The sequence below is a fragment of the Stigmatopora nigra genome, unplaced genomic scaffold, assembly GCF_051989575.1.
Source record: "Stigmatopora nigra isolate UIUO_SnigA unplaced genomic scaffold, RoL_Snig_1.1 HiC_scaffold_25, whole genome shotgun sequence".
Classification (NCBI taxonomy): Eukaryota; Metazoa; Chordata; class Actinopteri; order Syngnathiformes; family Syngnathidae; genus Stigmatopora; species Stigmatopora nigra.
The window spans coordinates 3,135,981-3,693,740 of NW_027551604.1; the positions used below are offsets into that span (position 1 = coordinate 3,135,981).

Below are 557,760 nucleotides of genomic sequence, written 5' to 3' on the forward strand. Positions count from 1 at the left end.
TACACTTAAATGTGGAAAAACACTATTTTCTCGCATATTAGCCGACTCCACGTATAAAAATTTTCTAAAATCATTGAATTTTACAATTTCTCACGTATAAGCCCCCCTCTGATTCACAAATTTTCAACTCCATATTTGTAGTTTTAATAGGGAGTGCAAATGTGTTACTTTGAAGGGAAAATCTGAAGAAAATTTACCTAAAATCATTGAATTTTACAATTTCTCGCATATAAGCCTCCCCCCTGATTCAAAATTTTCACCTCCATATTTGTAGTTTTAATAGGGAGTACAAATGTGTTATTTTGAAGGGAAAATCTGAAGAAAAATCGCTTCAAAATCGTTGAATTTTTACAATTTCTCGCATATAAGCCTCCCCCTAATTCAGAATTTTCACCTCCATATTTGTAGTTTTAATAGGGAGTACAAATGTATTACTTTGAAGGGAAAAATCTTAAGAAAAATAATCACATGTGGTATTTCTGAGACTTTTTAGGGACAAATAGGGTCTTTATGTGAGAAAATATTGTATTTTAAAACAAACAAACAATGACAGTACAGTAAATATATCTGCATTTTAATACAGACAAGATTACAAACAGTTCAATGTATGCCAAACATCAAAGTCCACCACTTAGCAGTATAAAGCCTTCTAAGTAATATTTAAGATAGTAAAAAGCACTATATCATCAGCATAGTATACTAATCTGAAGAAAAAAACGCTTCTGAATCCCCATAGCTTGTATTTCTTTAATTTCTTCCCCCTAGTCTTTGTATAGTAGAAATTTTTAATATGTTTTTTATCGGGCCTCCAACAAGGTTACAAAATCAACCTTACAAAATCCTCCTCCAAACCTCCAAAACAATGTTACAAAAGGTAAAATATTCTCGACCGAAGATATTGCAATACCGCAATGAGTACCTACCTACTTTATTTCTTGTGGTTTTTCCACTGTTTTCCAGCGTCTTCCCCAAAAAAATGTGCTTGCACAAATAAAAGCCCCCACCACCTCTGTAGTTAAATCCAGAAATGCACCCTGGCACTCTTTGCGGAAATACCGTATTTGCATTTAATTCGCAGTTGACTTGGCTCATTTTAGATAAATCCGCAACCTTTTACGAGCATTTTTTTTTTATTAAGAATCGTGCCACGTTTAAAGATATATTCCCTTTTTTTATTGGGAATATATATCCTTCTCGTAAAGACTGCTGACGCAGACCATCGACGTGGATGCTGAGTATGTTGTTCATATTTCATATCCTGTCTGAGTATTTTTAGCTGTATTCCTGGATCGGGTGCTGTTAAATTGTCTTCCTCCCCACCGTCGTTTACTGAATCTAGGATTGCTCTTCCTGCCATGGACCAAAAAAAAGTCCGTTTGGTGAACAGGAGTGCCCCCTTGTGGGGAAATTTAGACTTTCTCATCCTGGTTGCATACAATTTAGACAGTTTTCCCGTATTTTAGATATTTTTTGATCATTTTAAATGGTGTACGACATATAACAACTTTTGTGCAGGATTTTTTAAAGTGTTTTTTGTAAAACTGATCTCGTTTTTTGTAAAACCAAGCTTGTGTTTTTGTAAAAAACTGATGTAGTTTTTTGTAAAAAAAAAAAACTGATATTTTTTTTGTAAAGCCGATCTCGTATTTTTTTTGTAAAACAGATCTCGTTTTTTTTTGTAAAACTGATCTCGTTTTTTTTTTTTTAAACCGATCTATTTTTACCCTTTTTGGCTCTAATTTGGATCTTTTCGGTCACTGAAAGCAGACCAAAACATCATAATCGACTGCTAATGTTGTAATGCTTTAAAAATGCACTTTCACCTTTTACCTATCCGCCTTTTTACTATATAAATATAGCGTGTCAGCAAGCAATGTACCCAGACAGTCAAGATGTCAGCGTCAAACAGCGACATCTACAGAATCCTGAATATAGTGCATACAAATGGTTGAATGGGGACCTCATCTACTTTGAGGAAAAATGTTGACTTTTAAGTGTGCCCTATGTAAGTAAATATGTTTTTTAATCACTTAATAAGGGGAATTGCAATCATTAATAAGGGGATCAATTGGCCCAGATTGACAAGTATGTGATTGGCACTTCAAGTAATGATGGAAAAGTATTTTTATCCTTTTGAAAATGTGATCGAAAAGGAATCCGGTCTTGTTTTGTTGTTAATTTGGAATGAAACTGTGTTACAGAGTGCACGGGATCCTTCAGGGGCCTCCATCGCCTTGTACACTGCCAAACTTCATCACCCAAACAAGACGGGCAACCACGTCGTCCTACAAGCACTCTTTTACCTTCTGGACCGTGCCGTGGAGAGGTAAAAGCGGTATCGTAACCGCCATATTCGAGGGATTACTGCAATATCTTAAACTTATATGATATTTTAATGTATTGGATGTCTAATATTTTCAGTGGCGGGCAATGAAATTTAAAAAAAAAAAACATTGAACATGTTATGGAGTGCATAATTCTAGGATTTGGTCAATTGCTCATTGAATGTTTTTTTTTTTATTGTCGTCCACAGCTTTGAGACTCAAAGGAACGGTTTGGTGTTCATTTACGACATGGCCGGTTCCACCTACACCAACTTTGAGCTGGACTTGAGCAAGAAGATTCTCAATTTACTCAAGGTTTGTTTTTGTCCTGATCACAGGAAAGTGGATTACAAAGTATCTAATAATCTACTTTACCATATTTAAATGTATTTTTGTATTTTTTTTGTCTACCAGGGGGCGTTCCCTGCCAGGTTGAAGAAAGTGTTGATTGTTGGGGCTCCGGTGTGGTTTCGGGTTCCCTACAACCTGCTCAGTCTTCTGTTGAAGGAGAAACTTCGAGAGCGGGTAAGCCACCACAAAATGTTTTTTTTTTTATCGCGAATTATGATTTAAAAAAGACACTGGCATATTAAAACTATTGGTGGGATTAGTTTTAACAAAGCACAATGTAGGTATGTCAACCTGGTGCAACTAATTTAATTGTATTGAATGCTTTTATTGTCGGTGCACAAATAACAACAACAAACAATAGGACAAATAAATAATCAAAAACTGAATACATATATATGTACATGTAGGTAGTCAACAACATATACATAGTAGGGAAGTGCACAAAAAATAACATTAAATAATACCTTTTTAAAAGTAATTAATAATAATACCCATTCAAAAGTAAACAATAATAATACCCATTCAAAAATAATTAATAATAATACCTATTAAAAGTGAACCTTTTCATAATAATACCTTTTCAAAATGAATTCATAATTATACCTTTATCAAAATGAATTCACAATAATTTCACCTTTATCAAAATGAATTCACAATAATTATACCTTTTTCAAAATGAATTCACAATAATTATACCTTTATCAAAATGAATTCACAATAATTATACCTTTATCAAAATGAATTCACAATAATTATACCTTTATCAAAATGAATTCATAATAATTATACCTTTATCAAAATGAATTCACAATAATTATACCTTTTTCAAAATGAATTCACAATAATTATACCTTTTTCAAAATGAATTCACAATAATTATACCTTTTTCAAAATGAATTCACAATAATTATACCTTTTTCAAAATGAATTCACAATAATTATACCTTTTTCAAAATGAATTCACAATAATTATACCTTTTTCAAAATGAATTCACAATAATTATACCTTTTTCAAAATGAATTCACAATAATTATACCTTTTTCAAAATGAATTTACAATAATTATACCTTTTTCAAACTGAATTTACAATAATTATACCTTTTTCAAACTGAATTTACAATAATTATACCTTTTTCAAACTGAATTCACAATAATTATACCTTTTTCAAAATGAATTCACAATAATTATACCTTTTTCAAAATGAATTCACAATAATTATACCTTTTTCAAAATGAATTCACAATAATTATACCTTTTTCAAAATGAATTTACAATAATTATACCTTTTTCAAACTGAATTCACAATAATTATACCTTTTTCAAAATGAATTCACAATAATTATACCTTTTTCAAAATGAATTCACAATAATTATACCTTTTTCAAAATGAATTCACAATAATTATACCTTTTTCAAACTGAATTCACAATAATTATACCTTTTTCAAAATGAATTCACAATAATTATACCTTTTTCAAAATGAATTCACAATAATTATACCTTTTTCAAAATGAATTCACAATAATTATACCTTTTTCAAACTGAATTTACAATAATTATACCTTTTTCAAACTGAATTCACAATAATTATACCTTTTTCAAAATGAATTCACAATAATTATACCTTTTTCAAAATGAATTCACAATAATTATACCTTTTTCAAAATGAATTCACAATAATTATACCTTTTTCAAAATGAATTCACAATAATTATACCTTTTTCAAAATGAATTCACAATAATTATACCTTTTTCAAAATGAATTCACAATAATTATACCTTTTTCAAAATGAATTCACAATAATTATACCTTTTTCAAAATGAATTTACAATAATTATACCTTTTTCAAACTGAATTTACAATAATTATACCTTTTTCAAACTGAATTTACAATAATTATACCTTTTTCAAACTGAATTCACAATAATTATACCTTTTTCAAAATGAATTCACAATAATTATACCTTTTTCAAAATGAATTCACAATAATTCTACCTTTTTCAAAATGAATTCACAATAATTATACCTTTTTCAAAATGAATTTACAATAATTATACCTTTTTCAAACTGAATTCACAATAATTATACCTTTTTCAAAATGAATTCACAATAATTATACCTTTTTCAAAATGAATTCACAATAATTATACCTTTTTCAAAATGAATTCACAATAATTATACCTTTTTCAAACTGAATTCACAATAATTATACCTTTTTCAAAATGAATTCACAATAATTATACCTTTTTCAAAATGAATTCACAATAATTATACCTTTTTCAAAATGAATTCACAATAATTATACCTTTTTCAAACTGAATTTACAATAATTATACCTTTTTCAAACTGAATTCACAATAATTATACCTTTTTCAAAATGAATTCACAATAATTATACCTTTTTCAAAATGAATTCACAATAATTATACCTTTTTCAAAATGAATTCACAATAATTATACCTTTTTCAAAATGAATTCACAATAATTATACCTTTTTCAAAATGAATTCACAATAATTATACCTTTTTCAAAATGAATTCACAATAATTATACCTTTTTCAAAATGAATTCACAATAATTATACCTTTTTCAAAATGAATTCACAATAATTATACCTTTTTCAAAATGAATTCACAATAATTATACCTTTTTCAAAATGAATTCACAATAATTATACCTTTTTCAAAATGAATTCACAATAATTATACCTTTTTCAAAATGAATTCACAATACTAATAATACCCTTTCAAAATTCCTTGATAACTGGGAGGGGCTTGCAATGATGATCGATTGACGCTCTAGCGCCACCAATGGCAGCCAAGCAAGTTAAACAAGTCCTGTAGAAATGACTATTTATCCTCCCTCTGCACGACCCCAAAGGTTCAAATGGTGAAGATGGCCGAACTGCGCCAACACCTCCCCAGGGACTGCCTACCCCAGCACTTGGGTGGCCTTCTCCCCTTAGACGCCTTCAGCTGGAACCAGCAACTTCTAGCGGGGCAAAACGGCCACGCTGACCCCGTGGACGAGCTGGTGGCAATCCCCCTGGAGGACTCTTCCGTTCACGTCCCGGGATCCGAATCCATGCGTCCTCAGGAGTTGCTGACTCACCTAGGTAGGCTTCAGCGCTCCGGGATCCATCAGGAGTACGAGGAGCTCCGCAAAGAAGCTCCGCCTGGGACATTTCATTGTGCACAGTGAGCGTTTTTTATTAATATTCATCGTCCAATCGAACTATATATTTAAAAATATTGTCTTTTTGTTAACAGAGCCGTTTATAATCTGGAGAGGAATCGATATGGAGATGTTCTGTGCCTTGATCAAACTAGAGTCCATCTGAAAACAAGAAGGAACGAGGTCTGTAACGTTCGGGTTCAAGCTTTTTAGTAGCATTCCGGGGGTGCTCATTACCTAGATCGCCAACAAACTATAGTGTTACCTCGAGATATGAGCTTAATGCGTTCCGGGATGAGCTCGTTTGTCGATTTTCTCGTAACTCAGACGAACGTTTCCCATAGAAATGAACTACAAACACATTAATTTGTTCCAATCCACTGAAAAAACATCAAAAATGGGATATTGGACTGGAAAAACATTTTTTATTTGTTGTAATTTGCCATTAATTAACAAAGTAACAAATAACTAGTGGTTTAATAGTACTAAAATGTGTTTTAAAAGTACTAAAATGTGTTTAATTGTACTAGAATGTGTTTAATAGTACTAAAATGTGTTGATTAGTACTAAAATGTGTTTAATAGTACTACAATGTGTTTGATAGTACTAAAATGTGTTTAATAGTACTACAATGCGTTTAATAGTACACAATGCGTTTAATAGTACTACAATGCGTTTAATAGTACTACAATGCGTTTAATAGTACTACAATGTGTTTAATAGTACTACAATGTGTTTAATAGTACTAAAATATCTTTAATAGTACCAACATATGTTTAATAGTACTAAAATGTGTTTAATAGTTCTAAAATTAGACGGATTTCACTTTTTCACGGCAATGCGCTCGTGATATAACATAAACAAATTTAAATAAACTTTTACGATGCAGACACACTCAAATATAAAGTTTATCTAACCTTACACTAAACTTAATTCTAATTTTGTTTAACAAAAATTTACATTTGCTCCGACTAACAGAGAAAAAAAACACTGAAAAAATGCAATGCTCCGCCCAGTGCTCTTATATCAAAATTTGTCTTGTATCTCAAGATAAACATTTGCCCCAAATTTTATTCATATGTCAAATTGCTGGGCATGTCGGGGCACTCGTATGTTGAGGTACTGCTGTAGATCGTGAGAGGTTGGCTTAGTGAAAAAAAAGATTTTAGATTAAGAAAGTGGGCGTGGCCTTGGTTTAATTTCTCAAATATTCCAACAGAAATCTGACTACATCAACGCCAGCTTCATGGATGGCTATAAACAGAAGAACGCATATATCGGTACTCAAGGTAAGATGGCGAGAAGATCAATATTGACTCCATTTTTATGCTCCATTGCCAATATTTTGTTTGCTTTTCAAATAGAAAATTCCCGCATATCCATTTTCAGATTGGGCAAACATGATTCATGATAAAAATACGTTCATGTTTGTATAGAATTACTAATACTGCGGTTAAAATAAATATTTGATCAAAACTATTCTGTACTGCAATGTGTGCTCGAAAAAAAACTTTAAAAAAAAAAAAAACAATGTGCCTTGGGTTGACCTCTGGGGTACTCCAGTTTTAATTTTGTACTCAAATATGAATTTTTATGAATTTAATGGAAGGAATATTATAGTAGCCAAGAATAGCAGTTTTACTAGTTTTGGGAGAATGTGTAGCATTAATTATTTTATTCTTTTTGGACATTATTTAATGCAAAATGGCTTTTTTTCCGAACTATTTAGGTCCATTAGAAAAGACATACGGGGACTTCTGGAGAATGGTTTGGGAACAGAATGTGCTTGTTGTTGTCATGACAACCAGGTATTTCATTTTTTTTAAATGTAGTTTTTTAACCATATGGTTTTGAACAAAGTATTCAAAGTTTTTTTCCTCATATTTGCAGGACCGAAGAGGGTAGTCGAAGGAAATGTGGACAGTACTGGCCGCTAGACGAAGGCGGTCAGGAGGTTTACGGCCACATGGCGGTGGTCAATCAACGAGTGGACCATCATACGCACTTCAACCATACCAGCCTGGAATTGCACAATACCGAGGTCAGCACAAAAAACTTTTTTTTCACATGTTGGGTCACAAAAGTAGCATAAATGTCTTTTATTTTGGTACGTTTCAGACGTGCGAACAGAGGCAAGTGAGTCACTTCCAGTACCTGAGCTGGCCCGATTACGGCGTGCCCACTTCTGCCATGACGCTCATCGACTTTCTGGCGGTGGTGAAGAGGCAGCAGTTGAATATGATCAAGTCTATGGGATCCCGGTGGGCGGGGCACCCACAAGGACCGCCCATTGTTGTCCATTGTAGTGCCGGGATTGGGAGGACAGGTGAGGTGGTCGCTAAACGGGTATTTTTAGTCATTTGAACATCAATGGCGGCCAATAAGATAATTGTTACACCATCAAATATTGGGCTGTGTGTTGTACTACTATTAGTCTTTAAATATCTATTGTTGTGTGGAGTTTGCATGTTATGCCTGGGCTTGAGTGGGTTTTCTCTGGGTACTACGGTTCCTCCCACATTCCATAAACGAGCATGGTAATCTGATTGGACACTCTAAATCGGTCCTAGCTATGATGGGTTGCCCTTTGTCTCCTTGTGCCCTGTGATTGGCTGCCCACCAATTCAATGTGTATCCCAAAAACATGCTAGGCTAGCTTTATGAACACTCTAAATTGTCCCTAGCTACAAGTAATTGGTTGTTTATCTCCTTGTGCTCTGTGATTGGCTGTCCACCAATTCAAGGTGTACCCCAAAAACATGCTAAGCTAGCTGGTTGAACCCTGTAAATCGCCCCTAGCTACGATTGGTTTCCCTTTGTCTACTTGTGCCCCATGATTGGCTGCTCACCAATTCAGGGTGTATCCCAAAAACATGCTAAGCTAGCTGGTTCAACCCTCTAAATCTGCTCTAGCTATGATTGGTTTCTTTTTGTCTCATTGTGCCCTGTGATTGGCTGCCCACCAATTCAAGGTGTATCCCAAAATCATGCTAAGCTAACTGTGTGAACACTCTAAATTGGATTGGATTTGATAACTTTATTTTAAATTGCCCCTAGCTACAATTGGTTGTTTGTCTCCTTGTGCTCTGTGATTGGCTGCCCACCAATTCAGGGTGTCCCCCCGCCCGGCGCTCGTAATTTGCTGGGATAGGCTCCAGTGCCCTTTTGAGGATAAGCATTTCAGAAAATGAATGGTGTAATATCTGTTTTCAAGTTATTAAAGGGATTTTGTGTGTGTGCCGGGGTGCCGTTTCAGGGACTTTTTGCGCCCTGGACATCAGTCTGTCGCAACTCCAAGACGTGGGCTCGCTCAACGTATGCCAGACGGTGCGACGCATGAGAACACAGCGGGCCTTCAGTATCCAAACCCCAGACCAGTACTACTTCTGCTACAACGCCATTTTGGAGCACGCCCAACGGCACGGCCTGCTCCCGGCCAATCAGTGAGAGCCTCTGCCGTCGCTACCGCCATTCCCCTTCCTACAAATTCTGCTGTTCTTCTGAGTGGCGTCTCGGAAATCGCCGTCCATTTCTTTTTTGGGACCATTCGTCAGCATGTGTGTCAGAAGTCCAGAAAACAGGTGTGTGGACGTCTAACTGTTGTTTTTATGGTCTTATTGGATGGTAGGAAAATGTTGAATGGGGGAAAAATAATAAAAAATAAATATGTTAGCTATTTTGGCTAATACCCGTCTGTACCACATCCGTATAATGAGAGTGATTGACATTCCTGCTCCACAAAAAGTTTGAAAATCTTCTAAAATAGCGCAAACACAGCAAGGAATAACAACTGTAATAATTACTACTTTCCCACTAAGCTTTGGCAACGTCTTGTAGTAACACAGCGCGTTAAGAGCACAAAAAACAACAAAAAACAACATAGTTGAATTTGTGAATGGTGACCAACGATTGGTTGAGAGTTATTTTTGTGGCAATTGTTTTTTTTTCATGCGGAAGTCAACAATTTTACATAATTTTCCTCAGATGGGAAATATGGTGGCCAAGTTGCTCTTTACATTATTATTGGATCTTTTTTAATTTTATTTAGCGCAAGTTAGATGTCATAATAGCTGCTGCGGCCGGGCTAGATGTGAAAGACCACGTGTGCTATTTTTCCGTCTGTCGCACAATAAGACGCACGACCAATCCGCTCACATATAATCATGTCGCATTACACTCTTTTCATCTGTTAAACTTTGAGGGCATTTTTGTAACTCACTGCTTGGTTTTGATTGCGTGGCCTTTCGTTTGGTCGCCGGTCTTTTGGTTGCTGGTCAAATGGTGACAGAGAGTTTACTGTTGAAACCAGCTCTCAAAATTATATTCATGAGAGAGAGTTTAATATCTAAGAGAGAAAGTTTAATATCTAAGTACTGTTTAATATCTAAGTACTGTTTAATATGTAAGTACTGTTTGATATCTAAGTACTGTTTAATATGCATACTATCTAACTACTGTTGAAACCAGATTATATTCATGAGAGAGTTTAATTTCTAAATATCTACTTTTTTCAACAGTACTTAGATATTAAACAGTACTTAGATGTTATACAGTACTTAGCTATTAAACAGTACTTAGCTATTAAACAGTACTTAGATATTAAATAGTACTTAGATTTTAAACTCTCTCGTATGAATCAACAGTAGATATTTAGATATTAAACTCTCATGAATATAATTTGGAGAGCTGGTTTCAACAGTACTTCGATATTAAACAGTACTTAAATATTAAACTCTCTCTCTCTCTCTTAGATATTAAACTCTCTCATTAATATAATTTTGGCAGCTGGTTTGAACAGTAAATTCTCTGTCACCATCTGGCCGGCGACTAAAAGACCGGTGACCAAAAGACTGGCGACCAAAAGTCCAAGCACCCTTTCATTGGCCCAAAATGTCCAATCTTGAGTTGAAAAACGTAATGAGTTACAGGAGGGCCCTGTCAATGGTTAGAAAAAAACGTCGGTAGTGACCCTTACATGTCATGGAAATCCCTCTTAAGCACGGGAGAACATGCCTGGAATCGAACCCACACCCCCATTACTGTGAAGCATATGTGCTCACCACTCTACACATTACCTCCAACAAAACAAAGCAGTGTAAACCACTGTTGATTCATTAAATGAGACTTCATAAGTGGTGCAATATTTTCCCTTTTATTACAAACTCATACAAAAGCGGACTATTAGGGCCACACTGAAAAGGGTTTTGAAATTAAAAGCATGATTAAAAAAACATTTTATCTTAATACGAAAAAAAGTCAAACATTGTTTTAGTTCTATAAAAAAAACTGACTTTGAGGCTTTTGGTCCAGTTCTTTTAATCAGATTTTTTTTTTTAATCTAAAATTTAGATCTAAAATGGACCACATGAAATGGAGTTAATTTTTATACCAAAATCTATTTAAAAAAATAATATTAATGAAAATATTTGCATATAGTGAGATTTCGTTTTTCACATCATTTAAACCGAATCCAACAAAATTCTATTTACAAAAACTATAACAAAAAAAATCCTTAAAAAATCTATATTTTAATTTTTTTGCCTTTTCAGTGTGGCTTTATTATTATTTTTTCAATCTCATACACACACACATATACACAAACACACTCACACACACACTGCCTTAGCACTTTTCACTGAGAGCCCCAATATTTTGGAAATGTCTGCAGTGATCTATTAAGAGTTAATATAAATATGAACCATTTATTGACCTCAAGAGTCTCCAGAATGCACACGTGTGCCTACCTTACGTCCCATTGTGATGTGTGAGACCCATTTTTAATCTGTGTGACTGTATCTTTTATTCTTTTATGTTTCCGACTGTGGTTCTTAATGTGTGCTTTCATCTGGCCGCATTGTTATAAAGTATATAATTAATGTATGTACAATATCAGAGTATACTGTGTGTGTGTGTGTGTCATAAACCATGTGGTTGCCAGGTCGAATAAATGTATTTTTTTTTTTTTTTACTACAGAATTCATATTGAATTTACTTGTAGTGAAACATTTCCGTCAGTTGTCGATTTTTATTCCTTGCTTTCGAAACCGAAATGTGGCTTATTTTTATTTTTTCTATGCTATTCTACAGCTGTTTTCATACATGATATACAGTTATCTACATTAATTTTATATTTGTTCTGTTATAACCTTATTATTGTACTTTATCGTTTTTGTGAATACTGAATCAAGCTATACTGTAATAAAAATCTGTCAATGTGTTTTGGTTGTGTTATTATTAAAATAAGACATGGTTATTATTTTGTTTTATTGTTTACCCTGAAGCTAATATAATAATACTCATAAAATTCCATCTTTTATTTTTTTTTTACAAATTCCTAATACTCCCCATCATAGTTTAAATATGCAGAAATTATACACATGTATGTGCCAGAAAGACTTCAAGATATCACAAAAAGCTCTTACAAATTTACATTAAAATAATCACATGATTTAAAGTTATTTATAGAAAGTTTGCTAAAATATTGCAAAGTACAAATACTTTTTTATCTACTTTTATTTTCGCGGGTGCTCTTCAAACCAAGTGACGCGCAAAAGCACGTCCACCAATAAGACGCAGGTGGGAGGGGTTAGTAAAGCCGAAGGGGGCGTGCCTCAAGTATTTTGTTCCAAACACGAATAACGTCAGGAGTACGGCGTTTGTTCTTCTTAATACCTGCTAGGTATGTAACTCTAATGTTCATTATTTCAAAACATATCCGTGTACTTTAAATAGCTCGTTATGAACAATTCTCGAACGTTGTTTAAAGCGTTTGTGTTGACCATGTTGAGCATGTTTTTATTTTTTTTCTGTGTGCTCGTGAACGTAACGTATCATGTACTACTACGCTGTACTGGAATGTCGTGTTGTTACGAATGTAAAAACCTAGAATGTGAAGCGATATGCTATGTTTTGTTGGTCAATGGGGCATGTTTCCAAATGGAAGGAGGGGACGTGTGTGAAAAGGGGAGGGGGTGTTGTTGTATTGTGGGGAGGCAGGTTGAACAGTTTTTTTTGGACGGAATTGAATGGGAGTATAACGAGAAAGAGCGGATTGTTATTGAACGCACCGCCGACGTCGTGTGAATGCTGTTTGACTGGCATTGTTCCGTAAGGGAGACCCTTTTGTTCGGTGCTTCGGCTGACCTGCGTTTACCAACAAAAGAAAGCATATAACACAAGCGAAATGACGAGTTTATGTCCATTGGCTAAGAATAATGTGTGATTTTTGGTGTCGACTGGATATTCGTCGCGTTTTGTCGCCGTTCTTGGTTTAAGGGGGGTCAACGGGAGAGGAGAGGAGCTCAGGAACTAGGAGGAATCCCGGGCTGGTGTTTGAAGCTCCGCCTATCGTGGGCGATGCTTTCACCGGGAGCCAGCGATGTGATTGGATGACGCTTTTCCCCAAAGGGGGCGCGGTATAACCCGGAAAAGCTCCGGGAGAAAGAGACTCGAAGTGCCCGAGAGATTGTTTAGTAAAGGGCACTTTTCAAATGAGATTTTCTTTTTATGTTCGCGAATATGTTATGGAAGGTTTGTGTTACTTGTTACATTTACAGTGTTTAATTTTAAAATCAGATGTTTCACCCAAGCATTACGAGTTTGATTCGTACGTATAATGACAAAATCCCCGTCAAAATGATAAGTCATTAATATTAACATATTTTTGAAAATATTATGTTTCCGTGTAATGTGATTTCATGAATGCAAAAGCTCAACATTTCTATTTAATGTCAAACAGTTGAAAGCATACGATTTGTTTTGAATCTCGTCAACTCAACGGTTGTCGCGCTCCACTCAAAATGGGAGCGCTCTCTCAACTCAAGCCTCATCACTAATTGACAGCTCCGAACAGCCAATCGGGAGGCACCTGTCCGCCCCTACGCGTCAACCTCTCTTCGAATCTTCTAATAGAAACCTTCCAGGTGGGCGTGGCTACACCAGCCTTCATGTCCCCGCCCACAAGCTAACCTAACGGAGATTGTTTTCCTCTCTCGGGGGCGATTTTTTCCTTACTTTGCAGCTCTACGTCTCTTATTTTTCTTAATTTTTGTTTGCAATACACCACCAAATAAGTCGCGTTCGAAACAACTATTGCTTTGGCGTGTATCCTGGCTGGAGGCATCGTGGTGAAAAGCCCGCCGAACGGATTACCGTAGAACAGTCGGCGAACTTAAAGGAGAGGGGTGAGTTCAGGTTGAAAATTCATTCAGCGAGCTAAAGTGGCTAGCCACGAAGCTATCCACAACGATACGTCCCGTTAAAAAATATATAATTTGACGTCCATTATGCGCTAAACTGGGAATAATCACGCAAATGAACCGCGGGTGGATGTTTTCGCGACGCTCCCCGTCAACCACATGTGCTTCCCTGTTAGTCCGCTGGACGTCCCCGGAGTCGGGGTTCCTCATGTTGTTTACATTAGCTAGCAGCTAACACCGCGAAACACTGCCCACCCTCCTCGCGACAAAGCAAGTTAAAAAGCGAACTAAACCCTAATAAAGAACCCCAATATTTACGCACCGGAGATTTAGTTTGCGTTTTTGTGTCGTGTTTACTCCCATCTACGTGGAGTACGTCGTTGACGTCTCTCCTTCCCCGACATGAGTTACCAAATGGCGGCCACGTCTGGAACTCGAGCTCGGTGCTTAATGTTTTAGGCCTCGCGGATATATGGGGGGCGGAGGTTACCGCGAGTGGCTGACGGCTTCTATAAACTTTACGAATAATCCTTTCGTCATTAATGACTTATTTTAAAATGACTTTATCAACATTTTGTCCACTATTCCTCCCCGTAGCGACGTTTTTAGTCGACGCGACAATGTGGAGTTAAGCTAGGCTAGTAAAGCTAGCTCGTGCGCTCCAAGTTGGTATTGAACGTGCGGGTATTTGTGTACATTTTTTAATTAAATGGCACGTTTAAGACTTCGGATAGACTTTCACGGAAAGTCGTTGTATGGGGAAGTTTTAAATGACAGAGCGACTCCCCCCACACGTTTGTTGCTTCGGTGACGTCGAGAGATGGTAGACGTGATTGGTCACACTTGTTGAGGTTTTCCTTAAGACTTGCCCAACTCGTTGGTTGCGATTGACCGCCGTAGACGTTCAATGTATATCGTCCAATCCAATGAACTAATTTAAATTCACAGCTGGAAGATGAAAGCAGCAATATGATTGGTCGGCCATTATTATCATTGGCACTTGAAGTTAAAATGAGTGACACAAAAGTTTAAAACCTTGTTAAATGATCAATGAAAGTTAGTAAAATTCGATTTTCATTGACTTTTTTGGTCCTGTTCAACATAAATCATGTTTCTGGAACATTCCCCAAATATGCAATAGAAAATAATACACCTAGTGTTGTCACATGATTCATAATAGCCAATCATGTAAGTTCAAGATTTTTTTTCTTAAAAGTGCAATTCCAGGTATGTTAAGGTGCCTCTCTAAGTGAAGGGGTTTTAAAAGGAATGTCTTAAAAAAACGTAGTGATCAAGTCTTATCAAGTTTGTAACTGTAAAAAAAAATTCCCCTCTTCAACTTTCAGGTCTCTCAGCTCCATCGAGTATGAGTTCATGATGAAGCGGCGACTGGAGGATCAGGAAACGGTTTTTGCGTCCCAGCAGCGGCGCCTCCCCGGCAACGCCGAGAGCTTCCAGCACCGCGTCCTGGCCCCGGCGCCGCCGGTTGTGTACGAGGCGGCGCTCGACAACATGCAGCCCACTGCAGGTGTCCAATACCCGGTCCCACAGGGATACCAGGTACACATAAAAAGTTTAATATTTCTTAATACATTCCTTTTGACTTGACTTTGTACTTTATACTTTTTACTTTAATGATAAGTGAGGAATTTGTTGATACTTTAGTCCTTTTTTTCTGTTTATGTTTCATATGTACCGTTAACGGATGCACTTTTCTATATGTATCGTATCTTGTGCTGACCCGGCCCATCTGTCAAATTTTTAAAGACAATGTGGCCCTCGGGCCCAAAAGTTTGCCCACTCCTGAACTATGTCATGTTTTTTTAACATTGTAATACATCCTCTTTGTTGAGGAACAATGCAAAAATAATCTGCGATTTTCTTATTTGGTAGGTTCCCACTGTGTCCCAGAACAGCGGTGGCCACGGGCACGCGCCGAGCCCAGCCGTCCACGGGGGGTCGCACCACCACAGCCCAGCCGCCGTCCAATCCCACGGTCCCCCGGTGATGCCGACGCACGGCCACGCCACGGCTTCTCAGGCCTCGACGCAAGGGCAGCAGTTCCAGCGGCTTAAGGTGAGATTGTGTTTCGTTCTTACTGAAGAGCAAAATATAATTACGATAATCCCTCGATTATTGCGTCTTCACTTATCACAAATTCACTACTTTGCGATTTTTTTCTGCTATTAAATATTTTTAATAATTTTTTAAAGTTCATTAAAATTTGAAAATCCATGCTGAAACTCGTCGGCACAAACCACTTCTGCTACTTTTTGCGATTTTTCAATTATCGTTGCTTGGTCTACATTAACCGCAATATTTGAGGGATTACTGTACTCTAGTAAATTCTACACAAACAAGGATTGCGTTCACATGCTCACCCGAAGCTTATCAAATTAAATATTTTATTTTGGTTTTCCATATTAACAGAGAGACACATCCTTGTTAATTTGCATCCAAGCTGAAAGAATCTTGTTAAATAATGTGTAAAGATTCTAAATTTGATTTTTTCCCCCCCAAACTGTGATAATTAGCCTTGGGTTTCCTGGAATTATGTGAAATATTCGTTGGCAGACATTTTAAAATGCCAGTACTAGTTTAGCCACACAACTTTAAGCGTTTAATTGAAACCCTAAACCTCAGCAGACTTTAATAAAATAAAAACTATTTAGACAGGCTGACACTAATAAAGTTATTCAACATTTTATCAACATCTTTATTTTTATTTTATAAATACTGCAATGTTTTTGCTCCTCCCCTGGCGTCCTCATTCACTCTATTTTCGTCTCCTAAAAGGTGGAGGACGCGTTGTCCTACTTGGACCAAGTCAAGTTGCAGTTTGGCAACCAGCCTCAGGTTTACAACGACTTCCTAGACATCATGAAAGAGTTCAAGTCCCAGAGGTTAGCACACTCCAATCATTTCCCACTTTTTAGTGACAACAGGCTCCCGGCTAACCCCTCTTGCCTTTCCACCACCAGCATCGACACCCCCGGGGTCATCAGCAGAGTGTCGCAGCTCTTTAAAGGCCACCCCGATCTCATCATGGGCTTCAACACCTTCCTACCACCCGGTTACAAGATCGAGGTTCAAACCAACGACCTGGTGAACGTGACCACGCCCGGGCAAATCCACCACATCACCCCGCACGGCATTTCGGTCCAGAACATCCCCATTACGGGAGCGCCCGGACCCCAGCACCCCGCCCAGGCGCCCCCCGTCGCTACCACCAGTGCGCCGACCCTCCTCACGCAAGCTGTCCCTGCCAAAGTGAACAAAGTGAGTTTTTTATTTCATTAACGAATAAATAGATGTACTTTTCTTAACTGAGATGTTCACTGGTTGCGTCCTATAAGTGAAAATACTGTATATGTTTGTCTCATGTCATTTTCTGAACTGTTTTATCCTCACTAGGGTGGCTTTGGGGGTGCTGGATCGTATCCCAGCTGACTTTGGGCCAAAATTGATGGACAGACAATCACAGGGCACAAGGACACAAACAACCATTCAATCTAGAGCACATGTGTCAAAGTGGCGGCCCGGGGGCCAAATTTGGACCGTCACATCATTTTGTGTGGCCCGAGAAAGTTACTGATGAGTGCCGACTTTCTGTTTTGAGATCAAATTAAAATGAAGAGTGTAGATGTATATTAAATTTTCTGATTTTCCCCCTTTTAAATCAAAAATTGTCATTTTTTAATCATTTTTTTCAGTTTTTAGTTCAAAAATCATTTTGTAAAATATAAAAAGATTTAAAAAAAGCTAAAATAAACATTGTTTTAGATCTATATAAAAAACTGAATAATCAGGGCTCTGAGTGTCAAGAAACAGTTATGACATGACGAGAAAATTAGCAAAAATGCACCAAAACACTAGTTTTGAAATGAATTAAGCTCCTTTACTCACTTAAATGTATAGTTTTTTGCATAATGTCTAAAAAGCAAAGCCAACTTTCATAACGTGTCACAAACATGCAAAGCTAAGCTGGATAAAAGCCACAAGTGTACATTTTTTCTTGCTTTGTTTTCCATAATTTGGCCATTTACTGTCTGGTGTGGCTGTATCCACCAAAGTACGCATTTTCTGGGTACATTTTAACCCGCAGCGTCTCGAGATCTTTGTAATTGACCGGCATACTTTGTCCCCCCCTGACAGCCCCAGATGCCGACGCCAGGCAGCCAGAGCAACCCGTCCATCCCGGCGTACTCCGCGCCGCACTCCCCGCCCGTCCCGCTCCACCCGCCTCTGGCCGGGATGCCCACCGCAGGCCTACCGGCGCAAAATAACCAACCGGTGGAGTTCAACCACGCCATCAACTACGTCAATAAGATCAAGAACCGCTTCCAGGGGCAGCCCAACATTTATAAAGCTTTCCTGGAGATTCTGCACACGTACCAGGTCAGTGACCAACTTGAAAGTGGAAAAGTTTTTTTTTTTTTTTTTTACCATTATTTGATGATTTTTTTTTTTTAAACAATTTGCTTTTTCTTGCACAGAAGGAACAACGGAATGCAAAGGAAGCCGGCGGGAACTACACCCCGGCTCTGACTGAGCAAGAGGTTTACGCACAGGTCGCCCGGCTCTTTAAGAACCAAGAAGACCTGCTGTCTGAGTTTGGACAGTTTCTTCCAGACGCCAACAGTTCAGTGGTGAGCAGAACGACTATTTTTTTGTTTTTTGGGACAACTTATTGCTTCCTTGATTGGATTGGATAACTTTATTTATCCTGTATTCGGGAAATTTCATTATGACAATAGCAGAGTAGAACCCCTCGACTCCGTTTCCGGCCTGGTAAGCGCCGACAGCTCTTCCATCTTATCCCATGATGGAATGGTTGATCAGAAGCGGTGCTTCTTTTGTCCACCTCCAAATTACCAGTGGAATTGAGGTGTTACTCCTTTTGCTGTGTATTGTAAAAGCTAATCCAATGTTTGTGACAGCGTGGGCATGACTGAATGGTTCCAAAAAAGTAGCAGAAAGAAGCTAGGCAAACAGAACAAGGACAGTTGTAAAAACATTACAGTAAAAAGTATTAAGTACAAAGTAAAGTCAGAAGGAATGTATTAGGAAATGTTGAAATGTCATTTAAAAAAGATAGAAGGACTGTAAAACACGAAAAACAAATAAGTGGCTCCCACGTGAATGACGCCATCTTGGCAATGACATATTTTCTTGATTCCATTCAGCTCTTAAGCAAGACAACGGCCGAAAAAGCCGAGTCGGTACGGAACGATCACGGCGGAACCACCAAGAAAATGCAACTCAACAACAAGCAGAGGCCCAATCAGAACGGCTTACAAATTCGACGCCATCCAACTCCCGGGGCCACGCCCCCTATTAAGGTATTACAAATTTTATGGTCATATGTCCCATCCACTTTTGAAACCTGTTCATCCTTCAAGTACCTTTTTTTTCTCTATGTTAATGAAACAGAAGAAACCCAAGTTGCTGAATTTAAAAGATTCGTCCTTGGCCGAAAGCAGCAAGCATGGAGTTGGGACTGAGTCGCTATTTTTTGAGAAGGTACAACTTTATTTCTTTATTTATTTGATTTTTTATTTATAAATGGATTAAAATAATTGGATTAAAAGCCTTGAATATTCAGTTTTTTATCGATCTAAAACAATGTTTATTTTAGCTTTTTTTAAATATATTTTTAGATTTCACAAAATGATTTTTGAACTAAAAACACAGAAAAAATGGATTAAAAAATGACAATTATTGATTTAAAAGGGAAAATCAGGACATTTAATATACATCTATACTCTTCATTTTAATTTCATCCTAAAACAGAAAGTCGGTACTCATCATTTACTTTCCCGGGCCACACAAAATGATTTGGCGGGCCAGATTTGGCCCCCGAACCGCCACTTTGACACCTGTGCTCTAGTGTGTAACAATTAAGTAATATAATTGTAAAGTTTTTTGTTCAATTGTCTCAATGGTTTCACCAAGAAAATAGTAAAAAAAGAAAAAAATAAGGGATGAAAGATAACAACTGCATTTTTTCTGACAATCTCTTTCCCATGGAAGGTGCGAAAAGCCTTGCGAAGTACGGAGGCCTACGACAACTTCCTACGTTGTCTGGTCATCTTCAACCAGGAGGTGATCTCCCGGGCCGAGCTGGTGCAGCTAGTCGTCCCCTTCTTGGGGTGAGTGTTCGCCATTTTAATTTTTATACTTGACTGTGCCAATTTCACTCAAATGTCCCATCGTTTGCCCTTCCAGGAAATTCCCCGAGTTATTTACTTGGTTCAAAAACTTTTTGGGGTACCGAGAAATGTCGCATATGGAGGCGTATCCCAAGGAGAGGGCCACGGAGGGCATCGCCATGGAGATCGACTATGCCTCCTGCAAGAGACTTGGGTCCAGTTACAGGGCACTGCCCAAAAGCTACCAGCAGCCAAAATGCACTGGGAGGACGCCACTTTGTAAAGAGGTGAGAGAGAGCAGTATATTCTGGGCAGTGATGTGGTAACAGTTACGATAATAGTGAGTTAGTAGTAGTTTTGCTATCTATACATGGTGTGTTTGTCCGTCAATATCTGACAAATTGGAGATAACACTGTAAATCAGATTTGAATGCGATTTTGAACAAAAAGAAATTAAATTTACGGCTCTGGGGTGTTCCTGCGCTCGATTTTTGAAAATTTGGGTCCCAGGTTTTTCAGGTGAAAAAGTGCACTTTTGGGTTCAATTTTTAAGGCCAAAAAGTGCACTTTTGTGCTGATTTTTTAGGTGAAAAGGTGCACTTTTGGGCTGATTTTTCAGGTCAAAAAGTGCACTTTTGGGCTCATTTTTAGGTCAAAAAGTACACTTTTGGCTCATTTGTATGGTCAAAAGGTGCACTTTTGGGTTCATGTTCAGGTCAAAAAGTGCACATTTGGGCTCATTTTTTCAATACATGCGACACTTTCAGACAAAAAAATATATTTTTAAATAATTGAAATAAAAAACATTCATTTTTTTATATCAAAATATATAGCCAAGCCATTCTCAGTGCAAAAGTAGACGTGTATTGCCGCCAATAGCAGCCACTGGGTTTCTTTATTAATGTAGGAAAGTTGTTCTGAATATGTCTAACAACAGTTCATTTTAAAAGTAGCTATGGTTCATTTCTCACCGTCAAGGAGTGCATCATTTCTTACATTTACATCATGATAGACTTTATGAGTAAAGCATAAGTATTTATAAGATAAATAATAACATGGACACTTTTTGGGGGGCATGGCTTTAGGTGCTTAACGACACCTGGGTGTCCCTGCCGTCCTGGTCCGAAGACTCCACTTTTGTCAGCTCCAAAAAGACCCAGTACGAGGAGCACATTTACAGGTGTGAAGACGAGCGCTTCGAGGTAAGTTTTTATTTTAAAGTTGGATCCAAACTAGGCCCCGACTTTCTGGCATAATGGTTAATTTTGGACAGCTGGACGTGGTGCTGGAAACCAACCTGGCAACCATTCGAGTCCTGGAGGCCGTACAGCGGAAAATATCGCGGATGTCGGCGGAGGAGCAAGCCAAATTTCGCTTGGACAACACACTGGGCGGCTCCTCCGAGGTGGTACACCGAAAAGCCATTCAGAGGATATACGGAGACAAAGCTGCCGATATCGTGGACGGCTTGAAGAAGAATCCAGCTGTTTCTGTCCCTATCGTGTTGAAGAGGTACCTGTCGTAGTAACAACCTGTCTTTATTTTTTTTTTTATAATAGAAACAGAATTTTTCATCCAGTATGTCGTCTATCTACCTTCAGGCTAAAAACCAAGGACGAGGAATGGCGGGAAGCCCAGCGAGGTTTTAACAAAATCTGGCGAGAGCAAAACGAGAAGTATTACCTCAAGTCCCTGGACCATCAGGGTATTAACTTTAAGCAAAATGACACCAAAGTGCTACGTTCCAAGTCCCTTCTCAACGAAATTGAAAGCATTTACGATGAAGTAAGCGGATCAAAACATTTTCCTTCTCAATTCTTCAACAAAAACATAGATTTTTTTAATGTTTCTTTCCCCAAAAGCGTCAAGAACAAGCATCCGAGGAGAACACCTGTCCACCGGCTGGACCTCACCTGAGCCGCACTTACGAGGACCGTCAAATTCTGGAAGACGCGGCGGCTCTCATCATCCATCACGTTAAACGCCAAACTGGCATTCAGAAGGAGGACAAGTACAAGATCAAGCAGATCATGTATCACCTAGTCCCCGATTTGCTTTTCGCACAACGTGGCGAGCTCTCGGATGTAGAGGAAGAAGAAGAAGAGGAAGACGAGGAGATGGACGTAGAGGACGCCGCGTCTTCCAAGAAGCACAACGGCATCCCAGGGAACGGCGGCGGAGGAAGCCCGTCCAAGTCCAAACTGCTGTTCAGCAACACGGCGGCGCAGAAATTACGAGGCTGTGATGATGCCTATAACCTCTTCTACGTTAACAACAACTGGTACATCTTCCTGCGGTTGCACCATACGCTCTGCTCGCGACTGTTGCGACTTTATTGGCAAGCCGAGAGGCAGATCGAGGAGGACGTGCGGGAACGAGAGTGGGAACGGGAAGTGCTGGGACTCAAGAAGGAGAAGAATGATAACCCGGCTATCCAGTTGAGACTCAAGGAGCCTAGTGAGTAAACGTGTTATGTTCACCCAAACGTAAGACTTGGTAAAAGTAACGGTGTTGGCAAACAGTACAACATAGGTAACAAGTGACGTTGAAAAATATAGATGTATAATATCATAGAGCAGGCAAATACGCAATTTAATATTTTAGGTATTTTCTCTGAGTCTTATACGAGAGAAATTGTTAAATTCAACGATTTTAAGGGTGCGACTTATATGCCGGTGAGGCCTTTATGCGAGAAAATAGGGTGCGTTTTTCACTTTTTTTTTGCTATAAATTGTTCACAGTTAACCTTTTTGAATTGCTAATTTTAGCATGTTAGCTTACGTGTAGTACATGAGTACACAATTTATATATAACTCTCTACTTAAGCTTTGAACATTTTCTTATTCCTTGTACAAGACAAACACATTCGGAAAAAACTAAAATATGATTAATATTGCTTTCTAAAGAAGACTAAAATGATTAGACTCTCAAAAAGTCAACACTAATCACTAACCACTTTTGTCATTAATTTCACCAGTGGACATTGACGTGGAAGTTTACTACTCAGCCTTCTTGGAGATGATTCGCAACTTATTGGATGGTAACATGGAAGCATCTCAGTACGAAGACTCGCTAAGGGAAATGTTCACTATTCACGCGTACATCGCTTTCACCATGGACAAGTTGATCCAAAGCATCGTCCGGCAGGTAAACATTTCGTCCCGAGTCGTACCTTCTACAATTCCATAACCTTCTGTTTCACATCCAATCGCAGCTCCAGCACATCGTAAGCGATGAGATCTGCGTCCAGGTGACAGACCTCTACTTGTCCGAGAGCCCGAATGGCGCTTGTGGGGGGTCCATGTCCACGCTGTCTTCCAGGAGCTCCCCTGAGGCCGCCTACCAGCGGAAAGCGGAGCAGCTCATGTCGGACGAGAACTGCTTTAAGGTAAGAATGGACTCCATGGAGTCAAAAAAAACTAAAAACCTACGGATTCTGGATTTTCGGGATGTGACATGAGAGTTTTGTCTTTACAGGTGATGTTTGTGAGGAGCAGAAGCTTGGTCCAGCTAACGTTAGAGCTTCTTGACACTGAGGAGGAGAACTCCGATGAGCCTATGGAGGCTGAGGTAAAAAAAAAAAACTAAATACAACAGGGAAAAAAGAGGATGGCTCCTAAACCAGATAGTTAGATTTTATTGTGTGGTTTGAGTCTTTTTTGTGGCTGGCGTCTTTAAAAATAGCCTGAAAGACTGCTTGTAGTTTGTGCTAGAACCTCTAGGTGGGTGCCTCGCAATAAGATACAATTTGCTTGCGATAATGATGCGGACGAGTTACAATTATTGATTCCTCAAATGCAAAAATCAATATTTTTTGTGTTGTTTCTGAGTAACAAAACCTCTTCCTCAAAGATTATTTTTTTTAAAATTCAGAGCAACATTTATTGTAATTAAATACCCATTTTTGAGGGTTTATTCATAGAGTACCAAGCCAAAAACTTCCTAACATTAGCATCCTGCCACAGCTAGCATAAGTTTTTCTATCTGCCGTTTTCATTTGAAAATATCCGTAATTTTTTGTTGCATTGTCAATTTTTAAAGACCTTTTTACCCCTTTATCATTTGCTAAGCACTCATCGGTAATAGATTTGACCTGAATTGATGATTAAAGCTGTCCATTTGTTTCCACAGCGATGGTCCGATTACATGGGACATTACCTGAACCCGGACACCACCACTCCCGAGCTGAGGGAGCATTTGGCTCAGAAACCAGTTTTTCTCCCCAGGTGAGGCAACTTTTAATTTGGATTTTCCGTGGGACCTTACCTTCTTGAGCCTTGCCCGCCATTGATGGCGCTAGACTAAATACTTTGCTCGTTTCAGGAACCTGCGGCGGATCCGCAAGTACCAAAAGTGTCGCGAACAGCAAGATAAGGAAGCCGCCGAGGGAGGCAAGAAGCCTTTGGACAAGGAGAAGATGGAATGCATGTTTAAGCTCAACTCTTACAAGATGGTCTACGTTTTCAAGTCGGAAAACTACATGTACAGACGCACTGCGCTGATGCGGGCGCACCAGGTAGGTCCAATGTTTGAAACCGATGGGTCATATGGGCAAAAAATAATCTAAATCATATGAGTTATGTTATATTAGAAAAGCAACTTGCGACGATACAAAGTACAAGGAAAACGGCAGGTAAAATTCACTTGGAACTTTTAGTCGATCAGCTCGATGTTGTCCTGCATCTCATAATCGCTTATTTTTTTATTGTTTTTTTGCGTTCATGTTATGTCTTAGCTTCTATTGCTGACATGCTAAAAAAACGTTTCCTCCCCATCCTCTTCTGTTGAGTGTTGGTCTGGATCTAGCGTTCACAACAGCGCCCTCATTCTCCTGGCTGGTTGGTTGGTGTAACTACAGTTTTTTTTTTGTAATAGTTAATATTGTTGACAAAAAAAACAATTTCCCGATAATTATTGCTATAGTTTTATTGCCCAGCTCTAACCTCTACTAACTATTATTTTGCAACATTATTTCCTTTTTTGGCAAACATTTGCGCAACCCAGACTATTTTCTAGCATCTCCTGACCACCGTATTACTCTATCAATTGAAATCCTGACAATGTAAAAAAAAATGTTTTTCCACCCGCAGTCCCACGAGCGCGTAAGCACACGCCTCCACAAGCGCTTCCAGGCATGGCTTTCGTCCTGGGCGGAAGAGCACGTGAGCACCAGCGCCGCCGCCGACACCGACCACTGGCTGATGGGGGAAGGCCGCGAAGGACTTTTGCCCTGCAGCACCGCACGCCAACCCGAGGTCCTCCACTTCCGCAACGTCAGCAAATACCGCGTCAAGTACGAGCCGTAGCCGTCCCGTCGGCGGGACCCCCCAGGTCAGAAAGCTGCTTCTTCTTTTTTTTTTTTAAAAGGCCCTTTACGTGTGCGCGTTGCTCCAGCGGCGGCAAGGTTACTCTTTTCTTACCAGCGTTTTTAGCTGGGGCCACGTGCCATTTCCCTCCTTCTCCCTCCTTCACACAAGGGTGCCAAAACTACGAAATGGTATGGTGCCGCTCTCACCAGCACTCAAACCTTTTTTTCTACAATTAATACCCATTTACCGTCCACATAATCCCACTATGGGGGGGATTTTTTTAAAGACAGGACAAGTGCACTTATTCAGGTTAACAAAAAAAAAAACAAAGACAAGATTACATGATGTTTTTGGGTGGAAACAAACAACCAATCACAACTCACCTTCATTTCCGAGCCTACCAAACAATGTTTGGACTCCAAAAAAAAAAAAGCTTGTCACGTCCGTGTGCTGTACATATATAGATATATAATATAAATATATATATATAGTTCTGTGACCATATGTTATCCTAGCCGCCCTGGAAGACAACTTTTTTTTTTTTTTAATGATAAAACCTTCCGCCAATGCTCACATAATAGCCACACTTTGTAAATATAATGTAAATAGACTCCAGACTTTTTATGACCGAAGCGTGTTGTCGTGTTAGTAGAACTTTCTGAGATAATTGTTAGAATGTAAAGGAAAAAAAAGACAAAAAGGAGAGGAGAAGAAACATTTAATACAGTTTTTACCAAAGGGAGATGTTTTTTTGTCTACCAGAATTCTTTCTTTCTCTCCTTTTTTTTGTGTGTGTTCTTTTACATCTTTTTAAATTGATGTAGGTCCAAACTAAAGTGTGGAAAATAGCAATGTATCCAGGTTTTTTTTTCTGTTTTTATATATGATAAATCTATTTTCTTCTCAACGTCACCTGACAAAAAGAACACCTGACTTTTAAACCCGCACTCTTTCCTTCTTTTTCTTCTTCCTCGTCCCAGTTGTATTTTTGATATTGGAAGTCACGCCAGCATGTCTTTCGTCCGTTTATTTAGACATTATTTAAAGTAATAATAAAAGATACATTTGTAGCCTATGTTTATTCGCCTGGTGACTGTTCTTGTTTGTCATTTTATCATTTGTTTTTTCTTTCCTTAGGATGATGAGTCAAGGTAATGATATCGAAACAGATTTATTTGGTAGTCAAATTTCATTGGACACTCCAATTTTAAAAATGGTTAAACCAAAAAAATATGTTTTTAATTGTATAAAGACTTTTTTTGCACATATTTGGACGTCACATTTGTGCAAATCAGGTCTTAATTATGTATTCATTTAATTTTCCATACTACTCATCCTCACAGGGGGTGCTGGAGCCAACTATGGGCAGCTGACGAGGTCAACTTGAATTGCTGGTCAGCCAATCGCAGAGCACGAGGACATGATGGACAAGCACTCAAAAAAAATGTATGCTCTCCTCTCGTTAAAATATTACCTTCCACCAGATGGCGCCAAAATAACGTTTTATTACCTTGCCTCTTGGCACTAAATAACGTCATGAGAATTTAAACAACCTGCGAAAGCTGAATCTAAAAAAAAATGCTAATGCTTCAATTCCGATTTAATCTACGACATATTAGCATAGCAATATTTTAACATGCACATTATAAGTCACTTTAAATCCTTCCATCTGGTTCGCAGTTCTGGCTTCGTGGGTTCGATCCCAGGTCTGTCCTCACCGTGTCAAGTTTGCTTGTTCTCCCCAAACCTGTGTGGGTTTTTGTCCGGGTACACTGTTTTCTGCCAATATCCTGAAAAAAATGTGCATGCAAGGCTAGGCTAATAGTATGCTAAGTTGCTTCGAGCTATAATTGGTTGTCCTTTGTCTTCTTCTGCTCTGCAATTGGCTAGGTAACAATTCAGGGTGTTGGCTGGTGTAGGCTCCAGCACCCCCGTGACCCATGTGAGTATAAGTGGATCAGAAAATGAATAAATGGTTTTAGTTTATACATAAGGACCAAAGTGTATTCTGATATTGAAAGTTGCAGGTGTGTGCTAAAAAGGGAAATTCTTTGGGGATGTCGGAGCCACAAAGCATGATGGGTAATTAAATGTGACAGACACGCACACTTGGCAGAATGTGACCTTTCTTTTGCATTCTCTCTGTTGACCGTTAACGATATTTACTAAAGAATGTCTTCCTCAGGTCTGTTTTTCTTCACTTTTAAAATGACAACCTATTTTATACTTCATGTTCAGGACATAAAAACTCATGATTTGCCTCCTGAAAAGAAGAAAACGAAAGCATTTCAAGAAAACTAAAGAAACGGTAAGTTTTTCCTTTATATTTCACCTAATGACAAACACCACAAAAGAAGAAAACAAATACAAACAGGGTTATTTTTGTTGCTAACATTTAGCAGTAATATTGTCATTATGTGGGCTTACACTTTAAATTATGATGAAATATACATGTTTAACATTAAAACACCAGCTCGTTTTTTGACATTTTATGTATAGTAACATTAACATGAATAGTTTTAAACCTGGTAACGTTTTGCAAGGAAAAACAATTGGAAAATGTATGCTAGGGAACTTTGCTAGCTTATGTGGTTAGCATATAAGCTAGCCGAATGTACACAAAGTATTATGACACTCACTGTGGACTTAATAAGCATAAAACATTAATAAGACTTAATTAATCTTGATACTAAATTGGACAAACAAAAAAATAACAATTTTAACATTTGAGTGCACGTTTTGGAGACGTTTATTCATTAATGTCAACATATTCTCGGTAGGCACAAAATGGCTGACCATGTAATGAGAGTTTCCAGTCATTAAGTACTGTTTTCAAAAAAATGTGCTTTGGTTAGCGCAATCAAAAGTAGGACAGTGAGTCTACCCACACAAATGTGGGTGCCCTTCATTAAAGATGGCAAGAGGTGGGCTTTGGGGGCCCTCGGAACAAAAGAATGCCCTCATTGAGCCACCGCCAGCCGTTGCCCGTCCGTCCATTAACGTGCGACTACAGCGCCTTTTTTTTTTGCTTCTCACAGCCGAGGTGGGGAGGAAACAAAATGGGGGGCGGTCATTCTCATGCGCGGATGAACGGGTGAAACGTCAGCGGCGGAACACATTTGTCTGGGGTTGGGGGGACCCCCGACTGGCGGCCAAAGCACTGAAAAGAAAAAAGTTGGCAGGAAAAGAGACGCGCTTTTTTTTGATGCCGTGCTGTATTCTTCTGGCTTTTCGGGGGACTTTTGTGGGGTGCACCTGCGACTGAGTTGGGGGTATCCCCCCCCTAAAAAAACGATTCATTTATTTACTAGAGCTGACAGGCTTTCAAAGGAAGGACTATTTGTCAGGAAGCGTTTTTTGGGGGGTGGTTCGACCTGTGTGAGAAGAAGCCAAAAGGCTTTTTTTTACAAAATATAAATAGTTACTTTTTAAATGTATACTTAATATTTGTTTTTTTAATTATACACAGTATTTTTTCCTCATTCGTTTTAATTTTGATTGTTAATATATTTTAATAATTAGGTCAAAAGCATGTTTTTATTTTATTATTTTTCAGTGGTAAGATGTATTATAAAAATGTGATTTTTTTAATATCAAAAACTTAAAAGAAATATGTTTAATTGCAATATTAAATAATAAGAGCATGTTTTTTATTTTATTATTTTTCAGTGGTAAAATGTATTATAAAAATTAGATTTTTTATTTTTTTTAATCAAAAAACTTGAGTAATTAGGTCAAAGAATGCCTTGTTGTGTTTATTTTGTTAAAAGCAATACATTTAATTGCAATATCAAATAATAAGAGCTTTTATTTTATTTTTCAGTGGTCAATTTTTTTAATCAAACACTGCGCCCCCCCCTAAAATGCCACCATTTTTTTCTCAATTAGCAATAACAGAATCACGAACATGGATTTTGAAATATTTTTAATTTTTTATTCTTGAAAATAATGCCCATCACCGAACATGACAAATGACGAAAATATTGTCGTTGTTTATCTTAATATTGGAAATCCAAATGCAGTTTTTCCCTGAACTTCACACCCGCGCATAAACGCGGGTGCACAACACGTCGTCGGCCCCGAAAATCTGCAAAAAAAAGTATAATCTATAGTCCATAGTATTCCAAGTACAGTATTTTTTCCATCCACCGCCAACCAATCAGAAACCACATGCAAATTGTATGTAAATGTGTCCCACTTAGTGCACAATCGGCCCGTTGTGTTCCCTAAGCTGATTACAGTCAGTCTTTAAATATTTAGACATGGACACGATTGGTGTCGAAATGGACGTCGCTCGGCGAGGTCACATCCTCGCCAGGTTCACTCTGAGGCCGTCAAATGACGAAATGGATTTTACCCGCAAAAATAATTGGGTATGACCACTAGGGGGAGATTTTGTAAATCTCTGGAGATGTGGAAGTTTTCATAACTGGAATTTAAAGGAGGCGGAGTCTGTTTTAAGAAGCCTGATAGTACAGGGGTGTCAAACTTAGTTCGATTTGCAGGCTAGATAAGTGGTGGGCAAACTTTTGGGCCCGGGGGCCATATTGACTTTAAAAATTTGACAGATGGGCCGGGTCAGGACAAGATAGGATACATATAAAAAAAAGTGCATCCTTTAACAGTACATATGAAACATGTACAAAAAAAGGGCTAAAGTATTAACATTACTCATCATTGAAGTAAAAAGTATAAAGTACAAAGTCAAGTAAAACGGAATGTATAAAGAAATATTAAAATGTCATTTAAAAAAGATAGAGGGGCTGTAAAACACGAAAAACTAATAAAAGTGGACAAAAAACTTATTTGGACAATGTCGGCGGGCCGAATTTAAAAGCCGAATGGGCCGGATGCGGCCCGCGGGCCGTAGTTTGCTCACTCCTAGTATAGACACAAAATCACTAGTAGGAAAAAAAGTAGAAAAAATATATATATATATATTGCTTTTTTAATCAATATGAAGCAACCCTATCATTTAGAATCAAATCAATTAAAAAAGAGGATAATCAATAAGAGCAGTTAGCTTACCAGCGTCAACTCTTCGCCGTTGAGTTCTCGGGTCCAGAAGGTTTTTGGTCCGTCCCCGTCCACCAAAGTCTGCTGACAAGTCAGCTTGTTCTCCGACGCCCAGGTGACCAAACTCTGTCCATCAATAAAAATACACTCTTGTAGTTTTTATTTAGCCAAACAAGCTAGCTAGCTAAACATCCAACCTTCTCATTTCCTGTGTGCTTATGTGGGATCTTCCAGGAAATTTGCCCTAACACGACAGTGAGCGGTCAACGCGTCGGCCTCGCAGTCCTGGAGTGGCAGGTTCGATCCCAGGTGGATCCTCATTGTGTGGACTTTACATGTCTTCCCTGGGCTTATGTGAGTATTCTCCGGGTACTCCGGGTTCCTCCCAAATTCCAAAAACATGCATGCTAGGCTATCTGGTTTATTAAGCTTAGCTATAATTGGTTGTCCTTTGTCTCCTTGTGCCTTGTGATTGGCTAGCTGTTAGCTGGGATATGCTCCAGCACCCCCATGACTCTTGTGAAGATATGTGGTTCCGAAAATACGGTCTGTAAAGTTGGAATATTACTAGTTATTATAGTTTAAAGTAAAACTTGGTCAGACTAGCGTGTTTTTATTTATTTTTTATTTTTTGTCTATCCTTGTAAATCCCTGTTGCCTATCAACGTACTTTATTTCCGTCTCTCGTTGGAAGTGAGAAGAGCCGAAGCAGATTAACTGAGACTCCGCCGTTAATCCCCTTTAAATTCGAGCGCATCTGGTTTCAAGCCTGCCAAAATCCCACAACGGAACAATCAATATTTTATCGTTTGATCAAAAAGTCAAGAAAATCATTTGATTTCATGAAAGCAACCACCTAGCGCCTAATCTGGCAACCCATCCCATAAACAAGAAAATCCCCTCAGTTCGATAGAAAGTGAACAACCAAAAACCGACCAGAAATAGTCAACATATTTTCCTTTTCCCAGCATTGACGCTAAACAAAAGTGTTTTTGTCCGCTAACCCGTTTAGCAAAGCTACATTGAAGCAGATTCCTTGAGTTTATCGGTGAGAAAGTTTATTGGGTAGCTCATCGCAATCCGCCCTGAGGGCTTGCGGATAAATTCCCATCCATTTCAAGGATCATGACATTAATCCGTGTGCAACGTGAGGGCGCTAGCAATGCTTCAGCTGATTGTACGTGCCTGAAAAGCCCTTCCTCGTTTTTCATTCATTTTCTGTATCACTTCTCACAATGGTCGTCGGGGTGCTGGAGCCTATCTCAGCGAGCTATGGGCAACAGGCAAGGGGGAACGTTGAATCGTGGCCGGCCAATCAGAGAGCAGTAGGAGACAAAGGACAAAAATTTACGCTAACACTCATTCTTAAGGATAATATGTGGAGTGATTGGTCGCCGACTTACTATTTTTCTTCTTGTTTTATTTTGAAAAACTGCCGGATTCTCTGTTAAACCCATCTATGTCGCTCTTGGTGCGCCTTTTTTTACAGAAATTGGTCAAAAATTTTGAAAAAAGGCATGCTAATAATAATTAATAACCACTATTATGCTTAATACTTGTTTCCCTTGCCGTAGTTTTGCATTCCCCGACTCTCTCACCGCCATTAAAGACCTAAAATCTGAGTTTCTAAAGGCGGGGGCCGGAGTGGGGATGTGCCCTGGGAACCCCCCCTGATTTCCGTCCCTGGCCAATGCAATAAATCCACTCCTAATTCTCCATTTTTTTCTTTTCAAACAGAAAAATGTCACCTTGCACTTTCTTCCGTCCACCGTCTCCTCGTTGAACTCCTCGCCGACGCGGAAGTTGATCTCGGTGGTGCGCACGGTGGTGGACGTCTTGATGTAGAACTGCTGGCCGTCCTGCCGGATCTCAACGTGGGGATTGGACGCGGCAGCCACCGCCACTTTCCTTAGCATGGCGTTCACACCTGAAGGATATTGTTGTCAGTAATGGCCAACACACTGAAGGTATTTGAAGAAAATATTTCAATTAGTCTAAAAATTGGACATATTGTCCATAAAATAGTTGCTTGGACGTTTGGTGACAGATAAAAATTATAATTATATTCATGAGAGAGAGTTTAATATCTAATTACTGTTTGATATCTAATTACTATTTAATATCTAAGTACTATTTAATCTCTAAGTACTGTTTAATATCTAAGTACATTTGACCAGCGACCAAAAGACCGGCAACCAAACATTCGGCGACCAAACGTCCGGCGACCAAACGTCCGGCGACCAAACGTCCGGCGACCAAACGTCCGGCGACCAAACATCCAGCCACGATAAAATACGGTACTTTTGTACAGTAATCCCTCGATTATCGTGGTTAATGTAGACCCAGATATAGCTGCCATAAACAAAAAAATGCAAAGTAGAATATATATATATATATATATACATATATTTTTTATTTTTTAGTAAAATATTATTGACCAAAAAAAATCCCCCCCCCCCCAAAAAAAAAACAATGTCGTGAAGCCGTGATATTCGAGGGATTACCGTACATCCCTTTTTATAAAGATTAACAGGAGGCCTCTATTTGAATTCATGGGTCATGGTGCATCTCTTTGTTATGTTTTCTGAGGTCAGCGTGAGTCCGAGTTTTCTTTTCACAATTCTCGGATCATAAGAAACAGATGGAGGAGACACCAGATACATAACCAGATCTCATTTAACACAAGTTGACATGTACTTTTTCCAGGAAAATACCACCTGGAATTGGCTTGTGAGTTTTTAGGTGACCCTCAATTTCCAAAAAAAACCCCAAAACTTACGTCCACAACCTGAAAAAAAAAGCTCTCAAATCTCCTCCAACTTTATTTTGAAACTATGAAGCTAGCTAAACCGCTACAATGCCGAGTTCTAAGACAATTGAGCTTTGGTGGAGCGTGGCATCGCCATAGCGACGGGTTTGTTGTGAGCGTCCCAGGAGATGCGCCGTAATCCTCAACCTACATCTGCCGGAGTGCGTCACTCTTCCGTTCGTTTTTGAAAAGATGCCAGGGAACGCGATGGGGGGCACGCGGGGGGCACGCGGGGGGCATGGCTAATGTGGATTCCAGTGCAGAGGGGGCTGCCACTTCCCATCAGCATCTTTCTAATGATGTGGCCACCGGGTGGTTACCCAGGATGCAATTTGGGTGAATAGCAGAGGTACATGACTTTCATAACTATCGTCAGAGAGTCACTAAAGTGCAGTAAGAATATTGAGGAAAAAGAAATATACGTGTGTTGCGGCGCCATTTGACATCAAAGGTCAATATTGCTAGTTGTTAGCTGGTGGATGGCGTTTTGCTTTGTGTGTTAGCATTGAGCTAATGGACCGAATTGGGAAGACGTTTTTTTTTTTGATTGACAGGCCGCTTTTATGTGATATTCATGTTTCAGTGCCAATGATGATGACAGGCGGGCGTCATACTTAAAACACGTTCAAAATACTTTAAAAAAAATTGAATTAAATATAAAAAAAATTAAGACCTGATGAATTATTGCTTGTTTTACAGCCCATTTACTGCAGGATTATAATCATTAATAATTTTGACCTCCTTCAGTAGGCATTATTCATTTCCAATTAATGTCCGCATGAGTTCAAGATAACTCAGGAACGAATATAGGGATAATCCTATCAATTATCCAATTCTTATTTAGTTCTTTTCCTTTAATGATCACCTACATTTCGTGACAGGACGTTTGGTCGCCAGTCAAATGTACTTAGATATTAAACAGTACTTAGATATTCAACAGTACTTAGATATTCAACAGTACTTAGATATTAAACAGTACTTAGATATTAAACAGTACTTAGATATTAAACAGTACTTAAGTATTAAACAGTACTTAGGTATTAAGCCGTACTTAGATATTAAACCGTACTTAGATATTAAACATTACTTAGATATTAAACTCTCTCACGAATATAATTTTGAGAACTGGTTTCAAAAGTGACCAAAAGACTGGCGACCAAACGTCCGAGCACCCCTTGATTTGAACATATTAATAGCTATCAAAACTTTTGCTCAAGTCCACCACTACTCCTTTATTGTAACATTTTCCAACTCCCCCCAGAAAACCCAGCTTTTAACCCACAAACTTGGACATTTAACAAACATTGCCACTGCCTTTACAATATCATACTCCCAATTACATTTACAGTACCCCCTTTTCCCCTAAAGACTCCCTACAGGACCAAGTATCCGAGTCCCCCAACATTTACGTATTGGGACCCGAACACCCCTCTGAACCCCACCATTCCCCCTCACCACCACAACACAAACACAATCCAATGACCCACTTAAAGCACAGGCGACACAGTCATCACTTAACAGCTATTAAAGGACGAAGATAACACACTCTCTGCATGGCCTACTTTAAAAAAAAGGCTTAAAAATCAACCAATTTCATGCTTAAAAACGACCGACTTCTGCGTAGGCTTAAATTCCGCATCTGGCTTTTTTTTTTTTATCCATCGTCATCCTCATCCTCCACTAACTGTCGCAGCATCATCATCCGTCATCTTCGTTTTCTTCCCAAAATACGCTGAAAACAATGCCATTTTGTTCGGAGGACCGGCTTGCTATTACCCACAAAAAAGCCGGCTGTGTGTGTGTATGGGTGTGTGTGGATATGTTTGCGCATTTGTGTGTGTACACAAAAATGGAGGAAGGGTAGCTCACCCAAAGCTTTGAGAAGTTCGTCAAAATTCTCGCTGCTCTTCATTTTCCAGATGCCGGCAAAGTTGGCCATGTCTGCTGAGCGAGGTGGAGCGAATTGGGCGGAGAACCTGTTCCACTAATCCAGTCCTCCTTGCTTTGCTCTCTCTCTCTCTTGCTATGTCACACTTTCTCACCCTCCTCTTCCTCCTCCTCCTCCTCTGCAGGGGCTCGACTCTACCAAAATGTTCATCGAGCATAAAGATGAAGATTTTAATCTCAGAAGTTCGAGGACGGAAATGAAGATTAGGTTTGTTATTGTGTTTATGCTTTAGGGGGTAAAAGTTTGGGGACTAATGAACATGTATACAGTAAAATAGCACTTTTTTTTTACATTTATTGGAAGACATTTTGTATTTTTTTTATTACAGCAATAGCAGGAAAAGTGCATGCTCAATCAGATTCAGGTCAGGGGATAGGCTTGACTATATATTGCACAGCATTTTGATTCTCATATTATGATTGGGCTTATTGTCCATCCATCAATGAGTTCCCTATTTGGGGGAAGATGAGCAGATTAGTTGTAGAAATACATAAATTGTAGTCTTGGTAATCCAAACTTTTGATTTTGTCAGTAGTAACATTGTCAATAAAGTTTTGGAGGCCAAATATGATCCACTAGTCGTGGAATTATAATGTTATGTTAGGTTCTTAAAAAAGTGGGTGGCACATTTAGTGTTAACGCTTTAAATAAAAGTGTTTAAAATCATTAAAGTCATTGTTTTGATATCATAAACAATGTCAACACTAATTTTTTTCATTATGACAACTTTATTGACAAGTAATGAGAACCTTTTCTGATAAGTAAACATTAATATAACTTAATTCGTCCTTCATTTTTATCCAACCCAATTTTAGAATATTGTTGTAATTAGCATTTTCAATTAAGTCTTAATATTGTTTCTTGCAGATGCTTTTTTCCCCCTTCAAATGTCATTTTTTAAAGTACAACGCTGAATGTTGAGCAAACAATTCTCATCCTTTGCCAATAGGGGCAGTATTCAGCGAGTGAATGTACTCGCCAAGCGCAACTAAACAACGAAGAAGACAAAGCGGAAGTTACACTCCTCTAATGTTGTCATGGCCTCTCGCATGTGAAATAATTTCAATTCCTTCAATTTATGAAAGGAATTTTTGTGTAATATTCAGGTACGTACATTTGTATTAAACTCAAAAATCCTCACAAAATATTAAGCATTTTTACCTCTCGTGTAAATAACGTAATTGACGAACTTTTGTACTATCTTGCGTCGACACATCGTTTTTGAGCAAGCATAAATTAGCAGTAAATTACAATTTCATAATCTCTACAGTTAGGTATCAAAGTTATGTATTGATTTATTTACAGCCGTTGTTTTTCCCGTGTTTAGTTTGCTAGCTGTTGACCGCCATCGTTAAAAATCCAAAATGAGTACCCAGGTAAGTAACTACTGCACCCAACATTCATATCCATTTACCAAATGTAACCACAAATAATAATAAAATGCATCTTTTTGTTATTCCAGTACAGCATTCTTTTTAAACAGGAGCACGGTGAGTATCTGGGCACTTTGAATATGTGATAAAGCCCTGCTGTTATACATTGAGTACAAATAATCCTAAAAAATCCTAACAAATTGATTAAAAAAAGGCACAAAATGGTGGTCTGTCATCGTTAGTGGCAATAAAACATTTAATGGTTTGACTGGTATTTTCCCACAGCTCACGATGATGCAATTTGGACGGCGGCGTGGGGGAAAAAGGATGCCGACGGCTCGGAAACAATTGTCACTGGCTCTCTTGACGACATGGTTAAAGTATGGAAATGGTAAGTATTGGATTTCTAATGTTATGTAATTGTAATTATATCTTTTTAAAATTGTCTTTGACAATGACTCATAGGTCTGATGAAAAACTGGAGCTGCAGTGGACTCTGGAGGGTCATCAACTAGGCGTGGTATCGGTGGACATCAGCCACAACGCCGCCATCGCCGCCTCCAGTTCGTTGGACGCACACATTCGTCTCTGGGATCTGGAATCCGGAAAACAGATCAAGTCTTTAGATGCTGGACCAGGTGAAACCGCCAAAATTCCTTCCAGTTTGGTATCCACAACCTAACATGTCTCGCTTCGCCACTAGTGGACGCCTGGACGGTGGCGTTCTCGCCCGAGTCAAAGCACATCGCCACTGGAAGCCACCTGGGCAAGGTCAACATCTTTGGCGTGGAAAGCGGCAAGAAGGAATACTCTTTGGACACTAGGGGGAAGTTTATCCTGAGCATCGCTTACGTGAGGAGACGCTCAATTTTTTTCTCCCGGGCCGTCCACTCGGTTGTTACCGTATTTTCACGACTATAAGGCGCACTTCAAAGTCTTACATTTTCTCCAAAATAGACAGTGCGCCTTATAATCCAGTGCGCCTTATATATGGAAAATAAACAGAAAAACAAAAACAAAAAACCACCATTGTCGGATATAAAAAAAAAACACAAACGCCTGAACTGAACCAATCCTGTTAAACATGCAGATGCCATCTTAGTTTACAAAATCTTCCATCATATAGCTCCTCCCCCACTGCAAGATTGTATACAAAAAAATCAAAACATCAACAATGGCTGGCTCTAGAGGTGACTGTAAAGTAGTGTGCTTCATACCTGGAAGTCAATAGCAATTACCGTATTTTCACCACTATAAGGCACACTTAAAAGTCTTAAATTTTCTCCAAAATAGACTGACAGTGCGCCTTATAATACAGTGCGCCTTATATATGAAAAAAAAAGCTTATTCGTTTAGGGTGCGCCTTATAATGCGGTGCGCCTTATAGTCGTGAAAATACGGTAATTGCTTGTGACACTCCGCAGAGCCCGGATGGGAAATATTTGGCCAGCGGGGCCATAGATGGCATCATCAACATCTTTGACATCGCAACTGGGAAGCTCCTCCATACACTGGAAGGTTAGTCCCTTTACATGGGTAAATTGTACCTGAAAATATGAGGTATCAAAACCTGTTTTTTATCCTCTTCCAGGGCACGCCATGCCCATCCGTTCGCTGACTTTTTCTCCCGACTCACAACTGCTGGTAACGGCATCTGACGATGGCTACATCAAGATTTATGATGTGTGAGTAATGTTTATTGGTCATTCTCAACCATTTTAGAATGTTGTATCTGGCAACCTTTACATAATAATACATCAAACGGCAATATAAAGTTCACTCTTCTCCACTTTAATGCAACAAAGTGCAGGAAAGCATCTTTATTTATCTACTTAGTACCTATTTATGTCTATGTCAGCTCCCTATGGCTCGGAAGCCATATATGGCTCTTTTGATGAGTGTATAGGGCTCTTTGCTAACCTGTGAGCTAAAATATAGAAACTGCTGATGACAGAACTGAGATATTCCATCTAGAACTGTTTTAATATTCATTTTTTTGCAGTAGTATTTTTCCTCTCATTGATTAGCAACAGCATACAAATATCTTTTAAAATTTTCTTTTTTTTTAACTTCAAAAGTGGTGAAAATGGAAAAGGCACTTTTCACCCTCTAGCGACTATGACCGTTAAATGTCCCGAATATGGCATAAATAAAGTAATATAATCTAATCTTTAGAATTATTTGAGGACTACAAATGTATAAAAATGCCTCACATGTACACTCACATTGACCAAGAATGTCCTTAACCCAATGCTAGCAAGCTAATGTGGCTAACTGATTGATCAATACACTGTTAGCCATTTCTGGTACTTAAAAAAAACAACTGCTCACATTAATATTTTTTTAAATTATTTATATATATATATTTTTTTGCAGGCAACATGCTAACCTAGCCGGTACCCTGAGCGGTCACGGATCGTGGGTTCTCAACGTAGCTTTCTCCCCAGATAACACACACTTTGTTTCCAGGTAACATTTTTCATTTTTTCATTTCAAGTACACCCAAGTTAACCTCCGCTAATGCTTCAACACCAATTAAATAAGCGATATAAACATTAAAGTCTATTCTAAAGCTAAATTACCCTATTTTCACGACTATAAGGCGCACCTTAAATCTATTTTTTTTCTCCAAAAGCTGACTATGCGCCTTATAATCCGGTGCGCCTTATGTATGGAAAAAGTTTTAAAATATGTCATTTATTGAAGGTGCACTTTATAATCCGGTGCGCCTTATGTATGGAAAAAGTTTTAAAATGTCATTGATTGAAGGTGCACCTTATAATCCGGTGCGCCTTATAGTCGTGAAAATACGGTAAACATACATAAACCAAAACTAAAATCTCCATTAATGGCCTAACTTGGACATTTTCCAATGATTTGCCATTTTAGCTCGTCAGACAAAAGCGTCAAAGTGTGGGATGTCAGTTCCCGAGCGTGCATCAACACATTCTTTGACCACCAAGACCAGGTAAGAAGATCTTTCCATGTTTTAATGTAGGCTAATTTTTCAATTCCCTGATGGCTTCTTTTCCAGGTGTGGAGCGTCAAATACAACAGCAACGGTTCCAAAATTATTTCAGCTGGTGATGATCGTTCCATTCATATTTACGACTGTCCAATGTGAAAGAACGAGGAGGGAAGGCATTCTTTCAGTTTTTTGTTTTGTTTTTCTTTTTAATGAACAATTTTGTTCTGGTTCGTGACCAGTTCAATAAACTTTAGCTTTTTTTTTAATTTTTATTTTGTCTGATTTCTATTTTCACTTGAATTTTATGAATTTATCACACTAGACATGATCAATTATGTTTTATTTATTTATTCCATTGAGTCACAAGTGTCCACCAGTTCACTAAAACATTCAAGAAAATTGACAAGATGATCCATTAACAAGTTAGTAAGTGCTGTTTTATTCCACAACCAAAAATTCCATTCATCTAACATGTATTCTTTAAAAAAAATTAATGAAATTTGTGGTGTCGATAAACACAGCAATTTTTAGTACTTTGAAAAGTGACCAAAAAATCCTAAACTTCAGTTTTTTAGGTTCTTATGTTTGAATCTGCTTGATTGATGACTTTAAATATTCACAGGTGTTCTACTTTGTCTTCGTTTTCCCAAGATTGGCTGGTGTGGTGGCGACCAATCCAAAGTTTGTCCCTTTCCACCCTTGATTGAGGTGGGTGAAGTTCAAAAACATTAAACAGCAAGTAATGTTTCATTTAAAACTATTTATAATTACAACTCGGTCATTTTTGGCACATAAAATACACTCCATATTACATAATACACTCCATGTGGAGTTTATGCTTTAAAACAATTATTTTCAGTACAGAGAAATGACTACAATTTGAACATACAATAACTAGCATGATTTAGCTAATGCTAATTAAACTAGCTTGTCACTCAAATGCTAAAGTCTCACGACTAGCCAGGTTTTATTTATATAGTTTTATTAAAGTAAAACATCTCGACTTACCACAGTCATTTTTGCATAAGAATTTTTTTTTAAAGAAATTATTACATTCAATTAGAAAGGTTGAAATTTATACTCTTATATTGAAAACGTCATGTTTTGGTGACAAACAAATAATGCTACGAAAATACTGTGGCTAGCTTGCATAAAACAAATCAGCTGCATTTTTTCCTCAAAATCAATCTGAAAGTTATTATTTATAGGGCAATATTAAATAAGCCTCACTTAATAATATCTGGCTGCCTTTGACGTCAATAACAACTGACAAGATAAAATGTTTAACTGAATTGTAGCATACTTACAATTCCAACTATTAATATATCCAGACAATGACAATTACCCATGTTTTTCTTCTGCTGACATCTTTGGCAATCGAACCAAATTTTAACCCCCCCCTCGAACAAATGTTACTTTTAATGTCTTTAACTGTACAGCAAGTCTTTTAGAACATGTTAGTCATGTTTGTAACATGTTTTGGCAGTGTGTCGTTTCTCCAAGTGTGCTTCCGCCATGAGGTAAAGTTCCTTTTTTAGGCCTTTTTGTCCTGGTCTACCAGCGTCTGGACTGAACCAGCTCGTCTCGTAGACTTAGCCTCTTGAGGGTCTCGTAGCCCACCACGATGAGCACCGATGTAGGGGTGGAGGAGATGATCCGGGCTGAAAGGCCTTTAGTCATGGCGCCGACGCCCTCCTCCGCTAGTAGCTGCTTGAACGTGTCCACCACGGATGAGCGGCCCTCCACCTGTGCCACAATAACCGACAGATTACTCATGATCACGGTCTTCTCTGCGCAGCAGCAATCATATGGTGCACAGTACCGTATTTCCACGACTATAAGGCGCACTTAAAAGTCTTAAATTTTTTCCAAAATAGACAGTCAGTGCGCCTTATAATCCAGTGCGCCTTATATATGGAAAAAACAGAAAACCAAAAAACGAAAAACCACCACTGTCGGATATTAAAAAAACACAAACGCCTGAACTGAAAGAATACTGTTAAATATGCAGATGCCATCTTAGTTTACAAAATCTTCCTTCATATAGCTCCTCCCCCACTGCAAGATTGTATACAAAAACATCCAAAACATCAACAATGGCTGGCTCTAGAGGTGACTGTAAAGTAGTGAGTGCTTCATACCTGGAAGTAAATAGCAGGTACCGTATTTTCACCACTATAAGGCGCACTTAAAAGTTTGAGGGAATATTGCTCAGTTATGTTCGCAAAAATGACACAAATGTGTTTTCAGATATGACTTCCTGATCAATGAGAGGATTGAAGACTGACCTGGACCCTAGCCCGGACGACGTCCATGGGGTTGGTGATGGTGGAGGCGGTAGCGGCGGCCATGGGCCCAGCTAGGGCTTGCAAGATGAGGTGGGGGCATTCGCTGGGCGCCATCGTAGACAGTTGCTCTACAGACAAAAACAAGGAGGTAAAGTCAATTTTGTATATTTGGTTTTTGGTACAAATGAGTAGCCAAGGTCTTGACTAAATTAAGTATTTAATGTATTTAATTGGTGTGGGTCCGATTTAATCTAATTTGGGAGATTAGTGACAACTGTTGCTGGTCTTTTTTCAATTAAAAAAAATCACTATTTTGCAATACAAGCATTTATTTATCTTTTTAAGTTAAAAGGTTTAAAAGATTTAAAAAGAAAAAATCCCAATGAAAAAAAAAGGTCCATGAAATTAAAGATTAATTAAATGTATTTTTCCTAGTTTTAAAAGTATTAATTTCTGTAGTACTTTTTTAAAAATAGGTTAGATTTAAAAATAAAAATCAATCACAGCCTGCATATTATTCAGCCAAAAATATAATATGTTAAATAAGTTCAAACTGATCAACAAAAAATTTACAGCAAAAATTGTGCGCCACCCTGCAATTGGTTGAATTCCAGATAACCCCCCATGTGTCCATAGGTAGTTGGGATCAGCTCCAGCACCCCCCGTGGCTCTTGTCAGGATTAGCGGTTCAGAAAATGAATGAAAAGACGCCATTTTACCTGCATAAAAGTGATAAAAAGGCCACCAGAGCGCACTGTTGGGGATATACGTAAGCAGGGACGCCACATAACCCCTGTAGAAACCCCGAAATCCATCGGCGGCGAAAATCTGCACGGAAATGTCCCGCGTCTGGCCAAAAGTGAGCCGGCGCTTGGCGGCGGCGGCCAACATCATCTTGGGCCTGGCCTTGAAGCGCCCACTATGCTCGCCCTGGCCTTGCATCATCAGGTGCTGCGACACCACGTCGATGGGGACCGTGATGGTCTGCGCCACCAGCGAGGCCGCCCCGCCCGCCACCACCGACTTGAGCGTGTTGCTAGACGAGTGGCGAGATACGTGGCGGCGTGCCAGCTCGTAGGTGGTGATGTAGGCCTGGCCCGACACCAACGTGAAGGTGTTGACCATGAAGCCGCGGTAAAGGCCCCGCACGCCCTCGGCGCGGAGGATCTTGCAGAAGGCGTCCACCGTGCCCGTGTAGAGCGCCTTGCCCTTCTGGACCTGGAGCCGTGTGCGAATCAGGCTAGCCGGGTACACGGTGGCCCTCGTACCCAAAGTCATCAGGACACCCAGGGAGTAGAACTTCCTCTTGTCCAGGTCCTCCCACTCGATGATCTGGATGGCGCCTTTCTGCTGCATGATGACAGTCCTAGGGGTGCCGTAGCGCTAAAGACTAGTGGTGGACATCGAGGCAACTGAAAATAAAACAAGACAAAAATGTCATTTGACTAGTTCTGGTACGTGCTGGAGGTATTTAGTCATTCATTTTCTGAACCGCTTTATCCTCACTAGAGGGTGCTGGAACTTATCTAGTTAAGTCCGGGCACCAAGGGAGGGAATTTGTGGCCAGCAGCCGTGACCGGACGTTTGGTCGCCGGGACGTTTGGTCGCCCAGACGTTTGGTCGCCCGGATGTTTGGTCGCCCGGACGTTTGGTCGCCGGTCAAATGTACTTAGATATTAAACTCTCTCTCTTAGATATCTTAAATATTAAACTCTCTCTCTTAGATATTAAATTCTCTCTCATGAATATAATTTTGAGAGCTGGTTTCAACAGTAAACTCTCTGTCACCATTTGACCGGCGACCAAACGTCCGAGCACTGTCATTTATACCAAGTCTTGATACTTTAACATTAGCACTTCCTGCTTTTTTCGCCAACATGTTGAAAGCCTCATATTTATTATTAGTATCATTCCAGTATTGTGATCACAAATGCATCCAATCCTTGATTTACGTCCATATCAGTCGATGACACGTAGGAATTAAGCGAATATTAATAAGCACGCCATGTTGCCTCATTTGGAAGACAGGCACGTGTAAAATAACCCCAGCGCCTCCTCCTCCACCCGTTAGCTTAGCTCGATGCTAACGACATCAACAAACTCCCGATTTATTTTGCAAACATTTCAAATGGGGATCGGACAAGTCTTTAAGACGAACCTGTTAAGAGGGCCAGTATCTCGGTTCCCCTTGCCGATCGCCTCATTCTTTCATTCGGCCTCCGTGAAAAAGACACGCTAGGTCATGTCTTCCGTCCATGACTGTTGTTACAACTGTACTGTACACTGTGCTGATAAATTGAAGGCTAAAGGTCGTCTCAATTGTTTCTTATCATTGTTTTTTTTACCGGAGGAAAAAACAGGGAAAAAACGCAAAACTAACCTTGGTGAATAGTTTTCCTCTTAATGGCGAGTTTTAAAAATATATTTTCCAACTGTTTAACTTAGTTGACGGCATGTTCGCTTGTGGTGCGTTCAAGTCTTTCTTACCTCTCGTAAAATACCATACTTGTCACGTTCCTGGCTGATCGTTCGATGTTAAGAAGCAAAATACTTTGAATATGACTGTTTTATTACAATTTAATGATGAAATAACATTTTTTTTAAATTGTTGTAATTACCAAACACGAGAAATTGTAACTCAAATCAGCGCCCGATTTGTTTTGCCTGTATCCATACTTGTTATCATATGTTATCATAATACTCACGATGTGTTCAAGGATGCCCCAAAATGCTGATGACACAGCTGGCAAACCAACGCAATCCTTAAATTATTTCTCAATTATATAGTTACTATTATACTAATAATAATTTTACCTCTGAATGTTTAAGACTTAAATCTGGGAATGTGGTTTTGCAGTTTTATTTTGAAAGAGTTACTTTCATTTTTTGAACATAATCTGAAAATACAACTGATATTTAATGGTTGATAGTTTGAGGTGGAGTCAGCAGTGTACATTTTTAACGGCCATTTTAGCCTGAATTTTTGAAGGATTTAGTACAAACGTTGGTTAAAAAAACACCAACATTGTATTGAGATGTTTTAAGTTTTATATTCATTTTTAATTATCTAATGAAGTTAGTGTACCTGAGCAATCTATAGCCTTTTGAAAATACTCGTTCACATGAACAAATACTGTCATGGTAATTAATGTTCCCGACCTAATATGGCCGACGAGAGTCAACGCCTGTGCCCTTACATGAAAAGCGTAAATCGGGCATCTAGACTAAACCTAAATTCCTAGAATGTGTGTTTTACTTTCTTTACGTAAATCAGAAGGCGAAAAGCCGGTGGGCGTGTTCGTTTCGCCTCCTGTCGTCTGATTGGTCCGTTGGGGTGTCGCTACTGGGCTTGCGAGGATGAATCGTGTTGATTTCATAAGTCATCATGGCGCTGGCGTCCACGGGCCAAGGTACTGAAGACTCTTCTTATTGTACTTACACGCCTCTATAACAATATTATATGCGCTGACCGTCGTTATTAACCACGCGGCTCACGGTCTCTGTAAAAAAGAATATGTCTGCAGTTTATGTTATGGAAGCGTTTTAAACGCTACACACAGCTTTGCTTTTACTTACGAGCCGAGAAAATGCTGAAATTAGCCAGTTCCGTCGTCCTGTCCTAACTTCACCCTGACTTAGTTCTTTGCATGGTTTTTCTTAAGGGTGCTTTATCTTCGGTGCCAGTTGTTTTAAGCAGCTGTGCGATAAGTAGCTCACAAATGGGCATCACGATAAGGCTACAAAGCTAAAGCTAGCCGTCGTCTATTAGGTTCCCAACCGGGGGTCGTTTAAAAAACGTATTGGGGAATTAAGAATTCATATTTTGACTCATTTATGTCCACTTTACGGACAGAAAAGACAAATATCATGATTTAAGACATTTTTTTCCTTATAGACACCAACATTCTTTTTATAATGTTCCACATAATAAATTGCGATGTTGTTTTTTTGCTTTGTTTCAAATGTTCCTGTTTTCTAAACGGAAAATATCCCACATTTTGTTTAAAAAAATAAATACACGACACTAAATGGATTATATTTCCATTTTTTCCTCAATTTTCCCAATCAGAAACAGAAAAATACAATATTTTTCTTCAATTCATTGTTAATGTTCTCTTTTTACGGATGGATAAAGCTGCTGTCTTTCCCTTTAAAGTAATTTAATTATTTAAAAGAAATAATTTTGAAACATTTCGTATCTTATATCCTTTTGTATTAAAACAAATACCAGCATATCACAATGGCATTGACATTTCCCCTTAGTTGTTTCTATTTGTGTAGTCAAGATCTACTAATAATGACAGAGGAAAGTAGCCAATTTGTGGCTTAGTGGTTAACTCACCTGACTCCCATGTGGGGGACTAGGGTTCGATTCCCGGTTGGCAAACATTTTCCCTTAGTTGTTTCTATGTATTTGTAGTCAAGACCTTCAAATGATGACAAAGGAATGTGTAGCCAATCTGTGGCATAGAGGTTAACTCACCTGACTCCCATGTGGGAGACCTGGGTTCGAATCCCGGTTGGGACACTTTTTCACTTAGTTGTTTCTTTGTACTTCTTGTCAAGACACTCAAATGATTACAAAGAAAAGTGTAAGCCACTTGGTGGCGCAGAGGTTAGTTCACTGGACTCCCGTCTGGGTGACCTGGGTACGATTCCCGCTGCCGTCGTTTGGCTGAAAATAACTGGAAAGAGGAATTGGTCAATGGAATAAGAAGAAGGAAAAAAAAAAGAAAAACTTTTTAATTTATATGAAACACTTAGTCATACTTTTCAGCAAAAGGTTATATTCCGAACTGCCTTCGGCAGTTCGGAAGACACTTGATGGACCTGTCTGTGCGAAAGGCGTTCTCGGGTCGGCCTTCGGCCGACCCTCGACCGCTTGCTTGGTCAGTGAACCGCCGACACCGGGAAGCGAACTCACGTTCTCTCGGTGCAAAGGCGAGTGTGCAACCCACTACACCAACTCGTGCCCCACTTATACATGGGTGTTGAAACGTTTTATCCAAGGAAATGGGGTGAAACACTTAGTCATTTTTTTACTCAAAATGCTTCATCCACCACTGAACACATATACTTATACACTTAGGCATTAATACTTATTCTTTTATCTGAATAATATTGGGAAAATCTTTGCAAGCATTGGGATTTGAACCCAGGACCACAGAGGTGGTAGACTGATGACTTAACCACTAGGCCATCACCTTGTGGGAGTTAGGAGTAGTACTTGTACTTTTATCTCCTTCATTTACCTGAATAATATTAGGAAAATCTTTGCAAGCACTTGGATTTGAACCCAAGACCAAAGGAGTGGGAAACTGATGTCTTATCCACTAGGCCACCACCACTCTACAAGATTAGGCGGTAGTATTTGTTGTTTCATCTCTTTCATACTTAGTACTTAATAATGCCTTCAAGTGGGAAAAAGTTAGATAAGCTTACAAAGCAGAGCAAAATTGTATCATATTTTATATAAAATAGTTTTTGAGGGTTGCATTGATCCCGACAGCTGAAGGCCTCACTAGGAAATTCACAGACCGCCACTGTTTTTCAGACATTCCGTCAGAAGCCCACCCTTATCGCCATTTGATTGACACGCTACCGGGCGACAAGAGTCTGAAATTTTTCAACCCGCACAAGTTTAATGATCCAAGATATGGTGAGTAAAAAAATGAAATAAATATATACATATATGAATGGGTTATCATTTTTTTATTTTTTTTTGTTTTTTTTTTTAGCCAAGCTGCCTCTGTCCATCCGCGTCTTACTGGAAGCGGCCATCCGAAACTGCGATGGCTTTTACGTCAAAGAGGAGGACGTCCAGAATATTTTGGACTGGGAAAAGCGGCAGGATTCGGTCGAGGTGCCCTTCGCGCCGGCGCGAGTTCTCCTGCAGGACTTCACGTAAGTTTGCCATCACCCTTCGCTGCCATCGACGTCAATGTCTTCCCACGTTTACTCAATTGGATTATCATTGGATCTATAAAATAACCAGAGATGAATTTTTATTCGATTTGTATTATTTGTTTATATATGTATTGCTGGTTTGTCTTTTTCTAGCGGGATCCCCGCCATGGTGGATCTAGCCGCCATGAGGGACGCCGTGGTCAAGCACGGCGTGGACCCCAACCTGGTGAACCCCAAATGCCCCACCGACCTCATCGTGGACCACTGTCTTCAAAAAGACTACAGCAAATGGTAGTTATGGAGTAACTTTTCTCTTTAATAATTGCTAATTGTATCTACTCTTCAAACATTTTTTTGGCTCTAATTTTCCTATTGGTTAATTTGTTAATTTTTAAACATTTTTTTACTCTCGCTATTTTTTAAAACATTTTTTGGCTCTAATTTTCCTATTGGTTAAAATGTTAATTTTTAAACATTTTTTACTCTCTCGCTATTTTTTTTTAAACATTTTTTTGGCTCTCCCTTTCCTATTGGCTAATTTGTTAATTTTTAAACATTTTTTTACTCTCGCTATTTTTTTAAACATTTATTGGCTCTAATTTTCCTATTGGTTAATTTGTTAATTTTTAAACATGTTTTTACTCTCGCTATTTTTTTAAACATTTTTTTTGGCTCTCCCTTTCCGATTAGCTAATTTGTTAATTTTTAAACATTTGTTAAACTCTCCCTTTGCTAATCGCTAATTTGCTCATTTTTAAACATTTTTTGGACTCTCCCTTTCTAATTTCCAACATTTCTTTGGATTCCCTTTGCCAATTGCTAATTTAAAAAAATGGATTCTCCCTTTGCTAATCTGTAAACAAATTTGAACTCTCCCTTTGCTAATCTTTTAAAGTTTTTTGGACTCTCCCTTTGCTAATTTTTCAATATTTTGTTGGACCCTCCCTTTGCTAATCACCCATTTTCTAATCTTCCAACTTTTTTTGGGCTCCACAGCGCCGCACAGAACACGCCAAACCCGGGCGGAGGGGACGGCGGTGGCGGCAACTCTCGCCCGAGCCCTTCCAAACCTTTTCCCAGAAGCGGCTCCCACTGCGGAGTCCAGCGGGGCCACTGCAGCAAAGCGGCCTGCCATGACCCGCCTTCGCCGGCGGGAGGTCGGCAACACGCCTCGGCGGCGCAGCAGATCGAGAACACGCCGCTCCTCTGCCCTTTCCACCTCAAACCGGTTTCCGAGTGAGTGCCCGGAGTTGAATTTCCCCAAATGGGGGCCCAAAGAGGAGAACTCACCAGCCATTTTTTTTGTCTTCCACAGTGCGGATACGGCGGTCAAGAATCAGGAATTGGAGCTGGGCAGAAATAAAGAAAGGCTTCAATTTTTTAAGGTAAACGTTTCAAGTCACAGGTTTGCATTTAACACTTTAAAAACAAACATTTTGGCCTTTTAAATGTGGCACGAGTTATTTTGAAATCGTGCTGACTCAGATCAAAATGATGTTTCGTTGGAAAACAAAATCGTTTCACGTGAACTACTTTTGGGAGTGGTTATTTTAGATATAATATTTAGATTTTTTTTAACAAATTGATTAAAACAACTGGATTGAAAGCCCTTAATATTCAGTTTTTTATAGATCTAAAACAATGTTTATTTTGGCTTTTTAAAATATATTTTTAGCTTTTACAAAATTATTTTTGAACTAAAAACACAGAAAATATGGATTAAAAAAAATGACAATTGATTTAAAAGGGGCAAAATCAGAAAATTTAATATACATCTATATTTATCATTTTAATTTTAACATAAAACAGAAAGTCGGCACTCATCATTTACTTTCTCGGGCCACACAAAATGATGCGGCAGGCCAGATTTGGCCCCCGGGCCGCCACTTTGACACCAAAAAAAGCAGTATACTGTACTATTTAAAAAAAAAATCCAATCCTAAAACAGAAAGTCAGCACTCATGATTGACTTTCTCGGGCCGCACAAAATGATGCAGCGGGCCAGATTCGGCCCGCGGGTCACCACTTTGACACCCGTCGGTTACTGTCTCATCCATCTTACTTTTTAAAGGTGTACATAAAAGGTCACATGCAATTGAAAAGAAGAAAAAAATCATTCCAGATTTCATTGAATTCACCTGTTTTATCTGTTGACAATCTTGATTGGTTGTTTGCTTAGTGGTGCTCAAAGGCCTTCAAGAACGTCAACGTGGTTCCCCCAGACGTGGGCGCCGTCCACCAAATCAACCTGGAATATCTCTCCCGCGTGATCCAAGTGCGAGACGGCTTTATCTACCCGGACAGCGTGGTGGGCACCGACTCGCATACCACCATGATCAACGGCCTGGGTGTCTTGGGTTGGGGTCAGTCAAGCTCCTCCCCCTCCTTCCAGTTACTTTTGGTCCAGGAACCTATGTTCAAAACCTCCTCTTTGGTCACCAGGCGTGGGCGGAATCGAGTCGGAAGCGGTGATGCTGGGCCAACCGCTATCGCTGAACCTCCCTCAAGTGGTGGGCTGCAAATTGGTGGGCTCCATTAACCCTCTCAGCACCTCCATAGACGTGGTTCTCGGCATCACCAAGGTATGTCCGCCATTCTCTGGCGTTACTTAGTCTTGCCGTTAATCTTTTATCATGCCTTTCAGCACTTACGGCAAGCCTCCATCGGCGGGAGGTTCGTGGAGTTTTTCGGGCCCGGCGTTTCGCAGCTGTCGGCCCCCGACCGGACCACCATCGCCAACATGTGCCCAGAGTACAACGCCACCGTCAGCTTTTTCCCCGTCGACCGGGTCACTGTGAAGCACTTTAAAAAGACACGTAAGAAGTATTTTAGGTCATAGTCAAATTCCCACTTTTCCTCATGAGCAATGTTCCCTCTAAGATGCGCACTAATTTCGTCTTCTTTGCGCAGCAGCAATGATATGGCACGCAGTAAATAAAATCCAAACTTTTTTTTTACTCCTTACCCCATGATGGCGCCATTTACATGGTAGCCAGTGGCAGTAGCTCTGTCCACTCTTATGTTTTTCGTGTTTTACAGCATGATTTACATGAAAAATTAGTGGGAACATTGACATGCAACTGCTTATACTGGTGTGCCCATGGCGAGCAATGATGATGTCACTCACACTGGTACTCAGTGCGCTCAGGGAGGTTGTCTTTCTGCCCAGACCAACGAAAAATTTGAGGGACCATTGCTCATGAGCACAACATAATCAAATACTTTTCTAAATTCCATTCCCTGGATTAACTAACACTTGATTACTCATTGCTTCTAGATTTCTCCCAAGAAAAGCTGGAGTTACTAGAGTCCTACCTGAAGGCGGTCATGCTCTACAGGACGTACGAGGACTCCGCTGAAGACCCTCAGTATTCAGAAGTACGAAGCGCCGGCGGGGCAAATTTCTGGGGGAAAAAGACCAAGGATAAATGAGTGTTTTGTAACTGGACGCAGGTGATCGAAATCGACTTGAGCACTATGGTGCCACACGTGAGCGGGCCCAAACGACAGCAAGACCGAGTGGCTGTTTGCGGCATGAAGGACGGATTTCAGAGCTGTCTGGACGAGAAGGTGAGCCACTTGCAACCGTTTATGGGTGTTTATTTGTTAGCGAAACACACATTTACATTGCTAGCATTGCTACTTTGAGGCTAACGGTGAAAGACAGTTTGCTAATTTATTTAGCTTGCTATGTGCTAACTGTAGACTTCTCCAAAATGCAATTTTTGCTGTTAAAAGCTTAAAAGATTACACATTGTGTTACAACGTTAGCATCACTACTTTAGGGCTAATGGTGAAAGACCGTGTGCTAACCAGATTAGCTTGCTATGAGCTAACAGTAGACTTCTCCAAAACACAATCTACATACAATATCAATAAAGCTTTCAATTCAAATCATTGACAGGGTCAAAGATGACATATTTTGTAGCATTAGCTTAGCTACTTTGAAGCTAACAGTAAAAGGCAATGTACTAACTAACCACTAGGCTAGTCCAAAACGTAATATTTGCTGTTCATGTGTTTTATTATTGGTTGAATTGCTTTTTAAAACATTAAAAACAATATTATGGCTTATGGACAATCATTTTGGAGACAATAAATACATGGCTTACTTGTGTTTTGTCAGTTGGGGCCCAGAGGCTTTAACATCTCCAAGGAAAAGCAAGACATGAAGGTCTCCTTCCTGCACGCGGGTCGGGAGTACCAGCTGGCCCACGGTTCGGTGGTACTGGCCGCCGTCATCAGCTGCACTAATAACTGCAACCCCGCCGTCATGCTGACTGCAGGTAACATTTCGCAATGTTAAAAAAACAATGACCTTTTAAAGAGTTAAAGTTAATCGGTTCATTGAACAGGCTTGCTGGCTAAGAAGGCGGTGGAGGCGGGGCTTCTGGTCAAGCCTTACATCCGAACCAGCCTGGCGCCCGGAAGTGGTATGGTCACGCATTACCTCAACGCCAGTGGGGTGCTTCCCTACTTCAGCCAGTTGGGGTGAGTGAAAGTGCTTCTTGTCATTGGAAAACATGGCGATATGGATTTAATTTCCTTTCTTTCCTTTGGGGGGCGCCACAGCTTCGAGGTGATCGGCTACGGCTGCTCCACCTGCGTGGGAAACACGGCGCCTTTGCCGGATTCTGTCGTGGATGCCATCAAACAGGTGACCTGCAATGAATAATAAATAATATAATTAATAACTATATTGAAATCCAGCTCAAAAATCCTAAAAAAAAGTCAAGTTTACCTGACTGGAGGATGATTGGACACTATATGATGGAGTTGTAACATTTTTGGGGGGTGTTCAGGGGGAGCTGGTGGCTTGCAGCGTGCTCTCCGGCAACCGCCACTTGGACGGCCGCCCGTGCGACTGCGTCCGCGCCAACTACCTGGCCTCGCCGCCCTTGGTGGTGGCGTACGCCATTGCTGGCACCATGGGTATCGATTTTGAGAAGGAGCCCCTGGGCGTGGCCTCGGATGGGAAGGAGCTGTACCTAAGGGACGTCTGGCCGTCCAGGGAGGAGGTGCGGCGGACGGAGGAGGACGCCGTCATTTCTTCTGTTTTTAGGGAGCTCAAGGAAAGGGAGCAGGTAAAAAAAAATGGGGGTTTTGGATTGGGTGCCATTTTGAACAGTGAACAAATGCTGTCCGTCCATTTGCAGAAAGGAAACACCTTCTGGGACGGCGTGGAGTGTCCCGACTCCATAGTCTTCCCCTGGGACGCCAAATCCACGTACATCCGCTCGCCGCCGTTTTTCAACAAACTGGTGAGTGCGCAGACTGGCTCATTTGCAGATGGTTTAATCCCAAAAAAATGAAATTTGACGAGATGGGACTTGTCTTGACTTAGACCAAGGAAGCCCCGCCCCTGCCGTCGATAGAAAAGGCGCACGTCTTGTTGTTCCTCGGCGACAAGGTGACGACCGATCACATCTCGCCCGCCGGGAGCATCGCCAGAGTCAGCGCCGCCGCCAAGTACCTAGTCAGCAAAAGGTATTTATGGCGATTGGATTTTTGGTGGGCGGAGCCTGTCAACAACAAATGCAATTGTGGATAAGAAATGGAGCAGAAACACTGTAGTCTGTCATAAAATTATGGTTGTGGTTAGCATTGGAATTCTGAATGTAAACTCCTCCCCCTTTTTGGGCAGGTTAACCCCTCGGGAATTCAACTCGTACGGCTCGCGGCGGGGAAACGACGCCGTGATGACCCGAGGGACCTTCGCCAGCATCAAGTTGCAAAACCGACTGGTGGGAAAAGCCGGACCCAAAACGCTACACGTCCCCTCGGGACAAACGGTGAGTTTCACTTACCTGGACGACGACGACGGTCCTTGACCTCCCTGGACGATGGCGGTCTGTGACATCATTAGCTCCTCCCTCTGCCCAGATGGACGTGTTCGAGGCGGCCGAACGCTATCAAAAAGACGGCGTTCCATTAATCATCCTGGCTGGGAAGGACTACGGGTCGGGGAGTTCTCGGGACTGGGTAGCCAAAGGACCTTACCTACTGGTACGGATGACCGCTCACTGTATGTCGAAGACGTTTATTGACGTTGTCGTCCCGCAGGGTGTCCGCGCCGTAATCGCCGAAAGCTTTGAGCGCTTGCACAAGAGGCAGCTAGTGGGCGCCGGCATCCTCCCTCTGAGCTTCGAAGCCGGACACAACGCCGACACGCTGGGGCTCAACGGCGCCGAGAGCTTCTCCGTGGAAGTCCCGCCCCGTCTGGGGCCGCGCCAAAAGCTCGCCGTTCAGGTGAGATGATGACAATGGCAATCTGGCGTTGTTGACATTGATTTTATTTACTAACCTCACACTTTTTTGGTCCAGACGGATGACGGGAAACGTTTCGAGGTGACGGCAGAGTTGGACGACGACGCCGACGTGGCTTTTCTGCAGCATGGAGGACTCCTGAGATACGTGGCACGGCGGACCATGTTCTGAGATATGGAACACAAATTAGCCAGACGGGTCGAAAAGGTCTTTATGAGACACTTAGGTTTTTTTTTTTGGACTCAAGTTGACTGCAACTAGTTGGACTTCACAATAAAGGAAGAAAAAAAGATGAGATTGTTTGTATTTTGTCAACTCAATGGCTTTTTTTAGTTGGATCAATGGCCAAGTCTTGCAACTTCTTACTTTGAAGCTCAAATAGAAACATAGATAGCCAGTCCATGGCATTGTTAGGAGGTGGCTTGGGTACTTAGTTCACGAGAGAAAGAGTCTGCTTACCATGCCAGAGGTTGATGGATCGAATCACGAGTCTTCCAACTTCTTCTCTCTTTTCATAGCCAGTCCATGCGATTGTAGGGTGGAGGCTTGGGTTCTTAGCTCACAACCTAGAGTAGAGGTCGGGAACCTTTTTGACAAAAAGAGCCATAAACAATTTATATTTTCAAACATTATTCTTTGAGAGCCATACTCCGAATTTAAAAATAAAAATTACATGGAAATGTGAGCATTTATGATTAATTTCAGCACTTTGAAAGTAAAAAAAAGTGAATTCTTTTAAGAACATTATTTCACTGTTGCTAATCAATGAGTATCAATGAGAAAAATGCATGCAAAAGAGTCTAATGAAGAAAAAGTATGATTTAAAAAGGCGAAGTGCCATATACACCCATCAAAAGAGCCACATATGGCTCCCTAACCCTGACCTAGAGCGTCCGTTTGGAACCCAAGAGAGAACGTTGGATCAATTGCCGCATCTTACAACTTCTCACTTTGAATCTGAAACAGACATATAGTGAACCAGTCCAGTGCATAGTAGGGAGGTGGATGTATCCTAAGTATTAGTAGAGTGCCAGGTTACCATGCGAACGAAATATGTCCATCAACAGCCAGTCCATGGTTAACTCAACAGGTCTTACCATGCGAGAGGTACGTAGTCTGATCTATTCCCACATTGTCACTTTTCAGCTGAAACAAAAAAATAGTGAGTCAGTCCATGCTATAATAGTAACGTGTCTTTGCTTAAGTGGTAGGAGTACTCACTTACCTGGATCAATTCCCCTGCCACCCTCCATCTTGTCACTTTACAGCTCAAACAAGAATGTAGTGATCCAGTCTATAGTAGGGAAGTGAGTTGGGTACTTAGCTTCAATGCTAAAGTGTCCACTTACCAATCCTCGAGTCTTCTAACTTCTCACTTTGAAGCTCAAACAACATAACAATGATGTTCCTTTTGAAGAAAAGTAGTGTTTCTAATACATGAGCATTTAAAAAGAACATTTTTAACTTTTTTTTTGGAAGAAAAGGCTCTACTATACATCAGATCTGGCCATCTAAAGCCAGTTTCCCATATCTCTCTCCACCAAAACACCTGAATCAAATAATCAGAATCACTATCAAACTACTGCAAAGCTTACTGAGGAGTTGATGATGTGATTCAGGTGTGGTAGAGGAGAGATATTTGGGAAAAACGGACTGGATTTTGACTCTACAGGACTGGAGTTGGCCACTTCTCTGTTTTGAATGATGAAATGTTGACACCTGTAAGAATAAAAAGCACACTGGGGCGCCATTTTGTGCCAATATCCACGTGTAAACAGTGCAACTTTTATTTGATTTCTTTGCCTAGGCATTTTCCGTGAGATAGGTGAACATGGAGGACATTTTTCTCCTGTTACATAGACAGCATACACACTCACATACCCACAAAAAAACACACAAAAACATAAACAGATACACACACAAACATTTGTTTGAATCCAGCTCCTGCCCACAAAAAAAAACATGGCATCATTTCACCTAACGGGAATCTCTTTTAGCTTTCTCCAAAAAAAAAAAAACGACTTTACCGCCATTTTTTGTGTAAGCAGCCAAAATTAATCTCTATTTTTTGAGATATTTAGTGTCAGATTGTTTCCGTTTGGCCGCTAAAATTAAAGAAAGAAAACGAGCAGTGTGAAAAACAAACAAAGACGCACAAAAAAAGCATCGTGAGGAAGACGTTTTTGGAGGAAGTTGAGATTTTACAGCAAAAAAAAAAAAAATAAATCAACAAAATACAAGTGTAGAAAATAAAGTCAGCATTGTACAAGAAAAAAAAAGATACATAATAAGGTAAGATAAATGAGGGAAATTTGTCATTTGCATTTTTTTTTAAAGGTATGTAAACAAGTAACATTTGTAACAATCATGGAATTGAAAACTTTGATCAGAATAAGCAAAAAAACAAGAGCTTTTTACGGTAAATTAATTTAATTTTACGTCTTTGATGAATAACGGACTACAACTGCATTTGTCAAAATATTTTTTAAAGTTTATCTTAATGGAGAAAAAAAGCTAAATTATTTATAGTAGCAAGCGTTATTGAATAAAAAGCAGCTAAATGGTGTTTTTTTTTGCATGTGAAATTATTATTGAGACAAAAGTATTATGGCCAAACAGAAGGAAAAAGTATATTAGGAATCATAATTATTAAGTCATATGTCACATTACATGAAAAAAAAAAATCAGATTTTTCTCAAAAAAATCATCTGTTGTAATATTACGGAGATCAAAGTTGTATTAGAAAAATAAATTGGTTAAATTGCATAACTTGACATATTACAGGATGAATGTCGACTTTAACGATGCAAAACTGACACTATTTCTATCGTTATATTATGATTAATCTCTTAAATTTGGACTTTTTTCTCATAAAAGTACATTATAATTTAAATTTTGTAATTTCAAGACTTTCAATTAAAAATGACTATTTATTTTCATACAATTGTGAGTTTAATCATGTAAACGTAACAACTTTATACCCTTATACGATATTTTTCACTTAATTTTTCCTATTTTCATTTGCTTTTTTGTCTATTATCCTAACTTTAGGTTATTAATTTCTAAAAATGTGTTCTCGGAGTAAAAAACAAGTTTTTGTGGGTCATTTTAGTTCTGATCAAAGTATCAAACACTCAAATTTCCTATGTTTTTTTTGTTCATTAAACAGTAACAAATTCAAATAATTTCCATCTCCAAATCCATTTTTCTGTAATCTTCCTGCTATTTTTTTACTTAAATTTTTTTTCAAAGGCACACGCTTGTGAAGACATTTTTCTAATATTTTCTCTATACAGTAAATCTCACCAAAAAATGCCTCTTGTCGGCACAAAAAACAAAAAAAATCAAGTGACAAAAGAAAAAAACTTGACTTACTTTTGGACCAAAAGTGTATTTTGGCTTTGTCCCTTCTTTTAAAGAGTCGTGTTTGTCCGCCAGGTGGCGACATTGGGCTCTTTTCTTGTAAGAAAGTATTGGCGCAAGGTTTATACGAGAAGGAGGAAAAAAATATACAGGAAGCCAAAAAAAAAAAGGGTTAGATTGTGAAGCCGGCCGGCTGGAAAACACGCCACAGACGGGAGGCGGAGTCTGCCTTAGGCGATGGCTTTGGCTTCGGGTAAGAAAGCCTCCCAGTACTTGATCAGCTGTGTGGAAACACACCGAGTGGGTTTACGTGGCTCTTAAAGGGGACCTTAGCTATTTTTTTTAACTTACCTGTTGCTGAGACTTGAGCAGATTCTCCAGATAGTTGACAATCTGTCTTTTGAAATTCCTGGCCTTCTCCTTCTGTTGAAGAGGAATAGCAAAAAACACTCAAATATTGACTGGATTACTCACATCTAAGCCTCACCCTTAAAATCGTTGGATTTGGCAATTACTCGCATATAAGCCGACCCCCTGATTAACAAATTTCACCTCCATATTTATGGTTTGAATGAAGAGTACAAATGTGTTACTTTGAAAGGAAAATATTAATAAAAATTGTATAAGCCTCGCCCTTAAAATCGTTGGATTTTGCAATTTCTCGCGTATAAGCCGCCCCTGATTGACCACTTTCACCTCCATGTTCATGGATTTAATAGGGAGTACAAATGTGTTACTTTGAGAGGAAAATATTAATAAAAATCGTATAAGCCTCACCCTTAAAATGGTCAAATTTTACAATTTCTCGCATATAAGCCGCGCCCTGATTAACAAATTTCACCTCCATATTTATGGTTTTAATAGGGAGTACAAATATGTTACTTTGAGAGGAAAATATTAATAAAATTCGTATAAGCTTCACCCTTAAAATCGTTGGATTTTTGCAATTTCTCGCGTATAAGCCGCCCCCTGATTCACAATTTTCACCTCCATATTCATGGTTTTAATAGGGAGTACAAATGTGTTACTTTGAGAGGAAAATATTAATAAAAATCGTAAAAGCCTAACCCTTAAAATTGTTAAATTTTACAATTTCTCTCATATAAGCCGCCCCTCTGATCTACAATTTCCTCCTCCATATTCATGGATTTAATAGGAAGCACAAATGTTACTTTGAGAGGAAAATATTCATAAAAACCATTGCACGTGATATTTCTGAGATACTGTATGAATCAGAAGGATTGTCTGCTGGATTTCTAAAAGGGTGTTGCATGCAAGTAGACAAATTTGATAAAGAAGTCATGTGAGCAGTACAACCAGGAAGTGTCTGTAGCGGTCTTTGTAAGATGGCAGCACCCTGAGCTAGTAATAACAATATAATATATAAAATTAATTTTTTAACATTATTTCATAGATGTCAAACTAAATTGTATCCATTTCTATTTTGTCTATTTGGAAATAATAGCGTTCTGTTGTTTGGTCTTTGTCACCTTGCAGTTTTCTTCAAGAAAGTCTAATTTATGCGCATATAAGCCTCAATTCAGTCATAATTGTTTTAACTACATTTTTTTCTTTAATTTTCCACACTTACCTCGAAACGAAGCACTTCCTTGCGCACGGTAGCCGACACCCTGTCAAAGTCTCGCTCATACTGTGCCACTTTGGCTTCCCACTGAAGAAGGATACAAACAGACTGGTTGAGCCTTCCACAAAAATTAAGCCAATAGAAATGAGGGTATCTTACCTCACTAATCTCCTCCTTGGCCAATTGCAGTTTGTCGGGCTTATTGGCCCACTGCAGTTTGGCTTCACTCTCCCGCTTCTTTTGCAGCGCGCTTTGTGCGTCCTGCCATCGTTGCCAAGCCTTCATACGTTGGTCGAAGGAGTTCTAATGGAAACAGCAGTTTTTTTTTTGGCAATTTTTGCCCACATTTTCACATTTCAGTGTTAGTGTTCCCTCAGTTATCGCGGTTAATGGGGACCGGGACCACTCGCGGTAAGTGAATTTCCACGAAGTAGGGATTCCCCTTCAAAATGCTTAATTTGAATTTAATTCAAAAAATATATATTTTTAATTTTTATATTTTATATATTTTTTTAATTTCTTTTAATTAAGTTATTTATTTTTATCTATTTTTATTTATTTTCATTTATTGTCATTTATTTTCATTTATTTTTATTTATTTTTATTTATTTTTATTTATTTTTATTTATTTTTATTTATTTTTATTTATTTTTATTTATTTTTATTTATTTTTATTTATTTTTATTTATTTTTATTTATATTTATTTATTTTTATTTATTTTTATTTATTTTTTATTTATCTTTATGTATTTTTATTTATCTTTATGTATTTTTATTTATCTTTATGTATTTTTATTTATCTTTATGTATTTTTATTTATTTTTTATTTATTATTTATTTATTTTTTATTTATTTTTTATTTATTTTTATCAATTTGTATCCATTTGTATCCATTTGTATCCATTTGTATCTATTTGTATCTATTTGTATCTATTTGTATCTATTTGTATCTATTTGTATTTATTTTATTTATTTTTACCCCCCTGTATACAGTACACCATATAGAATACGGGTACAGAGAGTGGAATTCATTTTATAACAAAAAAAAACTGTAAAATATGTTGTTTCAATGAAATATTTGTATTATTATCTTTTTTCCCCAAAAAATCCGCGAAGCTCTGAGTCCGCGGTGGCTGAGCCGCGAAGTAGCGAGGGAACACTGTATTTCCACATACCCTGACAGCACCGAGCAGTCGTATAAAGTCGGCGATGAGCTCAGCAAATCCCAGTGCGTCGTTAGCCGCCTGGTCGTGATGCAGCTGCTCCATCTTGTCCTCCACTTCGGCCAATTGCGAAAGAGCTCGCGACAACGCCGTGTTGTCTTCGGCGCTACCCAACATGGCGGTGCTCTTAGCGAAACTGGCCGTGTTGGTGGAAAGCTCTTTGGGGCAAACGGGGAAATTTAAGAAAAGGCTTGTTTCTGTCGTTGTTGTCAAATTGGCGACCTTACGTACCTTTTCGGTGGACAACCAGCGACTCCACTAAAGCGTGGAGCTTCCGGAAGTGTTGGTCGGCAGACTCGACTTCCTGTAGTTTGTCCTCGAACCACTGCAGGGCAAAAAAAGGAAGGAAAGAGTCATTAATGTAAGGGAAGCTGCTTTTTCCGATTTTTTTGTGGGTCCTTGAACTCACCACGTCCGACTCATTCATCTTGATGGTCATTTTGCTGACGGCGTCGGTGGCTTTGTTGATCATTTTCAAGAAGCCGGCGCCACTAAGAGTTTGTGTGTTCACAGCTCTGGGCAACTACAAAAAAACAGGCACAAATGTTTTTTTATTTTTTTTTTTACATGTTTTCATCCATCAAATTTTTGGTGGTCACCATTAAAAAAGGCTGTTCTTACTTCGTCTCTTTCCAGGAACTCACGCACGTCGGGGTCTTGAATGAGTGAAGGGTGAGTGACCACTCTCTGAAGATATCTGAAAGATATAAACCAGAATTTATTTCTTTCACTGTCTAAATCACAGGTGTCAAAGTGGCGGCCCGCGGGCCAAATCTGGCCCGCCGCATCATTTTGTGTGGCCCAGTAAAGTAAATGATGAGTGCTGACTTTCTGTTTTAGGATCAAATGAAGAGTATAGATGTATATTAAATTTCCTGATTTTCCCCCTGTTTAAATCAATAATTGTCATTTTTAATCCATTTTTTTCTGTTTTTAGTTCAAAAATCATTTTGTAAAATTTAAAAATATATTTTAAAAAGCTAAAATAAACATTGTCTATAAAAATGGAATATTCAGAGATTTTAATCCAGTTCTTTTAATCCATTTTTATAAAAAAAAAACCTAAATATTATATCAAAAATGTGGCCTACAAAAAGCTCCCAATTACTTCAAAAATAATGTTATAAAATCTAAAAATATATTTAAAAACTAAAATAAACATTGTTTTAGATCTATAAAAAACTGAATATTCAGGGCTTTTAATCCAGTTCTTTTAATCCATTTATTAAAAAAAAAAATCTAAATATTCTATATAAAATGGTCCAACCCACGTGAAATCAAATTAACGTTATAGCGGCCCGCGAACACCCTTGGTTTAAATACTAGATTTGACCCATAGACGTCTATGTCACCTCTCTAGAGCGCCTCTTCTTCTTTCCAGAAAATCGGCAGAAGACGAGTCCTCCTTCCCCACCTTGACCTTGGTCATACCTGCAGGCCAGATGTGGCGGTCAAAGACGCCCGAGGTTTGGCGCCTCCGAGTGGCGGGGCCTACCCAGAATGCTCTTCTCCGGCGGAGGAGGCACGATGAGACCGTTGGGTCCGTGTTTTTCCGAGAGCTTCTCGTAGAGGCCCAGGAAGTCGCTGAAGCGCCGACGCACGGTAAACGTCTTGTTCCGGAACATGGACAGTGTCGTCTATGACATACACATTTATTTTTTATTGACTTGATTAATAATTCTTATATATTTCCATCACAATGTGTATTTTTCTCTCAAATATTACCTGAGTGGACACTTTGTAGGCCATATAGGCAGTCATGCCATCCCCTGGAACACATTAATAATGAATTTTATAGAGTTAATGCTGGATGATAAAATGATAATGATATTTATGGTGAAATATTTTTTTTGTCTGGTTTTTACAGGTTGTGAATAGAAGGAATCTCACCGATTTTTTCGGGCTCGCCAATTGCGACGTTGATGTCGAATTTGTCCTCCAACTCGGACTCCTCGTCGTCGTCTAGCTGCAGAAGGTTAAGGTTTTCATGAAGAACAAGTCATAAAGTTTATTTTTTATGAGTATTTATAAGTGTGCACTTAATTTATGGTGAAGCTTTAAATCTCATGATAATTTATGGCAAATCAATACAGATTATAAACAATGGATGCACTTTGGGTCTTTTGTTTCAGACTAAAATGTTAAATATGTGAATAAAGCTAACTATATATTGCTATTCTATAATATTTTTGTTTAAATTCCATGAGGATAAAATTTAAAAATAACATTTTTTTGGTTTGGGAGGAGTTCAAAACATTTCATGATTCATGTGGGCGGGCGCAAGAGAAAACACAGCAGTAAATTTCCTTCCAAATAAGTGAACATCTTTCAAAATTCGACTCACTTCTTCCAGCACGTTCACCGCCGCCGCCGCCAGCGCCTTAGTGGCCACATTGGAAACAACGGGCGCAGCCACGGAAGGTCTGGCGGCCATGTCCTTCTTCCTCTCGCTGCGAGGACTATCCAGCGATAGCTCCACCGTGGCGTCTGCGGGACCACGCCGTCAGAGAAATGAAACGCAAAAAAACACCGTCTTACATTCGGGCCAATACGTTACAATAGGAAAACGTGATGGTTTAAAAAAGACTCACCAGCAAATATATCAGCACTTTCTTCCGCATGGACTCCATTGCTTTTGGCATTGACCTGGGGGGCGTCGACTTCCTCCGTGAAGATGGCGCCATGGTGACGCTCCGGTGGGAAGCGGTCGGCGAGAGGCGGGTCTTTCTCGGCGATGGCGCTCTCTCCGAAAAGATCTTCGTCGGGTTCGTCGAAGAGACTCTTTTTCGGCGGTGGCGAGACGGCGACTTTGATCGCCAGTGGGTCGGCGAATAGGTCGCTGCCTTCGATTTCCGACAGATCCTTCGACTGGGCGCTTATTGGCGCGGGATCGTCGAAAAGGTCCAAAAGAGGGTCCGCTATCTGATTGGTTGGACGCGGCACGGGATCCTGGGTCGAGTCCAGATTTAAAAGTGGTGCCGTTTCTTCAACTTCCCCCTTGGAGTTATCGGCTTCGCGAAGGGGTGCAATTTCGCCGGCGTCCACTAGGGTTTCGCTTCCCAACAGGTCGACGAAATCGTCGTGAAGAGGGGTTTCCAGAAAGGGTTTTTCTTGGATTTTGGATTCGGCCGATACGGAAGGAGTCATCCAATTGTCGGTCAGGTCGTCGAGTTCGTCGGAGCGCTCGCTAGGCGTTTTGGATCCCGAGCCGCTACTGATGGGGTCGCTCACCGTCTCGCTGGAAGGAGTGATTAATTCGTCGCTGGGCTGGCTGGCGGAGGGTGTTTCGCTTGGGGAGGAGTTATTCTGGGGGCGCCAAAAAATAATAATAATAATCACTATAACTTGGCATTTATTGGCTGAAAGGAAAATCAAAATTTCTACTTTGGCGTGAAAGTAGAAATTTAGATTCTCCTTTCATTGGCACTAATGAGAAAAATGAGAAATAGTGCATCAGGATGGAAAAAAAGTATAACTTTTACCCCAAAAATATTATTGTTGACCTAAAAATGGTCATGTATAAATCTTGTCTGCATCAGGATGGAAAAAAATTATAACTCTTACCAAAAAATAATTATTGTTGACCTAAAAATGGTCATCTATAAATCTTGTCTGCATCAGGAAGGAAAAAATTATAACTGACCAAAAAATGAATTATTGTTGACCTAAAAATGGTCAGCTATAAATCTTTTCTCTATTAGACATCTCATAGATGTTGATTTTAATGCACATTAACAGGTGGTTCATCCCAGAAAAATGCATCAATCAACTTGATTACCTTGATTTTTTATTCATAACTGTAAGGGTGTCTTAAAAATAATATTTATCACAATTATAGTGATTGGTCGGGGAGTCCTTTAGTCATACATACTTACTCCTACTTCTATCATTAAATCTCTCCACTCATTTTTGGACTTTTACCTTTAAATAAAACTTTAAAGTGATTGTAACGGCTTCCAAATGAAAGCCATAACAAAAAAAGCTTAAGCTAGCACATTTGTAGTGGAGGTATTTGAAAAAGCTGCTGAGTAAGCTTTTTTGCCAAATTGCCCTTTTTTTCCTCCTGAACTTTGACTGAAGGGAAAACATCCGGGTTCTAACCACGTGACCTGTACCCACTCACATGACAAGAGCCCCCCCTCCTTTAAAATCTCCATTTAAGTAACAATTCCGTCAAATTAATACGCCTAGCTTTGTGTAGTCACGCTGAACGAACTCCATAATAACAAACATTTCAAACAATAACAACTATTACGCACAGCGCCAAAGGAGGTTTCTCGTCTACACAAAGCAGAAACATCACAGGCCTTTAAAAGATTGACGTTAGAACATAAAAAAAGATGAATAAACTAACTTTTAACACGTTAAAGCGAACATAGGAATAAAACTTTAAAAAAAAATACGACACGAGAGGTGGAAAAGTAGTGCCGAGCTTTCCTCGCGCAATGCTATGGCTAATTGAGTGAACAGGGTGCAGAGGTAAAACGGGGACGAATGCAGGGAAAGTTGGGGACATACCACGCTAGCGAAGAGCTCTTCTCCGTCGTCTTCATCGCTGCCACGGCCTGCGACGTCCCCGGAATCTGGGAACGGTGGTGGACAACGTTCCGAGCTGGTCGCCATCTTCAATTCGCTTAAAACAAAACTTAACGCACAAGCGCGGAGGGAGATTAGTTACGACTGACCGCAGCGAGTGGATGCTTTTCGGGAGATAATGTTGACTTCTTCGCTGCCCATGCGAGCGCGAGAGAGACGGCGGTGAAAAGTGACGCCTGGGGCACGGTGCAAGTGCTCCAAAAAGTGACAGGGAAGTCGGCAGTGGCGTGAGGAAGGAGGAGGGGGAAGAAGACGGGGGAGGCGACGCTAGTTAACCGCCGCTGTCACTTTTAACTTCCTGGTTTCCTCATTAGCAAGCTAGCTAGCTCCTGCCAACTTGCCACATAGCTTCACTTCCTGTTAGCCCCACTTCCGTTTTTTTCCGATCCCACCGGTTTTCTGGACAGGACACACCTCCCGCTTACGTATCAAAACGATTTGCATTGGTTAAATTGACATCACGTGGTTGAGAGACGCCATATTGTTGCTAATGTTCTATTGTAAATAAAACATTTATTTCATATATTTTTTTAAAGAGAGAGAAAATTAAGGACAAAAATACAAATATTTCTCTAAAATATATTAAGCAAAAAGTTGTGTTTTGTCATATTTGTAAAAAAAGCCTGTTGCACTGTATCCTATTTTAACGTCCTATGTAAGTGTTTGGTACACGTAAACATCGTCATTGCATTTTTTGCGTGTAGGTAACAACATGGCGCCTGAATCCGTCACTGGCCATACTTGTGTTTTTCTGCCTCCCACAACTCCGGTGGGTTCACGGTCTCGCTAGCATATCGAAACCATTAGCAAGATAACACCCGAGTTCTCGGGTCACGGGATCACGCTAACGGGGCGGCTTGGACGTTAACAATGACTTGGAGAAGTTCATCGGACGGCTAATGACAAGCGCGTTTGGGGATGCCATCTGTCAGTTCGAACGACGAAGAGCCGCTTCTTACGGCGAAACGTCGGCTTCCCGATGAGGAGTTGGACTCCAGTGAAGGTGCAAATATGACGATGCTCACCTGTTAACGGGCTGTTACCATTACAATCGATAACGACTGATTCCCAACTATATAGCTCACGTCTTGTTCACTGGGAATTTACCAATAAAGTTTTTTTTGCCCCGCAGTGTTTACAAAGCTCAAAGCAGATAATTTAAATAAATTATTTTTATAAATTCAGTGTTTAATCATAGAAAGAGTAACGAATGTTTGTCAGATTATTATTTTTAAACTTTTTGCAAAAATAAAATTGTAATTATTGTGATAATAATCGTGTTTTTTCCTCGCTGAAACTGCAAAGTTCTTTAAGTTTCACGTTACAAAATCATTTGCAGTCAATAATTTTGCACTGGGTTCAAGTAATCATGTGTTTAATTGTGTTTTACTCTGCTAATGCTATTTTAAACGACGCATTCAACAGTCCTTTAAAACGATACTTTTTACAAACTACTTTTAATTAACCATTGATAATGATAATTAATTATTGTAATCTTGAAAACAATATAATGGACTCACTGCCAGTGATTTGCTACCCATTTAAAATTATATTTTCAAAGTGTATTACTTTTTTATATTATTAATGCAACAATGTTGCTTAAATTCTGAATCATAACTATCATTCTCACTTTCTTTTACTATTGTATAACTTGACAATCTGTAACTTCCCCTTTCTAAAAGTACCGGAATGTTCTCTTAAAGTCATAAGACGAGAAAAAAAAAACCCCAAAAAACCTCCAGAAATATGTTTCTACATTTATGCATACCATAAAAGGATAGCAAACATTCGATTCTAAACGTCCTTCTGATTGATTTATTTCCAGATGAAACCTTATTTCAAAGAAGCAGCTCAAGCACCCCGCGCGATGACAACGACGGCGCCCGATTAACATACGAAGAAGCGGTCGAAGCATCGGGTAAGTAGTAAAAGGAAGCCATCTTGGGAATGATAACGATTACGATAGCGAAGGCGTGGCACCAGTAGATTTGACAGCTGTTTCTATATGATAACATTTCTTTTAAAATTCACATTTTAAGCTGTTCCACCAAAAAAACTTGTCGTTTCTATAGGCTTCGGCCTATTCCATTGGCTTCTACTGTTGGCGTGTGGTTGGGCTAACGCCAGTGACGCGGTGGAGATTGTTTGCGTCTCCTTCCTGCTGCCCACAGCCCGCTGTGACCTCCTACTCAGCTCCTCCGACATGGGTCTGCTGACCGCCTCCATTTTCCTAGGTGGGTCCAGGCACTCCCATGTGTCAAAGTGGCGGCCCGGGGGCCAAATCTGGCCCGCCTTATCATTTTGTGTGGCCCGGAAAAGTAAATCATGAGTGCTGACTTTCTGTTTTAGGATCAAATTAAGATGAAGAGTATAGATGTATATTACATTTCCTGATTTTCCCCCTTTTACATCAATAATTGTCATTTTTTAATCATTTTTTTCTGTGTTTTTAGTTCAAAAATAATTTTGTAAAATCTAAAAATATATTTAAAAAAGCTCAAATAAACATTATTTTAGATGTATAAAAAATGGAATATTCAGGGCTTTTAATCCAGCTCTTTTCAATTTTTATTTTTAAAAAATCTAAATATTATATCAAAAATGTGACCTACAAAAGATCCCAATTAGTTCAAAAATAATTTTGTAAAAATTTAAAAAAATATATTTTAAAAAAGCTAAAATAACATTGTTTTAGATCTATAAAAAATGCAATATTCAGGGATTTTAATCAAGTTATTTTCATCCATTTTTATTTTTAAAAAAATCTAAATATTATATCTAAAATATGATCTTCAAAAAGCTCCCAATTAGTTTAAAAATAATTTTGGAAAATCTAAAAATATATTTAAAAAAAAGCAAAAATAAAAATTGTTTTAGATCTATAAATAAATTGAATATTCAGGGCTTTAAATCCATTTAAAAAAAAAAAAATTAAATATTATATCTAAAATGGTCCAGCCCACATGAAATCAAGTTGACGTTAAAGCGGCTCACGAACCAACCCGAGTCTGACACCCTTACCGTAAGCTAACCATCTCCCTTTCCGCCAGGTATGATGGTGGGAGGCTATGTGTGGGGTTACCTGGCCGACCGCAGGGGGCGCCGCAGCGTCCTGGTGGTCTCCTTGAGCGTCAACGGCCTCTTCGGGGGGCTAGCTAGCGCCGCCCCATATTTCTGGCTCTTCCTCCTGCTCCGGTTCATCAGCGGTGTCGGGTAAGGACAGCAAAAACAAACAAAAAAAACAATGTTTTAGCGTAGATTTTCACATTTTTATGAATTTACAAAAAAAATGTAATTGAAAAACAAAAAAAAATCTGCCAGAAAAAAATGTGATGTAGTGAAGCCGTGATATTTGAGGGATTTCTGTATTTCTATACCTTTCTCCAGGGTGGGCGGGTCTATTCCTGTCATTTTTTCGTACTTCTCCGAGTTTATGCCCCGGAAGAGGCGGGGGGCCATGATCAGCGCGCTCGCCACATTTTGGATGGCGGGGAATATTCTGGCGGCAGGTACCGAAACGTGGCATATGGTGGGAATTTTGGACGTTAAGGTATTTATTTTGTTTTTGTTTTTCTACCTATGTTGAGGTCTGGCTTGGTTGGTGATCCCGAGAACCTGGACGCATTTTTCCTTGGGGCGATTGGACTTTCAGAGCTGGCGAGTTTTTGTGGTGCTCTGCTCAATCCCTAGCATCACGTCGGCGTTTGTCTTTAAGATGTTTATGCCTGAAAGTCCCAAGTTCCTGATGGAGGTATCTGTAAAAGGAAAAAAAAGTTTTAGAAGCCTGGTGGACCGCTAGGCTTTTCTTTGATAATGTTCAACTTTTAGCAAAGTGATTGTTAAAAGTGTAATTTGAGTACTGTGAATAAATGGCGGACATTGACACGATTTTCATGTTTTAAAATGTATTTTGAAGCTAATATTTTTTATTTTCTGCATTTTTCGCCCTTTAAAATACGCATTGCAGTGTTTTATAAGCTTGGCGGGCCGCCAGGCTTTTCTTTCATCTGTGATGATTTAAATGTTAGCATCCGACTTAGCGACGTGATTGCTAATTCTGTAAACAAAGTGCCAACAATGAGACCATTTTCATGTTTTAAAATTTCTCTTGAAGCTAAATGAATTATTTCCTTCCAGGCTGGTCGAGAAAAAGAAGCCATCCAGGTCTTCCGCCAGATGTTTCGTCTCAACGTACGCGGGAAAGGAGTGTCTCCTCCGGTATGTAAAAACATTAAAATTATTAACAGATACAGCTTGCATTATGTTAAAAACGGCTTCTATAAACTTCTAGACGTCTCATTTTGGGTACTCAGACGTTTGGTCGCTGGACGTTTGGTCGCCGGACAGAGTTTACTGTTGAAACCAGCTCTCAAAATTATATTCACCCAGGCGACCAAACGTCCGGGCAACGAAACGTCCCGGGCGACCAAACGTCCGGTGCGACCAAACGTCCGGGGCGACCAAACGTCCGGGGCGACCAAACGTCCGGGGCGACCAAACGTCCGGGGGCGACCAAACGTCCGGGGGCGACCAAACGTCCGGGGGCGACCAAACGTCCGGGGGCGACCAAACGTCCGGGGGCGACCAAACGTCCGGGGGCGACCAAACGTCCGGGGGCGACCAAACGTCCGGGGGCGACCAAAGGTCCGGTCGCGCTCATTTTGTGTCATGTGGACCCCAATATTGACATATGACCTACAAAAAGCTCCCAATTACAATTGAAAAAGTCACATGTGGCTCTGGAGCCACTAAATTTTAGACCAGACTCAATTAAATAAGGCAACATACCACAAATTAGGATATTAAGATGCCATACTTGACCTCTGACCTATTTTCATTTTTTAAGGCCTTCTCTCTGCACGTGAGCGCCCCCCAGAGATCCCGCCAGACTCGAACCACAACCCCTTGTGGACGACTCGGCGCCATTCTGAAAAAGGTGAGCCAGAAAGAAGCCCCGCCATGGAGTCAAAAAAACGTTAATAAGTGTGTTATTACAACAGGGCGTGGCACCGGTTTGTCAGATGTTTGACGGAGAACTCAAATCCAGAAGCTTCATTCTGCTCATCATCTTTTACTGCATTTCCTTCGGGTAAGAAAACACTCGAAGGTTGCCGAGTGACGGGAAAATAACATGAGCGGCTTTGTGTAGATTTTACGGCATGTGGATGTGGTTCCCCGAGCTGTTTGTACGCGTGGAAGTGGGCGGTTCCCCGTGCGCCAATGTCTCCGCCTCCTCGGCTGAGCAGAGGAACCAAAGTTGCTACCCCGTCAAGACTATTGGTGCGTAATATATATATATTTATATTTATATTGTGATTAGTCAATTGCGTTCACTTTGGGGGTGTGGCATGATAGCTGGAAATTTGTTTACTATTCTGTTAGCATTAAGCTAGCAGCCTTACTGTGAATGCTATATACTTTGTAATACAAATTATTTAAACAATTTTTTTAAGCTTTTAACTCAATAGTTACTATTTTATCATTTACATCTTTTAAATTTAAATTGTTCCTTGTTTTTAATCTGAGGAAATAATATTTGTATATTTATCATATTTTAATCCATTCATTTGTTATGTAAATAAAAGTAAATACATCTATTTTAATTCACTAAAGAATACCTTCAATAAAAATAATTATTAAAAACCCTTATTTACATTTTTATTTGCCCAAAAAGGGAAAAAAATAAATATTTATATACTTAACCTTAATATTCTCAAATGTATGTATTTTTCAAGTAAAAAATCTCCTAATAATTTAATAATAACATAATAATGTAATAATATAATAATAATAATAATAATAATAATAATAATAATAATAATAATAATAATAATAATAATAATAATAATAATAATAATAATAATAATAATAATAATAATAATAATAATAATAATAATAATAATAATAATAATAATAATAATAATAATAATAATAAATAAAAAAAATCATTTTTAAAAAAAATTATATTAAACCAAATTACTAAATAAAGTTTACAAAAGCAAAATAAAAAAATCATAAGGCTAAAACTGGATTGAATTGAAACAGATATGTTTTGAATCTGGATTTGAAAAGTAATAAAAAATCTCAATTAAAAACTAAAAGCTAATTTGAATGGATCTATAGTTATTAACATTACCTCTGTTTTTGCCTGTCAGTCTACAAGGAGGGCTTCATCATGGCCGCCGCCAACCTTCCCGGGAACATCTTCACCATCTTAGCCATGGACGCCGTGGGAGGGAAGCCTCTGCTGTGTAAGGGAGACCCTTTCGCCGCACCTTGGGTTACCAACTTGTTTTGACCCGACTTACATCGGGGGTGCCGGTGGTGTGCCCGCAGCGGGAAGCTTGCTGGCGTCGGCCATCAGCGTCTTCCTCATCTACGTGGTGAAGAACAAAAGTCAGAGTTTGGCGTTGGCCTGCTTGTTCAGCGCCGTTTCCGTCGTGGCCTGGAACGCTCTCGACGTCTTGGCCACTGAGCTTTACCCAACGCGGCTACGGTAATTTTGGACTATTTTTATTTATTTATTTTTTCAAATAAGGGTGCTAAATTCTGGGCTTCCCAAACTTATTTTTTTTTGCTGAAAAAAATGGTCAACAACATATCTATGGACAAAATTGGGAATATTTAGGTTAAGATTTTTTAAGTATAGTATTATTTAAATTTTTGTTTTAGTTCCTTTTTTTGCGGAAAAATTAAAATGTAAATGAGTATTTTTTTGTTATTTATTTAAAGGTATTATTTAATAAATTAAAAAAATAAGTGCTTTTAATTATATAGGTATGAATTGATTGTGATTAAAAATACCATTTTTTTGATAAAAACACGAAAATACCAAATGAATGTGTTTTTGGAGGTTTTTAAATATAAAATGTAAATGGAATATCAATGTCTTGGTAATACATATTTAAAATACTTTAAAAAAGTACTGAATACATTCTATACATTTATTTTTAAAGTGACTACATCAAAATGTTTTCGTTTCTACTATAAAAAATGTCAATAAAAACAAATGTTTTCCCCTTTTTAAATAAAAAATGTAAAAGATAATCATTTGCATCAAGAAACTTTAAACATGTATTTACACACTTCCCAATAATGTCTTTTTACTACTTGTATAGATTTAAAATACTTTAAAAAATAATACTAAATAAACTCAATAAATGTATTTTTTTTCTACTTTTTCAATTTAAAAAATGTTGATAAAAACAAAGAAAAATAACAAATAGGACAGATTGCAATACTTGCGATTATTACTTATAATATACTAATACTAAAAATAATTTAAAAAAGAATACTTACTGATTTTTGTGTCTGGAAACAATCAAAATTTGACAATCATTTTCAACGTGGATGTTGAGTGACAGCCCTCCGAAATGAACCAATCAAATGACAGCGTTTTTTCCCCCCTGCAGTTCATCGGCACTCGGCGTCTTCACGGGTGCGGGCCGAGTGGCGGCCATCATGGGAAACGTGGCCTTCGGCAACCTACTGGACTCGGACTGCGCCATTCCCGTCCTCTTGGTGTCGGCTATGCTGCTCGCTGGGGGTGCCGCAGCGCTTTTTTTGCCACGCAGCAAGCAGACGGAGCTCGCTTAAGCTTTTTAGGTCAAAATATATTAAATATATTTAAAGAAAAACAAAAAAACATGACGCCATACTCACTCCCATTAGTGGTTTATAAACCTGGTGGGTAGCAGGGATTTTTTAGCCCCGCCTCCTCAGCCCAGGCTAAAAAAAATAGCTTCAAAAGGAACATTTAGTGATGAAAAACATTCATTGACGGTGATTGGCGTCCAATCTATTTGGATTGGGAGGATGGCAACATTTTTTGTTGTTGTTGCCATCCCTCCCATTTCAAATAGATTGGACATTTATTGCGAGTTATTAACATTCCTAAACTATAAATTATCATTAAAAACGACCCATTTTTCTACTATTTTAAGAATTTATATTTTTCTTTTTGTTATGTATTTATTTTTTCAATGCTTATTGGAAAATAAAACTTAATTTTATCTGTCATTATTTGTCAAATAATTTCACTTCTAAGCAGCAAGCATCATAATTATTAAAAAAAACATAATTACCTGTTTTGGTAAAATATATTTTACATTCACCAACAGAGAAAAAACAGCATAAAAGTCAGGTTGTGGAATGTGATTTTTTTTCTAAATAAATATTTTTTATGACTAATTGGGTTGGGATTCATGAGCCAAAATTAGGTTAAAAAAAGCACAATTTTCACTGAATTTTTTGACTTACTTAGAATACAGGGAATGTTTTTTTGGGGAAATAATATTAAATAAATAAAAAGGCTACTGAGTGAGAGCTAGCAGGACATCTTTGACCAACATGGTCCCGATTAGCATCTTGTCGCAGTTGAGCGTCAAGTGGGCGGAGCCATCGTCTTTGGTGGTCACGCTGACCAAAACCAGGCTACCGCCGCTCGCTGTTCTCCCGGCGAACCTGTACGTGGGAACAGGAAGTGGAGAAAGGGGAAGAGGAAGTGGAAGCGGAGGACTGAAGTCAAAACGCCAAAGTCGGCAGAATCAAGAAAATGAAGGAAATTTAAAGATGTAAAAAAAAGTTGTCATAAAAACAACAAGTTTTAAATTAAATCGACAATGTAACTTGACCTCACTGAATTCCCACCAATCATTGTAATCCATATTTAAATTTACAAAAAAATAGAAAATCTCTCACAAAAAAAGTCAGGAAAATCTCCCCCAAAAAATAGCTTACTTCATCATCTTTGATTAACTCCCATTCTCTAAAAAAATACATTTGTAAATCATCATCTTCTGCTTATCCAAATAAATAAGAAAAATACAATGTTACAATATAAACATTCATACAAAGTTTATGGACTTATTGACTAACTCTGCTTGTAATACAATTAGCTTAGCATGCCCATATTTGGGATGTGGGAGTAAACCAGACATGGGCAAACTGCGGCCCGCGGGCCACATATGGCCCGCCAGGCGTTTTAATCCGGCCCTCCGACGTTGTCCAAATAATGTTTTGTTTTTTTCCCCCAAGATGGCGCCGTGACGCGGAAGCCAGTGGCAGTAGCTGTGTCCATTCTTATTTGTTTTTCGTGTTTTACAGCATCTCTATCTTTTTTTAAAATGACATTTTAATATTTCTTAATACATTCCTTTTGACTTGACTTTGTACTTTATACTTTTTACTTTAATGATAAGTGATGAGTATGTTAATAAATTAGTATTTTTTTCTGTTTATGTTTCATATGTACTGTTAACGGATGCACTTTTTTATGTGTATCGTATCTTGTGCTGACCCCGCCCATCTGTCAAATTTTTAAAGTCAATGTGGCCCCCGGGCCCAAAAGGTACCCGGAGAAAAGCCACGCAAGCCTGAGTAGACTCACATGCATTACATTTGCTGTCATTTTTGCTTACCTGCACTCCTTATCTGAGCCACACGGCACCCTGCTAAGATTAGCGGCCGCCGTCACCCTCTGAACGATGGCGTGCTCGTCCCGACACATGGCGTCCAACGTCAGTTTCTCCGTGATTTCGTTCATGCCCATCAGTTGCCCTGTTGGCGAGCGACCAATCAGTTTCAGAACAAAACATGTGGGATAAATAGACCTTTTCATCAGGCCAAATAATGATAAAAATTGGAAATATGAGTGTAATGGCGTGATCAAAAAGTCTATAGAATTGTACAGTTCTACAGGTGTGGAGAGTTTTTGGGAGGAAGGATGGGTAAGTGTCGTTCGTTTTATAGTCGGCAGGTGATGAGCACCCCGAAAATGTTTATTTCACTCCCCAGATCAGAAAAATGTTGGTTTTCAGCACCAGCTAATTTGTAAGATAGTCATTTTAGCCGAGTGTCATTGAATGCAACATTAAATAGATCAACTATAGTCAATTTTCAACCAGTTTTTGTTTAATTATTAACATGGTTGCTAGTATTAAATCGCTAAATATTAAGTGAAAAACTAAAATAAAAGGATTTACTCGCATTCATAAATTAAAAATATTGTTTTCAGCAAAAAATAAGGGGTTCTACGCCCTCTACTGGCTAATTTGCACACTACAAGCAATAATAAAGCAAATAATTATTGGAATTAATCAACCCTGGGACAAAAAATAAATAAAATAAGGCTCTGAAAATGAAAATTCTAATCTAGACTTGACCAGATTTCATTGTGATCCATCCAGAAATAACAAAGTAGCAATTCGGCAATTAATTAATCAATTATTCAGCGGTGAAACAAAAAAATAATTCCAAGGATCTTTGCATATATTTCCCAAAAGTGTCCCTCCCGAATTTCATTCAAATCCATCCACGAATAACGGAGAAGTCTCAATTTTTGTGAGTGTCCCCGCCAAGAAAAACAACAACAAAAGCTAGTTTTGGAGACCCTGGCATTCCAAAACAACTCCAAATGGGTGAAAATAAATGCAATAGGATGGGTGAAGCGTCAAGGTATCAAATAGGGGTGGAGTCTTTTGGGAGTAGGGGGAGGAGCTAAACGGAAGTCAACTCACCTAGACGCTGCGAAAGCGTCTCTTTTGAGGACAGCAAAAATGTATATTTATCAACACGTTAGTTACTGTGATATTTTAGGACGGATGCTAATAAGGTGCTCATCATATTTTGCCATTATGGAATGGAGAAAGTCAAGATATTTTTTTCTGATGATGCCCCACCCCTTTGTGTGTTATTTGATCCCTTACCTTGCTCTTTTTTAAATTCGTTTTCCGTCATAAAAACAGGTTTCATTAATTCTCCGACGGGTGGTTGGATGGATACAAAGAACTTCCGGGTGTGAGTGCTGCAAAAAGTAAACAGTTTGTTAGCTTAGCTTAGCTTAGATTTCGTCATACATTGTACAATTGGGTCGTATTATTCTTACCAAAGCTGGAAGTTGGCGGCTTGTGTCGAGTCGCAGAAGTCGATTCCCATCACGGCGGTGGCTGTCTCACCCGCAGGAAGCAGCTCTGAAGACAGGAAGCATAAAAAAACACCCTGAATTGGTGGCTAGCCAATCACAGGGCCCAAAGAGACAAACAACCAATCATAGCTAGGGGCGATTTAGAGTGTCCAATCAGCCTATCATGTATGTTTTTGGAATGTGGGAGTACCCAAAGAAAACCCATGGAGGAAAACATGTAAACTCCACACCGGAGGACAGACCTGTATTTGAACCCAGGGCCTCCCACTGTGAGGCCAACATGCTAACCACTCATCCACCGCGCGATATATGATCATTATGTACTGTCCCTTATTTAATAAATGAATCCAACTCAAGAAGCCACCTGGGATCAAACCCTCGACCCCAGGACTGTGAGACCAACACGCTAACACAGGGGTCAGGAACATTTTTTGCCACAAACAATTCATATTTTATATATTACATGTTATTCCTTGTGAGCCATACTACAAATTTAAAAGTCAAAATACATATATGTACATGTAAACAAGTGTCTTTTCAATATTTTTTTAGTAATTTCACCACTCTTAAAGTGAAAAATAAATAATATTCTTTAAAAATATTCTTATGCTGTTGCTAATCAATGAAAGGATGCATTCCAGAAGAGTCTACTGCCAAAAAAATGACGATTGAAGCAGTTCTAGATGTAATATCTCAGTTCTGTCATCAGCAATTTCCATATTTTAGCTTACAGGTTAGCAAAGCACTCATCAAAAGAGCCACATGTGGCTCCCCAGCCACAGGTTCCCTACCCCTGCGCTAATATGTCTAATTCAGACTATTTCCCAGTAAAAATTCATAAATAAACCGCCCTGGACTATAATGCGCAACATTGATATTGGGGTAATGTTCTGCAATCCCAAAAAAACGAGGGTGCTTGAGACTCACCAATCTCCTGGAACTCTTGAACCCTCATCCCGGACTGAAGCTTGACATCCTCCATGTGCAAATTCTTAGCCTCTACGGCGGCGCTGTTAGCAAAGTGCACCTGCACGGCCACCATTTTGGGATCGGGGCCAAACGTCTGGCGGCTGAAGCAATACTCCACCGACAGGCCTTCGCCGGTAATGCGGTGCAGGAGTTCAAAGCTCTTCTGAGCGCCGGATGGCGAGATAGCCTGAATTTGATTGATTTAATAAAAGGGACGGCACATATTAATGAACGTATTCATCGTTTAAATTCATTTGGCTCGGACAACCCGTAAAAAAACGGGATCTTACCGTGGGTGAGAGGACGTTATCAGACAAAGATAAGCCTTCCAGGTCGGCGACCATGCTGCTGGAGAGGAAGGAGTTAAGGGGCGTGGCTTGAGGTGAAGGGGCGGGTTCAACTGAGAGGGGAAAAAAATGATGGGAAATCAAAAATCATTTAGATGAATTGCGGATTGTGTTATTTTTATGAATCGAGTGATGAAACAAAAAGCTCACAGTCGTCAAGGTCCAGCAGTGACATTTCTTTCTTGCTGTCTTTTGTCGCCGGTTTGGATGGAGCTTTCGATTGGACGAGCTACAAAAAAAATGTACATGGCTCACACAAATAGGGCACACGTAAAAGTCTAAAATGTACTACAAAGTGGACGGCTTTCGGTCCTCATAAAACGAGTTCTTTTTTAAAGGGTTTAGTTCTGGGGTGGGCAAACTTTTGGGCCCGGGGCCACATTGACTTCAAAAATTTGACAGGTGGGCGGGGTCAGCACAAGATACGATACAGATAAAAAAGTGCATCCGTTAACAGTACATATGAAACATAAGTAGAAAATAAGGACTAAAGTATTAACATACTCATCAATCATCATAAAAGTATAAAGTACAAAGTCAAGTACAAAGGAATGTATTAAGAAATATTAAAATGTCATTTAAAAAATAATAGAGGGGCTGTAAAACATGAAAAACAAAGAGTGGACAGAACTACTGCCACTGGCTTCCGCGTGACGGCGCCATCTTGGGGAAAAAAACCATTATTTGGACAACGTCAGTGGACCGGATTAGAAAGCCTAATGGGCCGCATGTGGCCCGCGAGCCGGAGTTTGCCCAGAGCAGGTTTAGTTGGTAGTTATGTGAGGACCGTGGAACGAATTACTGAAATTACATATAAAGTACACCTCTACTTACAAATTTTTTCAAGTTAGTCTTGAAACCAATGTATTTGGTAAGTAGAGGTACAACTGACTATATTTTCATAAATCAGTACCTTTTTCTTTTTGACGTCAACCTCCGACTCGGAATCTTGCGAATCCGACGGGCTGCTGTCAGAATCGCTGTCATCATCATCATCTTCGTCCGAGTCCGATTCCGATTGGCTCTTTTGCCGCTTGTTCTTTCTGCTCCGCTTCTCGTCTTCTTCGTCGCTGCTCGGCTCACTAGCCGAAAAAAATCACGCTCGTTAACTTCAATTGGACCAAAAGACCCGAGGACCAAATGTCCGTCCGTCCCTCTCACCTTTGACTTTCTGGCGCCGGCTTCTCAAACACTTTCTTCTTGTTCTTACGGTCCTCCTGGTCCTCAGACTCGGAACCCTCATCACTCTCATCGCTCTCGGACCCAGAACCGCTCTCGGCGGCACTCCCGCTTTCGGAACCACCCGACGAGTACGACTCTGCACCAGAATGGTCGCCATTGGTCGCCCGCAATACGTTTCAGGCGAAAAGACGTACGGTACGTACCACTATCGGCGGATTCCGTCGGTCCGGATTCGCCCTCGGAATCGGAATAGAAAGGCTTCTCCACTTTTTTCTCCTTCCTCTTCTCCCGGCTGCTGCATTTGGTCCATTCGGGTACCTGATGGACGACGAGGGAAAAACGTCAGGGCCAAATGACAACGAAAAACAGAAGCACGGCAAAAGTCAACCCTGAGTAGTTTGTCGAAAATGGATGCAAGCACCAGGGCAGTTACTTCATAACTTTAAAAAAATGGGTTGTTTTTTTTTAAACGCAAGTAAGCAGTTCCATTAAGAGAAGTGATGTCTTCGGGAGGGACTCGTTGTTTTTGGTTCTGGTACGAAGGCGGGGTCAACCCTGGATTGGTCGCAGGTCACTTATATATAGTAATCCCTCGATTATCGCGGTTAATGTAGGCCAGATATGGCCGCGATAAACAAAAAACAGCAAAGTAAGTTCACCCCCATTTGAAACAAATAATTAATTAATTAAAAAATAATAATGAGAAAAAATATATATATATATAATTATTTTTTTAAAATATATTCATTTTTTTTTTAACTTCAGCGCTGAGTCCTGGTAGCAAACAGAGGAAAGGGGAGTGGCTTCTACTTGCAAATTTCACCGTTTCAAATTTTTATGAATTTACAAAAAAATATATTTGAAAAAAATTAATACATTTCCCATAAAAAATATCTGCGATATTGTGAAGCCGTGATATTCGAGGGAAAACATAGTTAAAATCATTAGATTAGATAACTTTAATCATCCCGTATTGGGGAAATTTCATTGTCCCAGTAGTCTTTTTAGTTGTTCTTTTATTAGTCTTCCAAATAACCTAATTTTGTTTAAAGCTCTTACATATGTTTGCAGCCATAATGCATTTATTAGCAACTATTAAAGAAATAAAAAGATGTTATCCTAGTCTAATTGTCAGCATCTCCATTTTCCATCTCACACAAGGATTAATATTATTAAGACTAATTGGTTTCAGATGGATCCGCCCGCCACTAACGATCAGACGAACACACACAAGCTCCTCCCCCAAGAGAGCCTCTTTAAAAGAATCACTTCTCTAATGCAGTGTTTCCCAACCAGTGTGCCAGATTCAAATTAAAATAGGAATTGTACTATAACAAGATTCAAACCAGAATATTATGAGATTAAAAGGGTTTTTCTTGCCTATTTTTATGTCAAGTAAATAGTAAAAGTAAAACAACATTTGTCAATGTCAAATCTGTGTGGGCACAACATGGATTTTCTCATAATGTTAGATAATATTGGGAATAAAATGTCATAATATTACAAGATTTAATCTCATTTTATATCTTCGTTAATAAAAGTGATATAGTTTTAAATTAGAAGATTTTTGATGACATTAGATTGGTGAAAAAAATTGATTTTGCAATTATTTGTTGGGGATTATTTAATTATTGTTAATAAAACTTTGATTACAATGACTTTATAATGTTAATAAAAGTGACATAATTTTTAATTAGAAGATTTTTGATGACTAGATCAGTCTGAAAAAAATACATTTTGGAATAATTTGTTGGGGATTATTTAATTCCTGTTAATAAAACTTTGATTAGAACGACTTTATAACGTTAATAAAAGTGACACAGTTTTAAATAAAAAGATTTTTGATGACTAGAAAGGAAAAAAAAAGGCTGAAATAAATAAATGTTGGAATAATTTGTTGGGGATTATTTAAATTTTGATGAAAATACTTTATAATGTTAAAATAGGCAACATAGTTTTAAATTTGAGGATTTTTTAGATAGTAATGTGCCTTGAGACTTGTTAAAAAAAGGTTGGGAAACACTGACATAATGGCAGACACTTAGGAAAGAAGGGGCGGGGCTAGGGGCGTGGCTTTGTTGTGTATTTAAAGGGGGCAACTACAAGCACAGAACAGCGAGGAGCGGGGTGGGGGCGGGGCGCATAATATCGGAAGCTGCTTCAAGAGGGCGCTAAACTGACTCACGCTGGTCAACGTTGTGACTCGCTCAAGCAGCGAAAATACCTGGCAAGACTGGGAGGGTGGGGGGGGGGGGGGGGGTGATGGAGGTGGGGGGAGAAAAGAAAGATGGGGGATGGAGATTTGAGAGAAGAAAATTAAGATAAAATAAGAAAACATCAGGAGACAAAAAAAGCACAGGAAGGTTTGTGGCTGTAGAAAAAAAATGTTCTCCAATGACTCCATTGGACGATGGAAGACGATCGAAAGTGGAGCGGAAGACCCCCAAAAAATGGAAATGATGGTTTCAAAATGGCGTTTTGGATGAGTCGTTTTCAAGATGGCGCTCATTCATGATGAGATTGTTGGGAAAAGACAGGTAATAATCCAAAAATGAGAAAGCACGTCAAAAAAATGCATGCAGAAACCAATCAGAGAAGGAGGAGGAAATATTATTAATATTATTATTATATTATAATGGTCAACAGTCGACTTTTTAATCGTGTTTTTAGATTCAACATGGATTTTTGGGGGAGAAAAAAAATTTGGTCCTACTCAATGTTCCCTCTAAGCGGCGCACTACTCTCGTCTTCTCTGCGCAGCAGCAATCATATTGCGCGCAGTAAATAAAATCCAAACTTTTTTCTCCTTTTTTTTACCCCTTTCCCCAAGGTGGCGCCGTTTACGCGGCAGCCAATGGCAGTAGCTCTGTCCACTCTTATGTTTTTCGTGTTTTACAGCATGTTTTACATGAAAAATTAGAGGAAACATTGACATTGCTTATGGCAGATGCTTATACTGGTGTGCCCATGGCGCGCAATGATGATGTCACTCACACTGGTGCTCAGGGAGCTTGTCTTTCTGCCCAGACCAACAAAAAATTAGAGGGAACATTGAACAGAACCTAATAAGGATAAGCGATACGGAAAATAAATATACTATAAATTGTCTCTTCTTTGATGTTCATTGAGGTAAACTGAATTTTCCAAAATAAAGTGTAGAAGGGATAGGATAGCAAAAGCAAACGCACTCCCAAACCAAAAGCCAACCTCTCGCCAGTCTCCAAGCAGACCAATTCTCCCCTCGCTGGTGTTTATCACATCCTCAGTCTAAGAATGGGGTGAAAGATTGGATTAGAAAAGGCTCCTCCCCCTTTTTCGTAATCACTGACTTGTTAAAAAAGATAACCTGACAATTTGGATTTTTGCTCATGTTTTTTTTCCATTAAAAATAATAAGAATTTCCTCCACCTTGTTTTGTTGTAAAAACTATGTTGTAATTTGTCAAGTTTTATTATCTTTATATATTTTAATCTCCCCTTTTTAACTCATTAACCGCCACTAAATTTGATCGATGTTCAAGCCATTTGGACTGTGAGGGATGTGCTGGTCAAAATGGTACATAATCATGGAATTATTAGTTAAAAAACAAACAACATGAAAACATGAACCAAAACTTGCTCACCATCCTTGAATTCAAAATCAAGCTTTTACGCATTCATCTTGATTTTGATCAAAAATAGAGGTGCTCAAGTTTTGATTTGTAAACACTTCATCCATTATGAGGAACCAATAGCACTGATTTAAGTTAAGTTATAGCAACAAGCTAGCATTTTCCAACGTTAGCTTGAAAAAAACAGTACCTACATACCTGTCAACTTATGTTTTTTCCCATTTTTGATCATATCAAATTGTGTATGTCGTATTTGGTACAGAATATTTTTAAGTATGTTTGTTATGTAAAACCGATCAGGTTTTAGCCATTTCGGCTCTAATCCGGATTGTCTCGGTCACTGGTAGCAGACAAAAACGTCATCGTCGAATGCTAATGCTAATTGCTAATGCACACACTCATTCCTCTTTCACCCTTCCGCCTTTTCACAATATACATATAACGTGTCAGCAAGCAATGTACCCAGACAGTCAAAATATCAGAATTATACAGCGCCATCTACAGTATCTTGACTTTAATCCATTATGATTGGGCGCCCTGTCCACTTTGGAAATTTCTTTAGAGTTTTAAGTGTGCCCTATGTGAGTAAATATAAATAATATGTAAATATGTGTCACGTTGCATTTGTACGTTATTTATCGCCTAATAAGGGGAATTGCGATTGTTAATTAGGGCAATAAATTAAGACCTACCGTTTGCATGCATGTACATCTATGTGTATCTATGTGTATTTATATATGTAAATGTATATATATATATCTATATATATATATATATATATATATATATATATATATATATATATATATATATATATATATATATATATATATATATATATATATATATATATATATATATATATATATATATATATATATATATATATATATATATATATATATATATATATATATATTCAGCAACACGCTTACTTATTTATGTATTAATTCATGTATTTATTTATTAACTTACTTCTTACCTATCTATTTATGTCTAAAACATATTTTTCTGTGTCTGTATTCTCGCCCTCTTGCTACTGTGACAACAAAATTTCCCGAATACAGGATGAACAAAGTTATCCAATCCAATTGGCTGAGGTTGACAGCTATCTAAGAAGCTCACGTGCTATTGGCTCAAACATGGGTGACAAAACAACAAGAGGGGGTGCGAATGAGGTCCTGAATGGAGTCATGAATTTCAATCAAGGTTGAAATGACTAAGCAAGTGAATGGATGATCACTGCTAGCATTGTTAGCTTGTTCGCTACAAAGCAGGAGCCACATTCGCCCCCCGCCTCTCGATTGGGTTTGATTGGGTATGTTACTGAATGCCACTGCACGCACAGACTCTTTCACCTCCACGTTGCGCACGGAGGGATCTGGGGCGGCTTCCGGCCAGTCGGGTAACTCCTGGTAGCCGCCGGCTTTGGCGTTCAGCAGGTGGGATAGCGAGCCCAGTTGGAAGTGGTCTCGATCTAAAAAAAAATATGGGAGAAACTCAATGAGGGGTTTGTTTTTGGTAGTTCAAATCTTAGTCTTGTAGATGAAAGTCTCAGACAGTTTGACATTTTGACTGTCTGGGTAAATTGCTTGCTGACGCGGTATATTTATATAGTGGAAACATGCGGATTAGAGCCAAAATGGCGGAGAAGAGATAATTTTTTACCAAAACGTACTTTTTTAGGGTGCACTTAAAAGAAATTTACAAAGTGGACATAGTGTCCAATCATAATGGATTAAATTCAATATACTGTAGATGGCGCTGTATGATGCTGATATTTTGACTGTCTGGGTACATTGCTTGCTGACACGCTATATTTATATTGTGAAAAGGCAAACGGGTGAAAGAGGAATGTGTGTGTGTGCATTAGCATTAGCATTCCACCATGACGTTTTTGTCTGCTACCAGTGACCGAGATGATCCGGATTAGAGCCGAAATGGCTAAAACCAGATCGGTTTTACAAAAAAATGTACTTAAAAAACTCCCGTACAAAAGTCATACGCTGTACACACTTTAAAATGATCAAAAAGTTATAAATTGACAGGTATGCAAAAGTATTCATTGACAAAAGACGAAGAGCTAGCATGCTAATCATAAATGCGCCAATACCCTGTTTAGTCATTTGTTCAACATGTCCTTGATTGCGCAACACTTAGAAAGCTAAACATGCTGGGTAATTCTGGTTATGACATCACAACAAATGGCTTCTGTACCTTTAAATGGAGACTCCAAAACGGGCGCCGGTTTGAGGGCCAAGAAAAGCTTCTTGGCGTATTTGCTGAGGGCGCCACTTTTCTCGGTAGGAACGATGAGCTGGCGAATGAAACGCGCCCTATCACGGATGTCATAATTCTGGTCATACTTGGCCAAGTTGAGGACATACTGCGTCAAAAGTTTGGTCTGTCGGAAAACAAAAATGAGATGAGGACGCCATTTTATTCCATTAAAACATGCAAATTAGCCTCAATTTTACTTGTTTGGAGTTGGTGAGGTACAGCTTAGCCGCCAAGTTCAGAATCTGCAACTTGACAATGTCTTCTTCGTTGGTAAATGACTTGGCCATCTTTCTGAGGACATCCGGGGCGATTTTGGGTACGTGCTCGCAATATTCGCCGATTAGCCACAGGATGCTAGCTCGCGCCATGGGCACTTGGATGTTGTCGGTTAGCTTAGCCATGTGTTTGATTATGTCACTGTGCTTCTCAGGTTGCATCTGGAGGAGCTTTTTGATGACCACCACCGATTCAGCCACCACCAACTCTGCGACCAATCCAAAAATCTCATTTTGTTTCCGAGAAAAACAATGTGTTTGTCAGACTTTTAAAAAAAACTCACCGTCTCTGTTGGACAGCAACTGAACCAATCCATTCAGACACGTATCCCTCACTTCTCCGATATTAGTGGCACAGCGACCAATCGCTTGGATGGTGGCAGCTACAAAGTCTTTGTCCATGCTTTTGATGTAAGTCTACCCAGAGTCGGGAGAAAAACAAGTTGTTTATCTTCTAGTTTTCTATGTCTATCTTAAAAAACCTGTACCTGAAACTCTCTGAGAATAGTGGAGATGTTTGTCTCATTGGCTAGGTTGGTCAGCACCTCAAGCTGTAAAAAAATAGGAAAATTTACATCAATTAGCGCTTTGTACATTGACTAAAAAGTATCTAGTAATCAAATTTTTTACATTAGGAAAAAAAACAGTATTCCCTCGATTTCCGCGGTTAATTCGTACCATGAATACCCGTAACGTAATTTTTTTGGGGGCCTATCAGTAAATATTTTGTGGGCTATTATTTAATTTTAGACATAATACACTGTACATTACACTTTCTAACATATCCTAGCAGTACTGTAGTACATTTTTGGGTCTACAAGGCAACATTTAGCAAGCTAGTACTTTTTAATGACTGTATTGTAGGTTCATATTTACACATTTTAGACGTACTGTACACTTACTAACATATCCTAACAGTACTGTAGTACATATTTTGGGTCGAAAAGTCAACATTTAGCAACCTAGTACTTTTTAATGACTGTATTGTAGTCTCGTATTTACATATTTTAGACACTGTATACTTTATACATTTTTCTACTGGTACTGTACATTTTTGTGGGCCTATAGGTCAATGTTTAGTAAGCTAGTAGTTATTATTACTATAATTACTGATTAATAGAGAACATCCGCGATTCAAAAGTGAAATGGCGAGGGAACACTGTATATCTAAAAACAAACCTTAAGGATCTTTATCTGAGTCGGATCTGTAGAGCGGATGTAGAAACTTTTCAGGTATGGTTCAAACATCCCCTGCAGAAACAAGATGGTTAAATTTAGAGTTTTGCATTCGTTTATAGACAAATATGAAACATCTGAGAATAACTCACCCTTCTCTTTATGGTCATAGTGGCCACATTTTGAAGAACAACATACTGGACTTCACTGCAATGAAATCCAAAGTTCGTTTAATAGGGATGAAAACAAAACAAAAAAAGGTCTGCTTGATTTCCAATGCGTAAACGCTCACCTGTGACTGCGTAGAAGTCGTACAAGAGCCTTAGCGATGACCCCGACCTCGGCTTTGGGGGCCAGGTGGAAGTATAGTTGAGCCACGGCCATGACTACCTAAAAAATATGGATCATGGAGATATAGTACGTCAAAAATATGTGAAAAGTTCAACCAGGAGCCTGGAGGATTACAAAAATATGTTTGAGACATTTGCAGCCTGAAAAAAAGAATGGTCATGATTCTATGAGGGTGTAATTAGCAGCCTCTAGTGGTAAAATCGGGTATTACTTGAATAATTCCTAAACTTGTCAAATTCAGTGCCAGTAAATAAAAATATCTAGTTTGAACTTAAATTAAATATTCTATATTACTTTCGATGGAATTCGAATTTTTTAAAATAATTTTATGTTAATGTTTTTAACTGCACTTTTAACAAGATATTTGATCAAGTTGGTCTTTTCATCTGTCCACTTTGAATTTAAATGTATTCGTAGACGTCTATACAACTTTTTTTTGTATTTCATTTTATAATAAGCGGTCCAGAAAATGAATGAATGAATTTAGTAGGTGTGGCCTATATTGATACACAAACATTATGAGTACCAAAAAGATTAGTCAGAATATAAGGGACACTATATTTCTATGTATAATCATCTTAGAGATGTTAAAAGAAAGATTTTCACTGGCCTACATTGACATGTGTCGGTTTGTGTCTGCAAAATTCAACTAATTGCCACATTTCCTTTTAAAGATGTGCGTGAAGATGCTCAAGGGCACTCGTTAACAAGAAAAGCTGAACTGAGCCGAAGTCTCCAGAGGCCAAAAAGATTGAATCACGTCGTCTAATGACGTTCCCGGCGACCGCTTGAGTTATGATGCAAATGGATGGCGAGGAGGATTTACTGACAGCTGCGTTGCGGCTCTGAAGGAGCGGCTTGGTGTTCCTCAGCAGCAGCCGGTGGTCGGGATCCATCACGTACGGCTTCCGCTTGGCCAGGGCGGCGGCTTCGGCCTTCTTCTCCTTTTCTTCCTCATCTTCGTCGTCGTCGTCATCGTTACCGTCCGAGCCGTAGAAGGTCTTGTCGCCGGCTCCGCCCTCTTCCAGCAGGGATTCCTTGGAAGAAAGGGGAAAATGAGGAAAGGTGGTTGCAGCCAGGAGCTTTTTACAATTGAAATTTAAGTGGTTGCAGCCAGGAGCTTTTTACAATTGAAATTTAAATGCAAATTAAAGCCTAAGCAGTCAAATTTAAAGCATGGTCATATTTCTGCCCTTTGTGACCATATTTCTCCATCGTTATATCACTTACCTTTAAAATTTGAGTGAATTAGGCTCGTCCATGGCCAAATTAACCTAAAATTCCTTTTCTGACCACTTTGACCTCATGACCACAAATTGTTATCACCCCACTCATTTAAATGATAACAAAATGTTAAATAATACCAATGTTTCTCTTCAGAATGCGCCAATTCAATCAACAGTACTCAAAAAACAAAATGTCCAGGCGACCAAACGTCCAGGCGACCAAACGTCCAGGCGACCATACGTCCAGGAGACCAAACATCCGGCGACCAAACATCCGGGAGACCAAACTTCCAGGCGACCAAACGTCCAGGTGACCAAACATCAGGTGACCAAACGTCCGGTGACCAAACGTCCGGTGACCAAACGTCCGGTGACCAAACGTCCGGTGACCAAACGTCCGGTGACCAAACGTCCGGTGACCAAACGTCCGGTGACCAAACGTCCGGTGACCAAACGTCCGGCGACCAAATGTCCGGCTACGGCCTTAATGTGTTAGCTGAGGTGAGCTCCAGCACCCCCGCGAACATTATGAGGATAAACGGATTGGAGGATGTCAGAATAGATAAATCAATGTTGTTGTTAGCACCACTTTCTGTTAGCTAAGCATAGCTTGTTTTATTGATTACTTATCTATTAGTTTGTTGTTGTTATTTGTGCAATTCCTTACTTATGTTGTGACTACTTATCATGTTGACTACTTATTTATTTATTATGTATTGGTTATTGTTGTTATTTGTGGACATTGTGGTGAAAGCTTAAAATCTCATTATACTTTTATAATGACAATAAAAGCATTCAATTCAATTCAAATGCACTAATTTCGCATCTAGACGTGGAAATTCTGTAGCTAGCAAATACAGGGGCGGATCTAATCTCTATTCTACTCACATACCTTGCAAATATCTGGATTTTTGGCTGTATTGCAACGCTGTTTAAAAGAATACGCATTATAAAAATGGCTAAAACTCCATTTCCCAGAAAAGAACATGATTTAATGGCACTCACGTTGACGTTGGGGTTAAGGAACTGCGTCCTAGCGTAGCGTGTTAGCATGTTGATGATAACCACTTGACCCCACTCTTCCACATCGATTAGAAGATTGCAAAGCTTCCTGTAATTCTTGTGGATTAAGTCGATCCGTTCTGGACACACTTCCTCGAAGGCCATGACCACGCTGCCCGCCACCAGCTGTGAAATATTCATTTTACATGATGTTTTTGAAATTTATGAAAGCCATTTTTTAGCTTAATTTGACTCAACTTACAGTGGTTTTGTCCGCAAGGAGTTTCTCAATGACTTCAATCAATTGGTCCTTCTGTTCTGGATCCAGACTGAGGACACACACAAATAATTTGTGAATTTTTTGTTCAAAAATGAGGCCTTTCAAAAGGTAACATACCTGTAGAGTTTAGGGATGGCGTGGGCGGCTGTTTTGCGGACGTAAGGAGACATGTCCGAAGCGGCTTCCTTGATGGCTAACATCATGATGGGAACGATGATGGTGACACGGATGCTAGAGAGGACGCGCAGGGCGCTAGCTCGGATGAGTTGGTTGGGATCCTGAGGAAGGAAGGACGGTACATACACAAAGTCAAGTTGAAAAAGATATAATATACTAAATTGGGGTTTGAAAAAACCTTAGATTAACTATTAAATGCAATGAAATTTCAGAAAACAATACATACTGTATTTCTGCACTATAATGTGCAACTAAAATACTTTTTTTCTCAATATGTCAGCTTTATTTATGGATTTTGGTTAATTATTGTATGAATGAGGTCAGAAACGGAAGTTCACATATGCTAATTGTAGTCTTTTTGGACTCTTTTTGAAGGGAACTACACAGTCACCTCTAGAGCCGGCCCCCATGGATAAATAGTATAAATAAATAGTATATATACATAATAATTAATAATAATAGATAAGCGTGTTGCACGAAAAAACAAACCTTTTTTCATGCATTTATATACTATATAGTATTTATATATACTATGTATATGTCTAAAATGTATTTTCCTGTGTCTGTATTCTCACCATCTTGCTACAGTGACAGTGAAGTTTCCCACAGGATTAACTATATTAATCTAAACTAATCTAATCTAATCTAACCTAACGTAAACTAATCTATATCTAAACTAATCTAATCTGCATATTTAACAGTATTTTTCCAGTTCAGGCGTTTGTGATTTTGAAATATTTGACAATAATGGTGTGTTTTGTGCTTTCTGTCCAATACTTTCAAAGCTATCTTATAAATAAGTATTAATTGGTTTTAGTATTGTTTTGCAGTATACAGTACATACAATATAGAGCATATACAGTGCATACTGTACCAATATGGAGGTCATTCAATATTTCTTTTGACAATGCATACCTTCAAGCCTCGCTGGAAGGTGGAAATGGAGAGCAACGCCAGGTCTTGCTGCTCTTCGGCATAACGCACCAAATAAACATACACCAGCTTCTTTACCTGCCGGTGTGGAAAGAGACAAAGAAAAAAAGCAATTATTTCACTTGCAAAGTGAGAAAGATAGGAACACCAAGCTGAGAAAAATGCTATATTTTCCCTTCAGGTGAGATAAACCCCAAAACCAAAGGAGGCTGTCCAAATATGATAAGCGCTAAAGACAAGGGGGAGGGGGTGCTTACCTCAATGTTTTTACACGCCACATTTTTCACCACGGCAGGGAAGAGGTCGGATGCGTTTTTCCCTCGAGCGATCATCTGCGGGTAAAAGGGAAATATAAAACGGGTTTCACATCCAGGGATTTTGGATAAAAGCAGGAATGGCGTATTTTCTGGCATATAAGCCGTGTTTGTAACTAAAAAAATAACGATGACTGAATCAAGGGTACTTTGCAGCGTTGCTGTACTCTTTGTCACCAATAGATTCGGCAAATTAACATTTATTATTTGTTGGTTATTTTCTGTTTTGCAGTAAGAAAACAACCATTAGTGGATGAATGAATTCCTTATATGCAAGAAATTGTAAGATTTAACGATTTTAAGGCGATTTCAGGGGGTGTGGAGGTGGCTTATATGCGAGAAATTGTAAGATTAATGGATTTTAAGGCAATTTTAAGGGTGGGAGACGGCTTATATGCGAGAAATTGTAAGATTTAACAATTTTAAGGCAATTTTAAGGGAGCGGAAGCGGCTTATATGCGAGAAATTGTAAAATTCAACCATTTTAAGGCAATTTTAAGGGATTGGAGGCGGCTTATATGCGAGACATTGTAAGATTAATGAATTTTAAGGCAATTTTAAGGGTGTGGAGGCGGCTTATATGCAAGAAATTGTAAGATTAAAGGATTTTAAGGCAATTTTAAGGGTGGGGAGGCGGCTTATATGCGAGAAATTGTAAGATTCAACCATTTTAAGGCAATTTTCAGGGTGTGGATGCAGTTTTTTGCGAGGAAATATGATAGTATATTTGGCAATAAATTCAATTTCAATTATACACATGGAGGACTTATATGAGAAAAAAATATGGTATATCACTTCATGCTAAAGCTTAGCAAAGTAGCTCCCGTGGGGATGGTGGCGTTATGAATATTTAAAAACCGTCTGTGTTTTATGGCATGGCGGTTTCTGCTCTTTCGTGAGTCCCTTAAAAGTTCCGGGACATTTAACGTGGTAAAGTCTTCCGTGCGTGTCGGCCATTAAAAAGTACGCCTTGAAATCCCGCAGAGATGAAGATGACTCACGGCGACGATGCGTTTCATGGCTTCTAGCTTCAGCGAGTCTTTGTTGCTGTCCAGCATCTCCTTCAAGTCGTCGTGTCTGAAAAAGAAGAAAATAAAGTAGGAATGGACGTTAGAATTCTTCAAAATAGAACGAAAAAAAACATATTTCATTATTTAATGGAATGGTGTTAACTTTGTGGGCCAGAAATAAACTGGTCAGGCCCCACTTGAGGTTTAGAGGGCATTAATGTAGCCCGCCAACCAGGGTTTGACACCAATACCCTAACATTTTAAACGAATTGGACAAATAGTGGGCTTTGGAACATTTTTAATGTCATTTTATGGCAAAAAAAATGTCTAGGGCTCTCTGGGGGAGGAGTTTAAGGGGTTAAGGGATTCACCCTGGCCTCTAGGGGGCGTGGCTAAGTGAGGGGAGAGCGTAAGAGAAATGTAACATGATATGCAGACTTCTTGTGTAATGTTCCAGTTTTTTATAGTTTTTTTTGTCCGAGGAAAACAAGTAGTGTTATTTTTGGACTATAAAGCAAATTTGTAGCAAAAAAAAAAACATTACATTACAATTTAGATATCTCCAAATAGTTTATATTAAAATGTGCATAAGATTATGTTCCGTGATCTGTCCACAAATTCAATAAAATGTGTTAAATACATACAAAATGGTATCAAATAATATGGTACAAGGCCTATTTAACCGCTCGCCAGGAAGCAGTTTCCATGGCAACCAGATGTGGAGTAAAATAATTTGCCATTTTAAGAGTCCGCTGCCAGAAAATGGAAGCATTATAACTGCTTAAACAACTTAAGGTCATTTATATAACGCTTCTTACTAATTAACAATCATCAGTTTATGACTCAAACAAAGATGGCGCCGCTTTTATTTTGGGAAAAATATGAATTTGTTGTATGGTGCCGCGGTGGATTGAGTGGTTAGCGTGTCGGGCTCACAGCTCGGGGGTTCTGGGTTCAAATCCAATTTGGTAATGTGAGTCAATCTCACTGTCGGAAAGAAGCTGATGGAAAATGACACTGAGCTCGGGTTAGCGTCCTAATAATTGGACACCATATCCTGCTTCTTTCATTTTGGATCTACAAACAACACTAAATAATTCAACCAATCGCAGCACCCTGGGTTTCTGCTTACTTAAAAAAAAACATCCAATAGATAATTAGAACCATGCCATTACTTTCAATTCGCCTGCTTAGGCAAACTTCTGCTGGTTGAGTTAAATGTAGCTTTGCAATCAGAGTCAGAGTCATAATTAAAACCATATTCTTCACCATAACAAATTATTCTTAATGTATTATCTGTTTTTAATGAGCCCTGATGTATTTGAATGTGTTTTAAGAGAGAATAAAACTAAAAGAAACATTAAACAAGGCCAAAAAAGCCACATTCTTTTAAACCAGGAGCCACATGTGGCTCAAGAGCCACTAGTTCGTCCTCGCTTCATAAGCAAAATAACAGTTTCACAGACAAACTGTGTCACAAGTCAACCTTTTTTGGTCGCCGGTCAAATGTACTTAGATATGAAACAGTACTTAGATGTGAAACAGTACTTAGATATGAAACAGTACTTAGATATGAAACAGTACTTAGATATGAAACAGTACTTAGATATGAAACAGTACTTAGATATGAAACAGTACTTAGATGTTAAACAGTACTTAGATATTAAACAGTACTTAGATATTAAGCATAATAAATATAAATATAATTTTGAGAGCTACAGTAAACTATCTATCACCATTTGGCCCGGCGACCAAAAAAGACCAAAAGACCGGCGACCAAACGTCTGGCGGCCAAACGTCCGGCGACCAAACATCCGGCGACCAAACATCCGGCCGCGACAGCGATTTTAGAAGAATCAATTGAAATGAATGGTGTCCCTATTGCAGTCAATGGGAGCTGTCGAAAATAGCATTCAGAATCGGGGTGGAAATCCTACCGCAAAGGTTGACTCAGGGAACTCCCATTAGCTCCGCCACTGCCTTCCTCCAACGGCGCCCGCTCCTCCTGGTCTCTCCCTCCATCCCCTGCGCCGGTTCCCCCTCCACCGGTTCCACCTCCACCGGTCCCCCCTCTCCCGGTTCCTCCTCCTCTAAGGTGGCGCAGCTCATCTGGCCTGAGGGCGTTATACCAAGTCTGCTGCCCGCCGTCGGGGGTCAACACGGGGCTCTTGTCCTCCTCGTGGCCCTGCACTTGACTCTGCACCGTCTTCACCATATTGACGGCGTTAACGGGCAGCTGCAGCAGCTTCTGCATGGCCGTCATCTTCGTCTCCTCCTTAAAGTTTCTCCGATATCCGCCTCTAATCGGCTAGGGCGTCAAAAGTACTGATCCTCACTCTGGTGGGAGCATCTCAGACGGGCGCGACGCGGCGAGCCGTCGCGGTAAAGGCGGCGCTCCCTGCGTCGGAAAGAGACGTCTCCGTGGCAACGGGGTAATCCGACGCCGACGGCCGAGGGGGAATCTTTTCCTTTTTTGCAGCCGCCGTCCGCCGCTCTGAGAGAAGGATGCTTATCGCGGATGGGCGTGGACTCCGGGGCGACCCCTCCCCGTTATTCACGTGTTCGCCGTTGCAGTCGCTCACTCATTGCGCACAAATGCATCTTTGAATTCCACATCATCACCGCTCTCCTCAACATTATTCTTCATCTTCAATCCTCATTTCTATGACGCATGTTAGCTTATTTTCTAAAAATGTGGTGTTTTCGTCATCTAACATGACTCAGCGTTCTCACCCCCCCCCCCCCCAACCAGAAAGGAGAAAAATGAGTCCTGCCAAAAATCAGTCCACATTAGCTCACAACGTCATAAGGTATGTCAGAATGTCAGTTAGCTTATAGCTAATGGCTAAGCTAGAATGATCCAGCAAAAAGACTGTTAGCAAAATACATTAATTTTTGGTATTTTCTCGCATATAAGCCGTATGTCAATCAAAAAATGAGGACTGAATTGAGGGTGGGGCTTACATGCCCACAAATTAGACTTGACAATGTGGCCGATAAGGTCATTTATCTAAAAATAGAGAAAAGATAAATAGATAAAATGCTCAATAAAATTAATTTTGACATATATGAATGATATTCAAGAAAGAAAAAAAAACATATCTTGCATAAAACATGAAAAAAACGAATTTGTGCCTGCCATTGCTAGCTTAGGGTGCCGCTATGGACATAATTCCTGGTTGTACTGCTCACATGACTTCCTTTTTTAATTTATCTACATACAGACAGCACATTTTAGGAATATACAATCCGGCATTCATTAGAATCTCAGAAATAATATTTTTTCTTAACATTTTCCCTTCAAAATAACAATTGTACTAAAACCATGAATATGGAGGTGAACATTGTGAATGAGTGGGCGGCTTATATGAGAGAAATTGTCAAATTCAACGGTTTTAAGGCAATTTAAATGTGGCTAATATGCAAAAAAATACGGTAATCTTAATCCAAATACTGCAGATCCTACATTGACTTGGGTACTGTGATACGAAACATACCGTGTCCTAGTTATTTGATGGATTGTTCAAGCAGCATATGACTTGCAAATATAGCACACAAGTGTCAAATACAACAGTCTCCACTGGGAAGGAAAATAAAAGGTAGGCAAAGAATTCATAGCCTTGAAAAGGAACTCCCTCTACTGGAAATAAAGGCATGTTGCACTTTAATCATTCATCAGTTTGAGGCTATTTTTGTTGTGATTTTTTTTCACGGTTGTTGGATATTTTCACTTTGTTTCAGTGGTATAAATACAAATATGGATTGCAGTATCCTATTTATGGATTTCTTAACAGACATTTATTGACAACAAAATATTACAGATTTAATATATTAATGTACAAAATAATACTTTAAAAGAAATACCCGATTCTTGTCCTTTTTCTAACAAATGAAAGTGTAGAGATTTGTTTCTGAGTCTTTAAATTTAAATTTGAAAAAAAGTATGTACTTAAACATTGTAAAAAAATGTGAAAAATTCATAAACGCAGACATTGAACCTAACATTTGGCAATTAGAAAATATAATTTGAGCTATATAATTGTATCATAATACCAACTTTGAAACTATAAAGCAGAGAATGTTTATTCAATGTTTTGTCAAAAAGTTCAAATTTCTGCAAAAACTCAAAATGCAGCAAAACTAATAGCCAACAACTGACAATTGCTAAAAATGAATTGCAGAACTCCAACTTTCACTTTTCAACCACAGTCAAAAACAAATGCTCAACAACCACTATAATTTTATTAAAAATATTTTTGTCTTATAACCAAGTATTTTGAGTGGAACTGAGCCTAAATTGCTGATTTACAATCAGTTATAATGCTAATTAATGAGACAATTTTAGGTTGTAAACTAAGTACCTTCTATGATTTCTGAAGTTAAAATATTGGGAGAAATGGCAATTTGTAGTTTATCTGTAAACACCAGTGGTGGCCACCCTCATCCTAGAGAGCCTCAATCCAGTTTATTTTCCACACCTGAATCAAATCAAATCATCAACTCATCAACCAGCTGTGCAGAAAATTGACACCGATATTGATTATTGGATTCAGGTGTGTTAGTGGAAGGAGATATGGAAAGAAAGGAGTAGACCATCCCTGGTATATACTGATGGAAATCAATGACCAATCCTGCTAAAGCATCCTGTACATGAGCCAATAGAAAAGGGTGGCGCTGTCCAAAAGAGTTGGTGCTGAATAAAATGGAGCCGAGGCCTGCTGGCTCCCCCTTTTTAACCGGACTTTTATCACGTATCAAATCACATATTTACCACATAAACCCACATTTTAAACCAATTCAAGCTAATATATTTTAACCTTTTACCTTTAAACACGCAGAAGGTCACATACTAGCACACAGCGAACCAAATCACGACCACCGCACACCAATACGCCGTTCCACATCCAAAATGTAATGGAAATGGAGCATTTAACGACTGAAAATATGAAAATTGAGTATGTTTACCTTTTGTAGTCCGTGGAGAAAATACCGCCGCTGGCCGGGTCGTGACCATATTCGGGCTCCCCGACGCTGGAGGAGCCCCCTTTCTCCTCGTTGAAGGCCGTGCTAGCGGACATTGTGGTGGTGTTTTAGTGTCTTCTTCCTCCCCCCCGAGGCGACCGAGATTTTGTGGGCAGGTGGAGATGCTGTTTTGCAGCGTTTACTGGCGCACAGGCACCGTTTAATCCCTGGGAGGAGGGGGATAATGGTTGGAACCGGAGACGACGAGGAAAAGGGGGTTGGGGATGCACACATCACGTGACAGGGGCGTGTGATGAGAAACCCGGAAGTGTACTAGCGTGAGGATTTGACAGATCAAAAGCCGGTCATTTTTCAAATTTGAGGCCGACCCATTTTGATAAAAATTCATTATAAAACTTGACTACGGACTCAGTTCTGTAGGTGAGTGTTTTTATATTAAAAATAATAAAATAGAATTATAAATTAAATAAATATTTACGTATATTTATCATTTTAACTCGAAATTATAAACATTATGAAACACATGCTGTAATAGTTTAATAATATGCACTTATCCAAATGATTTTACGGTTCATTATGTATTTATTGATACCTGCATAAACGCAACACGGTCAATTAAGAATGTCAATGAGTGTGACGTCATATTGTAGTGAATTTTTGGTTCAATAACATTGCGCCGCGAACGTTTCATATGAAAATTTCCTAAATATTTTTCTTTTCTTGACATTCTACAAAAAAACGACTTAGGTGGTTACAAATAAATTACATGAAGCACGTCCGTCGACGTAACGTGTTAATGACGATTAGTGATGACGTAACCGCTCCCACATTGAGTCCACTAATAGCTTTTTTTTTCAAAGACTTAAGGTGACGCGCTTCAACGAGGGGTAAATATTCAAGTGATACACTATTCAACTTCCCAATTCATATTTTTGCTATCCTCTCATGTTCAATTTATATTCTTCTACTCTTGTTAGCTCAACGTGCCTTTTTATAGAATGACCAGCCTCGCAAATGAGCGAAAAACGGTCCAAAATCGAAGTGGGTGCTCTGACAGAGTGTGAGCTTCTGCAGTTATACAAGGTAAAAAAAAAAGAATATTTTTTAAAAACTATGACATTTTTTTAGGAAATAGCATGGTGCGCAAGTACTTTAGCTTATTGTTTTGTTATTGTTACTTGACAACAGGCTTTGTTGATCGGCTCGTGCCGGTTAGACCCTAGAGACCCCGTCCAGTTCCTGAAAAACACCCTCATCGGCTTCCAAGGACATGATAGTCTGCAGAATGTGGACTGGTATGTCCCATTAACATTTGTCCACTCTTAAACTGTTGTTACAAGTACTACAAATAGTTAAGGGCAGCCTTTTTAATTCATTCACGAAAGCAGTGCCTTAAAATTCCTGTAAAACAAACCTTAACTTATCAAATTTTATGCTACATATTCACCCATAATGGGTAATAAACTATAACAAAAGTTTAGGGTCATTTTAGACATGAATAGGAACATAAGAGTTCCAACTTTGTATTGTTTTTATCTCTCTAGAAGTTTATATGTTCATGAGTGACACATTCAAACAAAGCTATTCATAATGTGTTGAGGCTTGTTTGTTTTTCATGCCTGTATTTTATTTTTACTCATTTCCAGGAACAAGTTTCTCAGCGATAGTGCACAAAGGTCACTGCTTGCATCTCTGGATTTGGACGATGAGGACGAGTATCTGGATTCTGACCAAATCAAGGTGATGTGGATCATCCAAAGTCCAGTTTTGTGCCATAGCTTCTCAAACATGTACTTTTCCCCTATTTCATTACTAGGCCATTTTCCGGAAATTCGAGAAGGCGTACTCCTGTTATAGAAGGAAATTGATGAGAAAATGTTTCAAGTAAGTTGGAAAATATGTATTTTTTTTGCAAGTCAGTACAAAAAGGGCATCATAGGAAAACTAAATAAACTTGAAATGTTTTTAAAATACCATCACAATTAAAAAAACTATCAGTGTTCAAAGGTAATGATAAATCAAGATTTGACTAACTTCCTCAGTCACTTAAATACTTATTTGCCTTCCAGTTAGCAAATAATAGCAAAATATACCTACCAGTTAGCAAATATTAGGAAAACATACCTTCCAGGTAGCAAATATTAGCAAAACATACTTCCCAGTTAGCAAATATTAGCAAAACATACCTCCTAGTTAGCAAGTATTAGCAAAACATACCTTCCAGTTAGCAAATATTAGCAAAACATGCCTTCCACTTAGCAAACATTAGCAAAACATACCTTCCAGTTAGCAAATATCAGTAAAACATATCTCCAAGTTAGCAAATCTTAGCAAAACATACCTCCCAGTTAGCAAGTATTAGCAAAACATACCTTCCACTTAGCAAAAATATCAAATAATTTGTAAAATATGCACAAACAATGAACCACTCATACCTCGGATGACGTCTTAGCTATTTTTTAGCTAACGACGGTGCTTCGTTTGTGTCTCCAAAGCCTTTTCAGCCATTGGCTTCTACTTAACGCATGTTTTCGTGGCATAAACTGACTCGTGGAGAACGCTTTGTTGCTCCTCGCATAGCCACTTCTAGACTGAAAACCATATCTCGTCTCATATTTTGACTTCTTGAGGCCCCCTTGAACGGGAAGTCGTCGGCGAAATTTTGTTTGTTGGTCACGCAACTGTGGGGCACCCATTTTGGGGTTGCCATAATAATGATTAAGACCATTTAGAAGTGGATTTTGGACTTCAAGAGAACCATAATTGGAGTTTTTTACTGGAGAAATCTGAACATTTTGCTTGGACTGTCCTTCAGGCATGTAGACCCACGATACAATTGGATTTCTTGGTACGTAGACACGTTTTTTGTAAGGACCATGTTGAGAAGGTTTAACATTAATTTTAGAAGATGGTTTCTTGTGGCTCTTGTTTCTTGATCTTCCATTTGGTGGCTCCATCCCAGTGGGACTTGAGGGAACTTGTCCATCTATTGTGTTGGATGGAAATTGATTTTTGTCCAGTTGGTGGTTATTTTTCCTCCAATCACCTGCCATTTTGGTATTTGAAGGATCAGTTGTTTTCAAGGTTTTAGGTCTAGGTATGGAGATACTAGGACTCGAGGCAGGATAACCGACTTCCTTTACATTTTGTCCATACGCCGACTCTTCAATCTGGAGTTTATCATAATCGTCATTTTGATTTTCTTTCTTGGCTCTAGCTATTTCATTTCGCATGACTTCCCTGGCCGTTTGAAAATGCGCTACGTCCTTCCCGGGAGTCAAGAAGGAATTTTTTAAAGTTTCTACAAACCGCTTGAGATCACCGACTCCTGGAAAACTGATTCCTTCCACACTTATGTCTTTGGTTTGCTCCTCTACTAGAAGGTTAAATGGATGTTGGTCGCTTGGTCGAGGTGGACTCTCATTTGAGTCGTCATTGACTGGAGGAACTAAGATCGGGCGTCCATGTTTTTTCATGTTGTGCTTTGGAATAACAGAATTCTGGTCTTGGGTCATTGGGTTTTCTTCAAGTACTGCAGGGTATCTACTCGAAGCATGTTCCTTGATATCTTTAAAAAAGAACAGAATACATTTAAAAGAATACTACAACACTATTCTGCCCATTTTTTCATGTTAAATAAATAACTGGGACTTTTTTCTCATTAATTAAGATTAAATTACCAATGACTGAATGAATTAAGGGTTTTGATTGCAGGTTTTATTCACACAATGTTTGTCATTGCACTATTTTATGGTACACCATCTTTATTGATAGATATGTTAGCATATCTTTGCTAAAATCTTCTAAAATCGAATTAAACGTAAATAAAAGACTTACTACTTGGAGGAAATAGACAACAGCAGTCCGATAACAGAAAGGCCAACCAGATAAACCTATCAAAACAAAAGAAAATGAAAAAACAAGTCAACACAAAACATATTGTTAGCAACGTTAGCACACTCACTGAACAAACAAGATGGCAGCCATGTCAAAAGGTTCCACCCAAGCTCAAAAGGCACCACAAAGTGTCCATAAAAGTGCCAGACTTTTTTTGTGGAGGTCACAAATCAAACCAAGGCAGAAAAGAGCAAAACGCACCAAAACAAGTCCTGAGTCTCGTTTAGCTTCAATTAGTTAATTACATGCAGCTGTTTGTGGCAAAATTCAGGCATTTAATATCACTGTATCAAAACAAAAACTGTTTTTGTTCTTATATTTTGAGTTATTTCGTAATAACTTTGACTTCAAATGCATTTTTTTTTCTAAAGAGTAAGCAAAAATAAGTGTGGAAAAGCATTTTATTGAATTACATGGATTCATTTATCATTATTATTTATCATTTACTCTAAGGCGGCCCGGTGGGTGAGTGGTTAGCGGTTAGTGGCCTCACAGCTTTGGGGTCCTGGGTTCAAATCCTAGGCATGTCCATCTGTGTGGAGTTTGCATGTCCTCCCCAGCCCTTTGTGGGTTTTTTTCTGGGTACTCCAATTTCCTCATATATTCCAAAAACATGTATGACAAGCAATTTAGACTGTTAGCCAGTTATCCTAGCATACATGTTTTTGGGATGTAGGAGTAAACCAGAATACTCGGAGAAAACCCACACCAGCCCAAGGAGTACATGCAAACTCCACACAGTATAGAACCCACCTGGCATCGAACCCACAAGCCCAGAGCTGCAAGCCCAATACGCTAACCACTCACCCACCGTGCCACCCTAACTGTTTTCAATGGTTTATTAATTTGAGTTAATTTCTGATGGTGTTGGGCAGGAGCTGGAAGGATTTCACCAACGCCAGTGTGACAGATGCCTCTGAATTGGCAGAAAAGACAGAAATTGCACTACAACATTATGAAAGAAAGAAGAAGGAAATACCTTTCCTTGCTTGGATGCGCTGGGTCAAGTTCAAGAAGGAGTCGCGAGTTGGTACGTTGCCGCAAAGCATTTTGGGAAAAATAGCATGTTGGTTTTTCTTGACAAATTTCCCCATTGTGAATCACTGTCCATCATCCATCTTTTTAACTAGAGGCTGTCCGTAAATTGGTGGGAGTTTTGACAGCCTGCCTCCTCAAACGAGTCATAACCGCGTGGAAAAATGTCGTAAGGGACTCGCAGAGGACCAAAGATTACTTCAAGGTATCAACAAAATTGGGAATACAGTGAAAAAACTTAATGCTAACATGTATTGTGAAGCCCCATAGTTGGGCGAACACAAATTGACACCAGAATGCAATACACACTTTGTATCTAGGGGGCGCTATAACTCATTTTGAAGCTTTTGGTTTCTTTGGAATAAATAGCTCATTTTTGTGTGTTCTGTTGTTTCAGAAGCTGCAAAATGAACTGGAAAATGAACGTGGCCAAGGCCAGATTGGGGAGGGTTGTGATTGGCTCTCAGCCCTCCCTAGCCACATCTCACTAAAGGTTGTTGTTTACTTTTTTTTTACAATTAAATTCACTCTGCAATACACAATGTAAAAATAAATACCAGCACTTCTGGTTTATAGGTTGGTTTATGAGCAATGTTCCCTCTAAGTAGTGCCCACTACTCTCGTCTTCTCTGCGCAGCAGCAATCATATGGCGCGCAGTAAATAAAATCCAACCTTTTTTTACTCCTTTCCCCAAGGTGGCGCCGTTTACGCGGCACCCAGTGGCTGTAGTTCTGTCCACTTATGTTTTTTGTGTTTTACAGCATGTTTTACATGAACAAATAGAGGGAACATTGACATGCACCATGCTTATACTGGTGTGCCCATGGCGAGCAATGATGATGTCACTCGCACTGCCCAGACAAACGAAAAATTAGAGGGAACAATGGTCGTGACTCATTTGTTTTCTTCTTTTATGGTTTTTGATAATAGATCTTTCAATATCTGGATCTACGAGACTTGCTGAGCTGTTCCGATGTGTGTTGTAGTTGGAAAAGTCTCATCCATTCAGCCACTCTTTGGAGTAGGGTATGTACAAAATACATGGATTTGTGTTAGCACAACAAAGTTGTTGTGGGCGTGACTCCATGACAATATAAAAACAATTTAGCACTGTATTAGCCCTTCTAATGATGTTTTCATTCTCTTATAATTTTGCACAATTGTTATCATTGCATAAAACGCAAATTCCAACTCAAACATGCTAACTCGGGCTACGTTAGCATCCCAACTGTTAGCATTACAATTCATTCCATTGTTTAAGTAATCATAAGACTTTTCTAGTTTTTTTAAGTCATTGAATTGGTTCTAAAATCCAATTCCACCTGGCAAGAAGTCTTTCAGAAAATAGCATTTCAGATATGTAGTAGCTAGCAGGCCTTTTAAAATGCTAACACTTTACTGTAACATTTGTGAAAGGTGAGTCAGCATTTTCCTTCTATCTACTCAGGTCAACGTCTCAGTGGATAAACGTTGGATAACAGATGACATCATGAAAGATGTTCTCCTGAATTTCCGTCCATTTGTCATCCATTTAAATCTCCGGGCCTGCAATTCAATGGAATGGTCTAGTTTGCAACATATCGGTAAGTTTTCTACACATTAACAACTCCATTAACTCACAATAGACAATTATACACTTGACTACATTTACACCAAATAGTAAAATGTTGATTGATACTATTTACAAACAAACTGTTTGATTTCATCTAGTATTACGTCAATGTTTTGTGAACCAAACAACATTTAAAAATGAGTACATTTGTTTTTTATTGCAACTTTTTTTTTAATTAAAGAAAAAAATGAAATCTATAATAAGTATACACCCCCATTAACTCCATGGGCGCCATTGATTTAAACTTGGGAAGTAAATAATCATCTTTTACTACAATGTACTACAATGCAGCCATTGAGTTCAACCTGCAAACTGGTATTTATAGCATTTTTTTTAAAGAAATTAAAGCTTATTCATGCTTATTTTGGTAGGATTACACACCACAAAAAGTATCATCTTCATCTGATACAGACTATTTGACAATATAGAAAGTGAAGTGTAGAGAGTTGTAAACAAATCCCATTCCGAAGGTTTTCCTTCAAGACAGTCTAATAATTTGATACTTTTCATGGCGTCTCAAGTGGCTAGGCTCGATTTCCTCCTCTGGCTCGCCTTGGGCTTCTTCCAGGGAGTCCCAGAGTAGCGCGTCGTCCTCGTTTGGGTCCCGTTGACTCTGGTGTCTCTCTTTGGAACAACCTCGGTTGTAGGAACGTACATAGTCTTCCACTCTTTCGCCCGTGTGCTCCACAGGAGAGCGACATAGTAGACCCGAATGCCTCACGGCTGGGTGCAGTTGTAGCCAATACACCATGTAGTGGATGCTGAAAATAAGCAATTTGGGATTTTTAGGGTACAAACTGTATTTTCTCGCATATAAGCCGCCTTCGCGGATATGCCGTATGCTTAAAATTGCCTTAAAATCGTTGAATTTTACAATTGTATTTGGAAAAGGGAGTGCTAATGTGTTACTTTGAAGGAAAAATATAAAGAAAAATAATCGAACGAGGTATTTCTAAGATACTATGTAAATTGATTTCTGGATTACACGTTCTAATTAATTTCTCATTCATCTCATTTTTAGAGTGAACAAGAGTGTTTTTTTAAAGTTGGCGCCCTCAGGTGGCAGCTCCTGGAAGTAGCTTTGTACACTAGTTTTTCGTGTTTTTCAGCCTTTGTATCTTTTATTTTTTTAAATTTTAATATTTTTTAACACTTCGCTTTGTAATTCATATTTTTTACTTGAATGTTTTTACAACTTTCTTTATTCTATTAGCTAGGTTTCTCTCTGCTAGTTCTTTTTTTGGAACCAGGAGTTAATATTTTGAATGATTTATTTAAGTTTTTAGTTTTTTTTATACTTCGCTTATACTTTGCAGAGTTAAAAAAGATCATGATAAAACACAATTGGTAATATAATAACTATAAAACTACCTGTAGTCGCACAGCCAAGGGTTTCCCCCCAACTTCAGCTTGGACAGAAAGTAGAGGTCTTCCAGGACGCCATACTGGACAAAATATAGGCTATTGTCCGATAGATCCAACTCACGCAGGTGCAACAGCCCATACAAGGAAGCTGGAAAAGTAAACACTATTTTTTATTTTTTGAGTATTACTTTAAATTGCTGAACTTCACTCGGCTGCCACTAGAGGTGGTAAATGTCCAATCATTTTGAATTGGGTGGGTTGACAGTCCTCATTTTTAATGAAAACATGCTTTTTCTATGAGACGATTCTTACCTGTGTCAATACGATCCATTTTGTTGTGGCTTAAGTTGAGCGTTTTCAGACTCTTTGCGCCTTGGAAGCTTTTGGCCTTCAAATGATGGATGGAATTATGGGATAGATCTATTTGGACAGCTTCCTCTGGAATTCCCATAGGCACTTCAGTCAGACCTAATGATCCATTAGAGTTAATTTCAATTAATCAATGTAATATATCATTTCAAGTACATCTTTTAGCCAAAATATGTCTCCTAAACGTCACTTTTAAGAGAAAACATTTCCCAAATTCCAACCAGGCCAAAAAAAATCTGTCAAATAGATAAAAAGTGGCTATAAATCATATAATAATCTAAAATGTTAATGTTTTTTTAAATACTCTGGGCATGTCCAAATGTGTCGAAACCATGTAACCTCAACTGTCAATCAAATACGAGCAGCTATTTTTATATTCTTACATTTGAACTGCAAGTGTCTTTTAACAACAACCATATGCTAGCTGTCAAACTATTTTTTTGTTTTAGTTTTCTAAATGAGCCCTTATCTTTGAAATGCGCACATTTCAGGCCAAAAACGAGGCGTTCTCGGGCCAAGCCCGCTAGCAAACATACTCCGATAATAAGTGTTTCAATTATTGATAAATGACTTGTGTATTATTATGTAAAAAAAATATGTTTTCACTCCCCCAGGCGATATGGAAAGTGAACCAAACTTGCCTCGGTTGCTGCAATCCACACGTACGTGAGGGAAGTAGTAAATGTGGCAAGAAGTGGTAGCATCGGGTTTGTTTTGAAAATGACTGGGTTGCCCCGGGTCGGCGGTCTGGTCGCCCTGTGGTTTTTGGTCCGGGTCAAACTTCTTGCATAGCAAATCGGGGTCAATCTGCTTTAACTTTTGGCCTTTTAGCCAGAGAGGTTCTGCACACCTTTAAAAAGAAACAGAGCTAACGTTAGCACATAGTAGATATGTTAGTGAACGTTAGCACTTAGCTTTGGTTGCGAACGTTAGCGCTTAGCTTTGTCAGCGCTTAGCTTTGTCAGCGCTTAGCTTTGTTAGCGAACGTTAGCACTCAGCTTTGGTAGCAAACGTTAGCGCTTAGCTTGTTAGCGAACATTAGCACTTAGCTTTGTTAGTGAATGTTATTGCTTAGCTTTGTTAATGAACGTTAGTGCTTAGCTTGTTAGCGAAAGTTAGCACTTAGCTTAGTGAACATTAGCGCTTAGCTTTGTTAGTGAATGTTAGCGTTTAGCTTTGATGGTGAATGTTAGCGATTAGTTTTGTTAATGAACGTTAGCGCTTAGCTTGTTAGCAAACGTTAGTGCTTTGTTTTGTTAGCGAACATTAGCGCTTAGCTATGTTAGCACTTAGCTTTGTTAGTGAACATTAGCGCTTAGCTATGTTAGCGAACGTAAGCGCTAAACTTTGTTAGCGAATGTTAGTGCTTTACTTTGTTAGCGAACATTAGCGCTTAGCTTTGTTAGCAAATGTTAGCGCTTAAGTAAATAATCAAGTTAAATAATACAGATGATTAATCGAATATTTTTTGCTTAAGCCCACCTAGCTTGATTTCCCAGATTTCGGTTGCTGGGTACTTGAAGCGTTCGCACCAGACCGTCCATGTCACAGTGGCAATTCAAGGGGTTGTCGTAAAAGCGCAGGTAGCGGAGGTTGGGCATGGAGATCAGGCTTTCCTCTCCTAACGAACTCAGACGGTTATGTTGGAGGAGCAGAGTTGTAAGTCGCGTTAAACCCTCGAAGGCCTCCTCCTCCACCAAGGAGATATCATTTTGCTGCAAGTCCAGACTAGTTAGACTCTGGTAACCGGCAAAGGCGCCATCGCGGAGGACTTTAATCCTGTTACGGGCTAAGAGCAGGTACTTGGGCGATCTGGACCAGATCTCGGGTTTGGGAATGGAAGTGAGGCGGCGTTCTTGGCAATCTGCCAAAACTCGGCCGGATTCTAACGATTCCGTGCAGTTGCTTGGTTTTGGGGGGTCAGATCTGCTGTGGCGACCTGCGTTTTTCACCCTGGGGGGTTCCACAAAACAAAATAAAATTAAGAAATCAACTGGCTGAGGAAAATGAGATTTTAAGACCACTGAAATGAATGAAATACAGTTCAAATATGCATGTTATTTGCCAGGTAAGCTAATTATTGTTGTATAAGAGCATTCATGCAGTTTTTTTTAACCATTTTATCTCAAGTTGTAATTTCATGATCCTCAAATAGCATAATATTTCATTGGACGCCATCATTGGACATTAACTCATCCCTGTCAATTGTTATTAATAATTGCAATTTCCCTTTTTTAAGTGATAAAAACGTACAATTGCAACGCGGCACATATTTACTCACATAGGGTGCACTTAAAAATATAAAATGTTTTCCTAAGTAGACAAAGTATCCAATCAGTATGCATTAAATTCAAGATTCTGTACATGTTGCAGCTTGACGGTCTGGGTACATTGCTTGCTGACACGCTATATTCATGTCGTTTCATGCTTTTTCCTGACCGAGAAAATCCGGATTGGACCCAAAATAGGTAAAACGAGATCAGTTTCACACCAAAAATATACTTTTAAAAAATCCCATACCTAAAATTGTTATACACTGCCCACAATTTGAAATGATAAAAAAACAGGAAAAATTTACAAGTTGACTCTAAATCCTAAAAACAAAGACTAGCTACGTTTCCCCAAAAAATGCAAAATGACGTAAAGTGAAGTGTGTAATGCTCACCTGTCACGGCCCATCTTCTGCCTGGCTCGTTTAAGGCCTCGACCCTTACCCGCCCGTTTCATTTCCATGAACGGGACCTCCAGAAGGAGAATCAGTACTAGCCAAACCGCCATGAAAGACAAGGTGACGCGCATGCTGGAAACCGGCAGCTTTCTTCTCTCAATCTCGTTTTTTTCTTTCTCTCTCTTGCAAGGGTTCTGAAATCAAGTAGAGTTGTTTTGGATATAATGAGGAGGGGGTCGGAGGACACGTGGCGTTAGCACTGATCAAATCCAGCTGGGGAAGGCGTTTTGTTGCATAACAAGCCGAGGAACTGCCAAATGTGGATGTAGAGACTTGTCACAATATTTGTGCGTTTTTGCCGTCTACCACTTTTGTTAACACGGCCTGTTTAAACCTGTTTGTATATATCATAGGGGTAGGGAAGCTGTGGCTCGGGAGCCACATTTGGCTCTTTGGATGGGTGTATATGGATGTGTGCTAACCTAGGAGGTTAGCACTAGCGTTAGCGCTGCTTAAATTATTATTTTTTTCATTAGTCTTCTTAATGCATTTTTTTTTTTATTAAAAATAGCGTAAAAATGTTTTGAAAATAATTTTGAGGTTTTTTATGCTTTAAATGGACACCTTTTTATGTTTTTTGACTTTAATTCGGAGTATGGCTCTCAAGGAATGATTTTTGAAAATAGGAATTGGTTATTTATTTATTTATTTGTGTAAAAAGGTGACAAATTGACGATTATTTTTTTCTTTTCCAGGCCAATGCAAAAATCTGCAAGAGCTCAACGTTTCTGAGTGTTTTAATATCACGGTGAGGGGCAATTTTTATAGTTTCAATCTTTGAAATAGTTTTAAAAAAATTCAAAGTATATTTTTTACAGTGGTTACCCACTTTGCATTCATTTATTATAGTAGTATGTGAATTAAATGTATTTATTAATTAGGTTCCTTGTTTTTTTTTTTTTTGGGGCCAAATTTGAATGCATTTTTGGGGCTTTCCCGTTAGCAAAATGTTTAATGTAAGGAAATCGATCAAAACGGAAGGATATCAAGTATGCATAATTTTGGGTTAATTTAAACGCAAAGCTACAATTGTATTCAATAATCATCAAAATGCTAACTCTTCTATATCTGTTGCTATCCGTCGCTAGCCACATTTTTGATCAAAACACGAAGCAGCCGCTTCAACGAGTTCCATCGTGAATCCAAATTTTTGTGGAATCCCACCCATACCATTTGCGGTTTCCTCTTTAGCGCCAGTGTGTTAAGTCATAAGCGTTCATTGTGTAATACAAAAGCGAGCTTTTTTATTCTGTCTTTTGGGAAATGATGATTTGTGTACTTTGACAGGACGCCATGATTAGATCATTCGTGGAAGGCTGCAACTCTTTGCTCTACTTGAATCTCTCCAGCACCCTCTTAACAGATGCCACACTTCGGGAGCTAGCAAGGTAAACCGCTATGCTAGTTAGCACGCTAATGCTATCTATCATTGTTGTGGATCCTCGCCCTCCTGACTCATATTAGAAACGTTTTATTTTTATTCCCAGAAGACATGAGCTGGATTTTTGGCTCACGTGTTAGCATGTTAGCATGTTAGCATATTAGCATGCTATCGTGACCACATGTGGCACTGGAGACGGTTAAAAAATGAAAAAAATAGCTTTGTGGGTGGATTTATGGGATGTGAATCATCTAGTTGTAAAACTGGAATGAAGTAGGGGGTTTCCAAAATTTTTAACCATAAAGTTGGACGTTGAAATTTGCATGTTTCGCGGTCATTAGCGGCAGGTGTGAAGAAGGATATCAGTTAGCTTGCTGCTTCCTGTTTTATTAGACTTTTTAGAGCGTATTTGGTGATTGTTTAATAACCACAGAATAGTGTGTTCTAGAGAATTTTGTCGTTTTTGTGCAGTTTTTTTATGTTCTTTAGTTGTTAGTGTCATTTTTGGACCGCAAACCACTATTTTTTTCCTGGTTTGAGGTCTGCGGTTAAAAGTGTGGCTTACATCTGGGGTTTTTGGGTTGGTTTTTTTTACGAGAGGGTGCGTGAGTTGTGTTTTTATGTGGTTGTCAAAGGTATTGAAAAGTATAGTAAAGTTTTACTATCATTGCTTTGATACTTCAATACTCTTTAATACTTTTACTTATGTTTTGTTCAGATACAATAGTTCTTTGTTTTACTTGTGATAAGATTATTTTAAGAATTTGAGTTTTTTTTAAAGCCACATTTGGAGCCACATTTTTAAAATATTTTTAGTTTGATTATTTTGTTCTATTGTACATGCTAAAATGGACATTTTAGTATAGTGACACAAATATTTTAGTGTAATAAATATTCCTGCCAATTATAGTCCAGTTTCTTTAAATTTGAACAAATCATTTTTTTGTCAAATTTACTCATAGTCAGGTGTTGTCCTAAAATGACATTTATACAGTAATCCCTCGAATATTGCAGTTAATGTAGACCAAACATGGCTATGCTAATTGGATTTTCACATTTTTATGAACTCTGAAAATATATACACATTTTTTAATAATTATTATCAGAAAAAAAATCACAAAGTAAAGAATTTGCAATAGGAGAAGACGTGATAATTGAGGGATTACTGTAATAGTATTTAAAATGATTCCTTTAGGGTTTTTCTATCCCTTATGGTGAAATACAAATGGGTCACAGTAGTACTTCAATTTGATGTCAAATAAAGGGCCACAAAATATGTTCATGCCAGCCGCAGTTAGCCCCCGAGCCACAAGTTTGAGACCCCCATCAGATTGTTTTCCTTGAAAGATACCAAAGAGTACGATAGTCAATACACATGTTCTTTGGTGGTAGAAACTTAATTTGATGTTTTTTTGTCTATTTTCTGGTCACAGCAATTGCATCAACCTCCAATACCTGAGCTTGGCCTACTGCCACAACATGACAGATGAAGGTTTTCAGTACCTGAGTTTAGGAAGAGGCTGCCACAATCTTCTCCACCTGGACTTGTCCGGCTGTACCCAGGTCAGTTTTCCCAGCTCTCCAGTCTTGAAACAATCCAGAAGATGGTCAGTCGTCGCTCCTTCGTTCCCCTTCTCGATCCAAGTCAGCTAAGAATCGAGAAGGGGGGAGGGTTAGTAAGGACGGGGTTCGGCCCCCGCCCCGTCGCCCCGCCCCCCTCGCCATGTGCTCACGTCCACACATGACAACACGCTCAGTTATGCGCACTTCCAGATGCACGTTTTTCATTTTACGGGGCCCGGAAAGTCACGATTGCCATTCCTGCCCAGGCACGTTTTAGAATGGAATTGAATTGTAGGCATTTATTGTCATTATACAATGAGATTTAAAGTTTCACCATAGAATATATTCCTTGTTGATATATTTCTGAGGCAGTCAGGTGGATGAGTGGGTAGTTTGTCGGCCTCGCAGGTTATGGATCCTGGGTTCAAATCCAGGTTGGTCCACCTGTGTGGAGTTTGCGTGTGTTTCCTCAGGGTATTCCGGTTTACTCCCACATTCCAAAAACATGAATGGTAGGCACATTGTACACTCTAAATTGCCCCTAAATATGGGTATGAGTGTGCACGATTGTCCTCTAGAACCCCCCGTGACCCTAATAAGGATAAAGCGGTTCAGAAAATTGGATGAGATAACTTTATTTAGCCCGTATTTGGGAAATTCACTGTTGCAATAGCAAGAGTGTGTGAAAACAGACACAGCAAAAAACATTTTAGACATAAATAAATAGGTCATAAAAAAGTAAATAAATACACGTGTTGCATGAAATATATGTATATATATATGTGTATATATGGATGTGTATGTATGTATATGTATGTATACATACACATATAAATATATATATACACATACACATTTATATGTACACACATATACACATACATATTTGAATGAATGAATTAATGATATGCATCTGGCAATGTTATGTCATTTTTTCCATATGCATGGACTGTGTGTGTGTGTGTGTGTGTGTGTGTGTGTGTGTGTTGCAGGTGACCGAGACGGGCTACAGCTACATCTCGGAAGCGTGTCCTTTTCTCAGGGAGATTCTGCTCAACGACGTGTACGACCTGTCGGATAACTGCATCTCTGTATGTTTGTTTCATTTATTCATATATTTTTTTCACTCTGACCCCCCCAAAATAGCCTCTAGTCTGTTTTTCCAACTACTGATAACCTACAAAACTGTTTATGTTACAATAACATTTGCATATGTCACTATTCCTTTAACAAATTTTGCAATATTTGTATATATGCTGTATGTCCCCCCCACGTAGGCACTAATGGCCAACTGCCAGTCTTTATCGTCCATCTCTCTGCTGGAAGCCTGGCAAATCTCCGACGCCGGCATGAAAGCCATCGCCGAAGTCGCCAAATTAAAGAGTTTTAGCCTGGAAGGTGAGCTTCTTCGCTAACGGAAACTAAAATTAAAAAAAAAGTCGTTCTGAGCTAGCTTTTTGGACGCACAGGTAACAACCACGTGAGCCACGTCAGCTGGAAAACGCTATGCAGCAACTCGCGAGGCCTCCGCCGCCTTCACGTGGTCGAGTGCCACAAAATGGGCGACACCGCCCTCAAGTCGGTGGCCAGCCTTCGAAGCCTGCAGTACTTGGATATTTCGCTTTGTAGCAGGTGAGCATTGACGGATTTTCTGGACTATAAGTCGCACTTTGCGTTCATAGTTTGGCCTACCACTCCATTGGGACTCCAGTCTTCACATATTTTTCATTAAATTTCATTTTCTGAACCACTTTACTCACCCACCAAGCCAGCCTTATACATGTTTTTTTCTGACCTATCACAGGCTGTTATGTTGTTAATTTATGGCCTATCATAACTTGAACTGACTATTTAGCCTCCATGTTACTATTGATACTTTTACTTTTTGATAAAATAAGGACTGTCCTCCAAAAAAATCTGATTTATATTCTAGTGTAACTTATATATATTTTTTTACTGTTCATTATGCTTAGTTGGCTGTTGTGACGTATATTAGAGGTGCGACTTATAGTCTGAAAAATGCAAGTTAACTTGATGGTCCATTTCATTCCAGAGTAACGGATAAAGGAATTTTAAGCCTGGCGGAAAGCCCCTCTGCCAATAAACTGCGAGAGCTAAATATCAGTTACTGCCCTCAGATCACCGATTCGGCCATCACCGTCATTGGCCAAAGGTAAAAAAAAAAAAAAACACCCACGTTTTTGGTTACACAAACATTCTACAAATAAAAAAATCACACTTAACATTGTCTTTTTCATTTTAAACTTGAAAATCAAATTTCTAATGTATTGCTGAATTATATACATACATATATATTCTGTAGCGCTTATCCTCACAAGGGTTGCGGGGGTGCTGGAGCCTATCCAAAACTAACTACGGGTGAAACCCTGATTTGGTGGCCAGCCAATCACAGAGCACAAGGAGACTAAGGACAACTAATCGTAGATAGGAGCAATTTAGAGTGTTGAATTGGCCTAATTTGCATGTTTGGGGGATTTGGGAGTACCCGGAGAAAACCCACATAAGCCACACAAGAAGATGCGAACATAGGAGTGAATGAATTTTTAGGGTTATCAATGGCGGGTGGCCATGTTGTTACCTTTTCATAGCATAAAATCAACATGACCCATGAACCAAATTGAGTTTGATACCCCTATTTTATTTTTGGTATATTTGTCTACATTTTTAAAGGTTCCCCAAGCTATCCCACCTCAACTTGAGCTACTGCGAGCAGCTGACCGACGTGGCCTTGGAGTCTCTGATGGGCAGCTCCGTCACGTCTCTGGACATCAGCGGCTGTAACATTCAAGACGACGTACATTACTTGCTTGTGTTTCTCCCAAAATGGTGCAGACTTGGATCCGATCTTAATCTGTGACGCTACTGCATTTTCAGGGCTTGGCGTGTCTCGAAGAAGTTCCCCTGACAAGATTGATTATCTCCAAATGCATCAACATCACAGATATCGGCATTGAGGTACTCCTAAGACTGACTGTCTTCTACATTTTCCATCAAAACACAAGTTGCTGGCTAGCGGCGGTTGTTGCGTTTGGAGTAGCGAGTTCCATCCTGTCATTTATTTGTTTCCTCTGGCTAGAATCTGTGCAAGTACGCCACCGAGCTGGAGTACGTGGACGTGTCTGGATGTTTGGAACTGTCTGACTCCGCCATTAAAGCCTTTTCCTTTTACTGCAGAGGTCTATTCACGTTGCGGATGGCAGGCTGTCCAAAGGTAGACGCAATATTCCATCTGTCACAGGTCAAGTGGACCGGACCATTTTAGATATAATATTTAGATTTTTTTTTTTTATAGATGGATTAAAAGCCCTGAATATTCACTTTTTTATAGATCTAAAACTGTTTATTTTAGCTTTTTAATATATCTTTAGATTTTACAAAATGATTTTTGAACTAAAAACACAGAAAAAATGATTAAAAATGACAATTATTGATTTAAAAGGGGGAAAATCAGGAAAATTAAAAAACATCTATACTCTTCATTTGAATTTCATCCTAAAACACAAAGTCGGTATTCATGATTTACTTCCCCGGGCCACACTAAATGATGTGGCGGACCAGATTTGGCCCCCGGGCCGCCACTTTGACACATGCTCTAACCACTCTTTAGTAGCTTGCTAGTTAGTTCGCTCTAGACTGCCGAAATTATCACGTAGGTTCACTAATGTTCTGGCAAACAGTATTTGAGCAGATTTTTTCTCCCTTAGCCTGTTGTTTGTTTACTGCTGATAAAGTGATAGGACTTTTTAGGAGGATCTAGGCAAGGAAGATGATCTTTAAAACCTCCAGGCTACTGAGGGACTGTACGGTAACCTCAGTCTTAGTCTGAAGAAGGTCCTCACATTGTGGCTCCAGTTTTTTTAACTAGGTCTACAATGTCTTCTGTGTCTATCCTTGCCACTGCAACCAAGAAATCTCCCAAATATGGGATGAAATAAAATTCTCATCTAATCTAATTTAAATTCCAACTTTTGCCTGTTTTTCTTCAGATAACAGACGTATCATTGCAGTTCCTTTCCCACGGAGCAGCTCAGTATCTGCGAGCGCTGGACGTGAGCGGTTGCTCACTCACCGACCGCTCCGTCAGATACATCGAGAGGCTCATCCCGCCGCTCAAGTCCATCAACATGCACGGCTGTGAGCGCATCTCCGAGTAAGAGCCCTTATCATAATATACTGCTAATTGACAATCCAGATGTCTTTTTCACTCCTGAATTCAACGCAAAGGCGCTAGCTAACAAGTATCGTATTTTCACGACTATAAGGCGCACTATAAGTCTTAAATTTTCTCCAAAATAGACAGTGCGCCTTATAATACAGTGCGCCTTATATATGGAAAAAAAACAGAAAACCAAAAACCACCACTGTCGGATATTAAAATAACACAAAGGCCTGAACTGAAACAATACTGTTAAATATGCAGATGTCACCTTAGTTTACAACATCTTCCATCATATAGCTCCTCCCCCACTGCAAGATTTTATACAAAAAAATCCAAAAGATCAACAATGGCTGGCTCTAGAGGTGACTGTAAAGTAGTGAGTGCTTCATACCTGGAAGTCAATAGCAATTCCCGTATTTTCACCACTGTAAGGCGCACTTAAAAGTCTGAAATTTTCTCCAAAATATACAGTGCGCCTTATAATACAGTGCGCCTTATATATGGAAAAAATGTCATTCATTGAGGGTGCGCCTTATAATGCGGTGCGCCTTATAGTCGTGAAAATACGGTAGCAGAAAGGCAACATTCACAATGTTGACATGACCTTTTTTCTAAAGTTTATCTCAATATTTTTGTTTCAGGGAGGCCGCCATGAGACTCCGCCCATACGTGCAACACTGGGGCTACAGCAACGAACAAACTAAATTGTGGCTTCGATAACGCCAACTGGGCACAGCAGATGTCCTCATTGTTAAACCGCCAATTAGTTTATGACAGGAATTTTCTTCATTACAATCGAGGTAGTATTGAATTAATTTCCTGTGTGAAAAAAAACAACAACTGCCGTGCAGTGAAGAATTTTGATAGCATCTTTTTATTGGACATGGATGAAGTAGAACAAGCTAACATCTCATGCTAGGTCAGTCATTTCCAAGATTTTGATTGGATAGACATTGGGAAGGGGTAAATAAATAAAGCAAGGGTGACTGTGTTCAACAGGCGACCAATCCACTTGGATTGGGAGTCCCGAAAGCCATTATTGAACGTCCATTAGCATTAGCATTTACTGCATCTGTGCACTTTGAATCACGTTAGCATACCTCAGGTTAAAGGTCACTTCATTCCCATTGCTGGGGAATGTTCAGTGTCAATATAATCAATGCGATTGTAATAAATACTTGTATTTTTATTAAATACACATTTTGATAGTGTACAGGTGTGTTGTTTTAGTCTCTTCAGAGACTCACATTCAATGTATGAAGTACATTTTTTTCTTTAAGTGATGTAATCATGATATTAACGTTTTAGCGTCCCAGTTTTAGTGACTGGAACCAGCTTTGCGTCTTTAGGTGGACCGATCCACTTTCTGTGGCTACCTTGATCTGTTGATTAGATGGACCATCGGAGTTTATATAGCCTGAAAAAGAACCCAGAGAAAAGGTAAATTCTATAGTATTTTTTTTGCATATTGTGCTAAAAAAAATGTGGCTCACCAATGAGTGTGACTTGTTTTTCAGCAGTGTTTTCCTCAACTTGAAAGAGTTTGACGTCAGGGCTAATTTCCACTTTGGTTCCACGGAGATCCACGTTTGCTCGTAGCGAAGGAGGCACGCGGACACGCATCGTTCCTATGGTAGGATACAAGGCGTAGATTTAAAAAATAATAATAATAATAAGTTGATTTTTTGGGGGGTCACAATTTTTTAATCTGTTTTGCAGCTATTTTTTACAGCGGGTTAATCAATAGTCCACAATGTTAACCTAAAATGCAACATTTTTTCAAGATTTTAAGAATAATTATTCTTTTTTTAACCTTTATTTTAAATTTAAAAATGTAAAAGGGAATACTAGATATTTTTTATTTTTCATTGCAAAAAAAATATTTATACCTAAAACAGATAAACATAATGAATATTACATTTTTGGTGATATTTTTATTTTCTTAACTGTTTACATGTTTAACATTATTTTATTTTGAATTCCAAAACTATTAATTAGGTTATTTTTTCTGTGCTAAAATTTTGTCCACATTTACCTAAATTACATACTAATTGAATTGTTAAAAAACCACAAGTGGGTATAAATTAATATGTATTATCTTTCTGAAACAATAGTTTTTTTCCATAAAAATTTCAAGAAAGGCCCAAAAAAAAAGAACAATCAGAAAAAACAACCCAATTTTCTTACCTTGTACGCTACTCAACTCCGAACTGGCGCCGTCTCCCACATAAACGTCCACGTCTCCACTTTGCGATGAAACTTTTAATAGGCCGTTAGATCCATCTGTCAACAATATCAAAACCCGCCATTTTAACCACTACTACAACTCATTTTACTACCAAAACCTACCTACCTATAAACGTGTTCCCTGTTGTGTTCTTCACAGTGGCATCACCTTTGAATGGAATGAATCATCAAGTCAAAAAGAGCAAGAAACCAACCACATCATTCTTTCCAACATGTGCCTCACAGGAAGAAAAAGAAGGAATTACATTCTATACGGGTGACGCATTCCTTTTTTTTCTTCACTCTTTCACAATGAATACATTCCTATCTTCCAACAAATACATTTGGGAGAAGCATGTTTTTTTTCCACACTGCAAAAAAAAAGCTCCAGGGGAAAAAAAATGTGAAAAAAAACAAGTTTTGAGAATGTTTTTGTAGTGTTAGCTCATTGGCTGTCATTTACGGGAATGGACGCCCAATCAAATTGGATTAGATGCTTATGCCCGTCAATGGTAGTAAAAGGGTTAGGGCAGACATACCACGGCTCGCGGGCCACATCCGGCCCGCCGACGTTGTCCAAATTTTGTTTTTTATTTTTTAACCCCAAGATGGCACCGTCACGCGGAAGCCGGTGGCAGTAGCTGTGTCCACTCTTATTTGTTTTTGGTGTTTTACAGCCCCTCCATCTTTTTTTAAATGACATTTTAATATTTCTTAATACATTCCATTTGACTTTACTTTGTACTTTATACTTTTTACTTCAATGATAAGTGATGAGTATGTTAATACTTTAGTCATTTTTTCTGTTTATGTTTCATATGTACTGTTAACGGATGCACTTTTTTATATGCATCCTATCTTGTGCGGACCCCGCCCATCTGTCACATTTTTAAAGTCAACTATATGGTTTCTCTGAAGGAAAACCATCAGCAAAATGTGGTGCACCACAAAAATGACACCCATAAGTGGATGTGATGACAAACACATGCTGGGGTTTCATTCACCGTGTACGAGTCCCAGTTCCACCCGTCCCGTGCAGGAGGAGACGTGGCTGGAATGAGCGTAGATGGCTTTGACGGCCAGGTCGCCGTCTTCGGTAGAGACCTTCATCTCGGTGCCCTGTAGTTTCTTAACTCGAACTTCCTACCGAACACATTGAGGGGAATTGGACGGAAAAGTGAAGATCGGGGCCACCTGCTGCCCCCTAGTGTTGAAGTCTATAGGACTGTACTAATGTAGACTTACACTTTGAGAAATCATGTAAAATTTGATTTTCTAAAGCATTTGAATCATACCAATATTGTGTTTTTGAGCATGGCTCAATCCAGAAATGTTTATAATTATAGTTAATAATCTGTTTGTGTTTTGTTTTCCTACTCACCCCCTTTCCAAAAGCGCTAATATCCACATTTCCATGAAGAGTGCCTTCACCTGTGACATCTCCACCTGAACGCACCTCCAGCTCATGGCCCTAAGGTATAAAATATGGGTTTAGCTCCATGTTTTTTTTAACATTGATTCACTGTCATGGACGTTGACAGGCGTCCAATTAATTCTAAACCATTTGGATCATCAGGTTAAAATTGGACGTCCATCACCGTCAATGGCAGCCAACGACTTGTCATGTCCACAAACCTTGACGGAACGCAGTAAACAGTTGCCTTTATCTGTGTACACTTTACAAATGTCACACTCCAAGTTCTTCACCTCGACATGGCCTTCAGCGTGGGTGTTTATAAAAATATCTGGGCACCAAAAATCAGGCAAGTTACTGATAAATACTATATATATATATTGCATTATTAAGTAACTCACTAGTCTTGATGGGTACTGAAACGTGAACAGACAAGCCGCCATCAGCCTTCTCGGCCGAGATGAGGAGCTCTTTGCCCCGCTCGTCGTATTGGACGTCGAATCCTTCCAAGTCCTTCAGTCTCTCTTCTCCACGGACCAGGACGAAGGCTCGGTTCGCCTCGGGGAACGCGTGCGGGTCGAGAGAACCGACGGAGATGCTACAACTTAGCCGTGCTCGTAGTGAGCCGAAGGGACTGACCTCCAGGCTCCACTCTTTCAACGGCGGGTGGTTGGCCTCAACCTCCCCGTTCGCTTGGGCTAATTTGCCGCCGAGGGAAGTGAAGAGGAACCGGTGTCGGTGAGGGGAACGCCGGGGGTTACGAGCGCTCCGAAGACGGATGCCTGTTCGGCAACATGAGTGTATGAGTCCGATACTGCATCGGGAGCTCCAGAGAAGCATGGTAAGTTATTAATATCAGGTGAGTGTTATTATTTTTGTGCTTGTGTGTTGAGTAAAAAGCAAAGTTGTGAAACAAAACGACCAGCAGATGACGTTCAGGCCAATGTTGATGACGTAGACTCGTTTAGGCGAGCTCAGTAAATTGCATGTATTTAAATCTAGATGGTTGACGCTTGCTGTGAGTGGATATGAACGGGAGTTGTCAGTTGTAGGCCATTTTGCGTCGCAGCCGTTTGTTAACTATGTTGTCATATTACATAGGGCGTGTTGGTTGAAATAGCTATTAATTATTCAATGTGTCAATTATTTGTAATGTAAATGTCAGTGATGCAGCAAATGCCCTTCAGAATTAAACAAATAATTAATAGCCACTATTTTTTTTAAAACAAACAGTTTTCAAATGTGATAAATATCTCATTATTGACAAATACATGGGTAAAATTCATTTTCAAAGACTCAAACTATAGTATATTTAAAATATTTTTTGTTTTGATCTGAACTTTTAACTAATATAAGAAAGCAATACAATACAACAAACTACTTTTTTGGAAATGTTATATTATCAACAGAGACAACAACAACAAAAAAACAAATCTTGCCTTCTATAAACACTATGTACAACCTCAAATATCACATTACACAGGGTCATTGCTTTGTGCTCACTCATCACCAGACTTTTCATTTCATTATTCTATGTAACCCTGCCAAAAACCGTGGACCCTTATTCATTTCAGGATACAAGTCACTGTAAAATTATAAAAATGTTCCACTAGAGAGAAGCATTGCGCCAAAGACTGAATACCGTTTTGTGTTAATATAATAATGACTGTCAGTTTAAGTGATTGTTATGAAATGACACTCCTGATAAATAGTAAGGCAATTTTACACACACAAAAATACACTATATAAATATAACCAGATCCCCCAATTTGCCATCATATTTGGTTAGCTTATACTCATGTAAAATTTTTTTTTGGCCTGATCATCATCCTAACAGTTTTAAAAGCCTGCCTTTCATTTGTGGGGTACAACTCAGTGGAAATATTATGCCAGGTACCCCAATATATGCCATCCCGTACCCCCTTGTACCTCCCCCTATAGTACTTCCCGTTGAGGTTGGCGGCCATACACGCATCGAACCACCAACCCGAACCGTAGTACGCCCCGCAGTTCCCGGACGGGTAGCGATCGTTATCCCGGTCCGGGGTGGTGAAAGCCCGGTTATGGTGGTCGTAGGTGGGGCTAAAACGTAGCGCATTCCCCGCCGTGCCCGAATAAGCCCCCAAAGTCAGCCGGTAGCGCATTCTTTCGCTGCCCACCCTGAAGTTCTCGTACTCTGCGTACGCGGACGTCCCGGAAAAGTCCTCCAGCTCCACCCGTAGCGTCATGTCCCTGTCCCGGGTGAGGAGGTGGATGTGTTGGTTCCCCAGCCAGAAGTCCCCTCCTGTCGAGGGCTCCCCGAAACCTGAGCGGTACTCGGCCCAGGTGCGGTTGAAGCTGACGCCGCCGTCTCGTCGGAGTTGAAGGACGGTCCATCCCCCGCCTTGGACTTCCATGTCGCACAAGACTGGGAAACCGACTCCGGTGTGGAGATCTGGAGTTACTTGGTAGACGCCACTCTTAACGGAGCCTTTTCTGAGAAGGTGGTCCGAGCAGTCCTTCATTGCCTCGGAAATTGCACCTGCAGAGTATTCATTGAAGACATGAATTCATAGATATTGGCCAATTGCTGTCCTTATTAATGATTGCAATTCCCCTTATTAAGCAATAAAAAATGTATTTACATATTTACTCACATAGGGCCCACTTAAAAGTCTCAAATTTTCTACAAAATGGACGGGGTGCCTAATCAGTATGCACTAAATTGAAGATTTTTTTTAGGTGTCCCTTTATGATGCTAACAGTTTAACTGTCTGGGTACATTGCTTGCTGATACGATATATTTATATCGTAAAAAAAGTGCATATCATGCTTAAATCTTAACAATATTAGCAGTGGACGATGATGTTTTTCGTCTTCTACCAGTGACCGAGACGATCCGGTTTAGAGCCGAAATGGCTAAAACCAGATCAGTTTTACAATAAAAAACGTACTTTAAAAAACTCCTGTACAAAAGTTGTTATACGGCGTACATCATTTGAAATGATCAAAAAAATGGGAAAAACGTATAAGTTGACAGGTATGCAAAATAACCGTTAGGATCGAAATGGCGATTAAAGTTCAATATTTACAACTTAACTATACTGTGTAAGAATTAGCTGTCGAGAACCTTACCCTCAGATGGGATTGACGTCCGTGAGCCACTAGGTGGCCTGCTTCCACCCTTCTTATCTTCTAATAGATCTTGATCCGCCATGGGTTTTCTGATGGGGACCACTCGGCTTCCATTGAAGAAAGCCGCCGCCACCTGCTTGATTTTTACGCGCAATTCGCGAGCGCTCGACGTGGACGATTCGGGGACCGGGATAGCCTGGGGGTTGGCGGTGGTTTTTGGTCTGAAGTCTGGAATGAAGTTAAAAGTCTGAGGTTCTGCTTCTGTTTTAGAGTTTTTGTGTGTCTTGGCCGAACCTGGATCGGTTCTGGGAATGACCGTGTGGAGCAGTCCAAGTGTTGTTGAAGTTGGGTTTGGGGGCAGGTGATTGGTCGCCGTTTGTGGGTTTGGATCAGACATCTGGTTTTTGGGTGAGGGGAAACCTTGAAGGTGTTTTGTGGTTTTTGGAGGAATGGGTTTTAGATCCTTGGGATGGAAATCTGGGTCTTCTTGGGTGGGAGTTGTTTTGGACAGATGTGGAACGGGACTGGGAGTCGGCAGAAGTTGAGTTTTGGTGGTGGTCCAACTGAAATGGTGACGGTCTTGGGTCATGGTCTTCTCATTCAGTTGAGTTGGTTCAGTTCTTGCTTCTGGTGTTGGTTTGATTGGCGGTTCTTGGTCCAAGAAAGACCTGGGGTTGGATTTTGGGGTAGAGTCCTCAATGAGTTGGGGGAGAAGATCTGGACTGGGTTTGGTCTTTGGGGTAGATCCAGGTTTTTGGTCTTGCACAGGTTTGGGTTTCTTCGGGTTCAATTTGGGCACTTTGTACTTTTCGTTAATCTTTGGAATTCTCTGGCTGGATTTCAAACGTTGATTGGGATTACTTGAAAATGTGTTTGGTGACTCAGAGTTCCCAGAAGAATTGGAGTGAAGTAATGCCGAAGTTTTTTGAAGTAGTTTCGATTTCGTCTGCCGATCAGCTGTGGGTTGTTGTTTAGATTTGATTGGAGTAAGTTTTTCCTTTGGGGAGTTTTTGGAAGGTTTTTGCTTTGGTTCTGATTTACTGGCTTTTTTGATAGGTTGGATTGGTACTTTTTTAGGTTTGGAGTTTTTGTTGAGAGATGGATTTTTTTCTGGTTTTGGTTGTTTGCCGGATGCGGGTTTTGTTTGGTGGTCAGTTTGTAAACTTTGTGAATTATTTGTTTTATCTGGGAAATGTTTGGGTTTTAGATTTTGGGGGGCGGGATTTGTTGGGATGGTGGCAGGTTTTTGGGTTTGATCGACTTTACTGGTTTTAAGAGGGTGGGGTGATCCCTTTTTGGGTTGAGAGTTTGGTTCTGGTTCTGGTTGTTTGTTGGTAAGGGGTTCTTCTTGTCTTTTAGGGGTCCTGATTTGACCAGATTTGGGTTTGGGGTTTTGGGGGGAGGGATTTGTTGGGTTCTGATCAGGTATTTGCTTTGGATCAGATGTACTGGTTTTAATGGGATTGATAGTTTCTTTATGAGGGGTGCTGGTTTTGTCGATTATTGGGGATTCTTCTGGTTTTGGTTGTTTGTCAGATGTGGTTTTCAGGACTTGATCCGTTGGTGACCCTTGTGGTATTTTAGTCCTGTTTTGGTCAGATTTAGGGGATAGATCAGTTGAGATGTTTTCAGGTTTTTGGTTTGGGTCAGTGTTAGCAGTTTTTGCAGGTTCTTTTATAAGTTTAGACTTTGGAGTTTCTTCTGATTCAGTTTTTTTGTCCGTTGTTTCCGACTGTGAATTACTGTCTTGACCATATTTGGGTTTTTGGTTGTGGTTAGTGTTAGTAGTTTTTGCAGGTTCTTTTTTAAGTTTTGACATTGGAGTTTCTTCTGATTCTGGTTTTTCGTCCACTGTTTCCGACTGTGAATTACTGTCTTGACCATCTTTGGGTTTTTGGTTTTGGGTGGAGCGATCCGTTGGGGTTTTATCAGGTTTTTGGTTTTGGTTCATTTTACTGGTTTTAATAGGATGGTTTGGTTCTGTCTTTGGTTTCAAGTCTTTATTCAACATGGGAGTTTCTTTTGATTCAGTTTTTGCATCAAAAGTCAGACCCTGTGAATGGCTTTTCCTGTCTTGTGTATATTTTGGTTGCAGGTTTTTGATGGTGGGTTCAGTTGGTTTTTGCTCAATGGTGATGCTATGAACCGATTTAACAGATTCTTTCCCAGGTTTTGAGTTTTTACTGGATTGACCATCGTTGGGTGTTAGATTTTGGGGGGATGGATCCGTTGGGCTGGGATCAGGTTTTTGATTTTGTTCAGTTTTACTGGTTTTAACATGGTGAACAGATCCTCCCTTGGGTTTTGAGTTTTTATTCAAAATTGGAGTTTCTTCTGATTCTGGTTGTCGGTGAGACATGGTTTTTGCTAGTTGGCCAGTTGCTAATTGCTCTGACATATTAGTCTGGTTCTGACCAGATTTGGAAGGTTCAGTTGAGCTGGTCTCAGGTTTTGAATTTTGCGGAATTTCACTGGTTTTAACAGGATGAACAGATCTGTCCTTTGGTTTAAAGTTTTTTGTCAATATTGGCGTTTCTTCTGATTCCAGTTGGTCGTGAGTTTTTGCTACCTGGTCCGTTGCCACCTGTTGGGAATTCTTAGGACTGTTTTGATCCATTTTTGGTTTTAGGTTTTGGAGGGAGGGATCTGTTGGGTGGGGATCCGGTTTTTGATCTGGTCCCATTTGACCTCTTTGGACTTGAGAGTTTTCATCCAACGTTGGAGTTTTTTCTGATTCTGGTTGTGCATCAGTTGTAGGTCTTGCTTGGAGATCCGTCACCCCCCAGTGGGAATGACTGTCTAGACTATGTTTGGGTTTTAGGTCTCTGAGCAAGGGATCAGTTTCTCCCTGAATGGGTAAGATTGTACTTTCACCATCAGATTTCAATTTGTTCTCTGTGGTGTTTTTGCCTTGAGATTTGGTTTTACCGTCTGGGTTTTGGTCTTGCTGAGGATTTGATTCCGTCCAAGCTGTTTGGGTTTTCATCGAATTGGTGAATGGCAAATGACGGGGAGAAAAATCTGAGAAGGGAGGGGACGGGGTAGATGACGTGATGTCATGGGTTTGGTCCAAGTGGAAAAACAACTCTGGTCCTCGAGTGGAGATCCACGTAGTGGACGGGCTGATGGAAACAAAGTCTGTCCCTGGAATTCCCCCCCGGGATGCCGATTCTCCATCACTGTCCCTCTGCACATCGTCCTGCTCCCTCTCCTCCCTTTGTCCACCCGTCTTCCCACTTTCGTCTTTTTTCCTCTGCCCGTTTTTGTCCACCGGGAGCCTGCTGTCCCCATCCTGCTTTCCCATTTCCTCTCCCCCGTCCACCCATGGATCGTCCCCCTTACCTCCCGTCTTCACCCGTGTCTCTTTTGTCTTCCCGTCCATTTCAACCAGTCCTCCCTTCATTCGAATGTCTCCGTTTAACTCCTCTGACATTCCATTTTTTCCCGCCATGTCCTCTTTACGACCCGCTTTTTCACCACACTCGGTCTTCTCCCGACGGCCCCCCACCCGTAAATCCGCCGTCCCATCATACCTGCTCTCCGGATAACGTCTCCCGCCGTCTTGGCACGTCCTCCTCAGCCACTCTACGTCCTCCTTCAGCGTTTCCAAGTCTTTCAAGAGTCCGTCTAGTTCCCGGAAAGGTTCTGGCAGGTGTAGTGTCAATGGGGGCAGGGTCAGGAGGTAGGGGCAACCAGCCTGGCCCGGTCTGCACGGACCCCCGGGCTGCAGAGTGGCTGTGCAAGGAGCCGAACCCCCCCGGGAGAGACGGACGGAGGCTAAAAAGGTCGCCAAGGTGAAGAGTATTGTCGACTTCATCTCGAGTGAGAGGAGAAGAGGCGGGTGGGGTTTAATACCCGGGACCATCTCGGTCCGTCAGGGAGGAGGCGGCCAGGTGGGCGGGAGAAGATGAGGTCAGGATGGGGAGGGGGGTGGGGGGCTTCATATTGGAGCTTTGGAGACGTCCATGGCAGAAATAGAGGCACGCACTTGGTGATTTTTGGACGGAGATAGATGTCCAATTGCGTTTAAGTGGGTGGAGAATGAGTTTATTCCATGGGGGAGGGGGGGAGGGGGTCTGATCTTGTGTTGGGTTGTGACAACTAGACCTCATGTGGGCCGGACAAGTTTGTTTTGGTATAAAATAGTTGACTAGTTGAATAGAAGTACGCGTCCAATCTGGTTTGAGTGGAAGGGGCGAATAATAGTGCTTTTTTTAAATGTCTCATCACATTTTTTTATGAAATGCTTTATGCTCACTAGGTTTGCAGGGGGTGCTGGAGCCTATCCCAGCTGACTTTGGGTCAAAGGCGGGGGACACCCTGAATTGGTGGCCAGCCAATCGCCGTGATCGGACGTTTGGTCGCTATTGTTTTGGTCGCCAGTCAAATGTACTTAGATATTAAACTCTCTCTCTCTCTCTCTTAGATATTAAATTCTCTATCATAAATATAATTTTGAGAGCTGCTTTCAACAGTAAACTCTCTGTCACCATTTTACCGCCCACCAAAAGATCGGCGACCAATCATCCGAGGAGACAAAGGACATCCAATAATAGCTAGAGGCAATTTAGAGTGTCCAATCAGCTTAGCATGCATATTTTTGTAATGTGGGAGGAAACCAGAGTACCCAGAGAAAACCCAATTAGGCCCTGGGACAACATGCCAACTCCACACAGGTGTACCGACCTGGATTTGAACCCAGAACCTCAGACTTGCGAGGCCAACAAACTAACCACTCACCAAATTTACACCCCAAAAACCTTTAAATTCAATTAGCCATTTTATCTCAATCCACTGTTTATATTTCCCTTCAGTTTCCACCTAAACCCGCACACTTCCCACACACTGACAGCCCAAACGTTTCCCATTGGCCACGGTTTAAAAAAAGACAGCTGAGACACATCTCCCGGCGTCGTCATGGCAACCAACTCTCGGAAAAACAATTGAAAAGTTGACCCCATGCAGGCTTTAAGCGTTTAAACCCCCGTCGAGGCTCATCTGTTCTCAAAAAGTACGCATCTTTACTCACCTCCCGCATATTTTCGGCATAAGATCATAAGTTCTACAAGTAAAAATGAATGAAAACAAGTGTGTCGCAATGCTAGCTAGCTAGCTAGCTAGCTTAGCACGAATGGAAAAACACATTCATATCCTGGATTAGCTGGAACAACTGCAAGGTTTTACGAGCTCATTTTGGCCGTTTTTTGTCCACGTTTTGGGCCAATGGCTGGAGAAGTTTTTTTTTTTTTATTGGGGAGGATGAAATCCCCCTTTAAAAAAACTAAACATCACTAAGATAGTGGTTAAAACAGATCGTTGCTAGGCGGAGGCTAGCAAAGCACTGGATAATACTTTGATAAACATTGAAAAGAGTAAGACTAAGTAAAGCTTAGAGAGGCGCTCTTATCTAATCGCCACATTAGTGACATTTGAGTTAAATTGCATTAAATCGCAGCGGTGTCAAATCGGTGGTCCGCGGGCCGAATCTGGTCCGCCGCCTCATTTTGAGCGGTCCGAAAAAGTAAATTGTGACTTTCTGCTTTATCATCAAATTCAAATGAAGATTAGAGATGTAGAAGGACTGTTTACACTTTTTAAAATAAATAATTGCATTTTTTAAAATCCTAAATAGTATTTTTTCATTTTTTTGGGTTGGAAATGCATTTTTAAAAATGTGTTTTAGATCAATTTGATTCAGAATAAATAATATTATGTATAAGTAATAATAATAAATAATGACATAGTGGATGTCCCCCACCTCAGCTGGGATAGGCTCCAGCACCCCCGTGCGAGCCTAATGCGTATAAAGTAATCTGAAATCAGTGGTTAGCACGGGGGCCTCGTAGCTTTGGGGTCCTGGGTTCAAATCCAGGTCGGTCCACCTGTGTAGAGTTTGCATGTTATTCCTCGGGCCCGTGTGGGTTTTCTCTGGGTACTCCGATTTCCTCCCACATTCCAAAGACTTCGTTTTGACGGCAAGATGGCGAATGAACAAATGTGACTACGGAAAGGAAACAAAGATGTCAAAATAAAAGCATAAACATGTTTATGTACGTACAGAATAAACAAAGTCCCTCCCGGGCCCTGTTTCAGGCCACGGGCCTTATTTTCGACACCCCTGCCATAAGATAAGAGGATGCATTTGTTAAGTAAAAAGAGCGGAATGCAAACACACTTCATTGCTTGGACAAAATGTGTGTGAGAGATGTGTTTACATTTTGAGACACGCTATCTTGCGCGACTTGGTCCGTCATAGTTTATTATTTTTTTGGTTCTGCTGTGCTCCGTCTTGTGAAAAATGAGGATATTTTGCTAGTCCTGGTGTTGTTTGTTTGATTTTGTAGTGAGGACATGAGGGATTCTTGGATATTGACGTACACTCCATGTGTGTGTTTATGGGGCTTTCCTGTTAGGTCACTCTTTTGGACCAATGGCAGGGCTTACAAATGGTCGGCAGCAAAACAACAGGGAGAGGCTGTTTAGCTGACAAAATGATAGATAAATCTTCGGTCATATTCACAGTTGCTTAGCCTCACGGGGGTGCCAGAGCCTATCCCTGTTCACTACGGGTACCAGGTGGGGGGACACCCTGATTGAGTGGGCAGCCAATCGCAGGGCATGAGGAGATTAAGGACAACCAGGTCAACAGGGGTTAGGGTTAGGGTTTGGGATCGATCCCTTGACCCCAGGACTGCGAGCCCGACGAGCATTTCAGACCTATATTGTTACTAGAATCATTTATTTTGAAGGCGGGATCATTTATTTTGAAGGCCTATTTGTAAGCCTGGCCATGATGTGAGCATTAAGTGCAATTGGCAAATATGATATCATATAAATACTGTGGAATCAAGTGTGAGAAAAGGATGGCAGTTGATCTTAATGGCTTCTCTGTGGGCTTTTGTCCATTTATGGACAGCGTCTTGTCGTCCCGGTCGGAGCCCGCTGGTCAAGACTGTTTTGAATTTCCCCCCAGTGAGCCGCCTGTTGTAAACACAGTTGTCTTTTTCGCCCAAACATCTGAGCGTGGCTGGAGTTTCCAGACTGGCGGGCTACTTCATCTCCATCCAAGTCGTATTGTTGAAAAAAAAAAACATTACAAAATGTCCTCTGTCACACTCTTTCATCCACTTGACGCTTGACGATAGCAGACATTCTTTCACCGTGTGTCAAGATGACTTTTAAAATGGTCACTTGAAAACAACTGGATTTGTCCTGACACATCTGGGATGAATTGGGACGCAGACTAGAAAAAAATAAGGTTGATTAGGTTGTTGTTGGCTAACCTGAATACCTGTAATTCAATATATTTCCACAATTAACCCTTTATAATCATGTATTTGACTCTTGGACATTGATTGTCGTCAATGGCAGGCGATAAGGTATATTCTATGGATCAAAGAAATATTTTTTTAGTGAAATAATATGGTTTTGTTTTAATAATTTTGATTTTTTTGGTAAATATCCTGATAAGTCTTTACACAGTGAACAAATTGACATGAAAAGAGACATTACAGTGCACATAAGCATGAAATTAATACAAAATATATACGTATAAGATGGTTGTAGTATATATACAGCATATGCAAAAGTAATAGTAAAATAATAATATATAAAAAAGCAACTTTGGAGTCATGTACCAATTTTTATTTTACTACACTGCCCCCTAGCGGTTGTATTAGAACTTGCATGTTTTTTTAACTTTAAAATAAAGGCAGACAAAAATAACGATACACTTGCATGACTTAAAATAAATTAAAATACATATAAAATGACCTTAAAATAATGATACAAAGACAGGCGTTATTTTTTTAACACTTTCTGATTGAGTTATAATTAAGGACTTGCTTTTTTATTATCTTAAGATAATTAAAATATTTTTTTATTCATGGGAATAATTATTGATAAAATAAAATGAAGCACTAATTGCAAAAAAATGAGTGGCATTTCTAGATTCAACCAAAAAAAAAGGAACATTTGTAGTCAACATCCCGAAAACGTGCCAGGGGAAAACTTCCGCGTTGCACTTCCGCATCCATACGTGCCTACGTCAGATTATAGGCCCCGCCTCCGTGGGCTCTGACGCACCAGTTACGTCTGGCCGTAAAAAATAGAAACTTCCAAGATGGCCGAGTCCGTGGACTCCATGCATTTCGCAGCGAACAGCCAAACAAATTCCCCCCAAGCGCTGCTAGCTAAACGGCCTCCGGAGAGCCGACCGCAGTCTTCCAACGACATTCACCCGCCACCCTTAAAGCGAGTCCGCGTGGAGGAGAAACGACCCAAACACCGGAAAGTCAACGGAGAGCTGTGCGTAGGGGAAAAACACAACGGGAAAGCGAGTTGCGGGAGCCCAGCGAAATGGAGTTTCGGCCCGGCCAAGGCGAGCCACTCTACCGCGGCGCTAGTACCGGGAGTAACGACTCCTACTCCGACTCCCGCTCGGAAAATCTTCAAAATAAGCAACTTTCTGGCTTCACCGTCCAAAGAGAAACGGGCTAAGGAGAAACGGCACCGGGAGAAAAGCGGCGAAGCGCAGCGTATTTCGGCCCCGTCCGTGGAGAAAGTCAACCCCGCTAGCTGCCATACAAAGACCGAGAACAGCGATGTCAAGACGCCGCAAAGAGGTACGACCAACCCCCGTAGTATCCACAAACCTTCCCCTTTAAATTTTAAAAGAAAACAAATAACCCAAACAAACCCAAAAACACTACCACATAAACCAGACTATTTTCGCAGGCCACCGTATGCGTTTTATGGGCGCATCAGGCCTGAATATTGCACGCATGTGGAGGAGTCTCTTCCACGTGGAAATGTTTATCCTTTTATCACTTGTATTATAAGCGTCACCTTGATTTTCTTTTTAGATCACAACAACAAGGAGAAAGAGCGGGATAGCAAGAAGGAAAAGAGTAGTAAAGAGTGGAAAAACCACAAACTGCCTCCAGAACGTGATATTTCTAAGGAAAATGGGGATGTTGGATTTCCTCCTCAGAAAGGTAAGCAGGAAAATGATTCAATTTAACGCGTTTATTGTCATTTTACATGTTTATTCCAATCTATAGCTTCACTATAAAGTATACAAATGTAGTAATCCCTCGAATATCGTCGTTAAAGTAGACCAAACATGGCCGCAATAATCGAAAAGTAGGGTCACCCCTATTATCATTAATAATATTGTAGTTAAAGGAAGTTCGCCATGCATAATATTCATATTTTTTCCCGAATTTCTGCCGTTGAGCGTCCCAATGTTGATATTTTCTCCCAAATTTCTCGCGGCGCCAGGCCTGACATTCACGGTAGCGTTTTATTCTTGACTTTGATTTGTAGCGGCATAAATACTTTGATTTTGACATTTGATAATGTATCTCGTTCTCATTTTTTAAATCTAACTCACATCTATCATGCTCTTGAAATAAATCTGAATCAAATTGTAGTCAACCTTATCAAATTGGAAAATGTCACGTTTTAACCAATCAAATGGCCCGGTTTTATTACTTCTTTTTTTTTTTAAATGCAGTTGCGCTTGAGTTTGTTTATGCATGGTTAAAAGTGACATAAAAAAATGCTTGTTGCCATATAAATAAATAAAAGATTGCAACTTGGGATGTGACATAAAATGGCTGTCACATAATTTAAAATTTGAATCGAATGCTTTTATTGTCATTATTAGTATAATGAGATTTAAAGCTTCCACCACTTTGTTAAAAAATAACAACAAACAGACAAATAATAAGTAAATAAGAAACAAATAAATAAGTAGTTCAAGTGAAATCAACAGTCAATTAAAAAATGTTTTTCTGACATCACCTCTAACGATGAGCTAACTCAGGCTAGCTCAGACATGGGCAAACTACGGCTCGAGAGCCACATCCGGCCCGCCGACGTTGTCCAAATAATGTATTTTTCCCCCCAAGATGGCGCCGTCACGCGGAAGCCAGTGGCAGTAGCTCTGTCCACTCTTATTTGTTTTTCGTGTTTTACAGCCCCTCTATCTTTTTTTAAATGACATTTTAATATTTCTTAATACATTCCTTTTTACTTGACTTTGTACTTTATACTTTTGACTTTAAGAGTGATGAGTATGTTAAAACTTTAGTCCTTTTTTTCTGTTTATGTTTCATATGTACTGTTAACGGATGCACTTTTTTAAATGTATCCTATCTTGTGATGACCCCGCCCATCTGTCACATTTTTAAAGTCAATATGGCCCCCGGGCCCAAAACTTTGCCCACCCCTGGGCTAGCTAGTCCATCCACGTCGATGCCACTGAAACATAATCATTTATTTTTCTTCTTAACAATTTCAATCATGCTCATTTTTCCCCTCTTTTCTACCATACCAGAACCCAAGGAGAAACCCAAAGCCCTCTCCCAAGAGGACCTATTGTTGAAGAAGCTAAAAAAGAAGAAGAAAAAGAAGCACAAAGATGGCGAACGAGCCAAAGAACGCCACAACCGCCCCAAAACATACCACCGCTCTTGCCAGACCGCCCACTCGGCCGTCTCCCTCGGACTGGCCGACTTCCTCACCCGGATTAACGGCAACAGCGGCGCCGTCGGCCATCACGGAGCACGCCGCCAGGACCCTCCTCCTCCCGCCGCCGTGGTCGGGGACAAAACTGGTTGCGGCTCGCCGCCTCCCGGCCCGGCGGCTCCGCCCACTCCGTCCACACCACCTGGACTGGAGTTTGGTCACCTGATCAATGTGGAGATTCAAGCCAATGGCGGCGCCTCGGTGGCACGTGCCTATAGTGAGCAGCTCTCGGGTCTCTCTCCGGCTCAAATGCAGCGTTTCGCCCAGGAGTTTGTTACGTTGTCGTTTAGCGAGGACGAGGCACAAGCGGCACGTTTCGTCATGGGGATCATACACGGGGCGGCGTCCTATCTGCCGGATTTTTTGGATTATTTCTCCTATAAATTCCCGAACGCCCCCGTTAAGATGGAGGTGCTGGGGAAGAAGGATATCGAGACTACCACCATGGTCAACTTCCACACTCAGGTAAGTCATGAGAGTGACGCTGTCGCTTTAAGAAGGGGGAGGGGTTTGAAGGAAGAATAGTCAGGAAATAGGGCAAATTTTTAAATTTATGTTGTTTTAAGCTTTTGTTTTTTTTTATTTAAAAGGAAAAAAAAGAGTATATATTGTATTTGGAAAAATGTTTATTTACAGTGAAAAATAAAAGATCATTTTAGATATATTAAGATATATTTTTAATCAGAATAAAAAAACAGGATCAAAAGTCCAAAATAGTCAGTTTGTTATAGATTTAAAACAGATATTAAAAAAATGCTTTTTGAACTAAAAACAAATAAAATTTAGGATGAAAAATCATTAAAGAGTAAAACATTTTTAAACACAGCATTTCTACAATGGGTCTAAGATCAGTCTCATTATTTTTGATTTGGTCAAAATATCAAGGATTACTGTCACTGCCAGCCCTCCCACTCAAACCGGATTAGACACCAACAGCATACAACAAGTTAACAATTGATCCAGCATATGTCAAGGCTTTTATACAGATCATGCAAATTAAGGAAAAAATAATTACTTATCAATATATAGTCAATAATAATGACTATCTAGAAAACAACTCCTTAACCAATTGAAAAAAAATACAGTAATCCCTCAAATATCACGGCTTCACTACATTGCTGATTTTTTTTTCTGGGAATTTTTTTTCAACTAAAAAAAATGAACTTCATAAAAATGTGAAAAATCGACGATGAAACTTACTACTGGGTCACAAAAAAAATATATAATAGGGGTATTCCTACTTTTTGTTTTTTCATTTATCGCAACCATGTCTGGTCTACATTAACCGCGTATTATTCCAATATGGAGAATCTCATGTTTGATTATCATCGTGTTTTCCCACCAATAAGACGTTCTCCCATTGACAACATCCAACCGAGAATGTAAATGACACCTCAGCATTTTCTTCCCCATATTACCAAGCGTCTAATTATATCGGCGGCGAAAACGCGGGTGCTCGACGCGACGGCACTTAAATTATATCCCGGTCATAAAATGTGCCTCCTTCCCGTGCCGCGAAACGCTACGAGGGATCCATTTAGGTCACACTAACCTAAAATTATTCCATTCCGGGGGCCCCTCTCCGCCACCACCAGCGTTTGCCAAGGTCTCCTTGGTGGAGTTGTGTAATCAGATTACTTACTCCCTCCCCTCGGCGCGCCCACACGGGCGGCACGCGCCGACTCGCCCCCCGGTGCTTCGTTATTAGCATAAATTCTCAGATCCGTTTTTTTTGGGGGAAAATCTTTGGCCGCCCTCTATGGCCTGTAGTAAGCCTTTTTTAGAGAAAAGATGAGACCTGGATTGGGTTTTGACTGGGAGGGTTGGCAGCAGAGGAGTTATCAATTATTTAAACGATGGGTAATTGAGTTCTAGATAGTTAAAACAGTTTTTTGTTTTTTTAAAGGGTTTTTTTATGGATAATTTTGTGTTTTTGAGCTATTGTTTTCTGCTTTTATGTGGGTAGGAATGGGCAAAAATGATGACATCACAATGTTAGCATGATTGTTATTTCAGATTGGTTTTTAGATCAATTTGCGGATATTTTTTTATAAATGGATTAAAAGAACTGGATTAAAATCCCTGAATATTCATTTTTTATACATATAAAACAATGTTTATTTTCGCTTTTTTTAAATTTTATTTTTAGATATTACAGAAAACTAAATATTTTTATATTTTTTATATTTTACAAAATTATTTTTGAACTAAAAACACAGAAAGAATTGATTAAAAAATGACAATTATTAATTTAAAAGGGGGAAAATCAGGAAATATAATATAGATCTATACTCTTCATTTTAATTTGATCCTAAAAACAGAAAATCGGCACTCATCATTTACTTTCCCGGGCCACACAAAATGATGTGGCGGGCCAGATTTGGCCCCCGGGCCGCCACTTGGACACATGGCAATTTAACATTTTTCATAAAAGTTATTTATCGTTATAAATAGTTCATTTTTGTCCCATGTCAAATGTCATTTTAATCAAATATATGTCACTATGTCAAACAAACAAATCAAAACATTCCAAATATGCATGTATCGATAGTTTTAATATGATATAAAAGTACTTTTTTGTTGAGTGTCGTCACTCATTGTCTTCGTCCCACGCCTTAGGTCAAGCGGACGTACTCCCAGGGGACGTACCGGGCCGGCGCCATGCGGCAAGTCAGCCTGGTGGGCGCCGTGGACGAAGAGGTCGGTGACTACTTCCCCGAGTTCATCCAAATGTTGGAGGATTCGCCATTTTTGGAGGTAATCTTTGTCATTGTCGGCTTTGGAAAAGAACTTTTTGAAAAATGGGTTTTCATTCATGGCATTATGACCATTTTCCTTCCACAGCGTACTCTACCCTGGGGAACTTTCTCCAGCCTGCGGCTCCAGAGCCCCACGGACAGCGACGACGGCCCCATCATGTGGGTCCGACCCGGGGAGCAGATGATCCCCATGGCTGACATGCCCAAGTCACCCTTCAAAAGAAAAAGGTCACTTTCCCTTTAAATATAGAACTTTACAAAATACATATACCGTATTTTCACGACTATAAAGCGCACTTAAAAGTCTCACATTTTCTCCAAAATAGACGGTGCGCCTTATAATCCAGTGCGCCTTATATATGGAAAAAAACAGAAAACCAACACTGTCGGATATTAAAAAAACACAAACGTCTGAACTGAAACAATACTGTTAAATATGCAGATCAGCCATCTTAGTTTACAATATCTTCCATCATATAGCTCCTCCCCCACTGCAAGATTTGATACAAAAAAAAATCCAAAACCTCAACAATGGCTGGCTCTAGAGGTGACTGTAAAGTAGTGAGTGCTTCATACATGGAAGTCAATAGCAATTACCGTATTTTCACGACTATAAGGCGCACTTACAAATCTTAAATTTTCTCCAAAATAGACAGTGCGCCTTATAATCCAGTGCGCCTTATATATGGAAAAAATGTCATCCACTGAGGGTGCGCCTTATAGTTGTGAAAATACAGTATATGAAAAGCCTCCTTTGAGGGTAAAAAAAAGTGGAAAAACAGGACATAGAAAGCATGAAAAATACAGTACTCCCTCAAATATTAACTTTTGTGGTTTCACGACATGTTTTTTTTATTTTTATTTTTTTAATTAATTAAATGTGTTTAACCATGGCAGGTCCACCAACGAAATCAAGAACTTGCAGTACCTCCCCCGAGCCAGCGAGCCCCGCGAGATGCTGTTCGAAGATCGCACCCGGGCCCACGCCGACCACATCGGCCAAGGCTTCGAGAGGCAAACCACGGCCGCCGTGGGGGTGCTGAAGGCCGTCCGATGTGGCGAAGAGTGAGTCCCCAAATCAACAAATATTGTTTGAAGTTAGCATTTTAGCATTTGGAATGTGACGGCACAATTGGAGTGTTTTTTTTGTTGGATTGTCTTGCAGGAGCGACACCCCCGCGCGCATCACTAAAGATGTGGTGTGCTTCCACGCCGCCGATTTCCCAGATGTGGTGATGAGGTTGCAGCTGGACCTTCACGAGCCGCCGCTGTCTCAGGTGCCCGAATAAGTCCAATCTTTTTTGTGGTGGTAGCTTTGCTGAATACTTGTGTTATACGATCGCTAGGTAGAGCTGTAGTAGTGGTTAGGGCTAGTGGTATATCTACACTAGATCATAGGTGTCAAAGTGGTGGCCCGGGGGCCAAATCTGGTCTGCCGCATCATTTTTTGTGGCCCGGGAAAGTCAATCATGAGTGCTGACTTGATGTTTTAGGATCAAATTAAAATGAAGAGTATAGATGTATATTACATTTCCTGATTTTTTCCCCTTTTTAAATCAATAATTGTCATTTTTTAATCCATTTTTTTCTGTGATTTCGGTTCAAAAATCATGCTGCAAAACGTAAAAAAATATAAAAAAGCCAAAATAAACATTGTTTTAGATCTATAAAAAGTATAGATGTATTTTAAATTCTCCTATTTCCTCTTTTTAAATCAATAATTGTAATTTTTAATCATTTTTTTCCTGTTTTTAGTTCAAAAATCATTTTGTAAACTCTTAAAATATATTAAGAAAAAGCTAAAATAAACATTGTTTTAGATCTATAAAAAAATGGAATATTCAGGGCTTTTAATCCATTAATGAAAAAAAAAAATTCTAATTATAATATCTAAAATGGTCCAGCCCAAATGACGTCGAGTTGACGTTAATGCGGCCCGCAAACCAACCCGAGTCTGACACCCTTGCACTAGATTGACCTGTATACGAATGCCCTTTAGTTGCGCCTTATAGTGCGGAAAATACGCCAGTCAAAAATGTCGAAATGAGTTGAAACGTGTTCCGAGCGGGAAGTTGACAGAATCTTTTTTCTTTCTCTTCCTCGACGCACCGGCTTCTGGTCGCAGTGCGTGCAGTGGATCGACGACGCCAAGCTGAACCAACTGCGTCGCGAGGGCATCCGCTACGCCCGCATCCAGCTCTACCACGACGACATCTACTTCATCCCACGGGGCGTCATCCACCAGTTCAAGACGGTGTCGGCCGTCTGCAGCTTGGCCTGGCACGTCCGACTCAAGCAGTACCACCAGAACGACTCCGAGGAAGACGAGCGGCGGGAGGCGGAGCAAGAGGAAGAGGAGGATGAAGAGGTAGAGGAGGAAGAAAAGGAGGAGGAAGTGAGGCACGTGCCAGGAGACGTCCGACTTCCCGTCAAGGAGGAGGAGCTTGAGGAGAAGGTGGTCAAACTAGTGGAGGAGCTCCTGTGTAAAGAAAAGGCACTCAAAAAGGAGGAGGAGCTCAAAAAGGAGGCGGAGCCAGAGCAGGAGAGATGCCGGAGTCAAGTCCAGGACGAGATGGGAATTGTCAAGAAGGAAAAAGTCCGACGGGAGGATGACGGGAGCAAAGAGAGGAGTAAAGAGGCCAGAGTTCGAGACCACCATCATCATCATCACCATCATCATGGCGGCCATGACAGGGAAAGGACTAAAGAGGAGAAGGAACGCAGTAAAGAGGCCAGAGAAAGGACTAAAGACGACAAGGACAGGAAAGACAAGAGTAAAGAGGGTGAAAGGAAGCATAGGGTCAAAGATAAGATCAAGTTGGAGGCGGTGCCGACAACTTTGGCTCCGCCTCCGGTCCCGCCTCCCAGGAAGAAGGAAAGGGAGCATGGTACGCCGGCCCTCTCGCCCGATGGACACAAGGTGTGGCAGGCTAAGAAGGAGAAAAGTGGGCAACGGGTGGAGGCGGAGCTTAAGGCTGTCCGTCATGTTAAAAAGGAGGAGCCTAAAAAGGCACCCAGGACGCTTATTACTTTCGATTTGTTCAAACCGGCAGAGGCTCGACGAGCCGTGGCGCTCTCCTTCCAGAGTTCGAAAGCTGGCATAGGGGGCGTGGCTGTGGGCGTGGCTGCCAGTGATGGGCGGACGCTAGGGGCTCCCTTCCAAGGGATGAAAAAAGTCAAAAGTGAGCGATCCCAAACGCAGCCAAGGGCGCCGTCGCTTAAAACGCAACGTAAAGATCTTCTGCTGTGAAGGAAAAAATGTCTTCTTGGGGGGGTGTGGCGACCAATCCATGGCTCAATTTGTCTTGTCATTTCAACTGGATGCACTCCCAACATTTGCATACGGAGGAAGAATGTCGTTTGTTTTTTTTTTAGGTCAGAAAATGTCCTCATTCAGTGCCTAGTTTGTTTTGTTTTGTTTGGGTAGGACCAATACACAAATTATGAATTCATAATAATGAGCTTTTGTGGAATTTTGTTCCAAAATTGGGGTTTTGGAAGAATTTGGGGGGACGGCACTTGGTCAAAATGAGCGTTGGTTTTAAGTCGGGACTTCCACAGGGTATCAAAGGCCAAATTAAGATGGGGAAAAATGGGATGACGACATTAAAGTTGTATAAATAAGATAAATATTACATCAAAGTATGCTACATTAGGACATGGCAATATTGCCTATATGGACTGCTTTTTTAATTGTTTTTGTTATTTCTCAATCTCGTAATGTTACAATTTTTTCACATAATATTACACTTAATTTTGGTAATTTTATTATTTTCTTTTCATAATTTTAGGATTTTTTTCATAATAATATGATTTTTTTTCTCTCCTTCATTTCCAACTTTATTCCGATTTTTACTCTTGTCTTCATTCTGGTTATTTTATAACTTCTAATTGTCGTCGTCCTATTTTTTTTTTATCTATTTTTTTTGGTCAACCCAAATATTCTGTGATTATGTAAATGATACTGTATGTACCAAAAACTGTACAGCATAAATAGATGTTATTAGCACCCAAGTGAGGAAATGTATACAGAAATGGCATATATTTTTTTCTAAGACGAGTTTTATTTTCCATAGAACTTATTTATATCATTTAAATGTCTTTGTTTTTATTTGAAGACAACATATGTGGATAATGAGGTTGTTTTTTTTTTTTTTTTTTGAGTCCCGATTTTTTTTTTGGTTGAATTTTTTAAAAAGTGTAAATACATTTTATTTGCTAAGAAAAGAATTGGTAGTGTGATTTATACTCTGATTTGGAACCTCAATAAATGGTTCAAAAATAGGGATTTTTGCTCTTTCATACTTTTGGGTCATTTTTTTAGGATTTATATTGCATATTGTTTACCTATAAATTGTCTATGTTTTAATTTTTTTCGTCATTTAGACGGAAAATGTAAAAAAAATCAATCTTTGTAGTAAGTTGCCTCTTTGTTTTATAGTTTTATTTAACATTTTCCCATCAAATATTAATTAAACTAAATAAATTGCCCTTTTTTAACTTAAAAAATACATGAGCTGGACTCAATTGACCTAAAAATGAACAAAAAAAATATATTTTTGATTATTTTTAGGTCAATTGAGTCCAGCTCATGTATTAAACTAAATAAATTGCCCTTTTTTTTTAACTTAAAACAACACAAGAGCTGGACTCAATTGACCTAAAAATGATCAAAAATCAATTTTTTTGATCATTATTAAGTCAATTGAGTCCTCATATATTTTTTTAATTAAAAAGGGCAATTTATTTAGTTTAATTAAAAAAAAAAAAACACTATTTCCCACACAATTGTAAAACAAACAAACTGTAAATATCTACTTTTCCACTTTTTGATGACCTGTCCTGTTCAAAAAGTTCAAAATTGTCCCCCCACCTGTCATTGGCTCATCTCCGGCGTTCAATCCCTATCCGAGCGGAAGACTCTGCGTCCCAGCTCCAACAGGGACCCCCCCAGGAGGACCCAAAGGGGAACGCAGACCACACTGAGCCAGGCATCCATTAGCTCCTCCAGCCGGGAACACAGACATAGGCAAAATGTGGCCTTCAGGGCCACGGCCGCCAGGCAGGACAAACGTCGAGCCACGGCGGCGGCGGCTGCAGGACCCCGCCGTCCCCCCGCCTCGGCCTCGGCCCGGCAACGGGCGGCCAGCTTGACCAGCAACAGCAGAACCAGCGCGGCGTCCATGGTCCAAACGGGGAGGAAGATAACAAACCAGTTCCAATGCACCATTCCCTCTAGCTTGAGGACCAGCATGATGAGGAAAATCAAGCTGAAGATCCATGAGAGGAAGACCCGCTGAACCAGGGACATCTTCATGGACGGCGGGAGTGCCTGAAGGTCAATGTCAGCTCATTGGCGGCCTCTGGTGGACCTCCACGGGAACTACAGATGAGAGGAATGGAAATATGGTCAAAACAACTCAGAAACTGCTAACAGGATATTTATGATTTTTTTTCATTTCCTGGTAGGGGTGTGCCATCAGGGCCTTCACTGCTGGCCTAAGAAATATCTGTATTTTGTCCATGCATACTTTTTTAATTAATTAAATAATTCCAAATTGTCTGTTAGCTTCCTTTCATTGCTTTCCCTCCTGGTTGCAATGATTATCATATTTTTCCTTTAGTTGTTTCTATATACTTGAAGTCAAGACCTTCCAATAATGACAGAAGAAAGTGTCGTCGATTCGTGGCATAGAGCTTAACTCACTTGACTCCCATGTGGGAGACCAGGGATTCGATTCCCGGTCGGGAAACATTTTCACTTAATCGTTTCTGTGTACTTGAAGTCAAGACACTCAAATGATTACTAAGGAAAGTGTAGCCACTTGGTGGGGCAGAGGTTAGATGACTGGACTCCCGCCTGGGAGACCTGGGTTTGATTCCCGCTTGGGACACTTTTTCACTTAGTTGTTTCTGTGTACTTGAAGTCAAGACACTCAAATGATTACAAAGAAAGGTGTAAGCCAATTGGTGGCGCAGAGGTTAGTTCACTGGACTCCCTTGTGGGAGACCTGGGTTCGATTCCCGCTGCTGTCGTTTGGCTGAAAATACTTGGAAAGAAGAATTGGTCAATGGAATAAGAAGAAGGAAAAAAAAAAGAAAAACTTTTTAATTTATATGAAACACTTAGTCATACTTTTCAGCAAAAGGTTATATTCCGAACTGCCTTCGGCAGTTCGGAAGACACTTAATGGACCTGTATGTGCGAAAGGCGTTCTCGGGTCGGCCTTCGGCCGACCCTCGACCGCTTGCTTGGTCAGTGAACCGCCGACACCGGGAAGCGAACTCACGTTCTCTCCGTGCAAAGGCGAGTGTGCAACCCACTACACCAACTCGTGCCCCACTTATACATGGGTGTTGAAACGTTTTATCCAAGGAAATGGGGTGAAACACTTAGTGATTTTTTTACTCAAAATGCTTCATCTACCACTGAATACTTATACTTATACATTAAACACTTAGGCAATTGTACTTATTCTTTTACCTGAACAATTGTGGGAAAATCTTTGCTGGCACTGGGAATTGAACCAGGGACCAAAGAGTTGGCAAACTGATGACTTATCCACTGGGCCACCAACCTATAAGAGAAAGCAGTAGTACTTATAGTTTTATCCAAAGAAATGGGGTGAAACACTTAGTCATTTTTTTTGACAAAATGCTTCATCCACCACTGAATACTTATTCAGTTAGACACTTAAGCAGTAGTACTTGTTCTTTTAACTGAATAATATTGGGAAAATCTTTGCATGCACTGGGATTTGAACCCAGGACCACAGAGGTGGTAGACTGATGACTTAACCACTGGGCCACCACCCTGTGAGAGTAGGCAGTAGTACTTGTACTTTTAGTTTTTCCTCAGACATAACTTGAAATTGTAATTTTTTCAAGTTTTTTTTGCTTTTGCAGCCAAGTTTCAAAAGAAAGAAAAAAAATACACTTATTTTGACGAGAAAAACGTTCTATAAATTATTTTTTTTATAAAATTGCACCTAAAAAGTGAAAACTTTTTTCTGCGCTCAATAAGGATTATTTCAGCACTGATGTGGCTAAACACCACCCCTAGTGGTCATTTTAAGACAAGCATTTCAACTAACGAGATAACAAACACATTCTTCCCTATAGCAACATCGTACTTCATGTATTTCATAATTCGAGTCAAATAATTCTACTTTTAGTTTCTGGTTTCTTTTACCGACCAAAAAAGTCGCTTTAAATTGGATTCGTTGATAAAAACAACATTTGTTAACCCAGTTTTACTGTAACTTGTAGCAGAAGTTTAGCACAAAGACAAAAACATTGATGAAAACGTCTTACCAAGCACAGGAGGAGCTCCAGCACCCCCGAGCCAATGTTAGGCCAAAATTAACCCTCTGTTGTTCGTTTGTGGGGAATAACTTGTCAAGTTATTAAGAGACTTTGTTTGTAGCTTCGAGATTCTTCCGGAAAAGACCGACTTCCGGCAACTAGACAGGAAATGACGTTGTCACAGTTTAAATAAAAACTATTAATATTTTTTCATTTATATTATTTTCTAACGAAAAATAGCTTGTTTGATAATTCCTCAAAAACAACCCACATTTGAACATTTTATTCAAATCATTTTTTTTATACCAGGCAAGTATAACAAATGATTACAAATTACAACTCCATCGATTGTCCCAAAAAAGTAAAGTAGAAAAAACTTGAGGTAAAACCTTTGTTTTTTTTGTTCCTGTTGTAAAAGATTTTCTTTTTTTCAAGCCCTTATTATTAAAAATTTCCATCTGCCGAGACCACCAGAAAAACATCCAAACGACTCACTTGTCACAACGAGGTGCAAATTACAGTGTGTGACGACATTCGGTACAATTGTCTTGAAATGTAAACAATTCCTAAACCAAAACAAGGGCAGCATTTAAAAAGCAACTTTTTTTTTAAACGTCAACAAGCAGAAACACGAAAACAGCCCGTTAGCCAAATGCAAAAAGAGCGACATGACACGTTAAAAAAATAAGTCGTAAAAAACAACGTGCTACTAAGTGGAAAACTTGTCATTTTTCAAAAATGGAATGACGTTTTTTTTTTTTTTACATTCATAAATCAATCAAAAAAATATCATTGGAATGAAGCTGCTCAATACATTAATTAATCCACTTTGGGATTTTGGTTGGTTTCCATTTGATGACATCACACGCTTGGAATTTAATATAAAGAGGAATAGTGAAAACAGGAAGTGGGCGGAGTTACCCTCTTATTATTTCAGTCAATAAATAACGAAAGTACCTGTCGTACCTGGATAGAAAAAACAATCAATGCCCGTTAAAACAATCAAAGTTTAAAAAACAAAACAAAAATACATCTACTAAATCCTTGTTGCCTGCCATTGACAACCATAGATGTCCAATTCACTAAAAGTGGGAGGAGTGGTTGTGAGGGCTTTTATTTAAGTGCTAATTAACCCACTGGACGACCAATCCATTTTGAATTTATTAAATTAATTCTTTTTTTCAGGTCTTATTAAGTATGAACTTATTTTTAAGTTATGTCAGTTATCAAAAAAAAAAAAAAAAAAGAAGTACTGCGTTGGGTTGTTGTCGTTTATCTGAACTTGTTTTTTTTTTTGGCCGCAATTTTTTATGTTTTAATAAAATTATTTGCCAAATTAATTCCCTTTAAAAACATTATAAAAGCTTTAGTATATTAAATTTCTCCCTCAAATATGTTTTTTTTTACAGTTTTATGTTTTTTTCCAGCAAATTCAACCTTGAAAATCTTTATGTAAGTATTATAATACTACTTAGATATATATTATATCTATATTTTTCATCAATTTTTCCCTCAAAAAGGCAATTAATGCTTTTCATTGGCAAATATTCCACCAAAAAGTTTTTTTTTCTGGAAAATTGAGTGGAAAATAATAACAAAACTATTCATACACATACAAATAAATAGCAATAGCATTTTGTGGCAAATATCGTCAAAGGAAAATTGAATCTAGGCTGTGTTTTAGTGGCTAAAATGACAAAAAACAACCACATTACGCTTTATCATAAGTGCTGTTTCTACACGCCTGATTTTTCTATTAAATTTCCTTCTTTTTTTGCGACAAAAGTGGGAAAAAAGGCCAAATGATGAGCAAAACCACGCGCTGAAATGTGCCAAATGTACTGTTAGCAATGAATGGTCGCTTACACCGTGCTCTGCCGGCTCTCGCGAACACGCTCGGACGAGCGAGGCGGGAAGTCGATGAAAATTCCGTCCGAGTCCGAGTCGGCGGACCGCGGCGCTTGCCCGACCACGGTTTCGGGGCTGGACGACTCACTCGGCGGCGAGCGGGATGCCGCCCGGCCCATGTCGGTGACGGCGGTGGTGGCTTCCGTGCCGTGGAGGGCCCCCGACGAGCGCGGGATGGACGGGGGTGACGGAGGGAGGTTCGCAGAGGCGCCACCTGCCACCGCGCCTGTAAAAAAAATGGTCGAATGTCGTTTTCATGTGGAGTTTATACATACACGCTTAGTTTAGGGAGATTTTCAAGCAGGAGGAGATGATATTGTGACAATTTCAAAATAAAATAGCAGATGCAGGAAATGTATTGACGTTTTGGGAGGATTTCGTAACTTGGATTTTGTTTTGATATATTGGAAGTCATTTTAATTTCCGTAAACTGGAAGCAATGTACCATATTTTCACGACTATAAGGCGCACTTAAGTCTTAAATTTTCTCCAAAATAGACAGTGCGCCTTATAATACAGTGCGCCTTATATATGGAAAAAACAGAAAACCAAAAAACGAAAAACCACCACTGTCGGATATTAAAAAAAACACAAACGCCTGAACTGAAACAATACCGTTAAATATGCAGATCAGGCTATCTTAGTTTAAAAAAATCTTCCATCATATAGCTCCTCCCCCACTGCAAGATTTTAAACCCAAAAAAATCCAAAACATCAACAATGGCTGGCTCTAGAGGTGACTGTGTAGTGAATGAGTGCTTCATACCTGTAAGTCAATAGCAATTGCCGTATTTTCACCACTATAAGGCGCACTTAAAAGTCTGAAATTTTCTCCAAAATAGACTGTGTGCCTTATAATACAGTGCGCCTTATATATGGCAAAAACGTCATTCATTGAGGGTGCGCCTTATAATGCGGTGCGCCTTATAGTCGTGAAAATACGGTACTGGAAAATATTGTTATTAAGTACTTTTGAACAGTTAAGCACCTAATAAAAATGTTCCCTGTATCGGGACTGCTGATTGGTTGAAAATAGTGTCATTTTTCTTACCTTTGTAGTGCGATCCCACGCAAAGCCTGTCAGAAGGCCGCAGCTGCTCGGCGTAGTTGAGTTTTTGCTCCTCCAGGCAAGAGGAGATCTCGCAGGCCGAGTGGCGGCGGATCCCGCCCCCGCCGGCACAGCCCGCCGAGCCACAGTCGGCGTCGTACTCCGCCACAGGCGTCAAAAGCAGCGGGATGTTGTAGCTTTTGGAGCGGACCACCGGGTTCTTGGACAGGTGCTCGGCCGATTTGGACCAGCCCCACTGGAAACGCTTCTCTAAAAAGGAGCAAAATACATGACATCATTAAACAAACAAACAAACAAACAAAATACACCTCTACTTACGAATGACTAGGTACGAACATTTCAGGTTACACATTATCTTTTATATGCAAATGAGTGACAAAAAAGTTACGAAATCCCTCTAAAAGAAAATGCATTTCCTTATCCATTATTTTATTTAGAATTACCCTTATTAAGTGATAAAAAAACTACAAATGGCACATATTTTCTCTCTCTCACACACACAGATAGGGCACACGAAAAAGTAAAAAATGTGCTACAAAGTGCATGGCTTTTGGCTCCGATAGAACCGATTCTTGCCACCACCTGGCGGACAAACACAGGTATTACACCTATAACAGCCACAGAGGGAGATATTTCAGCAGCAAAGGGCACATTTTCATATGCTTTATATATTTTAAGACATTAATAAATAATTTCCTTATAATTTTTGTGTGTTTCCTAACATTTTTCATCCAAAATTGGGACACTTTGACCAATTTTAAAGGATTTACTTGGTAGTTGTGTGAGGACCGTGTAACAAATGACAGAATTTACATATAAAGTACACTTCTACTTACGAAAATTGCAAGTTACGAAAAAAACAATTCTTTAAGTACAACTGTATACATGTATACTACCCAAAAATGCATTGTGAACCTTTAGCATGCTTTTTTAGCATTTAGCATTCTTTTTAGCGTGCTTTTTTAGCATTTAGCATGCTTTTTTAGCATTTAGCATACTTTTTTTAGCTTTTAGCATGCTTTTTTTTAGCATTTAGCATGCTTTTTTAGCATTTAGCATGCTTTTTTTAGCATTTAGCATGCCTTTTTAGCATTTAGCATGCCTTTTTAGCATTTAGCACTCACCTAAAACACAACAATGGTCCTCCATATTGTCTCCCGAATAAAGCCCGTGAGTTCCCAGGTAGGGCGACACCACCTTCTGGACCAAAGACTCCAACCTCAGGTAGTCCTCGTTCACGCCACGCGATTCGCGGACGCCCTGAGGCGACACGGTACGCTACAGAACATCCTGGCGTGCTATAGGACGGCGCGGAATTAGCGACAACCGACTACCTGCAACACCAGCAGCATCTGCGTGACGGAGGGCGGGACTCGAGCCCGCGGCCGAGACAGGGCGTCCTCTAGCTTGACGCTAAGGACGATGGTGCTCCGGAAATGGAGTAGAGCTAGCTGGCGGACGGAGGGTTCCTTACCCTAGAACCAAAACAAAAATTAATATATAATAATAATGTGGATGGTAGAATTGAAGTCCTAGTGGAGGACGGCTAACCTGGACTGGATGGAAAATGGCCTGCAGCATGGACAGTACGTCGCAGAAGAAGAAGTCCCACGTCTCGGCTAGAGAGTCCAGTAATTTCTGACCTGCGAGGTGGCATAAATGTCCAATCGGTTTTGATGTGGAAGGGATTGGACGTCTGTAAACGTCTGAGTATGAAAGGTACCTTCGTAGAAGCGTATTTTGTCCCTCAGGATGATCATGCCCTTGGTCAGCAATTGGTTCTGGAACATTTAAAGATATTAAAGGGTTATAGTATAGCAATGCTAATTGTTGTTAGCTAGTTTATGGTGTTTTAAGGTATAGAAAGTTTCTCTAAATTCAACTAAGTGTTTAATGGGTTTGAACATTGGAGTGTTTGAGTATACAATGTTTGCTAATGCTAAGGCATTTGTTTTGGTAATAAATGAAATGATGTGTTTGAATATTTGAGTGTTTTAATATAAAATGTTTGAATATATGCTAAGGCATTTGTTTTGTTAATAAATGAAAAGGTGTTTGAATATTTGAGCGTTTTAATATAAAATGTTTGACTATATGCTAATGCTAACGCATTTGTTTTGTTAATAAATGAAATGATGTGTGTGGGTTGAACTTTTTTGGTCAAACTATCTTGTTGTGATGCTAATTTTGTTAGCAAGTCAATGGCGTTCCATAAGATTAGTTAGCGGTTAGCAAATTTAATGATATTAAAGCGTTATATAGCAATGCTAATTGTTTGGTAGCTAGTCTACAGTGTTTCACGGTATATAAAGTTTCCCTAAATTCCACTCAGTGTTTATGTGTATGAATGATTGAGTGAATATAAAATGTTTGCTAATGCTAACTAATTTGTTTTCTTGCCAAGTCGATTTGATAAGATTTTTTTAACGTCAAATGAATGGAATTTCAATGTGTTTGGGTTTCATTTTTTTGGTCAAACTATTTTGTGGCAATGCTAATTTTTGTTAGCAAGTCAATGGCATTCCACAAGATTTGTTAGCTGTAAACGAAGAGAATTCCATGAAATGAAATGATGTAGTTTGTTTGAATTAGTCTGGATTCTGAAAATCACAGAGTATTTTTGTTTTGGGGCCCGTAAAACAATTCTAAACATATGATATGTGGTTTCTAGAATTACCTGAAGGTATTCTGTGAAGAAAGAACCCAGCTCAGTTTTCAGCAGGTGCCTAGTGGTGGAAAACATGAAGTCATGTTGACATTTCTTGTTACAAAACAGGATATTGTGTGTCCACTTTATCTTTTTTTTTGTGGAACTGCCCTTGTTTACTAAACTTTCCGTAATGACGGCGTACACGCGCCAGACGGCTTGAGATAATCACATATCTGCTGCGACCACGCGGCAAAAGAATTGGCGTCGCTAGCAATTGCGCCGTCAGCACATTTTGGATTTTTTTTCCATTGTCGTCAACAGAAATAGAATTATTTTGTTTTTTGGGTTGTTTTGTCCTACCTCTTGTTTTCACATAAATGCTATTAAAAGGTTTATAATGGGTGAAACAGCTATGCTAGTTTTGTTGGGCTAGCAGTAGTGTTTTTATTGTGTTAGTAACAAGCTAGCGGACGTTAAGCTAATGTTTTCCATTGTAGTGAATGGAAATAGAATGAATTAGTTTTAGAGTTGTTTTGTCCTACCTCTTGTTTTCACATAAATGCTATTAAAATGTTTATAATGGATAAAACGGCTATGCTAGTTCTGTTGGGCTAGCAGTACTGTTTCCATTATGCGTTAGCATTAAGCTAGCAGACATTAAGCTAAAATTGGGAGTATAGTTAGCTTCCGCAATGAAGTAATTGTATTTCAAATGTGTCTTATATAGTTTAGGACCAAAAAAATGCACTTGTTGTTTGTTGATATAGCGTTAGCGGACATGTCAGGTGAAGGAATGAAAAGTAGGAAACAACTTACCGGACGCCTTCATTGAGGGCGTAAAGTTCATTGTCAGCCAAACCTTTCTTTTGGAAGACTGAGATGACGGCGTTGTGGATGCTGCAAACACAAACAAAGTATATTTCAACCAAAAAAAAAACGTATTTCGCCAGGCGACCAGTCTTGAGCGTACCTAATTTCAGTGAAAAATTGTTTGTGTGGATTAATGTAGACAGTTCAATTAAACATTAAAAGTGTTCATGGATAATTTCACTTCCTAGTCCAAGATTTTTTTGTACTGGCCCTTTAAATGGTTTTAATACATTAACAGGGGTCTCCAACAAAAAAAGTGAAATTAATTACAACAACAACCAAAATTCTACTTTTTAAATGTTTTTTGATAGCTCAGTTGCAATAGATTGGACATCTATTAGGGCCTATGTGTTCTTTCAAAATCAACTTCTCCCCATTTACTAACTACCAAAAATCATAATCCATCAATTATGCTAACAGTCAACGGGCTAAGCTAACGATAACTCTTAAATCAACATCCACTGGGGAACACAAATTGAACAACAGTAAAAATTCCCTACAGTACGTCCCGTCCAATTGGCTAACCACTGGGGAAAGCCTCCCATCTTGCCCCTGACCCAGAACCCATTAAGCACTAACTAAAATAAACTGGTACAGTCGCAAATTTGTGCTATTCAAAGCGGTTGGGAATTTCGGCGGTGTTGAAATTGTAAGAAACGGGATTGCGAAAAGTGTGAAAGACGTACCTGTTCCAGGTGGCGTTAGCCCCCGCCCTCTTTTGCTTCTCGCCTCTGTCCTCCGGTGAACCCTTGTCGCTCTTAGCTAGCTCGCTAAGGCTAGGCGAGCTCATCAGCTTGAGGCGGTGTAGCGTCCTGACGGGGGTCATAAAAACGCGGGTGTAAAACAGCAAGAACGTGTAGCGATGGGATCCCCAAACAATGGCGCCATTCATGCCAACAAATATTTATGCAACAGGCAGATACCAGGAAAATGCGGGGTGAGCGGCAGCGGCAGTGTTTGTCACTGTACAGCTCGGTGTGGGAAATGTGCGGGTTACAGTACAGGGCAGTCAAAAAAATGGCATTTTGGGGAATAAATCTATTATAATTTCATTAAATGTTAGCATTTGACACACAAAATGAAGCCATTTAGGAACATTTGTTGAAACTTTAGGTTAGTTAGTAGTTTGTATTATATTATTATTATTATAATCAAGGGTAATGGTGTTATTCGTTTCTAATAACACAAAATTCACCCTGAAAATGACAATTATTTATTTTTCTACATTTTCTTTATTATTATTACTATTACTTCTATTGCTATTACTACTACTACTACTACTACTACTACTTACTTATTATAATCGGGGGTAATGCTATTATTGGTTTCTAATAATATAACAATTTACCCTGAAAATATGACAATTTTTTCCCCTACATTTTGTTTTATTTGAACAACATTGTTTTTCATGCCATATTAGGAGATTTAAGAAATATTGGGATTAAAAATCATTTAATGATGAGATTAAAAGCACTACATTAGGTGAACCCTAGACTTTTGGGACCACTAACAATTTTTTTGGACATTAGACGTTCCGATTTTGGAATATTTGGGAATATTTGGGAATATTTGGGAATATTTTGGAATACTTTGGAATAATTTGGAATATTTTGGAATATTTTGGAATATTTTGGAATATTTTGGAATATTTTGGAATATTTTGGAATATTTTGGAATATTTTGGAATATTTTGGAATATTTTGGAATGTTTTGGAATGTTTTGGAATGTTTTGGAATATTTTGGAATATTTTGGAATATTTTGGAATATTTTGGAATATTTTGGAATATTTTGGAATATTTTGGAATATTTTGGAATATTTTGGAATATTTTGGAATAGTTTTTGGGGTTTATATGATTCCTGTCATTCTAGTCCATATAGTTTTCAATTAGAAGATTTTCCGACAATGGTGTGCCTTGAGATATCCCAAAAAAGTTAGGAAAGACTAGTCTCCACAGCCAAACTAACAATTCAGAAGACGGTCTCGATTTGATAGAGACAAGAGCCGACAGATTTAACAGCACGCAGATAAGTAGATTACCCGATTAGAACGCGTTAATCTCAAGGGAGGAATGGCGCCCACCTTCTGATTGGATGCTCATTGCCGGCGTCCAAGTCTGGGCTTGGGGGAGGCGCCGAGAAGGTGCTGAAGTTGAGGGACAGGGGCCGTGGCGAAGAACGCGAGGCATGCCGCCGCCGGAGTCCGTCCAGCATCTACACGTGGAAATAGGTTCAAACAAAACAATTAAAAATCTATAATCTTTATTTACATGATTTTTTGGGGGCGGACCGCAAAAAAAATGACAAGTGGGCCGCATTTGGCCCTCGGGCCACCATTTTGACACCCGTGAGCTAGCTAGGTATGGCTCTGATAAATTTCCATAACAAGTGTTTTGCAATATTTGCTTTACTTAACCTTCACACACACACACACACACACACACACGGTACTCAAGGCTAAAAGCATGTACGAGCATGTAGCGCTAACTATTCCGTCTTTGCTATATTTCACTGTATTCCATTGAAATTTCCACTTAACCACTAATTTTAACCATGTGAACAGATTGGCTGGCTCGAGAGGTGACTGTGTAGTTCCCTTCAAAAAGTGTGCTAAATTAGCATAAACAACTTCTCTCCTCATACCTGGAACTCAAAAGCAATTAGCATACGTAAACTCCCATCTCGGAATCTCTTAGCCAATCATCTTAAAGGCTGGGTCTGTGTGTTAGTGGAGGGAGACAAAAGGTTCCCTACCCCTGCTTTAGCTTATAAACTTACATATTTAAATATAAATGGCTATTAACATGAACATATGTTCCTCAATATTTATGTCTCTTTATTAAATTAGTTAGCCTTGTATCGAATGGAGAAAATAATCCATTGGAGGGTGGAATGGCACGCCTTTTATTTGGGTGTCGCACCATAGAAACGCGCTACCTACTGGTCAAAAGGGTGAACTACAGTCTGGGATGTGAGTTTTTTTATTTTTTATTTATTTAGACAAAAAGAACTACGCCTTTTGAAACGCCCCTTTACAACTAAGCAAAGGCGTATTTTTTTAAAATATTTTTTTTATTTTAATTTTATTTTTTTATCCCTTAATTGAAAGCTGAGGCAGACCCCCCTTACCCTTCCCCTTTCTCCTCTTTGTCTCTTTACGGTAACATTTTTTTTTTTTTACGAGCGGGATCGGTGGGTGGCCTACGGCAGCCGAGCCCGATTCTCACGCACCAAAAAACAGCACAGCGACGGTCCACGTCGATCAAAACGGAGGTGTTTTCCCAAAACAACACAAACAATACAAAAAAAAGCACCAGGGTGGAAGCTCAAGTTGCCACGCTTACCGTTCCGTGTCCTGTCGTCCGCTTGCAGCCGAGATGACGACGCGCGGATAAAGCTCCGATGTCAGGTCGGCTCCGTCCGGGCTCATCGGAGGCTCCAATCCGTCGGAGGGGGCTCCCAGTCGGGCGACGGCTTCGAGGATGTGCGCCCCTGCGGTGGAGGATGTGGCGGCGTTCGGAGAGCGGACCGCGGAGGACTCATTCATGAAGCATGCGCCTTTGCTCGCTCCCGTGCGCTTGCACGCGCGCGCCCCCGCTTTGTTTTGACCAGATGCACGCACACTATTCGGCGGAGCTACAGTCGCTCGCACACGCACGCGCACGGCGGCGGTGTCTGTTTACGCAAGGAGGTGTCATGTTGGAAGAGCTCGCTTTCGGGATTTCCGTGAAGTCCCTGAACGACACAAACACATTCAAAACAAAGCGAGTGTTTCCATCGTAGATATCGTATTTATACAGGTAGAAAAATGATGTGCAATGAGAGGCAATTGAAAAAGGCGTTGTCAAAAGTCGACCATTTTGCGTCCGAGCTGTTTGCGCAGCAGTCAATGGTTTGCCTAATGTTTGCATAAAATTGCACATATTGACAAACGGCTTGTTTTGTTCCATAAACGACAGGAAATTGCAATAAATGTTGTACTCAATCGTTTCATGCGTGAATTATCTTTTTTCTTCGAGTATCTCAAGAACAGTTTTATAAACAAGCCTAACATGTGCTCTTTAAACAAATAAAATACAATATTACTCACCCTTTTAAGCTTTCCAAATCTACTGCACCACGTATTCGTGACAATGTGCTCAGCCAGTAGAGCTGCACACATGTTTGCGTGTCGTGTGACATTTAATCTGTATTTATTGGATCAGAGAGGCACACATTAACACACTTTAAAGATCAACAACAACAAAGCAGGTCATGAAACTAATGAATGCACAGAATCGGTGAAAACAACAGATATTTGCTACCAAATTCACGAAAAAAATACTATTAAATAGTAAATACTATGGTCACTATTAGCACTAATTTTTCCAGAGTTTTCTGATCATTTGAACTCACCATACGGCTCACTTCCGGATTATTACAGCAGAATGCTCAAATGTGAGGCTAAACTATGACAAATACGACAAGTTTTATTTATTAGGGCTTTTGTTTGATTTGGAGGACTTTTGTTCATACGAGGCGATGTCAGAGGGCACAATTTAACATCTTCGTGGGTCATACTTAGCTTTTTGATTCCACCTGGTGGCTCTCAAGGCAACTTGACTAATAAAATACCCATTGAGTTTAAATATTGGTGTGTGCGATTCGCCTTCCGACCACCAGAGGGACTCATGAGCTATTCGACGCCACGAATAATCGAAAAAGAAACGCGAATTTAAATTTTTCCATCCAAATTTATTCGTCTACGCTTATCCTGTATAATTATTGTTTTTATTTTTTTAAATAAAAAGCATTTTCAAAATGTCAGGCCTTTCGGAGGAGAGTAAAACGAGTTCTGTCTCACGCTTCGGTCAGGTATGTTACTTGACGAAACAACTTTGAATAGTTTTTATCTGTGCACGTCCACAATGGGGACAATATACAACAAATAATCACATTTGCATGATATTTTTCTTTTAATTTCTTCCATAGTGTGCTTATACAGCCGAGGAGCAGCAAGCTGTCCACAATGCACTTCGACAGAAGCTGGGGCCAGAATTTCTTAGTTCAAGAATGGCTGGAGGAGGACAAAAGGCAACTTTTATTAAAACATAGTATTATTATTTTTAACCCTAATAGAGAATTATTTATTTTTGGTCGCTAAAAAGTATTATGACTAATTTTCCATTGCCTTTGGTGGCGCTTGACGTCCAATCCATTCTATCTAGAACAGTCATTAGCAAAAAATAGGGCCCGCGGGCCACATCCGGGCCGCTAGGCTTTTTAATCCGGCCCACCGACATTTTCCAAATTGGACATCTAGTTTTTTTTCAAAAATAATCCAAGGGTTGAGAATTTTGGTACATTTCGATTGGTTGATTAAAAAACACAAAGCTCCACCCTCCATAGGTAATAATAGATACTTAATCATTCTTTTTTTAATACAGGTTTGCTACGTTGAAGGCCACCGTGTCATCAGCTTGGCTAATGAGATGTTTGGCTATAACGGCTGGTCTCACTCCATCTCGCAGCAGAATGTCGGTACTGTACCCCCTCTCGTCCGTTTCCGGGGTAACCCGTTTCCACGGCAACCCAGTCGCCGCCCTTAACACCTCACATTTGCCTCCTTAGACTTTGTGGACTTGGTCAACGGGAAATTCTATGCCGGTGTTAGCGCTTTTGTCAAAGTGCAGCTAAAGGTGAAGTATTTGGACTCTGGGAATTGAAGTTTTTTTTAGTATTCCTCTCTGGCTGAAATGGATTTTTTGTCCACAGGATGGAGCGTTCCACGAGGATGTGGGTTATGGGGTCAGCGAAGGTTTAAAGTCCAAAGCGTTGTCTTTGGAGAAAGCTAGAAAGGAGGCGGTCACTGATGGACTGAAACGAGCACTCAGGTATTGGAAAATGTAAGATGCTTGCTGTGGTGGTTTTTAGGGTTTCATTTTTTGGGGTTTTTGCTGTTTAGGTGCTTCGGGAACGCATTGGGAAACTGCATCTTAGACAAAGGGTACCTACAGGCTATTAACAAGATTCCCAAACAGGTAAATAGAGTTCCACTCTTTGGATTTTGAAAGCAAAGTGAGTTGATGTCCAATTGAATTGAAAGTCCATCAATGCTAATGAGAAAAAATACAAAAAGAGAAAAGTTCAAATGAACTACGACCACACGGTCCTGAGACCAGACGTAAGGTTATGCTGCCATATTTTGGAGGTTTGCAGGAACCTCATGTATCTAAAATCTGTCTGTCTGTAGTTAACATTAAGACAAAAAAAATGTAATACTAATTAAATTGAAAAAAAAAATGACTATAGGTTTCAATGTATAACTTTGGCTTTTTTTGTGGTGTCGCACAGCCGGCACCGGTCTTGAATCCAGCCCAGACCAAACGCTCCGAAACCGAACCCACTGTGGAGAAGGCCCGATACGAAAGCTTACGCCGAGAAGCCAGGCCCGCCATCGCCCCGTCCACAGCCGACACCCCGAGACAGAGCTTTTCCGAAACGGGCACTCCTTCCCTTGACGATGTGGAAAACAAGGGCGAAGTCTCAAGGTAAAGCTTCTTCCCCCCTCCAACTATACTGGAAACACATTAAGTTAACTTTCTTCAGAGTGCATTGTATTTTTTTGCTGCAGTTTTAAAGCCCTGAGAACATCGTGACCGGCCATTTGGTCGCCGGACGTTTGGTCCCTTTTGTTCGCCGGTCAACAGTACTTAGATATTAAACCGTACTTAGATATTAAACAGTACTTAGATTTTGAACTCTCTTAGATATTAAACAGTACTTAGATATTGAACAGTACTTAGATTTTAAACAGTACTTAGATTTTAAACAGTACTTAGATTTTAAACAGTACTTAGATATTAAACAGTACTTAGATATTAAACAGTACTTAGATATTAAACAGTACTTCGATATTAAACAGTGCTTCGATATTAAACAGTACTTAGCTATTAAACAGTACTTAGATATTAAGCAGTACTTAGATATTAAACAGTACTTAGCTATTAAACAGTACTTAGATATTAAGCAGTACTTAGATATTAAACAGTACTTAGATATTAAACAGTACTTAGATATTAAACAGTACTTAGATATTAAACTTTCTCTTAGATATTAAACAGTACTTAGACACTACTTAGATATTAAAGAGTACTCAGATATTAAACTCTCTCTCATGAATACAATTTTGAGAGGTGGTTTCAACAGTAAACTGTCACCATTTGACCGGCGACCAAACGCCCGGCGACCAAACGCCCGGCGACCAAACGCCCGGCGACCAAACGCCCGGCGACCAAACGCCCGGCGACCAAACGTCCCGCGACCAAACGTCCGGCGACCAAACGCCCGAGCACCGATTCCATTGGTTTAACCAGTTCACCTTCCATGCTAAAAAAAATAGTGTCCATAAATCAGGGCAGCCTTAATCGAGATTTCCCAAAATATGGTCAATCTGAAGATAAAAATATCCCAATTCCGTTTCCTTCAGGCATTCTTCGTCCGGGTCCTTCTCGGACTCGAAACAGCTACGCAAGTTACGACAGCAGCAGCTTCAACAGAAGTTCCGCATGGAAATGGAAGCCAAGCAAATGAAGCAGGAGGACACCACATTGGACAAATCGGTCAAGCAGGAGGTGATCGTTACAGAAGAAGGTGACCAATCTAGCCTCCATCTTTTTCTCTGCCCTATCCCTTTAAAAAATAAATAAATAAATCGACCCTGTTTTTAGCGGATGATCCCGAATTCTGGAATTTGCGCATGAGTGGAATTCAAGAGCAAGAAACGTCCAATCGGGCGTTGAGGCCGAGTACGCCGAAAAATCGTAAGATGCAAACGCGCATTAAGACGCCGCAGTCGCCACACGGTAGAGGACCGGCAGGAATGCGTCAAGACAGATCAGGTAGGTGTGCTCTTTTTAAACCGATTTAAAAGTCTAATTTAGTTACTATCAGTTGGATTTTTTTCAGTTGAAAGCTCCAGTCCATACCGGACTGGTCAATTCATGAAGAAACGCCGATTGGACACTTGACGTTCTTAACCTTCCTTATTTAGTTTTTTTTGTATTATCAGTTTTAAAAATGTTGTATTTCTGCTCAATAAAATGCATTTCCCTACTTTCAATTCTTAGAATTTCCTTATTTTACAATCACAATAGTTTTTTTTTAACGTCTTAAAAAAAGTTTTAAAAACAAAAAAGCACAAGTTAACACCCTTTTTTGCAATTTAACTGATATTTTTTAATTTGTTTTTACATTTTGTACAATGTGAAAAACATACACAAAAACCAGACACCGAATCACAAGAAGTCAATACGGAAAGCAGTAGAATTGTGTCAGTAGCCTCAACGTTATTTGGAATTTTTTGTGTTCTTTTTGAATTTTTTTTTGAAATCAAACTTGTGCTGTACAATGGCTGCCGGAAGGGGGAGGGGCCGGCATGCAGAAAACACATTAGGTTACATACGCCGTTTATCCACTTGTGCCTATGACTTTGGCAGATACCAACAAAAGGGGGCGGGGTTTTAAAACAAAGGACACGCCCAAAAGTCAAGCCACATCCTCCATTTAAGAGTGACTCCACCCACTTTACCCTCCTTCATCCCTATAAAACTTTGCATATTCTGCATTGCAGGAACTTATTTTTTTCTCTAGAGAAGTTTTAACTAGTCGTCCAAACTACCAGCAAGCTACTGGAGCGCCTTTGTGAAATGGTTTTGAGAGAAATCCACAAAAAAACAACAAAAACAACAAAAAAGCCAGCCAAAAAAGCAGTGAAAAATCAAAGAGAAGACTTTTTCAAATGTCTACATTGATCGCGCTGCGTTCACATTGCGTACGGGAGGGTGGGAAACGGGACGTTCACGGTTTAAATGAAAGCCAAACCCTCGGATGTGCAGTAAGGTAATACTTAAGAAAGAGAATATGGAATCGTGCTCGAAAATTGAGGATGCAAGGCACTAAAATGTTCCTCACGTTTTCCAGGTTTAGAGTGCGAGTGCGTTCTCTAGTGACGGTGTCAAAAATCATAAAAAAAATAAAAATAAAAAGCAGATAGGAGCACATGAAGTGAACAATATGTACAATAAAAGAAAAACAAAAAAAGAAAATGGCGGTTAAGCAAAAAAAAGAGCTTCATATTACAGCAGGATGAAAAAAAAAGGAGAGAAATAATAACCCTGCAATTGCACTTTTTTTTTTGTATATTTCCTTTAACTACAGGTTGTTTAACAACCTTTTCTTAATAATTACAGTGAGACAACATCAAAATTTGATGGCTGAATACAAGTCCATAAAGAACGCTTTTTGTTTATTAAATAAATGCGTACAAAAAACAACCCCCCAAAAAAAGAAGACCACAATAAAAAGGAGGGAACCCCACGAATTCATCGGTTTTAAACTTGAATTGGCTTGAAAACTAACAAAACCGGAAACTATTTGGACTTTTTTTTTGTGTGAGTTTAGTGGTTTTGGCGAGGGACCGTCTGTCTGTGGGATTCGTTCAAGTGTAAACCAACAAAAAAAAAAAAGAAAATAAAATACCCGCGGCCGGATTGTGATCTTTAGCAGCATCGTTTTTCCCGTCACGGTGCTTTTTTTGTGTCACCCCCGTTTTTTCTTCTTCTTCTTCTATCTCCCCAAAAGTGTAGAAAACACAGAATCACAAATGACACCAGACATAAATATGTTGAATATCTATGTACAAAAAACAAAAAAAAATACATTTGGAGGGTATAAGGCCACAGTTAGGAAAAGTGTTTGTGTGTTTATATGTGTGTGTGTGTGGGGGGGCAGTTTTCTCCTCTATTCCGCTTTGTTATTATTGCATTGACTTCTGCGTGTATTTTCTACATATTGCAAGCCACGGTTGCTTTCCTGCTCAACTTTCCTATCCTTTTTCTTATTCCGCCTTCCTCTCCCTTTCTCTTTCCAATTCACCTTCGCGAGCACTTCAAAAAGTTCCTCCGTCCCACTTTTGGCTTGGAATGGACGCCATTTTAAGCGTCCAGCTTGACACCCGGATGGTTGGAATCGTCGCGTTTGTTGCGCGCGAGAAAAAAAAAAAAAAAAACATGGAAAAGACATCTTTGGCTGACCCATCAGCTCGTCAACACGGCTCAAATTTCACAGATTACGGGCATGCCGAATGGACGCTCGCTGTATTGGTTGTGTATTGCACGCTCCCTCCGACGGGGCCTCGGCAGACTTCAAATCTACGCGAGGGGACGACGTTTAATTGTGTAAAAAAACAAACAAAAAACAACCAAAAAAATTATAATAATAATTATAGTCATAAAACAAAGAGAGCTGGTTGTTCGGAACTGGACTGAACGAGGCTACGTGGGCCGTAAATTGGCTCCTCCCCCCTGGCTGACTGGTTTCTGGCTGGCTGAGGCGGCGGCGGCGCCCCCCATGTGGTAGCTTTGGTGCATTGACACCGGGGTGGTTAATGGCGCTTGGTACTGGGCGGGGCTGAGAATACCTCCCTGGCAGTTGCCCGTGGGTCCCGCCCACTGAAGGGCGCCGTACTGCGGCGGGGCGTAGCCGAAAGCCTGCCCCACCGGGCCCAGGGAGCCTTTTCGGGTACCCGGGGGGACGGAGGGACCGGCCGAGGGACCGGCCGCGGGAACCCCGCCGGTGCCCGCGGGCGTGGAGGGGAGGGTCGGGCAGAGGTAGCCTGGAGCGGAGAACTTGCGGCCAAGGTTGGCAGGTGGGACCACCTGGTGGAGGGGGAAGGAAGGACGTGTAAATCCACGTCCGGAACCAGAGTGTACAGTGTTCCCTCGCTTATCGCGGTTAATGGGGACCGGGACCACCCGTGATAAGTGCATTTCCGCAAAGTAGGGGTTCCCCTTCAAAAATGCTTAATTTTAATTTAATTCAAGTTTTTTTTATTTAATTTTTTATTTATTTTAATATTTTTTTTAATTTTTTTTATGATTTACCCCTGTATACAGTACATCATATAGAATACGGGTAGAGTGAAATTCATGTTATAACAAAAAAAACTGTAAAATATGTTCTTTCAATGTAATATTTGTATTTTTTTCCCCCCAAAAATCCGCGAAACTCTGAGTCCGCGGTAGCTGAACCGCCAAGTAGCGAGGGAACACTGTATTTGGCTTTTGACTACATTTATGTCGCTATTAGCATAGTATTCACTTATAAGTGTATTTTAAAAGAATACACAAAAATGCCATCATTTTAAAACCAAAAATATAATCATGGACAATAGGAATGTTGTTTTTTAATGTCCAAAATAGTCCCCTAAGATATGGTTATTCACTTTTGGATAGCGGTACCTAAGAGGGTTCAATGGGGCACGTAGCTTGTAGATGCTAAAAGGTACTCGGCGCAAAAGCGGGATACAAATGAGTACTTACATCGTGTCCGTGAGTAGTTGTCTGCGCTCCAGGTTTCGGGACCCTCTTGCCCTGCGAAAGTCTGATGTCTTTAGCCCACGTATCGGCCTGTTGGTGCAGGTACTCGTCAAAGGTACCCTTGCACTTCTGCGCGTTGGCGTTGGTGGCCAACGCGGGAACCGGTCTGCTCGTGTGGGTCAGTGAAAGAGAGTGGTTCGGGTATGGGCCCGAGCCATTGGTGGAGGTGCTCGCACTTGTACCTGTGGGAAGGAGGTTGGAGGTTAAAAGGTTGGGGTCACATTGGAAATGGGCAAAAATACAGATGGGATGGTTACACCCATGAGGAGAATGAGTAGACAGTGTTCCCTCGCTACTTCACGCTTCAGCTATCGCGGACTAGCAGCTTCGCAGATTTTTTTCAGGAAAAAAATAAATAAAAAATTTAAAGATATTAAGTTAAAATTATGAATTACATCATTTTACAAGAGGTGGAAACAAAATATTCATTAAGAATTAGTAATTGCATCAAAAAAAAAGACCAAAGAAATGGTCAATAACATGGTGAGAGTTGAGGAATGGCATTGATGACGTCGTGGCTGTTTACAGGCGCATCTTCACCGCCCAAAAATGTTCACAACTGCCAATAACCATGTTTCTTACGTACAAAAAAACTGCAGAAGATCCTCCATCCGGACTACTATGATGTTTTTGCTTGGTGGTGCTTTTGTGCACGTGTTATACGTTTCTTTAAGCATTTTTGAAAGGGCACGCCTACTTTGCGGAAATTCACTTATCGCGGGTGGTCCGGTCCCCATTAACCGCGATAAGCGAGGGAACACTATTAGACATCTGTGAAGACAACACATACCTGCGGAGCAACTGCTGAGACTGGGCAAGGATGGAGAGCATTGAAGCTCCTGTACAGACTTTACCGCTGGCGTTTGGGGGCCTGTACCCGCCAAAGGTGGACTTTCTCTTGGGGGAGACTCAGAGCCGGGACCGCTTTGAACTGAGGCCGAAGATCCTAAACACGTGGATAAGTTGGATTAGTTTAAAAGTGGAAAAACAACCTCCTGGTATAGGTTCATTCCCTATGTCAGTTTTGACATTGCCTGAGATTTGGCAAACTATGTTGTCCTTCTTACCAGAGAAAACAGGACTCGGGTGTCCACCGCTGCGAGAGGATTTGTGGCTTTTGCTCTTGAGCCGGCGTCGACCTCCGGCCATGGCCACGGCCGGAGAAAGCACGGAAGGAGGCGCCGTTTTCCCCAATCGGGTGAAGAGTGCCTCGATTTCGTCTTTCTGGCGGGTTTGCAGGGCTTGCACCTCCAGCATGTGTCTGGAAAAGCAGCACAAGTTCATTTAAATTCCATTTCATTCAAGATTGAAGATGCTACGTACCGTTCTCTTAGACGACTGACTTCCTTCTGCAAGGCTTCGTCCTCCGTGCCAGAATCGTCGTCGTTGTCGCTGCTGTAAGGCGTGTGGCTTTTGTGAGGGTCCGACGTGGACGGTCCGTTTTGGATGCTGTGACTGTGCTGCGATAGGCTGGAATCTGTTTCCGATGTCACTGAGGGGGGAAAAAAAATCATGTTTATGTTCCATGGAAGGCACTTTTAGGGGTACGGCTTATACGCGAAAAAATACGGTAAATAAACTCTCTCAAACATTAAACTCTCTCTCTTAGATATTAAACTCTCTCAGGATTAAACTCTCTCTCTCAGGTGTTAACTCTCTCAGGTATTAAACTCTCAGGTGTTAAACTCTCTCAGGAATTAAACTCTTAGAAATTAAACTCTCAGGTGTTAAACTCTCAGGTGTTAAACTCTCTCAGTAATTAAACTCTCTCAATAATTAAACTCTCTCTGGTATTTAACTCTCAGATATTGAATTCTCTCTGGTATTAAACTCTCTAATATTAAACTCTCTCGGTAATTAAACTCTCTCTGGTATTAAACTCTCAGATACTAAACTCTCTCTGGTATTAAACTCTCTGGAATTAAACTCTCAGTAATTAAACTCTCTCTGGTATTAAACTCTCTCTGGTATTAAACTCTCTCTGGTATTAAACTCTCTCTGGTATTAAACTCTCAGATATTAAACTCTCAGATATTAAACTCTCAGATATTAAACTCTCAGATATTAAACTCTCTCAGAAATTAAACTCTCTCAGGTATTAAACTCTCTCAGTAATTAAACTCTCAGATATTAAACTCTTTCTCATGAATATAATTTTGAGAGCTGGCTTTAACAATATACTCTCTGTCACCATTTGACCGGCGACCAAACGCCCGAGCACTGTCAACTATCATCATGAAAATGGCTTACTATTAAAAAAACACTCCAGTCAGTGAATAAAGAACGTGGTACACACCTGTGACTGAAAAGCATCCCATTTTCGAGGGTGACGTTTGCCCCGAACTGACGTCGGCGGCGGCGGCTGTGGTGGAAACCTGGAAGCGTCCGATTGCTACGCTGGGGGTTTGTCTCGCAGAAGACAGCGAAACCGGCGCGTCTCTGACGGCGCCGCCATGGTCCGTTTCGCACGCCGCCGTAGACAACCCGGACGAGCGGTGGAGCGTATTTTCCGGGCTCGACGGGGGTGAGGAAGAGGACGACGAAGAGGAGGAGGTGGAAGAGGGTGTGAGGGAGGAGGAGGAGACGACGACGACTCCGCCGGAAGGATCTGGAAATCTGCCGGATGCACCCTCGGGAGCGATAGACACCTGCGTGAGAAAATAATGGTTGAATGAATATATTTGGGTGGCATTTGTGTCTATTGTCGGGGTATTAATAAGGTCATGGGCGTCCCAAACACAAGACTTACTTGGAAACGACCGACAGTTAATCCTGGGGTGGGAGGAGCCTGGATAAGGTTGGATGATTGGACAGTCTCGGGGCTCAAAGCTCTCCTCAGCTGGGCATCCAAATTACCCAGAGGTTGCTGTTGTTGTGACTGTTGGGTCAAATAGTAAAAAAAAAAAATAAAGTTTTATCGAACTAACAATCTTGTTAATGAATTGAAGAAACACACAATTTCAATTTGCATGTGCCGTCACTTACTTTGATCCACAAATTAAGACAAAAAGAGAATATTAGCGCACCTGATTTGGTCCAGGGAATGGCGGTAAAGTGTCCAATGGCAACATAGCAGCTTGGTCAAACCCAGCAGGCAAAGTCTACAAAAAAGGGACAATGTTTTTTTTGTTATAAAATACAATAGAGTGTAAGGGGATGACCAATGTCTTTTGATATAATATAGATATACAAAAAAAATGGAAATGTCAAACACTGTACCAACAGAATGTATAAAATTGCTAAAAAACTAACATATACTCTAACACCCTTAGCAAAAAATCTAGTTAAATAATCATGGGTGCACAAAATACAAATACATAAAATTTCGGAATAGGTTTTTGAAAACTAAACCCTTTTAAAAGTACACATATTTTACTTTAAAGTTAAACACAACTGAACTTTGACTTTATAGGGGGCACTCATTCAAAAACTATGACATATTTAGTCCTCAAAAAGCACACATGCTGTTCTATTCATCTCCCAAACCAAAAAAAACATGTCATTTATGCAAATGTATCATTCACCAACCTGTGCCCTAGGCTTAGACGGAGGGGTTTGGGCATGCCCAGCGGGCGTCAAACCCTGTCCCGGAGTGGTTGAGGACATGGAGGTGACGCCTTGTACCCCAGAAGTGAGAGGCAGATTGGAAGGAGGCACCAGAGCGGCGCCGGGTGGCGGGGAAGATGTTCCGGTGGGTGGGGAGGAGGTCCCGGTATTCTGACTGGGATCCATTGATGCGCTGGCCGAACTGGTACTCTGGTCTTTAAAAAGCGACCGCAGCTTTTTGTCCAGGGCGTGGATGTCGTCTCGGCCCGCCGCTTTGCTCTGCACCTCGGCGCCCTCGTTCTCCACGGCTGGAGCTTGGCTCTGATTGGCGACGGACTGACCCTGTGAGCCCGAGTGCTGAGACGCTTGTGGTGATGAATTCATAGCTTGAGAAGATGTACCGCTATTGTTAAAAGCCTGTGGCTCGGAAGCCGTATTGGCGCTTAGTTGGGTAGGGGGCGGTGTGGGGACGGATGTCTGCACGGCGGGGGAAGAGACGGAGGAGCCGGGGACGTTACTGGAGGGCGCCATCTGCGAGGAGCCGGTTTCGGGGGAATCGCTTGCTATGGGAGCGGGACTTTGGGATTGGCTAGTTACTATTGGAGGAGAAATTCTTCCTTTTGGAGGGTGGGGGGAAGCGGTTGTGGGGGGTACCAGCCCGACGGGTATGGTTTCGGGAGGTGCCAGAACACACTGAGTGTCGGCTGATGATGAGGCAGTGGTGGATTCTTGGTCGGCGGCGGTAGGTTCAAGGACGTTGGTGCCCGGCTCGGTCTGATCTTGCCTCATTTTATCGAAAGCTTGCTGCAGGATTCCACATGGAGCGGACAGTGAAAGGCCTGATGTCATAGTTGGCCCTGGATACAAAAAATGGAAGACTGCATTACATTTGTGTGATGTGGTTCTTCTAGTTAGCCCAGATGTGGGCAAAATATGGCCGGCGGGCCACATCCGGATCAGTAGAGTGTTTTAATCCGGCCCGCTGATGTTGTTCAAATATTTTTTTATTCCAAGATGGCGCTGTCACACGGAAGCCAGTGGCAGTAGCTGTGTCCACTCTTATTTGTTTTTCATGTTTTAAAGCCCCTCTCCTTTTTTTAAATGACATTTCAATATTTCTTAATACATTCCTTTTGACTTTACTTTGTACTTTATACTTTTTACTTGAATAATGAGTGATGAGTATGTTAATACTTTAGTCCTTTTTTTCTGTTTGTTTCATATGTACTGTTAACGGATGCACTTTTATATGTATCATATCTTGGTTTTGGTGTTTTACAGCCCTTCTATCTTTTTTTAAATGACATTTTAATATTTCTTAATACATTCCTTTTTACTTGACTTTGTACTTTAATGATGACTGATGACTATATTAATACATTAGTCCTTTCTTTCTGTTTATGTTTCACATGTACTATTAACGGATGCACTTTTTTTTATATGTATCATATCTTGTGCTGACCCGGCCCATCTGTCAAATTTTTTTAAAGTCAATGTGGCCCCCCGGGCCCAAAACTTTGCCCACCCCCGAGTTAACCACATGAGCCCACTAGTATTTAGTCCTGGACATTCATGGTCATGTATATGAAAGGGTCAAATCAACATACCTGGCTCATCACTAAGAAAAAACTGCTCTTTCAGACGAGACTCTGGTACCGGGCTGACAATGAAGCGTCGTCCTGCTGAATGCACCACTTGTGCCGTGGTACTTGGTGAGATTCCTATGGGAATAAGCGCGGGAAAAGTTCACGGTGAAATGGGGCGGAAAAACTAGCTATTTACAGTATATGTGAGGGTGTGTGAGAGGACAACGTACCAGGTAGCATGGGAACTGAAAGCTCTGGTTGCTGTTGAAGCTCACTCATCTGTGAACAAAAAAAAATAGAAATATTAGAAAATATCAGCATTAAGTACAAAAACTTGTTAAAATAATATGACCTGTGGAAAGGCTTCCTTCATGCCTTCTCCTTTCTCATCTGCCATTTCAATAACTTCCCGGACTTGCTCGATGAAGGATTCTCGCTCGCTTTCTAGGATGAACTCACTCTCGACCTGAAAAAACAGAAAAAACAGCTCAATATGATTTCTCCTATTGCCAAAATAGGCATTTTCCACAAAGTCAGTAAAAAAATCACCATGATTTGTGCAATCTCCTCTGGATTATCGCCATCCAGATCAAAACGAAAGGTCACCATCTTCCGGTTGTGCGTTTCCAGTTGACATTCCGCCACCCGATCTCCAGCATTTGAGATCTACGAAAAAAACAACAACGTTCCTATCCATCGATGTCACCAAAAAATAAACAAAGACCCGAAAAAAGACATTATTTTTTGCCTACACTGAGAACATGCAACTTGGCCTTGGAACCCTTATCGTGCCGAGAGCGGCTCCGGACGGACCGCCGCTGGTAGCGCTTTAGCGAGCGACCTTCGTGGCGACCTCCTGACGTGGAACCCTCGTTGCCGTCACTTAGACCGGACGCCGCATCTGACAAAGAGCTGGGAAAAGGGGAATTCATATCCATGAGTGAAATGTGCAATTTGAAAGACGGCGCCATTGCTCACCTTTCCACAGGCGGCGGTACCAAAGAGGACGCCACAGACGACTGTTCGGCCGGTGTTGACTGAGTGGCAGATGCCTGAAACAGAACACCACATGTTAAAAGCTTATTTTCCTATTAAAGTGTGAGTTTTTGTTTTGGCAACTGCTGTCCTGTTATTGCAGGGAATTAGACTTGGGACATTTATGGTGTTATTACTTGGTACGTGCCTGTAGTTTAATTTTTATTGTGATAATTGGAGAGGTTACTTTTTATTTAAATAAAGGGTTGGGAGGATTTTTTGATGAAGAGAGCCATAAGGAATTCATATTTTCATACATTATTCCTTGAGAGCCAGAATTTAAAAGTAAAAATATATGGAAATGTGAGGATTTATTATTCATTTCACTACTTTGAAAGTAAAAAAAAAAGTCTGAATTCTTTTGAGTTTTGGCGATTGGTGTGTCCGGGACTTAAGTTTCTAACCAGCAGTTCCCATATTTTACCACACGGGTTCCCAAGGAGCCACATACACCCATCAAAAGAGCCACATATGGCTCCTGAGCCATAAATTCCCCTGTTTTTTTTCAGATTTTCTCGCATATAAGCCTTAAATGTATTCCTGCTTAAATAATTTTGATTTATCTTAAGCCCTCTTCAATTATACTATATGTTTATACTTGGCTGTTGTTTAATTGTTGCAATTAATTTCCATTATGGATTAACTATGAATTAATCTTTGATGCCATTGATGGCAATAGATTGGATAACTTTATTCATCCCGTATTTGGGAAATTTTGTTGCCGCAGTAGCAAAAGGGTGAGGAAGCAGAAATAGGTATTTTAGACATAGATAGGTAAGAAGTTATTAAATAAATATATAAATACATATAACGCAATGCATCAAATAAATTGACCACGAATGGCTATCAAAGGAGCAAAACATTTTTTTCACCACACCAAAACAACTAATACCTAACCACAAAAATTAAATAAACGCGCCGAGTACCTGCAGCACAGAGAGGCAAGACGCCTGATAGAGGAAGAATAGATGCTCGGCGTTGGGTGGCGGCGAGAGGATAAAAGAATTTGGACTACCTGCCCAAGACTATAAGTCATACCGGAATCGAGCAGCATGCGGAAATGACAAACAAGAACAAGATCAAAGAGGAGAGCCATGGAAATGAGCATCACAGACAAGTGATAACAACAGTGAAACGTTTGGAGGAAAATGGTGGGGAGAATGAGTGGAATACATGAATGTATGAATGAATGAATGCATCATGGCAATGTCCTCACCTGTAATGGTTGTGTTCCAGTCGGCACCTGTGGTAAAGAGGAGACTTGATGGGGTGTGTTATTCTCTGGCTGTTGTTGTTGTTGTGGTGGTGGAGGAGATGATTGAGAAGATGTAGGCAGTGCCCCCTGCTGGCTGGGAAGCTGTAAGGAGCAAAATATTATGGATAAGTCAGTTACTGAGGGGTATGAAATCTTGATTTCTTTACAATTGTGGCCATATTTACCCTACTTACCTTTTTTTTTTAACCGTACCTGTATTTTGAAAGTACACTGATGGATCAAGGCTGATATATGCTAACCCGTGGACATTTGTGGTTATTAAAACAAGCATGTAATTGCATTTGTTGGGTATTTTCATATTGTAATATAATGTTTACCTTTGTTATGTCTCAGTTTGTTCCTTATTGTTTTGCAACCACCAGAAAATACCATTGGAGGGGTCATAAATGATTATTTTTGAAAAATATCTATTTTTTTTCCAATTATCTCTTGAGAAATACTGCATATATAAACTTGTCTCATTACACAATCTTTTTAGACCTAAAAAGGCACAAAATATTCAAAAATGTCAACCAGTGAGACTCAATTGAGTTTTTAAGGGAGCATTTTCATTGAGATGCATTCAAATGTACCCACAGAAAAACCGAAAAAAAAAGATAGGAAAGAAAAATGGGACATTTTATGTACCTTAGGGGGAAGTGATGGTTGGTAGTATACTCCATACTATAAGAAACAAAACATAAGACAGGGTAAGAGTGGGGAAAGTTGAATAATGGAGAAAGAAAAAAAGGAAATGAGGAATTGGAACCCTTTCCAAACTAGGCCATAATTAAATGGACGCATTTAGCACATGTGAACGTGACGACTTATTGTCAAGTGTAATGCTGTGTTTGTTATGGACCTAGCTACAAGTTCATTTCCTGAAAAGAGGTCACTTATACCTGCTGGGGTACCACTGGGACAGGGTGCTTGCTGGGAACTGTGGGAGCCAGTTCAGCCTGGACACCAGCTGGCATCTGTGGTTGAACCTTTTAAAACAGAAGAGAGAAAAGAATATAGTGACTTTAAAGTCAAAATAAGACCACTCAAGGGAATGGGCTAAAGCAGGGGTGTCAAACTTTGGTCTGCGGGCCAAATACAGCTTAATTTGAGATCAAGTGGGCCGGACCAGTAAACTCATTGCAAAATGACATAGAACTAACAATAAGCCCACTTTTTTCCACTAATTATTAGTCACTAATACTAATAATTAGTGCAAAGAATGAGTACATTATCAACATGTTTATTAACAGAATTTTCCTTTTACATTATGAACAATATCTTATGAACAAGAGAATAACATAAGAACATAAATAAATATCAATTCATGTTGTCTGCACGTACTAAAACACTGCGCCCCTATCGGATAATACAAGAACTACAAATTTTAAAGAAAATTCATATTTTTTTTAGATAATGCAACTTTCTTCCCCGGGCCGTACCAAACCACCAGACGGTCCGGATCCGGCCCGCGGGCCGTATGTTTGACACCCCTGGGGTAAAGATTGATATCCATGCCACACAGCTGGTTAAACAGGTGCGGAACACTGATTTAGCAGCCGCTACGTCCACGTGGGAGAAAAAGTGGAGCGGAATACGCAAATAGATATGGATGGATCGGTAGTTCTGATTCACTGTCGGCGGAACCAGTGCCGATTTGGAAAATGACTCACCGCTGACACATGCTGCTGCTGCTGCATTTGTTCATTTTGGGTCTGAGGGCACGGCACTTGGGGTTGAAGCTGTTGACTGGGAGGGGCGCAGTAGGACATTCCAGGCTGAGCGGGTTGAATCTCGGAACCACATGCTCGCTCACCCATGAGTGGGACTGTCACAGATTGGGGTTGTGGGGGGTGGGAGAGAGACATGTTAATTCCCCAGTGGGACAATGGTGGCCTCAATTTTAGGTCACGGTATGAATTGAATGCCCTCGCAGTAATCAAGTGCACTGCAATACAAATCATTCCTTCATAGTGAAAGTATTGTGAATGAGTTCAACAGGTAACAGGTTTTGCCCACCTGGGATTTATAAACCTGGTGGGCAGCCAGGCTTTTCTTAAATTTCAGACTGTATTTTTTTTTAAAAGACTATGTTTAAGTATTATTAACAATAGTTATAATATAATACTTGTGTCCTGTTAACATTTTTATTTATTTTCCCTAAAAAACATAGTAGGCCGCCATTGTGGCTTTTCTATAGAACTCTGTAAAATGTACCCCCTTTTAACACATTGTGTTTCATATTAAATGAGCAGTTAGCTATTTGTTTTCTTTTCGATTTTCTTCCTGCGAGTCACATGATTAAACCTCATCCTCTTTTACTGATAATGATACTTTATTGACTGCCACGTAGGGGGAGGATTATTGACTTATACCAGTGGATTGCACCACATTTAGTCACGCTATCCAGCCACAGTTTTTGCTGGAAGGGAGTGATTAGTTTAGGGTACATCAATCCCCCCCACCACCGGTAGTTTCCGAGTACGTACCTCCAACAACACCGTGCTGATGATGTTCCGCCTCGGGTTCTTCTAACTCTTGCTGATTGGTCACCAAATTCTGACTGTGAATTGGGACCTGCCCAGTCGATTGGGGGACGTAGGGGACACCTTGTGTCAAGCTAGTCAGCTGGGATGGTTGAGAAGTATTATAGGTAGAGTTTGGAAGGCTCTGCTGAGATGCGGGCTGAGTTGGCATGGGGGTGCTGTGTTGGGTAACTTGTGGGGGAGGAACGTAGGGGGTAGGCTGTGGCACAGTTTGGGACATTGGAAGCTCTTTGTTGGGTGGTTGACTTGGTTGTGGTATCGATTGTATTGGTTGTATAGGAGGACCCTGTTGCTCTTCTTCAATGATTCGCTTTTCCTGATCTTCTCTGACCTATGAAAGCCAATCGGTACTCAATGTATTAGTATTTTCATAAATAAGAAGACCGGTATTAAGAGAGAAGTAAAAGGTTTTAAGGCCATACTTGTTGTCGTTGTGCTCTCTTACGGCTGATGAGGGACACTCTGTCCTTGATGGCCTTGGCAATAGTTTTGTGGTCACCATCGCAAACATACCCAGAGTCAACCTGGAAAAGCATTAAACAGGCCGCTAAATCAAGTACCGTATTTTCAGGACTATAAGGCGCACTTAAAAGTCTTCAATTTTCTCCAAAATAGACTGCGCCTTATAATCCTGTGCACCTTATATATGGAAAAAAATCATTCATTCAGGGTGCGCCTTATAGTCGTGAAAATACGGTAGTTTGGGGGGGGGGGTGTATAACTCACCATTTCTTGAGCCACGTCATCCGGGACATCCTTGTTCAGATCGAAGGAAAACTCGATGGCTTCGTTGTCTTTATACTTTCCCTTCAGCTTCTTGATGTCCTCAATTCTAAGCCACAACTTAATAGCTTCCATCTCTCCATCATCTTCCTCGGCTAATTCCACGCGAACACCGGTATCTTCTTGGAAGAAGGCGTGGTTTAGAAGGTCCTTGATCGAGTACCTAAAAAATATCAGGAAAAAAAATGTGAGTTTAACAAGTTGACATGGCGAGTATTCCGAGAGTGTTTTTGTCCTTTCTAAAGGTTTTTTTGAGCTCTTCTTGAAATGTGACACCACCTCTCATCTTTGTTCTGTCGAATACATCCCTCGATGATCTCCTTCACCTCGGGAATGGCCACTTTGTCAAAGCTCCCTGGTTTCACCCCCTACAGAAAACACAAAACACTCAATGAGAATATTTCCCTTTCAATAAGCATGCTACTATTTCCTAGGATTGACCATCAACAATTATCTTGTTGCTTAAACATCAATTATCAGCACCATTACTCAGTGTAATGCAATAAAACTCTCATAAGTTCATAAACTAAAGCTCAACTCTAAAACTATGAACAAGAGAGCTTTAAGAACAATGAACCTGTCTCCTCAGGGTAGACAAATGTAACACTAGTACACGTGACTCCACCTAAATGTATGCGCAACAACAACACAATCATACATTGTATGGTTGCCTAAAGCCATTTTAAACTGGCTTTTTTTGTGTATGGAGTCTTTCATCTTATAGTTGAACATTGGGCAACTTTCTCTTCCCTTGAAATTCATTAGAAAAGTGCTCTGCATAGTTTGCAGATGCCAATCTACAATACATTCCCCTGGTAACCTCATACGTATGAATCATGAGACTTGATGCATGATAGAAATATGAGATCTTCCGATTCTTTGTCCGTTACTGGAAGATAACTTGGTTGCATAAAACAGTGATTGTTCAGCCTTTTGCAAGATGGCAGAAGGCTGAATGCTTATTGAAAGTGGGTCACAATTAGCTCATTCATTAGCCAGCTATGCTAAAAATAAAAGGCTGTTTTAGGGATTTTTTTTTCTTTAAAAAGATCTCTCAAAAAGCCACATAATATTCTGTTCATCAAACATACCAATGTAGTCGCTCACGGGCACTGGCTTGTTGTTGATGGCAGTAGAACAAGTTTGTGTATTAAAACTGCGGACTGTTAATTCATGGTAAGACGCTTGTGTTTTCATTTTAACTTTGAAATCAAATGGGCAATTCATATACACCATATTTTCTTGTATATTAGTTGCCTCCACGTATAAGCCACACCCCTAAAAGTGCCTTAAAATTGTTGAATTTGACAATTTCTCTCGTTTAAGACGCACCCAGATTCACAATTTTCACTTCTATGTTAACAGTTTTCGTTGGGAGTATTGATAGTTACTTTAAAATAAAAAAGGAAGTCATGTGAGCAGTACAAGTGGTCTAGTTTGTCATCCCTCGGTAAGATAGTGGCGCCCTGAGCCAGCAATGGCAGGCACAATTAAGCAAGATTTTTTTTACGTTTTATCCCAAATACAGTTATTTTTTTACTTAAATTTCATTCATAAACGTAAAAATAAATGTTATCTAGCATTTTACCGGTTTATATTTTCTCTATTTTGAAATAAATTACCGCATTGTCTTGTTATGACGTTTCGTGCATGTCAAGTCTAATTTATGCGCATATAAGCCATACCCTTGATTCAGTCATCATTTTTTTTTTAGCGACAAATACGGCTTATACGAGAGAAAATATGGCTATTTTTTATGGCGTTTCATGCATGTCAAGTCTAATTTATGCGCATATAAGCCATACCCTCGATTCAGTCATTTTTTTGCGACAAATACGTCTTATACGTGAGAAAATACGGTGATTTTTAATGCCGTTTCATGCATGTCAAGTCTAATTTATGCGCATATAAGCCAAACCCTTGATTCAGTCCTTTTTTGCGACAAATACGGCTTATACGTGAGAAAATACGGTTATTTGTTATGGCTTTTCATGCATGTCAAGTCTAATTTATGCCCATATAAGCCATACCCTTAATTCAGTCATCAATTTTTAGCAACAAATACGGCATGAAAAAATACAGTAATTAATCTTGGTTGTGGAAACAATGATTGAAAAATGGACTTTTGGCCTCCTTTGGCACATGAAGAAGGCTGAGGAGACAAAGATGGATCAATAGAAAACTTACGCTGGTCACTCTGCGGTAGATCTGTGCAGCATTCTGGCACTCTGAGTAAGGATACTCTGAGGTGGCCATCTCCAGCATGCACATTCCAAAGGCATACACATCCACTGACTCGTCGTACTTCTCCTCATACATCTCAGGCGCCATGAATTCAGGAGTACCTTAAATCAAAACAACTATTCAGAACTCTCTTCTCCTTACTGACAGCGTGGGCTTCGTAACCCACTGCCCCCTTGAAGATGGGGACCCCCCGGCCATATCTCCTGGAGAGGAAGGAACCCTGCGAGGTGGAAGTTTGAAAAAGGGAGAGAAGAGAAGAAAAGGGGGAAGGCGAAAAAAGGAGAGAAAAACAAAAAAAGGAGGGAAAAGCTCAATTCAGTTAGACAGTAGAGTAGATGGCACATGTTTGTCTGTGTAGGACCTTCAATTTTTCCAACTAGAGTGTCACAAGTAGCTGATGAACAGGACACCATGCCTAGCCAAAGTGGCAATAAACTTCCAAATGATTAATAAAACATTTTAAAAAGACTATGTTAATAAAGCTATATCTAAAAATTCAACTGAATAGTGTCAGAGTAACGCAACAAGCTATGGAAATAACCTCTTCCAAAAGAGCTTACCTTCAAACCATAAACCATTTGATTAAACACTTACCTTTTTAGTCCAACTTACCCACACTTCTTAACCCACATATAAACCACGTTATTTCGTGGTCAAAGTTGAGAGAGGTATCTCTCATAGCTAGTTAATACCTTTACGGCATTGTATCACTGAGCATCAGCTCATTGTTTATCAAATAGTTCCTCTCAGCCAATTTCAGGTCATACACAGAAAAACTGATGAGTTTAAGAAAAATCGAATGCATTTTTTTTGTATTTTTTTGTGGCTTTAAATTGATATGTGTGTTCCACCACACTTGTCAAGACTTACCAGGCCCATAACAGTTCATACTTTTCTTCATTGACCAGCAGAGTACACCCTATTTATTCCAAAAACAGCAGAATGGGGGCACAGTTGTAGCTAGAGCCTACATTTTAAGCAAAAAAGCTAACAACAAGAGAGAAGAAAGTAGGGAGAGAGCTCCCTAGAGTACGAATGAAAGAGAACAACACAATTGGCAGTCCTGGAAAATCTTTCAAAATGTACTATTTGGGGTTGGAAAAACAACAAAGTAAAAAAAAACCTGTTGAGGCAAACCAATAGATTTGTTAAACTTGCTGTGCCTGATTAGCAAACAGACCACATATTTCCAAAACCACAGAACAAGACCAGTCAAGTCAGTCAGTCAGTCTAAAACAGAGGTAACGGCCATACCTCTAGCCATGACCAGGTACGCCTGCAAGAAGGCATAATGACAACTATTATAGTATTAATTTTTTTTTTTTTGTTGAAGAGAAGGAAAAGGACTAGGCGCTACTTACATTCAGTAGGTGCCTGGGAAAAAAAAGCTATTTTGGATGAACAAAGTATTCTGTACAATGACCAATACTTGGAATGGGTAAAAAGAATAATAAAATCCCTGTGGTGATCTACCTAAGATTACCACAGTAACTGGCCTCCATTTGAGCTGTGGTTTGATTGACAGCTGAAACTCTGTGGTCTGTTTTCGAACCACACGGTCAACAAAAACTCCCAAAAAGGTCATCAAGTCATAAGACCACACCATTTTCAGTAAAAAACAATTCCCGAGCCCAAGAAACAGAACTCATTCCGAAGCAAAACAAGGCAAAGGTAGGCAAAAATATATAAAAAAATAATGTTATTGGTTATACCTATGACACTCTTGGCAAAAGATGCACGTTTTAAGGTGGCCAGCCCGAGGTCTCCAATCTTTACAGATCCCGTCGGACCCGTGATGAAGATGTTGTCGCATTTCAGGTCTCGGTGAATGATGGGTGGTGCACGGGTGTGGAGAAAATGGAGTCCCTTAAGGATCTGCCGACACCAGCTTCGGAGGACTTTAATCTTCATCACCTTAAACCTTTTCAGATACCTGGAAGAGAATGGATCTTCACCTACAATATGTTCAAATTGAAAAGGGAAAAATAATATAGTTGACATACGTTTTGAGTGTTCCAGAAGTCATGAGCTCTGTCACCAGAACAATGCATTTCTTGCCCTTGGAGGGTCCCTCCCAGGAGTCGTAAAAACGGACAATGTTGGGATGTTGAAGTCCTTTTAACATTCCCGCTTCTTCCTTAAAACGTTGTCGCTCGGTTTTGGATAGTTTTCGGTCCTGTGGGAGTCATGAAGAAAGTACTTAGCATTTGCCTGGACACAATTCATTCAATCCACAATTGTAGTAAAAAATGAATGACATTTTTTCCATATATAAGGCGCACTGTATTATAAGGCGCACTGTATTATAAGGTACACTGTATTATAAGGCGCACTGTCTATTTTGGAGAAAATGTAAGACTTTTAAGTGCGCCTTATAGTGGTGAAAATACGGTAATTGCTATTGACTTCCAGGTATGAAGCACTCACTACTTTACAGTCACCTCTAGAGCCAGCCATTGTTGATGTTTTGGATTTTTTTGTATAAAATCTTGCAGTGGGGGAGGAGCTATATGAAGGAAGATGTTGTAAACCAAGATGGCATCTGCATGTTTAACAGTATTGTTTCAGTTCAGGCTTTTGTGTTTTTTTTAATATCCGACAGTGGTGGTTTTTCGTTTTTTGGTTTTCTGTTTTTTTCCCATATATAAGGCGCACTGGATTATAAGGCGCACTGTCTTGGAGAAAATGTAAGACTTTTAAGTGCGCCTTATAGTCGTGAAAATACGGTAATTGAACAGCATGGTTAAATTCAAAGTTTAGTGATTAAATACAGAACAATTGGTGGATTTTTAAGTGTTTAAAGGGTTCATCCCAAAAGCCAAATTTTCCTTTTTTTTTTAGTTATATGTTGACATAAACACACAAAAACCAACAACATAGACAACCATCCGGGTTGAATGTGAACTAAAGACCATTTTTAGTTGCGTCTTGGATTCCAAACGATCCAAAAATGAGCGTGGTTGCAAAATACTTCCAAGAACTGGGGGATAATGTACAAGAGCTAAAACCCCCTTAGCCTGTATTAGCCACAATTGTTCCTGTCATAAATTCAAGCACTGGAATGCAAGTTATTTAAGCAGCAACGATTATGGAATGTCGTCAAAAAGCTTTAGTATGGCAAATCACCCAAAAAGGCTTAAAAGTCCAGTTTACCAAGGCCAATTTTCATGACTAAACCAGCGATTAAAAGTAAAATAAGGAGCTAATGGCTTTAATACAGTGAGTAACAGCTTTATAGGTTCAATGTAATGCTTGTAAATTTGTCACCACATAAATAGGAATAGGAACTAACAATATTATTGACCATGGGATGGAGGCTCGGCATTCCAGCAAAAATCTGGAATGCATATCGCCGCCCATCTCAAATTTCCTGAGTAATTCCTGGCGTGACCTACATTTTCAACATGTGGAAATTTTTTTTGGAGCGGAACACGAGTCCAGAAAGGCTGGCCCACTGATTTTCCACTGGTTGGCCAGTGCCAGAGACCCCCCCAACCCCCGAACGCCGGAGGTTTGGATACAAGCCAGACTATCCAGGAAATTCAACCCACTACTGAGAAGAGAATGAGCTCTCTTCTGACCTAAACTATGGAATTTGAAAGCAGTATTTTTAGGTTTTCTCAAATTAGAATGCTTGAAATACCAGGAAAAAAAATATTGTAAAATGTTAAACCAGTGAATGACACATCAGATTGAGCAATAGGCAGTGAGGCCCATTGACCTACTTTTTACCGTGATTATTTTGTAGGGATACAGTTCCCCTTTCTGGTTTTGAACACCATGTGATGACAACTACGTCACCCTCAAGGTTTCTACAATAAGCCTGGCAAATACCAAACGAGTCTGTGAATGATCGTATTTCTACACTGAGTTTACATTTACAGATTTATATTAACAAAATGTCTTTAATCCCCAAAGTAAGCATGAGTTACTACTAGAAGGTATACTGAGTATACATTTAAGGAAATGGCTACAGCTGGATCGCGGTAAGCTAGCAATGTATTTTCTCGCGTATAAGCCGCCACCTTAAAATTGCCTTAAAATCGTTCATTTTTACAATTTCTCTCGAATTAGATGTTATGTTTCCACTTAAATTTCATTCATAGGCATCAAAATATTTTTTTTTTAGTTTTTATCTATTTATTTTTTCTCTATTTTGAAAATTTTGTCACCCTGCAGTTTTGTCCATGTCAGGTCTAATTAATTTTTTAGCACATTTTTTAGCATCATTTTTAGCAACATTTTAGCAACATTTTTAGCATCATTTTTAGCAACATTTTTTAGCATCATTTTTTAGCATCATTTTTCAGGATCACTTTTAGCACATTTTTTAGCATATTTTTTAGCATAATTTTTTGCATATTTTTTTAGCATATTTTTTAGCATACATTTTTTGCATATTTTTTTTGCATAAATTTTTTTAGCATAATTTCTTAGCATCATTTTTTAGCATCATTTTTTAGCATCATTTTTAGCACCAATTTTTAGCTCTTATTATGAATGAAGCAGTATCACAAGACTACCCAAAATAACCTCAAGTTGGGCAAGTGATTTTTTTATAGTACAAGATGACATCACACTTATCAAAGCCTATTAGTTCTACATAAAACTACTCTAGAGCCCCATCAAAACGAGGTTAGCTACAAGCAGAGCAGAAAGTGCTTCCAGGCAAAGATCATCATAAATAACCCAACAACCACCTAAAAATAGATAAGTGAGAAAAAAAAACCCTGGTCATGCGGAGGGATGGTTGTGTCAGGTACTCGTTCTAAGCTTGACACTCAGGACTAAAAATGGAATTGTTGGGAGTTAGTTATGTTTCCATTCAGTTGTTTTGATGCAATAAAATAAAAAAAAAATCTGTTGCTCAATGATTACTAGAGTGCAACGATAGTGCGGGTGACTCATACGCAAGCAAGTAGGTCAAAGATTAGCATAACAATCAGTCAAACTGTCAGCAAATGACAAATCACGCAATCCAAAATTGACATAAGATTGAAAACGTGGACTCGTGACTATTTTTGGTCATAAAAAAAATCATGGGAAGATTATATTTATGGTCAGGGAGGTCATAATATTAATCCTTGCTATAGTAAAAGTGTGGCCTACATGACTCATCATATTTCAAGCTAGGTGGCTAGCAGAAGAGAAAATGTGTTATGGTGCTAAATAAAGAAATTTGATGGATAAAAAAACACTAATAGCAAAATAATCCATTCTTTGTTTAAAAATAAATACTCTTATTTTTTTTCAACATAAGAAATAATAGTAACAGATAATTTAAATATAAAATCATTGTTTGTTGCCACTGATAGACTATGAGGCAATCATAGCATATTTTAAAATCACATTTTCTTCTTCTAAACCAGGGGTAAGGAACCCATGGCTCGGGAGCCACATGTGGCTCTTACCAAGGGTGCATATGGCTCTCCATTAATCTGTGAGGTAAAATATGGAAACTATGACACTACTTCTATTACCTCTTCAATGCTAATTCGTTTTTTATTAGCTTTCTACGTGTATGACATCCCTGATACTGATTTATTAGCAACTGCATAACATTGTTGTCAAAAGAATTCAAAGACTTTTTGTACTTTAAAAGTGGTGAAATCACCCCAAAAAATGTTTTTCAGCCATTTTCATGTATTTTTACCATTCAAATCTGAGAATGGCTCTCAAGAAATAACATTAGTTTAAAGCTCACTCTGTCAAAAAGGTTCCCGATACCCTTGTTCTAAACAATGACCAGATATTTGACAACCAGCTGGGCATTCAGGCCTGCAAGGGGGCGCTCTTCCTAGTTTCACAATGTTTAGCTTTGGGCAGAGTTGTGAAGGAAACAGGTGGGAAGGGAGCAACTGGAAGTGGACCAAGACTGACTAATTCAGTATGGAATCAGAATTGAATCCCTTCCTTTTCAAAAACTGACCTACTTAAATGTACAAAAAAGTGCATAAAATCTAAACAAATCAGGGCGTTACCTTTAAGGATTATGGCAAAATAAGTATTGGTCATTTTTAAAGAGTGGCTGTAGACTCCTCCCACATTCCAATCTAGTATGTCTTTTCAAATACTTGACATGACTTGAGTCAATCAACTTAGGTTCACAGAGTTCTAAGCGTTAAATGAATCCCCCTTCTCTGTAGGTCGCTTTTACGTAGACGTATTTGTAGTGCGTCACCAAAGCCATGAAATGCTCACACACCTGCTGCCCTTTGACCGTTTGTTAAGGAAAATTCCAAAGGCTAGAGGGAAGCAAAAAACCTGTCCGACTTGTTGCCTTAGCATAACTTCTATGCTTCATCTTTCTATCTGGCACCAAAGTCCCGAGGAAGATATCAAGTAGATTTATCTTTGCATCACTGATTACAACATCAACAGGAACCAAAGGCAATGAGCAAATATATAAGACTTAAAAACATGGTGTAAATACTTGTAGTGAGCATAAAGTTATTGAAAAAAAGACATGGTATAGTGAAGAAATAGACCCTAGGGATATGTGAGAAAAAAGGGAAAACATGGTTGATCATGGGACAGCTTTAACGATCATGTGAGGGGGTTTTCACTACTCATGTGCAACTGGAACATTTCCATTAAGTTGAAAAGAGCAAGGGAATTTAGTGTTTTCATGCTTGGATTTCAAAATAGGCCAAGTGTGCACGTGACTCACACCTGATGATGACTAAACCATGAAATACTGTTTTCAAGTTTGATTCGAATCAGTTTAATGACGCTATTTGCCTAAAAGCTTAAGAGTGAATAATACTTAATGTTCAGGTTATAGCTTGTATTAGGACTGAGCAATAGGGGTGTAATACAATGTGGAAATTATGATATATTGCGATACTTTATTTCCTAAAAGATTATCAAAATACTCTCGCTAATAATCGATATATTTTCAAACTAGATACTGTTGCTAAGAATCAATATATTTTCAAACTAAATACTCACGCTTTAGAAACAATATATCTTAAAACTAAATACTCTCGCTAAGAATCGATACATTTTAAAACGAAATACTCTCGCAAATAATTGATATATTTTAAAAAGATGTCGATGTTTAAAAGACCAGGAACCAACATGGCGCTAAGAACATTTCCACCAAAAAAAGTGCTAGCTAACTCATTGACAGCTAGCCATCCAATCCCCTCAAACCAGATTAGGTGTTCACCACCATCAAAGTTCATTTTCTATTGATTTTCCATCCCTTTCAATTCCTTTATATAGATTACCCCTACTTAAAATCTCATGCTAAACCTACTACTACAATACCCAACCATTTCACGACCCCCTATTATAGCCATTAAGCAAAACTAGCAACCAAATACATTCAAATTACCAATTACTTATGTTTACTATAGAAAAATAAGTCTATGACTTAATACTACACACATCTAGTGATTAATACATGCACAAAACTGAAAATATGCGACTCCTACAGATGTTTTCTCTCAGAAAAGAAAAAAAATGCGATTTTATGGCATATTGACACTCCCCACCCCCTCAAAACAAACAAACCGATTTCCCTTGGCCGTACCAAGCTTTCAAAAAAGGGCAATTGAACATAGCCAAATAGAACGGGCGGCGGCCATTGATGAGTAAAGACAGGGGAGGACGACTAGGCCGAAACAAGCCTTGGCAGGTCGGTCAGCCTGCTGTGTTTCACACAGGAGATTCTTGTGTGAGGAATGTGACCCATTTTACATTCACACAAGCATTCAGACGGCGGTGGTGGTTGAGGCAAATGCGCATGCGCGCCATTGGTGTCGTGTAGCGGGGAGGGGGAAGGGCACGTGCCTGTAATCTTCACATTGTTCCCCAAGTGTGTATGTGAAGGCACGGCTGCTGATGTATGCGCCGCCGCTGGTCCGACGGGCTGGAGAGCGTGACAGGAAAAGCCGACAAATCATGTGGTGAATGGGGTCAAACTTTGCTGGCGGCCATTGAGCTGCCTCAGCTGGACAATGCTACTTTATTCCTTATTTTCAACTACCCAGCATATTTGCTTACAAGTCATTACTGCATTTTATGGCGTATTAGCTGGCGTCCGTGTATAAGCCGGCTACATAAAATTGCCTGTCAAGTGAGTTTATTCCCTTTTTTTTTGGAAGATATGTTTTTTCTTCTTGAATTTTATTTATAGACGTCAAAATATATATATATATATTTTTTTTTGCGTTTTAACTGTTTATCTTTTCTCTATTTTGAAATAAATGACGTTCGACTGCAATGTCTTGTGATATGGCGTTTTGTCTTCTTCGTACATCTCAAGTCTAATTTATGCGCATAAAAGCCGTGGTGCTCGGACATTTGGTCACCGGCCTTTTGGTCGCCGGTCAAATGTTGAGTTCACTGTTGAGACCAGCGCTCAAAATTATATTCATGAGAGAGTTTAATATCTAAATACTGTTTACTATCTAAGTACTGTTTACTATCCAAGTACTGTTTACTATCCAAGTACTGTTTACTATCTAAGTACTGTTTAATATCTAAGTACTGTTTAATATCTAAGTACCATTTAATATCTAAGTACTGTTTAATATCTTAGTACTATTTAATATCTAAATACATTTGACTGGTGACCAAAAGACCAGGGACCAAATGTCCGGTCACAATAAGCCGTAGTCTCAATTCAGGTATCATTTTTTATCGACTAATATGGTGTATATGCAAGAAAATACGGTATACCTTAAGTTTTAATTGCTTTTGTGACTACTTCAGCGCAGTCCAGTACTACCTTCTACATTATTTCCGAAATGTAGTGCGGACGTGTCAGTGTAGTACAAATATTAGAAATCACATGCTATCAGTGGGGAACTGTGTGCTCAAGTAGCTCTAGTCCAAAGTGTTTCCCAATGATTCAAGTAGTGTAAGCAATCTTTTGTCATAGGAACAGTCAGTGTACAATAATTTAGATAACATCCTGTTCATAACCGAGATGGGGAAGAGATTTCGGGAGCGTAAAGCATGACACAAATGGGGAAATGGCAGGTGCTCAGCCAGTGAACAATAAAAAAAAGGAAAGGCAAGTCACCGCGGTCTCAGGGTAAATGTCAGCGGATGTTACTCAGGTAACATAGGAAATGACACTGGCTTCCTGCCAAAATGTAGATCTATTTCCCCGTTCATAAAACTGAGTCATCTATAGCAATTATACATTTTTTTTACACAAGGAAGAAAATTCAAATAGCGTCTTCTCCTTATATGAAAACAACGCCATTAAAAATCATAACACACTCCCCTCAATCCCCATGTGTAAATCCCTAGACACTGTTACCGCCAATGAAGCTGCCACTTCATCAGTAGACAAAGACCAATACCCTGCGGCTAATAGCTATCTCCATAAAGTACAGATTTATGTGCGTGAGTAAAATGCAGTGAGGAGGGATCAAGTATCACTGGATAAAAGAGCATAGCATAGAAGCATAAATCTTCAAAGTGGAAGTCCCAAAGTTAAAATGCTTAGAAGGCTGTTGACTTCAATAGAAATGATGACGTGTGCTCATCCATTCCAAAAAGGTATCCAATGTTTTTTTCTTTAATTCATTCAACCTGAATTGGTGGTACAGGGAAACAAAGTACAACCAATCATAGTTATGGGCAATTTAGAGTGTCCAATCAGCCTACAATGCATGTTTTGGAATGTGGGAGGAAACTTGAGTACCTAGAGAAAACCCATACAGGCCCAGGGACAACATACAAACACAGGTGGACCGCGACCTGCCTGGATTTGAACCCAGGACCTCAGAGCTGTGCAGCCGACACGCTAACCACTCAAGCCCAATATTTCACTAACTGTAAAATAATAATAGGTCGTTAGATAGTGTTTTTACATTGCGTACATATGTTTCTAAGATGCAATTATGCCTCATTGCAAAATACCTTTACATGTCTTATTCATTTGAATGACTTGAGAAATTATTGTATATTTTTTTCCCTCTCTCACCCCTGTCCTACAAAATGGATATACTTTCATAATTTTTAAAGCACTTTTAGGGGCGAATTAGCAGCTTTAGAATGAATTGAAGCCGACGTGCTAACCAATCAAGGGCCACCATTATGTAAAATATATAAAACGTTGTCATTTCTTACCTGCAACTCACACCAAGCCACCTCCACAGTGGTCTCCGTATCCAATCCCTTGTAGACAGTCTTGAAAGAGCCACGCCCAATTTCGATGTCAAACTTGAGAAAGCGCCCATCTGGTGACGTCCCCACCGCTTTAGTCTCGGCCTCCTCAATGTCCTCCTGCACTTTCTTCTCCGCTTCCCTCTGCTCTGCCTCCGCCCGAGCCTTGGCGGCATCCTTTTCTTCGTCCTCGCCGTCGCCTTCTTGCGACACCTTAGCGTAAGCCGAATTATCCGGCTCGCTTTGCCTCGAGTCGGGCGTCGCTTGTGTTTCCGCCGCTAACTCAGCATCGCAGACATCCTGAATAATGGCGGACGCCTGTTTGGTAGGCACGGCGTTGGCCTTGGCGATTTCCGCGTCTTTCGGCTCTCCGCTTTCCAGAGTCTCGGCCGACTCCGCTTTCCGAGGCGCGCTGGGTTCCACTTGGGCCGCGCGGTGAACGGCGGCCTGTTGGCGTTGCGCCGGTGCCTCGCGTGGCGGATTCCGCTGAACGGCGGGTATGGGGATCCTGCTGGGTAAAGGTAGCGCCAACGCGGTGGCGTTGGAGTCGCTGATGACGCTGCGACGTAAGAAGCGGTGTTCGGGATTACAGCGGTCGCGTTCCATGGTGTGATGGCGCCGCCTGACTTCGGTCGGACGGGATTCGTTGACCATGGAATCCGAACCGGAGCTCGGACCGTTTCCACTCTTCGGAGGGGGAGCCAGGAATTTCACCATTTTGTCATCGGGCTTTTCCGACATCCCACACAAAGACCACAGGAAGACTAGAACTGAAAAATTAAAATAAACTGACTTCCATGTCGTTTTTGTTTGGCAATATTTGGGCGGGTGGATGGGGGAAGGGTGGGTAGGACAAAAAAACAAAAACTAATTTCCTTTTCTTGCTGCTTAAAGTTCGTCTTGGTACACAAAGTGGTGATTAGACGGGATCAGGTGAATGGGAGGTGTTCCTTTGTTAAAGGTTTGAACACCACAGCGAAGCACAGAGTGCTGACTTTGGTCCACAAATCTCTTTAAATCTCCACCACCCATTCTGTAAGACGCTGGCTGGAGCTTCTGTCAAGCATAAGGACTCGAGACTGAGGAATAAACACGCCTAGCCTTCTTACACAAAATGCCTTCTGAGCAAAATAATCCAAATTTGCTCCTGTCCGATTTCACTGTAACAGAAGAGAATAAAAATCAGTCAGATTGGACCAAAAAAATCATGACAACAATTGTAATAGTGATTCCTGGAATATTGAACCTACTCTTAAGATATATTTTTTAAAAGTATCCCATTTTATATTACAAAAAACTTACTAATTTGATAATCCTTCAGCCACTCTTGAGCAAAAAACACAAAAAACACGCAACTGAATACACAAAAAACCTCTTTCTGTAGATTTAAACTACAGAAGGAGTTAAATAATGACAATAGAATATAGTAGTAGCATCAGTGTACTATGTTACATAGTCTTGTACTGTTGCTGTGGAACTTTCTTGTCAAACCAGGCTATTTTAAAGCATATGCTCACCACACATTTGGTTTTCTAGCTAACATTTGGTGCTTAGGTAGCATCAATCTAAAAATATCCCCTGATTGAGCTACAAAAACATTGGTTTAATTAGAATCACGGTTTTAGTGGGAGTAAAGATTGTTTCCTACAGTTTTACAACATATGTATATGGGTTAATCCTTAACCTACCAATGGCATTGTGGATCATGTGTTAGAATTAAAATAGCAGAAACAAAGTTTAAGTACGTAAGACATTTGCTTTGTTTTATAATCGGGTCAGCAACAAAGTTTATCCTATGTATCATAACACAGTATTGTGAAACCGATAGTAAGTAACCTGTCAAATAGAGATAAAAGCAGTCATTTTCAATCATTCACACACTGATTATTTACGTCTTCAGAAGTCATAGTGCTCTTTGATTCGCACATTTATGGCCTTTACCGCACATAATGTCAAAACTGTAACACATCGTAATTTCTCCCGGCAATTCTCATGTATCCAAAACACACTTTTATCAATTAAAGAGCATTATAAAACCACTTATATTTTCCTTACAGTACTTATGTATACAAATGTACACACATTCCTCTCAGAATGTTTACTTATAAAGAAGACGGTGGGGGTCATTTTACACATCTCTTTAAATAGTTTGAGTATGCCAAGAGGACTAACCCGCAGTTGAATAATTGATATTACAGATATTTATTAGAAATGGCATGCATGGATACTAACTGTGAAGAAAAGTCAAATACAACAGATTGCAGAAGCACCTTCCTAATCTCGACCATTTGTCAGCGCACGTTTAAAACACTGACAGCTGCTCGTAGGTCATCTGTTCAGATCTCAAACGAGGGAAGGTGTAATTAAGATTATCACATTGCATTAATCGCTTAAGAACAGTTAACGATGACGCCAAATGGTGCAGAAGAGGAGGGAAACGAAGACTAGAGATAGTTTATATGCATATATATCAGTCCAACTACCACCACGACCATTTCAAACCTTAATTTGGCACGCATTTAAAATGCAGTCAATAAATATCGATTTAGCTAAGTAAGTCATCCATAGCCTACCGTGTGAGAAGCGTTACGATACAACACTAACAGAACGGGGCGTTGATGGACGTGCGCACATCCGAAAAGCACAATAATAAACAGTCGCGGCGGATTAATTTTGATGCGTGCTACTATTGACATTTGACCTACTTGGCACTCGTTTGCGGTACCGACGTTTTCCATGACTCTTTATATGACGCCGAACGCTCCTTAAGCGGTAACATGTTCAACGGCACAAAGCCAGAAGGAGCAACCGGCTCTTTGTTAGCTTCTTAGCAGCTAGTTAGCTCCGTGGAGCTAATCTCGTCTCACCCGGCGGCCTAACCGAAAACGTCACGTCGCGTTTTTTTTTTTAAACAGGATGCCCCCCGCCGTTCGCCCTTCCACGCAACCAAATTGGAGAATTTAAATGTAGTAGAAATATATTTAAATTCACTGCGTTACCGTTTAGGGGTCCTGTTTCCATCCCTGAGCGACTACCATAGCGGGCCGGGTACACTTGGCCGAGGCAATGCCGGCTGGAAAGCTACCAGGCGGGTAGGCAGTCGGCGACAACTAGCGTCACTTCACTTAGCTTAGCGTGCTAACCATTAGCTAGGCGGGTCTTGCAGATGGGCCGAAAAGCTAGACCCGCCCCCTTCACCACAATTTGATTCAACGTCAGCTTTATTTGAATTTTAAACCACAAAATACTTCATTTTTATCACACACCACCGCGTACATTGTCACAGTATGTTATTTATATCCAATGACACTCCATTTTGGTTTTAAGAGCTGGTAAATAAACGGGTGACCTACCTCGCATCCACAACACAACCGACATTCACCGGTGTTAAAATGCTTCTCGCGGTGGAAGTCGTCTAAAAATGGACACATAGTCGGTATCAGAATAAACGTGACAGGATAGCGTCCAGTGAGTCGAACAACTTAAGACATTCTTCGGGTTCCAAAAAAAAAATCTCCAGCAACTGTCATGTTAATATGTTGTGCTTCCATCTTGGTCCTGTCCAACCTCTTTCCATCCACTCCCATGTGCACCTCTAGAAGTCTGAACTGACCAGAGGAAATAAGCGGGTCGATACGTGTGGGCAGGAACCAGCTGATAGTGTTCTCTTTGAAATAAACACTTCCTAGAACACAGGGAATAGGAAATGACAGTAACTATGTAGTCTTTCCAAAAGCTTTTTGAATATATTACTAGCCCTTTTTAATAATATCAAAAAACTATGGATATGACAGAAATCAAATCTGTGACTTTGTTGCAATTAAATCCATTTTATTACCTTCCAGTTGGGGACAAGCAGCTGCCAAATGAAGCTCACTTCTGTACCACTTATGTTCAAAGATGGCAGCAGCTTGCAGTACAGTCATGGGAACTCCTGCTACCTGCAAATGTAAGAGAAAATTAGTTTTCTATGAATTTTAATGATGAATCTTATTAGGAAAAGTAGGTAGAGCAGGTTAGTTTTAAATTTCAAGACTGGCAAAATACATAAATTATCAAATAAAGTTTAACCAACATCATTAAGTCAATTCCAAGACCTTGATAGGCCAAACTGGTTCAACTCACTTGTTGTATGTACGTCTCAGCTGCAGATTTGCCAGTTCGTAGAACCACCCTCGAATCAGTATTTGCAACCCCATAGCCAGCTCTGTGGGCCTCCTGCAGAGTCATCTTTTCCTCCTCGGGTGTGAAGAACACCAGCGATGAGATTGTGAATCCTGAGTTCATCAGATTCTGGAAAAGTGAAAAATCAAGATGCTTTGCAACCATTCAGAAAGAGGATTACATATCTGTGAGATGGTCTGACCTCAGCAACATTGTGGCGTGGCACAGCATAATCATGAGGCGTTTTCACGGACACCTGGAAATAAGGTCATGGTGTTACCGGGCATCCATCTTTACTTTGCCCTATGAAGTGACCTAATATGTCAAGCTTGATGGTTACGTGCAGATTGCATTCATAACCCTGAAAGCAGTGATACATTCACTTGCCTCCATGTAGTTGCGGTCACAGACAATTTCCTTGGATACCCGTGCGTTATGGTGGCAGGATTCAACCACTTGGTACACATTGTCTTGAGCCATTGACTTAGAATAGAGCCTCAGATTTAAGACAGTGGTACGCCCAGCCCGCTAGAAGACAAAGTTAATCTACAATGACCACACCCATGCAGGTTGGCTAGAGAATTGCATTTCACGTACGAGATTGCGAATAAAACAGTTGCGAAGGGAGGCGTAGATCATGATGGTTCCTTGTTGGTGCGTAATACTGAAACCACATCGTTTGGCTAAACTTTGTGTCAGCTTAACTGCAGAGTTACCTAAAACAAAAACAGTGTTCTCAGCAATTTCATTTAAACAAAGACTTGATAAAAGAAACTTACCAACAACAGCAGATACTTCCAGAAATTGCCCGGGGAGTGGATGGACATCCACCCGCAGGATATTTCCAAGGCATTCTGCTTTAATATCTAGGATATACATCATACATTTTCTTTTTATATTGTATGAAAGTGGGTAAGCACAAAACAAAAGTCATAGAATTAGATCTTACACGGCGGGGGTGTATTTTGGCCCTTAACATCTCCAAGTAAACAAAGAAGAATAAGCCACCTGAAAAAGACAATCACTTTTAGTGATGGAAAAACCAAACAAGAAAAAGCACATGGGACCTCTACGAACCCGAGTCCGAACGCAGGAGCCATGGCACAAACCGGCAGTACAGGTGAGCAATGGTGTACTGCTCCTGCAGTTTATAAGGATGCTTGTGGGGGATGCCCAGCCTTTAGACAGAAGGAGGAAGTAGCTCCTGCAAGAAAAAACACAATCACACTCAGGTGGATCCCATCAGGGCCTGATGGATTTAGGAAAACTGGAGCCTGATTGGTCTACTGACTTCTTCGGCCCGCCCTTTAAAGCCAGGTATAACAGGTAAGAATGATGACTTGGGTCTTTCCCAAAATGATTCCCCTCTTTTACTAAAAATGACAACATATTCTCTCCAATTTAGGCTGGCATTGAATGAATTATGATAATAATATCTTTTGCATAGAGGTCCACATTAGTGACTATTTTCCCTAAAAGGGTTTAAATAACTTCTTAAGAAACAAAACACTATTCATTGGAAAAATACTACTGCTCTATCTAGCACTGTTTTTATATTCATTTTTTTTGTATTTGTTTAATGTTTAGCTTTTGTCATTTTTATTCTTTATGCAGAGTTTACAACCGAGATTGATTGGTTTTAACTCACCTTGACCATAATAAGGAAAAGTGAACACCATCAACTGCCTGACCAAGGTCATGTCTTATACTTAGTTTGAGGCAAAAGTGTTGTAATAAGCTCCAGATAGGAAGAAAATACTTGCACGTTAGGTCAAATCAGTACATCATAACAAAAAGCCTTCTGACGTCACTTGCCTCTCATCAAGGCCCGATTGACACTTTCAGAGATTGACCCCTCACATAACGTAAGAATTAATGCGTGTCAAAGCAGGACACCTGGCAAGGATTCTACTTTGCTGTGTGGAGGCAGCCTTGGCTAAAATTATCTGCCACATTTGCAGTCTTCGTTGGAGGCTGTTAAAATGCACATAAATGTCCCGGTCCTCAACAAACATTCGAAATTGATGACCTGGTGCTCTGCTTGCGTTTTTATCTATTTTCCAGTGGCAATGTATCATGTGTATTATGTGTGTCATGAAGTTCATGGTCACTTGTTTACTAGATGCAATTTAGTGTTCCTCAAAAATGCTAATTTGAGTTTAATCCTTTTGAAATGCTTATTGAAAGTCTTTGTTTTGAGGAACAGATTAACATTTATCATTAGCAGGTTTAAAAAGAGGGTTAAAGTATTAACTTTAAAGAACAATGGGTACACATTACCGATGCATATTCAATTTAAAAATGGCATTATATAGATTTGTACACAACTCTTAATTTAATCCATGCCATTGGTAATGAGAGGCATCCAATTCATTTAAATTGGTTGCAAATGTTTACTTTTTCTTGCCATTGACAACGCTAGACGTTCATTTCATTTTCAATGTGAAGAGAATTCACCTCCTTCAATGGTTTAGTCTATCTTATTTTATGAACCAAAACAAATTGGAACCCAAAACATTTCAATTGCTTTATGAATTCATCATGAAAATAATATTCTCAATAAAGAAAGGCAGATATCAGATCAGGCCTATAGTTATCATGCAAATTATTAAGTGGAAAAATGACTCACTCATCCACACATGATGGGTAGGCAGGAACTCCAGTTTAAAAAAAATGTTTTAATACAGTCCATTAAAAGGGCCGTTTTAAATATGCCCCCTATAAAAACCTAAAATGACAACTTTATGTTTATTATGTGATATATTGGAAAGGTCTTTAAGATGAGGTCACATGGACCGTGACATCATCCCCCACTGGGTGTTCCCAGTCAGGAAGATGCATCCTCTCTCACTCCCTTCACCCTGGCCCCTCCCTGCACACTGTAAAAGGGAGAGAAGAAGCGTTGTGTCCCACTTCCATCTCTCCTCCAGGCTTCCCCTCATGAAGCCGCGATCATCTCCGTCCGCCGAGAATGTGACTGCAAAGTTTGATTTGATGGAAAGTGAGCATCAGAATTGTGGTAGGTCGCTTTTTTCCCTGGATTAAAAGTTAACACAATGCAGTAACTAGTGGGACAGAGTCATAAAACTTGTTTTTTTAATGAAAATATGCATGGACAGTCTTTTTCTCCTGGTTTGATATGAATTTCATCCAATATTGAAAGCAAATATAAGTAAAAAAGTGGCGTTTCACTTTAATTTCAGTTTAATTTGTTGTCTGTAGGAATGTGAAGGTGAATTATTTTGTTATTTAGTGAAAATTCCTCCACTTTACTACAACTTTAGGCCTTTCCCATGTGTGTGCAGGATTGATTTCTCTTCCCCAGGACCATGGGCTATGGGCAAATCCTCCATAAGCGTGGCTACGATGAGCAGCAGGTTCTCCTCAATGTTGGAGGAATTCGCTTCGAGGTGGACGAAGACATGCTGCGGCAGTTCCCTCACACGCGTCTCGCCCACCTGCTGCGTTGCCAGAACGAGGAGGCCATCCTTGAGCTGTGTGACGACTACAGCGCCGTCGACAGAGAGTATTACTTCGACCGGAATCCCCGGGTGTTCCTCTGCGTGCTCAACTTCTACCGGACGGGTCGCCTGCACATGATGGAAGATGTCTGTGTGTTTTCCTTTGGACAAGAAATTGAGTACTGGGGCGTCCACGAGTTCCACCTGGCAGACTGCTGCAGTAACTGGTACCATGAGAAGAAGGAGTACCTCCACCACCGGGACTGGGACGCCAGGAGCGAGGACGGGAGGCAGCCGAGCTTTGATTCGTCCATGGCAGAACTTTCAGCCCTGGATCAGGACTTAGCCAAGTTTGAGGGCGCGTGGTGCGCCGAGTTCCGGAGCTACGTGTGGCTCAGGCTGGAAGATCCGGGTCACTCCCGAGCGTCGAAAATTATCGCCTTGGCGTCCCTCAGCGTGGTATTGACCTCCATCATTGCCATGTGCGTCCACAGCATGCCTGATTTTCAGCAAGTGGATGACAATGATAAACCCATCGAAGACCCTGTTCTCGCCATTCTGGAGGTCATCTGCATTGTGTGCTTCTCCGCTGAGTTCATCATCCGCTTGATTGTGGCCCCTTCTTGCAAGAAGTTCCTGGGAAACCCCTTGAACATCATCGACGTAGCCTCTATACTTCCATTCTACGCCACCTTGGCTCTGGAAAAAGCCGACAAATCTGGTGCTGAGGAGAATGAGGACATCCAAAACGTGGGGAAGGTGGTGCAAGTTCTTCGTCTGATGAGGGTTCTCAGAATCCTCAAACTGGCTCGTCATTCCATCGGGCTGCGAGCGCTCGGCGCCACTGTTCGTCACAGCTACAATGAGGTGGGCCTTCTTCTCCTCTTCCTCTCTGTGGGGATCTCCATCTTCTCCGCCTTGATCTACTTTGCGGAGAAGGAGGAGGAAGACACCGACTTGGGCACCATCCCTGCCTGTTGGTGGTGGGCCACAATCACCATGACTACTGTAGGCTTTGGGGACACCTGCCCTGTGACTCTGGCTGGGAAGATAGTCGCCACTCTGTGTATAATATGTGGACTTTTAGTGGTGGCGCTCCCAGTTACTATCATTTTCAACAAGTTCTCTAAGTACTATCAGAGGAACCAAGCTTTGGAGAATCATGGCATTTCGAAACCCGAAAGACAGGATCCAGAACTTCCGTATTACAACATCAGGGACTTGTTCACTGATAAGGTGTACCCGTTTCTTGGGAGCATCGCTTTTAAGAACAGTGTGAGCAGCATTGGTGCAGACACAGATGCCTCCAGCATACAGGATGGGAATGTGGGCAATGTGGATAGTTGTGAAAACTGATTTGACTCTCTTGAAAATGATCTCATTGAATTTTTGTGTGTTCTGACTATGAGTTTTTACAAGATAGCTTTTTTTCTTTACCTAAATGTCTCTATAAATTTCAGCTCTCCTCATTTCTCCTCAATTATACCCCATACATTGAATGCAGTTGAGTTTAGTCTTATTAATATTAAACTCAAGTCAATGGACCAATGTATTCCCAGCACCAGTTTCCTCTAGGAAAAAAAACAAAACAAAAACATGGCAGCACTAAAACATATAATCCCTCCCAACCACTAGGGAATCACCTGAACCTTGCTCCAAGGGCTGAAAGCCCATTTTCTGCTTGAGAAAACGGCAATGATGCATGCGGCGCGCTCCTAATGTTCTTGTTTTTTTTTTTTTTTTTTGCCTCGAGTAATCTCTATTGATTCGTCCACTCCCTTAGAGTCCTCACTTCAGAGTTTAGCATATGGCAAAAGTCTAGAAAGGATAACACTGCCTTAAACCTGTTAACTAAAACATCACTATTTTGCACAAAGGTATTCAAATGCATTTGATGGATAACAACATTTTGTTCTGGAGTTGAAATACACTTGAAATGAAGTCAACTTAAAATAAAGAGAAAGTGACACAGGTATTGATTAGCTCTCCCTTCAAGTTATGTTCTGCTCAATTCTACCAAAAACTGCAATTACTACAGTGGCACCTTGACTTTTTATTTATTTATTTTGTTGACAAAGATGAAAACTCACTTTACTAATATTATCTGTAAAAAGTAGGATGCTGCAACATATACAAAGTGTTGAGATTTGAATATGAATGACTTAACTATATTAGTTAAACATATGGTTAAACCTATTCAATATTGTTTTCTTAAACATTATAAACATGGATTATAGTGGTAAAAGTTGCTATATACTGTGTGCTCACTTTACTCACTTTATTCCACATTGTTACCTGCATTTATTGAACAACATATAAATGTAGTCTAAAAGTAGTGGAGTAGCCAGATATTGCCATTTAGATGCATTGACTTGAAATGTAACTATTTTTAACCTAGAACAAGCAAAAATATCTTCTCACTTTCATTTTATCGCATTAGATATAAATGGTAAATAGTGTAATGTTTCATTGACAATTACCATGCAATATTTGATAAAATAAACAATCACTGTTGTAGATATTATTCCAATTTGGTCCAGAATTCATTATAATATTCCTTTACTCACAAATAATGTTTACCTATACCCTACAAAAAAGTGGATTTTGTCCTGCTTAAATCTTAAAAATACCTTCCAAATAGCAAAAAAATATATCTAATGTATCCAATAACTTTGCCAGCTCCAATTACCCTTAACTTATTCATTAATTTGTGGACTCTTTTGACACTATGTACATAGTGGAGTTAGTGGTCATGAAATAAACAAACCTTAATCATCAGTGGTCTACAGATCACATTATGAGAAGTACTTAAAGTGTTTTTTTTAAATGCTTTTGTTTTTTTGTTGGGTGTAATATTAGAGCCTACCATAGATAAGCAAGATAAAATAGTTCTTGAGACTTTGCTGATACTATATTAATTTCAAAATCAAATCACAAAAGCCCCATTTTTTTGGTCCTTAAATTGCTGTATGAATATAATCGCCATTTCCCCTCCTCTGTTGTCTCAATAAATGTCACGACGTACTCATTCATTTAAAAAAAAAACATAAGTGGATATGCTTGGTTGAGGGGACTGTGAATCAATAGAAAAATGTCCACAATAGAAAACCTAGTAAGTTAAAAAGGAAGCAAAAACATCTCCATCTTGCCTTGTACTGTGTGGAATAACCTCTTTGTCATGGAAATCCAGATGCATTTCTATTACCCTCATTGCCCATTCCAAATTATGCTCATCAGTCAAGCAAAGGAAAAGCACATAATACACGTTTCTGTCACTGTGTCTGTGGCCCCTTGTTTCTCTTTACACCAGACAAATTAACAGCTAAATTGTGATGTACAATCCGCATTAGTGGAGCTTCGACTCTTGCGAACATAGTTCAACGGGGTCTTTCCCTCTGTTAATCACCAGCCCGCACACATTACACCAACTGGATAAGCATTTGTGTAATGGCTTGGTGAGTGACAGAGGAGCTGAGCGATGCTGGACGGGTCCCAAGTGACCATGAAAAGTTGCTGGGCTGAAAGCCGTCCAATTCATAGCTGCCTATTAGCTGCAATGATGGAACTCGGGCTATCCGTGGAGAGCCACAATGGTGTAAGCAGGAGTTTAATGGCGGCAGTAAAAGTGGACCAGCGGGGCGGCGGCTCAGTCCTGTTAATGAGTTATGAAGAAGGATGAAGCGTAGTGGAAAGGAAAATGGCAAACACCAGAAAAATCAGGATTCAAATCAAATTAAAAGCCAGAAAACTATACATCAATATGTTGGCTATATAAGGAACACATGGACATGAGATGAATAGTTGGGGAAAGCGATTGGTGAACATAAAGGATGGGCTTATGAGAACAAGTGGAAATAAAAACCCAATTATAACTGAGCATATGGGGGGGAAAAAAACAGTCAACAGTCAAACAAAAAGGCAATGAATTAACTAAACATAGTCAAATCCTAACAGAACATAACATTTTTATTTCTACTTTCTATTGCTATGGCTCACTCATGAAAAGGGTGACTTATTTTCAAACATTTTAGATTCATGTACACTGTAAACTACTGCAGGAATTGAGTACAGTACTGAAATCCATAAATGCTGTAAAACCACAACAGCGTGTCTTGTTTTAGCACAGCTCAGCATGTATGACATCATCAAGCAGTGGTGGCCATGCAATTGTGCCCACTCAGCCTTTGGGAAAATCAGTTAAAGACTGTAATTAAAAGTCAATAGGACTGTATGGCTTTATCGGATTCATAAATGCATTTCCTGCCACCCAATCTGTACCATGGTTTTCATTTTGCTCCACTTGGCATGATGTATCACCCTCGTGAGCGTTTTGTCATCAAATATCATTTGCACCATCAGTACAGACTGATGGTTATCATAAATCACAGACCTAATGGACAATGTTGGTGTTATGACCACTTGCCCACAATATGAGAAGCTTTTAAGAGATAGCAAAACTTTTAAAAGGACTCCTTTATATTCTTTTGAAAAGTGAGTGTCGCAGTGTAATAACTTTGGCACGATGACCACTTTGTAAAAATTACAATGTGAGAGTGATTAAAAACAGCAACTTTTCAAAGTAATAACATCCCCATCGCTTTTCCCTCTTATTCAAGGTCGCTACAGCCATAAGAAGCTCAAAATTTCCAAGTAACAGTTTCATAGTGCTCTGCTTGGCCCTATTTTTTTTTAAATGGACGTTAAAATGGATGTAGACCAAGTGCCAAAGGCATTTATAAGTGACTAATTGCCCACTGCTTTTCTGGTCAGGCCCCTGCCGGTGATGTTTGCGATTGGGTAATAGGATGACCTTGTGAATAATTGATCAAAAATTTTATTTTTTGCTCTAGTCTATCCCAGCCAATTATAGAGACCAGGTGAGGACACCCTGATTTGGTGGACAGCCAATTGCAGGGCAGAGTAATGTATAACAGCCTGTTTTATTATAAAGAAAAAAAATATTACTTGAAGCAATAATTTGGATGAGATGAGTGAAAGAGTGTCACAATTCTGTGATTTTGTGGTTAGGATTCGACATCTGTAACCATTGTTCCAGAAATTGCTTGAAAAATCATTAGGAAAAAAGACTAGACTTTAGCCTTTAATATCCAAAGCCTAGTTGTTACATTAATATTCACCAAAACCTATAAAGGCATAACTCATTTTATGGAAATGACCTAATGATTGGTGAGAAACTAAATAAACTATGCCGCTTTTATGTATGAAATAGTTTCCATGTGCTTCCAATATTTACCTAATACTAATTGAATAGATCATGTATACATCCAAAGCCAAAACAGTACACAATGGCAACAGTTTTCCTGCAAATTAACAATAATGGTGTCAGCCAAACATGCAAAGAGTTCAAACACTTGACGATTGTCAATTGTTGCCAGCAAACTAAAGTAACAGCTTTTCGCATTCCCCCTGGGAGACAGTAATTCTCATTTAGATTCTTACACATCAGCTGGAAATTATGCAATTGACAGAAGCACACAATTACCCAATTGGATTTATGTGACTGTCTTCATTTTCCCAAGTGCAACTGTCAAAACAAAGACATCACCGATAGTTATGGAGCCAATGATTATTTTTGAATTTAGTGTTTTTGTGAGATTTATCCCAGTCAATAATCAGATGCAAAAGCAGTTAGTGAGTTTGTATCCATCATAAATTGAGAATAAGACTGAGTTTGGATGGTACTCAGACAAATGACTTCAAGGGGAATTAATGGAAGAACAGATGTATCTATGGAAATGCAGTATAATATAGGTACAGTAAATAAAAAATGGGGACTTGTAGTAAAAAAAGAGAAAGCAATCGCCAAGTGTTGTGGCATCTAAGGCACTACATCACCTTTCCCATCGGAGAAGAGTAGGGGGGGGGGCATGTTGATGACTTTTTGATGGATAGTACTTTCAGGATCCATCCCATCTGATGATGCACCGCAGCGAGATCATAAAAGAGCCAGCTGCAAAGTGTTGGCTCAGGACTATGAAACAAATATCCTTCTGCAAATAGAAACAGACTTAATGCAAATCAAGTGAGGTCAGTGGAGTAAGTAGATCTGATATTTTTGTGAATATATGGCAATATTTGTGTTGGTTGTGAAAGACAGCCACAAGAACAATAAATTAGAATACAAAAAAAAGTGCAAAGTAATTTGTAATACTACACTGGGTGCCAGAGCTGAAGGTGTGAGATGTCAGGGTTGTTGTTTTAGGAATGTATTGAATGAGAACTACAGTGCATGGCAACATGGCTGAGGGCATCCAAAAATACACAACTTGATGATAAGAAATACAATCAAATTAATTGACAGAATTGTACTTTTCCCAGGTTAATAAGACAATAGGCATAACAGAAGCATCTCTGGGCCACCATCACATTGACAGTGACCAAATAATTACTGAAGCCCAACAAAAGTTAATATAGCTTTTCTCAGGAACATCACATACACTCATTCTCCAATATCCTGCCTATTATCTGTTTGTGAAAGCGTGGCGGCCTGTTCATGTGTCGTGTCAGGGAATAAGAAGGGAGGGAGCCAATCGAAAGCACTTAGCAAGTGGAAGGACTTGGCAGGAGCGAACCCGTGCTTGCAAATCTCATCAAGGTGGCCTGTGAAGTCCCTCCTATTTTTTTTATTTTTTGCAGAGCCATCAAACCTTCATAATGAACTTTCATGATGTATTGGTATACTTACATCACTTGATTCTGTGCGCTTTGATGTGTTTCCCCATTCAGATTGAGGTCCTCGTTAACCTCACCTTCACATTTTATATAATGCCGAGCTAACATTTTTCTTCCCCTCCTTATACCTTTTTTTTACCCTATTTCTCCTCATAGTATAAAATATTACCTGTACTCTCCCCTTTGACATGGACATAATATGGAAAATGTACTCTTGGGGGATTAGTCTACTTTAGACTCATCAATTATCCAAAGGTCAACCAATATGACAACATAGGAAATGTGACCCTATAGTTTTTTCTAGGGTCAACATACAATATAAAGTCTTTTCGTTTTTAAACCATAAAAACAATAAAAAAAAGAACATGTGAAAATTAGTTTCCAAGCTACAAAAAAGATACAGAAACAATTTGTTATGCATGCTATTGTATGTACTTCATTACTTTACCATGTCACAGATGCTTCAAATTTGTTGGGTAAATAAAGCTCCTTAAAGAAATATGCAAGTGTTCACCTCAAATCGAACAGAAAGGCAAATGTTCGAAAACATGCCAGCATCAGTCTGCTGAGAGATGGATGCAATCGAAGAAGGGCTATTTGAACAAGCGCAAAAGACCAATGCTGCTGACTCGGGCTAAAACTCAGAAAGTAGGAGAGAGAGTGCAGTTTTTAATTCCATTAAGTTAGCCTCCAAATGAGGGTCTACTTTGAAAGTATGCAGCATCAACATGAGGGACAGAGAAGCAATCAAGCTTTAGGTGTCCCCGGTCAAGAGGTCAGGGATGGCTACGAAGGATGACATCATCAAGGCCATTGGAATTTAGTTTGAGCACCTTGTCACTTGTATGTCTTCCACATTCATTACACGGAGTGATTTGCCCCCGCCTCATCAAGGACACTTGGATGGAACCAAGGCTGGAAAAGAGAAGAGATAAGCATGGCCTTACTTCACATTTACTGAGAAATCATTAGTACAAACTTGTCCAATTTACACCAATAACATCTTGTAATTATAGCTCATCAATACTATACAACAGAGACCTTATTGTAGATGACTAATAATTGTTATTTAACTAGTAATATGTCAAAAACATGGAATTTCTTGACAAAATAAAACATGCTTGGGATGTAGACTACTATTTTTCCCACCAGGAAATAGAAAATAATCACAGCATCATAAAAAAATATAGCACCCCTGCAAGGATGATAAAGTTTGGTTTATGAACGTACACTTACTTACTGCAAGAATGTCACTAACCTGCGAGCTCACCCTGAAAATAGCCAAGTGCTGAGCGGCATCAAGCCATAAATATTCCTAATTTTGACGTTTATTATTTTAACCTCGACCCTGACACGAGAGGAGTAATAAATCTTTTTTGCTTCAGCTGACATTTTTGTGCTCTCCTTCATCTCTAACCTGTTAGTGAGCTCTAATGGAACTTTTATCAAGAAGCCTATAACTTGAGGTAAGGGGAAGAAAATCCATTTAGCATATTAGTGCTTTTAAACAATGTAATAGTGTTCTATTTCAGGAATGAATTCTGTATAGATAGAGCACTTTTTAAAACAGGTTGGCCAAGGTTCACATCCAAATGGGTCATAGTCGATTTCATAAACAGCTCAGCATAATACTGCTGAGTACACAAAATTGATGTCTTAAAAAGTACGTGGTGGGCCGGCAGATAGGTGGTTAGTGCATCAGGCTCACAGTTCTGGGGTCAAGAGTTCAATCCCATCTTGGTCCTTTTGGTGTGGGTATTCTCCGGGTATAATCCAGTTTCCCCCCACATCCAAAAAACAGGCCAGTTGAACACTCTAAATTGACTCTAGGTATGAGTGTGAATGGTTGTTCATCTCCTTTTGCCCTCCGATTGGCTGGCCACCAATTCAGGGTGTCTCCCGCCTGCTGCCCGAAGTCAGCTGGGATAGGCTCCAGCACCCCCTGTGACTCTTCTGAGGATAAGCAGTTCAGAAAAAGAATGAATGAATAAAAATTATGTAGACTTTAGTGACTAATTTTTACTTTGTCCTATTTGACTATCATGCTTGGAATGGACAATGAGGGTCTTTAGAGGTGAGTGCAGGGTCTGGATGAATGGGTAGACAGAGACCTCGTGTGGACAAAAATTAGACCACACTAACAGGTGAAGAATAATGTTATTTGCTGACTACTGGTGACCAAAATTTAAATTGCACACTAAATTTGGAATAAATATAAATAATAACTTCTGTGTAGTGAAGCCAAATGGATTTATGAGTAGCTATCAAATGAAAATATATAGAAATAAATGTCAGTTCTGACTTGTCAAAATTAATATAACTCATGTGAGTGCTCACAAAAAGATATTTTTTATAACATAACATTGAAAACAACAAACTGATTGTTCTCAACATTTTTAATTGTTTTTCTTTCAACTCACAAATTAAAATGCATCATAGGATTATTTTTTATATTAGCAAAATTGTTGAAAAAGCATAAATACTGCAAACCTTATACATATATACTTTTTGTACATATTACTTTTAAAGGTTATTTAGTTGTAAGTGCACAACCAAACATAAAATAAAATCACCAACATCAAGGCAGCATTTTCACACGCAACATAATTTTCTGAAAACACATTTTCAATTAAAAAAAAGAACCATAAACAACCTTATTTTTGTTCTACTACCTGATCATGAATTCCAAATAAATTGGGGTAAGTCCTTATCAAGAAAACACTTTATATCTCTGAGGCACAATTCATTAAATAAAGGATAAACCGTCTTGTAAAAAGGCAACATTGGCAAAAGCGTATTGTATAAGTGCATTTCCCAAAAAATAAATTGATTTGCAATATTTAAAATGTTACAAATGTGTGAAAATACCGAGTGTGGGCCCAGCTGATAAATACGAACAGTCAATTTTCAGCCAGTGGAGGAGTGCAAGAAGTCCACAGGAAGACTTGAAACCTTTCTTTAGTCCATTTCCAGGTCTGGATGGTTCACATCCATCCTTTCAAATTCATTGAGTCACAAATGTCACTTTGGTCTCAGTGCCAGTCCTTGTCATTGGCGTCCTCCTCCGCTTCCGATGAGTCTTCGAGGCTGCTGGGCTCTCCTTGGTTCCCTGCTCCGTTCCCACCCTGGTGCGATGCCGCCGCCGCCACCGCTAACAAGGCCTGCTTGCGGGCTTGGGCGGCCGCCACTGCCGCCTGCTCCTCTGCTGCCCTCTGCCGCAGAGCCGCGGCCTTCTTCTCTTGCTCGGCGTGGCTTTTCATGTGGGCGCTGCGACTTTTCACTTTGTGGAATACCCTGACACAGAGAATGACAATCAAATAAATGCATGCCAAACACTTCAGAGAACTTCATCAAATTCATTCATTTTCTGTACCAGTTAACCTCATAGTTTTTCTAAGCGTATCACAATCATTGCTTTATACATGAAAGTTTAAAAGCATACCTGCCACATTTTTTGCATGGGAATACTGCATCAGGATCTAGCGTGGGCTTTACTGGCACTTTGGCCTTTTTTGCTGCAGCATCGCTTCGAGGCTTCTGTTGAGCCGGTGTGTAGCTGGCATCCTTGAGAATATTTTCTGGCTCTTTGGCTACTAGTACAGAACCCGCCTGAAAAACAACATTTGGTTTATTATCAAAAAATGAGTGCTCTGTCTTTTTTTACTTAAGGCAAGTTAAACACTCACGTAATCATGGGCTTGAAGTGAATGAGCCACTATGGCTTGTTGACTGTTATCCTGCTCATAAGATAGCTGCTCCATGACCTCCACTTTTATTTGGGTCGGTCTAGATTGCTGAGAACTCTAAGGAATAATCACAGAAAATATGTGTAGTAGGTCAAAAACACTGTAATATCTCTTTGGGTGGCAATGCCAAACATTTGCTTAATGCAGGTTATAGAATACAACTGTAAATGTGGAAGTGAATGTGACCATAACCTTATGTTTTGGTTATTGGAAATATTGTTCAGTAATTCGCAAGTCCAATATTTATTTGCATTTGGCAAATTTGTTTAACCGTGTGCTTCATTTCTGGACCTTGTGTTGGTCTAATTTAGATTTCCTCTGAGACAGTTTCCTAATATTGTTAACCAAAAAATTATAATGGTGGCAACGGTGATTGGTATCTTATTGATATCATATCGGAATTGCAAGCCATTCTGAGGACATTTTTGAATAATCAATTAAAAATATACATTTGATCTTCCTCTGCCTATGATTTGGCAACAGTCTCCAGAGAAAGCCTGACAGGTTCCAGTGAATTTTATTATTATTCAAAGCTAGGGCCGCTGAAGTGAGAAAATGATTTGCAAAATTGCCTTGACCTAATAAGAAATACATAAACTTAGTCCAAAAGTGAGTGTGACATTTCAGTTTTTGACAGCATGCACACGTATAGATTTTTGCAACAACATTTGAGACCCATGAAAAGTCATTACTACCTTAATGTCCACTACAGTCTCAGCGTATTTATTATCCACAGGCGAGTTTGAAGGGCCATAAGTTAAAATCCCATTTCGTGCGATCTTCACTCGCTTTTTATATGTGTAATAGAACTCAACACACTGAGCCACTGTTTTGTTCTGCACCTGGAATGGAAAATGACACTGTGTAACTATCCACTCAATATCAGCAAAAAAAAGAAAAGATATCTTGTCATTTTGTGAAAGCAGAAGTACAACATACCAGTTTCTGCACTAAAATGAAGTCCTTGCTATAAGCAGACATCCCTTTATTGAAGTACTGTTTCTCTTCCGTGCTCCACCTGTCAGAGCCTGGGAGGAAATCAAGTTTTATGAGGGAGTGAGCGAAGGAATGACCACACCCGTGTTGAAGTGGAAAACAGAAAAGGACTGAATCCACCCTCATGTGGGCAGTTGAGGGGTGTGGCTGACATTTGCTAACTGAACATTGGTTATATTGGTTATTGTTAAAGACCTATTGTAATTTGTATAGTCTTGGATATATCTTTATGCAATGTTTCCTATACTTAGTACATTAATATATATTTACCTGCATAGTGATAATCTGCCAGATGATGGCCTTCAGGAAAGATTGGGTCCTGATGGAGTAAACGTCTGATAGTTACCTGTAAACAAATAATGATGAATGTTGAAAATCAAACAAAAATTGCATAATAAGAACCGTGAATTTGTTCATCAATTACATAGGGATGTCGATATTGAATGAAGGGAATGGAAAAATTGATTGGTTGGGTGTCTTGCTTGAGAAATGGTATCTTTCTTTGTATTTGTGCATTATTTGGCAGAAAGCTCATGTTATTTTAAGATAGTTGATTACAGCTGATTTTTATTTATATATGTAGTTCAATTTATTTATTAATTTGCCTCAATGTTGATGTACTCACAATAAAATCCCCTCCACTTTCATGTAAACAATGCAGAGCCAGCTCCTGGTTGGTTCCTCCTCCAACGAGGACACTACAACAAGCCATTTTCATCAGGTTCTCCACTATAAAGGGCAACATGAGGAAGAAAAAGATGATTTAAAGAGTGAGCAAATGGCAATCAGTACAAATTAAATTTGTTGTTGTTGTTGTGAAAGCTACGAACCAGGAGGATCCGTTTCATGGCTGTCTTGCAACGGAACCCAAACCAAGTCGGCCTTGTGTGGGTCAAATTGTGCCGAATGTGGCTGTCGTAGCTCAGGAATTTCCGCTTGGAACTGCTTCCCGATGTTGATGCGCCTGCACAGGAACGGAAGCAGTGGGTGAGATTGCGACGTGTCGGTCACCTCAAGGTTTCACTTGTGAAAATCAGGCTTACGGCTCGAGGCTGACAGGCGTGGCGTCGGTTATCAAGGGCAGAACTGGTGGTGTGATGTCTGAACTTGCTGGAAAACAAAACAAATAAACAAAGGCTGTGAATGGATGAGGCCTGGCTGGGAAAAGGCTCCCACACATAAGAAAGCACTTATTTGATATCTCTATTTTAATATCTAACAAGAGCCAGGGTCATCACCATAGGACCATTTGTTACACAGTGCTAGAGTGACAACATTGTTAATATATTTTTACACAATTGTATCTCTTTACTGCTAGTATTCTAAACCTATTACCTTTAGTATTGTGTTGTGTATTTTGTTTAATACCTATACACACACACACACACACACACACACACACACACACACACACACACACACACACACACATATATATATACATATATATATATACATATATACATATACACATACATATATATATATGTATATATATACATACATATACATATATACATATACACATATATACATATACACAAATACACATATACAAATACACAAATACATATACACGTATACAACATATATCAACTAGAATATGGATTTAAAACTGGGTATGAATAGAGTGGGATTGGAATGAGGACTCACTGGAGCGCAAGAGGCTTCGGGGGGCCGTCTTTGGCGTGGGTAGCTGCGGGTGAATTTGGGTGTTCACGGCAAAGTTGGTGAGGAAAGTGGAGAAATAAAGTCCTGAACCTTCTCGCACGGGAGAGAGGATGGGAGGGGGCGTGTAGGGAGGCAAGGTGAGTGGGTTATCCGGCAACCGGACAGGGGAGCGCAGGTTGCTCTGGTAGGCGGTGATGCTGGAGTACACCGAGGCAGGGATTAACGTGGAAGGTCTGGGAGGAGGAATGATGAGAGGTTCCGGTCGCGGTCTGCGCTTGAGTTTGTTTTTTCCCTCTTCGTCCAACCCGCCGGGATCATTCTCTCCATCCTGAAATGAACCACAGGAACTTTAGGATTTTTGGAACACTTTTTGGATAGCACAGGCACTTTATTCACTCCAATGGTGGAACATTTCACAATCATTTATTCTCCTAACATTATTATTTTACTACTTGTTGCAATGACTGTGATTTGTGTGGAATCATAAATGAAAAATATCAATTATGCAGAGAAGTATGATAAATGGGACATGAAATGATGTTAAGCAATGCCAATCTTAAACCCATTTAGAGGCAACCTGCTCAAAGCTGTCTGTCACCGAGTTTCTGAGGGATCTGCGTCGAGCCACGATGACGGACGGTTTGCAGTCAGACGTCGCCGAAAAACGCTCAGCCTGGCCCAGTCGTCCGTGTGCCGACGGAACGTGACCATGAATCTTGTGGACTGGCACCGACACAGGGATGATTAAAGGGACCATGTTGGATTGTTTACCCCGAGGACCATCACACTATTGAGGAGAAAAAGAAGTAAAAAGAGTATTTTAAGGAAACTGTCACATATTATTTATGTAATAAGATCTTATGATTCAAATGATTACAAAAGCAAATATTTTATGATAAAGAAAATGTAGTATGCTAAAACAAAGTCATACTCCTCCAACTCCCTCCTCCAATATTTTTACTGTTATACTATATGCATTATATATTACCTAAATTCTTCCATGGTAAATTAAAATACTTTTTTTTTAGCTTTATCTTCCAGATCACATTTATTTATTAGATTATGCAAATTGTGCACTGAGAGCAATTACACATTTGACTGTAATTGTGAGTGATTACTCATTTGTATTTTAACTGTTGTTGATAAAACATAACTATAAAACTACCAGCTGACAGTCTGTAACTAATAGGAACCAGTTGCAAAACTCCACACACTGCGTTACCCTTCACTCGCACATGTTCCGCTTATGTCTAAGTGAGATCAGTACAGCAACTGTGGGCTTGACCGACAATGAGAAAGCACTTTGGCATGCTTGAGGAAAAGGAGGGCGTGGAAGCGTTCAGCTTTGGTGGCTGGCCTCGGCTCTGCCCTTCCCGTGAAGTCCTCAATCACTGAGCAAGAGCCTGAGGAATGTGGAGGTGTGCAGACATGCAGCTGGCACTACACACTGATGTGCAAGAAGCACAATGACTTGCACTCTCATAAATCGTATACCTGCACTCAGTCGATCTGGGCACTGTAACTTATTATAGTGGAGGCTGCAAGGGAGTTTCAATGCAAGCGGGTGGCCAACTTGCTTGTAGCAAACCTTATTTTACAATGCAATGAAATTAGACATCAAAAACAGATTATTTCTCTGTTGATTTGTTTGTTGTTTTTATTTTTGCACTTCCCTACTTTTTTATTACTTAACTATAATTTATTGTTATTGTTTATTGATTATTTTTGTCTGCTTGCAGATGTAAAGGTTAGCGTAAACAAACTTAAGAAAGTGTTGAAAGAGTTGGAGGAAGTTCAACAGCGAAACAGGGAGTTCTTCCTCTTTAAAATAGCAGATTGCATGACAGAGGGAAAACATGAATTTGCGAGCGGTTTATTAACCCTGTTCTCGTCTTCGTCATGGGCTATTTCCTCAGCCAACCCACATGCAGACGCCAGTAAAAAAACGTTTCACATCTATTAAAATTCAAAAGAGGGATATGTCTTAAAAAATGCTTATAATATAGTAGTGAGTAGAAACTTTTAAGTCGATGCACATGATTTACTCCCACGTGCCACACAAAATGATGGTGTGGCCGGATTTTGCCCCTGAGCTTTAATTTTGACAGAATGTGTATGTTTTTGGAATGGGAAAATAAGCAAAATTTGATAAACTTTGAATAAGAAACAGACATAAATAAAGGCTTTGTAACCTCAGTTTTGACAGCAGACAGGGATTCCGGCATGGAAGGCATTTCCGACGCTTTCTGGGCCAGAGTCTCCAAGTTGATCTCCTTGGATGCCCTTCTTTTCCTCCGGGTGCTCTGGATGACTCCCCCCATCCCAGCCTGATTATCTTCTCCTCTCACGGTTTGCGTCCCTGACACTCCATTCTGCGAGGTTTCTTTTGGAGCTTGAGCCCACAAATTGGCAGAAGGGGGCACTAATGGGGACTGACCGTCTCTGGAAAGGCGACGCGAGCGTCTTGGGGCGGCCGGTGTGAAGTCAGCTGTTTCCGAGGGGTATGGCTCATGCTGGGTATCCTTCGAGGCCTCACTTGCCGGTGCTGTTTCTCTTTGGGATGTGGTGTCCGGGGGACAAGGCTCAGAAGACTGGTAGTTCACAAAATTAGGAGCTTGTGTGGCTTGATGGGGGACATTTTGTGCTTGCTGGTGCATTTTATGCATTTGTTTCTGTCGCTCATGTAGTTGTTGTTGGTGGTGGAACTGTTGCTGCAAATGCTGCATTTGTTGTTGTTGCATTTGCTGCTGCTGGAATTGAAGTTGGTGTTGTTTCTGCAACTGCTGCTGTTGTAACTGTTGCTGCTGCTGTTGCTGCTGCTTCTGCATGTGGTGAAGCAGCTGTTGCTGTTGGGTTTTAGGCTGCTCGCCGTAGGGCAAGCCCTGCATTCCCTTGTTGCTCGGGAACACCGAGTAGTATCCCTGTGGGAACTGCTGCTTATTGAATGTGGTTTGGAAGGGCTGCAGCATGGAGCCCTGAGCGTTGTGAGGGGGGACGTGGGCCGCGCCCTGCAGCTCCATGCCTTTGTGCGGAAATGTTTGGAGTTGAGCCTGGTGCATGGCATGCTGCTCCCACTCCAGCCCCCTGCTCTGAGTTGGAGCACGGGGGGCATCTCTGTAATGTTGCTGATTTTCAGCACCCATCTGAAGAGGCTCGTGGACCTCTTTATGGAACGCCATCTGACCCCGGGCGTTCACGCCGCCCACGTAGGGCCCAAAGTTCTGACCCCAACCCGGCACGGGGGCTTCCTGAGGCCAGCCGGGTGCTTGTAAGGGCTCCTGGTGCACCCACTTAACCGGGGCCACCTGTTGGTAGGGTGGAAGATTCTGAGGTCCTTTTTCTGGGTTATAAACACCAGAGCTACTAGCAGTGTCACTCTGACTGGATTCCAGCGATGGAGGGGCTAGTCCATAATAAACCTCCCCTGAATTCTGCAAAGGCTCTTTCATGGCCGCTACTGTCCGATGGTTGCTGTTTTTGTCCGAACTCATTTGAGGAGGAAGGCTCATAGCAAAAAGATCTAGACGTCCTGATCTCGTAGTGTGTTTTTACTTCCTGCGGGTTCCTTTTGTGCACAGCTGGCATGTGGAAGGAAATAGCAATCCGTGAGGAAATGTAGAATCCCAGTTGAAGTTTGATGCCTGTTCTTCACATCCTCTTTGTGGCGCAGCACCTTGAAAAATAGATTTGATTTGAAACTGGATGGAAACAAGCAGGCTTAAGGTCAAAGAGCATGCAGACTTAAAACACAACAATCAAAACATGATGCCATGCTTATGTCTATTATAAAGATCGTTTCGTTTTGTTTGATTTTATTCAAATCAGCAACAACAAAAAAAGTCCTTGGACAGCTGTGCTGCTATTTGGGCTAACTAGAAATACAGGAAATGAATGTGATCTTGCAATCGAGCTTATAGCCGCTGGTGGCTGTTGAAAAGCAGCAATAAGGAAGCATTGGAAGCACTGGGGCGATTATGCAACACACACGCCACAATGTAAAAATGTAATACCTTCGGGATGACAGTTGCTTTTCCATTGCCGGGCCCAAAGAGTCTCTTTGGTTGCGATCAAAGCCGTGCAGATCCATGAAGGGATCGTGCGCCACAAATGTCATAACTCAGTCTTAACTTTCACCCCGACTTTCCAAGCGCACAAATATGGCGAGCAGGCGAGTCTGCACTTGATGTAATCATAGAAACCGAGACCGTGCTTGCAACCGCTCGCTCACGTCGCAGTTACAATGTTCCACATTGTATCCGAGCAATCGCGCTTTTCCTGGAAAACACGTCCGCAACTTTTCTCCTCCCGTTTGAGCGACTTTTAGTCTCGAGCAGTGACGGACTGAGTGTGGAAACACTGCGATTTCCGCACATCGGAACGACGTGCAGTTTAAGTGCGCCGATGATCCGAAATCGCGTAATGTCACGCTAAAAAAAAGTGTGCAAAAGGACAGAAAGCGGTGCAACGCAAACTCTTACACAGCGCCTCGCCCACAAACAGAATAGATCAGAGCTTATCCTGTTTTCCAACCTGCTGCCTTGGCCACGCCCACCACTGCATCCGTGTACGTTTGTTTTGTTGATCAGATCAGCCCGAAATAGACGGAATTTCGCCAAACATTATTGTGGACGGCAAAGAAATTAACAATTTTTGGGTACCAAAAACCACCATTTACTTTAGAAAATCTCACTAAAGTGATGAATATTTAATAATGAATACTACCCACAATAGTGACTCACAAATGTGGCCCTTTTTGCTATTACGCTGTTGTACAACGGGCAACAGGTGAATATTTTTTAACCTCACCTGTCAAACTGAAATTCAATAATAATAACAATAATAATAATAATCATTGATGTTTTGTTTTTGTTGTTGAGTTAAGTGAGAAATAATAACAACAAAACGCATCTTCCATTCACTTTATTGATTTAGCATGATCACGGCTGAAGTATCTTTTTAAAAACGAGGTAATGTTTGTTTATTTGAGCGAAAAATGTCAACGTGGTTGTGTTGTACCGGTTGTGGGGTGGGAGAATTGGTTGCCATGGTGATTCTGCGGCTCATTCGGGAGCTTTTATTACGTCACTGGAGCCCCTGTAAGCGACTGTGGGGATAATCAGCTGGCTAGTTTAGCTCAGATTTTCTACAATGCCGCCCTTTTCGAGATAAAACACCAAGAGGAATGACGTGGCCATCGAGAAGTGGAACATGGAGGATCTCTCCGGGGGTCTCACCCGTGCAACTGAGCAAGGTAATGCGGGCACTGACCTCGCTTAGCCACCGCGCAACAAACATGCTAGCACGCCTCATATACCTGCCCGGTTGCAACTTTCCCATACCTCGCTATCGTATGCTAACCATATCTAAATCCCCTTTAGTCATTATGATGCTTTGGGGTCCGCTTAAAATTAAGATCAGCCCCAACTAGCTGCTAGCTCCGGCTCCCATTAGCAGCATGCTAACTCCCGAATTAAATAGCCTGCACAATCAAATCAACCTCTGCAAAATAGCACAACACTTTGGTGGCATGCAGGTTTTCATATCATGTTTCCGGATCTAACTTTAGTCTTGATGATGATTTTATGAAAATGTATTTTTGCAGTGATGGATTGGTGCCACTGATGTCTGATGACTTGTGACTGCAGCAGAGAGCACTCAGCATGAGTGGAGAGCGCGTAGACATCCTGTCAACAGCAGATGTTGTCAGGGATAGATGGAGAGTGGTAAGAGTTACCTTTAAGCACCCTGCACTTGCTATTTAATAGCCAGGTGTCCTGTCAAGCTATCATTTTAAACTAGTAGGTACTAGTGGGGGGCTTACTTAGTATGTCTAAATCAGGGGTAGGGAACCTATGGCTCGGGAGCCACATGCGGTTCTTTTGATGGGTGCATATGGCTATCATTAAAAAGTTGTGATGAAAGGAGAAGCTGAGCCGCTGCGTCAACAGTTAAGAACTGCTGCCTCATAGTCACCCACACCCATGGCATGACTGGCACTTTTGTAAATATCGCTCCTCAGGTGAGAAAGATAGGCGGCGGTGGCTTCGGAGAGGTGTACGAAGTCTTGGACCTGGTGAACCAGGCCACCGTCGCAATGAAGGTGGAGTCTGCCACGCAACCCAAACCGGTGCAGAGAACAGAGGCAGCTGTGTTGAGGAAACTGCAGGGTGAGTACCACGATGCTGCAGAAATGTTTCTGCAACTGTCATCTATATTCAACAGAGTTCTGTTATCATTAGATTACAATTACAAATCTTGGTATTTATACAATAACATTAGTACACACATGCTATTATCACAGTTGATATTTTGGGATTAAACTGTGAAACGTGGAGTCAGATGGTAAGCATCATGTGAGAGTAAAAGAACTACAGTAATGAACAAGATATAATTTTTGCTTCCAAGAAACAGTATTAAAGGTTAGAAAATAATGCATATGAAGTAACTGTACACCAACTGTATTGAACATGTGAAAGATGGATCAATAAATGACTATATAAAGATATTGATCAACACTACAGTACTGCATGCCTTCAAATACAGATGGACTTTGTTTGACTTATTTAGTTATTGCCTTATCTTTGATAACATGTAAGCGAGTCAAAAAATAATACAAAATGTAGCTTTGAATGTCCCTGATAGTCCAAATCTCTATTTGTGACAGGCAAAGATAACGTGTGTCGCTTTGTTAGTGCTGGCCGAAATGAACGCTTCAACTACGTGGTGATGGAACTTCAGGTAGGGTATTTGCAGGATTTATGACTTTTATTGACATTGTGCTTTTAAAAAAATAAAAAATAAGGGGGGTGCTAATAATCATTTCATTTTCCAAAGGGGAGGAACCTGGCAGATCTGCGCAGTAGTCGGCCCCGTGGTATATTCTCAGCCTCGACAACATTGAGGCTCGGGAAGCAGATTTTACAGTGCATCGAAAGCATCCACTCAGTGGGTTTCCTGCACCGGGATATTAAACCAGTAAGATTAATGGTTACCTCAAAAACATATTCCATTGTCACTCTTACAGTCTCTGATCATAACTTAAACTTACCCACATGACATTCACAGGCTAACTTTGCAATGGGAAGACTAGCAAGTACCTGCAGATGCTGCTACATGCTTGACTTTGGTCTGGCACGACAGTACATTACTTCCACCCATGAAATTCGTCCCGTGAGTACATTGAAAATTGATTTAGAAGCTCATCAGCCAAACTCCATTTGTAGTCTAAATCTTTATGTACACCAATACAAAAATGGGTCTCATATGACTTTTCTTTCTCAGCCGCGGTCTGTGGCAGCTTTCAGAGGAACTGTACGATATGCATCAATCAATACTCATAAACACAAGGTGACTTGACATTTTCATCGGTGCATTACCTTTCAGCACCTTTACCAAGGGGCAAATGAATGAGCAAAAAGCAAAGCTTTTCTTGTGTCCCGCATTTAAAGATAAAATGCTTTATTATGAAACTTTTGTTTGTGTATATACAGTAATCCCCTCAAATATTAAGTATGGTAACCCCTATTACAACTTTTTTTTTTCAGTCCTGACTCCTAGTAGCGAGAATAGCTTTTGTGGATTTTCACATTTTTCTGAAAGTTAAAAATATATATTTTTCAAAATAGTTAAGTGGAAAAAAATTGCAAAGTAGTGAATTTGCAATAAGTGACGATGTAATATTTGAGGGATTACTGTATGTATATATATATATATATATATATATATATATATATATATATATATATATATATATATATATATATATATATATATATATATATATATATATATATATATATATATATATATATATATATATATATATATATATATATATATATATATATATATATATATATATATATATATATATATATATATATATATATATATATATATATATATATATATATATATATATATATATATATATATGTATGTATGTGTAAAATAGTTGTCATTTGTCAAATATTAAATTTACAATAATGTTGAAAACTCAACTGTTGATGAGTAATGAGGTTAACAACATTGGAAACAAATTTACAAATATTTTGATTGCTATTTATTTCTTGCGATTGGTTGGAGGAATTATCTATTTTTACTTGTGTGTGATTTTTTTTTATCTTTCAGGAAATTGGGCGCCATGACGATCTTTGGTCTCTATTCTACATGTTGGCTGAATTCAGGTCGGGTCAGCTTCCGTGGAGGAAATTTAAAGACAAGGTACAGAAACATGTCAAGTTTGTATTTGAACATCTTTGTTTTAGAATACAATTCGTAATTTAATCCTTCTCTTCAACAGGAACAAGTAGGCAATCTAAAAGAAGCATATGACCACCGCCTTATGCTTAATCACCTACCATCCGAATTTAGCGCATTCCTGGATCACATCCTTAGCTTGGACTACTACACCAAGCCAGACTATGAGGTCGGCTATACGCTTACATTTGCATTTTAATGTTTGGTCCTGTCCTGGTTGCCAAAGTGCTGACACAAATGTTTCCCCCGTGACAGCTGCTGATGTCACTGTTTGACAGCGCTATGAAAAGCCACAATGTGCTGCACAATGATCCCTACGACTGGGAGAAATCTGACTCGGAGGACGTGCTGACCGCTGCTGCACCGCCAACCGGCCAGGAGCTCACCCGCCGCACTCCAGCTCATCTGGGGTACAGGACACTAAATATCTATACAGAATCTGCATGTAGTCATGCTAGTGTTTTTCCTCCACCTTTTACTCACTGGGGAATTAAGGAAATGTGCTTTGCAAATGAGCTTTATGGACATTTAATGTATTTTCTCTTTCACAGCATGGCTAATGCTTCAGTGCTGCCAGTGGAATTGCAGAGGGAGAACACAGAGGATGTCCTCATGCTTGGGGAGCGCTTCAGCGACGCCGACAACTGCCCTCCTAGTCCCGCTGCGCCTGTGCCCACGAGAGGCATATGGGATGAGATGAAACGCATTCAAAATCAGAAACATGTTGAACCAGCAATCAAGAAGGTCAGTTCTCTGACGTGTCGGCATTCTTTTGCCCCCATCTGTCGCACAGTTCCATTACTGTCCATAGTTGGATACGCTCCAGCGCCCACCATGACCCTTGTGAGGATAAGTGTTTCTGAAAATTAATGTTATCTAATGTGATTTGCTTTTTCAGGTGGTGACTGAGGAAGACCACAGTCAAAACCAGGGCAACCAAAGCCCTGCTGCCTCGGTGCAGAGTTCCCCGAGACGAGTACGATCCGAGACCTTATTGCTGGAACGGCGCGTGCCGCTGCTGCAAAAGATGCGCCAGAGTCAGAGCTTGGCTTTTGAAAAGAGACTTGCTCCTGAATCCAAGCCTACACTTGAGCGTTTCCTTGAATCCTGGTTAGCACATACTTTATGAAAATCAAACACTTTGGATCACTGCCTAATACTTATTTGTTGTTTTATATCAGTCGCAGAAAAACGCCTCCTGTTCTTTCTCACATTGGAGAGAAAGTCCTGTCCGATGAACAGTCTGGCACAGGTACTGGTGATCCAGAGGAAGGGGCAGTTAGCAGTGGGTTTGTGGCAGTCAACATCAGTCCTGTGGTCCAAGAAGGGGACTCTCAGGAGTGGGTGGTGGTCGAGGTAGAGCAAGGTAGCAATTCCGTGGCCATCAAGTCTTCAGCTGAAGCCCAACGTGTCGACAAAGCAGCCACCCCAAACCCTGCAGACAGTGAGAACCATCCCGTGGAGGAGGTCGCAGCTGTCGCTAGCAGTCCTGTTTTGTCACATTGTTCTGTCGGGTCATGGTTACTTGGCCACAGGAGGCTGCCAGGCATGCTGGGGCAAATGCCTGCAGTCATTGTGGGACGACCGCAGATGGATCAGGTAGGCATGATCAACATTTCATTTTATTTCACTGATGCAATGCTTATTTTTGGATGCAGAGTTTTTCATTATTTTTTGTATCAGATTCAACAAGGGGTGCACTGGTATGGTTTTTCGGATGACAAAGTCATTTACATTTGAGTGCCCTATGATACTAAAGGACTGATATACTCTGATAATGTTTTGTAATGTTTTCTTTATTGTAATCTTTCAATTCACACATATACACACTTTGTTCTTTCTAGTCCTCAGTCGGCACACCACAATCCCCAGTACTGGAAAAGAGAGAAGCCATACCCCTTGAGGCCCCATCCAGCAAAGCCGATGAACCCCCCAGACAAGTCCCAAAGGATGGAGGAAAGACAGATTTAGGCCCTTCGTCGTGCCCACTCAAAAGTTCAGCAACTGTTGTAGCTAAAGACCCAGAGACTGATTCTGGTTTGCCGGACTGCTCATCAGATCTGAACCAGCAGCCTCAAGCGATCGTTTCGCTCCTCGCTTCTTTAAAACCTAAAGAGGCTCCCCTCTCTCCAAAACTAAGCCGCATCCCAAGACGGGACTTAGGCACTCCCCCAGACTCTCCCGGAAAGAACCTCCACCGGGAAAGGCGTAACCGCTGGAGCAGCCCTGTCCACGGCTCGCCCACTCATTCCCCTTCTCCGTCGCTTTCTTGCGAAAACCTGCAGGTCACTCTCCCTCGAGAACGCCTATCCTCAGAAAGAGGCTCCAGGTCAGACTGTGGAGGGGAAGACCCTCTTTCTCTGTCTTCTTCATCTGGCAGTAGAAGCAAGATCCCACGACCCGTGAGTATCACCTTTGCCCCCGAGCACCTCGGCAGCAGACTCACGCCTCATCCACCTCCTGGGAAACCAACGGCAGGTCCATGTGCTGAGTACAGGTATGACACAACATCGCTCAACACTCATAAACTTCATTTTTAATGTTTAAAAAGGCTGCATTACTGAGCAAGTCATACATTTTAGCTGTTAATACTGCTTGTCACCAAATGAACAAGCATTCAATCCTGTATTAGTATATAAAAGTGATTTACCAGATAAATATTCAGTGTACTCATACTGTCTTCCCTTGTTTTTGAGGCGACGGCGAATGCGAGTACGCCCCAGCAGCTCTAGCGACGCAGACTTCTTGGCCAGTTTGAATAAGCAAGAACACGATAAGCTGGTCGTTTCGCCTCCACCTTGCAACTCTTCTGCTCTGCAACGCTCACTGAGTTGCTCACCATCCCGTCAGGAGCCCAACGACAATAAGGCACCAGCTCTGGGACGTAGCCGCTCTCCATCAAGCTTCTGTGGCACTTCTGGACCGCCTCCTCGTCATGGCCCCTTGCAAGCCAGGTGCTCCAGGCAGACTCCGTGGGTCCCTGTTTCCATAGGAGAAGGTTTGTCCAAGGATGGTAAGGGCTCAAGGAAATCAAAACGATGATTAACATACAAACAGGATGATGCTCGCATGGGGCAATACATTATTTGCTCAAGGGAATGTGTATTGTATTTTATGTAAGAGAAAAATAATGTATTTATTTACCTGGTACATTAGCTTATACGTATTGATCAATACTTTGGAATGTTCAAGTGAATATGTCTATACACTTCAGGATAAAAATGGTTGCAACCAGCTGGTGCTTCAAACTGAGTTTTAAGGGATTATATGATAGTAAGCCGGGTATGCACACTTGCTAGATCCAAGAATTTGAGTCAATGCGGCAGCCCTACTATGTTCCAAAAAGGTAATTAGTCTGACATACCATGAATTCCAACAGATCTCAGTAAAAAAAAAGCAATATTATAATGAAACACTGCAAAAACTGCATCAAACTTTATCCATTTATGTGTAGTGTTGTCACCCAAATTATCAATGGGTGTAATTTTGCACAGTTGCAACCTAAAACCAGCCAGCAGCATGTTTGTAAGTTGTTTTCCCTTCTCCATGTATAACCTATTTAAAAGGGAATGTTACCTATCAATTTTAAGGTTCAAACCACTGAGTGCAAGTGTGTCCACTTGTAATGATAAAAACAAATATCACAGTGGAAACTGAAGTTGTCAGCCAACATGTCAATAATGACAGCAAATCTTGTGTATAATTGCAGTTCTGTTAGTGTCTAAAGATTGTTTTTCTGTTTTCCTTATTCTACAACAGAAGTGAGAAAAGTTTGAGGGTAACTATAGACTTAGAAGTAGAACTTGTTTCAAGAAAAGTGATTTAGAATTCTAAAAAAAAAAGTTCTTAATTCCAGGTTTTGGAATTCCGACAGTTTAGAACTCAGAAGATTGTGTTCGACTTGCAGTTTCATTCATTTTCCGTGTAAGTGTCACAGGGGGTGCTGGAACCTATCTCAGCCAATTATGGGGCAGTGGGGATACCCTGAATTCATGCATGTTTTTGAGATGTGGGTGGAAACCAGAGTACCTGGACAAAACCCACACAAGCTCGAGAAGAATGTGAAAATTCTGCATAGGAAAGTGCAAATTTGGGATTGAACCTTGCAGTTTCAGTTTTGTTTACATTTAGAGGTAAAACAGATAGGGTCCATTTTTGCTGCACCATTTATCTTGTCGTGAATCACTCATCTGTAAGGTTATTTTAATGAATGTGTATTTTATTGTTGCCCATTTTGAGACCAAAAAAATCCCTGCAAACTGTACAGATGGCAAGAGTAAAATGGTTGGCATACATTTGACAATAGATTACTTGAACTGCTTTGGCAAAGCCAAGGAATATCCACTGTCAAACTTTGCTTAATATCACCACAAATATCTGCATCAGCATATTAGAATGTACAAGCTTTCATTCTACAGGTTGGAAATGTGCATAACTCATTTTTCTTTTTGTATTCATTTGTACAATTATCATATAGTAATATCTGTATTTTTACATAGCTGCTTTTGATTGTGTAAATACATCATTTCTACAAGCCAAAAAGTAGTCCATTTTGATGCATTTAGTGTCACAGATACTCCATTAATCCAATAATAAATTGGGAGATATATTTATATTTCCATTTTTGGTGCTGTTCAGAACACATTATATGGATAGACCAAATTTGGGGGTTGGAAAATAAAAACACAAGTCAATAGTTCTTATTTTAAGTAAATTCATGTGTTGCTTAATGTTTATTTACAGTGCATTGTCTAAAACATCAAGATGGGTATGTATATTGTTACAAACAAAAATACAGTTGTTTTTATTTTCTGCTAAATATTGCAAAACAAATTGAGCAGAATATAATGTGCCCTGTTCATGACACTTGAGTTATAAAGCATCTGATCTCATTCTATGACATCAGCTGTAGATTGTGAGGTCTAAAAGAGAGATGCACTCTGTCGGGGGTCATCCGGCAACACACTGATGGAGTCCTCGGCCTTCCCACACAGCATGCAAAGCATCGTGTACTCCTAGGACACAATATGAATGCATGAGTGAACAGAAAACAAGTATGGCATCAAGTACCACTATATATGAAGCAGTTTTTTTTATTCCAAATAGCTTTTGTGCTGAAATATTTCTATTCAAATTGTTTCAGTTGTCTTTTTGAGGATTGGGAATGGTCACTGGATGAGTCTGGAATATTTATCAAGCATGGATCAAGTGAAGTTGCACTATTTCATGTTAAAGTGTGCATCCAATTTCTCCTTTACCTGATATTCATCAACAACAGAGAAGGTATATTCATGCCTGGCGATGACATGGTCACAGTTTTTACAGACATCTAAAAGAAAAACACATTTTTGCATCATGATTGGGTTAAAGACATGGGAATATTGCATATTTAATGCAAGCATGATTGTTTATGCATTATGACATGAAAAACATAGAAATCAGTAGTCAGTATAGTATGTGTTAAAGCAATTTACGGTCATAAGTGACAATCTCCTCCCCATCATCATCCTCTGTGTCTTTATTACAGATTAACACGAAGTCTCTGTGATGGCAGTTGGCACAGCCCATGTAGTTCATCAAAAAAGAGCCATTTTCCAGGCAAGTACTTCCCTACGCAGGAAAAATATGTTAGATGTAAGTTGTTGTAAATTAAACGTTTGAATCAGAGTGCGTCAACATCACCGATTCTTAGTTATACAAGTACAGTATTTACATTATGACGTACCCGATTGGGGTATTCTTTTTGCACGCAGCCATTGCACATATTCACGTATAGAGATGAAAATAAGGTGTGCAGTTTTGATGAAGGCTTCCAATTTCAGGCACAGATTTATTAGTGTTTGATTTGTAAAGAAAACACTGCTTGTTATTTTAGCAGGACTTCATAACGAACGGAAGTAAACATTGAAATACCCATCGACCCCACAAATGTCATCCTCATAAATATCACATATGCAAGGCTAGATGTCTAAAAACCGAATTTGCGACAGACAAAACCCAGTGGTCATTTTGCGTTGAGGAGATCATAGGGAGATGTAGGGGAGTGATTTTATCAACGAAATTTCTCTTTACCCGTTGCATTCTTGTCGAAGAGTTCGGTTCATAAACTATTAATGTGGTAATACATGTTGCAATATGTTGAAGAAAATATACCTTTAATTAAAAATTCGCCTTAGGTTTATGATAATACAACGTATTTAAAAACTGTTTGAAAAGTGTGCAATTTGGATCTTTTTCCAAGTGCATGCTCAAGGACTAAACATGATTTATTATTATATATGTGCGAACGGCTCTGACGCAAAATGGCCGAAAGCAACAATGTTTGTCTATGGTGACTCACGGCGCATTTCCGACATCAACAAACATGGTGGCTTATAGGCTCGTGTCCTGCACGACCATGTGAAAGTCTAAAATTGGTTTCTTCTATTGGTGATCGTTGTATTTGATCAAAGATGCGGTAAGTGTGAGAGTCAAGCTTTCTTGTCTGTACATGCAACTGTTAAAATCAGGTGAAAATATGCACAAAAATAAATGTTGAGTGAACGTTTATTTGGCAAAATGTAGGATTATACGGCATCATCCAAGAAACTTCATATTAACAAATCAAATCAGCCATTGTCACTTATTAAAATCATCAACAATTGGTCGAAACCAACTAGAGTGGCTTTGAACTAATCATTGGTAGATTTGCCACGTTGTAAGTTTCAAAACAGAAGACTTTAGCCCAGAGGTGTCAAACATACGGCCCTCGGGCCGAGTCCGGCCCGTCTGGTTGTTTGGTACGACCCGGGGAAGAAAGCTGCATTGTATAAAAACAAATATGAATTTTCTTTAAAATCTGTAGTTCTGGTATCATCCGCTAGGGGCGCAGTGTTTTAGTAGGTGCAGACAACATGAATTGACATTTATTTATGTTCTTGTGTTATTCTCTTGTTCATGATATATTGTTCATAATGTAAAAGGAAAATTATTTTAATGAAATTTTTGATAATTTACTCATTCTTTGCACCAATTATTAGTATTAGTGACCAATACAAAGGAAAAAAGTGGGCTTATTGTTAGTTCTATGTAATTTTGCAATGAGTTTACTGGTCCGGCCCGCTTGATCTCAAATTAAGCTGTATTCGGCCCGCAGACCAAAGGGAGTTTGACACCCCTGGTTTAGTTACTTCTTTTTTTTGTTTTTTTGCAGCCATGTCAAACTTTGCACCTCCTGATTCCATGGGCAACCCAAGCCAGCCTATGAAAAACAAGGACATAAGTGATTACCCCCTTTTGTGCAGAACGCCATTCTTACTAGTAAGTGTTGCTTTTAAGTTAATGAAAGGGTTAATGATGTTCTTTTATCATGTGGTGTATATTCATCTTGTGTTGTGTCACTTGAAGGCACGAGACTTGCACATGCATAGCATAGAACACCACCGAAACCTTGACAAGTAAGTCACATTTTGTTGTACTGAATACTACTTCTGCATGTCTGACACCCAGTGTGGTTTTTGTATGTTATGCCTGTGTGTGTACCGTTTTTTTCCCAGGGTACTGAGGAGTATGGTTTAGTTTGCATGTGTTTCTAGTCTTTGCAATAGTTAAAATCTTTGTTTTTCCTCAAACTCCATCTGGGTTTTCTTCAGCCGTTTCTTCCACCATTGTGAGGCATGCAGGGTGTCTTCCTTGAGTTTTAAACAGTATACTAAGCACATTGCAATTAATGAACATGAATTAAATTTAAGGAAGATGATGTCACGTAAAGTTACAATTTACAAGAGTCATGAGCCAGAAGTCATCAAGGGTGTTATCGGGAAGAAAAAAGTGCTGGCAAAGGACTGGTACGATTTTTAACTTTTAATTTTAATTGAATTTTCCTTTAAGTACTCTAAATAAATCTGTTTTGCTACACAGGAAAAACGTCTTACCAAAGGAAAAAAAACAAAGCCCAAAAAAAGAAAGTGAAAAAACAAATAATAATAATAAGAAAAAAACAACGAAATCCAAACATCCTGTACAGGTGCCTCAGCAGGAAGGGAGTCAGACTAATGTTGTCCCAAAATCTGATAAACTGCCTACGGATCAGAACGTTGCTCCCGAAAGTAACGGCTCCCAACAACACACCAACCGAACATGTGTTGAATCGCAGCCCTTATCGTGGCCTGGCAACAACCCTTTTAATGATGACCATTCGCGGGACCAGGACGAGAATATGACTGAATCCACCAGGGATCAGATGTGTGTCGAGTTTATCAAAACAAGTGAACTGCAGCAAAACCCAACCGATTTGAACTTGCAGCCTGAACCTGTCAAGTCTGGCACGGGTGTCAGCACCACGATTAATAAATATAGACCGCAGATAGGTATGCCTGAGCGGTGTAGGGTGGATCGAGAAGCTCAAAAGCAAACTGCTGAAGTCAGAGCAAAAAGCGTGGCACCTTCTCCCTCAACCAGCAGCGAGCCCACCAGTTCCAATGCGAAGGTTCGGATAGCTCACAAGGCAGCAGCGGCTCAAAGATTAGATAAGCAAGGTCGATACAAGGTCATCCCAAAAGTGGGCATTCGGCCATTGCCCAAGATCAGACAGAAGTGGAAGACCATATACGAGCAGCTGAAAAGGAGAAGGGAGAAGAAAGAAGGAACACTCAGGTGAGGGGAAAAATGTTTTGAAAATAGAAACATTTTCCTGGTCATCTCCGGTTGCAGTGTTTTGCTATCCTTTTGACTCTTTTTCTATAGGAAGGCTTTCTAAGGTCATTTTCACATTTGTAACCTCTTCTGATCACCCAATGAAGAAAATTTCCCATTTCATCCCGTTCACGTGAAAGCTTTAGTTATGTCTTGTCGTTTGTTCCAGGAATGGACGTCAGCAGTTCTCGCCGAGACAAAGTCCGTTTGAAATGGGTGTCGCCAATGACTTGATGCTCACAGAAGGCTTCCACTGGGAGTCACTTTCCTATAGCAGCAAACCTATTTCTCTTCTTCCTGCGCTCTCCACTTCTTCTTTCCCATCATCAGAAGTTGTTCCTCCTCCCCATGTTACAACTTATAACGCATCACTTGTAGTGACTCAATCAAAAGAATGTGCACCTCTGACACTAGACCAAAGTGTTGGTCCGGCAAGAGCAGCAACAACTGTGAAAGTAGACCTTTCAAAGGAGAATAAAGACACCAACAAAAGGAATCATGAAGAATTAGAAGTAAGTTTTTTTTTTAGCTCCAGAGCCACGCATGCAAAAGGTAAATTGTCTACAATCGTGAAATCATATATAGACATTTTTCTAATTGAAAGTTGTCCTTGACAGCTCAGTAAAAGTGTTACCTGTCAAATTGTGTCTCCTGGTAGTGTTGAAGTAACACACCTATTGCATAAGCCAGAGCTGCCAACTTCTCCAGAATTTTCCGGAGTTTATATTGATATTTTCATTATGCTGAAGTTTTTCAATTGTTTGCAAAAACAAGATTTCAATTGGTATAAAAACATTGCACCCCTATGAATCTATTAATATAGCTCCAAAGTTGATAGACTAGAAACTGTATACCTTTTTTTTCCTTTAAAAGAAATGTTTTGATTAGTATTATCGGTTCCTGCAGGATGACATCATTCTTGTCGGTGAGGCTTCTGTAAAAAGGAAGAAAACTATCACAAACCAGGGTAATCCAATTTTTTTTTTGAATTGATTTTCAACTATTAACAATACAATTGCTGCCATGTCAAAATATGAACTGCATATTTTTCCTTGTAGACCCTGGTCAACTGGACAAACTTTTATCGGTGTCCCTCAGAGAAGAAAAGCTGTGTCAGTCGGTTCAGGAACTAGACAAGTCCCTTGTTCTCGCCCGCAAATGCTTGCAAGTAGCCTACGCTGAAGTACAACGACTTGTGTTGCTAAAGCAACAGGTACTACTGAAACCAGTGTTTTTCCTAGACACTACTATTTTTTTTAAATATATATCAAATATAGTATTTATTCTGATACTAAATTACGGTTCAATCAAATGTCTTTGTGAAACACTTTTTTTAAAACATTTTCCATCTTACAAAATATATTCAGAGACCTACTTCTATTTATATCTTTCAGCAGTTCTAAAATGAATCTCAAACAGCACAAATTGTGCAGTATCGATGCATTTATCTTAGTTCTCCCGATACCAATTGCCTGCATTCTAGTGAAGGGTTCTCTTCCGACAACACTATGAATGGTGTCTGTTCAACACTACCTAAAACTGATATATATAACAATAGAATTTCTTTTATTTCTTTGTGTTGTTTTAGTGCACTGCAGAGGTGGACAGTCTGAGAGCTGAGCGTATTGATATACTACAAGGCATGCAAGGTATTGTACTATGGCTTCAAAATTAACTTCAATGGACGTATTGGGTAAACTAATAGATCAGAATTGGCAACAATTCCTAGAAGTGTTATGAACCCTGTTTTATTATAATTCTAAAACATTTTAGAACTATGTTAATTAATTGGTTAGACTAAGTAATTAATGTGTCAACTTTCCTTAGCCACTTTCATCGGTTTCCTTGTTTAATCTATTCCAGGAGAGTATTCCAAAAGATCAAATGTGGTGGAAGTGGCCACTCCCTCATCCGCTGCATCTACAGATCGTATTAGCCCGAGTCCATCGTCAAGTTCTCCCTGTAACATCATTGTCCCGTTCCCCAACATCCTCCAAACCACCGCCTTGGCACTTTCCCCTGGCCAGCCTCACCCAACCCCTCTTGCTACACCCATGTTAGCAATAAAGTCAGAACCCGCCGTCCTGTCCAATTCAAGCCCGCAAAATCCTCAAGCCCAAATAGTCTCCTCGCCTCCCCCCTCACTGCCCATTGTGGCTTCTCCCACAGTAGTTTTCAACGATCAAACCAAAGCAGATGTTTTAAATCCATCCTCAGATACCAAGTCTACGATAATCCGAGCTGAAATCTTTCCAGAAGAAGTTCTCATAAATGATGGAAATAATAAGAGTCAAGACCATATCACAGGGCCTTCAAATGTAAATCATATGAAGCTTAAAGAAGAGAAAAACACATCTGCAATGGTGAATGACAACAAAAGCAATGAGAGCGATAACCTGGTTGTGATGGAACCCGAAAGTATGATCATTACCATTGATGAATCTGACAGTGAAGAATCACCTAAAATGTCCCCAAAGGCTCCAGAATCTGTTATTATGAAGTGCGAGACTTCACCTACACAACAAACTATGCCCTCAAAGGTGGCAGATCCACAAGAAGTGCCTCCAGAATCTGTTAGTATGAAGTGCGAGGCTTCAGCTACACAACAAACTCTGCAAGTGTGAGCATGCATAATCTTTTATTATCAACCAGTTAAGGTCTATATAATCAGCGTTAAAATATGTTCTCTTTACCTTTCTTTATTTTGTTTTATTTTTTAGGAAAACTGAAACCCCCGTTTTGTTAAAAATTGAGCCCAACTGTCTAAAAGGTAGTAAGTAGTACCACCTTTCTCATTTGTATCATTGGATAATTACCTCTTGTGTTGTTCTGATAACATTTTTTTCAGATGATACCTTGGGAAAAAATACACCACTGGACAAAGCAGATCTTTTAAATCCATCCTCAGGCACCATGTCTACAATAATCAAAGAGGAAATCTTGCCACAAGAAGTTCTCATAAATGCTGGAAATAATAAGAGTCAAGACCACGTCACAGGGCCTGTAAATGTAAATCTGATGAAGCCTAAAGAAGAGAAGAACACATCTGCAACGGTGAATGACAACAAAGGCAATGATAGCAATGACCTGGAAGTGATTGAACCCAATATGGTGGTCATTACCATTGATGAATCTGATAGTGAAGAATCACCTAACATGTCCCCAAAGGCTCCAGAATCTATGAAGTGCGTGACTTCAACTACACAACAAGCTCTGCAAGTGTGAGTATGCATTATCTGTTATTATCAATCAATTAAAGTTTATCTAATCAGTGTTAAAATATTTTCTCTTTACCTTTTTTTTTTTTTTTAGGCAAAGTGAAACCCCCGTTTTGTTAAAAAATGAGCCCAATTGTGTAAAAGGTAGTAGTACCACTTTTCCCATTTGTATTATTGGATAATTAACTCAAAGCAGTCAGTTTTCAGTTGAGTTGAACAAGATCATGATTTAGTCTTGTGTTATTCCGATAACATTTTTTTTCAGATCATACCTTGGGAAAAAAGACACCACTGGACGATGCAGATATTTTAAATCCATTCTCAGGTACCAAGTCTACAATAATCAAAGAAGAAATCTTTCCAAAAGAAGTTCTCATAAATGCTGGAAATAATAAGAGTCAAGACCACGCCACAGGGCCTTCAAATTTAAATCAGATGAAGCCTAAAGAAGAGAAGAACACATCTGCAATGGTGCATGACAACAAAGGCAATGATAGCAATGACCTGGAAGTGGTGGAACCCAAAATAGTGCTCATTACCATTGATGAATCTGACAGTGAAGAATCACCTCTAAATTCCTCAAAGGCTCCAGAATCTGTTAGTATGAAGTGCGAGACTTCATCTACACAACAAACTATGCCCTCAAAGGTGGCAGATCCACAAGAAGTCCCTCCAAAATCTGTTAGTATGAAGTGTGCGGCTTCAACTACACAACAAACCAAGTCCTCAAAGGTGGCAGATACACAAGTGCCTCCAAAATCTGTTAGTATGAAGTCAGTGGCTTCACCTACACAACAAACCAAGTCCTCAAAGGTGGCAGATCCACAAGAAGTGCCTCCGAAATCTGTTAGTATGAAGTCTGTGGCTTCAACTTCACAACAAACTAAGTCCTCAAAGGTGGTAGATCCAAAAGAGGTGCCTCCAAAATCTGTTAGTATGAAGTGCGCGGCTTCAACTACACAACAAACCAAGTCCTCAAAGGTGGCAGATACACAAGTGCCTCCAAAATCTGTTAGCATGAAGTCCGTGGCTTCAACTACACCACAAACTAAGTCCTCAAACGTGGCACATCCACAAGAAGTGCCTCCAAAATCTGTTAGTAGGAAGTCTGTGGCTTCAACTACACCACAAACTAAGTCCTCAAAGGTGGCAGATCCACAAGAAGTGCCTCCGAAATCTGCTAGTAGGAAGTCCGTGGCTTCAACTACACATCAAACTAAGTCCTCAAAGGTGGCCGATCCAAAAGAAGTGTCCGCAGAATCTGTTAGTAGGAAGCGTGTGGCTTCAGATACACAACAAGTTCTGAAAGTGTGAGCATGCATTATCTTTTCTTATCAATCAATTAAAGTCTTTCTAATCATTATTAAAATATGTTCTCTTTACCTTTTCTTTTAGGAAAACTAAAACCCCTGTTTCGATAAAAACTGAGCCCAAAGGTAGTATTAACTTTCTCATTTGTATTATTGGATAATTAACTCAATGTAGTCAGTGTTAGTCAGTTAGGAAAAAAAACACCACTGGACTTGACTCCACCATCTTCTAACTTGCAAACAAATATTCAATGTCCTTTTTATTTTTTCTATAACTCTCTTTTGTTTTCCTCGGATTTTGCAATGGATATTAATTATCTGTACTGCAGGCATGTTTAAAACAGTGGTTCAGTTTCAGGATTTGAATTGTACTGGTTTCTTGCATTGACATCCCTTTTATTATTGTTTCAGAAGATGTTAAATTCATTTCGGAGGAAGACAAGGAGCCAACCATAGGAGTTTTCTCAAATCACTTAGGTCCTGTTCATGATCTCCAAATCCACCAAGGCCTCTTGTACACGTGCTCGGCGGACAACACAGCAAGGGTCTACAGTCTGGCGGTAAACTACCAATCAAAATTCAATTATGTAGATAGTCAAATCAAAGCAGGTATCAAGAAGATTGCATATACATTTAGATTAAATTTGATAAAGAAAATAAAGGAGGATTAGAATTTTGTATTTTAGTCACTACACAGTTACATGTTACAATTGACGTCTATTAGTGCTACGTTATTTGTAAAATTAGTGCAATATCTTTAGTGAATTTACCTTATTTAAATGTTGATTTTTCAAATTTGAACAATGAGCTCATTCAGATTCTCCTCCCACAGAACCGTGAGTGCCAGGGTCAATTTGAAGGCCACACTAACAAAATTAATTGTTTGCTAGTCTCCTGCCTCCCCAAAATGCCTGCCAGACTTCTTACTGGCTCAAGCGACCAAACTATTCGCATCTACCATTTAAAGGTAAAATGTTAGATGTTGTCTCAGAACATATTCCAAAAAGTCAAATTCTGATGGCTGTTTTTCTAATATCACTAGTCAAGGAGGTGTCTGGATATCATCAAACTTCCAGACAGAGTACTGTGTATGCACAGTGCCTGGAATACCATGTTTGTTGGACTTGCCAGTGGATCAGTGGCCATCTTTGATTTAAAGGTAAATGCTGACATAGTACACAAAAATGCCTCTTTTCCAGGACTGTTTGACCCATTATTACATGTAGTACAACAGTACTCTGAATTATGCTTGTTTTCTTTCCTGGTCACACAATAGTTTATTTTGTAAATGTTACTGTACTAGAATAACCACCCTAATGAATTCCAATGCCCAATTTATTGTGATTTCCTGAGCACAACGCACAATTTTTAAGAAACTAAATTTGTGATGTTATTTTTTTTGTCATGTATTTTTTAATGACCTCAAACTCCCTCAACTTAGACTTTGAAACAACTGGATATGTTTGACTGCCACGGCCCCCGAGGGGTGAGTTGCCTGGGCACAGCAACGGAGGGCGCCCGTCGAATCCTGTTGGCCGGCTCCTATGACAACACCATCAGTGTACGAGACGCCAAGAGCAGTTTACTTCTACGCTCTTTGAAAGGGCACACCAAGACTGTTCTCTGCATGAAGGTGAAGATAATTATTTTAGATATGGCTTTGGCCTGACAGCAAAAAAAAAATCTCCAGTCCCTGAATCAAGTAAAATCTGGCTTGAATGCAAATGTTCAAACATGTAGGCCTGACTGTACCTTCTGTTTTGGCTTGTCCAGGTGGTGAATGACTTGGTGTTCAGTGGTTCCAGTGACCACTCTATTCATGCACACAACATCCATGTAAGTGTAAGACACAGGCAGTGTTTTTTTTATTTTATTTTATTTATGTGCTTTGTTATTTTAAGAAATATATAAATTACAGAAAGTCAGTAAGTCATTGCTGGTATTTCAGCACTTAATGAAATTTTATACACTATTTTGCCTTTTAAATCTGGGTTTCTGTGAATCTCAACCTTTCCATTAACACTAACAAATGTATAACATGTATATTTAACAAGGTAAATATGTAATTAATATTATTTTGAAAAACAAAACAAAGAATCATGGCATAAATAATAGATTGTGAATTAAATTAACATCAGATTTTTTTTTATAAAGAACAATGAACAGTTATGTTTTTACTTTCATTAGATTAGACATTTATTTGAGAAAAAAATATTTTAAAATGTATATGTTGTACAAATATTTAGGTGAATTTCATTAGTACAATAAATTACACAATATAAATGTACACCAGGGGACTTATTTTCCAATCCTTTCCCCCCCCAACTTCTCCCCATGTGTCTATGTAGACGGGTGAGTTAATACGGATCTACAAGGGTCACGCTCACGCTGTCACGTCAATAGTCATCTTGGGGAAAGTGATGGTGACTGCCTGTCTGGACACACTGGTTCGAGTTTACGAGCTGGAGGTGTGAATTTAATTTCCTTTTTTCCAGGAAACCTCTATAAAGGTGGCTTCTTTGTGTAATTAACCACTGGATACAGTTGTTTACTTAAGATGGGTTTATTACTGTAGACATGCTAAATGCATTGAGTTCATATTTTACACCTGGTAGTTGGGATGTATACACAGTTATCAACTGATTTAATTTAATGGGGAGGAATTATTCAGGCTTCACTATAAGTAATTTTGTTTTACTGTTGATGCATCTTTTTTTGAGAATTTTTTTGCCTTCCAGTCCCATGACCGCTTGCAAGTGTATGGCGGTCACAGTGATATGATAATGTGCATGGCCATCCACAAAAGCATAGTAAGTTGACTTTAAAAATATGACTCACTTGTAATGGATTTGACATCGTGACGCTTCATTGCCTCGCTTGTTTCATTCAGATATACACAGGTTGTCATAATGGAACCATTCAAGCTGTAAAACTCAACCTGATGAAGAACTACCGCTGCTGGGTAAATACTATACTAATATTTATAGCCTTTCAATTGGGCCATGAACATGTGAAAGTCATGGAGAGAAAATGAAAAATAACTTTTTCTTAATTACATTTTAAAATAATTAACTTTGATTTAAAAAAAAAAAAAACAATAGTCCAAGCTGATGTTTTTTTTGCTTTTTCTGACTGGAATTTTAATCTTAAAATATAAACTGTAAATTATTATTTTCGCACCAGTCTTCTGTATGAATTATTCCCCTATGAAAAGTGGTTCTGTTTTGGTCTTGAATCATTTGCTGATTTTACAAACAAACAAAAAATTCTATTTGAATCAAATTAAACAAATACATTGTGTAAATCACAATTTTTATCTTTCAATCTGTTTTTTTTCTTGGCAGTGGCAAAATTGCTCTATGATTTTCGGCATGATGGAGCACCTTGTTCAGCACCTCGTCAACGACCACACCAGCCCCAAACTGGACTCGGTCAAGTGTCGCTGGAGGGGCTGCAGCACTTTTTTCCGTACACAGCAGTCAGTCATACAGGTAGTGTAAAAAAAAACAATTGTTTTGATGAGGATAACATAATCATTTATACTTTGAGTGTTTTCTTGTTTTCAGGAGTTACCTAAGCATATGCAGATTCATGTAGATGTGGACAGCAAGGTGGAGTCTTGAAGGAAGGTGTGTTAATGCTATTCTGTCCAAATATGCCATTTGGAATTTCAATGAACACATATTGAAATGTCAGTGGCATTTGTAGTCTGTTAGTTTTTTTCTCAATTTTTTTTAATGTGGGAGATTTCGAATGAATTTATTTTCTTGAAATTAAACAGGTAAAATTAAATCTGTTCTAGTATGTCATAATTTCCAGAAAAATTACTAACTTCAAATATAAGATATCATGATCTGAGTCTAATGGTCATTTTGTGGACCAAGTTTTTGAAGTTGGAAACTTCCCAGAACATCTGAAAATGTTGAAGGGATTCTGGAGTGTTCAGAAAACATTTTGAATGGCTATTGATTTTAGTTACATTATAAATGTTTTTATTGTAAAACATATCTTTAGATATGTAAATTGTTACTATTTTCAGTAATGGCCAGGTTAATGGTCATGTGAGATTGTACTATTTTTCAAATTCCCATTAAAAAATGTACCATAAATGTCTTTTATTTTCAAGTAAGGAAAAAGCTGTGTGACTTGAACTTAATTGAGTGAATATGTGAAGCCACCAAATACTGCAAGAAAACACCACAAAGGTAATATATTCCTTCTTTAACATGTTGGTCAAGTTTCCTTTAATAATAAATTCACACTGAACGTTACATACTCACAAATACTCACAAAATTATGGGGTTCAATTACATTTCCCCATTAAAACTCTGAAAGAGGCTTGGTCATGCACTGAGGTTTTTTAAGAATACATGGTAAGCTGAAGCCACTATGAGGGAACAAAGAAAAAACAGACAGACATATAATAAACTTAATATTTGTTTAAAATGTTGAACTGAAATACTACAGTAGTAAATAAATAGGGCTCACCTCAAGTACATTAAGTTTGATGAGTCCATCTCCATCCTTGTCAAACGCATTGAAAGCTCCTTCAGTGGACAAAAAAAAATTATAAACATACAAATGCAAGAGTTAGCAAGAGAATATAATATATACTTACTAAACATCCCCTCCAATCGGACAAAACAGCAGATGTAGCTGTCAAAGTCAATGTTGAGGTGTTGGTCAGCATAGCGCATGGCAATGATGTCATACAACTGTTTATTGAGGTGAAGGCCTTCAAGGTAGCGCAAGTTTGAGATTAATGAGAGAAACTTTATTACATTTAATAATGACTTGGCAACTCGGCTCACCAGCATCATGAACAGCATTTCTCATTTCGAAACTGCTGATGAAGCCAGTGTGTTCCTTGTCATAACCTGTAAAGATAATCTGCAAACCAGAAATAAATTAATACACTTGATTTTGACGCTGTTTAATAAAAAATACATGACCATAAACATACATGCCACTGCTTAATTTTCCTCCACAAGTGTTTAAATTCTTGAAGATTTAGTTTCCCCGTCCCGTCTGTCTGGAATATAGCTCAGTTATGGGGATAAAATGATTGGAACACAAATATTCTACCATATATTACTTAACTTCTACTTCTTGTTTTGTGTTATTATAATACTGTAATGTACATAATGTAGGGATACATCCATCAGGGCAATCATACTGCGACATGTCTCCAAGCTGAAACCCTCCATTTTCTTTTCATGCACTGTGAAAGACAACAAAAAACGTCACTGAGGGTCCAGTCCTACATAGTCTTCACGTCGGTGGACTCACATTTGGAGACTACATTCCTCATAATGGTCTGTAACTCATTTGCACAGATTTGCATATCCTGGCAGGACAAATGAAAGAAAGATAAAATATAACACTTGACAATGGAATACTTTTTTTTATTACTTACCTCGCCAGCTATTTGTTTGTAGATGACACGAAACTGTTTCTCCTCTTCAGTTTCTTCCTCCGGCTGAAGGAGTTTTTTCTGTCAATATCAGAAAATAAACTAGAGTTAAGTAACATTTATCTCCTAATAATCTATGTATTTAACTAGTTGCTATACCCTTTTAATTCTAATGTATAATATAACTGCCCACACATTTAAGCATACTATTTAAAAAGGTTACAGTGTACGGTAACAATATGTAAACATGATTCGCAAATGGAAGAGAACATGATCACATTTGGAAAAAAAACAGGTGTTGCAGTCTTTTGAGATGGGCTGTCAGTAAGGTCAATTCTTTTATCCCCAGTGATGTTATTTGATCCATTTAGGATTATATTTCAGAGCCATAAATTACATGAGATTTTGAAGGATTATATTTGGATACTAAGTACTCAACTGCATTAGTGGAAAATAAAATAACATTACTTTTGGCATCTTCTTTTCCCCAGGTATGCCATCGTGCAAGATTTCTTTGTTGGCGAATGCTCGATCAGAGACATACACAATAGGCTGAAAAAAAATCAAACATATTCAAGTGTTAACTTGTAATTGCTGTAACATTATCGGTAGCTTTATCTCAGTACTAGTATAGTAAGTCCAAAACTTCACTGGTGCAAATATGCATTACCTTGTCCTTTCTTTTCTTTTCTTGCTGATTACAATTAAGATGAGGGTGGAAAGATGAACAGATTAGATATGATTATGGAAAAACAATGATTAGAAAAAATGCATGGAGAAATATACAGTAGTAATACCATGAACAAATGTATTGGGACACACTAAAAAGTTGGTGAATGTTAAAAGTGGTTACAAATTCAACATATATTTTCTTCCATATGCAAATCCTGTTAAACTAAAAACTCGGTGTTCCAATATTTTTGTCCTGGTAGTAAAAGAATGGAAATGATGCATATCAAATTATGGTAAGCTATATTAATATATATCTAACTATGCATAATTGAAATGTTGCATTATCCACTGCATTATATTATGTCTATCAGCACTACAGACACAATTATGGGACAAACCCGTGTTATGTCAGTCCCAATTGTGTTCTCTGCTTCCCTGTTGATATCACAGAAATAGAAAGATTAAATTGCATGAAGTTGATGTTAATGTATTCACCAATAAACGGCGAACATCCTTACTCTGAGGTGCTCCTGTTCTCGGAGAACACCCTCAAAATGAACTGACCCTCTTGATGAGGCTCAAATGTGGTGGGGATAATGACGTATTCTCCCGGCGGAAGCCTGACACGCTCTGTAATTTCCCGCAGATTCATGTAATGTTTACATTTCGCCTTGGAGGAATTGAACAGGAAAAAATCCTTCTGGAGATGTCGATTTCGGCCACACATCTGAGGTAGGAAAGAAAAATCATCCAATTTATACTGTATTTTTAAGGCGCTTATTGTACTCAAGCAGAGGCAGTCCTGGCTACTTTTGTACCCTGGATGGACAACACACCAACTGGTAATATAATTGGGGAAAAAAATTGGGGTGGCGTTCTTGTGCGCCCCAAATATATTGGACCCAGGCCTGCTGCATACATTGCACATAGCCATAATGTACTTCATTCTAAATCTAATGCTATATACTGTCATTACATGATAAATTAGAAGCTTAAAATATTTTGGTTTTTGTTGGTTGGTTGGTTCAGCGCACCTCCTTTGGGACCTGCACACAAAAAAAGATAAACTTATATGCGCTGCCTGGATGGGCAAAGTATGGGCATTTTTTTTTTACCTCATAGATGGAAAATCCAATAGTGAGGAACCTGGGACCAAGCTGCTGTTTTTGAATGCGACGACCTTTCTGCATGAGGGCCACCACCACGGTGCAAAGTTCCTGGGAGTCGTCTGGGTCGTCGTCCTGGTACAGCTCCAAGTGATACTGTGGGTTTGTCCAGAAGGTGTCTGAAAAAGGTAACAGCATTGAATTGAATGAGAATTTGGTTTTTAAATGGCACATAATTATTCACTGCCAACTCTCCAGTTAAAATACATTTGTTAGAAGGAAAAAAAAACAATCAGAGGTATTAAATGATTTGTGAAGCATTCTCAATTTCCCCACCTGGGGAGTTCCGACACCCCCCCGCAGAGCTGCCTCGGACCCATCGACCCTCGTAGACCGACACATTCCAGCTGTGCCGTTCGTCTCCCTGGAGTGTGTCGGGCGTCAAGTTGCAAATCTCCAACTTGGAATAATTCTGCTTGAAGTCATCAAAGGACATCCTGGGTGGGAATGTGAAAGAGGAAACGGCTTGGGAATACCCCATCATGTTTTCCTAAGCACTTGAAAGTATTTAGCTTTACAATCCCATCATCCCAGTGATACCCCTTCCCTGCCGTTGCCATGGTGACAGTGTTAATGGACTAGACAAGGCATCTCTTATATTTCAGTTTATGTGCAATACCTTTATGATTAGCTTTGTTTAACCAAGATACATTTTCTGTTGCTATTTAAAAAAATTTCTTCATTCAGTTTTAGATTGAAATATTACATTTATCACATTCATCAAAGAGTATATTGTTACTCACCAGAACTCACTTTCCTCGACAGTCTGCTTTTTAAGGCTATCCTTGTCTGCAATGGAAATGGTGGACCATTCCTTAGACCTGAAATGTGTTGAGAGAAGAAAAAGAAGTATATTTACTGTCACTTTGCAATATTTTGACTTATTACTACTTCAATAGCACAGAGGAAAAAAATATATATAATGCATTAACAGCACAAACGTTTTTCCAGATTTTACTTTGGGCTCCAGGGTCCCTTCCATAGCACACGACCCCAGGGATTACGCAAGCGAATCAAGCGAATTTTGCTGTCCTTTTCTGCCTCATCACACTAAAAAGAGAACATTATTGGTAAATATGACTTTTTTCCCTTCAAAGAAAATCAATATTGAATGAATTCACCTCCTCCAGGGCTATGATGGAGTAGGCGTGTCCTCGGACCAGACCAAGCTCTGTTTTGGACTCCATTTCACTCGGGGAGGTGACCTGGGCCAGAGGATACATTATAACGGTAAATCAAGCAATACAATAAATTGTACACATTTTTATAAGGTATTTTTATGGTGCGTTTAAGCGTTTACTTACATCAATGGAGCAACCCATTAGTGATCCTCTCTGGAGGGCCTTCTTCATTATGTTGTATATTTCTTGTGGTGCCTCAGACAACTCAAAGAACTCTGTGACTCCCCCTGTGAAGTCCTCCATGGCCTCCAGAGTGCTACCCCCTCTCAGAGCCTCATAGGAGCCATTTAGCCTGGGTGAGGGGCACACCATTCAAAAATTCATGCTCTCTTTGCAGATAGAATGCTAAAATGGTGTACTCTTACTTGGCGTAAGCTTTTTCCAGAAGAGCACTCCAGAATTCGTTCTGACGGAAAGATTTGGTGAACACCAGCCGGTTGTTGTAGGTGGGGATGCGGTCGTCAACCACCACGTCGATCCACTCACCGTAACGCCAGAACTGAGGTGAAAAGGAGGTAATGAATACTAAGAGGTGACTATTTTAAATAATTAATAATAATAATATTTAATAAACAGTTTTTTTCAAACACAACCTGGAAATGGAAAATTCCAGCATAGTTCTCTGTGAAACTCTGATCCGGAGGAATCACTCTGTAGAGCAGCTTCTCATTCAGAGTGAGACAGGCAATGGCGGCCAGCAGCCAGCAGTCACCTGTCAACAGTACATATTATAAAAATACATGTTCATACCATGTATTATATCAGATCTCATTTCTATTTGCTGTATAATCTAGGATCATTTGCAAGTAAATCCAGTGATACATTGAGACGTTACCCAACTCTCCCTGACAGATATCTGTCCTGCTGGCTGCATCCACAATGAACTGTGGGTCTTCACATATTTCCTGTCATTGATGGGGGAAAAAATCATTTTTAATATGGCAGACAAACAAATACTGTTGTCAAGAGCTACAGTGCTATTGACCAAACAGTACAGTACTGTTTGAATCATGGAACGGATTGAGCTATAAATTTAGAGTCATTAAATTCTGTTTATAAATGTGAGTATGACATTTGCTTTGCCCAACAAGACCCCTGCAATGCAAACCCCAGCTGGGACCTTGTATCTACTCTTGCATTTGTCATCTTATCCAAGCTAAACAAACAGCTGCTTAAGTTCTGCAGCTCAACACCACAAAGTCATTTTACACCTTTCAAGATTGTATGTGGCAAAATAAAAAAAAAATAACTGAACTATATGACCCACTTGCACAACCAAACGAGTTCCAGTATAAGAAATAGGCCTTTTTAAAATCGATCAATTTAATGATATTGTAGTTGATGAATTGATCCAAATTCTAGCATTTGTTAAATTAATTTTTTGTAATTAGTATTTTTTTATGATAATTCTTTTAACATTTGATTGTGGAGTTGAATTAGATTATTATTTGAAATATCAACTCTCATTTTACAGCCTTTTATGACTTATGAATTCACATATACTGTTTAATAAACCCAGTTTCATTCAAATTGTGTATAGAGCTAATTTGTAGGATTAATTAGGAATTGTTGTACTGCTGCTAATACAATTCAATCCAAAATAGTGTGAAATTTAAAAATTCAGCATCATCACCATGGACATCCCAAGTGATGAGACTTAACTCACTGAGGGTCGCTTCCAAACAAACTTCATAGAGGGCCTGTTGTGGCTGTAGAAGAGTGAGTTGTCACAGGCTGGGAAAATGGGATCCTCAAACAACACGTTCTTCTTAAAGTATTTGTCTCGTAGCTCCATAAAGGTTTTGAGACGCTTGGCATCCTTGACGGCCTCATTTCTGCTGAGAATGGCCGAGTAAATGGAGTTGCTTCCAGTTAAGGGGTAGTCTGCCTGGTCGTCCTCTGCCTGCAAAGCTTCTGTTTCCCCAAGCAATCTTACGTTTGCATTTTCTACGACAGGCACTTTATGACTCTCCATCTTCTCACAATGCATTCCTTTTGATAGCGATTGAATGCAATCTCAAAATACTTAGCTGTCGTAAGACAGTGTATCAACTTGTAAAACAAGTCCAAGGAAGTGTCTTCTGCGACCCTGGCAATCACTTTTAGTTCAAGATATAAACTGGAAATAGACACCCAAGTCAGCTCTCACACCCTTGGGCACTGGATCTAAATATAGGCCTCATATAAGGAGAAGAGGGTGTTTTGGGTTGTTTGGTATTCGGGGTGTGATTGTATGAGTGTGCGCTCTTCTGGTAGTTCCAAAAATACACATTAGGAAAAACACATGGTTGACACAGCATTTTTGAACAATTTTGAATAATTATTCTGTTTTTCCCCCTTTTCTTAGAAAGTACTATAAGATGCACAATGGACAGAGGTAATGTCATTTTTATTATATTATTTATCAATGACCTTAAACCTTAAATGAAAATGTTCATGTCTCTAGTCATGCTTTTTGTTTCTTGTTGGAACACACAATGCAAATTTAAATGAGAACTAGAATATTCACCATATTAGTGAAAAATGCTGGCATTTATTTGTTTTATTTTGCAATTACACAATTCTAAATAAATAATTATGTATATTATTTTTTATAAGTAATTAATTAGTTTACTGCATTTCAGATGTTGATGAAAGACCAAGCAGTTTGAAAGTGAATGGAAAACCAATTTATAGGTATTTCAAATAGACATATAGTTGTTGATGAGCGAAAGGCACTGACACAACATGTCTTAAAAAGGGTTTATGGTTTCACCGGTTGGCCCACAGAGCACTTATCGAATCTAGTTCTTAAAAAAAATATTTCTATGAAAATAACCGGTTGCCGTTTTAAAAGAAAAAGTCATGTCCGTTCTGGATATTTCAATTCAAAACAAATTAACAATATACCGGAATATTTTAATCAGAATATTCTTATTGAAGTCAAATTTCATGAGAATACTTTGAAGAGTATACGGATATAACGTCTTTCGAGAATGTGCACGTTTATTTCAGTATTTTGGAGCTACGTAGTAAGGAGAATGCATCATACACTATCTGGCAACCAGCGTCTCCTCTGACGTGGTTGCTCGAGTAGTGCAGTGTGCATCATCTGGAACTTGTCGCCATTATGTTTGGCAGTGTGTGAAGACTCGATTAAAAAATGTCACGTTAATGCTATCATTTACGTGTTTTTCGTAGTTATCCAATGAAACTTTGCTTTGTTAACTGTCAGTAAATGCGTGTATTGGTATAATCATATTGTATTTGTGTCCACTGTGGTTCATTTTCAACGTAGACGTTTGTCCAGGCTGAATAATCTTGGGAGTAACAGCAAGGTTAACCCAAGGAGCGCTTGGCTGCTTCCGAGATCGACCGTGGAGTCGACTTGCAATTCTGATCAGCATTTTGATCGACTTATGAAACTCTGATCCTGTTACTTGAGCTTTGCCGATGCTCTCTAGCTAAGAAAGCTAGCCGCAACTTCGTCGAGGAAACTACAAGGTTTCCTTCTTACGAAGCTACAAAACTCAGGAGTGGCGGACAGTCTGTTAAAACTGGAGCAGATACCGTCACATTCCCTACTTTAACACGTATGTATTGCACGTTTACGTATGTTTACACGTATTTGTTATTCTTTTATTTTGTGGCCTTTTCCTTTATGGCGTGATGGTGCAGTGTTTCCCAACCTTTTTTGAGCTGCGGCACACATTTTGCATTGAAAAAATCTAAACGGATACCACCAACGGAAAATCTTTTAATTAAAAACTATGTCGCATATATTAATCATAGTCATTCTCATTAAAGTTGTATCAGCAGGAATCACTTAAGCCTCAAATCATTCCAATATTTATTTTTTTGACCTAATGTCATCAAAAGTTGATGTCTGCGGACCCTGAACAACTTCTGGTTCGAGGGATGTAACAATAAGCAATGTAACGCCTTTAAGATCCTAATTTTATGACTTTTATCCACATATTACTCAAATCTCCTAATATTACGCAAATGAATACATGCTCACAGACACTACGTCACCAAAAGTTGATGCTCTATAAATCAAACAACTTCAATGACTTTGTGCAAATAATGGCTAAATAAAAGACGCTTGTTTCTGGCAGGCTGCTCGGCGTGACCAAGAAACATGTCTGAGGGCTCCGAGAGCAAGCAGGCCCCGGACACGGTCCAGGAAACAAAGCCAGAAGCGATGGCCACTGCAGCCGCGGTTCAAGGCGTGTCATCGGTGTCTCCCCCTGTGTCCGTGGTCAGCCAGCCCCCCGCCACTGCAGCTACGGAGGACGAGGAGGAGGAAAGCGAGGACGAGTCAGAGATTTTGGAGGAGAGTCCTTGTGGACGTTGGCAGAAGCGCCGAGAAGAGGTTATTATGCTACTACAGCTGCCCAAAAGCATTTTTCCCTGCAGTAACAACAATGTATCAAAGTGCAAATGCATGAATATTAACCTCGACAGAGCCCTAACTATGAAACGTAAAAAAATATTGCTAGTTTAATATAATATTTGGTTATAGAGAAAAGGTATAAAACTAATTTGCAAGATGTAAATAGAGGTACATATAACCTGTAGGGTGTACAAGTAAATATCACCAATTTACTATCTACTTCTTAATAAAAATATATCTAATATGGCATACAAATACAAATGATGTTATGACATACAAAGTTAAGCTTCATAAACATATGGTAGTTGAATATACATTAAAATGATGAATGATGTAAATAAGCACCTGTACTTAGTTACTTCTTAACCATTGCATGACAGTGTTAACAAGTTTTTATTGTCCATCATGAAGGTGAATCAACGAAATGTACCCGGCATCGATAACGCCTACTTGGCTATGGACACCGAGGAGGGTGTTGAGGTGGTCTGGAATGAAGTCATGTTCTCTGAAAGGAAAAACTTCAAGTTACAAGAGGTTGGTTCACATTGAGACACGTTTCAAACTGTCCATTGCATGTGATTTCTAAACCATGTGTTCCAAAATACAGGGAATCAATCTCCAGTTTTCCACACGTTTTTGTCCCCATGTCAAAAGACTTGAATTGATAGTCTTCCGTGGTCTTTGTTATTGCGTTGCTCCATCTGTTTTTGGACCAAAAATGTTCTTTGTGGATTCAACTTCCCCATCATATCACATAATTGCCCCTGTAGTTGTCACTTTTATGGCTAGTTTCACAGACCTCATAATATAATGGGTGGGGCTACGAGCCTACTGTAGTCCTGTTTGCGTATTTGAAATCATTCTCAGTTATCACTTTGAGCAGTGAGTTGTATTTTGTCAAAGCCTGTGTTGTTCCTTAAACTACTTCATTAACAACAAACTGTAGATTTTCAGTACAAGTTTTAAGTGGCTTCAAACAAGCGGTGCGATCTGTTGCCTGCAGCACAAAAGGACAGAACATACTGTTCCTTTTCTGTTGGGGTGCCAGTTGAGTAACATCAGTGAAGTCACTTTTCAACATAATTTTAACATTTGTATCAATTGAGGGATGAAATCAACTGCAAATGAAGAAAGAAAAAAACATTAAATACTCAGTGTGATCTTCAACTCTCCACAGGAAAAGGTTAAGGCAGTGTTCGACAATTTGATCCAGTTGGAGCACTTGAACATCGTCAAGTTCCACAAGTACTGGGCTGACGTCAAAGAGAACAGAGCCCGGGTAGGCAGATGACGACACGCCACTCGCCCGTGTTCCGATAGCGACAATCGCTAATCTTTTCCTCCCACAGGTCATTTTCATCACTGAGTACATGTCCTCGGGGAGCCTCAAACAGTTTCTGAAAAAGACCAAGAAAAACCACAAGACCATGAATGAAAAGGTTTGGGAGATTAGGTTACCTCTCAGTGGATAACCATCCACTTTCATTTTATAACCATCAATTGTGATCTGACATACTTTCATCATAGTCATTTCATTTTAAGGGTCAAGAATGATAGGATTCTTTATTTTCCACCCTTTTTATGTTATTTTATGTTTGCTTTTCTTGAACTTGTGTGTCAGGCTTGGAAACGTTGGTGCACACAAATACTGTCTGCTCTCAGGTGGGCCTTTGGTTTTCCCTTCTAATTAGAAACAATTACGTGCAGTTTTGCGATAACGTGGACCTTCTTATCCGCCGCAGCTACTTGCACTCGTGCGAACCCGCCATCATTCACGGAAACCTGACGTGCGACACTATCTTCATCCAGCACAATGGCCTCATCAAAATTGGCTCAGGTAGAAAAATGACGCTGACTAATATGGTTTTAACGGTTAATGAACCTCATCTTTTCCTTCCTTCATTCCAGTGGCGCCTGACACTATTAATAACCACGTGAAAACGTGTCGAGAAGAGCAGAAAAGCCTTCATTTTTTCGCTCCGGAATACGGAGGTATGAACTCACCTTTTGTTTTGTCTCAAAATTGGGAGTTGACAACAGTTTTTAATTTATTTATTTTTCTACAGCTGTTGCCAATGTTACCACTGCAGTGGATATTTATTCCTTTGGAATGTGCGCCTTAGAGGTGAGACCTTTCTTTTTGGTGTAGCTTCATTGATACCAAGAATCAATTTTCATACATAAATTATCATGTGCTTTTCCTCCCAGATGGCAGTGTTAGAAATCCAGAGTAATGGAGATTCCTCATATGTTTCCCAAGAAGCCATAAACAGTGCCATTCAGTCCCTTGAAGACCCCTTGCAACGAGTAAGAAGTCTCCCACATTGGTGATCGGACACGGATCATAAGTCGTCATAATTTCCCCCCCCCCCCCCCCCCCCCCCCCCCCCGCTCTCCTGTCAGGAATTCATCCAAAAGTGTCTGGAGATAGACCCGGACAAGCGTCCCACAGCCAGGGAGCTCCTGTTTCACCAGGCCTTGTTCGAGGTGCCCCTGCTCAAGCTGTTGGCAGCACATTGCATCGTCAGCCATCAGCGTGAGTGGACGCACCACCACATAAAATGGCTCCCTAGATCACATGCCTACGCCGGTGTCTTCACATTTATGTATTTTTTCCACAGATATGATTCCGGAGAATGCTTTAGAGGAGATGACAAAGAACATGGACCCCAACCTGGTGATAGTGGAGGGCAAGGAAGGCCTGCAGATGAAGTGAGTGCAGTTTATCGGCACTTGATGACAACGTCAACAAGACTGACTTTGTTTTTGTTTGGTTCTCTATTCTCAGGCTTTCCCAATTTCCTGCTCTCGAGCTGGATAAATTCCTGGAGGATGTCAGGAACGGCATCTACCCTTTGACCGCCTTTGGGATTCCGTGTCCGCATCAACCTCAGCAGGAGACGGTCAAGTCGCCCATCGTTCCGCCCTCCGTTAAGACGCCCACTCCGGAACCGGCGGAACTCGAGACCAGAAAGGTGAGAAGTCACAAACCGGCGAATGAAGCCAAAAGTTGACAAAAACGTCCGACTGTCTGCAGGTGCTTCAGATGCAGTGCAACATCGAACCGGTGGACGAAGGCGCCAAGCATCACGTGAGTCACATGACAAGTGTTTTTTTTCCAACTCTCGACTAAATCATTCTCTCCCTCCAGCTCACTTTACTCCTCAAACTCGAGGATAAACTCAACCGACACCTGAGCTGCGATCTGTTACCAAGTAAGTTACCGAGCTCGACGACTACCTTTGGTCTAATTGTGAAGCTCATTATGGCACTTTGTTATAGACGAGAACGTGCAAGAGCTGGCCGTGGAGCTCGTTCAACTCGGCTTCATCAGCGAGGTAAACTATTCCATGCTCACTATTATTTCTTTTATTAGACAGAAAGATAAACTATATCTTCAGCCTGACTCAAACAACATCATTTTCCACGTGCAGGGCGATCAGCCTCGTCTCGCGTGCGTTCTCGAAGAGGCCTTTTCCAAGTTCTACAGCCGCAACGGTTCCCTCAATCCCGTGACGGTGTCCTCGTAGCCAAGGGACTCCAAGCGGGGGCCTCCGCCCGCCCACTCCTCCCGTCGCCCCTAGGAGGAAAGCCTTGCGTTCCCTCTCTCGCGGTCTTTATATGTTCTCGTGGGACAAAGTTGCCACTAAGTGGTTCTTTCTCTCTTTATTTGTTTTATTTTGTTCTTCTCTCCAACCAGTTCGACCATCGGCCTCAATCAAAAGGAAGAAAAAAATCACGGGTTTGTTTCTCTTGTAAGCTTTCAAATGCGAATAAGCAGTGTTTTTTTTCCTGAAGTCAGTATTAAAATATTTTTAACATTTTTACTGTACTATAGCAATCTTCTGCCCAAAGCCTACTGAAGTGTCATCACGTCTTCTTATCGGCTCCTTTTTAAATCTTTGGGCAGACTGCTTTCCCATCACACTTGAATCAGAGAAAATGTGGAAAATGTCCAAACTATTTATTTGTGTGTAATTCACCCAGCACTATTGTGGTGGCTGCTTGTTCTGAATGTCAAATTCCACCTAGCCCCAAAACCAATCAGGAAAACAAGCTAACAAATATTACACCCATGTTTAGAATCTATAAAATATTGGTGTTATTGTTCTTTACAAATGTAGATTGGCCCCATTGCTGCTGTATGAATCACGCTGTTACTTTGTACACATGCTCATTGACTCTTGGTCAAATCTGTGAAGGTGGCATTTTACATGACAGGCTGCTTTCCATCAATGTGAAAAGATATTATTTCATTTTTTTTATACTCGCGTCTGCTCTGTATGTGATTTGCTAGTCAACGGGAATAACAACATGAGCAAAGTCTAAACTTTCAAATGTCTGTGGCTGTGAATAGTTGGCTTGTTCAAAAGCAGCACAGTTTGCACTTTTCTCTTCACTTGCTTTCGTTACTTTGAGTGAAAATGTCTCGCAGCCTCACCCCCCCAAAAAAAAAAAAAAAAAACAATCCAAAATTAGCCAACAGGCCATCGGGAAACATGTGTTGCCTTTGCTGCGACTGTCTCACAGGGTGTGTACAGGGTGTGCTTGACACTCAATGCTCTTTCTCTGCTCTCTATTGGTTTCAGTGGTGTGCCGTCAGGGCCTTCAAGGTCTTATATGCTGGCCTAAGAAATATCTGAATCACGGACTGATGTTAATTATATTTTGTCCATGAATACTTATTAAATAATTCTAAATTGTGTGTTGATTTAATAGTGATTTTGTCAACCCGCAATGGCTGAAGAAAGAGAAGAAAGGTATTTGTTTGCAGATTTACTGTCAAAGCCATTTTCAAGAAAGAAAAAGCTGGACATCATTAAGAAAGGTTGGTCAACTCCAAAGCAAGCAAGCCAGTCACAACCGGCAATATCAATTTTGAACATTTTCAGCACTAAATTGAATAAAAATGTTTGCCAAAAATACGACAGGATAGGCTCGACTTTTAGCATTAGCTTCAATGGCGATAGAAAAGGAGGAAAGAAATGATGGATAGATATTTTTTGCAGGTAAAAAGGATTTTTGGTGAGTCAAATATGGCTATGTTCTTAAATAATATTTAAATTGTATGAGGTTGTTATTGATGATTTTTTAGGGGTTGCAAGCTGTACCAGCAGTAGAGGTTTTATAGTCCTAAAATAGTTTTTGAGGGTTGGATGCTTGGGTATGCTTTTTCAATTACAGTTAATTTGGCCAAAATGTATATGTATGTGTAAAAAAAAAGCCTTACTATATGGTCAGTTTTGCAAGAAAAATGCCTCATTATACATGGTCATCATAAATATTCATGGACAAAGTATATTGAACATCATTCTGTGTTTCAGATACTATTTTAGACCAACAGAGAAGGCCTTGCAGGTCCTGATGGTCCACCACTGACTTATTGTATATAATACAATGAAGCATCCTTTGCGTGTCAAATTTTAAACTTTTGATGGAGTCAGATGGCTTGGAATAAGGGTGAGTTGATGTAAAATACTAGGTCAAATGTTACTCAATATTCTGTGAAATTGGTATACTAATATGTACTGTTTTACAGCATCAGGACCACCAAACTCACGTCTATTCTACGTCATCTTCAAAACAGCCAATGAGTTGGGAGGACCATCTTTTCCACTTTCAATGTGGTTACGCCCATTTTCGACGCAGCTGAGATAATTACGCGCATGCGCAGTAATCTTTCCTTTCGGAAAACCTTTCCCACGCTGACGACCGCCATGCACGCCAACGAGGTAAGGAATAAAGCATTTTACTGGCTTAAATGCGTTTTTATCACGCTATCGGGAGATTTTTTATGCACTCAATTTGAGCCCAAAACGCCAACTAATGTCTTCGTTTAATCTAGGTTTAACACACCGTCGACAATTTAAGTTTGAGCTTCTTTTCCAGACCGGCTGTGTGCCTGCCCTATGTTACTAGTTAGCATTTGCATTAGTGTTAGCGTCACGATTTGACTTTAAAAGTATGTTGTCCGTTTTCTCTCCATTATCGAGTCGTGTAGCAAGACTTTACATTTAATCAAACAACGCCGATTCATAAACCGACTTGCTTGCTGTTGTCTTGTATGTAATGATAGTTTTCGTTGTGAGTACCAAACACCCTTCTCCGATTTGTAATTGTTCTGTTTTAAAACAAAAAAAAGATCACATTCAAAACTGTTAAGCCAACTTTCTCCTAGTTGTTAACGTCAGTCTGTATATTTAATCGCCTTTATGGTGAAGGGAAAATAGCTCTTAACATTCACTAACTTATTTTCATTCTTTATCTTGATTGTTAAATTTCTTGTAAAATTTCTCTATCCTGTAATTATTTGGCAACCTCCAAATCTTTAGCACTCACTAACTCATTTTCATTCTTTATCTTGATAATTAAATTTCTTGTAAGATTTCCTTATCCTGTAATTATTTGGCAAGTTCCAAATACTTAACACTCACTAACTAATTTTCATTATTTATCTTGATTATTAAATTTATTGTAAGATTTCTCTATCCTGTAATTATTTGGCAACCTCCAAATCTTTAGCACTCACTAACTTATTTTCATTCTTTATCTTGATTGTTAATTAAATTTCTTGTAAGATTTCTCAATTCTGTAATTATTTGGCAACCTCCAAATACTTGGGACTCACTAATGAATTTTCATTCTTTATCTTGATTGTTTATTAAATTTCCCTGTAAGATTTCTCTATCCTGTAATTATTTGGCAACCTCTAAATACCTTGGTTAAATCAAGTTTTCTTTGTTAAGCATCAAGATTAAAAAAAAAAAAACTAAGCCTAGCTGTTGAATCTCCAGTTTCTAAATATTCTAACCTTTGTCTCTTTTTTTTGCACACAACAGGCCCAAGAGATCTTCTTCCCAGGATGCCCGCTTCAAGATGTCTCTTTTGCATCATATGGTGTCTGTGTACTTCTGAAAATCCAAATTAAATAAAAGCCTAAATAATCATCATTGTGATGTTTCACTGGCCATTAATTTCCACTGCTCTTTGACTAAATGTTGAAGGTAAGAAGGATCTCAATTGTTGTTGCAGCAGGAATTCCAAGTATTTATTTCCATTTTTTTCTGTTTATTCCCCCATCTTTTTTAAAAAAAAATGTTATTTCCTAAGTGTTTTCCCTAATGTATATACCCCCATTTTTTTCTAATACTTTATTCCCCAAGCTCTTTTCAAAATTTCATAGTCTAAGTTTATAAACCCCCAGCTTTTTCTGAGTCCATACCCCCAGTTTCATGTTATTTTCTCTCTATAAATCCCCAGTTCTAAGTGTTTATTCCCCTAATTTTATTGTCCAAATATAAATACCCCAACTTTTTATAAATATTTTCAAGTTTCTTATCACCAAGCTTTTATTTCCTAAATTTATATATACCACCATCTATATTCTTTTCATTCCCTTAACTTTTCCTAAATATTTATCCCCCCAGTTTTTTTGTTAATTTTTTTTACTAAGTATTTATCCCACCAGTTTTTTTGCACCAAATAGTTATCCCACCAGTTTTTTTACTAAGTGTTTAATCTCCCAGTTTTTTTTGTTAATTTTTTTAACTAAGTGTTTATCCCATTTTTTTGTTAATTTTTTTTACTAAGTGTTTATCCCATTTTTGTGTTAATTTTTTTACTAGGTATTTATCCCCCCAGTTTTTTTTTGTTAATTTTTTACTAAGTGTTTATCCCCCGTTTTTTTGTTAATTTTTTTTTACTAAGTGTTTATCCCATTTTTTTTGTTAATTTTTTTTACTAAGCGTTTATCCCCCCAGTTTTTTTTTGTTAATTTTTTTACTAAGTGTTTATACCAATTTTTTGTTAATTTTTTTTACTAAGTGTTTATTCCCCTTTTTTTTTTCTAAGTGTTTTTTTTATTTAATTATTCTAAGTGTTTGCTTTTTTATTTTTTTCTAAGTGTTTTTTCCAAATTTAAAATGTTTACTTGTAAATAAAATATTTTAACTTTGATTATGACTTGCATCTTTTCTTAAAAACAAAACACATGCATACATTTAAAAGCTTTTATTTTGAAAAACTTGAGCAAAATGAGGTAATTCCTCCAGTCACCAGCAGGAAAAACAGGAAATAAAAGCTCCAGCTTTTATTTTGAAAAAGTTTGTAGATTGGTTCCCGTCGGTGGTCCAGCATCGTAAAAAATCGAATCTTCTCCACCCTCTGGTGGAGAAGATTCGAAAATTGAAAAAGGGGGGTTAGTACACAGTTAGTTCAAAAAACAATGAGAAGGGCTCACCTTTTATTTTGAAAAAATGAAGTAGTTCCTCTTGTCACCACCAGGAAATCCAGAAAATAAAAGCTCCAGCTTTTATTTTGAAAAAGTTTGTAGCTAGGTTCCCGCTGGTGTTACAGCATTGTTTAAAATCGAATCTTCTCCACCCCCTGGTGGATTTCTGGAAAACAAAAAAAAAAGGGGTTAAGGCACAAAGTTAGTTGAAAAAACAATGGGAAGGGCTTACCTTTTATTTTGAAAAATGACAAAACTGGTTCACCATCCAGCACAGAAAAATTAAGGTGTCTGAGGCTATCTGTTCATATGGAGAAATCAGGTCCCCTTGTGGAATTCTGGAAAACAAAAAAAAAAAAAAGGGTTAAAAGACATTTGCAAGTGCTTACCTTTTATTTTGAAAAGCTTCATAGGCAGGAAACTTTGGGTTGAGTTAAATAAAATAAAAACATTTGCAAGTGCTTACCTTTTATTTTGAAAAAATGCATAGCTTGGCACTAGACCAATCTATGCATTTTTCAAAATAAAAGCCAAGACCTTGCAAATGTTTGGGAAAATCTAAAAACATTCACAAGGTCTTACCTTTTATTTTGAAAAAAATGCATAGCTTGGCACTAGACCAATCTATGCATTTTTCAAAATAAAAAGTAAGACCTTGCAAATGTTTGGGAAAATATAAAAACATTTGCTAAGTCTTACCTTTTATTTTGAAAAAAATGCATAGCTTGGCACTAGACCAATCTATGCATTTTTCAAAATAAAAGGTAAGACCTTGCAAATGTTTGGGAAAATATAAAAACATTTGCAAGGTCTTACCTTTTATTTTGAAAAAATGCATAGCTTGGCACTAGACCAATCTTACAGTTTTTCAAAATAAAAGGTAAGACCTTGCAAATGTTTGGGAAAATATAAAAACATTTGCAAAGTCTTACCTTTTGTTTTGAAAAAAATGCATAGCTTGGCACTAGACCAATCTATGCATTTTTCAAAATAAAAGGTAAGACCTTGCAAATGTTTGGGAAAATATAAAAACATTTGCAAGGTCTTACCTTTTATTTTGAAAAAATGCATAGCTTGGCACTAGACCAATCTATGCATTTTTCAAAATAAAAGGTAAGACCTTGCAAATGTTTGGGAAAATATAAAAACATTTGCAAGGTCTTACCTTTTATTTTGAAAAAATGCATAGCTTGGCACTAGACCAATCTTACAGTTTTTCAAAATAAAAGGTAAGACCTTGCAAATGTTTGGGAAAATATAAAAACATTTGCAAAGTCTTACCTTTTGTTTTGAAAAAAAATGCATAGCTTGGCACTAGACCAATCTATGCATTTTTCAAAATAAAAGGTAAGACCTTGCAAATGTTTTTATATTTTCAGAATAAAAGATCTTCCCAATTCAGGTAAAACCTCACTTGCAAATGGTGAAGTAAAAAAATGCATGGATCAGTGCTGGATGTTACACCAGAATTAATCTACACATTTTTTTACTTAACCATTTGCAAGTGAGGTTTTACCAGAATCAGGAATTTTGGAAACAAAAAACAGGGTCAATATACAAAGTTAAAAAAAAAAAAAAAACATTTGCAAGGTCTTAACTTTTATCTTGAAAAAATGCATAGATCAGTGCTGGATGTTACACCAGAATCAATCTACCCATTTTTTTTTAATTAAAGGTAAGACCATGCAAATGGTTAAGTAAAAATACATTCGCAAGGAAGGTTTTACCAAAATTGGGGAAATCTTTTATCCTGAAAAAAAAAATAAAACATTTGGAGCCTACTTTTGCCTCAAGTTTTTCAGTCAATTCAAATCTATTTGTTCTTAAAAAATAAATACCTTAAAACGCTTCATTTTTGTCTTATGCCAAGAAAAAAGTTATTTTACCATACGTTTAAATGAGTCAAAAATGGCCCCTACACAATGGTTGAATAAATGCCTCACTTATTTTTAAGTTAAAAGGTACAAGCCCTGGGGTCTTTAAGAAAGTTAAGGGGATAAAGTACATTTATTTAATCCATCTAAAATCACTGCTTGACAGATTACTTGTTTAAGTTCAGGAAAAGCCACATTGAAACAAGTGGGAGCTACTTCTTCACTTGCCACTATAGTATTTAATTGTTTAGTTCAATTCAATAGGGATGACCCTACTTTAGAATTTTCCTTTATCACAGAAATGTCTGGTCTACATTTAACATGATAATCAATGATTACTGTTTAGCCCTGACATCTTTCAGAAAGTTAAGGGCCTAAAAGTATTTTATTTATTTAAGTGCACAGTGCCACTACATGACATTACTTGTTTAAGTTGAGAAAAACGTGATAAGACACATTGAAACTCACAAGTGGAAGCTACTCCTGCACTTGCCACTATAGTATTTATTTTTAAATTAAATTAAATTCAATAGGGATTGCTGTTTATTTGTTACGCATCCACTAATGGCATCTGTGTGGGTGACTTATCCACAGGTTTATGCTATTAAAAAAACGCAAAGTTAGTGTTTTCATTCAAAATTTGAATGCATCACGATGAAAAACGAGCCAATTGCGCAAAGCCTTGAATACTGAACGATGACGTTTAAATATTAAACGGATAAAGAAAATCGGAACTATTTATAAGTGACTGACACTTATGGCGTCGACAAGCTTCTCCTTTCCGCTCGTTTTGGCCACATTCTTGATCTTTCCCAGCAGTCGGTGCTCGTTGAAGGACTGAAACACACAATGGAATAATTACTTTTTAAACAAGGAGCGATCGTTAACGCGATGCAGCCAAATTGTTTGCAAACGTTTTGCGGTCATGGCTGCAACACGCCAACGGAACATGCTACCGTCAAAGATCACTCTCAAGACGAGAGCTGGGGCTTCGAAATCCCCAAACGACAACATACTGACTGTGCTGCAGCGTCTTGTGCGAAGTCTGTCAGAGTTTCTTCGGGAAATCGTCAGTTCTGAGCAGCTCTGCAGTGCACGCCCGTGCAGCCTCCCGGCACCTAAACCGTTTTGGCGTCTGACGTCGCCTTTTTGAACTCTGACATCGGCCACGCCTATTAAACATAGACACACACAAAATAGAAATCGTTTTCATAATAACGTGCATTAGTCAGTGGGTGGGGAAAAACAACTTGAAATCCTACCTTAATTTGTTAACAACAATGTATACCGGCAGGGCTGGTTTTTGCTATGGGCAATTCGGGCGACCGCCCAGGGCGCTATCTTTTTGGGGGCACACATGATCTCGAAGTCAGGGTCAACTAAAATTTGAGTTTCATCCATTAATTTCAACATTACAACAGGTTTTAACCCGCAGTTTGGAAAGAGTGAAATGACAGGTGTGCATGTTGTTCACAAGTTGAATTGTTTTGTTTAAAAAGTAGTTTAGTTTTTCTTTTATTATAAGAAACACTTTCAATTTACTCAAAACTTTAGCCGTACAATTTGTAAAATAATCCAGATATGCACTGCACTTGGTTTGTATGTAATAAGGATATTTTTATATCTGTTAAAAATCTTCATATATGTATTGTTTCATATCATGAGCTGAAATGATTTTAACATTTGCAAAAATGGTTGTGCTTTTCTTTCTGTAAACTTGTGTGTTAATTTCTCATCTTAATTTAAAAGTTCCCCAAACTTTTTCCCTCAAATAGTAATGCAAAAAATGTGACAAATGGGTGCACTTCACAAAATTCACCGCAAGACGGCGACAAAGCTCACAACACCAGAACCAGTTCACATTTCTATCTTATTTTAAAAGAATTGTTGCCCAATTTCTTTTTGTTTTGTTTTAAGAAAGTGCCAAAAGAGTTACTGCACTTAAAAAAACAGCAGATAATATCATTTTTTAAGGATCTTTTTATATCTGTTACAAATCTCCATATACCTATTGTTTCATATAATAAATTGGAATGATTTTAACATTTGCAAAAATGGTTGTGCTTTTCTTTCTGTAAACTTGTGTGTTAACTTCCCAGCTTTACTTCAAAGTCCCCAAACTCTTTTCCCCCTCAAATTAGTTATGCAGGCAAAATGTGACCTATGGGTGCGCTACACAAAATTCACCGCAAGACGGCGACAAAGCTCACACCACCACAACCACATGAGACAAAATTCAATAATTTATACAAAAAAACATGGAATTCTCTTTGTTTTAAGAAAGGGTAGCCCTTGTACAAGTACTGTATACGCTTGTACGTATTTAACGTCACAATGTGTGCTCAATACACTTTCATGCTGACAAAACACGTTGCCGTACAAATTGACAAAGTTATAAATAATAAAAGGAAAACCAGACAAAAAATAGTTTTGATATAAAACACCCTAAAAAGACGCTCTAAATAAAAAGCTACCCCAGATATGGTGGAGTGTCACCCAGCCGTTTGGGTTCAATATCCATTCTGTACAATTATGTTCGAGTAAAAAAAGAAAAGAAGCGAACCTACTAAAAAACAGTACATAGCACTTAAATTCAAACACAGCACTCGTTCACATTAACTTTTGTCTTCCCGGTTTTAAAGTCACATTGGTAGCATTTATAGGCACAGTAATTCATTTTGTGATCCATGATAATAAGTCAGTGGATTCCAGTCGTGGACAAGTCTTGCCTCACTGCAAAGTCCATAAAACACACTGTCATCAAATCCAGAAGACTTTTAAAGTACAGTTGAACTGCTCAATCAATGATGTGTCAAATAAGTATACAAATTCAAGTTGAGAACACGTTCACAGATAAAAATTGCATTATAAAGGTAGAATATTTGAATCTTTCTGGGGGGCTATCCCAAAGTCACTAGGTCATTTCTGTATTAATATACAGGGTGTTCCAAAATGTTTGACCCCATTTTGCAAGCCAATCATTTTTATAAGACAGTGCAGCGTACCTACTTTAAAAATTTTGCAAAGAAGGCACCAACTACAAAACTTGGCACCAAAAACTTTAAGAAAAGGGCTGAAATGTGGTTTTCCACACTTGCTCTTGTAACATTCTTCCAAGGAGTATGCAGGAAGGCTTCACAAACCTGCTCCACTGTTTCTGATGTCTCAAAATTATTGTTTGCAGGCCGTACTCAATGCAAAATGCGCAATAAACAGGTCAACATTTTCTTTTGCTAAAATTATAGGTGTTACTCAAAATATCAGACCTGGTGTTTTAGTTGTACTTATGGTGCACTACTTTTATGTTATGATAGGCAATTTGTTCAAGTGTCAGAGGCACCAAAACTCCCAAATAGAGGTCAAACTCCACACTGCAGTAACCAGGATTTGAACCCTGACACACTAGAGCGAAGACAACGGACCAGCCACCGAGGCCACAGGCACACCCAACAGTAATTGTATACATTATAGATCCCACTGCTTCTCACATTCTAAACGAGTACTTGAGCAAATTGCTCATTATAACATAAGAGTTTACACCAAGTGGTATTGCCAGGCTGGGATTTGAACCTACGGCACCTGAAGTGTGAAGCTGATGCACTAACTACAGAGCTAAGAATCCTCGGTAACATTAGTGCTTACAGTACATTGTATTCCCTTTCAGGGAAAACCAAAAAAAATGAAGTTCTACTTATAGTTTCCTGTATAAGTTTTTACATGTATATGTAAATGAAGTTTTATTTGTATGGTTTTGTGTATAGGTTTTTAATGCATAGATAAACCCTCATTTCTTAGTATACTGACCAGGATTTTATTCCTTCTTTTAGGGTAGTGCACCATAAGCCCAACTAAGATACAATATGTGATATTTTGAGCAATACATGTTATTTTATCAAAATTAAATGTTTACCTGTTTAGTGCATATTTTTCCTTGAGTTTGGCTTGCAAATACAAGGTGTTCCAAAATGCTTGACCCCATTTCTTAGGCCAATCATTTTGAGACAGCAGAAACAGTGAAGGAAGATCGTGAAGCCCACCTACGTAGTCCTTGGAAGAGTGTTAGAAGCAAACATGTGGGGATCCACATTTCAGCCCTTTTCTTTAAAATTTGGGTGCTAAATTTTGTAGATGGTGCCTTCTTTGCGAAAATTGTAAAGAATGCATGCTGCACTATCTTGGGTGACTAAGTCCAAGCATACTCTAACACACAAAATGCCTTTTCTTTTGAGGTGAATGGCATTTGTTAACCTGAAAAGAGAAACGCCAAATGTTACTCACAAAAACATGAAAAGTTTCTACACACGCTGTGAAAATATGAGGTCATTCCAACAAAAATTGTCAAAAATGATAGGCCTAGGAAATGGGGTCAAACATTTTGGAACACCATGTATACTGCAATTTTGTTTCAGTAGTTTGACAGCCTTGCAAAAATGCAACACTGAAACGGTCGAAATTAAGTGTATTGTGACTTTTGGAAAGCCTCCATATAAAGTATACTTTAGTTCATTTTAAAACACTTAAGAACTGCATTGTGATAGTAAAGCATTTTCATTAAATATAAAACGCTCGTGAAATTTTGACAACATGCTTTTGCATTGGGCAAATATGTGATAAGACATTGTTTGAGCTGGAGTTGTTGAATATGAAGTTGGGTGAGGTATTTTTCAGCAGAAAAATGAATTTGAATGGAAAATGCATTGAAATTTGTATTCATGTATTCTGGCAACATTCAAATTTCGTGCAGAAAAGACAGTTATTATTTGCCTATTTATTAGAGCACGATACAAAATAAATGTACTCGTGATCTCAGCTGCCCTCTCATTTCAAAAAACATATCTCCAAAAGCTTTAATATTCTTGTATAGTACTAAGAAAACTCCAGGAATACTTCCATTTTATAAATCTCAATGATGCATGTGAATTTTTCAAAAGCTTTTATGAAAAGGACAATTTTGAGGTATAAAATGAGCAAACAGATTCAATTTTTATTCATTTCTAGGAAATAAATAAATGACTAGATTTGGAGGAATGCAATATAAAACATTTTGGAGTTGAATTGTTTTGTTTAAAAAGTAGTTTAGTCTTTCTTTAATTATAAGAAACACTTCCAATTTATCAAAAACTTTAGCCATAAAATTTGTAAAATAATCCAGATATACACTGCACGTAGTTTGTATAGTATTGTATGTAATAGGGATTTATTTTATATCTGTTAAAAATATTCATATACGTATTGTTTCATATTATAAATTGGAATGATTTTAACATTTGCAAAAATGGTTGTGCTTTACTTTATGTAAACTTGTGTGTTAATTTCTCAGCTTTACTAAAAAGTCCCCAAACTTTTTCCCCTCAAATGAGTGATGCAGGCAAAATGTGACCTATGGGTGCGCTTCACAAAAATCACCGCAAGACGGCGACAAAGCTCACACCACCAGAACCAGTTCGCATTTCTATATTATTTTAAAACAACTGTTGCCTAATTTCTTTTAAGAAAGTGCCAAAAGAGTGACTGCACTTAAAAAAACAGCAGATAATATCGCTGTTCTCGTATTATATGTCCACAATATTAAATTATAAAATGATTGAAAACATGACTTTAATTATTTAAAAATAAATAGCATGGAATAATTTAAAATCAAGATCCCACCTTGTTGAAATGGCATCTTCGTAGTGGGTTAAGTTATTACCGGTAGCGGGATCCAAAGGTCGTCCATTGATTTGCGTCCCGAAACAGACAACTGCAGACATTCCTTCCTGTCAAGCCCCCCAATGGAAGTCTACTTCTTCAGACACTGGTACATGAGGGCTCGCGGATTAAGCATGTAGCGCTCCGAGCCGAGCAGTTTGGTGAGGTACTGAGGCACTGGAGGCCGGGGGGCCACGTAGGATACGGTGGGGCTGACCGCCATGACCTCGGCGATCTTCTGTTTCATGCTGCTGATTTCTTTGTCCTGCCTCAGAAGCTTATCTGACAAACGAGACAAAAGCACCATCAATATGCATCATATAGTAATGTCATTGAGGTCAGTTATTCCAAAAATGGAGGAAAAGACGCTCTTCTGTTGGAACAAAATGAATTGCTCCTATACATACAAACAAGAATGGAATTTTACCTTGACGGTGATGGAAAATATGGAATTTTCATTCAGCAGGTGGTTTTGAGATGGGAAATTATTTTGGAAGTTGGGTTTTCTATTATTATTAGTTTTAGGGCAATCTCTTGACCAATTGATGGAAAAAATAGTCTTCCTCTGCCCAAGATTCACATGAACACAGTGAACAAATTATTATTGTGAAATGAAATTGAACACATTAAATTAAAAATCATAGCTCTGCTAAGTAAAATAAAATGTTTACAGGTTAAATATAATACTTTTAAAGTTAAATATGACTTGATTACTAGCTATTTCAATCGCCAATAAAGAAAGAAAATAAATGAAGTCATTACAATTTCCTCCACTTTACTATTCTGGATTTGTTTTTTTAACCTCTTAAGGCTTATTTAAATCTTTCTCTCGAATTCAAATATTTGTCTCATCCCAAATCAGCTTGATAAAGGCTCCTGCTTTGCTGACACCCTAACGAGGATTTACGCCATGCATGAATATGAATGGAAATGCACAAAAAAAAGCAAAAATGTTGCACCTTGAGCAATCTCCAGCTGTCTTCGGGCATCACCTAGCGCTGAGAAGAGGTCGAGCTTGATGCGTGTCTCGGCGCTCAGGTTGTACTCAAGATGCTGAGCCTTGTCCTGAAGGACCGACAGAGTGGACAGCAACATTTCCGTGTCCTTTTCCACTCCGCGGTACTTTCCTAGACCCTAAAAAAGGGAAAAAATACAAATTAGAATACATTGTTATGTTTATTTTTAAAGAGCGCACTTACATATGTATCAAAAGGATGATGTTATTGATCTTACTTAAATATATAGGTATAGAATTTACTTAATAATCCTTCTACCCAAATATTTTTGCTCTATCATGTGACCTAACAAAATTACGTTGGAACCTGTGAGCTCAGAGCTTGACTTACCGTGCCAGTGGTAATAAAAAAAAATGCCTTTCTTGACTGTTTTAGTAGAGCATATAAGAATATATACCAATAACTACCTCTACTTCACTTTGTAGATCAAGAACCCGGCTTTCTTTCACTTGATTCTGCAGCTGTAGATGTTTGTAGTCTGCTTCAAAATCTTTAACCCGTTTCCTGAGCATTTGGCTTTCGCTGTTTTCTAGCCTGCTGTGAGACACAAAAACATTGTGCATGGTATTAAGGTTATAATTCAAATCACAGTATTTTAAAAAATCATATTTCCACAGTACAAGACAGACCAAAAATCAGATGGTGTGCCTTAAAATCCGATGCAGTACATGAAATAATCATGGTAAGACATTCCCTTTATCACACTATCATCTAGTGGACTCAAACACTAACCCCCAACTACCACTAGTACTAACTACTACGTCTACTGTGTCCTATATATATGCAAGCTATGTTAAAATCTGACATTTAATGAAGGTTATAGTGCAGAAAATACGATAACACCATTCGTTGTAATGTTAAATAGTAAGTGGGGGTACCACAATAGTACATTGAGTGGGTTTCTTATACTACAAGGTAGAGGGCAGTGGAAAGGTCTTTTTACCTGGCACTGATGGTCCTTGCCACGCTAGCCGCCTCATCGGGTCTGTGAGCTTGGAGCTCCGCCACCTGCCTTTCCAGCGAGATCCTGGCCTCAGTCTCGGCTCGCGTCTTCTTCTCCAACATGGCGCTGGTCTGCTTGTCTCGCTGTTTGGTTTTGCTCAAGCACATGATCCTATGAGGAGAAAAAAAAGGAGGTTATACGAAGAACATGCAAACGGTTTAACAACTCTCATCTGACAGGAAACCCACAAAGAAAATGGTGTGAAGTAATAAGTTCCAATTGTTTGTAATAAAATGTAATTGTTGCAACTGAGTTTTAAAATAGACCGGTGCTGAAATGGAAGTGGAATAATATGTAAATAGTATCTTAATTTCTAGACAAGATAGAAGAAAAATGACTACAGATTTGGGAACTTATTGATTTTCTGCTGTGTAACATTTTAACAGATTTTCCCTATGAGTACAAAGCATGACGAGTATCTTTCTACTTTGAATGGCAAGACATAAATGTCTGGGAAAAAATAACAATAAAAAATTCATACGTTTCGTGCTGGCATAGATTAAGCTGGCACGAGTCTCATTTATAAATGAGCATTGTAAGTCTGCATGAGATATTCATTTCTTATCGCAGTGACTTAGACGTGGCTACATGTCTGACATTGGAGTGGTTGGCGGGATGGTGATTTGCTGGCAAACGGTGAGAATCGGCGCTCTGGTAAAAATGCCATTGATTTGGCAGCCCACTCACTTGCCCTGCAGCAGCATGTTGGAGTGTCGCAGAAGGGCCACTTCGGGCCTTATGCTCCTCTCGCTGTTGGTCAGGTTGCAGATGTGACTCCTCAGCTCCTGCTCACTGTGTCTGCTCACCTGCAGATCACCTCTCAGCTTCCTCAGCTCCTGCTCCAGCCTGGCCATGAAAACAAGAGCAGGGTCAGAAAAAGGAGAATGTCAGATCACCAAAGTCCTATAAATAGAAGTATGGAGAATTCAATACTATCTAAATTAGAGGTGTTCGGTTCAAGGCTGCACAATAATGACCAAAAGTGCCAAATATAACATGTCTTAAGTGATTATATTGGAACAGTGGCTAAATTATTGGAATTAATATTTATTTTGCCTGATTCTTGAAAAAAAGCCAAGTTGTTCAAATAATAATAAAACAAAAAACTATCCAATGACACAAGTACCTTGTTTGAAATGAAAGCTTCATACGATTCATTTTTAAACTATGTACATGTCAAATCATTGCTCATAGATCAAAGCAAAATATGTGACTAACTCATAAGTCATTGCATTTATATGTAATTGTTATTATTATTATTTTACCTGTTGAGCTGCTCAGCATGCTGATTCTGAGCCACTGTCAAACTTTTGTCTGCACCGTCCCGGTTTGGGCTGCCTGTTTTTCCGCTGGATCGTTGTTTCTTTTCCGTCCTGCTCGCAGGGGGCGAAGGAGTGGCACCGTTCGTGCCCCGGATTTTGGGTGAGGAGTTCTTCACTACACGTGCAGCCTTGCTGGCCTGCTCCTCTTGAGGTAGTTTTTCGGAGGTCGCGGAGGATTCCGGCTCCGTCGAGCAGTTGTGGATGGACACCCTGGAGTCACTTGAGTTGCCTTTAGACAACAATGGCTTACGGCTCGGTTCAGCCAAGCGGACTTCTTGCGTGGCCTTCTCGGGCGCTCGCTCCTCGTTACGGATTTGGAGGCAGTCTACGGTGTGGGACTCGTCTTGGGGGAGTACGGTGCCGTTTTGACACTGGTACTGAGTCAAGTCAGTCTTTGACTTCCATTTGGAGGCTGGAAAGATCAGAGCAATTTGTCATGTACCACAAAATATGAAGTTGAAACTCATCTTTTTGTTGTCCCATAGCTAAAAACCTCAACACTGTTTCTTTGTTAGTAGTAACCAATTTGTTCTTAGTCATGCCATTTGCAAACTATTGTCTATTTTCCCTGTCAGATGCATTGAAATGATGTCGGCCCATTGATATCCGATGTGACTTACGTCCATTGTCAGGTGCCATCTTGGGGTAAAGTGACAAACCCGGTGGAAGCGAATGTTGCAGCAGGTGCATGTGGAAGTCATTGTCACTTTGTACTGCTTTCTGGATGCGCAGCTTGAAGATGTTGGTAAAGTAGCAGGTGGCGTCAAAGCCCAGATATACCACCGGGTATCCGATGCTAAATCAAGAAAGCACAGTGAGACAAATGCAACATAGTTTTTCAATTTGGTGGGAATTAAACCTACCAGTGAGCTGCAAAAAGATGCGAAAGGTTGGCATGGGAGCTCTTGAGGTCTTTAAGACGAAGTGAAGCCTCTGTGTACACAAGAAGAATCCACAGGGAAACTGTAGAGATACAGATACCCTTCTCTGAGAAGAAGAGAGAATAAAGGAATATTATAGCAGAGATTTTTCACATGTTTGTCCATCACATAAGATTTTGGACAAAGTCAACATGCCTACCTGTGTGCCAAATGTAATTGAATACCACATAGGTGCTGGCCACAAAGAAAAGCCAGTGTAAAGGAACAAAAATCAAACAAAAGATGTCCAGTGTGAAGGCAGCACACACAAAAACCACACAAATGACCTGCAAATATACAAAGTTGTTCTTTAGATGCCTTTGTTATCATCAATAATAATGCAAAAAACATGCAAACTAGACAAAGAAGCATTTTCACAATGGAATAAACCTAAAATATAAAGACATTGCATTTTACAAAAAGTGTACACCAAATAATATGTCACAACTGAGGGTAACTCACCAGCCCATGGCAATGGAATGTTGTGTAGACACTCCCAAAAAAGAGCCAGCATGGCCACAGGTATTCCAGGCGAAATTCCAGAAGAAAATCAGCTAGGAGCACCAACATCCACATGGCCATACATTTCAGGAATGTGTATGCACTGCAAAAAATGATCCAAATGAATACATCAATATGTAAAAGAACAAACAAGCGTCTAATTCTACACTCGAGTTGTTTCAATTCTGCTCCATGTCTAAACAGGGCAGACAATAAAGCGCAAAAAAGTGTTGAAGTCCATTTGAAAGACGTCAAGATCCTTTTAATTGGAGCCAATTCATAGACAATAAGTGTCTTCATTTTTTTTAACGAGACCACCACAAGGCCCACAGGAAGAGTGGTGGTTTGCTTCCTTTGTTCTGCTCATCCATAGGCTGCTGTTGCCACATCGGCCCTTCTTTGTTTGGTAACCATGGCAATATTTCATCTGGAGGAGAGCGAGACAGCGAGGGAGGGGGGGTTGGCGGTCTCCACAGCATCCTCCGACACATACTTTCAATCCTAATTCTTCTCAAACGCCACCACTTCATTTTTCTTGTTTAAATTGGTCATTCATGTGAGAATCAATCGCAATAATTACACTGCCACGTCCAAAATACGATATTTTCTAACTAATAACACATTTCAAGTATTTGTTATTCAAACTATAAAAAATAATACGGAAAAAGTAGACAAAATATTGGAATTTACACTCCCTATAGTGGACCTTGAATACAAGAAATACATATTTCTGTTGATTTAGGCAAGAAATTTCAATGTGTAGTATTTTTGTTCTTAATTACATATATATATCCATAAAATATGGATAGGTTATCCCATTTTGAACATAATGACCATGTTTAAAATAGGATAACCTATGACTAATTCTATTGTAATTTCAAATTTAAAAAGCAAAATTAGTCAACATTTCCAGCAGCTTTCAAACAAAGAAAATAATTAGCCAACTACAGGTTTGCACAACTGCAACATAAATGACACACACACACACACACGGAAAAAGATGTGTTCAATTGCTAGTAAAAATTAAAATAGCAACAGAAGCAGGCTAATTGTAACTTATTGCATCTTTTTTTTGTCTTTAGTGTGTCCGCATGTTGGGGGGGGGGGGGGGGATGGTGTTAACACAAACGCACATACGCACACAGACGCACATATACACGCGCGCACGCGCGCATAAAAACAACAACAAGGCAATGTGGAGGTGACGTGATGCAGACAGGTGAGTAGGAGTGGGTCTGACATGCACACAAAGACGCGGACGGGCATAAGCACAACAAAAGCATGGCTGACTCTCTGTCTACCTTTCAGATAGCCGCTCGCTTATTTTCAATTTCTTCATCTTTCGGAGCCTGCTCGCGTCCACGTAACGTTTCTTCATGGTAGTATCTTCTTTCTTCCTCTCCTCGCCGCCCCTTTGTCTTCCACCGCGACGGGCGACGAAGAGGAGGAAGGCTCGTTTTCGGAGGAGATTTCACTTCAACCTGGCCTGATGACGATGACGGTGAAGATGAGGATGATGCTGGTGATGGGGGGTGCTGGTGGTCCTGATGTCTGGGAACGAAAATAGGGGTACCAGTCAGTAGACGCGCGCATGCGCAGTTGAAAGCAAGCGCGCGTTGTTAAAGTCGAGGACTAAATAGCTCCTATTCGAAACACGACGAGTACCCGATCTGTTTTATTTATTATTATTATTATAAAATGGGGGAAATAAAGTAAACTATTAGAAACGTTTAATTCCATAAACTGGCCATTCAGTTTTTTTTCTTCACAAAAACAGCAATCACTACAGTGGACAGCTATTCAAGTTGTTTATTTTTCAAGTAATTTAAGTTTATTATTTTCTTAATAGGGCAAGTCACTATTTTAATTTTCTTTAAAAAGATATCTTATCATGTTTTGTATTTTTGTATTTATTGTTATTTTATAGCCTGATTAAAACTTTGAAGCAATGTTACTGAAAATTACATGATTGAAATGACCCCCCCTAGACAATTTGACTTGAAAATACAGACTGTGAATGCTCTTTTTTTTTTTACAATTGGCTAGAATCTACCATGGTCAACAATACTCACCAGCAACACCATTAGCATTGATTTGCAACTGGGATTTTAAACAGTGCCATAAGAAAATAAAATCAATCCAAGTTCCTTAAAATTTCCCTTCCAAATAGATTCAGGTGTTTACCTTCCATGCCAAATCATGGTGATGTGGGAAAGGATTGTTACCACAAACACATAACAACATTTTTTCATTTTTTCTTCACCCCATAGGTGTGGCAAACCTTTGAAATTTTGACATTTACAAATTGCAAAATTTGGCTGCAAGTATTGCTACATTGCATAAATAATCTGTTGCACAAATGCTGTGTATATTTATATTTTGAGTATATCAAATCTATATATGGTAACACAGCTTGTATTCAATATGTGCAATATGAGAAACAATCTTTGAAGATACAAAGGGAACCTTGAACTAAGAATGACCGACAGAAATAAAGATATAGTTTTGCGTAATCCAAATATGACAATTATCTTTTTTTTCTAAGTGCATGACCTAGGAAGTAATGTTTTTTTAATGGAGCCCTGTAATAATGGCAATTCCCTATTTTTGGGAATGCTTAAAAAGCACTATTTAAATCTTAATTGTAATTTTACTTCACAAATAAAGTTTTGTTTAACATTTTTTTACCATTATGTAGCTTTCCTGGCAAGTTTCATATACTTTAAAGTACTAGTGAATACTTGAAATTTTATTTTTAGATGAACACATTACCTACAGTATCTTTTTATACTTTTATAACCATACCATAATGTATTGCATCCGAAAGAGTAACACATCTCTAAGGATCTAAACTGGTAGCCTTCAAAAATCAGCTTTGTGGTAATTTAGATACTATAATTGTACTGTATTGTTTGGACAGTGTGAGTTACAATAGTGTGGAAGGCATTAAATAATTTCTATAGTATATACGTGACACCAACATCGATTAATGGGGATGTCAAGGATGAGGAAAAGGAACCGAGGCTTCCAATCCCAGATGGAGTGAATTGAGGACATCCTGCTTTGGAGAACAATGGATGAAGGAAGTTCTACCTGCAGCTTTTGGCTCATGATCCAGGTGGTTTTCAGAGGGCAGGTGAAAATAAACCCATGGAATTCAAGTGGGTTTGGAAAAAGATTGCCGTATTAAAACTTAATTTTGAGCGTCAAATTTAGAATAAGGTGCAAATGGGCAAATCATGTGGTTAAGAACCAACCTCATTTTGATTGTGATGTAACAGTGAGAGTTTTTACAGATTAGCATCTGCTAGAAGCATTATCAGAATTAGTAACTGATAAGCAATACAAACTAGCATATTGGGTGGGGAAAGTCCGAATTGAGGACGATGTTATTCGTGTTTTGCAAATATGGAAATACCTATTCCACTAGTTAAGTACATAATTATTTCTGATTTCTTTTGAATTGCAGCACCCATGAGTAAAAAATAGAAATGCGATTCCTAAATATGTGGGCCTACAATTCAGTTACCCGGTCAACTGTCTATAATTAAATCCGTTAAGGCTGTGGTGGTAAATGAAAATTAAAAAAAAACTGTGTTATGCAAAAAAAACACCAGCCAGGAAGTAACAATAAAAACTCTAAAAATAGATCAATCAGGCTAATTTGCAAGGAACACACAACAGGAACAACTGGAATGACCATGTTGTTGAAGGTCATGTGTTTAAAATGACGTGGCAGCATGTTCCCAAGTGTATAAAAATCAAACGGTGGTGCCTAGTGGGTATCAGCCCTGGATTTCACCATGAAGCTATTCCTCCTGACTTTCTTGTGCACCTTGTGCCTCTGCGCTTTCGTTGAAGTGTCAACCAGCTCAGAAGATGACGTGAACACCGAAACTGTAAGTCACTTAACAGTTGTCGTTGTCATTTTGTCCTATTTTATTCTAAAATATCTCTTTTCCCATTTCTGATCGACCATCCAGAAAAATGGTGAGTTGATTATATGACGGCCCAGTAAGCTCATTTTTCAGTCATTTAGTAAGATTGTTTTTTCCTGCTGCTTGACTTTTAGTCAACGTCTTGGCTACATCTTCGGAACAGAATGAGATTGTGAATAAGCACAACAATCTAAGAAGAAATGTGCGTCCGAGCGCTAGGAACATGCTGAAAATGGTAAATGACAATCTGATGTTCGAGTGAATAAAATCAAGTGAAATAATCTTACGTGTATGTGTTGTTCCTCCTCCTCAGAATTGGAACAGAGAAGCTGCATCCAATGCTCAAAGATGGGCCAACACCTGCTCCATGAGCCACAGCTCCAGCAGTGATAGGGTCATCAGTAGTAAGTTGCTTCAGGACATTATATTTTTTCTAAAATGACAAAAATGAAAATCCCAGAGTAAACATTAGACAATCAGGAAACCATTCATAACTGAAGGGGCATTTTTGCATCTTGCAAAATGCTGATTGGTTTGTACTTTTTCCTAATCACATAGAATGTATTGAAATTGTGGTCCATAATGTCAAAAGTGTTTCTTTAAGCAACCCTTACTTACCATATTTATTCCAATATAACCCGCATACGTGTATAACATGCACCCATATTTAGTGACTAAATTATCCTTTTTTTTTCTTCACTTTTTCCTCACCTCACACCAAGGATTGCACTGGTACTAGTAACTAGCAAATGACAAAACATTTATTCACAACATATGGTATGGAATCCTGGTAAAAATATGAACACAATTCTCAAATGGAATTACCAATTTTAAATCCTTAAAATCTAATCCATCATCATAATGTCAAAGTTTGATTCATCATTATCATCAGACTCACCAAACAATTGATTCCATTCTTCATGAGTTCTTTTTTTCAAGTGTGAGCACTGGCCAATAGAACGGGCTGTGTCCTCTTTTTTGCAGCTAGCGGCTGTGGAGAGAACTTGTACATGTCAAGCTACAAAAACAGCTGGAGTAACGCCATCCAGGCGTGGTATGACGAGGTGAAGGACTGGCGCTACGGAGTGGGCTCTGTCAATGGAGGAGTTGTTGGACATTTCACACAGGTAAAGTATACTTTATCTATATAAGGAACAACAGGGAGGGACACTAGAACAGGCGTGTTTGAATGGCCAAAGTACTGGTCAATTAAACAGGAATTCTTGGATTCTAATCCATGAATAAAATAATATATAACATACATTTTCAACCCCCATTCTATTCTATTTATTTATTTTTAAATCAAGGCTGGTTGAATTATTGCAAACTACTAGTTTCTGTACAGAACTTCAGACTGAGTCAATATAGACCGATATTTAAGTATTGTTAAGTCCAAAGTCTAAATAGTAGAAGGCAGCATCCAGCCCATAGTAGCACACTAGTAGATGTTTTGTTCATTTTTTTATTTTTAAATGGAATAGTTGAATTTGTATTGAGAAATATTCAGTACATGTTTAATATTTTTACTTATGTACTGTACGGATGTGTATTTATACTAACATACATAGAAACTAATTGTTGCAACCTCCACAACCGATACGAGGATGCACATTATGAACAAAATAAATAAATTGTCCCTTCCCAGGTTGTTTGGTACAACTCCAACCAGATTGGCTGTGCTATGGCCTACTGTCCCAACTCTCGATTCAAGTACTTCTATGTCTGCCAATACTGCTCACCGTAAGTATACAGGAAGCATTTTCACTTGAGTTGCACAAATAGCAACTTCAGCCTATGCATTACATTTTGCCTGTTTATGTAAAAAACATGATTTTATGAAATACCTTTCAGTGGAAATTACCAGTACACTCACCCCTACAAATCGGGACCTAGCTGTGGTGACTGTCCCAACGACTGCGAGAACAAACTGTGCAGTAAGTAGCATTGCCATTTTCAATAATCCACTTTGAGAAATATTGTCATGCTGTCAGCCAATCAATGGAGGTTATGGAATGCCATAAAATAATCTTTTTGCCCTTCAGTGCTCTCTATTAACACTTTTATGATATCCTCCCTCCATAGCTAACCCGTGCCCTTACACCGACCAGTACAGCAACTGTCCTGAGCTGAAGGAGCAGTATACCTGCAACCACAGTAGTGTGAGCGCCTGGTGCCCAGCTTCCTGCAAGTGTTCCTCTCAAATTTCCTAAATACATAAAAAATGCAATGAATAAATGAAAATCTGACAACTTGCATGTCCGTCCCATCATTGTTCTTGATCCTTTACTTCTTTTCATGACCTTGTTCTGCTGGTCATTTAACTTCTCAAGCACTTCACTTTTATTTGTCAACATGAATCAAAGATTCACATCGAAGACTTCCTATTGCATTCACTTCTACTGTCTAAAAAAATATATATTAAAAAAAAAGAAAAAAAAAATATATATATATATATATATATATATATATATATATATATATATATATATATATATATATATATATATATATATATATATATATATATATATATATATATATATATATATATATATATATATATATATATATATATATATATATATATATATAAAATATAAATAAAATATATATATATCTTTTTTCTTTGTACATAACATGGATCTTTTCCTCAAACAAAAGTATATCTGTGTTTTTATACACTTTGGTCAATTCTGCTGAAAACAAAGAATATATCAAATGTCTTACTTCTATTACATTCCCATTGTCTCAGAGTTAAACAAAAATGAGAGGATTACCTGAAATGGGTGGAGTCAGAAAGAGAGATAACGGGGTGAGTCTTTCCTCTACCAGTGCGTCCAGTGATAGCGGATGTCCTCCCGCTTGGCGTAGTGCGATAAGGCCCATCATGCCACTCTGTGGGCCTTATCGCCTTCAACAGTGAGCTATGACTGTTGGTGCCAAGGCCACAGGATGTTCAGGACTTTATGGCATCACTCTGTCCTTCTGGTACTACTCTCCATCTTCTCTATCTTGTATAAAAAGTACACCCAAGCATTGTGAAACACAATTGTTGGACTTCAAGACATTTTGAGACAAAATAATCTTAAAAAGTTGTTATTCCTAAAAACATGACATTTTCTAAAACGGATGCAAATCAGTTCTTACCATCAGTGCGTCCAGACTGAAGACATGTTCATTTAGTCTGCTGCTTTATCTTCCTCTAGATCAGAAACAGGATGTCGGGTGTGGGGAGAAAAAAAATTTGACAGTTAACTCCAGTTAAAGTGTGTGATTCTCAGAGCAGAAGAATGCTTAATTTAAACAGAATATTCAATCTCTACTGAATTATATAAAACTAACTAGTACATACTTCTTCTGGAGGTCACAAGAATCAGTCAGAAAGAGCACTCAATTAGGCAGTCCACTTATTTCTCATACCACTGGGAAGCCTCATTTGAAAGAATTAACCAAGTGCAATGACATCTACTATATAGAAAAAAATAATGCAATGCAGATCTAAGCCTAATTAAAAAACACAATGGATTTGAGGCCTTGTTATCCACACATTTACTAAATTATCTATCACGATTTGCACTATAAAATGTACTACTGCTACTATTACAGTTTTAGCTTGTCCCATGAGGGGTCGCCACAGGGGCTGAACTTTTTCCATTTCACCCTGTCCTTTGTTTCATCCTCCCCTACCCAAACTAGTTTCATGCCTTTCCTCACTACGTCCATATTTCTTCCCCTATAGACTATAAAAATGCATATTGGAAAGGAACAAGTGAGCTGCCAAGAAGAGGCCCCCAGTTGAACTAACTTTGGCCTTTAGCATGGGTCAAAAACTCAATTTATCCACAATCCATTGGAAATGAAGTCAGAGTGAGTGTGGACACACCCACTATTCCCTGCAAAAAATTTTTAACTGAAGAAAAAATACTTCATTTTTCGCCCCATAACAATGTGCATTGTTTGCTTAGTGCGACTTACACTCAGGTGTTAATTGTAGTCCGAAAAATACAGTAGTTGTCAAATATGAGGCCATAAAATTCCTTCAATTGGTCCCTGGGCCATAAGTGGGCTCTTGCAACAGGAGCCACCTGTTTGTCGGCATCCTCAACTACATGACGTTCTGATGAAAGCAAAACGTGACGGGCGCGGGGCTTCCACGCTGACAATCTTTTCAGCTTTCATCACATGTTGGGACGGCATATCTAAGGCAAAAGTCTAAAACAAACACTTTAGCACAGTCACATGCTACACTATTGACAGATCAAGTTCATGGATAAGGCAAAAAACACCACTGTAACCACATCACTCTCCCGTATGGAAAGGTAGACATACTTCCATATATTGTCCTAACATTCACTTAAGCGATGGCCTCGGGTTGCTGCATACTCCATATGTATGCCGAGTACTTCCTTAAATCCACGTCATGTTATTGTTTTATGAACGGCGTTTTCCCAGCATGCTCAGCGCCTGCTTCGTGTCAAACATTGGGCCTGGCCTGTGTTGTTTTTTCTGCGTGCCAGTGTTATCCTCATGCCAAATGTACATTTAAACAAACAACGTGTACAAAAGGGCCTAGAGCTTAAACCGCAGGAAAAGGTTTAAGGAGGTGAAGGGCAAACACAATGTAGATGTCAAAGTTTAAAATGGAAAGAATACTGATAATGTATGATTTGTTTTCTCCCATAAAAGAAATGATGTATAGGGAATTGGGCATACCATATGTTATCTCTGATTAGACCACTCTAGGCACAAATGGGAGGTAAAAAGATTTAAGTTGAACATTAAAACATCACAACTCCCAAACACCGCTAATGGTACCAAGCTATAAACCTGACACGCAACAGAGCTCCCTAGAATTTAATGGAAATAAATATGAATTTGTTATCCTGTTGCAGGTAGAAATGGGTGTGCACACTTGTAAAACCACATTACGCTGAGCAGTTGACTGGTTTCACTTTCTTGAAAGATATATTATTGCACTTAACTATACAATTCTTTACTGCACTACAATACACTACTATATTAATCTTACATTATTAAATTTCTGAAACGCAACAGAGCTCCCTAGAATTTAATGGAAATAAATATGAATTTGTTATCCAGTTGCAGGTAGAAATGGGTGTGCACACTTGTAAAACCACATTACGTGGAGCAGCTGACTGGTTTTACTTTCTTAAAAGATATATTATTGCACTAAACTATACAATTGTTTACTGCACTACAATACACTAAATTAATCTTAAATTATTAGATTTCTGACAACCAGTTTGAGTACTTTCATAAATGGCCAAAATTCTAAGATCCTGGGAGGTCTTCAAACATTTTCTTAACTAGTGCATGAGCTTGTTGTTCTTTTATTCTATCTTCTTGCCACACTTTTTGCATCTCTTGACTTAATAATAAATAACCCCCCACGGGTCTTTACATTTTCTTATCGCGGCTGCCGCAGAGTAATCTGAGACGGACGTTTGACATTCACACACGCACGAGGGGGGCGCTTGCTGCTGTTATGTGTGGTGGAGGAGGGAGAGCATTCCTTCTCCTCGTCCTGGTGAATCTGGTAGCCATTAGCTGGTGTCAGCCATATGTCGGGACGCAATCTATTAGTCCTACTCCAAAATTGGTCACGAGAGGGTCAATCTTTCAGGGTTCATTATTTCAGAGACATTCTTTGTAGATATATGGTGTGAGAAAATGAGTTGGAAGTTGATTACAGGTTTAAATGCTATCCACAAGTTGACTGACAAGTTATGTTCCATAAACATGCTCATCATAAAAAACACATTGCAAATCATATTTTCCCACTGAAATGAATTGTAAACATTGCTGTTGTTTGAGACATTAATGGATCACATCACAGGTATTGTGAAGTTGTCTGACCATAAATAACATGCTTGGCGAGGATTATATGGAAATGTTTCAAATAATCTAATTCATAATGGGATTCTGAGCTCCCTATGTGGCGCTTGGATTGCTAGTCAGGTCATCTTTAAGTGGACTGTAGCACACTTTTGGTTTTACTACAATTATTTCAATTGGGAATTTAGCCTTTCTTATACTTTGAACAAGGAAAATGATTGTTTAGTCCTTGATTCAATAAACATGCAATAAAACAACAATAGGAGTTTATAAAAAGCAAAACAAGGAAACCCTGCCTACCTTTTAATTACTTTTCAATGGCCATTTTCCTATGGTTGACAATAGTGGATACTGCAATATCAGCTATGTAACAGTAACAATGAAACTCAATTCCAAAAAAAATGCAAAAACTTTGATACTCTTAGTATATCAGTATTTTTAGGTTTGAAAGAAACTGTGAGAACTTCTCTACAGTCTTGCACGCAAATGTGGAAATTCCTATGAATAACAAACACATTAAAAAAAGTGTTGACAGCCAATAGCAACATAAACCACATTTTGTTCACATAATTAGTCAATCGCATTCATCAAAATCTTCCCATGAAGCTAAAAGTTGCATGACCTGATGTTTGGACAGACCATTCCTATTGCTTTACAGTATGTTTGACAAGAGCCATTAATCACAACGTATATACAAAGCTTCTCCCAATGGTATGGTGTATCTTGACGTTTGCGTGACAAGAAAACGCTCAGCCCACCAATCTTTTCACATCCTGTGCATTGAAAGCGCGCTCCCCTACGCCAATGGAGTCGGGATGTTTTTTTTTCTTCCTTTTTTTTACTCCCGCATCCACAGAACAGAACCCTCCTCTTCATGTCACTATTCTATGGGAAGGGTTGGGGCCCAATCATTTTAGTTTTTAATAGGATGCAGTGATAACATGGCAGGTTGATTGCCACATGGAGCCAAATGAGGAAAGGGTGCGGCGAAGGGGGCCTCAATTAGGGGCCGTCTAAAGAATGTTACGCGATATAAAGCAATTACATGTCGCTGTGACTAGGAAGCTCTGTATTAAATGTCAGGATGAACCGCTTGGGCAAATAAAAACTAAAAATTGTGTCTTTTCAAGGCTCTGCTGGTACAATTGTAGATACTGTAACATTCAAAACAATCAAAATGCCATTTACGCATGACAAGCTCATGACCACCCTCCTCTTCTTGGCTTACAAACGTATAAATTTAAAACACGAGAGGATCTTATCGTACATTTCAGGCTTGCAATGGTCTGAGACCAGCGGTCGGCTTGTTTTATCTTCCTAATTGAGGAAACTCGAAAGTAAAGCAACGACTTATCTGCCTGCGTGAGCAAACAGATGAAATCCCACGTCGGTGCAAATTAAGACCTCCTCATCCTGCCCGCCTCCTCCACAGCTGGCACACACAAACAAGCCCACACCCCCCAAAATGGGCCACAAACAGTAAGAAAGGGGTTGCAATGACCCAACGGGCAGGAACTGACTCTTGCAATCAAGGTATTATGTAATTCTAATCAGAGCATAGTAGGGAGGAACTTGAAAGGGTTTGGATTGTGGACCACCGCCAGTTAGTTTGTCCAGATTTTTTCCACATGCGATTCATTTGAATGGATGAAACTGTTCCCATTAAGCAAGCTTTGAAAGTATTGAACAGTAAGCCAAAAAATGCACCACCACTATCAGATATTTAAAAAAACACAAATGCCTGAGCTGGAAAAATACTGTAAAATATGCAGATGCCACCTTAGTTGACAAAAAATTCCAACACAAAGCTCCTCCTCCACTACAAGATTTTGTACCAAAAAAACAAAATCCAAAACAATAACAAGACATGGCTGTAGAGGTGACTGTTTAGTTTGCTTAGAAAAATGCATATACAAATGCATATCAACATATATGTTCATTAAAATGACTATAAATATATTCAATAATATCTACTGTACAGCCCAACAAATCCATTTTTGCGACCCAGGAAAACAAAAATTATGAGTGCCAACCTTATAATTTATGCTTAATTACTAGCTATCATTTGTTGTGTGTATGTTGTGATCATAGTTTGGCATGTATTTTAACTCATTCTTTGCCATTGGAGGTAAAAGGTGTCAATTTCTTTGGAACACAGACAAGGACAGTAAATGCAGAACACTCATTTATGCATTTTTTGTGCCAATGAATATGATTCCTTTCAACTTTGCTGAAAGTTCTACATAGCTATAATTTCTCCGCATGATCTTTTGCACATGCAAGGGTCCTGTCAACTCTGCTTTGACTTATGTTTGCTATACGTTCCACGGCAACACGAGAGGCATGCCGCTCAATCTCTCCCCACGCACCTGTTAACCATCCCAATGCTCTTACTGGTCTTCAAACTCCATCTGGACAAGTGTGCAAAGCTTTGAATTCTCAAAGTGTACAGCAGTTTGAAGGCATGTGAGAAACATGCAACATGTGAGCAGTTAAGGCTACTTTTGCTCTTATGCGTTTTACAGTTGCACAACTACATTACTATGACCTCTCTATTATTACATTTCGGGGAAAATGTCAAAAGAATTGTTCAAGGCAGCCACAAAAAAAAGATTAGCATTTGCTCTAATGGACTCTCACACACGTTTCTGATGTGAAACCCTTTGAAGTCAAAACCTAATGTAGGAACCCTTTGAATTTAAGTGCAGCATTGTCCAAGTGATGAAATTGGCGAGTTTCCTGGAATGCAGAATTGCAGCTTTATCTTTTCTCATTCTATGTTGTATTTGTAGTAAAGTAGTGATTTAAAAAAAAAACTTTAAAAAAGTGACGCAAGGCAACAAACTAGTATATGTTCGATGATCAAACAAGACATAAGAGCCCATCGCAAAAACAACATAAAGAGAGCTTGTGATTGTTCCTGATTACTGACATGCTGATTAGCCACCAGTGATGGCCTTCCTCTAAACTTCCAAGTTTGCTTATCAGAATAGGACAACTGTTCCCTCAGCTCCAGACACAGGAAACATAGTATGGAGCATGATCACGGACGGACAAGGTCCGGAAAGTCATCCTCTGCATTTCAGTTAACACACACACATGCAAACAACATATTGCTCTGGTATTCAATAATAGTACAATTCTTTACGTCTATCATTTGACTCACATTACACCAATTCACTCACAAGTATTTATACTTAAATAGTCTACAGAGTAAAGCCAGTATAATGGTTATCGGTCTTATGTGCATGCTGTTTTTTTTTTAACTAAGTAAAATCATCCAACTATCTCCCTGGTATAGACACAAGGGGTCTCTGATTCCGTTGGTCCAAGTTCCAATGCACAATATATAACTGTGGAGTTATAATTATAGTGTGAAAAACACTTTAAAGCTCCAAACAACACATTAATTATAGCAATAACAACTTGCACACATGCCATCCTATTCTTGGACCACTGGAAAAAGTATAGGGAATTGCATACCAACCATAACCTCAAAATGTCATGCATCGCTATTTTCATGAGGACCCTCTTGGGTTTTTTATGGCCTTTCTAGACCACTTTGCAACAATGCTAAATATTATTTCCTGATTTTATAGTGGGAATTGACAGATGGAAGTGATAGGATGGGTGATATTTTAAACAGCTATTTAAAAGATGGAGGTGATCACCAAAAAATCAGATCTTGTAGTATGTTTTGAATTATTTGAGTTCTGCATGTCAAATTCTGGTTTTCTTTGACATGCAACTTGGACTGCTTCCATATCTGATATGACTCCTGACAAAATTTCCAACACTAAAGTTTAGACCCTAAAGAAAACAATCGACTGTTATTGAAGGAAGTTGCTTGTATAGCTGGTTACAACAAGCTCCATTACTTTGAATTCAAAATGTGGAGTCATGGCATGTCTGATAAGATATCTTATACTACTACCTCAATGGCAAAGTTGTTACAGAGACTTAAACTAACGAACACAGCTCTTCAATAATTTACACTTTAGAGGGTGAATAAGAATACTTATTTTGTCTTGAATCCTAATTGTTTATCTTCCCCTCTCCAAATATTTAGGACCAAATCTTCTGGCAAAAAAGATGATTACAAACACATGTTTAAATCCAGGTTCCAAATGTGTGTAATTGTTTATAATGAATCCAAAAATGTATACTTTATGTGTAGCAAGTAGTCCCGAATGATATTTTGGTGGAATCCGTAAGAACGGTTTATTGCACTTATGTAAACTAGATTGGAGCTTGCTATGAAGTTTCCCACATTGTGATAAAATGATGTATTTTATAGTCTTGCCATTATTTTAATGGTATTCTAACAACCATATCTGCCAGTATATAACAGTGAATTAGATTTTTTTAACACTTCTCTCATCTCAGCCTTTATCCATCACCTTAAATGCCAAACGCTACATATTTTTGTTGTTCATTAAAAACTAATACACAACAACTCTAAAAAAATAATCAACCATTCCTCAATTCTACTCAGACCCATTGTCTCTACTCTCAGTGTGCCATTATGCAAAATGCACGATCTTCACACCATCTGGTGCATACATGAATCTTCCTGTACGGTATCCGACACTGCAAGGGTTCAACATCATGGCAGTCCTTAGATGAAATATCACTTGAAGCAGACATTCTCGGAATGGCTTTAACCAACCAGATGTACAGGTCAAATACAGGTTGGTTGCATTATTTGCTTTTAATGATTGCTTCTTGATTAGGAACAGGAAAAAAAAGGCACTTTTATGTGGTCATAAGTCATAAAACATTCTCCGCCAACCGTAAAGTACTTAGTTGGGATCTCACTGAGGAGCACAAGGCCCTGTGAGGGTTCCTCCTCCAGATAAGGCTCCCCTGCATGCATGTGAAGCAGTGTACATTGATCCTCTTGGGGTCAACAAAACATTCCTCGCTTAGGGGGATTTCTACATATGGATATGTATGCACATTTTGGATACGATCCAGAGACTGGTGTTGTGACATACATGTTGCAAGCACATTCCACAGAATCTCACCATTAATCAGCGACATAAAGCCATCTTGAGTCAGTACTCAGAAACTGTTTTTGCTACTACGTATGGGAGTTTGATGAATGGCTAAATGGAAGACCATTTTTTTCACAGACTTAGACATTATAGTTCTTTTGAAGTCCAATGTGGGAATTGTATGCATTTCTACTTCTGTTTTTAATCGGTTGTATGTTTCAAATTTGGGCTGGAGGTCTTTTTAAAATGGCATGTACAGTTCAATGTTAGGTGTATTGTCGTTGCTGGGAAATAGTAATGAGTCTGCAGCTGAATTGGTCGTCACTGCGACTGTTTGAGCAGCTGGCAAGACAGGGAGTTTAGGAATAAACAACAAGCTGACACGTGACCAAAATATCTGCCGAGTTCAGCTAAGAGTTCTTGGTAATCCGACAATGAGTGTTTTGATAATTGCTCAAATGTTAAAAAAAAAACTCCATTGAAGTTTAATTTGCCAGCCTCAATTTAAATTATTAAATTTTTGACATATGCAGAGGATGGGATCATCTTAATTCATCCAAACAAGCTTTTACTGCTGATGTGAAATGCTGGGGAGAAAATAGCACAGAATGTTTTCATCCTGAGAGAATTGAGTGGTAAATTTTAAATTGTATTCAGAGGAAAGGCTATGCTGTCTTTATTGTTTTTGATTGCGTTTTGACAGTGGTGAAATTATCTCTTTGAAACAAGTAAATTTACATAACTAAAAAGAAAGCATTGGGCCAAATTTGAGGAAAAAAAATACTGAAGAGACAACGGGCAGCTAACAGGATATTATCATCAACCGCCTGTAACATATTCGCTTTTTTTAAATTACTACAATCCTAAAAAAAAAACCTAATAATCACAATGTAAATAGCAAAGACTATTTCAAATAAATATGTTACCTAAAATATTGCCAATCCACCATGAAAACAGAATGTTTAACAATACTAGTCAAAGAATCCCGTAATGAAAGCTTCAAAGGTTTTAAAAGGCCAAGAATAATAGCCATTAAAATGAGATAAGGAAAAGGCACTGTTTACTTAGTCTTTAATATGAGTTTGATCATATTAAAAGTGTTGAAAAACGAAAGTGGGACCGCCAAGGATGAATGATTGCGATTAAGTGGACCATAAATCCTGGAGTTCAAGCGTGTCTTCAAAACAATACATGCAAGCCCTGCCAAATTCTAGAGAAAAACTTTTGAATGTGCTTTCAAGGCGTAATAAGCGTTTTTCCTATCTCTCAACATTTGGAAGTCATTTCCCAAATACGCTTGGAAAATCGCTCCAAAACAAACAGAAATGTGTCATTGGCATTGATTAACTACACAGCCCATTCATGAATGTTTTTAAGTCTTAAAAACAGAGACACCTCTGCACTTGGGCTAATTTGGCTCACTATTTCCCACTGTGGATCAGGAACTGAGGGTCCAAACACAACTGTCAGCCTGGGAAAGTGTAAACACAGCCATGTAATGAGGGGAAAAAACTGCGCCTATGAAGGTCTCCCAATCGGAGAAGCCACAGTGAACGTAATATTCCATTCCACATAACTCAAAAACAAAACGATGTCTATTTAGGCTCCTTTTTTAGGTAAGTGTGCAAAAAAAATGCCGATAACATGCTTTGCAATGATTGAATGGCATGTGTCGTCTATTGTCAACTGATTTACGTTGATGTTGGATTGCGGACTAATGACCTTTCAATCAGTGTCTGTTTGGGCAATGGTTAATCAGTGAGCGCAAAAGGTCAATAGTGACAGAGTCCTATCATGTTTATTTGGTCGCAAAACCTTTAGATGTCTAAATCCAATTGAAAAGGTGGTTGGGGGGTGGGTTATCAGAAGAGAGCTTCCCATGAGCACATTCACTCAGAGGAGCATTGCTAAGAGTGTACTGTATGTATATATTTGTATTTAAATCCACATAATATTTCATTAATATTCTAACATATCAATGTCCCTACCCGACCAAATAAATGATTGCATTCTTAGTAAAAGCTGAAAACGACAATGGTACCATATTTTGCAGACTATAACTTGCACAAGCCAAAAAAAGCTACAATAAGGAGGGAAAAAACATATCTTAGTCACTAGAGTATGTCACATTTTCAACACACATTAACAACAAACATACATTAGTAAATAGGCATCTGTTAAAATAACATTTAACAGCCAACTAAATCATAAATTACACAACACTTGTTTACCAAACTCTCAATCTTACTCCAAATCTTTAGTATCATTTCTGAGCAACTCCCTCAACTCCAAAAACAGAAGTCGCACTACAGAATAAATCGCAGACAAAGTCAAAACAATAAAAGTATGACTTATCCTCCAGAAAATATAGTAGTGTACAGTCCCTTTTTAACAAATGCTACAAATCTACAGTATAAAACACCCTCCTGAATTACTTGAAAGTAAAAAAAACTACTACAAAACCACAAGTGATTGCACTTTGTTTGCTGGGCTTTGCTGTGTCAGTCAACTAGAGAGGAAACCCATCCCAGTAAATGAACAAGGCGGGATGTAAAGAATCAGGGTGGGCTGTTCATCATCCAGGAGGCCTGAAGGCCAGCTCCGTTATTGGTCCTACCAAATTCTAGCATCAGTTAAAAAGCAGACGCCACTTTCTTCCCTCCCTTCACTCAGTCCGACAGTGAGGCCCGTTGCGCCCGCGTGTGTGAGAGAGGAAAGTGTTCCTGTGTGTTTATGAGTGTGTGAGCTTGACACAAAGAGACAGCAATACGGGATGCCTGCATACGCCACCAATATGAGAATCAAGTTCCCCATCGTGGCCTTGGCTTTGGAAGTTATCACCATCATCCTGTTTGCAGTCTTTGTGGTTTACGATGACGGCAAAGGTCACGGCCACGATGCACACGGCAACGGCACGGACCACCAAGACCCGCCAATGCAACTCTATCCCAGTAAGTTTTACTGGCGTTACTGGTTTGCCGAGAGATGATCGAATGCGATGTATGTGTCACTTTGATGGATGAGGGCCAAGAAGCGAACAAAATGACGGGGGGAGTAAATTGCTTTCCATTCTGAGCATGTGGCTTGAATCATATTGACGCTAAAGATGAATTGGGTGACATCAAAGTAGCTGTAAAGCAATTAATCCCTGATATTTTCCAGATTTTTCTTAACTAAATGAGTATTTAACATAGAAAAGTGACCTTAAAAAATACGTTTGGCATTACAATTTGATCCTTTCTATCATTCACTCACTTCCCAATTGTTTAAGATCTAAATATTATTATCCAGTTTGTCATATTAAATGTCCAGTTTCAATTGGAGTAATGTGAATTCTATTAATTAGCGTAACTGACCAATTACATGAAAACGAAAATAGCGACTGTTTGTTGCAGCACAGATCTGCTGAGTGCAATAAGAGAAGTCACAGGGTCACATTCTCCTTCATTTACTATCTGTCGTCTTGTCACTCCCATGCAACTTGGGCAGAGTTAAATGTCATTGGTGTCATGTTGAAGAATGCTTTTTTAATGAAAAGAATAGATCAAAATTGATGATTATGATGCCACATATCACATGTCCATTACTTGCATAACTTTACGTTGGAGTGACTGCATGATCACAGTTGGGTGTGGCAAATGTGACCCATACAGATAAGCTCTCCTACTTCAAACTGGTGGCTACGGCTCTGGATGAAATTATAGTATTATTTATTTGATAGTTTTTAATATATTTTTGAGACTAAGATATTTAATGGGACACACTTTTTTTTTTAATTCCCTATTTAACGTATTGGCTACAATTGACGATGCTTAGATGTCCAATCCATTTTTAATCCATATTTATCATTTTCTATTGCTCTGTCTTTTGTTATGCTCACAAATTTGCACATTGCAAGTCAATGCAAAAAAGAGTTGAGATAAGTAATAATATGCAAGTAGTTCACCATTATCATTGGCAGGTTTCCACATTTAAGTGCATTTAGATTGTGCATGACGTTATGTATATGCAAGTCTAGTAAAAATAACAATCAAATGAGGGAAATGAATGAGACATTCATGATGAAAAATGATTTCAAGCATCCTCCCTTAAATTCATATTTCACTATATTCATCTACAGCGGGGTGAATCTCAACTGGTGAGTGTTAGCTAAGTTCTGGGCGTGACGCCAGGCACTGTGGCTCGCTCCCAAATTTAGTTCCTTCTATTCAGTGAGCTGCAACCATGTCATAAAATAGAGGTGTAAACTATCATTGTTTTATGGAATGAAATGTTTTGAACTTCAATTTTTGTAACTAACTGAGACATTGGCCATTGGGTGTATTAGTTCATTTCTATGCATATATTTGTGCAAATATCTGCAAATGAATGCATGTATTCTTCAGTGCTAATTGGTAAAATATGTAGTAAAACTTGATGCTATTTTATATTTAGTTTGAAACTGGTGACATTTGCCCTTGGTTATCTGTAAATATGCCAGCGAACACTTGGTAGAGTCTAAAATTTGTTGCAGTGCAAATGTAAACAACTTTGATAATAAGCAGTACAGGAGCAATCAATATATTATATACAAATTATATCTATACTGTACATAACCAAGGCAGCCAAAAATAAATCACTAACTTAAACCTCCAGAGTAAAATCATTAAACCTTGTTAGTACTATCTACATAGTATATAACTTAAGGCAAATATGCATGAATTTTATGATAATAATTCACTTAGGTCGAAAATAATCACCGCCTTTCAACAGCCTTTGAAGAAGTAATTATCTTTTAAATCTTGCCCTCCTGGGGTCCTCCTTAAACAATTCTGTCTCCCATTAAATTTGTAATAGTGTAAGGATAAGGAAATTACTCCCATTGTCTTTCTGTTCTGATGTTATTTCCTTGGATGGAGCTCATCGCATTAAGTTGGAGGTTCCAATTTCCTGTCTTTGAAGGAGCCCAGGTCATCGCCACCATCAACAATGACCTTCCCTATTTAAGTTTGAAGTAGTTATTGTTTTTCTCCAAGAGTGAAAAAAATAAATCATAAGTGCACATGCTTAAGGAGATGATTGGCATGTCCAAAAACACACTCTCCTCAACCTCCCAAACTCCATCTAAACCTATTAAGGTCATATGCTCTTCATAAAAGCTGAACAAGGCCGTTAACTCAACTGGAACAGCGCTATCTTTTTCCTCTTGTATCTCATTGAGAGTGTGATTGAATTGCTTTTCAAGCCAACAGGTCACGTCACGGCCGACAAAACAGCTCCTGTGTAAGGAAATGACTCCTGGGAACCCCACCAGTGTGCAATAAATTATTCCAATAGCTCAAACAAGCATGGATGAAACTCATATTGTAATATCTCTTTTAAATTGAACGCATCACATGCTAAAGTCTTTGCATCTAATCTACCGCCGTGCATTTCTTTGCGACTACACGGGGAATTGCCAGATAAAGCAAAGCACTTACCCGCCTCCCTTCCTGCACGTCTCCAGTGTTCCAGGATGTCCACGTGATGATCTTCATCGGCTTTGGATTCTTGATGACCTTCCTGAAGAGATATGGCTTCAGCAGCGTGGGCGTCAACCTGTTATTGGCCGCCTTTGGCCTGCAGTGGGGCCTTCTCATGCAGGGCATCTGGCATCTGGATGATGGCAAGATTAAGATCAACATCTTTAAGTAAGTCTCTAAAATAAATGAATGGCAACTTAAGGCAATAACATGTTCTTAACCTTGAAATCCAACTCACGTGGCTTTTGTAGAATCATCAACGCAGATTTCAGCACAGCGACAGTCCTCATTTCCTTCGGCGCAGTTCTTGGGAAGACCAGCCCTGTGCAGTTGCTCATCATGACCATCCTGGAGATCACCATCTTCTCCATCAATGAGCACCTGGTGGCAGAAATTATGGGGGTGAGTTTTTCAAGCAAGCTCACATTCTGCAAATAATCACCAGATGAATATAACTCCCACTTTAATGTGTGAACCAGTGCAAGAAATTGGAAAAAATGGGGTAATTATTGACTTCTTTTTTTTACAGGCTAATGATGTGGGGGCTTCTATGATTATTCATGCCTACGGAGCCTATTTTGGTCTGGCTGTAGCTCGAGTTCTTTATAGACCTGGACTGAGGAACGGTCACGAGAATGATGGATCCGTTTACCATTCGGATCTGTTTGCGATGATTGGTAAAGTTCATTCTTCTTGTTAAATGTCGCCGTCTTGCGGACACAAATGGGATTGCAGTTTCAGCACTATAAATAGGTCATACCAGAATGGGAAGATATTTGGGCTTCCAAATATTTTAAATACAAACCCACGTTTCCGAATTTTCTGATACATATTTAGCATAATTTTTAATGCATTCATTATTTATTTTTTGGAATATTGTTAGCTTAATCACAGAACTCGAAGCTGATTTTGAGGAAAAACTTGCTTTTGTATTTAGGTAATAATATTTTGTTTCTTATTCTGAGTGTGAGGTAGACATTTATTGGGGGATTACTAAATTATGAAAAAATTAAATGAGGACATACATGTGTAATAGCCTTTCTATCTGAAAACTTGAGATAGTGTGAAATCAGTTTTCTTCAAACTAAGGCAACATTTTGGAGTTTTTGCTGTCTCTTTACATTTGGAATTTGCTTTGAAATATAAGAAAGCACATAAACTGAAATCGCTTGTCTTCAACAGGGACTGTGTTCCTCTGGATGTTCTGGCCCAGTTTTAACTCCGCCATTGCAGAGCCAGGTTTGACCCAGCTCACTGCAGTAATCAACACCTATCTCTCCCTGGCCGCCTGCGTTCTCTCAGCCTACGCCATTTCTAGCTTGGTGGAGCATAAAGGAAAACTTGACATGGTTTGACTACATTTGTGCTTCTGAAATGTGACTTCACCATGAACAGGGCAATCTATTTTAACCTGTTCTTTCACATTGCACTTTCACGTGAAGGTGCACATTCAGAACGCCACCTTGGCCGGCGGCGTTGCTGTGGGAACGTGCGCCGACATGAACATCGGGCCCTATGGAGCCATGCTGATTGGATTAGTGGCGGGTATCATTTCCACGCTGGGCTTCAAATTCCTGAGTGTGGGTTTGCAGATAACAATATATTCATGTAAAACAAGCATTCTATTCTATTAGAATGTTAAATTCTAAATACTATGTTTTCTGCAGCCTGTTCTGGCATCTAATCTGGGCATCCAGGATACCTGCGGTGTACACAATCTGCACGGCATGCCGGGCATATTGGGTGGTTTGGCTGGTATCGTGGCCGTAGCTTTGGGGAAAAAGAGGTAAGGATAAGCTTCCTCAGCTATTTAAAAAATCTGTTTCTTTGGTAGTTTGTTAAATCCCTTTTGTTTATCTTTAGTGGTACAGCTACCATGCAAGCCGCTGCCTTAGCTTCATCTCTCGGATTCGCTTTGGTCGGAGGGCTCATCACAGGTGGGTGGAGAAAATGATAATAATAAATAAACTATGATAATATGATCCAAACAAGCATTCACTAACAAATACAACATATCCATCTGCATGAATATTTGTGAGGCATTGCAATATATGAGTTTGCACTCAGGGTTAACACAAATAAAACCTGGGGGAAAAAAACTAAAATTGTCAAAATTGAAACAGCAAGATGTATAAATCTCAACTAATGTTGCACTAATAAACAATAGGTAGCAAATTAATCCACACTTTGTGAAATAAATACTTGTACAGCAGTTGAAAACCATATACAACTTCAATATACAATACTATAACACAACTTGTAAAGCATCAGCAGTTTTTATAGTATATTTACGTATAAACTACATGGTTTGGTGGGCTAAATTTATATTATAAGACAAATGAAAAGAATACAATGAATGCAGCATGACTAAAAAATGTGCTTTGCTCATTTTCCAGGTTTAATAATGAAACTGCCTATCTGGGGACAACCTCCTGACCAGAACTGCTTTGATGACTCTATTTACTGGGAGGTAAGAAATCCTACCTTATCTCCGAGGCGGTAGACGTAAGAAAGTAATATTCCACATGATTAAACTTGAAATTCAGGATCATATTTGCCAGGCAATGGCTTAATATTGATATCACAGTCTGTGGATGCTTTCTAATATACTACATGTTTTGGGTTGGTGAAGATGGTTATAAATGGACTTTCTTACCTGTTGTATTAGGTCCCTGCAGAAGAAGAGGAGAACGAAGAGAGCTTGGCCCATGCTGATCATTCAAAGAACAAAGCCGATGTCTAAAAATTTGGAAAAATGGAAAAAAGGCAGCTGAGAATATTGCTCTACGATGCTGTGCATGACAATTTAATTTGAATTGAGACATTAGAAAGCAGTACAGCTCCTTGCATTGCACAATATTGTCATTTTAAATACTGAGGAGAGGCTTAATCAGTTTGGCAATTGAATATTAAAACAAAAGAATATTGTTATGGCACTGCTGGTTGATTTTAAATCACAGTAGTTTAGAGTCTAAAATACCCAGAAAAAAACTAGCAACATACATGTATACAATTATGATATTGATTCAGAATGGAGTATTAAGACAAAAAAAAACATTCAGATTTGGATTCAATTTTTTTAAATGAGTGACACAGTAAGTAACATTTTTGTTAGGTTTTATCACATAACCCTCATAGTTACTATTTACACTGAAATCAACTGTTCACACTCAATGCTGGAAAACAGCAACACTTATAAGCTTTTTCTTTATTTACCTTTGAACATATTAGTACAGTGTGTGTTTTTTGTGTTTTTTCATTCATTTTTTCTCCCAAGCATTATTTTATCCACCTATATATGAGTAACACCTTGGTGAATGACAGGGACTTTAAGTCTTTAAGTGACCTCACTCTTATTTTCAACAAAAAATGTTCCTTTGATGAACCAACGTGTGTGTATAAGTGAATGCATGTGCGTGTGTGTGTCCACAATAAGGCACATTTTTTTTACTATTTTATATTATGACAAATGTATTCTTCAATGTACATACAAATTCACACGTGAAACGACATGGTCAGTTTGGTCGTAGCCTTGTAGTGTAAAAAGAAACCGGTACACGACTTTGATTTTTACAAAAATCAGGAAATCGTTACATTACTAAAGACTGTTTTTATATATATATATATACATAAAGTGGATCCTCCCACCATTGATTGACACAAATAATGCCTTATGTGTCTGTAATGTTGCATAACCCCAAAAAAAGACTGCAGGTGAGATCAAACTGACTACTTCAGTTAGTAATCATTTTGTTTATCAATTTATGAGTGATGCAAAATCATTGAAAAGCATCAACATTTTGTATTTTTATACAGTGCAACATGTATTTGTATAATGAACAAACACTGCCATAATAAATATGTTTTGTACATTATTTACACAAATTTGCCTTGTGTGTTAATCCACCTCATTATCACTGCAGATCTGGCAATAATAGAAACTATCAACACTATAAAAAAACAATAAAACAGGCAACAACTTTATCACCTGCATTAATCCAAATAATTCAGAATTAAATAAACAGGAGTTCCAAAATATTGAAATTTCAGTTTAGTAGATTGAGTTTTCATCTTATTTTATTAGAGTCGCCACAGTATGTAAAACAATTCAGCAAGACAGATTTGGCACTAATTTTATATAAATGATCCTAGTTCTTGTCCACCCCAAAATTACATTAATGAGAGAACCTTGGGGGTGTAAAGAAATAAATAAAACAAACATTTATTTTCTTATCACAATTTATTATTAGTACATAATCATTTTGTTTTCATTTTTCTTTGTTTTAGTTTTCCAAATTTGTAATTGTTCTATACTCAAAGTATACTCTCACCATCCTATAAACCTATTGACATTATTCAAAGTATTCATATATTTTGTTTATATTATCACTTTGTTTATAGTATTTTCAAGTATTTTGTTAGACGCTCCACACTTCTCTCGAAACCCATTATTGTTCATCGCTGCCCTCCTGTGGTTCAAATAGGTATTGAAACACGCACTTAATAATTTTGTTTTCATTTTAATTTGTTTACGTTTTCCAAGTTTGTAATTGTTCTATACTTAAAGTATACTCTCACCATCCTATAACCCTATTGATATTATTCAAAGTAATCATATATTTTGTTTATATTATCACTTTCTTTATAGTATTATCAAGTCTGTTGTTAGACGCTCATCACTTCTCTCGAAACACATTATTGTTCATCACTGCCCTCCTGTGGATCAAATAGGTACTGAAACACCCGCACTAATATTCGAATTAACGCCAATTTTGATCTGCTGAAAAAAGTTCCAAATTATGAATTGTCCTGGCTTTAGTTTTCCAAGTTTGTAATGGTTCTATACTAAAATTATATACCCATCCTCCTATAACCCTATTGACATTATTCAAAGTAATCATATATTTTGTTTATATCATAACTTTGTTAATAGTACGTATTATCAAGTATTTTGTTACACACTTCTCTCGAAACATATTATTGTTCATCGCTGCCCTCCTGTGGTTCAAATTGGTACTGAAACGCACGCACTAATATTCGAATTAACGCCAATTTTGATCTGCTGGAAAAAGTTCCAAATTATAAATTATCCTTTCTCTTGCAAATAAACAATCTATTGATCACTTACCTGGGATCCCAACTCTGTGTATCTTCCGTGTGTTGATCAAAAGAAATCATGAAGGACCATAAAAAAAGAGCAGATGGCGTTGTGAGTACGAGATCGAAAAGGAATTAACGCCAATATGATGATCAGTGGATTAAAATAACAAAATACCATTTCCTCTTTGCACGGGAAGCTAGCACCAAATGCATTCTGGGATACAATATGTCGCCTGTGGTTGCCAGTTAATGCTAAATTTCGGATCATCCCTCCTATTTAATACAGACATATGCACGTTGCGTTGTTGTCAAGCATTGTTTTGTAGTAACCATACTGCACTGTTGCCATGGTAAGTACTGATCACTTCTGATTTCTCAAGATCAAGATGCACGTAGCGTTTGCAAAAGAAGTGTTGTGTTAGCTTAGATATCCAGTTTGGCTCAAATCATTGGACTATAAGCAGATAATCGTAATAATTTATGGTTTTCATAATAATGCGTTATTATGCGTGCCATCCGAGGTCATACCTAGTAAAATAATTTGCAGAAATTGGTCTGATCAGCATGTTTTTGTCCGGATCTCCCCGTTAAGTTTAGGGTTAAAATCGTTAGGGTTGTCACTTTTGCATTAATACTTGGCTGATCCCTAAATAATAACATATAATGTTCCAAAAATCAGCAATTTTTTGCCTATCTCAAAGACGTTCCCACTCAGCAAACGCAGTATATAAGAAAAACATTATACTTCAAAATAACATCTCTTTTTCAGGTTATTTTGTCTAAATAATATCCATCGTCTTTCTTTCTAGTCAACAAAAGCAGAGTGCAGAGTTTCTAGTTCCAGCTCTCGGACAGACGACAAAAGCAGAGGTGGTCCATTTTTTATTTTTCTAACTAAAAGGAATACATTAATTAGCCAAAACAAAAGCACTGTCAAAATAACCCCAAAATTGTGCTTTAGGAGGTAGAGAAAAAAAGAAGCGTAAACGCAGCCGCAGCAGATCTTCTTCCTCCTCTTCCTCCTCCTCCTCATCCTCCAGTTCATCCTCTGCTTCATCCTCATCGTCGTCGTCTTCTTCATCGGGCTCGTCGCACTCATCCAGCAGCAGTCGTAGTAGCTACAGGAGTAGTGGTGAGTGAAAATAAAAGCTTGTTTTTGATTGTTCTCTCCGTTATTAATCACATCCACTGATTATTTTACCCTTAGACTCCCGAAGTAAGTCCAGAAAGCGGTCTAAGAAAGGGAAGAGGGACAAAGCTAAAAAGGTATTAGTTAGGGATGCCTCGATCACATCTATTCCAAAAGTCAACTATCATTTTCCATTCCCAGCAAAAGGTGAAGAAAGAGAAGAGACATAAACGGAAAAAGGAGAAGAAATCCAAAGGCGGGGAAGAAAATGCTGGGCCTGTTCAGATATCCAAGGTTAAGCCCATTTCACTTCTAACTGTTGTGTATTAAAGGTTCACCTGGAAATGTAACCCTCTTTTTTTGTGGGCTGCCATTTTTAACTATCCATGCTCATGGTAACAGATTACTTTCTCTGTTCTACGCAGTACTTGAAGGAAAAGACGAAAGGGAGCAAGTACAGCATGATTTCAGGCAAGAAAATAAAGATGAAAGTAAAGAAGTCCAAGAAAGATAAACAGGTCATTCCACTCTCTTCTTGAAGGAACTTTATTATTTAAGCATTGTCATTCACCTTTGCTGTTTTTACCACAGCGGGACAAAAATCGAGCCGAACTTTTGGAGTTCCTTAATTCCACCTTGTGATTCCCCCGAATGGACAAGGGGAGACAACCTCAGGAAACTGCAAGCGGGCTGCCCGAAAGAAGAAATGTAAATAAAGTTTGATGTCGAATCATGGCGTGCCATACCTGGACTCGCATGCCAAGTTTTAACATCGTAACCATTTTTTTTAAACATGTATTTTTATTTAAATGTGAATTACACATAACCTGATCTCCAACGACAATCTTGATTCTCATCCCCCCCTATATGAAGAAAGTCAAATTGGTTCCATTTCTCCCGATTATTAGTATATAGAGGATAAATGTACAGGACATTAAGAGATAGCCTTTACTGTTGCTACTGCTGATAACAAAAGGTCCAATATAGAAAAAAAAGCACCATTAATGTTCAAAATTGCATTTCTTTTCAGTGCGATTGCACCTAAAGAAATGCTGAGTGTTCATATGTACATTTCTGTAGCAAGTTTATTCTCGTATCACTACTTTTGGACTCAAGTTGAGAATTGTCATCTGTGTGTATTGACCAGTTGAACAGTTATTGTTATATAATTAATGTGACCATCAATATTTTACTTATACTTGAAAGCCCCCTTTGTAACACCCTTTCAATTTCAGCAGTGGTCCGGTTCATGACTGTAAAACAAAAATAGCTGCTTCTTATGTCAATGCATTCATGGAGCTGTGGGACAAAATGAAAATAAACCAAACCAATGTTTAATGGCTTTGTCAATACTTTATTTGTATTCATTTGCAGTGGATGTGATCGTGTATATAAACTGTAGAAAAGCGGATGTAAAGCTTTTAGAGGGATGACCTTGAGTGCAGGAACTCTGTGTAGGCTTATTGTGTGCTATGAGAGCAAATGCAAAGGGTGACTCATGGTCTTAAGTGATGGGGATGGGAAATCATGTTATACTTAACAACTAATACGATAGAATAATGTGCCGAGTTTGAAATACTTAGGCATTCGGGTCTTATTTGAGAAAAGGTTTTGTTCGCTTGTGTATTACATTTAGTGATGGCTGATGAATATTCAAAATAAACATTGAAGAGATTTTAGCAAATCATAAAATTAAGTGCCTCCTAAATGTCAAGCAATTCGAGTGTGTAATACAATCATGCTTATGCTCGCTTGAGTTTTTGATCTAAAAAAATTCAAATACAACTTTTTCCCTAAATAACCACTCAAACTGTTGTTCCATTTGATACTACAAAGAGTCATGTATTTTATATATTTTATCTTAGCAACTCCCAGTCAACTCAATGTAAATTCCCTGTACTTGAGTGTACATCACACAAGTTTATCACCACTAGTTCCTTTGTATCTAAAATCCGGCATGCTCCACACTCTCTCATCTCTGTCTGTCCCTCTTTCCACATCTTCGGACACTGTCTTCAGGTCACTCAGGCGAGCACCGTCGGTGGACACCAAGCCAACAGCGCTCCCGAAAGGGTTGATCTTAATACGGGATCTGAAGTTCACCAGTGACACGCTTTTGGCACGTTTGTTGCTCCACTGGCGAGCCAGACGCTGGGCCTCTTCCTCCTCCTTTAGTTGCTCCGCAGTCTCCACGAGGATGGAACGGAAGAGGCCCGATACCTCGTGAACCTCCGGTTCGCTTGCTCGGATTGCATCGCGGAACCTGTGCAAAATCCAAGTGTTACACGAGAAGATTTTTATTTCTTATAACCACGTTCTGCAAAAATAAATACTTTTAGCACCTTGCTCTCACTGGTACTAACAAGCCACCTGAGACTTGATCAAAAACAACATCAGTGCGTTCAATAACATTTAATGAGATTTAACATCCATTTGGCTTGTTCTTTATTGAGCAAGTCTGGTGAGATTTTAGATTCTAATCCCCAATCTCAGTGGTTGACGTACCGTCGCTTGTCATGAAAATAACAGACAACAACATGACGTCATGGAAGACCAAATAATAATGCATACCATTTTTTTAATAGATTATTTTTGTGCTACTCTTACTTGAGTATGACCAGCCCACAGCAGGACGGCGGCACCTTTGCGCAGAGGTCTTCCAGGCCAAGCCTCTCCCCCGTGCTGATACTGTATGACGAACGAGGCACGCTGGCGAGCCAGCTGTAGTCCGCCCCTGTCTTGAGGCGCCGGTACTCGCTCTCCCGCTCCCTATGCAACCTCTCAGCCTCCTTCATTTGCCAGCTCAGCTCTACCATCAGCGTGTCAGTGACCACTTCGGCCGGTTCCCTGTGTGGGATGCGCTGGTGAGGCTCGCTCCAGCCGAACCAGGAGGCCATGGCGTGGCCCCTGCCACCTTACTGAGAGAAAGAGAGTCAGAAAAGGACATCACTTGCAACAAATTACAATTCTAAATGCAAGTGCACACTTGTCTATTAGGGGACATTTATATGCAATACAATTCAATGCATGACGCAATAAACATGAAATTATGGCTGTAGTTGTCCCTCAAAGTTAAGATGCAAACTTAATTTGTATGGGAATTATCTTAATGCAAATCATTAGTACGTAACTCAAATGAAGATTCAAACATCCCTCTTCATCATTCTATTCACATTTTAACCACATGTGGTCAAGATGTGACAGCCAACAAATGATTCGCAGTACTTTAGCATTGCCAGGTTTCAAACGGGTTGTTTTCAAAGAGAAGTGGCTACAGAGCTTAGTGAGCTCATTAGTTGTTGCCACAGAGATACTGTGAGTCAGGAAGACTTACAGAAAAGGAAGTGGATGTCCTTGGAAATACATTATGTGACTGGACATTGAGCTCCTTATTAGAAAACTGCAATTATTGTTCATTTTGGGTTCATCTTGAAACTTAGGCATGTCAACTGGTTTGTGCAAAATATAATGAATACTCACTGCACACATCGAGCGTTCTTTCCGAAAATATGAGGAATATACCAGCATACATTGAGACTATTATACATTTTGCTATTGAAAATAGAACTATGTGGATTTCTTGTTGAATTATTAAAAGACATTGATGGAGCTTTACTTTCTGTCATGATCACATAACAGCTAGTGCTCTTAATTTTTGGTTACTGCATCTGTCCACACACACACACACACACACACACACACACACACACACACACACACACACACACACACACACACACACACACACACACACACACACACACACACACACACACACACACACACACACACACACACACACACACACACACACACGCGCACACACACACACACACACACACACACACACACACATACACACACACACACACATACACATACACACACACACACACACACACACACATGCATTGTTTTGTAACTGTCCTTGCATTAATCTGGGTTTAATCCTTTCACCCAATGAATATAGCCCAATTGCATACATCATACAATGTTGTATTGGTTTATCAAATACACTCCATTTGTTAAAGAGGTTGCATTTTATTTAGTTCGGTTGTTGAAATATGAATGCCAAATTCTGATTTAACATATGCAATTTGTGAGGTATTACCACGATGTGAATGATGACATCCTCAAGCATTATTTACAGCTTCACAATTGGTTTGAATTTGTATATCCTTGAATGCTAAATGAAAAAGACAAGATTTGCTTACCTTTATATTCCCTTGAAAAGTTTCGTTCCTGTTCCACACACCAACAAAAAAGACCAAGTCTTTAGTCTGATGCGGTTGTGACGAGCCAGCTCCCTCTCTTCATTATCTCGACCTTTCTGCTTCTTTCCTTCTCCACTGCCACTCCGCCTCCCCCGCCTCCTCTTCCCTTGAGCCCCCCTGGCCTGCCTTTACTTGTTGCGTCAGGTTGGGGGCTCCAGCATCTCCAGCGGGAGGTCGAACAAGTGCTTATGTCCTTTTATTTTTTTGTGTTTGCCATCTGCTGTTGCCATAGTGACCAGCCTAAGCCTGTTTGTCCACAATAAGCTTCACCCGATGAGAGGGGGGTGATGAAGAGCCAGATAAAAAGGACAGATTTAAAAAGAGGGGGAATCAAATTCAAAGGAAGATGTAGGGCTTGATCATGCATGACAAGGTCACGTGTATGTATGCAAATGAATTTCCGGCAGCTAATCAATTTCAGCCTCCTGTGTTATGAAATGCCACGATGAGGAGGAACATTAAGATTTAGATTGGTGTGTAGGTGGGAGCTGGAAGCCCATCATTGCAGCATGAACTGTGAACTCGAGTGAATCACATCAGATTCTGCAGTAGACAGGATTGGAAAAAAACAGGCTATAACTGGAAACTGTTATTCATGCTTAGACAAGGGCATTTTTTTTAAATCAGATATTGTACACATGTTGTTGTACTGGAGTGTAAGTCTTATTTCTAGGATGTCATTTTATATTTTATCATAAATCAAGAACAGACATATGTTAAGGTAGTGAAATATAGAACAACATAACAGGTGGGTGACTGATAGTCTGGATAATATGGTAAATTTGGACAAGCATATTGGAATTTGATGGTTGCTGAGGTGGCCATTGTGAAGTTTAAGACCAATTCTCACAGCTTGGAGGCATGTTTGGTTGCATTTGGAGGTAACAGATGGGAAGGTAAGCTGTTCATTGGAAACCTCAATTGAGCAGCCCTAATCCTTTAAAGTGATTCCGTTCCCCAGTCATTTAGAATATGCGCTACTTGGTATGATCAGCAATTATTATGGATGTACTTATATACTACGTTTCATTAAAAGAAGAGAAGCAAGCCAGGTGGAGAGACAAATTCATTAAAATCATATAGAAAGAGTCATTTCTGTATCTAAGAGATATTAAACGAAACCATGCCATTTTACCTCTTGGTAATGTTTTGCTTTTGTTTTGTTTCATTACTTATTTGGTTTGACTAGAGCCATAAATGTCTCAAAAGTATGTTGTGCCGTCCTCATGGGAACTCGGTCATATTTGCAAAATATTCACCTGTCAAACTTTGACTATAAAAGCAGAATATTATGACTTTATTCTCATAACATGGCAGCCAGACCTCATCAATAGACAGTGACAGAATAAATAGGAACAAATAACTCATAAATGAAACAGAATGTTCATAAATAAATGAGAAATCTTTCAGGTAGTATTAATGAACTACCTGTAGATTTGCACTATACTTTGTTAAGACACTTAAGTGTATAATAACTTAAGACTTCCACTAGAGAGTAGTGTTTCCTCATCTTTGTTAAGAGGCACTTGCACTATCCATGACATGGTTGTTTGAAATCATTATTTATTTTTAGAATTCAGGTTGTTATTATGGACACAAGTGGAGAACAAAGGAGTTTCCTCGTGGAGGAAGACAACATTTGAAAACAAACATTGTTTGTTTCCTCAAATAAACATTGTGCCTCACCTAGTAAACCAAATGGTTTTCTCAGAAACTCACATTCTTTACTGAGGTTCAATAGGCAGGGCAAGAAAGTGAATTTCTATATACATAATAGTTAGTATATACCAAAATCTGTCTCTACATTATTTTCAATGGCACTATACAATGACAAATGTATACACATAAGTTAATTTCCTACTGTAATGTATTAACATGTAAAGAAATAAAAAAAGATCAACAGGAAAATGTGAAATTAGGACTGACGGCATCAAAAGATTGCAAACTTCAACGCAACGCTGCTCACATGTTATTGCATAATCTCCCCTACAATTTTCATGACATGGTACATTTTGCCGAACATGCCTGGGCTGATGCAGAATGAAGTTTTGGCTGATCACATGAGCACAGACAGACAGAGAGAGAGAGAGAGAGAGGGGGGAAAAATCCCTGATCTGCTGACATCCACTTTTCATTGGCCTTTGTCCAGTTTCTCCCCGACAAAAGAAAAGCCCTATAAGCAATGTGTACTCAAGCCACAACTCAATTGTCACTTCAGAATAGCAGACATGCTCAGATGCTGTTAACACATGGATAACAATTTCTTTCTGTTACACATCATTAGAAAAATTATGAGGTCATGTGTCCAATTCAAATTGGGAGATATGAGATCTTGTTAATCTAAATCTTAAGAGCTCTAATGTGTTTGTGTGATTGATTTCAATCAATGCCGATACTCATGGAGTAGATTAGATTCTATGTTTCAATCCTGTTGCACTGTCAGCCCTTTGTTATCCAATACACAACAACCCTTGCATCAACTGACTTGAATGTTCCAGCACCCTTAAAAATAAGACGCCCCGTCTTAATAATCTCATCCGCTAAATTATACAGTCTATTTTTGAAGAAGAGAAGGAAATATTTTGGGGTGAATGCGGACGATAACCACGTGTCAGAAAGCATTGAGGCCATATCCTCTAACTGTATGTACATAGCCATAATGTGACTACCACTGAATGCCTGAGCATGTATTTTTAGGCCGCCCAGAGGGAGTTCTCAAACTTACTTTCTTGTTGTTTTTCCTTCTCAGGGAAGACGCTAACTGAAATTGATTATCCTCCATTATTTGTGGTTGAAATTTGGGATGTTTTTGTTAAATATGTTGTTTTTTTCCAATAATAAAATCTGTTTTCATTCTGAATATTGCACACATTTTTAATCATATGTATAATACATTTTAGGTTCAACACATTGTCATTGGCAGTGTAGCCATATAACTCCCTGTATGTAAAAATACATTGATAAGAATCACAATCACGTCCAACGATCGTCATCAAGTAAGCGCAGACAAGTACTATATCCCTCCTTAATGTGATCAACGCTGACAATATTTAACTTATCCTCTCTTCTGCTGCTTCGAAGCTGCCTGATAACAACTCCCATAGTAAATGTCTCCATGTGAACAAAAAGAAAACTTTTTATCTTCTTTGAATGCAGATTATATCACAAGTGGTCAAAGGGAGGTGCGCTTTGTGTCTACCATCGTTTTGGACCATCTGTTGTCTTTGATGAAGCTTTTATGACGATTGGGTATTAATTATTGCTGGTTGCATGCACACTCACCCCTGTGATCAAAGTCTAAGCATAAAAAGTGATACATTAACCCACATCCTATTTTATTCCCAATTATGACAAGTTACGTGTGTATATGTATACATATACGTTTTCTTAATTGGCATCAATGGTGGGTAATTCATTAATTTGACAAAATCCATTTTAATGGAATGCATCTCCTTTATTTTATACACTTGCTTGCCTCTTTAAGGCTATTCTGAGCAAAAACTAAATCTAAATAAAATGATACATTCTCATCAAAATGATAGTCACTTTTCCAACATTTTATAACTATAAAAGGATAACTTTTAAAAGTAAAGTCTCAAATATTTGATTCTTTATTCATACATTGTATGTATTGTGAGGGGCAGTTGCAGACATGGTCATGTGACCCTTGGTTCAAACTTTGCTTAGGTCGTTGGTTTTAGTATATCTATGCATGCTGTAACACATCGGCATTTTATCTTTTTTTCCCCCCTTTCATGGGCTTTTAAAATGTTTTCGTTTGTGTACAGGGGTCAAGTTCCACACGCAAAGCTTGTTATTGGATTTTTACACAGTGATAGGCAGTGCATTGAGAAACTGAATCTTCTATGTGACAAAATGTGATTTTTAGCCCAGGCTAAAGGTTGTGCGTGCATGCTGGTAGTATAATTGACATAATGGCTGCGTGCATAAACAGTTTTTTATATGAATGAGATTTAAACTAGGCGTTGTCTTATGCGTTAAAATACACTTTTTAGTCTAAGAGTCTCTAAATCTTTTGCCATATTTTTTTAAATTTCCAACCAAACTGGTTTGATATTACAAATTGGACAATGAGTATATAAAGCATCTGACACTTTCTGTTCATTAAATGATTAGTCATCCCCATCATCATAATTGTAATGATGGCGCTGGTGGAGTTAACATTCCAACCGGCTTAAAATCCCCATTACGTACCTGATAACTCTTTGTTGGAGGCCGCTGAGCTGCTATAAGGTCAGATTAAAAAAAAATTAAATTAAATTAAAAAAAATCCTTGACTGTGTGGGAGAGGACAGGGTTGTCGTCTCTGGAGTTTTTAATCCATCATTCTACTTTCCAAAGGGTTTCACTTTAAATACTACAACCATTCCAGTCTGCTCTCAAGAGACATAATTGAAAAGGAGGTGGTAAATTGATGGGACTAATTTGTACAATAGTAGGGGATTTTGATTATTATAGTGTTGAATATGAACAGTTAACAGTGGTTAACATAGCCTAAGTGAGGGTTCACTATATTCATCATGAACTCATTTGTATGTTGCTGACTTTTAGCTCTGAGGTGAAATCCATTCAAAGAACACCTGGCATGAACATGAGTTCACAGAAATCAGCGAACTGTGCTCCAACAACTGCATCCCAGCAGTACACAGGAATGCAGGGTAAAGCCCTGTGTGCATGTTGGCTTTACAAGACCCTCCCTCTGCACCGGTCTGTTATGTAAGACCCCCTTGGCTGTCCGTCGTATGTTCAGAAGCTATGCATACCATAGCAGATGATAAATGAGAGCTGGAATCACGGCTGTTTCTGGCATGGGCCTCATTTGTAACGGGTGTTGTGTTCCTATTCAAGCACATAAATATCAGATGAGTTTGCTGAATTTAGGGCAGTGACATCACAAGTTTCTTTTTGTGTGATGGATTTCTCGTGGTATTCAAGATCCCTCCCATTTTCCCCAAAGGACTAATTTTCTGAACCACTCACCCTCACAAAGGGGGTGCTGGGGCCTATTCCAGCTGATTTAAGTGATATGATATACTTGTATTACTTTAAATAGATATCTGCAGCACTAGGCAGGGAACACCCTAAAAGTGACTTGATTTTTTTGTGAATGGAGGCCTAGTGCCTCACAGTTCTGGGGTCAAGGGTTCGATTGCAGGGCAGAGTTCACTGTGTGGAGTTTGTATGCTCTGCTGGTATTCTGGTAGTCTCCCATATCTCCAAAACATGCATGGTAGACTGGTTGAACACTCTAAAGTGCCCCTAGGTATGAGTGTGAGCGTGATTGGTTGTCTGTCTGGTGAAAACTGGTAGTTATTATATCAAGCAAGTTTTATCTGAACTTGTGTAGTGGGACAGTGGATAGAAAAGTGTTGAAAATGCAAAAAAAGCACACATTTGTAGTCATCAACTGTACCAAACAGCCATATATATTTTTTATTTCACGATGGCATAGCAGACAGCAACCGTAGATAACAGAATAAAAAAACATCAGCTGACATGTCATATCTAAAAGAATAAACACCTTTATTTTTCACATAAAGCCACGTAAACGTGCCCAACGACACCATGTAGAAGTGACTAAACATTATAAAAATGAAGGAACACATTTGCCAACATTGCATAAACATCAATCAGGAGTGGAATTCTTAATTGTACACTTTTTAAGTGACAACAGAAGAACGCATGGAAAGACAAAATTCAAGGCCACTATAAAGGACTTCAGTGCTCGTTTGTCCAAAACAGTGGACAGACAAACTGTACAATGTGTGACTCTGACAGTGGTTTGTATGCGTGGAAGAGAGTTCTGGCACAATGCACCTCGGAATTGTAAAAACGAAGCACCGGGTCTCATTTGACAGCAGAATGCCCCCCAAAAATGGTTGGGCGTCGATTGGAGCCTACTAACAACATTGCAGGTTTTTCAGCAACAGGATGCATTCAATCTTTAACGAATGTGGCCAAGTCTTTGCACAGTTTACGTTGATCACACACGGTGCTATCGTCAGTGAGCGCAAGGCAGGCTAAGAGAGACGTTGTTTATCCAGCGTCTTATTTCAAAAAGCCCAAAAAAATCTAACTACCCGCATAGATGGGTGGGCTAAAGAGAAAAAAGAAGCAGCATCTACAGAAATAGATTATTTCTAATAACTTAAATATTTAATTAAGCAATACAATACTCAATTTTTAGAGCTCGGGAGGGGGAAGAGGATACACACAAAAAAGGTCCACAGGCTGAATTGAAGCTGCCATGAGGGAGGACATTTTTAAGCTTTGGCTGAGGAACACCGTGGAAAAAAGTTACAAAGGCAGTCGTCACCAATGAGAATCTGTGTTGGCTACTGTTCAATATTTCCATTTTTAATTGGCAACTATAAAGTGACCCACTACCTTATTTGGTTTGAAGCCCAATTTGTTTTTAAATTTACTGTTTACATGACTTGGAAATTTGGTTACAGCCATCGGACAGATTTTATACATGTATTTATGTTATTCAAATTAATGTGAACCCCTCCTCTCAAGCAATGTTTACCAAGCAGTTTGATGTGGGAGACCATCAGGTGGTTTTGCTATTTAATGTTCTTTTTCTAAGGTGCCTTAGCTTAAAGAAGGTTGGAAAACACTGTTACAATCAAATTGAAATGTCGTACATCTGTTAATTATTATCTTGTCATTAGTGCATTCGATGGAGAGTGGTCTGGTTTGTGACTAATTATTATAACGGAGGCTTGCTACCAAGCTCATTGGTCATCTGAAGAGGAACGTTTAACAATAAAAATCGCACTCAGACCTCATTTTGTGAATCGGGGAGAAAATGAAATATGGCAAATGGGGCGATTTAAAACTAAACAATGAGTCACTTTTGACTGAGAGTGACTGAGGTTGAACAATTGCTTACTCGGGAGCAACGCCTGAACCATTTTGTCAATAAGGACCAACAGCACTTGTCACTTTTCTCACAGAGATGACTCCACCTCCGAAGTGACGATCGCCTGGGGCTGAATCTGAGACAAAGCGAGGATTTCCGGGCTGTCGTCGTTGGACCTGGATTCGCTGCCTGTTTTCCTTTCGCTGGCGGACTTGTCGCCGGAGCCACAGCACAGCTTGGGAGCACACTGAGTTCGGCAGGAGAGCTCGCACAGGCTGTCTTGGGATGCTGAACTGAAGGTGACAAACTCGGGCTGGATAGTTGTTGCGTGGATGCCTTCATTGTGGAAAAAGTCCTTAATGCCCTTGGCCACCTCCATGTAGGACGTGGGGTCGTGACACTTGATGTGTGCCGTGGCGATGATGCGGCTACCCGCCAGTTGCCACACGTGCAGCTCGTGGATGGCCAGGACCCCGTCCAGGTTCAGCAGGCGCTCGTTCAGCCGGTGTATATTAATCTGCTTGGGGACCGTCTGGAGCAAGATGAGGGCCGACTCCTTCAGCAACGGATATGTGGTGTACAGCATGATGCAGACCATAATGAGGCAAAGCGTAGGGTCCAAATAAAGTGCCCAGCAGGGGCCAGCCATCCTGATGCTGGCCACTGTGGGGTCTCCCAGATCTAGCAGCGAGTGGTTCCTGTGATAGTGGTCCGAGTCGTGGCCTTTTACACAGGGGTTGATGCAATCTGTGTCTTGGTCACATGGCTTCCAGACGAAGATGAAGATTAGCGCGTTGATGACCACGATGACGGAGCCCAGTGCGTCGCCCAGCACGTGGAGGAAGACGCCGCGCATGTTGAGCTGCGCGGATGATTGGTGCTCGTGCTCCATATCCTCAAACCTGGTGCCACCGTTGATCTGAATCTCCGAACTTTCCTTCGGGCTGAGATCTGCGGATAAAAACAGGATTGTCATTTAGGTTAATAGTTCAAGGCTGGGAAACGTTTTTCTCTCGGGGGGCACAGAACAAACAAAACAGGTCGAGATATTTTTTTTCAGTGATGTGGCGAGGCCATAGAACAGACCTTCCCCACTGCTGAGCACCATCAGATTCTCCTCATTCTGAACTTGGACACTGGAATCTGAACTCTCCTGACCTTGGCACAGAACAGAAATCAGCGAAATAAGTCACGATTGAGTTAATTTAATTCCCAAACATTTTTTTGGACTTGTGATTGTAGTGAATCTAAGTATGTTTTAATTAATCTCACTATCTCTCAATTTATATTGAGCAGCACCCAATCAATAATCATGGGTATGTATTTAAGGACAAAAAGCTATTTAATTCAAATGCTGAGACAATGCCGCTCGTTCATCAGGGGCTAATGATGTGCTTTTGGCCATTGATGTCACTATTACCCTGATGGATGGTCCAGTAACTATTACAGAGGGTATAAAGAAGGGGCGTGGTCGATTTCTGTTTATCAACGCTGTCAAGGCCAAACAGTGTGAGAGTAAGAAACCCGGGCTTTTGGAGAGGCTTAACCCATTATGGTGCAAACAAGTGAGGAAAAAAGGCACGCCTAAAAGAAACTAGATGTCTAATCTTCACATGACCACTTGTTACTGAATAGGCTAATAGGAAATGGTTTCCACTATTGTGCAATGTTGACTGCTGACTAAGAAGATTGTGCGGAGCTGGCTGCCACAGGGGAGGGAGACAGCCTATTTGACTGTCCAGTATGCTCTTCAGCAGGGCTAGGAAACATAAGGCTTGTGGGTGAAATATGGCTCACCGGATCTGAACGGCCAAGAAAACATTAAAGATAGAAAAGAATCCTCAAGCCTGAAAATATAATTAAATCATATTTTATGCCATTTTTTTTACATCAAGGACAAGTAATTCTAATTAGAATTACTCAAGTGTTGATTGCAACATTGTTTTCAGAATCAGAATAAAAACATCTTAATTTATAGCCATGAAATAAGAAAATATTAGACATGCACAACTGTACATATATAATTTAATATTATAAATAACCACATTTAAATCTTAGGAAAGGTAGGAATCAGGCATTTTGCTCACCAGTGGTTTGAGAAGCATCCCCGCAACCGCTGTGGTTGCCCACCAAATTGTTGGTCTCCGCCGAAGTTCCGTTGCCGGCCCGGTGAGACCTGCTGCCTTTTGCCTTCTTCCCCCCGTGGGAGTGCCCGTGTCCCCCACCGGCATGACCGTGGAACAAGCACAAGCCGAGAAGGTTGACGAGCAGCCCCAGGAAGCCAACACCGGCCAGAATTTGGGGTCGCTCGATCTGGTGGGGCACGGTGTAGCGCTCGATCGCCTCCAACACGATGGTGCAGCAAAGCGCCGTGAGGAAGACGGCGTTGACCAGCGCCCCCATCACCTCGGCCCGGATCCAGCCAAACGTGTTCTTGTCGGTCGCTTGGGTCTTCTCAGCGAAGCGCACCGCGACTAACGCCACAATCAAGGCGATGACGTCCGACAACATGTGAAACGAGTCCGACAGCATCGAGAGGGATGCGGTGATCCGACTCACCACCACTTCCACGATGAAGAAGATAAACGTCAGCGAGAGCATGCATAGCAACCGGACTCGATTCGGCTCGCAAGCCATTTTGCTCTCGATCTTTATAAAGGGGCGAAAAAAATCGGCGTGCCCGAGCTAGCTAGCTTGACCGAATTCCGAGCTAACGACGCGCGCCAAATAACTCCCCGAGAGATGATGCGATCCCCCACCCACAATAAAAAAAGACACTACAGTTAACCCGTAATGGTAAATGCACGCCGATCAAAAGACTATTAGTATAGGAATTAGGCCGACACCATGTTCCAGCGATCGCCCGAGCTCCAGTTTGCAGACGGGCTGAAACTTTGCACCCGAGCCGGTAAACTTTCCACACGGAACACACAAGGACGGGGGAAAAATACACGCCCTGCCAATGGTTCCTATTGGAGAAACGAACAAAAAGTCAAAGTCGATTGGTTGTATGTCGTTACGCTCGTAAGCAGGCGGGACAAAGAACCCAGACAACGATGGTTGCTACGCACGCCTACGAGCATAGTCTCGCGATGATTGACATGCAAACTCATTAACGCTGCTTTTTCCTTTTAAAATACTACTGGCATTTAGTATATTTCTATTTAGTAGCTGTGATATGACTGTTGAAAACTTGAATAAACTTTCTCCCAAGAAAAAATAAAGATCAAATGTAAATAGCCCCCCTCCTACCTTGTTCATTAGAATACGTAAATCAATGTAAGTCACTCTGACGTGGCCAACGTTAGTTTTTGATTTCATGATGACGGACACGCACAAATTGTCTCGTTTGCAACATCGTGTATTACCATATCATACGACTGATTTGTATTTGTTCTTATTGTTCATTCAACACAACAATATAATGTTCTATTATAACACACATCTCAGTCAAGCTCGTATTCTGATGCATTACTGGCATTTAAAGTTCTTTTTTAAGTTAAAACACAAATACAAATGATGGTCATGTGTATCGTTGACGAGAGTGGTCAACTCGGGCACATTTGGGCACTTGCCTTACATACAATTGTGGAACACGAGTGCCCTCCTGTGGCAACTAATGGTTTTGCACAGACACAACGTATGTAATATAACACTGGCGTGTTGGGTGGATAATACCGAAATCAAAAGGTAAGAGATGCAGGTTTAACGTAATGATAACGTAATTGCCATCTTTAAAGTTTTGAGTCTCTTTCAGACATCCATCCATAGTAGCTGTTTGATGTCATATCATTTTATTCTGATAAATATCCAGCTAATAAATAACCAACCCACACGCTTAAATTAAATTCAGTAGTCTCAGCACTTCAAATATTTACACTGCATTACAACACAGCTATCAGAGGCGGATACCGAGGATCTGACATGCTTTCTCTGCATCACTCATACCTTGAGGGCATTGACAAATGACATCATCTCGCGGCGTCACTGTCCCAGAGTCATTTATCCGATGGTTCTCCTTGTTGGCGTTGAAAAATTGGGCCCACTTTGGGTGCTGCCAGACACCTAAGGCAAACAAAACCCACCATTTATATTTTAACTTGACAAAACAAGCAGGTACACACACAGTAAGTGGAACTGGGACTGGTAGCTTTTTAAAAAGTATGATTCATAAATCTTTATTAAAATTAACAATTTAATTAAAACATTTCAAAGCTTGGTTGTGGGTGTCCAGAAGTGTTCAACGGATACGCATACCTATATCTTCATCACAGATGGAGGTCTGCTCTTTTTGGAGGTCCACATGGAAATTCTTCATTAAATTCTCAACTCTGAAAAAAAGGGTAGATCACTTAAATCCATCCATCTATACATGTACCAACACAACATAAATCAATGCTATTGATCATATCCAATAAAGTACCTAAATAGTTTCGCAGTTGCCAGTCGTTCACGAACACACATCTCACGCTCCCGTTCTAAAATAAACAAAAACATAGAAAAATTGCAGTTGAAATCATAAATCAAATTTGCATCCATAAGCAGTGCTTATCTAAGAAGTTCCTCTATAATGGGTGAAACACCACCAAAGCCACAAATGAAAACCTAACTCACTCTCCAGCATCTCCTCGCGCTCTCGTAGCGCTTTTTCACGCTCCTTGAGGGCCTGTTCTCGGAGCCTGAGCTCTCCTAGAGAAGGTGAATTCTCCAATGGCTTTTCGGGAACGACGTCAGATCCTGCTGACCGCCTCCGAAGCTGCTGCACCTTCCTGGTTTCTTCGAGGACTGTTTCGACTAAAAGGCTGCTCTGAAGGATGGATTCCACAGATGGCCTCATGTAGTCCTAATGGTGGCGAGAACCCAAAACACCATTAAACTATACATCAGGAAAAAGATCAGTTTATTGAAGAACTATAAAATGGAGACAATACTAATGTTTCAAACCTTCAAGTGGAGCATTTTTTTCAGCAAGCTGTTTAACTCTTCTGAATAGCGATAGGGGATTCTGTTGAATTTGCCCTCTCGGATTTTGACGGTTAACTCTTTCTGGTTGCGGGCAGTAAAGGGTGGCCTGTGAAAGAATGTGTTTTAAAATATACAAAACAGCCCATGCAGGAATGTGCTCAAGATATATACTAACTTACACTAGGGCACAAAGTTCGTACAGCAAACAGCCCAGTGACCAGATATCAGACTTTTCATTGTATGACATCTGGTTCATTTGCTCCTGAAAGAAAAATCTACCATCAATTGTAACCTTTGGAAACTACACCCACTCACAATGTATGAGGACACCCACAGGTGACATATAGTATGGCGTTCCAACAAATGTCTTGGCAAAGCTGGTATCATGGTTGAGGATTCGAGCCAGGCCGAAGTCTCCCAGTTTCACATTCTGTTTGACATCAAGGAAAATGTTGGCCGGTTTCAAGTCTCGATGAAGGACGGTGGGCCTGCCGTCACTCCGCCTATGGCACTCCCTCAGTGCCAACGTTAGCTGTGCGGTGACGCGTAGGATGAAGTCCTCATCCAAAAAGCGCCTGAGCAAACAAAATCAGTCAAAAGTAAGTATTGTAACAACATTCATAGACATTGTTACCAAGCAAATTTTAAAAGAAGTAATGGGCCACCCACCTTTCTTTTATGCATCGAGCGATAAGGCTGGCCAAGTCGCCACCTTCGCAATACTCCATGACGATGTACAGGGTGGTCTTGGAGCGGTCAATGATGCGGTCGTAGTATCGCACTATATTGGGATGCCTGAGCTCCCTGAGGAGGTTCACCTCAGACACCAACATTTGTTTTTCACTCTCAGCCATCATGCCATAATCCAGCTCTTTCCACACCAGAACCTTTGTAAAAAAATAGTCAGTATTAAGAGTGGCACAAAATGGGCTTGCCACAACCAAAATATTATCCCCTTATGTTTATTTATTGTAACAAAACTTTTCAATGTCAAATGGACATGGAAGTGTGGACTTGGATGGCATGGCCTTGAAGTGACATAAAAGGACACAGTAACGACTCGCTATTGTTGTTTCAGTGTTGTTAAAGCATACAAAAATAAAATGTTTACTCACTTTGCCGTCCCATTTTCTCCGTATTTTCTGACATCTTCCGAAAGAACCGGACCCAATAGTGTGCAGAACCTCGTAGTCACCAGCATGTGAAGGCATGTTGTTTTTGTCTATTATCTACTAACGAACTGTGCTATAAAAGGTTCTTTTAGAATATTACCTTACTAAACGCTCACATTACCACATCTTTTTGGTTGCCCTTTGTACAAATGCCCGTCGTTCGGCTATATTCGAGTGCTTTCATTTGTTGTGAAACCATATGGACAGTTTTCCGTTTAAATTGATTGCCGTAAATCCTTCTCCATTGTTATTGGTAGATGCTCTAGCATGAACGGTCCTGAATGGTCAGACTTTAGATGGGCGTGACAACGTTGCCAAGCACCGGAGACACCGCGAATGAAGGCGCTAAACGCTCTTTCTCTCCGCAAGAGGGCGACAAATCATCAACCACATTTAGACTTCATTAATGTTATTTTAATATAGGGAAATGTAACCAACAGTTAAATTTATGTTGTTCAAAAAGTTGTTAAACGCATAACACTTTTTTCTGAATTGGGAGTGCAATATATAAATACATTTTGTTTATCTTTTTTTGGCGGTGTAAGGATGAAAAAGTTATTTATAATAAGATTTATATCATGTTTGTTTATAGCGGATACTCTGTTACTCTAGCCAAGTACATTCTGTATACGAGTAAGCTTAAATCAAACAATTATCCAAATCACTTTTTCCTCTAATCCCCATTTAAGTGACAGTAACCCAGTCAGATCACCTTGTCGCTAAACTTACCCAGAAATTATTCACCAGTCTCCCTTCATGGCGAATGGCGACATCCCAAAACTGACACTCCTCACACAGCAGGGAGGAAACCATTGAGGGCCTCATCTGACAGTCTGGCTCTGCAAAGGTCACTCCTGCAGACAGCTGGAGGACTATTGGATCTTATTCCATAGTTGGAGCTGAGTGAATACAGATTTACAGGTCAAGAAAACAAGCAGCTAAAAAAAAAACAACAACAACAAAAAACTGAGACATTGCACTGATGGAGGAGAGGAGATTGTGCGAAATAGACAGAACAGCCTTTTGTCTTTGTTTGCGGAATAACAGTAGTTTGACATGAAAGAGTCATTTTTTAAAAAGAATTGTTATCCATCAGCCAAATTGCTGCTCTGGTTGTTAGGTAAAAGGCACACCCTCAAAACAAACAACACCATAGGAAAAACATGCAAACTAAAAACTCCAGAATTGTATCAATACAAGTGCTTGAGTTCATTTTTTTCCTTCAATTATCAGTTTTTTTTAAACACAGTTCTATGGCCATTTCACATGAAACAAATGGTGTTTATCCTTATTTCCAATCTTGTGGAACATAAAAAAAATTTGAACGACATGGTACCCAAAACAACCCTAAGGCTTTTAATGACACTGAGCCATTCTATTCTCCCGACACTATAAAGGCTGCAGGCAGGCTGGCTTGTCTGCAGCATTCTTCCTGCTCGTCTACTTCACTGCGGCATTTTGACAGTGGCTAGATAGATGGTTACTTTGTTAATCCTGTGAGAACGTTAAATGAGGTTTTAGTGCTCTCCGTCATTGTTGGAGGATCCACCAAACCGTGATATTGAGCACCTTGGGTGTCCTTGGCCACGAAATGGTTCAGTAGTCAAACTGCAGAACAGAGAGGACCCTTTTCCTCTGGTAACAACTCAGTCTGCAATATATACTATATACATACATATATATTTTTGGTGCCAATACATTGTCTATTGGGCAGCATCATTTGTACAGAACGAGCCTTTGAATTGCAATGACTGCTTGAGGCATGAAGCTTCTTGCAGTTGAGCTGCTGTAAATGTCACCAGCTCCTGGGATGCTCTTGAGAGAATTTGTTATTCCAACTTCCCATCAAAAAGAATAGAAAAGAAAGTGAAATTGAAATTAAAGTTGATGTTCATTATCACAGCATTCACCAACAGCACTGTTATGTAACTTGTAATGAAAATGAACAGAGTATAAATTCACCTTGCTTTTAAATTGTCCAACTTGGTTGACGTTGATTAAGGAGAATCAAAACAAAGAGTTTACGATCTTTGATGTTTTATTCCAGCACAAGTTTGTGTTGTAAAATGGTTGTGTAACTAGGAATTTAAAGGAGAAGTACAAAATGGGAATTTACAGACAGTTCTAGTATCATTTGTTTTAAACCCTATTGTGTTTAGTATCTCCTAAAACCACATTTAGGAAAACATCACTTTCTCTGCCTTCTTTGGAAACACAGTTGGTGTTGGGGTAGAGGCTGATAAAACCAAGAGAATGACACAGATTTTAAATGTTTTACCATCTAAGTTAGTGCTTCTTCTTTTGCCATTTATTTTCTTCTTTTTTTTGTACAATTTCTGCCGAAAACAACAGAAAGAGGGGCTGGCGAAAAGAAAAATGCAGATATTTTTTTTAAAAATGCAATGATAAATGCCGCACATCTAAGCAGATTTTTTTTAAACCAAAAGCCGATAACAAAAAATAAATGAAGCACTTAATTTCAAAATAAAAAGCAAATACCTGCTTTGTGTGCCTCCTGTCCTAATTTTAACTCAACCTCTTCCTAGCTATTTATTCAAATTCCAAATAGTTTTTTTTTCTTTAGGAAAACAGAATCACAAGAATATGTGATCTTATCTGGCAGGGTTTTCCAAAAATTGTGTCAATGTTCATTTTGCTTGGATGGTTGAGTGTAACACTATGAAAATAAAAATAAAAAATCATGTGTGTTATGTGCATAACATGACAATGTAGGATCAAATTTTTAGTCCATTCAGTACCAAACGAACTGAATTCAGGAGTTGCTCTGACAATGATTAAATAAACCCTGTCCTTAGGTATCAACCAAAGCTTTGACAAAAAGGGATGCATCTTCACAATGCAACATGTTTGGCATGTTACTAAGCTTGGGCGGCATTACAAATAATTTCCTGCTTTGGAAAAATAAAATAAAAACAACAACAGTGTATCAGCAAGAAGTAAACAAAATATGATTTTCTTCTTAAAAAGAAAGAAAATACATCTGAATTATTCACAGGTAGGTGACGGACAATTGCTTTTTGAGGTTTGTTATGTACAGAGGATATTCTGTCATTTAAAATGAAATTATGTTTCATGAATTGTCTCCACCATTTGACGTCACACAGTAACAACACAAAGCACATTAATTTGGGGTAGGACGGGGGTTCATTAAAAAAAAGGAGTAGGGATCTGGGGCACCCACATTTTATCACTTCATCTTACTCTATCAAAGCCTACACTTTTTAAAGCCAAAGTGAACGGTCTTATTTTCTTTTTTGAATGCACAAGTATGACGGCATGGGACATAGCGCAGGTTCGCTAGTGTAAACGGTCCGGACGACAATGAAAAAATAGCAAATGTGCTGGCTGTCGTTGTGGAGATGCGCAGGCTAAAGGGGAGAAGAAAAAACAAAACAAAAGAAAAAACAACAAAAAACATATTTAGGCAGCTACCGTTCAAGAATAAATCCTGGGACAGGGAGCAGTTTGGATCCTTAGTGCAATGTGGGCCTAGGGGAAAAGGGAAGAGAGCGTCCACACAAGCTGCCTCCAGACGTCCACTGTGCGTCCGAAAAAGGCTAACGGGTGGACTCGATGCTTCTACTCTCTCACATGTCCATACACACACCGTGAAACTATAGCAGTCCTTAGTCCTGAGCCTCTTGAATGCATGACTGCGTGACGGCCTATGTGTAAACATCAACATGAGAGTTGTGATGTGAGAGATCATGTGTAGTGTCAGGGCTGTACTTCTGTTTTTCTACACGTCGTATACATTATTTTTTGTGTCCCTCCCCCTCATCTCTAATCTCGCCGCACTATTCGAAAATGTACATTCATCCAACGCACGACACCGGCGGATCTCGAGGGGCTTTTTTTCCTGCTTGCATTGATGCGTACTCAAAACATAACGCAGTAGAGGTGCCGAAAAAGGCTGTACCACATGTATCCAGAGACGAAAGCGATCGACTGGATGATGCACAGCCACACGGGGTCCAACGTCATTTGCCGCGAAACTGCTTCCTTCTGGCCGTGGGGAGGTGGAAACGCCCCTGTTGAGAAGGATGCAGGGTGTCGTGACAATGACTTATGCAGTCAAACATTGGTAGGAGAATAAACTGGTTTCAACAACTTTAGAAGTTGGAGTGCAACAAACTAAACAAACCTGTGTCATAGAAGTGGGCCAGCAAGTCTTCTTTCTCCACAAACCTTTGATATAGCCAGTCTGTCAGAGCCTGCTCCTCTACAGGAACCTCTTTGATCGGATACATCCTGATAAAAGAAATACATAAAAAAGAACAATGTGTAGATCTAGTGTAGAACATAAGCAACAAACCATGAAAAATCTTTTTTGGAAGCTGTTTGTATGAACAGTGAACATATTGGAGGAACTGATTCTTTATGAAAAAGGTCAAAAGCATTTAAATATGCGTTTGCATTGAAAATCTGGCCACACGGGGTCCTCAGTGGCCTGCACACACAGACACACACACAACCCTCTGGTCACCTTCAAATAGAGGTTACAGTCTCCCCCCTCATAGAGCTTTTGCTTTGCACTCAGCGTTACTTTAATATTCCTTTCCATTTACCTGCCACTCTAAAAAGGACATCCGCAATGAGGATCTGAAAGACGAGGGCAATGGGTGATATAGTATTGATCCTTGTTATTATTTATTGATTGGTTAAACCATTTGTGTCCTCTTTGGAGTCAAGAGTAAGTTATAATTGTTGACTCAAAATATAATATATTGCTTTCCTTCCCAACTAGGTTAGGAAGCTAATTCAGTTTACACTATGTCGAGCAAAGGCTTCCGACTTTTACAGAAATGAGGCAATCATTATTTATCGACTCTGCTTTGTATTAAGTCTCTATGGGGAAGAAATTGAGAGGAAAAAGTGCTGTCCTGTACGATAAGTTTGGGGGTACAATGTAAAAATTAAAGAAATAAAGATTAACAGTGATTAATCTCTCACTCCCTTATGCTTGCAATTAAAGGCTCAAATCCCACCAGAGCAGCAATCATGGGGACAAAGTTCATATTGGAATCCTTTTGCTGGCCACAAGAGCACATTGACACCGAACTTAAGGTACTCCTATGTGTTTAACTAGGGAGTAAGAGCACTTTGTCACTGGGACCAAATGTACCGTGGTCTCTGGCGTGATGCTAGGGAGGAGGTTAATGACTACCTAAGCTGGGTGCCTCTTATCAGTGGAGAGGTCATGAGGAAATAACTTTACAGTCATTGTCATAGGTGGTCATGAACTTTTTGCTACGTACACACTTGCTGGATGAGCTGTAAATATAATTTGCAGGATATAAATACAAAAGTTTACAGTACACAAAAATTACAGTAGGCTGAGCCTAGGTGGGATATGCTCCAGCACCCTTGCAACTATAACTGCTATGACATATAATTAATGAGGTGTTCTAATTGCAGTGTGATAAAAAATTCAAGCGCTTTTCCCTACAGTGTTTAGTTCTGATGATTTGCTTCTAGGAATTGGTCTCATGACCATTTTTATACTTGGAAGAGATAAAGTGAATGCTTTTGTGCTTGGATAGAAGAGGGGAAAAACAAGCCACAAAAGACTTCACTATACTCATAGGTAATGTAATGATTGGAGGAGAAATAACGACAAGCCAATCTGCATTGGAAATGTAGTGTATGAAATGTAAACATACGTTATGAACCCCACAAACAGCAGCTCAGTCTCTAGTACAGTGGTGGTGTTTATTAAGCACCAAAAGCACCCCGAATGCAACCTCAACAATTTTGTGTGCGACCAGGGCCTCGTCATAAACAGACAGCCAGGTGAGCAGCTTTAAGCTATATGATGACCTAGCAAGACAAAGTCTATAAATCACATCACCTTGCAGCTGTTTTCAAAGAACAGCTTTCACAAAATCAGCAAGCATTGAACACAGAAGGAGCCTTTACATAAAATCCAGCTTCTTCAACACCTACCACTGCCCTTGCTATGCCTCTGTCCACCCACCCAACTCTCCCGGGTGACATTCATAAGGTTGAGGTATCTTTGAAACTGAGATTATATGGTGAAAGGGCACGAGACAAAAGAAGGGTGATGCCTGGCATCAGAAACAGGAAAAAAGAGCTAGAGGGATTAAAAAAAAGTGCGGTGCACAGATTCATTTAGAATATTACACAATGCTCAGCTGCCTGTTTTGAGACTCAGCCAGAGTAATCTGATATCTGAGAAAAACCTCTCACGTAGAAAGAATCAGGCGAGGTCAGGTGGATTCGAGGCCCTTGACTCAACACAACCATGCTTGAATGATTACACTAGACAACATTAATTATGATCCATTGATGCTTGCCAGTCATGAAGGTAACTGATATACTAAAGGACTGTGTAATTGTGGCGAAAGAGTGTTGATGTAACAATGTAATAAGGGAAGCTGTAAAATGGAGGCTTGTCAAAAAGGAACAAATGTTCCACCCACTTCTAACAGGAGTCCAATGTTTATGATGGGAAGACAAATCCTACTCTAAATGTGTTTAAACCCACATGCTCGGATACATAAAATAAGGAGCCCCCACAGCAAGTGGGTGATTTACTTGGCAGGGCAAACACTAAGAACAGACAGTGAGTGAGGTCTTTCCTAAGGCGTTTTATGATAGCAACAACTTTTGCTCCACTCAAAAATGTTATATTTTAATGAACCACTAAAATATGAAACATGGTTCTCATCAAATTGTAATATTCATTACTTTCGGTTTAAATCTAATGTTTGACCTTTTTTTTTTTAAACCTTAAGAAAAGGATTGCATTACATCTTATTGATGATAAAAGCTTAATACAATCCTCCCATCAAAAAAAGTTAAAAGACTGCTCAAATAAATAAAAAAATATTTACCAGCAAAACAATTTAGCCAGTGGCACGACCCAATTCAAACTTGTATTAAATATCTTATCCAAGTTATATTTGTTATTTTCACTTATGCTGTTGACAACTGGACAAATGTGAATACGTATTTACACTAGATATGATATAGACTTTTATAGTGCTGTAAAGGGCATCATACTACTTACTCCCCCACTGTCTTCAGTTGATCAGCAGGCACATTAATCCTCTTGTCACTGCAACTGTACCAGCATGGGTCTAAATAGTTTATGATCACTGCTATGGCTGTAACTGTATGTGTCTGTCTGTGTGTTAATGCAGGTTTAACAGCTGTGGCGCTTACTTTGTAGAGTGACTCTGCCTGTCAGTGGAGCCGCTGACCATGCAATAGAAGTTGACTGTTTGATTAGAGAGAGGGTCTGGTGTATAGTGGTGGGACTTCTAAAATCTCAGACTCTGAGCCACTTATTACAGACCTAATGACTCCTTAGTTTTAGCTGAAGATGGTGGAAAAAAACTTCAGATAAGGATAAGATAGCCAAGGTCCACACCAATCTTACCAGCTGCCCCCTGACCCTGAATGCATCTCCTTCAATCCACCACATGGATACAATGGACAACATCTAAATAGGGTACACTTTGCTCATATTCTTAATTGAATGGATACTATAGAATGAGACCTTGAGGACAACAGTTATAATGTAAGAGCAGCAATAATATGGAAAATGAACAATAACACTCAACTTTTTTACACACACACGCGCAAACTACACTTAAGTCCATAGTGTGAAGTGAAAATTTAGCAGCATTTGTATCTTTTACTAACAACAAAGGTGCAACAAACCAATACATATTTTCTTTCTTTTTTTCTCACTACAAACGACAACATATTTGCTGGAAAACAACGTTGAAAAAACGTTTCATTTTTTCTTTTTGCCTTACCTGTAGTGAACGTGTGTGACTGTCGCCGACCTATATCCAAATATCCAGGTCTGGATGTCCATGGGCCGTGCTTTGGGATAAGCAATTGTCACGTCTATCACCCACTGCAGGCCTTTGCGCTTTTTACCTGGAATAGAGCAGACACAAAGAACCTGAAGATGATTATGAGGTCATATAAAAAGTGTGCACATTTATAATGAATTAGATTTTGGCTGCCAACATAAGTCGTGGGAAAATGGTAGTAAGGTCCTCATTTAAACTTAACTCGTGCTCCAAACTAAAAAGTTATCATTTATATTTATATATAAAAACTATAAATATAGTTTTTGAAAAAAAAAGCGTGAACGTTTGAATGGCTATCAAAATAGGTATCAGAAACAAACCACACCAAGAACACTGAATGACTTGTTTGAAAGAGAAAATATGTCACTGTTTGTTCAAGAGTGTAACACCATTCACCACAAACTGTTCAAATGTAAATAAAAAGAATTTAGATAAAAACTGAAAACAGCATCTCACTAGTCAGAGTTCAGGTGGCACTGTTTCAGGGCCTATTCCTTTACTTTTGGCAGTGGCAATAAGGTTCCCCTCTGATGTCACAGACTAAACAGAAGGATTCCTAAACATGTTGCAGAGCTGTCTTGACAGTTGACGCAAAGGAATGAAACATGGATAGTACTAGTGTCTGGTTGCCGTTTTCTTTTCCGTGTATTCACTTGTCAGAGGAATGTGTGATGTTAAAATAATAATGAGAAAAAATAAGACACTGGTGAAATAGTTTAACCATTGCAATAGTTAAGAATGTTAAAACATTACCAGTAACTTTGATTTTGTTATGTGCAATATTTCATTGTGTCCGATTACAACAACCTAGTATTAAAAAAAAAGAAGAAGATGAAAAACACAACTGGAAATGGTCAATTATTTTAGAAACACCTGGTATTTATGGACTTGCTGTATACAAACCTTTGTTCACTTAGCTCCAGGGCAATTGTTGCAGGCTCATTTATGTTAGAGATAAAGTAACTTGACGGGCATTCTTTGTATTGATTGGAAAGGCCACAGACATAACAGTATGGGTAATTGGATTCCGAGTTCTGTCCTAGTGCTTGAACAGACAGCCACGGTCTTCTGTGTGCAACGAGCCAAAGTATGAGGCTCTATGCCAAAGAGTCGCTACAGTGACAAGCCAGACCGTAATAAACGAGAAAGGTGTGCCCTTCAGCAAACACTGCTAGGGGGACTAACGCAGTGGAAGGTACATTGGTAGGATTTACACTACGCCAGAAGATGACACTCCCCATAAGCATGCACGTGAGTCATCTAGTTTATCAAGACCTGATGCATGCCATGAACTTTGCCTGAGTGCACATTATCTTTTCTCCAACACCGCAGCCTTATCAGTGTTAAAGCACACGAGACAGTGAATGGCTGTTACACAGCGGCACACATATTTACATGAAATCCGATTTTCTGCAAGTGTCCCATTTGTCTCCAAGTGAGTCAGCAAAATGTGGGCACCTCTCAGAGTATCAAGGAGGGTCAGGGTGAGACGATGGTTGCACAAACTAAGAGACACAGAGGACATAGGGACATTGTACTCTTCAGGGCATGTGCATATTTTTATTGCTTGTTTAAATGCCATTAGCTAGATTCAAGTGGAAGGACAAAGCTTCTATGACAATAATGCTAGCTATTTCCATAGAAATCAGCTAAAATGTGCACATACAGCACATGCAGCCAATTAAGCGGCTTTGTTTTGACACTTACTTTCTGAAGAGAGATGAACTGACAGTGGTTTGTATCAACAGCCAGGCTTATAGGGCTAACAGCTGAGCCACAGTTTCAACAATGCTGGCCCAAAGAAACTCAATAATTATAGAAATCGTTTTTTGGGGTCACTGAGGTTCAATGATATTTCTGTGGTCATGTTCTTATTTTCAAACGTGTTCTATGTAGAAAACATATCTGAGCTTGTCACAATAAATATTATATCTCTGTTTATCTCTGATCTGATTACATGGGCTTTCAATGTCAGATCCAAGTGCGGCTGGAAAGAACAAAATTACATTAAAACACAAGAATGCAAATGCTTTTCAACTACAACCCAAATAAATTATGATTGACCGCAGAAGCGACCTTCCATGTCATTTTTCCCGATCCCTGGGCTGATTTCTTGACAGAAAGAATGAATAGTAAATCGCCACAAGGGTTTCAGAGACCTTGATGTAATTTCTGGCACTGTTGTATGTGTCACTATATACTTAGCACAGGACGGATATTAAAATGCCACAGAGGGGAAAACGTCATGCACAACCAACAAATAAAACAGTTTACACAAGCTCAATCCTAAATAGAAACCAGCGTGGTATTTTATCTCCAGCGTGGTATTATATCTGCACGTATCGGTGTCAGTTACCTGTCTGGTTGGATGTTCCGCTGTCATTCCCCACAGTTCCATTCTCATGTTGGCCTGATAGAGTTTTCAGGATGACTTGAACGGCACCAAGGCGAGGCAGCGTGACATGGGTCAAGTGGGGTAAAGAATGCTTTTTGGCAAATGTCTGGCTGGTCTCCCTCCGTTTGCGGAGAAAGCCTCCTTCGGGGAACAGCACTATCCATTTTCTGTCACGGCTATGGTAATATTTGTCAAGGTGATCCTTCAGATAGACCAGCTGCTTGTCTCGGTGGGCTTTACCCTGAAAACAAAAAAACATATGGCTTGAAACGCAAGAATGTTTTCTGTAGTCATTGCATCTATGTTCATAAATACATATATATTTACAGTATTTGGCTTCCCCATTAAACTTACCAATGGACAAAGGCAAGTGAATAGATCCAGATTTGTGTTGACATTGATGGACAGATATCTGAAGCTACTCAAATTGTCACAATTTGACAATGAATTTTGCATCCGAATTTAAGAAAGTCAGCTTCAATAGGTTTTGGGGCCCTTTTGTACAAATTGAGTTGGGAAAAAAAGACTGGTGACAATACTGTACTCAAATGGGCTTTACAGTAACCAGATATCAATCCAACAGAGCATCTTTGGGTTGCGAGTGAGAGGGAGATTTGCATCACAGACGGCCATAGATTGCCAATCCCATATAGTAGTTTGATTTCTTGGGCTTAAACTTCCTAAGCTGTAAACTGGATTTCCCCCAGGTTGGAATTCATAATAAAATGCCTTTCTAAAGTTAAAAGTAGTATAAATCATGATCAATTTCAGTTTAGTTGCACAGTGAATAGTGAAAAACTATGAGTAATTGACAGAAATAAGCTTGTTAGTAAATGCACGCATATGAAACAGATTTTTGTGTGCATACCAAGAGGCAAACACTACTAAAGAGTGACAGCACTACCATGTAACACTTTCATCAGCAATAATGTCAAACCGTTAATGTGAAAAATGACATTAAGGACATTAGCAGTGACAAGAGGAAGAAGGATTGCTCTTCGGCAAAGTTCACTTGGTCAAAGGCCAATATAAATGCATCAGCATACAGTCTTTCGGTCGGGTTATCAACTTGCTTGGCACACCATTCACGGAGAATATCACTGCATCATTTACGTGTCAAGGCTAGGGCAACTACAAAGTCCACTAACTGTTCAGCATTAGGTGACACTGACAAAAACCCAGTAGGCGTGTGGCTTATGTTATACAACATTTTACAATTTACAATTTGAAAATGGACTTACTTGCTTATAATAATGTATCAGTGAATAAGTACTACCTAAAAGTACATTTAAAAATGAAAAAAATACTTTGTGATTCTCAGCAGAAGTTCATTTTTTTTTATCTCAAAATGAAAGCTAATTGCAGAAGGAAGGTCAACAATATTTAAAAAGTTTTAAGCACTGAGATATCAAAGCAAACCTAGTGTCCAGTATGCGACATTCATTACCACTATGCAAGTGTTTAAAATAGGATCCTATCCCATGTGCAAGTATGCAGCCATTGCTGCTCTGCACATGGTGGAAAGACAAGTCAGTCATACCCCATGGGCAGCAGATGCCTGCCTTGCTGTGTGAGGTATTTGAGGAAAGATGTCAACAATGCACACCAGGACGCCATAAGCGATTGCTGAAATGAGCAGGCCCAGTCAGGCTTGCCTGTAGTAGTGGGCATACTACTTCAGCCTTGTCACAGGGTTTTGCAGTGGATTTTTGCAAGTCACTGCTCTAACGGTCAAATGAATAAATAAAATCTGATGTAGCCAGAAAATCAATCAACAAAGCCTAAAAAGACGTGTGATACTCCAAAGAATTCAGTGCAGATGGTGTACTACATTACTGTATATTTCCAGTGGGAGCCTACTGGTCAAAGTCACCTGCTCGGTTTCAATGCCACTACAACAAAGGGTTAGACTGACCTAGCAGAGCTGAGCAACCCACTATACCAGACTCCACGCATTACTGTCGACAGTGGCTGACCTTCGCAGAGGACGCCACAGACCTCAGAAGCCTATCCGTGCAAACATTCCAGCTGGGGCTAGCAGATGGGTGGTGACTATACTTTTGTGGAGTGTGATAAAAAAATACTAACTCACAGCAGACGGGAGGTTAAAAGAAGTTTGGTAATGGCTTTATGGGCTATGTTTTTAATCTTCAGGCCTTCTGGGACAATTGGCCTGTAGGCAGGTGAGAAAAAGTCTTCGCTGGAGGAGAGTTAAATCCTTAATAAGAGGAACGAAAAGCAACGACAAGTGTGTTAATCGGTGTTCGTAGGGTAAACAATGAGGACTGATTATAACAAACCGACCTAATGTATAACACCGTGCTATTAGAACTCACCTGTCTTATGAAGAAGTCACCATGTATAAGGGACACTAGTCCAAAGTTTGTATATTTGAACACGTGGTCCATCAGCCACATCATTTTTTGTACTACCTGGAAAAAAAAAAGAACAGGAAAAAAAAAATTGTCACAATTTTTGATGGGATTTTCTCTGACATTAAATGAAACCATGAAAGTCATGATAAAACAGTGTTATTAGGACAAACTGTAAAAATAAGCTATAAAGATAATATTTTTAGGGTTATATTTGAGAGCATGTCTATTTACCATGCCCTTGTCTTGCAGGCACATCATGAGGGTGCACACGTCTCCCGTGGATTGATGATTGACAATGACCATGGCTTCATCTTCAGAGATGGGCCGCACATCATCACCCCACTCCGTTACTGCAAAACAAATGAGATACAAATTGTTTATTTGATTTTCATTTTATGTGACAAATGGACTAGGTTTCAAATATAAAATGCAACTCTTTATATTGATCACAAACCATTAGCTTGCTGGTAATTACTGAATTATATTCATAGTCTTGAGGCAATTTTACTTCTTTTTGCCCACGAACAGCGAGGAAACACATTTTTCTATTTAGATTTTCAGCTGCAATTTTAAACTGTGTATCATTGTTCTAAATATCTTAACCACATTTCTAGATTCATGTTCCAAGAAATGATGCATCATTCTTTTACTGTAATATTACCTAAGCTTGCAAAATGCAATTGAAATGTCAACAAGGAAAGGTTTTAGGACATTATGCAATCACAGATTAAAGTGAAGAAACAAATCATTTGACTGAAAGTTGTTTTTCTAAAATTCTTTTTAACATTGCCGACATGTTTACCAAAGTTGTATTCGAGGTGCTCTATTTAGTTCAGGTTAATATTCTAATTCTCATAAATTGAAAATGTAAAATTAAGTTCCTATTCATTGAAAAAAATACAAGAACTACAAAGTGTGGTCCAAAAGTGTAAAACAATGTATTAAGACTTTACCACGCTGGATACTCAGTTAAAGCTGAATACAGAATCAGCACCTCATCTTGTTGTCAGAGTCATAAAAACAATAATACGAAAAATATTGCTACAAGGTTCTTTCCTTTAGGTCAAATAGTACACTGCACAGAGCCTTAGATACCAAAAGAACAAAACACAACCATCATTAACTTGCAACAGTGCTTTCTTGTGACAGGCACAGCTCTTTTAACATGACAATAACTAGCACAAATTAGCAGTATGGGAGTAAATCTGAAGTGGGCTTTGGTACTCTTTTCCTGATTTAAATTGTCCGGCATCTATTCAAAACATAGAGCTATTTTACAAGCAAATTGCCAGTGTGTGATTGTTAACATACACAAAGGAGCTTAATCAAAAGGGAGTTGAGTTTGTGTCTGACAAAGACCACGAGAAGGAAGGCATTTGCAATTTAAAGTACACTTCAGCAGGTCTGCATATTAAAAGAGAAACACAAAGATCGGCTAAAAGCACAGAGTGAAATGATTCAGCTGAGCTGCAGTCATGTGCAGGGAATCCCCAGCCATGGGAGGGTCAAATCAAGTTGTGTGATGCAAGAGTTGCAGCAGCCAGGCTTTTGCAAACCATTTGCTCGTAAAACCAGTGAGTAGTGACTCTATATATATTATGAACGGGAAAAATGTTGTTCTAACCAGAACAATATATAGATACCAGTCAGAGAAAATGTGGAAATTGTGTCTTGGGGGTTCAAGTGACTGCAAGGTTAAAACCTAATTTCAAAATGGGATGGGTGAACAGTTCCCATTTTGTGCTTTTTGAATTCTTCTGAGAAAACCAAATTGAGCTCTCCCTTGAGGAAATAAATGACACACTTGTGACACCCGGCTTGAGGATGTGTATGTGTGTATGGCATAAAGGGGACGTCAATTCATAAGGAGCGTGCTCCCCCCCCCCCCCCCCCCCCCGCTCGCTGATGTCCCCATTGTCGCCGGAGACGAGCATTAACGATATCACAGAGATGGGTCATCTGTCAGATAGAATACATTAGGGAAATTGTCTTTGAGAGATGACACAGTTAGTGTAGCAGGGTGACAACCATGCTACAGGCACAATTTCAAATCCAGTAGTGGTGGTCAGTTAAACCTACACATTCTGTCATTCCTCCCTCTCTAGAGGCAATTAAGAATTTGGCCACTGACCCTCATAATTAAGCCTTTGCCACCCTAATTGTAACACATCTGGGCTAGCCGGGAAAAGAGGACAAAACTGTCATTGATATTCAAATCATTGGAGCCTCAAATCTAGTAGTAATAAAATTAACCTTCTCTTTAACAGAAACTTCAATGGTGCACAGTACACTGGTTGTTTTTTTTCTTAGGGACCACTCCCGACATCACTTTAAAAGTGTTCATATAGATGGTTTTCATGTGCCAACCCATGAGTTCATAAAAGGGTGTTAAAAATAGAGTACCTAAACACTCCTCTATACACAGGTACAGTATACAACACTGCAATAGTGTCTACCAGTATTGTGTTTATCTATCAATCAGCTGAGCAAAACGGCATCAATCAAGTACGTTCTGCATGCACCCACACAGTCCAGAGAATAGGTCTGAGCCAAGTAACTGAAAACACGCGTGTGGGTGTTGCATGACCGCACAGAGGCATTAACAAATGACGAGTGGTCGAGTTTACCCACGTTGTTTTGTTCACACGCACATTTTTGCCAGGCCAAGTGCAATATCCCTGTTTATGATCATGGTTACAAATTTTTTAAGACTATAAAGGTGACACAACTAACCACTGCAGTGCTATATCACGTTCATTTGCTGTGGGAAATAATGTCAGTGTAATTAATAGAGAAAAATTGAGAGGTCATCAATAATTCAATAAACATCATTTTTGGAGGCATTTATGTTCATAGAGTACATGTATATGTAATTAATTGGGAGATTTTTCAAACGTATAAGTAAAATGTGTACTTTTCTTCAATAATTGTATTACTATACTGTAATATGTACTGTGACTAAACTCATCGCACGCGTGGGGCACCCCAGTGAGACTAAAGAGGCTTTTCTGCTTTACCAATAATAGGGCTAATGACTCAGATAGAGGCAATTAAGCCTACTACAAACCGTTTTTAAAAAGTCTGAAGAATAAGTCAAAATGTAGTTTCTGGGCCTTGACTAAACATTCATTCCATTTGCATGTTTTTACCAACTAGGACATCCACTTCTATGACAACATTGTTTGCAGGGCGTGAAGAGCAATGTTTACCTCTTTGGCTGCTCCTTGCACAAATGTAGAATCAACATTTCACGAACTGATCTTTATAAGTAACACTGTTTGCAAAAGACTATCTTTTCACTGACCAGACATGGTATACAATGAGTGAAATCAACACCCATCTGAACCTAACCTAATTTCTACAGTGGAAAACTAAACAGTCTAATTCACAATCCTGCAAATGTCTGGAAAAACAATTCTCTTCTTTATTATAATGTGTAAAATGTGATGCACTGTACTTAATACTAGGGATCACTGATGACTTGATAAGGGAAAAATGCCTACATCATTTCAGCTAAATATTCCCAAAATATGACACAAAAGTTGTAGGTTTGACAGTCAAACTGCATGAGGATTTTATGGTGTACCAGTCATGTGGAACTTCAACTATGCAACAGACCTAAATGACTGACAGTTTTTCTTCTCTTTTGTGAAACCACACATTTCCTATTGTAATGTATGACATTAGTACACATCACTGGTGAAGGACCTTATAGCACTATGACTACATTTCAATTTCTTTTTTATTGAGCTAACCTCAATAATTCACATAAAATATATAATGGTATTGCATAAAAAGACTCAACACCAGGACAAGAGCAGTAATCTTCCCTGTGCATCTCACATGTATACTTACTTCACCTATAGTGAGAGATGTGCAGATCACATGTACTTACTTCACCTATAGTGATAGATAAGATAGTACACAATTCATTGTGCAATATTAATGATAGAGAAGTTGCTTTTTTGTGTTTCAAATTTAATCTGTACTTTTGAGACCATTTTGAACGTCAAAATGTACGCAGTTGTGTCAAATCGTCTCCACTTAAACAGCGCATACCATAAGTTAAGTAGTTGTGTTTTATACTGTTAAAATATCTAGAACATGACTTTGGAGCATAGCCTAAAGAAATTGAGTTTCACTCATGTTCTACTTCATTGTGTTTGACATTGGATGTGCCATTGTACTATACTGTGTAATTAATACCAATAGTACATTTGTCTTCAAATTACAATGGTGTATGCATATTACACTTTTTTTGTTTTAAATACACTAGGTGTGCCCTTCAAATGTGGACTGTGACCTTCTCTTGTTTATCATCCACTGCTTGACAAGTTGCATGCACTACAAATGTTACATAAGACAATGCTCAATGTACTACTGGATAACACGTTTGCATTATTGATTGGTACACCATGTTACACCCTATGAACAACACTTACAATTAGTAAGCATTTTGCCCATCAACACCACCACTGTGAAACCAAACACAACTGACTGCATGAATCACTTACCGTGGACCCAGTAAATGTGGGAAATAATACAGATTGACCCTTGTGATTTCCTCTCATAGTAGAGAAGGATTGATGAAATGAAGAGTTCCTATGGCCGGGAAGCTTGTTGGCATGTTAGTATTATTTGAATGAGAATCTGAGGAATTTACCTGTGTAGCCTGCAAGCCAGCCCCACGATGACACCATGGCCAGCAGCCATTTAAACATGACTCCCTCAAGATGCCAGAATGTTGAGCTGTGCCATATTCTCAAGGGCTGCAGCACGAGCAGGTATAGGCAGTAGGACGGGATGGCTACACAATTGTTGATGAACATAAACACGAAACGGAACACAGCTTTGAGCAGAGTCCAGCCCAGTTTGCCGGCCCCGTCCAACAGCTGGGCCATCGTGATCCACACCGTCTGGAAACAGAAGAGATGTGTGATATATTTGTAAGTTTGCACAAGTACAAAGCAATACCCGTGTGCACGAGAAGTCAAAATTACAGGAACAAGGCTACCTCAAGATCTTACGTGCCAAACTCTGTCCGGGTTAGCAGGCCACCCACATCCAACAGGCAATTTCAGTAGATCCAATTTGATAAATAGAATGGAAGTTTGAAACTGCCACAATATGGGAATGCGTCCTTTCTACAGGAGTCGAGTGGACCCAATAAAATTCAAAATCATTTTTCTAAAGGATGCATAGTCATAAACTGATAACAGTTGCCAACCCAGGTGGGAGGGGCTCCAAAAAGTAATATGTATTTAACCATGTCTCAAGCAAGTACATTTACACTGAATCATATATGACACTGGCACTCTGGAGAATCTATTAATTATTGTTTTTTATTTGATTCATCAAATAATCGGATGATATTGTATGATGTCTTAGTTTTTTGCAATATAGTGTCTGAATCAAATCGTTTTTGCAAGGCTCCATCTTGAAATATATAAGATGGAGAAAATCCCTGCTTCTTTATTTCTTGAAGATAAACATTTAAGGTAATGTAGACTATGTTAGGGCAATTGCGTGAAACCGTAACACTTTTTTTTGTGACAGTGATGGATAAACTTCCGTAGTAATGACCAATTGGGAGTGAAGCCATTCTGGCTGAGAATGACTGAAAAACTGCGTCCGCTTGTTTCTTCAAGCTAGCTTGCCTTGACTGTAATGCATGAAAAGCACAACGTGAGCTGATTTAACCATGCATTTTCTAGCAAAACGCCCTTCTTACGATCGTGCAAAATGCATGCGAATACTCGCCTTGTAAGCTTATCAGGGAACGCGCATGTACTTGACTGATCATGAAAACGTACGCGCCTAGGCAAATCCAATGCGCTATATACTATATCTGCACCTCACTTCCAAAAATATAGATCGACCCTATTTGAAATAATTATGCTTGATCTTGCTACTTACCAAATTAATGTCACGGAAGCATCCAATGAGCATTAAAGATGGAGAAAAAAAACAATGTATTGAAGCCAGGCGAACGCAGTCATGTGCAGGAACAACCTAACCCAATAAGTTAGCACATTTTCGAGCAGATACGGTCCGGTTTTGGATCAAAATGAGGGACATGGCTCAATCTGCCTTGTGTCGACGCAACAATCCCGGTGTAGTAATCGCGATCACACCCATCCATGCGTCGTTATCCGGGGCTGCTCGAGTGAATCCCGGCGGGCACCGTTAGCCAGCTAGCTCGCTAGCTAGCGAGCAAGGAGCTCCACTTGAGCGCGGTCGGTTCCATCGCAGTCAGACACCGGGATAATTCCATTGATGCATCATTCCCATCATGGTTGTCGGGGTTAAAATTGCACTTCTGAGTACATGAGGACACCCGGTTGTGACGTCGGCACCACCACGGCAATCATTAATTGATAAAGACAAGAGAATGTAAATAGACTAAACAGCGATGCTTGCAGGTTGGCCGGACCCGTTATCTGCCTTTAATCGGGATTCTCACAGCTGTGAGTTTACTGTGTACGTATATGTAGATGGATACGGAAATGAATCACCTTCACAATAAACAACAATTAAATACCCATCATTATGTTTCATGTATGTTTCAAGTATTATTTTCATGTCATGAATTTTGAAATTGCATCAATCCCAAATTGAATAGTTGTCTTCTCAATTACACTGGGCTGATGTTCCAAGTTGGTTACAAAAATGCCTTTTATTCTGAAAGCTAATAGCAGAAGTCAGTTATTTTACTCTTCTTACTGTGCTCACCTGGCATCAGTGTCTCCTCCACCCCCAAGTGCGCACTCTGATGCAAAATGATGATTTTATTATCTTATTACCAAATCGATCGTAATTACATCCCACTCAACAGAGATCACAGCAAAGGGATGCGATCTTTATGTTGAAAGGTAAGTACCAGTTCCTATTTGCATCTTGAAAAAGATATGGACAGTGGGTTTCAAAATTTGCATCAAAATGAGAAGAAATTATAACTGCTAAATGTCAGCCGATTAATGCAATACTATTGTTTTGTAAAAAAAAAAAAAAAAAAAAAAAAAGTAGTCTCGTGCAGAGGATGATCACGATTAGTCTGCCCCCTAAGGGCGCATTTTGTGAAAAACCATTCGGTCATCCAAAGGCATCCATTTAAATGTCCAAGAGATTATTGCATTATGAAAAGGTCTTGGATCTCACACAAATTTTGCATGATCTTTTAAATGGCTTTCATGGAGAAAATCTTTGCCTGTACGGCATTCAAGACTGTGTGGAATTCACTCGTGTCTTTTACTGCGGGTCAAAAAGATCACCAGAAATAAAATCTAGTCTTTTAATCCCTGGAACAATTATATACATAGGGACAAGTGAGTATTTGTAACTTAAAATACTGACTAGAAGCGACTGTAAGCGCTCCTCTGAGGGGCAGGCTGAGCTGCACTTTGCTGCATTTGGTGGCGGAGCTGCTGGGAGTACGGATCCTCCATGGACTTGACCGCCAAGGTGGTTTTGGGACCGGTCTTCCACTCGATGCCACACTCATCCACCACAGAGGCCTCAACTGTGACAGCGTGAGTGCCCAGAATGGAAAAATTGAGTAGGAACTGGGTGCTGAAGTAATCATTGTGGGGTTCTACCCGCTGCTCAATCTCATTGGTTGTACTGTCCAGCATGATCTAAAAAGTAAACAAATGATACATTTTGAAATTGTGCTTGAATATGATATGACAATGACATAATTCATCACATAAGTTTCCTGAAGAGCAAATTTATAGTGTGGCAATTACTTAAACTGCAAAAAGTAGTCGACATACTATCGCTGTGTGTCAGAGCAGAGGCTTCTTAGTGAGAAATTCTATACATTTGCACTGGATGAATACCTTGAAGTCCGCCCCTGGACCCTTGCTCTGCAGAGTGGACGTGACATTGAGACACACCGACTGGATCTTCCTGAAGAGACCTGGGCTGGAACCGTGTTGAACAACCCCCTCAACCTTGAGAGTCAACTGCTGATTATTTTGTACTGGGATGGGTTCGTTGGGTGTTCGTGGGGAGGGCGAGAGTGCAAGCTGGATAAATGAGCACAAAAACATGTCAGTGATGAGAGCATACGTATTATCATTCAATAATGGATATCATTAAACAATAGATTTGCTGAAATCAGCATTGCATTCATTTTGATGATACATACATTATAATAAAATAATATATCTTAAGAAAATAAAATATTACATGAGAAAATAAATAAGATTACTTTAATAAAAGACATTTGTGAAGCATTGGCCTTCTGATTTTAATCAAGGATTGTATGTGTTTGGTCAAGTGACATTTAAGACTTTTGAAGACCCATTACACCAATTTCATGTAATGCTGTGCAACTTCAAACGTCAGGATTTTAGGATTTAGCAGAGTAAACTCATTCTGTTACCTTGATGCTTGTTGATTGAAGCTTTTGGAAGAAGTACCTCTGGAAAGACAGTGGGACCTTCAGCAGGGCTATAATGGCATCACAAAGACAGCCCGTATGCTGACCAAGATAAAAACAATGTCAGAAAACCTGAATTACAGTAGACATATATCCATATCCTACCAGGTAAGACACTGGCGGATGCTTCTTGCCGAGGTTTTCCACTTCCTCAAGCACACGGGTAAAGACTGACATCATCCTTCGTTCATATTCACTCTCTGACTGAACTGAGCCAAGGGGAGCATATTCCTGATAGCTGCATACACAAAAAAAATGGATCAGTTCACATTTAAATTCAATGCAATGCACGTAATGCTTTAGTGTGACCGTGTCAGGCTGAACACAGAAACTGTCCACAGTGAACTCATTAGCATGCGTTTAACTAAGTTGACATTTCCCTGATAGATCTCCAACAAGGCACCACATGGAAATGACTAATCCACTGAAATGCCAGAGTAGTGTAGGTCAGAACATAATGAAAGCAAAATATGTATGAGTAACCAGCATTTAGTAATGTGCTGTTTTTGATTCCAATGGGGATTCTGTCAAAAATGTATACCAGTGTAGTGTATACCACTCGTTGGTTAGGCATACCTCACAGCTTGCGGGTCCAATATCAGGGCTTCTATCACGTGAGAGACGAGCAGACAGCTCTGCTGTTGTCTAATCGGGTCATTAAGATAATAAAAATGTAGCAGAATGTGTCAGTTGGGATGTAGAGACCGTGGTCGAGAAGACATGCACTTTTTTCAAAAGGAAAAATACTTCAGTGCATTACTAGAAATAGGATACAACTCTACATTCCGCAAGGTGGCGTAGTCAGCATCAAAAGATGATTGGTGTAATTCAGCATAGCGAGCAGCGAGACTTGTGAACTCTTCCTTGCATACTTTCATCTGAAAAACAAACAAGTAGATCACTTTTAGTTCAAATATAGTATATCAAGTAATCACTAGATAAAATATTTTATTTTTCCCAAAAACCTGTCAATGCACTTTAAATTTTGTGGATATTATGTATAATTGGACAAATTTGTTTTTAAAAAAAAAGGGAAATAAAAGAGATGAATCAATTGATAATTTGTTCAATTGTACACTTCTTTTTTTTACCTGTTGAGAGATGCGACCACAGCTCTGAAGGTCATGACCTGTGCTCAAGGCGAGAGAGGTGGCCACAGCGGGAGGAGGGCTTGTCTTGAGACTGTTGCAGGTGCAAATAAGCTGGGACAGTGCTTGCAAGTTGTCGATGCGCAGTTTAATGAACTCGCACTGGAAAGTAAGTGGATTTAGAGGAGTGCTGGCTGCCTGCAGGGAAGGATTAATCACATAACCTTACATTAATGTCACAGTTGCGCACGTCTCGAGATAAATTGAAATGATACAGGCAGGTATTATGCACATTAATTCGCTAACAGGCAGCGAGGGATCTGATCTAACACCAAGACTATCAAGTGGTTCATCAACTAGGAGCATCTGTCACTAGTGATGGAGTTAGTGAAATAAATGTTTAATGACAGCCAGATGCCTGGCAGTTAACTTACTGTCAGGGAGGCGATGCCCTTTTGGTAGGAGCGTAGGGCCTCGGCAATGGCACTCATGGCTCCGCTGTAGTTGCCATCCTCCATGTCTGTTAGGCACTGCTCGGCCTGGGAGAATTCCTTCAGGCTGTTTAACCAGAAGTAGAAATGCTCTGATGCCACGCGGGTTCGCAGACTCTGGTAGAGCTCGCTGGAGAGCTTGTGGCACCCCTGTCAATTCAGGAAGAGTTTACTGCAACCACACAAATTTCCACCTAGCAGTAACTGCACTTATTTCTATACCTTTAACCATTAACAAGACATAGAATTACCATGCGGGATGCCTGCCGTGCAATCCGGTAGACGGTCCAGCCATTTGCGACATTCTCCAGTTGCTGTTTGATGACTGTCTTTACTTCTGCTGACAGTGATGACTGGCTCGCAACAAAAATTACAGTCGCCAAAGAAACCTGAGAGAAATTATAAAGATGTAAAGGGGAAAAGAGAGAGGATAAAACAGTTAAGATATAGTTAAAAAGGAGCTCTGTTGATTCTACAATTTTACCACTGTATTCCTAAAGCAACATGCTAGTGAAGAGTAGTCAGGATTATTTGAATGGGATATCCCAAGGGAAAATTTGTGATGATTTACTAAACTCGAGAAATTACAGAATAATTGCATGGTGCACTTTTCCCACCAGAAGCTCTTGCTGTTTGTCGGTGGACGACTGACTGGCCACTTGGTAGAGGTCCACCAGATCTCCCAGCATGCTTTCTCCCAGCACCGGCAGATGAGTGGCAATGGCTGAGAGTGTGTTGCACATGAGAACACGAGAGGGATCACAGGACAAGTGGAGTTGACCTAGCAAGAATTCCACTGCAGATTGGCTGAGGTGTGGTCGATTCTTCAGCAGCTTTACTAATGAGGTAAGAGTGGTCTGAAATTCAGAAGATTTGAAATTTGTGAGTGAGCAAAAACTAATTCAGACTTGTCAGAAAAATTGCTGAGCTATAATTAAGATACTGTGGATAGTTATTTTATTTAGAGAAATGAAGGCAGAGAACATATTGGCTTACTTTAAGAGTAGACTGGGCCCCTGGGCTGCTATCTTGACTGCAAAGCATCAGCAGCGACTCCAACCCTAATACTGTATCTTGCTCTAGATGGGTAATATCTGTGGATATACAAATGGAAGGAAATATAAATGAGTATAATTTCAGAAGAAATTGCTTATACAGGGCTGTAGGAAGAGGTGGCAATAGATAATATATCAGTGGAGAGTTAAAGTACCCTTTTCTGGACAAGAAATTACAATATTGGACAGCACTACAACCCCATGGGCAGCGACAGCCAAGTTGCTATGGTAACAGCACTCTTGTGCCAATTTCACCAGGTCAGTGATCTGAAGGGGGGCAGATACTGAAGAAAATGTTTTCATTAGCAATTTAAATTTAAATGGGAAAAACATGGAAATTATGTCAGAATAAATGACAGAATATGAACCTCACCTGTTGTTTGACTGAAGTACTGCTTAATTGCAATTGTTTCAGACAGAGTGGAGAGAACAGCCAACATGCCCAGCTTCAAACTAACATTAGGACTACTCAGTGCACACTCACAAAGGGTCTGCAAGTAAATAAGAAAATGGCTAATGTTAAGACTATGTGATGGATTTATTCCATCCAGTTTCAGAAGAATCTCATTGACAGCTGACCCTGACCTGTGTGTTCTCCTTTATCCAAAGATGAGGAGCCTTTTTTGCAAGCAGCTTTAGGTCATTTATCGCCAGCCTCTTGACTGCTTTGCGTGGGTCATCCTTCAGGTATTGGAGAAGAAGCTGCAACTATTAAATACCAAAACAAAACATTATCAAAAGGACCCCTATAATAGAAGTGGTATTCTTCATCCAAAAGGAACTACCTGCTTGGGTATGTCAATCAGGGAGGAGGCAGCAAGCTGGGTGAAGGTATGCAGGGTCACAATGACCATGGGCGTTGAGGGATAAGACGTGACTAAGTTTTGCAAAAGCTCTCGACTACTGGATGCCAACGTAGCGTCGTGGTGCATATGCTGCAGCATGGGGATCAATTTCAGCTTCAGGTCAACTGGAGTCTCCAAACCTGTGGCAGAGTTAAAATAAAAGGAAATATGTTTATTAACAACAGTGTGTAAATTGTGCATCACAGATCCTTCTGTCTTTTAAGAAATAAAAATATTGGAGCAGCTAAGAAAAATGTGCAAACATAATTAAAAGGTATTACCTTGAATCATTTCACTGACTTTGTTACAAATCCCAGCAGCAAAGACTCTAAAAGCGTACACAACAGTTAAATAAGAAGGAGAAATCATCACAACAAAGCTTTCTACCCTTCCTTGAGCAATTAAAGCAGAATTTCTCAATTTACACAAAATATTTTAAGAATTCGGGATGTTTTTCAGTATGGAATCTTCATAAACATTGAAAAGCACCAACTACGCACCTCCGTTTTTGTACCAACTATAGATACAATGGAAGAAATTGGATGGTTGCATGACTGTATTTAAATCTACACAGTAGTCTCTTAATAAATTGTGTAAACATTATGTATACTGTTTACAACATATATTTACTTTGACTGTGCAGAAAAGCTGGCTGCAGCAAATATTGCAGCTTCTACTTCCACATTGTCATGAGAGTCTAGACTTTGGCGAATGTTGTGGTGTGCATTCTTCCTCTCTGGGATGATGGAGGCCAAACTGCCAAGCATCCTGATGAAAATGGAAAAACAATTAATAAACTGTAATTTTTTTCTAAGTCAATTGAGTCAGGCACACTGAACAAGTAGTTCTGAATATAAAATTATGTTTCACTTATATGTTATGCATTCTATATAGAGTGAGTATGTAAAATGGAAACTGGTTAGATCATTCCATAAGAACAAATTTAACAATAGATTACCTGAGGGTAATGGCTCGGGCCACAGGATCATTGCTATGAATGACAGAAAACACTCTTTTGACAAATTCGTCCACATTTAGGATTTTTTCTAGATGTTTTTCACTCTGTTGCGTTACTTTCAGCACACAGAAACGTAGGAAGTTATTCCTGCAATAAATACAAAACACAATCGTTAGAGGGTACATTCCTTTTTATGTTGTTTATTACAATGTAATGCTAACTGAGACATACCCAAGTCTGAATATATCAGCAAGTTTTAGAAAGGCTGAGTTAATGAGGATGGGGAAGGGGTATTTTAGGAAGAGTTTGGGGAAGAGGACCACAGCTTCACACTGTTCTCCAGGCTTTCCCGATCGCAGTCCTGGGTACAAGTACATACACACACATTCCTTTAAAGGTAAAATAATACACATTAGCGTCCTTAAGACATGTTTTGTGTAAGTGGCTACACTCATTATGCATCTGAAAGATGCTAACGACTAAGCAGGCTAGCATATGGGTACCTTTGTCGAGCTCCAACAGTGCAGAATTGGCATCAAGTTCTTGCTCGCCATAACACGCCTCCGACAAGAACGAGCGCGCAGTTGAAAGAGACATTTCTGAGCGTTTCTTGATTATTTACATTACAAGAAATACTCTCTCACGTTTACTGACATTGTCACATTCAACCCGGACATAGAAGTGACTGTTTTTTTATACTGACAGGTTTTCACAATAAGGTATACATGACTGTTCCCAACCCTGTATGATGCGGTTATAATCGTCGGCTGTAAATGAAGTCGGTGTTTACCTGTATTACAAAAAACACAAAAAAAGTAATTCGTATTTTAAAATATAATGTATTTAAATTATTCTTAACGCCAAGCGGCGCAAAGATATCGGAAAAGGAAGCCGCCACAGATCGGAAGTTGAACTTTGGACCAATCGTAGCCCATAACGTTGATCTAGCGCGTAATTCAGTCGCTGTTTCAGGCGTATGTTCGCGGGAAAGAACAGGCGCCCGAACGCAGAGAAGAACTAGCAAATAAGGATCTATCCCTATTTGCTACAGTAAATATACTTTGCCATATTTTAGAGGTAACCACCACAGAGGCATAGGGATGCTTTTCCGTTCAATTGTTGGCAATCGTCTCGGTAGACAACGGCAAAATGGTAAGAAAATATGTCTATCTTTCAATAAGAGTACCGCGCAGTTGAACGTTACCATTCAAAAAATCACATTCTTTAGTTATTTGATCTTGTGCTTGTTTTATTTAGTCTCTCTAAATTGTTCTCTTTTGATTTATCATGATAAGCTTTAGTTGATTTGCAATTCAACACAGAATCGATGATCCGTTTTAAATTATCTTTAGAACTGCTTACTTATGTATAACATGTTACAATTACACATCTAAATGACTTGGTTTTTACTGTAAAACAGTAAACTGAGATATCAGAGCATTTTAGAATTTGCCACAGAAAATGACAATTTAGCAGTTGTCAAGATGATACCATAGTTGCTCAAATTATAATATTTACTGTATATTAAATGCATTATTTTTTCCAGCATTACCTGCACCTTGGGCCAAGTACCCTTTGAGTTCACTTCTGGAAGGCTACAAGTGTGTTCGCCATGATGAACACATCTCCTATGGGAACCTCGGTGATTCCGTGCCTCCATTTGGATTATCATTCTCCTCAGGTAGAGCAATTTTCCATCATGTGACAAAAAGATTGAGGCATAATTTTGTATCCACATCTAACAGTACAAGAGTTTCAAGACGTTCTGGCTGTGACAAATGAAGAAGGCATTGTTAGGATTTACAACACGGAGGGGCGAGGAAGCCGACTTCTGAAAGGTATCCATTGGCAGCATTTTTGCAGCCTTGTGTTTTTTTTTTTACTTCAAGAGGGTCTAAATATGTATTCTTCCAGAATGGCTGGCACATGAGAATGCTGTCTTTGACTTGGCATGGGTGCCAGGGGAGTCTCAATTGGTAAGGTATTATCCTTAGTAATAATTAATGTGATGGTGTACCTCATTTATACTCAGAATGTGTTATTATAGAGGTTTTTTTTATTATTAATTTCTTACCCTTTTTGTCAAAATCAACAAATGCATCCACTTTAGGTAACAGCTGCAGGTGACCAGACAGCCAGGTTGTGGGATGTTAAGTCAAGTGAACTTTTGGGCAGCTTCAAGGGCCACCTCTGTAGCCTCAAATCAGTTGCATTTGCTCCTGAAGAAAAAGGTGCGTTGTTTTAAAGTTCTGTTTTATTGTTTGCTTATGTATTATGTGTGCAGTATGTGTTTCTGACAATCCAAAAGTATTCAGATTTATCAAATTATTGATGGGAGTTTTTGTCCTCTTACAGCTGTATTCAGTACTGGTGCAAGAGATGGAAATATTTTAGTTTGGGATATCAGGTGCAGCAAAAAAGGTACAACATGCATCATTTATTTTATTATTCTATTTAAAAAAAAAACAAGATCTGAGTAATCAGAATGTTGCATTGCTTGCTTATATTCCCAGATGGATGCTACAAACCAGTCAAACAAATTCAGGGCGCTCATAACAAAGCAGAATCAAACCACCCATCTAAAACAAAGAAGAGACGACTCAGCACCCGTGGCATGGCTCCGAGTGTGGTGGGTGTAATTTAAAAGGCTTCATCCAAGCAAATACAAGCTTGTATGGTGGGAAATCTGAGCTTCCTTTGTTTTACAGGACACTCAGCAGAGTGTAACTGTGGTTTTATTCCAAGATCAGCACACTCTCATCTCCTCAGGGGCAGTTGATGGGTGAGACAAAGCCCATCATATGCTTCCATGACATTTACATAGCAAACTATTCATTCATATATATTTTTTTTATTAATCCTTCAAGGGTAATTAAAATTTGGGACTTGAGGAAGAACTACACTGCACATCATCACGATCCCATCCCCCTGCAGACGTACCCTTATCCCGGTTCTTCCATGCGGATGCGACTTGGTTAGTCTTGAATCTTTGATTACAACACATGCAAATATCTGATGAAATGAAAGCACCTGACAAACAAGCAGTGCATGTTATAAATATTATTTTGCTTATGTTCCAGGTTATTCTGGACTTGTCCTGGACTCCACAAGGTCTAATATAATGTGCAACTGTACTGATGACAACATATACATGTTTAATATCAGTGGAATAAAAACTACACCAGGTAAATGCTCAATTTAGCTCACACTGTTTACATATTGTGTATAGATGATGGTCACAAGGATGTAAGTGAATATTTTTAACCAGTAGGTATCACTAAATAGCGCTTTGAAATGATCAAAGATTGTTTATGATACTATGTTTTCTTCCACAGAGGCAGTGTTCAGTGGCCACCAAAACTCATCATTTTACATCAAGTCCACAATTAGCCCAGATGACCAGTTCTTGGCCAGTGGTTCAAGTGATAACCACACATACATCTGGAAGGTAAGTGATCATTTCACTCTTTTTTTGCCATGATTTTCAGCAACACATATCTTCATAAATAACTCTATTCCAGATCTCTGATCCCATGCATCCACCAATGACACTACAAGGCCATAGTGAAGAAGTGACATCTGTTGCATGGAGCCCAGTAGACTTCACAAAGGTGCAATTTTAGGTTAACATGTACATGCATTTACAGTGAAGTACATATACAGTGATAATTTTACAATTGGCACACTGCGAGTCCCAGGGATTCGCTTGTCTGAAAACTGTGCGTCCCAGGAAACTTGTCACGAGTCCCAACATACTACGGATGCAAATAAAACATAAACAACGATATATAAACATTCAGATTTAATTTATTTATTATATGGTTTAGGGTTAGGGTTTATTTATCATTGTACTAGTCTTTCAGCTCGTAGATCCTCCTCTCTTTGCAGCCAAAAGTCTTTTGAAATGTGCGTATTTTTCCTTGCTTCCCCCGTTTTGCTTCATGATCATCGATCGAATCTTCTGCAGTTCTTTTCTTACTAGTTGCATTTTTTAACTGCGAAATAACTATCCAGACTGTTTTGCTTTTTCTGAAACATTTTTTATCTTTCTTACACTATTACGAAACTCTTGCTATCGCTTTCTCTCCTTCGTCTGCTAGTGTCTGCTAGTCTCGTTCACGCGAGAATTATTTCGCAAAGATTATGTGGAATAAATTGGTTTGCTATCGGATATATGTGTTTTGGTTTTTTTTTTTTATAAAAATTTCTTTGCGTCCGAAAAAAGCACATTACTTGAAATTGTGCGTCTGGAAGAAAAGCTGTGCGTATCAGACGCAGGACGCAGAGGTAACGAGAACACTGCATATATGTGACATACATTGTTCTTAATTGAAATTCTCTCTTTTGGCAGATTGCTTCCTGCTCTGATGACCACACTATCCGTATCTGGCGCCTTCATCGTGAAAGTGATGGGGCATCAGTAGGAGAGGCCAATCTTGTTGGATGGGCATCTGAAAAGACTCCATGCAGTAAGGACAATAGGCCATATTTTCTTTCAATTGGTTTAACTGATGTTTTTTTGTGATTATTGGTTACAAATATTTTTAACATTCATAACAAATATTCTTAGAACCATCAAACCCCACTGAAACAACCCCTGCTAAGGACCAGAGGGGTCAGAGCATCGGAGTGCTTTCCTCGCCGCGTCTTGCCGCCTGTGCTCCAAGTGGGGCCGCCTTGCCTCTACCCTCCAGCACCACGTCCTCTCAGTCACAGCAAGCCAAATCTACAAATAGCCAGAGAACCCCAGGTTCTATCAAATCATGGTTATCCCCAAGACAAGGATCTCCAAGCCAAGAGAGCCCACATCAAGTTCTGAGTCCGTGTCCTCAGAGCCCACCGGGCAATGAGTCTCCTAAGGCACCACGGGCTAAACGCAGGCTAGAGACTGATGATGGCTTATCTGATGAAAGTGATAACCCAAAGCAGTGTGATTGTGTCTCAAAACTCTACTTGGTTGCCAAAAGAAGCCGTGTGCAGTCTGGTATCTGTTGCCAAGCTCAGGAGGGTCTGCTCCAAACAGACAATAATAATGAGGAAGGGCCAGCAAAATCGAGACAGAATGGCAAGGAGAATTGCAGCCCTGGGGTGACAGACTGGCTCTCAGTGATGGGCCAAAAGATGAGAGGTAGCCCAAGTCGTCCACGAAGCCCTAGTGCGCCAAAGAAACAAGCTGGCAAAGGACCATCGTCACCGGTAAGCATACTCGTGAAAATGTGGTTTTTAAATTCTCATTGCCAAAGGCCACAACTTGATAAACTTTGATTGCTCGCGTCACAAGGGAGGAGTTGAAAGGCATATGTGCATTTCCTGAATCTTAGCACTACCTACTGTAAATTCCTGCCAAGTTTCATTGACTGAGCTGATACAAAATTTGAGTTTGTATAGAAACTTTATGGTCCGGACTGAATACCACTGAATACCATTTAAAACCTATAAATTGTGCTCTTGCATGACACAGTATCTTACCTTCCACATTACACTGTATAAGAGACAAAAGACAACCACTTATTTTCGGTATTTCCTCCTATTAACACAGGCCATCACAGGTATTCGGAATATGTTGCCAGTCAAGAAAATCATGCTCAGTTATGTATCTTGCCACTTCATTCAAAGACACTGTCATTTACTAAAAGGAAATCTGCAAACCATGTACTGAAAGAATAACCCTTGTAAAAATTGTTGTTTGACCATTTCTCTAATCTTTGTTATTTCAGACTTTAAGATCACCACCGAAGATGAAGAAAATTTTCTCTTACTTCATTAGAAGATGTACTGAGTGACCCTACAGATTTCCCTCTATTTGATTTTATTTGAAATGCATAGTTTATTATTATTATTTTTACTGAGTATTAAAACTGAAATGAATCTTTGAAAACCAATTCATTTAAACTTTGACACACGCACAAATTCTTACACCACCTTTAACTGTTTCATATTTATTGAGGAATATTTTGTCTCCTAAGCATTTAGAATTCTGCGCATAGTGCTGTGCAATGTTGTGCTACTGTAACATGGTCTCTTGTCCCCCAAAGCATAAACATTACAGTAAATTCATCATTTTTCAATCTTGGATCCCTTTTATGAACACTTGTAATTCATTCATGTTGTTCTTCCCTTCACCAAATTATTTTTGTATATCGTTTTTTCATAATTCAATGCTCCATTTGTTAATATGTAGAAAATAACAAGCAATTGTTGTGTAATTTCACTGTCTTTGCAACACAACTGACTGAGCAGATTTTTTTTATTATCAAAATGAAAATATTTTAAAAAGTGTTTGCTGTCTTCAATTTGTTTTAGGTTTCAACTTTTAATGACAATTGCTTACATATTTCTTCCTCATGTTAAGTACAATCACTTCAATGAGTCATAATAAGAAAATAATACATTAGAATAACATTTTAATGTAAATATGACAGTAATTGTACAGCACACATTTTAAGATGGTTTGAATTACTTGTCTTGGTGCTACTCTAGCAAAAACAAGTCTCATCTCATCTTCTGAACCACTTCACACACCTCATTAGGGTCACTGGGGTTACTGGGGCCTATCCCCAGCTGACTCCAGGTCAAAGGTGAGGGATACCCTATATCGATGGTCAGCTGATCGCAGGGCACGAAGAGTCGGAACATCAAGCACACTCACACCCACATCTAGTATCAATTTAGAGTATGCAATCACCCTATGTGCAAACTCCACACAGGTGAATGTGACCTAGATTCGAACCCAGGACCCAGATCTTTGAGGCCATCGCGCTAACCACTTGCATCACCGACCCGCCCAACAAAAACTAGTGCATCCTGTATTTGTTTTCGCGTGTCACGTGTAGAGTACTGCATGTCCCCGCAACCCTATTGGATCAAAAGTTTCCTGTTTAGTAAATTCTCTTCCACGATTGGTTTCTGTAGATGTCAGTTGTGAAGCCGTCACATGCAATGCAGTCTACCTAACTGTACTGTAGGTCGACTCGAAGCACAACGACACATCGGTGCTGTTGGGTTTGTTTATGGCTGCCGTCTTGCTGCGCACGTTTGGTAATGTGACACATCGAAAATAACATTTTCATTAACTGGGATGCAGGAAGGTAATGAAGATCGTCCTTTTGCTTGGAGACTTAACGAATACCTCGTGATTACGACTGGGCTTGCAGCTAACTTTTAGGCGTTCAAGGCGTAGAGGGAATTTGAACTTCATCGACCGCGAGTGAAAATACTCATCGGCCGTCAAACCAGCGGCCTGTGAATTTGGCTTTGTTTTGATCTTATTTATTATTGATCTGGTAATGCTTAGGATCCAATAGATTTACGTGAAAATACTACTTTTTTTGCCCCTGATCTCGACGGTGGAGCAATGTGTAGATCCCGATCCATGATCAGCAAGTCAGGTATGCTAACAAGCTAGTTGCATGTTAGCTGACAGATCAGTACGGTAGTTCGTATATTCATACATCTCGACAACTTTATCGCACAAACCGAATTCAATTATCAGTGAATATTTTAACATTTTATCACATTTTAACCAAGATCGGGCTGTCAGAAAGTCTACTGTCATTTTCCCGGACTCTGCTGACTTGTTGGTTGTTGTATTCCAAAGGCTATGTTGAGTTCTAGTTTGGCTAATTTAATATCCTTCTCGACGATCATTACCTTAAAACATCTTGCTGTATATAAAATGCAACGTCCTCAAATAGCCTAACACCGACACACAATGTCGGATCACGCTGAGTAACGTCGCATTTTTTTTGTCAAGGAGGCGAGCGTCAAGTTGCGCAGGTTGCTCCACATTTTTGCGCGGATGCGAAAGCTCGGGGGGGGTGGGAACACACCGAGGAGACCTTGTTTTTGTGATTCTGACGAGGAGGGCTACAGCCGATCATCCTTGGGCTCATCAAAATGTCGGCTATCTCTGCTTCCGAGAAAGTGGACGGATTTACGAGAAAGTCTGTGAGGAAGGCCCAGAAACAGAGAAAATCCCCCAGCTCGTCTCAATACAGAACTCAGATCGCCCCAGTGGAGCTTTCTACACTGCCTCAGCTCAAGGGTAAGGGAATCATGATGGGGGTCTGCACTCAGCAGGCAGTTTTAAATAGGCCATCACTCTGACACTTACTTCTGTTCTGTCCACTGCTGAGAATTTCACTTTGAGATCTGACTTCCTACATTTATTCAAATCAAGTGTATGAAACTTGAACTTGTCATTTCAAAAGTGCGTTTTGGCCAAATACTGTATTGAGATGGTAATCCTTGTAATCAAAACAATGACCACATGGTGCCTTGGATATGTGTTCTTGTGTTTTTCCCCCCTTAACCTTTAATGACCAGAGGCAACAGCATTAATGTTGGAAAAATCCTCATGCATAACAAAAATGTCATCTTCTCCCATAGGATGGTAGAGGATTTAATTGCAGTCATCACTTTATATTGCTTGAAAGTGAAAATATTCAAATTCTATATTGCTTATTCAGTGATAATTTTACAATTGGCACACTGCGAGTCCCAGGGATTCGCTTGTCTGAAAACTGTGCGTCCCAGGAAACTTGTCACGAGTCCCAACATACTACGGATGCAAATAAAACATAAACAACGATATATAAACATTCAGATTTAATTTATTTATTATATGGTTTAGGGTTAGGGTTTATTTATCATTGTACTAGTCTTTCAGCTCGTAGATCCTCCTCTCTTTGCAGCCAAAAGTCTTTTGAAATGTGCGTATTTTTCCTTGCTTCCCCCGTTTTGCTTCATGATCATCGATCGAATCTTCTGCAGGTCTTTTCCTACTAGTTGTATTTTTAACTGCGAAATAACTATCCAGACTGTTTTGCTTTTTCTGAAACATTTTTTATCTTTCTTACACTATTACGAAACTCTTGCTATCGCTTTCTCTCCTTCGTCTGCTAGTGTCTGCTAGTCTCGCGAGAATTATTTCGCAAAGATTATGTGGAATAAATTGGTTTGCTATCGGATATATGTGTTTTGGTTTTTTTTTTGATAAAAATTTCTTTGCGTCCGAAAAAAGCACATTACTTGAAATTGTGCGTCTGGAAGAAAAGCTGTGCGTATCAGACGCAGGACGCAGAGGTAACGAGAACACTGCTTATTACTCTTCTGTGTTATGTATGTTTGCTGACTTCAATTGTGGATTTTTTTCCCAGGAAAGGCCCTCATACTGTGTGTTTTGTAGTTTTCCAGTCCTCTAAAAGTAGTTGGCAGTAAGCAAACCCTGACTGATCAGTGACAATACGGGTCACTCAGCAGAGCATAACGTTTAACTCTTTAAAGGATGAGACAACTTTTGTTATTATATAGTAATAATATATTGTGTTTTTTATTAATTATTATTGCAGTATTATGTTTGAAAATAATCTTCTATATAAATAGCTGGAATAAACGAGAAAATTAAATGTTATTATGAAATTTAGCATAGTGAGCAGCAAAGAGGTGTCATTGACTAATACTTTAGTTACTCACTTGATGGTGACGATCCATCAATAAAGTCCTGCATTACTTTTCAGCTTGAATAACCAAAATTTTTTTTTTTTTTTTGTGGAATCCCATTGGATGTGGTTTGCTATCTTGTCTTTGTCGTTTCACTCCATGACAAGAATATTTCTTCATGTTTGGGGCCGTTATGATGTAAAGATGCTTAAACGCCGTGCGCTTAGGGTTCGTTGGACTCCCGCTGTGTGATAGACACCAAAAAGATGAGTCACTTAGAGACCATCATAGTTGCCGTGGTAACCTGAAGCCTTGAATGCAGACTAAGGAAAGGTTTATATTCTAAATACAGCTATCATAATCTAGGTTGATATTTCTGTCGCTGGGACGTTTTTAGCCAAGCTGTGATTTCTAACTCAACTTCATCTTACAACAGAATGCGGTGACTAACACCCTGGCAGTGTTATAATATTAATTCTATGACATCGTGTAATAACGTGAATCAATACATGAAATGAGTTAATACTATTTAAGAGGTTGGCAAATAACAGTGAAAATACATTTGTTCTGACATTTCAATAGACATATTTTACTGTGCTGTGCAAGTCTGTATCAATGATTCTATTTCCATCATGTCTGTCAGCAGATGATAAGTCAATAAATGCTATCACGCAAACTCCATTGCTGAGCAACAGAATGAATGTGCTATAATGAAAGTCATAATGATGACTTTTGGCAGGCTTGGCTGTGCTCACAACCATATTTTGAATAGAATTGCAGCTTTAACTGTGTTGCTAGAATATGTGTAGTGGGAAGATGTAAATGGCTGCATTTGTGAAGCTTCCTTCCTCTCACACACCCACTGATACAGTTGCTTTGAATAAACAATCTGATTGGTTTGGATTTGCTCATGTTATGCGTTTACCACTGCAAAGAACAGAAAATTCCACCCACAACTGTTAGCAAGTCACACCTGAACACCCTACCTATTGAACCTGCCACACATATCTATTTGGTGCAACAGAAAATTCCAGGGGGTCATGCAATACATGCAGGATGACAATATTTTAAGATATGCATACTTTAATATATTTTATTGACCTACTTATTTAGTATGATGCACTGGTAAATATGTTGGCTGGCAACTATTTAAGGGTGGACCTTGCCTCATACAGGCTCCAGCTTGTCCAAGACCCTCATGAAGATAACGGATGTTTGTTGTATGTTAACTGTGCATACTGTTTTTCCAAAAATGCTGACTCCTTATTCTCTGTCTTCAGTACAAACTGGTTAGTATAGTTTCAAATACATCTCAGAAAAGCCTTTTTACAATGTTCCCACAAAGCACTGAACTGAAGCACTTTAATATTAACAGTGTGAACATTTAATAGTCTTTTCGTACTACAGGAGAGACCCTATGTATCACCCATTTAGAATCACTGACGTAAGAGGATAGATAACGTTTGCCGCGATAAAATAATACTCATTGAAAAATTGGCATTTAGCTTTTGCACTATAGATGTTGTAACCACAGCAGCATACAAATGCACCCACCATCTGAGTATTGAATATCTGTTTCCGTGGGGGTTGTTGACCTCTGCTGCACCAGGTTACTGAAACATGGGGTGCTAAAATGGAAAATTGTTGCATAACATAGCTGTAGTCTCTAATGCAGTACTTCTGCTGACATGCAATGTATTTTTACAGTAATATTGTGAGTGGGTAAGTGGTAAAACTTTTTGCAAGATTTTTTTCTTGTAAAAATTCAGAGAATTCACCATTATACACAAAACAGTGTGATACACCCGTAAGAGGGTGACAGTGGGGCGTCACACACACCACATCATTGGGCCTGTGGGATGTTGACAACTTGACTGATTTTTTTTTTGCAATATTCTTATAACTCATATTATAGTATACTATACATTTTCAACTTTTACATTGTACATTACTCATGTATGCTCTACACATACAATATAAATATATATTTTTAACATCTAGAGACAGTAAACCTTGTGCCTATGATTTAATGTAAAGTTGTCTGTGTTTTAAAGACACTGTTTTGCAATTTAGATGTGCAACCAAATGGTTAGGACATACCACTGCCTTATTTTGCTGGTGTGACTGAATTATTGTAGGTTCAGGGCCATGTGATTTTATTATATTGTATCCTTGGTTTATTTGTATGTGTAAATAACTTCCAGACACATTCTAGCTGGATGAATTCGGCACGCACAGCTATAGAATTTCAATGGAAATCGCTTTTTTCTCTGGTCCACTACAGAATTCTTTTTACTTGTGTATCTTCATCAGAAAGGCAAAAATAGCATCACATTATTACACCCTTAAACTGTCTAGAGAAAAAGAAGCACTTCAAATACATGGATTTCAAACACTGGTGGTCTACAGTATTTTATAATACAAGATAGGACACTGCTAGTGGTAATTGTGTGCAGAAAAACAGCAGGCTGAAAATGTCATCTCATGCATAACCATGTCATTTAATAATTGTGAATGATCATGCTGTGTATTTGAGAGCATAGTAAACAGCAAATGATATCAAAACCAGAAATAAATGGTGACATTGACCTAAGATTATAGAAGACATGTTCATTAAATGACATTTTTATATTTACTGAATGCCAACTTGTCTTTTCCCCCATGTTAGCTCTACTTCTCGCATTGACTTCATGTCAAGGTGTCATCAACACTGTGACCCTTACAGTTTCGTAAGTGCTTTGTCGGATGTCAAAACCATCCGCTGATGTTTTTTTTTTTTTTTTTAATTTAAGCAAGTCTCTTACTGCTTTGTGGCCTGAAACACTATGTAATGCTTGTTTAGTTGCATCACTCTGTACCAGAATACATGTTATAGCTTTATATGTAAGATAGTATTTTTTTGCCATCCAAAGTTGAATATCTTCTGCACTAGTTTGCATTATTTCCATTATTTACCAAAATAACCTAACCCGTGATTTTTGCCCAAGAGCTAATTAGGTTTTTCCAACTTGAACTATTGATTTTCAGGGCATATTTACTTGGGCTAGATGGAATAGTTCTTGCCTGTTGTTGTGGAAACAAACTATACTCGCCTCAAAGATGACTAGCATTTCTCTTTTGGGGAAAAACTGCAGAATGTGAATATTCACCTTTGCCTATTTTATCTTGTTCTTAAATAAGACATGTTATAGGATGCATTCTTGAATATTGACCATTGTTTCCAGCAGTTGTAGCCTGCATGCACAATAATTGTGACAAAATACACCTTACAAGTGTTTGACTTTGACCCAGCACAAAGTGACTGAACCCTGCTGGTCTCAGCAGGGATGCTGTTTTGTGGCCACAGTGATTACCTATTCTGTACTCCAACATAACATCAGTGCGCCAGCCTGGGTAGCTTCCAAATGCTGTTAATAGAATGACTGGGTGGGACAGCTTTAATAACCATGGACATCCTTACAGTCTAATCCACAAAAGGCTTTACAGTCAAAGCTGGGAATGACTAGACTGCCTTCTTTGTAGCTTAATGTCTTAACATTATTATGCTTGGTATATATGTTTTGCCATGGATGTGAACATTCCAGGCAAAATCAGTACTTTGCTGTTATACTATGCATTCATATTGGCTTTGTGTGTAGGACAGCACATGCATGCACGCTCTCAATTTCTGAATTTTCACCTTGTCTGATTCCAGATGCCCCCTCTACAGAGCAGCAAGAACTTTTCACCCAGAAACTCCAGCAGTGCTGCATGCTCTTTGACTTCCTTGATTCTGTGACAGATCTGAAGAGCAAGGAGATCAAAAGGGCCACACTGAATGAGTTGGTTGACTATGTCTCCACTAACAGAGATGTACTGGTTGAATCGGCATACCCCGAGATCACCACTATGGTCAGTAGAGATGTACATTTAAAATATAAAACAAATGAATGTGGCACCATAGTAATTCATGCCAATTGCATCATGCATTGTCCACTTTGACATAGTAATAGTAAAAAAAATAAATCAAACTAATCTATGCCCTAAGCTTTACATTTATGTTTCAGGTATGTATGCATTTTGATCTAACAGAGAGATATCCTCTCCATATGCTCTGTGAAACACCTTATGCACTCAAGAAGATTACAAAATAGAGGCTGATCATCTCTACTGTCTAGACAGATTTTGTACTGTCAGCTGTATTTGGGATACTGTACATTGCCCTGGCTCTAAAACGAAAACTCCCTATTAGCCATATTTGGGAAAGTTTGCAAATTGCACACAGTCACCCTAATTAAAGTTACTACAGCTCCAAAAAAATCCAAGTGATACATTGACATTGAAGGTGCTAGATAGTGTAGGTTAAAGTAACATTGATTTTTTTTTCCCCCTACAGATTAGCACAAACATATTCCGTACACTTGCACCAAGTGACAACCCAGATTTTGACCCAGAGGAGGATGAACCCACACTTGAAGCTGCATGGCCTCATATCCAAGTAAGGATGTGATTTTGCTGCTTGCCTCTTCCTTATAGAGTTCAATCCTGTTGAAAGAGGCTGAGCTGGAGTTGGAAAGAGACATTCTGGCATTCACAAAAAAATCCTTAGGATGCCATTTCTCTTCCCTGACATTGTGTTATAAGAAGTGGAACAGCTGCAAAAATCAGCCAAACTATAATATTGTCTTCATTCGTTCTCTCTTGTGTGTCTTGTAGCTTGTCTATGAGTTTCTGCTGCGTTTTCTTGAGAATCCAGACTTCCAACCCACTATTGCAAAACGATACATTGATCAGAAATTTGTACTGCAGGTAAGCTTTTTTTCCCCATCAGTTCATTTGGAAAACATTCATAAGATATATTTTTTCATCATTAAGAATGTGGTCAATTCTGTGTCCTTTTTTATATCTATACAATTTGTTTTAAATTCTCTATGATTGCATTTTTACCTTTTTTGTATTGTATTTAGCGTGGAACCTTTTGGAATGAAGCAATTGTGTTCTGAGTAGAGGGCAAAGTACACATAAATAGTGTCCCACCCTGTCTGAACTTTTAGTTATTGCACAGGAGTCCCTCACTCCACAAGAACCAAAAGGCCTGGAATGTTGGCTTGGATGCATCAGAGGTGCCGAGACTGATTTTCCATGATGCGAGCGTGTCGTGGGGAGCTTTAAATAGCTGCCTGTTGTTTTGCTCTTTAGGATGAGATGAGAGGGCTGTGGTTTGGAGTGATTTGACAGAATGGATACATGGAGGTTTTGGGTGGCAAGTGGAATTTAGAAAAAGGCACCCGTCCAGCAGTTTGGTCAATTGAACTTCGGTTCTTTAAAAAAAAAGTTACTTCTGTCCAACTAGGAGAATGCCAATTATGCTGAAAGCATGCAAACGTGCAGCATTACAAAATTAACACACTAAATATGTCTCAATTTTTTTTTCTCAGCTTCTAGAACTGTTTGACAGTGAAGATCCAAGAGAAAGAGACTTCCTCAAGACCATCCTGCATCGCATTTATGGAAAGTTCCTTGGGTTACGAGCCTTCATCAGGAAGCAGATTAACAACATCTTTTTACGGTGACGAACCTTATTTTGTTATGTTACTCGTAGTGTGTTATGGGTTTCCTATTGAAGACTCTAAAGGAAACTCAAACTGTAAAAATAACGCTGAAACGTGGGAAGCCGAGCAAGTTCAAAGTATGCTTTGTCACTGTCTTTGCAACACAGCATCTGAATCCATTAATCTTGCTTTTCCAACACTGAGAAGTACAAAGTGCACATGGTGGCAACAAACATTCCCGACAAAGTGTTGATTCTTTACAGCTCTTGTTGCCGAGTGACAATGGGATTTAGACGATTGAAACAGGGGGCCCTTGATGTCATTTCCAACAGGCAAGGGTGGGAAAAGGGATGCACCCACTTTGACCATCTGCCATTGAGGATAAAAATAGTGCCGTTGTTGTAAGGTGCTGTATGTACATACCAAAAGTGCATTGACGTGGGTTACTGAACACATGAGGTGAAACATTTTATTCTGTGTGCCCTTATGGAAGTGGCTGTATATCTTAAAAGCCGTTTTGTTTCAACCAAGGACCATGCACCTTTATATTACTCACCTATTTGAGTAAAATTGTCATGTTTGTGTGTTATTAGCTGTTTATGTAATTTTCATTTTGCCTTTCTAGGTTCATCTATGAGACTGAGCATTTCAATGGAGTTGCTGAGCTACTAGAAATTTTGGGAAGGTCAGTGAAAGATAGGAACACTCTATATATTGTCTTTCAAGTCATTTCTTTTAGAAATTAATATCAGACTCTTATTTTGGTTTGAATTTTACTTTTAGTCATGCAAGTGTTCTTTGCTAAGCAAAATTTGCTTTTCAGTGTACTAATACATGATACTTCTGACCTATATTCAGTCATTATAATGAGGACTGTACTGTATGTGTTTCAGTATCATAAACGGCTTTGCACTGCCTTTAAAGGCAGAACACAAACAGTTCCTGATGAAGGTGCTAATCCCATTACATACTGCAAAGGGTCTGGCCCTCTTTCACGCACAGGTAGGAATATTTCTACCCTGCCATCTAGTGGTTATCAAAACGTGTTAAAAAAAAAACAAATAAATCCCAGATAAATTAGAGAATAAAGCATCATATATCATGTTGAGCCACTTATCTTGTGTTTCAGCTTGCGTATTGTGTGGTCCAGTTTCTAGAAAAGGATCCAACACTAACTGAACCGGTAAGAAAATAATTAATAAGACATTCCTCCCACTCTACACACTATCCTGGAGCCTTAAAATTAGTCAAGCTGCATAAAAATCTGTTGCTGCAAACCACCCACTTAACAGTGAGAATGATACATTATTCACATTAAAGGAGACACCAGTCAATTGTTTGGTTTTCATATTTAGGTAATCCGAGGTTTGCTGAAGTTTTGGCCCAAGACCTGTAGCCAGAAAGAGGTAAAGGGGAAAAATCACGGTGCCCAAATTCTGTCCATCTGCTTGGTTTCCCTTTGACACTTTTGTTTGGTCATTTTGTTTCTTACTAGGTGATGTTCCTGGGTGAAATTGAGGAGATTTTGGATGTCATTGAACCTACCCAGTTCAAGAAAATCCAGGAACCATTGTTTAAACAGATCTCCAAATGTGTGGCCAATCCTCACTTTCAGGTGCATTTTGATCCAATTATTTAATTTTTGGCTGGTCATTTAAAAAAAATAAATAAACAATAAGTAATAGACTCTCTTATGTCTATGTGACCAATTGCTGATTTTTCTTTTTTTGGGCATTGACAGGTAGCAGAGCGAGCACTGTACTTTTGGAATAACGAGTACATTCTCAGTCTCATTGAAGAGAACATCGACAAGGTCCTCCCCATCATGTTCTGTAGCCTCTATAAAATCTCCAAAGAGCACTGGAATCCGTATGTACCTCCTAACATACATCTGCTAGGGAAATTGTCTTTGTCTCTAAAATTATTGATATTGATTCCTTCCAACTTTTGGAAATGTGGTTTCACAATGCATATGATTTTTGACCTCTCAAATTTCATCTTTTAGGACCATCGTAGCTCTGGTCTACAATGTGCTGAAGACACTTATGGAGATGAACTGTACACTCTTTGACGAGTTAACCTCTTCCTATAAATCAGACCGGCAAAGGTGAGCTAAAACTGACACTATGGAATTTTGGTCTATTGAAATTAAATTTGCTCATCAAACACCTGTTAGGAACTTCCTACCTTTAAACAGGATAATAGGCAACAGGGGTTGCCATGATTGGGCATGTATCCAGGAGTAACCCTATATGCTTTATAATGCTTGTAATATTAACCTTAACCCCAAAATGGACTGTGTCAGGTTCTAGAGATGTACTAATATTGAAAATATTGTTGTCAGGGAGAAGAAGAAGGAGCAGGAGCGTGATGAGCTCTGGAAGAAGTTGGATGAGCTGAAAATCAGAGAACACAACAATAGTCACAAGCTCATAAGTGTCCAAAACAACAACAAGAATAGCAATAATAATAATTAGCGTGCCGCAGACTTGGCCATGGCATCTAGCGAGAGCGACCCACGTGCCAAATTATACTCGGTTCAAATGGATAGGTGTCATCTCTGCATCTGTCGAGAAAGGCTGAACAAAGACGGGAAAAGGACAAATAACACCTAGGTGTTTGATAAAACTGCTTGAGAGACTAGAAACGCCTCGCAGAAGAGTTGATGTTCACGGCAGTATCTTGTTGACTTGTCTGCTCTTGTCGTATGTATTTGGTGTACATGTTCTTTGGTTGGGGAGGGAAATGAAAAAAATGGTGACTTGAACTCAGCAAGTCAAATTGTTTCCGCGACCAGCTGAATCGCTCGACAAAGATGTCTATTTTGTACTGTCTTTGCTGCCAACACTTGTGATGACCTTAGTGGTACAGGGAAGTGCATTATAGGGAATATGGAGGCAGATGGGACCGCACCCACACTGAGACATGTTGAAATCTATACTAAAGAGCCTCTATTAGTAGTAAATGGAAGAATACTCCTGATCCATTTGCCAATTTGGTATGTCTGTGACTTGGTTTAGTGGGGGTGTTTCGAGTTAAATATTGCTCTTCACTGTTTTACATTTCAGGCAAATGTTTTTTTTTTGTTTTAATCTGGGAGAAAACCGAGCAGCTCAGCAGCTTTTGAGTATTAACACTGAAGTATTGACACAGGGATTTCAATTTACACGTTGTAGCCTGGGTTAAGAATTCAAGTGATGGTTGCTTGATTTTGCTAGGAAATATAGTCATGCTGCTGTCATGTATTTCAGTTCAATATAATAGTCTTCAAATAGCTGCCGTCTTCATCTAAAGCCTGGAAACTAATACAAAATCCACAATGCATTGGGTTTGTTTCGAACCCTACTGTCTGTGCCCTAGTAGATGTTTCCAGTCTTTATGTAAAGATGTTCAGCATAGTAATGGGATGTATTTCTGTCATGTCTAACTGGGCAGGTGAGCAAAGTATTTTTTTTTTGTTTGTTTTCATTTTAAATTTTGTCTGTAAAAAATAAGAGAAGCAAATATAAGACATATAGTACTATATTTTTCCAAAGTATTTGTTTTGGCTGTTTTACAAATGGACTAAGCTTGGATGCCAGGCAGGCTTGATTGTACAATATATTTGTCAAGTGGTTATATTTGTTTTAGGGATGCACCATTGGCAAATACATGCAGGTAGATTTGAAACAAAACATTTTTAGTAATCCTTACTGTGTATTCTCGGTGGTTTATATTTTAAGAAGGGCTGACAAATTGCATGCCAAATGCAAGAAATTCCGTGGCGGGAGCCCGGCGAGCTCGGCCGGACCCGAGCAATATGGTGTGAGAGTCGGGCTCCAGGTATTCTGTACTTTCAGGAAATGTACGTTTTTTTTAAAATTATTATCAGCATTCGTGCACCTGCAATGGGTCTTGCTTTACCTACCTTGAAGGGTTTTGTGGGGGGCTGGTTAAGAGCTATGAATTTCTTGGTATCACAACATTTTTACCTGTTTTGAGTTCATTATTAGTCCTGTAATGGTGCATCCCTAATTTGTATTATATCGTATAGAGGATATAAAGGAAAACACCACTCTGTTGAAAGGGGACCTACAGATTATGACATTGTTAATTCAGTTCTAAATGTAGTTTCAAAGTATTGATGTAATTGTACAGTAGCATAACAAAATACTGGGCTTAACATTCTACTGTCACGTCCAGATGAGCTATAAAATCAGGCTGTACGATTTCAATAGTACCAAACTGCTGGCATTGTGATATCTTCACTGTCGTGCTGTCATTGTGCAGGAACATGAAAGGGTCCCCTGAAACAAACAAAAAAAAGTTATCCAGATCTCCTCGCATTGAGATGTTATGAAGTAGTCAAGCAAGAAAATAAACACTTTGTTGTTTTGAGAAGCCAACTTTACCATCGGGTTTTGCTCATACCTATCTCCTTAAGTAGATTTTTTGATGTTGGGCAATAATCATTAAGCGTACATACCTACAACATAGGAACCATACCCGGGATGCTCTTTTTTGTTATTGTTGTTTTTAATGGATTTTCTTCACCTGGTGTTTCTTTTAAACCTCACATATTTTTGGGTTTTCTGATGCCTTTTTGTCATCACAGCATTCCAACATCAGTCATGTTTAAAGTAACTTTCATGGGGGGGAACAGATGGAACCTGATTTGTAATCTCACTATCTCATATAGTTTCATTAAATAAAGTCCACTCTCTCTTTGTACTTCAAGCATAGAGAAAACTTGTATTTTTTATAAACCAAAAGTATACCTCCCTACTCCCAAGCAGTACACGTTGGTGGCCATATGAGGGCAATATGATGACAGCTTCTACTTTGAAGTATTTGTCCCTACTTTATTATTGTTCTACAATGTTATTTGAAAACATAATTTGTGCTTTCTATCCGTGTGCATATTTCCTTCCATGAGACTGCTGTGTATAATCTGTTTATTTTTTCTTTGTTCACAGATGTTTACCTACAGAAGTATCACATGGGTAGTTACCTTTACAATTGTCAATTACTTAGCAGTCTCGTTGCCATAGTAATAAATCTTGCGCTCAGACGAAATATAGTGTTACTGCAATGAGGAGGAAAAAAAGGTGACATATGTGGATTTTTTTCCTTCTCTTGCCATTCATCCACCGATAAGCGATGTTGGAGCATATTGGCCAGAATTCCACAAAGGATAACCAGACAAGGTCTTTGTACACCTCCAAGCTGAGTTTTTCTGCTGACATTTGTGTGGGACTTGCCATCCTTTTAGTGGGTATGTGCACCACTTCTTTATTTGGTTGTTTTTAATATTGCTAGTAGAACTATTTCAAATTAAATCTTCCTAAATGCCTAAAAAGTTAGTTTTTCAAGCAAATATGACCAATATGACTAATATCTTACTAACAATGGTATATTACTTGTGTTATTATTGTTAAATAAAGTTAGTCATTTCTATAATGAGACTCAAATGTCTCATTTGACAGTAATTATACAGAACTTTTTCTTCTCATATGGCATGCTCAAATTGTACAATTCACATTCTGTCATATATTTATTTTCCAAAGCCACTGCTCCTAAAAAATGATAACTAAACACAATACATTGGTTGGATATAAATATCCATCATTTGCCCTCTAGGATAGATTATTGCAACCACATTCCCCAAGCAATTTTACAGCTCTAAATTAAACCTTTCATCATAACTATACACATTTTAGTTGTAAGGATAAGGATATTTTATGGTCTCTACGACAAGTGGTTCTTGAAAATGAATTAATGAATATTTGATTAAAAGTGACAAAGACAATAATTAATTTCAGCACTCTGTCTTTGTTTATTCATCACATTGCAACCAAGCGGTAATCGATCCCACGCTTGTATGCACCAAATTCAGCAAAGTGAATCACTACACCATCAGGTGGCTGTTTTATATTTAGCATAATTCAATATTCCAGTACAGTTAAATAACAAACACAAATAGAATTCTAAACAGGAGTTGCTTTATTGAAAAGAAGCAGTTTCAGTTTTCTATTTTTGTCATATCTTGGGATATTTTAACCCTGTTGTTCAGAAAATGGGGGTACAGATTATTGCTGTGAATAAAAAAAAAAAACTTAATTGTCATTTTTTTTCCTCCTAGTGCTTCTTTCAATCATGGGCAATGGAATTGTTCTGGTCATCTGTTACCACCGCCGCAAAAAGATGGTGGGATCTGAGCTACTGTGCGTCAACCTGGCTGTGGTTGATTTCCTGTCCTGCATCTGTTTCTACCCACTTTCCATCATTTCATCCTTCCACCATGCTTGGCTGGGGGAAAACATTACCTGCATCTACTATGGCCTTGGCTGCTACACCTTTGGCCTATGCGGCATGTTCACCATCGCCGCAATCAGCATCATCCGCTACCTTAAAGTATGCTACAGCTTGGTTTCGGGTGAGTTTTGGCAACGGTTGAATTAAATACCTTCACTTTTATACACGGTCTTTCATCTGGTAAATTTAAATCTTTAAAGGTAGTATCACAGATGGCTCATTAGTTGAATCAAAGCTACCCAGTGGCTGAATTGCTGAATTAACTTCCTACTGAAATGAAAATGCTTTTAACGGTAGTCATGTTTCGTCTTGCAGAATTTTGCCTGGACAAGGCCAACATCAGGCTTCTGTGCTGTGTCATCTGGCTGGTGGCTACAGTGTGGTCCTGCTTCCCCCTCTTTGGTTGGGGTGAATATGTCCCCGAGCCTTACGGACTGTCTTGCACCATTGCCTGGCGAGGCTACCACACCTCAGCCAAAGATGCCTTCTACGTCATTTGCTCCTTTGTGTGCTTTATTCTGATCCCCATCCTGTTCATCATCATGTCACATTGTCAGATACTCTACAAGATCTCCCACTTCTCTTCTTCGCTATCTGCACGAGGCATCCACAACAACCTGCGATGCTCTGAGAAACGACTTTCTATGGTGGGGTGCTTGTTATTCTTAAAAGAAAATTGCCCATGTTGTATTTCTACAATACTCCTCATTTACATCTACATGCGTGTCCTTTCTATTCATATTCCACAAGGAGAACCATTACATGGCCCCCGAGGGATTTGTTTTCCCTGCTCTCTTTGCCAAAAGCTCCCATGTCTACAACCCGTTCATTTATTTCTACTTCAACAAAACCTTCCAGAAGGACCTCCGGTCCCTGTTGGGCATTTTCTGTCCAAATATGGGAAGGAATCGTGTCGGAGCTGACAATGCTTTGATGGAGCAGGCTCCCGACCCCATCTTTATCCAACTCCAGGAGAGGCCCAGAGTCCACAAGTCTTTATCTACTAGGAGTCACCCAAGAAGCAAAAGCAAAACAACAGAAAATGATGCTAAAAATACCAGCAGTAACCACGAGCGCAAACGAGCAGTGAAAATCTGTTGGGGGTCCACGCCAAAAAACGTCCCAGTTATTTTAGAAAAGAAAGCGGTCAATAATTCTTTGCCTCTGTCTGTCACGTCTGTTTAGAGAAAAGCTACGGCCTTGTCGTTTTGCCTTCAAACCAATACAATCATGATTCAACTGTTGTGATTGTGGACTCTAGAATGCTGCTGTTTTTGCAATCTATACTTGCGTCATTTTTGTAACTGAATAGCTGCTTTGTAGCGTTAAAAGATAAACTAGCAGTAATTATGTGGCAAATGTGCTATTATTTCTTATTCCAAATTTATATGCTGCCATTATTTGTATGGATGATGAATTTAATGGTGAATTCAATAAATATTCCTCAACATCAATCCTGAATGGCAAAATATCCCACACGTATCTTTGTTGAGTTTTGGATTTCCCTTAATGTGTGCGACATGAGTGGAAAAGTGTAGATATTTAAACATATTTTGTATCTCTATTACAGTTTGATCTATTACAGTTGCACTATTAGTACAGAAATGTACATCTGTATATCAACGGGGAAGGGTACTAGTTGGGAGTAATGAATGGATGGTGAGAGGGGAGACAGACTGACAACATGGCAGAGGGCCAAGCACAGCCCCCCATTGCCCTCTTTTTGTGCCAGGCGAACCTCCATTGTTACTGTTCTGATCCTCATTAGCACTGTTCAGGGGGAGTTTAGGAATCTGTTCTGTGATTCCCCATTTTCAATCCACACCTTGATGATAACACTCCTTTTTGCCTTCTACCACACGGCACACTACGAGGTGGGAGCCCCTCACAAATTGCCAAGATGGACTCTTTAGTTTTTGGAGGAAACACAACGAGGAGAGGAAGCTATGATGATGCTGCAGCCTCAATGCGACCTGTAAGTTGTGTTCAGAGCTGGTGTTATAGAAGAAATATGTGCCGAAAAGAACTAATAGTGTTTTAATAATTTTTGATTTTCTTGCAGAACATCCGAAATATGGCCCAAAGACGTCGCTCTGCCCCGTCTTTGGTTTTGGGGAAGACTTTAGGCATCCCATGGTCTCCAATCAGGTAATGAAAACCAAATCTAAATCCAGAAATAATACTGTGAGAGCAAGTTTATAGTTTCTTTAAGTTTGGTAACTAAAGTTCTTCTAATATTGTAATGTACTTTATTTATGATGTCAACCTGAAATGATTGAATTTAAATAAGAATTATTTTATATTCAATCATTTCAGAAAATAGAAAAGTGAAATTATATTGAATTGACATTATTCAAATGAATAACTTTATTATTTAATGATGTAAAATAACACTTTTACTTTCCGGTCCATCAAAATAATAATAATTGCAGACCTTGAGCACAAAGGTTTGCTATTCCTTTTAAATTTCTTTCAATTCCAATCCTCTACAGTCAAAAGGCTCAAAAGATTGAATTCTTGTAATTCTAAAATTTTGTGGTTTGAGCCTCCCATTCTAGCTCTAAGTTGTTAGTCTCCGTCTGCCTTGCCATTGGCTGGAACCAACTCAGGGTGTGTATGCTGCCTTTTGCCTGTAATCAACTGGGAGAGGCACCAGCACCCCCACGGCCCTCATGAGGATAAGAGGTTCTGATGAAGAATGAAATAATATTTAAAAGGCCATTCTTTATGAAAAGAAATATTTCCTCAGACATTAGTTTACATAGTATGTCATTTTTCCTAAGTGGCTCTTACCAAGATAATGTATCTTTAATGGAAATGTATGATTATTAAATGTTCATTACATTTTGATTGACATAGACAATGCATTAGCTATGCCAAGTGATGTTACTCAGAGTTAAAGAAAAATTAGATTGAAAGAGGACAATTATTCTCACAAAGCATACTATAATTATAAGGAACCATTTTCAGCATTTTTACACAAGCCCATTTTAATCTTTTTTTTCGACGCTGCTCTCATTAAATGCCATATAGAGCATATATTGCCATTTTTATTATCATACCTTTCTTACCAGAATACTATAAGTGTTTGGAACCGTCATGAAAATTCAGTATGATAAGTATGATCAGTATGCCAATATGACACAAAGGAAGTTCTGCGTCATTGTGACATAGTTAACGATGGCTTCTTTTTTATGGAGGATTTTCATATTGATTATTGTCTTCGATAACAACATTTCTCTAAAGGTTAGGAAAACATTTATTCCATAAATAATCTGGATAAAATGTCAAAGGATGTAAAAGATAACCACGATAGTCCTTTTGATATTAAAAGCTGAGCTCTACTCTATTTCATTAGTGGAATTCAATAGTATATCTTAAGGCAGCTCTGTTTATTTACACATATAATTTCTTTAAAGGATTTTTTTTTCTTTTTGGGAGTATCAGGGCAAAACAAGGCATTTGACTACAAACCCTACAGAAGTTTATAATGTATTATTATTGCAAATGTGATCTCTCTCAGGGGGGAGAATTCCTGCTGGGTTTCAGTGGAACACAGTCCATTCGTTCATGGACTTACTAGCGAAAATGGACAACTGCTACTGGACGAGAGCGTTCGTGTGATCGAGGACTCGAAAACCAAAAACCGACACCTGTTTCTCTTCAGGGACATTGTCGTCTTTGCTAAACTCAAGTAAGAGGCGCACTTATGAACAAAATACTATCTGCTGAAAGGGAAATTCCCATTTTGGTTCTGCTTACACAAACTACTTGACAAGCATGGTACAAGAATGCACTATTAAAACTGATTTAAAAGGCTCTCAAGGGTCCCCGTCTACATTGCGAGGCCAGAAGTGAGACTTTTTTCCACCCCCTGAATTCATTACAGAAGAACATGCAAGCACAGTTCAAATTTAATGTCTATTTCATTATGACTGCAACACAATATACAATTATGACCGATCAGGTTTCAGTAGTATACTTATTATGTATACATCACAATTGTGTTGATGATACTTGCTCAAATTCAATATGAATTACAATCGAATCCACATTTGCATGAGGTTTCAGTGCTTCTTTTGTCTCTTGCATAATTTAAACCAAAACGTTCTCAATTTGTTGTCTAAATTGGGCCTTAGTAACAAGTCACATCATGTTTATTGTTCCCTTCACTCAAATACACTCCAAAAACCAGGAAGGGAATTTCTACTTGGCACTGACAGGGAAGCTTACATAAGTAGAACGAAACCACTTAAACCACCAAATTAAAACAATCCTCACTACATATTTTCCCAAGTGATTCATTCTCTGAAACTGAATGCATTCACATCAAAATTTTATAACTTGTGTTTGACTAAATGTAGGCTATTCATACAGAGGTTTCGACTCTGTAATGATATTTCCTCAAAATGTATTTGATAGGATCAGCAGGAATCAATCATTTCAAAAAGTAAAGACAGAAATCAATATGTATCTTCTCAAAAAAAGGGTAGCCACAAATTAAATGAACACACAGTATAATAGAATAAGAAAATTGGCTTGGGAATTTTCATGAGCAAAATAGAGAAGTACATTTTTAGACTCCACATGCAGACTGGGGATTCTCCAAAGACCAACTGCCCTTTACTTAGTCACCGTAACTTCAGTCAAAGCGAAATTCCGTGAAAAAGAGGAACTTTTGAGGAAGAATTAAAACTAAAAGAACAAGGTAACAATTATAAAACCAAAAAAGATCATCATTTAATGATTAATTCTAGAAATGATTTCTGACTTCCATGAGTGTGTTTTCAAAAATCCTGCCCTACTATATTTTGATAAAAACATATACTTCTAAATAAAAATAGAGTCATACTCAGCAACATTAGTTTCATGTATTTCTTAGAGTAGATGGAGGTTTTGAAGTTCCTCAATAACAGGGACTTAAGTTATTATCATTTCTCTACCACAGCCTGTCCACTCTTCCAGTAGGGACTCAAGACATACAGTAATTATTGTAAACAGAATGATAATATAGAGATAGTTTGTCATTGCGTTAAGAGCTCATGCTGAGGCTTTCTGTCCCGGCCTCAACGCAGGTCATCTTTCAGCTACCGTCTGAAGTACCGAGTGAAACTGGAGGATCTTTGGCTTCACGTTTTCCCTGATGAGACCAAGCACAACAATGGAACAACAATAGACGAGAATCTTAATGTGACCCTTGCCTTGGCCTGGGGCCATACTTTCTGCTTGGTATGTTTTTGGTAAGTCAACAGTCAACATGACTATCCTGCCACCCACCCAAGACACACACCAGTATATATATCGCTCCATCTATTCTTCCATCCAGCCACCCACTAATCTATCCATTCAGCCACAACGTTTTGATGTATACAAATGTAGATGTTATCCAACATGTAAACGTAAGTGCATGTAATATGTTCTCTTTCTGTTTATATATATATATATATATATATATATATATATATATATATATATATATATATATATATATATATATATATATATATATATATATATATATATATATGTCCTTGCTTGAGGAGTATTGGGGAGACATTAATCAAGTACTTTATACTTTTATATTACCATGTCTATTGACAACTATATTATATGCACCATGCCTGCGTCCATGAAGGCCATTTATGCATCTAAAGTAGAAGAGCAGAGTAAATGTCATGGAAAAGGGAAATTGCAAAGAGAATGTTTACTAGGCTGCATCACAAGATAAGATGTTGCACAATAGTTTGTTTGTCGGTCAAAACAAAAACTTGTGGCTTTTCTAATATGTAATACATTATTTCATCAGATGAAATGTCTCAAAGCATTCGATCAATATCTTATCTTATCATAAATGTTATACTTTCTGAGTAATAATTGGTCAATTTCAGACCCATGCTGATAAATTGACTCACCAAACCCTAAAGCTATACTTAACCTTTGGCATTGGAAAAATACAACCCCAAATGAACAATATTATGATCATTTTTAGCATTATACTCAAACTATAGATACTGCTTCACTTAGTTAACTCTGAAACCAAGGTGGGTTCAAGCCCTGTTTGGGACAAAGGTGGCAGGCCCTCTCACTTTCCACTGCAAAGAGCAACAATGGGGGAAGTTGTGGTTGGTTGGGGGATGCCGTGACGCAGCTTCCTGCTCCCATGACTGAGTTACACTTTCCATCTATAGTTAAGAGTCCCATGACAGCTCGCGTGGTCTCATTCCTCATACAATTTTTGCAGTGTGGACTAGAAGGTCAGCTCATGTTGTCGTTTGCCTTGCAGTTCTCCAGAGGTCAAGACACGCTGGTTTGAAATACTCCACAGGTAGGAGAATTTTTGATGGTATTTCTATGCTTTCACTGCAGAACCTGATTCACATAATTGTACTGTAATGCAATGAAAATATACTAGTCGCAAATCTGAAGATTTATGCATTGTATTATAAATTTATTTATAGTCAGTTAGAAAAAATACGGTATTTACGCAGCCTCTATGGTTGGTAAGATTAAGGAAAATGTGTAAAAGTTCCATTGAAAGAGATAAGGGTCATGCAAATCACTAGATAAAATTACATTATCTACATCGAGACTGAAATAGTAATGATTTTTATTGCTCAAATCTATGCATAAATTTCACACTATCACATATGCATGCATAGCCGCAGTAATTTCAGTATATATTATATTTTCTCAAGTGTCAGTAACACTATTAGATGTTGTGCTGTCCTTGATGAAAACATTGATGTATATCTCTTCCTAGTTCTTTATTGTTGTTGTTCTCCCAAATATTAGACACCATTGAGGCCAATTCTGCTCCATTTCTTCCAGTAAAACCCAAGAGACAAGAGCCAGGGCTGGTTGTGTTTCTTCTTGTCCAGACATCCTCATGAAGGTGTTAGGTGGCATGACTGCTGTAAGTACTTTAATGCAATGAAATAGGAAAGCTTCACTTAAGCCCCAATTAATCATGTCTATGCATCCTCTAGTCTAAAACTCTCCTCGGAGGTGGAACGGAGGTCTTTGTTAACCTTGATGTAAGTATGACATTGCTTTTTGTAAATAAGATTAGTGATTATTGAGGATAAAACTACTTTTTTTATAAGAACAAAAGTGAGAAAATTAATGTGATTGCTCTTTAATATTCGTAACCATTTCATTTTTCCGCCAGGGAGACGTAAATGGTTCTGTTATGTCCCAGTCGTCATATAACCAAGAGGAAAAGCTTATGCAGGGTAAGTTGACAAGCAACTTCCTTTTTTGCAGATGTTCCTCAATGGCTAGTTTGCATCAGGGAGGGGCCCCTCAAAATGCGCCAAATGTGTGGTTGTCCTGAAAGCAAAGTTCAAAACCGCATTTACTGAGGGAGGAAATAAACTAAAGTGCAAAGACTAGAATAAGATGGCACACAGTGCCGTTTAGAATGAGTTTTACTTATAGTGTGAATGCGTATTATCACTTTTGATGGATGGACTATTTTCAATCCCGGCAGCAAGTAAGTGGAACTTGGTGAGGAAGCTTAAGAAGGGCTCGAGTTTTATCAACAAAGCAGCTTCATCTGACGCAAAAACTCAGCTTTTTGGACGGCCCCTTTGCCAAGTGTGCCCAGATGACAAAACGCTCCCTAAACCCATCATGGTAAGTTGTTCTTTTGAGCATTACCTGCTTTTTTATTCAGTTATTATTGCTCTTTCTAGGTTTGAACTTTCTTGGTATTTGAGTCTGTGGCATTCTTGTGAGAATGATCTGTTTCTAAGATAATTATAATCTCAGAAAATGGTTTCATATATCTTCTGGCAGCCAGAAGTGGCAGATGACTATCACTTTAATCATGTTAATCTGTTGTCTGGGTCTCTTGATTTGCACAAGAAGCATTTGAACACACATTGTTTTGGACACAGACTCACACAATCTAATTTTGATTCTTTTTGCCAGGAGATATTGGTGTTGCTGAGGAAAAGGGGGCCGTCCACAGAGGGAGTGTTTCGGAAGCCGTGTAACAACAAGAACATGAGGGACGTCAGGGAGCGGCTTAACAGCGGCCTAGAAGTGGAATTGGAGACGCAGCCTGTCGCTTTATTGGTTGGACTGCTCAAAGTATGACTCCCTTCTGATATCATTAAAATTAATATGTGATGTTGTAAAAGTAATGAAACACCCCTTGTGCTTTGACTAGAACTAGATAGAACACCTAGAGAACCTGCAGAGAAGAGAATAGATAGTTTCTTGTTATTAGACTTAGGTGTCAATTCAATTTTGTGTGATTTGAAATTGGCAGCATGCATTTCCGTCTATATAATATAATTATTATAAATGTAGACGTGGGCAATGTGCTGTTGTGCATGTGAAGTGGATGGAATGCACCGTGAAATGAGTTTATTTGTTCAATTGCAATCTATTTGATATGGTTTTACCTCATCAATGTGTTTTAGTGTTAATCTAATTTAGCTAATATAAGTGGCCTGGCGGCCCAATGGTAAGCGCGTTGGCCTGTGGGGGTCAATCCACTATGTGAAGTTCCAGCGTTAACTGTGACCACTATAGGAACCCCCATGTCTAAATTCAGCTTGTTATTATTTAGAGTTTTCTCAAAGACCTTCCTGAGAGTCTCCTGATGAATGAACTTTACAATGAGTGGATACTGGCTCTCAACAGGGAAGAAACCCAGCAGAGAAAACATGACCTCAGAAGGTAAACAATACTTATACACTTTCTGTGAATGTATTACTTAAATTCACATATTCTGGTTTTTAAAAAAGCATTAAATTCAATTTCTTCTGCAAAAAAAGATACCAAAGCAAAACATTTGTTGTTTTTTTTCACTTGGTAGAGTTCTGGACAAGCTCCCTGGGCCCAACAAACTCCTCCTGCAGCACTTTGTCTGCATCCTCTATCATGTAATTAAGAAAGCCCATCAAAACAAGATGGATTCCTACAACTTGGCGGTGTGTACCGCCCCAACCTTGCTACAGATGGAGGCCACGCCACTTGACGAGCAGAGGGAAACGATGAAAAAGGTAGGTACATAATGTTTGTAACATTGATCCACGTTTTACCGAAATCTTGAAATTTCTAATATAGTATATTGAATGGTCCAGGTCACTGAACTTACACAATTCCTGATTGAACACTACGACATTCTTGGAGAGAATATTCCACATCTTCTGGATACAGATGAAGGTGTGTTAATCATAATTTTTGGATGAAGGTCCCACCCTAGATTTGTGAACTGCCAAAGAATAACATGCTAATCTAGTCAATATTTGTACATAAAGTTAATGGAGTCGCTCTTTGCAGATTCCGTATCCTCTCTTCTGCACGATTCAGCGTACGACAGCACCGATCCAGAAGGAGAAGGCGAGGCCGGGGGAAGCGGGTCGTCTCCATCCCTCAATCTCAGTGTCACAGTTTCAACTGGCTCCTCTGATGCCATCTTCAACATCAAGCCCGCTTTCAACCGTCGCTGCTCCGAGCCCATCATTCTGCCCCTGGTGGATTCATTCAACCTCCGTGGCTATTGGAGAAGCCATGAAGACTGCTCCATTGAGAACTTTGCGGTGCGTCCATTGAAAAAGCCTATCTCGGAAGATTCCTTCTGGCAGACGAGGCAACGAGAAGTCCAGCCTTTTGGTTTGTGCCCTAATATTTCCCGTCTTAGCTACACCCCAAATGAAGTCACGGGGTGCTCCAGCTCTTCAATTGAGAGCACCACCTCCAACCCATCCGAGGACTCGGTTTATACCAACTCCCCGGCAGGCTCGCCACAATGCTCCAAGAAAACAAACCATGACACCTTGGCTCCACCTAGGGCTCACGGCGATTCACCTGTGTTGATTTTGGATGAGATGAAGCGTTCCCACTCGTTAAAGGCAGCTTGTAAGGTCCTAATGCGTACACGAAGCTTAGGAGGCTTCGGCCGGACCAGCCTGAAGAAAGAACGCCGAAATGGCAATTCCTCGGCTTGCAAAACGCTCAGGGAGGACTCTCAAAGCCATGCACTCTCTCCTGCTGAACCCAAGCGACGGCCGCTGTCCGCCGTTGAAGTATTCAGGGAAGTAGACAGCAGGCTTCCCTGCAATCCACCTCCATACCAACAAGCAGTGCATACCATGCCTCTTGGGCCACATTACACTTCCATGACTGTATATGATGCCAGAGCTCTCGAGAAAAAATCCCGCCCTTCATCTTTGATTTACTCCTTACTACCGAGCCACGTCGATGAGTGTTGCCTTGAAAGTTGGGCACAAGAGGCAAAAAACAAATGTGAAACACTTAACTTCCGGCAAAGGGCCACGTCCGAGTCTGCGTCCATGGCGGGTCATCGGGAGGCGCGATCGCAAAGATGCAGCCAGCCTGTATTTGAGGAATTTCCCTATGCTAAAGAATCCTATGTTTGAATGACAGTATCATTCTATGTCCCCATACCATGTGGTTTTAGGGCCACCACTCACGGTTTGTTCTACTTTTGGCCGGAATATGAATTCCTTCCAATTATTATGCAGGAGAAGGATAATTTGCCTCTAATTATTCTCTCATGGTTCAATCACTTCACAATGTGACGTAACTTGGAAAGCCTCATCACGAAAAGACTGTTGGTAGGGTTCTGCCATTAAAAAATAACTTTGACATGTTGAAAATGTTAGTGTGCCCCCAGTTTAGCTCTGTTGGAGAAATTGATGGTCATATAATGCAATTCTGGTCACCCTCAGATTTCCACCTACATGCTGCATATCATGTATGTATAGTATGTGTACTTACATACCATTCCAGAGTAGAACCATTATAGAGTACGTGTATATGTGTACATAAATTTAGTGTACGCTGTCAAATTAAGCTATATGAGTGAGTATTTAATGGAGGATAGTACAAAGGTTAATGGCTACTTCAAGCTGCAATGTTTGAATTAGTGGTATTTTTATATTGCAATACTATAGCACTTTATTGTGTACATGCTTTTAGGAAATAGCTGTCAGTTAGGCCATCTTCTTTCAAGGTATCTGAGTATTTTCATGTTTTTTTGACAAATAAGGGTACTACACAGGAGTCATTTGTATCATCAGCTTGAATGTAGTAGTGAAGTCTAATAGGAACTTAATGGTAGGATCATTTTCACAGTGCTAAGGAAAACTATAAGAATTGCCTTGGACTTTTGCACTCAGCTTCAACAGGTAGAAATACAAAAGTAATTACATTGTCATACGATGTTTTGGTTGCTTTTTGTAATGAATGACCTTATTTTACTACATTAAATCACTTTGGCCACAACAAGATTTTATTATTACCTGTGGGTAGAACAAGACATCAAAATTCTCCTCAAATTTATAACTAAAAAGAAAATGCTAAGATCAACTTATTTGATATGCTTGTTATGAAATAAAGTGACCGTTATTCATAGAATGTGGCGTTTTGACACATACTTTAAAAGCGGAAGCCAGATACAATCATATGGACTGTTATGGTTTTTCTCTGAATTGTTGTTCCTTCTAGTAACAGGAAATAGTCTTTCTTACGTGTTTGATATTAACAAGTTGCTTTCATTCAAGATAAGTGCATGAAGTTGTTAGGTTTTGAAGAATCAAATGCATAAACCGATTTTATGGCTGAGCATTAGAGTCACTTATGAGCATAAACTTATGAGCATCCCCCACAATTCTTAGAACACAAGGAGACGGACAACCATGCATGCTCACACTCATACCAAGAGAAAATGTTGTGTTCAACCAGCCTAACATGCTTGTTTTTGGGATGTGGTGATGAATGCTATTGCATAACTTCAATAGTTGAATGAGATGAGACCAAAGCAGGCTTGGTACCATCAAGCCTTCAATGCCTCACACACTAAATGACAATTGAAGCATAAATAATTGTGACAGAAGCGAATGCAATCATCTAAGCAGAAATGCATTATTTCTTTTAATTAATGAAATCACAGGCCATAGAAAGGACAAGGACATTAGCCTCAGTGTTTGACCAGTTATGTTTTCTAAATTATGTGATTATCGTGCAAGCCTTGCCGGACGTGTTGTGTAACAACGGGCCTTTTTGGAGCGGCTTATGTAAGAGGTAAACAAAAATTAATCAAAGAAGTAAAACTAGCAATGTATTATTTTAATTTTAAAATAGTAAAGACAAAATATGTTGTATTTAAAAAATATCTATTCAGTTTTTTAAAGTCAAATAGTTGGGAGTTAAAAAAAATAGTTTTAGACTCAAATTTTGAATGTATGTGGGTTTTTATCCTTCATTTAGAACACGTGATGTAAAAGAGAAGATAAAAAGACTGTCTGACTAGATTTTTTTGCAGATAATAATTCTGATGGAATAGCCTTCCCTATTTCCATAGTTTATAATACATTTACCAATACGACACTGGTTCTACTTTCTGGTTACGGCTGCTAGGTTTTACTCTAGGTTACGGTTGCTATGTTTTACTTCCTAGTTACGGTTGCTATGTTTTACTTCCTAGTTACGGTTGCTATGGTAACGTTACAGCTTCTCTCCCGAAACCGCACACGAGCAAAACGTAGCGTAACGAGCGCATTTATTGAACTTTTTCCAGTTTTTTTTCAACAATAAAACCATGTCTTTTGTTACACATGGCCAGAGAAACGCAAACGGAACGTACACATTCTCCAGCCGCCCAAGGCCAGTTGAAAACCGCTCTAAATACAGAGAACAGCCGACGGAAAAGACAGAAAAGTATGTTTCTTCTCAAAAAAAAAGAAAAAAAAAGATGGAAAAAAACTTTTACCATTTCTTATCGGGTGTATAAAATACAAATTGCTATCAAAGTCGGTTCTTAATTTATAATCTAAATTATAATAATGTTAATGTTATGTTAACACATTCCCTATAGAGTAACTGACATTTAATGGTACATCTTATTATTCTCCACAATTCATTTTGTGTGCTTTGAATAATAATTTTATAGTAATATTTAATTAATGGAAGTACTAAAAACTACATAGCTTTGGATCTGTGCTAATCAATAGAAAAATGGCCTCATTTCAATGTTTTAACTTTCTTATGTTACATTTACATGCTTTTTCTTTTGTCTACAGAGCACAAAGTACTTATGGAAACATCATGTATGATCGCCGGGTCATCAGAGGAAATACTTATGCCCAACGCTATTTATCAACGGTATGTATATGAATTATTTGCTTATTTTTTTGTTTTTATTCATTGATATTTTATGTAAACATGTTGAAATGACCAGATGGTGCAGGAAAACTTTGCTGAAATACAAAGACAGCAAGAAATGCATAAAAAGGCCTTGGCTAATAAAAAAAAGAACAAAGAAATGCCAAGAACTACTACTCCGGAGGCTATACAAGGCAGAAAACATAATGTTGTCCAAACCGGTACATTCTTTTTATTTAATTTTAACTTTTATGTATGTTTTTGTCAGTATTCAGTTTATTGTATGAATTGGCATTTCTATTTGGTTTTCAGAGATCTATCTGGAGGAGTTGGGCTATAATGTGGAAGTTTCACATATTGAGTGTCAGACCGACCCTCTATTGGACAGACCAGCAACACCGCTTTTCATACCATCCAAGCTAGGCAAGGACATTGCAACACAAATAGAGGAGGGTGAGGTATGTCTTCTAGCATTTCTAATGTCTCTGTACACGTGATGCAATTCTCTCTACTCATAAAAGAACCTAACATTTGTGCATAAACCACTTTTTGGCACCTTGCATTGGTGTACAAATTGCGGTGAAAAGTACTTAATGGGGGAAGTGGAGTGACAAATGTTTTGTACATCTGCTTTACCACTGAAAGGTTTGAAATCTCCTTTGCACAATTTAAAAAAAAAAACTCTTGAATTAACTCAAAATCACCCAATGGTCTTAACACCCCATTTGAGAAAGATGTTATAGTTTCCACATCATATTTAAAAACAATGGACAAGATAGAAATTGGGGATAAAAATAAAGATGGACAGAAAATGGTTTCTGTTAAACACATTTCTGCAATAATATATTAAGAGTTCTCTTAAGAGTTTTGATAATAACCCTTTTCACATCTTTTATATACTCCACATTGAAAAGATTCTGCGTCGCGTAATATCAGAGCCTTGATATCCAGTTGAGAGTTTGTTGATGATGGCAAGGTGGCTTAGTGATTACCATGTCTGCCTCACAGTTCTGAGATCGGGGGGTCAATTTACCATATTTTCCACACTATAGGGCACAACTACAATACAATACTACTTTACTATATATGGATCAATATTGGTTAATCATTGCATGAACTTCCCTATAAGATAGCTCCATCTATTTGATGTATAACACACTTTCTAACTACTACTACTATTTCAGCTCTATTTAGTGGATTATAACACCATCTCCAACCACTACTATTACCACCACTACTATCACTGTGTTTTATAATCCAGTGCACCTTATATAGGAAACACATCTTTAGATAGGCTGTGTTCGATGTAGAATACGGTGCTTCTTATAGTGCAGAAAATACAGTAATCAACATCCCACAAACATTTCTATCAGGCTGATTGAACACTGTAAATCAGGGGTCTCATTGTTAGTAAAGGGTCATTTGGAACAAAACCACAACCAATCTTAAGGACCAGTTAGGAGAGAAACCTCAGGCCTAAATTCTCCATAGTTATTTCTTCCAAGTGCCCTTCAATCAGATAGCAATCAGGGAGTACACCACCTGGGATAGGCACCAGCACCCTTTTGTGAGGATATGCAGTATGGAAGATGAATGGATATTTGAGTATTATGTAGTATGGATGACAATCTCTGTAATTGTCTTTTGGAGTTATTTGACTTTGACAGAGAGGTACAGCCCTTGCTGGAGGTCCTGGTTGGGAAGACTATTGAGCAGTCTTTGCTGGAGGTATTGGAGGAGGAAGAGCTGACCAACCTAAGAGCCCAGCAGAGGGCCTTCCAGGAGCTCCGTAATGCCGAGCTGGCTGAGCTACAACGCCTGCAGGAGCAAGAGAGGCGTCGCAAGGAGGAAAAAGTACACAAAATAAGTTTTTGTTGTTGTCATTTTCCGATCTGAATCCAGGAATGGTCGTATTATATGAGTAATTGTTTCCAGGAGCATCGTATTGCCCAACAAAGGGAGGCAGTTATTAAAGAAAAAGAGACTCTGGAAAAAATTGCAGCACAGGCCTACACCAAGCAGTACTTGGCTGAACTTGAACCAAGAGTCTTTAAGTCTCTCAAGATCCAAGGATACTTTTTCGACTCTGTGGAAAAAGGTGAGGAAAACCCGTCTGGGATAAAGTCATACTTTAGGGTAGCTTCGTCAAAGGTTTCTGTCTGCATCTCACTTTCAGATATTGAAACGAACTTCTTCCCATGGCTGATGGCTGAGGTGAAAAGCAAATTAGAAAAGAGAACTGCAGCAAGGCAGCTTTTGGATGGTAAATTTGAAAGTAGTAGTAGTATCTCTAAACCTGTTAGGAGATACACTGCCCTCTTGTGGATCTTTTTTTTGGAAATCTGAGGGATGAATTGGGACCTTTCTTGTCTTTTTCAGGACTTATCTATGATGTGGCTGAGAAAAAACGCTCATTCTACACAGACTTGGATTTGAAGCCAGACAAGTAGACACAACAAACAAAACAAAATATAAACTTGACATTTACAAGATTTAGTGTCAGTGATACAGGCTGTTTTTGAGTCAAATATACATTGATTCTTTCGCTCTTCATCATTGCACTTCTTTCAGCACCGACACTTCAATCTCAAAATCTCACTCTCAGTGTTTTTCATTCAAAGACTCTTATCATTTCAAATTCTTTCGTCACTGCTAATAGTTATTTGGTGAGTAATACTAGATACTACAGATACAAAGATTCAAAACTCTAAAGCTATGACAAGGATAGGTGAAACTAATTTTAAACCTGTAACTGTGAAGAGTGGATGACGCGCAGCATATTTTGTCACCTTAACAACTCCAAATATAGTTTGATCCATTGTTTACAATGTGCCCATTTCATTATGAACACTCTTAAAAATACCCAAATTAGGAGCACAATCTCACTAAATACTCTTGTTATATAATAAACATCACGATACATCTCGATGATGTGGACAATCCCAATTTATGAAGATGAAAAATAGAAATAAGATTATATAAATTGACACATGAATCTTTAGGAAGAATAGAATACTAAATCATAGATCTGACATGTTTGAAATGATATTTTAAGCCCAACAAATCACTATTTATAAAGCTAAAATGACATTTGAGTAAAGGGAGTTATTTTGCCAGGTATTGTTCATAAGAAAGGTGAAAAGAAGAATGAAAGGAGGGAACCAAGGCTTGGTTGTTTTCACCATCCCCGATGGGTGAGGCAACAGGCACTTTCACGACAATTTAAACTATGCACACTCAAAAATTATCCCTTTCCCTTCAAGTTGGGCCTTTAAAACCTTCTAAAATCACCTCAAGATAACCAAAATATGCATATAATTTGAATAATCAACATTGATATCAATAAAAATACACAAATTCTCTAAATTTGTATTGTAAAAACCTAGTCAATATTTCCTGATGGGGTAAATGTGTTCATATTACTTTGAAAGGCAAAGGTTGTCGTTTCCTGCGCTTCTTTTGCTCGACTCCTGTTAACTTGTCTGTCGGGGAAACTTATTGAGCGCTTATGATGACGGTCACCTGCAGGAGTGCCAAGTGGGTTGTCAAGAAAGCTTTTTAAGTAACACCCAAGTGACTCAAACTTGTTCCTTGCCCTATTCAATCCCCACGAAGGTTCCGTGTCTACTTCAGGTCAGACTGATTTGCATTTTCTTCTTGTGTAAAGGCTGAAAAAGAACACAAAATGCCAAAACCGGTGAGTACAAACTTAAATAGTATTTATAATGGGTGAAACTGATCTGACATTTATTTGAGGTATCATCCCTTATACTTGAGTAAAGAATGCAAAAAAGGTTTTGAGTTTTACTGATTTTGGAACTATAATCAATATATGAGAACTAATTTCATTTTTTTAAATATCAGGGGTTTTACCTGCATATATAACACAATATTTTCAGCATACAGAAATAAAAGGTTTGAAAAATAGGGTTAAAAAATATTTCACTGTATACTCAGTCTGTTTTAATCACAAAAGTTTTCTTTAATCGTAATTATGTCAAAGTAACTAAAAGCTTAATTAATTAAAGTTAAAGTCTAGCCCACCAACATCTGTGTGCAATTACCAATTATAAAAAATAATTGACAGGATCTTTTTCTCTCGATTTATTAAATACAGAGCAGCTGCTTGAAAATATAGTTGTACGAGTACAAATGTACTGCTTTCCATACATATATCCATAGTTTCTTACATAGTGCTGCATTTCAAATGTACAATTTTCAACTAGTGAAGGCAAAAGTAGATAAAGTTCTCCCATGTTCTGTAACAAATCAGGTTTTACTCCCGACTAACTTGCCCCACCCTGCCTTGCTATTACACTCTGCACACTCCAACATCAGTTTGGAAACGGAAACTTCCTGGCAAAGAGTCTGTTTATATTTCTACATGGAAAATGGGATAAACATAGGTAGCATTTCCATGAGAAAATCTACGTATATATAGGACATACATTGAAACTGTTGTATTTTACACAATGATTCCAGTGTAGCGTATATGTGTATATGACTTGTAGATTTGTGTGGGTGTTGCTGTGGAAGTAAATTCATAACTGAGAGTCATTTTTTTTCACTATGATACTCACATTGTTTACTTTGGAAGCTGAAGTAATGTCAATACCGTGATGCTAATCTTATTGAGAGCTGAAGTAATAAGGCAAAACAAGGCCGCAAGATAAAGCATTGTGATTGACTAAACACTAGAAATAACAAATGACTTTGGTTAAAGTACATATTTTATTTACATTTGACATTAAAAAAAGACACTTTAACAAATGTAGAGGGTATATTTGATGGATAGACTACTAAATCCAATATAATGATTGGTAAAGAAATACATGGAAATTATTCATCAATATATTATTATTATTTTTTTGAAGAATGTTGGCCAAGTTTGAAGGTCCACCTAAATATTTTGAATATTGAAATGCAAACTATTCCATGTGTCTAAAAAGTATTTACTGACCTCGGTGGCTGATGGTGAATATCGAATTATTACAATGTCCAACTTTTTCCAAATGTGGACTTGAAAACATATTTTGAGCTGTCATTTTTTTTCTATTCCAAATGGCAACAGTTCATCTGGCCTCACCACTTGAAGAATTTTTCTCGGGTAGCACTTATCACCCTGTGGTTTGCACTCTCTCGGCGGGTAGCACATTCATTTACATGTTCAATTAGACACAGTAGGTGCATTTTCATAAATGCTCCCTTTATTTAATCCTGTAAAATAGAGCAGTTAGATGAATTCTCCCTTTATGAACCATTTTTCCCCATTACAGCTTCTAAAATTTGTGAGCAGTTTTGATACTTTGCTGCAGCAACAGACTGGAGCTCAAAGACTTCTTTGTCTACTGAGTCAAAGCTGTATTTCACCACCCTTGTGTCCTTTGAGCTATGACTCAAAACCAGTATAAAAAGTTCAGGCTCACTGAGTTTTCCAAGGAATGTGTGCATTGAAAGCAGTTTGAATTACTACTACTACTACTTTTAGTTGAATCCTGCAATCCAAATAAATTTGCCTGGCTTGCCAAAGGTTTCCTATGCCACAAATCCCAAGTTCCCTCTAATTATCGCGGGTGGCATCACACTTAAACCGACTGGATAAAACCATGAGGAGTGAGACACTGCGATCCGATTGGCCTGTCTTGTAAGCCGGTTAGTTGATTGTCAGCAGGCAGGGTCACCGCTTTGGCCTAGTTGTCTAGTTTCACCTCCCACAATGAACTGGAGATGAAATGTTCCTCACAAAGGCTCTGTTAGCAGCTTTACACTGTCACGCTTTTGTATCCATTTCAGTAGGTTGTAATAAGCTTTGTCAATAATATTTTCATCCTCTTTATGCATTAGGCATTCAGGATAGGGATTTAATTCCACTTTCTTAAGTGAACTATGGGAGAAAGTACAAATAATAATAGCCCATGATAATTTAGAAACCCATTGAGACCCTTAATTTATTCATTTGTTTTTTTTCTATCATTCTGTCATCCACAAATTAGGATATTTTCTAATATAATGAACTAAAATATATTTGTTTAGTCAATTATGGTTCCAATTTAAGTTATGCTGCTATGTCTTATCACACATTTTAAAAAGCTGATTTTTCATCCTATGTTTTTTCCCCCCGCAGGTGAATATTAATGTCAACGCCTTGGATTCAGAGTTGGAGTTTGCTGTAATGCCAAATGCTTCTGGGAAAGTTGTATTTGACCAGGTACTGTTCTGTTTACTATTTCTACTTAGTGTTAAATGAATTGACTGTGAATGCTATGATTTTAAATAGAAATATGACTAAACATATGTTTATTTTCATCTTGAATATAATTTGAAAGACAGGAGGCAAATTGTCACACCCAAAGACTGCCATTTTAAAGTCTAGAACCCAGCTGACATGTCATCAACGTGAACTCGTTTGGCGCTTTGTGGAAGCATCGAGGGAAGAAAGACATTGTTTTAGTCACTTCCTGTTAAACTTGTTTTTCAATTACTGCTACTGTAGCAAATTTCTATATATGTTGTGGTTTCATGTCAAGAGACCAGCCCTTTATCCCCACTCTATTTAGAAGATTATGATTTAATTAACTCAAACCCTATGAAAGCCTACTGGGTCCAATGCGAGCTGCAAGAATTCTTTAATTTAGTTTAATGATGCTCTTGTTTAGTTTATAATAGCTTTTTTATTAATGGAGATGGCATAACATGTAAAGGTGGGAATAGTTGGAAGGGTGTGTCACAAATATGTATTGGGAGAGTACCAACTCCAGCAGATAAAATATAATTCAGCAATAACTAAGTCTAGCAACTCTGCAATTATTTGCATATTGAGATCCTGATTGGGTATAAAAAGGAGATTCCCTGTGTAAGAAGATTCCCTTTAAGTCCATTAAAGAGTGCATTTTTCTTTTTTTTTCTCACTTGTATCTGTCAGTATTTTGGTCCAATGTGTTTCAAATCCGTGTAAAATCTGAATCAGATTTAAAACTGATGTGAATCTTATCAAATGGCATTTTCTTTGTGGCTATTCAATTGCCCTAGGTTGTGTAATTCCACAATGGTCATTAGTCTGGTATGAGGATTATAGTCAGTACTATTTGTTTGTCAGCAGGATTATGCAAAAACTCCTTAACCTGCTTGTCCCGCAAAAAAAGGTGGAGGATTAAGGAATGGAATTAAGGAACAACACATACAATTTGGTCCAAAGCAAGTGGTTTTTCACAATGTGAAAATAGGAACATTATGTCATTGCTATGTTGAAAATATGAACCCTATTTGGAGTCATTTTTCTTGTTTATCCATAGGTTGTGAAAACCACTGGTTTACGTGAGCTGTGGTACTTTGGACTTCAATATATCGATGGGAAAGACTATTTAACATGGCTCAAAATGGAAAAAAAGGTGAGATGGGTTTCAAACAATAACATGTAATCGCGTACATTTGGCACACGTACCACTTTATCTTTTTATCTTAGCTATGATTTTGCAATACAGTGGGTCAAATTCAGTCAAGCAAGAATACAGGACATTCCTTAACCATAGTAATGATGTATTGTTTCCTTTAGTCATTGTATCTTTTCCCCTCCCTTTTATACACTGCATTCACAAAAGTCTAAAGATCTATTAGAGAATGTATTTGTCCTCTATGTATGCTTGTTTTGCGTAACAGTCAAGGATGTGGTCAGATAGACTATTAACTCCACAGTGTTAAATTCCATGCCACTGGATTCCTTGAAATGCTAATAATCCACCCTAATCTGTAAATCAGATGAATGAAGTCAGGCATATGATAGAATTGCTCCCAAGTTATTTTTGTTAATTCATTCTATACTTCAGTTGTCAACAATTTGATGTGGGATACAGTAGTAATCCTCTATCAAACATATTCAATTTCTAGAATCTGAGAAAAGAAAAAATAAGGAAAAAGATATGTGTCATTGTGTCAAAGCTATTGGCAGAATAAGTATTGATATTGTGATGTATAATTATATCTTTGGGTGTGGTAATGATATTCACCAGAGTTCAACATCATTAAGTTTTATTGATTTATAAGGATAACCTAATGGCTCATGTTGCTGACATTTAATTCTATTTTAAGTGTGAAAACCTCATTTGTATGCATTTGCCTGTAAATTATCCATATATAATTATTTACAGTATTTCTTCCATCAAATCTTACTGTATGATAATATTATATTGTGGAGCTCCTTCCTCAAACATTTACCAACCCTATATTAAGCGTGCTTATTTAATCAGTAAAAATAACAAATAAGTGGCTCACTCTTGAAAGGAAAAGTTCAGTTTTATGTGTCTATTTTTTTCTCTGCAGTTATTATCACAGGATGTCAAGAAAGAGAACCCAATGCACTTAAAATTTCGAGCCAAGTACTTCCCCGAGGATGTAAACGAGGAGCTCATCCAGGACATTACGCAGAAGCTCTTTTTTATGCAAGTGAAAGATAACATCTTAAACGACCAGGTTTACTGTCCGCCAGAAACCGCAGTGCTATTGGCATCCTACTCTGTTCAAGCCAAGTATGGAGACTTTGATAAAGAAAACCACCACCCGGGTTACCTTGTTTCTGAACGCCTGCTGCCCCGCAGGTGAGTCATAAAAAAGTCTGTTAATAGAGTTTCCACAGCTGGTATAGGCTTCAGCACCCCCTATGACCTTAATGAGGATAAAGTAGTTCAGAAAATGAGATGAGTTGAAACTGCCCTTGAGGATGTAATTACACCAAACAATAACAGAAGAGAATGAAGGTTAGGAATGAATCATGGTGTGCTGTTATCTCAGTTTCTGAGTGATGTATGGATGTTGGATAGGTATGAATCATCAAGACATTAATATGTGGATAGTGATCATGCCTAGGAATACATTTTTCCATTTTGCTGCATTTCAGCTCATGAAAAATTTGATCATTATGGATTACTTCAATGTTTGAAAATGGGGTAAAATGTGAGGGGACAGAGATGGAACTTTATCATCAATCTTCAATACATTGAAGTAGATATAATGCCTTTTTTTATTTAAAAAAATTGTCAAGAGAAAAGTTTATTTTCCCGGAATTGTCCCGCTTTAGTGTGGACAGGTATTTAATCCATTTTGTGCTATTTTAGACAATCAAATTCAACAGATACTCCTGCCATAGTTCCTTGTTTCAGTCTGTCAGTCTTAATGTGTGCTCTAGTTTTTTTTTATTTGTTGTTTTATTCCATTAGACTTTCCCCAATAGTCTCCTTTAGTTTTAATATTACCATCTTTCATTAATTTAATTTTTCTTTCTTTCTTCAGAGTCTTAGAACAGCACAAGTTATCACAAGAGCAATGGGAGGAGCGGATCCAGGTATGGCATGAGGAGCATCGCGGAATGCTTAAGTGAGTCCTTGCCACGGTTGATTGGATGATATGATTGCTCAATCATGTCATTGCCACATGTGCTAAACTCGAGAGGGATGTTCCAGAGAGGATGCCATGATGGAGTACCTGAAGATCGCGCAGGATTTGGAGATGTACGGCGTCAACTATTTTGACATCAAGAATAAGAAGGGAACCCTGCTGTGGCTCGGAGTGGATGCGTTGGGACTTAACATTTATGAGCTAGAAGACAAGTAAGAAGAAATTTCTAATATGGCCTTCCATAAAGTAAGCATGTTTAGCCACTGTACCAGTTTCCTATGGATTCTTGGTGACTAAGTTAGGGCAAATAGAGATTTTGCTCTATGTAGTGTGTCAACTGTACTCATGTTTGTTTATAGGAGGGACACTTCACTCCCATTCTTCAATTCAATATTAATTGTACCAGTATCGGTGATACATTTCTTTTCTTTTAGTTTTAAATTCATTTATTTCACACAAGCCAATCAAATATTGACAAAGCAGTCATGAATGTATTTTATATTCAAGACAAGCTTCTCCTATGCGCTGACCTTTGCCATAAACATGGTTCTGTCGATAACAGGTTTTTCAAGCTGAGCAACACTTAGAGATATGAGGCTAGCCTATGATTGTGCCTCACCAATGAGATGGGCTGCCATACAAAACACAGTCAAAGCAGGGTATTTGATTCTTATTTGAAGTCTATGCCAAACTTTGCTTTGGTGCGGTCCATGACTAATGAAATACTGGATTTACAATGCCGGTTGTTTAGAGTAAATAAATAGAAAATACATTGGTTTATCTTGAATCTTGGCATTGCTAGTAAATATACTCATTTGGTGTGATTATGCAAATCAATTTAAAATGTTTATTTATGTAGGTGCTGTTGCAAGTATGACCTGCAAAAGTATGCCGCAGTGCGCTGAAATAACATCCACATTGCTGTTGCAATTCCACAAGCGTGTGTCAGTGACAGTATAATTGAGTGAAATTCCAGTTTAGGCAGTGCACTTTCAAATGTGAGTTTCAGCACAAGAAACAAGGCGGTCTTTTTACATCACAGTGTTTGTTGTGACCCCTGTGTGTGCTGCCAAGTGAGACAAGAGAACATTTGAAGTAGTCACACCTAGAAATAAGCCCTTTTTTGGTTGTTTGAAGGGTAAATCAATGAGTCATAAATCTTTTTTTTTTATATAATCATGCTGAGAACATTATGTCCTAAATTGATAGATGGTACTAAGTGGCTTTTCTTTCATCATTTATGTGTTTTATTTCATTAGACTCTCGCCAAAAATCGGTTTCCCCTGGAGTGAAATTAAAAACATTTCCTTCAATGACAAGAAGTTCACCATCAAGCCCATCGACAAAAAATCCCCAGTGAGTAGTTGTTCTTTTCTTGGAATGATTTTTGTCAACTCAACACTTTAAATTATCATTAATAAATCAATCAGCCTTTGAAAAATTCAGGTCATCATCTGGTCATTTTAGAACTGGTGCACATGTGGAAATGCATTCAATGAAAAAAAGGCATGATGATGGAATATTTGCTCTTTTGAATTTGTTTCCGATCACGTATCTTTCAGGACTTTGTCTTTTTTTCCCCGAGACTGCGTTTGAATAAGCGTATCCTCCAGCTGTGCATGGGCAACCACGAGCTTTACATGAACCGGCGCAGGCCGGACTCCATTGAGGTGCAGCAAATGAAGATGCAGGCGAGGGAGGAGAAACTAGAAAGACTGAAGGAGAAGTATGTTCACATTTGCAGATAAAAAAGCATATCTTATAGCCTTTTTTTAATTACGGGACTTTAACAAACATCCATTGCCAATTATGCTAGATCAATGTAAACATTCATTCAGTGTATTGTTGTATTTTCAATTTGTAAAAAAAGGCAATACTGCTAGTTGATTAGAATCTGCTCTCTAATTGAAGATAATAATTGCACCATGAATGAGTTTCCATTATCACTCCAGATGTAAAAACTGAGTATTTTTTTGAATGTGCTTAGGTATTATATAGCAGCAATTCCCAAGCATTCTTTCCATGTAGCAGATTAAAGCCATGAGACCACTAAGCTGGTTTACCACCAGCTGATCCTAATGTCAAACTCGGCACACTTCATAATGTACAAAAGGCAATATGCACACATTGTACAATCAACACAGTACTCCTAGGTATGGCTGTCCTTCAGCGGTTGTCGCTCTATTTCAGCTGTTTAAACACATCAATTTAAGGCCACAAAAGCATATGTGCATTGTACAAAAGTGGCTTTTATTCAGTGTCAATACGTATTATCCTTTATTCTACACAGCCCATACATGACTATATTTAACGGTTTTGCTTGTGTTTACCTCAAAAGAATGATTCTGAGAAAACACCATCTTTTTCCCATAATCTTAAAAAAACATATATGTTATGTAATCGAAAATGGACAGACAAATGTGTGCATTTGCTGATATTTACAGCGATCAACAACAATTGCTTTGTAAGTGTTTTGCAGAATACACATTTCTATGCAAGTGTTCACTCGGCACCATTAAATATGACATAAAACCTGTCGTCCATCTCAGCTAATAGATTTTTTTTTTTATTGGTAGGGCCCAGCTGGAAAAGGAGAAGAGGAAGAGAGAGACCATTGAAAGGGAGAAGGAGCAGATGGAGCAGGATAACAAAGAAATTATGTCCCGGCTCTACCAGTTCCAAGAGAAGACCAAGAAGGCAGAACAAGGTGAGGGTGCTTGAAACCATCAAATAAACAACACAATATAACCATACAAAAAGGGACTCTACCCATTTTTTGGCACAAAATGTTTCAGTCTTAAAGTAACTCTTATTTTTCTGAACCAATATGTGTAGCCAAGCATCTGATAAGTATAATATTGCGGTAAAACTTTAAATTAGAGGCCTCCAAACCTTTATCCTTCTTTCAAAATTGACCATGCCATTGATATATGAAAATTACTACTGCATATCATTTAGGAATTCATATTGGAGTCACTTGATAAGCAGAATAGAAACACTTTGGTAAAAGAATATGGTTTATTATGATCCCTATTAACCTTCACCGCGTATCGCATATTTTAGATTTGCAGGAACAGACGGAGAGGGCCATGATTTTGGAGCAAGAGCGTTTTAAAGCAGAGGCGGAAGCTGCTCGTCTGGAGGCAGAGCGTCAAGCTGCGCTGCTGGCTAAAGAAGCCTTTGCTCGCCAAGCAGCGACTCAAATGATCAGTCATGAACAGCTGGTTAGTCGCCCATTTAAGTTTTATTTAACTTAAACTTCAACGTAATCAAGTTACATTGCATTTTTCTTAAGAACGCTACTATTTTTCAAAAAAAAAACTTTCAAAATACTGTCATGTACACCTTTTTAAATCTAGTTGGTTATTTTTGTGTCAGGCTTTAGAGCTGAAGGAGCACACATCGAGGATTGGTCTGCTGGAGGAGGCCAGGAGATCCAAGGAGAACGAGGCAGACACATGGCAGCTCAGGGTGAGTACTTGGACTTGAGAAGAAAGATTTAACAAGAGACCAGAGAATCGCTACATTTCTAAGAAACTCTTTGTTCAACATTTGTTACATTCCAGGCTAAGGAGGCCCAGGATGATCTGATCAAAACCAAGCAGGAACTGCAGATGGTGATGTTGGCGGCCCCGCCTGTGTACCCAAAGCCGACGTCGATGCCAACGTGGATTCCGACACAGACACAGACAGAGACACCGACACCGACAACGCCGCCAAACATGAGGCCAATGCCGGTGCAAACAGAAATGCCTCTCCCACCGCCTCCCCCTTTCGTCATGTATGATCACCTCGAGGACAACAGTGACAACGAAGAGAGCAACAGTCAACACAGCGCCGAATTGCATTCCTTCCAGCACAATGGCATCACTCTGGAAGACAATCGCCAGACAGAAGCAGAGAAGAACGAACGAGTACAGAGGCAGCTCAAGGTATGCACAGCAAATTTTGATGCCAAAGAGCTATACATGTTGATAAAAAAGAGACGGGGGGATCGTTTGTTTCATCATTTTTTGGATTTGACTTAATAAGAAAAGCATTATAACGTTTCTCTTCTTCAGGATCTAACGGCTGAGCTGGCTCACTTACGTGACGAGTCCAAGAATACCAAGAATGACATCCTGCACTCGGCGAACGTGCGGGAAGGCCGAGATAAATACAAAACTCTGCGGCAGATCAGACAAGGGAACACAAAGCAGAGGATTGATGAGTTTGAGGCCTTATAAGGAAGGAGCTAGTTGAGAAAAACCCTTTCTGAGTGGTCACTTGATATTCAAAGTAGAGTATAGTATTTGTACTATCGCTGTAATTAATCAATGCAACAGGTACCTGCTGTTCCAAAATGTATTTGTTATTATGGAAAGAAAAAAAACTTGGAGAGACCATTCAGAAAGGGGTGGAAGGTTTAGGTGAGGTCTTCTCACATTAGATGACTCTACGCTTGTTTAAATTCATGCTAGGTTAATATTTATAAGTATATGGGACATTAAAAAGGGTGTTTTATTTTGGTTTGTATATTTTTGTTAACAATAGAAATGAAACATTTATATATTGACCAAAATAATTTTATTATCTGATGTTCCCTGCTTTTAGTTTCGGATCAGTCGATCAGAGATATTATTGTATGAATTTTTTGTCTTTTTAAAGTGGTATATATATTTACATAATCAGTTCATTTCTGGTTTACATTGCCATACTGCTGAAAATAGGACGTGATATCTTTGTCTTCACATCAGCGTTGACACGTCGAGTGTCTTTAGGTATCTTTGGTGTTTGTGCCTTTGCAAGCTGATGCCCAAGCAGAATAAAGCCTCAAAATAGAAGAGAAAATATGAATGTAATTTTTAAAAAGCATAATTACTATTTTGTGCATAACCTCTGAGAACAAGGTGAATGGAGTAGGAAGTTGGGGTTTGAACTTGGCAGTCGCCAATGAACAACCAACATTTTTGTGTTTAACAGAAAATGTCAATAAAAAAAACCAAATATAAACACATACTGGGTGTTTTGTATTTGTTTTTTTTATTTATTAAACGTTATCAAAGTTACCACGTTCCCCATATTAACTAACTGTATTTACAGGCAGTGTGTTTTCTCTTTAGCTGTTGAAACCAGATTGAAATCTGATCAGTTGCTATCCTCCATGCAGCTCTATAGCGTCTCCTTCTGGATGCTTAATGAGAGCAGAAGACAGAAGTCAACAAACAGGTAGGTTTTAATGCATGGATTATATTGAGCAAATATTACTATTTTACCTGTGGACAAAGTGGGTACCAGTTGAAACATTGGAAGTCTTTGTCTTCATATTGAAATCCATCCAAAGGTATCAGGACCTCACCCAAAAAAACTTTCTTGTGCAGAGATCTTGAATGCCATACAGAGGCATGCAGTCTCTTACCAATCAGGAGGTGGCGGGCTATGTGAATCTATTCAAAATCATAATGAGGTTATCCAACAAAAATATAATTGTCATGTTTCCACTCAAAAAGAACCCCTTAAGGTTGTAGAAGCATTATAACTACATTTACAGCTAGTATCTTACTTGAAAAAGTTCATTATAATCCGGATTGGTGGTGTTTTTCTTGACTGTTGTCTTCTTTTTGTGGCTTTTGGGTGGCATCATGTAGAGTGTGACGTACCTGTTAGTTAACATTGGAGCACATTATTCAGAATTTGACCAAAATGAACAAATTGACAGGTCATGTGATTTATCCTCACGGGTGACAGGTCTTTTTCCTGGGGTCCCCATAAGGGAGGTTTCGACACATTCCCACTGTGATCTCCAGACAGGATTTTTTGGTGTTGTAACCAACAGCCAGTTCCATGTCACCACTCGCACTGATGCTCTCGAGGAGGCTGGACTCGGTGCTGATGCTGCTGAAACTACCCTGAGGGAGGAATAAAAATTCTCCTAAAGATTAAAACCAAAACATATCAAGTCAAGTGATTGTGATGTTATATAATAAGATGCTTAGGTGCTATTGCATACTCTTCTTCTATCAGAGTTTTCTGAACTATTGGAGGTGTCCTCTTCGGCCCCAGTGGAGTAGCCATCATGATCGCTGTCTTTGGTTTTCCTGAATATGTTTGGAAGGCTGCTCCGTTGGTAGGACTGCAAAAAAACATTTTAAATGTAGTATTGTTCATTTAAACCAAATGGGTGGAAAGACGAGCATAACCATTCTGTTAGATTCAACACTCTACCCTCATTTCTACTATTTGTTCAAAATAACTGTATTAATTCTCCTAGCTTTGTGATACAAACTAAACTATTACTTACTCTTACAGATCTGCTAATGTCTGTATCAGAGAGACTCTTCTCCGTCCTGGAGTACAATTGTTTACTGCAGTCCACGTCCAGCAAGGTTGCTGTCACATCATTCTGAGATGAAGACATTTCTACAAACGAAAAGGTAAGCTATCAGAACATAACGGTGGTGTCACAGGAATTTGCACAACACTTGTTGTTCAACCTGATGCAATTTTGACATCTTGTCCAATACTCGTACTAAATTCTTTTAGTGGTTAGAAGTGTTTAGCTGATTAGTATCATGAGGAAGTAACACATCTGAAACTGAATTTACACCAAGTAGAAATAATGGTCTGACTACTTGTGGTCAATTTATAACTTACTAGTGAATGAGAAGAGAAAATCCTCCACTGATTTGAGGAGATCATTGGATTTTTTGGCATCCTGTGGAAAAGTACACAAAGATAATGACACACTGTTTCTATATTCAGCATTTTAATAGTTATTGACTATATTGTTACCCCGGATCTGCTCAGAAAGTCAAATTCCGATTTGGCAGGTGGAGTCGGTGGTACAATTGCTATGTAACTGAAATTTTAATGACGAAATAGTGCTTGATTATAACATTAAAATATTAGGAATATATTCACCTAAGAACAATTTTGAAAGATACCTGTGAACATTGTAGTTCTTTAATAACTCCTCCCCAACGGGCTCATATTTATCTGTAATGCAGACAATAATAGGCAATCAAAAACTGATTATATTGTATGTTTTTCATGTATGGCACTGAAATGGTTATTTGCAAACCTGTTTGAGCATGGAATTTCTTCATTTTTTCATCTAAAAACCAATCTCCAGACTGGATCTTTACTTGTCTAGGAAGACAGAACAAGCATATCCAATGAATTTGAGAAATACGGAGTTAATAGGTGATTTGAAAGGCAGGGTTCCTAGAACTATTAGGAAACAAATGTCTTGATTAGTACATATATTAAGATCTTTCTTTACAGTCCAAGGTCCCACTGTATCCATCATTTTAGTTGACCGACTCAAGTCTATTAGTCTACCTGTAAGCATAGCAGATCGTGCACTTCCACGCCGCCTCTCCCACAAATACACGGCACTTGCTGCAGATTCGGTGACTGCATCCATGGCAAACTGCGCCTGTGTTACATAACTTTCCTAGTGGTCTTTGGCAGCGAGCACATGTCCGCTTGTCGTACTCTTTGGAGCAACTCTTGACACCTCTCCTCCGAAGTTCCTGGAGCTGGAATTTCATTCTCCTGTGATTTGCGGGTTAAAACATTAGGAAAAATGAACCTGCTGACCAAAAGAACTGAGTTATTTAATTAAATATAGATCAATCAAATGTAAAAATGATAACAGACATGTCTTATTCTGATAATATGAATGAGGTAGAGTGAGACATTTTAATAAGGTTAACTATGTTATAAAAGATGACAAAACAGAATCAAAATATCAATTACTTAAGACATTTACCTGATCCTGTGTTCTTCAATAGTACGCAGTTGTTTGTCTCTCCGAAGGACTTCCAAAATCCTCTCCCTCTCCAAAGATTCCAGCAAAACTAAGTCCATCTTCAAATAAGAAACAGCTCATTTATTGGTGCACTTTGCATGCTCATGCTTCTGTGGACTGAAGCCCAGCTCTACTTTCAGATTTTGTTCAATGACAATAGAGGGGCGGGTGCCTACTCATCATTTTTTTTTTACTCTAAATGAGGACACCTCTGTAACGGAAAACATGATCTTTTACCATAAATGATAGTATAGGCTCTATATTGAACAGTACAAGTATAACAGTTTTCATTTCCACGAGATGATACATATTCCGGTTCATTGTGGATATTTCTATTTACACAAATTAATATAACTTCTTCTAGGCCAGTCATCTAAATGTTGTGAGAGGCAGTCTTTATTTTGGTAGGGTGTACTTTGTGTCATTTATGTTTGGTTATGTTCAGTGAGTTTTTAATCTTGATACATGGTTCTGGAAAAGTAGTGTCTATAAGAACTACTAATAGCAATTTAAACTAGGCCTACAGTATGTTCCATTGGGAAAAAATGGTTATTAAATATTTTCTATTTGAACAGTCACTGTATTAAAAGCACTTTAATGTATCAGGTGCTTCGTGCATCTGTGGTGGGCGGTTAAACTCCCCGACTGCAGCTATAACAGTAAAATGACTTGTTAAAATACACAGAGACTTCAGCAATGAGGTAGTATAGCACATGTATTTCCTCAGTATCAGCTGAGTTTCCCGAAAGCCCCCCTGTCAGATCTAAATAGAAACCACATTGACCACCGCAAACCAAATGAAAGAATATTCTCACGGTATTCTTCTCAGGTACAATTGCACTGAAGAATGGCATGATATTTATGAAGAATTGCTTTAAAACACAACGTTGCTAAATATAATAAATGTAAAGAGAAAGTGACAGTCGTGTCAAATGTCTAAGTGAAGAAAAATATGAGTTAGAAAGGCAAGAAAAACACCCACGAACACACGAAAAGAATACAAAAACCGAGTCAAAACCCCAAGGCATCCTTTTTGAAATCTCCTCTGAATAGAAAGGGATAAAACATTGCTTACCCTTTGGCTCAATGCACTTCCACTACTACTGCTTTTATTCACATAAAGAAACTGATGGTTCTCTTCCTTTTTTTTCTCACACTACTGCAATCTGTGATGTTTCCTGGGTGTGTTTTCTCTTAACCAATTCAACCCGTTCTAGGACACTGGTTACTACAATATACAGCTAAGTGAATGTGAATATATATAGTTTAAAAAATCCCTTTTATGGAAGGTGATCATTCTGCACAGTTTTAAAAATTAATGACCCTCCATGAAATTGCAAAGAGGATAGGATTTTTAAATAAAGTCTAGAAACTATTCATGATATTGGTTTTTACTTTATAGACCAAATGCTCAGTCTCATGAATAGGAAATCAAATCCTACAATTCCAAGTTCAAAAATACTGTACATGCTCATGCGCTTTACATTCACAAGTGGATGAAAAACAAAAATAAAGACATCGATATAAAAAGACAATGTAAGTCATTTTCTTCAACTCAACTCAATAACTAGAATATTTTAAGGATATTCTAATACAATGAGATACACTGGTAATTTTCCCTCAGCCTTCAAGTCTCAATTTCGCTAAGATTGTGTTCATTTTATCTTCAAAAGAAATTAAATCATTCAATGACACAATTAACAAAATATACAACCAATGTATGCTGTTTGTATGTACAACCTTTTTTTTTTTTTTTTTAATCCCGGTAAAAAATATAAACCTGGACATTGGGATTTCTTTGCCTGCTTATTGTAAAAAAAAGATAAGGCACCAATTATACCATTATTTAGCAAAATGTCCTTTTTTTCAAGCTTTCAGTCATGATGTAAAAACGTCTTGAGCTGTATCGTCTCACCCACTGACAACCTGTCATGGTAGAAACTTAATCCGGTCAGGAGTTCGATGTCACGTACGCGGGCTACGTGAAGCTTCATCCAGTCTTCCGTCCACGTGAAATCGGAGTCACTCTACGGATGAAAGAGACACTTAGAGAAGCTAGAGACGTTTCTTAGTTTTCTTAATACAGTGTGGTGTTACTCACCGTGCAATGCTCTGTGTACTCGGCTCTGTGTGGCAGAATGAAAGACTTGACCCGAAGAGGACCCAGACAGTTTATAGGTCCGAAAGTCGGATTTTCACAACTGGTCAGGATGATGAAAAAATGCGTCGGTGTTGCAACCTCATGCCTGAGGAGAGATTTTTTAGAATTCTTGTTATCACATTTGAATGGGTACTCTTCCCACTATATTTATTCATTAATTTTTGATTCAAATTTAGTAGGTAGATAAAAAAATAATGTGTCTTACGGTGCAAGGTTCTTGAAGGCATCAACTTTTCCATTGTAATCCTCATCAAATATTGGACCGCTCATGACGTTGAGTCCATTCAGCTCCTCTGAGTATTTTGGAAGCATGAACTCATGGAAATGCTGCCAAAAAGCTGTTTAGAAGAGGAAAAACATTTTCAATTAGTTTGTTACGTTCACATAACACCAAATATGTTAAAAAAACGATGCAGATAACGTATGGTACTTTTGGACCTAACACTTGTTATTTTACTGGTAACACTTCTTTGTTTTGGCTGAACTTTGTGCAGAATTTGCACGCTATAGAAGCCAGTTTTTGTTTTAGCCACCAGGGAGAAGCATCTGCAAGCTATTTTAAGGAACTATAGACACCAATTGTAGAGGAATTTGGTTTCCATTGCTCAGGGTGGTCCCAGTGAAAACAATTTTTTCTGTATTACCCGCGACCATTGTGAGAATAACCGCTACGGATAGTGAATGAATGTATGAGTTGTTTTACAAAAATGCGGATATTTCCATAGCCTGTTGTACTGTGGTATTACGGAAAAATGTATACTTTGGGGTTTAATTAATATTTTCATGACTATAAGGACAACGCCTTTTCTAATTTTTCAGATGTAGAAACCCTCTCACCTTTAAATTCAGGGAACATTGGCACCATGTTGCTTGTGATTTGTGAGTCTGCACTCTCTTTATTGCCGCTCAGGTCTTTTGGAAGAAAAAGAAGAACAAATTAGTATTACTCATACACACTACAGTTTTTAGAAATACACTATGTTATGTGTTTACCAGAATAGAACTTGCACTGTACTTGGAGCTACATAGGAATTCAACAAGGACATTCCAGCTCTGAAAGTTACTGTATTCCTCTTTTTTTTGCATGACAATGCTGTTCTCAAGCATGTCAGCTTTGATTTAGTGGATGAGCAGCTGTGACAAGCATGCACGAACACTCACTGAGGGGATACAGCAGGCCGTGGGTGTTGTCATTGCTGCACATCTGGCTGGTTGCCGGTGGTATACGGGTGTCAGCGCGAAGACACGAGCCCGTAGATGGATCTACGGGTTCCGGTATGGCCTGAAAGAGTCCATTGGTCAAAGGTCAAGGTGCAGTGTTGGGAAAGCAGCCCCCAGGTGTTGCGTGAGGTTGCTCGGGTTTCAGTGAGGGCATTGCACTGTTTTTGTTTGCTCCATTAAGATTTATGTCATTTCTCATTTCAATCCATAGTAAAAAAAGGTTTTGCATGTTGAGTCCCCTATAGATATCTCAAAAGGGAGTAGTACATAAAAACTTTACCTGGTTAAACCCGTTCTACTTGCTAGATGCACATAAGTGCATTCTCTTACAGCTGGGAAATTTAAGAAACGAATACGAGATTGTAAATAGTCTTGTAAGGTTTTATACTAATTTTAACAACACTAGTGTGTATTTCCGATAATTGGAGAGAGGGGAAAAATGGTCTATTAAAATGTGTGTCACTAAGACAGCGATAGAATTTGTATCCTGCTGAGCTCTAGTATGCATTCAACATGGTTCCAATCTTATTTTAGCACAAGTGGACTTTAAGGTGTCAAAAAGGCAACTCATCATGACCTAGGCAGCAGATATAACATTACCAAGCACTCAAATTGTCAGTCTCTCAGAATAGAATCAAATGCAAGTTGGCATTTCGTTGGACTTTGGAAATAAACAAGAGGAAGGTAGCTCAAAATAACTCATGGAATGAGTGACAACACCACTAACATAGCTGTGGACACACATTCAAGGAGGCCAAAGTTTACTGTCAATACAACGATGTGGGCGGTATGTGATTCTATGATTCTCACTATGATGCTCTTGTAAATTGTATGTAGTGAATGAATGGTAAATCACCATTCTTATCTCATTGGCTCACCCATAAAGAGGCCCGTTGAAAAGACACAATCATTAGTATGACTTTGAGCATCTTAGTAGGGATGTTTACAGGTGAAACCCTCATTGACTCTCCATTCTAACCACAAGTTTTGTTTGTTTTAGAGTGAAGGACTCACCGGATTGGGGATGGTATACGACACCCACAGAGCCATGTGCCGATCTTGACTGTAGCCCGTGATGTAGTTGGAGTGGGGAAGCAGGCAAAAGGTTGCATCTGGCTGGACGACGATGGGAACCCCGAAAGGATGGTGGAGGCGACGTAAGCTAGATTTGACATCTATAATAGAAAAGAACATGTACAGTGGAAGCTGTATTACTCTACTTATACTAGTACAAACACATTACGAAACATTTTAATTAGGGGAAAACATTTCGGGAAACAACTCATTTTGTAAGTAGAGATAACACTATTTTTCAGGTCATAGTATTATGTCAGTCAATTGGGATTGGAGTTTATTTGAATGGCAGCCAATTGGGATTTCTTTGTATTCTATTGGATCATTGAGTCATAATATTATTCCAAGAATTCTATTACGGCATTTTGTGGTGGGACATTATTCAACAGGCGTGAGCGAACAGGCACACGCACGCATGGATCTTGAACTGTATAATACAAGATTGAATAGAATTTGATTTACACAAAACAGAGAAAAACATAGCAAGGTTTGGCTTCCATTCATTTGGAGAAAAGGCGATATTATACTGACTTCATCGAGTACAAGGGAACTTTAGCCTACGGAAAATAAACAAGGACCAAACGTCTACCGCACTGCTGAACTGCTGGAAGAAAAAAGTCTAAAAATACAACGCATTCTGGCACTGTGAATTGCAAGTACACTCACAGCACTGAAACCACATAAATGAGTTCCCCTTAAGGCTCTCATCAAACAGCAGCATGAATGTAAAAAGAGAAAAATAAGACACTCACTGGCATTTGAAATCGGGCTTGTCGTGTCCATGTCTTTATCCTATAAGGAGGAAATATTGCATACTGGAAATGATACTGTAATTGATTTTGTGCTTGAGGTATGTATTGGTACCACAATTGCAATTCTCTTTTGATCGTAGGGAATGAAAGTTTACCTTTGCGCCACAAGTGCAGTTTAGTTCGAGAGTAGCGTGGGACTCATTCGCCTCACATGGGGTGTCGTGGGAGAGCTGAGCAGGGTGAACAGGGAGGTGGACAGGATGAGTCAGGAGGTGGTTCAAACTCCCGTGTGTACCGTTGTTTGGAGCGGGAGGGATGCCAAGAAGATCTGAAGTGAAGATATTTCACATGACTTAACAAAGCTTCATGTGTTTGCCTCATTTTTATTATGCAGCCATGTCAAAAGAGCCTTGAGCCAAATATACAAACAATGTCAACACAGTGTTATGCCATTCAGTGATGAATTATTCCAATTCTATTTGTGACCAAAACATTTGTACTATTTAACTGGAGAAAAATTCTTATTTATTAATCATGAGCAGATGAAGTCATAACTATCACTTACCACACATGAGGTTATATAATTCAATGTTCTCAAAAGGGGACACAGTCAAGTTACTTTTAAATCCAGGACCATAACCGATGAAGATTGCCTGGAGAAAAAAAAAACAGATCTGAATTTAGTCTAATAAGTACTGTATGTAATCCATGTGGTTGTTAGTTCATTAGAGAATAAAGAAAAGGAAAATATGAGGAATGAGGAATGCCTTTCTTAAATCCTAGCTATGTGATGGCCTCTCATTTGTCAACATTAGTACATTTTCTGTAAACACTTCCTTTAAATAATACTGACCAACAAGTGGCCATTGTCTCACCTGCATGTTGGTAAAAAGGTTATCGGATCCATGGAAACCACCTGAACAGTACTTAATTTCCTTGCGCTCTCTGCACACATTAAAAAAACAAAAACACACTTTATTTATAAAGTATTTATTTCAAGACGGTATCCTTTTCAAAGTCAGATTTTTCTCTTGCGCTTATCTGCAGTCTTTTTTGGCAAAACTTAAAACCCTTGAATGAATGTAATAGTAATGCACTTTTCCCCCCCACAGACTAAACACATGAGGGCATGAGTGGAATTTCTAAACCGGACGTGTGAACTACTAGACAGCCGTGTTGTTTCTTTAAGGTATTGTCTGGATTTTTAGTGAGGTTTTCCGCTTTAAAATCTGGGATTGTTTCTTTTCCTTTTACGTAAATTCCTGATGTTGCCTTGCCGACGATGCATGGTTGTTGAATACATATGTTGGATTTGTGAAAACTGGTACAGTATTGTTTTTATGTTAAGAAAAGAACATTTAAAAAAAAAGGAAAAATAAGGACTTACAGTGCTGCTTGCCAACCTTCTTTCATATAGAGGTGTCCTCTCTCTATCCTCACATTGTTGGCAAAATGAAAGCGTTTAGGGAGATTCTCTTTAAGGTACGCCTTCATTGGCTGCTCAGGGGTCCTGCACTTCAGAACAGACAAGAGCAGGCAGCAACACATGGTGAGATGTTTGACACAAGAGAGGAGCGGGCGGGCACATCATCTTTCATGCATGTGTATAAATCCAACGAGTCAGGCTGGGAATTCTCTGCATACCGACAGGTTCTTCACCAATCCCTCGTAGTCAACTGGGGGGAGAGAAACAAAAGGGTGTTCACAGTGAGGAAAAGGTCAGGGGCCTGGTTCTGAGGGCGACTGGGAGGGCAGGAAGTTGGGTGTGGGGAACTAACTCACAGGAAAAGAAGTCGTCTGGCAAGCGGCTGGGCCTGATACGAGCAGCCGGGCCTTGGATGACAGTGAAGTTTTCAGTGTTGCTCTGGTATGCAGACACAAACTCTGCTCTTGCACATGTTGCTTCTTCCATACCTGTGAGAATATGTATCAAGTGACATAGTATTTTTTTTCCTTGGAAGTTACACTAAATGGGACACGTTTGCTCTAAGGTGGAGAATTACTGCCATGGATGATAATAGATGTTTTTATCACTTGTTAGTTTTGTGAGTGTGCTTCATTGCGAAAAGCCGCAACTAGTTATAACCATTTGAAACAGATGTGGGAGTCGACACTTGGAGGGAAAAGATACATTTTAAGTGGAGAATGTTTTATATTGCTCCAATTATTTCTGTAACAAATGATATTGCATTGTAAATATGGTATTCATTAATGAACTCGGGGGAACAAACCTATCTTTTAGCAAGGGCTTTTCAATCAATATTTATTATACCCATCTTTAGTAATTTGTACATCATCTTACTAAACGATCATCTGGTAGCACTTAGTCCACACACGCATTTCCGGAGCTCTCTTTGGCACGTATCTTTAGTTCTAGGGTGACGAGTACAGTGACTCAACCAAGTTAAACATTTGGTTGGCAAATGGAAGCCTCAGGGGCCATCTGGGCCTGCTGGATGTTGTTGACTCTAAAACCACGGAGACTTCAGAGGAACTCCATTGACACCATGCTAGTGTTGTGACATTTTCAATGACTTTTTGTAAAGTGCGTTGATTTTAGTAATTTATTGATTTTTGCTGTAATGTTTACCCGCAGAGGCAGGCAAAGTCTTCGAAACTCACCGTGATCCGACACAATGAGTAGGTTGACACAGCGATGCAAGTTCCTCTCCATCAGACCATTCATTATAAGCCCAATAATTTGGTCCACATCTATTAAGGCATCGACGACCTGGAGAAAAAAAGTGAACATGAATTAAATTCATTCATAAAAAATCAGAGTAATCAGTGATCCTCATAAAATTGACTTGGTTGATGCCTAAGGCTGTATACATGAGTGAAATGGCAAGAATATTAGGTTTTTTTAGTGCCCTTGTGGGCATGTTTATTGGCACCGGCACAGCCATACAGCCTCAGAAAATGATAAACATTAAACTGCCAGAATTAGCAGTGGCATAACATTCTAATTTGGATGTTTACCAGGGTAAAAAGTTCACAGGGAAGTCCCTGCAGTTTGAACTTTCTGTCTCTCTGGAGATGAATGAATTCTGGTTCAACAAAACGTCATTCTTCACAAAGTAAACCATTAACACGTATGCAAGTTATTGTAAATTTAACATTAGACTTTAACACAGCCTTTCAGGGATTGCGGTTACGAAATTACTACAAAATTCCAACATTTTGGCAACCATTTAAACCAAATCATGAGAGATAAAAATGTCTTATTGAGACGTTGCCTTACCTCTCTGCTATCTGGGCCATAACGATGTCCTGATGCGTCGGGCTCCTCCAGGTACAACGTGTAAAAGTCAGGTCTGGAAAATCACACAGTCAGCTTTTTGACAACATTGCAGTCAGGTGGATTTGTTGGAAACTATGAAGAACGTGATACCGTTCTCCTTGTCCCAAATCCAGCCACTCAAAAAGCGTCGACACTCTTGTTTCGTAACGGATGCTCCTACAAAGAGACAGCGACGTGAAAAAAATGGTTACAGTATGACCTGGGATGATCACATGGTTGTGTATAGTAGTGTGATCAATGCCCGCTCTTACCTATCGTAAACTTTGTAGAAATCTGGGTAGCTACCATTGATGGCCACGTCTGAGCCAGGCCAGAAGAAGGTTCCGGTTTTTAATTTGTTCCGTAGGGCAGTGATCCAGACCTGAAGATAAATGAGGAGATGACAAAATGTTAAGAGGACATTGAAGACAAAGAAGGCAAGGAATTTGGAGTTTGGCTATTAAATCAAAAGAACTGACGCATGCTGACTGCATCTTTAGTCGCCTGGAATGAAACATTTCATCAGTCAATTTGTGTGAAATGTTTGCAAACAAGTGGAAAATTAAGAAAATAGATTCCATTGCTTCTTTATTCAAAACTACAAAATGCAAGGTACTTCCCCAAACGTAACAATACTTCTTCTGTACACACCCTAAAAAGTACAAAGCCTAGTGACTGGACACATTTACTTACCGGCTCTCCCTGGTACCATTTGGGGTTGAATTTTTCTTGAGTTTTTAAGGAGAAAAATGCATTCTGGGTTGCATCATACATCTTGTTGTCTACTATCCCATGGGACTCTGGGTAAAGACCCTGTAGCGGAGTGAAAAAAAGCTCAGCGTCATTGTAATCTCCAATTTAAGCCAAATAAGATTTTTGTATTCATAATTGCCCAATGATTACTCAAGAATAAATGAAACATTGAAAGAAATTTTGCAGCCATGACTCACCGTGACAATAGAGTAGTGATTGGGGAATGTTTTTGTAGGATACATTGGTCTCATATGTGGAGTGCTTGTACCCAAAGCTCCTATAAAACAGTGTTTTTACAACACAAGATGTTTCCTGTCATAGAATTGCCCCTTTGGCTACTTACGTAACTTGTTGATCACGGGTAAGTGGCTGCCATGATTTTTCAGATAATCCGCCCGAAAACCGTCCAAGGAAATTAGGATGAGGGGCGACCGGGAGAAGCTGGGTAAAATTGGAAAGATATGTGAGACCCTTACAAGGATGGACAGGAGTCCCGCTGACTCGGGCAAACAAAAGTTGGTCCTAAGGCGCCATAAGGAGATGCACAAGCAATACTGGGAACAAAAGGAGACGATCAGAATGACAAATGGATCTGCTGATGAGAACTTCATGACCAAAAGATTTCTATAAGGCCCAGTTGTTGTCTTTGTTTCTCCAAGACAGTCACACATTCTTCATGTCATATTATTTTAGAATCTCTGCTCAATGCTATGTTGATTAGGGTTTGAGTACAAAGCATGTTGAACTCAATTGTGTCTGTGTCGACAGGGTCGGAATTCTTATGCTTATTAAATTATTTTTAGATGACAGCACTGCCAGTGAACTTTTGAAAGCAAATGTTAACTGTTTTAAGTGGTTTCTTTTAATTGTTAAAACACTTTTTTTTAGCTGCTTCTTCTTTTGGACACTTTGAATAAAAAAAAGGAAGGATATTTCCAAATTAAGCATCTATTTGTCTTGATAATTTAATCAAATTGGAGCTGGAAGTTACAAAGAATGTTTATGTCTTGTAATTGCGGAAAACACCAAAACTAGGCAAAAGGTTGACTGTGTGGAACTTTTTTAAAAAATACGGAAAATAGTAAGATGATGCATTAACAGCCCAAAATATTTTCAGGAAGTTTGAGCAGCTTTTTTCCATAACACAAAACAGACATACAAATTCATAGTTGAGTCATTGTATGGCATTACCACAGACGTTTTTTTTTATCCCACTCCAACATAAAAACTGTTAAAAAATATACATATGTTTTTTAAAAGGGTAGAAAAGATGGAACATCCAGGCAGTGAGGAACAATTCTTTTTGTTGTCCACAGCCACAAGCTGAGACCAGATTGCTGGGAACAATGGTCTCCACTTACCATCAAATGTGGGTGTCACTAGTGAATGGTGTTATTTACAGAACCACAGCAGGATAAACTGGTTACATAAAGAATTAGGGGAATGGCCTGGTAAATTTAGATTAATTGGTTCATAGAATAGAAAAGCTAAATGTCAAAACACAAAGAAGTAAAGTTGTTACCTTGGTGGACACTGAGGCTGATTTCTTGTTATTGATTCATCTAGATGTAGCCAGTTCTCACCATTATCTGAGGAAATGAGGCTGAGTCACACTTATGTACAGTATCAGAGCAAATTGGAGCCTTAATTTATTTGTGTTTATATATTATTCCTTTGACAATATTCATTATGTTATTAGTGGATTAGTTGGTAACATCTGTGCTGCTCGTGTGGGTGTAAAGCTCATTGTTTATCTGCTTTATTGATTTTATCTTCAAATAAGCCTTCATTAACATGAATATGTATATTTTCTTTGAACCGTAATCCCTGTTTTTCTTATTGGCAGAATAACTCCAACTGTGGAGAGCCTGCCAATCACCTCACAGCAGGTCAACTTCTGACTGCACATATGGCCAAACCTCTCTGAGAAATTTTCTGCTTCACCAAACCCAAGTGCGGCCCTAGACTTAAAATAGGCTACTGTGTAGAAGCGCGTTCCTGTGGTAAAAAGTAGGTGAAGGAAAAGCCCTGAACTCAATGAAAGCTTTCTTTCCAATGTTTTCAATCTCTTTCGACATATTTTATGACCGATGTACAAGAGCAAAGAAAGATGCACTCATGTCTCTCATGACAAGGTTGCGATGAAGTCTATTTTTTTCCCTATGTCGCGCTAAATGGGAAATATACGGTAAGTAAATATGTATGGGCGGTGGCGTAGGAGAGAAAACACCCCACCCAGGAAGGCAACAGAGCCTCGGCTGCCTGCGCCAGACTTGGCTAACCTGGTCTTATTTGAAAATGAATTCACGGCACCCTGTGCCAGCCATGACTCCAACTGACAAATAGTGGGTGTCACCAGACTGTCGACGAACTGTCTGCTATGGTAATTTGACCCTCCCTTTTGCGGCGCTTGAATTACTCACAGAGGGTTTTAGGGTTAGGGGGGACTTTTTAGAAGACGGAAAAGACAAAAACTAAAAGAGTTTGCTACATTTGGAGCACATGCTTTGAATTCCATATGTTGGTTGGCACCCATGCAGAGAAAAACAGTCAATAGAGGTCACAAATGTGGAATAATGTTGCAATTCAGAAGGAAACCTACCTTTTTCGGGAGGTTGATATGACAAGGCCAGTGCAAGAATGAGAATGAGTAAGCAGACAAATACAACCTGGAATAGAAAAGATGTTGGGTTTCATCACAAAGTTGAAATGAATCAATTTAATTGTAAATCCTTACAATATCACTTAATATGTTATCAGGACTTTTTAAATGGTTTGGGTGGGGATGCGAAATATACTCCAGTGCGACTAATGTGTGCAATTATTGACACATTATTATAGAATTTCTTGTTTTTTTTTTTTATTATAGCGCTCTAGAAGTGGTTTAAAATACTTTGACTTTTAAGAATTTTAGACAGATTTTTCCATTCTGAATCTATTTCACGTCTATTGCCGACAAAGTTAGCAACCAAGTTAGGAAATAACTCCAATAAACTAAGGCTAAAAAAACGATCATTAATTTTGCATTCCCAACCTATAGTTTGTAATCTGTCTCTTCTTATGCCACAAATGATTTTCAAATGGTCTTTATGGTCTGTAATTGGTAAGCTGCATCTTTCTTGGATGCCTTGTTGGGAAAGGGAGTGGGGCTATATAATTAGAGGGGATTTTTGATGGTTGAGTTTATATAGTTTAGGGAGGGTCTGTTTCGTCACCACATCACATCAGATTTGAAGTGCTTGTTTATCGTGGAAAAAAAAGAACAAATAGAAGCGAAAGTGTTCTAGTCAAAATATCCGGGTTACAGTTAAGTTAAGTTTAGACTCATTTGGAATGACTCACATAAAATCATAATAACACTGGTGAAACAAACAAAACAAGTGCATTTATGTCAAGACATGCACAAATAAGACAGCTCAATTCATCACATTGGAAGTTTTTTTATACAAGTCATATTCATGAAAAACAACTATTTAAATGTAATTTCTTTGCAACCTTATTTTATATAATGTATCTTTAGATTTGTCCAAAATTGAGGGGAAAAAGTAATACATTTCTGAGCTATCCAATAAGGACTTGGTATTGTGTAGTATATTAATATTTAGACTACTTCAAACAAATGTATATTTAAGATTGTATCGTATTTTGTGGAATTAATATGTCAAAGTGGGAACCACATGTGAAAACCAATACCAATTACAGATTTCAGCACATTTTAGTTCATGATATTTTAGTCTATCATGTCTGTGCGTCAATCAGAAAGATTGTAAGGTGGAAAACTGTTAAAATCTTAACACCTAAGTTCTACATTTTTGACAGTCTTTGCTTAGAGCTGTTATTTTCAAACATATGTCATGTACTTGGAAACCTGACATGTTTTGATCTATATTGGAATAGTGTTTGCAACAATTGTACAATCTTTGCTGCACATACATTTGCTTTATTATGATGATATTTGTCTTTCACTCAATTAAAATTGTGTATTAATCCCTGTTTGCCAATGAGAAAAAAACTCTTCACAACTGTAAGAGGAGCATTAAAGTGTATGTTTGAAGTAAATAGATTCCCCTATGTTTTAAGCAAGCTCTTTTAGTGCAGTTTAACAATGACCAATGTTACAATTATTAACAGATGCAGAGTATCTAGCTGTGTACTCCAGGGAGTACGTAATAGATTGGAGTCTCCAGTTTGCCCACACATGTCTCCAATCAAAGTGGTCCAGTGGCATTGAACTACATTTAGTGCAGAAACCATTGTAAATGTGCTCAAAGGTGCAGCACTGAAAGGTCAGATGCATCATGTTTATCCATTTTGGCAAGTTGAACTTGTGATTACATTATGTTGTATGGTTATATTTATTTATTTGTGTGGCAAGCAAACACACACAAATAGTCCTATTTTAAAAGACCACTTTTGACTTAAAAGTTTACGCTTTACTATCGTCACATGCTATTCAAAAGGAGCAGGAAAAGGGACCCTAAACACTCCCACATACTAACCCCCTCTTAACTGTTTTATGAGGGTGGGTCACTCCTGTCTGCTGAAATATGTGTCTTGGCATTGGAGTGAAAACATTTTGTTTCCATGTTTACACACACTCACGTATGCAACCTTTGGACCCACACTCAAAAGTTTAAACTAAACGCCTTGGATACATGCTTATATAAACAAACCAAATAAATTCATAAGCATTTCAACTTGTGCACACCAATTCAAGAAACATTCACGTCTTATCACCATTGAGCAGCAAATGATAGGACCAATCTGGTTTTCAGAATAGATAAAACTGAGTTTACACTATACAAGTAAATAGAGTAGACACTCCCAATAGCCACCACCAATAGATTATAGAATAAAGTAGTCCTTTATTCATTCCCCATTGGAGTTTTGCAATAATTGGAATACCAAGTGGGATTAAATTGCAAAATACATGTAACATATTAACATGTTGATATCCATCATATCTCATCCTTGTATGTATTACTTTATGCTCATTAATTTGGCCTATATATTTGTTGTTGCTGTTTTTCCATCTCATTATAAGGTTGTCGGGAAAAAAGTAGGCCAAAGTAGTTCAACTTTCCACCATTGGACTAGGACATGAGGTTTAACTCATTGACTGCCATTTAACTTGGGAGTTATAGTAGTGAATTACCGGGTTAAAGTACCATTGACGACAATAAATGTCAAATTCATTAGAGATGTTAGTGGACACCATTAAAATAGATTGGACCTCCATCAATGTCAATGGCAGTCAACCAGTTAACTCTTTCAGTACCATTCATGACAATAAATCGTGTACCATCTCAGTCCAGCTATGCATTTAGTAAATGTCCAATGCATTAGAATAAATAGGTTCAAATGGATTGGACGTCACTAGTCGTCAATGGCAGTCAATGTGGAAAACACGCGCACCTAAAGTTAGGAAATTGAAATGTGCAACTAGTTTGTGCAAATCAGTTTCGTGCAGTTGGCTAGAAAACAACCCAAAACATACCCCAGCGATTATTTTACAACGATTGCTCTTCTTCTGGGCCATTTGACTCTCCGGTTCCGACGTGCCAAACGGGGACACCGCATAGTCCTCTCCCGGCTTGGATGCTCCTTCCATGGCACTCGGGTGTTCCCGGTACACACGCTCCTTACCGAGAGGCAAAAAGGCAGCCAGTGTGTTCCCTGTTTGAGTTTAAAGAAAAAAGGAAAGAAAAAGAAAAAAAATAAAGGAGGGGGCGTCAGGATGTGGCAGTTTGCTCGAAAGATCCGCCTTTTTTTCACTGACGTCTTCAACGTTTGAAAAGTTCCACGATTGCAAACAAAAATGTTTATTTCCTTCCTAGGAAATTGTTATCTGCAGTGACTTTTCAATGGGAAATTCCCTTGCCACGGCACTTTTGGAAGTTGTCAAGTCAATTGTGTTGCATTGCTTTGCATTGCAAAGTGACGCTCTGCAAAAATTTAATGAGAATAGGGCGCTCCCTCCTGTCAGTGCTTAGAAATGTTTTATATTTCAGTAACTTGGAGCAATAGATGAGTTTTACCTGTTTTTAATCATTTGTGGAACTATTATTTGTCATTATGGAATTTTGTAATACTTGTCAATGGATGTCTTAACTGGATTCATCCCTGCTTAAGTGTTGTTTTTGCTTGTGTTGGAGTTTTGTAACTTTTTCTTCTTCTCTAATGTTTTTTATTTACATATTTTATTTTGTTTAGCTGAACCTCTTGCCACAGAGAAAACTAGGGTGAAATTGCAGTACATTTTAATAAAAAGGGGGGGGGGGGAAACAACAACAAAAACAATGTATTATCTTCAAATTCCTTACTGTTACAATTGCAAACAACTGGTAAGCAAATACCCACAAGATGGCAATATTTCCTCACTGCAAACAGTGGTCTACTTGAATTCAATTCATTTTTGTATTTAGTGATAGAAGAAGCTTTAAGAAAGTCTCTAGCAGATAGATTTCAGCCAGGTTCCCTTCACATCCAGTCTTGTCACATGATAACGTGATAATTTGCTGGAACTCCTGCCTTCTGACCCTTGCCTTTTTTTTTGGACTTGACACAAACATCCCCTGGTCATCTGCTCTCACTGGATGTTCATCTCTTCCCTGCTGGTAATGTGTATTTATCTTTGTGTGTCAGTTTGTTTTTAAAGGCCATATTGTGCAACAGAACTTGTGTGTTGTTATGTGTTACACTGTGTAAGGTTGTATGAGGGTTTTCAGGGATATAGTTGTACAATGTGTGTGGTTGACCCACCAGATACATGGTGTTCTTCATACAGCTGTTTAGCAAAGCAACATATGTGGTCTTTTAAAATGGAATATCACCCTGCACAATGTAAATTTTGAAATGTGAAAGCTAAACTTTTTAAACTTGTTTAGTAGCCTTTTTCAGACAGCAATGAAAAGGTGCTTTGACCCTGACTGTGCCTGAACTTTTAAATAATGTACCTCCAAAAGCAAAAGCCAAAAGGTATGCTTAAAGAATTCATCTGCTGACAGTTATAGTCACATCCTTCCCCCTGAAACTATGTCTAGTCACTAGTAAATCTGCCATGAATTATTCAGTCGACTTGTCACGATCCGCAGTATGCTCTATTGAAAGCTCCCGTCAGCTTCAGATTCACAGACATGCTGGATGTTTTGGTTCTGCTGTTTGCTTCGGTTTTCGTCACCGAATCATTGAAACACTTTCTGACACATGCTCCTTGAGATTCAAACAGGGCAGATGTTGCAACTTTACTGTTTACCCTAGAGCTGGGTTATCAAACCTACAGCTCGTGGGCCAGAAGTGGCACACACGGGGGCTTTTTTTCTTTGTTTGGCTGCTTAGATAACTCACTACTTTTCTGGTGGAGCCCCGGATGTCAAATGTCAATTAGAAATCCAGTTTTAATTGCTGCATTTAAGAATAATAAATCCCGAGTGACATCATGTATAAAGCAATTAATTTACAAATGAATCCATTTCATGGATCATTAATTTTGGAGGATGGCTAAGGGTCAGAGATTCAAATGGAGATCAGTTATTAATCTGCCACTTCCTTTTATTCGGATTGGAAGCACAGGTGTTGCTGGCCCATTGGAGTGCCAATAAATGGGGCTAATAACTATAATTACTAATTGGAATTGGATGCATGCAAAAAAGAATTATCAACTGACAACAGCAGCTGCGGCGAAACCATACAGGCAGTTCAAATGTGAGACTTTAATTGAATGTCAGATGAATGCTGCGAGCAATGGCGGCGCTACAATAATGAGATGTGAGAAGCTCAAGGGCACGCCTTCCAGGATGCTTTGCTACTTTGAAGTAGGCGGAGTTAAGACTCATGGACGGATGGAGCGAGGACCTTTGATGGTTCCTGTCTCAGTGGCTTTGCCTTAAGGATGTCCTCATATTATGTCATTATATAATGTCCTCTCCAGACATATTCCAGTCACCCTCATATACCTCAGGCTTTGATGATGATTGCAAAAAGCATTATAGCTTGGACTGTAGGTTTAAATAAAGCAATCTTCTTCATTTCTTCATGGAATACAGCAAAGTACAGAAAATTTTCTATGTTTGCTATTTTGCACTGTAGAGACCTCCTAATTTCGGTTGTACAATGGTACACTGGTACAAAAACTATAATGGTAATTAAAAACGGTTTTGATAGATGATTCATTTTGAGACTTTTTAATTACTTTCAGTCTATTATTAGCAAATGTTTGAAGGACTTTTGAGTTTGACACCCATGTCCTACCACTCCCCACAACACATAAAATTGAGACCAATAGGTTCAATGTTGTAAAATCTGTGTGTATCTGCCCATTCCAATTTTTCAGAATGTCCTAATTAGTGATGTGTTTCAACAATGTGCCTCTGAGGATCATTCAATTTCTTCATAGTTGGAGTTTTGTGGTCACCTCTCTCATCAATGACACTTGGTTACTTACTCTGTTGGGATAACCACCTCTAAAACAAACCTTTCTTGTCCCAGACGTCTCATTTAATGATGAATATAACCGCCTTGAAGTGATTTACACACACTAAATTAAGAAGATCTTTGTGTCCTTGCCCCAATCCAATCACTGGGGTCTTCAGACAGTTCATCATGGTGACATCATTTTGGCTCTGTTATGCTATGTCAGAAATATGACAGATGACAGGCACCAAGACATCATCATGACATAATGGCAAAGCTCTTCCATTTGTTTTCATCTTACTTGTGCTCAGGATACTTTAAATGTGCTCTATTTTATTCTCATGTGAAATCTACTATCCTTATTTTAACCATAATTAGCATTTTGTTGTGAACACCAACAGGTTCTAAAGAATATCTAAGATTTGAGACTTTCCCAAAATTGCAGTACATAATAAGGGTCTGCTTTATTCCTGATTCTCAAACTGCCCGTAGTAAGAACCTGCCAGTGGAAAATTCAGTTTCTGATGGTTCAGTGACTGCAGAAAAGTACTTTGGTTCATGAAAGTCAACTGGTGATTATGCAGTGGAGGATAGAGAGGGACTACTGGCCTGCAGCTTATATGTCCTGCAGGTTGGCATGATATGCACATTCAGCTCCTGTTTTTTTGTAGTTTTTCTGGATGCAACCTGGAAGAAACATATGTTTTTGAACCAATTATACTGATATATATTGATTGGAGATTAAATTTTGGTTGTTTCTCTACCTTACATACATTCAATGATTTTGAGGGAGCTGGTTTATATAGAACATTGAAGTAATTTCCTTCTTTTGACCTTTGGTTGCCGCAGACGTGCTTTTAAAACTGATTTGCTGATCAAAGTGTCATGGATTAATCAATGTATTGATTGGGTGGGTGCCTGTAGAAGTCCGGGATTTGATTGGAGGATTTAGGCAGGCTCAGTCACAGTTGACTTGACTGACCTGGTTGCTGAAGCAAGAGCTATTTCTGGCATGGCTCGTAGTGTGGATTTTAAAAATAAATACAAATACCACAATATAAACCAGACCAATATACAACAAGTGGAAAATTAGTCCAGTACAGACTATAAGACTTCTCCAACTGACACAACATTACTATCACATGATAAACTTTATTTACATTATCCTATTCTAAATCTGCATTACATACAAAGGGGGGGGGGCACTAAATTGATGAAACCACACATTTTACTTTCTGGTCACACGTGCCATTGAGGGTGGGGTCATCGGGAGTCTTTGGAGGCAGGGCCAGGATTCAAGCTGGGGAGGGGAAAAGAAAAAGAGAGTGGTGCTGAACGGACAGCTCCTGCCTCATAAAGTACACACGCATCTCCCTCCCGCACAAGACCAGCATAGCCATGAACCAGCCCAGCTCCCCGGCGTCCAGACCCGTACTCATTCTTTGCCCGTCCCCCTGACACGCTGCAGCAGCCATGAAGAGGCAAAACGTACGGACCTTGGCCCTCATCGTCTGCACCCTCACCTATCTATTTGTGGGTGCGGCGATTTTTGACGCGCTGGAGTCGAAGGAGGAGACGAGCCAGAGGCTAGAGCTGTTCCTACACCGGAGCGAGTTGCTCCGTACCTTCAACTTGTCCACCAGGGACTTTGAGAAACTGGAGAGAGTGGTCCTGCAGCTCAAGCCACACAAAGCTGGTGTGCAGTGGGAATTCGCTGGCTCCTTTTATTTCGCCATCACTGTGATCACTACTATAGGTAAGTCCAGGGGGGCACTTGTTGAGGGATAAAAGTATATGATTATGATAATTCCCCAATATGAGAGCTTTAAGGTTGAGAACTATGAGGATGGTTATTATGGACTACAGGTGTCCTCTTGCAGTACATCATGTGACCATGATCATAGTGATTCGATGCATGAATGCAGAAAAAGAATAGGGTAAATACAATATTGTAAATAGAAAAACAACATGTAATTTGATATAAATGTAATATTGAAATGGAAAAATTAATGACAAAATTAGATGTTCAATTATTTTATATTGTTTTTATTCTAAGTATATGTTGTTAAAGGATGTAAAATGGCACCATGCATTTTATTGTAAGTTCGAATGTTATATTATCAATATAGTATTCAGTTTTCTCAGTATTTTCATCAAAGAAAGAATGAGAACACTGAAATGCAATACACATATGTTCATTATAATATTATACAATACAATGCACCTGCCTTGCAGAATGTCCATGCAAACATGTTACGTCTGGCCTCACAAAACCGACCAGACAGGACACCTTTATAAATAGACAATACATATTGTTCCACATCCCAGCTTATTGAGCTTGGAGCATTTGGATGAATTACAGCATTGGGGTCACCTTAACGTTAAATATGCTACACTGCCACTTTATATGCAAATGCTTCCAAAAAATGAGTGTAGCACAAGATTAACAATGAGTGTTTAGAAAATCTTTGCATGTCGGTGGTTACTTCTCTTTTTCTGACCTCATTCAATCATTTGATTCTTCTTTTTTCCCCCACAACATTGTTATTTTTAAAGAGCTTTTCAAACCTACCAAGCAGTAACTTTGTGCTCATGTGCTTAATCTTTAATCACCACCATTTGATCATCAGTGAGTCTTTTTGTTTAGCCGGGAAGTCGAAGCTGACCTGTGGCTTGTAACCCTATCAGATATAGGCCGCTAATTGCGTACAAAGCTAGTCTGGGTGTTCTGTAACCCTGCGGCTTCTGCAAACACACAGAGATATTTGTTCCAGGCTGACCATTACATATTAATGATAACACCAGCACCTTCAGTTGGACTTGTGGTTAAATGTGTTAATGCAATCCTCAGTCAAAAATCAAGCTGCAATGACCTCCTGTAAAATGGTCATGTTTAAACATGAGCACTAGATGTACTGGTCAACCGGAGCAGAACCGATAACCACGATAGGAGAGATGCTCCCACGATAGCTGGAGATTGGGCAATCTGTATTGGTGTGATAAATATGGAGGTTTTGGGGAGTCGCCTGTGTAAAAAAAAAGCAGTGGGTGAGGTCCATATCACATGTGCAACCAATCTTGAAGGTCGGGCAAGACAAATGCGAGAAATTACATGGCTCACATCCTTAGGCTGTGTTTCAGATGTGCAATAAAACATGGAAGCTATTAATCATGTACTTTTGTATGACTTTAGTTTTTACATAAGAATGCATATTTCATTTTTTCTGCATATACTGTCAGTGCTTCTTGACCAAAATCAGTGATACATCGTTTATTGCGGTTAGGGTCCAAAAACTGTTGCAAATGGTCAATAACTGCGATGTGGGGTGTGGTTTAATGGTGTCTATTTGATATTATTTGGATTTTTAAAACACTGTGCACCATTATTTATATTCCGAAGATAGAGAGCACCTACTAATGGCCAGTGAAATAATATCCAATTGTAACTTGCCTTTTTCCCCATTTTATGCTGTATTATTGTTCATACACTATAAACTTTTAAGTACTTCTACTTCAATGCAAAGCATGACTACTCTGGCCCAAGATCAACTGTGAATTAATGTAACAGAATGCAATAAAAGAGCAGACACGTGCGGCATTAAGTGCTCAGTCGGTCGAATCGTCAAATGTTTTTATACGCAGATGATCAATGAATAAAATATGTTAACTTTGGACCTCTACTGTCAAAGACAGGCACAAAAAAAAACACTGCTAGAGTTTGCATATTTAGTGGGGACAGTTATGCATTTTTAATGGTAATTACTTACATAAGCATTATAGTTATTCCCTCAGCAATGCTGATTATTGCATTAAGTGGTTGAGTGCCGGGAGACTATAGATGTTCCACATCTGTTAATTGTGATGGCTTTGATGGATATCAGATATTAAATATTAAACAAAAATGCAGTATGAGTTGAGATTGTTGGTCAATAGGGAATAGTTTCTATGGTGATAGTTTAGGAACCTTTTGGCAAATAAAGTGGGGACAGGAAGCTCCGTGAGATTTATTGGGCGGAATAGCAATTAGCTCATGTGTAAAACCATTTCCATTGAAGCAAGTAACAGCTTCCGAGCAAGGAGAGCAAACTAAACAGGCAGCTGCACAGATAAGCCATTAAAGCCTTATCCCAACAGCTTTTCAAAAATATGCTTTTCACAAAGGGTCAGTTTATCGTCCCCTGGTTTGTCTCATTTTTTTAGTATTATGAATTAACCTGATATGGCCAATTGTATCATATTTGCTACAGAAACTTTGAGCAATGTGATCCTAATGAAAATGAATGAATGAATGAATGAATGAAACTTGAAAACTGATATGTTATATTCATTCATTATCTGTACCGCTTATCTTCACAAGCGTTGCAGGGGTGCTGAAGCCTATCCAGCTAAGACTACAGAAGTAAAAATTAATCTTTCCAACAATATGAATTTCCGGTAAAATAGTTCATGAAGAAAACTGCACTTTTTACCACAGCTCATATATAATTGCTACAAATGCTTTGATAGTATGAACTGCAGGCAAACAAAATGGTTTATTTGATTAAATAAAGTTTTTTCAATACTTTTGTCCATTGGTTTATAAGATTCACATGGCATTGATTTGTGTTTGCACAGATGATTTGTATTTATTTATGAACAACAATGGCATAAAATAGCAAGTTAAATTTGATTTGTTGGGATACATTTGTTGTAGTGTAGCATTTAAATAAATCAAATAAAATGACTCTATTTTACAACATAGTGCAATGAAACATTTTCAGTACAGACACTCAAAACTGTTTATTTTCCCCCTAAAATCAATTTCTGAGTTATTTTGTAGCAGCCCATAGTAATTTCTTCTTAAATCTGATGCATTTCACTATAGTTAATTTCAACTTGGGGTTCTGCTTTAATGTTTCTCCAAAAAAAACATCACTACCCATGAAACTTCCACGTGCATTTTTAACCTCACTCGGAAAATGTGACGCAATGGAAATTCTTACTGGTGTTGTGAATCATAGGTGCTGTATATCAAAGGCGATAATGTTCACGGCAATGACGCTTCTTACTGATGTTGCTCTCTTCACGTGACTCACATGAGTGGCCATTGTTTACCTTGTGCATGTCTGCTTTATGCTCTGCCGCCTCAATGGAAAGTTACATGACTTTCTAAACAAAACATTTGTATTTATTAGACTGTGCAGTCTAGCCGGATCATCGTAATTGGAGTTTAACCAAAGTAAATAGTATATGGGAGTGAGAGCTGAGTGTGTTGAACTTGTGGCTCCCTTTTAACCTTGTTCTGGGTTATAAATATACACCACATGATGGACATGAAAAATCAGCTTTACTCTGACTAACTGGCTCTTCTTGAACTTACTTTTTTTTTTTAATGGGAAAGGGAGGGTACCTCAAATCTCATGCCCTGAAATATGAGTCGTGCTGCCACACAACTAAGAGCTTTTAGCTTTAATGTCCTTAATCCCGCCTGTGGAAATTTTTTAATGACTTACAAAGACAGGTCATTGTGCCCTAAGAAAATGCCAACCTTCTACAGGCTAAAAATACACACATCTGATGTTTGATGTTGTTCACAAATTTCTTAATTCTTAATATTTTATTGCTAGGGAGGGACTTTCTTCAATATGCCTCTAGAAAAAGAAAAAAAACATGAGCATTCACAATTTCCCTCATCACTTTCAAGGATAAGTTCATCACTCCAGGGATGTAACATGAAGCTTGGTGGTTAAAAAGCTTTCTCTGTGTTCACACGGCTGTCTGTCTCCTCGTTCCTCCTCTCGTGGACCGAAAAAGGAAAGGTATTGGGAACGTGAGTTGTGTGTAGACACATTGGTTATGATTCCCAGAACAATGATAGGATTGAAGCTACAGTTGCTGGTTGCAGTAAGAGAATGTTTACAAGAGAAGTTCAAGGTTCATAGAAACACTTTTGACATGACATTTGGAGCAAATTGAAAGTTGGACCAGAGTCATTAAATGATAAAGGAAGTCTTCATTAATCTGTTTTAAAGAGCCTTGAAAGTATACCATACAAAATAGCTGCGTGTAAAGTAGACAAAGTCTAACTGTATAGAATCAATATGATCATTTTAGCTTCCTATAAAACTAGAATTACATTCTTGTCTTTGTACACATGGTCTCCTATACAATTGGCAGCTTAGGACAAATAAACCTAGTCTCTGCATAATCTAAAAAAGCAAATACACAGTGCACGACCAACATAAAGAATTCCTCCCAGGGGGATCTGGCAGTATCATGAAATGGAGCTCTCACTCACATTTCTTACAGAGTAGTGGGGTAGCTTGGGGTTTTCATATCATCTGAGTGTGTTTTGATATGTCGCCCGAGGCACTGAGTTCTGTCTCCCAAGCATTTCAATGATGGGGGAACTACAGAGTATAGAATTTATCTTTCCTTTCCAAATATAAGACTTATATATTTCCGCACTTAACCATAAAAGTAGTGTTGAAGGTGAAACAGAAGGCATGTACTATTCTTTAAATTGATTTTTGTTTTATCATCTAGCCTTTTGTCAGGTTTAGTTATATCTCAAATGTGGGGTCTAGATGAGGGTTCTTGAAATTGCAATATAACGATAATGGCATTTAATGACCTCCCCCTTTGCCAATAAGCTCACAGCCTTTTGAAACATTACTATTGTGTAAAAGCGAGTGGGTTTCTAAGTGTTGATGTGGTGCAATCCGGAGAGAAACAAACTCCTAAACAGTGTCGAAGAACTGGTACAAATTGTTATTTATACAGTAATATAGTTACTCTTCCATGCATTAAGATAAACGGCAATTTCTGTGACTCATCCGAATAGATAATAATTGGAAAAGACTACATAAAATGTCTATTCTAAGTTGCCCACAGCACAGAAGTCATTTGGTCCAACAGCAAACCCGCCTGCTTAAAGACTGTCTCTGAGGGGAATTTGTTTTCCAATTTGTTTTCCAATTTGTTTTCCGCATCTGTTTAATATCTCAACAAGCCAACCTGAATGAACCGGTCCACTACACAGAGGGACCCAATGATAATAACAATAACAGTCACAGGTGAGTTGTGTTTACCCTTGAGGGCCGGCCGCCTTTCTAGTGCAAGCTTATGAGAACTCGTTTAGTGGGCGGTAAAATCGAAATACTAACAGTTTGACAACCTCGGGCTAAAACAACAGACTGTGAGCTTTTCTCTCTTCCGTAACGCTAATAGCATAACCATCGCAAGGAATGGCTCTTCGGTTTAATGTCCATTGGCTAAAGGGGTAACGGTAATGGACTGTTGTGCATTGCATTTAAAACAAAGGGATTTTATTGCAATAATTGCTCAAAAGTCTTTTTAAAAATGTATATGCATTTGAAAATGTTATAATGGTGAGTTAATTACTATTGCTATAGGAGAGATTAATGTTGCTCTGCAGAAGACTGCTTAAAATCCAGATTATTACTATTAATCTTATTTATTATGGATATTTAGATCAATAGTTATGAATTTAGTGAGTGATAAAAACTCATATGATGGGTCCAATTCACCTTTAATGAATGCAATGTCATTTGCGCCACAGGGTTTAGATGTTTATCAAAAGGCCTCTCGGTGTCCCTATTTAATCCAGCCTTTTTCCATATTGCATTAACGCTTTGACTGAGTAAACTGATCGTTGTGTTATGTGCTGGGTTACATGTCACTTGAGGACAGCATCTGCTTCTTAAAACCCACTGAACCACTTGAAATACGGGGCAGGGTGTCAGCACTTATCAATGGAATCAGTTGGCCGTTACAGGTGAAGGTCACTGTAACATAGAAAAGAGGATGGAGGTGAGAAACATAAATATATCTGCTTACTACATTTATAAAAGCCAAAATGCTTGAAATAACAGTGTTATCTTACATTGGTCTTGAATCATAGGTTTTTGATTCCTTATTCATACCAAATATTGAGTATAATGCTTGAAATACTGCATATTTTGCTGTTTTTTGTTGTTTTTTTGGCTATTAAGGCTGTGTGATTATTTGAAATTCCACTATGGCATTACACAACATGCTTTCTTCCTATTTCACTTTACTTTTTCCACTCAAGCCTGCCCACACGGGTGTACTTACAAAGCCCAAATGGGGCACTTGAAACACATCTGCCAGTTCTATAAAAGCCCAGGATTTAAATATTTGCTTTTGCCTTAATGGCCTTAGAGTCACATTTAATTAGTGTGCTATTGTTCATTTTAACATAAAATCAATACGATCACGTTAGTGTGCAATAAATTGTTGTGTATTGAAGGACATTGACAAATCAACACGCTGTTACTCGCTGGTAATTTAGCAAGTCGGCAACTTTTCCATGTTTGGTGGAAACCAAAGTTATTCCTTCCAAATTCTTCCCTTGATCTTTGTTGTCCTCATTGAACTTTCACTCTCCCACGTGTTCACCCCCCATCGGTGATGTTGATCCAAACGGCCATTTAGACCAGCTGTGTTGTGACTTTTAAAACAAGTTTGCATCCAGCGTCCATCCACGCCGTAAATCACGTGATTTATTTAATTAGTCAGCGCCTCGTCTCGATCTCACACTCTACTTGGAATAGCTTGCTTACTGAGCTCATGGAAAACTTCACGCCTGCCAAGTTTTCCTCTCATATCCCCTAAAAAGGAACCTGAGGAGTACATGTGGAATGGGACCTGGTTTTATTTTTACATGCTAAGCAAAACAGAAGCCAAATGGGCGAAATGTGAATATGAATCAATGAATATTTCTGTAAATATTGGTATGGGAGAAGATCCTGTCATAAACTAGACATGCAGTATTTTAGTGTTTGGTTCTTTTCACTATAACTGAGTTAGAATTAACTCTTGGATGTAGCAGATTTGCCAAGTTGTTGAATTGGACTTTTGATGTATAAGAACCACAATAATGTTCTCAGTTGAATACATTTTATCCTGCAATGCTGCTTATCAAGTTCTGTGCTGAAACCACGTTAAATCTTTCCAAACTAAATAGAGTTTGTTTTTCTATGATATAACTCACTAAAAATAAAGTCGCTGTTATTATTCTTTTTCTTAAATTCCTAGAATCCACTGTTTGGTCACATGCTCCTTTCACAGAGAATGGCAAAAAGGTCCAGGGTCAAAAGTCACTAAAGTAATGGAGTGAGATTTAAAAGACCAATGCTGTGTTTAAGTGCCAGAGTAAACATATGACGGGGTCATTTGGAGTTTGAGGTGTCTGTGATTAAAGAGACTAAGTCTGTCTTTGGATCTAAATGTGGGGAAAATCTGCTATCATAGTCTTTATTTTATGCACTCAAGTCATTGTGTGGTCACAGTTGCACTCAGAAGGGTCAGACGCTGACGTCTTTTGCACGCCACAGCTGGAGATGAAACCAAACCATTGAAAAAAAAGAAAAAGTTTCCCCGGAAACAGAGCGGGCCCCCGCTTAAAGACAGACTGTTCCGATGATATGAATACGAGCCGTGTTTATTTGCAGTTGTACGGAACATTCCCTGATATGTTCAGCCTTTTGAAGAGTGGCCTAAACGTGGATAAGAGTGGAGTCATATTCGGACCATCTGTATGTTCAAAAGCCAGTCGTAAATACAAATGACCGCATGAATAGTATTTTCATTCTATAATTGTTGAAATGAGGATGAATAGAAACATTAGTAGTGGTTGTTGTTGTATAGTGTTATAGTTATTATTATTATTGCATTTCTTGGCTTAGGAGAGCTTCAGATTGTTACCATCTGACTTCAGTTACTTATGTACTTTTTGGTATTATCTGGATTTGTAAACAGTACTTAAAATGCTCCTTATGATTCAAAGTTTTCAAAGTCCCTGCTAAAAAGGCTTTCATTACTAGTAAACACTGCATTTTACTCAATGAGTCATTTGATATACTTTATCCTTTAATTACTCAGGTGCAATTGTACACGCACAACAATATCCAGAGGGATCCAGTTTCCACTGTTGCCTACCTGTCAAGAGCATATAGGAGTCATATGTTACACTCACTTGTGCTAGTATTATATATGATACATTCCTGATCAACTTCACTTCTAGAGACAAAAAAAGCTATAGGAAGAGATGAGAAAGGCACATTGGGACCTTTTCAATTTGACACACAGCAGTGGGACTTGTCGCCTCAAGCTTCTGCGTCTGTTGTTGAAGAGCACTGTCAATCAGGTGACACAATGGTACTAATACCTTCTGACAGTTGAGATCCACCTTTACCACACTGTTCTTTTCTCAGCGATATTATACCAGCATTTGAAAATACACAGATGTATAGTGTATTTTACCTCGAGGAAGCCATCTATACATTTTTTAACATGTAGATTTGATTAATTCCGCCCTAGTAACCAACTGTATTTGTCCCTTGGTCCCACAGGATACGGCCATGCAGCCCCCAGCACAGATGGAGGGAAGGTGTTCTGCATGATGTATGCCCTCCTAGGCATACCGCTCACCTTGGTCATGTTCCAAAGTGTAGGCGAACGCATCAACACTTTTGTGAGATTTCTTCTCCATCGCCTGAAGAAGTGCCTCGGCATGAGGCGAACTGAAGTCTCCATGGTCAATATGGTGACGGTGGGCTTTGTCTCGTGCATCAGCACCCTTTTTGCAGGAGCATTGGCTTTTTCCTACTTCGAAGGATGGAGTATCTTTCACGCTTACTACTACTGCTTCATCACGCTCACCACTATCGGCTTTGGCGACTACGTGGCATTACAAAACGACGAAGCCCTGCAAACCAAGCCGGACTATGTAGCCTTCAGCTTCATCTATATCTTGACCGGCCTGGCTGTTATCGGAGCTTTCCTCAACTTAGTCGTCCTCCGCTTCATGACCATGAACGCCGAGGACGAGAAAAGGGACGCGGAACAGAGGGCTCTGCTCGCCCATAACGGCCAGGCTGGCAGACGCGCACATCGCGCCATGGACCAGGCGTCCCCTTCCTCCACGGCGTCGGGGTATGGTGGGGGAAGCCCTATCGTGGGAGGAGCGGCAAGCAGGGGACTGCGAAATGTTTACGCTGAGGTACTTCATTTCCAGTCCATGTGCTCTTGTCTTTGGTACAAGAGTAGGGAGAAGCTGCAATACTCCATCCCTATGATAATTCCACGTGACCTATCTAACTCTGACAGCTACATGGAGCAGGGAGAATCATTCTTCAACCCCCTTCATTCCAATGGTTGTATGTGCAGTTTGCATCCCCACTCGGGCATCAGTTCAGTGTCCACCGGTCTGCATAGCATCAGCATGTCCAGGAGACTCAATAAACGAAGGAGCTCCATCTAGATGGCTGGAGGAAGGCGCAATTTTAAGACCATGGGGTCGAACACTTGAGACTTGGTCTAAAAACCCCTAAAGTCTTGATTGTGACTTCTTTTTGGGGAAATTGTTGGTCGCGGTCTTTAAGCACAACACTAAACGGGAGTGCAGTATGGAACTAGGTTTGGACATTTAATGATGGGGGATTTTATTTTGGAAAGTAGACCACTCATCAAGCAGGGAAACAAAAGCATGTAAAATAAAAGTCCAACTATCTACTAAAATGGATGGGCAAAAAGCTTAGCCCAACAGTTCTGATGTTGGGGGTTTGAATCTGTGTTTGTGGAGTTTTTATGTTCTAATTGATGGCTTTTCTCTTTTCTCAATAGGATTTTTTCCTCAGGGAAAAGTGGGTCATACAAATCATTGTCATCGTGTATTCTTTACATCCACAATTTTCAGAAATGAAGGTTTTAAAGGAAAGTATTACACCCCTGAGGTGGATTATTGTGATTCCCTCATATTGCTTTAATGCATATTGTAAAAGGTCAAAAAGGGACAAAAAACTGAGTTACCACAATCACATATTCATATTTTTTTGATAAAATATTTTTTTATGACTAGTCTTCATTGTTTCCCAACAAGACTGTGGTTGTATATGGTTTACAAAGTATAAAATATAGATAACGGAATATATTTGGACTTTACTGACATTTGTTTCAGTATATACATATTCAGCAGATTTGAGTGTCTTCTCCTTTGTGTCGTGTTCAAGCCAAATGTTTTAATGAGCTTTGCCTTTTCCCCTTGAGATACTTTATGTTAAAGTTAAAAATGATTGTTCAAAATCAATCTGGAGGGATTTGGGGGGATACCAGTGATTGTTTCAACCACTGAGCCCATTTAGGACTCCAATCAGACCTCGCTGTTTTATAAAGATGAACAGGTTCTATGTTTATGTCTTCTTCCATATCTGACTTGTGTTTCCTTGTTGCCTGTTCATTCTTGCATGTATACTCACATTGTATGTACATAGTAGAAAGCATATCTAATTCACTACTGCACCTTAGATGATAGCTGTATATTTAGGACACTGGATGTCAGTGCACTTTTTTTTGTCATTGTATGGAAACAGTTTATTTTGTTATTTGCAACATGTATTACTGATGTTTTGATGACTGAGATTATTGACAGTACTGTACACTTCACAAAAAAATGGCCTAGGAGTTTTAACCGAATGCACTTTGCTCAAATAATATACATCAGACTAAATCAGGTTTTCGTACGTCTTTCCCTTATCTGTGAAGTTTTTTTTCTCCTTTAGTTATGTTTTGTTTCATTAGATACATTGTGGAAACATTATTTCTGACATCTATTTTCTACATGCAGGTACAGATTAATTGTTAAATATTGTTGAACCTAATAGAAAGACTGTAGTCAACATAATGGCATAATGGGTTTCTTTTATTCTTAATAAAACATCATTTGGTTTGAAACAAAAGTGAATGTGTCCAGGTTGTTTATTCCTTGCATTTAAAGTACTTTGGGGTCAGTCTTGCAATGAACACTGGGCCATTACTTGACATTCTTGCCTCAATAAAAGCAGTATTGGAATGAAGAGTTAAATGCAGCAGACCAAATAACCAGCAATTGATTTGGTGGCTTTGCTGTAACTCTGCATTCCTCCATTTGCTTGTACAATATGTACTTGTTCAGTGTGTTGCACTTGAATGTGCGCACATGGGTCAAAATTAGAAGAGAGTTAATCGCACTGAATTAAATGACTGATATATGTTTTTAAATCAAAGAAAAGGGCACGCAGCAAAGCATATACTGCAGAGGTTATCATTTTATGTGATGCTGCGACATCACTGCTGTTGCATAACTGTGACCTCCAGCATTGCTGCCGTTGACTCGGGTACCGACCCCCACATCTCCCATACATATCCTCTGTAATTATTTTAGTGACATAGCTTTTGACAGACATGTTGTTTTGCCAAACTGTTGCCACTTGCTCTATCCATCCATTCGAACAGCTGAAGCTGTTAGCAAAGAGGCATCCACAATTATTCTGTATGTCAGTTTTTGTGTACATTAATGGGTGGCTGAATACATTTGATGATGTCACTCAATGTAATCTTGTCATCCATTTTTTTTTAAAAACACGCCCATCCCTGTTGTCACATTACATTTGGTTCAAAAACCAAAAAAGGCAACACCCTCTTGTTGTAGAGCTGCAGGATTGATGTGTCACAGTGCTGTCCTTAAGCCTTCAAGCTTCATTGGACAGACCAAAAAATATGTTTTACAGGTTTGGCTCTAATCATATGCATGTAAATATGAACGCTTAATATTAGACATGGAAATCTTGTTAAATATCAGTGAATTGTTCATATTTTGAAATATCATCTGCACTACTAAATCAATATACAAGGCACTGTAACAGGTATCAAATTCGGCTTTCCCGGCAGATTTTACTGTCCTGTTTATTTCTTGAAAGCTGAAAAACGCTGAGAGGCTGAGAAATGTTTCTGACTTCCACTGAGATTAGCGTCATATAGTACGCACTGCTGTTCTAGTGTCACTTATGATTAAGTGTCCTTCCAGAAGATTTGCAGGAAAATCCTTGTAGAAAAGATCATTACCAGTTTGGCCAGGCCAGATTGGCGCTTTAGTTATTACAGAAGTAATTCATACTCAAATATTGTTTGCAGGAATTATATAATTGGGGTAGTAGATCCTTTTGTTTGCACGTATAAGTATGTGGCTTGCACGCGGTCACATCAACTGCCTTAGCGTGTTGCTGATACAGTAGCTACTGATCTCAGAACAGGCACAGACAGAATGGACAGCGGGCCACAGGTCGCGTCACTGCAGGAATTGGTCATCTCCTAAAATGCACACTCAGGGTTATGAAGTATTTAGTTAACTTCCTGCCTAAAGTGAACTTGATGTGTGAGATTAGAAGTCACATTGAAAAATAAAACAGTAAGTGAAGAAATTTAGACCAAATGTCTTCAAAAGCTTACACTCACCGCATCAAAGCAAATAGAATATATGTTCTTAATTGTACGTATGAAATGCGTTGAGAAGATGAGGCTAAATAAGCAATTTAAATAATTGCAGAGATTCATCAGTGACATGTGTAAAGTAAGCATAAGTGAGCAATGCATAAGAAGTGTTTGTGCAAAACAAAGGTCAGGTTTGCTTGAGCCATTGTGCGGGAAGGTTGTGAGGAGCAGTCGCACGAAGCTGTCATGTGACATTTCAGAAGTCTGACTATGATGCTTTCTTCCTCCATGTCAGCAGATTCTCGAGTGGAAGTAAATATGTGCTGCTTCTGCAGAGAACACAATGTTGACATTTTATTTTTATTACACATTTAACATGTGAACACAATACATGTAACTGGTTCACAACTATTTTAAGCCATTCAAATATAAAGGTCAAAATACTTGAATTCCAAATGTCATAATCTATCATTTATTCATTTGAACAAGTCTTTTTAAAAAATATTTTTAGGATTTAGTAGTATTTGTTATCTAATGTTGTTGGTATTTGTCTCCCTCTAGCGGTCAATACTAGGCATATCTCGCTGTTTAAATAAGGCTGTAACCAACCACATTTTTATGTTATAAACTGCCATTGTTTAAAATCCAATGTAGTTGGCGTGCTCTCCAAATACCTGATGATGTGTCATTTATTTGAGGGGATAGAACATGTTTATTCCAGTCATTACTCGACATGTGATAACTTGGATTGTGTACACAAACTCTGTACTTTAAAATGTGGTTACAATTCCTACAGACGATGGAGGAAACATGTTTGAGCGGAGTTGTCAGCTGACTGTCATGTGGCGTTCAGAGTCTGCTGGGATACCACAAAGAGAGAAGACTACTCGGTGGCTTCTCTTGTCCTCACTTCATTTGTCTCATTCACAATACTTAGCATGGCGTGGACAAAATACCAACTGTTCCTTGCGGGACTCATGTTAATAACTGGCTCGATTAACACCCTGTCGGCAAAGTAAGTGCATTTTTATTCAGAGATTTTTAACCTCATTTTGTGTTGTTATGCTAGGCTAAGGCTAAAGCAAGGGTGGCCAAATCCGTTCCTGGAGAGTACCTATTAAGTTTATTTTACATGTCGTCTTCTACCAAAACACCTGAATAAAAAATCAATATGGAGCTTCTCGAAAGATGACTGATTAATTGATGATTGCATTCGGGAGAGGTAGAGGTGGGAGATGTGGGGAAAAAAAACTTGATCTGGTCTCTCGATGACTGGACTTGGCAACCCCTGATTCTGAACATAACCCTAATTCTAACCGTAACCCTAACCCTGTCCCAGCGCAGCAGAGAAACCCTAACTGCTAAGGTGTCTTTACTGTGCAAACCTAAACCTAACCCTGATTCTGACCATAACCCTAATTCTAAACGTAACCCTAACCATGTCACAGTGCAGTATAGAAACCTAGCGGTCAGGGTGTCTTTACTGGGCAAACCCAACCCTAATACTGAACATAACAATACTGAGCAACAATACAAAACTGAATATTATAATAATAATAATTTTATCTAATAGTTATATAATAATAATAAGATAGCCGTTAGTGTGCCAAACGTTGTGAATTAGGGTTATGTTTAGAATCATGGTTAGGGTTAGGTTTGCGCACTAAAGATGCCATAGCCGTTAGGGTTTCTATCCTGCACTGTGACAGGGTTAGGGTTACGTTTAGAATTAGGGTTAGGGTTGGGGTTAGGGTTAGGGTTAGGGTTAGGGTTAGGGTTAGGGTTAGGGTTAGGGTTAGGGTTAGGGTTAGGGTTAGGGTTAGGGTTAGGGTTAGGTTTAGGGTTAAGGTACTAATGGCTTAAGTTTCACAATAGTCACATGAGACGCATACAGCATACAATAACCGTTGTGCCTTTTTTTGCTGTCATTTTACTGCACCTTTTTAAATACAAGATATTGGATGTCAAAAGTATATACATATTGCAATTCCTGTTGTGATGGGCGAGCTTGAGCGAAGTGCTATGTAAGCCTTTTTGCTGCCTTGTCTTAGACCTACTTCTGCTTATGGTCTGGTTAAAACTTTGTGCTATTATTCACAGTGACATCAAAATAATTTAATAAAAGCATTTTTTTTTAACATTGAGCAAATATACTTAACCGATCTTTTTTTTTGACAGATGGGCAGACACGTTTAGTGCACGAGGTTGCAATGGTGAGCCTGAACATGCTTTCTCTCATCCATTTGTCCAGGTAACTGCTTTGGTTTATAGTTTTAAAGTGATATGATTACATTCTCATGTTGAGTTAATGAACAACAAGAAAAAATATGTTATTCCAATGACTTTCCTGTTTTTGTGTGGGACTCTTTACCAGGCAGTGGGGATGTTTTTGGGAGAATTCAGCTGTTTAGGTGTCTTTTACATCCTCCTTTGCCATGACCGACGTAGGCCGGAGCCCAACATGAGCACTGGCGAGAGTTTCAGCCCTTTTCTATTTTTCCCCCCGGCCATGTGTGACATGTTGGCCACTTCAACTATGTATGTCGGTAAGTTGTCCCAGATTCAACACTACCTCTTTTAGTAACCTAATGAGTCCAATTTAAGTTCTCTTTTTTTGTTTCATGATCAGCATTTAAACACAGGGCAACAGTCAAAACTAAATGTTGCAGCACAATAGGATGCACGAATAAGACTCAGTTCACGAGATGGAACGAGTTGAACGAGAGTTCTTCCCCCCCGCCCAAGAAATTGTGTTTAGAACTATTTTAAGAGAACCCATTGACCACCCTATAAATTCTCTGTGTTGGTGTATAGCTCTCAACATGACCAGTGCATCCAGCTTCCAAATGTTACGAGGAGCCGTCATCATCTTTACTGGTCTACTGTCGGTGGCGTTTCTCGGACGCCGGCTGAAGCTTAGTCAGTGGATTGGAATCCTCATCACCATCCTTGGACTAATCATAGTGGGCCTCGCTGACTTCACCAGCGGAAATCATGATGATAGCCACAAACTCAGTGATGTCATCACTGGTGAGGAGTTAGTTCACAGCTATCTTTTTGGCCACGAATAACCTAAAGTACGGTATCTAATTTTTAAATGTTCTTTCTGCTGGCTGCCTAACAAAATATCAAGTAAAAGTATATGTTGTAAGGAGGGCAAATTTGCAGACATTCATATTGCACTCTTTTGTTGTGACCTTTAGGCGACCTCCTGATCATTATGGCTCAAGTGATTGTGGCTGTGCAAATGGTCCTAGAGGAAAAGTTTGTCTACAAACATGACGTCCATCCTCTACGGGCTGTTGGAATTGAGGGTAAATCAATGTTTTTGACTCAAGAGTGTCAATATTAGATAACTTGAAAAAGGAATTAAATACGCAGAATGCAAAGGGCAACAACAACAACAGTACATGCTGGCATAGCTTTGCCTATAAATCAAAGTGCAAACATCTTACAAGCTCAGGAAAGTTTAAGATTAACTTTTTGGCTGATTGTTTAGATTTTAAATTTCTAAATTTGGGACATTTGTATTTCTGCAGAAAAAAAGTAACCTAGTAAAAAATAGAATAAGATTGCCAATGGATGTTTACATGTTATTTTAAATACTTCAACTGAACAAGTTACCAAATTATGTTGTTGTTTTTTTAGGCTGTAGTTATCAACTAAATTTTACATTAACTTGGGCCTATTTTGCATGTTTTTCTTGATTTAACTATTTTTACTTGAATTTTTGTTCTTGATTTCTGATCAAATCAAAAACTTCCCTCTTTTCTCACCCAGGTTTTTTCGGCTTTTTCGTCCTGTCACTGCTTCTCATCCCCATGTATTTCATCCACGTTGGCCAATTCAGCAATACCCCCCGACAAGTTCTAGAGGACGCACTGGATGCCTTCTGTCAAATCGGATATCGCCCTCTTATCATGCTGGCCCTGCTTGGCAACACAGTGAGCATTGCCTTCTTTAACTTCGCCGGCATCAGCGTCACCAAGGAGATCAGCGCCACCACCCGCATGGTGCTGGACAGCCTGCGAACGCTGGTTATCTGGGCGGTGAGCCTGGCACTGGGCTGGGAAAAGTTCCTTGGACTGCAGGTGCTGGGATTTTTGGTTCTGCTGGTCGGAACGGCTCTGTACAATGGACTGCATCGCCCTCTTGTGGCTAGAATAGCGTGCTGCGCCGGACTGGCCGCAGTAGAAGAGGACAGCAGCGTAGAAGAAGAAAGGGAAAGACTCCTGGGAGATGGCAGGGTGGCGACATCTGATGAAAGGTAAAGCAGTCAATTATATATGCTTTGCACAAGTTAAAACACTGTACCTTTTTGTGCATTTATTTAGTAAGAGATGGACTTTTAAGCAAGGTACTTTCTGTTGTTTTGCAAATAATATGGGAGAAAATAGAAACAATTTTAAAAATCACTAGGATGTTTTATGGTTTGTACTTGTGAATTACAGCTTGGCTGTTTTTTAATTCTTAAAAGGTTTTTTATATGATAATTAAGTTCATTTTATTTTTTTTACAATTGCTTTTTAATGATACTGACTGATTAAATTAACTGCCAAATGTGTTGCCATGCCCTTTCCCCTACAAGAAAAAAAACTGAACTTTATCAGCCTGAGGCACTACATGTTGAACATTGTCAGCATTGCATTAAATGTTGAAATGTTTTATTATGGAAATACTTTGTAATAGTTTGTTTTGGAATGAGACTCTCATTGACTGAGTTTGTCCAAATCATTTCACTTTACTGTAAATGAAAAAAAGGGACTGTCATTAAATCACACTATTTTCAAGCATACCCTTGTGAAGAATTTAGTGTTTTAATATTTTATATTTAATGGAAAAAAAGGGGGCCAATTACAACTCCAGCAGCAGCTGACACCTGCCTGGCTTGCATATCCTGAGTCAGCCCAACATCCTCCCCGAGGACCCTTGTAATGCTTTAATGGTGGTCAAAGGTTAAACCAAATGATCCCTTGAGATTTGTACATATGGCCCTCAAACAGGATGAAGGAAAATGTGTTAATCGGCCATATAGACACAATGATTTATGTGAGGTATGTGTACTACAAACCCAAGATAGTAGACAACAGAAAATAAGGTAAATGTGTCCACCATTGGAATTAGTAGTATTTTATGTTGGGGTCTTTTGGTTGCTCTATGTCTTTAACAATTTTTCTTAGCATAGTAGTTCATTGTAATACTCCATAAAAGCATGTCTGCTCTGTGTTAAAAAAAAAGTATTAATTTGCAACAATACTATGTATTGCCTCTAGATAGCAGTGCAACGTTAGGAAGTTAAAGGCACTTTACTTTCTGATACATACTTCTTTGGTTATGGGTGAAAACATGCTGTCCACATTTATCCAGCTCATTAAACAGAATGACTCCACAGCTTGAAGGAAGTCAGAAAAGTACAATAATTCAAAGATATTACACAGTAAAACATAATGCTGTTTTATATCAATGTCAGCTCAACTCCGAAATTAGGTGTTGTGACTATAATCATAAATAAATATGATATTGTGATTAAGTACAGAGCAAGGGAAGCAATTTGATGTGGGGATTTATATTATAGCCTGTTGGAATGCAATGTGCTGGATTAAAATACAGTTAAAATAATAAATCAATCAATAAATAAAAATGAAGCTGCTCTGGAGACCTTGTGTAAATAAATTTCTAGTGGCTGTTTTCTGGGCAAATTGTCCCTTGGAGGCCCATGTTCCCCTTCTATACTGTACATACAGACCCTCAGCACAAAATAAGTATGTGAACAGCTTGAGCAGATGATAGATAGCATGATTTATTTTGGGGTCAAATGTTGCATGGCAACAAATATTTTCTGTTTATCCAGTGATTATGTAGTTGAGGAAAGTCTTTAGTGTTCATCTTATTTAGTTTATTAACATATCAACACCTTACATCCAATTATTTCCCTTTTGAATGTATAAAAACCGCATTAAATAAAATAGAAAAGTAGACATTTTATCCTACCAGACAGTTTTTTTAAAATAACATTTCACATCCTTGAAAGGAAATCAGTCTGTGTTGCTATTTATGAGCAATCTAGATTTACATTTAAAACAATTATAAGTGTGGGTAATATAAATATACTAGTTTTGTGTATATGAAAGCTACAGTCATCACTTTTAATGTTGTAATATAGAGGTTGCTGTTATTCCTGCCATGGAAGAAAACAGTAGTGGTTTTGTTATTATAAGCTATTTCATTATTCTTTTAAGTTTTAAGCACATGAGAACAAAGCATGAACTGCCCCCTTTGAGATGATTTCAAATCTGTTTCAATGTAAACAGATGTCTTCCTTCGAAGTCGCCACATTGCCATCTAACTTAAAAGCATCCATTACAACAGTCTTGGCTTCTTTACAGCATAGGGCAGGTCAATGTGAGTGTGATTAGTCTGCACCACTCCAATGTCAAGCTAATGACCACTTTGTGTCTTTGAATGAAGACGACGGAAGGTCAAAAGAGCACAAAATGAAGTCATTCACTAAAACGATGTGCTTGTAACGGAATATTTTAGATCTTGTGTAACATAGACCTTGCCAGTTGACCAATATCTCACTCAAATGACTAAATTGTATATTCAACACAAATATATTTTTTTCAGTTACTTAATATTGACTGTATGTGAGACTTTACCAAATAAAATTGACTATTATATGCTATATAGAAGCTAGTTTTGCACAAAAAAGAATGACAAAGTACCTAAAATGTCCCCTTTCACTCCAAATTGAACGGTTATCTCGTCTTTGACAATTTACACCAGCTGTAGAAAAGACTATATGAAGATCACTTGAGTTCAAGTCAACCTGAGAGACCTTGACATGCTTTGTGTTCATTCAGGTTCACTGTCCCAAAAATAAAAGAAAAGTGCCTTGTCTTGAATGATCTTTAGTACCCTTCAGTTCTTTCTTCCCTGCCTGTGTGTAAATGATGGCAGCGTGCCATACAGAAGGCTCTGCACAATGGCCCAGGTCCCATTAAATCTGCGAAAGTTCCTTCCTAAGGCAAACATTGCCAGAAATAGTAATCTTGGCTCAAGCAGCAGCTGTACAGAGGGGAGCAATAATTCTCCTAGTAATAATGGAACTCATTTGATTTTTGCCTAGCTTCTGATCCTGCAAGAGACACGGTGTGGTGCGTCTCATCCAGTTTTTCCTATGCCCGATATAAGACTTCCTGAAAAACACACAATCAGGCCACAACAATAGGCCCCCCGAATGTGAACGTCAAGTGTAGTTGAGACTGCAGGCCGCCCTGGGTACACGTGTGGTTTATTGACTATATAGACTATTATAGACTATAGTCCTTTACTTAATAGAGTCAATGTTTTTAAATAAAACATCCCATATCAATATTCTGTCGGTCTTGAAAGATCAGTCAAAATCCATTAAATCTTCTGACACTTGGTTAATCTTTTGTTTCTTAGTCTATAGGGCCAAATAAAATTCCTACATCCCTTTTCACACAAAAAAAGAAGTAAAAACATCACCTATTGTTCAATGGTGATTGTTCAAGACAGACTCAAGTACACTTATTAAAGCAGGCAGGCACATTTGATTCTGGCAGTAACTTGAGCTCATCTAACAGTTCCACAGAGGAAGGGAAATAAAGGTGAACTATCCAGCTGGACTCCAGCATGAAAATCCATTTTTCCTCATATTGACTGAAAAAAATGAGTCATTGTCTCCATCACTTAAGTGTGGCTTTTGTAATCATTTGTACATATGCACTAAAATGTTATTTTTTATGTATAAATGTATGCACAATGACATGAAATGATGCATAAGAAGTGCATGAGAAATAAGGCTGCCAGTATCCCTGATGGTAAAAAAAATGACGTTATAAAATATCCAAAGCCATTTTTCCAGATGTTGAAAAGGAAATATTGCGGATATGAGATGGCAAAGTTCAGGCATTTTATTGTACTGTTAATTTGTGACTGTACTGGCAGCTAGAGTAGAATGGTGAGCAAAAATGTTGAATTAAATTGAATTTGGTTGTAGATTTGGAGTGAAAAACATTGACTATTTTTACTTAATGTAAGAATGATATGAAAGTCAAAATTTTCTAAAAGTAATAAAAAACTGGAGGAGAAAACCTGACTTAATTTAGGGATTTTGCTGCTACTTTTAATCATTGTAAAAATCTATCTTAATGAGTGAGACTAATGAAGGAACACTTGAGATTTTCTTAGTATATACTTCCCACTGCCAAGCTCATCAGTACCTGAAATAACTACATCCTCTTCCCTGGATTGTTTTGACTGCGCGATGGAGGGCAAACGTTACATGTCAATTCCTAAAATAACCCGGAAAAAGTGTCACTCGAAAACATCATGATAGGAGGTAGCCAGGGTCATCTGTGCTTCCGGCAACATGGACCATGAGACTAATGAATGCAGCCTTCACAAGCCATTGTTTTCACAAAACATGTCACAGGGGAGTCTGGTATTATTAATAATAAATTGTTCAATTACACTTATAGTAGTACTTTAGTCGCCAAAGTAGATTGCGGATAATTAATGAGCGTAAATGAAAATGAACATTACTTGAAGGTTTCCCTGACTGAATCACAGCGTGTGAATCTTGAGGGTCTTTGCGGATAGAGCGTGGCCTCTGAAGTTAATTGTGTTTTCGTTTTCACGGGGAATAGATTTCCTCTGTTTATTATGAGCATGGGGACGGATTTGCGTCAGTGTGCAACTTGCGCGTCGAGATAAACTTGCACAAATATTGAAAAAGGGAAGTTCTAACAGTCATTATGAACCCACAACCCCCTCTCATCCTTGGATCACCACCCAGAAGCCCCCTCCTTCTACTGCTCCGGAAGAAATAAGGATTTCTGTTGTATCCTAAAAATACTAAAGTAGCTTCTATTTTGGAAGCGAATTGAGGGGTTGTTTCCGCTCATCTAGCACCAATCACAGCTCATCAAAACAGGAAGAGTGCAGGTGACATAAATACTCCCAAGTCCACTTAGGGTAGTTACACAAACTGCATGACAAAAATAAAACAATTGTTTAGAATAAGTCTTAAAAATCAACAAAAAAGCAAAAAGACAATAAAGACACACTTTCTGCAATAAACATTAAATGGAATTCAAATGACAATTTATGCTTGAATCCATTTAATGAATGTCAGTTTTAATTACATTCATTTATGTACTTTAACTAATTACTTGCTCTCTCAATGTGTCAACTTTTGATGAGGTTTCCAACATCTCTGAAAGGGTTAAAGTATCCTAAAAGTCATCTATCCATCTCTGAAAAAAAAGATGCTGTGAACTGCCGAAAGCCCATTGGCTAAACCTGGAACCAATCAAAAGTGTGCGTGGAACTTGTAGAGCACAACTCTGCAGTTTTACTTTGGGGAGACGTGCAAGAGTGCTTCCTTCGTCTCTGACAGCCGCAGGTCCCAAAAAAAAACACAGTCGCCGCTCGTATGCCTTTCCATTGAGCCTTCCTGACACCCACTAGGACCCTCCGGGATGTACACCACCGGGCTCAACCCGTTCTATGCCTCCAATTTCAGTCTTTGGTCTGCATACTGCACAGGAGGCTTTGCCGTGGACACTGGCAAGAAGCCGTCGTTTTGCATCGCGGAACTCCTCCAGGCCGGAGAGGCGGACAATTTGCCCGGTTCCTCGGCCCTCATGGTGCACGTGGGTCAACAGAGGTCGTCCTCCGGGGGATCCCCTTTGCGACCCTCGCCGGTCGGGCCGGGGGAGGCGCACGCGTCGGTGTACGGAGCGAGGCTGAGCCCCGCGTCTCCGTACCACAGGCAAGGACTACAGCTGACCTCTGTATCCAGGGGGGCTCTTAATTCATCGCAGGCCCCCCCACCTTCCAGCAAAGATCTTAAATTTGGAATCGATCGGATATTGTCGACGGATTTTGACACCAAGGGCAAGGAGAAGTTAAGAGGTATGTTTTGGACTTTACGGAAACTTAATGCAAAACAGCAGAATCATGCAAATGAGACACTAAAGGAATTCTAGTTTACATTTTGTCCAGATTTTATAGCAAATATTAGACTAGCTGCATAAATATATTCTTGGTATATATCAGTGATAAGCTTGAATGCTTTACCATTGACAGCGATACATTTGTAGTATGTATATTTGAAATATAGGTCAAGAATTAAAACTTCAAACTCCAGCCTTACCCAATTTTGACAGCTGTTGTGATCTTTATTCATATAGCGTACGTCTCTGAATATTCCTATGCAGTTATTCAAGTTGAGGTAATCCACAAAAATTTAATGGAGGCAACCGGCCACATTGTTGTTGATATTAAATCAGATCAAAATGTTGACCCACCTGCCTTGTTTAAACTTTTATGGATGAAACACAATGTAAAAATCTGGCACCTGGGGAGGGCCACATTACCAAACTGACAGTTTACAGAAAGAAACACAATTGACAAAGTACATAAAGTATACTTGAGCATCGCAAAAGCACCCGAGCATTAACTTTGTCGTTTCCACATATTTTTCACAACTTAAGTCCATTTGTCCATCCTCCAAAACAGATTTTGCGTCCATAATTAGCCCACACCGCCAGTCAGGTGTCCACATGCCCATTCAGCCTGCCGCCAGCCATTACTTTGCTTCCATCGAGCCCGGGATGAGTGAGGCCTCCGCCATGATGAATTCACTAGGTAGCGGTGGGAGACAATCGGGCCAGCATCAGTTTCAGGACACCTTCCCAGGTAGTCACCAAGAAAGGATATGCAATGGAAAAAAAATGCTTGATGTGCTTTTTCTGATGATTCTATTCATGTTTGGTCCATTCATAGGTCCATATGCTGTCCTCACTAAAGACACGATGCCGCAGACATACAAGAGGAAAAGGTCATGGTCCAGGGCAGTCTTCTCCAATCTACAGAGGAAAGGCCTGGAGAAAAGGTTCGAGATCCAGAAATACGTCACCAAGCCAGACAGAAAGCAACTGGCAGCCATGCTCGGTTTGACTGATGCACAGGTAAAAAAAAAAATATATTTATATACTGCCAATTACACTTTGTGGCCTGGCTTTGATGGCATGATTCTTTTTACAATGAAACTTCCGCAAATGTTATTGATTTCATGACATTTCTTATAGCCAATACATTTGTTTGCCTATAATTGTCATTATCTTTAGGTTCTTAAATGGGATTAGAAAAACATAATTAAACTATGGTGGATGCTAAACATGTAGTGGATACTGTTAATGGTTGTTGTCTGAGAAGTGCATCTAAATTTATTTTATAAAACAAATCCCATTGCAGAAATGGAGAAAAATAAAAGATGGAAAAACACAATTCATAATGAATAAGTAAACACCATAAGTATTTCATTTCTGAGGAGCAACTAAGATGTTGTAAAACAGCAAACACATAACATAATGCACATAAAGACCAGCATATGTATTTGAAATGTCTCTTTAAAAGAAAAGGGATGATATGATGCATTAATTCTTTAATGTGTTTTTTAATGCACATAGTACACACACTTGTATTTCCTTTTTGAGATTTGGATCTAGAAAAAGCCCCAAATGCAACAAAAATTAAAATACATTTCACAAGCATATATCCCTTTTCTTAACAATGATTTAAATATTTCATCTGCAATGAAATAAATACATAAAACCACTTGACTAACGACTACAATACTTAAAGAGCATTCAAGATGAGATTTTCTACTGTATATTTGACAGTCATTTGTTATTTTGCAATATTAAAAATAAAACAATCTGAAACACGATTAAATAATGATAAAACAACGAAAAGGGACATTATATTAAACGAAGATTTTCACTGCATGCAGAAAATAGTCTTAACTCTCAATCTATAATCTAAAATTGGTGTTTCCACGATATTAGGATGTTAATTCATGTTTGTATGCATGTTTCTTTTATAAATATAGCTGTTATGAAAACTCAGGCGCAACACGGTGATAATATTGGTGCGTGTTTTTCCGTGCGCGCATAGGTAAAAGTGTGGTTCCAAAACCGACGGATGAAATGGCGACATTCCAAGGAGGCCCAGGCACAAAAGGACAAAGACAAAGAAGAGCCGGACGGAACGGCCGAATCCGGCAGAGACCCAAAAGAGACGGCCGAGTCTGATTGCGAAAGCGAGGAGAGAAGCGAGTGCGACTCCGATGACGTCGCAGAGGAGGACAAGCCGCAAGTTGCGCTCGTTGAATCGGACATCCTCGGCGAACGCAACAAAAGCAGTGTGATCATCAACGCCGGCGTGGAAACCCCACAATCGGACTCTCCTTCTCCACAAGCCCCCCAGTTACTAATATGAATGCATTTCCATTTTTGACGGACACAATGAAAGCAAGTTGCTTTTATTTTCACTCGACTTCAGTTTGCATTTACTTTCCTCCGATTGTTAAAAGTCAAATAAGTAGAAAAGTGATGGTCAAACACTCTTTTCTTTCACGTTGTATAAATCAAAGTTCCTTATGCACACACACGCTCACACACACACACACACACACACACACACACACACACACACACACACACACACACACACACACACACACACACACACACACACACATACACACACAGAGTCATTTTGTGAATATAATTTGCACTGAGAACATTGTAAATAAAAGTTTTTTCCCATTGTTGTCTTTCTGCTCATGTTTTTATGATAATTATTAATATTCATACTCAGTTTAATTTCTTTCCTTTCAAAATACAGCAAATTTATAGCAGATTTAGTATAGAGTACATGGATAGATTCTACTTTGTTTGAATTGCTTTTAACGTTAATAGATTATATGAATGCAAATAGAAACACGGCATCTGGTTCAATCTTTTGGAAGCAAAATGTGAGTGCAAGCTTTAACTCCTTCATAAATCAAGAGAGACAGACACAGAGAGTTTAAAAAAAGAGTGAATTTATAGGTTGTATATGTGAAACAGCTCCAGATATCAGCAATGACCTCAATGAGTATATATATTTTATTTATCCAGACCCAAGCAGTACAAGCCTACATTCCAGCTCTTCCATTTAAAGTGCTGCTCTCACATTATATGCGGCCTCTTACATGTACTTAAATGACAAATGCAAACGAAAACAAAACAAAACAAAACATTTTGCTGTTGCTGTCAGTGCAATAAACCTGTGCGAAGTGAAGCATCCTTCCCTCATGTTAATATTACCTGTGAGACTCATTTCCATTTCAAGGTCTTCATAAATCTGCTATTCTGGAAATGCATTTTTTTGTGTGAAAGTATAAAGTTCCTAGTAGTTTATCTGTTTGCACTTTGCAAACAGATTGTATATCATTGATGGGAGAAATGAGTAATAAGGACTTGTGCGATTCTGCAATAGAATAGAATTGTGCAAGTACATGAGTATCTTTAAATATACAATTTTCAGCAGTATGACAGTAAGTGAATGTGTTTCTTTTGTAAAATAGATTGAAAATAAACATATATAACTAAAAACATAAAATATTGTAAGTGTTTATATTTAATTTGATTGAATTTGATTCTATATATATGGAATGGAAAAAAATCTGACACACTAAAATGATAATTATATTTGACTGAAATCCAGCATCCACGTCCTCCCACCAATTTTCAACAGGCCCTATTTTTTTGTCATCGCCTCTGTTAAAGCTATGCTATGGAAAAAAAAACATGATAGCGTGTGGCGTGACGAGGCTGGCTAAAACCAGCGGCATCTATCGTGAGTGACCCCCAAAGCCTGGACCACCGCAAACTTTCACTACCACAGGGTCCACTTTCCACCCCTCTGGAAAAAAAATAGGACATAGACCCCCAGGAAAGATTCAGTTTTTCCTTTCGCATCTTGAATTTCACTTTTCATTTTTTTTTTCCTGTCTTTCAGCATTTTTTGTTTCGTGATATTCTGTACTGGAAGCTATCAGTGATGTGTCAAGTGATGCTGGGGAAGTTGGGTCATCATCATTGCGGTTCATTTATACTGGTTGAAAAATGGTTTAATATTATCCAAAACGTATATAAATATCTATATGTAAAACGTCTGGGTGGGTTGGGGCTATATACTTCTCTACAAAAAGCAATAAATTACAGGAGTATTTGCAAATGTACTATAACAATAACAACTGAAACGCCTAACATAATAGCGCGAGGCCTTGATTTGTGAACTGTCTTAAGAACTTTTATGAGCAGGATAGGAGAAAGTCCATCTGGTGAGTATTCAATGTCAGCCTTTGAAATCTGTCCTATATGTCCCTCTTGGCAAACAGGATTCGGGAAACCGTGACACAAACTGGCTTTGCAGATCTACCAATAGTTGACACGAAAGTGACACAAAGTGTAAAAACAAATGACCTTTGCTGGAGTCCAATGGAAGAAAGGTTGGGGAGGTTCTGTCTCAGCGAAGGGATTAATGTGACTAAAAGCCGAAATGTCTCCAGCACTTCAAGGATTTTCTGCATGAGAACTGGCAGGATGGGCCTATGAAGATATTTCGTTTGCCTGTAAGTATCTGTGGAGGATATGCAAGACGTTTGTTCTTGTCTTTTTAGACATTGCAAAGTAGTTGAAAATGTTTGACTATAGAAGTTTTGTAATGGAGAAGCACTTTGGTGGTCTTTTAGTGTTTCAAATGTTCTTAATTTCAATGGCAACTTTCTGGTAAATTCTTCCATAAACAAAATCTCTGGTAAGTTTACTCTATTTTTCATAAGCCAACACATAAAGTGGATATCCAACATCTGACATGTACAGCCAAGTCATACAGAATACTTTTAACATTTGAACATATACCAATGAAGAAAGGAATTTAATTATCATGAGTGTAATCGTACCCTTTACTGAAAATATAATAAATATATAGCCAGCTCGGTTGGATTTCATGTGTTGAAGACCTTCACAAAAAAATGAAATCAGGACAACAAAACTTTATACTCACATGGAAAATAAAGTCATTTGTTTAAAGTGCAACTAATAGATTTAAAATTGTTTTTCTTTGCTTAAATATTGTTATTGAATTGATATTTCTGAAATAAAACGACAATAGGACAGCGCGACATTCCAATGTGTCAATTTCAGGATCAAGTGTCTTTATATTTCATTGTGAAATGTCTTCGTCATCGATGGAGCATTTTATTTATTCATTGCTGTCAGTTCCAGTGAACGTGGGCTCTCTGGAAAGCGACGCTTTTTTTCCTTCTCAAGTATGTTTGTTCCATCAAACGTTGATTTATGACTTCAACTGTCTAAAATGAGCTCTCAATCATCCGCACGAGGGATGACTTCCTCTAGAGAGCCACAAAATATCATTACATGGTCAAAACCTTTAATTTGCTATCAGGCCAAGAGGTTTCCAGTCACCCAGTCACATTTATATCCAGTTCACCGGAAGAACCCTTTTTTTTTTTAGGTCTCCGTCTTTTCTCGACTTCCCATGGGAAAGACGAAAATACTCCTTCTTATACTCTACCTTTTGTTAAATATAACTTTGATTAACAACCAGCACAACGTGTGTTCAACGACGCCGAAAGCTGAGCTCCTCGAACAGAAACTGTGACCGCATTTGCAAAAAAAGGCCACATTATGGAGTGCTTTCTTAACATGGTTGCAGTTGCCAAGCATTTTGGCGATACGCTCAACGAAAAAAGCCAGGAGTGGAACACACACACCAAAAAAAAAAAAAAAGCAAATGCATCTCAAGTTAAATTTAAAGATGTGTTGCTCTTGGAAGCCCGACTACACTGCTATAAACCAAGGGAGACATTTTCATGCTCCACATTTTTCATGGTTTCCCTCTGAGTTTCCTCCCTTCCTCTCTCCCCACTCCACCTTGGCTGGGGACTCACCTACTGCTGCTGCACCGGCTGCACGGGCCCGGCCAGCGAAGCGCAGTGGGGCGCTGTGGGGTGGCCGACTCCAGATGCTTCTGGTTTTCTTTGGAAGGCTCTCACAGGAGGAGAATCCCTGGGAGAAGCCGCCACCTGGATAGCACTACTTAAGCACTCTTTCAGCACACTTCTCAAATATTCCACGGCCTAAACACACACACACGAGCTTAGAGCGGACGGCCAGCAACGATCAATGAAATGCTACAAATTGTCTGACCTACCGCCTAGTGGTTTAATGTGGCGTGCCTGAAGGAACCTGAAGAAACCCTGTTTTATTGTAGCCTGCAGACTATTGACTTAGGCCAACTCTGCCAGGTGAAAGATGTCATTTGTGGATTGGTTTAGTATTAATCAGGGCCACTCACCCACTTTCTTTGACTTGGTGATGAATATACTTATATGGGGATTATGGTCGCCTACAGCCCACAGAAAGCAAATGCAAAAGAGTGAATGTAAAACAGTCCTTTAATTTCATGTGACCTGTCATCAGAAGTATGTTTGCACTCTGCTTTTGTGAGCTGGTAGACTGCCTGCAGGGTGATGTGCAGTCCACATGCTCAAAGTATTTTTTGCAGATGAATATTTTCCAACTCAATTACTTTTTAAAGACATCTCTGACCACATGAAAACACATTTGCAGCCTGTAAAGGGCATGCCAAAGCAACAGGGGGTAGTGTAACCCCCAAATCATAAGGTGATTATAAGCAAAGAAAGTGCATACAAGCGTCCATATGCTTCACCGCAGTCATTTCTGGAAAAAGTACAAAAATAATGACAAAGCTATGGAAAAACGTAACAACTCTATATATATATACAGAGCATGCAACTTTAGTATCCACATTAAAATGAGTGCACTCTTTTACCAAAGATGTGTTATGAAAGCCACAATCACCTGCATTAAAAGAAAAGGTCAAGACTACTAGGCTTAGTCTGAGGTTTACACATTTCCCCTTTTTTGTTGCTTATCAAGGCTGACAGATGCTCGCTAAAACTCAACACCAAAAAATATAGCCTTAAATGTGCAAAGTGACAGACAACTGAAATAATTATTTGTGCAATAATTTCTTCAGTGACTTTGTCTTATGTTCAGTCAAACTTTTAAATAAAAAAAGGGATTATTAATGTCATGTTTTTCTTCACAACCTGAAGTATTTGGACCACCCTGAGGACAACTAATACAATCAAGCATGTCACTTGGCTCATCGCTCATGAACCCCACCAAATACCCCCTGCCCTGTTATCTGATGCACCCACCCCCCGTCCCCTTTTTTTTAAATCAGCCTCTGTGTTATTGTCTTCAACCTGGTCACTCTTCATTTTGCAGAATGTGCATGGTGTCAACACCCTAAAGAACACACACTTTAAACTGATACTGACAGATTATCAGGAAATTCTTCTTCACAGCTTTGCTTGTTAGGGGAGGAGAGGGCAAGAGTTGGAAAATAAATAAGACGTCACTTGCGTTTGTCTTGTTCTTGTTCCAAAATAAACAGAGTAGGAAACTCCGGGAGACCTTGCGACGCGAGCGTGGACAACCGAAAACAATCGGGAATTCCGGCGTGCTTTGCGCCCATTGCCACAGTCCCCAAGTGAGAGCAAGCAGGTGATTTAAAAAAAAAAAGTTTCACATCCTTAAAGTCAACTTCCTCCGAACTGATATAGCCGACAGTTTCGGACACGGATGGAAGATCATAATTACTGTCCTTATTTGCATCAGTGTGGTTACTCTGAGACCATAATGGTAGCGCTTGGGATTTGCCATGTCTGTAAAAATGCCTGCTGTGTAGAATGTCTGAGAGCTCTGTAACCGACATGTGCAAAGGGTGAGAGTTCAGGTCTCGCTGGGGTTTGTTTAGGAATACATGACACTGCACAGCTGGACTATCATCCGTGCATATTTGACTATTAAACTTTACAGAGCGTCCACAGATCCAGCTGCTTTTGCCATGGAAATGAACTTATTCCCACTAGTGTTGGGAACTGCTTTACTTGTTCTACTGCATAGAATATTTAGTCCGTTTGTGCTTTAATGCATACAGGCTGTTACACTTTATGACAGTGTTTAAAGCCCAGAGTATTCTCAGCATCTCAGCATGTTAAGCTGTTTATGGTACTGGTTTAAATAAGGCGCTAATTCACTGTACTGTAAACACCTGTAAAAATCACCTGTAACAACACAGACGCATGGTGGGGTGGTATACAATGTTTTTTCAGTCACCCAGGCCATGCAAGCAAATAAAAGTGAGGAGGAGGAGGCAACTGGATTTCTTCTTGGGTTTTGCAGACATCTCACTTTTAAGTTAAACACTTTCTGCTAGACAATTCTCACAACAGGTGTTTGCTTGGTCATTTGGAAGTGTTGTGTGGAATTTAATCATTATTATCAACTAAATATGCCAAATTTAGTTGGTTCCCCTTCCTGTTTTCCTACATATTCATGATTTCAGAGTAAAGTATTTTGTCTGGGATGACTTTGGCTTGGCTGAAGATGAAAGCAGTGTAAAAATAGATGCAATATACTCAATTCCGACAATTATTTATACATTGTAGTACATTTTCCAAATTCTTAATGTGCTTTTTTGATGGAGAAGGAAGTTGTTATGCAAATAATCTCCACAATAGAAGGTATGTGCATTGTTGATTCAAACCTAGACACCAACACAGGGATGGGAAAAAAAAACTATCATTTAAATCAATCATTTAAATTGCAATTTCAGGTTAATTATTTGTATGGTTTTTCTATTCTTCATGGGAATCCCCATCCTCCATCAATCCTTGATCCCCCCTGAACATGCTTGGAGAGTCATTTAGCTTGTTGAGGCTGTATGTTGAGCTCACCCCACCCAACCTCCTCCTTCTCCAACAAGCCACGTGGGACATCTGATTAGTTCATCTCACTCTTGACACACTTTGAATTGTTTGCAACACAGACACACCACTCCCTCACAGCTTCTCCTCTAACAAGCTGTCCGACAGGAGAGGAAGAGAGACTCACGAGTGAGTCTATTGATTATGAGCCTTAAACAGACAGCAAGACATCTGGTTTCCATTAGGGCCTGTGACGGGAAGCAGTGCTTTACAGCTGCCGCCATGCGCAGACACACGTTAAGCGGCCTGCGATCCAGCCGGTCAAAAGGATGCTCATAGGTGAACGAAAGAAGGTTATCGCTCCCCTTTTAAGATGGAAACCCTTTTTTTTCAGTGGATTTTCTATTGGTCAACAGTCCATGAGTCAATAAAACCTATTTGTGAGAAGCAGATGGCGTTTCTCTTTTCAATGGTTTCACGGTGGATTAGAAGTTGAAAAATGATGGACAAAATTCGGCAGAGAAGCTCTTTTATTATTCGATTCTGTAAACAAAAACAGCTGCAGCTCCAACAGAGGCATTTGAAGAACACCAAATAACTTCCAGACGGAGGAGTTCTTCATGCTAAAATAGAAAACGTATCACTTTGTTACACGTCATGATGAAAATGTATGATGGATTGTCAATGAGCACATTGTATCCAAGCAGACATCCAATGTACCACCAAGCCTTGAATGCATTCACGCTCATTTATAAGGGCAGTGATCGGCAGAGGTTGACAGGTATGCAACAGGACAAAACAGTGTCGTGACTTCAATGTGATTGTTTGTAGTAGAGGGGGCGCGTCTACTCATCTCACACTGGTGAGTAACAAAAACAGTGCTAAATCACCTCGGGAGTTTAACCAATCAGACATTAAATGCACACACACGTATATCAAGACTGTGAGTGCATAACACAAAGCTGGCTGTTACCAAGGCAACATGTACTGCATCGTCAAATACCTTTGTACACTGAAGCGCGTTCATATTGTAATTGCACACACTTTTGAACTTTGCTCAATTTCTTAAAAATCACCAGAAAGCTACCAATATACAATACAAAGCCCAGAAATTCCTCCCAAAATCAATGGGCAATGATCCAAAATTAATATGAAATGACCAGTAAGTACCTAAAAGTGACAAAGAATTGGCACAAAATTGACTCACTGCCTGCCATTGACAACAATAGAAGTCCAATTCCATTAAACTGGCTTTGGATGCTCATCTTTCAGTGCCATTAAGTTACCTTTTTTAAAACCATAAAGACATGAGATCTAGTTAACATGAATGTGGCCCACGAAACAAACTAAGTTTGACACCCCTGGTCATCCTCTCCAAGGTTGTCTCCTTCTCCTGATGGATGTTGACAGGTCCTGAGATGGACCGTTTCAGATAGGGAGTGACCAGAGCCCAGTTTGATTAAAAGTAGTGGAGCGCGGCAGTAGGTGATAACCCCCATTCACTAGTGATGAATCCACTCGGGAGTCGAGACGAGCTGCTGTCTCATTAGACTCTGGCCGAAGCCAGGCACCAAGTATCCAAATAAACGCGGCAACAACCCGGCTTTTATCAGCAGGATTAGGCTTGTTTTCCTTTGGGCGGCTACACTTGTGTGGGCTCGTATGGAGCATCCTCCCCCTCGATGGCTTTCTATAAACCTGAGGTGTGATACACCAGTCTCTGACCTCGCTGTGTTTACGCTAATCTAGGTCTATCTTTACTGGAATTAACGAGGGGAATAGCACTATTCGCCAAGAGCTTTTGTGGGAGCTGTGTGAAACAGTCTGAAATAATCTGCCCTTTATTTGTGGTAACATAAACATTAGAGTTGTTTAAAAGGCTGATAACATTAAATATTGGCCAGAGGGAGGTGGTAGTTTACATTCCCTGTGGAGTTGTCTTGATAACAGGCCAGAGGCAATATGAACGTCTTTAAATATGTGCATTAGTGTAATTTATTGGGCTCTTGCTGCTATCCTCTTGTTGCACCAAAATACAAGCCAAGTTTTAGCTAAGGAGAGAATGACTAACCACTCTTGATTATCTCATAAAACTACGAAGGAGTATTTGGGAGTAATGGACAAAATCAAGTGTGTCATAGTTAAAGAAAAATCCATCAATAAAGTAAGGTTTTAAATTTCCAACCTTCATTTCATTTAACTGTTTGAGAACAGTAGCATTTCTGGCATGCCAAATTGCTCTAAAAATAACTTAAACTTGTAAACCGAATGATTTTTGTACTATGAAGTATCAAACATATTAAACTCTGTTAATTAATTACATAGATCAATTATATTATATCACATTTCATCTAACTGAAGTGCAATTCTAAAAGCTCCAAGATTTCTCATCTTAACAAAGACATGCATTATGCATTACTATATTTATTTAGTACAATATTTTGTATTAACTCCCATTTTCAATGGTATTTGGGCACCACAATAGATCAGTGGATTGACTGTCTGCTTCACAGTTTAAGTTTCATGACATATGACTTTTTTTTCTCCTCTTCTTCAGTTCAGTGCATTTGCTGCCTAATAACCACAAAATGTTCCACCACGCCTCCTCCCTCTGATCAGAAGTTACTAACTCCTTCGTGCAGAGGTGAGTGATTTACTCGACCATTCTCAGGAAATCAGCGGAGAAGTGCCGCTATGAGGAGTGTCGGATAAGGTGGGGCCAATGATTTCATAACTCTTTGTGTGTGTCTGGAAGTCGTCCACGCATTGCGATTTTCAACCAATTTATGTCCAAACGGAATGACCCTGGGAATTAATGAGCCTCTGGCTGTGAGTTCCAGCACCAGCAAGGTCAAGTAAATCATAGTTTAGGACTTCAGCCCTCCCTATTCTCTGTTCCCTCTCTCTTTCTCTCTTTCCCAAAGCCCATATACTGTGATAAGGCAAAAGACAAGGGGCCTGAGAAATCCCACCTCATCGACACTTGCGCCCATCCAGTCAGACATATTTTAAAAGGCAAGCGGCTATAACGACTGCTTTTAGTGCAAACCACGAGCTGATGGATAGAAGTGGGGCAAAAGCAATGGTTACAAGAGGTCAATTTCTTCATTTTACATTTCACAGACAGGGTTGTTGACGTTATAACATTTCTGTCTCCAGAGAACTATCCCCCCCTCTATTGCACCTTTGTTTTATTGGGACATTATGAAGAGCTTAGATTTGATTTAGCAGTCCCATTTTCCTTTTGAAAGAATAAATGTCTTAGTACTTACACACGTGGGTAAAGATGACATCATAAGGCATAACACGGTGTAACCGAAGAGAGTAACACCCAAATAATGAGCCCTGCAAATCAGTCAACTCTTTTTTTTATGAGGGAAAATAATTTGTCTTTTCATTCGATAGCTATTAAATCACCGCAGGTTTCATGCACGTGTTTAGTGTTTCATACGTGCAAGTTTAAAAAAGTGACAACATTTTTCTACGACCGTGAAATTGGAGAGCAGTCCACTTCTTGTGGTTATGGGTGGGACACAGACTCAATATATGCACAATAGTACTTTAAAAATATTTACCAGTGGTCTACTTTGGGGAAATATTGCTTTTGATTGACATTTTTATCCATTATTACATATCAGAAAAATCAAACAGTGTGTTTTCCCTTCATTAAATATGATTACATCCACTTGGATACACATGACTTTATTGTTAATGGTTTTTGAAACTTCTCTTAGGGATCCAGAATGAATTGAGGAATCATTTTCCTTCTGCTCCTTAATAAAACTAACATAAACTGAATCACAGAGATGATTGAAGACAAATATAGAGCAAGATCTTCATCTTGCTTTAACATCAGATTCCTTCCATCTAGTGTTACCTTGTTTATAGTATTATCTTCCCCGTAACAGTTAAGTTAACATATGAATTGGGCTGGCTGACAACAGCCTCAAATAAATCTGCCTTGTTGGCGATTACGGCTATTACATACTTCAAGTTTTGTCCAAACAAGCGTGTTATGATGTCAGAAGTCCATGTCATAGCAGACAAGAAGCAGTCTCTTTTCTTAGACGAGCACCTCGATGGCCGTAATTACTGTCACGTTCCGGAGTAGATGAGAGATACCAGAAGTCCAAATAAAACCTAAAATGGCTTCGATAAGATAGATTTCAAGTTTGTTTACATATTGCTCGACTTGTCCATTGAGAGAAATGATTATAAGAGCACTAAAGTCGGTCCTCTTAACCCTTCAGCTTTGTAATCTTTTCATCATTCTGGATGGATACATTTTCCAATGTCTTCATTTAGATTCTTCATTCAACTGGACTGCTTATGTTGAATGTCTGATGTTTATCCTGCACCTAATGCTCTCACAATAATGTTCTCCTGAGGATCTCATTCACTGCTATTGACAACAATACACATTGAATTTGAACTGGGAAATTTCAGGAATAATTTAAAAAAGCAGGAAAACATGTTTTAAAATATGTTGATGAACTCAATACCGCCAGCTACCAATTTAGATCATGAGGAAGGTCAAGGTTCCATCTTTTTTTTCCCAGACACAAGGACAAGGGCCCCCATAAGTTTCACTGACATCATTCTCTACCTAACCTATTCAGTCACTGTCATGACGACAAAAAGAACGATTCCTTGAACTTAATTCCTCTGAGGAATTACCATTATCATTTAAACAATATGCAATTGCTATGGTACTGTATTTTGTAGTTTTCTTTGTTGAGTGGCTGTGGTATGCTGTCATATTAAACAGAGAGGGCTAACAGTTATTTCTTTATCTATTTCTACCTATAATTATTTCACATTTTAAATATAAATAATGATACCAAACCTTTATCCTATATTATTGGCTCCTGCCTTAAACATGTCAAATGTAATAAATTATGTTTTATTAACAGAACTAAATGTGTAAGAAATGTTAAATGTCTAAGTGTTAACTGAAACCCCTCTATTGGCCCACACTGTAAATTTCAGTTAATTCGAATAATAGAGGAACAGATGGATTATATGGACTGGAATTGAAGTTGGCACCATTTACCAAGAAGTATTTAACACAAAGCTCAATGTTGTACAAAAACACACTTGGGAGAAATATATATTCTCACATATTATACAAAAAAATGTCTTGAAAGAAACATGTAGCTGTAAGTAAAGTCAACTATTTGTTATTTTTTTTAAACCAAAAGTACTATGGCACAATTAACCGTGTTAGTCTCCCATAGAGTACCAAGAACACAACCCCAAAGTGTTTTGAGGATGTCATTGAGACTTCTTCTATTGCAGTTAAATGAGTCACACCCACATCAACAATATTGCAAGATCCTCTCGACCTCTGAGCTGCAAGATTCATTATCCAAGCAAGATAAAAATCACATTTTTGAAAATGGGGATCACGGCACATACAATAATAAGTAGAGGAATGAATGGGCTTAGTGTGCTAAACAAAAAAATTTGTAGCAGATAGTCCCTATGCGGTTCTTGCTCCACATATTCCTATAAATGGTGGTCGGCGCGGAGACGCCTCGAATGGAGGATATAAAAAAATATTTAGTAGTGAAGAGGGATTAGTTATTTGAGCCAAGCTACCGTTGAATGTCGGTTGTCAAAATAAAAATCTCTATTGTGAGACAGCTGCCCATAGCCAGAATCTCTACAGAACTGATATGAGAGTACGTTACGTTATATGTGGCGGGGGATAAAACGGGAACTCTTCGTGCATAAGTTGGAAGAATGAGGCAGAAAACATCATAGATGAGACTGATCATTCCGTTTGAAAACCACGTGAATGATTTAGAGTGCAGGGAAACCCGTCTGTGTAAAATCAAAATGGGGAAAAGAAAGGTATTTTTATCCAACTTAACCTGGGTGGCCTGAACAGGGTGTCCTCTGGTTTCTAATGTTAATGTCATTGCTTTGAAGCTTTGACATGAGTTTACCACAGGCATGCTTTGGGTCAAACAGACCGTGATCGCAGGATATAGCCTTATAATTCAAAATATAAGACTAATCTGGGTATACTTTAACACTCCACTTGTATTCGGCTGTTTTACTCTTCCAGAAATTAGAAACCACATCATGAATAATGGTTAGTGGATTTGGTGAGCTGCTCCACTTGAATAGGATTGTTCCTCTACGTAGCCCACAGACATGTTTCATAGTGGTTTGAACACTTTGCTCTGTTAAGTGAATTGTTAAGTTTATTTCTGAGATGAAAAAGAAAATCATGTAAATGTATTAGACAACTCTTCCTTTGCAAGTCCATCTTTGATGCAAGTTGGGCCGATGTGGTGTGGTCCAGATTGAAAGAAAATGTATTTTCTCTCAATTTTTTATTTACAATACATGATGTATCCAGCACAAAATATGACTAACTATCATTGTGTAAGACATGAGGATCTTATAAATGAGAAGTCAGCAAAGCCTGAGTCAAACTGCAAAATCTTTCTGCGTATATTTTGACCACTGAATGAACTGCACTTGGGGGACGACTTAATAAAATCATCAAATCTACAAAAAAATGTGTAGATTCTGTAGAAAAGCCTTAAACTCAAGTCTGTTTCATGGTCAAATATTTTTCATTGGTATTTGTTATTTTAACATTCCAAAAACCTTTTTAATAAGCATTTAAATACCGAATTTCTTTGTGAATGAGAATCCAAAAACAGAATAAAAATGCAGCCAATATTTCATATAATTTTACTGTAGGCACGTGCTAAAACAGATAAACAAACCCAGGCTGTTAAAGTAGGTGTGAACAGAATGGATAGTTCAGGCGATTCCTTGCGCTCAAGTAGACAGCTTAGATCCTCCATTATTTGTTTTCTCTAATAACACAAGATTCAAGGTCCATTGCTTTAAATACAGAGTATTGTGGAGGCAAACGGGGCCTTTTGTAAATCTTGTGTCACTAAAACCACGGCATGCAGGATGAATGTATTTCAGTGGCCAACAGGATATCCCCTCAGACTTTTCTCATTGCATGGCTGATGAGAATAACATAGGGTGCATTATTTTTGCTCAACAGCTCAGAAAGGTGATAAAGTACTCCTAGGAACTCTCATAGGGCTGGACTGTAGCAGATGTACTGCATTCAAATTTAATATTTAGCATTTGGTTATTTAGAAATGTTTAAAAATATAACAATAACAATTGAATTCTGCGTGACAATTTAGACTCATTTAGCGGTCCTTACCTCTGGTCAAATTATAGTTGGCTTTCCCAAATATTCACTTTTTAAAACTGATTTTTACATACAAGAGAAACTATTTTGGACATATTCACATACATTCATCCTTGTGTAATCATGTTCCTGGCTACTATGCATCTAACTTCTCCAGGCAGACTCTGGAATAAGTGACCTTACAGATTTATAGAGTTTACCAAGCCAGGTGAAACTAATATACAGTATAAAGGAGCAGCAAGAAAAAAAAAAGAGGGGAAAACCCTCCAGAATCCTGTTTGACATTCCGAGCTGAATGGACACAATTCTCCGCCAACTTCAGGGTAAGAGGCACAGTAGCCTGATCGCCAATCAATCACTGCACAATCAACTCCAAATTGCTAACTTAAATCAAGAAGTCTCACAGTCAGAAAACTAAACAAAAACCCTAAAACCAGAAAAGAAAATCATTCATCAGGGCTATAATTTATATGACTTACTAACAGCGCAGGTGGAAAATAACATAGTCTATCACTTACAGCGTTCAAATCATTTTGGTAGGAGCGACACAATTCTAAACTTAGACTGAGGCTGTCCATTAAAACACATATAAACATACGTTCTTTTTTGGAGTGGAGTGTGATATTCTGTTACAGTCTTGGCAGAGGAGTGGGTGAAATACTGTATGTGGTTTTACATTAACCAGATGGAGTTTTGCACCCTTACATGCTTGACTGCAAGTGTTGGACAAGTGATGGAAGGGAAACCGCTTAAAATGTTGATTGTGTTTATAGAAAATGACAAAATTAACAAGCAAAATAAGCATACTGTAGTTTAAAGCTAAAAACACAAAAACTACAAAATTAACATAATACAGAGAAGACTTGATGAAATGACTTAACATATTTTTAAATAATCACAGCTATAGTTATATCATCAACACCATTGGCAATGTAATATCATAATATTTTACTTAAAACTAATAAAATATACATATAGTGATACAGTATAAACATATAACACAAAAATGTAATCTTGTAACATGCAAGTAACTCAGTTGTGAAAAAGCAGCTTGTGGAAAATATTGAAAATAACTTGTATTCAAAGCTAAACAAGCTAAACCCTTAAGGCAAAATGCCCTTGTGGTGTTTGGTTCCCTAAAAGGGAGGCTCAGCAACCTCCGTTTTGAAAAAGAACCACCCTACTCTGGACTAAACTATCAAATTGTTAGACTATAAATAAACCTTTAATCATCAAAATTTTCCCTCTTAAGATTTGAACAGCTCAGAAGTTGTGGTCAATAATGGTTATTTCTGTCAGTTGCTGTGCAGAAGTTGCAGTCAATCCATCAAAGCTTTATTTCGCTTGGCCAGAGCATACGCAACATGGTCTGCTTTTAGTCAATGTGGGCAATGTATCATAACACAACTGCTTGGAAATGTGATGCTTTCAACACTGCAATTGCATTTTCTTGTTTTGACGACCTGAAAACACACTACATATGTTCATTTTCATGATGCCGTGACTTTACATAACGTCGGTTTTGTTGAGGAATAAGTGTAAGATGAAGTTGAAAACACACAGGGTTAAATATATGACTACTACCTGCTCAGGCTGTCAGTGGGCCTCTGAGGATTAGAAAGAATAACATCAGACCCTGTGGATGGTTGCTTATAGAATTGACATTTCTTATTGGAGAAACATGCAGCAAAGTATGCTGACATGGCACTGGTGGGAAGAAATAGAGTACAAAATGCTACATATAGTACTTAAATATTTTTTACAGGCAGTGGTTGAGTTCTAAATTGTATTTGACATGTTTAAATGCACATTTCTGTACTTTCTACTGCTTAACATTTCAACATAAAAAATGTATTATGAAAAATACAGCAATACAAATCCAGTGCAATAGATTATTTTGTCTTTGGTGGGTTATTCTACTGGTAATATTAAAACAGGAAATGGTCACAATGTGTCATTGTTCAAATGAGGAACTAAAGATGCTGCGGTATCATTATAACTTTCTGATGAAATTATGAGCGGCCAACCACCAGTTCAATAATCCAAACAGGCAGTCAGGCAGATAGCAAAGACTTTCTTCATTGCATTTCTTCTTCCGTGGCAGTTCTCCTCCAATGACCCCACCATTCTACATGATTGCAACACACAATGATTTTTATTTAGTGATAATAATAAAAATAATAATAATTGCAGATACTGCACAGGACTAAAAGGGAAGTAACATTTTATTATTTCCCCGTTACATGAACCTTAGGACCTGTGCCATCTAGCTATTCCAGTAGCTAAAATAGTTTCACTTCTCTAAGGTTCCATGTTTTTGTTTAAGTTGCAAAATAACTGGTGAGTTCTGTACATTTACTCCTACTCCCAATCTTATGTTGAGTGTGTGCGCTTGTGTGTACGTTCTCGTGTAGTGCAAGTATTTACTTACTAATGAATTCGGATGACAGTATTTGAACCTAAATGTATCATTTACCAGAGTGTGTTGTACTGTGAATGTAAAATGAATATAAAGGAATCATTAAAAAAGTTTTCAAGACACCCACTTTGGAGTTAAGCAAGAATATCGACACTAAATTTATTATTGCATTGCACACTTCTCTAAAATGATGACTCACATTGGACTTTTAACGGCCGCAAACCCCATTTGGCCTTAAACAGTTGCAAAACTAGTTCTCAGTAACCTTAGAGTATTAATAATAAATATGACAAGAAGAAAATTGCCATACAACTGCCTTAAAACACAGCATTAAAAAGGTGAAGAATATCGTCTTTAAGTCTTTAGGTTATGGCATAATCGACTTAATTGTTTTATTTTTTAAATTGAGTATATGCATTCCTGAATGCCTTTGAATCAACATAGAAAAATGCAATCTAAAAAAAATACAATATATATTTTTATAAATTTAAAGTTTAACTTTGTATCTCACGTTTAGGTCAATAGTGGACATTTTGTAGACAATTTATAGTATAGATTTAAAAAAAAAAACATCCAAAAACACCATATGTAAATCTAAAGGGTAATATTTCATCACTTTATTAAAAATGTAGTTTTCCCTAATAAGTGTTTTGGCCAGATCACAGATAATTAATTGGAATGAACCCACACGGAACCCCCACTCATCTGACAAGTGCATCATTTGGAAGTGTGTGTGTGTGTGTGTGTGTGTAAATGAAAGCGTGAGCATGGTGGTTTGGAGTATGTTTCGGAAAAGCACAAGAGCTTCTCACTGCATCAACGCAGCCCATTAGTCAATGTCACCGATGACATGCTAATTTGTAACACAGCTGTTTCCTTCGATGATGTGTTGAAACACTCAATCAGAAAAATTGTGCTGGACCGGCTCGTGCCTCCCCCTCATAAGAATGCCCCATTGAGAAGGTATCCAGCCTGAGCCCCAAACCCGAGCCCCTTCAGCCCCCCTCCGCATGAAGTAGCTGTAAACCTCAGCTGCTCTAATTTGTAAACTGGCCAAGAATAAAGTGTGCGGGCAGCGCAAATGGCAGGGAGGAAGGCCAGAGAAGGCCACATGTTCCCAACTGATGATGACTGAATTAAATGCAGTAACAAAAAGTCAATGTCTGTCTTTGTCAGTGACGAAGAAAACCTCACTGGAGCTCTGACCGTCAGCACGTATCAATTAGTGATGACCCGTTACACCAAAGAGCACATTTCTTGACTGCCCTTTTGGAAAATGAAACATTCCTGGAAATCCGTTTCGAAAGAACACGCATGACCATCTTCCTTGAGTGTTGTTTGTACTTGCGGTTTGTGAAAAATACAGCTTACTTTGGCTTACTTTGAACTGTCAGAAAAGACGGCATCTTCCCACGAATGGAAAGATTTGAAATGGAACGTTTAAAACAAGTGTCAGCAGTTCCGCTCCTGCTACATTTGCAGGATATATTATATTAAGTAATATATACATGTACATGTATATATTATGGCATTTACTTAATATAGAGTGTATCGTACTGGTAGCCCCCAAAAAAGTTGTATAAAAGAAGGTTATTGACCCAGTGACTTCAATAGACGCATCAGCAATTGACCCTGGCAGGACAATGATTTCCTCATTGGCGTGCGCGTCCTGGGCCAGCTGGCTTTGAAATTAACACCAGTATCTGACTGACAGGGGCCCTGGCCCTGAGCTGGGCTCCCGGGACCGCCACAGTACATTCAGCCCTCCTTTTAGTCTGTTGATTTACTGTCCCCGGTGACCACTCGCTGATCCATTTCCCCTCTCAGTTTGCTCACAGGGCACCCCGAAACCGTCCTCCAGCAATATATTTGCTTTATGATTTCCTGAGGAGCCCATGAAAAAAAACAAGCTTGCGCTCGCTGCACCTGCTCCCGTTAATGCGAGGCCTCCTCAGGTCTTGGCAACTGGGGAAATGCAAAGAGCCGCCTTGTCACATGCTCCATGTGGATCTTCCATTTTCCTCAGGAAAACCAAAGGGTATAAATGGTGTATTGTGCATGTGTGTGTGTTTGACACACACAGGTCAAATGGGGCCCACATCAAGTTGTTGCTGCGCGTGTCTAATGAACATGTGTGTGGGTGTTTATGGAGTTCAGAGCCCAACACAAAGCTGACATTAATAAGGAAAAGTGATGCGAACTTATGTCATTTAAGATGACATACAGATGTGCGTGAATATGAATGCAAGGTCCAAGCCATATTTTATTTGCTTGATGAAGACTTTGCTGCTCATCTTTGCCAGAGTAGGCGGAACGTATTGTCAGATTTATTTATTGCTAAAGTAAGCGTATTTTGAAGAGGCTAGAACTGTGTGACTCAAGGAAATCATAACATAACTAATGCATCAACGCGTACATGACAATGAAGGCAGTTTGAGTTTTTTTTGTTTTTAGTTATTTGTCATGTGGGAGGATTGCTTTTAATCTCTTTTCAACAGAGCTGTCTTTTATGTGCGTGTATTAAGCAACATAGACACAATGAGGTGCATAAGGGTCATTTTCATTACTACCATGTCTGTTCCAATATTAGAAATATTTGACAGTTAATTTAAAGTCAGAATCTTAGCTTTAAAAAATACATAAAAATAAAAATGCTCTTTTAATGAAAATAAAACACAATGTTTAATAGCATCTTGCATTTTACAATTTCCTCATTCTTTTCCCATCATAATTGATTTATATTTTTGCCCTATCCAAATACACACACAATTTATGATGCCATATGACTGTTACAATTAGCTGGCGTCCCGACAATTATGAGGCTAAGAGTGGGCGCGAGTCTCACTTCCTCTGTGTACATGGCAGATATCAGCAATAGTCCATCTGAAAGCTGTCAACCGCCCTGTTCTTCCTGTTTCCTTGGAAGCGGCTTGGGGGCCAAAGTGGCCCAGTGGCTTTTGGGTCAAGAAGAAGGTGAACAGAATTATGAGGGGAAGCGTGCATGTGGCAGTGTCTGCTTTTCTCACTCATGTGTATTTAAGCGTTAACCTGACAGAGCAAACGCATCCCAGAGCGCCTTCCCTTTTTTTTCCATCTTAACTTCAAGTTGTCTTCCTGATGGCAGATGCATTGGAGCTTAGCCTTGCGTGTAGTTGCTGAGTGTGTGTGAGTCCTTGTGCTTTTCCTCATGTTGTTTTTCCCCCCGCCTCCCTTAAGCTTAAACAGTGTGTTAACCACCAGATCCCATTGCTATCAATCTTAATGGAGGTGGGTCAATGTAAAACGCACACATGTGCATGCGCTTTCTGCAAGCCGCAGTTGGAGAATGAAGCGGGGCGGGGGTGTATTCTGGCTCCATTAACAAAATAGGTGGTTAGAAAACACCCCGGCCGGCCGGGGCAATCGCTACTTCCTCAGCTTTTCCACTTCATTGATAGTTATGGGAGTTAAAACAACCATCTTAATGGAGACTCCGGGGCCTCGCGGGGCTAATCACAGCCACGTGACTTCCTCCGTGGCTTCCATGAAAATAACTCCATCACAATGGCCTGTGATATTAATATCGGCTTTGGGAAAGTCAGGCCGGCGATCCGCAAGGGAGGAGCGAATATGAGCAAACAATGAGGAATGCGAGGCATCCGATTGGAGAGAGAGAAAGAGAGACGGGGAGAAGCAAATGGGCTCCATTTGTAATGAGTGATTGCATATTGTACGGTCGATCGCTTGAACTTTTCCTAAATCTCTCTGCTGGACTTTTCCAAGCTGCAGTTGATGGATAGAAACGTGCAGTTAGACTCTAGCGGGTCACTTGTGTCGACGGATAATTTCTTCCATGCAAAGGGCGTCAATGTTAATAAGATTGTGAGAAAAACATAGTTTATTCTATGGCATATTGTTTTGTTGTGTAATAATTTTTGACACTTCACATCATATACTGTTTTGAAAAACATGTCCAGCAAATAATATTGTAATTAGTATCAAAACTTAGCTACCCTTGATGAAAAACAACTATAAGACTCTGAACACTTGTTTTGTTCAGTTTCATGTTAAACTATTAAAACTAGTAATTTCATTCATACTACAAGAAAAATTATGAGAGCATTTGCAAGGATGAGCTTTCCATCTGCGCAAAAAAAGATAAATGGTCTGTTGTCTTCGCTGTCCTTTTTTTGTTGTCAAATCCCATGTGAATCTCCTAAGTGCTGCAAAAACAGACACCCAGGGCAGCTTTTTAAAACATTTTACAGCATCCCCGCCAATGATTTCATTTTTCCCTCTCATTTTGGACAAGCATATATATTTTTACTATCATTTCTTCCTCCCTATAAAACTGCCATGCTGTCATTCTGCTATTGGTGAATGCAATAAGTCATCACCAGCTGCATTCACAACAATTCCGTCTCAATGGAAGAGGTCATCCACATTGGAGTGCAATACCTGTGGTGGACCCCCACTTCTCCACCAAGTCAAGTGGACCCATGGGTGAGGGACATTTTACAGAGCAGCTGAACTTTCTTATAAGCCATGCCGTGTAAAGAAATACTCTGGGTTCAGTGGATTATGAGACATGCACGTTTCCCTCCATATCTTCTTCTTATGGGAGATTTATTGAATGAAATAACAGTGGCTTGACTCTTAGCCTGGCTTTTAGGAAACGACGTATATTGTTTTAACAGTACTATGCAGTTTTCTTATACGCTCATGTTAGGGTCATTGCTCGGCTTTGACTTTGCTGACGACCCAATGCAGTATGTACAAGTTACTCTTTAACCATTGACTGCCTAAAGCAGTAATAAAACAAGATAAAACACATTTTTTATGAAAATGTAGTTTCATAACAGGCTTAAATAGCAAAAATGCACCAAATGCCAAAAATGTTTTGAAGTTAGCACCATGCAACCCTGTTAAAAACAAGAAAAAAATGTTTAGAGTCAGCAGTTTAAAGAAATATCACCCTCTGCAAAACAGCTGTTCGAATATAAATAAAAAACCAGTGCGGGCGAACATTTTATTGCACTTTTTGTTTTATTTTATTGATCAGTTTACTTGATTTGAATTTGAGTATGATTAATATGTTGTACTTTATACATGTTCCCTTTAAAAATAAAAATAGAAATAGGAATCCATTTGATAATTTAGAATTTATAAGCTCAGCCACTAAGAGACTGCAGGTTTATACAACTTCCAAGTAGAATATTAGATAGCAGTAGCCAAGCCAAAGAAAAGTTCCTCCTCCAGGGTCTAAATAATTACAAGCGTGCCATAACAGATCAGACATTATTTCTCTGACCTTGTCTCCAGCTTGAAGAACTGCTCCGGCTTTTTGAGCCAAAAAAACAATAATCTCTGTGGCTAAAAAAGCACTCACTTCTCAGGTTTGATGTTTAAACGGAGCCATTCTTCTTTATTCGATTCTTGAGGGATTCAAGGCCATTTGATATTTTTATGCCGTAGTTCTGGAAATCTTACTGATATCCAACTTACTGTTAATGAAATGCGTAATATGTAACTCGTTTACTTTTACTCATTTTACACCACAACATTTTCTGTGTCTGACAAAACTTTTGTTAACTCAGGTTTTTCTGTCTTCTGTGTGACCTCATCGTTTCTACTTGATTTAATGATATAATTTCAGGAAATACAGTCCGTTTAGACGGCAAAACTCATAATTATTGAGCCTTTTTGGAATGCTTGCAGTGTGGGAATAGAAAATTACACTTCTGCTCCCATAATTCACAGTAGTGAACCTCATTTGGAGCACAAACTTTCTCCATTTGGCTTGCAGGCAGTCAGTCACACCTTATGACACTTAACCTAATGTCCTCTCAGACTACAGAGGGGAGGATCAAATGTAATATAGCCAACTGCTTACATCTGGAAGAAATGCACCTGGTTTAGAAAATACTCTGAATCTAAATATTTACATGCACACCGTATAGGTTTAACTTCATATACTGTGTAATATATCACTTCAAATATCAGATGTAAAATGGCTTGGACACCTATTGCCGTCTATACACAATATGGACTTTTTAATCTTTGTCCACTGTCCCTCAGTGGGTTAAGTAAAAGGGAAAACATTTTTTGTTGCTTTTTTTTTTTGGTTTTCCACACTTCCATCCTCCCTGTCGCCACCTGTCAGCTGAGGCTCTTCCTAGTCACTTGGGATATGACAGATGCATGCTTTAATGTTGATCGCGTTGTCCCACACAGACCTGTTTCCAATCTGAGAACAGGCTAAGAATTCAGAGACAATCTGTTGTCAATTGACACCATTAGAATGCATTGGACTTCCACAATAAATCCAATTTTCAAATGTGCTCTTAGTAGGGCATTTGTTAAAATTGGATTCATTCAATCACTCATTTTCCGAGATGCTTATTCTCAGAAGGAGTGCAGGGAGTGCTGGAGCATAACCCAGCAAACTATGGGACACCCTGAATGGGTTGCCATATAATTACATTGGATTCTCAGCACTCCAATTAATAGAAAACAAGAAAACCAGATGTAAGAAAAAACTATGTATCAAAAGGGAAGAATTAGCAAAGAATATGAATATTACTCTCATAAATAACTAAATATAATCCTATCTAATAAATGTAAATGTCAGTTACTATAAAGGATGAGCAAGGTTTAATTAGATCTTGTCACATTTTATTTTGATATGTTCCATATTAAATCTGCATAATAGTCAAAACAGTGTAGACATAAATTGGATCCTACTTTTTGACTCACTGTCTCCTTCTTTTCAATACTCATTTTAGATTATCTACATGATTTACAGCACTTCCCAGCAATTACAGCAAAAGGGTTTTTGATTGATGAGCCATATGAAAGTAAATTTCAGTAGCTTTTCCAATTTTTTTTCTTTTTTTACAATATTTTCACTCTTCCCTATGGGTCGGTATTTCTCTCTGACCCCGCAAAACTGCCCTGGGCATCATGAGAAAGCCTCTGCAGGGAGTCGTAAAGGCCTTTAAACGCTCAATTTGACGGCTTGACGCATCAGCGGGAGAGTTCGAGAGAGATGAAGAGAAGAAAATGGCACATCCTGAAGAAAAGCAGGAACATTTCCTTCCTTATGTCAGAATGTTAAAAGGAAAGGGGAAAGAAAAAAAAACTTAAGTACATGTTAATTCATTGCTGGCCTTAACGGCCCAAGAGATGATCCATAACTCACTCCGACCAGAACTCCCTGGTCCCTTTCCATTTTGTATCTGTAATCCTGCTTCACGTTTTAATGTCTTTATTACAGGCGACTCTAGGCTCTCAAATAAAATAATAATAAAAAAAACATTCAGTCATAACCGCGATCCATATGATGACTCACATATTTTCTAATATATGTGTTAAATAGTGTCATGGAATCAAGGTATAAAAACAAAGATAAATGTGAAAAATTCAAATTGTGGGCTGATAAATGCTTAGAAAATTGAATTTTTCGGTCTTTAATTGTTCATGTTTGATATATTTCTTAATTGCTAACAGATAAGATAGAAGAGTGTTTTTATGCCTTAATCGATCTTGGGACAACAAGCATTAAAGCCATATGGAAACTCCATTTTGGATACACTTTGCTTCAGTGGATTCCTAAGAGTTATCTGTTTCTGTCATTGCGAATCTTCTCTTCCATGTGGACAGCTTTTGCGTTTACTTTATATATAACGTGTGCCGAAAAATACACACACACGTCTATCTTGGCCATTACACTCTGATTATGACACTTTTCTCGTTTCAAGATTTAAACTATCACCCGAAAATGTGAGACAATGGTAGCATTTACAAGCGTTTTGGTACAGATGAACTTCATTGGCAATATCCTCTGGAAACTAGCGCCATAAATTTTATCACGATTAAATGTTTCTAAAGGGAGTTGACGAATAGTTGAATGGAATTGATTTCCCCCTCCTGCTCTTGGCACGGATGCGTAAAGGAAAATTCCCTTTCTTCAACAAGAATAAAAATAAAAATGACTCACATTAGTGCGGCCAACAAAATTCATCCTGTTCAAGTTGGAGTGCAATTTAATCTAAAAAAAAAAATCAAATAAAAATACAATGTACTTGAGGATAGTTGCGATTATTTTATGAGTCGATAAAGTTGTCAGTGCATATGGATTAGCTGGATGTTGATATATAATTTAGCCTTTTTCATAAGTGTGTTTATGTCTGCTGTTGAAGCACCATGTCTCAGCAGCAAAACAGACTGCATTTATGTAAATATTAACTGAAATATTATTAAAATACAGATAAACACCTGCTAGCTGACTTGTGGAATGAAGTTTAAGTATACAAACTAACCATTTGTTGAAAGATTTTACAAACTTAGGAGTCTGTCATGCTTTTTCAACATTAACCAGAGATATGTCAGCAATTGTCATTGTTTGGCAGCTTAATAAAAGCAAGGGCTGAACTTTTAAAGGAGCAAATATTATGAAATTTAATACTAAAATTAAGGGCAAAGTAGCAATGGTTAACATGGAGAATACAAATAAACATTTAAATTCTCTTTGTCAGATTAAATGTCCTAAATTTGATTTAAAATGAGATATTATTTAAGATGATGAACAACATGCTATTAAGATCACACAAAATATAAACTTGTGGCTACGTAAAAGGCTAAATTGTCAGTATAAAACACTATTTGGCAGTTAGATACCACTACCATTGTCATCACTGTTACAAGTCACTTACATCTGAAGCCAGTCCGGCCTCAGGTTTAAGCTGAGCAAATGTCCAAAATAAGGCAAATCATAAAGCAGTTTTTTTTGGTGAAATAACTTTCCTGCAATTTTTAAAAGGTTCCCATCATTTATTGGGAGTAAAAGAACAATCTGGGAATAATCTTAATGTCCTCCACTGACCAAGTTGTCATACAGCCACAAGATGATTTTGTGGAGTGAGGAGGGGTGGGGGGGAATTTCCCTGCCATCACTGAGGGTGATTTACGGACATGTTTACAAATGTCTTTCAGATGACCCCTTTCACTGTCTTTCACTATTAGTTCCCAAATGAATTACAAGTGGACAAATAGAAAGCTGTCTCTCTGGATGGGGACTATTTTATTGTGGTTGTGCATCACTGCAAACTTCTTGTATCCTCCCCAAAGAAGGAAAAAAAATAACAGATGGTCTTAGCATGTTATGGCATTGAACAAATCTTTTTTTAGAACATTTGGTTGAACACTTGTTTGGTCATTATTGTAGTCGTGTTTGTTTTCATTCATTTCAGATGAAATGAGTGTCAGTTATTTGCTTAACCAACAACATGCAATTGAAAGAAAATGTCCTGCCTCAACTTTATTTTCCTACTTTGAGCCTCAAGCTTTTGAGATTCCTCATCCTGAAGCAATTGACTGTAGGGGTTGATGCGGCGCTTTTTATTTTATTTTCCATCCTGTTAGCCAGCTGCCAACACTCAAGTGTGTTTATTCTAATAAAGTTAAAATAAATTGACTGCTCCGATTAAAGCAGATGTGTAAATATTGTGAAACACGTGTTTATCAGCTCAAGGAGAGCGTGTGATTTTCTTTAACTACAAAATAATGAAACTAAAGCTATTGAGGTTTTCTCATTTTGCTTGTTGACACTTTGCGGAAACTGTTGATTAGAAACTTTTTACCCACGTTTTACCGCCTAACGTCGAATACCACCGACAATTGATGACATTCATATTTTTCATGCCATGACAAGCGCTTAGTGAGCAGCAGATGGTGAATGTTTCATCCCCTTTAACAGACACACCCCAACCGCCAGTCATGACTAAACTACAACATGGCAGTCACACAGCGAGGAGAAGAAGAAGGGAAAACCCTTGAGATCGTTTAAATTCAAGGCACATCATTTCAACCTGTCATAGAGCAAGCATTCATTTTATTCGCAAATCTTTTTTTAATGCCATGTCCTGAGAGGAACCCCCAGGACCACTTCCTTGGGATACTTTCAGGTCAAAACAAATGAGTGTACAAGTCCCCCCCCAACCCGTTCTAAAAGAGTAATATTTGAATGGAAAATCATAAAACCATATGGTTAGCCTTTTGAAGGACTTCTCATTGTTTACTTTTGAACCTCCTTCCTCCAAATAAAACCATACAAGCGCACACATCGGTTTATTCCATTAGAAGTAACTAAGTGAACACTTCCGAATTCACCTCAGGAGAAATCCCACTTTATTTTTTTATACATATATTCTGTTTGACCGTCAGCTTATAAACTATTAAGAACAATTTCTTACATGCGGACCTTCTTCATTTCCTAAAGCCAGCAAGTGTTATTTCATCATAATAGCTTCCTGCTTGGCTAAATTTAAACTAAAAGCTTGGGCTTTTTTACATTGTGTGGCTGGCGAAATGACCCCCAAGAGACAAAAAGGCAAGAGGCCTGGACATACTTCTCTTTAAGTTTTTCACCTGTTCTAAGATACTGTTTCCGTTTTAAGTCTTACAGCAGGGATTTACTAGGCTGCTTCCTTCCGGGACCCGGTGGAATACAACGTTTAACTGCAGGGAGGAGAGAAAAGCTGTAGTGAGCGTTCAAAAAAAAAAAAAAAAAGAAGTTATGTTAAAACCATTTTTCCCTTCCTGTAGTTTTTTTTCCCCCTTGAGTAATCCTGCGAGGGCCAAAGAACATTACAAGACAGTTTATATGAATGGGCACTAACAGACTTTTTCACCATTCTAATATTTCGACATTTTGCAGGCACATCCTGTGGTCTGCCGGGTACAGACTTAGATTCAATTTAGTGTCTCTCAGAGGACTCTTGTCTTCCTATTTCAGATAATTTTTTATCTCTATGCACTCACTGCTTCAAAGTAGGGGATATTTTGATTTCTATTGGGGAAACAGTAAATAGAAGGTAATGTTTTTTATTTGGAGATGCAAAAGAAAGCTGTACTTAAATAGGAATGTCCGTCCAATCAGCCAAAAAGATAAATAAAGCACAGATCGGCATTAAGAGAAATAATTTGATTTAATGGTGATGTCAGTAAAAGAGAAAGAGGAGCACTTGTGTTTTCATTAGAATGGGCTGAATTATCTGCGCACGTCTAGAGCTGCCATCGTAAATTTAGAATGAGAACCAAAAAATTTGGAAATAAAGTAGATGAATAGATCAATTGGAAAAGCCTTTTTGGGTTCTGACAATCTGTAAAAATCATTTCATAGAAATATCCCCAAGAGGGCTTTTGGATAACCATAACAATTGCTTCAGCTGTTTGAGATAATATAAAAAAAGGACCAGAGGTGGGGGCAATAAAATTTATTCGTAGGGAGTTCAGGAGAAAAATTGTCAGGCAAAGATTCCCAATTGCTGATCATCACAATAATGTAATGTAATTGTCATAGTAACCAAAAATCTAGCATCATTCATATCATATCATATGCTGCTTTGTTTTGACGCTCTACAAACTCTAAAGCACTTGCAACTCAAGGAACCCGGGTCCAGTTTGCTACCAGTCGTAATCATATCTGCCACAGCTGCCGCGTCATCAGAGATCCTGAGATGACTGAATTCCGGCAAGTAAACACGCCACTGCGACAGCTTTTGCTGAGTGACAATTCTGTCATTAGAAATCCGTTCAAACTTTCTCTTTGGAATAAATGCTTTGGAAATGCATATCTGACCTTGCTCATCTTTGGCGACTTAACGACAAGCATCTTACAAAGACACAAAGCTTAGTCCAACGAGTAGTGATGATGACTTCACGTAATCATCCCACATACCGCCTGTGTTCCCCTTTACATTTGTGTCAGATCTCTTTTCAGCAATTAGCCTTGAACTAGGAAAGACGATCCGCTCCACTTTCCCATTGCTGCATCCCTCGTCATGCCCGAGTACTCTGAATGGTCCCCCTCCTGCGTCCTAATTAAGACCTTAATGCTACCTCCCACGAGATTGCGGATTGCCCACTGCTACCAGCCACATTCCATCTGTGCCGATCAAAACTGTTATGATTATTGTCAGCTTTGCACAGGTGCAAAGTGTTTATGTTTGGTCTTGTCTCAATTTGCAAAGGAGCATCAAAGATTTGTGACTTTTGGTCATTAGCGTCACATTCACTTGCCTTTAATGATGTTGCGGCCTTTTCGACTAAAATATGTCAACTGCCAGCAGGGGAATGAATTTGATGCTTGCTGAAATGTTGGTATTCAGTTTTTTGCAAGACCAGGTTTTTCAAAATTTTGGACGTTAATTAAATCATCAACGTTGTAAGGATGCACCATCGATATCGAATGATAGGATTCAAGGGCCATTAATACAAGTACATATTTGACAGAATCTGTTACATTTTAACTAAAGTAATACAAATCTCAAGCAGATTTGGTTGCTAATTTTATCCATTTTGATGATTATTTATGATTTGATTTTTTTAATTGATCAAAAGTATGCTATTACTGCAAGTTGCTGTGTGTGTTTCAACTCTTATGACTTATATGGCTTTTTTTTCACCCTATACCAACAGCTTATGTTGTGTTTTTAAGCTATAACTATCAAAATATGTTTTATATTCTTCATGGAGAGATGCTTATTGTTCTGTTGTTCCCTATTTTATAGTAATTTTAATATTTGTTCTTAGTTTCTGATTAATTTTTAAAAAATATCCCCCCCCAAAATTCCACTTCTATTTTTATCAGGTGCCATTTATAGTCCAAAAAATACGGTAAGTTAATTATATTATTTCAGCCCTTCAGTGTAAAGCACTCTTTTGTTATATTTGTGATTGCTACTGAAAATTCTTGATTTTCCCTTGAGTTAGACTTGTTGGTCATAATATGAATAAGCTGCCCAAAGCATTTTACAACAATCTGACATTGAAAGGGAGCTGTCATTAGGATGGGCTTTAACATGCCGGCCTTCACAAATTGGCCACAAGCCCGGCAGCCAAATGGTCACCACGCTCACCAGAAGACTTGAGGGGGCCAAACTAGGGGGGCCGTGGGGGATAATTAGACAGTTTTATCCTGGCTTGTTGATATAAATGTGGCCGACTGAGCCCCCGTGCCCCTTGCAACGTGGTAATGATCATGTCCAACAGGTGGCAGCTAAACAGACGGGGCCATGAAATGGATATCTTGCTTCCTGACGGAGCCTCCTTTTTTTGTTTTGTTTGGTTTTCCGGCCCAATCGGAGTCTTCCTCTTATCCGTTGTGGTTTGCGTACCGGATTGTCATTGTGAGGGAGTGTTGGATATTTGTCACCATCTCATCACATTCTAGTTAATCTCAACCTCCCCTGGGGGGAATTCCAAGCAGCAGCCCAGTAGAAGATACTCTGAAACTACCTAAAATATATTCACAAGTAGGGAAAATGTTAGTGTTTTTAAATACAGGCAACGTGTATTAGGTACTTTTTCGATTGTGGGTAGTCTTTGGAGGTCCAGGATCAGTTTTTAGGCATTCAAAGATGCTTTATTAAGTCATCTTCAACATTGAGTCTGAGCATAACCCCAAACCTCCGGTATCCCAGCCAGATGGGGGCATGCTGCTCGTGATGGGACATTGGAGACCGCTCAACTACAGCTTCCAGATCCACTGTCATATAATGGATCATTAAGAGCAGAAAGAACCAGAAACACATGTATTGACATCCACATCCTTCCCAGAAATGTGTAGAACACATCTTGGCTCCGATTGCTCAATTTCCCCTCCAAATGTTTTTTAATTTAGACAGCCTCGTGAAAGAATTGTGTCATTATTCCGATTTAGATCGGTTAAGTGGATTTGTCAAAGGTCTATTTTGTAAGCGAGGGGGTTAAGCAGTAAATCATAGGTGGGCCGGCGCTTCCTGGCTCGGTTTGTAGTCCATTGTCTGCACCAATGTGGGGGCACTAGCAGTTTTCTGAGCTTGATATGCAATGATCAGGCAGATGTATTTTGTTATGTTTTCAAAGCTAACAGTAACCTTCCGTTCTCTCTTACAGTAAGACTTCTTACTCATGTCAGGCCAATATGTTGCCCTTTTAGTAAAGGAAAGTCTTTGGATCAGTTTTACATACCTTACATACAGACATGACCTCACTTTCTCATTTGACCAAAAAAAGGGAGGTTTTAACTTGGAAGATTATTTATGAAGGCATTGGAAATAATCAACATATTTGTTTGAAATATTGATTGTAGATAGAAAAGCTTTTGGTGCTTGACCCAAAGGTGACCGAGATGGTTTCCATTAAAGGATGTAAAGTTGGCACCTACCCAAAAACGCTGACGTCTCTAAACTGCACAGAATATTGTCATTGTCTTCTGCTGCTGGCAAGATATTTATTTTTAGACAGACTTCTTCCCGGCACGCACCCTCAACGCTATAACAAACATATACAAAGTTTGACATGACCACGCTTTAACCCTCAGTTTCTCAGTGTCATCTTCCATTTGTAAAATTATACATAATATGGTTTTTATAATGGAAATAATTCATCTTGAGTCATATGAAATGTAAACATTTTCATTTTTATCATCAGGAGTTGGGGAAAAAAGACAAATGAATAAATATATTAAGAAATTATGAGCAATTATTTTAACTTGGTACTGGTATTGTTGTGGCTTTAACCAACAATTCTGAATCAACCAAATAATTCTCGTCTCAGATGAGCTATTAACAATAGATTGAGGCATTTCAGAATCAATAGAATTCTTTAGATGTACATTGACATAAGTCAATAACCAAAAGATAATCAGGGAAAATTAGAAAGATGAAGACAAATGATACGATATGTTACATTTACTTGACTGAAATGGAAAATGTAATCAGAAACACATCACTTGACGTCTGTTTTCCGTATATTTTTCTTGGATTGTTAAACAAAACGGCACTGCTTGTTAGTGGTTATTTTAAAGAATGAATGTGGTCTCATGAATAAATTGCCCAAAGAATATGTCTGCCTTCCAGCTGCATAGAAAAAATGTTTTTTTTTGTTAATTGTTGTTTCCAGCACTGTGATTTTGTCATTTTAGTGCAAAATGTTGTTGTTTTTTGTACATTTAGATGAAAATTAACAGCCACTCTTCACCTTTTGAATGACCAAAAAGAGTCACTTGTCTCATAAATGGTGAACATTTGGAATAGCTGTCCACTTTAGTGACTACTGTCTCTGACAGGGTTAATCTCTCAAATTGTTTATCACGTTTTTATTTTATTTCCTGAGTCTTTCTCGTCCCACTCATTGTCTAATTTTATTGACCTTCTGTAGTTCAATTTCCAGCCGTCCTTGATTTGGTTTGAGTTGTTGTTCAAAGCTGACAAGTGACACAATAACATTGTTTTTTTTACTAAGAATAAAGACCTTTTGCACCTGATTGCAACATTTTAATTTCTCATGAGAACACATTGCATAAAAAAGCAGAACTGCAGGAACACATACTTCCTGCCACCATTATAATAGCAGCTGTCCAAGTATAAACGTACCCCATATGTTCATTTAAATCAGCGTTGTCCAGGTGAACCAAGTATGCCTAAAATACAAACACCATTTCCAGTAGTGACAAGGATCGGTGCTGAAATGTTCTATTTTATCTAAGGGCTAATATTATGCTTCATTAGACTCCAAAGGTCAAACTGGAGATGTTGTTTCATCCACTCACAGCCAGAGAATCGCTGGGCCTGCTTGCCAAAAGGAGGTTAACAAAGACAGGAAGATTAAATAATGCATTCATCACATTGTGAAGGGCAGAGGGCCAAGTTCATGTCAAATCCATAACAAGCAAAGTATCCTCGGCCAGGCTCATTTCCCCGCACGCACGTCACACGCCGCTGGAAATCTACGAAGAGGATGTATTGATCTTGCTCACGCTTCCTTTCTCACAAAGTCACAAACAGAGCCGCCGTATCACAAAACAAGCCCCCCTTCCACCTCCCAGCCCCATAAAACGAAATAATAAACTCACCGTTTGCCAAAATAATCCGGCGGCCTTTGTCTGTGTTGTTTGAGTTCATGCTTCGATGTGCGTGCAACCTGTGCTTATGTAGTCTTATTGCCTTCCCTTTCATTCAAGTGGACTAAAATAGCCTGTAGTTGTGTTGTGGAAAGGCCTCTCATTTTCTCACATGGCTATTAACTGACACATTGTGAACAATAACACAACTGGGGTGTATACATTTTACTCTTTTTGATCATTTCCAAGCAGGGAAGTGACTATTTTGATCATTTGTGCACTTTATTTTAATATTATGTGATGATATATTCCATTTTTTTCATCAATATTCATTTTTTTAATTACCACACAATGCCTGAATTTATACTTAACAAATCTACATAGTGCAAATAAGATGGACCCCCATTAATTGAACAAAAATTGCTAAACACAAACCTACAAAATGCCCCAAAAACTGACCATTGTGACAGCAACTTATGTTAGTTCCATATCATTTTAAAGAAAGTTTCCTATCTTGCATAGTGAAACCCAAACCGGTTCTTTAAAGTCTCACTGGAGCGATCAGAGAGCCTATCATCATCATCATCTCAAACTCTAGGTGTCAATCATGTTGGTTAAATTCAAGTTTATCTGCCATTCTCTGCCAATGATGTCTCCAACTGTGAAAATTACTCACTCACCACAAACTCATGGGCTATAAGGGAAAAAAAACTAAAGAATGGGAAATGTAACCACTACTAAAATCTGGGAAATTACTTTTTAGGCATTACAAAGCACGTTATTGGCACGAATGTCAAGATTGTGGTTAGAAGAGGTTGTTTTTTTTGGGTGGGTGTTACCATAACATATAATAATATATGATGTGCCTATTGTTTGATTGCAGTGTATACACTATTCTTTCTCTTTTCTGGGTGTCTTTTCATCTTAGGATCTCTTTTCTATTACGATATCATTGACCTTGGTATGAGTAGGTGTAACGAAAAATGACGCAAATGTCAAGTGAATCGGCCAAATCAACTTCAGACTTTTTTATTTGCATCATTGTTTTTGAAGCAATAAGCAAATTGACCACATCTGTGGGACCTTCATCAGACGCAATATGTTTGGCACAAGTGTTGAGTTATTGAAGTTTTATATTTTATAACTAGTCATTAAACTTCACCATCATACACCACTCGCATGCAAAATGATGAAATGTCTAATATTGACTTTTATACACAGTTGTCTGCCTTGTTGTTTACTGGCAATATTTCCTGATTTAATGATCATTTCTAGTAAACCCCAAAAGGATGTCTATAAATTTCTGGGTGAAATTAAATGACAGTTTGAATTAACAACCAAAACTTATTATTTTTTGGGGGGTCTGAATGCTTTCAAGTGTTTTAACTGAGATACTCTTTTAATTTGGTTTAGTTAATGGCAAAGTAATTTCCATGACACATTTCAACTTATTTTTTTGTAATTATTCCTTAAAAGAGACAAATAATGCACTTTTTAAGGAAATAAGTATAACAAGGGCATACAATACTAATTTCTAGCCTTGTGGTAAGTGTTGAGGTTCTGTATGAGACAGTTGAAATAAACGAAAGTACAAAAAGTGGCTTTCTAGCATTAGGTCAGTTTAAAGGCTCTAGTTTCAAAAAAATGGAACCAACAAGAGCCTACAGTCATCCCCGCTGATTTGTGGTCCCTGACACTTTAATTCAGTGGAAAACAGCAGTCAAGGCCCAGCAGTTAAGTAAGTCCATTAACACTATGAAGAAAGTAATGCTTTCCAGTGGCGTGCCAAAGCTTTGCCACCCAGTGTGAAAATGCGGGTGAGCCCCTGTAAGTCTGCAGGGTGGGTCAACCTTTCCCAACATCTGCTCGCAAGAACATCAGCAATAAACAACCTAAATAGGTGTCATTACTATTTAGCTCGCTTTTATCCCTCTCACTTAACAGCAACTTTAGTACAAAGATTAAAAGACAGCACTTCATACATTTGGCTTGGATGCCGTTACGTAACAGCAAGGCATTATTTCAAAACGCTTTGCTCACATATGCATATTCAGAAATATTTCTTTGTGTCATTACTCATTTGATGAGAAGGCAAGCACTTTTTACCCAACTATTTAATTACACTACACACACAAACTTTTTTTCAAGTATTTTTAATTACTATTGACTTCAATGGGATAGAAATGACAGAGAATCATCAGAGAGAATATATTACAGTAAACAATCTTCCTTGCACTCATAAACAAAGTAAAATGCATTTTATTAGATGTCATCATCATTGAATTCATCCTTTTCCCAAAAGGGTTCCCTTTCAAAAATTAACAATTAAAATAAAAGCAATATTTCATTGTCTTCAGATCCATTATGTTGGGCATGATGTCAGTTTTAGTCTCAAATGAGCACAGGGTTAAGGAATGGAACAAGGTGGATCCAACTTTGAGGCACAATAGGGGGAAAATAAAAATCCATTGAAAGGCATTTAAAATGATATGACAGCTTTGATGCACTTGGCAATGTGGAACAGAATTGTCATTTTGGCAACCGGGTCAATTGAATCCATCATTCTGCTCCCCTAACAGCAGGACAGAGGACATTAGTGGCAATCACTTCTGCAGCCAGTAAAAGTTGGTCTGTTGTTTTAATGCTTGAAAAAAAAAGTGGGTTTTATTCTCGGACATTTTACTGTGCCGCCTCACTGCACACTATCGAAATAATTTAGTTGTTAATGATTTTGAATTAAAGGGAAATAAACCTGCAGTAATTTACCTTCATGGAGAGTTAAGGTGGTGTACTTTTCTGGTTTGTTTTCATAATTTATGAGGTATTGTTTTGATAGGACTTTTGAAATTAAAATAAAGCATATATTGGTGGTTATGCTTATTTCTAACTGGGTTTATGTATCTTATTTCCTTCACCACACTTGAGTACAAAGGTGCATTTTGACTATTTGGGCCTGTCTTGATAGTGTTTTAATTTGTGCAAAAATGAGCTTTAATTTAGATGTGTTGGTGTCATTGTTGTTTTGAATTTTCATGTCCCATTTTATGTTTTGGCCTGACTCATCCAAAATGTATAAATGTCAACGAATAGCTGAAAAAGGTTCTAAAATATGTCAACTTAGTCATGATATTTCCACGAACACTCATTTGGTGAAGATGTACACTCCAAAGGGTGACCCAAAATTCCCGCGGCAGAGTTAAGAGTTCAACGTCCTCTCTTTGTGCAGCAATCAACACCGTTTTGTCCTCCCACCTCAACCCCCACAGAGAAATGGTGTCCGTCAAAGTAATAAAGCTGTCCCATAACCTCTGTGATATTCATGATCCAAGCTTCCCATATTTGTGCCTCACAAGGCAGCTTGATAAGTGTTGGAGCGCCGTTATTCCCAGGCTCAACCATAACAAGCCCTACGTCTACCTGGGTTACGAAAGGCCGAGCTAGTCCAGACTCAGCGCTCATGTAGAGCTCTCCTCCTCTGTTTACTGATGTCACTGGCTGAATAGAGGCCATAATAGGCAATGGCTCATCTCAACATTACGAGCTGTTTATAGAGGAGGTGAAAAATGACACTTTTATTGCACATTGCAGCATCCCTCAGTCCTGCTGCACCCCAGCACCCTGCCATATCTTTTCCCTGTCATATTAGTTAAATTGCATGGTGACCAGACAAATTGCAAAATACAGTAATTGTAATAGCGTGCAACAATATAATAAGAATTTGAACTGTGGAGGAAAAACAACTTCTTAGAAAACAAACACTGCAATTCGATTTCTAACATTTTAACTTCTAAGGATAGTTTACTCATTGCCTATATATGGTCAAAATTGTCCTAAACATGGTGAAGTACCTTTGTATTTTATACAACGCAATATAAAAACACCATTCTAGTAAAAACTACCTTTTAGGATAGTCAATGTTATAATAGTGTTTGATTGTTGCTGGATAACCTGCATTCTGGATAAACATAGTGCATTGCAGTATGTAACTATGTTGTCCACAAGAGGACAGCACCTTCAACATTATTGCATGACTCTGATGAGGTAATGAGGAAGTTTCATCTGCACCACAGAGCTACACTGATGTGTCATCACGCCTAGTTTGAGTTATTGCCTTCCAAGAAAAGAAAAAGATTCAATCAGCTCCACTCAGGACTCTCTGGTAATTATGAAAAAGCATGCCATCCAAAAAACAAACTAAATGATCAACATTTCCACTCAATGTTTCTTGTGGAATTTCATTTGGACCTCTTCTGTGATGTATTCTTTATAATCTGTCACTTTCTTTTACTCTGCAACACACATTGGAGTTGAGACACTATAAAAAATACATTGATTTAATATTGCAGTGGATTGGATTGCGTGTATGCACATGTGTTTGCCTTTTGTCAAATTATAATAGTTGCATTTGTTGTTTTCTTCTGGTTTTCATTCCCCTTTTTTTGCACAAGTGTCTTTCATATTTTCACCAGTGCTTAAATTGTGCAATGACTGTAGAGCATACAATTTTAATCATTGAATATGTAATATGGCAGCCTGATGTAGGGGAGGTCAGTACTGGCTTTCTGTGTGGAGTTTGGTTTTATTTTATTTTTTTATTCAAGCTATAACACTCATTCAGCAATATGGCTGATAGGTTCAGTGTGTAAATAAAAAGCTACTAGCCAAAGTTTGAGGGTTGTTTTTTGTAGGGGTTTTAGTGATTTTTTTTGTAAAGTAAAAACAATAAAATAATTTTCTCCACTTATTGGAATTTAACCTGCACCCATTTAGTTTTCTCTTTTGCAGTAGGGGAACAATTGCGATAATGTGTTGCAAATCCTATAAGAAGTAGCTTTGTTCTGAATAAACAACATTCAAATTAATGTTAAATAGGAGTCACCTAAAGTTCAGTTTTAGCACAAGATCCCTTAAAACCTTTGAAGTCACATCTTGCAGCACTGAGCTTCTATAGAAGACCTTGTTGTTTAAATGTGTCAGTCACAGCTATAAAATTAAAAGGCATTAAAATCACTATGAAACAAATTGAGGACAATTACCATTAAGTGGAGAAAATGTTGCAACACAGGGCCATCACTCAAGAAATACTTGAAATTTGGTACAAATATAATACAATACAAAAACATATAGGTTGTGTTGTATGTAAGTCAAAACCTCAAGTTAACGAAAGTCCGCTGGAGTTGGTTACAGTTAAGTCTAATGAGGACAAATGTTATCTTACGTTTTTGTAGCTATTGCAATTTTCTCAATCTGGACTGTTCACTCAAACGAGATGAATGCAGTAAATAAATACAATTATTTGCTTTAATGGTGAAACCACACATAAATGAAAAAGACTTTGATTGAAGCAGAACATAGAAGAATCATGTCATGTCTGGAATGACACTAACGCTAACAATAAGACAACAAATCTCATGAAGATGATGACAATAGATGACAAGGCCGTACCCGTTTTCATTTGGGCGACCTTCCAAACTTAGAATACTATGATGTAAGACTATAAAAATAGACAGACGTTATGATACCAAATTGCCCTCTATTGTAGGAAACTGATCAAAAAGTTGCATTGAAATTCATTCTGAAGTTTTTTGTCTTTCATCTGGTAGTCTTTGTTCACAAAAAAATCGTTTTTTATGTTATCGTATTCAAATAAATTTAACATAGTGCAAAGATAATGGGTCCGTGACCCTGTTTTTAGGGCCACCAGTTGAGAATCATGGTGTTAGTCAACTTTATGAATCACTGTCCTTTTATTCAAATGTGTCAGGTGATACAAGCAGGTCAGCATGAGATGGCAAGAGTAAGTAAGACGAGCAGATGAGAGAGTGAGAGAGAGAGCCAGACAGGCGGTCCTGGCCTATTTCACGCTGTGTAAAAAGATTACAGATGGCATGACACCATGGCGATGTCTTTGTAAATATGTAGACATGACATATAGCGAATCTGACGACTGAGATGGAGCGAACCATTGCAGGAATGGAATGATTTCAAACTGCAAACTCCGCACTAGATCAAATCCACAAGTGCTGAGTAGAAAGAAGGCTCGCTGTCGTACATTTGTGGTGCGCCGAGGCTTTTTGTTTTGAATATGAGTCACTACTGCACTACACGCAGAAGACAACTCAGTATGGTGACGCCCGACCATATGTCACATAGACTCGCCGTGCTGCCATGTTTAGGATTAGGTGGTAGGAGGTAAAGCTCTTCTGGCTTTCTTGAATGACTTTATCGCAATGTTCCAACATGGCTCATACATGTGTGTGACCTTTAGTAACTTGCCTTGTGAATCAGGAGTGATTTATGAAGTTATGAGCTAAATCTGACCACTTTGTTGCCCTTTCTGTTCATATACACAATGTATGGCTTTTGCTTTTTATCTCTTTTCTATGCATTTTCTTTATATTTGTGTAAAACAATAATTTACATTGTGTTGAATTGCAATATATAAATAAATTCGCCTTGCTAATTTGTACACATCGCAAACAAACATGGAGAAATTTAATTATTTTTGTAGGAGTGCCTTTTAATTGACAGCCTTCCAATCCAAGATGTCACCATTTGACAGAAAAATCCATCATCTGAAAATGTCATTTCTAAATAAAAACAAAAACACAAAGGGCAAAAAAAATCTATGAAGAATAACACAGCACATTGTTACTCTCTTCTTCTGCTCCAGATACATTTTTTTAACTACTGACCTCATTTTGCTTTAACGCCTCAAATCACACTCAAATGCGTTCGTACACGCTACCAGCGTTAGTTTGGGCTTAAACCTGAAGGGAATCACCAGGAGTACTTATGTTGCATCATTTTTACCGCCACTACTCACTAGAATGATGGAAAATCATATTTTTTCATCTTAAAACATTTGCTGCATAACATTACGGAGACAATACTGCACTTACAGTATACTCCCTCCCATTACGGCCATATTAGGATTAATGCATCTTATAATTCTTCCTCCACAGATTCTGACCTTTTAGCAGAGCATGTAACTCAATGTATACACTTGGCAACCCACATAAAATAAATCCAAATGCCTCACCGTAGGGCACTGTGTCATATTGTATTGATAGTGAGCTAGAGTGCAAAGTCGAGCCTATATTAGTGTCTCGGACTTTCCCAGACACGGAGGTTTCATATGTAGCGTCATGTAACTCAATAGGACCATTAATTACCTCTGTTTCCTTGGTGACCTCATAAACAACAGCTGCGCATTAACTGTCTTCTAGGGACACTTCCAAAACAAGTGGAGCAGTGAGGCCAATTCTTTTTTATTTTTGCAGTAGACTGAATACGTTTGGGTATGATGTCAAAAGATGAATATGAGATGAGTGACCAAGTGTTTTGATGCCTCGGATATAGTATGACTTAAGTTATCATCATTTCTATGACCTGCATGTTCAGTTAAGGTATAAGTCAGGGAAAAAAGTCAAATCTAAAACTAAACAATGGAATATATTCATAGTTCATATTTTGTATTGAGCTGTAGTCTGAATTTTGCGATATGATACTTTTTCCATGGTAACTATCTGACCTTGAATACATGATCTGTCTCGTCTTGCAGTCAATTTGAGTCACTGGTCTTCATATACACATGTGCCCTTCTTAATTCTTTATTTAGATGCATGTGTGTCAAATGGCCTTACATTTGTGCTTATAAATTTATTATACCGTGTCATAATTTGTACCATTCTAAAGAGTATGAAGAAAAATACAAAAGAAAATGACTTGAATAACATGGCAGTTGTGGATTTTATCTCTGTTAGTTAGTTAGAAATGTTAAATTTCTTCAAATTTTTGTGTCCTTTTACCCCCAAAAATACATTGAGGCTGCTACTAAAGAGATGCAAACTACACATTGAAATAGTACTAAGTTATTAGTATTTGCAATAATACTGCAGTACCTGTAACCTATAGTAGTATATTGAGGGAGTTATCTTGAACTTTCCCTCCCATTAAAGTGCAAAAGTGAAGCTGCAGCGGCATATTGTGTGCGATGCCATGCGAGTGAGCCTTCCCGTGTGTGACAAGGGGGTCTGCTTTGATGATAACCGGTGCGGCCGTCCTCGGGCTCTCACAGCTCCTCTGTTTCATTTCACCGCCTCCTCTGTTGTTGTGAGGTCATCCACATGCTGTGGGTTGTTTGTGCGTATGTGTACACCAAAACTGTGCACGTGGGTGTGTGTGTGTGTGTGTGTGTTTAGAAAAAGGTGAGCCCTCCTCTCAGACCCATTTTGCCTAATACGTCCATGTGGGGCTCGCTGGAAAGATCAGTTCTATTCTGGTGCTGCCAGCCTCCTGCGCAGTGCTGATAGGGAAGGATTAATGAGGCGGGGCTCTCATCAACTCGTAATTAGAAACAACGTTAACCACTATTTTTGTGCCTTGTTCCTATGCTGGGATCTTGACCCCCGCACCCCCTTCCCGCCTGAATAAATATAGGCCCTGCAGCTTTGTGACACATGTTCCAAAAAGAGTCACGTCTTGCTGTTCGACGCTCACATTTCACAAGGATGATATGGCTTTCTCTTAAAATACATGCTGTCACATTTGTTTGTTGTTATTGAGGCTTACAACATTTGGGAATGGTTCGCATCTTGGAAGAGGCAAGTATACATAGATGATAGATTCATGTCAGGGGAGCTTAAAGGAAGGGAGAAAAATGTGGTATGGATAAATAAGTACAATCTGGGTTACAGAAGTGAATACAGAGTGGAAATTATGAGTGGTGAGTAGCGACCTTGTAGGATTTCAGTGAAGTAGTGCTGTATTTTTTGGAGTATAACAGCTGTGGAGTAAAATTTAAATAGATAAAAATGGAATTTTACAAATCCTTAGAAAAGTTATATCAGATTTGAATGCAAGTTATGCATATAATTACAGTACTAAGTAAAAGAACCTGAATAGAATAGAACAAGGGTGTCCAAACTGAGCCAATGCTTAATTTTTTTGGCGCGCAGCAAATGATGAAAATATGACTTATTAAGGCCCGCACAAGTAGCTTATGTTTAGCCTACATTGGACTTCTCGGTTAAATCCTGACAACATTCATTCTTTCAATGATTTTGCCTTTTTCTACTGCATAAAAAGGCCACAAACTAATGTTACTAAGCTCAAATATATGATATTAAACAATGTATAGACCAATGAGTGTCCTTTTTTAACCATTTGAACAAAAAATAGGAAACAGAAACCATAATCGAAGCCTCCCTGTTTATTTTTAAAGCACACAAGTAGAGATTACAAAATTACAGTGCTTCAGTGGTAACCGTTCAAGGGGTTAGCGGTAGTTGAAGTAGAGGGATGTCTGAATAGGTAAAGAATTTAGAGCAAGTCATGCGAAAAGGTGAGGGAGAAAGGCCTCCATTATAATAGCACCCTTTGTGGAGAAAAATAAATCCATCTGTCCATAAGTCAGTGCAAAAATAGTCGTAATATAATGTATGCATACAAAGAAAAAATATATAATATTAACATGGTACTGTATATACTTGACAATGGATATAAGACAAAAAATAAACTGTATAGAATTATATATCATTCTAACAAAGCCTCTGAGCCCAAAGCAGAGTCTGTTTATGATGTTGTTAGAATTCAGGAAGAAGAAACAGCTCATCCTAAGGAAACTAAAAAAAAAAATATATAAAAAAAACCAACAACAACAACAACAAATAAGAAGCATTGTGGGAAAAAGACAGCACCAGATGGACTGCAAGAGTCCTTCACGCACCAGGAGCGAATGACATGCTTCATTTCCTCAAGCAAAGAGCAATAGACTACACTACACTGTTTACATTATCTTCAACTGTAGATCAGTGCATACAGAAAAAGCATGTGTAGCAAAAAATAATAATAATAACATTGACTCAGGTGGCAAGGACCTGATTTTGTTTTCTATTAGTTTTTTTTTACCCAAGGCTAATTGCTGAATATAAATGCATAGCTACAAACGTGCTAAATGGTTACAAGTTACACAGCACCAGTTGACACAGACACATTGTGGACGTCAGCACACTTCAATAATAATAAAAAAAATCATTATAATAATACACCCACACCCTGCAAACTCCCATTCATGCTGCAAAGAGTTGCAGAAACATCATCCCCCTAAAAACAATGACGAGTTTGTAGAAACAACCTGCAACATTTTCATTTGCATAGCATGATTTTTTTTAGTTTTTACTGGGGAAATATGAAACTTACTGGGACTCTTCTTCAACATCATCTCACTCATTCCTATTTTAGCCCAAAATTAAGTTACTTTTCTTTTATGCTACAAAACTAAAAGAAACCGCAAAAGGTTTTCAAAGCTAGTCTGTAAATGATTTTTTATCATTATGTAACATTTATTAAAGCACTGTACTGCATAGTGCTTTATTAATGCATCAGTTTTCATGCAAATGACATTACAGAGTGGAGAAAGATAGAAACAGAAGATGAAAAAAATCAACCCTTGTGAGGATTCAGTATTTTTCCTTTCGCAGTCTGAACTTTAAAATTCTAATTTATCATAATTTCCAGTAATTACCTAACCAAACGGGAAGTAAGTAAAAGATTATGCACAATGAGTCAACAACTGTGAATGTAGAGCTAGGCAAGGGGTAAACTTTGTATGTGGGCATTTTTACAGTATTCTTTTCTTTTACCTATTTAGCATTGCATTACTTTTATAGGGCATATTTTTTATAGTGACTCACAATAGATGATTCATGCCCTGGTGATTTGTGAGTTAGAAAATGGGTGATTATTTTTCTGACAATTAATGTCAATTGCTTTTAATTCCTGTCATTTTTTTTTCCTTAATTCCGCAACATATTTACGAATAGAATTCCAAAATAAAATGACCAAAAAGAACAGCACAAGTGCCCTTACAAAGACAAACAGCTGCCAAAATGGTCATAATTCCCACAAAACCTCTCCCTATAATTTGTGGTGAAAGTGGTTCAGTTTCATTTTCATACTTTAAAAATAAAGTGTATTCAAGTAACCCTACCCTACCAGTTTTACAGCACTCCTTTTTATTTTTACCAAATCAAATTCTCATCAGGCATTGTTTAAATGCTGTTTTCTTAACCTGCATAATAGAGAATACATGATTTATACATATACATATCATTTCCCGTGTCATGGAGAGCATGTCAGCGGGTGCTTTTAACCGAGGCCCTAGTACGACAACTTCACAGCGTTTGCATTTGTCTGCGGGTAACGTAGCCATGTGGAGGCTTTGGTTGGTGACGTGAGAGTTAAGGCATTGAACGAGGCACTAGAAACAGCACGTGAAAGCGACACTTTGCCTCCACAAAGCAGAAATGCTCACTTGGCTGTACTTAGTGTCAATAGTTGAAATGTCACATAACACTCGATGGGGAAGAGTGACTTCATTGGAGGTGTGTGACTTTGCTACCATGTATGACCAAAAGCTCAATATGACAAGGATTACTCCATATTTAATAGCCTTATATGTTGCCACACGCTTCTTCAGATTTATTACAATTCAGCATGCACAAAGATGAAGAGGGGCAAAAAAAATGGGACAAATACGTCAAGAATATCGCCGGCAGCTGTTTTGTGTTGTTGCTGCTCAGTGTTTTATCTTAAGTATGGGGGATTTTTGCAAAAACGTGAATTGGAACCCAAGAATTCATTGCGTATATTAAATACCGCATATACTGTATACTAAGTGGTATCTTGACTTAAAAGCTTACAATATTCTAAGACCAAGTTGTCAACTTCATTTGCATATATCATTCCAGAATTTTAAAATAACAATATATAACCAATCTTATGCTTTGGTGGTAGCTCAAACATTTCCAGGTTCATTTCAAATTCTCCAAATATAGAAAGGAAAGAAGGCTTTTGGAGGGTTTTTCTAAACATATTATTCATTTCTCAAAATGATAATTGCTACTTTGGAACAATGCAGAAACCAGGATGACAAAAGTTGCTCTTAATCTGTACATACATACCGCCTGTTTCTGAACTATTAGGAATAATAATGAAGCTATTTTAAATCATTTGGTGACAAAAGTATGATACTAGTAATACAAGCAAGTTTGGCATTGAATGAGCTTTTTAGGAATTCTACCATCCAACTAAAAACATTTATTATGACGATGATTTCCCCATCGTGGAGCATAAATGCACTGCACACAAAATGAATTATACTACACCAATATTCAGCAGAGAGCAGGAAATATTTTCTATATATACACATAAGCTCAATGTTGCATTCCATTCAGAAATTATTGCACAGTAAGCCATATTGGGCTTGTAATGGACACGCCTGTATAAAAATAGAACATTAACACACCAGACATGTCTTCAACTGTTTATTTTCTTGTTTTTTTTTTCTCTGACTGGTACCACCATCTTCCACCCCCATCATTGTGTGTGTGTCACAATGTGAAGTATGAACTTCTGTCTCACACTTGCTCCTCTGCAGTCTCACATGGAACTCTTCCAAGTTGAGCACATTGTCTCTCCCTCTGTCTCAACATCACAACTCGTACTCTCCTCCGGGATGTCGGCCAGGTCCAAACAGCGGGGATATTTTGGCATTTCTCATCAGTCAAGGAGGACCACAAGCAGGGAGATTCAAGAATTAAAAAAAGAGTGGCTTACTCGCATTCCAAACTCAATTACGAGTGGGTTATGCGAGAGGTTTAGACAATAGTCTCCACACCAATGAGCTTTGGTGTAAGGATCCTTGGCGTGATTCCGTTGTTGAGGTCTTCCTCAAACTCCAGCAGCTGGCCCATGAAGTTGAGGTTAGGGGAGATGATGGGCCTCCTGGTTTTGACAAACTTGTAAGCATCCGTCATGGTCATCCAGGTGTGCTTCATCAAGTAAGCGATGACGATGGTGGCGGAGCGAGACACGCCGGCTTGGCAGTGGATCAGTAGGCCCATACCAGCTTGGTGTGCTTCCTCTGTAATAAAGCGCAATGAAGTTCAACGTCAGTGCAGAAAACAGCCTGTTTTCCATCACATTCCATTTTATTGCACTTTTCCAGTTCAAGTTTGCAGAAAACTGGGGCCACTTCCAGTTGACTTAAGGTTAAAGGCAGGCTACGCCATGAATTGATCATCAATCACTCATATGGCAAAAATAGGCAACCAGTGACATTCACAGTCATCCCTGAATGATAACTGTAACCAGAGTCCTATTTAGGCTACTTAGGTTACCCTTATGATAACAACGTTCAAATTTTCTCTTTTCAACGTGAAACAGAATGTGAACTGGAGATTGGCCAGTCTTACTGAGCCAATGATGTGACTTAGCTCAAAGCTTCCATTGCATCGTCTTTGTTGCCAGCAAACTTGGGGATCAATTTTCCATGTTGTATAATATACTCATAAATAGAGAGAGTACTGGCAGCTTGAAGAACCTCCAGTGATTGTGGGGGAGATGTGCTCACCACTATTACTGTATTTACTAGTACTGTATTTTCTGGATTATAAATCGCACCTGAACATACCATACCAGCCCAAAAATTGGAGAAGAAAAATAAAATATAGGTCCGACTGGCAAATAAGTCAATTTTTTATGGGAATTTTATGTTATCAGTGCAGCCCAATTGTTGCCCCCAATTAGGACAATCACTGCAGATGGATATTAACAAAAAAAAAAACATTTTTCTTACCAATAAATTCAAATGCTTCCTCAAAGTATTGGCGAAGGTTCTGCTTGTTGCTGTCGGTGGCGGGCAGACGTTTGTAGATGAACAGGCCTGTGTCGTAATGAAAAAGTGGCAAGTGGGTGGTCACATTTAGGATGTAGCCGACGTTCAAGTGTTGCAGCAAGTTGATATCCTGAGCGTCGCGCTCGTTGCCCAGGTAAAGGAAGGGCAGAACGGGCGTCACGTCTGCATTCTCGATGTCCGGAGTGGAGGGCAGGGTGTGAGGTAGCGCTCCCGAGAGGCCGGCAGTTGCGCCCGATTCCAGACCTTCGTGAAGGTGCAGCGAGTGTTCGCACAGCTGCTCGTGGCTCTGCCTGAAACAGCTAAGGCCACCTGTTTAAAAAATAATATAATAATAATAGTTAAAAGAAACATTCAGGGCTAAACTTCTCCATCACAACATCTAAAAGACTTCATTGGCTCACATGAAAAAGAAAAGCTTAAATTAAGTGTAATTTCAGTTTAAAACCATTCTAATGAGCAATTATAATTTTAGGGGAGCTTCAATTATTGCACTGCCCTCTCAAATAGCAGTCATCAACTATTATGACATAACTTATCGTTCAACAAATCCAACCTTTAATTCAATGAATTGTAACACCCAACCAAGTGCTGGTTCAGTTTTAAAGATGCAGACATACTTAACATGGATTACATGATATAATACAGAACAATATCGCAACGAAGATAAACTAAATTCTATTTATAAAGCACTTTAAAAATAACCAGACTCACTTTATCTCAGAAATAGGTTCTTGAATGAGAATATATCAGGTTAAACAAATAAATACAGATGAATATGTATTACATTGCATTTTAATGCCTGTGTGACCTGAGATTTTTGCATTTTAGTGAAGTTTGTGTACTTCCATCTTCTCTATGTTTGTGTTTTTGTTGAATGACTTCAAATTAAGAAGTAAGTCCAAAGAATCGATCACTATCTGAATTATTGTTTATCAAAACACATTTCAGCATGAGTATGTATACTTTGCGTTGCGAAAAAATGTAACACAATAGCTATGAAACAATACCCGGACTCATTTGTTATTAGGTCTCTGACTGAACTTTTGCCCCCCATAAAACCGGTTCGCACCTGTCAGTCGAAACGCTGTTGAGTAGGATGGAAACACACACACACACATACACATTGTTAGAGCACATATTGTTCACAGTGCAGAAGTTGATGCATGATTCAATGTGAGGTCATTGCACAGCCTTGCAGCTTCCCCTTTTGGTGCCTGGGCAGGTGGAGAGTTGTTTGATGGTTGTCATACAAGTCACTCATTCACTCACCACTCAAAAAGCCACACACAAGAACAAGAATTTAGTTTCTTACAAAAGTAGCTGTCAGTCAACACTGCTTACTAACTTAAGATGTTAAAATACAGAACATTTCCATGTATCCCTTGATTGTTCAGTAATGATAGAATGTGAAGCAAAATACTGTTATATCCGTTGTAGTAAAACATAAAGTGCCATCAAAACTTTATTGGGTCTTTGTACACAGTGAGTGTCCAAAGTATGTATGGACTTTTGACGATTGTGTATAGAAGAAAGCCATATGATACCTTGCTATATGAATGTATTTTCTCGAGCGTAATAAATAATTCAAAGCAACTCTACACTAAAGTTTAAATCAATGATTGTTTGACATGTTAAATGTTTACCAATAGGTTAAATAGGGGGGAAACGGTGCCAGATGACAAGCACTATAGAAAATAGAATGTTAAAACTTTAAATGCAACAAAAAAAAATTTAACACAGGTTTGCATCCCTCCCCATCTTGTCAAGTTTTTTTTGTAGACTTAAGTCAAATGTTGTTTGCTTTCTTTAGACAACAGATTAGCATTTTACTGAAGGTCAAATCCAAATCCCCTTTTATCGCTGCATTGGGAGAACACAGTGTTGACGTATTTTATTTTTGAAGGGTGGGCAATGCATCAATCTCTAACAAATATTTTAAGGGCATGCTTAAAAAAACTAAATTGTTCATGTTTAATTTTAGCTTCGTGTGAACTTCATTGCTGAAATTTGAACAACCAATGACGGATGAAGTTCTTTTGCCTGAGAGAAAAATCCAAAACGGAGGCAGCCAAGTGTTCTATGCTCCATGTCGGTTGGGTTTTTGATAGAGAATAGTTGATTAGTTGAAGGCTAGGTTAAAAATCGGTCAACCAGGATCTAATTTCGTTGCCTCCAGTATAGCCAGTGAAAGCAGTCAGTGTATATAAACAATATATTTACATTTCTGTGAAAAAATAATGACATAGTTCAAAACAATAAAACATAATTCAAGGCAAATATATATTATACTTATGTAATACAATCAGCTGTTGGCTTTATGTTTTGTGTACATTACAAACCACATACACTTATATTTATTAAACTGTAAGGCACAAGTATGGCATCCACTTCTTTTCAATTGTGCGACAATTTTAACAAGAATGTTAATAGCATAATCAGTATGGTGGATAACTGGTTAGAAAATCTGTCTCACAATTCTTTGGGTACTGAAGTTTTTTTTCCCACATTTGAAGAACATGCATGCCAAAGTTAATTGAGCACTAAATTATCAATGAGACTTGAATGTGAGTGCTAATGGTTTTCCTTAATGTGACCTAGATTTGGCTGGCAACCAATCTAACGTCTGTATCTCATATAAAACGCGCTTGGAAAGTTGTCAGCAAACTCATGACAGTATTGTATATTGATGAAGTATGACTAGATGTTAAGATGGGACATTTATAGCACAATTAACCTTGTATTATGTCTTTGTCATTGATCTTTACAAAAGTCAATTTGATCCTTTTTAATGATGGGAGCACTCCATAAACCTACAAATTGTCCAAGCATTGCTTTTACAACTTTCACTTATGTAAGCTTCTTTGAGAGGATGAATTTACTCAATCTGAACTGTCATAATTTTTGAACAAAATTTCACAAGAAAGCTGTATTTTGGTATTTATATATGTATACCTCCACACATATGTGAAGACACAGGTAATTAAATAGTTTGCACAATAATAATCAGCCATAATTTTACACATAAGATATCATATGCAACACTTAATCACTGTAAATGTTTACTTTTTTTTTTTAATTATCTATGTTTGTGATCCGGCAAGTGTATATAAAAAAATAATTATGGTTACCATCCACAAACTCAGTACAAATGCTAACAGCTTAGAATTCACAGATTGTACTGTACCCATCTAGTCAGTGAGTATTGAGTCAGCATGCATCATTCACAAGCCTGGCCCCCAACACACAAACACACACACGCACTGATGGTGAAAAAAACATGGCAGCCAGTGAAAAGAATACTGCCTTGACAAACAGCTGTTTGTACCATCCTGCAGAGTACTATGCATTTACGTCAACACAAGATAAAAGGTAATATCATCCAATACATGCGGTGGTACATTAACAAGGCCATTTCGTAATGGGCAGTTTCACGCGATTGAACAAGCAATTTCCCGACAGGCCAGGTCAGCTGATCACAACAATAAAGGTCAAAGTTTAACGGGCTTTACACAAACACTGCACACTATTATGCAACCAGTCACAGCTTCATATCAGTTTATATTGGTGCTAAAGCCCCTAGAGCTGCTAAACCGCTCATTGCTCTCAGACGTCTAGAATGATTTAGTGCCTCCAGAGTCAAACTAAAGCCCATGAAATTGCACTTTCTATCCCTTAATATGCTGGAAAGCCCCTCTTTCCATTTCCAGCCCATCCAGCGTTTGTATTTGCCGCGCCTTGACAAATTCACTCACCTTTGAGAATGATGGGGTCTTTGCCCTCCCTCCTCAGGGAGTCCAGGACCACGTTGAGTGGCTGCGAGGGCGCCAGCCTGTGGGGATCGGCCGTGGTGTCGTCGTAGACCACAATTTCTTTGGAGAAGATGCCCTTATATGAGTCCTTGCCCTCCCGGCAAGAGATGAGGTCCAGCACAGTGATCTTTCCCTGCTGAAGCCTTCGCCGGCTGATCTTGTCAGAGCAGTTGATGTGCACAGCCCCCCGGATGTGGCTTTTATTGTACTCCGTGAAGGCCCGGCAGTCGATGATGACCGGCGTGGGCCCGATGGGGTGACCCATGGGGCAGCAGGTCATCCGCTTTGCCAGCTCATTGGGGTGGATGACTCTCACAGTGGTGGACGGGTGCCCCTTGGCTGCCGCCTGGGCGAGGCTGGGGGCGCTTAACGTATCGTGGTTGCTGAACATAGAGGGTCCGGCATAGCTGAGGTTGGGACTGCTGGCGCTCACCTGACTCGGGTTCAGGCTAGGGCTGTCCTTCTCATAAGTGGTGACCGAGCAGCAGCTGGCACTGCTACATCCACACGACAAGGAGCGCGTGGAACCCTTGGATGAGGGCATATACGTCACAAGATTGGCCGTCGCCCGAATCTTCACCACGGTGGCGCTGAGGACCGTCTCGTCGCTGGTGGTGGAGGCGATGGAGTCCAGGTAGCTGGTGTCCAGTCGCAGTTGGAGTTCCTGAGGTCGGATCGGCCTTGGCAGCGCCACCACAATTCTGTCGTCGAGGGGAGATGGAGGCATGGGGAGGCCGAGGGCTGGACGTCTACGGAGAACTCAACACGCCGCTCTGACACTGGAAGGGAAAAGATTTTCAAGACCTCGCTCTCTTCAAAGAATCGTACAATCGCAGTGGGAGATCTATGTAGACTGGATCAAAACACGTCTGTTTAATTAGTCGCACGCGCTGAAGCCAAATATTAGACGTGGCAACACCCACACTAATCACAATAACAAACAACAGGGAGTCTTAAAAGTCAGTCACTTCAAGGTTAATTCAATTTGAATTACACTCTCTTTTGAATGTAACCAATTATATTGTCTTATCCAAAGCTTTGACTTGGAGAGATAACACCAGGAAAGACTGCAACACTGCAGTTTAATCTCTCACACAAGTGAAGAGATGTGAAGATGGACGGCAAATGCAAGCGTTTTAAAAGCATGTCCTCCCAGAATGTTATGTAAGGACCACCGTCATGCATGCATGCATGCATGCATGCATGCATGCATACTTGCATGCATTCATGCTTGCACTGATGCACTCTGCCTGCCGTGGTCATCCTCTAACACAGCAAAGAGAAATCATTCATGGGCAATTTCATTCAAGAAACTCGCCATAAGGACGTGCTGTGAATATAACCCGAGTGCACACAGAGCCAAGCACGTAAGCATCATCCAATATAGTATTAAATCAAATTAATTCATGCAATGTCTGCAATGATTGCATTGGAAACTTCATCCCTTTAAAAAATATGCATGTTCAAATCATAAAAATATTTCAAGCAACATGCAAGGGGATGTTTCATGACTTACAAAAGAGACATAAAAATCATCATCATAGTGTAATAATATACCATCAACTTGCATAATTGTCAAACTTGCATTGGATTTTTTTTGCTTACCGGTGTGTGTGTTGCTGTCTTATGGGCCAGTAATTCAGGATCTCTGCACAATGACAGTGCTGCCTCCATTCATCCAGTCCCCGTGCAGAATCTGGGCAACATTTTTGGGGCGACTTGTACCCAGTTACCCAGAAATAATGTTGAAAGGAAGTCCGCCAGCCTCCTCAAGTCGCGCAGCGGGACTGACGCGAGTCAGAGCCAATTCTCGACATCATTAATATTAAATGTGTCTTTTGGGTACAGTTAGGTCCCGCCCTGCAGTGGGAGGGATTTTTAGTCGGGACGTCTGGTTCGATGCCACAAGGGAGGAGGGAGAAACGCGGTTAGGAGACTGTCTCTTTAAAACCGCAGCTTCATCCTGCCTTCAGCCGCATGTAGAAAAGCGATGATGTCACGCCCAGCCAATCAACGATCATGTTAGACTCCGAGAAAAAAGGCGCGGTGCGTTCAGGTACTCCTCGCCAAATTGGACATTAGTTTACCGCGCAATGCCAAAACGTATTACATTCATTAAAATCTTCTAAATCGCTTATCATCATCAGGGTCGCTAGGGTATTGATGCCTATTCCTAGAAACTATGGGCAGGAGGCAGGAAATAAAATCGCATTTAATTAAAAGCACAAAATAGGGACCATTACTGTACTTGCCTTTGGCAAAATACATTGATTCCCTTTGGGTCATGGGGGTGCTGGAGCCATTCTAATTAACTACATCCTGAATCAGCAGCCAGGCCTTTGCAGGGCACAAGAAGACAGACAACCGTTCAAGTATGTAAAAATGTTACTGATTAAATGAAGAGTTCATTTGTTTTTATTAGCAAGAAATGAGAGCAAGAGCCCACTTGCGATACTTTATTGTCAACTACAAAAGGCCACGTGGATCTTTCTGACTTTTTACACTAAATATAAACAGTGTTCTCTTTTTACCATCAGCTGCAACCTGAAAAAAATGCAGGGCATTTATGATTGCTGCTATTATTAGTGAACTTATTTATAAATGGATGCAAGACTATTTGGATTGGGTTGCCTGCCCCCTCCTCTTGTCTCACTTTGTGATGGGGTGTGTGTGTGTCTCGGGCAACACTTGTTTGGCATTGCTTTTAAACAGGGCCAGGTGGATGATGATATACTGTTAAAAATGAGCTGTGTCAGTAAATATACAGTATATTACCCAAAAAACATTTTTAATCTTCAGGTTATTAGGCACTGTTTTATTTTTTCAGTGAAAGTAAGTAAATTGTATTAAATGTTCTTATTTGAATTAAATTCTTATTTTACTTGTCTGGAATGAATCCAAATGCATGATTGAATATCAACATAGTAGCAACGCTTTCCCTGAGTGCTTTAGTTTCCAACAGACCACTTCAATTATGTAAGACGACCTTTTCCCAAAAGAGAAAAATGCTTTACGCACTGATATGGATTATCAAACAACATTGCTCTTCTTTAAACAGATCATTTATTGATTAATATATATTGGATATTGTCTTAACAAAATGTCTGGGTGTGTACATTTGAGGGCCAAGCAGTTATGTTAATTTTACCTGCTTGTACAACTGGTTTTGTTAGGGTTACGCTAACCAGAATAATAACACTGAACTTGTTGATATTATGGTATCCAGCTATAGAAGTGGAGGTCATAAACGTTTAATGGTGCTGGGTTACAGAAGATGCATTTATAGCTAGGAAAACTACAACAAAAGTGTGTCATTCTCAATTTAATCAGTTACCTGGAACTTCTAGTGCAAGCTGTTTTTTATTTCTAATTGCAATGAAGTCATGTTATCTAACATAACAGATGAACAAAAGTCCTGCCAATCTCATATTCCATAATTGTATAGTACAGTGACAAGATCTATTGATAACTGGAATGTAGATTATAGTTAAACTTAATTGAGTTTGGAACTATACAAGTTGACAATGAATGATGGTAAAAAATAAGCGGTTGCAACTCATTCATGATTCATTTTCAGTGAGATTTTGTGTCACGGTTTTTTTTCTTCTTCTTACTTTTGGAAAAACTTAAAACCACATTGAGCTCACAAAAATGTCATCCAGTGGAAACCATGAGTGAATATATCGTTCTATATCAGTTTTGACTTCACACCATTATGAGATCATGACAAATAAAGTAAAATACTGTCATGTGGTTAGTTTTTTTCTAGGCGTGGAAAATGTGACCAATGTGATGTGTTATATACTGGCCCAGAAGACATAAACCACTTCCTGTCTTTGACAAGTTGCAGACTAACTGTCATATTTAAAGCTGCATTATGTGACATATAATAGGCATGGGAGACTAATTATAGATAGATTTCAGGAAATGCCATCGAGAACAATGCCATATGAAATTGTCTTGAATTACAGAGGAATAATAATTTGTTTTTTAGCCTTAAAAAATGTATTTGATGATATCAACAGCCCCCCTGCTTCAATGCATGAGATTATGAGAGACATATGAGGCACAGATGGGCTTAGTGAAATTGCAACAGCCTGAAAAGCAACATGTTCACCAAAAATCAAGTTCGGGACACTGCCAAATTTTCGACAGGCTGTCAATGTATTCTGTCTTAGATTGTCTCAATTTGCCATCATAGGTTGTTGAGCCTGTGTAACTGGTCTTTGGACTTGAAAGTCAATTGACATTTGGAAACTAGATGCTTGGCAAGTTTTTCTATAGTGGAAAAAAAAAAAGTTGTTTTGAACAGGGAATTCCTGATGAGCTAGGCCAAAACATCTTACTGGTTGCACAATTATTGTTAATCTAAACCAAAGAACATTGACATATATATCTACACGCGCGATGCAACAGCATCTGTTGACGATGACGAAGAAAAGGGTAATGAGCATGTAAATGGAACAAATTTTTCAGCTCACTGAATAAGGAATTAGCTCCTCTAGTTTGTTTTTCCTTTTTTTTTTTTTACTTTTTGGGGGTGAGATTATGATTTGCAAGTGACCGCAACATTGGTGGCATTCAAAAGACAAAAAAGGGTTGCAATGTAATACATATTGGTGAAAATAATATGGGTAATGATAACTTATCTTGGCAGTTAACTTATTTCTCAACTTACCCATATATATACATCTTTAAAAGCTATTTTAAACATGAAAATAAAGCAAGTCTCCAAATTTTATTGCCTTAACAAAATTGGTTAACAAAAAAATGTTAGTAGTGGTAGTTGACCCACTCCTCCAAATCCAAACTAAGCAAAATTGTATTCCACTGTAGTTAAAAAGCAATTGTAACAACCCATTTTAAAATATCATGTCAAAATAATCGCATAAAATCTCTGCTTTTTCCATAACGACCTCAAACTTTCTCAACATTGATCAATTGTTTAAAGTACTTAAACCGAACAGATCCAAATTTTTCTTGCTTCATTATTAACTGGCTTTCATTGCTTACATAACAACCTGAGTGCATTTATCTGTTTGTCTTCAACCTCAAACCTTCCATGTCTCAACACTGTTCCTTTGGCAATCCCCTTGACGATGGTTAAAATATTACAAGGCAGAAGAGCATTCTGGAATAGTAGAAGCATGCCATATATATTGTTGAGTTTTTAAATACAAACTTTCAGCCCTGGCCCGTACAGGAAAGGTGACACATCCACTAAGACATCTTAGCATAACATCTCCATCTTCAAATTAATAACAAACATATTTGCCCTGAGCTCAGCTGGCCTGCTCAGTATTATTCAATCACGTTGGCATGTCCCTTCCCCGAAGCAGAGGGCTGAATCATCCATGTGGTAACCTAGCAACTAGTAAATATTATATAGTTAACGATCATAGCATTTAAATGTGCACATGTACAATTGCTATGCATTAGATGACCTCCATTGATTTGGCATTCGATATTTTATATTTAATACTTCTGCGCATCTTCAGTGAAATGTGAGATAATAATTTCAAGAATAGCAAATATTGTCATTGTGCCTGGGGTGGGGAGACCAATTTAATTGTGACCTTCCCCTAGAATGGAAGCAAATCTCACACAAATGAATTTGAGCGGATAATGTCTCATGATATTTATACTCTCACAGTAAGCACGTTAGGGTTGCAGTGCACTAGAAATGGACTCAAGATACCTCACAGTGAAAAATGAAACTTTATGACTTATTTTTAAATTGGTCATTTTGTGCAATTCGGCAGTTAATTCTCCATAAAGAGGCTGAGTGTGTTAGTCACCTTTTAACCAAACTAAATAAGCAGGATAATTATTCTTTAAAAAAGTTGATACATGCATGATAAATTCACATCTTTCTACTCTAAAATTCCATGATTTTTGTTATACTATCAAATCATTATCACTACTGGAGTACAAGAGGTTGACAGTATTTTCCAAAAATGACATCACTGGAACATGTCTTATAAACAAAAGAAGAATCATAGTGAAATTAACTGTGCTCCAACAAAGCAGACCATCAAAAAATTCTTACTGCCTTGTACCTTTGACATAAACATACACCTCGAATATAAATAACAATGACTATCCAAGCACTCATTGTTAATCATGAATAAATAGCAACTGTTTCTAGGACAGAGGGTCGGTCACCTGCTGCATGTCTCTGTGGGAGTGTGGGGCTGCCCCACAAAAAGCTGCAGTTTATCTATACAGTGGTATTATAAAAAATATGAATATATTCCTATTGGTGAATAGGCAAAAAATGTTTTGTATCATTGTAAAGTGTTATTATGTGACCTTGGATAGGTTGTTTAGGCTCTTGTTTGCTTTCTCTGACAAAACTGATGTTTCTATTCAAGTCAACTATACTTTGAACATTTGACACTGTCTGAAATGTAAAATGCAAGGTTGCATAAACAAGTATAAATTTAAATAAAGGCTACCATCCCATGAATATAAATTGAAGCAGTGAAAAGTACAGCAGTAACTGAGCAACTTTGTGTAACAGACAATTTCTCTTGGGCCACAAAAATGATAATTTCTTCTCATTTGGTACATCATAATCCTAATGTAGTGATACCTTTATTTTCCTATAGCAGGGATAGCTCCACAGTTAGAGTAGTTTATATGCTGATTTGACCCAGTACAAATGTGGATTGGTTTTATCCAGGCTGTATAAGTATATAAATGATGAATTGCTATCATCACCTATCATTCTCTTGAGTGCACATCATGAGTTGATCCTTGTCATTTCCATTCTGTGTGAATACCATCAAGTGTTAGCCTGCCATTAATGTTGCGTTCAAATGTCAGTCCATTGAATTTACACATGAGGAACAATTTAGTACTAGTCATGCATATACGAAGAGAGAGAGAGCAGGACATTGGTTTCTCTTGAAAGGCTCTGGAAACTAATGTTGCATAATTTCAGTTTTGTTTTTGCAGTGAGAGATTGTAAAGACATAGAAAGTTGAAGAATGTGTAAAACACTATTTTTTAACAGTGCTTTTGATTATTTAAGCAGTGAAAATCCAGTGTAACTCATTGACAACAATGTTTTTTTGTATTAATGAGAAATGCCTTGGTCTTTACACAACCGATATATAAACACTATTGAGGTCAATATTGACCTAAGAAAAGAAAAAAGGGAAGAAAAAAAGTAGGAAAGATGTATGTCACTTGCTGATGTCATCCATCCACGCATCCAGTGTGACAGAGACGGCGGCAACAGCCTGAGTCAGAGGATGACATCAACGCTACAAGCTGTCAGACAGGTCGTGAAAGGCCTTTGTCCAATGCTCCTATTGTCCTCTGGTTAATGCTGTCATTCAGCCCGCACCCGGCCTTAACATTTGTTAATCTGACCTAACGCACAGCTAGCTACACATCAGGACAAAGAAACACAAACAGCAAATTTAAAAGCTGGCGTAGACCAAAGCGGGCACAAAAGACTAGCTTTTTGATTGAGGTCAGGCAATGAAAACTGACCATTAGACAGATTCACTGGAAGGTAGAAAGGCTTTAAATGACTGCATGGCTTGTGGTGGCTCTACAATCAACACTCATTTAATTCAGTGTTTATTTAAAACTAGCAGCTGTTTGGTTTATTTAGCACCTTGCCTCACTTTATAATCATCAAGTTGAGACAATTCCATAGTTTTGTTTTTAAATGCTGCACCAAAACAAATCTACAGCTGACCATTATCCAGCCAGATATTTTATTTCTTCTTAACATTTATTATGCAAAAAAACAAGGTTAATGTATTGGTTCTCTTCTTTAAGGAATTATAGACAGTAATTAGTAGCCATGATTATACTATAATTATGTTTAAAAAAGATTTTAGAAGATATGCAATAACATTTAAGTTATTAATTAAATGTCTGTTCAAAATTGGGTTTCTTTTACAGCTTATTATGAAAAATAGTTGTTGTAATTTCTTTGTACTTCATTACACATTTTAAGTATACAGAAAAGGTCAAAGTATGTATGGAAGGGAAACATATGACATAAAAAAAGATGATTTTAACTCCTAATTTTTTAAAATAAATCACTGTTAGTGGCAGCAATAGACATGGTTGTTATCCTTTTTTATGTTTGTTTGATATCTCTCATTGTCATTGGGAGACAATGATTCAACTAACTTCAACATTTCCATGGCAACAAGATGCCAAAAGATGTTGGCAAAGCGTAAAATGATTTGAGCCAATCTAGAACTTTATCACCGAAACAACATTTAAATTCTGCCGTTTGAGTGTACAGTGAGAGATGAGAAATATTAATGAGATTTTAAAGCATGCTCTTTATTCCTTGGAGTCAGAGTAGCGCATAAAAAATCTAATCTAGACTACCACAGACAGAGCTGGCTAGAAATCAACTCAGTCATTACTCCTCTAATACATTATTGAAAGCTATTTTTTGCACTGGGAGAACAAAGGTATTGTGGTTGTCAACTTTCAACTTCACAGTACGGGGTGGATATTTTGGGAATCTTTTTTTTCTTCTTTCTTTCCTCCTCCCAGAAGTTCCACAAGACATGTTTCCCCTCAAGCAATTTTGTCTTAGCATCTGCCAGTATTGCGTGTTGAAAGCTTTTTGTTATACAGTTCAAAAGATCCAGCTTTGTTGGAATATACCCATTAAATATTGAATAATTGTAACAAAGCTATAGTTATTATGATAAGACTTCTGATTCTGATTAATTCTGACTATTGATGGATTTTCAGTTGACTTTGGTTTCCTAGTTTGATTTTCTGTAATGTTTTGAAGATTTTTGGCTATAGCCTCATGTTTTCTTTGAACTTATTCTCTTTTGTAGCACACAACCGTGCCAAGCACATCAGTATGTTAAGCCCTAGTTGCAAGGCTGAATTAAGATGTTTTTTTTACCCTTCCGCATCTCCTTTAACACCCTGCACTCTCTTAATGTACCAGACTTGAAAAGTAGACTTGTCAGGAAGTTGTAGCATCACATTCTGGATTTTAGGTTACAAATCCACTGAGCCTGGCTAAGCAACACTCTGGAGTACAACATAGTTTTTTTTTCAATGTCAGGAACATGAGGTGGAACTGATGGGGAAGAGGAAATTCAATTAATGTCAAAATTGTACAACAAAAAATCTGCGGTGGCTTTCTAAGTCCAGCAATGAGTGAAAACATATTTTCCTTGATATTTTTTTCCTCATTCAAGTCACCTTAAAGAGTTAAACTTTGGAATTTGAGCGTGAAGAATACAATCCTTGCAGGCATTAGCAAATGATGCGACCCAATTTAGCGTAGTGGCATTTCTTTGATTCATATTTGAAGACAGTTTGTCATAATGAGTTCAAGTGTATAATGGGCTTTTTAAAAGAGTCTAAAAAAATGTACATGTTTGATGATAATGTGGCTTTCTTTAAACCTGCCATTAACAATTTGATGTTGACTTATTTTTTCGTATATCGTAAATTGTTTGTCCGAGTTATTGTGTACGTTAGGGATTTTGCTCAGTAGTATGGTTTTGCTTTTCATTCAATTGATAAATTACCTCAGTTACTATATAAATGCAGTGAACCTTCATGAGTGGAAGTAGCTCAACATCTCAGTTAATTCAATGTTCTGCATGAGAGTTGAGACCTAATCAACAGCACCCCTGTGGGTTGCAGGGGGGGAAAAAGCACTCTCCAGTTTGCTTCAACTGCTCCAGAACAAAATTAGTCAACTATCGTTTCCGCTCAGTCAGATCATGATCATTTAATCCAAATAGGTCGTTCCACATTCTATGATGGTGATTGCATATGCAGTTTTTGCATAATTCTTACTGATTAATAAACACAGAGAAAACATGCAAACTTCTATTTGTGCAATTCACATATTTCAATCTAGTGTAATTATGGATAGAAAGAAACCATTTAATTTAAAATGGTGAGTATGGCATGAGCCAGAATGGTGAATTTTCAATGACTTTTATCCTTATGCAGATGCTTCTCTGGTCAAGCTAGTGCTGTGGGCTTATGGTTTATAGAGCAACATACACATAAACACGTGGTCATGCCGCACAGCCAAAATTGTGGTAGGCCAATTCAAGTGAGCGGAATCATCACAAAACACTTTCATTTATTAAATTGGCATTGGTCCTCCATGCAGACTTTATTTCATAGTTTGGTCCCAAAAAAAACCCAGATGAGTAAACACTAATGGAAAAGCCATGACTTTGTCATCATGCAATAAGATACAATACCCTGTGCACAACAAAATGCAATACAACCATAATTTATTGCTCGTGCTCTGTATTGACATACATATTTTCGACACAATTTAACCACATCTTCAAAGATTTCTCAGATATGATCCTGTTTGTAATTTGCCATCATTACAACACACAAGGGTCTGTCAACAGTCTGTCATCTTAGTCCAAATTAAAGCACACTAGGTTGTTGTGAGGTCTGAGTTGGATGAGTAATCTCTCATGACAACAAGGGTGAACAGAGGCTTTGTGTGCTGTGTGTAGATGCTGATTTGTAGCATCATTGGTGCAGCAAAAGTCAGTCGAGGACAGAGGAAGACTTCCAACAAAATGTTACCAAAAAAAAAAAAAAAAATGAAATACCCATGAGGGCTGTCTTAGAGCTAAATGTGCTTTCTGCATAGAAAAGGTGGTCATTGCAAATACATAGGCATACAAAAAACTGTAGACTTGCGCCCCAAAGTGGAAAAAGAGGGTACCACTGTATTGCACTTCAATTGATTTTAATTAGTAAATAAATTATTTTTATTCCTCAAATTGTCTCACCACTCATTATTTGTGTAGCAGGGTATGTGAGTGTTATTTCTAGAAAGAAAGAAAAAGTACAAATGAGCAGTAGAACAAATTATAGATGATAAAATCGATTGCTTAACTTGAAATATGTATAAAAACATGTTTAATTAGTCATCACAATGCTTATAGTTTTAAAATCAAAACAAAAATATGCTGTTTTCAAAGGCTACAACAGTATTGCATAAGATAGTTAATGTCTTTCAGTTTCATCCTCCTATGTAGAAATGTTTCAATCTATATTTAATGAACCAACAGATCCCTGTTTTTTCATCGTGAGGAAAATGAATAATAAATCAAGTCACTGGGAGACACCCACTGACATGCCCTAATTTAATTCACATTTCCTACGATTTTGAGCACTCCTTATTTCAAAAGCAAGGGGAAAATGGCTTATCAGAGCAAAAGGAAACCGCTATTTTCTAACCCTTTAAAGGAATAAATGATTTCTTACCTGGACAGAGGATCTTGATGAGTGATGCCTTTACCGCCAATAGCTCAGGTCTTTCCCGGGCATCTTCATCTGCATGGAATCTTGTAAAATGCAATGCAAGCCACCAATCTTTTCTTGTTGCCATATTCTCAGCAACAACTCCCTTCCACCCCTCACTGTTTTAACAAACAAAATGGAGATGACGTTTAAAGACCACACTTACAATCTTCTTAGCATTAGGTCAATCTAATGCATTATGATCAGTGACTTACTGTAGCTGTAATTGGTCAATAACATCCTTTAAACTTTTCCACACATCCATGCTCACTCTCCAGCAGGCGTAATCCAGCATGTCAAGGTTGACTCTAAGAGCTTTTTGGATGTATTTTGCTTTCCCTGAAAAAGATAGAAAGCAATATTCATTGCTTTACCTAATGTGAGTGTGAATGTGATTTAAACTGTTCATGTTAAAATACCTGTGAGGAGCAAAAGGGAACTGTAGTCAAACATCAGCCCATGGCTTGGAACTAAAGAATGGAGTTTCTGATGGTAAGAGGAAAGAAAAGTTACAAGATGTTTTTTTTTTTTTTTATCAGACTGTACTCCTTAAATTGGTTCCACACCTTTAAAACATTCAGCAATTTCCTCTCTGGTTCATTGTGTCTCAGCAAATACTGGTAAAGATAGACTTGTGCGTTGGGATTCGCTGGGAACCACTCATCATGTGCGTAATTTTGAAGGACTTGCTCTGCCCCCTCAAAATCTTCATAATATTCCAGCATCTGTCCAATGTTCCAAAGTATTTCATTACAATATGACTACATAAAAGATGTAATAATGCACATATTAAAGTAAAAGTTAAAAGATGTTGGTTTACCTCGACATAACTCAGAATGAATGGATCCCAGACACCAGGATGGTTTAAAATCTCCCTTAGATTGACAGAAGCTTGCCTAAAATAGGTGTGCACGTCTTTTCTGTTTTCAGGGATTATTGAACCTTCACAATACAAGACAAAAAAAAATTAGTTACATCTTAAAAACAAAAAATGTTCATCTACTCATTAATTCCAAGGTGTGGCAGGCATTCTCACAATTTGTGGCTCATTGATTAATGAGATTAACAATCTATAATGACATGTGCTGCCTTACTTGTGCTGGAGGATGAACTTTTCTTGTCGCACCACACAATGTAATCCAAGAAACTCCTGTAGGCCTGAATCATTAAAGTTTTCTGAAGTTGACGTGCTGACTCTCTGCCATATCTCCAACTTTCAGCCTCCAATAGGCGATGCTTTGCACTTTCAATATGCCCATGAAGCATTAAGTGGAAGCAATGTTCCAGGGTGATCTTTACATGTGAGGGCGACAACAATATTGTAAGTACATCTATCTTTCACTGAGAGACAGTTTACACAGGGATGTTCACATACCATCAGGTAATTTTTAACGCCCGAATGTTTAATTCGCTCATAGATGACATTGTAGTCGTCCATCTCTGATTTGGGATGATGATGAAGGATTTCAATGCCAATTCTCCAGATCCTCTGAAAAGACAAATACCCTTCATTTTTTTTCTTGACACTTCTATTATTCATATCCCGGTTTGTTTTCTTGTTGTTGTACATTAGGCGCTTATATTAACAGACCTCTCTGTTGGACTTTTCCACACCACCAGTTTTGTCCTCCATTATTTGAGGGTAAAACTCCATGTATTCTGCAGCTTCTTGCCATCTATGATGCAGCATGGCCTTTCTGATTCTCTCAAGACAAAGTCTTGTGGTTTGGTGAAAGCCTGATTCTTTTTGAGTCTCTGAAGTTGCATGGGATAAGGAAATGTAGTTTTATTGAGTTATTTGAGAATGATAATATACTGTCATTGTGTGCCAAATGTTGTGGATGGGTTAGGGTAAGTGTATGTCTTACTTACCTTGTAAAAATGGTTCTGCCAGGGGAAGCCCTGACTTTTTCTCTTTATTTGGCACAACATTGTCTAATGGATCGTTGACGTCATCAAAGAATACTGGGGGCCACAGTTCATTTTCAATGTCATCCATTGTAAAGGCAGTTGGGATTCTCCTTTTAGATGGTATACCTTCAGTTATAACACTGATCCTTGGAAAACTTTCCACCTCAGGGTTTAAAAATACATGTATTGTTAAGCAACTAGTTCGTAGATTGCTGAAAAGGCAAAGTAATGTCATATAATAAAGTAATAAACCAACATTTAACGTTCACAGTCACAGAGTGAGAAACTATTGTTTTTTTTAAAGATCTAAATGTTTTCTACCTGATCGGAGAGAAGAAAACACTTAGAATACCAGCGCCGTCCACGTGAGTTAAAAGTTTACTTTCTTCATGTTTCATAGAAGACAAAAATATGCATTTTCACGTTATTATTGTTGAGAACGTGTTATGCAATGTTTACTACATAGGGAGAGGAAGATCTTCTTCTACTGTGTTTAGGTAGTTACCATTTTATGATTGCAGTATACTTCCCTCCTGTGGTCATATTTGCAATGTGCGCTTGTGGCCATGTGAAGGAGATATTTAAGGCAAGAAGTCGTTTAAAAGTATAATTGTACATTATTGTGCAGAAGTTATCTGACAAAACCAGAATCATTCTATTTTTATGATCATATTGATGACATTAATGTTGTTTTTCTGATAAGTGATAACTTTGGTGTCATTATGGTGTAACTGCTTCTTAAACAAATCATACTTTTAATATTATAGCAATCAACGTGAAACCGTGTAAAGTAGATGAGTAAATATTAGCACGTGTTAAGCAATTTTGTACTATTATGTGCGTGCATGCATACTGTCATACTTAAAATGGCAATTATATAGGGAAATTATCAAATTACATCCAAAATAACTTTCAGATGGGTGTAATATATTGTAGATTGGCAAAAAAGTCTGCGATCTTAATAACCTAATCTTGTTGTGCAATAAAGGCCCATTAAAATGGTAATTTTAGGCAAAGAAAACAAAAAAAAATGTCGATCCTGTCAGTAAGTCGCGTTGCCTACACCCATCCGGATCTGATCTACTTGCTGACGTGTCGCCTCTCAGCCCTGAGCTATTGCTCACAACCAAATCTGCCAGCATGGCAGCTAAACACTTTTATCGAAAAGGTTTTTTATTACTTTTATTTAATTTTATTTCAACAGCCGCCCTGGAGAAGCGATTCTCCGACTTAAAAAGATGCGCCGATGAGGAGTGCAGCAGTAAGTTTTAGTGAAGCAGAAGCTCACGGGTACCGCGCTCTTCTCCATCCATGAACAGTTAGCAATAAACCGAGCCTTATCTTCTTGACCTGTTGACAGTCGATATTTCTGATAGCGATAACTCTGATAACTGTTGTTTTATCTTTGCGACAACTGCGTGGTTGCTGGCAGATTTGCTTCTAGTGAATGTTTGTCGATCGGTGGTAAAGGTTATTCACATTGCTTGCAGCCTACGTTGGCTTTTTGCCTTGGTTTTAGCTACGGCCTGCTTACTGGCTAGCTAATATTAGCAACTAATAGAAAGCTAAATAAACAACAAAAATCTGGGCAAAAGCTGTGTAGATCCAGCACGGGTTTGATCTACACCAGAGCCCTTATGTTTTCCATTTCTCCCTCCACTAACGCACCTTAACTGCGCGGTAAAGACACCCTAAGGTTAGGGTCAGTTTTGGGGTTAGGGGTCACACTGGCCTTCTAAATAAAACATCAATAAAAATAAATATATTTGTATATTTTGGACACCCTTAACGCCCCATGTTTTCTTTTATAACAGTGCTTCTGTGTCGGGGAAAAGCACTTGAAGATTTTACAGGACCCGACTGTCGGTTCCTGTCATTCAAGAAATCTGAAATAGTTTATGTATACTATAAATTGTCAGGACAAAGGACTGACATTTGGGCTGGCAGTGTGAGTATAGTATATTGTATTCTTTAATTGAACGTTTAATAGAATTCTGTCACTTAATCCGTGTACCCCTTTTCCACAGGCTGGGAGTCACTTTGGTTATTTCCCAATGGACCTACTGGCTGTCAACCATGTGTATACGGATAAAGAATTTGAGGCTCAAGCACAGGTAGAAAGAATGTTGACTTAAAAAAGTCATCATCATACAATATTTGCATTTGAGTTTGTTTGGGAAAACGGTGCAAAAGAAACTCAATTGTTTTCTGTCTCTTTTGCAGGAAACAGATTTTGTCTGTTTCGACACAGGATTTGACCAATTTGACAACTACGATATAGACTCACTACTAGGTTTTTCAAATGAGGAGGATATCAATGAAGATATAGACAATTCTAACAAAAGCAGAGAGCCAGAAGTAACAAACCTAATAGAAGAGGAGGTGCTGATTGACAGGGAAAAAAGGGATGAGGATGACAGGATGGACCCAGACGATCAAAGTGCCTCTTTTCTCGAACTTGATGTACAAAATACATTGCAAGATAAAGTGCCTGACACTCAACTTACACCCATTGACACTGAAACTACTGCCAAAGATGTAACGAATGAGGAAATAACGGATAGTGACACTTTTCTTGAAAATGTGGAGTTGAAGAAGCATGAAATCAAAGATTTTGATGAAGACAAATCACCATCCAGTAATGATATTGCATTAGAACACATCACAGATTCAACTTCTCAGGGAAAGAAAATCTCTGAGTTGAAAACTAGTTTTGGATCAACTTTTGATGCTGTTACTACAGATGCTGAAGACACTACTAAAGTGACATCAGACGAACAGGAGGCAGATGAAGAGTTTGATGATCATTCTGAACTACACAATGATGCAGACGACATTAGTCCAACTCTATTGTTATCAATGTCGGGGGAAGAACATGCTGATAGCCCCGGAATTGCAAGCGACGGCAAATCCAAACAGGCTGACAAGGTCATATCGAAGATATTTGAGAAAACGTTTTCACAAGTGAGGGACGAAGAGTCAACTGAAAAAGAAATAAATGCAGAAAGAGATTGGGAGCAAGAACCCGAGTTGGAAACACCTCCAAATTATGTGGAACTGCAAGAAGACATAGAACCAAAAATTATTGAAACAGTGCCTAGTGATTCACCTCCTGGAAAAAATGAAAACCCAGAGAGCCTAGATCAATTTTATACAGAGTCACTTGATTCAGTCTCTGTAGAGCAGGAAGACGCAGAGGACCTAGATCTGATCGCTACACCAGATTTTCCTCACAAGGATCCTATAGAAACTGTGGTTGAGGAACTACTGTTTGATCAAGAGGAGGAAGGTGGTGGACAAATGATCACACCTGAGGAAACTACTGATGAAACACCAAAAATTACAGATATGCCGATAGGTCAAGATGAGAGTGAAGTTCCCAGTACAGTTCCCAGTACATTTGATACTGTATCAAAAAAAGCAGCCGGCACTACCAACGAGTTGATTGAAGAAGTAACTGCTGAATATTTACATGACAGTAGCATTGTAATGAAGGAAAATGGGAAATTACAAGAATCTTCTAGTGAAATTGAAATTGAAATGTATGAAGAATTAATCACTCCAGGGGGTAGAAGTGATTTGCCATCAGAAAAGACTCAATCCCTTCATCCAATTAGCAAGCGTGAGGAGAAGGAAATTGAAAACAACATTCTAATGCATCATGGAGATTTTGAAAATGATCAGCAGGGTGATTCACAGATTGCTCAAGAACAACTTCATTTAAATGAGGAAATCACAGAGATGGATCCAGAGAAATATGAGGAAAGACTAGAACTACTTGAAGATGAAAATGCACTTTCTGTCTCGCAGTCGTATGACGTGGACACTGACAATGCAGTACCAACTGCAAGTCCACACGACAATTCAATTTCCCAGCCGATCTACAGTGACAGTGTGCTAAGGCTGACACTGTTGCAGGATTATTATGTTGAAGAGAAGATGGCACGTTTGCAAAAGTTTCTAGGTCTCCAAAATCTCTTTAAGGTGGAGTTTATGTTTTCAGACCTGGACACAGAGTTAAAAGCTGCCCGTCTCACACATTCAGGGACGGTGCAAGACCTAGAGGAGGCACTCGAGAACATTTTGGAAGCCTCTGAAAATACAATTTTGGATGACATTGAGAAGATGCTGGATAACCGACACTCCAAGTATGATGATGAACAGAGAATGGAGATGATTGATGATGAAACTGAAATACTGGATGACTTCCAAGAGTTGGCATTTAGTCTGAGACAAAAGTATTCTTTAGCAGAGGATAGCACTCCTTTGACAGAAGAAAATGTGAAAGTAGATAATAACCAAGGTAGGCCAGTATTTTTATCGGACAAAATTATAGTGTCATTGCAGATGCCTCATAAATTGATCTTTTAACTTCAGAAACTCAAGTCATAAATATATACAACTCTTTTGACTGTCCATATTTGTATATCTTAGTATTTCACTCTAATGTACCATAAACATCTTCATTCTATATAACTATATTTTATTTTGTTTTTTCAGTTATTGAAGACAAACCTGACGTGAGCTTTGAAGATAATATGCCTGACATATTGGAAGTGGAGACTGGAACTGACATGCCAGAGAAGGAACCTGACATCCCAGAGAATGAACCTGACATGCCCGAGATGGAGATTGATGTCAACCATACAGAAGCAGAGCATGGCAAAGAAGCAGCAGAGAGTGAAAAAGAAGTTCAAATCTTCTTTGATGAGGGGCATACCGGGACAGATAATAGTGTGGGGGCAGATGGTGGACACTTCAATAAAAATCAAGAAAATCAGCAACGGTTCAGCCCGTCTGATGAGCTACAAAAGTTTCCTCAAGCCTCTCTGGAAAGTTCCTTAGACAAGGGTCTTAGCGAGGTGGAGCACTCACTCTCAGGTTCGTCATTTTGATCGATGGTGATGCACAAGATTAATATAGAAGTAGATTTTACACCTATTTTAATCATTCTTAGATGTGACTGTTATAGGAATGGTAGATGGTGTTCTGTACCTCCAAGAAACATTCTTTTTTCTCATTTGTAGGATCTGTGGACTCATTTGAGCCGTTATCTGAATTACATGAGGAAGAAAAGGCATTGCTCTCAGGAGTGTTCACTTTTCTGGGTTGTGCAGTTGCAATGATCAAGACTAAAATAGCAGAATGGACCATTCTTGTGAGTATCAGAACTAAACATTTATTTCATTCATCTAATGATACATATCTTAATCAAACATCATGCTTTTAAGGACAACACAATATACTATAAAGTGCAATGCATGTTTTTAAATGACAGAACATTTAACTTGTTTTAGTACATATAACATTAAAGCAAAACACTGTAATGTGGTTAAATCCTAAAGACTAAAGAACATCTATTACAAGTCTTACCTCAGAAAAGTAATAGTCCAGTGGATTTTCATGTTGTCAGTTTGACAAATTTATAAATGATATCTTTCTAGACCTTTTCCCCTACACTCTTGCATATTACGATGAGGTACTTTGTAGAAAACGTCAGCAAAACAAACCAAAAATTCCGAGTTAACTGAACGTATCAGGCACGCCCTCTTTCTGTCTTGTTGACTGGCGTTGAGGCTGAAGTTCATCGCAGCCGGTGCTTGGCTACCTGCTATTCATTCATCGGGCTTATTTTGGCATGGATAATTCTCTTTAAACTCATCCATATACCAACAACAACCATTTCTTTTAAACTAGCCTCGTACCAGTGTTGCTACTTATAGCTGAACCTGTCTGGATCTGCTTGCCCCAATCGTGACGATACGTTTTAGATGCTAATTTCCTTTAGCGCACTAATCGCTTCATACTCTTGTATTTCCCCCCGAATTTCCTTGGTATTCACACATGTAGGCCTTTATCGCCGTTGTTTTCTTAGCATAATAGACCTGCATGTCCATGATCTTAGAAGCTAGCCTCTGCTAAACTAGTATACGTGATCCAGTTGGCTTGTTGTCAAGAATAAAGAGCGACATGGAGAGCGATATTCTAGCGCGATCGTTCGGAGATCTGCAGCATATATACATGTTCTTTCTAAAGGAGCTTCAAAATGTAAGTATAAAAGATCAGATTTGATCATTTGGCCCAAGACAAACGAGTTGTGGTGATGCGCTGACGTGTTCATAAACACAAACGTGTTTGACTAACCTTTTGTTAATGATTTACTCATTTCGCGGACTCTCAAGCCAATTCTCAATCTATGACATTTTGTGTAATAAGGGTGCAATTATACATTTGATGTTTTGTCATTTTATCCAAGTATTTTTGATTTGGTAAAGTGAAACCCATTTTGATGCATGGTATAATCTTGCCAATGAACTATTTATTTGCGACACTTGATGCTTTAGTTTTGATTACATGGCACATATGCATGTTTTTCTCACTTATCCTAATAAATGACTTTAACTGCTTGTTTCTTTGTGTGTTCTCAGGTAATTTCACAATTGCCAGAAGAGTGGAAGCCTGCAGAAACTTTTTTTGGCTGTCCTTGGCAGGCTGTTATTATCACTGCTGTAGTTGGTATCATGACCTTCACCATCTTCTTCTGGAAATCTGTACTAGCTGTAAGTTTTATTTTGCATTCCTATGACAACAAATCCAATCCTACTGTTTTTATTATTAATATATTAAAGACAAAACCCTAACTTGGTATTTCCTTGCAGGTAAAGAAAAGGGAATATCTTGGTAAGTATATTTTAATATTAAGAACTTTATTTGTGCAGAATCATTTGTAGCTAATTTATATTTATTTTAAGTGGATGATAAACAACTGGCTGATCAAATCCAAGCACTTAAGAAAGAGAAAAATGATGCACTGACCAGAATATCTGAGCTCCAGAAACAAGTAAACTGAGAATAAAATCTAAACATATTTGAATAGTGCTTTTTTTGTCAAATGTATTATTGTTTTTCTTTCTTCTTTTAAAAAGACTGAAGACCTACGAGAAACCCAAAAGGAGTCTAAAGAGACTGTTAGTTGTACGATGAAAAAGATGAAAAAAATGGAGGTAAAGCATCACACCTAATGTTATTGTTCATTATAATAACAACATTAAATTAAATTCCTTTTTTTTTATCCAACTCTTTTTAGAGTCAGGTTTTGGAGGCCGGAAAAAAGTATGAGAAAATGCTCGAGGAAAAGAAGACATACCAAAAACAACTCGACGAAGAGAAAGAAAACTCAGTACAAATTGGAAACAGAGTATGTTATTTATACATAACAATATGTTTATTCTTACTTTTTCCATGTCATTTAAACTGTCTAATTTACTAATCTTTGAACAGATTCAAAAATTGGAGAAGTCAAACGAGAAGCTTGAGCTGAGCAGAAAAAAAGTACAGGAAGCTCTAGCTAAGGTGCAAACAGTTACATAATCATCTCAACGCATTTGATTTCAAATGGTCTTACTATAAATGGAACATGGTTTTCCCCCCACAGACGACCGTCCTTTTAGATGAGGCCAAAATCCGGGAAGATGCACACAGTGTCCAGCACAAATGCCTTGCTAAAGATTATGCAGGACTGAAAGAAGAAAATAAAAATGTAAGTGACCCAACTAAAACCACATTTGTCATGTATATGCTAGGTCAGAAGCTTTCATTTTAAAATTGCCCAAGTCCAAACTCTACAATTAGTCGTATATTTGTGTGATCATGCTTTTCTACTGCATGATCCAACACAGTTTGACTTGACTTTGCCTGATATGTTGCAAGAATGATAAAACTGTATTATTTTTTAAGCCTATTTTGAAACAGTGGTTTATTTTCTGCTTCTGAGACTGTTCAAATCATTTTAATCTTCTTAACCTAGCCTGTTGCCAACAGAAGTCTTGTTCCTGATTGCTATTTGTCACGAAATCTTATTCTCATTGATGTCTTAAATTTTCCTTGGATTTTCACAATTTTCTACATTAATAGTTTGAATTGACTGCTGAGGAAATTAATGATTTTTTTCCCTCCTTATTTCCTAGCTTAAAGTAACCCTTAAAGGGTTTGAGGACAAACACGTGACACTGACTGAGGAAATTAAAGGCTATCAGAAGGCTCAGAAAGAGTTGGAGGACTCTGTAGTGCTCAAAGATCACAATGTGGAGGTTTGTACTTAATTTCTTTGCCTGTCGGGGCGTTTCTTAGCAATCACTTTCAAAATTTATAGAATTATCAACTCACACTAAGACTTTTCTGCTGACAGGTCTTGTCTGAGCTTTTAGCCGATCTTGATGCCTGCGAGATGCAAAAAAGTGACAGTCGGGTACTAGTGAATGGCGAAGTAGCACCTGGTAAGTCCAATTTAAGAAAGTCTGACTTCTTAGTTGCCTTTTCCTAAAGTAATAACATATTAACTCTTTTGCTTGTACAGATAAAAATACTGCAGTGAAGAATAGGATCAAACAGATGATGGATGTCGCAAGGGTAACACGACTAAACTCAACATAGTTAAGGTAGAATTACAAAAAATATTTGTATGTCGTCCTTAACCATTGTTGTTATGATCTAGGTCCAAACTACACTCGCTGTAATTGAAGAGGAGCGGGACCGATTCATGTCCAAGCTGCTTAATGAGGAAAAGAATAGAAAAGATCTGGAAGGTGTGTAGAATTGTGAATTATTTTTATGAAATATTGTCACAGTCAAGTTCAGTAGTCTGATTTTGTTGTATGACAGAAAAACACCAGGAGTTTGAACATAGCATTGCAACCCTCAAAAGTGAGAAGAGCCATGTCGAAAACCAGTTCAACATGCTCCAGCAAAAGAATGAAATTATGGTGGAAATGTATCAGCAAAAAGAAAATGCTCTGCAACAGTAAGTAATCTCATTAAATGTAAATGAAATATTTTCAGAAACATGTTATTTCATGGTGTCTTTTTAAGCACAGAGCTTGATTTTTGTTAGTGATTGCACCCAGTGTGATGTCACACTATAAACTTAGCCAACCATGCTGAGCCATTTTCAATTTAGCCTTTTTTTCTCCCCATACACAGGAGGCTCACCAAGGAGGAGCTGGAACGTCGCAGCAAAGAGAGCATGCTGTCCGAAGTGGGCGGAAAAGCCGTGGAGGCAGAGGAGCAAGTCAAAATTCTACGTCAGCGCATCAATGAGATGGAAGAGCAAATGAAGAAGACTGAAGAAGTCTACAAAGAACAGGTAGACCTCCACTAAAATGATACAGCAACCTTTATTTCTAATGTTAACCACTACTGAGTTGCATTGTGTTTTCTTATAGATAAAAGAACAAGAAAACAAGACTCACTCCAACTGGGTATGTTCAAATATTTTCAGCTCTTTGAGGAACGATTGTACCATCACAATTTGAATGTGAAATTTATCTCATTTAGGTGAATGCTCGTAACGCCGAGCGGGCTTTGAATCAGGAAAAGCTTGAATCGTCCAAACTGCGCGAAATGTAAGGCATCAAAATTGGATGTTAAGGATTAGTTTAATGTGGCTTTTAGATATTATGAAAGAATGACAAGTTAAATATTTTGATGGTTCTTCTTTCATAGGTTGGCTGCACTGACCTCACAGCTGAATGAGCGCCGTGCTCCACTGTTCAGGCCCAACTCGGGACAAGCTTCTGGCCCTCGACAAGGTGAGCAGCCACATGGTGTCTCATCTAGTCATTATGGTGTTTTGTTTGCTGTCATATCTAATATACAACTTTGTACTAAAAGTACACAGTCCTACACCTTTTTTTTAATGAACCGATGGTAATCAAACTAACAAAATTTGTTGTTCTTTTTGTATTAAGGCTGAATAATTAATTGCAGACTTATGCTTGTTATTTATTTAGTGTTAACCTCTTTTATTCTTATGGTAAATGACTGGTTTGATCACAACAGGCGATTCTTACGGGCCCTCCCCAGTGAGTGGGGGGGCGCCATCTCCACCATTAATGATTGAGGGTCCTAGGCGCCCTCCTTCGGCCCCAGTGGGGCGAAGAGTTGACCCGTATGGTGAGTTAAGTGGGTTCTTTCTCTGATGTGGATGTATCCCCTTTTGGTCATCAATTCCTCAACTTCAGCCTTGTCCTTCACATTTTCTTAACCCTTGTCCCACTCTTTGTTTATCTTTGTTTGGTCACATCCATTTTTGCCTCCTTAAACTTGAGCCTAAACTGTTTCCTTCTCGAAAATGTGTGTTTTCACTTCCTTTTGCTTTAATGTTTTTGTTTTATTTTGTGTTCAAAGACCCTCCACAGTGCATTTCTTTCTTATTGCTTGACCTGTGTTAGTAAATCTTCTACACTTCTTCTTTCTACCACATTAGAAGAGCTTCTGGCACTATCTGCAGGGGAAATCTATTGTACTTATCTCTTAACATCTTTTCTTTGTCACCCCTCAGGTCCACGGCCTCCATCGGATCCACACAGTCGTTATCCTGTGATTGGTACGTTCCGCTTTACATTCTGCTTGTTTGTTACACTATGGCCACTTAAGCAGAGTGACTTCATTTTTCTTATTAAATGGCCTATTTTATCTCAAATAATGAATAAAAAAATAACATTCAGTAGTTGCTTGCTATATTACAATTAAATATTCATTTTTTTCTTAACAGAAATTCATTGTTTAAACGTTTGTATGGTACCCATTTTTCAATTTATTGTTCTTCCTTTTTAGACATGTCGGGCCCTCGCAGTTCATCACCTGCCAACATGGATGGTTCTGTAAGTCACACTCGAATATTTTTATACACACACCTCCTTTTTTGGCTTTTTTATTTTACATTTGGCATAATACATCCATTAAATTTTGGTTATTGAGGTTTTACACTTCAAAATGCTTCTCTTTTTGTGAGGCATGTGTATTTAAAAATTCCATTGTACCTTTTACATACCACCAACAAATTTATGTATAGAAAATAAATTGTGGTAGTCTTGTAAATATCAATAGCGCTTTAATTTATGTGCTTTACCAACACAGCTGTATGTTGACTTCATTATATTGATTACACAAGATAAATAAGGCTGGATGAACTATATTGCAGTGACATTTACAGCCGAGTCTTCATAGTTGAGCTGAGAAGGCACTTTCAGTCAATTGTTAGAGTATAACGTGAAATATGGGAATCCAATTTCTTCCAGGGCTATAGATCAGGAAAGTGTATTTGTGTCTTCCCATTCCTAGTCCTCTACCTTGATTTCCTTTGCATATGTCCTTGCTGTTAAGCAGACCCAAGCAGTAGATCCACTCATAAAAGATGAGAGCGATGCTGAGGCCGATGCCTCCAAAGAGGCTCCTGAGGCAGTGAGTAAAGAGGCTGTTTTTGGAGTCTCTGTGAGATTTGTGAGCAAGAGCCACCTCCCCCCATCCCGTTTTAACCTCACCTGGATTTTGTCTTAACAGGCTTTACTGCATGTTGTGATATGAGTGTTTTTAACATTACCACAACATGCAGTGTTCTTTTCTCCTAATCAACATGGTTGGTTGTGGGTTAGAGGACTTAAGTGACCTGGCTTTTACTTTTTTTTCCAAATTTATTGTATTCTCAAGTAGTGGCTTCAGTCTCTCAATTAGAAAATTCACCATTTCAAATTTTACACTTGTTTTGTCATATATAGAATCTTTACTGGACACTACTTGAGAAGTTACGTTCCACTAACGCTTTCTCCCGGGTGCATTAAGTTGATCCACATCATCACACTTGTTCTCTTTCTCAGGGCCCGGCATCTTTCATAACATCACCCATCAGGGACTCTCCGGGCGCCATTAGTCAGGGACCGCCTGGTGTCGGGCCACATGATCCACATTTCCCTCCAGGACCGCACAACCGCATGCCATCCAGTGGTCCATACAGACCTCCAAGGCCACCCCTCTACCATCCAAGACCTGGACCCCACGGACTCCCTCCGAATGTCCCTTTCCCTCCTGGCCCACCGCTGCCCGCCAACGGCCACCCAGGGATGCCTTTGCCTGGGCCGATGGGAGGAGACTTTCCACCTCGACCTGCCAACGGGCACTCATTCCACCCAAGGCTTGGTCCAGGTCACATGATGGATCCTCGGGGTCCTCCGCCACCACCTTTCCGTCCACCTCCGCCTCATCATTTTGGGCCGATGCCACATGGTATGTTGGATACTTATTAGTCTCCTTTTGGCTGAATGAAGATTATGGATCTATATTATATTTCCTGATGTATTTCTTTAATACATATTTGCAATTTTTAATCCAATTTTTTTCTTTTTGTGTTTTTATTTATAAAAATAATCTAAAAATAACTATATATAAATATTTTCTGTTTTCCACTTTATTATTGAACATAATTAAAACAAAATATTTAGTTTTATTTTGAAATAAGATACAAATGACACTTTCCCCTACTTTTATAGGTCCTCGTGGGCCTATGGGACCTCGCCCCCCGTTCCCTCCTGACATGCGCTTTCCAGGACCGCGTGAACACAGCAGTCACCCGGCAGACCTGCCACCGGGTGTCCCGCCACAACTTCGTCACAGCGAAGCCTTTGGTCAGTCTCCAGCTGTGCCCCCAAAGCAGGAGGACTCTCAGGACTCAACGAGGATGACCATGGTCGAGCCATAACACAAAAAGATAAAGAAAAATGCCACCAGGTATGGCTGCATACACACTCCCCCACAAACGTGTGTAAATCCAAATTGTCCATTATATCCCATCACCACCATATTTTCAGGCATGAAATAAAAACAAATGCTATTTATAAAACATGGTCCTTAAATCAAACTATTAACGGTTGCATGGTAATTCCATGTACTCAAGAACTGAAAGGGTTGCCACTTTTTTTGGAACATTTTATTGTGCAATAATTCATTGTATGGCAAAGGATTTGCATTTTTGAAAAATATATAATAGTGGTTTTTAAAGGTTTATAAATGTCATTTCCTGTGGAAATGTTTTAAAAGTGGTAATAGAGAGAGGTTTAGCTTCTAGCATTTCCCTTTTTTTTTCCTGCCCATAACTATCCTCTGGAGCCAACTGTAAATGTGTAATTTGATGGCCAGATGTATAACTTATTTTACTATGTTCGTAGAAATGTTTTAATAATAAAGAATGCAAAAACTGTCCATCTTCGTTACAGATAAGTGTATTAAGGAACTTAAATAGGCTTAAATGTATTTAGTATTCCAATTTTTAAAGCACAAATCAATTTTTCCACGCAGTTATATTTGCAAACAAAAGATTAGTTTATAAGTGGTGTGTATTTAAAGTTACAAAACAACTCATTCATTGAAATGCCTTTCTGTTTATTAGAAATTAATATTTGGATCAAATTCCCTGGTCAGTTTTATCAGTCCAAGCATTCATACCACATACAATTACTGCATTTTCATCCGTTAATGTATCTCACAAGTCATTTATAGCCCTGAACCTTACAAAAATAACATTTAAAAATCAAGTATTGCAATCAAAATCCATTGAGATTAAAAAAAATTAAGGTAACATCAATATTTTTTTAATTATTTTTTTTAAAAAGCACGGTAAGTGGGGCAAACGCCCATATCCCAGATAACATGCGAACCACATTGCATCCATTCATATCTTGTGCATACAAATATGACATTCAAATTAAATTTAACAAAGGCCAACACAATTGTCCAATCATTTGTCCACAAATGCTACCTGACATGATCAGGAAAATAAAAGGTCAAAGACACAATAAGAATGAATAATGGCACCACTTAATCCAAATGTCATGATTTTTGAAGAGGGACCCCATAAAGTCTAATTAAATGCTGACTTTATTGTCCATATAGCGGCAGTCAAATAGCTGCCAAATGTCAAACACCACCCGATATTAACTTTGGGATACCAGGTTTTTGTCTGTTAATCTTTCATTAGTCAATTTTTTCCAAAATGTCTTTGAAAATGAGGGGGATAATTAGAATAGAAATGTGAAAAAATGTTTTTGAAAAGTACAATTCATTAGTTCATGCTGTGTTTTTTCATTAGTAACGTCAGTATTACAGTTGAAGTATCTTAAACCAGGGGTTATTTAAAATATGTTTTCATGATTACATATGTTTATCTAGATTTGTTATAAATGGTGAGGAGGTGAAGCTTGAACAAAGAAGTATTAGTTTATTTTTGCTACCTTTTCAAAAATAGTATTGCATTAACGTGCACATGCTGAACTGCTCTCAGCATTTTTCATCATTTTGATGAGGCAGATTTTGTTAAATTTCAGTATGCTCAATTTTAAATCTATTTTATTTTCTGATGTTAATTAAAATGCTTTTTTTGTAGATTACCAAGCACCAAAATGCATCCATCTTAAGTCATTTTTAGAATCAATTTGTCAATGACTGCCTTTTTTAAATGATTTAATCAATTTCCCAGCTCAATGCGTGCTACACATGACTTCCACTTTTTGGCAGATTATTTGCACACTTCGGTTTCAAGGTCCACCAGTGCAAACAAGAGATAGTTGAGCACCTCGTGTAGACATAACCTCGTTTAGAGTCCGACCCGACCCTTTGAGTTAAAAAAAATGTTGCAGCATGGCATTCAGTCCCAAACAGTTTTGCACAAGAGTATATGTTATTGAAAAAAAAAAAAAAACGTGTAGGAAAGAAATTGCGGACGTGACCACCTTCTGCTTCAGTTCTTTTACTGTGTTAATATATCCACTGAGGAGAAAGGAAAAAAAATCTGATATAGTAGTGCTGTGATTGGGTGCTTGGTGGGCATCTTAGCTGTCCTTGTGCAAGGTTTGATGAAGATGAAGATAAAGTGGCTTCTTTGTGAGTAGCTGAAGTTTCTTCCTCTTGTAGTCAGTGGGCTTCTTGTACCTCCAAAGTCAAAAAAATTGGGACAAAATGAAGTTATTGTTATGAAAGTTTGTACCTGGTAGGTGAAGACTTTATTAGCAATTGATTTATGTCCAGGTGTGACTTACAGCTCAATCACAATGGGACCAGGCTTGATTTCATCCATTTCCAAGAAGGCAAAACATTTTGTGCTGGTAAACCTCTTCTTGGGTTTGTAGTGCTTGAATTCAAAGAAAATAGCTGCCCCTAAAAATACCAAATTCAGATTAAAAATGTCATCCTGCCAAACTACATAATCATTTGAAACTTTTAGACATTTTGCTCATTCTGCTACCTTTAGGTAGTTTTTCCAAATGCCTTTGGATCTCGACGTCCATACTGAAGTGGATGTAAATGTCCTCCTTTTTAGTGGCCACGGGGGTGTCCTGCATAGGGTTCAAATCTACCCCATTCAAATCTGCACCCAAAGAAACAGTTTAGGGATTTTTTTTCCCCGACAAGAAAAAAAATGGCATCGAAAGCAAGTACCTTTGACGCTAATAGTCATGTAAGGATCAATGCATTGCCCTGCATCTTTGAGACCAATTTTTTCTATTCTCACAGTCAGCAGCGTCATTCCTGGCTCGGAGGGCAATCGGGGCAACAAGGTGCCTGCAGAGAAAAGATGTTTTTTTTTTGTGCACTCAAGTGTGTTGATCTCAGGACATCTAAAAATCATATTTCGTAGTAGGTAGCTTTTTTTTGATAAGGTCCTACCTTGTGATACTGTGAATAAGGCAGGCAGGCAAGAATGAGTGGTGGAGCCATGCACAGCACCAAAAGGACAGAAAACACAAATGGCCACATCAAAATGGGAGTTTGCAGGCAGAGAGGCCGCCAAGTTTGTTTTGCTTTCAAAGTACCCGGAACTCTTGGGGGGAACGCTTCTATGCAACTGGCGACTGCCACAGCATCTTCTTCTAGCTCCAAGTTCTCTTCTTCACCAGGAGCGAGGATCTTTCTGATGGGGATGTACAAGAAAAAATGCATTGAAGACAGCCTAAAGGTATTTTTCCAATTGTATTTTGTTGTTAGGGAAAAAAATCCTCATGAAAAGTATACTGAAAAACGCTCATTACCTTAAAGGCACTGGTTGGACATCGAAGGGAAATTCCTGGTTGTATGTCAATATGTTCTTGATGACTATGGAGATATAATATGCAGTTTTAAAAAGAATGACAAGCATGAGAAAACTGCAAAGTAATGGCACTCACTGTTTTCCAGTTTCTTTAAATCTTCCAACTTGAACTCCTCTGTTGACTGTGTGCACTAAACACAAAGTACAGAATTACAAATGCCAGAATATTTCTAAACTTTACAGCAACATCAATAATTTCAAAAGTTTTAGCATAGCTCCAACTATGCCACAAACCTGCAAACTGACACTCCTCATCTCCAAGCATGTTGCAATTTTTCCCAATGTTTTCTAAAATGGGAAGACAAGCATGACAAATCAGTGATAAAGGCATGATTTTTATTTATTTCTTCCTTTATACAGAAAGAAATTTTAAACCTTTTGCTCCTCGGTGAAGTCTGATGAATTTGACGACTGCACTTCTTTTTGCAGTTGCCGTGCAAGTCTGGAGATTAAATGAGAATTAAAAAAATACATTTAATAACTGAAATAGTGGTACACGTGACACCCAAGTGTGATCCTATAAAAAATGCATCCCAACCTCAAACTTACGCGTGAAATTTTGCGCTTATTCGAGAGTAGGGGGGTAAAAAAATACGATTCATTCAGCTTTTCCTGAGGGATGGGACCTTTTTATTGTCAAGTATTTCCTCTCAACCCACAGGAAACCCACCCATAACAATGAGAGGGTGTGGCTGATATTTCTCAATACTCTTGAGGAATATTGTTGGTGAATTTCTGCACAGAAAAACGCGCACGCACATTTATTTAGACGCGCGCGCGTAGACGCTGATGTGGGAGGAGACTACAACGCACGCGCACATAACAAACGCCACATCACGTCATGCGTGGGGTCTGAAATTCATTTCAAACACAACCCAAGGTGTGCATGACAGCTCGGGGGTCAACTTGTGAGAGCTCCCGGTTGACTCCCACCCATTGAGGGCGGCATGCATGCATGCGTGCGTGTGCGTGCGTGCGCGAGAAAGGCAAGACATCCACTTACATTTGGTATTCGTCTATAGCCTCCACTAATTGACCCCAGGAGTCAAAATCGGTGCCTTTTCGGAAACTGGCTTGCCATTTTTGTAGCGTCTTGTTGACATCAGACATGTTGGCAGGGCGGGTACCGGCGGCGCACTCAGGGCAGCATAGCCGAGGACGATGTTCATCTACGGGGGCTTTCTTCGGGGCTCGGATCGCCTCCTATGCTAGACTGACTGTTGCAGTTCGGGGCCGCGCAGATTCACTCTCTGACCGATGACAACCTGGCCGAGAGGGGAACCGACCAAGCCCTATATCTGTTTTCTCGGTGCTCCCACTAAAAGTCCCATCCGCGAGGAGGGGGAAACAGTCGGAAGTCCCGCCTAGTGCTACGGTGCGCGCAATTTGAAGCGCGGAGATGCCATAAAACAATCAAATTATATACATAAATTGATATAGGTGAAACACATTGGAAGAGAAGACATCAAGATACAGCACAACATTGAAAAGAGATTGGCGATTTTGAGTTTGATTGAAAATTCAAACACTAAAAGAAAGATCTGAAATACTGTTCATCGAAAAAGTACATGAATACATTTCCTCCTTTAGTCATCAGCAACTAAAAGGTTGCAAGGATCGTCAAAGCATCATTCTAGTTAGACTTGTGCACTGCTTTTATCTTGAAATTATTCCATAGGTTTCCGGTCTTGATCGTACATGCAATTGTGAGCAGCCGCACTACAAACCTCACAACATTAGGTCGGGATGGACATGCTCAGAAGACCTAAAAATGGATGAAAACACAATAACAGATCGTCTTCCGGAGGACAAGAGAGAGAATATGGACTCAGAAGTTGTGTGTTTGATGAGAGTTGGGATGGATTCAGACTGGCTTCGATTGTTTGAAAACACAGAGGTATATTACACGTTGCTACCATCATTAGCTTTCTTAACAACATGACCTGTTGTCATTCAGCACATAAGCCTGCCCTTCTCCATTCACACACTGAATTAAAGATGATAAAAACCGTGATATTAACTGTAAATATTGTTGTGTTTAGGTTACGATTGGCCGTGGTTTAGATGTGACCTATCAGTTGTTGTCTTCAAGCTGTCCATTAATGATTTCAAGGCTGCACTGCACTTTTTCACAAAGGGAAGATGGACAGTGGACAGTCACAGACAAGAAGGTAGTAGTATACATTTATGGGATCTGGATTTTAATTAAGTTTCTTTCGTGGTATAAAATGTATAACTTCAACTCATTGGATGCCCTTGATGCTGATGCAGTGGTATGAAATAGTTTGGATGTGGTTGAAAGTTGTCATGATTTTTCTTTGTAAACACTAGCTGTATGGGTCAGCTCTTCCAGTTAATATGTATATAGCTGATAATTAGTAATATTTAATTGAAAAAAAGTATATAGGTGTTACAAAAAGATTGCAATAATCCTTAACACAAAAATGACACGTCAATAAATGTAGCCAACCCAACCAAAAAATAAGAATTACCAGAATATGTGACAAGTTTCATTATAAAGTTTTCTCTTTTTTTTTATCACTGACAGAGTCTCAATGGTGTGTGGGTGAATGGAATCCGCCTACCCGCTCAAGAAGCCCACGTGCTTAAACTTGGTGACTCTATACACCTTGGTGTTTCAATCCTGGGATATAAAGTGGAGTATGACTACATACTTGTGCAGCGACCCCTCAAAGAAATTATTCACAAATTGGCAAAAAGACAGAAAGAGGCGACAACAGCTGGTCTTGTAGCAAACACATCCAAAAGGAAGTTGACCGTTGAAGAAATGGAACCATCTACCTCAAAGGCCAAATTGTTTCGCTGCTCAAATACGGACAAGTCATTGGCAAACCCATGTCCGATGCCAACAAAGCACCAAAAACATCCACAGCTGCAGGAGCCAACTCCAAATCCACATTTAAATGGAGCAAACCAGAGCTGTGGCGGCTTTGGGGACATGGACAACTTGCAGATGTATGTTTCTGTCTCTCATTTGTCACAAAATAACACTAAAGTGTTGAGTAGTTGCAGTACACATTCACTTAAGTTTGCTCTAGTATTTGTCAGAACTGCTCTTAACACATCTCCTTTTCTTCCTATTTTAGGTACAGTCAGAACATATTGATGCTCAGGGAGCAGGTGGACAACACACGCAGGCAGGTGGCATCACTAGAGGGTGAAACCCAATCGGCCAACCCATTCAGGGGAGAGCAAATTAAGGCCGTAGAAGAGCAGCTAAAGACCCTTCAAACCAAAATGCAACAAATGGAGACATTTGAAAGATCCTTAAGTGAAACTAGGCAGCAACAAGAGGTGAGAATACAAATAGTCTGAACCTTTTTTACATTATGACAAATTTTGTTAACTCATGGAATACTCTTATTCCGCATAAGCAGTCAAATTCAAAGCATCATTGTATTTCTTTAGAGTGGGGACTCCCTTTAAGTATGAAAATTGATCATATCCTGCCAATTTGACCTAAATAAGGTATATGTATTTATGTGTATGATTATTCTATGGATTTTTAGGCTGAGAAAACACAGCAAGAAAGAGAGCTCATGGAAAAACAGCTGGACGACGGCTTGAAGGAGGTAATCACTAAATACATGACATGCAAGTGAGAACCCCCATGACATATTGACTTTTTATTTGAAATGTCCACTTTGTTCTCAACACCCTTTAGCAGAAGAAAATAATTGATGAACTTTTGCTCGCCCAGCGTATGTTCGAAGAGATTCTCATTGCCAAAAACATGGAGCTCAAAGAGACGAAAGTGGGTAAACTGCACAGCAGTATTTTTTTTTATTGTATTTTTAAACATGCATCTTTTTATTTTCTGTTCCCAGGAGGAAAAAGAAAAAGCCAGGGCCCAGAAGGAGGAAGTTGTCTCCCAAGTAACCGAGGTCCTTGAAAACGAACTTCAATGCATCATCTGCTCGGAGTTGTTTTTTGAGGTACCTCACATTTAATTGTGTTTGTGTCAACAAACAAAAAAATAAATGCTACCTTTTTCTGTTTGGTATCTTCAGGCCGTCATCTTGAATTGCGCTCACAGCTTCTGCTACTACTGCATTAATCAGTGGCGCAAAAAGAAAGAAGAGTGCCCCATTTGCCGACAAGCCATTGAGTCTCAGACGCGTTGCCTGGCGTTGGACAACTGTATCGACAGCATGGTGGAGAACCTCAGCTTGGATATGAAGGCCAGACGTCAAAAACTTATTTTGGAGAGGAAAGGAGAGCGGTAGGTTAACGTCATCCACAATCTCAACTTTTTTTTTCTGCTAAAGCAGGGATGTCTAAGCTCTCATTGATTTGCGGGCCACATTCATCACATGAACATTTCTTCCCATGACAAGTGCAACGTTTTTTTTTATTTGTTTTGCTTAGTTTGCCTGTAGTTGCCGCTGCGACAGTGAGCCAAATTCAAGAAAGTGACAGCGAGAGCAGCAGTGATGAGAGTAGCGAAGGCACTGTGGAGATCCCTCACATAACACGCTCGGCCTCTCGGCGAATTCTCAATCAGTGACTGTAAGTTTGAAAGTTATCTTTTGACTACATGATTTGACCATTTTCTTTTGGGAATAACATTTTCACCTGTGATGTAATATGTCAATATTTTATTTGATCCTGAACAACACACACATTTACAGAGACCTCAAGTCAACTACCAGCTTGGCCACAACAGTGAGGGACCACCCAACCACATGATCTGTGCAGCTATTTAAAAAAAAAAGAGAGAAAAAAATGATTCAACTATTCTTGCCTGTCCCAAGAATGGAAAAATGGAAGGGGTGGCACTGGGACAAGTTGAACTTTCCTAACTGGTGAGCCCGTTTGAGAACCCTGGGACATTTTAAAAGCACATCTGTTTAGATCTGTGTCAAATGAGTTGCCAATGTGAATATTTTCCTAGTAGTAAAGAAATAAAAAAATCCTGTTTATATGCCACTCTAGTATTTTCATGTTATGTTGTTTAATATTAATATTGTTTATGAATTATGATGTTTTATGCACTGCTATTTGTTGCAACTTCTTCCAAGTTGCATTACCACTATTATCCTTTGGGAAGCAGTGTTTTCCCATTTTATTGGCTGAAGTGCATCTGGTAACTATGGCAACATCGCCTTCTCAAACTACAGGTAGGACTTCTCAAGTGACTTTAAATATTTAATTATCCTATTGTTATAATTACAATGCATTGAGTATTCATTGTGTAGGAATGAAAAACGAGTCTAAAAAACAAACTAAAAACAAATGCTCAATTATCATAAAGCTTAACGTTTTCAAATATGGCTCTTTATAGAAATGTTTTCTTGTCTCTTTTGTAACTATTTATCTTGTGCATCTTAGGGAAAGGTGGCAGATTTCTGATCTTGAACTTGAACAAGAGTTGAACTAACAACTAAAACAAACAAACATTTGCTGGACTGGTGACACTGCAAGGCATCAAAACATTGACATTTCAGGTAAGGTAATCATTTGAAGTTTTGTTTAAAAGCAGTTGACATTATTATCATTTTTCTTTATCTTTTTTTGCAGTCTGTGTGCAATTATGTCGAGACTCACTGCAGGCCCAACGTTGACTGTGGACAGCAGAAAATTGAGGAGGATCATTGCTGAAAATCCAACCTGGTCATTGAGTCTTGTGCCTTTTCTCTCAACTCTCTGCCTGGAATGTATTGTGAGCAACTTTGAAGGTATTATTTTGTACTATTGTGCTAAATATCCCAATACAATTTTTTTTGGCACTGATTTAAACCTCTATCTGTGGCAGATACCCCCATCTACGATGAGCTCACACCCAGACAGAAAGACTTTGTGCAGGAGAAACTGTCACCCTCACTGCCTCTTACTGTGACTGCCAACTTGGTCTCAGATGGCGCCTATTGGCGGCGATGCTGTGAACAACGCTGGGATATCTGTGACGTGTCCAACTATGACCACAGCTGGAAGCGCATGTTCTTTGAGAGGCACCTGGAAAATATCATCGAGCAGTTCATTCCAGAGACAACCTCCTCCAAGATAGTCAATGATGAGATCCCGTTATGTGAGGCCTACGTAAAGAGGCTTAACATCAGCCAAATGCTGCCTCCCATTAAGGAAGGCATGGTTGGACTCGGAGACAACGTGGACTGGCATAGCGAGACTGACTCGGACACAGCTCACATGGAACATTTTGACTTTCGCACTCTCCTGACCAAACTCCCGTGGCTGGAGGAGTTACACTTGACCTACTGGGTCAAACAATGCGGGATGAACTTTGAGTGGAAGATGTTCGAAATGGCTCATCGGGACTCCGAGACTCTGGCTATAGCTATTCAAGCGAGCAAGACTTTGAAGGTAATGTCACATTTTTGCACAACTTTGAGTCATGGGAGTCTGACCTTAAAAAATATTACAGCACATATTGGTTCCTAATCTTGTTAATCTACTGAGTATAAATGGATGAATTCTCCATTTGGTAATAGTATCATTTAACTTTGTATTACCAAGGTGCTATTCAATAGAATATTAGCTTTCTGTTGAAAAAAATAGTTGCAAATTTTACACAAAGTTAATTTGTCAGTAAATTTCAGTCTGTAAAGTTTTTTTCGTGACATTGCTTTCATCATTCCGCAGGTATTACGACTCTACGAAAGTCACATTGACGATGCAAAATGCAAGTTGCTGACTAAACACCTAGTGGGGCATCCCTCCCTGATAGAACTCAACCTTTCCCACAACGTGATTGGCGACAAAGGGGCCAAGTGTGTTGGCAGGATTCTCAATAGCACCAAACTTGAGACCCTAAATTTGAGTGACAACGTCATTCGAGACGCCGGAGCCATCGCCATCGCTGAGGCCTTACCGGCCAACAACACACTATTGTTGCTCAACTTAAGAATCAACCGAGTGGGTGACGAGGGCGGGCAAGCCGTCGCGAAGGCCTTGATGAAAAACTATACACTTCTTCATCTTAACCTGGCAGCCAACCTTGTGACTGAGCCCACCGCCCTCACGCTTTCGGAAGTGCTGCTTAAGAACAAAACGCTGAAGACCATCAACCTTTCATGCAACAAACTGGGTGTGGTGAGTATGAGACATCCGAAAGAGTCCATTCGGAGGACATTTTACATCCCACGCTTCAAATTTCTCCCATACCTGTCAACCTCGAACCATTTGTGATCTTACCAAATTTTGTTTTCGCCCTTACATATATGTATAAATACATGGAAAATCTTACCACTTTACTTTTTTGTAAAAAATCACGAACAACAAGTAGAAAATGTATGTTTATGTGTTTATTGCTTTCAAAGTTCCACTACAACAGCTTCCTACAAAAATTGTTCCAATACCTGGTGCATTCAATAATATTTTAATGTGCGTTCACATGACATTTGTTGTAATTCATGGTCGCTGACACCGCCATTTCCAACATCTCTTTGGTTGGATTGACCTCGTAGCACTTCCTGTCACAGTTTAACTTAACTTGTAAGTAATTTGTTAGTGTATCAGCCAATCAGAGGCGCCGGTACATATATCACTTGGCAGACATGCGTTTCCGGGAAGAAACAATGGCGGATGGTGAAAAATGGCTAGAAAGTGCCTTAATTTATTTTTTTTTCTCAAAATCACCGTTTAGCGTACCATTTTCATGTGTACAGCGTACCAATATAAAAATGGGCTTTCAGTTGTACCAATTACGGCGAGAACGTACCAGTTGACAGGTATGTTCTCCATACAAAATATACAAATACAAAACATGCACGTTTTGGAATCATTTAACATGTTCTTTAAAATCAAACCAAAAACTAGGCAAGAATAAGTCTGGAGTACTCACTAAAATACCAAGATTTCTCTAATTATAGTACTAATTTGTTTTCTCTCTGTTGGCGAACAGGATGGAGGCAAAGCTCTGGCGGAGGCCGTAGCGCAAAACAGCAGCTTAACGGAATTCAACGTGAATCTGACTGACGTGGATGCAGAGAGCGCCTCCATTATCAACCAAGTGGTTTGCACCAACAAGAATACCTGCGCCACTAACCAAGCAGTTGGCGGCATCATGACAGATTCCACTGTCGACCAGGTGGTTGACATTAATGACAGTTCAGAGGATGATGGAGAGGAGAAGGAAGAAAAAGAGGAACAGGAACAGGTACAAGGAAATGAAGAGGAGATTCACGTAAAAGATGAGCAAGTGGAAGAAGGGCAAAAGGATGAGGTCCCAGATGGTGAGGTACAAGACGCACCAGCTGATGAGCCACAAGAAGATGGAGAGGTATTGTAGACCCAAACCATTTAAAGTCACTTCTGAGCTACTTTATTATTGTAATTTTACTTCTTTTTTTGTATCTGCAGGCACCATCTGAAGCACAAAGTTCAACTAATAGTAATTGAGGTGTTTAGCAAGATGTACCATGTTTCCATTCATTCGTTTTTTATGATGCAGGATTTGTGAATAAGGTCAGTTTATTTAATGTACTTGGTCATGAAAAGTACTTTGTGTTATCTGCTACATAAACAAAGATGTCTACTTGAGTAAATTCAATGTAAAAATTGCTATAGATTTCATTCATATTTTCTTCAAACTATTGGAAATAAAAAGAGTAGTTAAGACATCATTGGGAATTTAACATCAGTACAATTATTTATTTTTCTACAATTGTCACATTGGAACCCCCCCTATTCATGCACAGTACTCGAGTAGTCCGGATTAGTACACAGAAAAGACAAATTGCAGTGAGCGCTTGACATTACCAATCAAACTGAGTAATGACATCGTAAAGGGCTGAGTGCATTTACCAACAGTCATATATCACTTTCCAGTCTTTTATGGACTGCTCTAGTCTGCTTGCAATATTTTGGTACCACTAGCTTATTGCAACTGGATTAGTACTGTAAAAAGGATACAACAAAAACACAGCTGCACACACAAAAAAACACCCCAAAGACTCATGTCATCCTTTTGTAAAAAAAAATTGCAAGCATCTAGCTAGTTAAAAGTAAATATTGATATTAGAATTAACATTTCCTTACATTGACTCTAGAAATGGTTGCTAAAAAATATTCATTCGAGCACAATGTGCTTAAAACTGATAACAAAATAAAAAGTCTCAGACGTATAAACTAGATGTCACTACTTATTTACACTCTCCATTTTTTTTAGTAGCAATTGCTAAAGAATAACTTAAAATCAATGTATAAATCATGCATGAAATTAGATTCGTTATTTCCAACAATTTCTTTCTAAAATTCATATTTATCCATCCCAAATGCTTAAATGTGAGATATATACTGAACCACAGTGTGCTACATACTGTGTAGAGTGTAAAAATGTTTAGCTTTATTCATCTTGAAAAACATTCCTGAGTGATTATTTGTCAGAAGCCAAAGACGCCACAATTATCTGTTTGTTAAAAAAGCAAATATGATACGCAAATCACAGTTTTCTGTTTTCATTTATGTTTTACACAACATCCCAACTTCAGTGGAATTGGGCTTGTCGTTTTTTTGAAGAAACATTTTAGCATATGGACACAAATTCATGTATACTATATTGGTAAATTATTAAGAAATATCCTGAAAGCAATATGTATTTAAAGGTCATTTGAGCTCATTTTTTATTTAGTTCTGGCAGGTAGCCCTTTGCAACATCAGCAACCCAGTAGTAGCTGACAAAATGTTGGCCAACAAAAACATCAATCTGCCCAATTCCCAAGAAAACTCTTAACCAAAACAGTTCATCACACCCGCTCAAACTACTGCATTTTATCTAAAATACACCCAACAAATTGATCCTAAACACACCCCATTGTAAATTAGGGAACTCAGAAAGCAGTGTCTTACTCTATCTATTCAAAAAGTTGCAGCACTCCGATTTCCACCACGAATCCCTCTAGAACGTGCAGGCGAACTCATCCTGACATCCGTAGCGCAGCCTCCATGTCTTAAAAAGCCATCTTCTCCTATTATTACATGTGACACTATCAGTAGCGAGTGCAGGGCCGCTGCCTATTTTCAGCGTCTTTTAGAGCCAGCCTGTCTCTCTGATATGCATCAGCAGGAGCAGCTGCAGCAGCATCCCGCAGGAAGGCGGACAAACTTTCATTGTATTCCAGATAAAAGAGGACATGCACAAAGACAAACACATGCATGGAGTAGTTGATTTAGAGCAGGGGGTGTGAAAGGATGCTTATTGGTTAAATGTAGTATGTTACACATATATGTGTATTTTTTTATACTGAATCTTTGGCTTCCACTGACAACGATAGGCGTCCATTCCATTTTGACAAGCAGTGGTCGCTGGCAATGTGGATTGGACATCTATTACTGTCCAGTGAAAGCAAAATAGGTCAAAAGAAAATCAATAAGTTTGCTCAATTCATTAAAATGGATTGTCATTACTTTTTTATATTTTTGTTGGTTATTTAGTTTGGACACCCCCGATTTAAAGGAAATTGGACCAGATGTTTTTTTGTTGATAGTTCAATTGATAGGCACTTAAATAAAGAGGTAGCAAATTCTTAAAAACAAATTATTGCAATCTAATACTGCCCTGTATTGACTTTGACATTTTCCTAGTTGAAAATTGTCTCTTATTTATAAGTTTTGAACAGTGTTATTGGTGTTTATACACAATGTACAGTCATTTAAAAAAAAACCTTGATGTGGCAGTGCTTGTGTCCTTTAGCGCTCCTCTGCTGAATTATTAATAATGCGTGTTGCTATATTTACCAAGGCAGGAAGTGTAATGTCATCGGAACCGAGCCATTTCTGCTTATAAGATATCTCAACGTTCTTCTCAGGCATCAGGCAATGTTTTGTTGTGGCACCAATATAAAGTTCCGTTAGCCTGTTATTATATCAAAGAAGCAATTTTCTCTTGAATTTACAGGCATCCTTTGACTGTGTGATACAGTGGTTGAGTCCAGAGTTGATCTAAGAAACCCAGCCCAGCTCTAAAGTTGGACTTCTAAAGACGTCATATCAATGCAATGTAAGTCTAGCCTCAATTTTTGAATCATTAGCCTCAGTCTAAAACCTTTGTCAATGCAATCCTTGTGTAAAACACTGCCAATGTCAGCCTTTCTCAATAGCGCAAAACATCCCAACTTTAGAGCAATTTGTACTTTAGTACTTTTTAGTTCTATGTAGCTTCTAAACATGGATCGCGAGGGACCAGTCGCCAACCAAGGTAGTATTGGTAGATTGCATGACAGTAAAACAGCATCAGCACACATAACTGCTGAGCTTTGGCCCAGAAGAAAGTGTCCATTGGGTAAAGTTGGTAAAGTTTGAGCACCCCAGTTTTAGAGCCACAATATCTCAATCGACAAAAAGTCATCTGTTCGCAACTTTTGTCTCATCCTTGAGGCTCATATGGAAGTCTCCACGCACGAACCATTCCTGTGCAAGGAGCGATGATCGTGGTTGAGGCAGCCTTCGTTGCTATGGACGATGAGAACGGGAAAGTAGAGCGCATCCTGGTACGCAGGGGGGCTCTCCTCGCCGTTCTGCCGACCCGACAGGCAGTGCGTGCTCTCGCTGGGACGCCCGGATGCCTCGTTTAGGCTCCCGCTACTCCGCCACAGGCAGCTGCGCCTGGAGCCATAAAGCCGCCCCAACGAGAAGCGACTAGCGCTGAAGGGCAGGCGCGGGCTTGCCGTATTGCAGATGCTCAGAGCGCTGCGGGAGAAGATGGACGAGCCGCTGATGGCGCCGTGGCACCGCCGGCAGTCCTGCCTGTAGCCTCCGTAGCGACGGCAAAGCGAGTAGTTCCGGCAGCTTCCCGATAGTTGGGCCAGGTCCATGAGGACCGCCTCAGAGTAGCTGGGCACCAGTTGCTGGTTAGAGCGGATGTGCCACTCCAACTCTGTGCTGTCGAAGGTGTTGACCCGGGGGACATGCCGGCGCTGAGGACACTCCTCAGAAGGCGTCACCGGCACGTAGTCGAAACCAAAGAGCTTCTCCACGTGGTAGTGGACACAGGCGGTCTGGTACTCAGTCAGCACCCGCAAAGGCCAGGAGAGAGTCAAAGCCGCCGCTGTCCAAAAAGTGGAATGTAGCGCGTACCAGGGAAGCCGAAGCGGGTCGGCGAAGGCGATTACATACTCCTTAAAGTCCACGTTTTTCAGGTGCATCCCCTCACGGGCTTCCATGTAGTCGTCAAGGCCCTCGTTCTCCGTGAAAAAGCCGGCCCGTTGCGTCAAGTAAGAGTTCTCTGATTCTACGTTGGCAAAACTGAAGCACTTGGTGAATCTCACTTTAGTTACGGCGAAGGTTTCTAGATCCCGCAGGTGCTTGGAGATGTCCTTCACCCCGCAGTTCCCAAAGTCAAACTCTGCTTCAGCCACATGCGTGTTGACCCGTTCGTGGTAAACCTGGGTGCTGGTGTACGCGTCTCCGTTGCGGTAGCGCGTCACCTGCCGGGTTCTCCTCACGTAATGGTAGCTAATGGCCTTCCACCAAATGCAGGGTGTGGCATGCTTCATCCTGTGGACTCGATCGGCGACGTTTTCCACGTCTACTTTGTACTGCAGTTCGTTCCTGGTGTGGCAGTGCCAGCACTCCACCAGGTAGACTACGTAGAGCATGAGCAAGAAGGCTAGGGGGATGTAGATGTAGCCATCGGAGCAGGGACTGTCATGGTACATCATGGAGTCGCCCTTGTAAGCGCTGTCGAAGGAGAGGCGAGTGACGGTGGTCACTTGGCACCAAGCCACGGCTCCAACACAGCCGTACATGAGCAAGGAGAGCAGCAGGCATTTCCAGTGGGTCTCTTGACATAAGGATTTCAGCAGGGATTGTTTCTCAGGGCGAAGCTGCAAAGAGAAGAGAACTCTAAATTGTCTATACAAGTGATTGTGTTCTTCTCAATGAACGATTAGGTGAGGGAATGGAAATTAACAAATATTAAGCTGTCAAAAATATCTAGGTTGTAGTTGATGGGTATTGCTGAGAAGTGGAATGCAAAAACAAGGTCAGAAATGTCTTTTAAAAAATCAAAACAAAAAACACAACAACATCAAGTATCCAAAAAGCGGATTCACTGTGAGACTTTGGGAGAAAATATGTCTTTGAAGCTAAAAATGGCTCCAAATCAGAGACTTGTGCATATGAAATATTTAGTCAAATATTCAGCGCTGTTAGTGCTTCTCCATACTTTATGCATGAACGGCCACACGTGTCATGCTCTCTGCTTATTATGAATAAGGGACTTGTGATGAAGTGGAAGAAAACGAATGGTGGACATTTAAAATGCGTTTGTGTCTGACTTTGCATGTTGTATGAAGTCAATGCGTAGGCTAAGCTATTTCAAGTCCATATTCGATGCCAAGCCTTTGAAGAGGGTCTCGGGGGGAGGAGTGTGGCTGTGTAGCGTAAGGCTGGTGGTGTTCTTCTCCACCTCGGGATAGAGCCGGTCTCGTGCATAGATAATGAGTTAGTCACGCTTTTTTGAGGAAGCCTGGCAAGGATTAAAAAGTCCTCAAATGGACGTACTTCAGTATTCGTTCAGTAATAATGCTGGTCTCGAAATGGAGTGAAAATTAGGAGTTGAGCATTGATCATAACAAACATACACTCGCACATATATAGGCTCTTCAATTAGTTTTTGAACTATTGATCATTTATATTTTATAATTTTGCATTAGTTAGCACATTGGAGAAACTATTTGTGCGCTCCATTCCTAAAAAGTCTAGAGAAACTAATATCTTGTACTTTCTTATATAAAAAAAAAAACCTAAACGAAAATACTCTCATGATGACTAAATTTCAATGTACGTTGCCAAAATACAATATGCTTGTCCACCATATAAATGTCTACATTTCATTCTCAAACTGCCATAGGGCATTTAACCCTATTTTTGGCAACAATGAGAACATAAGTCCACACATTTTCCTTCTCGATTATTATCATATATAGATTTCTTCCTTTTTTTAAAAAGCAGGATACATGCTTAAAGTTGCCTTTGAATTTGAATATAAAGATATATAGTACTCACCTCCAATCTGGGGTTGTCCTGCTCCGCATCAGTCTCGGGCTCCCCTTCGGAGGCAACGGTGCAGGTGCTGCTCTCACTGGCAACCGTTGCCGCTGATGCTGGACACATGATGACAAAAGAAGCGGAGCATGGACCTCCAGTTGGGGTTAAAGGAACGTGCTGAGAGTAGTGTTGCAAAAAAATAAAAATAAAGACCTAAACAGACAGAGCTGCCACCTGACAAGGCGGCCCAGCTGGGGGGAACCCGTTCAGGTGATCAGGGAAGACGAAAACTGGCTGAGCGTCGCTAGATGAGAGCCCTTAAAGGGATGCTCGGAAATGACAAAGGCAGCCGTAGGGTCAGCTTCCAATTTCCCAACATTGGCCATAAAAAGGGACAAAGGAGGCGGGCACGTGTGTGCAGACATCCCCGCGCCACCTCACAACACTGCGCGTGCACGATTTGCATCCGCACGGGGGTGGGTCTACCACGGCAGAAACGACCCCAACACATTAGCGTGGAGTTGCCCCGCCCCCTTCGTACTAGAAACAAAACAAAACAATGCCATTTGTCTATGTTGTTCGAGCCATCAGAAATTTCAGATTCAAATGGTCATAATGGTGCATATTTTAAGGACCAAGCAAATGTTTTAATTTATATTTTTTTCAGTTATTATGGCTTGTATTTGTGTATTTCTTTTAAATTGGTAATTACCTCAAATTGCTTGTTTTTAGATATGTAGGTTTTGCTCTTTTCTTGTATTATTTCATAGGCCTTGAGGATTTTATTGAATGAATAGCAACAAAGAAAACCATTACGCTGTGCATTGTCAACATTCATTTTCTGGGTGCTGGGGCCTATCCCAACTGACTTTGGGCACCAAGCTTTGTTCAAAAGAACGACAAAAATCAGAACAAACTGGGACGTCATGTCACGTATATATATTGTAATATTATATTGATATATTTTTATTTTTTAAAAGTCTGGCACTAATAATGAAGCAGGACTAGTGGCAACAAAACAATGTACTTTAAATCAAGCAAATGTAAATTTACACATAAATTGAGGGGGCGTGTGACCCTGCTTTCTCAATTAATAATCGTTAATATCTCAAAAGATGTAATAGCTGTCCATATGCATTGTGCTGTGAGTTAGAGACGAGGGCCAGTACTTTCTTGCAATTAGTTTTATTAGCGCTGACAAAGATGACAAAGCAAAACAAACATACAGCAATGGAAACACTCCAGTATTCAAGTTTAATAGCAAAGTGCAATAAATTATTTCTGCACATGGTGCTTATCATCCCATTGACATACTGTACAGAGAAAAATGGGGAGACCACAGGTACCCAATAAACTACAAGAATGTGGTACACTGACAATTGACAGAGAAGAAACAAACACAGATCTTATATTATCAATTAACATTTGAGAACATATTTTGAATGCAATGGGTGGATATGCATTAATTTAAATTTGGGAAATTGTTTTTCACGTTTTTTCTTATTTTTTTGCAACTATACACTTAATTTTAAAATCAAATTATAAACACACTCATTGTTGAGATCAAATATAAATCGGGGTGCTTTTCCTTAGCTATTGTGAGCAATTAACTCTAAATACAGAAAATTTCAACGCGATGGTGGAAATAAAAAGCTTTTAGTTTAATTATAATAAATGATAACCATATTATATTGATCATTTCACATCTTACAACTAACTTATGTTCATTGCGCCAAAAAAGCATTGTTGCATTGTGTCCAACGATCTGAATGAATTATTTTCTAGTGAAATTGAGAAAACACAAATTAAAAAAATAATGCAATAATAATAATAATAATAATAATAAATTATCCCCTTTGTATCAGGACATATTGCTTCGCTCTTCTTCGTTTTATTTGTTTTCGTGCTACAGAACAGGTTAATGTGTTTGACAAGTGTAATTTGGGAGCATTACCGCCGTCTTGTGGTACAAATGTGCAATGGGTATAGCCATGGTACTAGTAGCAATCCAGCGACAGCGATGAACAACCGGTACCAGTTATTTCCCGGTGGAGCGCAACCTATTCCTTCTGTCAGGCCCACTGGTGTGGATGAACCTGATCATGGTATTGTTCAGACGCGGGTTGGGAATGGACAAAACCCAGCCGGGAGCCTGGTGCGTGAGCTCCAGGTGACCGGGACAGCGGAGGTTAGCTCCCCGGCAGACAGGGCATCTGTGCAGCTTCGTTTGGGAAACAGCAAGGGGACTGTCAATGAGGCCACCACCAGCGTGTCACGACGGCTGGAATACATTTTACAAACCGTCAGGTAATAGGTTAAAGATAAAAGTCGAGAAATATTATTGATGGGTAATTGCACTCTTTCACTGAAATGATCATAGAATAAGTAACATCTCATATTCCTTTATGACTAGACAACATGGAGTCCGGGAAGATGACCTCACCGTAAGAAAGTTTCTTCACCGGAGTGAATTATGTTATCATATGAATGCAGAGGTATATAATCCCAATCCGTTGAACTGCATAATATAGAAAATGGCCTAAACTGGAGATCTATTTTTCCAGGTGACTGTCACTTTCTCTGACTTTGACAAGATGGAGCAAGCAACTAGTCTCCTTTTGGAAAAATTGGACACAAGTGTTCTGGTGGGACAGCCTAAATTTTTCCACAGTGCCGAATGTCTCAACAACCTCAGGTAAACACACCTTGTGTCCGTTGATTTTGTGGTTACCTAACCTTAAATGGCAAAATAAACTAAAAAGCAACACATTTTTTTAACACCCACTGTTCCCATGCCAGTGTAATGAGTTAATTTTTTATGTGTGTAGGCAAAGCGTGTGTGTCTCAGCTGTGGAAAATGCCCACCAGAAGGCCAGCAGAATCAGCCAATTGCTGGGGCAAAGCCTAGGTGTGCCCACCCTGGTTCGAGAGGAGGAGACACGGGAGTGGAAGAGCCACAAAGATGATGATGATGACGATGAGGATGAGGACGGCAGAAAAAGACTGGGTCAAGATGTTGCCTCCACCCAGGCTGGTCGCCTTCCTTTTATACCCAGCATCACCGCCTCCTCGCGGGTGTCCGTCTACTTCCGAATGCGTGATGGAAATAAGAAGAAATTCTCCTAAAAGATCTTCTAGTTAACAGGTGAGGTTTGACACATTTTCCTAAGTAATTCAATAGTTCTAGTACTCATTTTTCTGCCATAAAGGTCTTCATGTTGTTATTTAATTCAAGCCATACAATCATAATCATACATTCAAAGCTGTGCATGTATATGCATTGTCACAGTGTAAAAACATTTTGTGATATTGTAAGCATAATCAGGATTCTAAGTGGGATTCTAAGTAGAAACTACTAATCTCTTTTTTGCTTTGAAGTACAGTGGAACTTGCAATATCAATGTAAACCCTAATATGGTACAACTCCCAATTATTAATTAATTCTATTTCTTTCCATGACCATAATGCAGGTTAAACATTTAAAACATTTTAATATGAACAGTGGTCAAGTCATTTGGACACTTAAGAAGGCCACAAAAATTATTGCACAATGTAAGTTGATTTAAATGTGTTGCTTGAAAAAAAATCATGATCAATGTTAAAAATATTCTGTCAAACACTAATTCTAAAACCCTTTAGAAATGCTACTCATGTAACAGATTCCCCCAAAGTTCCTATTTCAAGGTTACATCGTATTTACAATGATGACAAAATGGCTGCAGTTTCAATGGTGGATCAGACTCATGTCCGGTTCTTTTTTACAATTGTCATCATTAACCATCATCGATGTCCTCTGGGAAAATCTCTCTGAGCCACTGTCTCGGCACAAAGCGGTCGCCGTCAAAATGACTGAAGAAATTATCCAAACTGGCAATTTTCGGCTGAAGACACAAAACAATAAATATCACTACGTGTTACATATTTTGTATCTGGACTTGTATTGTGATTTTTGCACTCTTACTCTGGTTCCAGTGAGGCGTTTGAGTTGAGTCTGGGGTAGGTAGGCCACCACTATATGGTTAGCCGCTGCTCCACCAAAGTAAACTTTGTAATGAGGAGTCTTTGCTGCAATATCCTTAAAATTATCCAAAAATAAGACATCATAAGTAATGTCAATACACATCATTATCATAAACATCGTGTATCTAACCACATGTTTCTTACCCTTGTTGGCCTTTCAGCCAAAACTAAATCCAGCAAACTAAATAGCAAATAAAAACATTAAGCTATTTTTAAACCTTAAAAAACCTGTAGAGATGTCCCCTCAAGCTATGGGTTATTTATATTTTTATTTGTATTTTGTGTAATCATGCTGACTAACCTCTGATTTACTGTTGATCCAGTCTACCCACTTGGATGGAGCCCTCAGCTCTGTATCCCAGCTCATTACCACGCCCACCTGGTGGCTCCTACGCTCCATCACCACTTCGCCCACCCGCAGGAAGACGTACGGCGGTCGTGGACGACGTGCCACCTTAGACGCTGTCATGACAGAAAACAGACATTTTAATTCGCACAGTGTATCGGATCACCTCCAATGCTAATACTGGTAAGTATAAAACATGGAATTGTGGATTCCATCATCTACATTGCGGATTTAACTGATAAAATCTTATTAGGCAGTCAAATATAAGTATTTGTACTACTTGGCATCCATACAACTGATGTCAACATCATCCCAATGACCGACTGTGATACCTTGATTTTTACTTTGTAATCTGATGAGATTATCTTTATGGATCAAATCACTGCAGATTAATTTGATTTGTAAATAATTTGCTGTGAGCTTGCTGCCACCATTAAACAAGGAAATTGCCAAAGCTAATTTATAGTTCAATTTGATTTTTAGAACATTTTCTAAATGGCAGAAGGGTCCTTAACTAAACAAAAAAAAATGTTGGAGGGTGCCATTATAAAGGTGCAAACCTCCAAAGAATCCCTGATCATTGTCGATCATCATGGCTTTTATATCGACCAACTGGGCTCCATCATCTTCTTCCATATTGAACACAGACCTTCACAAACGACATGATAATGACTTGAGATGCCTTTTGAGATGCACGTTTTAAAGAATTGGAGATGTTCTTGGAGTACTCACCACACTTCGGAAAGCAGCATGTTGATCCACTTGCTCCATACAGAAACATTCAGGTAAGAACTCCAATCTTTCCACACATGAACCAACCTTAAATGTCAACACCACAACACTTAAAAGGGGCAGAATTCCAGGGTTTCATTGTTACTTTTAACTGTGGTGCTATTGTACAAATGTTGTTTTTTCCCCCCACAATTTTACCCTCCTGTTGAAAAACAAGTCAAGAAATCTATTGCATTTATGGGAGTTTTTTGGTCCATACTTTGCCATTGAGTGGAAGCGCTGTGTTACAGTACTGCCGCTCCATTCCAAAATTAAGTATTGGGCAGGCAAGGCCGATACCAGCAGTACGAGCTGCATAACTGTGGTCAAGGTCACTTGCGGCATCTTGTACTGGAAGGAAAACACATGAAAACATTTCTTAATGGCTGCCATTGACAGTGATACACGTCCAATCAGCCCCTTGCAGTATAAATTGCCGGCCCTCTTAGTTTGAATGAATTGGAGGTTGTGTATTTATTAATTTTTTCCTCATATCTTCAATTTTATTGACAGAAATGGGTGAAAATAGATTGATTACAAATATATATTTAATTCACATCAAATTAAATTGTTTGTTAATAACAATTTTAACCCTTACACCAAAGATTTACTTTTTTAAGTCCTGCACTTTTAATCATTTGAGTACTGTATTGGCTATAATAACATGAATTACATATATATATTAACATGGAATTATGATAACATATAGTAATATTATTCCAAAAATAGTTTAACCTAATTTCTGTTTTGGTTTGTTTGTTTTTCTTGATGTAACCAAAGTTTTGAGAATCACTTGATTTGCCCACTTGCTCCTGACCGATTGCCCTTGATCATTTAAGTGGGTGAATTTTGTTTTCTCACCTGATTTTGACTTCAAATCGTCTTATTCTTTTGCTGTTTACACGATTCCTCCGCATTTAGGCACCTGTCTGTTGACATGCCACAAGTGGGCAGGACAAAAAGCCAAAGCACATTGAAAGTTTTAACCAATGGCGATGACCCACGGTCGTACATGTGACTACTCGTCTGTCAAAAAGCCACGTCAGAGTTGAAAAGGAGGAGGGGAAGAAAATGACGCAATCAAACCCAAACGGAACACTAAGCATGCATTTTCTTACGTCAATATCACTGCCATGTTGAGTGTACTCATTCATCATTCAGACAAGTTAAACAAAGTGTTGCTACTAGTACTTTATTGACAAATTGGTCAGACCCCAAAAACTACGTAGAACCCTCAGTTGTGGTAGTGTTGAGGTTGTTGCAGGGGACCGGACTGGGTGGGCAAGAGGTCTCTGGGCTTCCAGGGGTGCGCAAAGTAGACTTGCGCTTTCCGTTGCGTATGGTGAGCTCGTCTCTGGACTTGAAGGTCAGGGGTACGAAGCCGTCAGCGTCGGCCACCAGTACAATCCACAGGGGACCTGAAAACAACAAACCCAATAGACAGCAAGTTTGCATTGTGGTTTTAGCCTGTTGTTACATGCCAATGAACTAAGCTGCTTCTGTTTAAAAGCTTCTAATCCGTCCCGGACTGCTAATCACATCCAATTATAACTCAAACGCATGAGGGGAAAAACAATGTTTATAACAAGGTTGATCAACATTTTTAAAATCAGATGGCCCAGTTGTGTGGATGTGACACTAAATAGTTTTTTGATGAATGAATAAATTCAGTCAAATTTGAATACACTATAAATTTAACAAAAATGACTGGAGGTTTGACATAGTCAATAATACTTATTGCATACCATGCTGCATCTCCACAGCGGTGAGGTTGAAAAGCTCCAGCACCACCCGCAGACACAGCTTGCCATCGCACAACAGTACAGGACGACGCTCGTCAATGAAGACATTCTCAGACAGCTGCTTCTGCGGGTTGAAGAACATGTAAGTGCCACACAACTAAACAGTCCACTCTTGCATTATTACATTAATGATAGTTCTTTGTGTATATGTTGGAAATGACTTCATTCATAGCAATTGTTTTAAGATGTTGGTGCATTTTAAAGTTCTGTATTGACTGAGTTTAATTCATTCCAAGTTCAGTCACAAAGAATGGCGTGCATATGACTAGGGGGTGGGACTTAGTTGAATGTGAGGAATTAGGTGGTCTTTTTGTGAGCATCTGAATGCAAGTTGTGGCCTATAATAATAATGTGAAGTATAGGTGCTACCTATAAGGTACCTGGCATGTGATGTTGAGATAAGGGGGCTCAGAGGCGGCCGGGTAAGAGCTCGGAATCTTCTTGCCGTTTTGAGTATAGTCCCGGATCTCTCCCAGACAATGCTGCACATCGGCAAAGCGACTGAACAATCGCTCCATGTTGAAGATGAGATGCTCCAGGCCCTTTTCCCTGGAAGACCCGCTGAGCAGGGTCTCTGGGCGAGGGGATCCGGCCCGGCTGGAATCCCTACTGACCGATCCGCCTGCCATCAGGCTAGTCATACGGCCCAGGTCCAAATTCTCAGCGGCGACTGAGGGGGTTCTTTCCGAGGAGGAAAAATCCGCACAGCTGGGCTCGGGAGTAGGCTCGGCACTTCTCACCTCTTCCACGAGATTCCGTCTGCTCCTGGGTGAGCGGGGGACTACTCCCGAACCGGGAAGAACCAAGTCCTTTATCCCCACTCGTTCCTTGTCTTCCTTGGGAAGGTGGTCTGAGTGCCTCCTAATCCTTGTCATATTCGAAGTAGGCTCTGCGTTTAGAAGGGAGGGGGCACCCTCTCCGTCCAACTCCTTGGTCATCAGGCGTAGAGTGTACTTTTCCGTGTTGGAAGATGGAAGGAAGGCAGGGTCGGTAGACTTCTGCCGGCCGACCATCATCAGCAGCACCTTGTCGCTGAGGAAGCACACTCCCTTGGGCCTGTCGCCGGCCTGTAGCGAAATCTGCTGGATGTTAGGCATGGCCGAAGTAGTGATTCGGTACACTAGCATCATGTTGCAGGTGTTGGAGGCCACTGCCACGGTGGAAGCGCGTGGATCAAAAGCCACCAAATCCGGCACAAGGATGCCTGGGATGCTCACTTTGCGGGTGGTGACCACCTTGCGCTCGTAGGTGATCAGCACCAGATGCGAGGCGTCTTGACCGGAGCCGGTTACGGCGTCCTTGCGTCGCAGGTGGATAAGCGGGCTGGGGTCGGACCGCCGATGCTTGGCCAGGAGGTGGGTGAGATCCAGAGGGCCCGAGGTGGGTGTATGGCACCTCTCGGAAAGGTCGAACGATAGCCGTCTGGAATCTGGGGAAAGGTCATTTTCCGGTGTCTGGTCCCGTGAGGGTTCCATATCAAAAACCATGCTGGCGTTCAACCCGCACAGCTTTTCCAATGGCAGCTCGGTTGCCACAGCAACCTGCGAGTCCCCTGTTGCCTCTATGGCGCAGATGTAGCCCCCAATGTCAAAAATGGGACAGAAGGAGCAGGCCATCAGGTTTTTTTGGATGTCATTCCAGATGTAGGAGTGGAGCGCGGTACCGATAGCCACCACCAAGCGGGTGCCGTCTTTAGTCCAACACGCACAGTGGATCAAACCACTACCCTTAATATCCGCCTTGGTCCTCCTGTTGTCCACTCGTACTGAAAATAGCACTGATGCATCCCGCTTAGTCAAGAGGGCCAGAATGTCCATTTTAGGGTGCCAGACGCAACCTTGGGCGAGCAATGGGAAGGGCTCACTCATCTCGCAGGTCTGCGTGCAGAGCAGCTTGTTCTGTTCCAATGTACTGAGCTGCAGCTGCCATACGCTAACATGCTTCTTATGCTGCACGGCCAGTAGGGCGGGCGAGTCGGGGCAACACAGCGGGCCCCAGAAGAGACCCAAAACATGCTCGAACTGACCGATGACGTTGGTGTCGCCAAACTTTGCCTCACCGCGTTGAAAGTAGAGTGTTGTTAGGCACACCTGTTTGCCGTCGGTCCAGGCAACGCCGTGGATGGGGTGGATTGCCTGGTGCAGGGTGTTGATGCCGCTCCGCAACAGCTTGGCCTTGCCCAGGTCCATCCCGGCAAGAAAGCGGCACGACAAATCGGAGCTGACGCGAGCTCTTCGTCCTTCAGATAAGAAGCGGCGAAGGAGTCTCTATGGGTTTCTTTCCAAGTAGGCACCTTAATCCGCTCGACTGAGTTGGGTCGAGCCCTGATAGCCGATTAAAGCGCAACGACCTCCACACGACACTCGCGACCTTTCAGGACCCGAGGCCACTGACGTTACTCACTTAATCACGTGTAAGGGAGGAGCTATTTTGCATCTGTTAAGGGGAAAAAAAATGAGAATGAACATTCCAAAGGAAAGTTAAAATGCAGGGAACATTTAGAATAGATCTGTGCAGGGTTTATAACCAGTAATATTTGCTACATTAGGGAAAATAATATTCCACAATAACAATCTAATAATGCAAAACCTTTTTGAACATCAGTCAAATTTTGATTATGCACACAAAAATAAAAGATATTTTCTCTCTTGTTTCTAGATGAGAAATCCTAGATTTCAGTAACTTTAAAAACTACTACCATGCTCATAAAAAGATGGGTTGTGTATTGGATTTTGGAACTTACATACTCTGATCTAGCGTCATATTTAGTGAATGTGAACACACACACAGGTTACGCTAACATTGTCTAAACTACACGATCTTTGTAAATTTTAACTTAGTGAAGTACTCACGGCATGGTGAGCATCATGGTCTCCGATGGCACTGTTTACAAGTCTCAACCCGGAAAGGATTCTCAGACTGCATCACAAGAAACACATCATGGGAAGCGTAGTTCAGCAACAAATCGGGCTGATTTCCAACATATTTTTCTATTCAGGTGGGACGTTTGCTAGCGGATCTCAATTTTAACACACAATGGGACACGCAGTACTCACTGCGCCTGGTATTCGGCCACAAAAGAAGCGTAATCAGAACGCGCAACTACCCATTTGCTTAGTAAATACTCCGCATCGCCGCAGTGTGGCGTCGCCATCTTGTGACAGTCCGCAACCAGTAGACATTGAAAAATCCGCTTGTTCTCTACTCATATCTCGGTGGGAGGCTCTCGGCGGCAGTCGGGTGACGACTGTATGCTGTCCTTAGGCGGACACCGATCTGTAAGGTTAGCGGTCATACGAGGAAAACATAGCCTAAGAAGGACTTATGTTCCACGGTTAAAACTTGAAGACTTATTGCAGAAACATGGGTGTGGAAGTCGAGACAATCTCTCCCGGTGATGGTGAGTTGATCCCTGAGGGGGGTTGTGAGTTTGCAAACGCTTGGACATGACACTAACATGGTCATAGTCATGTTTCTGTATTCATAGATGTGTAATATATGTTTTTATTGTAGGTATGATACTTGATTTAACTCAGATCCTTGTTGTATTACTAGATTTTCAATTTGTCTTGCACATGTTGACCATGATTATGATTATTATAATGTCTGTGATTTGCTTCCTTTTACTGCATCAAGACTTTAATATTTATTCCTTTATATTATTTACATTTTCAAATTGCAATGTGTGTGCTCAAAGTGTATGTCGTTAAAATATGAAAATTATTGGTTCAGCTCTCTCACTCACTTGAGGCTTAAATTAATATAAAATTAATGCATTTTTTGTTTAATTTCAATTGAAATTGGGCTGCTGTGTTTTCCTTAGTCACCTGATGGAGGTATGTAGCCCTTTCCACATCACATTAGCATTGCCCGATTGACAAACTCATTTATGATACATTAAATAATACATTGTGAAGATGTTAACACATTGCTATTACATCATAGTGATTTCAGAAGGTGCATCCAAGCAGGAAACGGGATGGCAGGGCAACACGCTTGTTTTGACAAAAGTCTTCAATGTTTAACTGAAAAATAATGAGATCACTCACAGCAGGAAAATAAATGACGCCACAGACATTATTTGACAGTTACAAAAGCTCTACAAACTAATAAAAGGTATGCATAGAGTTAAATACCAAAAGATCACAATACCTAACCAACCAACAGGCTTCCATGTTACTTTTTGGTAATCTGCTAAGCAGGTATTTCTAATCATGGGTAAGTCTGCACAGTCCTGCAATGAATTCCAATAAAACAAAGTGCAATAGGAAAAATACCTTAATACCATCATTTATACATAGATGCATTCGACATTGCTCTTCTTAGAGGATAAAGAACATATCTCGGGAGTCTTATATTTATGGTCAACAAATTCAAATCAAAGACAAAGAAAAAAAATCGACCAAACATCAGTTTTGCTTGAAAAATAGTCAAACTTAAACGTCAAAGACACCATTTCCTTGCTCATATTACAGGTATTCCATTGTAAAACTTTAATGTCAAAGAAACCATTTCCTTGCTCATTTTACAGGTATTAAAGTTAGACCTGCAATTTCATCAGTGAAAGGAACATTGTTATATAACTTTTTTTTTTGTTTCCCTATAGGAAGCACATTTCCCAAGAAGGGTCAGACATGTGTGGTTCATTACATAGGTGAGTGAGTTATGCTTTTTGTTAATGCTCTTGTATTGTCCTTTGTCCTTAATGTTGTCCTCTTATGTTGTCTCACATTGTTTTTTCTCATTCCATGTTATCTCATGCTTCATTCAATCTTCAATGAAGCATATTTTGTTTAATAGTATTACTGTATTGAAGATCAATATTGATATCCAAATCTCTGAATGTGAGCATTTCAATACTGTGTGCAGTAGAGGTTCTTTTGTTAGGACAAGGCCAATTTTTGTGAGCTGCACCACTGCGACAAGGGGGTACCACATTTGGGTTAGCGCATGCCTTTGGCGCAGACAAGTAGGTCAGACAGAAAGTAAACAAAACAAAAAGCACAGCTCGTATGGTATCAGCCCCGTCTGCGGATCAGCAGGTTTATGATGCGGCTATAAAAACATTGCCCAGGACTCATCATAAACACGTGGCTGCGTTATGAGCCACTCGCCTGATATTATCTAACCTGAGCAAGAAAGTTGACATTACTCATCTGTGTTACAATGTAGGTACAAGGTATTAGCACCCCCATGTCCAATTTCCTGTTGGCTGCATGTCCCTCACTGATGTGCATGATATGCATCCCCTGCATTTTCTCACTCCGCACATTTTGACTCATCATGTTGCAGGCTTCAGATCAACCAGGCAAAAAATTGATAAACTAGTTGGTATAATTTGATTATTTGACTTTCAAAATGCTCAATTCTGAATCAATTTAGCCTCAAAAACCAAATAGGTAACAACATCTGGCAAAAATATGTTATTGTCACCATTGCTTGCGTGCATAGGTTCGATGACTTTGCCCAGTGTGTACTTGTGCGTGTGGGTGTAGCAATGCAGTGAAAGTTTGACTGCCGGCCAAATAACATGAAACGGTTGTTACGTGTAAGCGCCCATGTTTCCCTCTTTGGGTCAAAGACTGGTCCACTTAGTGTTTTATAAGAGCAAAGATTAAAACCAAGATCCCATGAGAAAGAAGTCTGGTGATAGCGGTTAGCCATAGAATTAGGACGCCAGGCACTCCAAGGCTTTCCGTTGGCCAAATAGAATCAAAGATAAGAAACTGATTGCTTAGTATGTGGCTGTTTTGTTTCAATCGGAAGCAACCGTCACATTCCAATGTCCTCACTTGATCCCAAGTGCATTGGAGACACTGGCCACGGTTGTTTGTGGTCTTCCCTTTGGGGTCTTAGCCACACAGACACGCACAGACGCTCGCTTACATGGCGTGCAGCTGACCCTCCCGTGACTCAGGCGGGAGGCAGACATTCCCAAACATGGGGAGGGAGGAATTTTTTTAGGGAAAACCGCTCACGCGTGCACATGGAGGTTTCAGTAATAGAGTGGACCTGTTAACCTGTTATTAGTATTCAGAAGGCTGGCATTCAATAATAAATCCAATGTACTCTGTTTAAGCAGATATCTAAAATATTTACTCAGTTGAGGGGGTTACAGTACCCAATTTTTCGACACAAGGCTCATTAGTTAAAAACAGAATGTGTTAGCACACTCACAATTCTAGTTCAAAATCCCTTTTATATTTAAGTTCACCTTCAACCTTTAATTTTGTAAATTATTTTATTCCTCTGCATGTTCTGTCCCCAAATTTGTAAGCCCAAGTCTAGGTGGTTACACTTTTTTTTATGAGACTACAGCATCGCAAGAGTATTCTTGACCAAGATAAATAAAGATCAAATGACAAAAAGGCTATCTTTGTAAGCAACAAGCCAAGAGGTTGCAATGATGTCATGCCTACATGTGGATGTGATTCCCATAATAATATCTGTCATGCTTTTTCATGACAACATGGTGAAAACTCAGTCAAAAACCTACCAAATACACAGATGGTGCACCAATCTGGTTGGATGTTGATGTTTTTCAAGCAGGTTTGCCAATTTCCCGTTGTCAGGAATACAACCAATAGCTTATAAAATTGAACTGGGTCGGCTAGACAGATGGGCCAAATTTTGATATTTCAATTTAGGGTGTGGCCGGTCATAGCTTGTTATTGGCAATGTGTGACGATCATAACAAAGAACTGTTCATCTCCATAAGCTGATAAAACAAATGCTGAGCTAAGCCATATTGTATGTCACGTTAAGGGCTTAATAGAGTCCCTTTTTCATGACTGGCTCCAATGTTTAGCGTTACACTACCCATAGACTGCAGTTTTCCCACCCGTGTTTTATGCAGTCCCCGCCAGTCACCTAAAGCTACATTCTTGTAGACATAATCACTGCAGTGCGGGCTCAGACATAAAGCCTGACATGCAGCTTTTCTCTTCCACCCTCTTTTTTAGTGCGGGATAGGGGGGGTGTCACGCTGATACCTCCTCTAGACTGAGGGGGGATGGGGGGCGAGACAGGATATGGCGGAGTAAAAATAACCCCGCCTCTGTTCGCTCTTAAGCTTTTTTTTTTTTTTTTGCCCTCTGTTTTTGTGCCGACACAGCCAAACAGATTTCTGTTAAGAGTCGTAAACGCCACCTATGTACTCATCAATAACAAGAGCAATTATTGTTATTAATAATGAGTTTTGAGTGACACTGTTTAACAGACATTTAAGGGGATGATACCCCATTCATGTTGTTGGATTCCAGATTCCAGACCTGCCTGTCATTGGTAAAAATAAAATTGGAATTTCAACACACAACACCTGTTAGAATTTTCCTCAACCAAATTGTGCAAGCTACAATACCTAAAAAAATATTTAATAGAGATGTCAGTCAAGGTAAGGCATCTCTGTTTAATAAACTAAACTGCAAGATCAGTCAAGATTTTTTTCCACACCTCTTAATGTTAGAAAACTGCCTTTGGGCTTAAAAAAAAAAACGTGCCAGACACCAACATTGCGTCTGTCGCACTTGCAGGATTTACGACATCTGCTGCAGTCTAATTCCAAATGGGGTGGGAGGGTTTCTGGGGATTTTAGCAAAAAAATGCCGCTTTTGTTAAGCCTTTACCTCCATTGCTGAACTTTGTTACCATTGCTGTTTCTTAAATTGATTTGATGGATTAATCATTCTATAGTAGGACTTGCCATAGCATGTGCTGACTCTCCATCAGCTTGTACTTCATGACTTCCTTGTTTGGAACCTATCCCGGCGGTCCAGCTTAGATTGGCGACCCTTGCGTTATTCCTAGAAATGGCAAAAGCTGCTAAATTTAGACAGCCGCTGAAAGCGGAGAGGCGAGGCGGTTTATGGCGTTAAATTGTGATGTTGACGCAACGTCTTTAAGCCTCAGCTTATTCACCCTTGTTGAGTACACAGACTGACATAAATTCAATTAAATTAAATTGTTACTGGAGGAGGGTTGCATCTGGGAGCAATGGCTAATCATTTCAATTGAAATACAGTTTGACATGACTGAATATGATGAACTAAAATATGAAATAAACTTGTAGCACTTCATTCATGAAATAACATCTTTTTTACTATGAGATAGATAAAAATATGTCCTGATTATAGTGGTTTAAGTTATTTTTTTTATTTTCTTTAGTAAAAAACTCAGTTTAAGCTATATTTCTCTTTCTGGGTTCCTCCATTTCTTATCTTTCTCCCTCGACACGCTGACAAGAAATGGCCTAGTTGTTAACTTTAAAAATAATCCAATAAACCAGGCCACTGCTTCCTGATTCACATTCCGTCTTTGTGCATTTGGGAGAATTGAAACAGACCCAAGATCCCGATAAGAGTCCACCCCCCTCCCATCATTTCCTGGGATAATATGATGGAAAAAAGTCCTTGTTTCCAAATGTCGCCAATAAAGTGACCTTTTCCCTTCTTTTTGACAGGTATGCTGCAGAATGGCAAGAAATTTGACTCGTCCCGAGACAGAAACAAGCCCTTCAAATTTAAAATTGGACGCAACGAGGTGATCAAGGGCTGGGAAGAAGGCGTGGCTCAGGTCAGGAAAAAAATATTACATTCTTTGTATACATGTCACTGTAGTAGTACCTGCTACTACACTAGATGGATGTGTGGACTGCCTTTATGTGACTTTATAGGGAACATTTTGATGAAATTAATAAATGAACTGCATTCTTTTGCATTGACTCCAATTGGGGAGCTCAATTCTCAAAAATAGCTCCACCTTCTTCAATATTAACATTATTCAAGATTTCCTTGCATTTAAGATTGTAACTTGAGTTTAATTTGTAGACAGTACCTTGGCTCCCTCTGCTGTACATGAGAGGGAGACAAATTTTAGTATGGGAAACCCAAACCTGTTTAAAATTAATGGAAGTAACATTATATTTAATTGGGAATTAGTGTTATTTACATGAAATGAACTGAACCATTGCTGAATTATGTTGCATTTGTGTGTCCTCAGATGAGTCTGGGCCAGAGGGTGAAGCTCACTTGCACGCCTGACGTTGCATATGGTCTCACGGGTCACCCGGGCGTTATCCCTTCTAACGCTACGCTGGTTTTTGATGTGGAGCTACTCAAACTGGAGTGAAATTAATTGTGCAGGGACCTGGTTGATGTGCTAAACCCCCCAATCCAACCCTGGTTACACTATTGTTCCACTTATTATTTAAATTTCATACCATACTGCAATCTAAACACTCACTGCCTTACAGTGTTAGCAACAGAGCATAAGCACATTGCAAAACTCCTTCCATCATGACTTTGGAATTTTCTATATATACATAATCCTTCCATAATACACACTACTGAGATAACTGCATTGCCACTTTAATCAGGGTATCTCCTGCTGAATGCTCCCCAAAACTTAGCCATGTATTTGCTAATTCCCAACCTCATCCAATTTAAAAAAAGAAGCATTTACTGCACGTCTTTTCTCTAATTGCCCCAATCTGATGATGTACTGAACTGTTGCTGCTTATCATTTGTTGATCAATAAAAATGGCATGGCAACTTAATTGTATCCGGTGTTTCATTATTATGATTTTTGAGATCAACTGATTTAATTTAAACATTAAATTTAAAGTACAGAAATATTTGCAATGTTATAACCTTAAACATGGTAATTTTGTGCACAACCTTAAGAGAATGGTCTTAAGTTCACTGTACCAATATGGCAGCCAGAGAGGAAGTCACTCACCATTTTTTTCCGGTATTATAGTTCAGTGTATGAACTCTCTTCCAATTGGATGATGGAGGTTGTTATGAAAGTACATTGGATGGACGCACACACGCCTTTTATCAACCTTTAAAGACCAAAAGAAACAAGGTCAGTATTGTCGCAGTAAACTCGATCGCACGAGTGGTTGCTCTATTTTGTTGAGAATATGTCAACAAAATCCCTTTGCCACTGTCAGCTAAGACGCACATTGTTGCTGTTGCATCCCAAGCTTAACTTTCTATATTACTAACATAAATCTGACATTGTCTCAATTTGCTGCAGATGGACATGTTTAGGATCAAATAACAAACGCGATCGTTACCACGTATGTTATCGTTTCAATTCCCTTTGTTTGAAAGTTACTTTCTTGTTTTTAGCGTGCAATGCTAACAAGATGATCAATTCAGTCGTTTTTATGCATTGACGTGTTGTCATGTCATTTTCCCGTTGTTGACAGCATCCTGGGACAGTATAGAAAATCCATTGTCAAAAACGACTATTAATAACATGTACATATTTATTTGTAAACAAAAGACATGCTATAATGGGTCACATCACCTTCAAAGACCTTTTGAGAAACTAAATGACTGTACCTTCTTTCACAAAAAAATCCTTTCTGATATTGTGTGTTATTAATTCATGTCTGTATTACTTTCACCAGTTCGTTCATGCTTGTGTGAGGCCCAGAGGAAGCATGCTGATGGCACATAGAGCATGTGTGGCCACCGCCCGGCTCCTGGTTCGAGCGCCCGTCTGCACTTGCGGGATCCACACTTCCACCTCCTCCCGGGATAAGGTGGAGCTTCATCCTCAATGGACCATCCTGGCCAAGAAGCAACTGAAGGGAAAGAACCCTGAGGATCTGATGTGGCACACGCCTGAGGGCATTGACATCAAGCCCGTCTACACCAAGGCGGACTCGGCTGCCATCGCGGATGAGATACCGGGAGTTTTTCCCTACACTAGGGGGCCTTATCCCACCATGTACACCAGCAGACCCTGGACCATCAGGCAGTATGCTGGTTTCAGTACTGTGGAGGAGAGTAACAAGTTCTACAGAGATAACATTAAAGGTAAGGCAGACATTGTAACTGTAAATTACATATTATGTATTACATAATGCTAACTAATATGTTGATTATTTTTGAACCCATCACAGCCGGACAGCAGGGCTTGTCTGTGGCCTTTGACCTCCCCACCCACCGCGGCTATGACTCGGACAACCCGCGAGTGCATGGCGACGTGGGCATGGCCGGCGTGGCCATCGACACGGTGGAGGACATGAAAATGCTGTTTGATGGCATCCCGTTGGAGAAGATGTCCGTGTCCATGACCATGAATGGGGCTGTCATCCCCGTGCTGGCCATGTTCATCGTGACGGGCGAGGAGCAAGGCGTCTCCAAGGCCAAGCTCACCGGTACCATCCAGAACGACATTTTGAAAGAGTTTATGGTGCGGAATACATATATATTCCCACCGGAACCTTCCATGCATGCCATTGCTGACATCTTTGCGTACACCTCCCAGGTATAAAAAGAAAAAACTTAAAATTAATTTGTGTTAACTGCCCTGTTCTTGACGCTAATGCTTCAATGTGTTTCTAGCACATGCCCAAGTTCAACTCCATCTCCATCAGCGGGTACCATCTTCAGGAGGCGGGTGCTGACGCCATCTTGGAAGTGGCATACACCATCGCCAATGGGCTGGAATACTGTCGTACAGGACTCAAAGCCGGCTTGACAATCGACGAGTTTGCGCCAAGGTAATGATGAAACAACCAGAAATGTTTCTAATATACTATGTATTGGGCAAGGGAAATTTAGACATTTACATTCATTAACTGATGACACTAAAATGTAGTGTTGTCATGTTGTAATGATTGAGTATGTTGGTGGGTGGATGGGTTAAACTTCCCCACAAAGATAAAATGAAAGGCTTGTTTTTGGAGTGCATTGTTGTATTCAAGTCGAAAGTTCACTCAAGGGCAAATTCTTCCATTTGAAATGACTTTCACGCTACAACATCTTTTCCCATTCGCCATCACTATTCAATAACTGCAATAACGGCATGTCGCAGGTGGGTGAAACCATCCCGAAGCTCCTGCGGGCGCAGTCTATTCATGCATGTCAGTCATTCACGCACCTGAATAGAAGAGCCATTATCTACTTTTGATAGACCAGGTGACCTGAGACATTTCTCTCACAATGCCTGAAAAAACGACAGCTACAATAGACACCTTTGTCTGCAATACTTTTTAGATCAACTCGAGTGACATTGAACATTTTCCCATTAAGGCACAATTAATTTTTGTAAGGCATTCATGTGCGTATTCTTCTATAAGTTTAATCAAATAGGGGTTGTTTGTTTTTCATAAAAGAATAACTCTCCTTAATTGTTGTTTTAGATTTGTGAAATTCAACTGAAATAAATCATTTCACTGTCTTTAAAAAAAAATACAATGTAGACTTACTAAGGATTTTCCTTTGATATAAATGTGAGAGAACAAATGGTTAGTGTCAAAATGTATGATACAATTGATCGACTGGCGACCAATTCATGGTGTATTGAAGTGGCTCTAAACACAAAGGGTAAACAGGAGATATGTATTTTATATGATAAGCTATTTACGCCATAATGTGAAAAAAATATGTATGTCTATTAATCCTTTATGCAGATTATCGTTTTTTTGGGGTATCGGCATGAACTTCTACATGGAGATTGCCAAACTGCGAGCAGCCAGAAAGTTATGGTCCACGTTACTACAGGAAATGTTCCAGCCACAAAACACCAAATCCCTCCTCCTACGCACTCACTGCCAAACGTCCGGTTGGTCTCTCACAGAGCAAGTAAGTAACTCACAACACCCACCTTTCTAGGACAAATATACCCAAACCATTTGTTATCAGGACCCGTACAACAACGTGGTTCGCACGGTGATCGAAGCCATGGCGGCCGTGTTCGGAGGCACGCAGTCGCTCCACACCAACTCGTTTGACGAAGCCTTGGGACTGCCCACAGTCAAGAGCGCCCGCATCGCCCGGAATACACAGATCATCATCCAGGAAGAGTCTGGGATCCCCAAAGTGGCCGACCCATGGGGAGGCTCGCACATGATGGAATCCCTCACAGACGATCTTCACAACACGGCCTTGAAGGTTTGTGGGAAAAGCCTATTGACTCCATTCAATTTGGACAATCAGGAATCTGGTTGTTGATTTAAAAACGTATTTGCAGTTTATCCGAGAGATTGAGGAGATGGGCGGCATGGCCCGGGCGGTGGCCGAGGGCATCCCGAAGTTGCGCATCGAGGAATGCGCGGCGCGGAGGCAGGCCCGCATCGACTCACGTATGCCAACGCAACCTTGTGTTTTCAATGTTTCACTCTTCAGGAACGTCATTGATTTGGCTAGCTTTTTTTTCTAGGCTCGGAGGTCATTGTCGGGGTGAACAAGTATCGATTAGAGAAGGAGGAAACGGTGGAGGTGCTGGCTATTGACAACACCTTAGTAAGACAGAAACAGATCGACAAGTTGAAGAAGGTAAGACACAAACAAGGACGCCTAATTTGATTACTCTTTTGTTCATCATTAGTTCTTTCAAATTCATGACGTGTTTTTTTGGCAGGTGCGGGAGAGTCGCGATGCAGACGTTGCCCTTAAGTGCCTCGCTGCTATTGAGGAGTGTGCACGCACCAAAGAGGGAAACTTGCTGGGTTTGGCTGTGGAGGCGGCGCGTGCCAGGTTTGTTGTACTTTGGGCTGAAGGAAATAAGTTGAAGTACTAGAAAAAATATTTTTCTTTTCTTGTTGAGGGCAGATGTTCTGTAGGTGAAATCACAGACGCCATGAAGAAAGTGTTTGGCGAGCACAAGGCCAGCAGCCGCATGGTAAGCGGAGCATACCGCAGTGAATACGGCGACCACCAAGAGATCGCCTCGGCCCTCAATAGGTACGAAAACTACTAAGAAGATAATACAGCAACTTGTTGTTTATTTGGGGCGTTCTTTAGCAAAATTAAGCTGGGAATAGGTATAGTTACGCCTTTTGTGACCATTGGAGGTTGGTTTAACATATACTGTAACCAGTAATCTCAAATTAGTACATGTTTCGACTACTTTAACACTTGAATGCACGCAAAACACACGTAATAATTCGTCTTTAAGCACATTTATATTCTTCTTAACATTTTTTTGCATCCCCGAAATATTTAATGCAGAGTGGCTGAATTTAAGAACCATGAAGGTCGAAACCCTCGCCTCCTTGTGGCCAAAATGGGTCAAGATGGCCATGACCGAGGAGCCAAAGTCATCGCTACTGGGTTCGCCGACCTGGGCTTCGATGTGGATATCGGGCCGCTGTTTCAGGTTGGGAAAATCTCCAAATATTTTTATATTGTGAGCACAATGATAGTCATGATTTGAAAATATTACATATAATATGTAATCAATTAATAGACGCCCATGGAGGTGGCACAGCAAGCGGTGGATGCCGACGTGCATTGCGTGGGGGTCAGTACGCTGGCCGCCGGCCACAAAACTTTGGTGCCCGAACTGGTCAAGGAACTCCGCAAGATGGGCCGACCTGACATTTTGGTCATTTGTGGGGGCGTCATTCCGCCACAGGTAAAAAAAACCCCATCTTTTTAAATTGTTTGTTTTAAAGTAAACATTGACATTGGGTGTGGGTTGACTTTTGGTGCACAGGACTATGAATTCCTGTACAAGAGTGGCGTGAGTGCCATCTTCGGGCCAGGTACCAGGATCCCCCAGGCCGCTGTGGATGTGGTGGACAACATCCACAAGAGTCTGGAGAACATTAGACAGGCCATGTAAAGAAGAAAACTTGCTGTTTGTTATTTTTAAGTGGTGATCATGATTAGAAGCATAATGATTTGTCATTCGCCTTACCGAGCATTTAAAATAATCAATCATTCAAACTTTGATATTTGTATTTTTTATATATTGTTTTGAATTCAATTCTACACAAAGTTAAGTAGTGTACAAACTGGAACTCTTTACAATTGTGAGGAGCCCATGTAATGTTGATTTATTGAATTTAAAATAGTATAGGTTAATTTGTTTCTAATTACTTATATTTGTAGATATGCCTCAAATAGTGATTTAAAATACACAATCTCATTTTGACATTTGCAAGTGGACTGCAAAGTTCTTATCAAATAATAAAGAAAAGGATTTTGTAATTCATGAATGTTAAACTTTACTAATTTAAACTGGAATGTAGAAGAGGTTTCAAGGACATTTTTAATAGTATTTTCATTTTTTACAAAGAAAGTCAGAAATGATAAAAGAAATACCATCGATATTTTCTTCAATCTTTGAACTGCAAAGCTTTACATATGAATACAGTTAAATAAAATTAACTAAATACAAAAATAAAATTTTAAAGAATACCTTTCAAATTTTCTCCTTATGTAAACAAACATTTGTCGCAATAGTTCAACTTCAATGTATACATATTTTCAATTAAACATCCAAAAAGTAATACTTAAAAAATTTGACCAGACAACATCTATTAATATTTTCATCTGTTGGAAGAGCATTTTTTTTTCCTTTCAGGATTCATCATTGGCAGTTGTATATGAACAAGGATATATTTGTAATGAACAAATAATTGTTTGAAGTCATTTCCTTGGGAAATACAGAAGAACACACACACACATGACTGTCAATCACAACATTAAGCATAATGGTGAGTTGTTCTTTTAATATACTTTATACTTGCTTGTTTGTATCTGAGTTCAACTACGTCCGTGATGCCAAAAATATTGGAGGAAAATATTTCATTGACGTCATGGACTCACATTTGAACACAGATGTCCCTTTTTTTTTCTTTGCATTGAGTCAACAAGTGTGCAAAGGTCAGTTACCGACAGGAATTTGTTCGCCATTATCCACTTCACTCAAGTTTTGGTCTCCAAGCCTCCGCCAAAACAACAATGCATACCCCAGTGATTGTCTAGTTCTTCATTTCTTTTCACACCAGCGTGGTCGCTGTCGCTCCCTTGGACCCTGATGGAGACCTTGGCTCGTCCCCTCCGGCGTTCTCGCCGCCACAACATGGCTTTAATCTGGGCCCAAACCCCACTAGCCGCTTGACTTCGCTTTTGAAGCTCTGGCTGAAAATGTAGTAGATGACAGGATTGCAGACTGTGGAACTTTTGGCAAAGATGCAGGGCAGAAGGCTGAGTTGAGGTGGGACAGGGTCTCCTGGCCCCAAAGCAGACCACATGCTCACCATGCTATATGGGGACCAGCATATGATGAAGCTCATACTGATCAGTACCGCCATCTAAAGCACACAAAGTGGGTGTAAAGGTCAACATTCTGGTCAGAATAGGAAGACCTAAGGGTACAGGTGTCAAAGTGACGGCCTCCCGTTTCACTTTGTGAATTATTGTCGACTTTATGCTTCAAATTCTCTTAGATACTGACCAGAAGCAACCTGCGGTGCATCTTGAGCACATTGGGCACACGCCGCCCGTGTACCCGTGACTTCTTGTAGGCCAAGTAGAGTTTGACAGCGATGCTGAAGTAGCAGCATATGATGACGGCGGCCGGCAGAGCCAAGTTGAAGGAGAACATGGCCACCACGAAGGAGGAATCCTGGCGTCGGAGGCGACCCCATGCCAAGGAGCAGGATAGGCCAAAAGGCTCCGGACCGTAGCGACCCCAACCCAGGACAGGCAGGAGAGCCCAGAAGAGAGCGTATAGCCAGGACCATGAACATAGAATCTTCACCTGACGCCAGCTCACTTTGTTGTCTGAATAGTAATCACATCCATAAGAATTAATTATGTCCTGTTACATCATAATATGGAGAGCTAAACCTGACCTCAGAATCATCCTAAGAGAAATCCATTCTGCCAAAAGTACTTTTAATGGGCCTTGATGAATTTGAGTGTGTTTTGAGACAGAATAAAAATAAGAGGCCACAGTATAAACAAAAGATGATGCCGCATGTGGCTTGAGAGCACATATGCTACAATTTTAAGTGCCCTGAACAAAGTTAGAATGGTCTGGAAGGCTTTTATTTTCTTTTTTACATTTGTGTCAGTGAAGACAAAGATACAAAAGCATATTTCATGCATTAAAAGATCTATGCTATGATTAGATTATCATCAAGTGAAAAGGGAACATGTGGTGTTCCTCTAAAAAGTTTTTATTACCAAATGAATTGAAACAATTTTTAGCCATCATTCCAAACAATTGTTAAAATTACTACACTGAATATGATGCAATATTATTTAACAACATTGAGTTTTGTTTTGAAGGGGGAATTTTGACGCCTTCCAGAAGGAAAAAAAAAGTTTCCGCTTGGAAAGCTGTCTGACAGCAATCTATTGTGCGCAGGTGCGCATTGACAGCCATTGACTCCAATTTGTTTGTAATCTGAACACGAGGACATCGCAACTTATTCCTAATAATATCAAGATCGCATAAAGTTTGCGTAATATGCTACTTACTGGGCGATTGCAGATCCAAAGAGACCACAAATCGCACGATGGCCAAAAGTGTAAGGTTCATGATGCTGGCCACGCCGAAGAAAAAGCCGGCCAGTCCATAGTAGAGACATGCGGCGTCCCCTCCGAGGAAGCGATGGCTCCAGGCTGAGGCCACGGCCAACGGGTACATGGTGACCGCTGCACCAAGATCCGTCACCGCCAGATTGACGCTCAGAAGCTCGGGGGGCTTCATACGAGATGATCGATTGAAGGCCATCACCAAAACCAGGAGGTTTCCCGCAACGGAGAACAAGGCTGAGATTCAACACAGAATTTGGGGTAAGTCAGATTTGTGTACTTTCTCATTTGATAACGGCTTAAATGTGCGTGTTATACACTTGATGGTAGTTAGTATTCAACCTATACTTTGAATCGTGTTTACATTGATGATTGATCAGCAGTAAAATAGTGGAAGGTTAAATGACAAAAACAAAAAAGTGCGGCCCAATTGAGCGCGCGGGGGAGGGGGGTTCGGTGCGTGTTTTGGGGGGGCGTGTGGGGGGCGTGGGGGTGCGTGTTCGGAGCGTCGGTCTCACAGCTCTGGGGTCCTGGGTACAAGTCCAGGTTTTGTGCCCTGCGATTGGCTGGCCATAAATTCAGGCTGTGCAAAGTTGGTAAATGTTTGTAATTTATATAGTACTGTTGCGCCTCTGCATAGCAAAAAGTCAATACAAGGACAACTCCTACATCCTTGAAACAAATGTGAGAGTGAAAGCTCATTCAAAATTGGCCCAAAAAGACTCAAGGATAGCTTTTTTCTTCGATCCAACAACTCGCGCGAGAACCAGAAGTAGCATCTACAAAATATATAATCCATTGCATGGCCCAGGTCTCTTTCAAACATGAATCAAGGTCAATAACTTGGTAAGTGCATCACTTGTTATTATGTACCTTTACATACTATGTATATACATATACCTATACACGTACTATATCTATAGACTACCCCTAACAAATTCAATAAGTGTTTAAAAGTCTAAAAAGTTGTTCTGGGTCATACTGTCAAATTCTTGTATGTAATATCAGGTCTAATTTCCCCCACTTTTTTTAGTTATTTAATGATTTCATTTATTTTGTGTCTTCAAGCCCTTTTTAAACTACTAAATTGTATCAAAACAATGATAATATATGCTATTCAGTTTCATTCAATCAATGTTGTCCATCGTTGACATTTTAATTGTCACACAGTATAAAAAAATAAGATTAGCATATAGGGTATTGATAATATATCATATATTTGACTAATAATGTTCTAATGGTTTAGTCCACCCCTCTAATCCTCATAGCTACATGGGCCCTTTTTATATTTAACCAAGAATCAGATATAAAAATGGTTTCCTGTTGCGATACACCACATGAATATAGATTAATAGACTCCACACTCTCAGAGTAATTTTGTCCTACTGGGTTTCCCATTGACATTCTTTTAAGGTAGACAGTCATTGAGGTACTCTGCAGGGATTCTTATCCAAGCTACTTTTTCAAAATTGCAATTTGCGCTTTCCCTTCCAATCTTCCTCAGCCTCCAAGATGCCTTTAATCCATCAAACTCGTCATCCCAGTCAGTCCTTATTCCCTCAAATCCCAATTTATGGAAGAAAAATGTTCTCCAGTATAACTTATACTCTTGTAATGGTATTGGTGTCAGAAGTGGGACGTTAAGCTTTAAAAGTACATTCTGTCTCATGGAATTAATGAGAGAACTCGCATCTTTTAACTCTAATTAAGATGTGATATTTAAAGGGATTGTAGGGGCTGCTGTCATTGGTTGCGCAAGGGACCACATCCCCCTATTAAATGTACCTGCCTGCTGTCAACCAAATTAACAACCCCCGGTTTTAAATGCCTCCTTGCACAAAGCAGCAAGGCCTATGTTTGCGTTAGTCACTAAAATGGAGCCACAAGTCACCTTCAGTGAGGCAAAACAAATGTGATGTGTGCCAAACTGTACATGATCAATAAATATAACAGTCAATCCATAATTCCGTAGACATCTTTTCTTTACAAAAGTAAGTGATGAGTATAGTAATGTCATTGGCAATAGCTTTTGGTAAGTAAATGTTTCTTTGGCATTGAATTGTATTTCAAAAGGCACTTAAATAAAATGTATCGGTATTATGTAATATCACCGGAGGCTCTGTCCAAATATTGAGGATGCCGATTACAACTTTTCACTATACTATAATTGCAATGTGTAGGCCAAGTGTCAGATGCTTGCCGTCCAGGATTTTAACGCAGCTCCAAAATTGTATTGCCGATTAGTGGATATTTTGCAGTCATTTTTGAAAATTGCTTTTTATGTAACCCCCTCTTTTAATTATTCTTCCCAGCCTTGGCATCAATTTGCCTGTTTTTCGAACATGGCATTTAACCCCCCAAAATACATTCATTCTATGTATATAAATGACATTGCGCTTGTCTGGTTAATATTTGCACATACTCTTCCCACAGTGTGAGAAATGAACTGTGCAACAATAATGGCCATTTATCTCAATTACATTAAAGAAGTCCCACCCTTATATAGATTTTGATGTAATCCAATGAGTGCGTTTTGAACAGATACGATCATTACATCAGCCTTATATGACAGTCCATAATATGCACCAGACCCCTTTCGATTGTCCCCTTTTACTCAACTGCTCTGTATCATGTATACGTGCTTGCTTATGTATGACATTCACAAAGTTTTCATTATTCTATCGATACCTGAGGAAGTTTAATATACATTTGTAATCAATAATCAAAAAAAGAGCTGAAGTTTCTCTCTCCTGTTTACTTCTTCATAGTCAACGCTACAAAAAAAGGCATAAATTGGTTTTTTAATTAAGTCCGAGTGAGTTTAAAAAGGCCAATAAGCCACAAAAAAAGGTTTTTTCCTTCCAAGTGTTAGAAATCATCAGCCCCAAAATGAAAAGCACCAAAGCTGAAATAAAATGAATTTACTTATCAGCAGCAGGTAGATTCCAGCACCGATATCCATGGTTGGTGGAAGTGTAGATCGGTAATGGTCATCCACGGGAGGTTGTGGGGAAGAATCCATTTTAGCGGTAGAAGGAGAAAGATGAGCGTTTGCTCCCTGATGCTGTCACATCCATCTGTCCTACTGGTGATCCTCCTTTAGCCTGAACACAGCGTGTGTTGTCATGGAGACAATCAAATCAATGACGTCACTCAATTGGACTGCTCATATAACTAAAAGTTTTTATAAGAAGACTCAAGAGATGATCTCATCTTCTTGCTCACTCTATATTAAAAGCTGTTTTGTAACGTGATGATTCATATGGAAAAAAATACTTTATAATGAGGTACTTTACACCACTATATTGTAATACTATTTTCTTATAGTCCGATTTTTTATACACTAATTAAATGATAGAATCTAGTATTAAAAAAGACTTCCATAACGACTGAAATTTTACAAATTTATATCACGATGTTGATTATCGTTCTTAAAAATTGATGACGTAATGGCAGAAGGCAAGTGACACAATGGAAAAATGGTAAGTAAATGAGTATACTCGTTAAAAACATGTTTTTATTTTATTTTATGCTAAATATCAAGCACCGGTATATTTCCCTGAGACGATAGTACTACTCGATGACAAGTACAGCAAAAAATTTCTCTCAATTACCGTAAATCTATGATTTTTCTAATTTTTAGGGTAGAGAAATAGAATACCAGTTGTCATAGCATCTGTCTAAATGAGTTTCCTCACCCTTTGTGTTCTAATATCCATTCGTTACCTCATTTCCAAATCCTCAGCAAGCAAGAATTACCATCTCAATACCTCTCTGTATTTATTACAGTCAGATCTATTTCCACTGCCGGTGATCTCAGAAATAGGACATCCTCACACACATGTGAAAAAGGAATCAAAATGCAATATGCATTCCCATAGAGTGCAAATGCTCAGTGTTCACTTTCCCACCTGAAAGGAATATACTTCCATTTGAAAAGCCCTTAGGCTGTGACCTTGCATCATTAAGTCCAATGTTCTACACAGAGAGTGCCATATCCAGTAATCTTTTGATCATGTGGAAAATACTTTGAGGATCATTTGTTCTCCCCTCTCTTCAATGTTAATGCTTTTTGTTCACATTTTTGCTTGATCAGCAATATTGTAGACAAGCCTCAGATATGACTTGTGATGTAAAATGCTTATGCTCTACGGTAGTTGGCTTCTCGAGCGCAATTCCTGATAAATACTAGGTTTTGAGAACATGGTAGAAATGCATATGGAGTTGCATTTAATAGAAGGCATATGTATGAAGATTACAAAAGGCAGGGGCTGGTTTTGTCCTTTATAATGCCGATTTTATAATATTGGAAGAAATAGGATCCAAATGATGGGACACAAATGTGCAATGCATTTTTTAGCAGATCTTTAAAATGTGCCTTACTTTAAACATTACTTGAGCTGACATTTTATCTTTTTGATCTGATCAGATGAATAATACAAAAGGACAAATCCAAATTCAATGATCTTGCAAAGGTCGGAAGTCTCAAGGTTTTATTTTGAATTTGTATATATACAGGATGAACCTGGAGGAATAAATAGATGAGGGGGGAATAGAAAAATAACACTAGTTTTGAGCATTGGACTATAATTGTTTAACTTTATAGGTCACTATGAGTTCAGAGAAATGGTATCCCGAGAGACATGATGGTGATTACTTTTTGCGAAAATGCAACTAAAGCTGGGAATCATGCTAGCACCATTCTTGACATTTTGTCTTTTAAGCCCCTGGAGGCATTTGAGACTGTTACTGTCGTTTTTCAAGACCCAAGTGACATTCACTAACATGTGACACCTTTCTCGCTAGGACATTGGAGGTGCTATTTTCTCCTCAGGATCAATGCGAAGTGACAAAAAATAAACATTTTAGTTTTTTTTTTTGCACGGCCAAGCAAACACAGCCACAATGCATTGCTGCCTTCTCAAATTCTCCGGAGTAACGAGAGCTTTATCGGAGCAGAAGGGAGCCCAGATTTCACTGGCTTTAACGTTTTCTTGCTGTTTGCATGGTTCGTTATGTCAGATTTCCACTACCATTACTCGGTAGAGTGGAAGAAATCCAAGCAAGATGGATTCCTATAGTCTCACATCCAAGCTTAAATTGTGTTGTTTTACACACCCAGACCATTATGCTGGATTAACCATTACACCTGCCACATACTTACTACCTAATGCAATAACCATTAGTGACTGGTCAAATTAAAAGATCGTGCCAGTCGATCTTGTCCTTCATTGGAAGGCAAAAAGTCAGCTGGTGGATCCTTCCTCAATATTGATTGACATACAGGTTAACCTGCCAAGCTTTCCCAGGGCAACCAATGACAGCACCCGATTAACTGTTTACATCAACCTGCTTTATAGCCTTGAATTGACGTACATGAGCACAAGTCAGACCTCCTTTTTTATTCAATATTGATAAACATGTTCCCTTTAATGTATACCTCAGGTAAAATACAAGCTTAAAGGCTGAATTATTGGTTAAAAAACCTCCCAAAAATGTAGTGTGTGGACTTGTGGTTTTATTATTCTCAGATTTCAGTGCCCCAAAAGATTGAACAGATAGATGTTGAGCACCTGTTGCCCTGGAGTCGACAATTCTATTTAAATGCCACTAGTCGATGCGCCCTTGGTGATTTGTACATCTCATTCCACTTCACTCCCTCCCCTAGGCTCTTCTATCCTTGATGAATAGTTAAGTGGTGAATTACCTCTGAGGATTGAGCTGTCGCATAGGGATGTCATAATAGCCACTCATAATGAAGAAATGTGGAAATACATACCTGATTTACCTTACTATACATGGTAGAGCTGCTCTGAGTGAGTGAAGGGGTACATTTATGTTTTTCGTTCCTTTTTACGTCACGTGGGTGCTGTTTTGGCTACTCTGTCCATCATGTGCCAATAGAGATAGACACTTTCCCTTAAATGTCACCATGGTGACTAGAATTTATCCTACTTTGCTCATAGAGGTGTGGGTATAACAGGTAATGGGGCCAGATTGTAAATAAGTTTTTTTTTTTTTTTAGGCGGTTCAGTTTCCTTCTGAAGCTTTTTTAATGACATAACCTTTTTCCAAAAATGTCAGACACTCTTGTGATAGATACTGATTGAATTTCAAGTGATGTCCTTTAGCAATTTAAAAAAAAATAAGATGGTCAATCTCAAAGAGCTGTGCCTCACTATTGATATGTTTTTCTCGCTTTGACCGTAATGACTATTTTAGTGTCTGATGTGGCTTGGAAATCTCAACAAGATATGCCCATTTATTGCATTCACTGGCTATATAATAGAATGGTGTTTCATTCCTTAATCCCCATGGGGAAAATTGACTTGCTGTAGCAGAATAGTAAATAAATAAGGGTATAAACAGTGCACAAAACCGTTGATATAATGAATAGAATTAAATGTAATGTTCAGGAAGAAAGGAATTATAGCACAATTCTTTTCAGATCAGGCAAAGTAGTTGATAAGTTGGTACTGAATGAACACTGAAGCCTCTTTTTATAGATAAAACATTGTGATAGTGTTGCCTGACTTCTGTGCAGACAGCGTTGGGTTCAATTCCCATTGAGTGGCAGTGTGATGTGAGTGCAAATGCTTGTCTGTCTTTGTTTGTGCACTATAATAGAATGGATGACCTCTGCTTTCTTCCCCAAGTTAGCTGGAATAGGTTATAGCCCCTTGACAAGGATAAGCGGTGGATGGACATTGTTGTAGCAGCCGACTTTGTGCACACATCAAGTTATTCATTTTCTCCAGACATTATTCGGTTCAGAGTCACGAGAAGCTATTGCCCATCCCCATTGACCTGGGTTGAAAGGCCGACTTCAACCTTTCATTGGTTGCCAGTCAATTACAATGCACAGATGAACATATGTATGTATATATATGTATGTAACATGTATGTATGTATGTATATATGTATGTATGTAACATATATGTAACCTTTCATGTTCACATTCCACAAAGTGGCAAATCAACAGACCTTGCCTGCACAACATTCTGGAAAATGAGCCCTTTTGGCTAACGCTGATTCTTTGTGTACTCAGTCAAAGAAAACTGCTTAACGGCATACATGCGTACAATCATGTCGACGGGGGAAAAGCAATCGATGAACATTGTGCACATGCTGATTTACTCTGGATGACTAGCAATTTTTTTTTGACAAAGAAAACATGTTTCTTCACATTCCTTGTACGACTACAAATATTTTCATGTTTCTGTCGACAACATCTTGACAGTGGGTGCACTCAATTTCCCCACAGACAAGTGAAAAGAAAGTATTGCTCTGGATTTTTCCTCCTATCTCGAATTTCTTGTATGTTAGGACACTCATATGTCAAGGTATTAACATAGTGAAGAAATTGGAGATGATTCACTGCTCTTCAGAGGTTGATGAGATCTGCTCTTTTCTGGTCTTAAAGGCAGGCAAGATTAGAAAAGCAATAATGCAGCGGTGGTGTGTGAAATGTACTACATTTATCTCAAAACCCTTTAGGGAGTGACAAACAAGGGCCTTTTGCTTTGTTCAAATAATATAGGTGAGAAGGTAAACTATTTTCAGAGCAGAAGTGTAGATTTATCATCTCTTTTGTCCCAAGAATGTGTGAAAACAACACATTAGAGCTAATTACCAGCAGAGAGCTGTGAAAGCATACCCAGGGATATTGACTCTGCCATTACCTCCTATAAGGGGCTACTAATGGGTGAAATGGCCAAGTATAACATGAATTTGTCAAAAAAAAAAATTTTTTCATCTGGAAATTCATTATAGCTTTTGTGGTGCACACTGGATTATTTGCTTATTATTATTTTTTTGTCTAGCATCTTCTCAAACTGCAGGTCAGAAAACAAAACCTCTTTGATTGGCTTACCAGAAAAGCATATTCTATCACATGGGAGCATGATTCAGTAATATAAAAGTGTAATTGGAATACATTACATCACTCTATTCTGTGTCAAAGGAGCGTTTCTTTCCCATTAATCTTAGTTGTCAAACAACTTTTAATTAGTGGGTGCCATGTCTTAATTTGTTACATATTTCCACTGCATTTTTTTTTTTTTTAAATCAAAACACCCCCCCCCCTATGTCTGTGGAAACAATCCACCTCGCATTACAAGCCATCTTGTTGATGGTCATGACACGTTTACTCTGCTTTTACACTGCTTGATAAAAGGGGATGGAATTGTTTACCCACCAGTGGCGCCAAATAGGGAAAGCTCAGACTTTGTCTCCCGATAACACATCTCACCTTCTGGTGAAATCCCCCATAGAGAACCAAGCACTCCTATTCACATTTACACAAAAGGACATTTGCCTATAATTTTGACAAGTTCATTTTTAAGCACATCTCATCCATGCCTAGCATGCAAGTATTGTATGATTAAAATCTGCAATCTTGTTCTTGTGACACTATTGCAAACCCATGTTCAATTTCCTATTCCGACTCATCGCATGATAAAGTCAACTACTTTTGTTTACAGATTTCCATTGAGTCAGTAAATTGTCTAATAGGATTGGTTTCTACTATGCAGAAGGAAACCCTTATGATTTTTTTTTCATTTCACAACATAACATAGTTATGGATCTGTAGTAGTCTTGGTTATTTATTTTAAGTCATTTATTTAATTAGTGTGTAAAACATATGATTGGGGAACCCTACTGAAGTGCCCTAATTGTTGCTATATAAAAACAGATTGGTTGGAGTTGTGGTTTGGCTGAAAGGCAAGCTTATAAACCTAACACATTTTCCTCTGTGATCACTGACACTTGCTCATCTTGCCGGACAAGAAAACCCTCTGGACTTGATGTTTTCATCATGCATACAGAGAAGCGCTGCAATGTAGACATTGCATGACGCATCTGGGTTAATTTGTCTTTTGACACTGAAGCACGACAAAGGCTTAACTGGAGATGGATGCAGTTTGTGCATCCCAATTCTTTTTGAATACCCTCTCAAGGACACCAGTGAGCAGCAACATTAAAGAGTGCCACATGTGTTGAAATTAGTGTTGCTGCATAGTAACGGGTAGCTTGTTGGTTGGTGTTCAATTGGCTGGTGTAGTACTAGTCTTTTAGGATGATAGATGATTTAAAATATGTATAAAATGATTTGGAACTAATGCAAAGAATATTGACAACATATTGGATGAATGCAAAACATGTTTACCAAACACAATAGTGTAATATTAAGTCTAGTTGAATAAAACAACTAAATATAACTTGATTTCATGTATTTGTTGCAAGTCTCCCAACAGATCAAATACTATTGCTCTTCACAATATGGCCGTTAGAGGTCAATATTGTATGACAATGGATGTAGCAACTCATTTTGTATGGAAATGATGTATGGCTGTTTTATCTCATACACTGACATTGACAGTGATACATCTTTATCCCAATTAGGCCAGGAAATGAACTATTAACAATAATACTATCGCGGTTCTTGACAATGAAGGATTTAGTCCATTTTAAATGGGGAGGCTAGACAGAATTAATCTCGTTTTAATACATTTCAATGGGGGAGAAATGTGTTTTCAAATTAAAAAAAATATTGCATGGAAATAAACATGAAACGCACATAATGCATTAAATGCACATAAAATCTTTCAACATAATATTAAGCCTTTTTTTTGCATGAAAGGTATAGGCGACTAAAAACTGGCGCCACTTTTTATATATATCTGCTGGCAGCATAATAGTAGTTCATGTAATTGATCTTCAAAAAAGTTCGGATGACATTTTTTCCTGCTTGTTAAAAACTGTCAAAGCTTAAAACCGCAGAGGGGTGCCGGGGAAAGGTGAGAAAACATGAATACGCTCATTAAGACCACTTAGTAGCCACCATCCTGCGAAAATGACTGCCAAATTGGCCTTCCGCCGTTGAGAAATAGAGGAAATCAGACCGTCATTTTGTTCAACTGTGAATAATATCGTCTCGTTTGTCCACTTTTGCTGTCCCTGCTAATAAAAGCACTGCTGACCATATTTCACCTCGAAAGATCACATTTGAAGCTACTGTATGTTTAAGTTATTCCATTTAAAAAAAGGCGCAGATGGGATGCATGTCATTGCCGAGGAGTTGGCAGGGTGCGATGACGCTGAGGTTTGAAACCCCATTAAAAATTGTCACTTTATTTAAAGCAGCTGCCTCGCCAATGAGTACCACATCCTTCTGGAAAAGCAATCGCACTGAGGAGCTTGATGATCGCGGTGGTGGGGGGGTGTTAGAACGGGCCAAATGGTACTCCAGCAATTGTCCCGGTTGTGAGTTTGCTTCCCCCAATGTGACGCGAGGGCAATGAAAGCTTTTCATTTTCTTGTCAGTTGAATTACAAGCGCCTGTCCAGCGTTCTTTCGTCTCTGGGAATATTATTCGTGAAGATGTAAAAGCTGCCTAAACCACCGCTTGTGCTCTTGTGTGTGGGCCGCCTTAAAGACCACGAAAACCTAATTCTCTGAATCGGAAATGGCCGCAGACGCGACAACCGCAATGGTACTTTTGCGCTGGATGATGTCGTTTGGTGTCCTGGAGTCGCGCAATAGTATAAAATAAAATAGACCTCACGCATAGCAGTAGAATTAAGAATTGAGAATTTCATCTTTCTGATCTGGAATAGTGGGCGAAATGGAAATATTTGCTGGAAGTGGCCAGGCAGAGATTTTAATGAGTTTTGCTACTATTTTACCCAATCAAAAGAGGGTATCATTGATTGAAATGACTCATTCTGAGTCAGAAGTCAAATAAATTATTATTATAATTGACTTTGAGCAACTGTAATGAAGGTCATTTAGCTTTTGTCATCTTCAGAGCGCGAACTCATTGGCTGTGAATGACAATGGTAGTCATGCACTTTTTTGAATTAATTATTAAGAAGAAAGTACATGGGGTGTGAAGGGAGAGACACAATTAAAACATTGGGTCATGCCAAACCAAATAAAAGGAAACTGCTTAAAATAAATGAGTATAAATGACAGCTTTGATGTTCTTTAATAGCTCCAAACGCCCCCTCTTTACCCAATTCCCATTGAGGCATAGTTCAAAGTACACACTTGTAAAATTCATTCATTTTCTGCAGGGGGCAGGGCATGAGGCGAGGGACACTGAAAGTTTCTTAACTATACAGAAAGGCTTGCTTTAGCATAATTTAGTGTTGTCTTCTATTTAGCTTTGTTGGAACTATAATTGGTGTTGCATGGAGGGCCATCAGTTTAGGTTTGAAGTGATGCTTTTGGAGAACTTGTTGTGTTGGCACCAACCCGAAATTGGGCCTGCCACCAAATCTTTTTGGGGGGTTTAGTCTGAACTGAACTAGGCATGTATCCCATGGAAGACCATAAAGACCATTAAGATGAGTAGTTCTTGGATCCTTCCGATTTTCTTACATTTTCGAATCAGGGCCATCCACTGCTTCTTTCAATTTGAATTGCTTCTTAGTTCTTTCATCGAATGACAAAACTTTGAGCTGTCAGTCCCTCTTCAAAGTTTATACATACCTTGTGCAGCTTTACACTTACATACACAAAGACAGACTAACACACACTCCCCTCCGTGGACCGCTTTTGTCTCGCTCGTTCAACATCAACTCCACGACGGAGTCCTTATAGCGTGCAGATGGTTGGTCGGCTTCCAACGTAAACTGGCCTCGGTGCCAGACGTGGAGTCCACGCTGACTGCCGGGAGCCTCCGTGCTACCACGGTCTGTTGCGACGCTCCACAGTGGGCGTTTGCCTACCTTTGCGTATCCATAAGCGCTCAGGCCCGACTTCCTGTTGCTTCTTCTGTCCACTCACGTGTGGAGATGAGTGTAAACCAGCTCAGAAACATAGTTGTTTATTGTTTCAGGTAAATGCAGTCAAGGCCCCTCGTGAAAACAGTACTATTTATTTTATTTTGGGCTCTCAAGTGGGCCTGAAAGCTCGCCGAACAGGATGAATAACACATTTAGAAGGAAAGAAAAGGCAAAAAGCAAAATAATCAGCACTGCGACAGAGGGGGTGGGTGTACGGGGGTGGAATTTTTTTCGCAACAGCAGCACAAAATGGAAAAAAATCACTGAAAACGTCAGTTTGTCGTTATGATGTTTGGTTTTGGCTGGAGAATTTTTTAGTGAGCGTGCAAAACGGTATTGTATACGGTGTATAGCCATTTAAGAAGAATTTTAGGGATGACTTCCTTCATGGTCTTGCGCTACGTTTCACACAACTCACGACACGGGTGGGAAAACATTTTAACCAGCAGTGTGAAAGGCCTTCAGAACTCTCTGGAGAATGAAGATCTCTAAAATGTGTCTGGAGCAGAAGCCAGGTGCCTTATCCCATTGCCCCGCATTAGAAAAAGATCTGAACAAGCGGGACCTTGGCGAGCATGATCAGTCTGCCGTTCCTGGCCATATCTGGTCTCGTCTTACGTCTTTAAAACCATTTCGACGTCTCTGTCAAACTTAATGACTAAAACAGATAAACTGTACTGGAAAGACGAAATTTACATTTCATTATTTTAGTAATGTCCAGACATTCTGTCACCTTGAAACCAAATACCTGAAGTGTGCTACTCATAATTGGGTCACTTGAACTATGTAGTGCTAATCTAGTCAAATTAACATGTTAGTGTTATTTTTCCCCCATCTAAACCCTAAAAATGCTCAATTAGGCCCCAAAAAACTGGCCTAATCAGTATTGGCCACAGTTTTCAAATGCTATTTAGATACACAATGTTTACAAATGAGACTTTACCCTGAATGCAACAGGCTTGGTAATTATGGGCTTTCTAATGGTTGGAGAAGCTTAGGCAGTTTCCCTCTGTAATGCATATTCTCCCCCTCGGCGTGTAATTGCAGTATTATTGCCGTGAAATACTGCAGTACACAGTCCATGATTTCAGCATTGGGCATGGCACCAGCTTATGTCTCCAGTACATTTTAAGGACTGGCTCTTTTCTTTCAGAATTGAAGTCACATTTGGCTGCACGTCTGGATCCTCTTAAATAATACAAACACTGTTTCACTGCCATATTTTTCTGGACAAACATTGAAGGGAGCTATTATGTTCATTGCTTTTTTAAAAATGTGGGGACTTTGGGGGAATGGAGTGTTGCGTGAGTTGTAGTGTATTTTTTTTTCGGTTTAGATTATTTTTTTATGATCAGTTGGCATCATATCTCAAAAATAGTTTTTTTTTTTTTAAGCTATTGGGACCTTATTGACATGAATCGATGTCCCATCTGTTTTGATTGGGTAAAAATGTATTGGATTTAAAGGTCACTTAAAGGTGAGCTGTTTTTATAAGGAACCTGTTAACAATAAAGACATGAAACTTATGATCAAAGTCCTCTCAGTATTACTTAGTTTTAAGTTTCTTACCACAAAATGTGGACTTTTTCAAAACATCTTGTCACTTAGTATTTTCCGCCTGGATGACGCGTGAAGACACTCGTGAAGCTCCAAGTTATGAAAATAACTCGCAGGCGCCTAAATGTGAATTTATGAATTTTTTCCCTCCGTGTCCTGACAAGTTGGGAGCGGACAGTTTGTCTGGCGTAACTGTGTGGGCCGCGGGGGGCGTGTTTAGTTTGGACTTCGCTGAGTAAGCGAAGAATGTAAAATGAAGGGTTATTTCTTTTACTGTCTTTCGGTCGCAACACAGTGGGAACAAACCTCCATTGTGCTACTCTGTGATTGACTTAGCAGAAAATGCTGCATTTAAGGAACCATATTCAAATGAATGGCAATAGTAAAAATATTTTTTACACATGAAATCAATTCAACAGACTAATAATATCATAGGAGTGTAATAGAAACAGCATTTTTATTGGAGTAACTAAGCTTTAAAGACATGTTCTGACCTCACTCACTTACATATTTAAATATTTAATCACGTCTATGTATAAAGACATTTACTCATATTTTAATTGGTGCCCACAGCAGGACTTTTATTCATTTATTTTTTAATTTCCTCAAGGTTGTGGATCTCTTGAGTGTAGCATTTGGCTTAGTTGTTAATCTTTTGCCATTTCTTTACTATCTTTGCAAATATACTCTACATGTATTATTACATTTTACTACGATATTAATTTGAGTTTTTGTTTGCCATTGTTTCCAAGTTCTTGGTCTCTTGATTTTCTATTATGTCTAGTCATGGGAAATGAAAGATGGCTTAGTCAGGTCTTCACCTAAGGAGATGACTCCCACTTAACTCACAAATCAGGAGTTAAAAGCAGTTGTTATGGTGATTCCCTGCAGATGGCGACGTTGTCCTGAGTAGAAATAGTGTTGGATTGACTCTGTATGAGTGCTGCGTGCCCACTGACTACTTTCCTGGCTGCTTCTCTCATTTACAGAGGCCTGTAATTAAAGGCTGGATTTACACTGAAGGCAGGCGTTTTTGAATTTGGTGTCAATTCGATTTGGTTCACATTGTTGTATTTATTCTTTGATGGTTTTTAAGTAACCTTCAGATGAAATATATTTAGACAGAAATCTGCACAGATTTGGAGAATATCTATGGCAGATGTATATACAATTTGAATGTAAATTTAATTCAAACTCCTATAAGAGGATATTGAAATTGTCAAATTAGTAGCAAGAAATCAACTGGGATTATTTTTTTGCATTATCTTTAAATCTTTATCCAGTACTGGAGAGATAAGATGGCAACTAAAACTCTCCTTCTTTGACGTTGATGACTTTTTAGTGCTGTCACCGGGTCGATTTTTCCTAAAACAGGACAGGAAAGTGGCGGGCCAAATAGACGTAAATAAAACGAGCTTGGGGAGAAAGAGAGGCTCCTGTGGGCCATGAAACTTTCCACAGGTTCTCCGTGTTTATGTGAAGCTGGCAGTTCTTCCAAGAGAGTCTGGTCTTGAGCTTCCATTCTCCGCTCACTATCTCTCCCGACTTTTCCTCCATCTTGCACTTTGTCTGCCCGGTAAAGGAAGGCCGAGGCGTTAAAAGGCCTCAAAGTGGCCCTTGGGAAGAAGCCATATTCCTACTTTACAGCCCCTAGTCACCATTGGTGTGTTAGCTGAAGCATGACACAGCTTTTTTTCCCAATCGTCAGCCCAGATCAACAAAACTAAAGCAATAATTTCAAACCGTCACCGTGTCCAAATAAGGTATGAATTGACGGATCCCATTGGAAGCAATAGAAGTCCTATTAAACGGTCGGACATGGCTCCAGGACTGCGTGCCCACACAAACGCTGCCTGTGTGATTTGAAGAAAAAATATTTTTCCTTTTCCGTTTTTAGCCTTTTGACCTCTCTCACTTATGATAGTTGGAATCAAAAGGTTTGAGAAAGCACATTAGCAGAGTCACAAATTAACTTGGCATGTTAATGGGACTTTTGAGAGGGTCTTGGGGTCTTTGATTTTTATATTTAGATGGGAAATTCATTGCCAACATTCCCAGTTCAAATGGATTCAACATCTATCGCATCAATTGGGGACCAATGAGCACAAAAGATGGCTTAACCAAAACCTGGTTGCTTTATTGTTCCGACTTTAAGTCCTAATGGAGTACAAACATGTATTTAACGATAAGAAAATTAGTCTAAATTGGCACCTGTTATCTTAACATGAACAGTTATTCAGATAACTAAATAACACTGATTAAATGGACACCAAATTACTCAAAATTCCATTTCTAGTTGGCCATTTTCCTAATATGCGAGTATACAAGGCAAATGGGAAGAGCTTAAATACTCTGCCTTTTCCCCCGATACTAATCTAACATGGTGAGAGCTTTACGCCAACGTTTCATCGTAATGAGTATCAGTTTTACTTTCGACTAGGGTGGGAGCATTTTTTTTGTTTAATTCTGCAACCACCAGTGCACAATGGTTGTAGTGTAGCCGCCGTCAACACCACCTATCAGCGGACATGTTTACTCTTCAGCTCTCAGTCGTAGCCCCCCTTCTAGGGGCAGAAGGGCCACACTTGGGATATTTTGTTTACGATAAAGCAAGCGATATGAAACCCCTACTAACCTCCGCGACACCTCCTATTTCTGGGCTGTTGGCCATCCGCCCGGAGCTGAGAGCGGCAAATTTTGCCACCCGTGGGGGGGCGGCGAGCATGACGAGAGAGTGTTGTTGATTGTGGTCAGGGTCTGAATGGGGAGTAACCGCAGTGTGTGTGTTTTTGTACTGGAATGAACTCGTAGTGCATGGGTCAACATATGATGTCCTGCAGATGCAGTAGTTGTCAGATGAACAGATGCTAATAGACACACACAAATGCACACACTTTTGCGTACTGGCGGTCTGTCTGACAGCTCACACTTCTGCTTTAAGCATTAAAGGTCTCCGCTGTCTGCGGAATAAGTCGTTAGTCGTAAAGAGATTCCCTCGTCTGGTAGTAAGCGCCGTCTAAATCGCTCATTTGCGGTAAAGCTCAAACATCCAACTGACAGTCTGAATCCAGCCTGAAATGAAAAGTTTCTCACTATTTTTTTTGTTGACCGTTTGACCGACGTTGTTGACGTCACATTGAACGGAATCCATCGCTCTATTCGACTCTGCGGGTTGCCGAAACTTAAGTCCAGAGGCGTACGAGAATTCCGATACCCTTAACTGATTTTGCCAGGGAAATCTGCTCGCGCTTGTTTGATCACGGCAGCTGATACGGCACCTCCTTTTAGTTGGATGGTGCAATATTACGATAAGCGTGAATGTCGCCAAGGACAGGCGTGGCGCTGTAATGAAAACGGGAAAGCCGTTGTTTATTAACTTTCCACTACGGCTCTGAGTCGCGACGCCTCGGGGTAGACGGCACCGAGAGTGTCAACAGTGGAGTCGACGGATACGATAACATCGCGTCTCCAGCTCGCTTTTTATGCTCTGTGATTGTCGTATCAAAAAACTCCACAGCAGTGGGCCAAAGTCAACCCATAATATCAGCCAACAGATGTACGATGTGTCACTCTTGGCTCTGTTGAGCGTTCAGCCATTTTCTGTCCAAAACTCCATCGTGAAAGTGCATTACCTTGCAGAGTTCCTAATGTTATATTCATTTTTTTGGGTTTGATTTTGTACACTATAGACCCACTTTATTTTGGGAGTGTTTTTTTTTCTTTCAGGAAAATTCATTGGGATAGAAGGCAATAGTGTTTTTAATGAAGTTACAGCCACAAGTGGCTCCTGAGCCATAGGTCCCCTACCCCCTGCTTTAATGAATACGATTTTGAGTCTGCAAAATTACTTATCTGGAAAATGCGTATCTTTTATAAACAATGCAGTGAGTTTAAATATCAAAGACTATGAAATCCTTGCTGAATAATCATTCTTTAATAAACCTGTTAAATCTGTTTTTGTGAACGTCAAAGACTTAAAGGTATAATCAGTCAACCTAACACGCTGTTTTTCATACACTTGAAAGCCAGGTTAGTCTTTAACAAGTATTTTTGGACACACTAAAAGCGATTTACAGTCTTCACTGAACTTCAGCAAAGATCAACAGTGTCTGATTAGATGGGAGGCTGGCTCCATTTATAAAGAAATTATAGTATAAAGTAACCGAATTTTATACGGCGAGCCAGTCAAGAGAAACTGTGACAATGATTTACTTGATCCGTGATAGTGTTTCCCTACTGGGAACCACAAATAGGTCACCAAATATTAAAAGGGGGACGCAAATTGAGACGTGCACTCATAAAGGATAACGCATTAAAACAATTGTTGCTATAAATCTGTTTTATACTGACTACCTTTAAGTCTCTTCTTCAGTACAAATGGCTGACGCACGAGTGTTGTAGATTATTTTTGGACACGTAACTAGCGAAATCTATCATGGAAAGGAGGCAACATTGTATACCGCTGAGAAAAGTGTAATAGCTTTTCAACACTCGACTGCAACTGACGCATTTTAAGCGCTGTTGTTTTTTTTATGCTTCCAAATGGAAACCATACGATTGCTCATATATCAACTGGGCCGCAGTAGCAGTTTGGCGTT

At 39.1% G+C, this 557,760-nt stretch overlaps 58 protein-coding genes and 1 long non-coding RNA gene across 87 annotated transcripts in view; 30 read left to right on the forward strand and 29 right to left on the reverse strand.

The window, feature by feature from the left end:
• ptpn9a (protein tyrosine phosphatase non-receptor type 9a) overlaps positions 1-10,201 on the forward strand; it is a 17,760-nt gene extending 7,559 nt beyond the window's left edge. Inside the window, exons 4-13 of the mRNA XM_077711221.1 lie at positions 2,202-2,326; positions 2,534-2,639; positions 2,739-2,849; positions 5,559-5,875; positions 5,948-6,035; positions 7,072-7,141; positions 7,582-7,660; positions 7,743-7,893; positions 7,971-8,178; positions 9,109-10,201. Coding sequence (XP_077567347.1) covers positions 2,202-2,326; positions 2,534-2,639; positions 2,739-2,849; positions 5,559-5,875; positions 5,948-6,035; positions 7,072-7,141; positions 7,582-7,660; positions 7,743-7,893; positions 7,971-8,178; positions 9,109-9,299 — 1,446 coding nt within the window. The 3' untranslated portion in view covers positions 9,300-10,201. The remainder of the gene's footprint in view (positions 1-2,201; positions 2,327-2,533; positions 2,640-2,738; positions 2,850-5,558; positions 5,876-5,947; positions 6,036-7,071; positions 7,142-7,581; positions 7,661-7,742; positions 7,894-7,970; positions 8,179-9,108) is intronic.
• Positions 10,202-12,481: 2,280 nt separating this feature from the next.
• Positions 12,482-26,586, forward strand: sin3aa (SIN3 transcription regulator family member Aa). Of its 2 annotated transcripts, none has more exons than XM_077711189.1 (21): positions 12,482-12,531; positions 15,397-15,610; positions 15,944-16,126; positions 16,847-16,953; positions 17,032-17,329; positions 18,206-18,448; positions 18,547-18,699; positions 19,237-19,392; positions 19,484-19,573; positions 20,084-20,202; positions 20,279-20,489; positions 21,288-21,404; positions 21,476-21,714; positions 21,804-21,987; positions 22,065-22,659; positions 23,180-23,349; positions 23,417-23,590; positions 23,680-23,772; positions 24,334-24,428; positions 24,526-24,718; positions 25,293-26,586. In XM_077711189.1, the coding sequence occupies exons 2-21, from the start codon at positions 15,425-15,427 to the stop codon at positions 25,506-25,508; spliced, it is 3,822 nt and encodes a 1,273-aa protein (XP_077567315.1). In that variant the 5' UTR covers positions 12,482-12,531; positions 15,397-15,424; the 3' UTR covers positions 25,509-26,586. The 2 variants fall into 2 exon arrangements, with proteins under 2 accessions (XP_077567315.1, XP_077567314.1); XM_077711188.1 differs by lacking the exon at positions 12,482-12,531 and adding an exon at positions 13,807-14,035.
• Positions 26,587-29,419: 2,833 nt separating this feature from the next.
• Positions 29,420-35,374, reverse strand: crabp1a (cellular retinoic acid binding protein 1a). The gene is made up of 4 exons (XM_077711130.1): positions 35,206-35,374; positions 32,276-32,454; positions 30,540-30,653; positions 29,420-29,598 (listed from the first exon to the last, which is right to left on the reverse strand). The coding sequence occupies exons 1-4, from the start codon at positions 35,273-35,275 to the stop codon at positions 29,548-29,550; spliced, it is 414 nt and encodes a 137-aa protein (XP_077567256.1). The 5' UTR covers positions 35,276-35,374; the 3' UTR covers positions 29,420-29,547.
• skic8 (SKI8 subunit of superkiller complex) lies at positions 35,253-39,795 on the forward strand. The gene is made up of 12 exons (XM_077711129.1): positions 35,253-35,491; positions 36,234-36,390; positions 36,612-36,660; positions 36,747-36,774; positions 36,943-37,048; positions 37,123-37,295; positions 37,361-37,509; positions 38,082-38,175; positions 38,249-38,342; positions 39,034-39,126; positions 39,547-39,625; positions 39,692-39,795. The coding sequence occupies exons 3-12, from the start codon at positions 36,649-36,651 to the stop codon at positions 39,779-39,781; spliced, it is 918 nt and encodes a 305-aa protein (XP_077567255.1). The 5' UTR covers positions 35,253-35,491; positions 36,234-36,390; positions 36,612-36,648; the 3' UTR covers positions 39,782-39,795.
• A 1,371-nt stretch (positions 39,796-41,166) lies between these two features.
• On the reverse strand, positions 41,167-44,731 carry slc25a44a (solute carrier family 25 member 44a). Of its 3 annotated transcripts, none has more exons than XM_077711328.1 (4): positions 44,619-44,731; positions 42,633-43,325; positions 41,914-42,041; positions 41,167-41,371 (listed from the first exon to the last, which is right to left on the reverse strand). In XM_077711328.1, exons 2-4 carry the CDS (start codon positions 43,267-43,269, stop codon positions 41,180-41,182), a joined length of 957 nt encoding a protein of 318 aa, XP_077567454.1. In that variant the 5' UTR covers positions 43,270-43,325; positions 44,619-44,731; the 3' UTR covers positions 41,167-41,179. The 3 variants fall into 3 exon arrangements, with proteins under 3 accessions (XP_077567454.1, XP_077567453.1, XP_077567452.1); XM_077711327.1 differs by lacking the exon at positions 44,619-44,731 and adding an exon at positions 44,294-44,528; XM_077711326.1 differs by lacking the exon at positions 44,619-44,731 and adding an exon at positions 44,072-44,277.
• A 491-nt stretch (positions 44,732-45,222) lies between these two features.
• On the forward strand, positions 45,223-54,394 carry ireb2 (iron-responsive element binding protein 2). The gene is made up of 21 exons (XM_077711256.1): positions 45,223-45,323; positions 47,468-47,572; positions 47,652-47,817; positions 47,974-48,111; positions 48,817-49,056; positions 49,136-49,205; positions 50,000-50,183; positions 50,263-50,402; positions 50,465-50,636; positions 51,098-51,198; positions 51,274-51,390; positions 51,947-52,106; positions 52,176-52,311; positions 52,393-52,477; positions 52,623-52,904; positions 52,977-53,081; positions 53,165-53,307; positions 53,465-53,612; positions 53,704-53,826; positions 53,884-54,069; positions 54,145-54,394. Exons 1-21 carry the CDS (start codon positions 45,299-45,301, stop codon positions 54,256-54,258), a joined length of 2,940 nt encoding a protein of 979 aa, XP_077567382.1. The 5' UTR covers positions 45,223-45,298; the 3' UTR covers positions 54,259-54,394.
• A 2,156-nt stretch (positions 54,395-56,550) lies between these two features.
• On the reverse strand, positions 56,551-65,267 carry snx1a (sorting nexin 1a). The gene is made up of 15 exons (XM_077711216.1): positions 64,777-65,267; positions 62,850-63,564; positions 62,603-62,745; positions 62,149-62,224; positions 61,984-62,027; positions 61,754-61,895; positions 61,611-61,689; positions 60,880-60,955; positions 60,668-60,781; positions 60,490-60,583; positions 60,211-60,416; positions 59,195-59,338; positions 59,042-59,122; positions 57,802-57,873; positions 56,551-57,731 (listed from the first exon to the last, which is right to left on the reverse strand). Exons 1-15 carry the CDS (start codon positions 64,879-64,881, stop codon positions 57,681-57,683), a joined length of 2,142 nt encoding a protein of 713 aa, XP_077567342.1. The 5' UTR covers positions 64,882-65,267; the 3' UTR covers positions 56,551-57,680.
• A 237-nt stretch (positions 65,268-65,504) lies between these two features.
• sv2 (synaptic vesicle glycoprotein 2) lies at positions 65,505-72,873 on the forward strand. The gene is made up of 13 exons (XM_077711213.1): positions 65,505-65,857; positions 66,680-66,772; positions 66,927-67,088; positions 67,905-68,067; positions 68,242-68,363; positions 68,442-68,605; positions 68,992-69,072; positions 69,701-69,790; positions 69,855-69,943; positions 70,004-70,134; positions 71,010-71,105; positions 71,191-71,350; positions 72,267-72,873. The coding sequence occupies exons 1-13, from the start codon at positions 65,773-65,775 to the stop codon at positions 72,448-72,450; spliced, it is 1,620 nt and encodes a 539-aa protein (XP_077567339.1). The 5' UTR covers positions 65,505-65,772; the 3' UTR covers positions 72,451-72,873.
• A 61-nt stretch (positions 72,874-72,934) lies between these two features.
• ap3b2 (adaptor related protein complex 3 subunit beta 2) lies at positions 72,935-96,175 on the reverse strand. 9 transcript variants are annotated; one of them, XM_077711208.1, is made up of 29 exons: positions 95,876-96,175; positions 90,902-90,977; positions 89,844-89,918; positions 89,569-89,664; positions 88,594-88,754; positions 88,459-88,525; positions 88,200-88,382; positions 88,087-88,122; positions 86,799-87,005; positions 85,910-86,007; positions 85,770-85,824; positions 85,621-85,692; positions 84,930-84,992; positions 84,726-84,858; positions 84,364-84,650; positions 84,104-84,290; positions 83,233-83,363; positions 80,462-80,509; positions 78,480-78,594; positions 78,256-78,412; positions 78,008-78,176; positions 77,245-77,323; positions 77,038-77,147; positions 76,706-76,934; positions 75,740-75,824; positions 75,561-75,658; positions 75,372-75,392; positions 74,274-74,412; positions 72,935-73,371 (listed from the first exon to the last, which is right to left on the reverse strand). In XM_077711208.1, exons 1-29 carry the CDS (start codon positions 95,986-95,988, stop codon positions 73,167-73,169), a joined length of 3,495 nt encoding a protein of 1,164 aa, XP_077567334.1. In that variant the 5' UTR covers positions 95,989-96,175; the 3' UTR covers positions 72,935-73,166. The 9 variants fall into 9 exon arrangements, with proteins under 9 accessions (XP_077567334.1, XP_077567331.1, XP_077567336.1 ...); XM_077711205.1 differs by lacking the exons at positions 88,087-88,122; positions 95,876-96,175 and adding an exon at positions 92,848-92,944 and having other exon boundaries at positions 72,935-73,317; XM_077711210.1 differs by lacking the exons at positions 75,372-75,392; positions 88,087-88,122.
• Positions 96,176-96,684: 509 nt separating this feature from the next.
• fbxl13 (F-box and leucine-rich repeat protein 13) lies at positions 96,685-115,288 on the forward strand. The gene is made up of 22 exons (XM_077710938.1): positions 96,685-96,780; positions 96,871-96,976; positions 97,082-97,188; positions 97,540-97,633; positions 97,710-97,777; positions 100,666-100,820; positions 100,921-101,030; positions 101,223-101,318; positions 101,757-101,852; positions 102,274-102,409; positions 107,596-107,648; positions 108,188-108,288; positions 109,715-109,844; positions 110,837-110,935; positions 111,122-111,242; positions 111,314-111,476; positions 111,898-112,017; positions 112,536-112,659; positions 112,740-112,820; positions 112,942-113,076; positions 113,852-114,015; positions 114,666-115,288. Exons 2-22 carry the CDS (start codon positions 96,908-96,910, stop codon positions 114,742-114,744), a joined length of 2,301 nt encoding a protein of 766 aa, XP_077567064.1. The 5' UTR covers positions 96,685-96,780; positions 96,871-96,907; the 3' UTR covers positions 114,745-115,288.
• LOC144192145 (leucine-rich repeat-containing protein 17-like) lies at positions 102,569-109,932 on the reverse strand. Its single transcript, XM_077711214.1, has 7 exons — positions 109,785-109,932; positions 106,838-107,034; positions 105,655-106,125; positions 104,814-105,022; positions 104,116-104,271; positions 103,810-103,951; positions 102,569-103,199 (listed from the first exon to the last, which is right to left on the reverse strand). The coding sequence occupies exons 2-7, from the start codon at positions 106,969-106,971 to the stop codon at positions 102,917-102,919; spliced, it is 1,395 nt and encodes a 464-aa protein (XP_077567340.1). The 5' UTR covers positions 106,972-107,034; positions 109,785-109,932; the 3' UTR covers positions 102,569-102,916.
• On the reverse strand, positions 114,897-118,594 carry fam185a (family with sequence similarity 185 member A). The gene is made up of 8 exons (XM_077711215.1): positions 118,066-118,594; positions 117,886-117,995; positions 117,632-117,721; positions 117,255-117,393; positions 116,378-116,419; positions 116,212-116,307; positions 115,518-115,652; positions 114,897-115,441 (listed from the first exon to the last, which is right to left on the reverse strand). Exons 1-8 carry the CDS (start codon positions 118,502-118,504, stop codon positions 115,329-115,331), a joined length of 1,164 nt encoding a protein of 387 aa, XP_077567341.1. The 5' UTR covers positions 118,505-118,594; the 3' UTR covers positions 114,897-115,328.
• Positions 118,595-119,109: 515 nt separating this feature from the next.
• LOC144192194 (fibroleukin-like) lies at positions 119,110-122,543 on the reverse strand. Its single transcript, XM_077711269.1, has 2 exons — positions 120,779-122,543; positions 119,110-120,185 (listed from the first exon to the last, which is right to left on the reverse strand). Exons 1-2 carry the CDS (start codon positions 121,365-121,367, stop codon positions 119,461-119,463), a joined length of 1,314 nt encoding a protein of 437 aa, XP_077567395.1. The 5' UTR covers positions 121,368-122,543; the 3' UTR covers positions 119,110-119,460.
• Positions 122,544-128,812: 6,269 nt separating this feature from the next.
• LOC144192136 (lysine-specific demethylase RSBN1L-like) lies at positions 128,813-138,354 on the forward strand. Its single transcript, XM_077711192.1, has 8 exons — positions 128,813-129,402; positions 129,643-129,774; positions 131,121-131,776; positions 133,931-134,068; positions 134,156-134,298; positions 134,968-135,135; positions 135,236-135,347; positions 136,196-138,354. Exons 1-8 carry the CDS (start codon positions 128,901-128,903, stop codon positions 137,318-137,320), a joined length of 2,976 nt encoding a protein of 991 aa, XP_077567318.1. The 5' UTR covers positions 128,813-128,900; the 3' UTR covers positions 137,321-138,354.
• Positions 133,941-141,531, reverse strand: LOC144192137 (transmembrane protein 60-like). Of its 3 annotated transcripts, XM_077711195.1 has the most exons (4): positions 141,385-141,523; positions 140,555-140,648; positions 138,944-139,453; positions 133,941-134,283 (listed from the first exon to the last, which is right to left on the reverse strand). In XM_077711195.1, exon 3 carries the CDS (start codon positions 139,385-139,387, stop codon positions 138,968-138,970), a length of 420 nt encoding a protein of 139 aa, XP_077567321.1. In that variant the 5' UTR covers positions 139,388-139,453; positions 140,555-140,648; positions 141,385-141,523; the 3' UTR covers positions 133,941-134,283; positions 138,944-138,967. The 3 variants fall into 3 exon arrangements, with proteins under 3 accessions (XP_077567321.1, XP_077567320.1, XP_077567322.1); XM_077711194.1 differs by lacking the exon at positions 133,941-134,283 and having other exon boundaries at positions 138,783-139,453; XM_077711196.1 differs by lacking the exons at positions 133,941-134,283; positions 140,555-140,648 and having other exon boundaries at positions 138,783-139,453; positions 141,385-141,531.
• A 112-nt stretch (positions 141,532-141,643) lies between these two features.
• prr5a (proline rich 5a (renal)) lies at positions 141,644-151,582 on the reverse strand. Its single transcript, XM_077711262.1, has 11 exons — positions 151,217-151,582; positions 149,956-150,086; positions 148,559-148,684; positions 147,819-147,899; positions 147,030-147,078; positions 146,076-146,133; positions 145,904-145,995; positions 145,687-145,827; positions 145,477-145,612; positions 144,335-144,601; positions 141,644-143,509 (listed from the first exon to the last, which is right to left on the reverse strand). The coding sequence occupies exons 2-11, from the start codon at positions 150,084-150,086 to the stop codon at positions 143,238-143,240; spliced, it is 1,353 nt and encodes a 450-aa protein (XP_077567388.1). The 5' UTR covers positions 151,217-151,582; the 3' UTR covers positions 141,644-143,237.
• A 684-nt stretch (positions 151,583-152,266) lies between these two features.
• Positions 152,267-155,971, forward strand: rad52 (RAD52 homolog, DNA repair protein). Its single transcript, XM_077711181.1, has 10 exons — positions 152,267-152,726; positions 152,844-152,945; positions 153,299-153,392; positions 153,483-153,550; positions 153,627-153,745; positions 153,817-153,892; positions 154,206-154,402; positions 155,341-155,504; positions 155,582-155,752; positions 155,820-155,971. The coding sequence occupies exons 1-10, from the start codon at positions 152,673-152,675 to the stop codon at positions 155,879-155,881; spliced, it is 1,107 nt and encodes a 368-aa protein (XP_077567307.1). The 5' UTR covers positions 152,267-152,672; the 3' UTR covers positions 155,882-155,971.
• A 99-nt stretch (positions 155,972-156,070) lies between these two features.
• Positions 156,071-185,552, reverse strand: LOC144192014 (serine/threonine-protein kinase WNK1-like). The gene is made up of 28 exons (XM_077711012.1): positions 185,412-185,552; positions 182,377-183,572; positions 174,288-174,460; positions 173,997-174,217; positions 172,228-172,385; positions 170,320-170,408; positions 169,984-170,203; positions 169,680-169,781; positions 169,201-169,588; positions 168,385-168,539; positions 167,614-167,700; positions 167,360-167,395; positions 166,673-166,813; positions 165,400-165,473; positions 165,174-165,333; positions 164,971-165,087; positions 164,774-164,887; positions 164,652-164,700; positions 164,439-164,556; positions 162,818-163,694; positions 162,316-162,390; positions 162,039-162,167; positions 161,586-161,937; positions 160,613-160,781; positions 160,357-160,550; positions 160,080-160,235; positions 159,233-159,471; positions 156,071-158,569 (listed from the first exon to the last, which is right to left on the reverse strand). The coding sequence occupies exons 2-28, from the start codon at positions 183,151-183,153 to the stop codon at positions 158,186-158,188; spliced, it is 5,754 nt and encodes a 1,917-aa protein (XP_077567138.1). The 5' UTR covers positions 183,154-183,572; positions 185,412-185,552; the 3' UTR covers positions 156,071-158,185.
• On the forward strand, positions 185,032-192,012 carry kcns3a (potassium voltage-gated channel, delayed-rectifier, subfamily S, member 3a). The gene is made up of 3 exons (XM_077711011.1): positions 185,032-187,902; positions 189,348-189,595; positions 189,882-192,012. The coding sequence occupies exon 3, from the start codon at positions 189,906-189,908 to the stop codon at positions 191,391-191,393; it is 1,488 nt and encodes a 495-aa protein (XP_077567137.1). The 5' UTR covers positions 185,032-187,902; positions 189,348-189,595; positions 189,882-189,905; the 3' UTR covers positions 191,394-192,012.
• A 7,096-nt stretch (positions 192,013-199,108) lies between these two features.
• mideasa (mitotic deacetylase associated SANT domain protein a) lies at positions 199,109-207,683 on the reverse strand. Of its 2 annotated transcripts, none has more exons than XM_077711267.1 (13): positions 207,154-207,683; positions 205,336-206,816; positions 203,742-203,930; positions 203,126-203,471; positions 202,516-202,582; positions 202,303-202,436; positions 202,098-202,201; positions 201,743-201,818; positions 201,416-201,504; positions 201,172-201,318; positions 200,417-200,533; positions 200,173-200,339; positions 199,109-200,024 (listed from the first exon to the last, which is right to left on the reverse strand). In XM_077711267.1, exons 2-13 carry the CDS (start codon positions 206,650-206,652, stop codon positions 199,763-199,765), a joined length of 3,015 nt encoding a protein of 1,004 aa, XP_077567393.1. In that variant the 5' UTR covers positions 206,653-206,816; positions 207,154-207,683; the 3' UTR covers positions 199,109-199,762. The 2 variants fall into 2 exon arrangements, with proteins under 2 accessions (XP_077567393.1, XP_077567392.1); XM_077711266.1 differs by having other exon boundaries at positions 203,721-203,930.
• Positions 207,684-208,173: 490 nt separating this feature from the next.
• Positions 208,174-216,052, forward strand: ttbk2b (tau tubulin kinase 2b). The gene is made up of 15 exons (XM_077710951.1): positions 208,174-208,394; positions 208,746-208,866; positions 209,163-209,310; positions 209,808-209,881; positions 209,978-210,118; positions 210,209-210,313; positions 210,425-210,490; positions 211,274-211,366; positions 211,446-211,571; positions 211,658-211,812; positions 211,954-212,146; positions 212,301-212,512; positions 212,584-213,001; positions 213,247-213,899; positions 214,099-216,052. Exons 2-15 carry the CDS (start codon positions 208,804-208,806, stop codon positions 214,442-214,444), a joined length of 2,793 nt encoding a protein of 930 aa, XP_077567077.1. The 5' UTR covers positions 208,174-208,394; positions 208,746-208,803; the 3' UTR covers positions 214,445-216,052.
• A 47-nt stretch (positions 216,053-216,099) lies between these two features.
• churc1 (churchill domain containing 1) lies at positions 216,100-217,353 on the reverse strand. Its single transcript, XM_077710954.1, has 4 exons — positions 217,128-217,353; positions 216,877-217,012; positions 216,661-216,731; positions 216,100-216,417 (listed from the first exon to the last, which is right to left on the reverse strand). The coding sequence occupies exons 1-4, from the start codon at positions 217,164-217,166 to the stop codon at positions 216,325-216,327; spliced, it is 339 nt and encodes a 112-aa protein (XP_077567080.1). The 5' UTR covers positions 217,167-217,353; the 3' UTR covers positions 216,100-216,324.
• Positions 216,934-228,712, forward strand: znf106b (zinc finger protein 106b). Its single transcript, XM_077710949.1, has 25 exons — positions 216,934-217,000; positions 218,595-218,701; positions 218,789-218,838; positions 219,133-219,228; positions 219,302-220,036; positions 220,245-220,587; positions 220,982-221,042; positions 221,134-221,288; positions 221,664-221,724; positions 221,939-222,695; positions 222,796-222,845; positions 222,924-223,296; positions 223,388-223,437; positions 223,559-224,603; positions 224,689-224,729; positions 225,015-225,163; positions 225,436-225,570; positions 225,646-225,762; positions 226,045-226,236; positions 226,377-226,439; positions 226,952-227,071; positions 227,342-227,413; positions 227,494-227,565; positions 227,948-228,094; positions 228,170-228,712. Exons 2-25 carry the CDS (start codon positions 218,597-218,599, stop codon positions 228,224-228,226), a joined length of 5,046 nt encoding a protein of 1,681 aa, XP_077567075.1. The 5' UTR covers positions 216,934-217,000; positions 218,595-218,596; the 3' UTR covers positions 228,227-228,712.
• A 150-nt stretch (positions 228,713-228,862) lies between these two features.
• Positions 228,863-235,176, reverse strand: capn3b (calpain 3b). 2 transcript variants are annotated; one of them, XM_077710953.1, is made up of 23 exons: positions 234,702-235,176; positions 233,871-233,940; positions 233,629-233,747; positions 233,401-233,534; positions 233,159-233,327; positions 232,976-233,059; positions 232,813-232,904; positions 232,598-232,675; positions 232,131-232,291; positions 231,804-231,973; positions 231,723-231,734; positions 231,207-231,415; positions 231,087-231,123; positions 230,687-230,710; positions 230,485-230,568; positions 230,020-230,097; positions 229,893-229,950; positions 229,760-229,824; positions 229,567-229,635; positions 229,415-229,493; positions 229,222-229,338; positions 229,092-229,150; positions 228,863-228,990 (listed from the first exon to the last, which is right to left on the reverse strand). In XM_077710953.1, the coding sequence occupies exons 1-23, from the start codon at positions 235,023-235,025 to the stop codon at positions 228,964-228,966; spliced, it is 2,319 nt and encodes a 772-aa protein (XP_077567079.1). In that variant the 5' UTR covers positions 235,026-235,176; the 3' UTR covers positions 228,863-228,963. The 2 variants fall into 2 exon arrangements, with proteins under 2 accessions (XP_077567079.1, XP_077567078.1); XM_077710952.1 differs by lacking the exons at positions 230,687-230,710; positions 231,723-231,734; positions 231,804-231,973; ... (7 more) ...; positions 233,871-233,940; positions 234,702-235,176 and having other exon boundaries at positions 231,207-231,520.
• Positions 235,177-235,909: 733 nt separating this feature from the next.
• Positions 235,910-244,360, forward strand: nrbp1 (nuclear receptor binding protein 1). Its single transcript, XM_077711170.1, has 20 exons — positions 235,910-236,607; positions 237,133-237,389; positions 237,822-237,944; positions 238,588-238,689; positions 238,760-238,849; positions 239,032-239,072; positions 239,153-239,247; positions 239,319-239,402; positions 239,477-239,535; positions 239,619-239,717; positions 239,814-239,946; positions 240,032-240,122; positions 240,199-240,385; positions 240,448-240,501; positions 240,562-240,625; positions 240,693-240,748; positions 240,845-242,238; positions 242,735-242,870; positions 242,950-243,142; positions 244,250-244,360. Exons 2-17 carry the CDS (start codon positions 237,156-237,158, stop codon positions 240,938-240,940), a joined length of 1,608 nt encoding a protein of 535 aa, XP_077567296.1. The 5' UTR covers positions 235,910-236,607; positions 237,133-237,155; the 3' UTR covers positions 240,941-242,238; positions 242,735-242,870; positions 242,950-243,142; positions 244,250-244,360.
• A 1,045-nt stretch (positions 244,361-245,405) lies between these two features.
• Positions 245,406-248,673, reverse strand: LOC144192235 (uncharacterized). Of its 2 annotated transcripts, XR_013325079.1 has the most exons (5): positions 248,531-248,673; positions 248,268-248,351; positions 245,873-245,978; positions 245,650-245,806; positions 245,406-245,573 (listed from the first exon to the last, which is right to left on the reverse strand). It is a non-coding gene; the product is annotated as an uncharacterized LOC144192235 (long non-coding RNA). The 2 variants fall into 2 exon arrangements; XR_013325080.1 differs by lacking the exon at positions 245,650-245,806.
• A 1,066-nt stretch (positions 248,674-249,739) lies between these two features.
• On the reverse strand, positions 249,740-262,815 carry LOC144192247 (macoilin-1). 3 transcript variants are annotated; one of them, XM_077711358.1, is made up of 13 exons: positions 262,801-262,815; positions 262,190-262,335; positions 259,266-259,515; positions 257,926-258,067; positions 257,624-257,750; positions 257,407-257,530; positions 257,164-257,339; positions 256,487-256,955; positions 255,909-256,067; positions 255,162-255,332; positions 254,626-254,752; positions 254,162-254,336; positions 249,740-253,484 (listed from the first exon to the last, which is right to left on the reverse strand). In XM_077711358.1, the coding sequence occupies exons 3-13, from the start codon at positions 259,340-259,342 to the stop codon at positions 253,294-253,296; spliced, it is 1,938 nt and encodes a 645-aa protein (XP_077567484.1). In that variant the 5' UTR covers positions 259,343-259,515; positions 262,190-262,335; positions 262,801-262,815; the 3' UTR covers positions 249,740-253,293. The 3 variants fall into 3 exon arrangements, with proteins under 3 accessions (XP_077567484.1, XP_077567482.1, XP_077567483.1); XM_077711356.1 differs by having other exon boundaries at positions 254,626-254,755; XM_077711357.1 differs by lacking the exons at positions 262,190-262,335; positions 262,801-262,815 and having other exon boundaries at positions 254,626-254,755; positions 259,266-259,525.
• LOC144192250 (cysteine-rich venom protein triflin) lies at positions 262,042-264,157 on the forward strand. The gene is made up of 6 exons (XM_077711362.1): positions 262,042-262,137; positions 262,216-262,306; positions 262,887-263,029; positions 263,548-263,642; positions 263,754-263,836; positions 263,985-264,157. The coding sequence occupies exons 1-6, from the start codon at positions 262,126-262,128 to the stop codon at positions 264,110-264,112; spliced, it is 552 nt and encodes a 183-aa protein (XP_077567488.1). The 5' UTR covers positions 262,042-262,125; the 3' UTR covers positions 264,113-264,157.
• An 11,254-nt stretch (positions 264,158-275,411) lies between these two features.
• Positions 275,412-282,131, forward strand: rhag (Rh associated glycoprotein). Its single transcript, XM_077711359.1, has 10 exons — positions 275,412-275,706; positions 278,241-278,424; positions 278,508-278,658; positions 278,786-278,933; positions 279,439-279,605; positions 279,699-279,836; positions 279,924-280,042; positions 280,120-280,193; positions 280,653-280,726; positions 280,925-282,131. Exons 1-10 carry the CDS (start codon positions 275,529-275,531, stop codon positions 280,997-280,999), a joined length of 1,308 nt encoding a protein of 435 aa, XP_077567485.1. The 5' UTR covers positions 275,412-275,528; the 3' UTR covers positions 281,000-282,131.
• Positions 282,132-283,537: 1,406 nt separating this feature from the next.
• LOC144192251 (uncharacterized) lies at positions 283,538-285,823 on the forward strand. The gene is made up of 7 exons (XM_077711363.1): positions 283,538-283,706; positions 284,166-284,226; positions 284,318-284,488; positions 284,564-284,622; positions 284,687-284,779; positions 284,911-285,003; positions 285,077-285,823. Exons 1-7 carry the CDS (start codon positions 283,704-283,706, stop codon positions 285,125-285,127), a joined length of 531 nt encoding a protein of 176 aa, XP_077567489.1. The 5' UTR covers positions 283,538-283,703; the 3' UTR covers positions 285,128-285,823.
• rd3 (retinal degeneration 3, GUCY2D regulator) lies at positions 285,819-289,007 on the reverse strand. The gene is made up of 3 exons (XM_077711361.1): positions 288,700-289,007; positions 287,093-287,403; positions 285,819-286,748 (listed from the first exon to the last, which is right to left on the reverse strand). Exons 2-3 carry the CDS (start codon positions 287,380-287,382, stop codon positions 286,397-286,399), a joined length of 642 nt encoding a protein of 213 aa, XP_077567487.1. The 5' UTR covers positions 287,383-287,403; positions 288,700-289,007; the 3' UTR covers positions 285,819-286,396.
• Positions 289,008-294,188: 5,181 nt separating this feature from the next.
• On the reverse strand, positions 294,189-298,894 carry slc30a1a (solute carrier family 30 member 1a). Of its 2 annotated transcripts, XM_077711135.1 has the most exons (3): positions 297,733-298,894; positions 296,732-296,803; positions 294,189-296,596 (listed from the first exon to the last, which is right to left on the reverse strand). In XM_077711135.1, exons 1-3 carry the CDS (start codon positions 298,280-298,282, stop codon positions 295,734-295,736), a joined length of 1,485 nt encoding a protein of 494 aa, XP_077567261.1. In that variant the 5' UTR covers positions 298,283-298,894; the 3' UTR covers positions 294,189-295,733. The 2 variants fall into 2 exon arrangements, with proteins under 2 accessions (XP_077567261.1, XP_077567262.1); XM_077711136.1 differs by lacking the exon at positions 296,732-296,803 and having other exon boundaries at positions 297,733-298,887.
• A 528-nt stretch (positions 298,895-299,422) lies between these two features.
• nek2 (NIMA-related kinase 2) lies at positions 299,423-302,010 on the reverse strand. The gene is made up of 9 exons (XM_077711137.1): positions 301,726-302,010; positions 301,280-301,497; positions 300,945-301,185; positions 300,790-300,872; positions 300,590-300,716; positions 300,260-300,488; positions 300,069-300,123; positions 299,903-299,976; positions 299,423-299,710 (listed from the first exon to the last, which is right to left on the reverse strand). Exons 1-9 carry the CDS (start codon positions 301,819-301,821, stop codon positions 299,544-299,546), a joined length of 1,290 nt encoding a protein of 429 aa, XP_077567263.1. The 5' UTR covers positions 301,822-302,010; the 3' UTR covers positions 299,423-299,543.
• A 1,792-nt stretch (positions 302,011-303,802) lies between these two features.
• Positions 303,803-320,896, reverse strand: lpgat1 (lysophosphatidylglycerol acyltransferase 1). Its single transcript, XM_077711259.1, has 8 exons — positions 320,340-320,896; positions 319,087-319,339; positions 314,655-314,773; positions 314,385-314,480; positions 312,010-312,289; positions 309,591-309,717; positions 305,948-306,054; positions 303,803-305,834 (listed from the first exon to the last, which is right to left on the reverse strand). Exons 1-8 carry the CDS (start codon positions 320,370-320,372, stop codon positions 305,683-305,685), a joined length of 1,167 nt encoding a protein of 388 aa, XP_077567385.1. The 5' UTR covers positions 320,373-320,896; the 3' UTR covers positions 303,803-305,682.
• An 804-nt stretch (positions 320,897-321,700) lies between these two features.
• Positions 321,701-328,216, reverse strand: ints7 (integrator complex subunit 7). The gene is made up of 20 exons (XM_077711234.1): positions 327,807-328,216; positions 327,535-327,664; positions 327,304-327,450; positions 326,976-327,113; positions 326,627-326,673; positions 326,286-326,485; positions 326,086-326,208; positions 325,874-325,991; positions 325,656-325,784; positions 325,442-325,539; positions 325,063-325,302; positions 324,697-324,834; positions 324,389-324,595; positions 323,958-324,152; positions 323,641-323,744; positions 323,443-323,511; positions 322,972-323,104; positions 322,810-322,908; positions 322,262-322,450; positions 321,701-322,057 (listed from the first exon to the last, which is right to left on the reverse strand). The coding sequence occupies exons 1-20, from the start codon at positions 327,898-327,900 to the stop codon at positions 321,776-321,778; spliced, it is 2,880 nt and encodes a 959-aa protein (XP_077567360.1). The 5' UTR covers positions 327,901-328,216; the 3' UTR covers positions 321,701-321,775.
• Positions 328,080-333,582, forward strand: dtl (denticleless E3 ubiquitin protein ligase adapter). The gene is made up of 15 exons (XM_077711236.1): positions 328,080-328,455; positions 328,850-328,984; positions 329,049-329,141; positions 329,218-329,279; positions 329,414-329,534; positions 329,659-329,724; positions 329,817-329,932; positions 330,012-330,085; positions 330,171-330,277; positions 330,384-330,488; positions 330,639-330,751; positions 330,825-330,914; positions 331,655-331,772; positions 331,874-332,499; positions 333,021-333,582. Exons 1-15 carry the CDS (start codon positions 328,404-328,406, stop codon positions 333,084-333,086), a joined length of 1,944 nt encoding a protein of 647 aa, XP_077567362.1. The 5' UTR covers positions 328,080-328,403; the 3' UTR covers positions 333,087-333,582.
• A 648-nt stretch (positions 333,583-334,230) lies between these two features.
• Positions 334,231-346,991, forward strand: ppp2r5a (protein phosphatase 2, regulatory subunit B', alpha isoform). Its single transcript, XM_077711074.1, has 13 exons — positions 334,231-335,347; positions 340,439-340,635; positions 341,120-341,221; positions 341,440-341,532; positions 342,162-342,292; positions 342,901-342,960; positions 343,169-343,277; positions 343,405-343,458; positions 343,631-343,681; positions 343,771-343,890; positions 344,017-344,144; positions 344,281-344,382; positions 344,620-346,991. The coding sequence occupies exons 1-13, from the start codon at positions 335,200-335,202 to the stop codon at positions 344,750-344,752; spliced, it is 1,428 nt and encodes a 475-aa protein (XP_077567200.1). The 5' UTR covers positions 334,231-335,199; the 3' UTR covers positions 344,753-346,991.
• A 148-nt stretch (positions 346,992-347,139) lies between these two features.
• opn8c (opsin 8, group member c) lies at positions 347,140-350,031 on the forward strand. The gene is made up of 4 exons (XM_077711075.1): positions 347,140-347,529; positions 348,397-348,690; positions 348,885-349,251; positions 349,283-350,031. Exons 1-4 carry the CDS (start codon positions 347,415-347,417, stop codon positions 349,752-349,754), a joined length of 1,248 nt encoding a protein of 415 aa, XP_077567201.1. The 5' UTR covers positions 347,140-347,414; the 3' UTR covers positions 349,755-350,031.
• Positions 350,032-350,098: 67 nt separating this feature from the next.
• On the forward strand, positions 350,099-359,963 carry tagapb (T cell activation RhoGTPase activating protein b). The gene is made up of 14 exons (XM_077711298.1): positions 350,099-350,544; positions 350,632-350,717; positions 352,093-352,263; positions 353,645-353,809; positions 354,853-354,894; positions 355,398-355,482; positions 355,556-355,603; positions 355,738-355,801; positions 356,059-356,204; positions 356,502-356,663; positions 357,148-357,257; positions 357,397-357,583; positions 357,665-357,746; positions 357,864-359,963. Exons 1-14 carry the CDS (start codon positions 350,470-350,472, stop codon positions 358,961-358,963), a joined length of 2,523 nt encoding a protein of 840 aa, XP_077567424.1. The 5' UTR covers positions 350,099-350,469; the 3' UTR covers positions 358,964-359,963.
• A 1,183-nt stretch (positions 359,964-361,146) lies between these two features.
• rsph3 (radial spoke head 3) lies at positions 361,147-363,849 on the forward strand. The gene is made up of 7 exons (XM_077710940.1): positions 361,147-361,265; positions 361,628-361,709; positions 361,786-361,930; positions 362,022-362,167; positions 363,360-363,563; positions 363,645-363,807; positions 363,845-363,849. The coding sequence occupies exons 1-7, from the start codon at positions 361,147-361,149 to the stop codon at positions 363,847-363,849; spliced, it is 864 nt and encodes a 287-aa protein (XP_077567066.1).
• Positions 363,850-365,203: 1,354 nt separating this feature from the next.
• On the forward strand, positions 365,204-376,092 carry ezrb (ezrin b). Its single transcript, XM_077710942.1, has 13 exons — positions 365,204-365,406; positions 367,834-367,917; positions 369,002-369,097; positions 370,026-370,300; positions 370,992-371,075; positions 371,162-371,308; positions 372,356-372,452; positions 372,659-372,822; positions 373,673-373,803; positions 374,160-374,320; positions 374,475-374,567; positions 374,663-375,028; positions 375,158-376,092. Exons 1-13 carry the CDS (start codon positions 365,395-365,397, stop codon positions 375,320-375,322), a joined length of 1,875 nt encoding a protein of 624 aa, XP_077567068.1. The 5' UTR covers positions 365,204-365,394; the 3' UTR covers positions 375,323-376,092.
• Positions 376,003-380,024, reverse strand: sytl3 (synaptotagmin-like 3). Its single transcript, XM_077710944.1, has 13 exons — positions 379,964-380,024; positions 378,850-378,947; positions 378,417-378,632; positions 378,157-378,224; positions 378,020-378,071; positions 377,868-377,934; positions 377,730-377,790; positions 377,377-377,495; positions 377,086-377,208; positions 376,815-376,984; positions 376,639-376,735; positions 376,352-376,522; positions 376,003-376,269 (listed from the first exon to the last, which is right to left on the reverse strand). The coding sequence occupies exons 2-13, from the start codon at positions 378,945-378,947 to the stop codon at positions 376,231-376,233; spliced, it is 1,281 nt and encodes a 426-aa protein (XP_077567070.1). The 5' UTR covers positions 379,964-380,024; the 3' UTR covers positions 376,003-376,230.
• Positions 379,586-394,018, reverse strand: enpp1 (ectonucleotide pyrophosphatase/phosphodiesterase 1). Its single transcript, XM_077710941.1, has 23 exons — positions 393,627-394,018; positions 390,732-390,798; positions 389,652-389,718; positions 388,473-388,570; positions 388,327-388,406; positions 388,070-388,189; positions 387,649-387,758; positions 387,488-387,553; positions 387,338-387,410; positions 386,719-386,827; positions 385,879-386,010; positions 385,741-385,772; positions 385,484-385,611; positions 384,972-385,041; positions 384,662-384,749; positions 384,252-384,424; positions 384,097-384,136; positions 383,285-383,445; positions 382,211-382,331; positions 381,887-381,961; positions 381,255-381,387; positions 380,990-381,134; positions 379,586-380,915 (listed from the first exon to the last, which is right to left on the reverse strand). Exons 1-23 carry the CDS (start codon positions 393,738-393,740, stop codon positions 380,763-380,765), a joined length of 2,355 nt encoding a protein of 784 aa, XP_077567067.1. The 5' UTR covers positions 393,741-394,018; the 3' UTR covers positions 379,586-380,762.
• Positions 394,019-397,888: 3,870 nt separating this feature from the next.
• kcnk3a (potassium channel, subfamily K, member 3a) lies at positions 397,889-409,302 on the forward strand. Its single transcript, XM_077710947.1, has 2 exons — positions 397,889-398,297; positions 406,918-409,302. Exons 1-2 carry the CDS (start codon positions 398,015-398,017, stop codon positions 407,826-407,828), a joined length of 1,194 nt encoding a protein of 397 aa, XP_077567073.1. The 5' UTR covers positions 397,889-398,014; the 3' UTR covers positions 407,829-409,302.
• A 2,180-nt stretch (positions 409,303-411,482) lies between these two features.
• Positions 411,483-415,605, forward strand: slc35f6 (solute carrier family 35 member F6). The gene is made up of 6 exons (XM_077710948.1): positions 411,483-411,827; positions 412,991-413,063; positions 413,187-413,358; positions 413,627-413,842; positions 414,016-414,126; positions 414,593-415,605. Exons 1-6 carry the CDS (start codon positions 411,751-411,753, stop codon positions 415,081-415,083), a joined length of 1,140 nt encoding a protein of 379 aa, XP_077567074.1. The 5' UTR covers positions 411,483-411,750; the 3' UTR covers positions 415,084-415,605.
• A 4,610-nt stretch (positions 415,606-420,215) lies between these two features.
• hlx1 (H2.0-like homeo box 1 (Drosophila)) lies at positions 420,216-423,456 on the forward strand. 2 transcript variants are annotated; one of them, XM_077710946.1, is made up of 4 exons: positions 420,216-420,757; positions 421,364-421,543; positions 421,631-421,815; positions 422,804-423,456. In XM_077710946.1, exons 1-4 carry the CDS (start codon positions 420,322-420,324, stop codon positions 423,125-423,127), a joined length of 1,125 nt encoding a protein of 374 aa, XP_077567072.1. In that variant the 5' UTR covers positions 420,216-420,321; the 3' UTR covers positions 423,128-423,456. The 2 variants fall into 2 exon arrangements, with proteins under 2 accessions (XP_077567072.1, XP_077567071.1); XM_077710945.1 differs by having other exon boundaries at positions 421,364-421,815.
• A 41,086-nt stretch (positions 423,457-464,542) lies between these two features.
• dusp10 (dual specificity phosphatase 10) lies at positions 464,543-474,322 on the reverse strand. Its single transcript, XM_077711258.1, has 4 exons — positions 474,096-474,322; positions 472,434-473,269; positions 468,622-468,990; positions 464,543-467,907 (listed from the first exon to the last, which is right to left on the reverse strand). The coding sequence occupies exons 2-4, from the start codon at positions 473,215-473,217 to the stop codon at positions 467,642-467,644; spliced, it is 1,419 nt and encodes a 472-aa protein (XP_077567384.1). The 5' UTR covers positions 473,218-473,269; positions 474,096-474,322; the 3' UTR covers positions 464,543-467,641.
• A 359-nt stretch (positions 474,323-474,681) lies between these two features.
• Positions 474,682-498,731, forward strand: mia3 (MIA SH3 domain ER export factor 3). Of its 3 annotated transcripts, none has more exons than XM_077711082.1 (28): positions 474,682-474,862; positions 487,514-487,647; positions 487,727-487,813; positions 487,923-490,002; positions 490,200-490,580; positions 490,727-490,857; positions 492,128-492,259; positions 492,359-492,380; positions 492,452-492,540; positions 492,626-492,703; positions 492,787-492,897; positions 492,981-493,052; positions 493,135-493,239; positions 493,667-493,789; positions 493,888-493,975; positions 494,056-494,108; positions 494,194-494,284; positions 494,361-494,499; positions 494,679-494,841; positions 494,921-494,956; positions 495,033-495,100; positions 495,201-495,286; positions 495,537-495,650; positions 496,039-496,083; positions 496,314-496,360; positions 496,866-496,940; positions 497,354-497,759; positions 498,023-498,731. In XM_077711082.1, coding segments are annotated over exons 1-28 (5,166 nt in total). In that variant the 5' UTR covers positions 474,682-474,861; the 3' UTR covers positions 498,232-498,731. The 3 variants fall into 3 exon arrangements, with proteins under 3 accessions (XP_077567208.1, XP_077567206.1, XP_077567207.1); XM_077711080.1 differs by lacking the exon at positions 474,682-474,862 and adding an exon at positions 486,773-486,960; XM_077711081.1 differs by lacking the exons at positions 474,682-474,862; positions 496,866-496,940 and adding an exon at positions 486,773-486,960.
• taf1a (TATA box binding protein (TBP)-associated factor, RNA polymerase I, A) lies at positions 482,739-491,226 on the reverse strand. Of its 2 annotated transcripts, none has more exons than XM_077711097.1 (11): positions 491,073-491,226; positions 485,661-485,862; positions 485,380-485,543; positions 485,164-485,277; positions 484,883-485,081; positions 484,609-484,730; positions 484,355-484,513; positions 484,208-484,274; positions 484,004-484,127; positions 483,753-483,907; positions 482,739-483,313 (listed from the first exon to the last, which is right to left on the reverse strand). In XM_077711097.1, the coding sequence occupies exons 2-11, from the start codon at positions 485,785-485,787 to the stop codon at positions 483,261-483,263; spliced, it is 1,284 nt and encodes a 427-aa protein (XP_077567223.1). In that variant the 5' UTR covers positions 485,788-485,862; positions 491,073-491,226; the 3' UTR covers positions 482,739-483,260. The 2 variants fall into 2 exon arrangements, with proteins under 2 accessions (XP_077567223.1, XP_077567222.1); XM_077711096.1 differs by lacking the exon at positions 491,073-491,226 and adding an exon at positions 486,021-486,169.
• Positions 498,732-499,857: 1,126 nt separating the features above from the next.
• On the reverse strand, positions 499,858-502,988 carry aida (axin interactor, dorsalization associated). The gene is made up of 11 exons (XM_077711102.1): positions 502,616-502,988; positions 501,988-502,054; positions 501,847-501,900; positions 501,689-501,743; positions 501,554-501,617; positions 501,338-501,435; positions 501,192-501,200; positions 500,964-501,086; positions 500,770-500,892; positions 500,564-500,681; positions 499,858-500,456 (listed from the first exon to the last, which is right to left on the reverse strand). Exons 1-11 carry the CDS (start codon positions 502,720-502,722, stop codon positions 500,357-500,359), a joined length of 918 nt encoding a protein of 305 aa, XP_077567228.1. The 5' UTR covers positions 502,723-502,988; the 3' UTR covers positions 499,858-500,356.
• On the forward strand, positions 502,702-506,562 carry rnf8 (ring finger protein 8, E3 ubiquitin protein ligase). Of its 2 annotated transcripts, XM_077711094.1 has the most exons (11): positions 502,702-503,219; positions 503,291-503,509; positions 503,655-503,783; positions 504,161-504,588; positions 504,720-504,927; positions 505,143-505,205; positions 505,298-505,387; positions 505,461-505,568; positions 505,644-505,855; positions 506,002-506,142; positions 506,265-506,562. In XM_077711094.1, the coding sequence occupies exons 2-10, from the start codon at positions 503,384-503,386 to the stop codon at positions 506,138-506,140; spliced, it is 1,503 nt and encodes a 500-aa protein (XP_077567220.1). In that variant the 5' UTR covers positions 502,702-503,219; positions 503,291-503,383; the 3' UTR covers positions 506,141-506,142; positions 506,265-506,562. The 2 variants fall into 2 exon arrangements, with proteins under 2 accessions (XP_077567220.1, XP_077567219.1); XM_077711093.1 differs by having other exon boundaries at positions 502,702-503,509.
• A 40-nt stretch (positions 506,563-506,602) lies between these two features.
• On the forward strand, positions 506,603-510,215 carry drc5 (dynein regulatory complex subunit 5). 2 transcript variants are annotated; one of them, XM_077711091.1, is made up of 7 exons: positions 506,603-506,753; positions 506,971-507,080; positions 507,154-507,311; positions 507,389-507,954; positions 508,234-508,683; positions 509,495-509,872; positions 509,953-510,215. In XM_077711091.1, exons 3-7 carry the CDS (start codon positions 507,167-507,169, stop codon positions 509,989-509,991), a joined length of 1,578 nt encoding a protein of 525 aa, XP_077567217.1. In that variant the 5' UTR covers positions 506,603-506,753; positions 506,971-507,080; positions 507,154-507,166; the 3' UTR covers positions 509,992-510,215. The 2 variants fall into 2 exon arrangements, with proteins under 2 accessions (XP_077567217.1, XP_077567215.1); XM_077711089.1 differs by having other exon boundaries at positions 506,626-506,753; positions 506,965-507,080.
• On the reverse strand, positions 510,100-516,015 carry tmem151ba (transmembrane protein 151Ba). The gene is made up of 2 exons (XM_077711092.1): positions 515,599-516,015; positions 510,100-514,415 (listed from the first exon to the last, which is right to left on the reverse strand). The coding sequence occupies exons 1-2, from the start codon at positions 515,704-515,706 to the stop codon at positions 512,970-512,972; spliced, it is 1,554 nt and encodes a 517-aa protein (XP_077567218.1). The 5' UTR covers positions 515,707-516,015; the 3' UTR covers positions 510,100-512,969.
• A 1,511-nt stretch (positions 516,016-517,526) lies between these two features.
• irak1bp1 (interleukin-1 receptor-associated kinase 1 binding protein 1) lies at positions 517,527-522,616 on the forward strand. Of its 2 annotated transcripts, XR_013325036.1 has the most exons (7): positions 517,527-517,887; positions 517,994-518,075; positions 518,145-518,275; positions 518,409-518,725; positions 519,924-520,129; positions 520,594-520,731; positions 522,481-522,616. XR_013325036.1 is itself a non-coding variant. In XM_077711098.1 (5 exons), the coding sequence occupies exons 1-4, from the start codon at positions 517,553-517,555 to the stop codon at positions 518,704-518,706; spliced, it is 846 nt and encodes a 281-aa protein (XP_077567224.1). In that variant the 5' UTR covers positions 517,527-517,552; the 3' UTR covers positions 518,707-518,725; positions 519,924-520,405. The 2 variants fall into 2 exon arrangements, 1 of the variants encoding a protein (XP_077567224.1); XM_077711098.1 differs by lacking the exons at positions 520,594-520,731; positions 522,481-522,616 and having other exon boundaries at positions 519,924-520,405.
• Positions 518,785-521,773, reverse strand: LOC144192071 (uncharacterized). Its single transcript, XM_077711099.1, has 7 exons — positions 521,579-521,773; positions 520,938-521,068; positions 520,679-520,765; positions 520,507-520,595; positions 519,902-520,062; positions 519,542-519,655; positions 518,785-519,461 (listed from the first exon to the last, which is right to left on the reverse strand). The coding sequence occupies exons 2-7, from the start codon at positions 521,060-521,062 to the stop codon at positions 519,354-519,356; spliced, it is 684 nt and encodes a 227-aa protein (XP_077567225.1). The 5' UTR covers positions 521,063-521,068; positions 521,579-521,773; the 3' UTR covers positions 518,785-519,353.
• On the reverse strand, positions 521,894-525,829 carry wdcp (WD repeat and coiled coil containing). 2 transcript variants are annotated; one of them, XM_077711083.1, is made up of 4 exons: positions 525,372-525,829; positions 522,900-524,955; positions 522,463-522,583; positions 521,894-522,135 (listed from the first exon to the last, which is right to left on the reverse strand). In XM_077711083.1, exons 2-4 carry the CDS (start codon positions 524,706-524,708, stop codon positions 521,939-521,941), a joined length of 2,127 nt encoding a protein of 708 aa, XP_077567209.1. In that variant the 5' UTR covers positions 524,709-524,955; positions 525,372-525,829; the 3' UTR covers positions 521,894-521,938. The 2 variants fall into 2 exon arrangements, with proteins under 2 accessions (XP_077567209.1, XP_077567210.1); XM_077711084.1 differs by lacking the exon at positions 525,372-525,829 and adding an exon at positions 525,263-525,345.
• Positions 525,676-532,072, forward strand: fkbp1b (FKBP prolyl isomerase 1B). Its single transcript, XM_077711100.1, has 4 exons — positions 525,676-525,919; positions 527,126-527,173; positions 530,978-531,090; positions 531,517-532,072. Exons 1-4 carry the CDS (start codon positions 525,883-525,885, stop codon positions 531,643-531,645), a joined length of 327 nt encoding a protein of 108 aa, XP_077567226.1. The 5' UTR covers positions 525,676-525,882; the 3' UTR covers positions 531,646-532,072.
• A 171-nt stretch (positions 532,073-532,243) lies between these two features.
• Positions 532,244-537,213, forward strand: mmut (methylmalonyl CoA mutase). 2 transcript variants are annotated; one of them, XM_077711252.1, is made up of 13 exons: positions 532,244-532,383; positions 532,937-533,348; positions 533,435-533,802; positions 533,880-534,037; positions 534,950-535,121; positions 535,182-535,430; positions 535,510-535,621; positions 535,699-535,814; positions 535,900-536,015; positions 536,091-536,222; positions 536,490-536,637; positions 536,728-536,895; positions 536,977-537,213. In XM_077711252.1, the coding sequence occupies exons 2-13, from the start codon at positions 532,970-532,972 to the stop codon at positions 537,103-537,105; spliced, it is 2,247 nt and encodes a 748-aa protein (XP_077567378.1). In that variant the 5' UTR covers positions 532,244-532,383; positions 532,937-532,969; the 3' UTR covers positions 537,106-537,213. The 2 variants fall into 2 exon arrangements, with proteins under 2 accessions (XP_077567378.1, XP_077567379.1); XM_077711253.1 differs by lacking the exon at positions 532,244-532,383 and adding an exon at positions 532,391-532,600.
• Positions 537,214-537,509: 296 nt separating this feature from the next.
• opn8b (opsin 8, group member b) lies at positions 537,510-542,895 on the reverse strand. Its single transcript, XM_077711254.1, has 4 exons — positions 542,739-542,895; positions 539,757-540,050; positions 538,726-539,054; positions 537,510-538,582 (listed from the first exon to the last, which is right to left on the reverse strand). Exons 1-4 carry the CDS (start codon positions 542,833-542,835, stop codon positions 538,268-538,270), a joined length of 1,035 nt encoding a protein of 344 aa, XP_077567380.1. The 5' UTR covers positions 542,836-542,895; the 3' UTR covers positions 537,510-538,267.
• Positions 542,896-557,760: the final 14,865 nt, after the last annotated feature.

What these genes read in the sequence shown, in the direction of transcription:
- sin3aa (XM_077711189.1), top strand. Translation starts at nt 15,425, where the DNA reads ATGATGAAGCGGCGACTGGAGGATCAGGAAACGGTTTTTGCGTCCCAG. An exon ending in AAAGAGTTCAAGTCCCAGAG is followed by an intron (nt 16,954 to 17,031) that starts GTTAGCACACTC and finishes TTCCACCACCAG; the next exon opens with CATCGACACCCCCGGGGTCA. An exon ending in GTGAAGACGAGCGCTTCGAG is followed by an intron (nt 21,405 to 21,475) that starts GTAAGTTTTTAT and finishes AATTTTGGACAG; the next exon opens with CTGGACGTGGTGCTGGAAAC.
- crabp1a (XM_077711130.1), bottom strand. Translation starts at nt 35,275, where the DNA reads ATGGCCAACTTTGCCGGCATCTGGAAAATGAAGAGCAGCGAGAATTTT. An exon ending in CGAACTTCTCAAAGCTTTGG is followed by an intron (nt 32,455 to 35,205) that starts GTGAGCTACCCT and finishes AATATCCTTCAG; the next exon opens with GTGTGAACGCCATGCTAAGG. An exon ending in TGGACGGAAGAAAGTGCAAG is followed by an intron (nt 30,654 to 32,275) that starts GTGACATTTTTC and finishes ATTGATGGACAG; the next exon opens with AGTTTGGTCACCTGGGCGTC.
- skic8 (XM_077711129.1), top strand. An exon ending in AACACACACTTTGTTTCCAG is followed by an intron (nt 39,127 to 39,546) that starts GTAACATTTTTC and finishes TTGCCATTTTAG; the next exon opens with CTCGTCAGACAAAAGCGTCA. An exon ending in TCTTTGACCACCAAGACCAG is followed by an intron (nt 39,626 to 39,691) that starts GTAAGAAGATCT and finishes CTTCTTTTCCAG; the next exon opens with GTGTGGAGCGTCAAATACAA.
- slc25a44a (XM_077711328.1), bottom strand. Translation starts at nt 43,269, where the DNA reads ATGCAGCAGAAAGGCGCCATCCAGATCATCGAGTGGGAGGACCTGGAC. An exon ending in TTTTTATCACTTTTATGCAG is followed by an intron (nt 42,042 to 42,632) that starts GTAAAATGGCGT and finishes TTTTGTCTGTAG; the next exon opens with AGCAACTGTCTACGATGGCG. An exon ending in TCGTCCGGGCTAGGGTCCAG is followed by an intron (nt 41,372 to 41,913) that starts GTCAGTCTTCAA and finishes ATTGTGGCACAG; the next exon opens with GTGGAGGGCCGCTCATCCGT.
- ireb2 (XM_077711256.1), top strand. Translation starts at nt 45,299, where the DNA reads ATGGCGCTGGCGTCCACGGGCCAAG. An exon ending in GCTGGCGTCCACGGGCCAAG is followed by an intron (nt 45,324 to 47,467) that starts GTACTGAAGACT and finishes ACTGTTTTTCAG; the next exon opens with ACATTCCGTCAGAAGCCCAC. An exon ending in CGCCGTCATGCTGACTGCAG is followed by an intron (nt 52,107 to 52,175) that starts GTAACATTTCGC and finishes TTCATTGAACAG; the next exon opens with GCTTGCTGGCTAAGAAGGCG.
- snx1a (XM_077711216.1), bottom strand. Translation starts at nt 64,881, where the DNA reads ATGGCGACCAGCTCGGAACGTTGTCCACCACCGTTCCCAGATTCCGGG. An exon ending in AAGAGCTCTTCGCTAGCGTG is followed by an intron (nt 63,565 to 64,776) that starts GTATGTCCCCAA and finishes TGGCGCCCCCAG; the next exon opens with AATAACTCCTCCCCAAGCGA. An exon ending in AGATGAATGAGTCGGACGTG is followed by an intron (nt 60,584 to 60,667) that starts GTGAGTTCAAGG and finishes TTTGCCCTGCAG; the next exon opens with TGGTTCGAGGACAAACTACA.
- sv2 (XM_077711213.1), top strand. Translation starts at nt 65,773, where the DNA reads ATGCCATCTGTCAGTTCGAACGACGAAGAGCCGCTTCTTACGGCGAAA. An exon ending in GTCCCAAGTTCCTGATGGAG is followed by an intron (nt 68,606 to 68,991) that starts GTATCTGTAAAA and finishes ATTTCCTTCCAG; the next exon opens with GCTGGTCGAGAAAAAGAAGC. An exon ending in TCGGCGCCATTCTGAAAAAG is followed by an intron (nt 69,791 to 69,854) that starts GTGAGCCAGAAA and finishes TTATTACAACAG; the next exon opens with GGCGTGGCACCGGTTTGTCA.
- ap3b2 (XM_077711208.1), bottom strand. Translation starts at nt 95,988, where the DNA reads ATGTCCGCTAGCACGGCCTTCAACGAGGAGAAAGGGGGCTCCTCCAGC. An exon ending in GTTGCTGTCCAACAGAGACG is followed by an intron (nt 84,651 to 84,725) that starts GTGAGTTTTTTT and finishes GATTGGTCGCAG; the next exon opens with AGTTGGTGGTGGCTGAATCG. An exon ending in ACTGCTGGACCTTGACGACT is followed by an intron (nt 77,148 to 77,244) that starts GTGAGCTTTTTG and finishes TTCCCCTCTCAG; the next exon opens with TTGAACCCGCCCCTTCACCT.
- fbxl13 (XM_077710938.1), top strand. Translation starts at nt 96,908, where the DNA reads ATGAGCGAAAAACGGTCCAAAATCGAAGTGGGTGCTCTGACAGAGTGT. An exon ending in AGTCTGCAGAATGTGGACTG is followed by an intron (nt 97,189 to 97,539) that starts GTATGTCCCATT and finishes ACTCATTTCCAG; the next exon opens with GAACAAGTTTCTCAGCGATA. An exon ending in AAAGAGTTTTAGCCTGGAAG is followed by an intron (nt 111,243 to 111,313) that starts GTGAGCTTCTTC and finishes TTGGACGCACAG; the next exon opens with GTAACAACCACGTGAGCCAC.
- LOC144192145 (XM_077711214.1), bottom strand. Translation starts at nt 106,971, where the DNA reads ATGCGCGTCACCTTGTCTTTCATGGCGGTTTGGCTAGTACTGATTCTC. An exon ending in TGTGGATTGCAGCAACCGAG is followed by an intron (nt 104,272 to 104,813) that starts GCAAGTTTGGTT and finishes ATGGATCATTAG; the next exon opens with GTCTGACTGAAGTGCCTATG. An exon ending in CCTTGGCTGTGCGACTACAG is followed by an intron (nt 103,200 to 103,809) that starts GTAGTTTTATAG and finishes GCTTATTTTCAG; the next exon opens with CATCCACTACATGGTGTATT.
- fam185a (XM_077711215.1), bottom strand. Translation starts at nt 118,504, where the DNA reads ATGCTTCTCTGGAGCTCCCGATGCAGTATCGGACTCATACACTCATGT. An exon ending in GTTTACTGCGTTCCGTCAAG is followed by an intron (nt 117,722 to 117,885) that starts GTTTGTGGACAT and finishes TTTATACCTTAG; the next exon opens with GGCCATGAGCTGGAGGTGCG. An exon ending in AACAGGGAACACGTTTATAG is followed by an intron (nt 116,308 to 116,377) that starts GTAGGTAGGTTT and finishes TATTGTTGACAG; the next exon opens with ATGGATCTAACGGCCTATTA.
- LOC144192194 (XM_077711269.1), bottom strand. Translation starts at nt 121,367, where the DNA reads ATGACCCAAGACCGTCACCATTTCAGTTGGACCACCACCAAAACTCAA. An exon ending in GACGTCAATCCCATCTGAGG is followed by an intron (nt 120,186 to 120,778) that starts GTAAGGTTCTCG and finishes AATACTCTGCAG; the next exon opens with GTGCAATTTCCGAGGCAATG.
- LOC144192136 (XM_077711192.1), top strand. Translation starts at nt 128,901, where the DNA reads ATGGCCGAGTCCGTGGACTCCATGCATTTCGCAGCGAACAGCCAAACA. An exon ending in TGGATTTCCTCCTCAGAAAG is followed by an intron (nt 129,775 to 131,120) that starts GTAAGCAGGAAA and finishes CTACCATACCAG; the next exon opens with AACCCAAGGAGAAACCCAAA. An exon ending in GCCGTCCGATGTGGCGAAGA is followed by an intron (nt 135,136 to 135,235) that starts GTGAGTCCCCAA and finishes ATTGTCTTGCAG; the next exon opens with GAGCGACACCCCCGCGCGCA.
- LOC144192137 (XM_077711195.1), bottom strand. Translation starts at nt 139,387, where the DNA reads ATGAAGATGTCCCTGGTTCAGCGGGTCTTCCTCTCATGGATCTTCAGC.
- prr5a (XM_077711262.1), bottom strand. Translation starts at nt 150,086, where the DNA reads ATGCTGGACGGACTCCGGCGGCGGCATGCCTCGCGTTCTTCGCCACGG. An exon ending in GCCCTCAATGAAGGCGTCCG is followed by an intron (nt 147,079 to 147,818) that starts GTAAGTTGTTTC and finishes TTCCACCACTAG; the next exon opens with GCACCTGCTGAAAACTGAGC. An exon ending in CAAAATACGCTTCTACGAAG is followed by an intron (nt 145,996 to 146,075) that starts GTACCTTTCATA and finishes GCCACCTCGCAG; the next exon opens with GTCAGAAATTACTGGACTCT.
- rad52 (XM_077711181.1), top strand. Translation starts at nt 152,673, where the DNA reads ATGTCAGGCCTTTCGGAGGAGAGTAAAACGAGTTCTGTCTCACGCTTC. An exon ending in CTGTCTCACGCTTCGGTCAG is followed by an intron (nt 152,727 to 152,843) that starts GTATGTTACTTG and finishes TTTCTTCCATAG; the next exon opens with TGTGCTTATACAGCCGAGGA. An exon ending in GGTGATCGTTACAGAAGAAG is followed by an intron (nt 155,505 to 155,581) that starts GTGACCAATCTA and finishes CCCTGTTTTTAG; the next exon opens with CGGATGATCCCGAATTCTGG.
- LOC144192014 (XM_077711012.1), bottom strand. Translation starts at nt 183,153, where the DNA reads ATGTCGGAAAAGCCCGATGACAAAATGGTGAAATTCCTGGCTCCCCCT. An exon ending in TCTACCGCAGAGTGACCAGC is followed by an intron (nt 170,409 to 172,227) that starts GTAAGTTTTCTA and finishes TGTTTTCTGTAG; the next exon opens with GGGGTGAAACCAGGGAGCTT. An exon ending in CCAAGTTGCATGTTCTCAGT is followed by an intron (nt 165,088 to 165,173) that starts GTAGGCAAAAAA and finishes TTTTTTTCGTAG; the next exon opens with ATCTCAAATGCTGGAGATCG.
- kcns3a (XM_077711011.1), top strand. Translation starts at nt 189,906, where the DNA reads ATGGGCTATGGGCAAATCCTCCATAAGCGTGGCTACGATGAGCAGCAG.
- mideasa (XM_077711266.1), bottom strand. Translation starts at nt 206,652, where the DNA reads ATGAGCCTTCCTCCTCAAATGAGTTCGGACAAAAACAGCAACCATCGG. An exon ending in TGACAGACAGCTTTGAGCAG is followed by an intron (nt 203,472 to 203,720) that starts GTTGCCTCTAAA and finishes GGTTCATTTCAG; the next exon opens with GATGGAGAGAATGATCCCGG. An exon ending in TCATTTTAGTGCAGAAACTG is followed by an intron (nt 201,319 to 201,415) that starts GTATGTTGTACT and finishes TTTCCATTCCAG; the next exon opens with GTGCAGAACAAAACAGTGGC.
- ttbk2b (XM_077710951.1), top strand. Translation starts at nt 208,804, where the DNA reads ATGAGTGGAGAGCGCGTAGACATCCTGTCAACAGCAGATGTTGTCAGG. An exon ending in TGCACCGGGATATTAAACCA is followed by an intron (nt 210,119 to 210,208) that starts GTAAGATTAATG and finishes TGACATTCACAG; the next exon opens with GCTAACTTTGCAATGGGAAG. An exon ending in TTGAACCAGCAATCAAGAAG is followed by an intron (nt 212,147 to 212,300) that starts GTCAGTTCTCTG and finishes TTGCTTTTTCAG; the next exon opens with GTGGTGACTGAGGAAGACCA.
- churc1 (XM_077710954.1), bottom strand. Translation starts at nt 217,166, where the DNA reads ATGTGCAATGGCTGCGTGCAAAAAGAATACCCCAATCGG. An exon ending in AAAAAGAATACCCCAATCGG is followed by an intron (nt 217,013 to 217,127) that starts GTACGTCATAAT and finishes TTTCCTGCGTAG; the next exon opens with GGAAGTACTTGCCTGGAAAA. An exon ending in CTGTTGTTGATGAATATCAG is followed by an intron (nt 216,418 to 216,660) that starts GTAAAGGAGAAA and finishes ATTGTGTCCTAG; the next exon opens with GAGTACACGATGCTTTGCAT.
- znf106b (XM_077710949.1), top strand. Translation starts at nt 218,597, where the DNA reads ATGTCAAACTTTGCACCTCCTGATTCCATGGGCAACCCAAGCCAGCCT. An exon ending in TGAGCCCAATTGTGTAAAAG is followed by an intron (nt 223,438 to 223,558) that starts GTAGTAGTACCA and finishes ATTTTTTTTCAG; the next exon opens with ATCATACCTTGGGAAAAAAG. An exon ending in TTCATGCACACAACATCCAT is followed by an intron (nt 226,440 to 226,951) that starts GTAAGTGTAAGA and finishes GTGTCTATGTAG; the next exon opens with ACGGGTGAGTTAATACGGAT.
- capn3b (XM_077710953.1), bottom strand. Translation starts at nt 235,025, where the DNA reads ATGCATTGTGAGAAGATGGAGAGTCATAAAGTGCCTGTCGTAGAAAAT. An exon ending in TAATGGGTTGCTCCATTGAT is followed by an intron (nt 233,060 to 233,158) that starts GTAAGTAAACGC and finishes CCTCTGGCCCAG; the next exon opens with GTCACCTCCCCGAGTGAAAT. An exon ending in TCAAACTTAATGTACTTGAG is followed by an intron (nt 228,991 to 229,091) that starts GTGAGCCCTATT and finishes GTTCCCTCATAG; the next exon opens with TGGCTTCAGCTTACCATGTA.
- nrbp1 (XM_077711170.1), top strand. Translation starts at nt 237,156, where the DNA reads ATGTCTGAGGGCTCCGAGAGCAAGCAGGCCCCGGACACGGTCCAGGAA. An exon ending in GGCAGAAGCGCCGAGAAGAG is followed by an intron (nt 237,390 to 237,821) that starts GTTATTATGCTA and finishes TCCATCATGAAG; the next exon opens with GTGAATCAACGAAATGTACC. An exon ending in CGGAACTCGAGACCAGAAAG is followed by an intron (nt 240,386 to 240,447) that starts GTGAGAAGTCAC and finishes GACTGTCTGCAG; the next exon opens with GTGCTTCAGATGCAGTGCAA.
- LOC144192247 (XM_077711356.1), bottom strand. Translation starts at nt 259,342, where the DNA reads ATGAAGAAACGTTACGTGGACGCGAGCAGGCTCCGAAAGATGAAGAAA. An exon ending in AGCGAGCGGCTATCTGAAAG is followed by an intron (nt 258,068 to 259,265) that starts GTAGACAGAGAG and finishes CATTTTTTGCAG; the next exon opens with TGCATACACATTCCTGAAAT. An exon ending in GATGGCACCTGACAATGGAC is followed by an intron (nt 256,956 to 257,163) that starts GTAAGTCACATC and finishes TGATCTTTCCAG; the next exon opens with CCTCCAAATGGAAGTCAAAG.
- LOC144192250 (XM_077711362.1), top strand. An exon ending in CAGTGATAGGGTCATCAGTA is followed by an intron (nt 262,307 to 262,886) that starts GTAAGTTGCTTC and finishes TCTTTTTTGCAG; the next exon opens with CTAGCGGCTGTGGAGAGAAC. An exon ending in TTGTTGGACATTTCACACAG is followed by an intron (nt 263,030 to 263,547) that starts GTAAAGTATACT and finishes GTCCCTTCCCAG; the next exon opens with GTTGTTTGGTACAACTCCAA.
- rhag (XM_077711359.1), top strand. Translation starts at nt 275,529, where the DNA reads ATGCCTGCATACGCCACCAATATGAGAATCAAGTTCCCCATCGTGGCC. An exon ending in TGGGCTTCAAATTCCTGAGT is followed by an intron (nt 279,837 to 279,923) that starts GTGGGTTTGCAG and finishes TGTTTTCTGCAG; the next exon opens with CCTGTTCTGGCATCTAATCT. An exon ending in GTAGCTTTGGGGAAAAAGAG is followed by an intron (nt 280,043 to 280,119) that starts GTAAGGATAAGC and finishes GTTTATCTTTAG; the next exon opens with TGGTACAGCTACCATGCAAG.
- LOC144192251 (XM_077711363.1), top strand. An exon ending in TAGTAGCTACAGGAGTAGTG is followed by an intron (nt 284,489 to 284,563) that starts GTGAGTGAAAAT and finishes TTTTACCCTTAG; the next exon opens with ACTCCCGAAGTAAGTCCAGA. An exon ending in AGAGGGACAAAGCTAAAAAG is followed by an intron (nt 284,623 to 284,686) that starts GTATTAGTTAGG and finishes TTCCATTCCCAG; the next exon opens with CAAAAGGTGAAGAAAGAGAA.
- rd3 (XM_077711361.1), bottom strand. Translation starts at nt 287,382, where the DNA reads ATGGCCTCCTGGTTCGGCTGGAGCGAGCCTCACCAGCGCATCCCACAC. An exon ending in TGTGGGCTGGTCATACTCAA is followed by an intron (nt 286,749 to 287,092) that starts GTAAGAGTAGCA and finishes GATTTTGCACAG; the next exon opens with GTTCCGCGATGCAATCCGAG.
- slc30a1a (XM_077711135.1), bottom strand. Translation starts at nt 298,282, where the DNA reads ATGGCTTGCGAGCCGAATCGAGTCCGGTTGCTATGCATGCTCTCGCTG. An exon ending in GGATGCTTCTCAAACCACTG is followed by an intron (nt 296,804 to 297,732) that starts GTGAGCAAAATG and finishes TTCTGTGCCAAG; the next exon opens with GTCAGGAGAGTTCAGATTCC. An exon ending in GGTGCTCAGCAGTGGGGAAG is followed by an intron (nt 296,597 to 296,731) that starts GTCTGTTCTATG and finishes TTTTATCCGCAG; the next exon opens with ATCTCAGCCCGAAGGAAAGT.
- nek2 (XM_077711137.1), bottom strand. Translation starts at nt 301,821, where the DNA reads ATGCCTTCACATGCTGGTGACTACGAGGTTCTGCACACTATTGGGTCC. An exon ending in TACGAACTTTGTGCCCTAGT is followed by an intron (nt 300,717 to 300,789) that starts GTAAGTTAGTAT and finishes ATTCTTTCACAG; the next exon opens with GCCACCCTTTACTGCCCGCA. An exon ending in CATCTGTGATGAAGATATAG is followed by an intron (nt 299,711 to 299,902) that starts GTATGCGTATCC and finishes TGTTTGCCTTAG; the next exon opens with GTGTCTGGCAGCACCCAAAG.
- lpgat1 (XM_077711259.1), bottom strand. Translation starts at nt 320,372, where the DNA reads ATGCTCATTGGATGCTTCCGTGACATTAATTTG. An exon ending in CTGGCTTGCAGGCTACACAG is followed by an intron (nt 314,774 to 319,086) that starts GTAAATTCCTCA and finishes TTTGTTTTGCAG; the next exon opens with TAACGGAGTGGGGTGATGAT. An exon ending in CGGAACATCCAACCAGACAG is followed by an intron (nt 309,718 to 312,009) that starts GTAACTGACACC and finishes GCTCTATTCCAG; the next exon opens with GTAAAAAGCGCAAAGGCCTG.
- ints7 (XM_077711234.1), bottom strand. Translation starts at nt 327,900, where the DNA reads ATGTCTCTTTCAACTGCGCGCTCGTTCTTGTCGGAGGCGTGTTATGGC. An exon ending in AGGGCATCGCCTCCCTGACA is followed by an intron (nt 324,153 to 324,388) that starts GTAAGTTAACTG and finishes CCTTCCCTGCAG; the next exon opens with GCAGCCAGCACTCCTCTAAA. An exon ending in GTCCAGGGGCGGACTTCAAG is followed by an intron (nt 322,058 to 322,261) that starts GTATTCATCCAG and finishes TTTACTTTTTAG; the next exon opens with ATCATGCTGGACAGTACAAC.
- dtl (XM_077711236.1), top strand. Translation starts at nt 328,404, where the DNA reads ATGCTTTTCCGTTCAATTGTTGGCAATCGTCTCGGTAGACAACGGCAA. An exon ending in TGCCAGGGGAGTCTCAATTG is followed by an intron (nt 329,280 to 329,413) that starts GTAAGGTATTAT and finishes CATCCACTTTAG; the next exon opens with GTAACAGCTGCAGGTGACCA. An exon ending in GCCCAGTAGACTTCACAAAG is followed by an intron (nt 330,915 to 331,654) that starts GTGCAATTTTAG and finishes CTCTTTTGGCAG; the next exon opens with ATTGCTTCCTGCTCTGATGA.
- ppp2r5a (XM_077711074.1), top strand. Translation starts at nt 335,200, where the DNA reads ATGTCGGCTATCTCTGCTTCCGAGAAAGTGGACGGATTTACGAGAAAG. An exon ending in CTACTAGAAATTTTGGGAAG is followed by an intron (nt 342,961 to 343,168) that starts GTCAGTGAAAGA and finishes TATGTGTTTCAG; the next exon opens with TATCATAAACGGCTTTGCAC. An exon ending in ATCCAACACTAACTGAACCG is followed by an intron (nt 343,459 to 343,630) that starts GTAAGAAAATAA and finishes TTTCATATTTAG; the next exon opens with GTAATCCGAGGTTTGCTGAA.
- opn8c (XM_077711075.1), top strand. Translation starts at nt 347,415, where the DNA reads ATGTTGGAGCATATTGGCCAGAATTCCACAAAGGATAACCAGACAAGG. An exon ending in ACTTGCCATCCTTTTAGTGG is followed by an intron (nt 347,530 to 348,396) that starts GTATGTGCACCA and finishes TTTTCCTCCTAG; the next exon opens with TGCTTCTTTCAATCATGGGC. An exon ending in TTCTTAAAAGAAAATTGCCC is followed by an intron (nt 349,252 to 349,282) that starts ATGTTGTATTTC and finishes CTCCTCATTTAC; the next exon opens with ATCTACATGCGTGTCCTTTC.
- tagapb (XM_077711298.1), top strand. Translation starts at nt 350,470, where the DNA reads ATGGACTCTTTAGTTTTTGGAGGAAACACAACGAGGAGAGGAAGCTAT. An exon ending in TTCTGCTTGGTATGTTTTTG is followed by an intron (nt 353,810 to 354,852) that starts GTAAGTCAACAG and finishes TTTGCCTTGCAG; the next exon opens with TTCTCCAGAGGTCAAGACAC. An exon ending in TGGTTTGAAATACTCCACAG is followed by an intron (nt 354,895 to 355,397) that starts GTAGGAGAATTT and finishes CATTTCTTCCAG; the next exon opens with TAAAACCCAAGAGACAAGAG.
- rsph3 (XM_077710940.1), top strand. Translation starts at nt 361,147, where the DNA reads ATGTCTTTTGTTACACATGGCCAGAGAAACGCAAACGGAACGTACACA. An exon ending in CCGACGGAAAAGACAGAAAA is followed by an intron (nt 361,266 to 361,627) that starts GTATGTTTCTTC and finishes TTTTGTCTACAG; the next exon opens with AGCACAAAGTACTTATGGAA. An exon ending in CACAAATAGAGGAGGGTGAG is followed by an intron (nt 362,168 to 363,359) that starts GTATGTCTTCTA and finishes TGTCTTTTGGAG; the next exon opens with TTATTTGACTTTGACAGAGA.
- ezrb (XM_077710942.1), top strand. An exon ending in GGAAAGTTGTATTTGACCAG is followed by an intron (nt 367,918 to 369,001) that starts GTACTGTTCTGT and finishes GTTTATCCATAG; the next exon opens with GTTGTGAAAACCACTGGTTT. An exon ending in TGATCAGTCATGAACAGCTG is followed by an intron (nt 374,321 to 374,474) that starts GTTAGTCGCCCA and finishes TTTTTGTGTCAG; the next exon opens with GCTTTAGAGCTGAAGGAGCA.
- sytl3 (XM_077710944.1), bottom strand. Translation starts at nt 378,947, where the DNA reads ATGGACTTAGTTTTGCTGGAATCTTTGGAGAGGGAGAGGATTTTGGAA. An exon ending in ACATTAGCAGATCTGTAAGA is followed by an intron (nt 377,209 to 377,376) that starts GTAAGTAATAGT and finishes GTTTTTTTGCAG; the next exon opens with TCCTACCAACGGAGCAGCCT. An exon ending in ATTATAATGAACTTTTTCAA is followed by an intron (nt 376,523 to 376,638) that starts GTAAGATACTAG and finishes GATTTTGAATAG; the next exon opens with ATTCACATAGCCCGCCACCT.
- enpp1 (XM_077710941.1), bottom strand. Translation starts at nt 393,740, where the DNA reads ATGGAAGGAGCATCCAAGCCGGGAGAGGACTATGCGGTGTCCCCGTTT. An exon ending in CAGCCTCAGTGTCCACCAAG is followed by an intron (nt 388,571 to 389,651) that starts GTAACAACTTTA and finishes AATTTTACCCAG; the next exon opens with CTTCTCCCGGTCGCCCCTCA. An exon ending in ACTGCACTTGTGGCGCAAAG is followed by an intron (nt 384,137 to 384,251) that starts GTAAACTTTCAT and finishes TCCTCCTTATAG; the next exon opens with GATAAAGACATGGACACGAC.
- kcnk3a (XM_077710947.1), top strand. Translation starts at nt 398,015, where the DNA reads ATGAAGAGGCAAAACGTACGGACCTTGGCCCTCATCGTCTGCACCCTC. An exon ending in CACTGTGATCACTACTATAG is followed by an intron (nt 398,298 to 406,917) that starts GTAAGTCCAGGG and finishes TTGGTCCCACAG; the next exon opens with GATACGGCCATGCAGCCCCC.
- slc35f6 (XM_077710948.1), top strand. Translation starts at nt 411,751, where the DNA reads ATGGCGTGGACAAAATACCAACTGTTCCTTGCGGGACTCATGTTAATA. An exon ending in TCTCTCATCCATTTGTCCAG is followed by an intron (nt 413,064 to 413,186) that starts GTAACTGCTTTG and finishes ACTCTTTACCAG; the next exon opens with GCAGTGGGGATGTTTTTGGG. An exon ending in CACTTCAACTATGTATGTCG is followed by an intron (nt 413,359 to 413,626) that starts GTAAGTTGTCCC and finishes GTTGGTGTATAG; the next exon opens with CTCTCAACATGACCAGTGCA.
- hlx1 (XM_077710945.1), top strand. Translation starts at nt 420,322, where the DNA reads ATGTACACCACCGGGCTCAACCCGTTCTATGCCTCCAATTTCAGTCTT. An exon ending in GGGCAAGGAGAAGTTAAGAG is followed by an intron (nt 420,758 to 421,363) that starts GTATGTTTTGGA and finishes CCTCCAAAACAG; the next exon opens with ATTTTGCGTCCATAATTAGC. An exon ending in TCGGTTTGACTGATGCACAG is followed by an intron (nt 421,816 to 422,803) that starts GTAAAAAAAAAA and finishes GTGCGCGCATAG; the next exon opens with GTAAAAGTGTGGTTCCAAAA.
- dusp10 (XM_077711258.1), bottom strand. Translation starts at nt 473,217, where the DNA reads ATGCCTCCATCTCCCCTCGACGACAGAATTGTGGTGGCGCTGCCAAGG. An exon ending in AGACCCCATCATTCTCAAAG is followed by an intron (nt 468,991 to 472,433) that starts GTGAGTGAATTT and finishes TTTTTTAAACAG; the next exon opens with GTGGCCTTAGCTGTTTCAGG. An exon ending in GGAAGCATTTGAATTTATTG is followed by an intron (nt 467,908 to 468,621) that starts GTAAGAAAAATG and finishes GCTTTATTACAG; the next exon opens with AGGAAGCACACCAAGCTGGT.
- taf1a (XM_077711097.1), bottom strand. Translation starts at nt 485,787, where the DNA reads ATGGATGACATTGAAAATGAACTGTGGCCCCCAGTATTCTTTGATGAC. An exon ending in AAGTTCATCCTCCAGCACAA is followed by an intron (nt 484,731 to 484,882) that starts GTAAGGCAGCAC and finishes TGTATTGTGAAG; the next exon opens with GTTCAATAATCCCTGAAAAC. An exon ending in AATTGCTGAATGTTTTAAAG is followed by an intron (nt 484,275 to 484,354) that starts GTGTGGAACCAA and finishes TCTTACCATCAG; the next exon opens with AAACTCCATTCTTTAGTTCC.
- mia3 (XM_077711080.1), top strand. Translation starts at nt 486,840, where the DNA reads ATGGCAGCTAAACACTTTTATCGAAAAGGTTTTTTATTACTTTTATTT. An exon ending in AAAGAAAAGGGAATATCTTG is followed by an intron (nt 492,381 to 492,451) that starts GTAAGTATATTT and finishes ATTTATTTTAAG; the next exon opens with TGGATGATAAACAACTGGCT. An exon ending in TATCTGAGCTCCAGAAACAA is followed by an intron (nt 492,541 to 492,625) that starts GTAAACTGAGAA and finishes TCTTTTAAAAAG; the next exon opens with ACTGAAGACCTACGAGAAAC.
- aida (XM_077711102.1), bottom strand. Translation starts at nt 502,722, where the DNA reads ATGTCTGATGTCAACAAGACGCTACAAAAATGGCAAGCCAGTTTCCGA. An exon ending in ACTTCACCGAGGAGCAAAAG is followed by an intron (nt 501,901 to 501,987) that starts GTTTAAAATTTC and finishes TTCCCATTTTAG; the next exon opens with AAAACATTGGGAAAAATTGC. An exon ending in GGTCCCATTGTGATTGAGCT is followed by an intron (nt 500,457 to 500,563) that starts GTAAGTCACACC and finishes TTGACTTTGGAG; the next exon opens with GTACAAGAAGCCCACTGACT.
- rnf8 (XM_077711093.1), top strand. Translation starts at nt 503,384, where the DNA reads ATGGATGAAAACACAATAACAGATCGTCTTCCGGAGGACAAGAGAGAG. An exon ending in GACATGGACAACTTGCAGAT is followed by an intron (nt 504,589 to 504,719) that starts GTATGTTTCTGT and finishes TTCCTATTTTAG; the next exon opens with GTACAGTCAGAACATATTGA. An exon ending in TGGAGCTCAAAGAGACGAAA is followed by an intron (nt 505,388 to 505,460) that starts GTGGGTAAACTG and finishes TTCTGTTCCCAG; the next exon opens with GAGGAAAAAGAAAAAGCCAG.
- drc5 (XM_077711091.1), top strand. Translation starts at nt 507,167, where the DNA reads ATGTCGAGACTCACTGCAGGCCCAACGTTGACTGTGGACAGCAGAAAA. An exon ending in CATGCAACAAACTGGGTGTG is followed by an intron (nt 508,684 to 509,494) that starts GTGAGTATGAGA and finishes GTTGGCGAACAG; the next exon opens with GATGGAGGCAAAGCTCTGGC. An exon ending in AGCCACAAGAAGATGGAGAG is followed by an intron (nt 509,873 to 509,952) that starts GTATTGTAGACC and finishes TTGTATCTGCAG; the next exon opens with GCACCATCTGAAGCACAAAG.
- tmem151ba (XM_077711092.1), bottom strand. Translation starts at nt 515,706, where the DNA reads ATGTGTCCAGCATCAGCGGCAACGGTTGCCAGTGAGAGCAGCACCTGC. An exon ending in AGGACAACCCCAGATTGGAG is followed by an intron (nt 514,416 to 515,598) that starts GTGAGTACTATA and finishes TTCTCTTTGCAG; the next exon opens with CTTCGCCCTGAGAAACAATC.
- irak1bp1 (XM_077711098.1), top strand. Translation starts at nt 517,553, where the DNA reads ATGTGCAATGGGTATAGCCATGGTACTAGTAGCAATCCAGCGACAGCG. An exon ending in GTTATCATATGAATGCAGAG is followed by an intron (nt 518,076 to 518,144) that starts GTATATAATCCC and finishes CTATTTTTCCAG; the next exon opens with GTGACTGTCACTTTCTCTGA. An exon ending in GAATGTCTCAACAACCTCAG is followed by an intron (nt 518,276 to 518,408) that starts GTAAACACACCT and finishes TTATGTGTGTAG; the next exon opens with GCAAAGCGTGTGTGTCTCAG.
- LOC144192071 (XM_077711099.1), bottom strand. Translation starts at nt 521,062, where the DNA reads ATGCCGCAAGTGACCTTGACCACAGTTATGCAGCTCGTACTGCTGGTA. An exon ending in ATGCTGCTTTCCGAAGTGTG is followed by an intron (nt 520,596 to 520,678) that starts GTGAGTACTCCA and finishes TCGTTTGTGAAG; the next exon opens with GTCTGTGTTCAATATGGAAG. An exon ending in GGATCAACAGTAAATCAGAG is followed by an intron (nt 519,656 to 519,901) that starts GTTAGTCAGCAT and finishes GATAATTTTAAG; the next exon opens with GATATTGCAGCAAAGACTCC.
- wdcp (XM_077711083.1), bottom strand. Translation starts at nt 524,708, where the DNA reads ATGGACCTGGGCAAGGCCAAGCTGTTGCGGAGCGGCATCAACACCCTG. An exon ending in ATCTCAACATCACATGCCAG is followed by an intron (nt 522,584 to 522,899) that starts GTACCTTATAGG and finishes TTCAACCCGCAG; the next exon opens with AAGCAGCTGTCTGAGAATGT. An exon ending in CGCTGTGGAGATGCAGCATG is followed by an intron (nt 522,136 to 522,462) that starts GTATGCAATAAG and finishes TGTTGTTTTCAG; the next exon opens with GTCCCCTGTGGATTGTACTG.
- fkbp1b (XM_077711100.1), top strand. Translation starts at nt 525,883, where the DNA reads ATGGGTGTGGAAGTCGAGACAATCTCTCCCGGTGATG. An exon ending in GACAATCTCTCCCGGTGATG is followed by an intron (nt 525,920 to 527,125) that starts GTGAGTTGATCC and finishes GTTTCCCTATAG; the next exon opens with GAAGCACATTTCCCAAGAAG. An exon ending in ATGTGTGGTTCATTACATAG is followed by an intron (nt 527,174 to 530,977) that starts GTGAGTGAGTTA and finishes TCTTTTTGACAG; the next exon opens with GTATGCTGCAGAATGGCAAG.
- mmut (XM_077711252.1), top strand. Translation starts at nt 532,970, where the DNA reads ATGCTGATGGCACATAGAGCATGTGTGGCCACCGCCCGGCTCCTGGTT. An exon ending in GCAGGCCCGCATCGACTCAC is followed by an intron (nt 535,622 to 535,698) that starts GTATGCCAACGC and finishes TTTTTTTTCTAG; the next exon opens with GCTCGGAGGTCATTGTCGGG. An exon ending in GGGGCGTCATTCCGCCACAG is followed by an intron (nt 536,896 to 536,976) that starts GTAAAAAAAACC and finishes TTTGGTGCACAG; the next exon opens with GACTATGAATTCCTGTACAA.
- opn8b (XM_077711254.1), bottom strand. Translation starts at nt 542,835, where the DNA reads ATGGATTCTTCCCCACAACCTCCCGTGGATGACCATTACCGATCTACA. An exon ending in AATCTACCTGCTGCTGATAA is followed by an intron (nt 540,051 to 542,738) that starts GTAAATTCATTT and finishes GTTGAATCTCAG; the next exon opens with CCTTGTTCTCCGTTGCGGGA. An exon ending in TGCACCGCAGGTTGCTTCTG is followed by an intron (nt 538,583 to 538,725) that starts GTCAGTATCTAA and finishes TGTGTGCTTTAG; the next exon opens with ATGGCGGTACTGATCAGTAT.